Below are 438,683 nucleotides of genomic sequence, written 5' to 3'. Positions count from 1 at the left end.
AGCTGTTGTTTCTGGATGACTCACTTATCTGTTCATCTTTGCTGGCATTAAATACAGAGTGCCACTGTCCCAACCTCCTCTGAAAAGTGTCATCCTCAATAAATTCCATAGCTGCATAAGAATATCTGGGCACTGATGATGGTGACTTCCAAACTGTCCCAGGAGAGTCACTGATGCAGACAATATTTCAGAGCCCGCTAAGTCACAAGCCTTAGGGTCCTTGAGCACAGCCCTGCCCTGACCTCCCCAGAATGGGGGATAGAGGATTCACTTGGGGGTCAATCCCCTTCCCCCTCAGCACAGTGACAGCTCTATCAATTCTCTTCCTTGACCTTGTTACAACCACCCTCCAATCCCATGAGGTGAATAATATCACCCCCTGGGTAAAGAGACACTGAGTAATCAAGTGACTTGCCCAGTCACATAGCACTGAGCAGAAGACCTTGAACCCAGGTTGACATTGTTTCAAAGTCCATGATCTTACCAACTAAATTAGTACTGCCTCAAGGTAGAGAACAGTCTTGGGGGACAAAAAGCACAGCTGAAGGACACATCAGTCAGACACTGGTCAGGGCTTGCTGATTTCAACATTAATTCCAATCATAGCCAAAAGGGAAGAGAAAGTGAGTATAAATGATGGGCACCTGGTGGTCTAGAAGGACCTAGCTATTCTAGAATCCATCTAAATCCAGTATGGGGATTTTCCATAAACCTTTGTTGAGAGGCCTAGAAAAAGAAGTTTCTTGTTGTTGCTGCTTGTTTTTATTTTTTTAATCAAGAGCCAAACTTGCTTTTTGTGGTTAAATAATGAGTTTCTCAAAATGACTAGGTGGAAAAGATCTAATGCTGGGAAAGACTGAGGGCGAGAGAAGACGGGGATGACAGAGGATGAGATGATTGGATGGCATCACCAACTCAATGGGCATGAGTTTGAGTAAACTCCAGGAGATAGCAAAGGACAGGGAAGCCTGGGGTGCTGCGGTCCATGGGGTCACAAAGAGTTGGACATGACTTAGCAACTGAAAAACAACAACAGTACTCACTGAAGGCACATTCCAGGACCCAAGAAACACCAGGACAGCAATAAGTTTATGAAAAGAATTATTTAGGGACTTCCCTAATGGTCCAGTCATTAAGAATCTGCCTGCCAATGCAGGGCACACAGATTCAATACCTATTGCAGGAGGATCCCACATGCTGTGGAGAAATAAGCCCAGGCCCCACAGCTATTGAGTTCGTGTTCTAGAGCCCAGGATCCGCAACTACTGGGCCCACAAGCTGCAACTACTGAAACCCTCGAATTTTAGAGCCCATGCTCTGCAACAAGAGAAGCCACTGCAATGAGATGCCCAAGAACCACAACTAGACAAAGCTCACATACAGCAACAAAGAGCCAGTACACTGCAGAAAAGAGCCAGCAGAGCCAAAAAAAAGAATTATTTAAATCAAAGAAAGCATTAGTCTAAATAGGAAGTAAGGATTACAGAATCTTGCAAATGAATACAACTATATTATAGAAATTTGGAAATAGAACAAAATAAAATCAGGTACAATTCGAATTCTATCAGATAATCACTGTTCTCATTTGATAACATTTATATACATATTTAGGAGAAGGCAATGGCACCCCACTCCAGTACTCTTGCCTGGAAAATCCCATGGACGGAGGAGCCTGGTAGGCTACAGCCCATGGGGTCGCTAAAAGTCGGACACGACTGAGCGACTTCACTTTCCCTTTTCACTTTCATACATTGGAGAAGGAAATGGCAACCCACTCCAGTACTCTTGCCTGGAGAATCCCAGGGACGGAGGAGCCTGGTGGGCTGCCGTCGACGGGGTCGCACAGAGTCGGACACGACTGAAGCGATTTAGCAGCAGCATATACGTATTTTATATGCATATTTACAGACTTTGCAATAATTCTATGCATATTATTTCATATCCTGCCTTCTTAACAATATTATATCATATCACTTTTCCATTTTGAGTAATAATCTTCATAAGTTTATTTAGTTATATAATATTTCATTAAGTGAGTTATAACCAAAATTAATTTAAATCATTCTGCTCCTGTTGGATATTTAGATTACTGCAAGTTTTTGCTATTATAAATTATTCTGCAGTGAACATCTTTATGCAAATGGCATTTTATTTGCATAAAGTATTTTAGATTCATTACTTCTTATATTTACTACCACTCTAGGCCAGATCTTAAGCATCACATAGCTCCATGAATGAATTCACATGCTAATCAGTCTCCCTAGCTTCTGATCTATCCTGCATAACACTAAGAGATTAATTATCCAAAAATGCCACTTTCGTCACGTCACTTTCTTACCTAAGATATCCTTCTCTGTCTGCCTTCCATCACCTAGTATAATTTGACTATTCTATTGTAACCTTTATAGACCAAGTGGAAGTGTGTTGGGGTCCCAAAGGCTAATCAGTAAGATCCAGGAAAACAGATGGTAGAGGTAACTTATTTAGTAGACAGGAGAAACTAAAAATCAGCCAGACTTGTTGGTAATAAGATATCAATAAGAAGCAAGCTATTCACCTCAAAGAAACGTGGGAAGCCCTGGAAATTGGAGGCACTAAATAAGGCAGAAGGGAGTCATGAAATGAAACTAGAAATAGAGGGACCAAGACTTCCCAAGAGGTACAGTGCCTAACACTGCACTCCCAATGCAGGAAGCCCAGGTTCAATCCCTGGTCAGGGAACTAGATTCCACATGCCACAATTAAGAATTTGAATGCCACAACTTAAAAAAAGATCTCACATTGCACAACCAAATAAACAATTTTTTTTTTAATCGAGGGATTAGTTGAAAGTGGCTGTAAAAAGTCTCTTCTATACTACATGAAGTTGTGTGCTCCTCATCAACCCAGAAAAGGAGTGGGAGGTTTACTTTTGGAGAAATTTAACCCTACAATCTGGACATGGACACAAGACACAGTAGAGGAAGGCAGTGAAGAAATGTCCCTAAGATTTCTTTGCATGAAAGTTTGTATCACTATGGTGTAGTCCAAGGTCCCCTACCCCATTGTCATCTCCCAAGCTTAGACCACCAACCACCAACCTGTCTCACCACTGTTCCCCATCCCCGCCTCTAACTTCCTGGAGATTATGTGCACATACATTTGCATTTGAAGGTCGACCAATAAAACAGCTACGTGCCTGCCAATTACCCTACAGTGAAGCAAGCACACCAGACAACAAGCCTTGTTCATACTCATTAAGTTGCCAAGTAGGACTTCTAAAATACCCGACTTTTAACTGTAAAAGGGCAGCCCTTGATCACTCAGCAATTGAGGAACACCATCTATGTTGTTCTTTTCCAAGACTGTTTTGGATATTTTAGGTCCTTTACCCTTCCACATAATTGTTCTGATTTTTTCCCACCATAGATTAACTTTGTCTTTTCTAAAACCTAATATGTGTGCATGCTAAGTTGCTTCAGTCATGTCCGACTCTTGGCGACCCTACGGACTGTAGCCCGCCTGGCTTCTCTGTCCATGGGATTCTCCAGGCAAGATACTGAATAGAATCAAATAGTATGTATTCCAGCTTTGTTCACTCAGCATGCCTGTGACATTCAGGCATATATAAGTAGTACATTCTTTTTGATTACCGACTAGTATTACACTGTATGATTATATCACAATTTTTAACCTACTTTCCTACTGATAGATATTTTGTCTCCAGATTTGGGCTAATATGAAGTGAGCTGCCACAGGTGTTCATGTTCCTATGTTTGAGTGGATATACAACTTTGTTTCTCTTGGGTAAATAACTAGGAGTGGAATTGCTGGGTCAAAGAAAGGGATAACATCACAAGAAATTACCAACCCTTTTCCAAGGTTGTATTATAATTTTACATCCCACCAGTTGCTTCACATCCTCCTCTCGACATTTTCCACCCTCATTTTTTAAAATATATTTTAGCCATTAGAATGGTATCTTGCCAGAGTCCAGCTCCAGCAGGTCCAGGGGTTCCCTCAGGATGGACGGCGTCAGCGATGCAAATGAGAAGGCACAGCGAGTCTTAGCGTTTCTAAGTGTCTATCCCTTTATTGTTTTTTAAGACAGCTTTTATATTTTTAGTGGTATATAGAAACAAATGTAAAGTATAGAGTCATACCAATTCAGCTTAAGGGACATACCAATTCAGCTTAAGGGACATACCAATTCAGCTTAATGGGTATATCTTAATGTGCCTATCAATTTAGCTTAATGGGCCAGCAATTTCGATCCTCATCGAAGTCGTTTGCATGTCTTTAGTTACAGAAAGCCTCATTTTGTTTACATCATCTTCTGGCCTGGTGGCCTGCTAACACCTTGTGACTCTCCATTGATAAGAGTTGATCAGTCAGAACACTTTTGTATCGGGCACATCAGGAAAGAATTCATCAACAGGAAGTTTTAAGGCAAAACCTGTTTTTGGTAATTTACTCTATGCCTTGAGCTTAACAGAAAAGAATGTGGTTCCATAAAGTCATAGAACAGCAAGCTGAAGTTCAGCTCTAAGTAAGAATCATCAGTTAAATCAACAATTGTCTTATTATTTGTATTAAAGCTAAACTTCTATTTATATAAATCTCTATTAGGCTTTCATTATATAGGCTAAATACGTTAAGAGTAAAAAACATAGTGAGTAAATATAGATTAAGTAACAGTTTCACAAAGCAATATTTTTTATCTTTCCTAACAAGCCTTTTTTCCTGCGAAGAGTTTTGTGCCCATAGGGGCTTTCTGTGTGGAGGCTCTCAATGCTGTTTTATTACTAGGGAGCAGTCATGCACATTAGCTCCAAAGGCACAGGTACATTTATTAAACAAACCAATATGTTAGCAAAAGGAATTTAGATTAGCATACTCTATATCCCAGATAATTTTATTTAGGGTGCTACCATTCAGGGGCCTGGTTGATTTGAGGTTTCAGAATGATCTGTTTTAGAAGGGAATCGGGAAAGGCCTTTTGCCTAAGTCACAGAAAATAAGAAGAGGTTTATTATAGCAAGCATCAGAAAGAGAGATATCATCTTTAAGGTGAGCGCTAAGGCAGCCTCCCGAGAATCCCTGAGTTGCTCTGCTTGTCAGTCCTTCTCCTCATGACTCTGTCATGGGTGGGGATCTCGTGAGCTGGCTCCCAGCAGTATCTCATGGGTTTTATTTTGTTTTGTTGTTAGAAGTGGGTATTTATTTTAGAAACAATTTCAAACTTAAGAAAAGTTGCAGATAAAGTACAAAGTACAGTCCCCCTTGAACCAGTTGAGAGTAGTTGCCAATATTATGTTCTTCACTTTCAAATAGTATTTCCTACAGAAAAGGATTTTATCCTGCATGATCACAACACTGTCATCAAAATTGGTAAATTCTCATGATTACATTACTAGTATTTAAGAACTACTAGCCAGAATGGGCATCATCAAAAATATCTACAAACAATAAATGCTGGATAGGGTGTGGAGAAAAGGGAGCCCTCTTACACTGTTGCTGGGAATGTAAATTGGTACAGCCACTATGGAGAACAGTATGGAGGTTCCTTAAGAAATTAAACATAGAACTACCATATGACACAGCAATCCCACTACTGGGCATATACCCTAAGAAAACCATAATTAAAAAAGATACATGGACTCCAGTCTTCATTGCAGCACTATTTACAACAGCCAGGACGTGGAAGCAACCTAGACGTCCATCAATAGATGAATGGATAGCAAAGATGTGGTACATATATACAATGGAATATAACTCAGTCATAAAACAAAATTGAGTCAGTTGAAGTGATGTAGATGAATCTAGAGGCTATCATACAGAGTGAGGTAAGTCAGAAAGAGAAAAACAAATATATATTAACGCATATATATGAAATCTAGAAAAGTGGTATTGATGAATCTATTTGCAGGGCAAGAATAGAGGTGCAGACAAAGAGAACAAAGTTGAGGACACATGAAGGGAAGGAGAGAGTGGAACTAATTGAAAGAGTAGCAGTAACATATACACACTACCATGTATAAAATAGATAAATACCTAGTAGGAAGCAGCTGTATAATACAGCTTGCTCAAATTGGTGCTCTGTGATGACCTAGAGGGGCGGGGTGGCAGGCAGGGAAAGAGGCTCTAGAGGGAGGGAATATATGTATACATGAATTTTATTAAAATGTCCATCCTCAGGACTCTCCAGTGGCTGACTCTGCACTCCAAGTGCAGGGGGCCCGGGTTCAATCCCTGGTCAGGGAATTAGATCCCACATGCCACAACTAAGAGTTCGCCTGCTGCAACTAAAGATCCCACAGGCTGCAACAAAGACCAAAGATCTCGAGTGCCGCAACTAAGAACCGATGCAGCCAAATATATAAATATTTTTTTAAATGTCCTTTCTCCTCCCACATATCTCTTGGGGTAAACCCGGACTCATTTAGATCAGTGTTGTAACTCATCTCCCCTGCTTCAGTGATATGTTTCGTTCAGTTCAGTCGCTCAGTCGTGTCCGACTCTTTGTGACCCCATGAACTGCAGCACGCCAGGCCTCTCTGTCCATCACCAACTCCCGGAGTCTACCTAAACCCATGTCCATCGAGTCGGTGATGCCATCCAACCATCTCATCCTCTGTTGTCCCCTTCTCCTCCTGCCCCCAATCTTACCCAGCATTAGGGTCTTTTCCAATGAGTCAACTCTTCGCATGAGGTGGTCAAAGTATCGGAGTTTCAGCTTCAACATCAGTCCTTCCAATGAACACCCAGGATTGATCTCCTTTAGGATGGATTGATTGGATCTCCTTGCAGTCCAAGGGACTCTCAAGAGTCTTCTCCAACACCATAGTTCAAAAGCATCAATTCTGCGGCGCTCAGCTTTCTTCACCGTCCAACTCTCACATCCATACATGACCACTGGAAAAACCATAGCCTTGACTAGACGGACTTTTGTTGGCAAAGTAATGTCTCTGCTTTTAAATATGCTATCTAGGTTGGCCATAACCTTCCTTCCAAGGAGTAAGCGTCTTTTAATTTCATGGCTGCAATCACCATCAGCAGTGATTTTGGAGCCCCCAAAAATAAAGTCTGACACTGTTTCCACTGTTTCCCTATCTATTTCATGTTTAGGAACGGTCATCTATCAGTCAGGAAACTAGAAGCTATGTTTTGCAGGCTAGATATAAAGGGTTCTAATATAGGAAACTGGTGGATTACTCAGGAAAAAAAAAGGCCTAAGAGAGCAATGGTCAGATAAATCACTGCTCATCTTCTCAACCTGAAGCATTCAAGAAGATGGCTCTCAAAACTCAACTTGAAGTTTCTCTGATTATCACATCCGCTCACAATTCTGGCTGAAACAGACTGGAGAATAATGATCTTCTATCACTCTGGCTCAAGGGTTCCTCCTGTACACACGCTTGGAACCATATGATAAAAGGGGATTCTGGCAAATGCAGCTCCTGGCTTCTCCTCTTCAAAGTAAAGGAGAACTTTGCAGGGGTGATGATGATGCCAAATCAACAAGGGATAGTCCAACCCAGGGCATTGACACAAATCAGCCAAAGGCACAGGAAGGGAAGAAAGCTGGAGAGCTTCAGAAAAATATTTGCTGATAAACTAAATAAAACAAATACTTGCAGTAAGGATAGTCCCCCTACGCTTTCCACTGGAGTTTTTTTCTGTGACTCTTGGAACCAAAGGATCGATCTTATGATCATGAGAGGAGCCAGTTGAGATGGAGGCAGACACAGGGTCTGAAGCTAGTCCAATCTGGATTACTTGTTATGTGAGAATATATGTTCTTATTTAAGTCATTTTCAATTGTTTTTTTTCTGCTATTTATAACAGACGGAGCACATTACTTAGGTCATGTAGGTAAATCCCAGAAGAAACCATTTACAGGAGTGAAAATGGGAGACTTAATGAAACAAGACTGGGATAATGAGATGTGGTACAGAGCAAATTGGCTTTTATTCTGTGCTTTGTGCTATTTCACGTTGTAAAGATGATATCAATTTTTTATCTAATACTTGGATAAAAAATTGAATTAGAAAAGGAACAGTCTGGGGACTTCCCTTGTGGTCCAGTGGAAAGACTCTGCACTTCCAATGCAGGGGGTCCGGCTTTGATCCATGGTCACAGAACTAGATCCCACATACCACAACTCAAAGTTCACTTGTGGAAACCAGCATAAATAAATAAATACATAAAAATAGATATTTAAAAAAAAAGGGGGGGAGGGAACAGTCTGACAACTCATGTCCATCTCCACAGTGAGCTTTTCTTGATTTACTCTGATCTATAGAACAGGAAGAAATGGCAGCTAAATGCCACAGCTTGTCCTTTTATCTTGGCATTCTCAAAGCCAACATCTAAGATTGTATAGGTCTTCAAGACATGTCCATTGAAGAATGGGTAAATAAACAAACGAATACACACAATTCCAAACACATGGCTTTTTAAAAATAATTTTGTGGGGGACTATACTTTCATTCAACTCAATCCATTGCTCAAAAAATAATTTAGAATGACATTTTTATTTCAGCTTTATTTCAGTTGAGGAGTGATACAGAAAGTTTCATTAATTTTGCTATCTTGTTTTTATCCAAAAGTATATTATGATTATATACTTCAACCACCAAAGTATGTTCCAAGTTGTCCTTAACTGTTTCCAAAAGTCCAATGCATCTTTAAGGATGAAGATTTTTCATTGCTGAGAACTGAAATAATTTGACATAAACTCTGAAGGTAATTCCAAACAGAGACTTGCATGTTTTTGAACAATGCAATGTTCAAATGCAATGCAAAGCAATGACATATGAATACAAAGATTTCAACATACATGTTGACAACTCTGAGGAAAAACTCCATTTATTTGGAGTATTAGTGCCACTTGGCATGACAAAAATGTGTTTATCTCATGGTTACATGTCATGTAACACATATATTTATCTATATGAGGATAATGGGAAGACAGTAAAGAGGAAATCCACAATGTCATGAAGACTTGAATAGATAATGTCAGTTTAGTTTTTAATGTTCCTGTTGAGAATCACTGTTTTAGTGCTCCCAGGGAATCTTATAAAGATGGAATAAATGAGGCACTAGTGCTACAGTTTTGCTGCCCAACGTTTGTTCGATCAGAATTTAATGGATCCTTATGGCTCTGCTTTCTTCCTTTCTCTTCACTTTGTCTAAACAGCGTATGCTAGGTTGTAGGTAGGGATACCTGAGGACACTTCACATTCAGAGGAAGCATCATTGCGACAGCAAAAAGTCACTGGATAAATATAAATAGTAACCACAGTGTCTCAAAAATTGCCAAAAGGGGGATAGATCTTACAACCCACAGCAAAACTTCTTGAAAATCTTCACTTGCTTTCTCCCCTCTGGTATGTCACCGGTCCTGGCAGGAACACTGTCCTGGTCTTTCTCTACATTTCCTTGTGCCTCGCCCCACCCACTGCCATCTTCCTTCTCCACTTCTGTCTCATATCCCCCTTCCATACACACACTGCCTTCTTCCTTTGCTGCACTATGGCTCTCATCTCCTGAATCTGCTCCATTCTTGTTTTGTCATTTCCTGAGATCAATGTAACTGTTCTTGGCTACATTTAATTCCCTCTCTCTCCCATTAACCTTGTCCAGTGCAATCCTCGGACCAGGGACACAGCGTCGGTGAAGACAGAATTTGCCTTCCCAAGGTGAGAAGCAAGGAGATCCAACCAGTCCATCCTAAAGGAAATCAGTCCTGAATATTCATTGGAAGGACTGATGCTGAAGCTGAAACTCCAATACTTTGGCCACCTGACGCAAACAACTGACTCATTTGAAAAGACCTTGATGCTGGGAAAGATTGAAGGCAGGAGGAGAAGGGGATGACAAAGGATGAGATAGTTGGATGGCATCACCGATTCAATGGACATGAGTTTGAGTAAACTCCGGGAGTTGGTGATGGGACAGGGAGGCCTGGCGTGCTGCAGTCCATGGGGTCGCAAAGAGTTGGACACGACTGAGCAACTGAACTGACTGAAGGTGAGAAGGAGGTGAGGCTGTGAATCCTCAAATATTATTGTTTCTTATCATACCAACATCTGACGGGTAGAATTACATTTCACTACAAACTATGATGGATAACCTTAACCAGATACACTCTTAGGACATCATCAGGTACAACAAGGGTTGGCTATAGAGTCCAGGTGAACAATTCAGGGACCACTGATTCACTGAGAAATATGGCTGCAGCCCTGCTGGGAGCTGATTAAATTGGCATTGATTTACATGGATGGGTTTACATGCATTTACGTAAAATATGGCTCAGCGGTAAAGAGTCTGCCTACTAATGCAGGAGATGTGGGTTCGATCACTGGGTCAGGAAGATCCTCTGGAGGAGGAAATGACAACCCACTCCAGTATTCTTGCCTAGAGAAGTCCACGGGCAGAGGAGACTGGTGCTACAGTCCATGGAGTCGCAGAGTCAGACACGACTGAGCGACTAACATTATTACCACTACATACAAGGAGCTATCTCATGCCTGGGACTACCTCATTCCTCAAGACCCCTTCTTTTTATTTGATACCTCAGCACCACTTTTCTAGGCCTGAAAGGGTGTTTAAAGCTCCAGAAATTGCCAAGAACCCTCCTACATCCCCACACCCTTCTGCTTTCTCTGGACTCTGAACCTTGGGTGAAGTTCTGAGGACTGAAGTGTAGCGAAGCTGCAGGAGCGGAAATTCCTATTTATTATAGGGTTGCCAAATAAAATACAGGGCACCCAGTTAAATCTAAATTTCACATAAAGAATGAATAACGTCTTAGTATGTCCCCAATATTGATGAGATAAACTTATTTTAAAAAGCACTCATTCTTTATGTGAAATTCAAATTTAACTGGATGCTCCTGTTTGATTATCTGTTCTTACTTAGGTCTGGTAACCCTAATTTATGAGAATCAACCAAGAGTGAAAAAACCTTAGGCTTAAAAATGGGAATTCTCAGGTATAAACTGCCTCTTGAGTTGCCCACAAGAAAACGTACCTGAAACATCAAAATATCAAGAAAGCAGTCTCTGAAAGACAAATACTATATGATATCACTCTCATGTGGGATGTAAACTAGGGCACAAATGAACCTTTCTAAAAAACAGAAACAGACTTGTGGTTGCCAAGGGGGAGGGAAGGACTGGGAGTTGGAGATTAGCAGATGAAAACTGCTATGCATAGGATGGATAAACAACAAGGTCCTACTGTATAGCTCAGGGAACTATATTCAACATCCTGAGATAAACCATAAGGAAAAGAATGTTTTTTAAAGTGTATGTATATAACTGAGTCACTTTGCTGTACAGCAGACTGGCACAACATTGTAAATCAACTATACTTCAATTTAAAAAAGAAAAAAAAAAGCAGTCTCTGAAAATACCAAGATCAGACAGAGGTAGTCTGCAACACTAAGATGTCTAAGTAGCTAGACATATTTTATTGGTCTCCTACAGATAGAGACCAAGTCAGCTAGTCCTAAAAGAGTATATGGTGTTGTAGACACATGAAAATTTACTCGTCAATAAGTATAGATGAGCTTAAAGTCTCTTCTTGGTTCCTGGAAGGGGGAGTTGGGAATTTCAAAGCAAAATGCTTATAGGAATGTTTAAAAATCTGAGGGAAATCTACATTGCCAAACTGAGAGATGATATAGATCAAAGATCCTACAATAAAATGTAACTACAATGACTTGGAAAACTTAAAAGGGATGAGGGTAGGCATCAGGCAACGTGTAAAAAAAAAAAACCATGATTTATTTTTCCCCTTGAAAAACACTATTTGAGTAGAAAAGTGAAAATCTGAAGTGATAAATCCAGTCTAATCTGGCTAATTCTCACTTTCTTATCTTCAATCTTGATTATTCTCATAAAAAGGAGGAAATAAGGAGTCTCACCCTAATTCTTCAGAGAATAAAACTATTACAGAGTCATTTCATGGAGCCGAATCATTATTTTAAAGATAAATACATAATATATGTTTATGTAATTATAAACAATTTCAATTAAATTAGTGAAAATTATTAGCATTGTATAGATATATCTGGGCTTCCCTGGTGGTTCAGTGGTAAAGAATCCACCTGCCAAGCAGTTCAATACCTGTGTTGGGAAGATCCCCTGGAGAAGGGAACGGCAACCCACTCCAGTATTCTTGCCTGGGAAATCCCATGGACAGAGGACACTGGTGGGCTACAGTCCATGGGGTCACAAGAGTCCAACAGGACTTAGCAACTAAACAACACAGATGTATCTGTATGGATTATTCATTATTAATCATCAAATTATGAAACCAGAAGAATCACCAAATTACCTAAGTTTCATAGCAGATATCCAATTTATTTGTCTTGCTTTGCTGTTTTGAAGACTATCAATACATACCTCTATTAGATACAGATATCAAAGCATTCTTGCACAAACGTTTAACTACAAAGGATTTTACAGGTGAAATGAGACTGTCTGGCTTCCCAGCGAGGATGGAACAGAGAATGTGCTAGTTCAATGGTAGCAGTACTATGGAAAATGATGAATGGGAAGCAGCTTCCTGCACCCACAGCTATTCCCTGTGGCCTGAATAGGATGGTGAATCCAGGGTGAGTTTGAGTCAATGATGAGATTTAGCCCAAGTGAAAGCAGAGCTTCCCTGAGAACAGATCAGGGAAACAGAAAGAAGCGTTTGGAGCAAATAAGAAGAATGAAGCAGTAGGAGGCTTTCGAGTGAAGGCTCAGGTAGTCACAGATAAGATTGTGCTGTTTATGTCTCCTTTGAAGAAGTCCAAAGACGACTCCACATGCTCAGCTCTCTGTTTGAAGGAAACAGACTCTATTCTGCTGAAATATGATTTTGGAGCCATGATGGTTAATTTTATGTGTCAACTTGACTGGTCTGATTAAACATTACTTCAGGGTGTGTCTGTGAGGGTGTGTCTGGATGAGATTAACAGTTGAATCAGTGGACTCAACTCTCCCAAGTAGATCACTCTCCCAAGGGCTGGTGGGCATTATTCAATTCATTACAGGCTGGTACAGAATCCTGAACAGAATAGAGGAAGAGGTATTTACCCCTTTTGCTTCCTACCTCCTTGAGCTGGGACACTGACCTTCTGAACTTGGAGTAGGATTTACGCCATCAGTTCCTCTGGTTCTCAGACCTTCGGACTTAAACTGTAATTACACCACCCGTTTTCCTGGGTCTCTAGCTTGTAGATGCATTTCATGAGACTTCTCAGCCTTTGTAATGACTTGAGTCAATTCCTCAAATAAATCTCTTTACCTACATATATATTGTTAACCTAAAACAATAAAGCAGCCAATTATTTTACCAGTAAACTGGGTTCATTCTGGAGCAGCAAAGGATCGCCATTCCGGGCACACAATGGTGAACCCCGTGGTAAAACAAAGCAGAAGAAACTCTTTTATACAGGAGAAGGGAGATTTGGGAGGGGTTATTACGGAGTCCAGTGGGGGAAACTGGGAGCGGGAAGCAGAGTGGCTTTTCATTGGTTGGGTTCTAACAATCTGATTGGTTGAGCTGTTGCCAGGCAGAGAGAAAACTTTTTTCCTCCTGCTGTCAGTATTTGGAGAAGGCAATGGCACCCCACTCCAGTACTCTTGCCTGGAAAATCCCATGGACTGCAGTCCATGAGGTCGCTAAGAGTCGGACACGACTGAGCGTCCTTGCTTTCACTTTTCACTTTCATGCATTGGAGAAGGAAATGGCAACCCACTCCAGTGTTCTTGCCTGGAGAATCCCAGGACGGGGTAGCCTGGAGGGCTGCCGTCTATGGGGTCGCACAGAGTCGGACACGACTGAAGCGACTTAGCAGCAGCAGCAGCAGCAGCTGTCAGTATTAAAGTAGTGTCACTTCCTGCTGGGGATGCAAATTAGGTCTCTTATTGTTGGGATCTGCATTGACCTCAAGCGGCATGTGTGTGAGCACTCTCCCGCCTCCCAACTCCATTTCAGTGAAGTTTCCCTTCATTCATTTGCATAGTATCCATATATCTATAGATATACCTCTTCTACAAAGGTCCATATAGTTAAAGCTATGGTTTTCCAGTAGTCATGTATGGACGTGAGAGTTGGACTGTAAAGAAAGCTGAGTGTCAAAGAATTGATGCTTTTGAATTGTGGTGTTGGAGAATACTCTTGAGAGTCCCTTGGACAGCAAGCAGATCCAACCAGCCCATCCTAAAGAAAATCAGTCCTGAATGTTCATTGGAAGGACTGATGCTGAAGCTGAAAATCCAATACTTTGGCCACCTGAAGTGAAGAACTGACTCCTTGGAAAAGACCCCGATGCTGAGAAAGATTGAAGGCAGAAGGAGAAGGGGATGACAGAGGATGAGACAGCTGGATGGCATCACCAACTCGATGGACATTAGTTTGAGCAAGCTCCAGGAGTTGGTGATGGACGAGGAAGCCTGGTATGCTGCAGTCTATGGGGCCACAAAGAATAGGACATGACGAGTGACTGAACTGAGCTGAACTGATTGGTTCTGTTTCTCTGGGAAAACCCTAATAGGAGAGTAAAAACAAGTCTATGAAGCATCACAGAGGGAAATGAACCATATTTGCCAACCTGGAGGCCTTCTCTGGCACATCCTCTTTGCCCAGCCCCAACCACTCACCATCTAAATTCCCATTCCTATTTTTCATTCAGTTTTAGAAGTGACAGTCCATGTGAAAAATAGCAGCTTTTCCTCACTTTGGCAGCTAACCAAAGTGTATACTCATTGATGGCAGGAGAAGTCTCTCAGATCTGTATTTCCTAGGGTTCTAAAACTTAGAAGCAAGTACTTTGCGCACAGATAGGAGTTTCAGTGAATTAATGAATGCAATCTCCAAATGGTTGACATTTACAAACACTAACTAGCAGTACATTATTAATCTCCAAAAACAAATCAGACTGAATCACAGAGAACATCCTGCTGGGGATGCAAAGTAGGTCTATTATTCTTGGGATCTGAACTGACCCCTGTATTTACAGTTCTCACCCAGACTCCTTCAGAATGAGACTGAAGCATGAAGTCAGGGGAGTGGAAAACCGCAGACACAGAAGGTATGGCTGCGGCTTTACCAAACTTTGACCAGCACTAAATTAGCCAACACAAAATGAACAAAAGTCCTGTTAGCATGTCACACACACTGGGGAAAGAACAAAAGAATCACATTGATAAAATGCATCTCTTTCTATAAAATTTGTTCATTTGATCTTTCTCCCAAACCTTCTTTGACATGATTAACCAAAGATTGAAAACTGAAGATAGGAAACAAACAAAAGCCCATTGGATTATCTAGTCCACATTTTTTAGCCCTGTGTGCAAATTGTGTGTTCCCTAGAGAAATATTTTCTACTTTTTTTTTTAAGAATTTTTTTATGCGGACCATGTTTTTAAACCCTTTATTGGATTTTGTTACAATATTGATTCTGTTTTAAAATTTTGTTTTTGGCCAGGAGGTATTTGGGATCTTAGTTCCCTGACCAGGGATTGAACCCACACTCCCTGCATTGGAAGGCAAAGTCTTAACCACTGCACAGCCAGGGAAATCCCTAGAAATATTTTCTAGAACTTTGTTTAATCCATTTCTGGTAGATTTGCTCGTTTCAGTCTTTTTCTGAAGAATTTATTCCAGTTGTTGTTGTTTAATCACTCAGCAGTGTCTAACTCTTTGCGACCCCATGGACTGTAACCCACCAGGCTCCTCTCTCCATGAGATTTCCCAGGCAAGAATACTGGAGTGGGTTGCCATTTCCTACTCCAGGGCACATTCCTGAACCAGGAATCAAACCTGCATCTCCTGCTTTGGCAGGCAGATTCTTTACCACTGAATCACCAGGGAAAGATTCCTTATTCCAGTTAGGCACAACTTTGACACCTGAGAGTTATTCTGAGATTTTCATTTCAGTTTGCCTTATTTCAATTTTGCCCCATTACTCCTACTTAGACCTGTCCCCTGTCACCATACTGTGGATCGTTTTCACATTTCTTTTTAGGCATAATTTAACCATGCTTCACACATTAACTTGAGTAGACAGTATATGGTATAAATTACAGAAAACAGCGAGGTGTGAAGACATTCTGTGGTGAATAAATTAAAGCATTAATTTCAGACATATCAAACTAACACTTTTTAAATTTGTGGTTCATATAATTTTCAGGCCTGTTTTCTAAGGTCTTTGGAATGGAGGAATTAAATGGAAGATTAGTCTAAAACTTCTACTTTTATTTCATGGGATAGAGATTAGCCATTCCCATGAATATTTAAAAGAGGAAGAATTTTAAAAAGAGAATTTAACACAGAGGACCTACTCAGATTTACAGAGATGTTGACATTCAGACATACATGTGAGAAAAACTGCGTTTAGCGACTCACCAGACATTATCACCACCAATCTGGCAGGAAAGAGAATTAAGACTATTGACAAGCAGGAGAGAACTTTCTCACCCACTGAGTATTTGTGCAACTTGGTACAATGAGTCTGAGTTGACTGAAGGAGCAAATGTATTTATATTGCAAAGGAAAGATTTTAAAAAGGAGAATCTAACTCAAATTTACCAAAATTGCTAGGTGAAAAGGAAACTATTCTCAGCACAAGCTCACCAGGGATCCTGGAGTTTCTGGTTTTCACAGCTGATACAGAACCACAGCATGTACATGGAACTGGCACCAAAATGCATGTGTGTGTGTGTGTATGCACGCACACACACACACACACACACATCTTTTTAGGTAGTGAGACTTGAGGAAAATGATCAAGTTCATTCTTGCTCCTAGTTTTATTATACTTCATAGTATTTATCACTTACTCTATTATCTTTATTTTTATTGCCTCTTTCCCCCAACCCCTTCTAGAATTCAAACTCCATGTGGACAGAAATTTTGTTTTGTCTTGCTCACTTCTATAACCAGGGGACCTAGATATGGCCTGACACAGAGTAGATAGCTAATGAATACAGCTTGAAGATATTCATTTGGCCCTGATTCATTAGTTAAGGAACAAAACAGAAAGATACCATGCATATTTTTCTGTTAAAAAGAGCTAACTCTCCCCCCTAAAACCAATACAGAATGGGGAAAAGCTCTTTAATTTCCTAAAGGTAGGCTTTGAGATAGTGTTAGTCCTTAAAGATAACTGGGAAGCATCAAAGATCTACCCATCTAATGACGGTCTTGAAGACAAGGCTCACGAAGGCAGAGACAGTGTCTCATTTTTCTCTTGATATCAGCTCATGATGTGGACCTGGGATAAGGTAATAAACAAGAACCAGTTGGAATAACTGACCTGGACTGGGTTAGTCCCTGATCTGGGCATTTCTATGTGTTAATTCAATTACCTTTTTTTTACAATAATTCTATGTGGGGGGGGTTACAGGTCTTACTTCCCCGTTTCCAGCTCATAACATAAGTCTTTCAGAGCATTATTGAATAATTGGCAGTTATCAATGTATTGTGTCTCCCAGCTCCAAACTCGCCCTTCTCTGAGCTGGAGGCTGGTGGAACGCGAGGCTGACAACAGAGGGCGCCAGAGGGACATACCTCAGCCCCAGGAAGACATCCCATTCACCTTCTGGCCCTCCATGGCTGGTATTTGATGTTGGAGGTTGGTGGCCAGCTTGGAGGAGTCCAGCTGCACTTCTGGCCACTCTGTCCTCACTGGGAACTGTTTTTGCAGTCCAGCTCTGGCCCCACCTTCTGGAATGTCTTCCCCCACATGAGGTTGTTGTTGTCATTGTTCGGTCGCTAAGTCATGTCTGACTCTGCGACCCTGTGGACTGCAGCACATGAGGTAGCCACAGCTTCTCTGAAGGGGGCTGACTCTTAGCCTTGGGCTTAGGGGTGGGACTGGGATGGCCCCTGCTCTGGTCCTCTGTCCCTTTATTGTCCCCTCTCCTTCAGCCAAGACGTCATGGCTGCAGGCTCAGTAGCCCTTGGATGCTTTTTACCCTGTTTTGTAGCTCAGCTCCTTCTACTAATTACCAAGCCTTTACATTAAATTGTCCTCAGATACAGTGCTGGGAGGATGCTATATTATATCAAACAATGAACCGCCCAAGATGCTGCTGGTGGGAAGCAATCAAGCTGGGCTTCAAAGCCAGGAGATCTGGAACCAGAGGACACACTCCAAACTTCCACGCTACATTGTCTCAAACATTTGGGAGAGAATCCAGGTTAGCTTCCCCTATGGCCTGGACACCACTCATGCCACATGAAGTACTTCCTTACCTAAACTCTCACTCAATGGCAAAAAATAATAGGGTTAGAGGAGGAAGGTACTCAAATGCACCTCCTCAAGGATGGTTCCCAGGTGGTGCTAGTGGTAAAGAAACTGCCTGCCGGTGCGGGAGACAGAAGAGACGCAGGTCCGATCCCTGGGTAGGGAGGATCCACTGGAGGAGGGCAGGACAACCCACTCCAGTATTCTTGCCTGGAGAACCCCCACGGACAGAGGAGCCTAGAAGCTACAGTCCATAGGGACGTAGAAAGTTGGTCACGACTGAAGCCACTTAGCATGCACAAAACCACACACCACCATAGATTTTAATATTTTAGATCACTTTCACACACAGGATTTGACCCCAAGAACTCTGTAGAGGTGATAAGGCATATGTTATTATTCCTATAGACACAGAAACTGAGGCCCAGACACACTAAAAATTTACATGCACAGCTGTACTCAAGTCTCCCAACTCCCAGCTGGGACTTTGTAATACTACTGTTTTGTCTTGAAGCTTAGTTACTCTGGAGTCCATATGACCAAGAGACTGAAAACTGGATCTCAGAAAGACCCCCGTCCTAGTCCTTGGAGCCTGTATGCCCCAACTAGAGTGTCTGGGTGCCACAATGAAAAGTCCTGCATGATGCAACCAAGACCTGACACAGCCAGCTAAATAAATAAACAAAAGAGACAGCAGAGTGGGACTTTACACACACAGAGGAGAAGGTGTCGTGAAGACAGAGGCAGAGACCAGAATGATGTGGCCACAAGCGAAGGAATGCCTGCAGCCTCCAGAAGCTAGCAGAGGTGAGGCCCAGAAAGAGGCCAAGAACAGATCCCCTCCAGAGCCTCCGGAGGGCACACAGTCCCCTGCTACCACCTGAACTGTGACCCCAAGGGACCCATTTCTGACTTCTGACCCCCAGAAATAGGAGAGAATAAATTACCATTACTTTAAGCCACTGAGTTTGTGGTAATTTGTTACATCGGCCTCAGGAAACTGACACACTGACAAATTCAAGTTTATGTTTCTTATGTGACTGGAAAAGATGTACACGATTGATCTTTTAATGACACTGATTTGAGCTGTGTGTGTCCACTTATACTTTGAGTGTTTTCGGACTTACACTTGGAGTGTTTTCGGTAGTAAGTCTTACAGTACGGCATGACCCACAGTTGGTTAAATCCTCAGATGTGGAACCTTGGATACAGAGGAATCGTGGGTACAGAGGAACTGCATAGGTGGAAAGTGGACTTTAAGTTATATTCAGATTTTTTACCATGCCAAGAGTCAGTGTCCCTAACTGCGGACTTGTTCACAGGTCAACTGTAAAGCCAGCTTCATTAAAATTCAGAATTTTAAGAACATTCAGGATGAAAACACGAGCTACAGATTAGAAGACGTTTGCAAAATAATATTCTACAAAGGACTTATATCCAATTATAGAAAGAACTCTTTCAAATGAAAGAAAAAAGACCAACAACTGGTAAATGAGCCATTAAAAAGAATGAAATAATGCCACTTGTAGCAACATGGTTGGACCTGGAGATCATCATATTAAGTGAAGTCAGAAGAAAAAGACAAATAGCATATGATATCGCTTATAAGCAGAATCTTAAAAAAAATACAAATGAACTTATTTACAAAACAGAAACAGACTCACAGACTTAGAGAATGAATTTATGGTTACCAGGTGGAGAAGGGTGGGAAGGAGGGATAGACTGGGAGACTGGGATTGATGTATACACACTGTTATATTTAAAACAGATAACCAACAAGGGCCTACTGTATAGCACAGGGAACTCTGCTCAATATTCTCTACTAACCTAAATGAAAAAAGAACTTGAAAAAGAATAGATACATGTATATATATAATATAACTGAATCACTTTGCTGTACACCTAAAACTAACACATTATTAATTAACCACGTGCTGCATGTGCTCAGCGTGTTGGATTCTTTGCAACACCATGGACTGTAGCCTGCCAGCCTACTCCATTCATGGGATTTCCCAGGTAAGAATACTGGAGTGGGTTGCCATTCCCTTCTCCAGGGGGATTTTCACAATCCAGGGATTGAACTCGTCATGTCCCTTGTGTCTCCTGCATTGGCAGATGGGTACTTTACCACTAGCACCATCTGGGAAGCCCATTAGCAGTTAATTAACTATACACCAATATAAAATTAAAATTTTAAATGGCCAATAGATTTGAACAGGCCTGTGAAAGCAAAGGATGTCAAAATGACTGATAAGTACATAAAAATGTGCTTAGTGTCATTGGACAATTGGGTAATGCAAATTAAAATCCCAGTGAGGCAAAAATGTACCACTACGTCCCTATTAACACCAAGTGTTGGTGAAGATATGGGATAGCTAGCACTCTCATATACTGCAGGTGAGAGTGTGTGAGTGTGTGCTCAGTCATGTCTCTTTTGCAACCCCATAGACTGTAGCCAGAAGCAACAGTTAGAACTGGACATGGAACAACAGACTGGTTCCAAATAGGAAAAGGAGTACGTCAAGGCTGTATACTGTCACCCTGCTTATTTAACTTATATGCAGAGTACATCATGAGAAATGCTGGGCTGGAGGAAGCACAAGCTGGAATCAAGATTGCTGGGAGAAATATCAATAACCTCAGATATGCAAATGACACCACCCTTATGGCAGAAAGTGAAGAAGAACTAAAGAGCCTCTTGATGAAAATGAAAGAGGAGAGTGAAAAAGTTGGCTTAGAGCTCAACATTCAGAAAACTAAGATCATGGCATCCAGTGCCATCATGTCATGGCAAATAGATGGGGAAACAGTGGAAACAGTGGCTGACTTTATTTTTCGGGGCTCCAAAATCACTGCTGATGGTGATTGCAGCCATGAAATTAAAAGACGCTTACTCTTTGGAAGGAAAGTTATGACCAACCTAGACAGCATATTAAAAAGCAGAGACAAAAAAAATAAATAAAAATAAATAAATAAATAAAAAGCAGAGACATTACTTTGCCAACAAAGGTCTCTCTAGTCAAGGCTATGGTTTTTCCAGTGGTCATGTATGGATGTGAGAGTTGGACCATATAGAAAGCTGAGCGCCGAAGAATGGATGCTTTTGAACTGTGGTGTTGGAGAAGACTCTTGAGAGTCCCTTGGACTGCAAAGAGATCCAACCAGTCCATCCTAAAGGAGATCAGTCCTGGGTGTTCATTGGTAGGACTGATGTTGAAGCTGAAACTCCAATACTTTGGCCACCTGATGTGAAGAGATGACTCATTGGAAAAGACCCTGATGCTGGGAAAGATTGAGGGCAGGAGGAGAAGGGGATGATAGAGGATGAGATGGTTGGATGGCATCACCAACTCAATGGACATGGGTTTGGGTGGACTCCGGGAGTTGGTGATGGACAGGGAGGCCTGGTGTGCTGCGGTTCATGGGGTAGCAAAGAGTCGGACACGACTGAGTGACTGAACTGAACTGAACTGAACTGAGACTGTAGCCAGGCTCCTCTGTTCATGGGATTTCCCCCACACAAGAATACTGGAGTGGGTTGCCATTTCCTCCTCCAGGAGATCTTCCCGACCCAGAGATACAGCCCGAGTTTCCCAAGTCTCCTGCATTGCAGACAGATTCTTTACCACTGTACCACCTTTGACACAACTACTCAGGAAAACTATTCGACAGTACTTACTAAAGCCAAACATATTAATATACACACACACACACACACACACACACATTCTAATCCAGAAATTCCACTCATGAACATAATATATACACAAGATACAGTGTGCTTATGTCTACCTAAAGACATAAACTAAAATGTACAAGAATACCCACCAACTGTAGAATGGATAAAAAATTGCAGTATATTTATATAATGAAATAACACAGAGCAAAGAAAATGAATGAACTCTTGTACCCAACAACAGGAATAATCTCACAGACAAAATGCTGAGCAAAAGCTTGATACAAAATGGTACACTTTGTATGATGCCATTTATATGAAGTTCAGGAACACAGGAAACCAAGCTCTGGTGATAGAGGTTAGTTAGACTTACGGTGTCCTTGGGAGATTATCTGCTGGGAGGGACCCCAGGGGAGCTGAAAATGTCTTAGATCTTAACCTGGCATAGGGTGGTTTTATATGGATGTAGACATAAGTAAAAGAAATTCATTGAGGTGAACACTTAAGATTCATGTTCTTTACTATATATGTTGGATCTTCATTTTAAAAACATTAAATTTTTATTTTAAAGAAATGGCAGAAAGTAAGTAAGGTTAATGCATCACACTTAAGAGTCAGGAAACTTCCATGGCATGCAAGCTTCACTAAAAAACAATCTCATGAAAATTGATCTTCCTCATTTGCAAATTTATAACATTAATACCTATCAACTTCCTATAGCAATTAAGAGCATTAGATAATGTATAAGTATTCTTAAGTTCCTATATGAGAAGCCTCATATAAATATACTTGGTGGCACATTTCAAGATCTCATTTTCACTTAAGTAATCTCTTATAGATACTACCTCCTTTAAGTTATAATTGCTAAAACCTATGAAGTAAATGAAAATGGAAACTTGAGTTATGCCAGCAACAAATTGATCAACTGACACTAGAGTAGGGCTTACTTCTATTCTTTCCATGACCTTTCTGATGGGTGATCGTCACAAAATGAAAAGTTAATATTTATACTTATTAATCTTCCTCAAGGATTCCAGAATCAACTTAACTGACAGGATTTTCAATTCCAGAGACTCCAATCAAAGATTATAAACTGCCTCGAGCCATAATACCATCCCACTTATCTCCTTTTTGAGGGTTATCACATAAGTAACAGCCAGGTTATAGTCATATCTATGCACATAGTATGGTTCAAATCATATAGTTCCTGGAAATCTGAGTTGTCTAATGTGGTAGCCCTAGCCACATGTGGCTATTAAATATGTGAACATGGCTAATCTGAATTGGTTTGTCCTCTAAGTGTAAAATACACACCATTTTCAAAACAGTGTACAAAGAAAAAGAAATGTAAATTGTATCACTGAGTATTTTTATATTGATTGCATATCAAAATGATAATATTTTTAATACACTGGGTTAAATAAGATGTATTATTCAAATAAATTTAACTTGTTTATTTTTACTTCTCAAAAATGTGGCTAATAAAAAACGTTAAATTCCGTTTATGGCCTGCATTATATTTCTATTGGACATCAGGGCTCTAAATAAAGATGGAGATCTTCTTAATGCTGTTCTTCTCAGGACAGAGTTTTCAGAAAAGGATTTTTAAAAATTAGGGTTACGGTTGCTTAAATGTTCTCTGGCCAAATTACCTGCCTTTATCAGAGATTAAAACCTATCTTTAATCTTTATCTATAATTAACTGAATTTTAGAATGATCATATAATAAAATATTTGGCCTACCTTAAGTCATGAAATATCTGACCAGTTTTCCCTGAGCTTCAATAATATGTAAACCTGTGGTTCTAAAACCTTTGGGGAAACCTGAACTATTGAGACAGAGAAATGACCTTAATATATCTCCTGTAGGATTATGCAGAACACCCCTACATAAAAACTCAAAAACAACATACTGTTATGGACTCCCCTGGTGGTCCAGCTGTTATGACTCTGTGCTTCCACTGCAGGGCGCACAAGTTCCCTGGTCAGTGAACTAAGATCCTGCATGCTGCATGGCAGCCAAAAAACCAAACCAAACATCAAACAAAATACTGCTACAAACTGAATTGTGTTCCCTGCCCCCAAACTCTTATGTTGAAGCTCTAACCCCCAAACGTGACGGTACTGAGAGGTAGGGCCTTTGGGAGGTAATCAGGTTTTGGATGAGGCCAATAGTCAGGCAGGCACTGATGATGGGATTATAAGAAGAGATCAGAACTCTCTTTCCACCACTGTGAGAAGGTCACTGTGAGAAGGCAGCTGTCTACAAGCCAACAAGAGAGCCCTCACCAGGAACTGATTCTGCCAGACCTGAATCCAGGGCTTCTAGTCTTCAGAACCATGAGAAAGTCAATTTCAATTGTTGAAACCACTTCATCTATTGCATTTTGTATGGCAGCTCAAGCAACTAATACCTACCACTTAAAGCAATCTCTAATTAAACATCATTATTAATCTTTTGTTCTAGTTTAGTCGCTTAAGTCGTGTCCGACTCTTTGGGACCCCATGGGCTGTATCCCGCCAGGCTCCTCTGTTCATGGGATTTCCCAGACAAGAATACTGGAGTGCGTTGCCATTTCCTTCTCCAGGGGATCTTCCTGGCCCAGGGATTGAACTAGCATCTCCTGCATTGGCAGGCGAATTCTTTACCACTGAGCTACCAGGGAAGCCCTCTTATTTAATCTTTCATTAATGGTAATTTTGAATATATTACCTTTTTTGTTATATAAAGGCATACTGATTTGCCCAATGTGGAGAATAAACAAATATTTGTCGATTTTCTCTACCTGTTAATAGGACAGGCCTGACCTATGGCCTCTGTAGACCAACTTGCTCACAGACCATTTCTGTTGAGCCAGGAAGAAGGGTCAAGGAGAACAATCATTATTTTAAAACATTATCACAATGAAATATCTTTTCTTAACTATATCAAAAATATTTTCTTCAGCAAACAGAATTCATATTCCCACTTGAACTGAAAATGCTAAGTTGTTAATATCCCCCTAGGGATCTGCTTCTTGGTATGGCACCTTCAATGATTTTATCATAGCAAGCATAATAAAGTCTCATTTTATGCTCCAAGGCATGAACAATCCTAAACGTTCTTCAATCAGTACAGTCCTCAGCCTGTGGCTTCTGGAATAACATTTTTAAAGGCACTAAAAAAAGAAAGGGTCCCCGCCCAGGGGACAGAATCAGGTGCTTTGTTTCTTTAGAATTCTTCAAAACACCTTCAGGTACATGGTTTTAAAGAAAGAGAGGCAAAAAAAAAAAAACCAGTAAAAAACCAAATAGGGTAGTTGACCAACCCTTGTTATCGCTTTAATCCTTTCTGCTACCTTTTAGAACTCTGAAAAATGTATACAATTTTGTTTGTCCTACACATATTTTCTAGGAAAAGGCCCTGAACATAATCTCTAAGGAGACAGTGAGCAAAAAATTAAAAACCTCTTATTTAAGGGTTCATTTTAGGGAACAGAAGGAACACTCTTCTTGTTTGTTTTTTTGGCCCCTGCTGCACTGGCATGCAGGATCATAGTTCCCTGACCAGGGATGGAACCTGAGCCCCCTGCATTAAGTGCGGAGTCCTAACCACCCGACCACCATGGAAATCCCCTGAACTGTCCTTTTTCTCACTTTGAAACCAGCCTCCCCACTTATTACATATATACCACCTAATATAAGACCTCAGAAGGCGTACCAGGCTCTGCTTCTGCTATTTGATGGGTTACCTGATTCCTTGATTTCCTGGTGTGTATATGCTTATGCAGGTTGCCTCCAACTTACCCCTTTCTCTTAGGTGTCCCTGTTAAATATGAGCGGATCCTGGGGCTTCCTTGGTGTCTCCACGGTAAAGAATCTGCCTGTCAATGCAGGAGACACAGGTTCGATCCCTGATCCCGGAAGATCCCACATGCTGATCCCGGAAGATCCCACATGCTGCGGAGCAACTAAGTTGTTTCACAACTACTGAGCCTGTCTAAAGCCTGGGAACTGAAACTATGGAGCCCATGAACCGGTGCTCCAGAACAAGAGAAGCCATTGCAAAGAAAAGCCTGAGCACCAAAACTAGAGAAAAACCTGCCTAGCAAGGAAGACCCAGTACTGCCAAAGAGAAATAATACATAAAATTATAAAAAAGAAAAAGAGTGAGTCCTGAGCAGCTGCCTCCTCATTTGAGATTGGCAGTGTTACCACATTTATCAACATACCCTCCCCCCTTATTTCCTATCCACTCTTTTGAGGTCACTTGAACTTGTCACAGTGCTGGTTCCGACATCCATCTCTTTACTCTCTTTGTATTTGCGTCTAGAGATGACCAGTTTGGTGGCGGTACTTTTCAGCTTATCAGATCACATTTCTGACCTGCCAGTCCCCGCTGGTATAGAATTGTCTTCCATCCCCACAATAAAGTTGTTGTGAAAAAGCAATGGAGTACTCTCAGCTCCCTAGAAGAGAATACAGTATAAAACTAACACAAGCTTTCCGTCGATTATCCTGGCTTTAGTACACCCAATGGCAGAGCCCTCTGCACCTGCCTTGGCCATGTCTTCCCTAAGAGTCAGAAGAGAGGTGGGGCACCCACTGACGTCGCATTGCTCACCCCATCCACCCTCTCCAAGCCCCACATTCCAAGTTCTCTCCTTGAACTTAACTCCCAATCTTCCTACAACCCTCCTCGCATTGGAGTAAAGAACTGAAGCTCACTCTTTTCCATACTCGGCTGATTAGTAAATTCTAAAATCTCTTTTCCTTGCAGAGCTCAGATGGGTAAGTTTTTGGGTTTTGGTGGATTTTTTTTCCCCCTACAACTTGCCTGAAACCAGTGTCTGTCTGGCCCTCCGACACCCTGAATCTCACGGCGAGAGGAGTGGGCTGGCCAGGAGGGTCGCCGACACCTAGGGCCGTTGAGAACAAGATCGGCCCCGGGAAGATGTAGGCGAGCTCGGAGCCGGGAGCCAGGCCCCCCCGGGAAAGGCGCACCCCGACTCGCCGGCCCCCGAGGCACCGGCGTCGGGACCCCAGCGCCTGGCAGGGACGACGGTCCCCGGGGGCGGGTGGGCCGGCCGGGCCGAGGGCGCTGCCGCCGCGGCCTCCGGCTCCTCCTCCGGGCGCCGCGCGGCCAGGCCGGTGGGTGGCGGCGGCCCGGGCCCCGGGGGATGGCGGCGGCCGCGCTCCGCCAGCAGGTGGCCCCGGGGTCCCGGCGGCGCCGCCTCCTCCCGGCGCCCCTCCTCCCGCGGGGGCGGTCAGCGCCCCGACCCCGCTCGCACCCTGCCGCCGCCGCCGCCGCCCTCGGCCCGCCCGCCGCGTCCCCGGGGCCGCGCTCGCCGCCGCCGCCGCGTCCGGAGCTGCACCCAGGCCGGCCCGCGGCGAGCGCCCAGGGCGCCGGCAGCCCGGCCCGCCCTCCTCGCCCCCAACTCGCTCCCCAACGGAAAGTTCGGCTCCGGCTGCGTCTCGCCCGGCAGCAGGGGATGAGCCGGGGTTGGGGGGCGAGCTGAGCGGCGGCCAGGAGGGGGCAACTTCGCCCGGCAGAGCGCCCCCCGCCCGGCCCCGCCGGCCGCAGCTCCCGGGCGGGCTCGAGTGGTTTTTCCCTTGCCTGTGCCTCCCCCCTGCGGATCCAAGAGCCGGACCTTGGTCCCCGCGCTCCCGCTGCCGGGTGACAAGAGCCAGCGCCGCCGCCGCCGCCTCGGCCGCCGCCCCCGGCCGCAGCCCCTGCCCTGCCCGCCCGCCGCACCATGGAGTTCTCGGAGAGGAAGCGGAGCAGGAAATCCCAGAGCTTCAAACTGGTGAACCGAGGTAAGCGGGGCCGGGCCGGGCCGGGCCGGGCCGGGTGCGGGGCGTGCGGGCGGCGGAGGGAGGACTTGGCCGCCGCGTAAACAGCCCCCGGCCCCTGGTGCGGCCAACTCCGGGGGCCGGGGCTCCTGGTACCCCACCCCCCCCGCCCTGGGTCCCCTCCCCGAGTGGGGCTTCGGCCGCACACACGCCGGGCGGCGAGGAAAGTTGTGCGGCTGGGGGTGAGGGGGGAGGCAGGATGTGATTCCGCGTAAACAAGTCGGAGGGCACATCAGGAAATTAGCAAACAATGACACTTGGGGAGCGGGGAGCCTTCTTTGGTATTCCTCTCCTGTGGCTCGGCGGCCGGGTGGGGGAGGACGCGTCTCCATCAGGCCGTGCGGACACCCACCCACACCAATGATCGTGGTGGTTTGGGGTTGGTTTGCTTTTTTCCCCTCTCTTGCAAAAAGAGGGAGAAAAAGGTGGTGGTGGCTGTTGTAAGACCAAGAAAGAAGCTCATTAGGTGTCCAAGCCCAGAGAAGAATTGTTGACATTCAGCATCTTTCCCGGATATGTTATTTGGGCAGGAAAGATGTTTTCGAATAGATCACGTAACAGTCAGATAAGTATCATTACAAAGAAAAACACAAAAAATCCAGCCGGTCCCTGACGATTTAACAGGTGTACATGTACCGCGGTCTCTGGGCTTGGGTTTATTATCAGGGGAGAGGAAAGTTGAATAGTCCTGCCTGTGTGCAGTGACTTGTTGAAGAGTCTCTGTTTTTCCTGATTTGACTTTTCAAAAAACGATAAGAATGTAAGGGCAGACAAAAAATTATGTCTATCAAAATGCATCGTGTCACCTTAAATTAGAGGCAGGTGACTTTTTCTCCCCGGCATGTCACAAGTCCCAATATTGAGTTTAGAATGATCCTGTTTAAGTGTCGTCTTTGAATCAGCTTGGAGTCAAAACCAAACCAGAGAACCTGTCCACTTTGTTCCTCTGTTGTAGTATCTAGCATTGGCATCAGACTAGAGAGCAAGGCGATTGTTTTAACAACCTGGAGAAGTCACATGTAAGCTGATGAAAATTAGAGGGCGATTGCAATTTCCAGCTAAGCTAACTATGGTGTAGATTCAATAAAGCCTGCTTTCAGTTAGTCTGAAATTGATTTTGATTATAGACATTTTTAAGATCTACTCCTATCTGTTAACTCCGATTTAGTTTGGATACTGTTGGATGAAAAAAGCCTGTCGTAGTTGTTACGTATTCAAAATATTTGGCTTTGCTTTTTTTCTCTGTACAGTTTTTTTCCCCCAGCAGTGTTGATTACTCAGTCATTTGTACTTTAAAAGTACCTCCATTTGTGACTGGCCTGTTGGTCTTTCTGATTCATTCCAGAATCTAGGTGGCTTTCTTATTTATGACCTCAGGGAACTTACTTTGTTGTTCAGTTGCTCAGTCATGTCCGACTCTTTGTGACCCCGTGGACTGCAGCATGCCAGGCTTCCCTGTCCTTCCCTATCTCCCAGAGTTTGCTCAAACTCTTGGAACTTACTACTTTATCTTAAAAGTGAGATAAGTTTTGTAGACCTTGTTCTGGGAGGGCTAAGGCCCCCAAAAGGAAATCACTGTTAAGAAGGATTGCCTAGTTTCTTACCTAAGCAATCCTACATTTTAGAAACAGTTGCCAAAGTGCAGTAGCCTCTTTAGAGAAGCTTGTAAAATACTGTGTTTTAAAGTTTGACTGACATAGCAAGTCTGTCTTTTTCCTTTTTTTAAAAAAAAAATTACGGGTCTGATTTTTCTCTCTGCTCCGCAGGTGCACTTTTAGAACTTAAACGATTGTATGTTGAAGTGTGGTAGCCGAATCCAAGACTCGCTTTCTTATTCCAAATTATACTATGTTTGAAATAACAAATCAGTATTTTTCATGTGTGCTTGCCTGCAAGCTGTTCAAAGGCTAGGATTTTTCTGGGTAAACTAAGAGTACCAGGTAACTCTGAAGCGTCCTATCATCTACTCATGCTAATGGGTTGTGGAGATAAATTTGGAATCTTCTTCTCGCCTATGATTGGGCAAGGTTTTTTCTTTTTCTTATAAAAATACTTGTCATTTGGAAGTAAAGAAGCCTGGTGTGTAATTGGCATCTGTGGACCAAATTTCCTGTGAAAACTGTGTGATCAAGCAGAGCTGTTTTCTAAAGTCAAAATAATAATTTCAAGTTTGAGTACTTCTCCAGAGTAAGCAGAGTGGTAGGGATTACCAGTGACTGCAAATTCTGTGATGAAATGAGATCTCAAAAAATTATAAAATATAGCTTACACATAATGTATATAATGAGATTCTCGCCTTTCTTGCTTATTCATATCTTGCAGGTCATTAGAATTCTAATTTTTGGCTGTTTTCTCACCCCAGATTATCACCATGAGGTCTATAAGATCTCAGACTTCAGCAGCGATGTTAATGGGGAGGCCAAAGAGACACAACCCATTTTTTTAGGTAGGTTCTTATGTCAATTAATTTCTCAGCAAAACAGTGTGGCCATTTGCAATTAGGGGGAAGGGGAAAAAAAAAAAAAAGATTGTGCCAGAATGGGAAATGTCTGCCACCGCTTAATGTATGACATTCTTTTCAAGACCTTTTATTTTACAGATTGCCAATAGATCCCTTATTAACATTGCTAAAAGTTGTAATTTCAGACATGAATGTTTATTAGTGTCTACACACAGTGCTAATTATCACTCACTCCCGGAGCCAGAAGCTGACCGTGCAGTTTTGTGGCTCTGTGTTCACCCCATTTACATCGCATATTCGCTGGCATGCTTCATTGGCAATAGTTTGTGTAATTGGGGTATTACATCTTTGACATCTGGATAACAGAAATTCAATTTCCAGGAAGCTGCTATTTGTTTGGTTTTTGCCTCCTCCTTGGGTGGGGTAGAGGATTAATATGCTGTCTGATGATAATGTCCCTTCACCACTGTGGCCTGGTTGCTAATCCTGCCATGACAAAATTAAATTAACTCTCCAGCCAAAAAGCAGAAGGAAAAGGAAAGTGTGATGGTCCCTTGAACCACCTCTAGGTAGGATTAGTGATCACGGAGCCACTCCTTGTTGGTCCGCCCAGCTTTATGCTCACTTCACACCACGTCTGTGATCAGAGAGGGGAGGCCAGTCTCTGCTTTCACCACCCTCCTTCCCGACCCACCCCAGGGCCAAATGGAGCAAAGCAGCACCTTGGAGGCCATCCGACAAGAGTCGCTTCGTGATGGATGAGTAGGTTCCCTAAAATGATGCCGCTCTTTCCACGTGTGGTTTTCAGTACAGATACTGTACCCAAGGGGTCTTGCCCATGCAGTTTGTTACTTGTAGACCTTGAGCCAAAAAGGCTTCCCCGATAGCTCAGCGGATAAAGAATCCATCTGCAATGCAGGAGACATAAGAGGCGCAGATTTGATCCCTGGGTTGGGAACATCCCCTGGAGAAAGAAATGGCAACCCACTCCAGTATTTTTGCCTGAAAAATCCCATGGACAGAGGAACCAAAAATGGAACAATTCAGGATTTTGCCACTAAGAATGATGGACCTGTGAGGTTAGAGTGGAGGACAAATCATGGCACTTGACCCCCACCGTACCCATCCCAACACCTCCTAGAGCCTAGGTGGCAGTGTGAGAGCTGGGTGCCCCATGAGGAAGCAGAAGTGGGAGACAGTCCTGGCAAGAGCCATTGAAAGCAAGGGCCAGAATGGCCATGTCTCTGGGGAGAGTTGATAGGCCGTTAAAAAAAATTTTTTTTTAATTGGAAGATAATTGCTTTACAGTATTTATTAATTTCTGCTGTGAAAAGTGAAAAAGTGAAAGTGTTAGTCAGCTCAGTCATGTCTGACTCTTTGTGACCCCAGGGGCTGTAGCCCACCAGGCTCCTCTGTCCATGGGATTCTCCAGGCAAGAATACTGGAGTGGGTTGCCATTCCCTACTCCAGGGGATCGTCCCAACACAGGGATCGATCCTGGGTCTCTTGCATAGCAGGCAGATTCTTTACCATCCAAGCCATCAGGGAAGTGCAACTATGTAAATCAGCTATAATATATACATATATTCCCTCCCTCTTGGACCTCCTCCTCCATACCACCCATCTAGGTCATCACAGAGCACCCAGCTGAGCTTCCTGCTGTACAGTAGCTTCCCACTAGCTGTCTATTTTACACACAGTAGGTCTTTTGGAAGCAAGATGGGTGCTCAGATTCAGGGTACCGCCAGTTAAAACAACAAGGAAGCCAGGCAGTTGGGGGTCCTCTTGATCTTGCTTGAAGGAAGAGAAAGGGTGGGTTGCAAAGGACTGAGAAGTCAAATGGGTACTGAATAGAGCAGGGGTCCCCAACTTCCAGGATCTAAAATGCCTGATGATTTGAGGTAGAGCTGATGTAATAATAATGGAAACAAAGTACCCAACAAATGGAATGCGTTTGAATCATCCTGAAACCATCACCTCGTCCCAGTCCATGGAAAAATTGTCTTCCATGAAACCAGTCCCTGGTGCCAAAAAGGTTGGGGACCACTGGAACAGAGGTAAAACAGGAGGGAAATAATGACATTTCTTCCACCAGCAAGCACCGAAGGCATGTGGATCTTTCCATCCAGGCAGAGACTGTGGCTGGGGCCAGCACTGCTCTCAGCACCTGTTTTCTGTTCTGAGGTCTGGAACCCAAAAGGTTCACAGTCAAGGGAGGCGCTATGACCCAGGAGGAGAATATTCCTGGACTGTACTCTGTTCAATTCCTTCTACTTATTCAGGATCCTGTATTTTCAGTACCCTTAACTCGATCAGTCGGAATTCTATATCAAAGCACCACTCAATCTAACCGTTTGAAAGGAAGAACTTGCCAATTAGTAGAAAGAGGTACATTTATCATAAAAAAGGAACATCACATCCTTGGTTTAGTTCATCTCCGACACAGCAGGCTGTTCCCCCTGTCTGCTGGGTACTTGGAGAATGGTGAGAACACGATACGGTGGGTGGACTCCGGGTACGAGAGAGTGAAGGATGTAGAGCAAGCAGGTGCCAGTGCTCGGGATTTGGTAAGAGGTAAACTCTCCAAGGGGCAGGCCTGGCTTCATTTTTCCTAGCTCGAGCCCAGGAATATGAGAGAACATCAGTGCAAGGCCAGGCTTGTGATAAGTTTCTAAGTCGCTGTTGGTCACAGAGGCCTTAGACATCAAGAGACAAAAGATGGAACAGCGTGAAAGTGCCTGGGTTATTCTCAGTCTTTTGCTCGTTCTGGGGAAAGTGGGATATGGCTCCCATAGAACATTTCTGTTTTGTGATCTTCAGGTCAATTTGGAAAAAGAAAAAAACTGGAAGAGCAAATGATTATGCAAACCTGATTTCTAGAGTAATTAAAAAAAGTTACTGATAACATATGAAACACAGTTCTGTTGTTGATGGTGTTATAAAGTGGACTTTTTTAGGTTATAGTTCTTTTTCGCAAATGTCAGTCACATTTGTTTTGTAAATGGCTTGAGTCCACCCGTGATACTACGCATCATGGTGTAGAATTCCACATGAGGTCTGTGACACCCAAGGGAAATTGTTAGCAAAAACAGCAGAACTCTTTGACCTGTAACACATTCCTCAAACAGGGCCTTTGGCATGCTGCGTGGGATTTTCTGTGTTCAAATGTCCATCTGTGTCATCTCTGGTACTATCTGCACCTGTAAGATAACAGTTCATGTCTCAGGGAAAGAGAGCGCTCCAGAATTTGGCAGAGGTTCCCACCTCAAATCAATTTCCCTGGGATAATTTTAGGCTGTTGACTAAGGCAGCACATTCAACAGGGTAGGATGGTTCAGTGGTGTGAGCAGTTTGTCCGAGAGCTTTTTGGGTGTTCCTCCCACATGTTTAACTTGCTAACAGGGTCAGGAGAGATTACCCTGTGGACATTGGCTTTGTCCAGCTGGCAATGATGGGCCACTATGAAGATTTGAGCACTATTTTGGAGAAAAACAACTTAATTCCTTTTGATCAGTGTAACAGATTTTTCTCTTTTTTTTTTTTTGAGAATATATGACAAACTCAGTACTTTTCTGAAATAGGAGTGGGGTTGGGGGCAACTAAAGAAGTGGATAGGACAGGGATCCTGTTCTCAATGATTAAAATCCAGCTGGACAGGGACTTCCCCTGGTGGTCCAGTGGTTAAGACTCTGTGCTTCCAATGCAGGAGGCCTGGGTTCGATCCCTGGTCAGAGAACTAGATCCTGCATTCCTCAGTGAAGATTGCACATGCTGCAACTAAGAACTGGTGCAGCCAAAAAAATAAAAAATCCAGTTGAACAAATTCAGAACACAGTGAAGGACAAAATTCAGTCATCCTAACAATTGCAGTTGTCTGAGCACTTCCTGTGTGCCCAGCATTGAGTCGAGTGTTGACAAGAAGGATCTCATTTACCCCTCAGAGCAAATCTCTAAGACTCCTTACTATCCATGTTTTGTAGACAAGACTAGAGATGTTGGGCTTCCCTTGTGGCTCAGCTGGTAAAGAATCCACCTGCAATGCTGGAGACCTGGATTCGATCCCTGGGTTGGGAAGATTCCCTGGAGAAGGGAAAGTCTACCCACTCCAGTATGCTGGCCTGGAGAATTCCATGGACTGTATAGTCCATGGGGTCACAAAGAGTCAGACACGACTGAGCGACTTTCACTAGAGGTGTCAGGGAGGCTGCTGCAGGTCTCCCAAGGGGCAGGTGGCATCACTGGGACCCCACCAGTCCTTGTGAGCTGGGAACACCCCGCAGCACAGCATGTGTGTGTGTTAAATGACAGACGTGAGCCTTTAGGGCAAAAGCTGAGCTAGAAGGAAAGGATCACATTGCTGGTGGGCTGGAGAGTGCTGGAAAGGTGACACTGTGACCTTGGGGAGGGTTTGAATAGGCAGGGGAGCTGGAGAAGGTTCCAGGTGGGAGAGGTGATGGGAGCCTCAGCAGAGAGCTGAGTATCACTATAATCAGACTTTAAGTGAGGGTTGCGCTCTGTAGTTTGGACAGTACTGGCCAGCTGTCATGATTTTTTTTTTTTTTTTTTTTTTTGGCTGCACTAGGTCTTAGTTGTGGCACCTAAGATCTTCGATCTTTGTTGCAACGTGCGGGATCTTTAGTTGAGGCATGCAAACTCTTAGTTTCAGCATGTGGGATCTTAGTTCCTGACTAAGGATTGAACCCAGCTCCCCTCCATTGGGAGCAGAGTGTTAAGCACTGGGCCACCACAGGGAGGTCCACATCCCCTGATTTTTCTTTTTTTTTTTTTGGCTGCCCTGGGTGCAGCCTTTCTCTAGTTTTGGCAGGCAGGGATTACTCTGTAGTTGTGGTGCTTGGGGTTCTCACTGCGGTGCTTCTCTTGATACAGAGCACAGGCTCTACAGCGCTGGCTCAATAGTTGTGGCTTGTGGGCTTAGTTGCCCTGTGGCATGTGGGATCTTCTTGGACCAGGGATCGAACCCATGTCCCCTGCATTGGCAGGTAAATTCTTAACCACTGAACCACTAGGGAAGTTCCATCTCGTGACTGTTATAGTGGACCTGTGCATAGCCTGGGTGGATGTCATTATTCCCATTGCCCAGAGGAAGAAACTGAAGCTCAGAGTTAAGTGACTTGCTCATAAGTAGCAGATCCTGGACTAAACCCAGGACTCCTGTCCCAAGGTCTTTCCCTCTGCCTGGTTGAGCCGGGCAAATCCAGGGATCATTGGAGAGACCTCAGCCAGCATCAGGGCACTTGTAGGAAGTATTTTAATGCAACAACAAATTTATCATCCATAACAATAGCAAACATTTTGGAAAATCTTTTTATATCTAGATTTTGTCCTAGGTTTACTATTATAGTAGATAGATACGAAACATATCTTTTCAGGTGTCTGGTCCCATTCATTTGCTCAGTCAGGTATGTATTGTGCTCCAGTTATGTGCTGTGCTGGCTGTTCTCTTTAATGTTGAGTCTGTGAAACAGCTTTCAGAAGACCAAGCTCAAGGTGCAGTAGCCGAGCTGAGCAAGCAGGGTCGAGATCTCTGATGTTTTGAATCTTTCAATGGCTTTCTTGACGACAGCCAGCCCTTTCAGGGTCTCCTGAATCTCAAAGATTCTCCTGGGGTTAGGGATCCAGCCAACCAGAGTAGTGTCATTCATCAAGTTGTCTGGGTACCGGGTACCATGCTAAGAACTTTGTTTTGGGAGGTTTTTTTTTGGGGGGGGGTGTCACACCTTGAGGCTTGTGGGATCTTAGTTCCCCAACCAGGGATGAACCCAGGGCCACAGCAGTGAAAGTCCTGAGTCCTAACCACTGGACCACCACGGAAGTCCCCACGTGGAGAACTTTGCATGCTATCCCATTCATTGTCCCCCCAAAGTATTGTTATTCTCACTTTGAGGAATTTGAGGTTTTCACGGAGTAACTCAGTGACAGAACCAGGATCCAAACCAGAGTCTGTTGTCTCCAAAACTCTCTTACCCACGTGGGAAGCTTGTTGAAATGAACTCCCAGGGGTACAAATGTTGGAGGGGAGCAGAGCAGCCAGGAGCAGGTGGAGGAGGTCCTGAGCACCTGCCCCATGTCCCACCTCCTCTGCTGGCCTCTGCACAACAGTCAGGGTGCCCTCAGCACCGTGAAAAGCCTCTGGTCCAGATGGTCTGGGAGAATTCCTACAGCACTGATGCTATGTCTGGTTCTACTGTGGGTCCAGAAATGATTTCAAAAGCAAGAGCAAGCAAAGTCCAACCTCGGAGCCTCTTGAGGAGCCTTAAGGACTGGTGGCTTCTTTGAACATAAGTGCTCTTAAGTACCTGCGCTTCTGTGGCTGTGGGCGCAGGCTTAGTCGTCCTTGGAGAGGACTCACTTTATTGCCTGAAGTTTGAGAGTTTTTGCTGCTAGGCTGTCTCATACTTCCATTAATCACTGAGTTAATACTACCACCCCTCCAGAAGGTAGGTGTTATGTCCCTTAGATGAATACAAATGGGAAGCTGACCTCAGAGATGACAGCAACTTGCCCAAGGTCACAGAGGAATTAGTAGCTGACCAGGCTTTAAAATTGGGTCCTTTGACATCTCATTCTGTCCTCTTTTCTCTGTGCCAGAGCTGCCTCCCCACCACCCCCCAACACCCGCCTTCTGCTCACAAAAGCTGATCTTAACATGTAATTCATCATCCTACCCCATGCTCAGAGACTTAACTGTCTTCTCATGGATTCTAGGGTCAAGTTGAAATCTCTTAACTTAGTGTTGAGTATCCAGTCTGCCCCTAATCTCCATCTCCATCTTCAACTTCGATGTAACTCACCTCCCTGGGCCCTATGCCCCCCCCCACCCCTAGTAGGATTTCAGGTGAGAAATGGGACCCCACTGCAGGTAGAAAGAACGGCACGGCCAAAAGCTTGGTCGAGGGGAAGCCCGAGACCCATTTGGGAAGAAAGGGACTCAGGTTTGTTTAATGTCTACTGTGGTCGGTGAAGCCTTGGTTTGAATCTCAGGTTAACAGTTCAGCGCACCTCGGACAGACTCTTGAGGGTTTTATCTTCTATAATGAAATGCTGATGGAGATCCTAACTCCCTCATCCAGTGCCCCCACAGCACGCAACACATCCTTTGCAGTGAAACACATTTTCAAACTAGGAAACACTGCATTTGTTTTTGTCCCATTTTTCTCTGAATTAGAGGTTATCTTTTCTTCTGGGCACCTTAGCACTAAATAGGAATACCGCTCTCCTATAGCATTTACCACAGACTGCGTATAATAGTTCCTTGTTTTGTACGTGCCTTTACTGTGCTTCATGTCACCCTGAACACATCCCATGTTGAACTATGGTTGTCTTTAACCCACCTCTCCTCCTGTACATTGGAGGATCACAGAGAAAGTGGGACCTGAACTCTTTTTTGAATCCTTTAAAGCAGGGGTCCCCAACCTCTGGGCCGTGCAGTGGCACCTCCTGTTGGATCAGCGGTGGCATTAGATTACAAATAAAGTGCATAGTAAACTTAATGCCCTGGAATCATCCCAAAGCCGTACCCTGCCCCCGATCCATGGGAAAGTCATCTTCCACGAAAAAGGTCCCTGGTGCCAAGAAGGTTGGGGACTGCTGCTTTAGACCACTTAGCACAGTGCTTTGTTTGACTACAATAGGTACCCCACATGATGCGTACTCAAATCCGTGTTCTCTGTGTGCATGAGTATACTGGACACGGATACAGCTGTGTAGGACTCTGAAGATGTGCTTTAAAATACAGCACCATCCTGAGATTTTAGAGATGGTTAGTGAGCCAAAGACATGTCTCATTTAACCAAAGAAGCTTTGGTCATATACTAAACTGCATAGAAATTGGGAGTTTCTGATGTTGATGGGTGAGAGACAACTTGAAACCTAATTTTTTATTTTTCAAATCTAGTAAAGACAAAAAAAGGAAAGGTACTCGCATACGAAAGCAACGACATGTTGAAAACCCAAACTGAAAAATAACATGTTTTGCTGGCTCTGTACTTCACCGTAATCTTGGGAGAACTTTACAAAGGGGCTGAAGATGGTCCCGCCCTGTTCATAAGCCCATGTTTAGAACCAACTGTCTGGTTCTTGGGCTTCACTTGCAGCAGGTTTTCCTACCTGCATTTAAGAAAATCCATGCATCAGATGGCAACAGACCCTGGTAACTGCCCCGTTTGGACCCCCTGTCCCCACCCCTGATGTGTGGATCTACACACACCTCTTTCTGTTTCTCCTAAAAGCTGGAGGTGGTTCAGCGACCGCCCTGTGAGTGAAACTCGTAGTGGGGTTGTGAGAGTTGGCTTTTCCCCCACCAATCACCACCACATCACTAAAACAAAGAAATCTTCACAAGGGACAGACTCTAAGGAGGTGTCTTAACAGTTTAGCCTCCCTGGTTCCCATGGGAATATGGATTTTTTTCCTTTGGGAGGAAAAGTGTATGGTCATTCATAAGGGGAAAAAAGACTAGGGAACAGTGTGTTTCGCATCTCAAAGTTAAAAATAGACCTAGGACATTTACGCAGCACATCTGTTATTCTTAAAAGTATTGGAGAGAATGCCACCTGGGAAGGAAGGTTACACAGTAGCAGGACGCACACAGGGACCCATGGTAATTGATGCAGGGGCGCCTGGCCCTCCAGGCCCTTGGAGGATTACACCCTCCCCCGCCCCCACCTGAACCTCCTATTGTCTCTGGCCCTCAGATCAGGACTCAGCAGACAGATTAAGACCCCACAGGAACTGCCACCTGCCTGCTTCAGCCTGATTCCTGACACTGCTCTTCCCACTTCGTATGCTTCAGCCACTCCACTTTCCACTCCTGCAGCCACCTCGCTTCCCCTCTTTACTGCCTGCACTGATCACCTCCTCTGCCTGCAACCCTGCACCTGCACCATGCTCCCTCTTCTGTGCTTGGCTATCTCTTATCCCTGAGGACTCCAAGTTGACATGGCTTCTTCCAGGCAGTCTTCTTTGATTTCTCCCTCCCCTCTCCTTCCACAGCATTTCTACCAAAGTGAAGGCACTGCCAGTTTAATTCTCTCTCTCTCTCTTCCTGTGTCCCCACTGCCAAGCACTATGCTGGACACATTACAAACATCCAAGGATGCTCAGTGAATGAGCAAGGAGCTCCAATTCAAATTAAAAATAGTGAGATCAGCTACTCTGAAGCTTTATCATTCACCTCTTTTACCTCCAAGCTCCCATCTTGGCTTCATGAGGTGAAAATCTACATGTCCATCTCAGGAGTTATACATGTCAGGGGTAAAATACCCAATGGAACGGTTACTTTTCTTTTCTTTTTTTTTACATAATCATTTTTAAAGTAACTAATTTCATTTATTTTTAAATTTTTGATTGTGCTGGGTCTTCATTGCTGCGCACATGCCTTCTCTAGTTGCAGAAAGCTGGGGCTACTCTTGGTTGGGTTGGTGCATGGGCTTCCCTTGTTGTGGAGCTCCAGGCACGAGGGCTCAGTAGTTGTGGTTCACAGGCACTAGAGTGCTGGATCAGTCGTTACTGTGCACAGGCTTAGCTGCTCTGAGGCATGTGAAATATTCCCTGACCAGGGATCGAACCTGTGTTCCATTCATTGGCAGGTGGATTCTTACCCACTGGACTACCAGGGAAGTCCACGGTTACTTTTCATTACACATTCTTTTCTTTCCTATTAAGTTAATAGCTGGCCCCCTTTTAAAGTTGAACTCAAGACTAGGATGCCCTTGTGTGTGTTCCTGCCCCTGCCACCAGGGTCTTGCAGACTTAGACCCCATCATGTGAAGGTATCCCTGGAATATTGCAGTACTGTGGCACTGGTCCCTGCCTGCCATCACCTCTGCTTAACTGCCTTGTCTGTTGACCCCTTGAGTCTCAGCTTGAATTCCTGCAGGGAAAGACTTTGAGCTTCCTATGTTCCCAGGGCACAATACCTGGCGACAAGTAGGCTCTGGGTTGCTAATTTTGGATAAATGAGTACCATGTTAAAACACGTTGAAATGTACTTTGCCTCCAGTTATCAGCTGATCCAAGTCTGGGACAGTTTGTTAAGCCGAGAAGGTTTTCTTGGGCAGGACTGTCTTACACATTGAAGGAGGTTAGGATTGCACCCTCTGAATGTTGGCATCATAAATACACATGCAGGTCGAGAGCTTTCCACTCAGTCACTGTGACGATCATCCTCCAGCACATGTGAGCCAGAGTGTGGTCCTTAGCATGCCAGGGTTGTGGGGTTCTTTAGCTATTTAAAAAATTGTTTTTGGCCGTGCTGGGATTAGGTTCCTGTACACGGGTTTTCTCTAGTTGTGGCGAGCGGGAGCTACTCTCTTCTTGCGGTGTGTGGTCTTCTCATTGCGGTGGCTTATCTTGTTACAGAGCCCGGGGTCTCATGTGCATGGGTTTCAGTAGTTGCGGCACATGGGCTTAGGTGCCCTGTAGCATGTGGAATCTTCCCAGACACAGGGATTGAACCTGTGTCCCCTGCATTGGCAGTTCTAACTACTGGACCATCAGGAAAGTCCAGGCCCTTTAGCTTTGACCAGGGAAAAAGCCTGGATGCCCTTCCTTCACCATTCTCTCTCAGATGCCCTGTGTGAAGGGGGACAACAAAGACAGAGGTTGTGATGGATGAATTCAGCTGCATCACTGTCTCGAGAAGGGAGAGATCAAAGGGCACATTCCGTTCATGGTCAGGTTACTGCACCTCCTTTCCACACAATGGACGGCTTACTGCGTGCATATCTGAGCATATATCTTAAAACCATGAAGAAGTTTAGACAGGTTTTCTTTCAAGATTCCAGACAGTATCCTGGTAAATAAGAATCCATAAAATTGTTTTCTTAGTATTGCAATTTTTTTCCCCCAGCATGTACAAATATATGGTGTGTTCTCTGAATTCCAAGGCTTTTACAATGTTTTTTTTTTTTTTTTAACTTGGAAATCAAATTTTACATCTGAAAGGTTAATGGAGAAAACTAATTATGCTATCTGGTAACCAAATGTGTGATGGGACATTTGTCTCTGTAATTAACAGCAAGGAGCTTTTATAGTTTCATAAAATTGAATGCTACGTCGAGTATTCCGTGAGCATTTGTTTGGACGAGTTGTCCAAAACAGAGATGTTTATGGACGATATAAAGTTGAACTGAGATGGAATGCAGGTGTCTGCTGTGCATCTCGCAGAATTTCTCATTGTTGAAATGGAAGCCAGAAGATTAATAACTTGACTTTGTCATGATAAAATAAGTAATGTGTTCTTGGAACAGTGGTGCGGCACATAAGTTACTCGGTAATTCCAAGAATTTATTCTGTTCCAGGAATAATATCCTGAACAATTTATTTTTTACAGAAAAAGTTGATGCAACATAATAGCCTCCGAAGTTGCTTGTGTGGCTAATGGAATTATATCTCAAATGTGACTTTACGCCCATGTATAAGATGTAAAGAACCCCACAAAAATGCAAGGTTAAGGCACACCTTGAAAGTAAGGAGTCAGGAGGTGCACGAGTAAAGGTTCTTCTGTGAACATTAACTCATTCTCCTCGCACATATATAATTTTTTCAATTACTAGCAAGACTTTAATGGGTACCTTAATAAGCGCCGTGTGAAATATAGCAGGGCTGTCGTTGCTGTGGGAGTGGGAGCTCGAGGTGTCCCTGTGAACTGTTTAACTCCTCCTGTGAGAGGCAGGGATGTGGACCCAGACCTAATCCATCTTCCTCTGATTTCCTTTGGTCATTTTGGGCAACTCAGTCTTTTTTTTTTTTGATGTAGACCATTTTTAAAGTCTTTATTTACTTTGTTCCAACATTGCTCCTGCTTCACGTTCTGGTTTTTTGGCTGCGAGGCATGTAGGATCTTAGCTCCCCGTCCAGGGGTCGAACCATCACCCACCCCCACCCCACCCCACTTCTGCCTCCTGCATTGGAAGGTGAAGTCTTAACCACTGGTCCCCCAGGGAAGTCCCTATCTTGTTTGTTTGTTTTGGCAACTCAGTCTTACCCTTTGTGAAATGGGAGTGGAGGGGGTGGGGGGTCGAGGGGGGGGTGCGTATTTCTTGTCTGTCCTCCTGGATGAACTGGGAAGAGGCAGAGAATGAGACATGTTCCCCTGGGGAGCTTTTGTAGGAAGACACTGTCGACTGTAGGGCTTCCCTGATAGCTCGGTTGGTAAAGAATCCGCCTGCAATGCAGGAGACCCTGGTCCCATTCCTGGGTCAGGAAGATCCCCTGGAGAAGGGATAGGCTACCCACTCCAGTATTCTTGGCCTTCCCTGCTGGCTCAGCTGGTAAAGAATCTGCCTGCAATGTGGAAGACCTGGGTTCGATCCCTGGGTTGGGAAGATCCCCTGGAGAAGGGAAAGGCTACCCACTCCAGTATTCTGACCTGGAGAATTCCATGGACATAGAGTCCATGGGGTTGCAAAGAGTCGGACATGATGGAGTGACTTTCACTTTCAGGCGCCAAGTAGCCTCATCTGGCCAACCCCAGGCACCCCATGGAAATGAGGAGAACTTCTGTCACAATGTCAGTTTACGCCTTGTACATCAGTGATGTTTGGGGGTTGTTCCCCACCCCCCAACTTTCCTCAACAGTAGCTTCAGCGTATCTGATTCTAGAATTAACCATTCCTATAACCATTGGTAGGTCTTTATTGAGCAGCCCTTGGTGCCAGGCTGGGAGATTTGACAGCCCATAGGTTGTGATAGAAAGACAGAGCCAGGGGACCTCACCTGGGGAGTGAAGGGAGGTGACCCTTGAGAAGAGGACATTTAAGCAAAGAAGGACCTAAAGAGTAAGTATAAGGTGGGGCTGAGGCTGTGAGACAGTAAGGAAGTGAGAACCCATCCCAGGAGACAAAGACCCTCCTTAGAGTAATTCTTTTTTTCTTTTATTAAAAAAAAATTTTTTTTGACAGTGAAAATCACATGTGGGATCTTAGTTCCCTGACCAGGGTTTGAGCTCACTGCCCTCTGCACTGGAAGAACAGAGTCTTAACCACTGGACTGCCAGGGAAGTCCCTGAAGACCTTCCATAGAGCTGAAACGGGCAGCCCTCCGGCCATCCAGTATAGTCACTAATAGGGTTTGGATTCAACTATCCTGAAGTTAGGCCTGGGTTCTGATATTTTTTTAAAGTTATCCTTGTGATTCTAATGTGTATCAGACCCAAGAGCCACCACCTAGAACAGGGGGAGACGTGGCCAGAGCCGAGGCTGGAGAAGCCCCCAGTGCGAGAGCCAGGCCCCACCACCTCCCACCGAGGCAGGTCACTTGATGAGGATTGCATTTCCGAAAGATCACCCTGGCTTCAGCATGGACTGTGGTGGGGTGGAGCAGGGCTGCAGACTTTTGGCCGTAGCCCCATCAAGTGATGATGAGAGAGGAGTGGAAGGACTCCCGAGTCATCTAGAAGTTACAATAAGCAGGCCTCAGTGTTTCAGTGGCTGTGGGAGGGAAGAGATGGAATATGAGGCCCAGTTTTCTGGCTTGGATAGCCAAGTTGGTGCTGTTTATTAAGGCTTGGCGATAGTCGTCATAAAATACATTCTTGGACATAGTTTTAAGGTTGCTTTTGAAATGTCCAAGTGGAACTGTCCAGTGGGCAATTGGATGTATGAGTCTGGAGCCCTGAAGTGGGATCAGGGCCGAAGTCCTCACAGACAGATGGTCACTGGAGCCAGAAGAGAGGTGGGGTGGGTGGGGTGAATCCAGGAAGTGTGTGGAGAGGGAGAGGCCCACGTGGAACAGGGTCCAAGAAAACTTCAGCATTTAAGGCAGTGGCCATGACCTGTAAATGGGTCATGAAGTCAGTTTAGCAGACTGTCACCCACACAAACTATCGATACAATAATAAGAGAAATAGATTAGAAAGTATCAGAGTGTCTTGCATGCAGGAAGGATAAATTCATGAAACTTTGATTTTCTTGCTGTGAATCACAGTCCAGAAAGTTTGGAAGCTGCTAATTACAGCCGCAGTCGCTTCATCCCTTGTCTTGTTCAGGGAAGGCGGCCACTGCCAGTCTCCAGGTGCCTTCGGGGCCACAGTTATCAGTTTCTTGAGATTCGTGGAAGAGAAAGATGCTGTGAACGTCATCCATGTCTCATCATCATTAACATTATTTATACTGAAGTTGTTGGAGAAGACTTTTGAGAGTCCCTTGGACTGTAAGGAGATCCAACCAGTCCATCCTAAAGGAAATCAGTCCTGAGTGTTCATTGGAAGGACTGATGTTGAAGCTGAAACTCCAATACTTTGGCCACCTGATACGAAGAGCTGACTCATTTGAAAAAACCCTGATGTTGGGAAAGATTGAAGGCAGGAGGAGAAGGGGACAACAGAGGATGAGATGGTTAGATGGCATCACCAACTCAATGGACATGAGTTTGGGTGAACTCCGGGAGTTGGTGATGGACAGGGAGGCCTGGCGTGCTGCGGTTCATGGGGTCTCAAAGAGTCGGACACGACTGAGCGACTGAACTGAACTGAACTGAATACTAAAGATGAAACTGTACAACAGCATGTGTATTTTAAGTTGGACTATTTTAAAAAATTTAAATGACCGAAGAAACAGTACCGCGAGTACTTACTCTTGTTCATCCTTAATTGACCCACGATGTGGTATGTAAGTTAATATTTAAGTCGGTAGGGGCAATGTGCAGTTCTGTACTAGCGTTCTTTAAGAGTTTTCTGCGCAGTAGAGCAGGGGGTCAAGATTTCAGGTTATATGGAAACTGTGTCTTTCCAGACAGTCAATTATGAACATTTTATTTCTGATTGAAGGAGGGCAAGATTTTGTTTATGCTCCTCTCAGAAAATGAAAGCAGCTCTTGGTCTGCAGTCTTGTTATATTTTTCCTGTGTGTGTTGTCAGCCTTTGAAGACTTTTGCTTTATGTCTCAGAGAACTATAAGCACAAATAAATTCTCATCTTTTGTAGGACTAACGGGACTCACATGAACCCTGTTTTGAATTTAAAGGACTGTCTGAGCTGCCTTCTTAGGTTGAAACCGTACAACTACGTTGAACTCCATAAAGATAGTGTGGTCCAAAGATTTCATTGTTTCCACCGTGTGTATTAAGATAAGTGGGTGGTTAAGGTGCTGACGACTTCATGCAGTGCCCAGCGCAGGTCTCTACAGCTTCCTGGATGCAGTGCAGTGGGCTTCATGGATGGAGCCCTTCCTGCCGGCCAGCTGGTTAGTTCCCTGCCAATCTTGGTAGAACAGTAAGGCTCATGGACCTTGTAGCATGATGGGTCTCTAATGTCTAAACTCAAAGTCTCTGTTTTCTCCTGGGGAAGATGTATTCATCAACCTCTGAACCTCTTAGCTTGTGATCAGGATTAATGGTAGGCAGTGTGCTTGCCCGAGGGCCCAGTACATAGTAAGTGCTCCATAAATGGTGACTCTAACCCTTTTCCTCTTAAGCACGTCCAAATTCCTTTAAAAAACATGTAGCTTGGGACTTCCCTGGTGATCCAATGGTTAAGAATCTGCCTGGAAATGCAGGGGACGTGAATTAGATCCCTGGTTGGGGAGCTAAGATCCCACATGCTATGGGGCAACTAAGCTCACGTGCTGAAACTAGAGAACTGTGTTCCGTAACTAGAAAGTCTGTGCATCAGAACAAGGGCAGTCACATGGTGCAGCAAAGATCCGGCAATCTGCAACTGAGACCAGACGGAGCCAAAATAAATGTTAATTAAAAAAAACAAACCAAAACATGGTTTGTAAGCTTCAAGAGAAAATCATCTTAGGCCTGTACCCCTGGATTGCAAAGTGCACCCCAGGCAGCCCCCTCCTTCCCTGACTTCCTTTTGGCCACCTACTTCCCACTCCGGCCCAGCTTCATCTTTCCTGGGAAACATCAGAGAAGATTTTTTTTATGTCCAAAGCTGTTTCCACCAGTTGCCTTATACCCAACTTTACAATCCCACAGGGAAAAGAGTGTACATAATTCTTCCAGATTATTTCTTTTTCTTATAAAAATTATTACATATTCATTTCAAAATCATTTTTTTACAGTTTTCATTTATAAAGTTGAAAACAAGATATAAAATTAAAAAATCCTGTCCCAGTCACCCTCTCCAGCGATAACCATAGAGTGTGTGTAAAAAATACAGGTGTGTGTGTCACAAAAAGGAAATGAGGCTTTCCCCGGTGGTGCAGTAGATAAGAATCCACCTGCCAACTCGGGGGACATGGGTTCGATAATCCCTGGTCCAGGAGGATTCCACATGCTATGGAGCAGCTAAGCCTGTGCACCACAACTACTGAGCCCTCGCTGTAGAGCCCGTGAGCTGCAGCTACTGAGCCCACGAGCTGCAACTGTTGAAGCCCGTGCACCCTGGAGTCCACGCTCCACAGCTAGAGAAGCCACTGCAGTGAGAAACCCAAGCACCACAACTATAGAGTAGCCCTCACTCTCTGCAACTAGAGAAAGCCTGCACACAATAACGAAGACCTAGCACAGCCAAAAATGAATGAAAAATAAACTAACCATTAAGAAAAGGAAAATAGAATTACCCTGTATAATGTTTTGTAATTTTTTTTTTGCTTAACCAAATCTCCATCTGTTCCACACAGGTTGAGTGCCTAGTTTAAGCCAGGCAGGCTCTGACTATCCAGTACTGAAGGAAATAATCATGGTCTCAGCCTTCATGGAGTTTATAGGATAATCCTGCACTTATTTCCAAACGACTGTAAAAAGGTCCGCTTCATCCTTTTCAGACATGTAACGATACACTGTAATCTCAGTCTCCAGATATGCCATAATTCACTTATCTAATACTCACTGATTGATGTCTGGGTGGTTTGCAAAGTCTCACTAGTGAAAATGACGCTACTGTGAATGTTCTTTTAAGTATGTCATAGATACTTGTCTAAGTGTTTCTGTAGGATAAATGCCTATGAGTGGAATTGCCGAATTTCCCTGAGAAGGGCCCCTACCTGCAGCCTATGAGAGGGACTGTAACCCTACACCTTCATCAAAAATGGGCTTTTTGAATCTATTTGTTTGTTGTTGTTTAGTCACTAAATCATGTCCAACTCTTGCAACCCCATGGACTGTAGCCTTCTAGGCTCCTCTGTCCATGGGATTTCCCAGGCAAGAATACCAGCATGGTTGCCATTTCCTTCTCCAGGGGATCTTCCCAACCCGGGGATCAAAACTGAGTCTCTTATTTGGCAAGTGGATTGTTTACCATTACACCATCTGGGAAGCCCTATGAATCTATAGTCTTTGCCAAATTAATAGACAAAGAATTTCACCTTATGTAATTTTTGTTACATTAATCATTAGGAGGAGAAGGCAATAGCAACCCACTCCAGTACTCTTGCCTGGAAAATCCCATGGATGGAGGAGCCTGGTAGGCTGCAGTCCATGGGGTCTCGAAGAGTCGGACACGACTGAGCGACTTCACTTTCACTTTTCACTCATGTATTGGAGAAGGAACTGGCGACCGACTCCAGTATTCTTGCCTGGAGAATCCCAGGGATGAGGGAGCCTGGTGAGCTGCCGACTATGGGGTCGCACAGAGTCGGACACGACTGAAGCGACTTAGCAGCAGCAGCAATCATTAGGGACATTAAGAGATTTGAACTATTTATTTCCCTTGTGAATTGAATGTTCATGTCTTGTGCCCATTTTCCATTGTTAGTAGGTATGTGTTGTCATCTTCTTCACTGATTTGTAAGACCTCTCCTGTACATTTGGGATCTGAACTCTTTGGCTTGATGATTCCTTAACATTATTCGAAGTGGTGGCTTCTGACCTTCCCACTTAATGTGGCTGGAGTTACAGTCCATGTCTGATGAAGGAACATTCGATTGGGAGGCCATGCTGTATTTGTTATAAAATCAAATTTTTCCTTGTTATAAGTACATTTGGGGAAGAGAAAAGTAGATAAACTCTCTGAATTGGTTGGGAAGTTCTAGTGGTGTCATATTGCTTTCTTCATTGATGTCCTCTCATTTTCAGGATAAAGTAAAAACATCAAGGTCCCTGTGTTCTATGTTTTGTCCATTCAGTGATCATTCAGTCCAACTATCAGCTTCTCACCATGGCCCGCCTGGTTTTTCCTCTGCCTTCAGTGCTCTTCCCTCTTCTCTCCCTCAGAGTGCCCATGGACTTGCTGACCACATGTTCTTCACCAACTCAGGTCTCCCTGTCTTCATGAAGTCAGCTGTAATCCTCACAAAGTGATCTCGTCCTCTCAATTCCCAAAACGCTCGTAATTTAGGCATCATCCGAGGCATTTATCCTGTGTTCTCTCCGTTTAATCTGTCTGATCATGCTATAAATGTACTCCTAGAGCACACAGCTGGGGACAGGTATAAGCAGCAGCCCTTTGCCTTCTGTAATGGTTCTGAATTGGGGAACCATGGGGCCCTGGGTTGTTCCATGGAGATAGGGATCTGCACATTTCAGTGGGCTCAAAGCAGAGAATACTTGCATTTATTTTGTTAGATAAAGCATGAAGCCATTAAAGAAAATTGTTCCTTCATCCCCTTTTAGGGCTTTGCCCCTAAACCTCTCATGGATGTTTTTTCTGCTCTGTCTGTAGATGTTCTTTGAGGGACATACTTTTGAAATTTTATTTTTAATTGGAGGATAATTGCTTTACAATGCTATGTTAGTTTCTGGTGTACAGTGAAGTCAATCAGCCATATATATACATATATCCCCTCCCTCCTGGACCTCTCTCCCAGCCCACCCTGATCCCGCCTTTCTAGGTCATCACAGCACCGAGCTGAGCTCTCCGTGCTGTGCAGCAGCTCCCCACCAGCTATCAGTTTTACACATGGTAGTGTGTACGTCAGGGCTACTCTCTCAGTTTGTCCCACTGAGGGACACATTTGAGAAGCAGCATGACAACCCATGTTGATTCATTTCCTGGTGTTTCTTTGCTCCCCTGGTCCTTCTTACCCGTCTCAAGCCCTTCTTCCCCTTTCTGCTTTGCCGGCCCATTTTCCCAGCCTGGACCCGTGGCATTCTGTCTTGGCACCTGTCTTGGCATCACTTCCTCAGCCTCAGTTAAAAAGAACTCCTGCCTCCCACGCTGGATATGGGTGGCCCAGGCTGGGTGAGCCTGCCCACGTGTCTGGAGAGAGGCCCTGGGTCCTCGGAATCCTTGTGCGTTCATCTGGGTTCCAAGTGAGGCTGTAAACTCCCGGAGGGGAGAGATGGTGTCTTGTCTTTCTTGTCTTTTTCTTTCTTTGGTCCTACAGAAATCTCATATTTCGTAGTAGTAGTACAGTAAATATTTATTGAATAGATGAATGAACCTGATGTTATCTAAACAGATTTGTAAGGAACCTCGTCTTTTCAGTGAAAACGCCATCTATGCCCTGGGCTTCTTAATTATATTCCACCCAACACTTCAGTTGAACAGGAGGGTCCCCCAGCACGTGGCAGCAGGTGTGTGGGTTAACTCTCCCTGATCAACACATTTGATTCCACCAGTTCACCAACCCTGCAGCCGACGTTCGCACCCTTCCTTCTCAGTGGCATTTAGACTACACAGTGTTCTCAACTGGACTCCAAGGACTGTTTTGGGAATGCGGGTTCTGACCCATTCTCTTCAGTAGATCTTGGCTCCTCTTTATTTGGGGGATTCCACTTCAGATTGCTTCAGAGCAAAGGGTTCACTTGCCAGCCATCACTCTGTTCTCTATGCTTTTCAGACCCTTCTTGCCATTAGCACCCCCAGGCTTGCATGTCCCTGGTAAACGTGGCTGCCGCCCCCAGGGACGGCCAGTCAGGACCTTGATAGTGTCTACAAGTCAGCACAGGTTTCGGGCAATGATGCTAACCCAGGTCTTCTCACCCAGGTCTTCTCAGAGTGCAGAGTCCACTGCAGATGCCTGGCTATTCCACTCACGTGTCGAGCATTGTGGTGGAGAGAGCTGCCATGTGGTCTTGATGGACCCTGCTTCCTTTTTTCCTGCTCTTTTTCTCACTGCTGTCATTTGACAGGTCGGAGTCCAGCCCTTTCTTCAACATGGCTCCATGCCAGCTTCTGCTAGTGTTTGAGAAGGAGGTACTTGCACTGTTCAGTATAAATCATGGTTATCTCAGTATTTCTCACTGATAAACTCAACTTTTTTCTGTTTAACTACCATTTCCTGGAAAATGCAAGTTTTTTTTTTTTTTTTTTTTTGCAAGGAGTTTGAAACCTGTTTTGGGGGGCTGCATTCTATGGCTTTTGGAGTCTTAGTTCCTCAACTGGGGATCAAACCCTGGGCCCACAGCAGTGAAAGCACCGAGTCATAACCACTGGACCTCCAGGAAGTACCTTTAAAAGACCTTTTCCAAAAAGCATGTTCACAGTGGTATGCAGCCATCGCCACTGTTTCCAGCACTTCTTCAACATCTCAGACAGGAGGCATCCTTAATGCCACTCCTTTGTCATATCTTCTCAGAGGTTCCTCCTCTGTTTCTAGAACTGGAGGGGTCAGCTCTTTAGATCATAATGTTGCCCAGCTTCCTGCCTAGAAGCTACAGTTTGAGGCCATTTTTTCCTATGGATAACGAATAGTGTTCGTGATAACCCATCAAGTGTTTGAAGGAGTCACTCAGTAGCTATTTGTCTCTCAGAGAAACGACCCAAGTTCTTTAACCTTTCCTTGATCCTTTCATCTTTTTTGTTGACTTCTGCATGATCTCAAGTTTCTCGACAGCCTCATTAAAAGAGTGCAAAACTAGATGTGATGGGAGATCCCTGGCAGCTGTGATTAGAACTCTGTACTTTCACTGCCATGGCCCATGTTCAATCCCTGGTCGGGGAACTAAGATACCCCAAGTTGTGTGGTTTGGCCAAAAACAAACAAAAAGGCTGGACATGATACCACAGTAAGAGCCAAAGCATCCTGGATGTAGTGGTGACTGTCCCTCAGTACTTTCAGTGTCCGTCAGCCCTTCTGTACACGTGAGTTAGGGAGTGGCACCCTGGGGATGGACTGGACGGTGGTCAGGGCGTGTGAGGAGCTGGAGATGACACAGTTGTGACCATGGCGACGGCTGCCTGCCCCGGGGACTCAGTCCAGGAGGAGCACGTGAACTCACTTGGCCAGCTTGGACACACATGAGCTCATAGCTTTTAATGTTGAAATGAGGGTGCTGAGCTCTCTACGTGTTAGATTAACAGGAAACCTAGTATCTCCGTATAAGATGTCCTGCCACCCGCTGAGTTGTTTGTGAGCCCAAGGGCTTGTCTCAGTCCAAAGGGGCCAGGTACCACTGGTAGTAACAGTAGCTACTGCTGTCACCAGTATTCTCACTTCATCACCATCAACTTCTTGTACATTCCCAACTACCTGACAACTATATAAATTTCCTTTGTCAGAACTAGCCTCAGGGTGGTGGTCCAGTGGCTAAGAATCCATGCTCCCAATACAGGGGGCCTGGGTTCGATCCCTTGTCGGGGAGCTAGATCCCACATGCCACAAGTAAAGATCCCACATGCTTCAGCCAAGACTTGACGCAGCCAAATGAATAATAAAATAATAAATATTTTTTTAAAAAATTAGGCTCATTGTATCCCCATTGCCCTGCAACCTTCTAATTCTCTGACCGATGTTAGATAGCATTCATTCAGTCACCCCAGCTAGAAACCTCGGATTTATCTTTCATTGATTCTCCTTCACATCCTCACCCCTATCCCCACATCCAGTGACTCACCAAGTCTATTTGGTGAACCTTCTTCAATGTCTCCCTCTCCATTCCCATCCCCTATCCTGGCCCAGACTGTCACGGCCATTCACGAAGCCTTTAGCAATAACCTTCTAGCTGGTTTCCTCTCCTCACGCTACTTTCACCATAGTTTTGCCGGGTTTGTTTTTCTAAGGGAAAGATTTATTGTTTACCATCCTTATGTTAAAGAGAAAGTGAATTTGAAATTACCCAGAGCAGGGACTTCCATGGTGGCCCAGTGGCTAAGACTCCATGCTCCCAATGCAGGGGGCCCAGGTTCAATCCCTGGTCAGGGAACTAGATCCCATATACCTCAACCAAGAGTTCACATGCCGTAACTAAAGATCCTGCCTGCCGCTGCTAAGATTTGGTACAGCCAGATAAATAAATAAAAATATTGAAATAAATAACCCAGAGCAATAACCCAATATCTCCAGTGCAAAATTATTCTTCCTTAACCTGGCACCTTAATGGGATGACCTCACTGTACGTGTTGACTTCGTCCCCTGCCACTTTTCTTTATGAACCTTAAACTCCCAGCATACAGACCACTGTTCAGGAAGAAGAGGGGAAAGTGGTACAGCTGTGGCATCTACCCAGACAGTGAGCTTCTGCCTGCAAGAGTGATGCTCAGGGGCCACCCTCCCCAGCCCCAGTGGAATGGGAGGTGAATAACTTTCATGCAGGGGGCTTCAGGGAGGCAGGGTCCTCAGAGAAGGGCCAGCTTTTAGCTCTAGCAAGAAATCAGAGGTGTCTACAGATAGCAGGGTAGTCTGCTAGCTGGAGTTCTGGGGGCACATAGTTAAAAGAAGTGCAGGTCAGCAGATTGGGGAAAATCAGGACCATTTTCCAGAATAACCAACCCATAAAAAGGGATTTGAGTAAAAGATGTCGAAAGATTTGGAAGGGGAGTACCTTTCAGTTTGAACAAGATGATCTTCGTATCTCTGGGGCCCAGGAGATGCTTGATAAATTGTTACTGAATAATGTATTTCTGGTACTTTTTCACTCCATCCTGTTAATATTGGGTTGGCCAAAAAGTTCACTTGGATTTTTCTCAGTATATGGCTTGTTTATAACCTTAGTATCACATTTAATTCTACTAGACTTCATTCTGGTTGTGATACAGCATTTCTTTCATTTACATAAGGAAGGTGTATGAAGTAACTGTTACAGCTCAACACCAGTTAATTTTTAATGCAAAGATATGGTGACTATTTTGAGTCTTTGTGAAAAGAAGACATATAGAAATGGATATATAATGTTAATGTACATCATCTCACTCTATCTTTGGGCATTACTGCCTTTTTTCTTTCATTACTCCAAACGATGAATAATCTGTGTAGTATGTTTTTCTCTCCTGACCAAGTCATTCTGTATGATGACTTCTGTGTTGCACAACTCTCTATTCTGTATTATGCAAATTATTTATGTAAAGGAAAGTAATCTTTGTAAAGGAAAGTGAGTCTTGAAATTTAGCAAAGGGTAGAATCCAACCTGCAATCTTTTGTTGATCTTGTCCAAGGAGTCCAGTTACTAAACCCACAAACCATTTTTCATTTAAGATTGTTTTACTACAATGCAGCCACACACCATGGGTCCATGTTTGTAAGATTCCTGTTCATTTTTTCTAAACAGATCCAGCCCCTTGTGGTTAAACATGAGTAAAGGCATAGTTAGGTTTGGAAAGTGAACAGGTTTCCTTATGGAATTGTTGCTTCTTTTTGTTGTTGTTGTTTGTTTTTTGCCCAGATCACACAGCTTGTGGGATCTTAGTTCCCCGACCAGGAATTGAAACATTCTCGGCAGTGAAAGTGTGGAGTCCTAACCACTGGGCAACCAGAGAATTCCCTGGAATCATGCTTCTTTAGAGCTTCTTTTTCCTGGCATTTATACATGGAGAAGACATCAACTTATTAGAACTGGAAAGACAAAGAGGTCAACCAGTGCTTCAAATCTCAATATCTTAATTTATCCCACTTGTTTTTTTTTTTCTTTGAGTCAGAGAACTTGGCTTCATTGTGGCGATCAGAATAAGCCCACTCTTTCTGAGGACACACATGACTTTTAGAGCTGTTCGGTGCCCTGTGAACATCTTGGTAATGGGAAAAACCTACATCCCTCTTCGACTGCTCCGTGCCCCCCTGGGGTTATGCCAAGCATGGTCTGGTTCAGAATTCATTTTTACGGTTCAGGAAGCTGAAGTCTGAGAATAGCAGGTGGCTCAACTCGTATCAAGTAGCAAGTCAGCACAGTTGGGAAGTGAGTCCAGGTCTGGGAAGCCCCAGCCCCGGCCTGTCCCCTGACCCACCCCCCAGCATCCGCGGTCCAAGCCTGCAAGCATCACCCTCTCCATCCCAGTGTGTGCAGGCTGCTCAGCTTTCTCTGTCGTCCCCACTTTTAGTCTTCAGGTCTCCCTCCTGATCTTCTGCTGCATCCCTCCTGAATATGTGAGGACTCAATTCCCCTCTCTCTGCAGAGTGCATCATCCTCCCCCCTCCCCGATGTGTGTGTGTGTGAGAGAGAGAGACAGAGACAGGGACAGAGACAGAGAGCGAAAGAGGGAGAGATGCGGTTCTAGGGCCTCCCCAGGTGGTGTGGTCAGGGCTGCTTCTGACCTCTCTGGCTAAAGGAAGGACAGCTCATCCCGCTGCCCTCTGGGGACACCCAGCCTGTCACCTCTAAGAGGCTGCCCGCAACCAGCCTGTTTCCAGCCTTCCCCACGTCTCTTAGCTTTCCTTGACTCCAGCAATTCTTATACTTAGCTGTTTTCTGTCCTTTCAGCTGTCCCACAGTTGAATAGACTGTGAGCTCTCTTCTCAGAAAGTCAGCCAGCTCTACTACCTGCCTTCGCAGCCCCCTGTTTTTCTTCCTCCTCAGTCCCAGGTCCTAATCTGTTGTCATGGTTTGCCTCTTGTTTTGCTTTTGAAAGAAATGTTTCTAAATGTCAGCCCATAGCCAGGATCTCCCTCTCTCTTCCACAGTCCTGGTTGTCCTCTTGAAAGTATCAAGTATGCAGAATTCACATGGTACTTTCAGTCTTGTAAGTTTCAGAGCTGTAGGTTCTGGGACTGTGAAACTAAGCTCATGACAAAGCACCTTTGATCTTAGAAAGTTTCAGGATCCTCATGACCTTTTTTCCCTCCTTCTGAAGACAGCACTTTATCATAGGATTCAGTCACCGGAGCAGAAGTGGAACCTTTGAAAAGAGAGTGGCCCTTTGGCTGTGATACGTCAGGATTCATGTGCGGAGTAAGCTGGCACTGATCCAGGCTCCAGGCAGCGTGCCCGCCTCTGCCTAGCTTGGCTGGTGTGGTTCTTGCCAGGGCCTTGGGAGGGAGGGGAATGGCAGCCACCAGCCAGTGTCAACCGAGAGATCAATGCGCTGCAGCCTGGATGCATGTGTGACGTCCCTGGTCCAGAATAAAAGCCCCGCAGGAAAGAAGTTCCTTCCTGCCCAAGCTGTGCTTTTAGTTACGCCGGGAAAGGGCGGGTTTGGATGCTGAAAGTAACAGCAGCCACACAGGCTTATAGATTTATCTCTCAGAATTCCTCTGGGACCTCTTCCAGACACACCCTGTTCCCCAGACATCCTGAGAAAGTTGTAAATGCTGGCTCTGCATTTCTTCAATTGTGCTCGGTCATTCGTTCTCATAAAAATCTGGAACATGATTTATTGTTTCTGTATTGTCATTTTCACAGGTGTTTGAAGTGAAAAGAGTTTTATGACAAAGTAAAATATTTCTCCTCTCAAGCATATGCCAACACACAGCAGTATTGTAAATTTGGAAATCTGTGTTAATTCTGCATTCGCTCATGTTAGATATTAAAGACAATTAATACTTTTGTTACCATTTAAAAAATTGAAGATAACTTCACAGCATAAAAATAGGAAAGTTTCCTTACATTCAGTTTTGTTTTTGTTGTTGTTAAGTTTGCTAAGTCGTGCCCGACTCTTTGTGACCCCACGGACTTTTTCAGGCAAGAATACTGGAGTGGGTTGCCATTTCCTTCTCCATTACATTCAGTAATGTATTTGTATATTAATAAGCTAAATATCTAACTAGACAATGCAAAATACCTGCATTCATTGTGCAGTTACCAGTGTGATAGAGAAATCTGGCTAATATGATACTGAGGGCATTACAACATAATTATATTAGATGTACTCAAGACTTCCCTGGTGGTCCGGTAGTTAAGACTCTTGAGTTCCCAATGTAGGATGCGTGGGTTTGAGCCCTGGTCAAGAACTAAGATCCCACATGCTGCACAGATGTGGCCAAAAATTAAAAATAAATAAATAAATGTGCTAGATTTATTTGTAGGAGCTATATTTTTCCTAATAGATGCTTTCTGCAGGGCTTTTCCTTTTTTCATAGTTGAAATTTCAAGCATTTAGTAGAGTAACTGTATGAGTGTGTACCCTGGCATTAGACTTTTATTTTAAAACCCAGATTAGAGGAAAAAAAGAAAAGACTACTTCCCTTAATCTTTGTAAAATTACTGGCTGATGACAATTTAAGAAGATAGTATGTTTGCAGCAGGCTTCCTTTGTGGCTCAGCAGTACAGAACCTAACTGCCAATGCAGGAGATGAGGGTTCAGTCCTTGTGTTGGGAAGATCCCCTGGAGACGGGAATGGCAACCCACTCCAGTATTCTTGCCTGGAGAATTCCATGGACAGAGGAGCCTGGCGGGCTACAGTCCATGAAGTCACAAAGAGTTGGACACGGCTGAGAGGTTGAACAAGCATGCACACATGTGTGAAAAAGCCCCTGATAGATCTAGGCATCCTTTAATGATATTATTTATAGAAAATATTTTATATCTGTATAATTTCAGAGTCATCTTTAAGTAATATTTATTCAGCACCCTCGGTGCAATACAGATACCTTGGTTCAAAAAAAAAATAATCCTCTGAGGAAAGAAGATTCTTAAAAGAGAAGCTTGCATCTGGAGTCAGTAATCCTCCCCCAATTCCAAAGAAGGAAGGGGGGGGTGTCTCGTTTTTTTTTTTTTTCTGGTAGTGGATTATTTTTTCTTTCACTAATTTACAGTGCTATCTCTGGCCCTGTTTCCATTAGGAGATGAAAGCATGGAAATTAAAAAACAAATTACAGGAATGAGAAGATTACTGAATGACAGCACTGGGAGGATATATCAGCGTGTGGGCAAGGAGGGGGAGAAACTTAAAGAGGAACCCCAGGATTTGGATGCGATCTGGCCTCAGCGTTTGAACTCTGCAGAGGCCCCCCCGAGCCTCCACCCGTCTTCTCGGGGCGCGTGGAACGAGCTGCCACCCCAGAGCGGGCAGTTCTCGGGGCAGTATGGCACCCGCTCCAGAACCTTCCAGAGCCAGCCCCACACGGCTGGGAGCTCCAATGGTATGGCCCTCATCAGGTGCTCACAGTTGTCCCCATATGTTTTCTGTCTATAAACATTCAGTATGTTCTTTGAGTTCAATGTAGTAAACCCTCCTTTAATTACCTACCTTAATTCAGTTATTTTAAAAGACAGGGAAGACATAAAGGAAAAAGTTAGAGTATAAAAAAAAAATCTAGAATTGAGATGCAGGAAAAACTGGGGGTTCTCTATTAGAAGGGATAGTTTCTTGATAGACTCTTTAGCTCTTTAAGAAGTCAAAGCCATCATTGGCTGAGATACGGATATTATTGTCACAAACAACTGAACATTAGGGCAGAAAGAGCTCCACTGTGTCATTAAAAGAAGCTTACTGGTCACATGGTGTATTATTAACACATCCCCTTGCTAAGTCCTGGGCTTTCTTCATTATAGGACAAGTCACTTAAAGGGAGGACTGATGACCCCGCCAGTCAAGTGACACCTTGACTTTCACCTCCCATTCAAGCTACTGAACTAAATGATCCATATTTTATAACTTGCTTCATTCAGGTTGAAAATTTATTCCTTTAAAGTAAAATTTCCTTAATTTAAATTCCTAATGGGTTTTTTAAAATTAATTTGGAGTGTAGTTGATTTACAGTGTTGTATAAGTTTCAGGTGTACAGCAAAGTGAATCAGCGATACACTTAAGTATATCCACTCTTTCTTAGATTCTTTTCCCATGTAGGTCACCACAGAGTATTGAGTAGAATTCCCTGTGCTATCCAGTAGGTTCTTATTAGTTATCTATTTTAAATTCCTAATTGTTAAGGGAAAAAAACTCAAATGGCAAATTTTTTTTCCCAAAGCATAAGGAAAAACTTGATGATTTCTCCATTCATGTTAATTTTCCCTCCAGTAACACTGACTGTTATTCGTGTTATAAATTACATACAGATGTGCAGATCTGTAGTTTTAACAAAGGGAATGAAAAGAAAGGAAGAACGCATTTCTAGTTTTTTTAAAAAGTTAAGGATTTCCCCCCCCTCCATACATCATCCTTCAAGAAAAAGAGAACTATTATGATTTTATTTTATTTTTTTAACACAGTTTGTGATAACCAGTTCAAAGGTATGAAAAGCCATCACTAGCCACTGCTGAAGAGACAGGGAGGGACCCCAAAAGATGTATGGGTGTCTTCTGTCTCTCTTAATATTACATAAGCCAATATCAGATTCTCATGCTGGCGTGCTTCCAGGTTAGAAAGAGATGGCTCTTTAAAGAGTCCTCCATAAAAATAAAAAGGCAGTTCTCTTTAAAATTAGAAAATGATTTATAACAAGCTGAAAAGGATTGGTTTTGTCCTCTAAAATGATACAGACTTGGAATAGTGACTAGGAATATTCACAAAGTCCTCCTAACACTACTGCCATGGGAGAAATGACTAGAGAAATAAAATGGCCTCGGGTATCTATGAAGCTAGTAAGTGCCCCCATCAAAAAGTATTGGGTGAATAGTGTTCTATTTTCCAGGCCCCAACAAGGATGGCAGATTTACTTTAGAAAATATTAGTAATAGTCAGAGTTACAAACCTAAATTCCCGCATATTTGTTTTAAAATACTCCTGTGTTAATGGTGTATTTTCGATTGGAATACATTTGGTATCTCATTGGAGTTTTCATTTAATCATTTGTAGTTTTAAAGTTGTAACATCTCATTTTGCTACAACTCTGAATGTAAATAATTGTGCTGCTCCACACATTAAGTATTCCATGGTTTTGCCGTGGTGAAACTTTCAATAATTAATATTCGCAAAGAATGCATATTGCAGGATGTAAATTACATTTAATATATAGTAAAGAATATAACTGGACCAAAACCTTAGAATTTCCCTCGTCCACCTATGAAAAAACCCAAGTGAGAGCAGTCTCTTATCCTGATCCCCTTTAAGGGAACTTGGATACTGAGGCCAGGGGTACTGTACTGAAAGCATGTTTTTCCAAATGTCCCATTTTATTCGGGGGTAACAGGAAGATATTTGTTTACACGTAAGGGAAACAGAGTAGGACAATTTTATGATGTATTTAACAGTGAAAAGGGCTTCCCTGATAGCTCAGCTGGTAAAGAATCCGCCTGCAATGCAGGAGACCCTGGTTCGATTCCTGGGTTAGGAAGATCCACTGGAAAAGGGATAGGCTACCTACTCCAGTATTCTTGAGCTTCCCTGCTGGCTCAGCTGGTAAAGAATCCGCCTGCAATGCAGGAGACCTGGGTTCGATTCCTGCGTAGGGAAGACCCTCTGGAGAAGGGAAAGGCTACCCACTCCAGTATTCTGGCCTGGAGAATTCCAGGGACTGTATAGTCCATGGAGTCACAAAGAGTTGGACACAACTGAGCGACTTTCATTTTCAAACAGTGAAAACGAGACTAAAATGAAACTGAAGAACTGGAAATGGAAGATGTAGAAGGGCACTCCTTAATGAAGCTGGAGAAAAGCCAGCACACCAGCAGCCTCTGACCCCTCAAGTTCACATGGACCCTCCAGACCCTGCTGCCCCTGCTTCCTCCCAAACCAGACACACCACACCCAACACAAAAGCAATGTGTTGACAGTTCTTAATTTTTGGAATCACATGCTCAATGCTAAAACTATCTTTTAAATAGTTAGATACATTTAATTTTTAGTATGAACTCTCAGGACATGTGCAGCTACCCTATTTGTTTGGTTTTAGATAAAGGCTGTTCACAGAGCTAGTTTATTTGTGCAAAATAGCACAAGTGTGTTCTTAGTAAATGTGTTCTGTATCGTTATCTGGGGTGACAGCGGGAGGTGGGGGCTGCTGTGACAGCAAACTGTGTGTCCGTTCACACGGGCTCCGCCATCCTGTGACACGCCACACACATGATAGTAGAGACACCTGGACAGTTAGCTAAAGTCAGACCCCAGCATTCAGGCTGAAAATCACCAGGGACCTTTTTTATTTTCCTCTTTATCATCTTGCTATTGCTTGGCGGCCATCATTGTCTCTTTTCGTGCTCAGGAGAACTTCCAGTGGTGAATTCATCAGCTGGATCCAACTGCTGCACTTGTAACTGCCAGTCGACGTTACAGGCCATCCTCCAAGAGCTCAAGACCATGCGGAAACTGATGCAGATTCAGGCAGGTATGCAGATCCGGCCTCGGAGGGAAGATCTTCAGTGGGGATGTTCATTGTGCTTTGATTACACTGTGCCTCCCACCTTGCTGTCCCACCAGCAAGGTTTCCTTTTTTTTTTAATTTATTTTAAAAAATTTTTATGGAAGTATAGTTGATGGGGTACTTCTTCAAGCATCCATTTTTCTCTGCTTTTTCCAGAACCCACCTTTCTGTTAGCCAGTCTCACAAATGCTTTCTGGCTGATACTGCTCAGTCCTGTACATGTGCTCCTGGTACTTCACAAATGTCAGCTAATTAAACTTTGAAGCAATTACACCCGAAGGTGGGCAGAGCCTTTTGGCTCATCTCCCTGATGTAAATTGACAAGGAGGTTCGTGCCAGGGAAGGAGGTGAGAATTGCTTATCTTCCCTCCTGAAGGGCTCAGTTTGGGGGGCTGTGTGCATCTTACAACCCTCACTTCTGCACAAGCCCACCCTGCTGGGTTCCCTGTGACAAGTGAGGAGCCAAGCAGCTCTGTACATGCAGAGGAGCCCTTAGGAAGCCTGGGCTCTGCTGGTAGATTCCAGAGTATCAGCTGACAAGAAACGTTGGCCCTCGGGCTCTGCTTGTGGCTTTTCGCCCTAACATTCAGGTCAGAGAGGCTCAGAGACACCTTCGGTTTTGTCTTTTTATTTACACGATGCTTTTTTTGTTGCTGTTCTCACTCCTGTTAGGCAAGTTGAGGAACAGAAGAGCAGTGAACTTGCATTTTAGGGTCAGAGTCCCAGTTTCTCCTGTCTTAGCTTGGGTGACTTCTCTGAACCTCAGATTTCTCATCTGTAACTAGAGTATTAATATCTAACTCACAGGGTTGTTTTGAAAATAGAAGACATAGTAAATGCAACTGAACTCGGTAAAGCATGATCTGAGCCTCAGCTATTTTGTGAGTGTTGTTAGGAAGACCTGGAGCATTTCTTAGAAGTCTGGAAGTCTAGGTCCTTATTATAGTAGCTGTGATTTCTAATCTCCAGAATTAGGGGAGAAAAAGCTTTTTTTTGTCATAGGGGAGCCTCACGTGCTGCAGTCCATGGGGTCCCAAAGGGTCAGACACGACTTGGCGACTTAACAACAACAACAGAAAATAATAAATCATTTCATTAAGCCTTCCACCTCGTCAGGGAAAACTGCCCTTAAACTGGAAAACGGCCCAGTCATACATAACTAACTTCCCCCCTTTCTACTGTAAAGGTATTCAGACAGCTCAGAAATCATCCTTGGTGCCATTTAGTTAATTCTAGTAAAATTTTAATATTCAGTGATGTGGTTTGATACTTAAAAAACTTAATACTTAAACATATCAGTCACCCAAGATCACGTGCAAGTAAAATGAGCAAAAGGCTTTCTGAGAAGCAACATCTAATTTTATGCACTGGATTTAGTCTTATCCCAAGGGAAAAAATAAAAGCATTTTGGTCAGGCCAGTAAGCATTTAACTCACCTTGTTCCACAAGGATAATCTGTGTTCTTATTAACCCAGCAGAGGCTAACATCTCCTAAATAAGGAGCTCAGAAAGAAAGGTTACTTCATTCTGTACAGATTTCTTTCCTCAGAGGAAGAATTTGTTGGCACTTAAGAAAATATGCGTATGAAATGGTAATGATTTATTTTGTTACTTAAGCTCCTTACTCCCAAAATGGCAAACTACAAATTGCAACCATTTAAATCCTTGACTGAAGCCTTTTGAGAATCTATTAAGTAAATGCCACTGTGTCACCCTGTTTCCTTTTATGAACCTTTGCAGATTAGGGCAGTAAATGACCCCAGGGCTATCAGGGATCCCAGAGGATAAACTGAATAAATTAGTCTCCTTTAATTTTCTTAAAGTGAAGAATCTGTGTTGAGTGAGTAGATTGACTTAAGGTTTATTACCTATAAAATGTAGATTTACCTTCTACTTAGAAAGTTTCACCTTTATGTCAGGGAGAAGGCAAGGAATAAGATCAAGCGATAAGATCTGATTCGAAAGAACACAGCTCTGTCCAGACTTGCAGAAGGAGAAGAAAACCTCAGACCTTGTGTTCTTTAAACTCAAAACATTTTCGCTTTTAATTTTGGAAAGTGAGGCTTGGTGAGGCTGGAGTCCTAGATCGTTGATAACTGCTTCAGTTGTCTAACTTTCTGAATGGAGACCTAGCCTCAACTGAAAATTCAGATCTAACAGAGAAAAGTTCCAGTCCAGCTTATATATTGGGGATCACTGGAGGAGCTTTTAAAAAATCCCGGTACCCAGACATCTCCCCAGGAAATTCCAATTCCAGTTGGTCTGGATTGAGGCTGAGGTATTGGCTTTTTTTTTTTTTTTAAGGTGAATCCAGGGAGACTAATGTGTAGCTGAGGTTGAGAACCAGTGAGCTAGACTACTTACTGCATGGGTGATTAAAAAAACTCTTCAGTGCTCATTTGCAGTGCAAGTAGTGTGTTTCTAATACTTATTTGTAAATTTATGTCCAACTTAGAGATGCAGATACCAAGTTCAGAGTACAAATATTCCCCATTTACAACCTGATAAGAAATGATCCATATTATGTGCATGTCAAGATCTTTAGGTTTTCATCTGGCTTATTTTTAGAGCTGTATTTCTGTGAAAAAGCAGCTGTGATCATATTTTTAAAAACCATATTAACACATGAAGATTTAAGTAATAATGCCATATTTCCCTACTAAACTTTACATCAGAGTATTTTTAAATGGTTAACAAACACTACTTCTTGAAGGGCACCTCTGAGAACTGTAATTACCATCCTTGATTCCCTTAAGTATATATTCAACATCAGCACTCAGCTCTCGATCAGCGCTTCTCGTCTTTGGAACTCAGACTGTTCCTGGACCTTACTGATTTATTCTTCTTGTACTGAACTATATTTTTCCTATTTTTCAGCTACATAAAACTGGGTTATGGAGGAACAGCCTGGTCGGAACCCAGTAGCACAGTGTGTGGAGACGGTTGATGTGTGGACAGTATTGGTTTGTGAGGCAGGAGTAACTGGACCTGAAATTGACCAACAGACCTAGGCCACATGCTTACTGGTCATTCTCAAGTGATGCTTTTGATCAGACTTGCCCAAATAAGCATCGTTGCCCGGCTTTTGTTGATTTCGGCACCTGTAGGTTGCTGGCTACCAATCAGTTTTATCTCAAGTGGGGTATTCCTGAGATTGGCTTTCCAAAAAAACATGGATGTCTACACCTCAATTTAAGTTCTGGGGTTCTTGGTTATACAAAAATGTCATGTGATGTGTAAAATCATGCTTCAGTATTTTCTTACAGCTCATCATCCTTTCCTCCTATCGATTACCCACCAGGTAATCAATTAGCCACCAGGATTTGGAGGAGAGTTTTCTCTTGGGTTTTTTCTGCCTGTAGACCTTTTGAGGCAGCATTTGGTCACACTCAGGTTCACCGTGAGGTTGATCTCAATGTGCCTCATCCTCCAGTGAACCCATTTCAGCCTCAATTGATGGAGCAAGAATATTCTCCTAGGTTAGACACACGTGCCTGTACCATATTTTTGTTTGTTGTTCACAGTTGGGACCCAAAACAGACAACAACCCCCAATTTCCCTTATCTGCTCCCAGCGAACTGCTGTCTCGCGCAAGAGAAATAAAAAGAAAAAAGTGCCCCCAAAGACTGTGGAACCTCTCACTGTGAAACAGAAGCCCAGTGCATTGGAAGCTGAGAAGAAGGCTGCAGGGGCCCCTGAGAATTCCAGTCTCCCCGCAGCTGAGCACCCCTCCCCTGGGGAGAAACACATTCTAGGATTTGGCATCGTGCTCGAATCACCAGCCTCCGATGTAAGTTGATGTTTTCTAGCTGCTGATGCTAATATATAACTTTCAGACACTGTGCCATTTTTATACCCTTTGCCCTTCACTAGTTCTGCCCAAGAAAACCAGAGAAACTTGCAGAATACACGTGGGAAAGAGGAAAGGAGAGCTCTTAATGTTCTCCTTGTCCAGAATTTTCTTTTCTGAAACTCTTAGGCCTTATTTACTTCAGCATGTTTCCATTCTCTCCAAAAGGAGAAGGGTGATGGAGTAAATATTCTGTTCACTAATTTCGTTAACATTTGTAATTTCGAAGCGGCCGTTTTCAATTTCCTCAGCATAGAGAGCTAAAAGAATGTAATTAAATCCTTTGTAGATGGACATAAATGAGCAGAACCCTACAGATAAGGTCACACCTTTCTAGAAACACAAACTGATAATAAAAAAAGAGCAGTGCTCATGCTAATTCTATTTTATAGATGCAAGGATGCAAGCCACACTGCTAATTAGGTTGCAGTGCTCTGCCATTGAGTCTGTGTAATGATAGGTTAACACTCTGCAAAGGTTTTTCTATTTTAATATCATAGCTCGAAGGTCGTCACAGCCCAAGATCCTGGATGACATCTAAGACAACTGTCTGACTTACCATTTTAGAGTCACACGGCCATAAACGAACTTAGCGACATGTTCTGTAGGCCACAGCGAACTTGCCTTACAGTGTCTTGATCTGAGTACGCTGATGCTGTGAACCCCAACTTGTTGGGAGAGTTCCTAAAATAAACCAGAACAAGTGGGCTATTATTACCAGATGGCATAGGATGAGAACCCTGCTGAAAACTCCCACAGGCCTATATAGGATGCCAGTGTGGTCCTACTCTTCAACTTTAAATAAGAAATACATTGCTATTTTAAAACAGCATTCCTTTCACGTTGCAGAAAGACAAGCTGCTAGCTTGGGTCTTTAATAAAGGGAGGCAACAAAAATGATCATCTTGTGACTTTATTAGACTAGAAAATCACTTTATCCCCTCATTGGTGAGAAGGGTTCACGTTTGTTTTTTATCCATGAACACCTACACAGTTGTTAAGAAGTTCTTCCAGACTAAAAACTTAGCCTTAGAAAATCATTAATGATCACAGCCTTCCACTCTGGACCAGCTGGTCCATTTCATCCTATCCGGTTGTTATTGTAGCTGAGGCGCTAGGTTCAAAACCCATGTCAATCACACATTTGGAAGCAGAGACTAATGATACCCCAGCACAAAGTACATCCAGCCTGAAGCAGCTTTCACAATACTTTTATATTTTTCTTGAATTATTCAGGGCCTTCTTTCCTGTGATAGGCATTAGTATATCAGGAGCAATCACTGGAGTTGTGAAAATCGTCTTCTAAATGAGTCAATCTCATGCTAATCACTGAACTTCTTCCTTTTTAAAATGTTTAAGCTCTAAACGTACTTCAGAGATAAATTGAGAAAGATCTGATAAAGGCTGTATGTACATTAGTGAAATAGAACTTTGCTTTACCAATATCAGAATGCCAACAAAATAATTTGCTTTTTATTCATGATGAGTTTTGCTAACAAGAACTATTAAATTTAATAAAGCACATTCAGAATTGTTCATGAAGACTCAGGGGCTGACTATCTTTGATGGAAGAATAATATGCTTCTTAAAAAAAAAGCAAAAACTGTATATAGATGTTAACTTTATGTTATCCAACTGCTACGCCCTTTGATTCATCTGTTGAATGGAAACTAACTGCCCTTAGAGAACCACACGGTGAGTCCCATCACTGGAAACTGTCCTCAGAGAGTCTTGCTGGCATGGATAAGGCTGGCCCCTTAGGTGGTGGGTCCATCAGTGCTAAAGGTGTCTAAATTTAGACACCCTTCTTGTCTTTTATTATTCCTTAGCCATGAACCTTTTATACTTTGGTGGAAGTCCAGAGGAGAAAACAGAAAATAGATAATAATCTTATAGGAATTCTTCTATAAAACTGATTGGAGAAAAAGTAATAACGCGGGATTATATATAAGTAGATGGGCATTATGTATCTGAAGACAGGCTCTGAAAATACCCAGTGTTGGGAAGATTAGGTCCAGAATTGTAGGAGTGGGCATGTGGGCCAGTGTGGCTGGAGCAGCCTTGTGGCTGCGCTGGTAGCACATGATCACGTGAACGTGGGCTCAACAGTGTATCAGACAGTGAAAGCCCCAACGTGTTATCCGAGGCCCTTGGCTTTTTTATCTTGTGGGCACTAGGGAGCCACTGTAGATTTCAAGTAGAAGAATAGTCATACCTGTGTTTAGACTGGAATCTGGAAGCGCCTTGTGGATGACTGATTAATACAGAGAAGAGACCAGAGACCAGGAGACAGATAATTCCAGGCAGCCAGGCAAGAAGAGATGGGTAGAGTCCAGACGTGAGCAATGAAGGGACAGAGAAGTGAGAGGCACCCAGGAGGTACCCCCCATGGAGGACCCAGTGCCTTGGGAGAAGCAAGCCCCACATGTCTATCCTGGAAAATGAGGTTAGACAGTACTGACTTCCTTAACTGAGACAGGGAAGGCAGGAGCAGGCCTTCATTTCTGGATGGGAAGTAACAGGAGGTTGAGTATCCTCAAAAAGTCCAGTAGATGTTTGAAGCACAGGAGAAATATTAGAGCTGGAAGCAATGAAAAAAAGGGCACATAAAACCTGTGCCTTTATTGCTTTAAAAAAATTTTTATTTTAATCAGAATTTTTTAAAAATCATTTATTTATTTATTTTTGGCCATACCTTGCAGAGTGTGGGATCCTAGCTCCCTGACCAGGAATGGAACGCGTGCACCCTGCAGTGGAAGCTCAGAGTCTTAACCACTGAACTGCCAGGGACGCTCTTTTATTGCTTTTTAAATGTAAAAAAAAAAAAAAAAAAAAAATTACCGTAAATTGTTTAAAGTTCACAATGCATGAAGTTATCTTTTTTATGCTGTGGCTTTTAGCATTGCCCAAATACAAATTTGTGTGTCTGGGCACAAGCAGGAACATGACAGGCTATGGATCATTGCAGGGGGACCCCTGAGCCCCTGACACCGGATGGGTAGCCCTGCTCAGTGCAGAAAAGCCGGGCAACCTGGTCAGCACTACCCACAGTGAAGAACCTCAGAGTGTTGTCCGTACTCAGTGATCTAGAGCACACAGGGAACCCTGCCCCAGTGCCCGGCCCAGAAAAGGTGCTCAGTAACGGCCACGCATCCTCAGCTGTATTAAGCACAATATACGAAATCACCTTATAGAACTTTGGTTCTAGGACTTGGCTTTAATTAGAACCCTCTCCTCAATTTAATGTGATTTTCCCTCCTTCCCCCTTGGCTTCTCAAGGGCAGGGATTAAATTAAAAAATGATAACAATAATAGTAGTTGTAGTTGTGTTTGTGTGCTATCCGTTGCCAAGTAATTTTTCAAATTTCATCCTTACTCTTTGAGGTATTATTATTATCCTCAATTTATAGATGAGGAAGGACTTCCCCGATGGTCCAGTGGCTAAGGCTCCTTCCCTCCAATGCCGGAGGCCTAGGTTCTATCCCTGGTCAGGGAACTAGATCCCACATGCCACAACTAAGACCTGGCACAGCCAAATAAATACATTTTTTAAAAACTTGATAGATGGAAAGACTGTGGCGTAAAGGGTTAAGTAGTCTGCTCGAGCCCACGCAGTCAGAGGTGGAGTTGGTTCTCAGACCAGGGCTGAGGGTACCCTGTCCACCGAGTGCTCGACTCAGTGCATGCACTAGCCCAGGTCTGGTGTGTGACCACCGCTAACTGTTCATGAGATGATGGTAACACAAAGGAGAAGAGAAAGGTTAGACTATGGCTCTGTATGCTGTCTGATTGGTTGGTTTGGGTTATTTATTTATTTGGCCACACCCTGCAGTTTGCAGGATCCTAATTCCCCAACCAGGGATTGAACCCGTGCCCCCTGCAGAGGAAGCTCAGAGTCCTGACCACTGGACTGCCAGGAAGTCCCCGTGTATGCTGTTTACTTGGAAGTTTCCAGGGGAGATCTTCGTGGTCAAGGGTATAGCTCTGAGGTCAGGATGCCCAGGCTAGAAGCCCAGCGTGTAACCCTGACAAAGGTACCCACCCTCACCTCACCTCCCTCAGTTTTCCCTGAGTAAAATGGGAGTAATAATAGTGCTGACCTCACAGTGTGGGCCAGCTGGAAGAATTAAATAACATTATCTGTGTAAAGCACTTAGAATAGTACCTGATACCTTTTTAAGCACTCAGTAAATACTGGTTCCTTTTTAAACCTTAGCAGTCCTAGCTAAGTACCTTTATAGGGATAAATATAACTTTGTTAAGTAAACTTACAGGTATATACACTTGAGCAAATACACATGAACTAATCGTATTTTTAAAAAGAGAGTGGCCAGAAATGGTTCTCTCTGGGGGCAGGATTATTTGACCCGTTTTAAGTTAGTGCATTAAATAAAACTGAAATCTGAACTGCACAGAAGCAAAAACAGAAACCCCAAACCAAATTTCAGATTTAAATACAATATTTAATTCTTCCTTTAGGAGTTCCCAACCCAGTACTCTATCAGGACTCAGAGAAGATAGGTGTAAATGTTTGACAGTTTTCCCTACCTAGTTGGATTTATTGATTTTTTTTTTCTGGGTAGATACACATGGCTTAGGTTTACTTCCTTGTTGTTGCTTCCTGTTTGGCTTATTGTTTGGCCTTGATGAAACACTAAGATCAGTTTTTTTTTTTTAATATTTTAAATATTTTTTAAAAACATAGAAAATGTTTTTCTATTTTCTGTAGTTACTATGAATATTTTCCAGTAATCCTAGATCACACAGAACTTATCTGAAGATAAAGCTACATATCCATCAATTTAAGATAATTTTGTTAATGTTTATGTCATTCTTAAATAATTTAAAATGCATTGGTGCTTTCAATATAAATAGCTACTGAATTCAGAATCTGTTTTCTTAATTTCTTCATAGCCCAATAAGTAAAGTAACCCACTGGGAACTGGTGAAGCAGATCCATCAAGCAAGCAATTTTTTAATTTATTCATTGATACGTTGAAATTTAAGGCAGTGTATGCTTGAGAGTTAAAGTTCTAGTGCAGACTGCCTGGGTTCACAGCCCTGCTTCACCACTTATTAGCTGGATAATCTTAACAAGTTACCTAATCTCTCTAAACCTTAGTTTTTGCGTCTGCAAATTGGGAATCATGAAAATGACTGCTTCATAGGATGATGAGAATTGAATTAGGAAACCCATGTAATGTGGGATGGACATGCTAATTATTGCACCATTGTCGAGGGCTACTGAAATGAATGAAATAGTCCTTGCCCTTCAAGGACCATATGACGAAAACACATAAGCAGTAATCACAGTGTAACAGGATGTAAGCGGAGCTGTCCTCTGCCCAGGGGGTTAAGGACAGGCTCTCAGAGGTGGCCATTTTCTCCGAAGAGCAGTTTCCATGGAGTTGTGATGGGAGAAATTAGACCACAGTGGTTGAAATCTTATGAAACATTTTGGCTCAAATAGCGTGAGCATAAATCAAGCCCAAGTCCTCAGAGTCATTAATTTACCACCTGAGAAAGGAAGGCACTGAAAACATTTCTGAAAGACTTCGCAATATCTCATTATGCAAGTGCATGGAGTCATTTTCAAACCGTATTGCCTTTCCCTTATATTTTTTTTTTTAAAGTTAATTAAGTTAGTTAGTTAGCCACACCTTGCAGCTTGCAGGATCATGGTTCCCTGCCCAGGGATTGAACCCTGGGTCCTGGGCAGTGAAAGCACCGGGTCCTAAGCACTGGATGGCCAGGGAGTGCCCCCTGTGTTTCCTTTTCTAACTTTAAATTCTACCAACATTTTGTCGAATGAAAATCAATCAAGGATTGGCTCTTCAATGACTTCCTGGTAATTATCACCCTATTCAGCATTCAGTGTACACTAGTCTAGAGATTATGTATACTTTTTGATACAACTCCTGCCTGAGTATTGTTTACTCATTACAGAACATCCTTTTTACACAATGGGTCCACCCACTCTGCACCATCAAAGCAGTGGTTCATGGCTCTGCCACGTCTGCAGACCACACTGTTTCGGGCTGCAACAGTGAGCCAATAAAATCATGTCTGCCTTTCAATCCAGTGGGTTCTTGGGTCTACCCAGCTCACTGGCCATGATCTTGGCATGGCTTAATAAATAGTGACAGTAACACTTGCTAAATATACCTGGAGCAGACCTGAGTTAGAGGAAATATTTTCAGTATTTCTCAAACAGAGGCAGATCACATTTGCGAGCAAAACAAAATCAGTTATGAAAGGGTTTTGTGGGGTTTTTTTTAATTTCATAAACTGAAGCTTATTTTCCTAGAAGTACATCTAGTGCACTGCTAATAAACTCTTAAATGAGAATAAAGGATCATTGTATATAATAATGTTATGAACAGAAAGACTGAATTCACCATTCTTACAAGTTTTGTTATACGTTTTCAGTTCAAAAGCAGTTAGTCTTACTTGAAAGACTCCTTACCTTTGCATCCATAGTTTTCTTATAGGTTTCAATCTTGAGCCAGTCTGAAACTTGACTAGGTAGCAAGTCAAGTTTACAAACTATTGTGTATAATTAATTAATTTGAGATTGAAAATCTGGGACTAATGCCCAATATGAATATTCCTGTACTTCTGTTTACTTTAACCTGATGACCATGTGTTGCTTTTTACGTGTCTTCCTATAATTTGTAGCCAACAATGCCTTACATAAAATAGCCAATATCAGAACTATTGCCTCTGTGATTAATTTGTATGACCTCCTCAAAATTGTTTTATGTATTTTTCTTTAGATTATACAAGGGAGTCATATACTCAGAGAGACCTAGGGGAAAAATGTTTTTTCTTTTTTGGCCACACCTTGCATCATGTGGGATCTTAGTTCCCCAACCAGGGATCGAACCCCAGGTCCCTGCAGTGGAACGCAGACCCTCAACCACTGGACCATCTGGAAAGTCCCTGGGGAAATCTGTTAATTTACCAGGTGTTATGGGATCCCCCAACCAAACTAGATCTTGACCCCACCTACTTCTAATCAAAGGGGGACCACAGTTGAAATGCACCTGTGAAGAGAAACAAGATTGTTAATGTCTACAGGCCTGGGTCCAGGAACATTTTAAGCATCCTCATGACTACTTGCAGTTTTTGCCTCCCAAACTTCACTGGGTATAAGATTCAATACCATTAGATAGGAAAATTCAACATTTGATACATTACTGTGCTAAGTGGCTGAGGTACTGAAAATAGGCAAGCCATCCATGGGAATCCAAATTTATAGTGGGCATTCAGGCTCTTGACTCTTAAAAAGATGACTCCAAGAGTCGTAAATCCTGTCCCATACTTTGAATGTCATCATTTAAAAATCATATTACTTCAGTAATCAATAGAATCTGTAAATCAGTGTATTAGCTGTCTGTCCTCGCTGGAGTATCAGACAGTAATTCTGTCAAAGGAAGTCTAGCTTTTAAAATGATATTCATTTGGAATAGTGGTGGTTTCTATCATAGCCATCATCAGTAAGCAGAAGGATCTCACTTAGACTAGACAGTAAACAAAAAGAAGAGATTCAAGCATACAATTACAGAGTTTTAACCTGTTTTTAAATGTAAGTACAAAGCTGTGGATCACTACTGGGGCCACTGGGATTATATTTATAAAATGGAGGTGATAAAAAGGTTTCATTGTAAAACATTGAGATTAATCAGCCATCAAATTCTTCATGTCTTAGGAAGTAAGGCTCTCCACTCCTTTTTTTTTTTTAAGGAATTGGTTTGTAGCTTTGTGACACTTTAGTGCTCGCTGACAACTAGCTAAGAAATCTGCTTGAAAGAAAAGACTTGAGGAGCAGGGAGGGCCAGAGACCAGTCACCTTGGCCTCTGCTCCTGCCCCTGGCTGTTGCCTCCACTAATAAAACTGATTCCTTTGTAAAGGAGGCATAACTGGGCGAGTTCGGGTTCCTTGATCTGGAGGAAAGTCTTCAAAATAACAACAATCGTCTGGCAGTGAAAAGTAGAGCCCAAAGTAGTGACAGCTTCTACATCGGGATAGCATCTCAGAAATCAGAACACTGCTCTGATCCCATAGGGAGTCTCAGCTCCACAGAAACCTCCAGATGCTTAGTTTTAGGAGTCGGAGCAGATGCCCCAAACAGCAACTGCATCTCTCCGAAATCCTAAAACCTCCAAGGTCCTAATAAAATGCTATCCCCCCCTGCAAAACCCCTTCTCCTCTCACCAGCCAACTCTGCCTAATTATCCGTACCCCTCTTGCAGCATTGGTCATTCTCCACTCTGTATGATGGGGGTTTATGTACATGTCTTATCTAGTGAGCCCGATCTTAAACTCCTTCCACACAGAGGATGCCAAGTAAATACTGATTGAGTCAGGGCCGTGTTCTCTCAGTAGCCTGCTCCCCCAGCCAGCATGGGCCCTGCAAGAAGGCTGGCGAGCTGGACTGGGGCACAGCCGACTTCCACAGCCACTTCCTTTATGTGCGGATAAAAGACCTCAAAATCAATACTAGTCATTTTGAATGAATTCTTCCGTAGTGTTTTGTTCATTCTGAGAAAAATCTATGAGGCGCTAGCCAAGTGTTTGGCACTCTGAATGCCAAAGACAGTACACATTCTGATGAGAAACACAAACTCCCAACTAAACAAATACATCATGAAAAGTGCCAGAAACGTAGTTCATAGAAAACACTGCTCCTGTGAAGAAAGGAGTGGCCAGTCCTGCCTGGTGGGCTAGTCTAGGTCAGTCTCTCAAACCAGGTTCCAGCCCTACACGATGAGTCCGAGGGGAGGTGCTGGGAGTCTCAGAGGTCAGGTGGCTGCTTTAAACCCCTGCTTGGTGGTTATCAGAGTCCAGCAGACATACATGAATGAGAGACCATGGTTAATCTTTCCCTTTTCTCTCTTGCGAATTTAAGAGCTTCTGTACCACCCCCCGCCCCAAACCCCCGGATCCTCAAATAGCTGTGAGTTGCTATTTCTATAAAGTAGACAGGGACTTTTTAAAAATGGTTTTCAAATGATATAGGAGCATTTAGCAAAAATCTGGTCAGTTCATTTAGCATAAAAAGTCTAAATTAGGCAACCATAGAATGTGCAAAATAAAATTGTGACTATGGATACAACTTTATCTTAGATTTTGATGTAGAATTCCTTCAATCCTAACATTTCTACATTGAGTCATTCAACAAATGTGCCTTGAGTTGCCCGAGTGTACAGCTTCTGTCCCAGGAGTTGGGGGCCCAGACCCTGGCTCCTGTCAGCCTCCTCTGCAGACCATCACCAGCATCGAGGGGCAAAAAGTCAGGGAACCACCCGGCGACACTGTTTTTAGAGTGATATTCACCGCGCATTCAGAGACCAAAAGCCAAATGGGAGAGCAAAGCGGAGAAGTGAGATGATTTTCTGGAAAATCCAGTTGAGAATTCCACTTGGGAGGAGGAGCAGGGCCCTAGATGGTCCCCACACTGTCTAAGTCATTTAAGCCTTCCCCCAAGCCTAACTGGCACCACTGGTAAGGAATCTGCCTGCCGATGCAGGAGATGCAGAAGACTGGAGTTTGATCCCTGGGTCAGGAAGATCCCCAGGAGTAGGAAATGGCAACACACTCTAGTATTCTTGCTTAGAAAATTCCATGGACAGATACAGTCTGCAGGGCCGCAAAGGGTTGGACACGACTCGGACTGAGCATGAGCACTGACCCCTTTGCTCTGACCGCAGGACACAGTGCACATAGCTAGGCATGTTGAGAAGCAGTAGGACAAAAGATAATTCCTATTCTCCAGGAGGAAAACAAGACCCAAATCCTCACATGTCTCATATGATTCAGAAAATCTATCTAATCTAAACAGGTTAGCCAAGTTTGCGATAAGATATCTAAGGATTCACTTTTATGATATATCTAAAGTGAGATTTCGTGCTGACTTTTTTCAAATGAAAGTTTACCAACTGCATTTCTTCACCCTAAAGTTACTATTTGAAAGTCATCATGTTCTAATCAGTAGTAAATGACTTAGTAGTTTATGTAATGACTAATGAACTTTTATCTATTTAACAAGAGTTTATTTAGTGCCTACTGCATTCCAGGCCCTGGCGACATAAAGCCTGAGTTCTAGGCATCAGGAAGGGCCACAATCTAATCAATAATTATAATATAGTATAACAAATACAATCAGATAAATGTGAACATCCTTGATAGTCCAGTGGCTAAGACTCCACACTCCCAATGCAGGGGGCCAGGTTCAATCCCTGGTGAGGGAACTAGATCCCACATGCCGCAACTAAAAAAATGATTGTGAATACTGCAATGAAGATTGAAGATCCTGAGTGCCACAGCTAAGATCTGGCGCAGCCAAATAAATGAATGAATAAATAATTTTTTTTTTTAAAGATAGCATGACAAAGAGTGCATAGCTGCCTCCTTGGGAAAGAAGGAGCTAAGAAAGGCTTTGAAAAGGAAATGGTATGAGCAGGTTGAAAGATGAAAGAATGGGTTGTAAACATCCACGACATATACATAGAGAATGTATTATCAGTGTCTGAGCTTATATGATAGAGTTCAGGTTGAAAGGCCCCTTATCAGTCCTCTGACCCAGTATCCCCCAGCCAGGAAATCCCCAGCAGAGAAGCACTGGTACTAGTACACTGGTCTCCCAATGGTGCTCTGGAATAGAGCTTCAGATTTCCCTCCCCAAAGCAGGGGTCAGGGCACCTGCTCAGGATTTTTGTTTATTTTATACATTAGTTGACATAAGTTTTCATTGGAGGGAAAAATAACAGTTCCACAGCTAAAAACCACTGGCCTAGTACAAAGAGCATGAGACCTTTGGGGTAGCCCCATGTCCATAGGCAAATGAGAGAGATCAAATTATTTAATGCAGGAGAAAGTGATCTGTAAACTGTAATGCAATTGAATACCTCTAAATTATTTTTTTAAGTTATTTTTGTTATGATCTCTTTAGGCCTGAGTTCCTTCCTTTACAAAGTGAAGACGTTTCACCCAGAAGTCTCAAGTCCCCTGGGTAGCTCTAGACTTAAATGCTTTGGAAATTATCCAGCTTTCTCTTAACTCTTTCTGAGGATGAGAGTGCTTTTTCAGTGTACTCCTTTGCACTGTTTTTGACCAGACTTAATACTGGAATTAGAGCATCTCATTGGTGAGTTACAACTAGTCACTGGTTTTGTAAATGGCAAACACTGGCATGCAAAGCTGAGGCTGTGTGGTTTTCACGATATATGGCCATTGCAAGAGCTGGTGATGTTTTTTTGTTGCACATATGCCCAACGTTGGTAACTTCAAATCTTGCTTTTAATGACATATTTATGTTCTTTTGGTAGCCAGAAGTGCAACTTGCTGAAGGCTTCGATGTGTTTATGCCTAAATCTCAGCTGGACTCTATATTGTCAAACTACACTCGCTCAGGAAGCCTTCTGTTTAGAAAACTGGTGTGTGCATTTTTTGATGACAAGACTTTGGCTAACTCCTTACCCAATGGGAAGAGAAAAAGAGGACTCAATGACAACCGGAAAGGACTAGACCAAAATATTGTGGGTGCAATAAAAGGTTGGTCTGCCTCATTTCATTTTAACGGGGTCTTTGTTAAGCTTTGCCTTCATTCCATAAAGATGCAGCTGAAACTGTAGTCAGTGAACTAGAGGTGAATTTAACTTGCCATTGGACATCTGCCCACCGGCATGGCTTTTGAGTATGAGCTCCTTAACCCTCCGCCCCAAATACCACTAGAACTTGCTGTTTCAAGGTGATGTTAACTTGTTAAAATCAGAATTTAAAAGCCAGTCTGATCTGCTGCAGAACCAAAACGAAGTCGTTCCTTAATTAACTTTGAAAATGAAAGTATGTTTTCCTCTCAGTCATTTCACACTAAGAGCTTCCTCAACACAGGATTTCTACTTAGATTTTTAGTTGTTTTTCTTTTGAAAGAAAGTAAAACAGTTCTCTCCAAAGTTGAGTAGTTGACACCCTAAGTGGAAGTGAACCCACTGTGAAGCCAGACCCTACTCTGCTCCCTGGGGTTTTGTGACGTGGAGTCATGCCAGTTACATGTAGACCAGACCCTGTGCCTCCCCATTCACACCTGTGAAGCTGTGTCTGAATCTCACTGCGTTAGGATAGCCAGGTGCATGCATACGTGGATCTTCATTTAATTCCAGTTCCACATCCTAGATGTATTTTTTAATTTAATTTTTCCTATTCCTTAATTTTAACATGTCTTTATTTAGGATTCTGATCAATGTAATTTTAGGTAATAGAAGTATTTCGATGTGACTTTCAGGAAGAATGTCAATGAATTAGCAAATGTAAAACACAGCCGCCATAAACATGAAATTTGGGGTCAAGCCTTAGTTCCTCTAGAATCACTGACTAGAATGTTCCTCCCTGGCTGTGGACTGGGACTGACATCCAGCCAGAGGGCAGAGCAACCCCAGCCCTCTGCCTCTTGGTCCCCGCAAAATGAGTCAATGAACGTAATAGCACTTAGAGTATTCTTGGAAACCCATGACTGACTTTTGAAAATAATACAATTTTTAAATGGAGCTAGCAAGTACCAGGCGGCCTTTGTACATGGCCAGAAGGACATGAGCCTTCATTAGCAGAAAATTTCTTATTCTCCAACAGAGTTTTTTCACTTAAAGGGACAGTTGAGTTGTAGTAAATAAGCTACAGAGATATCACAATCAGTGGCACGTCTGAAAAGAATGATTCAGCCTGAAGCGACACTGAAAACAAGATTACAGAATTTGAAAAATAATCAGTGATGTAACTAGGACTTGCTGAAGTGAAGAAGGGTCCCGTTTGGATTTAATATGGCTAGGGCTTGTGGAAACATGAAGGTCAAGGCTGATGATGCTTTTCATGCCAAAGCTCTTAAACATGCTGCAATGTAGCCAGGAATTGTTTTAATTTTCTTTTTTTTTTCCAGGGCAGTATATTAACAGTATGAAAGTGTTTGGAAATTAGGGAATCATAAAAAACCACGTTTCATTTTAATGACAGTAGAAGAGTTACCCTAATCATAGATGATAACGAAATATATCATTACAAGTAGACCAATACGGGTTTTATTCTACCATTTTCCATTTAGACTGGACATGATACAATAGTCTGAGAAAGTATATTACAAACAGAAGTAGAAAACACGCCTTAATCTTCTTCACATCTCTCCTCTTGAGCTAGAAATAAAAATGGCAATGAGCCCTCTTCAAACCCTAGTGCATCGTAGAGCAGATTATTCGAACCAAAGAACTTTAATTTTCCATACTCTTTTTTTTTTGTTGAATTAAACCTGGCATTAAAACTTCTTTTAGGACAACAAACAAAGTAACTTTGAAACAGACGGAAATCCACCCATAAGGTACCAACAACCTAAGTCAACAGATATCATATATTCGCTTGTTTGCTTCCAGTGTTGATTCATAGAAACATTTTTATTTTGATTTCTTTTCCTTCTTACAAAAATAACGCATGCTTGTTAAAAAAAGAAATCCAAATCATGAAAAAACGCAGAAAGCTGAAAGGCTTCCATCATCCCGCTCTCCAGAGGGTCTGTGTGCATTCCTATAATCTTCGTTCAAACTATGAATGAGGTGTCAGCTTTGTCTCTCTAATGAGAGCATTCTGTTCATACTGATCAGCCAGCATTTTTACCTGATTTTTCTGACAGTTTCTTACAAGCACCTTGAGGACAAGCTTTGTCATCCTGTTTTTTTATTACCTGTTGCACCTCACTGAGAGCTCTACACCCAGTCGGGTTTCCATAAATACATGCAGGGTGAATGAATGGACATAGGTTTTTGTTTTTCATGCTGACTTTGTCTTAATTTATTGACATAGTGGGCCTAGTACTAAACATCCATCCTCAGGGCTTCTCACACCTAATTTGGAACAGCTGACATCAGATGTTTCTGTAAATTGTTACTTATTAATAAAGTGCCAATGAAACCAAAAATACGGAAACACAAATTGAATGTAAATTTGAATACGCTTCTCTTAATTCCCTAATTTTTGTCTTTTCATATCATACTTTGACTCACTAAAAATTTATTGACCCACATACTACAATATAAAGTGATTTTTGGAAGTAATTATTCACTGAAGTTCTTTTTTTTGTTTTGTCTTGTTCTGGTTATCACTGCGCTGTGTGACTTGTAGCATCTTAGTTCCCTGACCAGGGATTGAACCCTGATCCCCGTCACTGTAAGCACAGTCCTAACCACTGGACCACCAGGGGATTCCCAAAGTTCTTTTAAAAAAAAAAGAGAGAGAGAGAAAATAACAAATAACAAAATAACATACATACATGAAAGAGACCCGTGAAATCTAAGCACTCTTAATTTAAGGTCTTACAGAATAATTATACCCAGTTTTTCTTGCTATTATTAGAGCTGAAAAGAAATTTATTTCCCCAACCAAGTCTTTTGAATCTGAGTAATCTGGCAAAGTAATAAAATGGTTTCTTTCTTTATAATTATGGCAAGACTACTTATGTACCCCCTGCTGTCTACCACATACTTTGAAAAGATTTTGCAAATATTAAGTGTTCTTTCTTCCTCTGTCCTTTATGGGACAGTGCGCCAATACTGTATTAATTTGCAAAGTTTTACAACTTAGGAATATACAAAGACTGGTCAATTTTATAAAACCTTCAAAGTAAAAACAATAGTGGGGCTGGATTTTGTTTCAAAGTGATAAGGTTGGTTAAGAATGGGAACAAAGATGAAGGAAAACCTGTAAAATGCTTATAGATAGGAACAGAAATATACTGAAAAAGCAGAGTTTATTGTAGGATTGTTAACATAGCTGTTTGTAGTGATAATTAATATTCCCCATAGTATAGTATCTTGAAAATAAAATGTAAACCTCTTTATAGAGATCATGCTTTCAACTTAGTCTCATCTGTCTTATGGTAGCTAACACTTATTGGTAATTCATTAAAAATTCATTTATAGGTATGACCCGAGGTGTTGATGATGGAAGGATCCTTAATTAGAAACATCCACCTGAGCACTTTGAATTTAACTCTGGGAAGAAGCAACTTAGGATCTTATTAAGTGGAGTCTTGGGTTTTGGTGCTGAGGAGAGTTTAGTATCCTAGATTTAATTTGGAAATGATCTAGGTAGGTCTTCCTCCCTTTATGCTTTACCTGCCGGAGACCACCTAGTTCTTGCTGTCTTATGCCAAGAGACCATGCAGGATGATCTAGTGAGAGTTATGTCAGATAGTGACATAATCATTTATGTCTGAAGGCTCTTCAGAAAGTATAGTTGCAGTAAAGCCGTTTTTAGAACCTGGGTTATGATTTTTAATTTTAATTCAGCTTCGTGGTAATTAGTTGAGAGAGTTCTATTATTGAGTTGGCCCAAAAGTTCTTTAGGGTTTTCCATGGCCAACACAGTACTATCCAACAACAAACTAGATTCTTGCATTCAAAGCAAATTATGTCTGCTTGTCAAGTGCAAGAACCACTCTACTGCCCTTTGCTCACTCCATGCAATATACAATGCAGCACAAACTTCGATGCTGCTCTAGGGGATCTAGGCTGCTGACCTGCTGGGATGGCCCACAGGGATCTGCGCATCCCCAGGAGGGTGCTCTCCTTGGGTGGTGGTGTTTCTGACACTTCATGAGACCCACCCTTTCATAGGCTCTGCTGAACAGACCACCAAAACCTCTCCTTTTATTCCAGCAACTCAAGAGACATCCAGAGTCTATATTTGTCATTTTATTTTTTTGAACTTTTTGGCTGTGCCTCTTGGCAAGTGGGATCTTAGTTCCCCAACCAGGGATCGAACCTGCACCCTTGCAGTGGAAGCACAGTCTTAACCACCAGACTGCCAGGGAAGTCTCTGCCATTTTAGAATTCCTTTATTCTCCACTTTTATTTTATATCATCACGCATTTTCTTGGATTTTTTCCCCAAAAGTGAATAGCTGTTTTCTATCTGGTCTCTAACAGACTTTAATATGTTTGTGGGTGGAATCTACATATGACTTCTTATTCATTTCTTTTTTTTTAAATAATTTTATTTATCTATTTATTTTTGGCTGTGCTGGGTCTGTTGCTGTGAGGACTTTCTCAAGTTGCTGCTAGCGGGGGATACTCTTCATTGCAATGCGTGGGCTTCTCATTGTGATGGCTTCTCTTGTTGCAGAGCACTGGTTCTAGAGCACATGGGCTCAGTAGTTGCAGCTCTTGGGCTGCAGAGCACAGACTCAGTTGTGGTGCATGGGCTTAGTTGCTCCACGGCATGTGGGATATTCCTGGAACAGGGATCAAACCTGTGTCTCCTGCATTGGCAGGCAGATTCCTCACGACTGAGCCACCAGGGAAGCCTTACTTATTTCTTGATAGTAACTTCTTTGTGCTCTGAGAGCTCTCTTAAAGAATAAGGCTGAAACATCAGCTTGCATTCAGATACCCCTGTGATGCTGATGATTTTTGTTCCATTTATGGGAGAGGAAGCTGAGGCTGTGAGAAGTTAAGTAAACTTAAAGGAAATAGCTAGTAAGTGGGAAAACCAAGATTGAACCCCAGGCCTCTCTCCAAAGCCATTACTTCGTTTCTCCTATGAGGACTGTCTGAAAAGAAAGAAACTTTAAATTTTTATCTTAAAATTTAGCATTTTGGATTCTTTATAAATTCCACTGGGAAGGTGGCCATGCTAATGATTTGAAATGACTGGTCAGCTGTGTGGTATTCAGAATGAATTTCTATATAAGCTTAGCTCTCCTTTGGTTTATTTCCTTATTTCAAGGGCAGGTCTTCCTTTGAAGACAGAATCAGTCCCGTTGACAGTAGGGAAGAAAATAGAAGCATGATCCTTTTAGTACATAGAACCACAGAGAAAGAGCACGCAAGTCCCGCTGCACATGCGATTTCCAACAATGTATGTAAATTCAGTTCTAGGTGAAGTGTTTGCCCATTGGAGCCAGTCAATGAATGCTTTCATTCAAGAATCCTTTTAGTTTCCATGTTACAACGTTGGAAGTCACAGTGCGACTTGCATGCTCTTTCTCTGTGGTTCTTGTGGTTCTACGTACTGGAACTGTTCATGTTAATGTTTGGCAGAAACCAACGTAATTCTGTAAAGGATAAACATAATTTATCCTTCAATTAAAAAGTAAATTACTTTAAAAAAGAATACTTTTAGAAGATGACTAACCACTGTGGACAGGGAAGCCTGGGATGCTGCAGTCCATGGGGTTGCAAAGAGTCGGACATGACTGAGTGAACTGAACTGAACCATTTGTGAATTTGTCTGTTCATTGGTTTACGTATCAGATCAGCTTAAAACAGGATAGGACTGTATAATATATGATGACAAACTCTAAGAGATTATTTAATGACATCACATTCATAACTTGTCTGTGACTACTACATAGTTGTTGTTATTGGTATTCTCCCTCTTTTTATGGAGGCCCAGCAACACATGGGTGATGTTGAACCTTGATCATTCTGCACCTAGAACCCTATATGTTCAACCCCTGCCATAGCTGGTCTTGTATTTCAAGGTGCATCAGAATTACCGCAGGTATTGGTTCAAAATTCAGATTTCTGGGTCCCCTCCTGGAAATTGATTCAGTAGGTATAGGGTGGTCCAGGAATCTGGATTTTGAACAAGCAGCTGCCGGTGACTGATGGCGGCTGTTTCCAGACCATCCCCTTGGCAGGGCTTCCCTGATGACTCAGACGGAAAAGAGTCTGCTTGCAATGTGGGAGACCTGGGTTCCATCCCTGGGTTGGGAAGATCCCCTGGAGAAGAAAATGGCAACCCATTCCAGTATTCTTGCCTGGAAAACCCTGTGGACGGAGGAGCCTGGCGGGCTACAGTCCATGGGGTTGCAGAGAGTTGGACATAACCGAGTTACTAACACACACACACTTGGCAGAGCAGCGCCACCCCAGTTTGGGTTGTAATGCCTGGTTCCAGTGAGACTCTATCTGGTCTGGGCTGCCTGGCCCTCCTGCACATGTCCATCCCCCTCTGTTGCTAAAAGTGCCTCTTTTCTGAAGCCTGCCCTGTCTCTCCTGGAGCAAATGACAAGATAACCTGTGTCCACAGCTCTCACCGTTAGACTGTCTGGGTCTTAACCTGATTTCTTCCTGTCATCTGTCACAAGGGTTCTGGTTTCAGACACACCCTCAGTGCCTTCCCAGGACTCGAGTGATGAGCTGCCTCGCTTCTCAAAGTGGAAAAAGGGTGCAGCCAGACTCAGCCTGAGACGTGTGTGGATCAATAGACACATGTGTAATATGCTGTCAGGCTCTATTGTCACTACACAGAAGGTCGTCTCTGTTCTTGGCAAGCATTTGCCCAGACTCCTCCTCAATGGCATATCTGGAGCGCTTTGCCACCAACTTCCACACCAAACAGTGTCACACAGAAGACGTGGTCTTGGCCGCTTTTCTGATTCCAGTTAAGTCACAAGAACGCCCAAACATTTGCAGTATTTTCATTGACCCCACAAACTTAGAAATCATCAGCAGGCAAGACATTCCTGTTAACAGCTGCTGCTGCTGCTGCTAAGTCGCTTCAGTCGTGTCCGACTCTGTGCAACCCCATAGACGGCAGCCCACCAGGCTCTCCAGTCCCCAGGATTCTCCAGGCAAGAACACTGGAGTGGGTTGCCATTTCCTTCTCCAATGCATGAAAGTGAAAAGTGAAAGTGAAGTCGCTCAGTCGTGTCTGACTCTTAGCGACCCCATGGACTGCAGCCTACCAGGCTCTTCTGTCCATGGTATTTTCCAGGCAAGAGTACTGGAGTGGGGTGACTGCAAATCCCGGTTAAGAGAAGGGCTCACGAAACAGGTGATGTTGGAACTCAACCTTGAAGGATGAGTAGTGTCCTAGATGCAAAGAGAATGGAAAAGGTTAACTTACAGAGTAAGATTAATGAAGCTTCAACACAGTAAGACATTGGGTGAAAGCCTTTCATCTCCAGAACAGTTTAAAGTCTATTCTAAGCACAGGGCCTTGAGTCCTCCCCAACCTGTTTACCTTCGAGTGTTTAACTTCATGAATATAAATGCCAATTGCCACGGATGCAAACATAGTTTACCCTCAGGGGTTTTCAACCTGGGCTGTGCTTTTTATTTATTTATTTAAGTATTAAGTCTTTATTGAATTTGTTACCATATTGCTTCTGTTTGTTATGTTTTGGTGTTTTGGCCTGGAGGCATGTGGGATCTTAGCTCCCCAGCTAAGTGGGAGGGATCGAACGTGCACTCCCTGCATTGGGAGGCGAAGTCTTAACCACTGAACTGCCAGGGAAGTCCCCGGGGCTGTGCTTCTTAAAGTTGCTTCTTAAAGCTGCCTCAGCACCATCCCAGACCTAATGAACCAGAAAACTTGGGACTGGGGCCACAGGGAGTAGCCAGATTGTCCCTCATTTGTCATTGGTCATCTGTAAGCTCAGAAAAGGAACCTCCTCCCCTTCCTCAAAGTGACAAGTCCACGTGCATAAGGAGCAAAGGGACACACGGAAACGTTTGTTGAAAAGGACGTCATGGCTTTTGTTGATGTTGTCTTCACCCTATCTCATCACAGAAGGGAGCCCGCCGTGGATTAACTCGCAGGGACTCAGTTCTAGGTCCCAGGTACTGAATTCTCACCCAGTCTGCCTTTCAACACCGCAGCCAGGGCTGAAGTAAACAGCCTCCTGTCAAAAGAGATGGGTTTCTGTCACACAGGCAGGGCCACTACAGCACGACTGTGCATTTTGTGATGTTATAGGCACCCCTTCCTGGGGTGGATGTTGTCGATTTGTTTATCTCTTATGACAGTTTTCTGGCAGATGCTAGTCATATGTCCCAAGAGAGAGGCACCTTTCTAATTTCTAGCCACAGCACAGTATGACGTGGCCTAGCCACAGCCCTGGACAGAAGAAGCAGTATTTTCTGCTTAGCCCATCTCCCTATTCTTTACATCCCTGAACTGTGCAGCTAAAATGAAATGCTTGTCAGCATCTTCAGGTAATGCCATGTCTCTATTTTCTTTCCCATTGCCAGGAAGCAGAATTGGATAGTAAGTCCCAAACTAGTCAAATTACATTCCTCGTTGCTCTTCTGCTGGACCTATCATTGGTGCTAGTGATCTGGCAATTATTTTAATTCATTTCCATGAAGAGTTATTGACCGTCTCCTGCAAGAGACTCAGCAGACTTCTGAGAGACTCGGGAATTGACATTCGCTTGGACAGCTGCCCCACAGATGTCTATACAGTGATCGTGGGATATTTGCTGTCACTGTGGTACCAGGGACTGGTGGTCAGCTCACAAAAAACCTAGGATACATGTCAGTTTCCATTAAGAAAATGCCTCAAAATCCATGGGCCTTTATTTAAAATTGAACTGAAAGCTGTCATGGAATGTGGGTGCCTGGAAGACATCTCTGTATAACAGCAAGCCTGGCTGCAGCTGTCTTAGAAGAGAGAGACGCTGCCTCTTGGAATTAGTCGGGTTTTCGCACTGACTCTCCCTATAGTCAGGTCTCTGACTGTGTTTCCAGGATCTTCTTTCTTCCTTCTGGCACTTGGTTTGATTGTGATTCTTCTCCATCATCAGCTCCTGGTATTTCTCAGAACCATAGTGTCCCCTTGTCAACCCTTTGCCTTTGATCTCAGAGCCCATCCAGCAGGCCTTATTTTACATACTGGAGTCCCTACACCTCTCCATCACCACCCGTCCCACACGGAAGCAGCTTAGCCATCTACAACTAAATAGGGGAAAATCTTAATTAGAAATGTGGATGGAAGCCAGGTGCAAAGGAGACAGGTGACAGCAAGAACCAAGATATGCAGGTCATCCAACCTAACCACTGAAAGGTGGCTTGGGCCTTCTTACACTAACATTCCCTGGCAGGAATGGTTTTGGTTTTTTTTTCGGCTGTACCACTAGGCACGCAGGATCTTAGTTCCCTGACCAGGCATCAAACCCACAATCCCTGCAGTGGAAGCACAGAGTCTTAACCACTGGACCACCAGACACATCATTATTGACAGCAGCATCAGCATTCTCCTGCTTTTCAAGTTTGAAAGCTCAGACATCATGAATGCTGTTTTTTTCTTTCTGCCACTGATCACTGGATCTGATCACGACACAGTCCTATCAGTGCTTTCTGTCCTTTCTCTCCCGTTCACTGGTCTCAGCTTCTCTGACACCATCCTAGTCTGGCTGTCTATCACTTTGACCTTGAAGTTCTGCAGAAACACTTTTTAAATATGCTTCCTACCCCTCACTTCTTCATCTAGGTTGTACTAACAGCATACTAACAGCCACTTGTAAGATAAGAGTCCATGGCATTTTTCCTATGTCCTCTTTGCCTGTTAAATTAAGTGCAAACTCTGGCCTTTCCCCAGACTCCCCGGAGCTTGACCACATTTCCCCCAGGCTCCTACCTGGTGAACCAGCCCAGCACTGACACTGTTCCTTAAGCATCACTTGCTTGTCTCAGACTTTGAGTCTAGCTATGTTCCCCAGGCTATGATGCTCTTCTCTCTTTGTAGACAAATTCTGCCCATTCTCCTTAGTCCAGCCCAGGTCTCATTACCTTGACGGTGAGCCTCTCTCCTGGTGCCTGAGCCTCCATCGATTTTTCCTTTCTCTAAACTCCTATAGCACACATGTTAGCTTTATACAGCTTAGCAGTACATCCTAACCCTTAGCTTTGCTACTCATGGTTTAGGTGAAGGATAGCGCTATCATTTATTGCCCAAACTGGAACCCTTTGAGAGTGAAAATAGTGCTGTTAATCACTTCACTGGGAAAACAGGCATTTTGAACTCTCCAGTGAAAATCAGGACCTTTGGTCATCGTACTTGTGCTTGGACATCTTATCTTTCCAAGACTGTGAGCGCCTAGAGGGCAAGTCTTATGTGGGGAATATTTGCTTTGCATGTTCCTTGGCATGTGAAATGCAGTTAATGACAAATAAATGCAGGAAGGAAGGAAAGAGGGATGGAGGGAATCAGGCAGTCAATTCATCCTCACTGAAAAAGCTGGTGTCTTAAAAATCAAAACAACTCTACCCCATTGGACATGAATCTGGGGTAAGCACACAACTTCTCCATGACCAGTTGGAAGAGAGCCACTGAAATTAGAGAAGGCAGAATTATAAGTTTGAAGATAGAAGAAACAACAATAACAGACAAATCAGGCGGTATAGAGCAATTGAGGATGGTATAAATCTTGTCAGTCAAAACCATCAAAGCAATCCTGAATATAAAACCTAATTTGTATTCTGTGGAGGCTCTGAAAGCATGAATTATCATTATATATCAAAGAGCAGCCGCCACAGTATGCAATATAGGATGTGTAGTTTTTTCCACTTTCATTCACACCAGAAAGTAATCATCTCCAAAAGGTAAAGTGTAATAATTTCCTCATGGGGTTTTGATTTTAAATAAACTCCCAAATTGAATCCCAAAGCAAGCTAAATGTGCCATTTTCTTTTACCATCTCAGGACTTCTTGATAATGTCAGTATACTTATCCATCCCTGTGTTTTCTCAGCATCCGTTATCACAGCACCTCGGTGGCTCAAAAAGACAGTACTGAAAGACTGAGAACTTCCTCTTGTCAGTCTCAACCTAACTCCCAAATTTCCTTAAGCCGATCTCAATTAGAAGGGAGTTATTCACCATTAAGAAAGAAGAGGAAATAGAACCCCAGCTCCGAGGCATCAGCCCTGTCTTAACGCCCAGCATCTTCACTGCCATGCTCACTTGCAACATCAGCCATGGGCAGATGGAGGCAGGGATGGGGTGAGTGTGTTGCTCTGCTGACCTGATCCCATGGGCGAGACTTCAGCACCCCCACTGCTCTCACAGCTCGTCATTCTTGTCCTTCCCATTTCGGCCATCTCTGAATTTAGGTGGTGGTGAGGGACAGAATGGTCCCTGAGCTTCCCAAATATGTCATCACTCGTTCTGGTCCTGTGACAATTAACTGGCCAGCGGGCGCACTCAGGACCTCATGGAATGACTTTGAAAGTTCACAAGCCAAGAATCCTAGCTTTAAAAGCCAAGAGGAAAACTCAGCACTTTCCCCTCATTTGTTTCTATAAAGAACAGATTACATATAGAAGCGTCCTGGCAAGCAGTGCTTGGCCACTCAGTGGACGCGTGATTTATGCCACTGCCCAACTGTTTGAACTGATGATTCCTGAGCTTTTAAATTTCGTTTCACCCGAGGCTCTCAGTTCCTGATCTATGAAGTAAAGGAGTTATATTATTTCCAGGATGACTTCCAAGCAGAATTTCATCTATGATCTTGAAACATTTCTCTTTGCCAAAAAAGGGGGTACATAGTGAAACACCATTAGGTCAAAGTTTGTTATTAACCAGACCTTAATATTCAGCAGATATAATTCATCCCCTTGAAACACACCCAGCACAGGAAGTGAACATGTTGCCACATGCTGCACCACAAGCCAAAGGAAAGTGTTACACTTCTCACTAGTTGTGTTACAGATGAGCCCTATTGAGGGGTTCTTCGTGTGTGTGTGCATGCACACGCTCAGTCATGTCCAACTCTTCAGGACACCAAGGACTGTAGCCCACCAGGCTCCTCTGTCCATGGGATTTTCCAGGCAAGAATACTGGAGTGGGTTACCATTTCCTCCTCCAGGGGATCTTCCTGACCCAGGGATGGAAACCACGTCTCTGGCATCTCCTGCATTGCAGGAGGGTTCTTTACTGCTGAGCGACCAGGGAAGCCCTGAGGGCTTCCTTAGATAAAAGTAAATTTAAATTTGTTTAATGTAAGACACCACTAGGGGCACTTCCTCCTAGACACAGACACCACTCTAGCCAAAACCAAATTAAAAAAAAAGAGACAAGGGATCTAGTTCTTTTCCTCTAGACTCTTCTCTGGCCTCTGATCTTTGAGAATCGCTGTGATTCCCCAAGACTGTTCAAACCAAGTCCCACCAGTTTGGGGACAATGAAAGGAGCATTATAGGATGTAGACTTACTCCCGACTGCCACATAAGGTCTTGAGACACTACCCTCTCCTGAAAAAAAAAAAAAGTGTGACTTGGCTAATTTTTCAACTTGCTTCCAATTCAGAAATTCTATGATTCAATGCTGCTGAGCGCTTCAGCCGTGTCCAACTCTGCCACTCCATGGACTGTGGCCCACCAGGCTCCTCTGCCCATGGCATTCTCCAGGCAAGAATACTGGAGTGAGTTGCCATTTCCTCCTCCAGGGGATCTTCCTGACCCAGGGATTGAACCCATGTCTCTTGGCAGGCGGCTTCTTTACCACTCGCGCCACCTTCAGTAAATTTGTCCAAATTCCCATAATTAAAAAATATGTCCAGAAATCAGTTTTATGGCTATCCAGAGTCTTCTTCATTACAACCACCACCTAGAAGTTCCCGCCCCGTGGAAGGCTCAGCACCGAGGACAAAGTATTCCATGGTCATTGAGGTCAGCTATGACTCTGCTGGGCCAACTGACTGCCCTGCAGGCTCCTACATATGCAGTTCAGTATGATATTCTGATCTCATCAGTAAACACATTATTGTTTGCATGACTGCTTTAACTTTCCTTCTAATCTGAAGACTTCATATTTAGGTGTATTTGTTGATACACTTAAGCTCAGTCTTGTTAATCAAACCCCAGATGAACTCCAGGACTCAGTATCTTTCAAGACTGATGACTATTTACTGAAGAATTCTTCCTTCAGTTCTTTTGAGTTAAGTCACAGACCTGAGAAAAAGAGTTTTTCTGATTTATTCTTCCACCAACCATGCACTTATGCTGCCTGTCATGTGCCAGCCACAAACAAGAGAGCTGTGACCTCTTTGCTTGTTGAGTTGATAGTCCAGGCAATCACTAGATGGTATGATTTAAAAACCACTGGTTAACCAACTCAGGGAGGCCCTTCCTGAGAAGGTCACACTTCAGCTGAGACCTGCAGGATGATGGATTCCCACCTTCACCTGTTATTTCTAGCAGGAAAATCACTCAGACTTTTCCTGGGTCTCTTTTATTTATATTTTGCACGTGCTGCATATCGTGTGGGATCTTAGTTCCTTGACCAGGGATCAAACTCATGTCCCCTGTGGTGGAAGCTCAGAGTCTTAATCACTGAACCACCAGAGAAGTCCCTGCTGGCTCTCTTTTACAGAAAGCTTCTGATGCTCATTCCAAGAGAGAGTATGTGTAAGGCACGATCTTGAGACCCGTCAGCACTGGTATTTCCACAGCCTCATCCTAGGAGACATTGTCTGATCTGTTAATAGACTGATCTACAAACAGCGTTTGTCCGAATTAGCAGTAAGTAGTCTTGAGGTCAGAAGTGGAAATAATCCATTCTTCATCTTGAATGTGTTGAAGATATTTTCCAAGATTCCTTTTCTCTCTGTCTTACCGCCGAGATCGAAAACAGATGTTAGACTTACTTCATACCCCACCCTCGCTCCTTAATTTTTTAAAAATCAAAATGTTCCTCCACCAGACACTCTTGCTCTTTCTTGCTCCTGTTCCAGAGTATCGTAAAGTTGGTGTGAATCTTCCCAGTTCATTTTTTTCATCTTTACTGCTCAAGTATGTATCCATTCATCACATTTACTATTTTGTGAATTTGTGAGTGTACATACATGGCTTCGTGCAGTACTTTTTTGCAAATTTGTGTCTTTTTTTCTCAAGTTGATCCATATCAGTACATTATAAATCTAGTTTATTCCTTTTAACTGCTCACCCCTGTATAAATAAAGCACTTTCTTTCCCCAGTCTTCTGTTAAGAGACAGTTATGTTGGTCCTCCTTGCTCTTGATTCTCTGTGGAAGGCGATGTGCAGCAGGCAGTGGAACTAAGTCTCAGGGTAGAAGTGTCGTCATCACCACTAAGATTTGTCCAACACTCTCTAATGCCAACAGTATCGTTTAGATATCCCCCAGCAATGGATCCAAAATCCCAGTTTTCCTTATTTTCACTGACATCTGGTGTTAAGAAATTTGACTTTTGTCAGTCTGATGGATCTCAAGTAGCACCTCAGGGGTGGGTTCCTTGATAAATAATGAGGTTGAGCATCATTTCATATTTATTACTATTTGGTTATTTGCCTGTGAACATCCATCCTTTTCCTGTGTTTCCCATCAGGTTGTTGGTTCCTTATTGACTTACATGAATTGTTTCCTCTGTTTCAGGCGTTAAAAATATTTTTTTCTTATTTTCCAACTTGTAGAAACTTTTGACCTTTTAATACCAGAGTTTAGAATTAGCAGTCAGACGGATTACTTTATGCCTAGTGCATTTCTTGTGCCCTTTTGAAGAAGTCCTCCCTGCCCTGATTATGTAATGATAGTCTTTATTTTTTTTTCCCCCAACAAAGTTTTCAAGTTTTCTCTTTCATATTCAAGTCTTTTATCCATCTGGAATTTACCTTTGCTATAAAATTTGAGGGAGGGATTGAATGTGTTTCCTATGGGTCGTCAGTTATTTTAACACCATACTTTTTTTTTTTTTATGTGAATTGTAATCCACCTCTGTCATAGACTAATCGCCCCTTTTCCATGTTTACATTTGGTCTTTTATCTGCCTCTGAGCCAGTACTACACAGTTTTCATTAGTTTGGCATTGCTGTAATTCTTAATATCCTACAGGTCCTGTCCTCTTTTTTTCCCCTCCCCCTCCCTGTTCTTTCCTCCCACATTCTGTTTGTTCGTCCTCAGATACAGCCTTGGGTCATTCTTTGAATACAGGTCTGTGTGGCACAGTCTTTCCATCTTTGTTCTGCATGTCTTATTTCATCCTCGCTATACACCCAAGCTACCCGAGGCTGTGTCCCTCCCCGTTCCTTACCAAGGCCACCTGGGCCCCTTGATCTGGAGGGGCAGGTATGATCCCACGGACCTGGGGAGGGGTCTCCCACCCCATGGCTGCCATGCTTCTATGTTGTGTGGGTGAAAGTCCCACCAGCGTTCACAGCTGTCACACATAAGCATTACCTCAGCTATAGATTTGTTCCCATGGAGAATTCAGTCATTGTTCTTTTCCAGAATCTGTGTGCTCATTGTTGTTCAATTGCTAAGTTGTGTCCAACTCTTTGCAACCCTATGGACTGTAGCACGCCAGGCTTCCCTGTCCTTCACTATTTCCCAGAGCTTGCTCAAACGCATGTCTATTGATTCAGTGATACCATCCAACCGTCTCATCCTCTACCACCCCCTTCTCCTGCCCTCAATCTTTCCCAGCATTAGGATCTTTTCCAATGAGTTGGCTCTTCACATCAGATGACCAAAGTATTGGAGCTTCAGCTTTAGCATCAGTCCTTCCGATGAACATTCAGGATTGTTTTCCTTTAGGATTGACTGGTTTGATCTCCTTGCAGTCCAAGAGACTCTCAAGAGTCTTCTCCAGCTCCACAGTTTGAAAGTGTCAATTCTTCAGTGCTCAGCCTTCTTTATAGTCTAACTCTCACATTCATACATGACTACTGGAAAAACCATAGCTTTGGCTACACAGACCTTTGTCAGCAAAGAGATGTCTCTGCTTTTTTAATATGTTGTCTAGGTTTGTCACAGCTTTTCTTCCAAGGAACAAGCGTCTTTTAAATTTCATGACTGCCTTAAAAATTAGATAACTTATATGGAAAATAATCCCTATTAGCTGTGCCACCTTGCGCCAGTTATTTAACCTGCCTAAACTTTCAGCTTGTCATCACAAAAGAAATAGGATCACAATACCTGTGCCACCAGGCTCCTGCCAAGCTTAAATGAGATAGATGATGCTCAGCACATGGGGAGTTTCAAATCATAGCTTGGAAAGAGGCAAAGGAAAGAGGGAATGGTTGGTTGTGGGCTGGTGTGCTGTCTATCTTATCCTCACTTAGGTAGGTAGATGTGGGCGCAAGCAGCCTGCGGGGAAACCTAGTCGGCTTGTCCACCTCTCCTCTGGGGCCGGTCCCAAGCTTCCTCCCCACTTGCACATCCCCAGGACCCTGCTGCGGACAGTTGTCTTTCTCCCCCTTAGTCCCAGCCCCTCACATGGTCCAGGAGTTTGGCAGATCTAATGAGGACTCCACTTTCAGTTCTGTTTGATGTAAACCTTGATTTCTGCCCGTTTTTCTGATCAGAAGTTAAACCAAGTCTGCCAGTCAGAAGTGGGCTCTCAGGGCTGCCTGGAGTCAGAGAATTTCATGGTGAAATGAAAGCTCCCCAAGCCTTCTCCTGCTTCTTACATTGTCTGTGTGATCCAGGGGCTTTCTTTCAACATCTGTTTCATGCCCTGCTTTTCCCAGTGCAGAGAGCCAAAAAATCCCACATGGAGAGCCCTCTAGAACAAGGGTCCCCAATCTCTGGGATCTAATGCCTGATGATCTGAGCTGATGTAATAATAGAAAGAACATGCCCCAAAATGTAAAGTACTTGAATCATCCCCAAACCATCCCCCCAACCCCCGGGTCCATGGAAAAATTGTCTTCCAAGAAACTGGTCCCTGGTGCCAAAAAGGTTGGGGACCACTGCTCTAGAAACTATCACTTAAACAGACAGCTGTTTGGGGAACATGGCCGATCCAACCTGTTCCCCCGTCACATCCAGACACGCGCCACACCCCTGTGTTCACTGATGATGACATCAGATGCTGGGTTCCCAGGGAAGGATCCGCTCAGCCACCACTAGCTTATTCATCACTGATGCACAAGTAAAGGGCAGGGTTTGAATGAATGCAGGCATCTGAGAAAAGTCCTTATTTGCGTACAGATCAAATTGAACCTTTGTCATTTCCCTGGCGACTTCCTGCATCTTTGTGCCTTGGGACCTCAGATGATGTTAAGCAGAGTAGATGCTTCCACAGTTGTATTCAGTTTAATGATTGGCCTTAATTCACTTGTTCAGATGATTTGGACTTGTGTAAAATCATCCCTCGCTTCCCCCTAATATATTAAACTAGGAGAGAAGGGAAATATCTTTTCAGGACCTATCGCATTCTAAGGATAAATGCAAACTGTTCTCCTCTGATTCTTAATGACCCACTATTAACATAGTAGGAAGCCCAGCGCATTACTGCAATACCTCTTTTCACATCATTACTCCTAATGAAACTGTTAGCAGGGTAATAGCTTGACCTTTAGCTATAGATTCAGATAGCAAAAATATGTTCTGCTTACCCAATACCTATCCACATAGCATATGGAATGTTTTCAGATCAATCCAACAACAAACCTTTGGCCCCTTTCTCAGTCCTCATCTACGCATGTCACAAGGAATAGGATTTCGTCCTCTGTAGGTAGATCCTAGTTAAAAGTTTCTTTTAAGTTTGAGTGTAAGCCAGGAAGGAGAATGTCAGTAATATGCTCAGTGGAAATAATTGTTTGTAGATGTATTTTTTTTCCTGAAAGCCTAATGCTTTGTCTTCAAAGGTCTCAGACGCAGACCCAGGAGGCAGAGAGTTCCCTGGTCTCTTGTGATTGAAAGCAGATAAGCTTTTGCTGAAAGGAGAAAAAAATAGCCAGCAATTGTTGCCTTTTGAACACTCAGCAGAATACTTGAGCGCAGGATAAGATTAGAAAGATCCCTTTGGATGCCCCCACACAGTAGGGGACCTTCCCTCTACTCCTGAACTTGCTCGTTGACACATGTGTCTGCCGGGAATCACTTCGATGTTGACATAATCCAAATCTATTTGGTTTATTTCAAATCTTTACTTCCTAATCTGGGCTAATTTGGATGCATGCATTTCCCAGTCTAGGAAGAGAGGGGTTGCTATGGAAATTAATTACATAAATAATATTACAAGGAAGGAGGGAGATGTTTACCTATAAGATGGTACACTCAATCATTTTGTGGTACAATTTTCTTATAAACAAATAGGGTGCCAAATGCAGGTACTTTTTTCTAGTCGTTCAAACAGGATTTCAAGAACCTTTCTGCAACCCTGATTAAGAAGTGTCACAATAAGAAATGTCATTGTGGGTATTTGACTATAATAAAACCTTGTTACTTTAAATATACACCATTAAGACTTTCTACTAATTCAGATAGGGCTTGCTCCTCCAATTGGCCTAAATGTCTGAGCTGTTGTATTTACTTCTGTCAGAAACAAAAGCAGAAGGTACATTTGTTTATTCTTCAGACGTTTACGGGGCTCTTAGTTGGGGGCACTGCAGTAGGTGCTTTTAGGGAGACAAGACACAGGCCCCTGAAGTTGTCTACAATCTGGTAGAGGAGACTCACAGGCAGCTCCACCCCCAGGACGTTGTCCTCTCTGCCTCTCTCCCGGGTGGAGCCTGCTTACCTGCATGGCCCATGTGTCCTGTGGTAGGCAGCCTGTTGATGTTTACCCTGGACCTTAATTCTGCCTCCTCCTCCTCTCAGTTGGGAGTTGGGATACAGACTTTCCATCAGCACCACTCTACATCATCCTCTCTCCCCCAGGTCCTGCTGGCATCTGGGAAAACCTCACCATCCACGTGACCCCCTAGAGCTAGAGTGTCCAGACCTCTTCCACACTGGCTCTCAAACTCCGCTTCAGTCCTACACCACTGACCGCACATCCTGCTGCCCTTTCTCCCTGGCACTTCCTTGCCAACCCCACTGAGATTTCCATTCCCTGGTCTCTTAGATTGTCCCAAGTCTGAACCATTTTCTGGCTTCACTTGCTTCCTAGATTTGGGTGGAAAGGAAAAGTGGGTGAAGGAAGCGGTAATTCATTCTGGGGAGGGGGGCGAGTATCTTCACCAACATCTTCAATGCTGTCCTTTATATCCTGTACTTTTGCCAAAACCAGACAGCAAATTCCTGACCTGAGACCAGCCCTCCCATCCGTTATCTCCATTCCGGACGAGGAGCTGCCAGGTGCCCTGGAGAAAACGCCTGCCCTGCTGTTGCCACCACAAGCACGCGACCCTCCTCCTGCTCAGCACCATGCAGCCTCGCTGCCTTCCAATTCCAGATGTTCCCGCCCTCTCCCCGCCCCTCACCACCAGGTTCAGTGAGGCGTCAGGGGCAGTGATGACTAAGTCCACCCCCGTCTTCCCCTTCTCTGGGTTCAGAGGAGGAAGTTTTCATCCTGATTCTGGTCGAGGGTCACCCCTCTCTCTCCAGGATCCCAACCCCCAGTTCCTCTGGTGTATGGTTCCTCTGATTGTTCCCTCCTTCTCTCTGGATCCTACCCCCTCCAACAGTGCTGCCTGCCTTCCCCTGCCCCAGCCTTCCTCCTCCTCTTCTTCCCCGCTCCCACAAACCTGGTGTTTAGAGACTGCTATCTCTGGTCACCCTCCGCACGTCCTTGCTGGCTGCCAGGGTCCCTCTCCACACCTCCTTCCTGGCTGTTCTGCACTGGGGACTATGGGTCTCTCACCTTTAGTGTATTCACACACTCCCACCTGCACCAGACCATGCTTCCCAGCTGCTTCCTGGACTCTGTGCCTTAGCCTCCCTCAGACCCCAGGCGTTCCTGCTGTTCCGTGCTTGCCCAGCCCTCTGTTGAAACCTTCTCCCTGCTCACTGTGTTTTCTCTTGTTTTAACAACCACACACGTTTGTGCCCCTGAAGTCTACGTCTTCGGCAGAGACCCCTTCCCTGTACAGGCATCTGTGTTGAAACAACTGCCAGCCGTCCCCCGTGGGGACCCCGCAGATGCCCCAAACTCAGTGTGTCCCTAACCGTGCCTAACGCATCTGGCCCATCCCCTCATAATCCCTCCTTCTGGATTTACAAGTCATGTAAGTCTCCAGAAATGCCAGTTCCCCATTTGTTCCATCATCCCGTCTGTCTTTGCTAGCACCACCTCGACTCTGTGACTATGCACATTCCTCAAAGGCATCCGTGCTCCCCCCGCACAGCTACCTGCCCCAGGCCGCCCTGCATCTCTTCCTGCACAACTGGATTGTTGATGTTTGTACACTACCCCCCACCCTACCCCGCCCCTGCATCCACAGACTTTGCACCTGCAGGTTCAACCAGCTGCCAATCGAAATATTTGGGAAAAAATTCCAGAAAGTTCCAAACAAAACAAAACGAACTTGCCAAGTGCAGGCAGCTATTTATATAGCATTTGCATTGTATTCGGTATTCTAAATCATCCCTGAGATGATTTAAAGTATATGGGAAGGTGTGCATGGGTGGTATGCATATAATACACATTGTACATATGGGACTTAAGCATCCATGGATTTTGGTACCCGTGGGGGTCCTGAAACCCATCCCCCACAGATTCCAGACTGTTTATGACTTTTTCCCCTTCTTTCACATCGCTCTTTATTTAGGATAAATTTATAGACATAGGATTACCAATCCAGAGGAATAACAGTTTTATGTCCCTCATCATATACAGCCATCTTATTTCCCAAAAGGGTTTTGCCAGTTTATGCCAACAGTCAAACTTGCAAGTGCCAGGTCCACACAATTTTATCAATATTAATATTATCTTAATCGCTTATCTAATTTAGTAGGTATAAAGTGTGTTTTGCAACTTAAGGGCTTACATGTTACTTGAATGTTTTCCGTATTGTTTTTTGCTAAGTCTACTTTGTCCATTTATCCACGGAGGCTTGAAGTTAGGCTTTTATTTGGGACGAGCTCTTCCTGTGGTGGTGGATTTAGTGCCACTAGCTCTGCTCATTCAAATGAAGATTTTATTTTTTATTCAACAGAAATCGTTTACAGTTAGTTGAATCTGACAGCATTTTCCTCTGTCCTTTCTTTTTAAAAGAAACCTTTAAAACATTAAAATGATCACTATTTTAAACAGCAAAGAGGCAATGTGACACGACCACGTGGCAGGCCTTGACCTCGAGGGGAGCAGGTTGAAAAGTGCTCAGGAACGCAGTGTGAAGTGGAAGTGCCAGCCCCAGCAGCATGTGCCCTGTCACACGCTGGGTGGCTTTGCTCAGATAATTGTCCTGCTCCCTTGTGTCCTGGCACACAGCTCCCAGAGCTTCCTTTGTGCTTCTAGGGAGCTCTTCTCTAGGAGCTGCTAGTTCAGGATGTAAGAAGTTGACTCAAAGTAGGATTGGAGCTTTCACTAAGACCCAACTGCATTGATCCACTGAGCGCTGATCCAGTTAGCGGGAATCACCATGAGAACCTCGTCTCTCTGTGTAATTTTCCATTTGATTTTTTTTTTTAAGATTTTTTTTTTTTTGATGTGAACCATTTCTAAAGTCTTTATTGAATCTGTTACAATACTGCTTCTGTTTTGTGTTTTGGTTTTTCAGTCTCGAGGCGTGTGGGGTCTTAGCTCCCTGACCAGGGATCGAACCCGCACTTCCTGCATTGGAAGTCTTAACCACTGAACCGCCAGGGAAGTTCCCTCCATTTGATTTTGAGTTAACAACAGAAAAGTGAAATACATTAATACACTTGCATAATTCTGTCATGGAGCCAATGGACCCCCTAGGAAGCATTTTCTCTGCCCATAAGACACATACACATGGACATGGAGCAATCAGAAAAAGCAGTTTCAGTAAAACTACTAGCATTTACAGCCAGTTTCATTTGGAAGCACAGGATATGCTGTGCAGGATGGGCCCTGCCAAGCTCCATCGTCACCAAAAGAATGTCATATGGATTTGGAGAATAGCCACTGCAGAACTGACATCTTTTAGAAATATACTCTTCCCCCCCCCACCCTTCTTGGCGGTATGTTCCTATTTCAAATCTGCATTTTCGTTTTTCAAATGTTTAACAATATTTCACATTTTCTTTCAGTCTTCACAGAAAAATATTGCACTGCTAATCACGTGGATAAACTTCCTGGCCCAAGAGACTGGGTTCAGATTCTGCAGGATCAAATCAAACTGGCGAGAAGAAGGTTAAAAAGAGGCTCAGGTATGAATAAGCTGCAAGAAAATAATTACAGAAGCCCTCAACTGAATTCTTAGATGTTGCAAGAATTTACTCTCGGATACTTCATTGTCTTTTGTCTTTTGAAGGAGAAGCTTTATATAATGTGCCTTGGTTTTGTGTTTTAAAATCTTATTGAAACGATTTTGAAATTCCCCAAGATTAAATAGTGAAAATTACATCGGGCCGTTTACTTTAAATAGCACAAATGAAAAAGATTGCTAATCTCACTGGTAGTCTTATGTTTGAAACAAGGTCTCTCTTTTGTGATCTGCTTCTGTTACCTATTGGTTTTTATTTGTTTGGATCTGCATGACTTTATTCTTTACCAGCTAAGCCACAAGGGAAGCCCATGGACAGAGGAGCCTGGTGGGCTGCAGTCCATGGGGTCGCTACAAGTTGGACACGACTGAGCGACTTCACTATCACTGTTCCCTTTCATGCACTGGAGAAGGAAATGGCAACCCACTCCAGTGTTCTTGCCTGGAGAATCCCAGGGACGGGGGAGCCTGGTGGGCTGCCGTCTGTGGGGTCGCACAGAGTTGGACACGACTGAAGCGACTTAGCAGCAGCAGCAGCATGACTTTATAAAAAGTGCTTAAGGTTAAAAAAAAATGAAATAACAATAATCATCCTACCAGAAATACCATGTGAAGTAGAAAGGGCTTTTTAAGTAAAATATTAACTTAACTTTTTTTTTCAATCTGGGCTTGGCAATTCTGGGGTAATTCTTCCAGGAAAAATGAACACTGGTTGCATTTGCCCGTTTAGATTTGGGCATCTGAATTCTCAGTCTCCCCAAAGTAACAGTGGGACAGTTTACCAGTGAAGAATCCCTTTGGAGTCAGTTTTCTGCCATTATGTAGTTATTATTTAAAAAAAAAAAAACAATTCCTAATCAAACCTCAGGACCCCTAGCCTTCTAAGAGCCTTCCGTGCTTCTGTGGCTATGATGTGAGAGTTTGGCAGACAGATTTTATTTATTTTTATTGAAATATAGTTGATTTGCAATGTTGTGCCAATCTCTGCTGTACAGAGTGACTCAGCTCTAACTCATACAGACATTCTTTTCTTATATTCTTTTCCATTATCGTTTACCACAGGATATTGAATATAGTTCCCTATGCTGTACAGTAGGACCTTGTTGTGTATCCATTCTAAATATAATAATTTGCATCTACCAACCCCCAACTCCCAGTCCATCCCTCACCCTCCCCCTTTCACTCTGGCGACCAGAAGCTTGTTCTCTAAGTCTATTTCTGTCTCGTGGATGGGCTCATTTGTGCCACATTTTAGATTCCACACAGGAGTGATATCATGTGGCATTTCCCCCTCAGACTTACTTCACTTAGTATGATCATCTCTAGTTGCATCCATGTTGCTGCAAATGGCATTATTTCATTTTTTATGGCTGAGTAATATTCCATTGCATATATGTACCACATCTTTTTCCATCATCTGGGGAGACAGATTTTAGATGCTAGAATGTCACACTTTGGAATTTATCAGAGGTCTGGAGGTCCATGAGAACAGCAGTACAAACTCAGGAGACTATCTGTAACACAGCCTCTTGGAATTCTCACCATGAGTAGAAGTAACAGTGACCAAGCCTGCTGAGAAGCCCAGTTGCCAGCCCCTGGAAGGAGAGCTCTGGGCTCAGGCTCAGAGTGCCCTTGACAAGACACAGAGCACTGAGGGACCACGTGGTTTTTCAGTGTGAAAAACCTTATAGTCGGGCTTCCCTGGTAGCACAGTGAATAAGAACCCACCTGCCAGTGCAGGGGACACAAGTTCAATCCCTGGTCCGGGAAGATTCCACATGCCACAGAGCAACTAAGCCTGTGCACCACAACTACTGAAGTCCTTACACCTAGAGCCTGTGCTCTGCAACAAGAAACCACCACAATGAGAAGCCCTCGCCCCGCAACAAAGAATAGCCCCTGCTGTCCACAACTAGAGAAAGCCCATCGGCAGCAACAAAGACCCAGTGCAGCCAAAAATAAATAATAAATAAATTTTAAAAAACCTTATAGGTCTATAAAAGTAACCAGCAGGACTCAACTCCTAGATGAGTTTTCTATTAAAAATCTTCCCTTCCTCCTTCTTTACCCTTCTGGCTTCTTTTACACTTAACTGATTTTCTTTTTATAGAGCAGTGGACTCCTAATTAAACTGGTAAACAAATGGATTATTGCTTTAGGTAACAAGTCACAGGGGAGTCAGTAGATCCAGTTCCCAGGACTCATGTCTGCTCTTCACCACCTCTGGCCCTCAGACAAGTCACTAGGTCCTTCTCATCCTTGGGTCTCCATCACTAAGGGGACAAGAAGTACAGCCAGCCTCAGTGCTGTCCTGAGGCTCCTGACGTGTGCTGTACAGGAATGTCTATCAGCCAAGTCAGCGTACCGCTCAGAAGAGGTCTGTCTATGGGCACAGCCATGCTTGGCAGTGTGGGGGTCACTGGGGCAGCCACAGCTGTGTCCTCAGTCAGGAGACCCACCGGCCTGCTCTGCCAGGGCAGCCGCTTTGCTCCTATGGCCCAGGCGTAATTATCAGTGACGCTCCTTTCGCTCTCAAAGGTTTCCAGGCTTGGACAGTAAGTCATGCCGTCACCCTCCTCTTCTGTCTCCCGGTTTTCACTGCCTCCTTCATCCCCAAATCATCGGCAATAAACACAGCACAGTGCGGTGCAGAGGACACGCTGCCCTCCTAGCTCTGGTCTGCCATTTACAATCTCCTGGGAACTGGGACCAATGTCTCAACCTCTCTGAGCCTCGGGTTCTCCACTTACATAATGAGGCTGATACCTTCCACGGGGTGTTTTCAGAGTTAAAATTAGATAAAGTGTTGCCACTGATGGAGAGCAGACATATAATAATGCTCAAAAAATGCCCATGACCTTATTCTCCTTCCCTTTGCCAACTCAAAACAAAACAAAGTGACTCCTTTTTCCTTGCATGTCTTAAAAGCACTTCTGTGTCTTTCTCCTGGCATCGTTGATCAGATTTCTTCCCAAAGGGTCTCTGTTCCCAGAGTTCGCCTCCCCATCCCAGTTCACTTTATTTATTTCTTACTGGAGGATAATTGCTGTACAGTGTTGTGTTAGTTTTTGCGGACAACGTCGTGAATCGGTTATATGTACATATATACATAATCCCCTCCCTCCCATCCAACCCCTCTAGGTCATCACAGATCACTGGCTGAGCTCCCCATGCTATATAGCAGCTTAGAATCCATTGCATTTTGCCGTCTGACTTCACTCCTCTACATGAGCGTTTGCCACATTAGCATCGGATCATCAGATTTCACTTGTTTATATTAACACTTGAACTTGACCTCCATAATGATTTTTACCCTGTCGAATCTCCTTCTTGACATGCTCTTCCCCCAGGTTCTGTGATTTCATTCTGCTTCTCTTCCAGATTCCCCCTCAGTGTCTGGGGTCTCCTTCCCTGCCTCTTTCCCTTCTGCCTGTCGCCTCTGTTCTGCATCCTCCCTGGTGACATGCACTGACCCATCATCCCCAGCATACAGCTCCAGGCTTGGCCACATCCTGAGACCCAGGTCTTCATTCCCTGTGCCTCTGCTAATGGGGTCTGTTCATGCCCCGCCCCAGATTAAATACATCTGACTTCCTGTCAGCACCCAAATAAAATCCCTGCTAAATGCCCCTCTCAGCATGGCATGCATGGTTCTTTACCATCTAGCGCCAGCCTCATCTCCTGCCATCAGCTTCTGCCCCCTGAAGCCACATCAGCCCCCTCCCTGGTCTGAAATCGGCTGCCACCCCCACACCCACACTTTCTCTCTGCCTGGGAAACATGTGGCATCTCAAAGGCTACTTCCTTCCGGAGGCCTCACAGGCAGCCCAGACACTTTGATCTTCTGCCACCGAAATAGTGACAGGGACACACCTTCCTCTTCCGAGAGATCCTCGGGAGCAGAGGCTGTGTGTCCTTAAGTGTTTAGAACAGTGTGTGCCACAGCGTGGACACGTGGGAATCATTGAATGAGCCAACGAACCAATGAATAGAAACAAAGGGACAGCAGTCCACAGCAAACGGGTCTTAGCTCATTGCAGTCACGTGAAATCCCAGAGAATAACCCATCAGTTGCTTACTTGCGGTTCAAGTGCTCCCGCATGCCCCCCAGAACCTGGGGGTGGCTGTGTCCTGGGTACCCCTGCAGCCACCCTCCAGATGCCTGTCCTCCCTCCTCAGGTCCTTTCTCTCACTTCTCTGCCCCCATCTCCTTAGTCCTCTTTCTTCCCTCCTGATTGCTGCTTCTCCCAGCCACCCCCAAAGGTTCAGAGTCATGGGTCAGGATGCCTGGACCTCACGCTGAGTGGACTGAGTAACACCTGGGAAGGTCAACCTTCACAGCACCGTGAGTCACCCCTTGTTAAGGGAGCACTGGTGTCATGTTGGGTGTGCACCTCAGATGATCCCTAATCAAATTTCAAGTATAAGCCTGAACACTGTCCCTGTTAGTATTGAGTCTTATGTTGCCTGAATTCTGCCTTAACCCATCCTGACTGTTTTGAGTACGTGAGCACTTGTATCTACCTGTTGCTTTTCAGGGCAAATTCTCGAACCCCCAGAACAAAAGACACTAAGTCTATTGTCAAAGAGATCTGAGATTTATCACTGCGAAGAGACTGAAATGTAATACAAGGTTAGTCCCAAGGAGACGCAAAGAGCCACAGCCGCCCCACCCAGCCACCTGCTGCCCTGTGGTCCCTGCACCCTGGCCCCAGTCATGCCATCAGCTTCTAGCAAATCTGCACAGGCTCCTTCCACCAAAACCACTCCCTGTGTCACAAGGGGTGATGGGAGCACACAGGAGGGTGTAGGGAGTGCTCGGAGCTCCTCAGGAGCTTGCGGGAAAAGGATGGGATAAATTCTCATCCTGACGCTGCTGCCTGAGGAGCTGCAGAGACCACTCGGAGGAAGCGGGCTCGGTGTCCCAGAGCCTGCACCTGACTGACGGTGAGTGACTCACCATCCCTAAAGGACTGGTAAGTTCTTGTCTGAAGAGTCACCTTTGAAGGCAGAAGATGTGCATCGGGCGTAACGCACTGGGCCTGCACTGAGTACACTGCAGAGCACTATTCTCAGAAACGCTGGACCAGAAGAACAAGCTCCATTTTGATGTTGTTCCTCCCTCCTGTGTATATTTTATACATAAACACACCTCTTTTTTGTTGGTGTTGTTTTCTGGTGTCAGATGCTGAGACCAATTACTCTAAGTTGTGGCCTCCATTCCCATCCCTGTAACACACACACACACACAGTGGGGACCTTCCTCCACGTCCCCTAGATAGACTGGCCAGGGAACACACTTCTTAACCATCTCAGGGTTTGGGTTAGTAATTCCCGTGCCTGTTGGTACAGAATGGGGTGCAGTCTCCACCCCCTTCCGCCATCTCCCCTGCCCAGATGACCGCCTGCGGTGCTCTGGGGTCATTGTCTTATTTGATTTAGGATGTTTTCACCTCTGACCCTGGCTTTAGATTCTCTGCCTAGAGAGCGGTGATTGGCACCTTGGCAGATCTCTCCTGCTCTTCTAGCAGGTTCTATCAGCATTTGAGAAGTGGAAGGTGACATAGAGACCACACAGAGACCACAGGAGAGCAAAAACAGCAGCGCTTCTGCAGTGACCTGTCAAGTAGGCCCTGTCTCCCAGTTTTGTCAAATCCTGCCCCACTTCATTCTCTCCGAGCGGCCTGGAAGTGCGACCCCAGCAAACTGGAACAGGAGCCACGTGTGTTGCTGTCGTCACGTGATGGGAGCTAAGGGGCCCGGGGTCAATGCTATTGCTTGCTCTTTTTGTGTCTCCTTCTCGGTCTAAGTGACAATACAGTGTCTCAAAGGTATTCCACAGCTTCGACCTGATTTATCATATTTGGCCCAGTTCCTGGAATTAGGTACACACTCTACCTGAGCAAACAATCAACTCACCGCTAAAGCCAGCCCTCACAGTCTCCAGAAAAAAAGGAGTGCCCCCCACAGACTTGAAAAGTTGTTCTGCAAATCCAAATAGAAACTCATTCAGGGCTCTCATCACATGTAATAATTTTTCTTCGATAACTGGAATGATTCCTTTCCTGATGTGGATTTTTTTTTTATCATTTTCATTAGATTATTTCCTCAGCGCGGAAATCACAATTTTGTTTATTTGTGTTGGATCTAAGAGTAAAGCTGTTGCTACTATTACATTTTTATTGGACTTGTTCAATCATCCTCAAATTTCACAACTTGCCTGTCGCCAGAGAAAAAAGACTGTGAGCTTGTTGTTACAGACAGATGTTATAATTAAATTTAAGTAACAGTCGTGTTCTTCATCCAAGACACTTGGCCCTGTTCATGCAGCGGGCAGCTGCTAATTTATACATAATCCTTTACATAGTTGGGGGTTGTGTATGTTTGGTTCTTACAGAGCACATATTTGCACAGGCCTGTTTTTAAAAAGTGAGGATAGCTGAATTACAAAGCAATCAACTTCATCCCTGGAACTGATTTTTGTCATCACTAGGTGAAAAGCAGTTTTTCATAGAAAGTAGAGAAAGTTACTAAAGTGTAAAATGAACTAAAACTTGAAGTTTTAGAGACTCATACACCTAGAGAGCAGACCTGTAGTTGCCAAGGGGAAGTGGAGTGAGGGAGGGAAGGCGTGGGATTAGCAGATGCAAACTACTATACACAGGATGGATAAACAACAAGGCTCTACTGTACAGCCCAGGAAGTTACAGTCAATATCCTGGGATAAACCATAATGGAAAAGAATATAAAGAAAGAATGTCTATATGCATATAATTGAGTTACTTTGCTGTATAGCAGAGATTGGCACAACATTGTAAAATCAGCTATACTTCAATTTAAAAAATTAATTAAAAAATCCTGAAGTTTTAAAAATGTAGCTTATAGTGATGCATGTTATATATGTTTGGACTATTAATAGCAAAGAGATTAAGTCAAGGCATTAACCTGAGTCAAGCCCTTGGCAGAGTCACTTACTAGCTGTATGATTACCTTGGGTAAATTTCTTAATGTCTGAATCCATCGCCTCATTTGTCAAAATGGGCATAAGCTAGACCTACCTTGTAGGGGTTGCTAAGGATTAGATGACACGGTGCATATAGTGAGTGCTCAGTAGGTGGTAAGCATTTAGTAAATGGTGATGCCTATCATAGCTATTATAATTATTACTGAAGAAATTTTTAAATTCCAGACAATGAAAGATCATCTTCCTATTCAAGTTCACTGAAACCAATCAGAAGAGAATAATGTCAGGACGTCCCTAGTGGTCCAGTGGCTAAGACTCCAAACTCCCAATGCAAGGGGCCCGAGTTCAATCCCTGGTGAGGGGACTAGATCCCACATGCTAAAACTAAGACCCAGCACAGCCAAATAAATAAATAAATTTTTTAAGAGAATAATGTCTTCTAAATATGAAAATAACATGCTTGTTATTGTTTTTATATGAGAGAAAATTAAAAAAATTTTTAAACTTGAACAAAATTTTAAATATCCATAAACTTTTCATGCAGAGAGAAACGCTTTTAACATTTTAGTGTGAGCTGTATTTTGCCCATAAATCTATTGACAGAATTCTAATCTTACCATTTGTCCCATCTGGATATGTTTTACATTATTAAGCATTCACCTACATCGTCATCATCTCCAACCAAAACTGGTCTTGACTACTCTGTCTCAGTGCTTTCCCTTTTGGTGGGTTTAGCAGGTGAGGGGCAATGGGTCTCTCACGAGCCAGCGTGTGGCAATCTGCAGACAGGATGGTAGAGAGTTGAATAAGGGGAAATCTCTGAATGTCTCCATCCATCTCTGAACCCTGATTGTGTCTAAAATCACAATGATCAGGAACTTCCCTGGCAGTCCAGTGGTTAAGACTCTGTACTTCCTCTGCAGGGGACACAGGTTCCATCCCTGGTGGGGGAACTAAGATGTCCAGCAGCCAAAAAAACAAAACCACAGCAAGCACAACAAGAACAAAGCACTAGTTTGTGTCCCACCAACTCAGCATTGCAGCATGTTGCACGCAGCAGCCCTCACCCAACTGCCCTCTCGGGCACACGTGCAGGAAATTCCAACAGGGCCGTAGCCTTTGGACAGAGGGAGCAGGCCAGAGTGATCCCAGTAGCCGTGGAACGTTCTGGCCCGTCCACGGCACGTCCGGGAAACTGAAAAGCCCATCACTTACCAGGAAACAAACAGGCACCTTCTTTTTTTGTACTTGGTGGAAGGTTCTCTGTGAACTTTGGAAAACTCTTAAGGGCGATTGAAATATATGAGATAGCAGCATTTTGCATTTTAAAGCATAGAAGTGATGAATCTTTTGAAGAAATGCTTATTATTCTCTCTGAATTTATCCATGACTATGTCAATTTTAGATTGAGTTTCCAGCCATCAAAGAAGGTTTCGTTCCCAAGCTGTCATAAGCCTGCCCCACTGGAATGTTTCTGGGGATGACCAGTAAAATTCTGCCATAGGAATTCACTGACCTCCATGCTTTCAACAATCATGTTTAAACAATTCACCCCAGATTCTGGGTAGATACTGAAGCCTAAGTAAATAAGCAAAAATGAACTGAAATCATCAATGAGTGATAGAATAAGGATCATAAGATATAAAAGAATTTAATACACGAAAATAGATTTTATATCATTTTTTAAAAATTTTATTTAAATAATGCTCCTAAAATCTCTAATGTGATCCAGCCTAAACTGAGAAGGGAAAAGAAAGGTGAAAACTATTATGTACACTGGAGTTTTTAAATTGTATTACCATATTAGGCAGAATGAATGAATGCCTTGAAACTAATGAGATTCGTGTTTTATGTTTGTAACCAGCAGAGGCAGCTGACGGTGATGAACGGCTAGACGGTGTTTCTCTAACCCCAACAGGTAAAACATATTTCCATTTTCATCACCTGCTGAAAAATATGGCATATGAGAATATTTGCATTGAAAATGTTTTTAACATCAGAGATGCCGATGCTTGAGCAAACTACTTCTGTTAAGAGACCCAGCCCCTAGTCCTCAGAGGAGCTCAGTGCCCTGCGTTCAGGGAGATTTTGCAAATTGAATATGAAACCTACAGTTTTCTCACATTCTGTTTCATCTTCTTGAAAACCTCAGAACAGCAAGTCCTAAGAACTTAGTGTCACATTTTGCCTCCCCAAACCTTGGGACATTAAAAAGATATCTATTTTAACATAAAGTGATATTTCTGTTTAGATTAGGGATCATCTGTTTTATGATGGGACTCCTGTCTATTCTGGCCTCTCCCTCCTTCCCCCAAAAGGCTTTGAGGGGCAGTATCACCACTCTCCCTATAATGGGCACCCTTCGAATACTGTGCTTTGAGTGAGTGAATAAGCTGATCCATCTAGCTGGGTGGCTAACAGCTGAATATAACACCTCACTGATGCATCTGAGGCAGGGATAAGCTGCAGACTTCGTTCAAACTTATTATTTAACTCTCCAGTAATCCTTCCAACTTTGAACTCTGCCTGTGCCTCAGTTCTCACTCGAGAGCCCAAGGGACCGGTGTCCGATCAGTGAGCCACGTGACAGAGTTTATCCCTCAGTTGGTCTCAAGACTCTGTATTGACTGCCCTCGAAATACCTTAAGAGCCTCTAACAACCAAACCCAGACACCCCCCCTGCACCTCCCCCTACAAAAACCCTGTCAGTGAACAAGCTCAGCTCAGTGTTCTCTTTCCCTTTGACATGGTAGAGCCAGCAACTATGAAAGGCATGTGTAGGAACTCTGCCAGGCCACGTGTACACAGGCAGCACTCACCCTGACTTCAAGGTGCCCAGACACACATTAGTGAACTTCAGAGTAGGCACAGCCGCACAAGTGAGACGGTGCTTTCTCTGTCACCGAGTAACTAAGCAACAGATAGATGGATAGATAAATGAAATAAACTGCGGAGGCCAACAGCAACCTGCTTCTATCAAGGTCTCACTGGACATAGTCATTACAGAAATGCCAGAAAAGGGGTTTCTCTTCTAGTTTGGCTATGTGTCCATATTTATGAAGGAAGAGAACTGAAATGCATGATCTCTATTGTTCCTGTCCTTCTCTGAGTATCAGGGCAATGCCCATTATTCTTGTTCTGACCACCCCTTCCCAGTCGAGGCATGAAGCGCTGCTACTAATGATGCGATTGTCCCCTTTTGGGAGGCCCTCTGGAGGAACCCCTGGCTGTTCTATTGTACCTGTTGGCCAAACAGTTCACTGAAAACTTTTGTTTCCAACGTCTTATGGAAAACCCCCAGTGAACTCTTTGGCCAACCCAATACTTTCCAGGGTTCATCCCCAACCAGCCCCATTGTCCCAGGGCATTTGCACTGCCCATCCTGGCTACCATCTGCCACAGTGGACTTTTAAGAAGTATATCATTTGAAAACCACTCCCCTTGAAATAATACCTTTGCATTTTCCCATCTGAAGATGGAGGCAGAGAGATGTTTCAGATGAGAAAATTGAACCTGGGATGGTAGAACCGCCTCATGGAACTGAAAACACTTTCAAGGACTCTGAGAAAAAAAGGAACGTTAGAGATCATCTAGTCCTGTCCCTTGTTTGTATCTAGTCCTTTTATTTTACAGGTAAAAAAGCCTGAGGCCCAGAAACACTAAATGACTTTCTCAAGGTCTCACAGCTGGTTGGTGGCCTGGCCGGAGCCCGGGCCTCTCAACTCCCAGCCGGTCCACTGCATAGCTTTCTTAAACCTTCTCTGCATGTTTCCTAGAGATCCTAAGAGTTGATGGATGTACTAATCCCTGTAGGATTCCATTTCAGTGTTGCCCTGTCCTAAGTCAGCCTGAAGTCTGCTGGAGTTCAGCTCTCCGGTTTGTCTTCAGATCCCGAGGCCGTGAGGTCCCAGTGAAGGCAGTTGTAGGACACCCCCAGCAGGTCTTTTCACTAGACTCCTTTGATACAAATCACTAGGCAGCATGAGAAATAATACCACTTAATCATCTCGAAAAAGGGAAAAGAAGTCATGGATTGGTGCCTGAATCTTGCAGTCGTGGAATTAAATGATCTTGATTAGACTAGCATGTCTCCCCAGAGCCTCTAACCTAAACTCGTAGCCTGGGGCTTCTCTGAACACAGCGCCACCACCACATGCTCTCTTAGGAGTCTCCTAATGAGACCTGCTGAGGCTGTCCCATACATGCAACTTCCTCCCTTCCTTTCTTCCTCACTGGCCGGATCGTCCTCATCTGGTCATCTGGTATATCTGAGCCAACCACAGTTGGTCTTTTTTTTAAAGATTTAACAATGCCTTTATTATCTGGTTAAGGTCTTTTTGCTCCTTCCAAATTCATGTGTGTTGAGGAGGGCTGGAGCAGGGGTATAACTCCCCAAGTGTTTCTATGAACCAGAACCGACCAGGCCAAGTTTACAGTCAGGCGTCAGATGACATTAATCTCAATCCATCACACTTATGCAAACTTCTGTTTGTCTGGTTTTAACAAAAATGGATACAGATTTTATAGTAGAAAAACATTTTCTTAATTTCTCTTCCCTCAACTCTTTCAGTAAGCATTTTTGAGCAAGGACAGGAATCAGCACTGAGTTGGGAGACTTCTGAATTTGAAATCGGTTAGTGCAGAGTGCACCTAGGCTTAGCATTTTGGGGTCATCATTTGGCATCTATTTACCTACTTGTTAGAAATTAATACAGAAAAGTGTAAGGAAGAAAATGTAAATTACTTTTGCCACCCAGACACAGTCATTATTATTGGGTATTTTTTTCCCAGCCTTTTCTCTGTATTTTTTTTTTTAATTTATATGCTGGAGGTCAAATCCATCCAGTTGGTTCCCTAAGGTTTTGTTCTGTTTTGGTTGACCACCTAACAAGAATTTTCCATTTTATTACAAATCTCCATATACATTCTTTTAATAGCTGCACAATATTCTGTTTTACAGGTAAATCATATTTGATTTAGCCATTTTTCTATTGCTGGATAATAGATGTGAACATCCTCTAGAAGTAACCCACATTCATGGATTTTCCTGTTAAAATCATTATTGCAGATTTCTAATGGCCTAAAATTGCTCATCTGGCACACCTAAAGCCTTGGTTAAGAAATAGTGATTTAGAGATGAGACACAGATGCCTCCCCAAGAGGTCCTACATCTGGCTGTGTCATGGAAGAGCGTAAAAGCCCTCCCTAGAGAAAGGACCCCCTTCACGCTCTTGTCTCTGTTGTAGGTCATATACTTGACACCAGGAGAGAAAAACCGGAAGACACAGGGACAGCTTTCACTGCCTAGACTTCCCTTTAGTGACCCTGCTCCTTAGTACACGCAGCTCCTCCACTTGAATCTCCTCAAAGATCCACTAGCATTTCAGGTCACTGCAAGGTGTGGGCGTTCCGTGGAGCTGACCTGTCATGTTTGAATAGTTTTCGTATTCTTTCTTTTTCATATACAATAATCAAGCCTCCAATTTGGTCTAAGATTTTTAAAAAATCATCTTTAGAGTTGAACTGTCAGCCTTTCAACGTCCAACATATCATTCAGTTGGTTCATTGTCCATCAAAAAGGAGTTTTATTTTCTCTTTTTTTCAATGTGAATATGGTAGAGAGTTTGGAAGCACACATTATAACATAAATTACTTTAATGCATTTTATAAAGGAGAGTGGCCCTTTCAGGACTGAAGGAGCAGTGGTGAAGGCCAAGATTAATTAGAACCATCATCAGCCTCGAAGATGGAAAAGTTGTTTTGGGAGACAAGGTGACTCTGACCTATTAGATGAAATCATTTGTGACATCATTTCCCCCCAAAATAATCATATCCCTGATAAGTGCAAATGATACATGAATTGTCAGGAAAGAAAAACCTTTCACGTAGGTTGTGTCAACACAGTGACAAAATACCTAATTGAAAGGTGAGAAACTCAGAGTAAGCAGCCTTCCACATGATACCCAACAACTATTTTAACAGATGGCTCTAACTGAGTAGTCCAGGGTTGTGGCATCATGTGGCAACTGGCCACAAATGTACTTACCCTTCACACTTCATTCGGTTCTAGCACACGTGCTCTCCACTTGACATAAAACCAACAAATGAAAATGTGGGTTCATTTCCAGAAAGTATTTTGGCATGTGGGTATTTGTTTTACAGAGATATTTTTCTCCAGATTCCTTTCGCTAGTTGAGATGGTGAATTTAAAATAACCTGTTTGTTTAGAAGCATTACTTTTACACCTCATTTACTGTATAAAGCAAATTACCGTGAATCTTTGACACTTGACCGAAAGGCCACAAGTTGGCTTGAAAGGAATTTGGACAGTAGAAACACCAAACCTTGGTGAGGGGGTATGCTATACTGTCATTTAACACATGTCCGTAACACTTATTTGATCAAAGCAGAGAGTATTAGAGCTCCGAGTTATAGTTCAGGCCCTCAGTCCCACTCCCTCGTTTTGCGGTGAGGCGGCTGAGCAGGAGTGAGGGCTATGGCCATCCTGGGCTGGGCAACAACCCATCAACGCGCTAGCCAAACCAGGAGCCTCAATTCCTTCCTACCCCATCCAGGGTACTTGTGCCATATGTGTGACACAGGGCAGTTGACCCTGAGCCAGGAGGAGAGCTCCAGGGGGATTCAGGAATCCACTAAAGACCAGCTAGTTAACCCAAGGCCATGGGAGGCGTCCCTGTGAAGTGACAAAGCTGGTCTAGGTGTGACTTATGGACTGATCCAGCTGCTAGACAGCTACATCTCATACATGTGTGTCTTTTGTCTTCCTTTTGGAGCCTCCAGGAAGATTCAGAGAAATGGTTTCCATCACAAGTTTAGTCAGCCTTTTCGATTTCAGGCCAGTTAGTAACCCCTTCCCTGAAACCCACCCCTCTGTTCATCACAGGGTCTAACGAAGTACTGTGAACCCAGGCTTTTGTTTTTCTGCAAGGCGTGTTTTAAAATTTGTCTTCTGCCTCTCAGAAGGAAGTCTTTCTCAAGGGAATTGAAAAGGTTAATTAGTGACCTTTCACCTCTGTTACAATACTATGAATGCGTTGGGAATAAAGGTAGAAACATTTACCTTACGGCTATGGAATCTGTTAAATATACACCAGGAAACTTCAAAGCACTTCCTGCCAAGACTGGGCAAGAGCTTGAATTTTTCACTACTTGAGAGGGGGGTGGGGATTGTTCAGCTCACAGATATGTGCAATGGATTCACAAATTGAAAATACGTGTTGTAAAACTGCAACAGTAAAATCATTTTTGTAAATTAAAACTGTATTTGTGTTTACTTAACTGTGACTACTGTTCAGACTCTACTCAGAAATCCTTTTTATAGGCTTTCTTAGCAAAAAAAAAAAAATTATTCCATACCTATGGATCATGTCTCAATCTTCTGTATATATGTTTTATTAATATGTAAATATTTAGATTTTTTTAAGATTACTATGTTCTTTAAAAAAAAATTCCACGCAAGGCTAGTTGTGAAAATGGTGTATAACATGTGTTGTGGTATCAAGTCCCAAGATGCCCTTTATGTATGTTCTGGAAGAAAACAATAAATTACTTTAATTGAACATGCCTGTCTCGTGCCTGTGCGCCAGCCCTCCCGCGTTTATGAAGAGGAGCCAATGCAAGCCATTAATTAAAAGGTATTTATTAATACTCTGGTGATCTTGCGTGAAAGTTTTATCATCTCTTTATGAAGTTAATTTTTAAAAATAAACTCACGGACCAGATCGCCACCAGAGAGTCTTGGAGCGTCTCAAGTCGCAGGCTCTGCCTAGTGATCAGATCAATGGCAAGCCCCACAGTAACACTTGAGCAGTAAGTACTGATATGCTTGAAGCGTAATTTTAAATGAATTAGGTGCCTTCATAATCTTCACTTAAAAAGTTAAGCCCCGCTTCTATGGAAACAACACATCAGAAGGACAAGTCACTCTCCTCTAATGCAAAGTGGCTGTTCAAACCTAATTGCTTTTATTCTCCTCTCTGAACACAGAAGGGCGCTACACTCTTCATGGGCACTTGCCCCCTCCTTCCTCCAAAGGCACCCCCAGGCAGGTCTGTCAGCTCTGTACAGGCTTTGGTTCAGGATCTAGTTCTTGGGCCCTTGTTTGGGGGGACGGGGGTGGTGGGCTAGTCTACAGCTGGGAGGAGGGTAAGAAAGCCGCTGGATTGCAGGAATGAAGGTGACAAGGGTGAACTGCTTGGAGAGAAAGAAAATCAAAACTCCTGCCAGCCAATCCTTCGTGAACCCTCCATGTACCCGCATCCCTGGGAAGCTGAGGGTCTGGCCCCAACCTGCCCCTCATGCTGCAACCGCTCCCCTGCCCCCCCGCCCCACACACAGGGCTTGATATGGCCCTTTTGCTGGGGAATTATTTGTTTTTGTTTTTTTTTTTTAATTATTGCTATGTCATGTGATTTGGCCCTGGGACACCTTTGTTCCCACCTACCGGTGAAGATCTGTGCCTTCTAGTTCTCCTGGTTGACACCCTGAAGAGCTTTCTCATCCAGTGAGGGGAGGGTGTCGAGTTTCACCACCAGAAGGGGCACTGCTTGCGTTTTTGTAGAATAAGAGCTCACACACCTGCCTCAGTTGTCTCCCTCCTACAGGCCCGCCCTTAAAACCAAGTATGGGTGGATGGCGGCTGACTCATTTCCTAGTCCTGCCCAAGCACTTGCTGAACACTCATTGTCGGTAGATGCTGTGTTGGCTTAGCACAGCCAGGGTTGGGAAGCAAGGGGTGAGGGCTGGAGCTGGGACAGCCTGTCAGCCTGGGACCATCCCACAAAATGGGATGGTTGTGGGGGCCACTGAAGGATTCTGAGTAAGAGGTCTGATCAGAGTTACAGGCACCCTTGATGGATCTGGCTAAAGTCTGGAATGTTAAGTGGCGGGGGAGGGGCACGTCAGGAGCAGGGAGTCCCATTAAGAAACGGTGGGAACAACTAAGGATGGAGAGAGCACCCCAGAGGACCAAGCCCCACATGCTAAAGCACAGGAGGACCAAGGGGACTTAGTGATGCACTAGCTTGGCTCTAGGAGGAGTGCAGGGTGCGAGAGGAGGGAGGAGGTGTGGAAGATGACCCCCAGGTCTCTGGCTGGAGAACCAGGAGATTGGAAACATGGGGGCAGGGGCAGTTTGGAAAAAGATGACAGACAAGTTCAGGTGCACATGGTACTCCGTTTCTTTCAGTGAGTGGTCGCTGAACACTTAGGGTCTGCCTGGTACAGTTCTGGGGGCTGGGAGCACAGCCGGGAGCCCCAGGGAACACCAGCGCGTCAAGTCTGTTGAGTTCCTGAGTTCCGGAACAAGAAGAGGGAACTTAAACTGAGCAGCTCTGTCCCAAGCGAGAGTTGATCAAGATTTGAAGCCCCATTCATTCCACATAATTCAAGTCCGAACTAAACTACATCAGCACAGAGGGGTCCGTTAGCTCACAAGAAGCTCCCAGCCCCCATCAAGTCACAGTCTTTCAGTCCCTTTGGGTCACTTACCATGCTCTGAGATTGTCTTATTTATGTTTATTATCTGTTTTCCCTCTGGAATCTAAGCATCATGATGTCACAGGGATCTTTAAGGCCACACAAATTTCAGTCCTTACGGAAAACATGTTTTCAGGACCCTCACTTCCCATCCTCACCAGCAGAGGCGGACTAGGACACACACTTCCCTCTCCCTCTTCTGTGTCCCATAGCCTTGGGTCACGTCCCTGTGTTGACACTTCATAAGTGTCCATAACTATGCTGGAGGGATACTGGGTGCTCCCCAGGAGAATCCAGTAACTAATGATTCAGAACAAAGCTTTGAATTTTCACAAACCAACTCCGTTTGCATTTTTGTAACCTCTCAAGGTATGATATTGATCATCCCTCCCAAAATACATATTATATGCATGTATATATCTATTATTTATTTCTATTTTGTTATCGGTGAAATTAAAAGAATGTAAAATGAGTCATAATGGGAAAGCTGAAAAACAGTAAAGAAATGGAGCCCTTGTGTGATAATCCACAGTGTGCTGTGCTTTCATACTGATGTTCCAAATAGACTCAATACTTATGGACCTTTTAATTGTGTTTTACTTTTTTTTTTTTGCCACTTTTATCTGTTAATGCTGAGAAATTGAAGGACATTTTAAACTTAAACTTTGAAACTAAGCTACTTCAGCTAATTCCTTTAAAACACATTTCAAAAATTAAGCTGAGCAGTTGAAACTGCTGCTGGCCTGGGTCCTCTCACCATGGATAACCCGGAAAATGTTTTTCAAGTGTTTGAAGCCCATATGCAGAGTTACAAGGGCGATGACCCACTTGGTGAATGGGAAAGTTACATGCGATATGTAGAAGAGAATTTTCCTGAGAATAAAGAATACTTCAGTCACTCAGTCATGTCCGACTCTTTGTGACCCCATGGACTGCAGCATGCCAGGCCTCCCTATCCATCACCAATTCCTGGAGTTTACTCAAACTCATGTTCATTGAGTCCGTGATGCCATCCAACCATCTCATCCAACAATTCTTCTCCCGCCTTTTATCTTTCCCAGCATCAGGGTCTTTTCTAATAAGTCAGCTCTTCGCATCAGGTGGCCAAAGTATTGGAGCTTTAGCTTCAGTCCTTCCAATGAATATTCAGGACTGATTTCATTTAGGATGGACTGGTTGGATCTCCTTGCAGTCCAAGGGACTCTCAAGAGTCTTCTCCAACACCACAGTTCAAAAGCATCAATTCTTCGGTGCTCAGCTTTCTTTATAGTCCAACTCTCACATCCATACATGACTACTGGAAAAACCATAGCCTTGACTAGATGGACCTTTGTTGACAAAGTAATGTCTCTGCTTTTTCATATGCTGTCTAGGTTGGTCATAACTTTTCTTCCAAGAAGCAAGCTTCTTTTAATTTCATGGCTGCAGTCACCATCTGCAGTGATTTTGGAGCCCCAAAATAATAAAGTCTGTCACTGTTTCCCCATCTATTTGCCATGAAGTGATGCCATGATCCTAGTTTTCTGAATGTTGAGCTTTAAGCCAACTTTTTCACTCTCCTCTTTCACTTTCATCAAGAGGCTCTTTAGTTCTTCTTCGCTTTCTGCCACAAGTGTGGTGTCATCTGCATATGAGGTATTGATATTTCTCCCAGCAGACTTGATTCCAGCTTGTGCTTCCTCCAGCCCAGCATTTCTCATGATGTACTCTGCATATAAGTTTTTTATTTATTTATTTTAATTGGGGGCTAATTACTTTACAATATTGTATTGGTTTTGCCATACATTGACACGAATCTGCCATGGGTGTACATGTGTTCCCCATCCTGAAGCCGCCTCCACATCCCATCCCTCTGGGTCATCCTGGTGCACCAGCCCCGAGCACCCTGTATCATGCATCGAACCTGGACTGGCAATTCGTTTCACATATGATAATTTACATGTTTCAATGCCATTCCCCCAAGTCATCCCACCCTCACCCTCTCTCTGAGTCCAAAAGAGTGTTCTATACATCTGTGTCTCTTTTGCTATCTCACACACAGGGTTATCGTTACCATCTTTCTAAATTCCATATATATGCGTTAGTATACTGTATTGGTGTTTTTCTTTCTGGCTTACTTCACTCTGTATAATAGGCTCCAGTTTCATCCACGTCATTAGAACTGATTCAAATGTATTCTTTTTAATAAAAATATGGAACGCTTCACGAATTTGTGTGTCATCCTTGCGCAGGGGCCATGCTAATCTTCTCTGTATCATTCCAACTTTAGTGTATGTGCTGCCGAAGCGAGCACCACATATAAGTTAAATAAGCAGGGTGACACTATACAGCCTTGACGTACTCCTTTCCCGATTTGGAACCAGTCTGTTGTTCCATGTCCCATTCTAACTGTTGCTTCTTAACCTGCATACAGATTTCTCAGGAGGCAGGTCATGTGCTCTGGTATTCCCATCTCTTGAAGAATTTTCCACAGTTTGTTGTGAACAACTTCATCAGAGCATCTAATGAAGGAATTTTTAGATAAGAAGAGATATCACAATGACCCAATGTTCATCAATTATTGTTTAAAATTTGCCAAGTGCAACAGTGACCATCACCAGTTATTTGAGTTTCTGTACAATCGTGGGATTGGAACCCGGTCAGCTCCTCTGTCAAACCTAGGGAGCTGCTGCAACAGTATGGGATGTTTCAGACATTCTTCACTGAAACCATTTGCCAGCTCAAGTGAGAACCTCAGAACCTCTGCTTGATGCTCAGATTTTAAATCAAAGGTAACATCAAAATCAAATCCAGGAAATAACTCAGCCTGCATTTCTAAGAATCAGAGTCCACAACTTTCTGGAGCAACACCTGCAGCTGGTGATAAAGGGTCAAACATGGAACAAAGGGTGATCACGATTTCTAAATCAGAATATTCTGCACGCCCATCTGTGGCAGACAAAGCTGATGTTCAGCAGTTTGTCATGTATTGCAAGGAGAAGCTTATTCGTGGAGAATCGGAGTTTTCCTTCAAAGAGCTGAGAGCCCAGAAATACAATCTAGGGAGAAAGCATGAATAATGGGTAAATGAAGAGAGACGTTATATGAAAAGGAAAGAAGCAAATGCTTTTGAAGAACAACTGTTAAAACAGAAAATGGATGAGCTTCATAAGAAGTTACACCAAGGAGCAGAGATGTCTCATGAGAACCTGCCCTCTTCCCAGGGAACATCTGAAGTCAGTCCAGCGTGTTTGGGGCCATACGCAAATTCCCAGCAGGAACTAAGAGCTCCGAGTCTTCCAGCCATCCCTCAGCAGACCTCGAAGAATGCGGATGAGAAACCCAGAGAGGCAACTTCTGTTCCTCTTATGGCAAATACTGTCACCACTGTGTTGGTGTTCCCAGCTGTCAACCAGAGTGTAGCTTGCTCGGTTTCTTTGGCAGGCCAGCCAGTGATAGATGCATGTTTTCAGGGGCCAGCAAAGATGCCAGGTGTGTGAACAAAAGCACTCGTGCGTTCAGGCCACAGAGTGGAGCAGAGATAAAACAGTGTGAAAAACAGAGGTTATTAACACAAGTTCCTTTCACACAACTCCAAACACATCACTGGCACTAGTTCAGGCAACACCATCAAAAGTGCAGCCATCACCCACCGTGCACACAAAGGAAGCTCTCGGTTTCATCATGAATATGTTTCAGGCTCCTACAAGTTCCTGATGTTTCTGATGACAAAGAGGAATGGTCATCTCTAGGTCAAAATGAAGATGCGTTTGAAGCCAAGTTTCAAAAAAATGCAACATCTTCTGGGGCTTGGGGAGTCAATAGATAATCTCTTCTTTGTCATCTGCTTTTCCTGTATTTGAAGATGGAAACAAAGAAAATTATGGATTACCACAGCCAAAAAATAAACCTGCAGGAGCCAGGACCTTTGGAGGACGTTCCATGAGCTGGTTTCCTACAAAACCAAATGAAGTGCCTCACACTGATGAGTTTCTGGATGATTCAGCCATGGCAGGTGTCCATTGCAACAAAAGCCTGGTGCCAGCCACAAGAGCCTTTAGGTTCACTGTGCAGCTCGCATCTACGCCCTTCCACAGGCTTCCCGTGGACTCCGTAAACCCACTGGAAGATAAAATATGGTAGCAAACCAGCACACCCATGTGGCTTTGGATTCTTTTGAAAGAAACAAGGTGGAACCCTTGAAAGAGAGAAAGTTCAGTCCAATTGAAGAGATAAGCCGAGACTCAGTGTGCCCCACAGATGTCCCTTCTGTGTCCTTGCTCCGTCTGGGCCAGCCTGCTGCAGCCATGCTGACCAGCAACACAGAGTGGGACCTCAAGGCCTGTAAAGCCACAGACCCTGACTTTGCCATTGCGGAGGATCCTGCAGAAGCCAGCGCTGGGCTCTAGGCTGAACCGATGCAGGCTGGCTCGCTTGGGAATGTAGATGTTCCAAACTTCACTGTTCAGAATTCCTGGGATGAGGAGTTGATTTTCAAACTTTTATCCAGGATTTCTAAACCAGCAAGTTCCTATCCAAATACTTATGAATGGACATGTAAGCTTCCAGCCATCAAGCCCAAGACTGAATTCCAATTAGGCTCTTTGCTGGTTGACAATCACCTTCTTGGAGAAGGGGCTTTTGCCCAAGTCTATGAAGTTACCCATGGAGATGTGAACAATAGCAAAAATAAGGAGAAATTTGTTTTGAAGGTAAATTATCTATACAATATAGAAATGAATTTTAGAAAAAAAATTAAGCTGATGTGAGTGTGTTAAACAGAGGAGCTGGTCAGAAACCAGGTCTCCTGAACTCCAAGTGTGCATGCTTTCCAAAAGATGCCATCCAGATTCCAAATATGGAGGGCCCTCGATGTGAATAGGGAGCAAAAAAAAAAAAAAAAAATCCATCTACAAAGGAAACTGAGCATCCTAAATGAGTTCAATGAGGTGGTGGACAACTGCACATTCCAGTAGGAGAATTGCTTTCTGCTGTCCTCGAGCAATGGAGGGAAGAAGAACACATTACAATAGATGGCACTTACTCTGTATATGACTGAATTAAGAATTCTCCACAGTGATGTATTCCTAACCACTGAATAAGGGGAAATCAGACTCCGTTAACAGTCCCCTTCCTCTCTTGTAATCCACACTGCAGCACTGCACTGTCTTTAGGAGAAATCTCACTGGTGTGAAGCAATGCCACCTTCCTCCACTGCGACCTCACAGACCCTCCTTGTAACACAGACCCAGGGCTGTGGCCATCTTGGACTCAGTAAGATTTTGCTTGTTTCTATGGTTTGTGTCATGGACTGTTTAAAGTGTGTGTCCTCCCTGCCACCCTGGGAGCCATAACCACAGCTGGTCTTTCCCTCTCTCTGGGTGGATGGGCTCAATGGTCATGGAGGACTGGGTGTATTTTAAATGTCCAGCTGACTCCTGGATGTTGACTGGTGGTCATATTAAGAGAGAGGAGCCCAAATACACCTTGATAATGCTGAGGCTACATTTTGACATACAGCTTTAGAAAAGGAGCAAACTCTGAGAGACCAAAAAATGACTTTTGATTGGAAAGTACCCAGTGACTTTGGAGGTAGAAAAGAGGAGGTGGTGGAGGCTGACAAAATGGGTCTGAATTCATTTGAAAGATTGAATGCAAGAGAAAAGTCAAGAAATGCTCTAGAAATTGTGAAAGAGACATAGGCCCCTCCCATCCTTCTCCCATTTAAACATAAAATTATTGAAATTGAAGCTGCGGTTTTGATACAAGAATAGACAGATCCATGAAACAGAGTGGAGATTTAAGGAAAAATTTGTCTCTATACAGCATATATTAAAAGTATTGTTATAATTAGCATAACATATGTTCAGCTGCTATAACAAAGAGGTTTCCCCCCCCCGCCCAGTAAGGACTCAAATGCAAAACAGCTTTTTCCCTCCAACTGATAATAGCCTAGAAGTGGGTGTGGGGTCCAGGGCGGTCATAGGCAGCTCTGCTTCATGTAGTCATCCAGAAACCCAGTTATATCCATCTTATTGTGCTATCACCCCCGGGAAACATCCTCACCCAAGTGGTCAAAGCTGACTCACCAGCACAAGTCTATATTTAAGACTCTGGGAAGGGAGAGTAAGAGTTGAGGGGAAATGGGGCTTCCCTGGTGGCTCAGGGGTAAAAATAAATCCACCTGCCAAATGCAGGCAACAGATTCGATCCGTGATCCGAGAAGATGCCACAAAACAATTTAAAAGAAGAGTGGAGGGGAAGGTCAAAGAATTGAAAAACTCCTGAGCACACAGAGATTTGTACAGAAATGTTCAGAGCAGCATTATTCATAGTAGCCAAAAATCGGAAACTTGAGTTTTCGGACTCAAGTTTTTGGATATCAGTCCATCAACTGATGAATGGATAAAGTGTGGTATACCTATACAACGAAATATTATTCAGCAATTAAGGAAAATGAAATACTGATACATGCTGATATGGATGAATCTTGAAAACATTATGCTAAGTGAAGGAAACTAGACACAAAGGTCACATATACTATGATTCCATTTATATGAAATGTCCACATTAGGCAAATCTGAAGAGACTGAGAGTATTGTTAGCAGTTGCTTAGGGCCAGGATGGGGAGCAGTAATAGAAAGTCACTGCTAAGGGATGCAGAGTTTCCCTTTGGAATGATGAATATGTTCTAAAATTAGATAGTGGTGATGGTGCACAACCCTGAGTATATTAAAAACCACTGACTTGTATACTTAACTTTTTCTGAACTTTTATTTTTTGGCAGCATATGGGATCTTAGCTCCCCAACCAGGGATCAAACCTGTGTCCCCTGCCATGCGAGCACAGAGTCTTAACCACTGGACCACCAGGGAAATCACCTATACACTTTAAAAGGGCAAGTTTCATAGTATGTGAATTATACCTCAATCAAGCTGTTAAAAAATTACAATACAGTTGGACCCTCTTATCCTACTCTATGTGTGAAAATTCCAGATATTTCAAGGATTTAAATAAAAATCTAGAAAATTTGAAATTAATATTTATGCAAACTTGAGGAGAGAAAGGATTTCTTAAACATGATGCCATAAGAAGAAATAATCAACTAAGAATTATTTAATTAAAACTTTTAAAATGTACTTCAAAAAGTTTACAAAGAAAAAGAGCAGCTGACAAAATGAGAAAAATATATGCAGAATAAATGATTTTTAAGAAAGAATATACTTATCACATATCCAACTCTCATAAATCAAATGGCCAATAAACATTAAAATGCTAAAAACTAAACCAAAAAATGCAAATTAAATAGTGGAAAGAAAACTATGGTTATTCAGTTGGCAAATATTGAAAGATAGCACCAGTGTTTCTCTCTGTGCTGAAGGGAACTCTTAGCCATTATGAATAGGCATGTTCATTGCTACAATATTTCTGATGGCAGTTTGTAAATATATATCAAATTTGTTTAAAACTTTTGACCCAGCAATCTTAAAGGAATTCATCTGTAAGAAAGAAAGATTTGCCCCAAGATCAAGGTACAGGGTATTAATCACAATATTGTTTAAATATTTTTAAAAATTAAAATAATTTACATGTTATAATGTAAATTTATATTTAAATTATAATACATCCTTAAATTAAAATACTATACAGGCATTTTGTGTCTTAAAGACTTAAATATTTAACACATGACACCATAAGACTCCTAGAAAAGAACATAGATAGGCAAAACATTCTTCGACGTAAATTGTACCAGTGTTTTCTTAGGTCAATCTCCCAAAGCAATAGAAATAAAAACAAATATAAACAGATGGGACCTAATCAAACTTACAAGCTTTTGTACACCAAAGGAAACCATAAGTAAAACAAAAAGGTATCCTATGGACCAGGAGAAAATATTTGCAAATAATGTGACCAACAAGGGCTTAATTTCCAAAATATACAAATAGTTCATACAACTGAACAACAACAAAACAGTCCAAATGAAATAATGCCGTTTGCAGCAACATGGATGGACCTAGAGATTATCATATTAAGTGATATAAATCAGAAAGAGAAAGACAAGTATCATATGATAATATTTATATGTGGAATTTAAAGGACAAAGGAATATATCGATGAAACAGAAACAAACTCTCAGAGAACAGACTTGTGGTTGCCAAGTCGGGGAGGTAGGAGAGGGGTGGATTGGGAGTTTGCAACTAGCAGATGTGAACTATTATTTATAGCATGGATGGACAACAAAGTCCTACTATAGTGCAGGGAACTATATTCAATATCATATAATAAACTATAATGGAAAAGAATATGCAAAAGAATGCATGTATGTATGTATAACTGAGTCCCTTTGCTCTACAGCAGAAATTAACACAACACTGTAAATCAACTAAACTTCAATAAGTTTTCAGAAAAGAATACTATACATCCATTTTCAGTGGTATACACAGAGATCAATAGTCAAGAGACGAAAAAAAGCAGATGAACAAAAAAGAATACTAAATTGTTTTTTTTTTAATACACAAACTCAAAAAAAAGTCTAAGGGGACATATGCCCAACTACTGATAGCTAACTCTGAATGGTGAGATTATGGGAACTTTAAAATTTTCTTCTTGTTATTTACCTAAATTAACTTTCCTGTAATGAACAGGGAATGAAAAGGGAGGTTATTCTTAAGACTTTTTAATAGTGCAGAAAAATATTTATAGCATGAAGAAATGCCATATAGTTAAAGCTATGGTTTTTCCGCTAGTTATGTATGGATGTGAGAGTTGGACCATAAAGAAGGCTGAGCGCTGAAGAATTGATGCTTTTGAACTGTAGTGCTGGAGAAGACTGTTGAGAGTCCCTTGGACAGCAATGAGCTCAAACCAGTCAATCCTGAGGGAAATCAACCCTGAATATACATTGGAAGGACTGAGGCTGAAGCTCCTGTACTTTGGCCACCAGATGCGAAGAGCTGGCTCACTGGGAAAGACCCTGATGCTCGGAAAGATTGAAGGCAAAAAGAGAAGGGGGTGACAGTGCATAAGATGGTTGGATGGCATCCAATGGACATGAGTTTGAGTGGACTCCAGGAAATGGTGAAAGACAGAGAAGCCTGGTGTGCTGCAGTCCACGGAGTCGCAAAGAGTCGAACATGACTGAGCAACTAAATGACAACAATATGTTAAATAGTATGTTCAGCCTGATCATACTTTTTATTTCAGAAACTCCTTTATTTTTATAAAGTTAGATTAATGGTCATTGTGTACAACTATAGCCAAATTGCAGCATGTTCAAAAACATACCTACATCAACAAACTCCTACAGCTTTAAAAAGGTACAGATGTTGTGTTACCCATTGGCCTGATCACATTCTGTAAAAGCAATATTTACACACACACACAGAAAAAAAGAAATTGTTAACAGTGGTTAGCTCTGGGTGGTAGAATTATATGTGACTGAAAAAATTATTTGTGTAAGTTTTCTAAAATGAATACTTTTTGTTGTTCAGTCGCTCAGTTGTGTCCGATTTTTTGCAATCCCAGGTTCACTTATCATTTTCTAAAATGAAAAAGTGAACACAACATTGTAAATCAACTATATTCCAATAAAAATTTAAATATTTGAAGGTAAAGGAAGAAAAGGCTCACAGGTCTATATTATGTGTATGTATGTTATGCTTACTGCTTAAATACTGTTAGGAATACCTGAAATATCAATGCAAAGTCTTATAACACAGAGTTCCAAAGAATCATATAAGCTCCAGTGAAAACTTCACCTTGTTGCTCCAATAATAAGTATGTTGAACCCATTTACAGAGCTCTGGAAGTCAGTGCTTCACTTTGAATGGGGGGAAAAGACATTCTGCAGATTAACACGAAAAGCATATCCTCTCTGTAGCTCGAAAGGACATTGGAGCTGATGATTTATAAAAAATGTATCAGCTGCAAGATAAGAAGAAACCCATCCGAGGTCTAAATGCATCTGACACATCAGTTCAAAAGACAATTCCACCAGGGCCCTTGGGATTTGGGGAGAATGGCTACCTAAGAAAAATAAAACTGGTGGGTTCCTGTAATAAATGAAACCAAGACATGAGCAGCCAGGCTACGACAGTCTTCACTCACATGCTTATCCCTCTGTGCAAGGTGACAGGGACCTAACAGATGGGGTTGATGGCTGTCAGGCCCACAGATAACACCCACTCTCTGTGACTACCAGCCAACACGGATTGGACACATAGCACAGGCCAGGCACTGTCCTAATGCTTTAAAGTCCAGTGTAAATCCCCTAATCCACAAAGCCATCTTGTGAAGTAACTACTACGTTTATCCCCATTTAACAGATGAAAAAAGTGAGGCAGTTTATTCCAGTTCACTAAGGAGTCCTTTTTAGCCAAGGCTTGAATCCAGGAAGTATGACCCAGCTCCCATTCATCCAGACTTTCAGTAAAATGCTCAGAATAACCCCGCTGAGGGCCAGGCCTATCAGAGTTGCCTTTACTAAGCACGTTATTCTTGACCTCAAGGCTGGTCAGAGTACCTTGACCAGCACTCCACTTTCCAGGGTGACCCTGAGCTCCATGGACACGATGCCCAGGAGGTTGGGCAGCATCAGCTGGAGAAGAAACCAAACCCACAAATCCCAAAAGACATTTAGCAAACCGACAACTATTTACCAGGCCACTACAGTAGGGGGTCCTGCCCCAGGAAAGGGGACTAAGAGTACCTCACATGCAGTCCCTGCTTTCAGGGGTGGATGAGGGCATAGGACATCACCCAGCACAATTACAGAGCCCGGACAAGCTCCAGGAGCTCTGGACCTGCAGGTTCCTCTAAACGCCAATAGAAAATATTCAGGAAAAAAAAATTCCAGAAAGTTCCAAAAAGCAAAACTTGAATTTGCCCCATGCCCAAACTTACTGTTTACATTGCATTTTTATTTACACTGCATTTTAGTTTACACAAAAGCATTGAACCAGGAGCGATAACACTGTCCTAAGTACAGACAAGAATTCAGTTGATCTCAATTCTAAGCTTGGAAGTACTACTAGGATCCTTCCCATTCTACAGATAAGGAGACTGAGCTAGAGAGCTTAACTAACTTGCTCGAGTGCTAATAAGTGGCAGAGACAGGATTCAAATCCAGGCATTCTGATCTAGAGCCTGTGCTTCTAATCTCTGTGCTATAAGATGTACTTCTAGGTACATGTCTTGGATGTTTGTTCTGTCAGACCTTGTTTTAAGTGTTTTAACTAAATCATCTTGTTTGAAATACCCTCAACACACTGTCAGAAAGAGCCAGGGAAATAGCCAGTGTCTTAACCTGAAACAGGTTCTTTGTTAAAAGGATTCCAAATGTACACAGCAGAGTGGTTAGCAGATAGACTTTTGTCATCAGACTGACCACAGTTTAAATACTGACTCAGCTATCTTTTTTTTTTTTAATATTTATTTATTTGGCTGCATCTTAGCCTGTCTTAGTTCCCCAACCAGGAATGGAACCCAAGTCCCCTACATTGGAAGGCAGATTCTTAACCACCAGACAATCAGGGGAGTCCTCTCAGCTATCTTTTTATTCCTAATTTCCTCCCCCTCTTCACTGTCCATCTGTCCACTCAAAGAATTAGAGGAGACACACTGAAACGCAGATCAGACTGTTCCCCAGAATGATGAGAGCCACTGAAAACCCTCCACATCGGTGGGGAGACATTTGCTGCAGGTGGCAGGGCTGGGGAAGCCAGAGGGCGCAATGCCCTAAATCAATGACCCTCAGAGTATGATTCCCCAGATGGATGGCAGCAGCATCACCTGGGAATCTTGTTAGTGATGCAAAACCTCCAGGAGCTCTGGATCCTCAGGTTCCTCTAACTGCCAATAGAAAATATTCAGGAAAAAAAAAATTTGCAGAAAGTTCCAAAAATCAAAACTTGAATTTGCCCCATGCCTGGCCTGCTATTTACATTTCATTTACATTGCGTTAGGTATTAATGGTATTAGGTAGGGTATATGCAAACATTAGGCCACTTTATATAAAGGACTTGAGCAGGCAAGGATTTTGGTATCTGTGGGGTTTCCTGGAACCCATCCCCTGCAGACACCCGGGGCCGACTGTATATACAGAGACATGGGAGGAGGTAAAGCTTGCAGCCAAGTGGTCAAAAACCTTGGAAACTAGAGTAACTAATTCTGAACAGATTTATAGGCCAGGGTTTCCCCAAAGTGGAAGTATATTTCTCAGAATATTCTCTAGGTAGAATTTTAATACATGTTATGGGACTAAATGGGTTCTAGCACCCACATCAACAAGTAAGTCTCAGGACCCCAGTCAGGCATCCTGCAAATCCACTCAGTTCTGACAGTCTCTACTCAGAGATAGCATCAGATCCCACAGCTTAGGGGCTTGGTCCTATAAGACTGCCCCTGCCGCACTCGGACTAGTCCAGGTTGTCACCTATGCTTCTGATCAACCAGCTATGTATCAGAGGTTGCCACAGCTTTCTCAGGTTCAAGTAATTTGCTAGAGCAGCTCACAGAAACATTTTACTTACCCACTCATTGTTACTGCTGTTCAGTCACTAAGTCGTGTCTGACTCTGCGACAACAAGGACTGCAGCATGCCAGGCTTCCCTGTCCTTCACTGTCTCCTGGAGTTTGCTTAAACTCACGTCCACTGTGTCAACTTTCACTTTACTATACCATCAGGAGAGGATGTAACTCAGGAACAGCCAGACTGACAAGGTGTGTAGGGAAAGGGAAGGGGGCCTGGAGAGTCCATGTTCTCTCCAGGTACCACTATCCTAGCACCTCCATGTGTTCACCAACCCAGCAGCTCTCTAACCGCCTCCTTTTGGTTTTTAATGGCTTGACATCCTTATGTAGGCATGATTGATTACATCATTGGCCATTGGCCCCTCTCTGCTAGGTCAGGGGGGTGGGATTAAAACTTCCAACCCTCCAATCACAGGGTAGACTCCATGGCAACCAGCCCCCTTAAGTGCCTCCAAAAGTCATCTCACTAGTGTTAACAAGAGACACCTTTGAGGCTATCACCACTTAGAAAATCCCTAAAGTTCAGGAAGCTCTCTGCCAGAAACAGGATGAAAACCATGTGCCTATTTCTTACTATAAATCACAATATCCCAGACAAGAGTCTTGCAGTCTCATAGGTCTTAGATATCCTAGATTGGATGATGTCACAGGTATCTTACCTGCAGGATCTCTTCAATTGTGAATCTCTGGAGGGGTACATCACAGGCTACATTTTACAAACGTTTCAATACAGAACCCTTTCACTGAGGACTAGTGCGCCATGTCACAAGCTCAATTTGTAGATTTCAGTCGGTGGGTCAGTGGGTCTGTTCCTGCTGTGATTTCCTCAGCAGTTTTTTGAAAATACAGCTTCAGAGGTCTCCTCACGGCTCCTCGGAAGCCGTTACTAACCCAGGTGAGTCTAATGTATCATCAAGCTTGGGAGCGGCTGGTTTTCACAGTTGCAGCTGAATTTTAAGGGCCAATGAAGATGATAAGGGACAGCTGGGGTGAAGAAGGAATTATAGGCAAGACTGTATGGCTTAGATATGGGGGTCATGAGTGGGATGGGGATCAGTGAGGGGATTTGGGGGCTGTGAGGGTTTGGGGGCACTGAGGGAATATGGAAGCCCTGAGGGGGAACAGAGGTACACAAAGTAAGGAACAGAGACTGGAAGGAAAACCTGTAGAAACAACTTTCACTTTGTGGAGGGACCCGTGGTTCACAAACTATCTTCCAACACACCAGCTGTCTTTCTTACAAGCCCATGAGGTGGGGGGGGGGGGGGGAATTACTTCTGTTTTCCTTGGTTTAAGGAAACCCAGACTATGTGGACAGGAGTTTGTTTTTCTTTACATTGTCTCATATCCAACTCCTCTCAGCACTCTGAGGAATTATTTGAGGTGACTGAGGACCATCAGCATCCCAGGCAGCAGACATCAGCCCAGACCGTGCTCAGGGCCCAACGTCACTGTCGTCACTGCCGTGCAGCCCCTGGGAGGCCATTTACTTGCCCTTTTTCCAAATCTGGTTCCCCGGCCTCCTCTCCTGACCATGATGTGAGCCACCCTGTCTCACTCCAAACCAACCTTTCCTAAGTTAGCTAGGGTAGGCTTCCATGGCTTGTAAGAAGCTTGGCTTGAATGAGAAAGGTTAAGTGTGGGCATGAACCTCCATTTCAAAATTCATAATTCACATCTTCCTCTGTGCCTAGCCGGAGGACTGAAAAGTATAATGAGTTCGATTTGAGTCTTATGATAGTGTCAGTGATGAATGTCTAAGTGGGAATTCCTAGTAGGCATTTGGAGATAAAGGTCTATGGGGTAGAGGTCAAGATAAAAATATGGAGTTAGGGATCAATTCCACTGAAATCATGGATATGAATGAAAGAGCTTGTAACATAGGTCAAGTTGTGACAGTAAGCACTGAACACATTTTGGTGAGCCAAGGTGAACAGATTTGTTTGCAAAGTCCTAAGAAAGCTCTGGAAAGAGAAGAAATACAATTTGGCAGAGGGAAGTAGAAAGGCAAGAATTTGAGAAGATTCAGAGTCAGATGCCACCTATGTTTAGAGAGGCAGTTTCTTAATATTGAAAAGTGACAGTAATACAAAAAAAGCAAAATTTTCATTCAATAGTATGTACAGTATAATTTTATTTTTTTTTAATATATATATTGCATCAGCCTGGAAGAATCTACATCAAAGCATTTGCAGTGATTATCTCTGGATGCTACAATGACAATATTGGCTTCTCTGTTTTCTTTTTTCCCACATTAACCATTCATTGATTTTTTTTCCAGATACAATTGATAAACCACAAAATTCACCATCTTAGAAGGTACAGTTCAGTGTTTTTGAGATTATTCACAAAGCTGTACAACTATCATCACTATCTAATTCCAGAAAATTTTCATCATTGCAAAAAGAAACCCTGGGGACTTTCCTGGTGGTCTAGTGGCTAAGACTGTGCTCCCAATGCAAGGACCAGGGTTTGATCCCTGGAGAACCAGGGAACTAGATCCCACGTGCCACAGTTGAAAAGAACCTGAGTGCTGCAATGAAGATGGAAGTTCCAGAATGCCACAGCTAAGACCTGGCACAGCCAAACAAATATTAATAAATATTAAGATAAATGACACACACAAAAAAATACCTTATATCCATTAGCAATCACTCCCCATACCTGCCCTCCCTCCTAGCCCCAGGCAATGACTAATTACTTTCTGTCTCTATAGAGTTGTTTATTCTGGATGTTTCGTATGAATGAAGTCATGCCGTACGTAGCCTTTTGTGACTGATTTCTTCACAACTAGAATCATGTTTTCAAGGTTGATCCACTTGTAGCTTGTGTCCACACCTTACTGTTGCCAAATAAAATTCCATGGTATGGCTGTTCAACATTTTTTAAAAATCTATTTTATCTATCTATCATGTTGATAGACAGTTGAGCTGTGTCTTTCCATCTTTTGGCTAGGGCCTCCCAGGTGGCTCAGCGATGAAGAATCCACCTGCAATGCAGGAGACTCGGGTTCGATCCCTGGATTGGGATAAACCCCTGGAGGAGGGCATGGCTACCCACTCCAGTATTCTTGCCTGGAGAATCCCATGGACGGAGGAGCTTGGGGGGCTACAGTCCATGGGGTCACAAAGAGTCAGACGTGACTGAGGGATAACACTTCAGCAATCCTGAAGTGAACATTTATGAGTAAGTTTTTGAGTAAGTTGTATGAATGCACATTTTCACTTCTCCTGAGTATACACCTAGGAGTGGGACTTCTGGGCTGTATATATGTTTAACTTTTGAGGAGCCACAAAAGAGTTTCCAAAACGTCTGTGACCTTTGACATCCCCACCAGTAATGTAGGAGCATTCTGGTTGCTACCCCTTCTCCCTAAAACCTGTGAACTTACAAACTTCACTTTTTAGAAAGGATGGAGTGCACATGTGCTAAGGGGGACCCAAGATTCACCTTTTTTTTTACCCAACAAATTTAATCCTTTTTTGTGATTTTTTTCCAGATGAGAGATAAAGCGTGCAAAGATTCCCTTTAATAATGATAGAGACACTGGCATTTACTGGATTCTGATTTGGCCTCTGGGAGGTTAATGTTGAACTTTCTGCATGTATTATCCCACTGAATTTTTTTGGCTGTGCTGGGTCTTCTATCCAGTGTTCAGGCTTCTCTAGTTGTGGCATGTGGGCTTTGCTGCCCCATGGCATGTGGGATATAGTTCCCTGACCGGGGATCGAACCCATGCGCCTGCATTGGCAGGTGGATTCTTAATGACTGGACCACCAGGAAAGTCCCTATCCCATTGAATATATACAGAAAACCCTGAGTGTGGAACCTGTTCTAGAGAGGAAGACGATGAGGTTTTGAGGTGATGTGACTTGAGCAAAACTTCTGCCCCAAAGCTGAAATTCTTAACCATCCACTGTGACAGCTCAAAACCCACCTTTCCTTTTGTTGTTTCTGGCTGTACACACCATGTGTCATTTCCATATTTCCTAGGGGGAAAAATCTTTCTTGAGATGATTTTTCACGAGTCAGGTACAATTTATCATACTCTGAGTGCCAACAAATTCTGGAGATGCAAAACCTATAGCCTATGTATAAATAATCTGACTCAGTGGTGTAAACATTAATTCAATGTTTTTAAAAAAAAAAAAACAACCTTGTTTCTCTGAGTTGATATAATCTTTTCTTCTGGATCTTTTATTGGCTCATCAGCACCAATAGAAATGGGTTTTAAAACTGATTAGCCCGGAGAAAGGCACTGTAATCAAATAAATCTCAAGTTAGCCATGCTTTCCATTCTGTTTAGAAGTGAGATTTTTTTTTTTTCACCTGTGCCTTGTTTCCCAAAGAAAGCGTGGTAGCTTTTGTGTCTGAAAAATACATTCACTTCTGTGGTTTTCTATGACGGCAGAACCAATTCTGTTTGTAACTGGCCCATTTCAGCTCCTGAGACAGCCCTGTGGAGGAAGAGGGATGTGAATAAGATCTGAATAAAGCATATTATTAGATCTCCAAGAGAATCAATAGAATCTAATGTAGTTTTCCTTGCCTTGCATCAATAAAGCAATGTTGTCATGGAGGCATTACAGTCTTGTCTTCTCGTGTGGGTCTGAAAGCTTGTTTTGTGCTGCTGGTGGTGGTGCTGGCTGGTTTGCCTGAGTTGTCTGTCGTAAGGACTGATTTGCTTGGTTCTGAAAGGCATAATTGCTGCATCCATAATTTAAGGCTCAGAACACCTTAAGTGTTCTGAGGGAGACAAATAGATGTTATTTTTATTATCTGTGGTTTATAAATAAATGTTAACCTGGAAAGATGACATGGTCTAAGGCACACATTCAGTTACATTTGGCAGGTCAATGCACAATTCTAGGCTGAACCTTAAGCTGCTTAAAGGTGGGAGAAATCTGGGGAACCACAGGCTCACCCATTATTTCTCTGCTGGTGAAGTTGAGACCAGTTAGTAAAAGACTGCAATGGGTTGAACTGGCCCCAGAATTCATTCATATGCTGGATCCCTACATCCCAAGTACCTCAGAATGTGGCTGTATTTGGAGATAGGGCCATTAAAGAGGTAATTAATTTAAAGTGACATGATTAGGGTGGGCCCTAATTCAATATGACTGGTGTCCTTGTAAGAAGGGGAAATCTGGACACAGACATGCACAAAAGGAAGACGATGCAAAGACATGGGGAGGGGATGGGGAGACGTCCCTGGTGGTCCAGTGGTTAACTGTCAATGCAGGCGACACGGGTTCAATCCCTGGTCCAGGAAGATCCCACATACCACTGAGCAACTAAAGCCTGTGGGCCACAACTACTGAGCCCGAGCTCTAAGAGCTGGTGAGCCACAATAAGAAAGCCACTGCAGTGAGAAGCCCACACACCACAATAAGAGAAAGGCTGTGTGCAATAACAAAGACCCAGCGCAGTCAAAAATAAATAAATGAAAATTAAAAAAAAACGACAACACAGGGGGAAGATGGCCACCCACAAGACAGAGAGACCTGGAACAGACAATTCCCTTATCGCCCTTAGAAGTAACAAACCCTGCCCACACTTCAATTTCACATGTCTAGCCACCAGAACACGAGACAAGAAATTTCTGTTGTTTAAGCATCCTGGTCCATGGGACTTTATTACAGCAGTCTGAGCAAATGGACACAGGTGCCTCTGCTGCCACTTTGGTGCTGATGGCCCAATGTCAGAGGCCCCAGGTCTCCTGACATTCATCTCAATGCCCAAGATGGTGCCTTTGAGGCTTACTGAGCGAAACCCAGAAACCACAGACATACTAACTGTTCAGTGCTCACGTGTGTCGTGTTTTATCTTAGATTTTTATCTTAGATTCCATGGAGATCAGTCTTCTCTTTGGTCAGGATGTCATCCCTCGGCAAGTCTGAACACAGGATTTGAAATTCGAGCCATTTGGTCAACTAGTCTGGTCATCCTAGCTTTCCTGTTCCAGAGCTTCTTGCCGGGGAAATTTTCTCCAGGGAAACCTTCACTCCTGTCTGGGTTCCCAGAAGTTGCATCCACACAGACCTTCTGTTCGGACATCCTATGATTTTGTGAAAGAGGCTCCTTTGCTCTTGTTAGGCATGCGTCCCTCTTTCATGGGGCAGGGTCCTGCCTCTCCAATGGGGCCCTTTTTCTAATGAAGGAAGAGGACAGAGTAACAAGGCACCATGTGAAGTGCTTGCCAGGCACCACCTCACTTAATCTTCACAATCTCCCTGAGGAGGGGCAGCTACCATCGCCTCCATTTGCTAGATGCAGGAACTGAGGCACAGACCGGTTAAATGCCTGACCCAAATTCACACAGCTCACAAGTCGGAGAGGCAGGCAATTTTGCCTTCTACTCTCTGACTCAGGCCTGGAAGCTTCAGGCACCACTGCTCCGTGGCTGGTGGCACGGTTTCTGTGGGGATCTAAACAGCCTCACTGAAAGGGTGGTCTGCAGCAGGAGGCCCCCTGAGGGCTCAAACACTGTTCCAGAATGGGATAGAGACAGATCGCAAGAATGAGCGCAGCACTTAGGGGCATCCATGCCAATTCAACAGCAGTGTTAGGTCCATGGAGCCCTATCATAAAAAAGAAACGGGCTTGTATTTTATACAATCATCTCATTTTTCATCTTATTTGCAATAAAATATCATTACAAATAAGAAAACTGGTCCTTGGGACATCCCTAGTGGTCCAGTGGTTAGAACTCCAAGCTTTCACTGCTGAGGGTCTGGGTTCAATCCCAGGTCAGGGAACTAAGATCCCACAAGCCATGCACTATGGCCAAAAAAAAAATGAGATCATTTTCATACAACACAATATGGACAAGGCTGACTGTGCTGTTGTTTTAGAGGAAGGTCCAGATGCTGTAGAAGTTTAGGAGCAGCCATCCCAGCTCTTGACAACCAGCGGAAGCCCGCAGCTCCCATCACTCATTTCTCAATTATCATGGGAGAAGTAGGTCAGGAATGGAAGCAGGCCCGGGAGGCTGGGAGCTGTAGCAGGACAACAGGAGACTGGCCCTGCCATCAACAACAGTTACCTTGGGTAAGTTCATGACCTGCCCTGCACCTGGCTCCCCGTGAAGGTTTGGAGCCCTGTGACCCCATCCTTCTTGATAAAGTCTCTTTCTGCAGCAGCCATCCTGTCCTTTAGATAATCAAACAAGAAGCCAAATGGCCTGAAATGAGCCTCCCTTCCTGCTCCCTTCATTCTCCAGGCTGTGCTGTTAATAGGAAAGTAGCAAGAAGGTATGGAGAAGGCAATGGCACCCCACACCAGTACTCTTGCCTGGAAACTCCCATGGACTGAGGAGCCTGGTAGGCTGCAGTCCACGGGGTCACTAAGGGTGGGACATGACTGAGAGACTTCACTTTCACTTTTCACTTTCATGCATTGGAGAAGGAAATGGCAACCCACTCCAGTGTTCTTGCCTAGAGAATCCCGGGGACAGGGGAGCCTGGTGGGCTACCGTCTATGGGGTCACACAGAGTCGGACACGACTGAAGCGACTTAGCAGCAGCAGCAGCAGCAAGAAGGTAAACAGCCAAGAGAAGGAAGAGACCTGAGCCCTAACAAACAGCCAGTCCTCTGAGATAAACTCACCCCCCAAGGGCTGTGCGAATGGTAGCTTCAGCCTGCTGGAGTCGCCAGCAAAGTCTGTGCTTGTCTCTGAAGTTCCATTGCCCAGGAAGCTGTACCTGGTTTCTCTTTCCTGCCCAACAGATACCCGTGGTTTCCATCGGCCTCATGTCTCACCCCCTCCTGTGGTACCTTCCTCCTTCCTCTCCTGCAGCCTGCCTGCTCTTCCTCCCCCGGTCCCAGTCCTCCCGTCCAGTCCTTTAACACCCACCTAGCATTTACAATGGACAAAGCACATTCATCGAATTGTTGTGATGTTGTTGATGTATTGGCTTCCGAACAAAAATCACCAGATCTGAGAGCTAAGTGTAATTTTTGCTCTGCAAAAGTTGGGTCATGCAATCAGGGATGGTTTATGTACATAAAGTATCTCCTGTGGGTCTGGCAAACCTCATGAGGCCAGGAGTGGGGAGTAAGCTCTTTTTTATAAACATGGAAGGAGGCTCAGTTGGGTGCCTGGGTACAGCAGGCTGACTTGGGGTGTCCACTGGGCTTAAAAAACAAACAAAACCAAGCACAGGGTGGTCACGTGCTGACTCAGGGTCAACGCAGTGCAAGAGGCAGAGGTGGCTCAGCCCTGGATCTGTGTGATACCAAAGGCCCTTCTCCTTCACCAGACATCCTGCCCTGGCCTCTGTGCTTACCACTTTGGGGTGTGGCCTTTAGGAAGCCTGAGCAGCTAGTGAGAGAGGCAAACCCGGAGCCTCTGGGACGCCCAACAGAGAAGGAGGGTCCAGACCAGAAGAACCAGGTCTCCACCCAAAAGCCCCAGAAAGCTTGCCTCCCAACCTGGACAGCAGGTCAGAGGTAGCTGCCGGGATCCTGGGGTGGTTCCATCTGGAAGTAGGGGTGGGCTGGTGTTGTGACAGCCCAGTGACTTGGGACTGGATACTTAATGGGGTTGAGGACACTAACAGGTCAGTCCTGCCCCATATGCCAGTAGGGCCCCCTGAAGAGTCACTGAGTCCCTAAACCCAGCTCTCTTTTTGCATTTGACCCCTCACTGCTGTCTTGCCATTGATCCAGAGGACACTGTCCAGCGCTTCTGGGGCCCACGGCCTGCTTTCAGGCTGCTAGAGAAGCAAGGCATTCAGAAACCCGTGATCACCCCTCCCTGTGCTCGGGGCTTTTAATCTCCTTAATTGAAATTGACTGGCCTCTTGGGAGGCAGCACTGCATTGGCCCTGGGCTTCCGTACGTGACGGACTCTGGTTTCATTCTTTTAAAGCCCAATCGACACCCCAGGGCATCTGATCTTCTCCCTGAATCCTGGGCCCCTTTCCTAACCAGGAGCAAAATCAGAAACAGGCCCACTTGACAAAACAGCTCAGGGAAATAAAAGCATCTGATAAAAATAAGGGGAGAACATTCCTGTCCCATTGTGGCTTGGCATGACACAAAAGGCTGGTCAAAAACCCCATTACCTAGGAGAGATGCAATCACCGGGGGTCGGAGCCGCAGCGGGGGCTGAGTGCCTCCGCAGCTCACAAGATAAACAGGCTGGGCTGCAGCGTCTCAAGTGGCTGCAGAGTCTCAAGTGGCTGCAGAAAAGATAAAAAAGAAAGAAAAGTGAAAGTGCATCTTCAGTGAAAAGAAAACTGAACACGCAGAGAACAGTTTAAGAGTCCAGATTTGTGTTCATCCAGACACATAACAGTCCTCCCCCGAAGTGGCTGGAGCTGCTTCACAAACCGGTTTGGCAGGTCATACCTCTTTGGCAAAGCTTCTGATAGGGCCCCTTCCTCACCAGGCTGATTATATATCCTGGCAAATAGCCCTCTGGGAGCTCTCCCGGGAAGAGCGGGTGGGTCATTTCACCAACTGGGCTCCTGGCTTGAAAGGGCCATGCCAGGGGACTGGGCCACCTTCTGGCTTCTAGCCCCTGGGCTCTGTCTCCACACTGGCTGCACAGGTGGTACCTGGAAACAAGACGTACCTTAGAGGTAACAAGACACAGCGCTGACAAGTCAGGTAGTCATTAGGAGTGACAAACTCACCCTAAGACCATCTAGCAGCCCCACCTTCTAAAGATCAAGTCAAAGGGACCACAATATGCCATTCCCAAACACACCACTTTGGCATCAGGATTATTACTGATTATAAACTGAAGGCAAGTGAGAATCAACACAGTGCTAAATGAGTTCTCTTCCCTCCCCTTTTCTGCCTAAAAGCAGGGCATAACATTCCATTGGGGAAGGTTTCCCTCCTCCTGTACTAGAAAGAGATCCTTATTACCAAGACAGAGTCATCACCAAGACGAATCTGCATTAAACAGACCTTGTTAAAATAACCCTTGGACTTCTCTGGTGGTCCAGTGGTAAAGAATCCTCCTGCCAATTTGGGGAACATGGGTTCAATCCCTGGTCTGGGAAGATCCCACATGCCATGGAACAACTAAGCCCATGTGCCACCACTACCGAAGCCCTTGGACCTAGAACCCATGCTCTGCAACAAGAGAAGCCACTGCAATGAGGAGCCCGAGTAACTATAACTAGAGAGTAACTCCCTGCTCACTGCAGCTAGAGAAAAGCTTGCACAGCAATGAAGACCCAGTACAGCCAAAAATAAAGAAATAAATCTATAATCTTAAAAAAAAAAACATAACCCTTATCTTCCATTAGTTTCCCCCTTATATTTCCTCATCACTTCTCCACAAAGTATCATCCCTAGAAGCCCAAACTTCCTTTGCTTTGTTGAAGATGACATATAAATCCCCGAATCGAGTCTACCTTGAGTTTCACTTTTTTCTGTGAACTCCATGTAAAATATTAATAAAATTTGTCTTCCTTTTCTCCTTACAATCTGTCTTTTGCTGTTTAAATTCATAGGCCCTCGAGTACTGAACATAAGAGGGTAGAGGAAAAATTTTTCCTCCCCCCTAGAAATTCCAGAGATCCAGATTTTAAAAGGGATCCAGCCTGTTTGCTGCAGAAAGTTCTATTTTCACATAGGTCCAAGTTGAAAGTGGCTCTCAATCCCCACTTTCTCCAACAGCAGAAGCATTAAACCAGAGTGAACTTTGTAGAAACAAGAGCTGTATCATGGAGCTAGTGTCTAAGGGTGCCTAATGCACAATAGGCACTCAATAAACAGTTAAGTGAATAAATCAATGGATGGATGGATGGTTGGATGGATGGATGTTGGGTCAAATAAGGTTGGAGCAACTGCATCACGCATAAAGCAGAATTGTGGACTTCCCTGGCGGTCCAGGGGTTAAGAATCCACCTGCCAGTTCAGGGGACATGGGTTTGATCCCTGGTCTGGGAAGATTCCACATGCCTTCAATTCCACTAAGCCCTTGAGCTGCAACTACTGAGCCCACACACCATAACTACTGAAGCCCTAGAGCCTGTGTTCTGCAACAAGAGAAGCCACTGCAATGGGAAGCCTGTGCACCGCAAATAGAGAGCAGTCCCGGCTCGACACAACTAGAGAAGCCCACATGCAGCAACAAAGTGCAGCCAAAAATAAATTAATTCATTAAAATGTTTAATTTTTTTTTTAAAAAAGTAAAATTGTAGCTTAAATACAGGCTCCCGTAATATATCACCAAGGCAACCTGTTGATAAAGCAAAGCTCCCAGCAGTAAGAGAGGTCATTACTCGCCAGTCTCGACAGTGTCTCTGAGTCGGGCAGGTTACTTATCAGGTTGAAGGTGGGTCTTTCAGTGTGGGGCTCATTAGAATTGTGTAGGTTCTTGATGTAATAGTTCAGGATTGTGGGCACAGCAAGGTGTGTTAACAGTCATTTGATGTTATCTGCTGAAAAGCTAAGCAGTTTTAAGTGGGTTTAGGAGAAATTCCTAAAACCATAAAATTATTTACAGCTTTTAACTTCTTGGGCAAGTGTTTCTACAATCGTTAAATCATGTTGGTAAAGACAGGGGAATCAAGTCGTCAGTGAGGACTGCATGGTACTAGTCACATTAATACAGACGTAAGTAAGCTTGGTGGACATGGATGTGTTCAGCCCTCAAGCCAATGACCTTAAATAAACCATTCTCCTTCCACTCTGTGACAAGAAGTAAAAACCATGTCTGTCCACAGGAGTACAGCAAACTTAAGTGGGCTCTAGGCTATGTGTAGCAGCTAATTTCATATGATACCTCTTATATGCAGAATCTTAAAAAAATATATGATACAAAGAACTTATCTACAAAGCAGAAACAGAAACACAGACTTAGAGAATGAATTTACAGTTACCAGAGGGGAAGACTGGGGGAAGAATGAACTGGGAGTTTGGGACTGACATATATACACTGCTACTAACTCCAGGAGATAGTGAAGGACAGGGAAGCCTGGTGTGCTGCAGTTCATGGTGTTGCAAAGAATCGGACACGACTTAGTGACTGAACAAAAACACACCTAACAAAGATATATCAACATGGACCTCTGTATAGCACAGGGAACTCTGCTCAATATTCTGTAATAGCCTCAATGGGAAAAGAATTTGCAAAAGAATAGAGAAAAAACAAAAAGCTTAATATGTATATCACATAGAGCTTTGTAGCTATAATAATACTTACTATAATAAAAATATAACAGTGATAGCAGTTAAAAAAAATGTTCACAGGAGTACAGGGTAGGTGTGGTGGCTAATTTCTGGTTAAATAGAAGTGACCCATGCTAAACCACCCATGGGAGAGGTGATTCATATATGCCTTAGACTTTGATATCTGAATGGGGTCCCTGCTGGATCAAATGGTAAGGAGTTCACCTGCAATGCAGGAGACCCGAGTTCGACCCCTGGGTCGGGAAGATCACGTGGAGAAGGAAATGGCAACCCACTCCAGTATTCTTGCCTGGAAAATCCCATAGACAGAGGAGCCTGGTGGGCTACAGTCCACAGGGTCACAAAGAGTCGGACGCAACTGAATGACCTCATTTTCACTTTCTTTGATATCTGACAGTAGCCCTGACAGGCCAGACCATCAAAACAACTTGCAGAGCCCAGTGGAAAATGAAAATGCAGAGCCCCCTGTTCAAAACCTAAGAATATCAACTAGTTTGGCAGTTCTTCAAAAAGATAACATATAATTATCATATGACCCAGCAATTCCACTCCTAGGTGTATACCAAAAAACCCTGAAAACAGAGACTCAAACACACAATGGTACACCAGTGTTCGTCACAACATTACTCACAATTGCCAAAAGGGGTAAACCAGCCAAATGTCCATCAACATATGAATGGATAAACAAAATGGGGTACATACAGATAACAGAATATTATTCATCCATAAAAAGAAAATGAAGTTCTGATATATGCCACAGTGTGGATGAACTAAGATGCGGCAACTAAAAGATCCCCCATGCAGCAACTAAGACATGGTGCAGCCAAATAAATAAAAATAAATAAAATATTTTTTAAAAAAAGGATGGTGAAAATCGCAAGCCTTCCTGCTATCACCCCACCTCCTTGGTCTCCTCAACATCACGTCCAGACCCAGAGCTCTGGAGACTTCCCTATGTCAATCCTGGAGGTGACAACGTTTATGGGATGTTTTTCCTCCTCCTTTTGATATCAGTTCTGGTACTTTAACCCTGTATTACCATTCACAGGACAGACGTGTGTAGCCAGGGGTACAGAGGGGACAGTAATCTAGCTGGGTCATGTGATAGGTAATTAGGTGAACAGTTACCACCCCCATGTCCTCACCTGACATTCATAAGTACACTCTCCATTCCTTCTGTTTTTCCCTCCATGCAAACTCTCTCTCACTTCTCTGGGCTTCCTCTCACTCTGGATCCACTAGATGGGACCTACTAGGGGGTAAAGAAGTGGGTATAGAGGGATAAAAACGAGGGATTAAAGGATGGCAGAGACTAACCTGGAAGAAGGAGTCCTGGCCTTGTCATCCAATTCAATCAGAGTCTACAGATAACATGTATTAAGTACCAATAAGAGATGGGAGGGCATGACCCTGCCCCAGGAAACCTTATGTAAGATAGCTTGCTACCTCGCACGCATGCCTTAGATGATCAGCCCTTGATCTAGGGTTTACTGAGCAGAAAAGATGTCCTTCTCGTGAGCCAAACCAAACACGGGGGCCCACGCCATGAGCTTCCTAAGCCCTGAGGCCACCTCTGGCTGTTCCTACTCATTGGTGGCCTCCAAGCCATTCCATCTCTGGGTGGCCACTCAATAGGAGGGTGGGGGCTCTGCCTACTGGCTGAGTGCAGACCCCACACAAAACACTGAAAAATAAAATAATATGAAGTAGTCCTCTGGCTCTGAACCTGCTTACTGTTGTAGGATTCCCCAGCCAGCCCCAAAGCCTCTGTCATCATTTCTGGGACATCTCATGGGGACATCTCATAGATATATGTGTCCTTTCACAACCACGTGGCATGCATGCTTTCTCCAAGTCTAACTATGGTTCCCTACTAAGTTACATGCTGCCCCAATCACTAAAGGTCTGAAGGTCCCAGGAAGGTGTCTCCCTCCAGTCCTGTTTCAGGGGTCTGCAGTCAGGCAGAGGCTTCTCCTCAAGGCCCTGGACATCAATACAGCCCCCCATTGCTGATGCCTGTTCTCCCTAAAGAAGAGAGAAGCCTGAATCACACGTTTCACCCTCCCCAAGTTCGGCCACTATGTAGGTTTCTGAGCACTCCCAATGTTCAGGAGAATGATGCATGGCCCTCCCGTGCTAAAGCTTACCCTTCAGCAAGACTATACAGTGGAAAAAAAGATAGACTCTTCAGCAAGTGGTGTTGGGAAAGCTGGACAGCTGCTTGTAAATCAGTGAAGTTGGAACACTCCCTCACACCATACACAAAGATAAACTCAAAATGGCTTAAAGATTTAAATATAAGACAGGACACCATAAAACTCTTAGAAGAGAACATAGGCAAAACAGCTCACAGAAATTCTACCAATGTTTTCTTAGGTCAGTCTCCCAAGGTCATAGAAATAAAAAACGAAAATAAACAAATGGGACCTAATCAAAATTACAAACTTTTGTACAGCAAAAGAAACCATAAACAAAACAAAAAGACAACATACAGAATGGGAGAAAATATTTGCAAATGATGCAACCAGCAGGGGCTTAATTTCCAAAAGATATAAACAGTTTGTACAACTCAAAAACAAAAAAACAAACAACCCAATCAAAAAATGGGCAGAAGACCTAAATAGACATTTCTCCAAAGAACACATACAGATGGCCAATTGGCACATGAAAAGATGCTCAATATTTCTAATTATTAAAGAAATGCAAACCAAAACTACAATGAGGTACCACCTCACAATAGTCAGAAGGGCCATCATGAAAAATATCTACAAATAACAAATGCTGGAGAGGGTGTGGAGAAAAGGGAACCCTCTTAAACTGTTGGTGGGAATATAAACTGATGTAGCCACTATGGAAAACAGAACGGAGGTTCCTCAAAAAACTAAAAATAGAGTTGCCATATGATCCAATCACACTCCTGGGCATATACTCAGAGAAAACTTAAATTTGAAAACATACATGCAGCCCAATGTTCATGCAACACAGTTCACAACAGCCAAGATGTTGAGGTCCTTTAATGGACTGGAACCTAGTGGTATGGAGTCAACGATAAGAAAGTAAAAGAAAGAAAGAAGGAAAGAGGCTGATAGTTTTTGGTTTATGCAGAACACTAATATAACTCTAAGACAAAGAGTTAGCACCGCCTGCATAGGCTCAGGGCGCCCTCTCGAAGAGGTCTTGAAAGCCCAGACAAGTAAGTAGGCACAGCAGGCCCCTATGCTCAGAATCAGCCTGAAGGAGAGAGAGAGAGAGAAATGAAGAAAAACACGGGGACCTATGTTCTGATGGAACAAGGGTGTTTATTTAACATATTGTGGGAATATATATACCATCTTACAAGATAGCTTTTTCAGCAAAGATAGGGATCAAAAATCTTACAAATCACCAAGGAAACATAAGGCTCAAAGAGAGAGGGTTGTAAATAATCACTTTTCATATCAGAAAGGAAGAGGGTTGTAAATAGCTACTTTTCATCATATGGAAAAGCTAACGAAGGAAATGCATGCATTCCTCAGTCTCCCGGAGAGGTTTGCCATCTCCTCTTAAATCTTGAATATTTAAGAATTAATAAGGGACATAGGAATCATGACAGATCAGAAAACAGCACACAGGAAGCCTCCTGCCAAATGCTTTCTGACACCAAGACATCGAAACATTCTAAATGTCCATCAGCAAATGAATGAATAAAGAAGATGTGGTACATATATACAACGGAATACTATTCAGCCATTTGTAGGAATGTGGCTGCAAGTAGAGATTATCAAACTAGGTGAGCTAAGTCAGAAAGAGAAAGACAAACATCATATGATATCATTTATATATGGAATCTTAAAACATGAGATAAATGAACTTATCTACAAAACAGAAACAGACTCACAGACTTAGAGAGGTTGTCAAGGGGGAAGGAGAGAGGGGAAGGGATGGACTAGGAGTTTGAGATTAGCAGATACAAACTATTACATATAGAATGGAAGAACAACAAAGTCCTACTGTATAGCACAGGGAACAATACTCAATATTCTGTGATAAAACACTATGGAAAAGAATATGAAAAAGAATATAGAGAACAAGATGGCAGAGGAGTAGGTGGACATGGAGTACATCTCTTTCCAGATACATCAGGAATACACCTTCAGACACAGAAGTGCATGCAGAACACCAGCTGAGAGCGGACAGGAGTACCTGACCAGTAGAAAAGAATATATAGAACCATGCAAAACTCAGTAGGATGAAGGAACTAGCGGGAAAAACAGGAGTGTTAGTCAGACTGGACCTGCCCTCAGCGGGTTGGGGAACTGAAGCAGGGGTCCAATCCCTACAGCGGGGCAATTGTCTGAGTCAAAGGAGAAACATTTAAGGCTGAGTGTGAAACAGCTGATCTGTGGCAGCCTAAATGGAAAGAGAATCACAGGCTTTGCCACAGGCATAATACCCTGGAGAGGAACGCTGGTCTCCTGGAAGCAGCAGCGGCTGGGAGCTGGAGTTTAGGGATTGCAGAGCAATCCCAGGGCAAGGGGTGCTGTTGACTTGGAGAGTTGGACTGAGGGGATGAGAGGGAAGAGATTGTGGTGGGAAATGCTGGTGAAGGAAAGCCAAACAGCCATGGAAGCAAGGAGATACTGCTGAGTCATGCGTAGGGGTTGGAGCCATCACCATAGCCTCTCTTTCCCCACATGCCAGCAACGGCAGCTGAAAAATAGAGAGGTTGGCCCATCAAACGCCTGATACATTGAACTACAGAGTAGTTCAGGGTGCCCCTTTAAGTGCCTGATGCGCCGATCTACAGAGTAGGACCGCAGCCAGGGGGCCCCTCTATGTGCCTGACGTGCTGAACAACAGAGAAGGGCCCCAGGCAAGGAGCCCTCTAAGTGCCTGAACAGGCGGAGCAATGGAGAAAGACTAGCCAAAGAGGCCTTCTGATCGCCAGCTACAAGAGGCTTGAATAAAGAATCTGATAGGGCTGTAACTCCTGTGGTGGAGGCAGTCTGTGCCCCCTGCACACTTGGTGTCACCAGGGTCCCCACAAGCCAAGCAGCTGCACCACTTTCACATTCAACTCTCACTGGGGCAGAGCTGCCACAGGAAAAAAAAGTCTTGAGTCTATGCGCGAAGGGTCACTTCGGTCGTGTCAGACTCTGCGACCCTGTAGACCGTGGCCTGCCAGGGGTCTCTGTCAGAGAGAGGGTTCTCCAGGCAAGAATACTGGAGTGTATTGGCCAATACTGGTTGCCATACCCTTCTAGAGCACTATCTCCTGCTGCCCTACCTGCAAACCCCCCTGAGTACCTGGTGCTGCCAGAACCCCTGGGACCCAAGCACCTGCACCACCTCCACACCTGGCCCTCTCAGGGGCCAACCCAGGCCTTCTAGGCAGCCTCAGGAGGTAAACCCCAGTGGACGACCCACATGTAAAAGTGGAAATAAAACCACAATTGAAACCCAGGGGCAGTGTGGCTAAGGAAGAAGACCCAAAACCTTCCCACCAGCTGTACAAGCTGCAGATTAAATCCACACAATCAACTAAGCAGACTCTGGGTCTATGGAATATATAATAGGCCATTGAGAGCTCCCACAAAAGAAAATGCACTAGCCCTGATAGCTGTGGACATTGGAGGCAAGAACACACAGGAGTAGGACCAGATTAGAATCTGAGCTGCCCCCACAGCAGGTCCAGAAATCAGCAGAATGTTGGAGGGCATCCTAGGGAGGTAAGGTGGACTGTGACTCCCAGCGAGGGAAAGGACTCTGACAGCAATGACTCAAAAAAACATTTATTATTCTTATTTTTTGACTTGTTCTGCAGATTCTTTTGGATTCTACCCTCTGCCCATTGTAGTTGTCAATTTTATTGGCACTAAGAAATCGAATTAAGTTTTTGAGCTTTTTTTTTTCTCAGTCACATTTTTTATTGTTGTCATAAACCTCTGCCTCTACATTGAGCTTTTGCACTTCTGTGGAGTTTTCCTCTTTTTTAATTTTAATTTTTTAAACCTATTATTTTTTCTACATTTATTCTTTTGTTTGCTTTTCCTACTGTTCTTTTCCCCTTGCAGTTAATTTTTAACATATATAAATCTTCTTTATCTACCTTTACTTAACTTTGCATATCTATTCTTTCTTTCTTTCCTTTCCTCTCAACATATTTGTTAGTTTTGTTTTCATTGCTTTATTCCTCACTCAGCACTTTGCTTTAGTTTTGTTTTCCACTTTGTGCTTAAGTTAGTTTTGTCCTTAACTGGTAAATATACTTTTTGATTTCCTTTGTTTGCTGGGTCAATCTACTGTATGTTATTTTTGTTGGACTGTTTTCATTTTGCTCATAGTGTATATGTATATGTATATATTCCACTATTTTAATTATTATTTGCCTGATTTAGTAACTGCAATTTGTCTGGGGTTCATCTTTGGTTTCTTGTTTTTGGATATTTGTTTTAATCTCACTTAATGACATAACAAACCACTTGTGGAATCTTTGTTCCTGACCAGAGATCAAGCCCTGAGCCTTTGGAGTGGGAGCACTGACTCCAAGACCCTAGACTAGCAGAGAACTAACCCTAGGGAGTATCAAATAGTGAGAACTCACACAAAGGAAACCACTTAAATACAAGACCCAGCATCACCCAGCCGCCAGTAGCACCCTGTGCAGGATGCCTCATCTAAACAACAAACAAAACAAAAATACAAACTAAATTATCAGCAGACAGGATTACCACCTCACTCAGCCTCACTCAGCCTTGCCCATCAGAGGAAAAACAAACAAACAAAAACTCAGCACAAATCTCACCCTATATGAAGCTCATACAAACCACTGGACCAACCTTAGGAGGGCAGAAACCAAAAGGAAGAAAGAATTCAACCTTCTTCAAGAAAAGAATTCAACTTCCCTTGAAACCTGGGAAAAGAAGACCTCAAACAAAATAACAACAAAAAAAAATAATAATGAAAAGGCAGAGAAATACTGCACAAATGAAGGAACAAACTAGAAACATGGAAGTCCAAATAAATGAAGAGGAAATAGGCAAATTACTTGAAAAAGAATTCAGAATAATGATAGTAAAATGATCAAAAACCTTGAAAACAAAATGGAGAAAATGCAGGAATCAATTAACAAAGACCTAGAAGAAGTAAAGAATAAACATACAGAGACAAACAACACAATTATTGAAATTAAAAATACTCTAGAAGGAATCAATAACAGAATATCTGAAGCAGAAGAATGAATCAGTAAGCTGGAAGACAAAATGGTGGAAATAACTTCCAAAGAGCAGAATAAAGTAAAAAGAATGAAAAGAGCTGAGGACAGTCTCAGAGACCTCTGGGACCATATCAAATGCATCAACATTCGAATTATAGGGGTCCCAGAAGAAGAAGAGAAAAAGAAAAAGAAAATTTCTTTTGAAGAGATTATAGTTGAAAATTTCCCCAACATGGAAAAGGAAATAGTCAATCAAGTTCAAGAGGCACAAAGAGTCCCATACAGGATAAACCCAAGGAGAAGACACATACTAAGACACATACTAAGTGTTAATCACTCCGTCGTGCCCAACTCTTTGTGGCCCCATGGACTTCAGCACACCAGGCTCCTGTGTCCATGAGATTTTCCAGGCAAGGATACTGGAGTGGGTTGCCATTTCCTTCTCCAGGGGATCTTCCCAACCCAGGGATCAAACCTGGGTCTCTTATACTGCAGGCAGATTCTTTACTGACTGAGCTACAAGGGAAGCCCAGACACATAGTCTTTGTTAGTTTAATTAGACACATACTAATCAAACTAACAAAGACTAAATACAAAGAAAGAATATTAAAAGCAGCAAGGGAGAAGCAACAAGTAACATACAGGAGAAACCCCTTAACAGCTGATCTTTCAGCAGAAACTCTGCAGGCCAGAAGGGAATGGCAGGATATATTTAAAATATTGAAAGGGAAAAATATACAACTAAGATTACTGTACCCAGGAAGAATCTCATTCAAAATTGATGGAGAAAAAAAAGGTTTTCTGACAAGCAAAAGTTAAGAGAATTCAGAGCCACCAAACCAGCTTTACAACAAATGTTAAAGGGACTTATATAGTCAAGAAATACAAGAGAAGAAAAAAGATCTACAAAATCAACCCCAAACAATTAGAAAGTGGCAATAGGAACATATATATCAATAATTACTTTAAATGTAAATGGATTAAATGCTCCAACCAAAAGACACACACTGGCTGAATGGCTACAAAACAAGACCCATATATATGCTGTCTACAAGAAACTCACTTCAGACCTCAAGACACATATAGACTGAAAGTGAGAGGATGGAAAAATATATTCCATGCAAATGGGAAGCAAAAGAAAGCTGGAGTAGCAATCCTCATATCAGACAAAATAGACCTTAAAATAAAGAAGATTACAAGAGATAAGGAAGGACACTACATAATGATCAAGGGATCAATCCAAGAGGAAGACATAACAATTGTAAATATCTATGCACCCAACATAGGAGCACCTCAATACATAAGACAAACACTAACAGACATTAAAGGAGAAATTGACAGTAACACAATAATAGTAGGAGATTTTAACACCCCATTCACACCAATGGACAGATCATCAACACAGCAAATTAATAAGGAAATGCAACTCTTAAATGATACATTAGATGAGATAGATCTCATTGACATCTTCAGGACATTCCATCCCAATGCAGAAGAATACACCTTATTCTCAAGTGCACATGGACCATTCTCCAGGACAGACCACATCTTGGATCACAAATCAAACCTCAGTAAATTTAATAAAATTGAAATCATATCAAGCATCTTCTCTGACCACAATGCTATGAGACTAGATATCAATCACCAAAAAAAAAAAAAAAAAAAAGTGTAAGAAACACAAACACTTGGAGACTAAACAACACATTTCTAAATAACAAACAGGTTACTGAAGAAATCAAAAGGGAAATCAAAAAATTTCTAGAAACAAATGACAATGAAAACATGACAACTCAAAACCTGTGGGATGCAGCAAAAGCAGTTCTAAGAGGGAAGTTTATAGCAATACAATCCTACCTCAAGAAACAAGAAAAACATCGAATAGACAACCTAAATTCACACCTAAAACAACTGGAAAAAGAAGAACAAAAAACCCCCCAAAATTAGTAGAAGGAAAGAAATCATAAAGATCCGAACAGAAATAAATGAAAAAGAAATGCAAGAAACGATAGTAAATATTAATAAAACTAACGGCTGGTTCTTTGAGAAGATAAACAAAATTGACAAACCTTTAGCCAGACTCATCAAGAAAAAAAGAGAGAAGAATCAAATCAATAAAATTAGAAATGAAAAAGGAGAGGTTACAACAGACAATACAGAAATACAAAGGCTTATAAGAGACTATTGTGAACAACTATATGGCAATACAATAGATAACCTGGAAGAAATGGACAGATTCTTAGAAGAGTTCAGTATCCCAAGACTGAATCAGGAAGAAATAGAAATTATGAATAACTCAGTTACAGGCACCGAAATTGAAGCTGTGATAGAAAATCTCCCAAGAAACAAAAGCCCAGGAACAGATGGCTTCGCAGGAGAATTCTAGCAAACATTTAGAGAAGATCTAATGCCTGTCCTTCTAAAACTATTTCAAAAAATTGCAGAGGAAGGAACACTTCCAAACTCATTCTATGAGGCCACCATCACCCTGATACCAAAACCAGACAAAGACAACACACAAAAAGAAAACTACAGGCCAATATCACTGATTAACATAGGTGCAAAAATTCTCAACAAAATTTTAGCAAACAGAATTCAGCAACACATAAAAAAGCTCATAACCATGATCAAGTTGGGTTTATCCCAGGGATGCAAGGATTCCTCAATATACACAAATCAATCAATGTGATACACCATATTAACAAATTGAAAGATAAAAACCATATGATGATGTCAATAAATGCAGAAAAAGCCTTTGACAAAATTCAGCACCCATTTATGATTAAAACTCTTTAAAAAATGGGCATAGAAGGAACCTACCTCAACATAGTAAAGGCCATATATGATAGGCCTACAGCAAACATTATTCTCAGTGGTGAAAAACTGACAGCATTCCCCGTAAGATCAAGAACAAGACAAAGGTGTCCACTTTCACCACCTACTCAACATAGTTCTGGAAGTCCTAGCTAGAGCAATCAGAGAAGAAAAAGAAATAAAAGGAATCCAGATCAGAGAAGAAGTAAAGCTCTCACTGTTTGCAGATGACATGTTACTGTACATAGAAAACCCTAAAGATAGTATCAGAAAATTACTAGAGCTAATCAGTGAATTTAGCAAAGTTGAAGGATACAAAATCAATACACAGAAATCACTTGCATTTCTATATACTAACAATGAAAAATCAGAAAGAGAAATTAAGGAATCAATCCCATTCACCGTTGCCACAAAAAGAATTAAATATCTAGGAATAAACCTACCTAAGGAGACAGAAAAACTGAACACAAAAAATTATAAGACACTAATGAAAGAAATCAAAGATGACACAAACAGATGGAGAGATATTCCATGTTCCTGGGTAGGTAGAATCAATATTGTGAAAATGACTATCCTACCAAACACAATCTACAGATTCAGTGTGATCCCTATCAAATTACCAATGGCATTTGTCACAAAACTAGAACAAAAAATTTCCCAATTCATATGGAAACACAAAAGACCCCAAATAGCCAAAGCAGTCTTGAGAAAGAAGAAAGAGCTAGAGGAATCAACCTTCCTGACTTCAGATTATACAACAAAGCTACAGTCATCAAGACAGTAAGCTACTGTCACAAAAACAGAAATATAGACCAATGGAACAAGATAGAAAGCCCAGAAATAAACCCATACGCACCTATGGGTACCTTATTTTTACAAAGGAGGCAAGAACATACAACTGGGCAAAGACAGTCTCTTCAATAAATGGCTATGGGAAAACTGGATAGCTACATGTAAAAGAATGAAATTAGAACACTTCCTAACACCATACACAAAGATAAACTCAAAATAGATTAAAGACCTAAATGTAACACCAGAAACTATAAAACTCTTAGAGGAAAACATAGGCAGAATACTGGATGACATAAATCAAAGCAAGATCCTCTGTGACCCACTTCCTGGAGTAATGGAAATAAAAACAAAAGTAAACAAGTGGGACCTGATTAAGCTTAAAAGCTTTTGCACAGCAAAGGAAACTATAAGCAAGGTGAAAAGACAACCCTCAGAATGGGAGAAAATAATAGCAAATGAAACAACTGACAAAGGATTAATTTCCAAAATATACAAGCAGCTCATACAACTCAATACCAGAAAAACAAACAACTCAATCAAAAAGTGGGAAAAAAACCTAAACAGACATTTCTCCAGTGAAGATATACAGATGGCTAACAAACATACGAAAAGATGTTCAACATCGCTCATTATTAGAGAAATACAAATCAAAACTATAATGAGATATCATCTCACACTGGTCAGAATGGCCCTCATCAGAAAGTCTGCAAACAATAAATGCTGGAGAGGGTGTGGAGAAAAGGGAATGCTCTTGCACCGTTGGTGGAAATGTAAATTGATACAGCCACTATGGAAGACAGTATGGAGATTCCTTAGAAAACTAGGAATAAAACCACCATATCACCCAGCAATCCCACTCCTAGGCATATATCCTGAGGAAACCAAAATTGAAAAAGACACATGTATCCCATCATTCACTGCAGCACCATTTACAATAGCTAGAACATGGAAGCAACCCAGATGTCCATCGACAGATGAATGGATAAAGAAGTTGTAGTACATATACACAACGGAATATTACTCACCCATAAAAAGGAACACCTTTGAGTCAGTTCTAATGAGGTGGATGAACCTAGAACCTATTATACAGAGTGAAGTAAGTCAGAAAGAGAAAGATAAATACCATATTCTAACACATATATATGGAATCTAGAAAAATGGTACTGAAGAATTTATTTACAGGGCAACAATGGAGAAACAGACATAGAGAATAGACTTATGGACATGGGGAGAGGGAGGGAGGGGGTGAGATGTATGGAAAGAGTAACATGGAAACTTACATTACCATATGTAAAATAGATACCCCATGGGAATTTGCTGTATGGCTAAGGAAACTCAAACAGGGGCTCTGTATCAACCTAGAGGGGTGGGATGGAGAGGGAGATGGGAGGGAGTTTGAAAAGAGAGGGGATACATGTACACCTATGGCTGATTCATGTTGAGGTTTGACAGAAAACAGCAAAATTCTGTAAAGCAATTATCCTTCAGTAAAAAATAAATTAATTTTTTTAAAAAGAAGATATATATAACTGAATCACTTTGCTGTACAGGAGAAATTAACACAACACTGTCACTGTAAATCAGCTCTACTTCAATAAAATAATTTCTTTTAAAAAAGATTGCCTTTCAAGATTGGTGCTAGGCCTGGGATCTACCTTGCCAGCCCTCCAGGCAAACCCAGATGATTGCTGAATCCTGGAGATTCAGGATTGGTCAGCAATTCCCAACATACCAGAAGTGTAAGGTCTAGGGGTGTGTCACAGCAGAGAAACACTAATATATCTTAAGTCTCCTCTCCTTCCCCTCTTTTTAAAACATAATTTTATTTATCTTTGGCTGTGCTGGGTCTTCGTTTGTGTGCAGGCTACTCTCTAGTTGTGGTGCTTGGGCTTCTCATTGCAGTGGCTTCTTTTGTTGTGGAGCATGGGCTCTGGGGCACAAGGGCTCAGTAGTTGCAGCTCCCAGTCGCTAGAGCACAGGCTCAGCTGTTGCAGTACATGGACTTAGTAGCTCAGCAGCATGCGGGATCTTCCGGTACCAGGGATTGAACCCTTGTCTCCTGCATTGGCAGGCAGCCACCAGGGAAGCCCTCCTTCCCCTCTTAATGTGTAAGTTTTAGCATCAGAGAGATGAACATGTACCATGCTTCACCTACCTTTGTCAGGGCTTTAGTCAAACCAGTCTTCTTTCAATCATGTATAATAGACCTGCTTTTTCTAATGTCTTTGAATCAAAAGACACTATCTTTGGGAAATGTATGGGACTATTATCCCCTCTATGGAGGGGATCCTCCCCAGTCATATTCTGCTTTCACTACCCCACCCCTCCGCCATTCACAGAAGCCTTCCTTTGCAAATATGTACCCTTGCCAGGCTCTGGCAAATTCATCTTTTTGACCTTTGCAAGGACACATTTGCTGTAAGCACCCATACTCATCACATCTTCCTAGGCTAGTCCTTTGCCTGGTACAGAAAGAAGGTCTAGAAGTCGGCATCTGAGGATCTTGATTTCTGGCCCAGCTTTCTATTATATAACCAGCCCTCTGCTCCCTAATTCCCGAGCTTTTCTTTTGTCATCTGGGAAAAATATTGAACGTGAGGATCAAATTAAGAATGTGTGTTAAGCTCTAAATGCTTTGTAAATCGTCAATCACAGCGCATGGGAGAAATTGTGTCCCTTTGATCGGCCTGGCTGAACTCTTGAGTCGGGGAGTTCCTGCGGATCACACTCAGGAGAGGTAATCACATGCTTTCTGATCATATTCTTTAAGAAGCTGCCCAGAATGTCACCCCTCCTTGGGCAAGCTGAGCTTAGAAGACCATTGTAGTAAGACCCTCCCTTGCTGAAAAAGCTATTACCAGTAACAGAATGTGAAGGAGAGAGCTATATGTGGGGGCAGACAGGATATGGTTGGGGGAGACCCCTACTGAGTAATTTGATTAGAACAGCCCAGTGCCTATGGGGGGTAGATAGGAGGACAAAAGTGGTACCCAGCCAAGTTCAGGACAAACTTCTTAGGCTGGTGGACTTGACTCTACTTTGGGAAGATTGGAAAGTTCTTAGGGATAGAGTTCAGTGGAAATACGTGTTTTTTGATACAGAATCTTCCCACTTAAGAAAGAGTTAACACAAATAGAAACTGTGGAAATTGAACCATCAGCCTGCCCCAGAGTGGCAAGCATGGACCTCAGAATAGGAAGATTTCTCACTTGTCACAGCAACCACAGACTTGTCACAGGAACCACAGACTCTGTCAATAGAGCTATTATCAATGGGAAGACCAGCTAGGGGATGGTCTGGGTTCCCTGTTCCCGCCACGTGCAGGGAGGACTAACCCAAGGAAGCAAAGCAGGAAGGGATAACCCAGGGCGCAGGAGGATGATGGAGGAGGTTGAGGAATGAGCCACTGCATGCCAGCCTGAGAAAGAACATTAAAGCATTCTAGAAATCAAAATGGCCCCCTCTCCACCTCTTTATGCAAAGTCACCACTGAGCTCCTCCCAAACTGCTTCCTTCAAAAACTCACGGTATGTAACATAGTAAATGGGAATTTGCTGTATAACTCCAGGAACTCAAACCAGGGCTCTGTAACAACCTAGAGGGGTGGGAAGCAGTGAGAGGTGGGAGGGAGATTCAAGAGGGAAGGGACATATGTATACCTATGGCTGATTCATGTTGAGGTATGGCAGAAACCAATGCAATATTGTAAAACAATTATCCTTTAATTAAAAATAAATAAATTGAAAACATACAAAAAACTCACAGAACCCTGAGTGTCCACAGAAATGTTCAACAGCTCTGCCATCGGATCATGCTACTGGGAACATTAAACTCCCACCTGGAGCACAGATGCACTTCCCCCACTAAAACACACCCAGAAGAAAGGGCACATGCACCATTTCTTGGTTTACATAAACATCAGCAAACAAACCCTGGGCTGAATCAGAGGAAGGCAAAACCAAGGGAGCCCAGCTGTATGATTCGCCTGCTTGTCAAAGTTTAAGATGCCATGGACCAGCTTTCGCAGCCTGTTGGTTACTACAAGATCATTGTCATGGCCTTGATTCCCTACAGGGACTCCATGTTGTACAAGCCATAAAATTATGCCTTGAAATTATAATCTAACCCAGAGATTAGGGAAGCACAAAGACCAGAAAAGCCACAGAGCTGTTCTTAGAACACTAGGTAACAAATAGCTTTCAACATACAGACCCTAACTGCTTGGAATGTGTCCCCAGCTCCTTGAGTTTCTGGTCCCTGGGTAACACCACCTTCTGCCTTTTAGCTCTCTCAGCTCTTCCACCAGCTTTATGACTGAATTCCCTGTATTAAATCCCTCTCTGTTTGAAATACCTAAAGTGATTTATGGTTTTAATGAATAAACTGATGAATCTTTCTTCAATTTTTTTTCCCCTTTTGGACTTTGGTGTACAGGCAGACCTCATTTTATTGTGCTTCGCAGACACTTCATTTTTTTACAAACTGAAGATCTGTGGCAACTCTGTATCAAGGAAGTCTGTTACTGCCATTTTCCCAATAGCATTTGCTCCTCTTATGATTCTGAGTCACATTTCGGTAATTCTCACAACATTTCAAAATTTTCTTATTATTATTATATTTGTTGGTGATCTGTGATCTCTCATGTTACTACCACAACTTGCGGAAGGCTCAGATGATGGTTAGTAATTTTTGGCAAGAACACATTTTTTCATTAAAGTATACATATATGTTTTTAGACAATGCTTTGCACACTTAATAGACAAAAGTGTAGTGTAAATATAACTTTTACATGCCCTGGGAAACCAAAAAAAATGTGCAACTCGATTTATTACAATATTCACTTTATTGCAGTAATTTGGAACCAAATTTGCAGTATCTCCAAAGTATACTTGTAAATATCCAAGTTTTCGTGTTTGGGTGCTGCCCTTTGTCCTCATGTGGATGAATTCTTTGACACGATCTTTTTGTTTTTAATTTTTTCAGTTGTCAATGTTTATCCTCACCACCCTCTCAACATTGGCAAAGTTTGCCACTTGTCCTTAACTGGGCTTCTCTGCTTTTAGACCACTGTTACATTAAACTTAGGGCTTCCTTGGTGGCAAAGTGGTCAAGAATCCACTTATACTGTAGGAGACAGGTCATCAGTCCCTGGGTTGAGAAGATCCCCTGCAGAAGGAAATGGCCACCCACTCCAGTATTCTTGCCTGGGAAATCCCATGGACAAAGGAGCCTGGAGGGCTACAGTCCAGGGGGTCGCAAAGAGTCGGACATGACTGAGCCACTGGACAGGCATACACACACAAACACACATGTATATTAAACTGCAGAACAAACTTAAAGCACTGGGCAGACCCAATCCCTTCCTCTGGGGACACCTCAGGGCTCCATGGAATCTTTTATTCCACTGGGTCATTAACAAGACAGGTCTGCCACAGCAGGACCCTGCCTCTGTTGATGGGAGCTATGCATAACTAATGAAGAGGAAAACTGGAAGCCCAACTGCCTGATCAGTCTCAACATCTTTCTAACAATCTCTACATCTCCCAACCTTCACTTTCCTGGATATCTTCCTTCCTTCCTTCCAAAATGAGTACTCCAAATCCACTTCAGCCCACTAACATTTTTTAAGGTTTTTAAAAATACCTTTCCATTTATTTATGTATTTTCTTTTTGGCCATGTGGCATGCAGGATACCACTTCCCTGACCAGGGATCCAACCGGTGCTCCCTGCAGCAGAAGCATGGAGTGTTAACCACTGGACCACCAGGGAAGTCCCCACTAACATTCTCAAGTCTATACTTTCTCTTCCTTTCCTCCCTATCTTATGACACTTGGTTTCACAGACATTAGGCCCAACTTCTCAGTCCCCTGTGACATTTTAAATACGACTTGCCTTGGTCTCTGGCCATGGATCCTAAGATGTCAGAGATATCAAATAACCTGGGAGATTGAAGAGTAGGTACTATAGTGGACTTCCCTGGTGGTCCAATGGTTAAGACTCTGTGCTCCCAATGCAGGAGGCTTAGGTTGGATCCCTCGTCAAGGTACTAGATCTCACGAAAATCAAAGATCCCGTGTGATACAACTAAGACCTGGCACAGCCAAATAAATAAATGTTTATTTAAAAAGAGTAGGTACTGCAAACACCCCAGAGATAGGTACTAGGTCTCTGTTTCAAATATGAAGTTGTGATGCTTCCATGACCTAGGAATGGTTCATTACAAAATTTATTAATATCACAGAGACCATAAGATGCAACGCCAGGATCTGAACCCAGGTCTTTCTGCTGCCACGGCTCCAGCTGGGTCTACCATTCAGAAGTAAAGCTTCTAATAGTGACAAGGGAGTTCACAAAGCCTAGCCAGGGGCAGAGATGCCAGCCACCTGCAGTGAGCCAAGAAAAAATAAACAAAGCACTGGATTTTCAATTCTATCCCTACTCTGTCAACACAAGGTAACTCTTGGGTGAACATTCCCTTCAGGTGTTTCCCAGCAACTCTAGAAGCATTATCATGACAACCTCCAGTTCAGAAGAGTCTTTCAGAGTTCATTTCTCCTGAATCGCACAGAAACATGAAGTATAGTTATAGGAACAAGGACAGAGGTGTGGCAGGGAAGGGAACGTGAGGAGAGGCTGGAAGTAGTAAGGAGATGACTGGTCTCACCTTCATACACCTATTTCACTTGCTACAATAAACATGCACTAATGTGGAAAGCATCAAATAAGAAAAGTTAGCTTGTGGCAAAGTCAATACTATATGTTCATCAAATCCATTTTATTATCTTCTTTCTGCATAGATACTTCCACGTGGAAACGGCCTTTCAGTGTTTTTGCTAACTGGATTTTTTTCAGGTTCTAAGTTTGTAAAGGACATCTTTCTGAGTATAGTTCTTTTCCCTTCTTCTGCCTCTGAATCACCTTTCCATTCTCATTTCATTGTGGTGGGTTTGTTCCAAAGGGGAATAAATCAGAGAGGAAATAGTACACGTACTTTACATTCTCATTTAAATAAGACCTAAAAAGGGGGGGAAATCTTATTAACAATTTTATTCTCCCCTCAGGGACCATTCTGAATTTTACTATCCTAATATTTACTCACTGCTACAGTAAAACCTTGGATAAACCAACAGGGACGGAGTTGTTTTAGAGAGACATGTGCTTTACAGAACTGGAATTTACACATTTGGGCAATAAAATGCTGTTGACTTTTAAATGTTCTGAGGAAAATATTTATGAGCATATTGAATGAAGGATGGTGACACAGCCTACCTTTTCTAGGTGGTTCAGGACTCACCCAAGTTCCCTGAACACGCCACACTCCCAGGAGGGGCTGGCACATGCTGTGACCTCCCCTGCCTTTGCCTGTTTAAATCCTCTGCAACCTTAGGCTGTCAGCTCCAAGACCATTTTCCTCAGGTACATTATATCAATTTTTACTAAAATGCATGAACTGTTCACTTAAAATGGGTGAATTTTGTCATATGTAAATTGTACCTCAATAAAGCTATGAAGAACAAAACACACTGTCCAGGAAGTGAAGCACACCAACCCTCCCCTCTTAAATGTAGCAGTTTTACAGTATGGAAATGGGGAGGGAAAGAGTCACATTGGAGAAACCTGGTGAAAACTGTAACAGCCAGGACTTCGCTGGCGGTCCAGTGCCTAAGACTCCCCCCTCCAAGGCAGGGGATCCAGGTTCGAACCCTGGTCAGGGAACTATTCTTAGCTCTTAGTGGCAACTAAGAGTTCGCATGCCTCCACTAAGACCCAGCACAACCAAATAAACACTAAATATTTAAAAAATTAACCCCATCACCATATACAAGTATGCTTGTGTGATTTGTTTGCTATATCTTTGGCACAAGGTAAAGACCTGGTTCTTGATACACATTTAGTAATAAACATAGAGCAAGTAGTGTCAGAGAATGTAAGTTCCATGACAATAGAATTGTGTCTGTCCTGTTGTCCGCTGTATCCTCATCACCTAGAGGTGCCTGGCACATGGAGACAGTCAACAAAGACTCCTCCCCAAGTTGAGCCAAGGAATTCTTTCCCCAATGGTTTGTTTGAATTTGGGATAAAGACATTTTAGCTCAATCTGCCAGGTTTCTTCAATAAAAGTCTATGGAGATATTGATGGAAATAATGTTTCTCACCAGATAAACAAAGAGGCACAGGGATCTTGGCCATAATGAGAGAAGAAAGACGCCAACACTCAGAGTGAAGGAGGGAAAAGAGACGGAGCAAGAAGAGGCCACCAGGATTCCCCCCAGGGATGTCCTGTCTGGTTCCCAGGCAATTGCTTGGGATCCTCTGTGTCCTGGCCGCCGTGTGAAGTCCAATGAACTTGACCATGAGATCCTGTTGCTTGATTCAACTTCACCGAGACTTTATCTGTGTCATGTTTGACTAGCCTGTGTTTCTGTTATGAAAGATGTTGAATCAAATTAATGTGGGAAATATCAAGAGAAGGAAAAGAGACAATAGAGCAGAAATGGGGATCAGAAAGGGAAAGCAGAGACTATAAAAAGGAAAGAAGAGGAAGAACTGGAGAGAAATGAAAATGGCCTGATGAGTACACAGAAACAAGCATGGTTTCAAAGTGCTGTGAATTTATAAGAGCTGAAATTCCAAAATGTGCAAACAGCTCATACAACCCAATAACAAGAAACCCCAAAAAACCCAATCAAATAATGGGTAGAAGAACTAATCATTTCTCCAAAGAAGAATGGCTAATAGGAAAGATGCTCATCATCGCTAATCACTAGGGAAATGCAAATTAAAACTATAGTGAGATACTACCTCATACCAGTCAGAATGACCATCATTAAAAATAATAAATGCTAGAGAGGATGTGGAGAAAAGGGAACCATCCAACACTGCTATAGGAGGTGAAGTGAAAGGGTTAGTCACTCAGCTGTGTCGACTCTTTGTGACCCATGGACTGCAGCTCACCAGGCTCCTCTGTTCATGCAATTCTCCAGGCAAGAATACTGGAGTGGGTAGCCATTCCCTTCTCCAGTGGATCTCCCTAACCCAGGGATCGAACCCAAGTCTCCTGCATTGTAGGCAGATTCTTTACCATCTGAGTCACCAGGAAAAATAGTGTGGAAGTTCCTTTAAAAACTAAAAATAGAGTTGCCATATGATCCAGCAATCCCACTCCTGACCAAATATCCAGAGAAAACTATAATTCGAAAAAATATATGCATCCTAATGTTCATAGCAGCCCTGTTTACAATAGCCAAGACATGGAAACATCCTAAATGTCCATCAACAGATGAATAGACAAAAAAGATGTGGTACATTTATACAATGTAAGATTACTCAGCCATAATGCCATTTGCAGCACCATGGATGGACCTACAGATTATTATACTAAGTCAGACAGAAAGACAAATATCATATGATATCACTTACATGTTGGATCTAAAATATGATACAAATAAACTTATTTACAAAACAGAAACAGACTCACAGACATAGAAAACAAATTTATGGTTACCAAAGGGGAAAGGTGGGAGGGATAAATTAGGAGTTTGCTACTGCTGCTAAGTCGCTTCAGTCGTGTCCGACTCTGTGCAACCGATAGCCGGCAGCCCACCAGGCTCCCCTGTTCCTGGGATTCTCCAGGCAAGAACACTGGAGTGGGTTGCCATTTCCTTCCCCAATGCATGAAAGTGAAAAGTGAAAGTGAAGTCGCTCAGTCATGTCCAACTCTTCGAGACCCCGTGGACTGCAGCCTACCAGGCTCCTCCGTCCATGGGATTTTCCAGGCAAGAGTACTGGAGTGGGTTGCCATTGCCTTCTCCAATTAGGAGTTTAGGATTATCAAATACACACTACTGTATATAAAATAAACAACAAGGCCCTACTGTATAGCACAGGGAACTATATTCAACATCCTGTAATAAACCATAACAGAAAAGGATTTGAAAAAGTATACACATATATATAACTGAATCACTTTGCTGTACACCTGAAATTAACACAATGTTGTAAATCAACTATGCTTCAATTTAAAAATAAATTAGTAAAAATCAAAGTGTTGTGAATTCATTCATTCAGCAACGATGCATTGGGTGTGTTTTAAATTGTTTCAGTCATCTCTGACTCTTTGTGACCCCATGGACTGTAACCTGCCAAACTCCTCTGTCCATGGGATTCTCCAGGCAAGAATACTGAGGTGGGTTGTCATGCCCGTCTCCAGGGGATCTTTCCAACCCAGTGATTGAACCTGAGTCTCTTATGTCCCCTGCATTGTCAGGTGGGTTCTTTACATGGGAAGCCCAAAGATACACTAAGCACCTACCATATGCCAGGTTCCGCTCCAGGTGTCAGGAATACAGCACTCAACCAAAATGATAGACATGACCATTCTAAAGAGCTTGCATCCTGGTGGGGGCTGGAGTGGAGGGATAGTAAGTAAGCAAACAAATAATTAAACAAGAGAGAAACCAGAGACAGGTGAGAGTTTAGATAGCAATCTAAAATAGAGTGTGACTGAGAGACAATTTTATATTGGTTGATCAGAAAAGGTGAAAATGAAAGTCACTCAGTCGTGTCCGACACTTTGCGATCCCATGGACTATACAGTCCACGGAATTCTCCAGACCAGAACACCGGAGTGGGTAGCCATTCCCTTCTCCAGGGGATCTTCCCAACCCAGGGATCGAACCCAGGTCTCCTGCATGGCAGGCGGATTCTTTGCTCTTCGAAGGACAAGGAGATGCAACCAGAGTGAAGGTGGTAGAGGGCGTGTGGGGGCAATGATCCAGCCTGAGGGAGGAACCAGGGCTCTAGGGCTTCAAGGAAGGTTCTGAAGCACAGGAAGCGGGTGGCCCTGGGGGGACTTTTGGTAATGTCCAGGGACATTCTGTCCTCACAAGGCGGTGGCAGGGGGTGGTGCCACTGGCATCTAAGGGTTAGAGGTCAGGGATACTGCTGACGTACCATGCAGGGGACAAACCCACAGGCAAAGGGTTATCCAAAATGTCAGTGGTGCTAGGTGGAAAAACTCCGCTCTAAGACCATTCCAGCCTTGGCATCTTCAAGGTGTAGAAAACAGGAAGCCATGCCTGGAAAAGAAAAGACGAGCACACAGGGCTATGAAATCACCCACTTTGTATGCCTTGGTGAGAAGCTGACATCTCATTCTAAACGTGGCAAGGAGCCCACAAATGTTTTAAAACTGGGCAGTAAACATGGACTCATTTATTTTTGGAGACAATCACACTGGCTTGTGTGTGGAATGTAGGGGAAGGGGCAAGTGTGAGTGAAAGAAACCAGGTGGGCGGCTTTTAATACTAGAGAGAAGTGATGGCAACTTGGATGTTCATCATGGCAGGAGAGACAGAGAAGTAAAGAGCTGAGATGGATTTCAGAGGTCGGACTCATAGGTCTTGATGATAAAGTGAACTTAGAGGGTGAGGAAAAAAGGAGTCCAAGATTCACTGAAGGATTCACGGCTAGCTTCATGGGGGTGTGATCAATGCCAAGAGATGTCCCCACCTCAGGCTGGTGGGGACCTCAGTGGAGGCTCAGGGCCACCATGGACCCAGGTGCTGGCAGATCCCAGCACAGAGGCTTCAATGCCCCCAGGATGGCCAGTACACTGAGGGTGGGGGCACAGCCCTGTAAGGAAGGAGAATTCACCACCCTGTTCCTGCCCATCTTCATGTAGCACCAGGTCTGGCAAATTCTATGGCTGGTCCTGCTTAAAAGCTATTTGGGGCAACCAGACGCTCAGTTAGTGTCATTTACCAAACAAGAAAAGAGCAGGGTGGGGTAAGAGGTGCAGTTTGGGACATATTTAACCTCGAGATGCCTGTGAGACATCACACTGACAAAACCAAGCAGGCAATTGTGTACATCAACCTACAGCTCCCTACCTCCCTCCATGCTGGGCTTCCCTGGTGGCTGAGCTGGTAAAAATCCACCCGCAAAGCGGGAGACCTGGGTTCAGTCCCTGGGTTGGAAAGATCCCCTGGAGAAGGGAATGGCTACCCACTCCAGTATTCTGACCTGGAGAATTCCATGGACTATATAGTTTATGAGGTCGCAAAGAATTGGACACAACTGAGCGATTTTCACTTTCACTTCACCTACAGCTCCGGAAAGGTATGAAGTTGTATAGAATGAATTCATCTGCTGGTAGATAGTGTTTAAAGCCATGAGAATGATGGTGTAGCTGTTATGAAAAACAGCAGGATGGTTCCTAACACCATTAAACACAGAATTACCAGAGAATCCAGCAATTTCACTTCTGGGTAAGAGAAAGCAGGGACTCAGGCCCATATTTGTACACCCGTGTTCACAGCAACATATTTCACTGTAGCTGAAATGTGGAAACAACTCAAATGCTCAAATGCCCATTTACAGATGAAGGAACAAACAGAATGTCATGTAGATAATGTGATATTGCATGAGTGTGTGCTCAGTTGTGTCCGACTCTTTGTGATCCCATGGACTGTTGCCCACCAGGCTCCTCTATCAATGGGATTCTCCCGGCAAGAATACTGGAGTGGTTTACCATTTCCTCCTCCAGGAGATCTTCCCAGTCCAGGGATTGAACCCATGTCTCCCGCATCTCCTGTACTGTAGGTGGATTCTTTACCACTGAGCCACCAGGGAAGCCCCACAATGTGATATTACTCAGTTTTAAAAGGGAAGGAAATTCTGACACGTACTACAACATGAACACACTTTGAGGCCATTCAGCTCAGTGAAAGAAGCCAGTCACAAAAAGGCAGTACTGCAGGATTCCACTTATGTGAGGAACCTGGAAGAGTCAAATTCATAAAATGGTTGTTACCAGGGGCTGGGAGCAGAGCGGGATGGGGAGTCATTACTTAACGAGTGTAGCGTCCCAGTTCTGCAAGATGAAGATGTTCTGGAGGTGGATGGTGGTGATGGCCACAAAATGCAATGCACTTAGTGTCACTGAACTGAGCACCTAGAAGTGACTAAAATGGTAAATTTTGTGTTATCCATGTATTCATTATTATTCAATGCTTCCTCTATCCTCAGCACTGTTCTAAATGCTTTCCATGTTTAAAACTCATATAACTCAGACTTCCCTGGTGGTCCAGTGGTTAAGAATCTGCCTGCCAAGGCAGGGGACATGGGTTCAAGCCCTAGTTGGGGAAGATCCCTCATGCCTCAAAGCAACTAAACCCGAGTGCCACAGCTACTGAAGCCCATACTCTAGAGCCCTTGAGTCACAACTACTGAAACTTGTGAGCCTAGAACTCATGCTCCATAACAAGAGAGGCCACTGCAGTGAGAAGCCTGTGCACTGCTACTAGAGTAGCCCCTGTTCTCCATAGATAGAGAAAATCTGCACGCAAGAATGAAGACTCAGTGCAGCCAAACGTAAATAAATAAATAATTTAAATGTTAAAAAAACCCTCATATAACCCCTCATCACAATCTCTAAGGTAGGTCTGACGTTATAAAGCCATTTTACAAACAAGGAAACTAGTGACCAGAGATGTTAAGGAACAGGCCTAAGCTCACCCAGCTTCTAACTGGCTAGGGTAGAATTTAACTCAGGTGGTCTGGTTCCAGAGCCAAGGCTTTTTTTTTTTTTAACATACTGTACTACCTGCCAACAGAGATTATGTCATATGCTATAAGAATACACATTTCACAATAAAACACTAATTTTTAAAATTAAAGGCTGAATGTACAGCCCACAAGCAGCTAGGTCTTGGCTTTTCATCATATTCCAACATCACTTCCCAGCATAGAGCCTGGCATTGCAGATGCAATGAGAAATCATCCAGAGGTGATCACTGTACCATGTCTGAGAAAACCACTCTATGACCAGAGACACTTTCAGGAAATACATACCAGAGGGTCTCTTCTGAGTGCGAAAAGGCCAGGATCCCCCATGGCCCCTTTCCTGGTCCTTAGGAGGATTCAGCCTGGACTCAGCCCGCAGAGGGGCAGGAGGCCAGGAAGGCAGGGCCCCAGTCCCAGGACAGGTAGGCCTGGGGGAGAGAGGTGCAGATCTTTGGCATCAGAGAGAGGCAGTTACTGGGCTATTTTTAAGTTGCTCTGCTATGTTATCAGTTAAACCTCTCAAGCAGAAACAACACCAAGGCCACAGAAACTCCAGGCCTGCAGCTGGGAAAAACATGGTGGCTGGACCACGATATACAAAAGCTCTCATTTATGAAGCAAAGTTGGAGCTGGCTGGCAGAGGGTAGGTAAAAACCACTCATGTAGATTCACTCTAGAGGTCAGAATTCCCTTGCTCAGAAACACATCCCAGGGACCTCCCTGGTGATCCAGTGGCTAAGACTCTGCGCTCCCAATGCAGGGGGCCCGGGTTCCATCCCTGGTCAGGGAACTAGATCCCACACGTCACAACTAAGAGTTCGCCTGCTGCAACTAAGACCCGACACAGCCAAAAACAAATAAATAAATAAATATTTAAAAAGAAAGAAACAAATACATCCCAGACTATCAGGAACCCATGGCCAGTATGAGCTCTGGGCCAGCCTGAGTCACTGAAGTGGCTAGAATGCAGGAAAGGGCCAGGTGACAAGGATGCAAAATGTCCTCTTGGCTCAAGTCTTGGGTGATTGGAAAAGGGTGAGCAGCCTTAGATTGATCTCAAGGTCAGAATTTCCAGATCCAAATGGCTCTTTCAGACACGGGGAGGCCCAGGCCCCAGAGCAGTGAGCAGGCAGCCCCCCTCAGGTGGAATTTAAGGTGACTCTTAGCCACTGCCTTTGAGTATCCTTACCTCTCAGGCCCATTCGTGCAGTGGGAAGGACCCTGACCTCCACTACAGGAGCTGGGTCAGACGTTCTGGGTGGGCAAGACCAGTCCTCATGACCAAGGAGGTTCTGCTGAATACAGCATTAGCACAGGCCAGGGAAAATGTTTCGTTTAACTGATCAGAAATAGCTAAATTTATAGGAAGGGAGGCAGAGAAACTAGACTGTTCTGTCATCTTCACTTCCATTCTTACTACTTTTCAAAGAAATTTCAAAAACAACACCTATAATAGTAATCTCAGCACTCATTAGCTATGTTTTTTTAAATTTAATTTTGAAAATTTTAGCTGCGCTGGGTCTTCACTGTGGTGCTCGAGCTTTCTCTAGTTACGGCTCATGGGTTTTGTTGCTCCACGGTGTGTGGGATCTGGATCAAACCTGCGTGCCCTGAATTGGAAGGCAGATTCTTAACCACTGGGCCACCAGGGAAGTCCTTCACCAGCTATGGTTTTCTCCGAAATTTTAATGCTTCAGTTCTCTGATCCTTCCTCAAAGCAAGGCAAATACCAAAAGAACAAACCAACATGTTAACATCATCCCTAGGAAATGACAACCCAGTAAGCAAGAGAACACAGCCCTCCCGGTTACTGAATTCACATCCAGAATTCCACCAAGCAGAAGAAACAAGTGGTAACACTTGGTGCATTCTTCGCTGTTTTCTTAACCCCTCTTTCCCTACCTATCAGTACATTATGTTGCTGAGAACACAGTTCACATGGAAAGCAGTCTTGCTTTTTTCTTTTACACTTGATCAGACTCATTTCCTAACATCGTTAAAAATTATTCATCGAGGTGTTGAACGGCGGCATAATACTACAAGGTGTTTCATGCGGTCATGTATCTAACCATTTCCAATTGTAGGAAGCAACATTGAGGTCATTTCCAGTCTTTCACGATTACAAATGATGCTGACAAACATCTCTGGTTTATATCCTAGTCTGCGTTTCCGAGCATTTCTTTAGGGGAGATTCTATTAGTGAGATGACTGTCTAATGTATGTATGCTAGTTCTGAAGGCTTTGGGAACACAGAAAAAGAGCTGTTTTTTCAGATTCTGTGACTTCGTGGGTCAGGCCCTCCCCCGATACTAATCCAGCGTTTAGCCCTATGTTCTTGCCAAGGTATCTTCGCCCTCTGCCACCTTTCCACCCAAGCACAATTACTACCTCCGATAATTACAGGGTGCTATGATAGGTATGAGGAATAAAAAGGCACCACAGCTGCTATTGGGGATAAAGGTGAGGAGGGGCGTAGAAATGCTTGCGTTTACGGAGCGCTTTTCCTCCAAAGAGCTCAAAGGTTTTCTGAGGCATGGTCTCATTAATCTCCACAGGTCTGTTATTTTTCCTTCTGATACAGGTCCAAACATAAACCTTATTTGTTGGCTTGTATTTATCCACTCACTGTGTGCTAGCTTTCGTGATGTTCCTAAAGCTTTTATATTTGGGACTTCTGGTTCACGCGGATGACAAAAAAAGCCCCATTACTCACCCTTAATGCCCAGAGGAGGAAAAGAGGAAGAACAATTGTTCTCATTTTAAGAACAAACAGCGGACTTCCCTGGTGGCTCACTGGTGAAGAATCCACCCGCCAATGCAGGGGACACAGTTTCCATCCCTGGTCCAGGAAGATCCCACGTGCCGTGGGGCAACTAAGCCCGTGTGCCACAACTCCTGAGCCTGAGCTCTAGAGACTGTGCTCCCCAACAAGAGAAGCCACCGCAAGGAGAAGCCAGCACACCACGACTAAAGAGTAGCCCACTCGCAACAACGAAGACCCAGCATAGCCAAAAATTAATAAATAAATACATTTACATTTTTTTTTGTAAAAGAAGAAAGAATGAACAGAGAAGCTAAGCAACCCAGCACAGGGTGAAAGAGTGAAAGGGGGACTGAAGGCAGAAGGCCTAAATGACAGCTGTATACGAGGCAGGTTGGTTTCTTGCCAAGTCACTCGCTTGTACCTTTTTGCATGAATACAGTCTCAATTTCTGACTTTGTAGATATCCTGAAATGAATTGTGCTAGATGGAATACTGGCTTAGCCAAAGATGTCCACCTCCTAGCCGCAGAACCTGTGAATGCATTACATGGCAAAATCAGATGTGATTAAATTAAGGATCTTGAGAAAGTAAGACTATTTGGATGGCATCACTGACTCAATGGACATGAATTTGAGCAAGCTCCAGGAGATGGTGAAGGACAGGGAAGCCTGGCGTGCTGCAGTCCATGGGGTTGCAGAGTCGGACATGACTGAGGGACTGAACAAATTCTGGATAATGGATGTAATCACAAGCATCCTTATAAGAGGGAGGCAAAACTTTTATGCATCAAAGGACACTATTGGATTGACATATATACACTACTATATAAGGAATGGGCTTCCCTGGTAGCTCAGACAGTAAAGAATATGCTTGCAATACAGGAGACCTGGGTTTGATCTCTGGGCCGGGAAGGTCCCCTGGAGAAGGGAATGGCTATCCATTCCAGTATTCCTGCTGGAGAATTCCATGGACAGTGGGGCCTGGTGGGCTACAGTCTCAAAAGAATCGGACACAACTAAGCAACTTTCACTTCACTTCACTTCATATAAAGAATAAAGAATACATAGCACAGGCAATTCTACTCGGTGCTCTGTGGTGACCTAAATGTGAAGGAAATCCAAAAAAGAGGAGATATATGTATAGGAATAACTGATTCACTTTGCTGTACAGTAGAAACTAACACAACATTGTAAAGCAACTATACTCCAATGAATACAAAACGGACACTATTAAGAGTGAAAAGACAAACAAGAATGGAAGAATATGTCAGCAAATTGTATGTCTGATAAGGGATTAATATCCAGAATGTGTAAAGAACTCCTACACCTCAACAACAAAAAGACAAACAACCCAATTAAAAACGGACTTAAATAGATATTTCTCCAAAGAAGATAAACAAATGGCCAACAAGCACATGACAGATGTTCCATATCATTAGTCATTAAAGAAATCAAATCCACAACAGGAAACTACCTCACATGCACTGGGATGACTATAATCATAAAGACAGACAACAAATGTTGGTGAGGATGTGGAGAAATTGGAACCCACACACACTGCTGGTGGGAATGTAAAATGGTCTAGCTACCGTGGAAAATCAGCTCGGCAGCTCCTGAAAAAACTAAATGTTGCATTTTCCTATAATCCTACAATTCCATGCCCTTGGGTTCAAAATAAAATCAAAGAAAGAAATGAAAACAGGGACTTAAACAGATACTTGTACTCCAGTGTTCACTGCAGCATTGTTCACAATATTGAAAGTAATGGAAATAAGCCAAGTGTTCACCAACCGATGAGCAGATAAACAAAAATGTGGCATACACGTTCAATGGAATATCATTCAGCCACCAAAGGAATGAAGTTATGGGGACTTCGCTGGTGGTCCAGTGGCTAAGACTTCAAGCTCCCAATGCAGGGCGTCCAGTTTTGATCCCTGGTCAAGGAACTAGATCCCACATGCCTCAACTAAAGGTCCTGCATGCCACAACTAAGACCGAACACAGACAAAGATTTTTTAAAAAAGGAATGGAAGTTCTAGGACATGCTACAACACAGATGAACATTGAAAATACTACATTAGGTTAAAAAACAAACACAAAAGGATAAACGCAGCCTGACTCCAGTTACATGACATACATACAATAGGCAGAGTCACAGAGACAGCGAACAGACTCGAGGTTACCAACAGATAGGAGGAGCAGGGAATGGGGAGTTATTGCTTAATGGGCGGAGTTTCTGCTTGGGCCAGGAAGGGTTTTGGAAACAGTGGTGAGGGTTATACTACATTGTGTATGTAATTAACACCACTGAATTGTACACTTCAAAAAATGGTTAGCTGCCAAATTTTATGGTATATATATTTTATATTTTACAACAATCAAAGTAAAGAAGGAGTCAAGAGGGTCAAGGTCAGAAAAAAGAGATGCTAAGATGTGAGCAGAGACTGGAATGATGCACTTTGAGGAGCGGAGCCGTGAGCCGAGGAATGCAGGCAGCCTCCAGAAATAAGTAAGAAGACAGATTCTCTCTGGAGCTTCCAACATCTTGATTTCAGTCTTCTAAAACTCCTATGGGGCTTCTGACCTCCAGAAGAGTAAAATAATAAATCACATTGCTTTAAGCCATTAAGTTTGCGGTAATTTGTTACAGCAGCCGTAGGAAACTAATGTTGTTACTGTTGTTTAGTCACTAAGTTGTGTCTGAATCTTTGTGACCTCATGGACTGCAGCCCGCCAGGCTCCTCTGTCCTCTACAGGGGTATGAGGAAACTAATACCCAGACATAAAATCTTATTACGGGCTTCCCAGGTGGCACAGTGGTAAAGAATTCGCCTGCCAATTCAGGAGATGTGAGATGCAGATTCAATCCCTGGGTCAGGAAGATCCCCTGGAGGAGGAAACAGCAACCCACTCCAGTGTTCTTGCCTGGAAAATTTCATGGACAGAGGAGCCTGGCGGGCTACAGTCCACGGGGCTGCACAGAGTCAGACACGACTGGGCACGGCAGCACAAGAGCTGTAATACGATTAACTTCACAGAACCTACAGAGCCTTCATATCCAGCCAGGTATCTCTCAACCCTCTCTCCTAACACCAAGATCTTGATTCCTAGGCATATCCCAGTGGTATTTCTCTAAAATCACCAAACCACAACCTTGGGGTTCAGTTTGGTTCAATCCCTAAGATTCTCTGTGCTGAATTCAACAAAGCTGCTTCTTATACACTGATCACCCTTACGTGACTTTGCTCCATGAACTTGATCAATGCTAATCAAGTTTCAGCCAGGTGCAGCTAGGTGCAGCTGTGGCTCCGTCACCTGAGCTCCAAGCCACGAGCCATGGATGCTCTCCACATTGTGGCACTGGATGGATACAAAGGCTCTGCTGGTTGGGAGTGGGGGGTTACAGCCAGAGATATGGACTCAACCATCATTCCCATGGAGCCGTGGTCCATGGTGGAGGCAGTGGGTTTTCTGACAATCACAGTGGTGCCCCGCCCCCCCTTTTTTAAAACTGTGGTGATAGACACAGACCAAGGAGGAGGGGTAAACAAGTTGGAAGGCAGGTGCCTGGGGCAGTATTTAGCACTCAGCCAACTCACTTCTTCCCAAGAGAGACCTGAGCAGTGTTTGGTTTCTTGCATTTTGCTTACGGTCTAAGTAAATAAAGGAAAAGTGGTAAATCCACCTGCCCTTTCTTTCTTCCTGTTCTCCCCATGAAAATCACAAGTCGTACACAGTGGATTGGTAAACAACCAACCAAAGATCTTGTCAAAAAAGAGCCAGGGAGAAAGTGAACAGAAGTCTGACAATCTGCTACTGCCACTTAAGAGAACGTTTCTCCAAATCACTTATTTTTTAATTACACAAGGAAGGCATGTTTACTGTAAACAATTTGGAAAGTAGAGAAAAACACACAGGAAAAAAAGTGCAAATTATCTATAATTTTACCTTTTTTTTTTTTTTTGCAACACCACATGACTTGTGGGATCTTAGTTCCCAGGCCAGGTATTAAACTCAGGCCCCCAGCAGTGAAAATGTGGTGTCCTAACCACACTGGACTGCCAGGGGATTCCCTGTAATCTTACCATCTTGAGATATCACTGTCCCTTCTCTAACACTCTCTATACTCTAACTCTTCCTTATTTGGGTTCATAGTTTTGTTAGATTACTATTACTATTATTGTTGTGGTGGTTGTTACTTATTGTCTGACCACCTCAGTAGAACACAAAGTCCATGAAAGCAGGGAATTTTCCTCCCTGAGAACCAAGAATGGTGCTCAATAAATGTCTGTTAAACAAAAAATATTCGAAATGACACATGTACCCCAATAGCAGGACTATTAATATTTATAATAGCCAAGACATGGAAGCAACCTAAATGTGCATCAACAAATTAATGGATAGAGAAGAAGTGGTACATATATACAATGGAATATTACTCCGCCATAAAAAAGAAAGAAAGAATGCCATTTGGCATTACAGCATGGATGGACCTAGAGCTTGTCATACTGAGTGAAGTAAGTCAAATGGAGAAAGACAAACACTATATGAAATCACTTATATGTGGAATCTAAAAAAATGGTACAAATGAACTTACAAAACAGAAATAGAGTCACAGATGCAGAAAGCAAATTTGTGGTTACCAAAGGTTAAAGCAGGAAGGGATAAATTGGGAGACTGGGATTGACATATACATACTACTACATATAAAATAAATAGTAATGACCTACTGTACAGCACAGAATCTAAAAAAGAGTGGACATATGTACATGCATAACTGATTCACTTTTCTGTACATCAGAAACTAACACAACATTGTAAATCTACTATACTTCAATAAAAATTAATCTAAAAAATAAAAAATACTTTGACATATCAGCTTTTAATCACTTTTCTAAAAAACATATATATACATAAATTATGTTTATACAGCATTATTTTTGTTACTTTTAAAAATCATTCTAGGAACTTCCCTGGTGGTCCAGTGGTTAAGACTGCGCTTCCACTGCAGAGAGCACAGGTTCCACCCCTGGTCAGGGAACTAAGATCTCACATGCCAAATGGCATAGTCAAAACTTTTTAAAAAATAAATAGAGACGTTTAATAAAATAAAGTAAAATAAAATATCTTTCTATCATCAAGAACCCCAAAGAGAATATCTGAAATGCTCATGGTCTGAAAAGCTGTGCCCAGATGAACTCAACTGCACGTTTATTCTTTTTGGGATGAATTTTAAAGCAGCAGTTTTGCGGACAGGCCTTGGAGAACAAATGACATCATTGTTTCAGCCTTTAATGACGCACCTGGCTTACGTGCTTTCCCCTGAGAGTCACACAGCTGCCAGCGTGTGCACGGATACACTTGAACAGGTGAGTAGGTTGCCTGGGAGGTAGGATTGAGTGGATGGACCCTATAGAAGGTCAAGGGTGTAAGGGCACCAAAGAGCAAGTGCTAAATTAAAGCGTGTGAATGGGTGATGACTGGACTCTGCAGCGCCCTCTGTTTCTCAACCTCAGATCCTAAGGTACAACTGTGTTCTGTAAGATTAATTTCTTCCTATGGCTAAGCCAGTAATTAGAAAAAAAATTAAACATACTGGGTCAGGACTTGAGCAAGTCATTTAATAAGCCTCTCATCTTTGGAGAAAAGGTTGAGAGATGTGGATTAAAACATAACCCAGAAACTTTTTAGCAGAAGACCTTTCATCGATGCAAACGAAGCTGTTGTGGAATTGAAAACTCTATGATGGGACTGTATGAGCCGTCAACTGTGATGCACTGGGCATAGCCACTTCCACTGTCAAAAGTGTTTGATGAATTCGAATACAGTAAGTGCTAACGAATGTCCTGCAAAGTTACTGCATTTTGTTGCCTCGCCCGTCCTGTTCCTTCTCAATTTACCGTTACTACAGCGATGGCCAAAGAGAGGCACTGTGAAGCCATAGTCCTGACCAATCATGTACTCAGACCTGAACCAGGATCAGTTCAGTTCAGTTCAGTCACTCAGTCGTGTCCGACTCTTTGTGATCCCATGGACTGCAGCATGCCAGGCTTCCCTGTCCATCACCAACTCCTGCAGCTTGCTCAAACTCATGTCCATCGAGTCGGTGATGCCGTCCAACCATCTCATTCTCTGTCATCTCCTTCGCCTCCTGCCTTCCATCTTTCCCAGCATCAGAGTCTTTTCCAATGAGTCAGTTCTTCCCATCAGGTGGCCAAAGTACTGGAGTTTCAGCTTCAGCATCAGTCGTTCCAACGAACACCCAGGACTGATTTCCTTTAGGATTAACCGGTTTGATCTCCTTGCAGTCCAAGGGACTCTCAAGAGTCTTCTCCAATACCATAGTTCAAAAGCATCAATTCTTTGGTGCTCAACTTTCTGTATAGTCCAACTCTCACATCCATACATGACTACTGGAAAAACATAGCTTTGACTAGATGGACCTTTGTTGGCAAAGCAATGTCTCTGCTTTTTAATATGCTATCTAGGTTGGTCATAGCTTTTCCTCCAAGGAGCAAGCATCTTTTAATTTCATGGCTGCAAGCACCATCTGCAGTGATTTTGGAGCCCAAGAAAAGAAAGTCTGTCACTGTTTCCATTGTTTCCCCAGCTATTTGCCATGAAGTGATGGGACCGGATGCCATGATCTTAGTTTTTTGAATGTTAAGCCAGCTTTTTCACTCTCCTCTTTCACTTTCATCAATCAAGAAGCTCTTTAGTTCTTCTTCGCTTTCTGCCATAATGGTGGAAAGAAAGTGAAAGAGAAGTCACTCAGTAGTGTCCGACTCTTCGCGACCCCATGGACTATAGCCTACCAGGCTTCTCCGTCCATGGGGTTTTCCAAGCAAGAATACTGCCATTTCCTTCTCCAGGAGATCTTCCCGACCCAGGGATTGAACCCAAATCTCCCACATTGTAGATAGACATTTTACCATCTGAGCCAGGTGTCATCTGCATATCTGAGGTTATTGATATTTCTCCTGGCAATCTTGATTCCAGCTTGTGCTTCCTCCAGCCCAGCGTTTCTCATGATGTACTCTGCATATAAGTTAATTAAGCAGGGGGACAATATACAGCCTTGACATACTCCTGTCCCAATTTGGAACCAGTCTGTTGTTCCATGTCCAGTTCTAACTGTTGCTTCTTCACCTGCATACAGGTTTCTCAGGTGGCAGGTCAGGGGATCTGGTATTCCCATCTCTTTAAGAATTTTCCACAGTTTGTTGTGATCCACACAGTCAAAGCCTTTGGCGTAGTCAATCAAGTAGAAGTAGATGTTTTTCTGGAACTCTCTTGCTTTTTCGATGATCCAATGGATATTGGCAATTTGATCTCTGATTCCTCTGCCTTTTCTAAAGCCAGCTTGAACATCTAGATGTTCATGGTTCACCTATTGTTGAAGCCTGGCTTGGGAACTTTGAGCGTTACTTTGCTAGCATGTGAGACGGGTGTAATTGTGCAGTAGTTTGAACATCTTTTGGCATTGCCTTCTTTGGGATTGGAATGAAAACTGACCTTTTCCAGTCCTGTGGCCACTGCTGTAATACCAGAGTGTAATACCTAAGAGGGTCTCCAGCACCCAGGCCTCATCACCAGCTCTCATTCTTCTAACTCCGTCCTTCTCTGTCCAGGATCTCATCTTCTGTCTGCTCAACAGAATCCTCTCAAAGCCCTCCTGTCCTTCTTCCCAGGTGCAGCCACTAGACACAGGCTTTCTCAGGACCTGATTAATGTTTACTTATTATTATAATACCATTAGCATGAGGAAGGGCCCATTCCATTCACCTGCATCGATGGCTGTCTCACAGTCTTCCAGCCAAAAATGCCATCATGGCAGCCACTTCCTTGTTCTCCTTGCTGTTTCTGTACTATGTCCTGCAGGCTGGTAACAGATCTTAACTTCACTCACTTAACGTGTTCTGTTTTCACTAATCAACCCCCAAACTCCTCCATAGTAACTCAGTTCTCCTGCTCAGTACACTCCAACAAGATCATTAAGGATTTTGAAAAATTAATGAATTGATTAATTTGGCTGAGCCAGGTGTTAGTTGCCACATGCAGGATCTTTAGTTCAACGTAAGAACTCTTAATTGCAACATGTGGGACTAGTTCCCTGACCAGGGATTGAACCTGGGCCCCCTGCATTAGGAGCTCAGAGTCTTAGCCATTGGACCACCAGGGAAGTTCCAAGATCATTAAGGATTTTTGGTGCAGGGAAACTGGTCTTTTTTGGCAAAGGGTATCCATACACATGTAAATGAGCAAGGAAGAGGAAATCTATGACTGATCTCAAAATTATCAAAGTCAGATCTACATTCATCATTCATGAGAATGCACGTGGGAAGAGCAAGTTTTAATCCCTCTTAATCATGTAGAATTTATGCACAGATGGACTTACGAATGACTTGTTTGTAAGTAGAGGCACACTGGTACAGTTACATGAAGTGATAACTGGTTGAGCAACTTTACCAAAAGATATGGGCTGGTAGACCCAGTGTCAATATTTCCTTTTATTAAAATGTATGATTTTTTAAAATTGAGGTATAGTTGATTTATAACATGTTAGTTTCCAGTGTATAAGACAGATTCAAAAATGTTATAGCTTATACTCCATTTATAGTTGTTGAAAAATATTGGCTATATTCCCTGTGCTATGCAATATATCCTTGTAGTAGCTTACTTATTTTATACATAGTAGTTTCTACTTCTAAATCCCCTACCACCATCGTGCCCCACCCTCTTCCCTTTCCCCAGAAGTAATCACTAGTTTTCTCTCTGTATCTGTCTTGTTATATTCACTAGCTTGCTTTATTTTGTATATTCTACATGTAAGTAATAATATATAGTATTTGTCTTTCTCTGACTTACTTCACTAAGCGTAACATTCTCTATGACCATCCACACTATAGCAAATGACAGAATTTCTTTCCTATGGTTGAGTAGTACTCCATTGTGTATATATATCACATCTTCATCCATTCATCTATTGATACACTTAGGTTGCTTCCATATCCTGGCAACTGTAATCCATGCCAGTTTAAAGTGAGTTCTCTAATGCTTTCTAAATCTTCATTTCTGCCCTGTTCATGCCTTTCCAATTTCTAAAGGGATAAGAAAATCAGCACTGAAGGATTACTTTAAGTAAGAATCAGGGTTCTTGTACAAATATGAAATGAACATGTGTCCATTAACTAACTTATTAAATAACAATGAGGCAGTAAAACATTACAACTGGCTCCAAGGGAAACCCAGAGAAGGGACACATATAAAAGCAATCAGAGATACTGAAATAAATTTGCTAATAGATGGAAGACTAGCAGCTTCTTTCACAGGGTGAAAATCAATTGCATGTCCACCAGACAAAATTCACTTGTCTCTTTATGGATGAGAATTCTTCGCATTAGCACCATGTGTTTTCTACAATTTATAGTTGCAAAATAGTTTAATCAAAAACAGTGAAAGACACAGACCCCTGTAAAATTAGACAACCCAAGAAGCATCTGCTAGATGACACCCAGCAATTTCACTGAATGGAAACAGTCATCTTTTTGCTGTTTCAAAGCCTTTCACAATTTTTTCCTGACAATAAGAGGAAACAATAATCACAAAGCAATCTGAGGTCTTGTGCAGGTCCAAGAACAAGTGGAGAATAGAAAAGCCTATAGCTTAGCAGCAGTGCATGCAGGAATGGCTTAGGAGTTTAAATCAGAATTATATTCAGTGTGATGAGTGCCTGTATGATACTCAGAGCATGACTGCCAAAAAATTCTTAAATTTTTCTTTCTACTTCAGGCATCTTCTGTATATTAACAGAAGGAAAGGGCCCGCTCTGGTCAGCTGTGATCAGACAACTGGGTTCCAGGTACCACATTTTACAAGGATTAGAGACAGTCAGGAAGATAAAGGGATGTGGGCTGGTGGAGGAAACCAAGAATATCTGGTCTAGAGAAGACAAAGCTCAAACAGGAATGGGATAGCCGGAACTTCCCTGGCAGTCCAGAGGTTAAGACTCTGTGCTTCCAATATAGGAGACATGAGTTCAATCCCTGGTCAGGGATCACATGCCAAATGACCAAAAAATAAAAGTGAAAAAATAAAATTTAAAGGAACAGGATAGCTGTCTTCAAATCCTTACAGGACAAATGTGAATGAAGGCTTAAGGAATATCTTCCTAAATAATAACCCAGTGAATGGTGATGTTGACAACATCAGTCAAGATTTATTGAGCTTTACTCTCTGGCAAACCCTGAGCTAAGCACTTTACAAGTATCATCTCATTTAATCTTCATAACAAGGAGAATTTAGTGGCCAAGTCTGGACTTAGCAGACAGAGACATCAAGCTTTGGATGGAACCAAAGGCCTTTAGGTAAAGAAAGCCAATGCCAAAGAATGCTCAAACTACCGCACAAATGCACTCATCTCACACGCTACTAAAGTAATGCTCAAAATTCTCCAAGCCAGGCTTCAGCAACACGTGAACTGTGAACTTCCAGATGTTCAAGCTGGTTTTAGAAAAGGCAGAGGAACTAGAGATCAAATTGCCAACATCCGCTGGATCATCAAAAAAGCAAGAGAGTTCCAGAAAAACATCTATTTCTGCTTTATTGACTATGCCAAAGCCTTTGACTGTGTGGATCACAATAAACTGTGGAAAATTCTTAAACAGATGGGAATACCAGACCATCTGACCTGTCTCTTGTGAAACCTGTATGCAGGTCAGGAAGCAATAGTTAGAACTGGACATGGAACAACAGACTGGTTCCAAATAGGAAAAGGAGTACGTCAAGGCTATATATTGTTGCCCTGCTTATTTAACTTATATGCAGAGTACATCATGAGACTCAGTGGGCTGGATGAAGCACAAGCTGGAATCAAGATTGCCAGGAGAAATATCAATAACCTCAGATATGCAGATGACACCACCCTTATGGCAGAAAGCGAAGAAGAACTAAAGAGCCTCTTGATGAAAGTGAAAGAGGAGAGTGAAAAAGTTGGCTTAAAGCTCAACATTCAGAAAATTAAGATCATAGCATCTGGATCCATCATTTCATGGGAAATAGATGGGGAAACAGTGGAAACAGTGTCAGACTTTTTTTGGGAGGGCTCCAAAATTACTGCAGATGGTGCTAGCAGCCATGAAATTAAAAGACGCTTACTCCTTGGAAGGAAAGTTATGGCCAACCTCGACAGCATATTTAAAAGCAGAGACATTACTTTGCCAACAAGGTCCGTCTAGTCAAGGCTATGGTTTTTCCAGTAGTCATGTGTGGATGTGAGAGTTGGATGGTGAAGAAAGCTGAGCGCCAAAGAATTGATGGTTTTGAACTGTGGTGTTGGAGAAGACTCTTGAGAGTCCCTTGGACTGCAAGGAGATCCAACCAGTCCATCCTAAAGGAGATCAGTCCTGGGTGTTCATTGGAAGGACTGATGTTGAAGCTGAAACTCCAATATTTTGGCCACCTCATGCGAAGAGTTGACTCAATGGAAAAGACCCTAATGCTGGGAAGGATTGGGGGCAGGAAGAGAAGGGGACGACAGAGGATGAGATGGCTGGATGTCATCATCGACTCAATGGGCATGGGTTTGCGTAGACTCCGGGAGTTGGTGATGGACAGGGAGGCCTGGCGTGCTGTGATTCATGGGGTCGCGAAGAGTCGGGCATGACTGAGCGACTGAACTGAACTGAACTGAACTGAAAGGGCTTTAAGTCCCTTTGTAGATCACATGGTTGTGTGTTGCTCTTCTGCTCAAAGATCAATGGATCTCAATTGGCTACTATATTAGGTATACATTTCTCAGCCTAGCAACAAAGACATTTCATGGGATGGCCCACATTACCGTCTCTGTTTATAACCTGAATACTAACACCCAAAATGTATCCAAATCAGTCATGTCAGGTACTTTACTCAACCAACCCTTTTTCAGCTGAACTAACTCTCCACGATTTTACCCATGTCTTGCCATCTCTGATGCTACCTCTTCTGCAAAGCCATTCCAATATCTTTTTTCCCTCCTCTCCTACCATCTCTCTGCACTCCTTCCACCATGTGCTGCCCACTGTCATAGTTAATAAGTACTTGTTTGATTTCTTCTACCAGTTCGTAAACTCCTTGAGGGGAGGGATATTAGACATGTGTGTAGAATGGCCCAAGAAGGAAGGTGGGATGTAGACAGAAAAGAAGGAGCTTGAGGAACCTTCCAAGGCAAGAGGAACAATCCCAGGTCCTTCACCAGGGGAGCAATTTCTGGAATGCCTCCATCTCATGGGCATTCCCATGAGACAACAGAGCAGTCGGGGCTCCTCCCTTTGGTACCTAGACCCTGACAGCAAGTCGAAAAGGCTTGATAAATGACTTATTTATTTACTATAGTTGGCATCAGAACTGGATAAATATGTTTGGGTAAAGATTATAGAAGGCCTTGAACATCAAAACATCAATGCTAATAGCCTTGTATTTTTTTTAACATGCTCATACAATTTTCTCTTTTTGTTTGACCTCTCATTTTCCTATGTCTTTCTAGTTGCTCTGAAAACATTATTTCTGACATTTGATGGTTTTGTGTTGCCTCTGCTTTTTATCATCTCCCACCTAGACCACCCAGGCTTCCCTGGTGGCTCAGCTGGTAAAGAATCCGCCTGCAGTGCGGGAGACCTCGGTTTAATCCCTATGTTGGGGAGATCCCCTGGAAAAAGGGAAAGGCTACCCACTCCAGCATTCTGGCCTGAAGAATTTCATGGACTGTATTAGTCCATGGGGTCACAAAGAGTCAGACATGACTGAGTGACTTTCAATTCACCTAGACCTAGAGTACACTTTTCTCCTACTCCATGGACACAAAAATGTCGTTGGCCAATTTTCCTCTCCCTCAAATGCATAAAAGCCTCTTGATAAGTCTGCTTTCTCTTGAGAGTTTTCCCTTTTTCATCCCCCTTATCAGTTCCATTGCTCCAAGTCTGTCATGTATTTGGGTTTGGGGTTCTCTGGCTCCTATCATGGAAGTCTGACTCTTCCTGTGGGAGACTGCAGAGAAAGTGAACCTACCCAGCAAACAATCAGGAATTCCTCACTAACCAGTGGGTTGCCTGCATGTTTTATATCTCTTTTCCAGAACCATGGAGAGGGGAGCGGTAGCCACCTTCTCCCCCACCCTCAGGAGCTGGGAGCTCTTCTGGAATTTGGGCCATCCCACCAAATGCAAATAACATGAAGATGGTATTATGAGCTGCCACTTCATTGTCAACCCTCAAAACAACCCTCCTACATGGGTTACTACCCCTCTGCCACTGATAGAGATGCAATGTGGGGAAACTGAAGAGCCCTGATGTACCAGAGCTAGTGAGTGACAGAGCCAGGAATCAAACTCTAGCCTTACTGCCCCACAGGTATACCTTACCCCCAGACTTCATGTTTTGATGTTTTGCACTGGGCTTAGAAGGCTTACATTTCTTTAATGTGCTGCCCTTGCGAAAATTTCAAAAAGTAAAAACAAACTGCTCCATTAAAAAATTCACATCTCTTACATGTAGCTGTCCAGTTTTTCCAGTACCATTTATTGAAGAGGCTGTCTTTGCCCCATTGTATATTCTTGCCTCCTTTGTCAAAAATAAGGTACCCATAGGCACATGGGTTTATTTCTGGACTTTCTCTCTTGTTCCATTGGTCTATATTTTCTGTTTCTGTGCCAGTATATATTTCTGTTTTTGTGCCAGTACCATACTGTCTTTATGACTGTAACTTTGTAGTATAATCTGAAGTCAGGAAGGTTGATTCCTCCAGTTCCAGTCTTCTTTCTCAAGACTGCTTAGGCTATTCGGGGTCTTCTGTGTTTCCATATGAATTGGGAAATTTTTTATTCTAGTTCTGTAAAAAATGTCATTGGTAATTTGATAGGGATCACATTGTGTTTGGTGGTAGAGTCATTTTCACAATATTGATTCTTCCTAGCCAGGAACATGGAATATCTCTCCATCTGTCTATGTCGTCTTTCTTTCATTAGTGTCTTATAATTTGCTGTGTACAGTTTTTTTTGTCTTCTTAGGTAAGTTTATTCCTAGATATTTAATTATTTTTGTGGCAGTGGTGAATGGGATTGATTCCTTAATTTCTCTTTCTGATTTTTCGTTGTTAGTATATAGAAATGCAAGTGATTTCTGTTGTTTGATTTTGTATCCTGCAACTTTGCTAAATTCACTGATCAGCTCTAGTAATTTTCTGATACTATCTTTAGGGTTTTCTATGTACAGTATCATGTCATCTGCAAACAGTGAGAGCTTTACTTCTTCTTTTCTGACCTTGATTCCTTTTATTTCTTTTTCTTCTCTGATTGCTGTAGCTAGGACTTCCAGAACTATGTTGAATAATAGTGGTGAAAGTGGACCCCCTTGTCTTGTTCCTGATCTTAGGCGGAATGCTGTCAGTTTTTCACCATTGAGAATAATGTTTGCTGTAGGCTTATCATATATGGCCTTCACTATGTTGAAGTAGGTTCCTTCTATCCCCAGTTTTTGAAGAGTTTTAATCATAAATGGGTGCTGAATTTTGTCAAAGGCTTTTTCTGCATCTATTGAGATGATTGTATGGTTTTTTATCTTTCAATTTGTTAATATGGTATATCACATTGATTGATTTGCGTATGTTGAAGAATCCTTGCATCCCTGGGATAAACCCAACTTGATCATGGTTATGAGCTTTTCTATGTGTTGCTGAATTCTGTTTGCTAAAATTTTGTTGAGGATTTTTGCATCTATGTTCATCAGTGTTATTGGTCTGTAGTTTTCTTTTTTTGTGTTGTCTTTGTCTGGTTTTGGTATAAGGGTGATGGTGGCCTCGTAGAATGAGTTTGAAAGTGTTCACTTCCTAACACCATACACAAATATAAACTCAAAATGAATTAAAGACTAAGACCGGAAACTGTAAAACTCTTAGAGGAAAACATAGGCAGAACACTTGATGACATAAATCAAAGCAAGATCCTCTATGACCCACCTCCTAGAGTATTGGAAATAAAAACAAAAGTAAACAAGTGGGACCTGATTAAATTTGAAAGTTTTTGTATAGCAAAGGAAACTAAAAGCAAGGTGAAAAGACAACCCTCAGAATGGGAGAAAATAATAGCAAATGAAACAACTGACAAAGGATTAATTTCCAAAATATACAAGCAGCTCATACAACTCAATATCAGAAAAACAAACAACCCAATCAAAAAGTGGGCAAAAGACCTATAAACAGACATTTATCCAAAGAAGACATACAGATGGCTAACACACATGAAAAGATGCTCAACATCGCTCATTATTAGAGAAATGCAAATCAAAACTACAATGAGGTATCACCTCACACTGGTCAGAATGGCCATTATCAAAAAGTCTGCAAACAACAAATGCTGGAGAGGGTGTGGAGAAAAGGGAATGCTCTTGCACTGTTGGTGGGAATGTAAATTGATACAGCCACTATGGAAGATGGTATGGAGATTCCTTAGAAAACTAGGAATAAAACCACCATATTACCCAGCAATCCCACTCCTAGGCATATACCCTGAGGGAACTGAAATTGAAAAAGACACATGTATCCCATCGTTCACTGCAGCACTATTTACAATAGCTAGAACACAGACGCAACCTAGATGTCCATCGACAGATGAATGGATAAAGAAGTTGTGGTACATATACACAATGGAATATTACTCACCCATAAAAAGGAACACCTTTGAGTCAGTTCTAATGAGGTGGATGAACCTAGAACCTATTATACAGAGTGAAGTGAGTCAGAAAGAGAAAAACAAATATCGTATTCTAATGCATATATACAGAATCTAGAAAAATTATACTGAAGAACTTACTTATAGGGCAGCAGTGGAGAAACAGACATAGAGAATAGACTTGTGGACATGGAGAGAGGGGAGGAGAGGGTGAGATGTATGGAAAGAGTAATACGGAAGCTTACATTATCATATGTAAAATATATAGCCCATGGGAATTTGCTGTAGGGCTAAGGAAACTCAAACAGGGGCTCTGTATCAACCTGGAGGGGTGGGGTGGGGAGGGAGATGGTAGGGAAGTTCAGAAGGGAGGGGATATGTGTGTACCTATGGCTGATTCATGTTGAGGTTTGACAGAAAACAGCAAAATTCTGTAAAGCAATTATCCTTCAATTAAAAAAATTAATTAATTAAAAAAAAGTCACATCTCCCATTTGCAGCAATGTGGAGGGACCTTGAGATTATCATACTAAGCAAAGTAACCCAGACAGGGAAAGACAAATTTCATATGATATCATTTATATGTGGAATCAAAAAAAAAAAAAGATGCAAATGAACTTATATATAAAACTTAAACAGACCCACAGACATAAAAAACAAATTTTTGGTTACCAAAAGGGGAAGGGGGGAAAGGGACAAATTAGGAGTCTGGGATTAACATACACACCCTACTATATATAAAACAGATAACCAACAAGTATGTATAGCACAGGGAACTGTACCTAATATTTTGTAATAACCAACATCGGATAAGAATCAGAAAAGAATATATCTGTGTATATACACAGGGGGGCTTCCCTAGTGGCTCAGTTGGTAAAGAACCTGCCTGCAATGCAGGAGACCTGGGTTCAATCCCTGGGTCGGGAAGATCCCCTGGAGAAGGAAATGACAACCCACTCCAGTACTCTTGCCTGGGAAATTCCATGGACAGAGGAGTCGGGCAGGCTACAATCCATGGGATCGCAAAGAGTCGGGCATGACTATGCGACTGTTTGTTCATAACTGAATCACTTTGCTGCATACCTGAAACAAATGCAACATTGCAAATCAATTATACCCCAATAAGAAAGTAAAAGAAAATAAATTCACACCTGAACACTCTTGCCCAGTAATACTAACCCTCTTGTAAACATATTTTCTGTGTCACCTGTACAAACATTCCTCATCAACACTACCCTGTGTCTGTTTCACAGTGTAAAATGCAACAACTGTATAAAAGGAAGGGTCAAAAAACATGGATCAATTGCCTCAGGGATGCATTTACCATGTCGTCTTCTTTTCTCTTCTTTTTCCAGATTGTCTCCCCATTTCTGTTTCTGGATGTTTCCTTTTTTAAAAAACTTACCAAGGTTTTAATGAACCCATTCACTTTCATTTTTTAAAATATTATTTATTTATTTATTGGCTGCACTGGGTCTTCATTGGCTGCGGGCTTTCTCTAGCTGTGGTGAGCAGGGGCTACTCTTGGTTTCCGAGCCTGGGCTTCTCATCATGGTGGCTTCTCTTGTTGTGGAGCACAGACTGTAGAGCACGCAGTCTTCAGGAGTTGTGGCATGTGGGCTTAGTTGCCCCGAGGCTTGCGGGATATTCCTGGACCAGGGGTGGAACCCGAGGCTCCTGCATTGGCAGTGGATTCTTAACCACTGGACCACCAGGGAATTTCTCCCTTTCACTTTCATTCCCTCCCTCTTAACAGCTTCACCAGCCTGGTCTCCTCTCTTTGGTACCTGGATAAGCCCACAAGACACTCACAGATGGAAAGCATAGCCCCTTCCCTTAGACCACTGTCAAGTTCATAGCATCCTCAAATTTTGCTCAATTGAAGAGAGGTGTGTTTATACCCTTCCTGTTCTGTTCCCTGCAGTGATCTTCCATCCAGAACAAAAATTTATCATTTTCTTCTAAAAAATTTTTCTCAAAGGGATGCCAAGGGATACAAAAAAATCACTTTAATTATTCAAACAAATTAGAAGACAATTTAAGAGGGGGGACTTGCCTGGTGATCCAGTGGCTGGGAATCCACCTTGCAGTGCAGGGGACTCGGGTTCAGTCCCTGGTTGGGGACTAAGATCCCACCTCGCTCAGGACAACTAAGCCTGCAAACCATAACTGAAGAGCCTGCCTGTGGTAGGCTCCTAAATGCCACAACTAAGACCCAGTGCAGCCAAATAAATAAATAATTTTTTTTAAGGTGTAAAAGGGTATAAGTCCTTGTCATAGTCCCTTGTTTTCTATACACAGGCCACCACTCTCACCAGTTGGTTTGCTAATTCAAACAATAAAGATTTGTGTATATAGTTTACTGCTCCCTGTGTCTTCAAGTTACTTCAAAGATAATTCACCCATTCAGTTCAGCCAGCTTGAGTCACTAATCCACCTTTAGTCTTGACTTAAATGACACCTCTTCCTGGAAGCCTTTCCTGTCCCTCCCAAGCCTGCAACACTAGCCGTTTGCCCCACTGTCTATCATGCTTACCAAGAAGGATGGAAGTTGTCTGTTTCTTATTTGGGGGCAGGGTCAGCACCAGGCACATAGAATGCATTCAGGAAATATTTGCTGAATTAACATAAATATTATCTGGAGATCAACGTATACTCCGAACTATGTGTGAAGTCTGTGGACTACAAAAGCAAATGGACCAAGGTATCTACCCTAACCTTCCTGGAATCTTCATTTAACAAAAAGCAGGAGAAAGATCCACTTTCATTAATTCTACTTTTAATCTAGGTTCATTAAGTAGCAGTATTTCTCATTTGCAGGATCTGTTCTTTCTCTTATTGTTACTAAGTGTTCTACTGCTACTGCTACTGCTAAGTCACTTCAGTCGTGTTCGACTCTGTGCGACCCTATAGACGGCAGCCCACCAGGCTCCGCCATCCCTGAGATTCTCCAGGCAAGAACACTGGAGTGGGTTGCCATTTCCTTCTCCAATGCATGAAAGTGAAAAGTGAAAGTGAAGTCGCTCAGTCGTGTCCGACCTCTAGCGTCCCCATGGACTGCAGCCCACCAGACTCCTCCGTCCATTGGGATTTTACAGGCAAGAGTACTGGAGTGGGGTGCCATTGCCTTCTCCGAAGTGTTCTACAGTCTCCCTTTATTGCCAAACAATACAGTCTTCCTTTATTGCCAAAATGTGTCCTAGGAATTCCACGGGTTTGCATTGGGCCAAAGCATGGAAGGCTGAGGAAATCACCTTGCTTTCTTTGCCATTTTTACTTTCTTCAAAGTGGCAACTTAATGACCCCCTCAAACACCAACTATTGAGAACACTGGCAAGGAATCAGCTGGGGAGAGGGCACCACTTATTTTTATGACTTCATTTGAAAAGTTACATTGTTGTTGTTCAGTTGCTCAGTCATGTTTGATTCTTTGCCACCCCATGGACAGGAGCACACCAGGCTTTCCTGTCCTTCACCATCTCCTGGAGCTTGCTGAAACTCATGTCCATTGAGCCAATGATGTCATCCAGCCATCTCATACTGTGTCATCCCCTTCATTCTCTTCCTGCCTTCAATCTTTCCCGGCAACAGAGTCTTTTCCAATGAGTTGGCTCTTCCCATCAGGTAGCCAAAGTATTGGAGTTTCAGCTTCAGCATCAGTTCTTACAATAAATATTCAGGATTGATCTCCTTTAGGATTGACTGGTTTGATCTTGCAGTCCAAGTGACTCTCTAGAGTCTTCTCCAACAGAACAGTTCAAAAGCATCAATTCTTCGGCACTCAGCCTTCTTTAGGGTCCAACTCTCACATCTATACATGACTACTGGAAAAACCATAGCTTTGACTAGACAGACCTTTGTTAGCAAAGTAATGTCTCTGCTTTTTAATATGCTGCCTAGGTTGGTCATAACTTTCCTTCCAAGCAGAAAGTGTCTTTTAATTTCAAGGTTGCAGTCACCATCTGCAGTGATTTTGGAGCCCAAGAAAAGAAAGTCTGTCACTGTTTTCATTGTTTCCCCATCTATTAGCCATGAAGTGATGGGACCGGATGCCACGATCTTCATTTTTTGAATGTTAAGCCAGCTTTTTCACTCTCCTCTTTCACTTTCATCAAGAGACTATTTAGTTCTTCTTCAGTTTCTGCCATAAGGGTGGTGTCATCTGCATATCTGAGGTTACTGATACTTCTCCTGGCAATCTTGATTCCAGCTTGTGCTTCATCCAACCCAGCATTTCACATGATGTACTCCATACATCAGCTAAATAGGCAGGGTGACAATATATGGCCTGATGTACTCCTTTCCCAATTTGGAATGAGTCTGTTGTTCCATGTCCGTTTCTAACTGTTGCTTCTTGACCTGCATACAGGTTTCTACCTACAGTTTACAAATATACAGTCATCCCCCAGTATCAGCAAGAGATTGTTCCCAGAATCCCCACAGATACCCAAATCCGAGGATGCTCAAGTCCCTCATATAAAATAGCACACTATTTGGACTTACCTTTGGTCCAGTGGCTAAGAATCCAAGCTCCCAATGCAGTGGACCCAAGTTCGATCCTTGGTCAGGGACTAAAGATCCTGTGTGCCACAACTAAGACGTGGAGCAGCCAAACAAATAAAAATGAATATTTTTAAAATAAATAAAATAGCACACTATTTGCATATAAAATACCACACAATCCTTTGTACACTTTAAATCATCCCTAGATTACTTATACTACTTGAGTGCATGTATGCTAAGTTGCTTCAGTTGTGTCTGACTCTCTGCGACCCCACGGGCTGTAGCCTGCCAGGCTCCTCTGTCCATGGGATTTCCCAGGCAAGAATACTGGAGTGGGTAGCCATTTGCTCCTCCAGGGGATCTTCCTGACCCAGGGATCGAACCCCTTGTCTCTTATGTCTCCTGCATTGGCAGGCGGGTTCTTTATCACTAGCACATCTGGGACATCCCTTATACTACTTAATACAATGTAAATTCTACGTTAAGAGTTGCAAGGGCATAGCAAATTCAAGTTTTGCTTTTCAAAACTTTCTCTTTTTTTCTGAGTGTTTTCACGCACCGAGGGTGAGGAACCCGTGAGTACAGAGGGACAACTGCAGTCTTGAAATGTACTCGGAGACAGCGTGTGTTGGTGCCCTGGGGCGTCAGAGCAGGAAAGGGGTATAAGAGCTCAATGGAGTTCATCTGGGTATCCTGCCAGCTTCCAGACACAGCACAGTCTGGCAACGGCTCTGACCTTCTGCTGTGTGAGAGGAGAGGGTCTCTGAGTCATCATTGTGGGGGTTTGTGTTATGTTAACTAAGTTTACAGGGCTTCCCTGGTAGCTCAGACTGTAAAGAATCTGCCTGCAACGTTTGATCCCTGGGTTGGGAAGATCCCCTGGAGAAGGGAATGGCTACCCACTCCAGTATTCTGGCCTGGAGAATTCCATGGACAGAGGAGCCTCATGGGCTACAGTCCATAAGGTCGCAAAGAGTCGGACATGACTGATCAACTTTCACTTTTCAACTAAGCTAACGAATGCAAATGCCCATGACATCAGTTGACTGGTCCTGAGGGCTCAGAATAGCTAAGGAAGGAGTGATAATTCCTGCATGATGATGACAACTTTGATACTTATCATTTTAAAATTATTTAAAAATGCAAAGCCATCTTAATATGAAATTCTACTTAAGTGAAAGGGAGCAAATGTTCTTTGCATCAGCCTTAGGCAAATTACCTTGTCTCAACAGTATTTTTCTCATGTCAGAAATGATGTGTGCGTGCATGCATGCTCAGTCCTGTCCAACTCTTTTGTGACCCCATGGACTATAGCCCCCCAGGTTCATACGTCCATGAGATTTCTAACCCACTGGAGTGGGTTGCCATTTCCTTCTCCAGTTTCTGCCATTGCTGTTATTTAAATATGACTGCCTGCCTATTAGATATTACAGAATTATTATTTGTGTTCTTAAGATTGCCGGGAAAAATATCAATAACCTCAGATATGCAGATGACACCACCCTTATGGCAGAAAGTGAAGAACTAAAAAGCTTCTTGATGAAAGTGAGAGAGGAGAGTGAAAAAGTTGGCTTAAAGCTCAACATTCAGAAAACTAAGATCATGGCATCTGGTCCCATCACTCGATGGCAAATAGATGGGGAAACAGTGGAAACAGTGTCAGACTTTATTTTTTTGGGCTCCAAAATCACTGCAGATGGTGATTGCAGCTATGAAATTAAAAGACGCTTACTCCTTGGAAGGAAGGTTATGACCAAACTAGATAGCATATTGAAAAGCAGAGACATTACTTTGTCAACAAAGGTCCATCTAGTCAAGGCTATGGTTTTTCCAGTGGTCATGTATGGATGTGAGAGTTGGACGGTGAAGAAAGCTGAGGGCCAAAGAATTGATGGTTTTGAACTGTGGTGTTGGAGAAGACTCTTGAGAGTCCCTTGGACTGCAAGGAGATCCAACCAGTCCATCCTGGAGGAGATCAGCCCTGGGTGTTCACTGGAAGGACTGATGTTGAAACTGAAACTCCAATACTTTGGCTACCTGATGCGAAGAGTTGACTCATTGGGAAAGACCCTGATGCTGGGAAGGATTGGGGGCAGGAGGAGAAGGGGACGACAGAGGATGAGATGGCTGGATGGCATCACCGACTCAATGGACATGAGTTTGGGTAAACTCCAGGAGCTGGTGATGGACAGGGAGGCCTGGCGTGCTGCAGTTCATAGGGTCGCAAAGAGTTGGACATAACTGAGTGACTGAACTGAACTGAACTGAGGTGTGATAGTGGTTTTGTGAGCAGGTAGGAGAATGTTCTAACTAATAGGAAATGCATACTGAAGTCTGCAAATGTTTAGGAAAAAGAGTGTTCAAGTTTGTGCATGTGTGTGTGTATAGGAAGAGATTAAAGGAAGAAATAAAGAAAATATACCATTTTTACAAAATGATCTTTAAATTCCTTATTTGCAGTCATTTCAAATTTTCAAAGAGTCCATCAGAACTCTATGACCAAATATAACAAACACCATTTTTTAAACCAACTGTTAAGTCTATCCAAAGGAGAAACAGATTCTTATGCTCTAATTCTCTAATTCTGGCCTTTAAAAATCTAAATATTCTGTCTTAACAAAGTTTCAAAACTTCTGAGTACACTAAAAATTATAACTTTCTAAGGGGGCTCTCCTACACTGCTGGTGGGAATGTAAATTGGTGCAGCCACTATGGAGAACAGTATAGAGGTTCCTCAAGAAACTAAAAATAGAGCTACCATATGATCCAGCAATCCACTCCTGAGCATACATCCGAAGAAAGTAGTCATAATCTGAAAAGACACATACAGTCTAATGTTCACAGCAGCACTATTCACAAAAGCAAAGACATGAAAACAACCTAAATGTCATTGTCAGATGAATGGATATATATATATCCATATATATGTGGAGTACTATTCAGCCATAAAAAAGAATGAAATAATACCATCTGCAGCACATTAATGGACCTAGAGACTATCATACTAAGTGAAGTAAATCAGAAACAGAAAGACTAACACCATATTATATCTACTTATACATGGAATCTAAAATATGACACAAATGAATTTATCTACAGAATAGACTCACAGACATAGAGGACACATTTGTGGTTGCCAAGTCGGAGAGGGGTAAGGGAGGGATGGATTGGGAGTTCGAGATTAGTAGATGCAAACTAGTATATACAGGATGGATAAACAACGAGGTCCTACTGTATAGCCCAGGGCACTATATTTAATATTCTATGATAAACCATAATGGAAAATATGAAAAAGAATATATATATGCATAACTGAATCACTTTGCTGTAGAGCAGAAATTAACATAACATTATAAATCATCTACACTTCAATATAAATTTTTTAAAATTATAACTTTTTAAAATTCTGCTCATTGGTTTTATTTATCCTAATTTTAACCAACATTTTGACTCCCTTCTTTCCACGATCCTTCCTGCTTCAGGCATTCATCAGAATGTGTCTTGCTTTTCCTCTCTGGATTTCATTATCATACGTCTTCATTTGTTCTTTCATCTCCATCATTTACAGAGATTTCTCTCTTCCTTCCTTGCTGTCAATATTTTCCTGTAGATCTGTCTCCTGTTTGGGGCAGTAATTTATTTCTCTAATTTGCCCTGCCTTCACTGCACTTCTGATTTCCTCTACATCTTTTTCATTATCTTCTGTCACCCTCTATTTCATGGAAAGGGGGGCTCCTGGGAGTCCCAGCTGATATCTCCCACCCCTCTGTCTTCCTTTGTTACATGTAACCCTCTGAATGCTTTTTCAAATCTGCTGTGGTTTTATTTAAAATAGAAAATATATACATATGTGTGTGTATATATGTACGTATACATACACATTCGTATATATATATACAACACTTAAATTTTTTTTTTAATTGAAACGCCAAGGCAGAAGGGTTTTCTCCCCAAGACTATAAAAATGGAGCCTGCTCAGAACCAGTCGTCCACTGTCTGGTCTTTTGTGAGGAGCTTATCTGGTTGATTAGGCGCACCTCTGTCTGTTTACTTAGCTGGCTTCCCAGCCTCACCTGGCGGAGGGAAACCCAGTGACCGCCCCCTCCCCTCCCCTACCCCTGCCCCCCGCCCCCCGCCCCCCTCCCCCGCCGCTCCCAGAGCTTCCTGTCATTTCACCTTTTCTCTGGTCCACAGAACCCTTGAATGATAATCCTCTTTTATTTTCCTGAACTTCTGAACTCTTCTTGCGTCTCTTACCTCCGGTCTTTGGCAGTCAGCCTCGGATTCCTTTATCTGCCCGTGGCCCGGCGGGAACTTTCTGCTCACAGAGAAAAAGGAGGACCAGTTTCCACCGCGCCTCCGTCCTTTCTCACCGTTGACCATAATGCCGGGCCACGCTGCGTTTTTCTTTCCCCCTGTTCTGTCTTCCCTGTTAGCTGACCTAACTTTTCCTTCCGTGTCTAGACTCAGCATTCGGTGGCCTTTGTTTCCTTTTTCTCTGCCATCTGGTCTCCATGGTAGGAGCTCCCCCCTCCCACCTTTTTGACTCTGAATCTGGGCAAACCAGTCGTCCTTCCATCCCACAGGTACCACCTCGTGGAAGGTGGTTCCCCTCTTCCCCCAGCCGTCTGCACATCTGAGCCGGTCAACTTCAGGAATCGGTCGATTTCAGGAGTCCAGCTCCTTCAATCCCCTTTACAGGTTAAGTGCCCCGGTTCTCCATAATCATATATCCCTACTCTGTTCTCAAAGGTGGAAGGATCATTCTGCCATCTCTCTGCCATGTGCAACATTCCTCTGTCCACTCCCCAATCTGGCCCAGTATTTCACCTGGTATTTCACTGTCGTGTATTTCATTTCATTGCCCTGGCTTATTTCATGGGTCGTGGCTTATTAGCCATACCAAACTAGCATCTTTCATAACCACATTATTTCTCATCTTAGACATAAAAATGTTTCTCGTCCCTTGGTGTAATGCCACTGGAAAATTAAGTCACAGGCACTCATTTCAATCCCCAAATGTTTTTTCAGATGTATCATGTATTGTCTTCCTTTGAAGGCTCAGTACCACTTATTCTAGGGAAACTAAATTTCACCAATGTGTCTTCTGTGATTATAGTGGAAGACTTTGTACTCTAAATTCTCTAAACAAAATTCCTGCCTTGGAATGTTTTTCAGATGACAAAATGCCCTTTCTGAATGACTGGGTGATCAGTTCCTCTCAAATCAGTCAACAACTTCCATTAAGTCCTTTCTCCTTATGGAAAACAAGAAACGCAATATCACTTTTTACCTCTCTCTGACTTTAATTAAGCACAATTTTTCATCTTCTCCCAAGTCCCACCTTAACATCTGACTTCTTCTATCCCTTTTCTGTTCTAGGTCTGTAGCTAAAACTCATCAGGAGAAAGCTATTCTCTGTGAATTGCTGTTAGTATGCCATCAGCCGTTCAGTCACCAGGTATTTACCAAGCTATTCTCGTGGACAGTCATCACAAAAATTGCCTTGGCAAAATCCCACAATGCCAAGGCACTGAATCAGGTTGGGAGGAGTCTCCCTCACTTGTAATCACAAAATGCCCAGCACCCCTCTGGATCCACCCCATCCACACATTGTGTAGGATGCATGGTGTCAGGGAGGAAAAGCCTTTCCTTTATCCTCTTAAACTCTGTCCCTGTGGGCCTGTAAATTAAACTAACAAAAGACAAAATAACAGGACAGACAAAATAACAATTTTTACTAACATTTTACATGCATAGAATTTATAGAAAAGAATAAAACTTAAAGAGGTTATCAGATTCGGGGGCTTATATATCATTTTAAGAAAGGAAGGGGGTTTGGGGCTTCAAGGCACAATAAATTGTGGGAAGTGGCTAGGATATGGGGCTTCCTTGGTGGCTCAGACAGTAAAGAATCTGCCTGCAATTCAGGAGACCCAGGTTCAATTCCTAGGCCGGGAAGATCCCCTGGAGAAGGAAATGGCTACCCACTCCAGTGTTCTTGCCTGGAGAATCCCATGGACAGAAGAGCTAATGGAAAATAAGGGTTATTTCAGTAAAGTCTGTTTATGCAGACTCTTCTCGGTGCCAATTCTCTGTCTCTGGTGATATGAGTCATTCTCCTCTTCCTGGTACAGGAGAAAGGGACTTTGGTCACCAAGGGAAATTTATGCTTGGCTCTTAGGTGGATAAGGGGAGGCCAGAGAACTCTTAGGGCTTCCCTGGAAGTGCAGATGGTAAAGAATCTGCCTGCAATGCAGGAGACCCGGGTTCAATCCCTGGGTTGGGAAGATCCCCTGGAGAATCCACTCCAGTATATTTGCCTGGAGAATTCCATGGACAGAGGAGCCTGGAGGGCTACAGTCCACAGGGTAGCTAAGAGTCGGACACGACTGGAGTGACTTAGCGAGCAAGAGAACTCTTCCTGTACCTGTTGATTCTCAGTTGTCTTCAGCTCAAAATAATCTTTATGCTAAAGGAGCATATGGGCAGGGGGCACCTCCTGATCCCCTTCAGTGGTTCCACCAGTAAGTGCAATGGTGCCAACCTTTTCTACTGGTGCCTTACAGAGAGCACTGCTTTCTGATTAGCAGTCCCATTTTTCTGTCAAGTAAACTGTGGGTTTGAGAGGTTAATTCTCTTGTCTAATCTGATCTCCAAATGATTCCATTCAGAACTTGTGCAGTTCTATAATCTCACTCTTCTCCCCTTTCCATATTATTCACATAGCCACCACTGAAATTATTTTAAAAGGTCTGCTCTACTCCTTAACCTTCATAGTGGGGACCCCTTGGCTTCTTCTCTCTGATCTCTCCCAATCTCCCTGAGCAGAAGAATGAAAGACACTGCAACAAGGAGAGGCCCAAAGGAAGCTCAGCTCTTGCCGCCAGAATTAGAACCCACAACCCGTGCCCCACATCTCTGTACCCCGTGGTTCATCCACAAGCTTGCGCTTGTGACCATCTTCTGCTTTAGTCTCCAGGGTTCCACAGAATCCAAAACCTGTCCTCATTGCCTCCAGAGGGGTGCTCCTGAGCTGATGGTCCAGCTGAGTCTCCCAATTAAGATTCTCTCTAAACATTCCAATATCAAGATATGTGAGCCATTTGGGGTAGAAACAAACTAAGAACCTACAGAATCACAGCTTTTTAGAGTTGGAATAGCCTTGGGCAGGAGAGTTTTCCCCACTGAAAGAGCGTGCAGGCTGGGTGAGTTTTACTGATGATAGGGACAGGTTGGTAGACCCTGGGGGCAGGACGTGCCTCCAACAGGAACCAAATCTGTTCAGAAGCTTAATTCATATTTATTTTCTTCTGCCACTAATCCTTCCTAGTACCCAAATTTCATGATGTTATTTGAGTGGAACTAAATTGGAACAGCTTACATTATCTGATTAATTAGACTCAGCTTTCACTACAGTGATAAAGAGGTGCAATCCTGTTAGTGTAACATTCTGCCCATCAGGTTGTGATTACATAACACTATGGGGCCTGGGAGAGACAGTTGGGCTATTTGTTTATGGATATAGGTAATTAACTTGAACTTTATTTTTAAAAATTAGGAGGGCAAAGTAATGGAATATTATTCAGCTTTGAAAAGGAATGAAGTACTGAGGCATCCTGCAACATAAATGAACTTCAAAATAGTAAGTTATTAATAAATGATACAAGCCAGATACAACGGAGAAGGCAATGGCACCCCACTCCAGTACTCTTGCCTGGAAAATCCCATGGATGGAGGAGCCTGGTAGGCTACGGTCCATGGGGTCGCTAAGAGTCGGACACAACTGAGCGACTTCACTTTCACTTTTCCCTTTCATGCACTGGAGAAGGAAATGGCAACCCACTCCAGTATTCTTGCCTGGAGAATCCTAGGGATGGCAGAGCCTGGTGAGCTGCCGTCTATGGGGTCGCACAGAGTCGGACACGACTGAAGCGACTTAGCAGCAGCAGCCAGATACAAAAGGCCACTGATGACATGATTCTATTTATAGGGAATATCCAGAATTGGGGAATTCACAGAAGGAGCCCACACATGGGTGGTTGCCAGGGGCTGGGAGAGGAGGGAATGGAAAGTGACTGGGAGTGGGGTTTCTTTGAAGAGTGATGGAAATGTTTTGGAATTAGAAGTGGTGTTTGCACAACATTGATAATATATTAAATGACAGAATTGTTCATTTTAAAGTGGTTAACTTTACATTATATGAATTTTACTTCAATTAAAATATGTATATAGAGAGAAAGATAGAGGGAGTAAGAGCTCACCTGATATTGATCTTTAATTTTTGTATTAATTCTTTAATGGACCTAAGTAATACATGATCTGAAATTCTTGCCATACACCTTAAAAGGGTTTTGTGTGTGTGCTTCTAAAATGACTAGAAGAGGGAATTCCCTGGCAATCCAGTGGTTAGGACTCTGTACTTCTACTGCAGGGGCATGGGTTTGATCCCTGGTTGGGGAACTAAGATTCTGCATGCTATGGCACAGCCAAAAAATAACTAGAAGGCTATGAAGATGAAAAGCATAATTGACAAAAGTGTACGTTAGATAAAGTGGCTCTGAGAATTGGTCAGCAGAAGTTCAGGTCAAGGCCACAAGTGTTAACTGAGAACTCAATGTTCAAGACCCAATCCCCAACACAATGGGGAGGCAAAGAACACTCCAGCCTCTCCCCCCTCCAACTTGAGATTCTCAAGGAGGGTGTGTGCACAGGAGTGTACAAAACAGAGTATGATAAGTGAGCAAATAAAAAATGTAAACATAGTCTGATCGAGGGTCTAGGCTTCAGTGCCCCTCTGCTTTTGAGAGGGGTCAAGCAGGATGAAGCTGGTAACGTGAGTATTAGAGGCAGAAGGACAACGTGATAAATGTGGAGGCCCTGTTTAGAGGGGTCATCTCTTTAGAGAAGTCATCTCCACCTTGGACTGGGAAGAATCAGCATTGGGATAAACCACACACGTGTGAGAGGTGGTGTTCTCACCCTCAATTTCAACCCTCGTCTGCGAGTCGACTCTCTTTAATCCTATGTCATATCTATCAGGCCCTCAAGCAATGCCAATTTGCATGCGCAGACACACACACACACTGAGATACCTGTCTCAGTATTAAGCTGTGACCAAGTGCTTTCTAACATGCAGGTAATCTGAGTGACCTCCTGGCCCCTCAGAATCCTTGCCTACCTGATTCTTGGGTTTCTGTTATTTTATCCAAAGGCAGAGAATGACAGTCTATAACTAAAGCTAAAATTTAAAACATAAGTACACTCAAAGAGGTGACATAGCCTAAAAAGTATCCTATAGACAGGCACCAGATTTAAAAAAATAGATACATCAGGCTTCATTCAAATTAAAAATTTTTTTGCCTCAAAGAAAGCTATCCAGAAAGTGAAAAAGTGATCTGCAAAATGGGAAAAAAGAAATCGCAAATCTTCTATCAGTTAAGGGTCTAGTATGCAAAATACATAAAGAACTCTTAGGGACTTTCCTGGTGATCCAGTGGTTAGGACTTTGCCTTCCAGTCCCTTCCAGGGATTGAACCCCCTGGTTGGGGAGCTAAGATCCCTCATGCCTCTCAACCAAAAAACCAAAACATAAAACAGAAGCAGTGTTGTAACAAATTCAATAAAGACTTCAAAAATGGTCTACATCAAAAAAGAAAATCTAAAAAAAAAAAAAAACTCTTAGAGCTCAACAATGAAAAGACAAATAACCCAAATGATTGGAAAATGAGCCAAGGATTTGAAAAGACATTTCTCGGAAAATGTGCAAATGGTCAATAAATACCTGAGAAGATGTTATTAATAACATCACTAGTTATTAGGGAAATGCAAATGAAAACCACAATGAGCTAAGACTTCACATCCACACAAACAGCCATGACCAAAAAGGCAGTAGATAACTAGGATGTGGATGTGGAGAGATGGCATCCTCGGGTGTTGTTGGTGGGAATGTGAAATGGTGCAGCCACTTTGGAGAACAGTTTGGCGGTTTCTCAGAAAGTTAAACAGAGTTCCCATGTGACCCAGCAATTCCACTGCAAAGTATTTAATCAAGAGAAATGAAAACATATAAAAACCTGTACAGGAATGTTCATCACAGTATTATTAATATTAGCCAAAAGTTGGAAACAATATAAATGTACATCAACTGATGAATGGATAAACCAAGTGAGGAGCATGGAATACTCTTCAGCCATAAGAAGGAATGAAGTACTGATTCATGTTACACACATGGATGAACCTTGAAAACATTCTTCTAAGTCAGGGGTCCCCAACTCCTGGGCCACAGACCAGTACTGATCCATGACCTCTTAGAAACTGGAAGGAGGTGAGCAGAGGGCAAGCGAGTGAAACTTCACCTGTATTTACAGCCGCTCCCCATCACTCACATTACCACCTGAGCTCTGCCTCCGGTCGAATCAGCAGAGGTATTAGATTCTCAAAGGAGTGTGAACCCTACTATGGATTGAGCATGTGAAGGATCTAACTTGCAAAATCCTTATAAGAATCTAATGCCTGGGGATCTGATTCTGCACTATGATGCGCTGCATGGTTATTTCATTATATATCACAATGTAATAACAATAAAGTGTACAATAAATGTAATGTGCTTGAACCATCCTGAAATCATCCCCCCTTGCCCCATCTGTGGAAAAATTGTCTTCCATGAAACCAGTCCCTGGTGCCAAGAAGGATGGGGACCACTGTTCTATGTGAAAAAAGTCAGACGCAAAACTCACATACTGTAGGATTCCTTTTACAGGAAAAGTCCAGAAGAGGAATATCTCTAGAGACAGAACGTAGATTAGTAATGGGGGTGAAGGGAATGATGGCTAAAGGACATCGAGTTTCTTTTACGGGGTGATGAAAATGTTCTGGAATTAGTGGCAATGGTTGCACAATTTTGGAATAGAGTAACTACTTAAAATGCATGAATTTCATGATATAGGGTATAAATCACCTTTATCAGCTTCTGAGCACACACCTTAACTGGGGGTAAGGGTGAAGCAGCAGGAAGTGGTAGGTGTCCCAGGCTGGTGGAGTAGATAGACCCAGACAGGAAAATGGGCACTTTGCCCTAAATTTCTTTCCATCTTGGTCATTCTAAGCCATCTTTCCTGCGCATCTTTCCTCTCCCACTGCAGAAGGGAACTAACCTCCACCAAGGGATGGAAAGTAACCAAAATTGACATTCTTAGCCTTGAAAGTCAGGCAGCAAAAAACAGACCAGTGACTTTCAAAACAGTGGAACCAACAAAACACGTATCTATTCTCTCACTGCTAAGAAAGAGGAAAGATGATGACAAACCCTGGCTTGGGGAAGCTCTCACTTGCCAAAAGATTATCGAAAGCATGTGGTCCCAAGGCGATTGCCTGTCTCCGCACACACATCTCTGAAAGATGGAGTGAGCTGGGCTTGTTTATATAAAACACGGTCCTGGGATCCTGGCAGATGTCTGCTGCCTTCCAGGAGGAGAGATCGGATGGCCAGTGTGGTTACGTGGCACTTCCCACTTGATAAGGTAATTCTGGAGCTTCTTGTGGAAGGAGCATCCTTGGGGGATCTACCAACTGGGATCGGGTGTCTGATCCCACTTAACAAAAGGAGATACCCATTCTGTAACCCGAGACAGGGGTTTGACTTTCAAATTGTTAACAGACCTTGGATCAAGGGAAATGCTTGGGAGGAAAAAGCAAAAGGCCTTTGGATGAGTCCTGAGGTAGGTTGGATGCTGTCCTGAAAGACTCCTAGTCTGATTAAACGTCTCCCATCTTCCCTGCTACAAAACTGTCCAGAGCAATCACTGAAAGTTTAGAGAAGGTCTTTTGACTTATGGCTGCGGTTCATGGCACAATTATGCGACGCTGATAAAGAACCACATTGATTAATACGCGGGATCATAAAACGTTTTTAACAGAGGTATGTGAGAGGAAGTATTTCACAGCAGGTCAGGAGGGGACCAAATATTTCAAGTTTGTGGCTTCTTCCATCTGGGGGAAGAAAGCTGGCTGGAAGATGAGACAAAGGTGGGGGAGTCAGGCTGGGGAGTGAAGAGAACGCCAGCGCACAGACACAGTGAAAAGGTTGGGGCCAGAAAGTGGGATGAGACACAGAGCAAAAGTTGTCTTTTGCCAAAGAGTTTGAGAAGTGGTTGCTGCTAGCATACATGATTTGCAGTTTTTTTAAAAAATTGCCCAACACCACACAGCCTCAACCTATAGACACCCAGGAGCAGAGAAACGCAAGATTAAATAAGAATTCAAACAGTCAATAAACACAAGACCATATCATCTCCTGGACTGGACTACAGGTGCCTCTGCCCATCTCTGCCTGGACCACAAGTGTCTCTGTTAGTCTCTGCCAGGGGTTTTAGGGGAAATGCTGATATTGGTCATTAACGTACAATGAGAAATTTTAAACCCTAACTTATGTTATTTAGGCCTTTTCAGGACAGTCTCTCTTCCAAGATCTTTGCTTTTAGGTTAACCTAAATGCACCTTCTATTCTTTTCCATTATTTACCCTGTCACTTAATGGGGCCTTTTCAGGTTATATTGGGATTCCCTCCAAGCATGGATTCTTGGAGCCTGAGCCATCCCATAACGTAGCTGCTGGCTTCATGAGGCCAAGAGCACTTGAGACATGACTAATCCAAACTGAAAAGTACACTAGTTGTAAAACACACGCCAACTATCAAAGATTTAGGGAGATAATTTAAAAATATCGGTTATATTTTGGGCAAATTGCGTTCAATAAAATATATCATTAAAATCTATTTCAGGGACTTCCCTGGCAGTCCAGCAGTGAGGACTTGGTGCTTCCAAGGCCGGAGGCTGGTGTTCAATCCCTGGTCGGGGAACTAAGATCTGGCAAGCCACTGGGTGCGGCTGAAAAGGAAAAAGAAAAGGGTAAAGAAGATCAATTTTGTCTGTTCCTTTTTTAATGTGGCTGCTAGAAAATTTTAACCTGCACCTGTGGCTCACATTCCATTTCTGTTGGACAGTTTCCATACTACAGTGGGGAAATCTCTAGGAAGAGACTGTGGTAAGCAGGGTTTCCAACCACATATGACCATATAGCCATTTTTCACATGGCGTCTTGCTCTAGTTACATATTGATTCTCCTTCACGGGTTCCCCCAAACATGATCATGTCCATTAATTCCATCATGATACTTAGAGTCCTGCTGAGTGAACGGCAATAGCTGCAGTGTTCAGCTCAGAGGCCTGCCTCCAAGAAACTAACGTGGGGGTGTGGGAGAAGCAGTTGAGGCATTTTGAGAATGTAGCTCATGATCCTGACAACCTTAACACAGTCAAGATCAGCAGCGTAACTTTCCTGTTCGTGTTCAATGTGAGGGTAGTTTTAGCAAAACTGAAACAAAAGCTCATTTTATCATTTCACCATATCCCATGGAATCATAGAACCTGACATTGGAAGGTATCTAACCCAATGCCCCACATCATAGTCTAGATGAGGGATCAAATATCCAGGTACTAATAACATGTTGAATATTTTACTGAGTGTCCATTATGTGCCAGGCTCTTATTTCATGCTCACCAACACACTTAGCCAGTTGGTACTATCATGACAGTCCAGTTTCATAGGTGCTGGGAAGAGCAGAGAGGTTGGACCAACTCTCTGAGGTCACACAGCTGGAGGGAAAGGCTGGTATGCATTTCCACTATGCTTTGCTGCCTCTGGGAAGTGGAAAGACTTGCAAATACATCAGACCTAATATTTCAGTTCTTGCAGGTAGTAATATACAGTGTTTACAATAGACAAATGACTGCTTTAATACACTCAAAAGTAATATAATCATTTTAAACAACTTTAGGGCATATGGCCAGAAAACCCTTGCTTTTCCATTTTTCCATACCTACAGGTAGAAGTTGGCTGTAATGCTTATTTTAGTTTAGTTATAGCTACATACTGGGCATCCATGTCTTTTGTGAATTTACATAGTAGAGTTTCCATTTGCAGAAACAGGAACAAGACTCTTGTAAAAAGCTTTGAGCTTTTCAGATTTCAGGGCCACATTGGTGAGACTGGTGTTCTATTCAGCCTTGATTCCTGCAGTGATGACCAGCACGCCCACATCATTTAACATTTTGAAGATGCTTGGCTGTTAATTAATTATTATTAATTCCTACCTTTCTCAGGATGCAGAGAAGGAAATTTAAGTACAGAACCATCCACGGCCTCCTTCCTTGGGCCACAGCCCACTGGAGCGACGAACCTGACTCAGAGCATTAGGTTATGCTGCCTCCTACTGGCCAGAGGGAGACTCTGCATGAAACACAGCAGGAGGAAATGGTCATTCAACACTTCTCAATTCCTATAGACTCTTTCTAAAGGGGGAAAAAATCTCTTTTTAGGTATATCTAGTGTGTTAAAAAAACTAGATGTCAGAAAACTAAGATCTAGTTTTTCTAGTGTCAGAAAACTAAGATTATGGCATCCAGTCCCATCACTTCATGGCAAATAGATGGGGTAACAATGGAAACAGTGACAGACTTCATTTTGGGGGGCTCCAAAATCACTGCAGATGGTGACTGAAGCCATGAAATTAAAAGACGCTTGCTCCTTGGAAGAAAAGCTATGGCCAACCTAGATAGCATATTAAAAAGCAGAGACATTACTTTGCTGACAAAGGTCCGTCTAGTCAAAGCTATGGTTTTTCCAGTAGTCACGTATGGATGCGAGAGTTGGACTATAAAGAAAGCTGAGTGCTGAAGAATTGATGCTTTCGAACTGTGGTGTTGGAGAAGATTCTTGAGAGTCCCTTGGATTGCAAGGAGATCCAACCAGTCCATCCTAAAGGAAATAAGTCCTGAATATTCATTGGAAGGACTGAGGCTGAAGCTGAAACTGCAATACTTTGGCCACCTGATGCAAAGAACTGATTCATTGGAAAAGACCCTGTTGCTGGGAAAGATTGAAAGCAGGAGGAGAAGGGGACGACAGAGGATGAGATGGTTGGATGGCATCACCAACTCAATGGACATGAGTTTGAGCAAGCTCCAGGAGTTGGTGATGGACAGGGAAGACTGGCGTCCTGCAGTCCATGGGGTTGCAAAGATTCGGATACTACTGAGCGGCTGAACTGAACTGAGTGTGTTAAAAGGGCTTCCCAGTTGGCGCTAGTGGTAAAGAACCTGCCTGCCAGTGCAGGAGACTTAAGAGCCACAGGTTCGATCCCTGAGTCGGGAAGATCCCCTGGAGAAGCGCATGGCAACCCACTCCAGTATTCTTGCCTGGAGAATCCCCATGGACAGAGGAGCCTGGTGGGCTACAGTCCTTAGGGTCACAAAGAGTCGGACATGACTGAAGCGTCTTAGCACAGCACAGTACAGTATGTTTAAAGGCAAACACATCACTTTGCCAACAAAATTCCATACAGTAAAGGCTATGGTCTTTCCAGTAGCCATGTACGGATGTGACAGCTTGACCATAAAGAAGGCAGAGGCAGAGCTGTGGTGCTGGAGAAGACTTGTGAGAGTCCCTTGGACTTCAAGGAGATCAAACCTATCAATTTTAAAGGGAATCAACCCTGAATATTCATTGGAAGGACTGATGCTAACGCTGAAGCGTCAATACTTTGGCCACCTGATGCAAAGAGCCAAGTCATTGGAAAAGACCTTGATACCGGGAAAGATTGAAGGCAGGAGAAGAAGGGGATGACAGAAGATGAGATGGTTGGATGGCATCATCAACTCAGTGGACATGAGTTTGAGCAAACGCAGGACATAATGAAGGACAGAGTAGCCTGGTGTGCTGCAGTCCATGGGGTTGCAAAGAGTCGGACACGACTGAGAGACTGAACAACAAAGTCTCTGGACTGAAAAACACCATCCTAAGTCATGCAAATGAGTAAGTTCAAATAGTAACCAAGCCTGAAATTCAAAGAGGTGCCTTCAGTTTCCATGAGAGCTCCTTCATGGTGGTTTGTTCTCAGGATTATGTACCTCTTGCGATTCCTGAATAAGGCTGGTGGTAACGCTGACCTTACATCAAGGGCATCTCTCTACTTCACTTCTGGTGCTGATTCTAACTCTATTCCTACAGAACAAACTCTTCCCTTGGCTTTTGTGAAACTGTATTTAATTTTCTTTACCGTCTATACCTTTCTGCCTTTTTCTCCCAGAAAACAGGAAAGGATGTCTTTGCCCTGTCTCAGTCTCTCTTCCTCTTACACTTTCTTTTTTAAAAAACTTCTTAAATTTATTTTTATTTATTTCTTGGCTGCACCACTTGGCATGCAGGATCTTGGTTTCCCAACCAGCAATCAAACCCATGCCCCCACTGGAAGTACAGTCTTAACCACTGGACTGCCAGAAAGTTCTTTTTTTTAATATATATTTTTAAAATATTTATTTACTTGTTTGGCTGCACAGGCGTCTTAGTTGTGGCATGAAGAATCTTTAGTTGTGTGCAGCACATGGGATCTAGTTCCCTGACCAGGGATTGAGCCCGGGCCCCCTGCATGTGGAGCGCAGAGCCTTAGCCACTGGGCCACCAGGGAAGTCCTTCTTATACTTTCTTGTAATGAGAATTCCTTCCTCCAACAGCTTCCAGTACTACTTTCCCTGTAAACCCTTCCCACCTCCAAGGCCTTCGCAAGCAGAATTAGCCTTTCTCTCCTCCAGGTAAACACATCACTCTGTCCTGAGCTCAGTCGCCTTGTATAAACAAAATACCCGTCTTCCCCTCTGCTGCTGCTGCTAAGTTGCTTCAGTCGTGTCCGACTCTGTGCGACCCCATAGACGGCAGCCCACCAGGCTCCCCCGTCCCTGGGATTCTCCAGGCAAGAACACTGGAGTGGGTTGCCATTTCCTTCTCCAACGTCTTCCCCTCTAGACTTACAGTAATTTGAGGACAGAAGACCATGTCTCAGACACTTTGGAACAACACCTTTCCTGATATCACTTGAGCTTGGAAGTATGCTCAGCATCATTAAGGAATTATCTCGACTAAGATATCTAAGAGATTCACGATTTAATAAGACATACACATAAAACATTGGAATACAGTATGAAATGGGAGAGATGGCAGGTTATGGAAGCTGATAAAGCCTTGGACAAGGCAAACACAAAGGAAGAAGCAACTGCCTCCAGCTAGAGAGGGAGGAAATGGCATTTGAGACTGATCTGAAATGATAAGCATGGATGGGGCTGAGGTGGGAACAGTGGAGTTGTCATATATAGAAACTACTTCAGACAGAAGAAATATAAATAAAATAAAATACAAGCCTCTGAGACAGAAAGTGCGAATATCTTCTATGAGCAAGGACAAGTGTTTTTTCCACAGTCATCTTTCAGAAGGGAGAGAGAGAAACTTAGATAGGGTCAGTTCACTGAGGGTCTTAAATGCCAAACTAAGGAGGATATCTTGACCAGGTGAAAGCTGGGGTAGAGTGTCAGAGGGCTGGTGGACCACAGACCCCCTCGTACCCAGGTATACAACTGCGCCCCACTTTTCCATGGGAGTTGTAATACTTCTAGGAAAATGACTTGAACTCAGTCTGCCCCAGGAGCTTGGACATACCCAGACATAGGACCTGGTGCGAGTAGCTTGGAGGGAGGCTCCACGGAGGATGAGTCTGACTTGGAAAGAGTCTGATTTGACGAACCTGGCAGTCCTGAGGCCAAGCCTGAGGGAGGGGTGCGGGGGTTCCAAGCGCCCCAGAGCAGTGGGCCGCAGAACAGGGTGATAGCAGAACTGGGGTGGCGTATGCAAGCGTGATGAAAGGGCTGCACACAGGATTCAACAGTGTTCTCTTCACCTCTGGAACATTTGGGACACAGGCAACTTTTGGAGGGACACCTCCTCCCCCCCAAATTGGGTGTAAAAAGGAGAGAGCATTCTCTTTTTCATACAAGAGCTGCTGCTGCTGCTAAGTCGCTTCAGTCGTGTCCGACTCTGTGTGACCGCACAGACGGCAGCCCACCAGGCTCCGCCATCCCTGGGATTCTCCAGGCAAGAATACTGGAGTGGGTTGCCATTTCCTTCTCCAGCATACAAGAGCAGTGGTTCCCAAATTTGAGGGTGCACCAGAATCACCTGGAGGGCTTGTGAAAGTGCCCCCTATGGGGCCCCACCCCCATAGCATCCTGAGTTTACAGCTCTGGATAGGAACCCCAAATCTGCATTTCCAGTAAGTTCTGAGGTGAGGCTGACGCTGCTGGCCCAGTGAAAACCGTCATGCAAGAGCATCCCTGGGAGGAAAACGCTATCTGAGAGTAGGGGCCACGTCTGTGCTGTTCATCACGGAGTTCCTATCACCTAGGAACATGCCTGAGACATAAGAGGACTTTCAGAAATACATGGTGAGACCTGGCCCTAAACAAATGCAAGGCCAGAGAGCACATGACCCATATAGCCCAATCACAGAGACTGCCCTGGTCTTCAGATGGAAGAATTTTTTTAAATTAATTTATTTTTTGATTGAAGGATAATTGCTTTACAGAATTTTGCTGTTTTCTGCCAAATATCAGCATAATCAGCCATAGGTATACGTATGTTCCCTCTTGAATCTCCCTCCCATCTCCCTTCCCGTCCCACCCCTCTAGGTTGTCACAGAGCTCCTGTTTGAGTTCCCTGAGACATACAGCAAACTTCCATTGGCTACCTGCTTTACAGAGGGCAATGTAACCTTCCATGTTACTTTTTCCATACATCTCACCCTCTCCTTCCTCCCCCAACCAGAGAGAAGAATATTGAGATGGGTGTAACACCTATTTTAACATTTAATGAGTTTTATTAGGTTTTTTTTTTTTTTTTCGATTTGGCTGCACCATGTGACTTGCAGGATCATAGTTCTCCCACTAGGGATTGAACTCTTGATACAGCAGTGAAAACTGGCAATTCTAACCACTGGACCGCCAGGGAATCCCCTAGATCTTTCTTCAAATAAAATACCACAGGTAGAATTCTACTGTAGCCACCTCCTCAGACTTTCCTCCTCTCCCTCCCAGGGGTCAGCATATCTTATGTTTGGTGTGACTCCTTCCCATCTTTGTCTTTATGCATTTATCATATATACCTAGTGGCGACGGGTCAAGAATCCGCCTGCCAACGCAGACCCAGCAGAGGAAATAATCACCACCACCAACAAATCGTCAGGGACACTGACAGTTCATTCACCTTAAAGGAATCACTGAACCTCCAGGCGGAAAAAGATCTTAAGGTTCATCCAGTCCAACCCCCCACGTGTTGCTTGGACCACCTGCTAAGTCTGGGAAAGAAAACTTGCCACTCAGTCTCCTTGAAAGAAACAGAACCACCGCAGCCAGAGGACTGGCTCTGCTCAGAGCAGCTCAGGCCGAGGAGAGCCAAACCTGAACTTCATCCCAAATCGGACATGGCCCCTGCATTCCAGATGGGGGTACCCTGAGAGACTTAGACTGAAACCGATTTTTGTCTCCACCATTATTTATTTATTATCCCTCCCCTGTATCCTGTCTGTCTAGTTTTGCGTCTGGAGGTCCCGAGTCCAGGTCCACTCCTGAGCCTGGGCCTGGGCCTTGCACGCTGCAGCAGAGAGTTAAGTGCTGGACAAGGACAGGGACCCTCAGGTAGGAAGCACTCAATCAGTAATTCTTTTCCCAAGTGGCCTCTGACCAGAGGAGTTAATTAAGGAAGATGGTGTATTTGGAGGCGAAGGGCAAAGCTGGCCATGAATTAAGTGTGGAGAACAAAGAATGTGAATAAATAGCTGCTCCTTTGCTGGCAGAACAGTGAACTTCAGTTCACGGAGGGCTTGGTTCTGGAGCCAATTTTTTTTTTTTTTTTTTTTGGCTGCACTGGGTCTTGTGGTATGGGTTGTGGTATGCGAACTCTTAATTGCGGCATGTGGGACCTAGTTCCCTGACCAGGGACTGAACCCAAGCCCCCTGCATTGGGAGCATGGAGTCTTAGCCACTGGACCACCATAGAGCCAATTTTTATTTAAACAGTTCTGACAGCAGGAAATAGACAGTAAGCCTGAAACTTACGTCCTCAAAGACACATCCTCTCTACCTGTCTTCTCTGCTTCTTGCCCTCCTCACCTCTCCGTTTCCTCCTTCCCCACCAAATACTAGGGGGGATCAGGCGTCTAACATATTGTTCATTACAATATGATCCCTTGCAGAGGGTCTTAGCCACCGGGGGCAGGGGGGTGGGGAGAGAACCAATTATATACCGTTCAGAAAAAATGGGAAGAAAGGCACTCCTTGTTTATTATGTGGCAGAACCAACCCCTAAATGACTGGAAGCTAGAAATGGTTGAGTTAGGATCTCGGGCTAAAAGGCAAGACCAGTTTTCCTTAACAGAAGTGGTAATGGAAGGGTCGAGGGAGGAGCTGCACAATGACTCTGGAGGGGCTGGCTCTCTGGGTCTCAGGATTTGAGGGAGGCGGGGAGTAATCTATGCATTTTTGGCAATTGTGTGCAAAACCGCACTCATTTTAATGAGTGAAGGCAGGAAGAGACAGAGATGTGAAAACGTAATTGAAGAAAATAAACTGGCTTTCTTCCCCATCACCCTTAGTTCTCGCCCATGTATCAAAGAGACGAAGGGAAAACCTAACTAATTTTGTAACTTTTGCTACTCTCTGGGTGCAAATGATAAAATCTTCATTTTATATAGCACCAGATTAATCACTTTTGTGCAGAAGAAAAGTGGGATTCACCAGGGATAACTCCACAGCACAGTGGGATTTTGGGGAACGTGGGTACATTTGGGGAGGTGCAAAGCCAGAATTTCAGAAAGCAAGATAGCGTTAGTTATAGTTCAGTGGAGAGTACCCTGCTGGACCCATCACTCAGAGCCATGCACGGGGATGCTGCAGAAAGCAGGTCAAAGGGGGGGAGCCCCAGGCTTGATTTGGGGAGGGGAGACCCCCCATTGAGCTTGCAGGGGACTTGCTAACTATGGTCCACTCCAAGGAGCTCCTTTCCTTTAGAAATAACGAATTCAGTGACCTAAGTGGGAAGCAAATCCAAAAAAGAGCAGGTCTATATAAACATACCATTGATTCACTTTGCCGTACAGCAGACATTAACACAACATTGTAAAGCAACTGTACTCCAATAAAAATTTTAAAAAAAATCACTCCTTCTAAAGTCAAACACCATGACTTAAATTTCGTGTGATTTTTTTTCTTGCCCAAAAAACTACGATGAAATCTTTTACTGAAGATTGTAAAAGACCCCTGAAGAAAATAATTAATGATTATTTGTAAGGACAGTAGCATTAATGAATTAATGGAATGATAATGCACTCTCTATAGTTCCACTTTTTCCTTCAAATTCTGTTCTCCCACAGCACTTGTCACCATATTACCCAGTTTGGGAATATGATAAAAGCTATTATCATAGCTGGGAAGCTGACAGAAGCTAGGAACTCTCTTTCCAGAAATGCACGAGTAGATAGAATTTTCCACATAATTTCAGAAGGTTCATAGATCCCTGCTCCTCACACACACACAAAAAATCCCTGAGACCTTGACTTCGCACTTGGCATTACATCATTTCTCTGTCACTGATTGGGATCTTGACCTGTTCACAGTGTTCTAATACTGAGCACAGTGCCTGCAAACTAGCAGCTGTTCGAAAGTAAGGCTTATTGTTGACCTGACTTTTTAGGCAAGAATGGTGAAATGAGAGAAATGATATTTAAAAATAAGAAGAAAGCATGTTTATGTCATGCAAGAAAAACAAAGGTTGGCCTTTAAGCTGTTTCCCTGTTTTGGGGGGATTTTGATCACTGGAAAGGGTCACAGTGTAAAAAAAGAGCCAGTTTCTCTTATACAGACAGGAATCTGGAGCCTTGCTGTGTAGTTTCAAGTTTTTGTTGTTCAGTTGCTAAGTCATGCCCAACGCTTTTCCACCCTGTAGACTATAGCACGCCAGGCTTCCCTGTCCTTCACTATCTCCTGGAGCTTGTTCAAACTCATGTCCATTGAGTCAGTGATGCGATCTAACCATCTTATCCTCTCTGCCCCCTTCTCCTCCTGCACTCAATCTTTCCCAGCATCAGAGTCTTTTCTGATGAGTTGGTTCTTCGCATCAGGTGGCCAAAGTACTGGAACTTCAGCTTTAGCATCAGTCCTTCCAATGAATAGTCAGGATTGATTTCCTTTAGGATTGACTAGTTTGATCTCCTTGCTGTCCAGTGAAAGTGAAAGCAAAGTCGCTTAGTCGTGTCCAACTCTTTGCGACCCCATGGACTGTAGCCTATGAGGTTCCTCCATCCATGGAATTTTCCAGGCAAGAGTAGTGGAGTGGGTTGCCATTTCCTTCTCCAGGGGATCTTCCCAATCCAGGGATTGAACCTGGGTCTCCAGCACTGCAAGCAGGCGATTTTACCGTCTGAGCCACCAGGGAAGCTCTTGCTGTCCAAGGGACTCTCAAGAGTCTTGTCAGCATCACAATTTGAAAGCATCAATTCTTTGGCACTCAGGCTTCTATATGGTCCGAGTCTCATATCTGTACAGGACGAGAGGAGTAAGCTTAGAGAGGGGCCTAAGGGAAGCAGAGTTGTTGTTGTTTAGTCGCTAAGTTGTGTCTGACTCTTTGTGACCCTGTGGACTCTAGTCCACCAGGCTCCTCTGTCTATAGAATTTCCCAGGCAAGAATACTGGAATGGGTTGGCCTTTCCTTCTCCAGGGTGTCTTCACAATCCAGGGACTGAATCCGAGTCTCCTTCATTGACAGGTGGATTCCTTACCACTGAGCCACCAGGGAAGCCCCAGGGGAAACAGGGAGGGCCTCCAAAATATCAGGATGCAGCCTAAAACCTGCGTTAGGAATCACACTCCTTTCTAGAATCCACGCCCCTAGGATGCTGGCTGTGAGGGGGCCAACAATAAGTGGTTCCAGGCAGACTCCTAAGTTGCTTTCCCACCTGGGCTGCCAAGGCTCTATCTATCCTTTCTAGGCTCTGAACCTGTTACCTCTGGCACTCTTGCTTCTGGATCTGAATTTCTGGCCCCCTCATACCCCATCGAAGCCTGCCTTCAGTAGGATTGTCATACTTGCCCCCGGGGCCCTAAGCCCTGCTTGCAGAGAATTCTAGGGCTGCAAAGCCAGGTCTGCAGGCAGTGAAGGGCCTGGAAGGAAATCTCCTGTCATCTGCTGGGGAAGAAAGGGATGGTTGAGAGCAGTGGTCCCCAACATTTTTGGCACCAGGGAATGGTTTTGTTAAAGACAATTTTTCCATGGATTGTGGGTGGGGGAAGGGGGATGGTTTCGGGATGACCCAAATGCATTACATTTATTGTGTATTCTATTTCTATTATTATTACATCCACTGCACCTCAGATCATCAGGCATTAGACCCTGGAGATTGGGGACCCCTGGCCTAGTGAATCTTAAGTCCTGACCTGGATTGAGAGGGAGGAAGAGGGGAAGAGTGAGGTGTCCTTCCTAAAAAACCTGAGTGTACATAGCTCCTGTCAAGAGTGGAGGATAAGGGATAATATGTCAGGCATCTCTATGGTCTTAACCATGGTCCAGCCAACTGCTACCCTTTCAGTCAGGCCTCATTTGTGTGTGCGGATAACTCAGATGGATAATGCCCCACTTGAGGGAGGGAGCAGTTGCAGGAGAGTAAACCCATCCTGCTATTTCAGGGGGAGCATAGAAGTGGACTCCGTTTCTCAGCCACTCACTCAGTGAGTGCCTGCATCTTTGAGTGTGGACTTGGGACACAGATGGCCTAGGTTCTAATCCAAGTCCTCCACCTTTTGCCATTGTGACTTTGGACAAGTTGCTTACTTTCTCTGTGTCTCAATTTCCTCACATATAACATAGGGATGATAACGGTACTGAGAAATGGAACATTTCTTTCCATATCAATAAACAAAGGATGTCACAGTCATCAGCAATTGCAGCCCTCCAGTGTGAGCTGGTGAGCCTTGAAGAAACTCTGGAAAGAAAGAACACCTGCCATCTAGGTTAGCCGTCAGTCTGCAGCCACTTCCTCAGGGCAGTGAGCCCTGAGGAAACTCAGGATGTGAAAAAACAGGATAACCGGCCCCAGACAGCTGAGGTGCATGTGGAAGGAATGATTAAGTCCAGACTCTTGTATCTTCCCATACATAGAAAAGTACTAAACTCCTTAACATGGGATGTCTGGTTTTCCTTTAATTAACAATAATCTTTTGACATTCAGACTACCTGCCATTTGTTGCAAAGCTTCTATATAAACTGGCTGCCCTCCCCTCACCTCTTGGAGCAGTTATCTCAGGGTTATTTGAGTTGCTGCCTCCAGGGCTTGAAGTCCTAAAAATTCCTGCCCAAGAAAACATAACTCCCAACTTTTAGGTTGTGAATATTTTTTAAGTTGACAGGATCCTGGTGTTACACTGGTCCATCCAAATAATCCAGGAAAATCTCACCACCACCACCCACCCCCAAAATCTTTAATTTAATCATCTCTGCAAAATCCCTTTTGCCAGCCAAAATACCATATTCACATGTGGATGATAACTCTGGGGACCATTATGCTGCCTACCATAGGTAGGGTTCCCCCATGCATTGCCAGAGAACTCTTCAGAGAGAGAAGACTTTCAGAGAAGAGTCTTACAGGTTTAGTTCTTATTTGCCAGAAAAGGGGAATATGGTGGTACAACAAAGAACTAGCACCTAATAAGATGCTATGTGGAGAAAGAGAAACTGAGCCTGGAGACCTGCAAGTACAGTTGTACGGCTGAAGAATAGAAATGGGATACCTTCTGGAGATTATATTAGAGAGGACATTAGAAGCTGGGTCGTGAAGTTTTTTTTTTTTTTTAACCATATTAAGTCTGAAATTTATCGGAAACGCATTTACTTGACCAATGCCATTACTTTAGACTGTGCTATAGTTTCTTTAAAACTTTAGGGGCTTCCCTGGTGGCCCAATGGTTAGGAATCCACCTACCAATTCAGGGGACACAGGTTCAATCCCTGGCCTGGGAAGATTCCACATGCTGCAAGGCAACTAAGCCCATGTGCCACAACTACTGAGCCTAGGTTTTAGCACCTGCGGGTTGCAACTACTGAAGCACACTCGCCCTAGAGCCCATGCTCCACAACAAGAGAAGCCACCTCATTGAAAAGCCTGCAGCACAACCAGAGAGTAGCCCCCGCTCGCCACAACTAAATTCCATGTGCACAAGGAAGACCCAGCGCAGCCAAAAAATAAATAAATAAATAAATAAATAAATAAAAACTTTCTCTGACACACTTTTTATCCTAAAGAATAATCCTCATAAAATCACAGGTTTTATCTGTTATATCTTTCCAGCGTATGTCAAGATGTATATATAAGATGTTCCTCCCCGTATCCTTAAAATCATCCACATACACCCATGAATGAACTTCATACTCTGAGAAACGGAGCCAGAGGCACGGAAACCACCTAAAGTTTTTGAGCAGGGGAAGAACACGATCAGGCTTGCCTTGGATCAATATCATTCCTACAGCATTAATCACTTTGAACTGAATGGAAATCAGTGAAAATCACAGCAAAAATACCATACATGAGACTTCTACAACAGTTGAGGGGAGGGGTGAGAAATAAACAGAGAGACAGGGACTGTGGGAGGGGAGCAGAGGGTTTGGATATGAACAATATGAAGGTGGGGAGCTGATGGATAACAGCACATGTAGACTGGGGATGACTGCTAGGGTTCTGGCACGTGCAGTTCAGCAGCTAATCGTTCATCTGCCAGGATGGCAAATAGAGGGGGATTTGGTGGGGCAGGGAGTGGGCAGGGTTGGAAGAGAAATAATTGCTTTTGTCTGGAACATGCTCAAAGTGTTTGTGGAACACTCGTGTAAGTATGGGAACGCCTGTGTCTGGGGCTCTGAACTGGGGCATCATCCAGAGCTGAGCTGTCCAGGAGAAACAGGCTGTGAGCCATCTGTGTCACTTTAAATGGTCAGATGACCATGTTAAAAAAAATGAATAATATATTTTATATAACCAAACATATCCATAATATTGTATTTCAGGGACTTCCCTGGTGGTCCAGTAGTTGAAAGTGCGCCTTCTAGAGAAGGGGACTTGGGTTCGAGCCCTGGTCAGGGAACTGAGATGCCACATTGCAGCAGACGAGGCAACTAAGCCTGAGCATCACAACTAGATAGTGCCTCAACTAAGATCTGACACAGTCAAAATAAATTACTTAATTAAATTAATTAAAAGAAAAATCAGTATTGTCCATTTATGTGTGGGTTTATTTCTGGACTCCATTTGGCTTCAAAAGAATATTCAATTTCACGATGAATCAGTATAAAAATCATTAAGCTACTATTTTACATTTTTTGTTTGTTTAAGTCTTCAAAACCCAGTGCATTTTTCACAGAGAGGACATCACATGTGGGACATTCCAAGCTCTCAAAAGGGACTGTGAAGAGTAGTTACCGTATTTATTGGACAGCACGGCCCTAGAAGCACTTGCTGAAGGCAGGCCAGGGTGATCAAGCACCTGAGTGATGGTGGAGGACAAGGACCCTGTTCAGACATTGAGGGTAATCAGATTTGCTAGGACTGGATTTTACAAGGAAGTGCATGGATGGGTCTAGGAGGAAGTTCAGGAGACCCGCTACAGGTTCTGCCAAGCAAAGAATCTTTGTCACAATTCCACCCATTACACCAAATAGATACCATCTTTGGGGTAGGGCTGATAAATTCGTAGTTGTAACAAGCCTCCAGCAGGTAACGTGACCCAGGAGAACCATCTGTTCAGTAGCAGCTGGTAGGATCTGAGACCGCAGGGGGACGGTTCCCAACAGGATGTGACTCTGATGAGCCCCCTGGGTAAGACTCATAGAAAGCTGATGGGGGGAAGCAAAGAGAGGGCCTAGTGTTTAGGGCAAAGGAAGGGAGGGATGAGAGATCTGGTGGATTATTGGACTCCGAGACATCAAGGCATCGTGGCTTATATAAGAGTCCACAAACTCCATTTGGTAGAATTTGACTCAAGGTGTTCTGGAGGTGCCAAAGGGTTCCAACCCCAGGGGTTGGGGAGGAAGGAGCGGTTTCTGAGAAAGCTTGCCTCCCACACAAAGCAGGGATCAGCCTCAGGCTCGCCCAGCCATTCAGGTCTGAAGCTCCGCAGGGATCTGTCCAAGGTCTCTTTCATTCCCCCCCCCCACTCTAGTTTCTGGTTAATCTCAACCCTTTCCGGGGCTTCAAACCCCATTTACATGCTGATGGTCCCCACATTTGCATCTCAAACTCAGAGTCCACCCCCACCCCAAGTGGCAGACCTCGTTTTACCAATTGCCTTCTGCCTAGAATATCGGGTGAGCACCTAAAATTTAACATTTCCAAAGCTGAACTCACCTCAAACTTGTTTGCCTGCTAATAGTTCCTGTTTCAACTAGTAGCCTCACCCTGTTCCCCCCAAGCCAGAAGTCTGGGGGTCATCTTTCACTTCTTCTGATCACATACTAAATCATCTGAAATTCTTTCCTAGGTCCGAATTTCTGCAGTTTTGGGTCAGATGCTCTCGACTCTATGACTGACTTGCAAGTCCCTCCTCACCCTTCTGGCAGAGACAGGATGTCCTCCCAAATGTGGTACAGCCTTCTTTTACAAAAAACTAAGCTTGTAAAAACCAAATCTGCCAAACTTTGCTGACTACCGCAGAAACACCAAACTCAGCATGAGACATGAATCTTCAGAGAGGGTCCTACTCACCTCTCTTGAGTGAGCCACCTTCCCCCTAATCTCCCAAGATCTTTTTTTTCAGTTGTGATTTTTTTTTTTGGCTAAAAAGTAAACACACAATACCAAAATGCCTCGGACTACTCACAAAATCGAGTTTAAAAGGGCAGAGATGAGAAGAATTAAGCGATCTTCATCCCTCTTCCCAGATTCTGGACGTCTGGAGTGCTGCCTGGGGAGTGCCTGCACGTGGGTTACGCCAGGCGATTTAGAGGCAAATCTAGGTTTGTCAACCAGTAGGTTATGTCACTCTGACAAAAGTCCAACACATCACATTAAAGAATCTAGGCTACTGTGTTCTTTCCTAACTTCCCGAAGGGCTACGGAGAAAAGACCACGAGGAGCCTGCAACAGTCCAGTCTCCTAGACTGCACCCAGATCAAAACCCTGGGAAACTGCCAAGCAGAAATTTTAAGAATGAAATAGGCATCTGAGTAGCCTACAAACCTGACAACAGAACCTACAGCACCTTTTGGTTAAAAAAACAAAACAGAAAAACACTCCTGCCCCGAAATATATTTGGAAAATGCTGAACCACTCTAGAAAAGATTGGTCAGTTTCCAACTTCTCGGTTTCAAGGGAAGCACGAAAAGGCGTCGTAGGAAAGCAGTTTACTTTATTGTCTTCAGCAACGTGTTAGAAAGTTGAAAACCTGAAAAAAGTAATCTCAGAAGCGGAATCGCTCCCTTGGGTGTTCATTCAAACACATGCAGTACTAGGCTGCCATGTTGACTTGGACCTGTGGAGAGCAAACAATGTAACTGAGGAACCTTAAGCTCTGACTTCCTACCAAACGCATGAAACGTTCAAGAAACTTCGCAGGACGTGTGCGTGTTCACCGAGGTTCGTGTGAGCTCCCGAGCCAGGTTGAACAATAGAAGGGAGAGTCGTTATTAATCAAACGCGCCGTCTGTGTTTCTAAATCTTTCGTCGCGGCAGAGGGGGCATTCCTTCTGCTCCCACCCGATTTTCAAATTGTCTCCGTGCTCATTGTCTGCCGGTAGTAACGACGGCAGCGCTCGGGGAGCAGGTACAGCGTCCCGCAGAACGCAGCACGGTTGAACCCCGCCAGGTTTTGGGAAACATTCCCGGCCCTTCCAGCGGGTCAAGGAAAAGGAGGTGGCCCAGGCGCCAAAGGCTGCTGCCAATGCAACTCGCAACTTTTGAAATCAATCCTTTTTGCATCATGCAACGGATGCCACCGCTCCTCGGGCTTGCAACCCCCCACCCCTCCCCCGAGACCAATCATTGCCGCGCTCGGGCCTGCACATCGCCCCCGCCCCCTTTCCCGGGCCGCACGCAGCCACCGAGCCGCTCCGGCCGCGGCCCGCCGCCTCTTAAAGGGAGGGAGCCGGCCCTTAAAGGCCCCTCGCGCGCGGCGCACGGCGGAGCGCGGCGGCCCTGGTTCCCGGCAGGGGCCCGCCGAGCCAGGCCGAGCCCCTGCGGCGCCCAGGCGCGGCCCGCGGCCCTCCCGCCCTCCGCGCCGCAGCCGGGAGAGGCCTTTTTATTCAGGCGACGCTTAAGGGAGCCCGGCCGCGCCCGGTGCATTGTGGGAGCGGCGGAGTCCCGTTCGCGGGAGGAGGCGGAGGGCGCAAAGCGAACCGGTAAGCGCCTGGATCGGGGAGGGGGGGCGAGACACCAGGCTTAAAGGGGAATATTCGTCCGCAGGCCCAGGGCGGCCGTGCGGATCCCCCCGCGGGCCGCCCGGGCGCGCCGGAGCCGTGCACGACCGGCGCTCTGCAGCGCTGCCTGGAGAGGGGCCGAGCCAGGGCTTGGTGGGGCCGCTTTAAAAAAGAAGCACCGCCCGCGCCGCCGCCGCCGCGGCCGCCGCGCGGGGCCGGGGAAGGAGGGAGGGAGGAGAGGGCGGGGGAGGAGTGGAGGGGGAGGGCGGCGGCGGCGACGCAGGGGTTAATTTTTTCGCCCGCCGACATTTTTTGTGCGGCGGCGGCCCGCGCGCGCGGCGAGAGAGCCCAGCCCGGTCCCCGGGGCGCGGAGCCTTCGGGCCCTTCCCGCCCCCCCCCCCCGCCCGCGCGCGCCCTTTCCCCGGCCCCGCGGGCGCCTCCTGACGCCGGGCGTCCCGGCCTCGCCGGCCCGCGAGCCCGAAGACCCGTCGCGGCTAGTGGGGCCGTGCGGGCCTCGCGCCCTCCCCGCGGCCTGGGCCGCGCGGTTCCCGCTGCCGCCGGGACACAGCGGGCGGGCGGGCATGGCCCCGTCGGCCGCCCCGCTCCGCCTCCTCCTGGCCGCGCCGCACAAAGAACCCGGGCCCGGGTGGCCTTTAAAGGCGGCAGCCAGGGATTTAAGGTGTCCCCGAGCGCTGCCCTCCGCCGCCCCGACGTGTGCTTCCCGCTGGGCACGCGCCCCTTGCGCCCACGTCGCCGCGTCCTCCCCGTTGTTTGTTTCCTGGGCTTGGGGACCTTGGGGGAGGTAGGTACCGGGCCGGGGCTGCCCTCTTTCCCGCCCCCACTCACCGCGCTCCCCCGGCTCTGCGGCCCGCTTGGCGCCCTCGTTTGAAAAAATTAAAACGCGGCTGGGAAAGAAAGGGTTAACCGTTGCTTTAAATATTCATGTCATTGTTTTAAAGGTGTAAACGGGAGGCTGTGGGGTTCTGGTGGACTGCATATTATGCAACACCCCCCCCCCGCCATTAATTACACCTTTCTGCAGGTCCCCCCCATCTCCAAAAATAAGTAAGAATTTTTTTTTTTTTTTTGGATTCAGATGTGTGTGATTTATGTCCTTCATTCTATTTGGAATTTTGAAACTCCTGAGTGCCTTCTGGGCTTAAGGTGTTCTAAATTTTTTGCCGTTAAAAATCTTGGAAGATTAAAAGGAAGCTAGTCTCCTGAATTCCAGATTCCCCTCCCTGCCTTTATTTTTGGATAGGGCTTGGAGGTAGGAAAATAACTGGATGCCTCGTGAGTTGGATTTTTTTTCTACCCCTGCTAGGAGTGAGGCGGTGTTAAGTGCGAGGCATTTGGTGAGGAAAGGACTGTTGTTTTTGTTCCAAACCCTTCCAAGTCAGAGTGCTGTTGGACTTTCCCAGCTGTAAAATGGCCTCAGAATTCCCGTGTCTGTAACTTGATTAGCCTTGCGCCCTCCTTTTGCACAGGTGTTTTCTTGGACTGTCCGAAGGTTCACTTCTTTACAGTTGTAGGTTTCAAATCAAAATCATTGCTCACCCCAAACATGGTTTTGTAAAGACAGTTTGGATGACTGCCTGAACTCGGGCTTTGGGAGATTTATTTTAAATGAGTGATGTGCTTCCCAAGGGATCGAAAACTCTATAAATGAGAATTATGTTCTTAATCATCAATTTTATAGGGGAAACTGACCTTAAAAGTTGGGGTGTCTGTTAGTCTTTGCCCAATAAAGCATCAGTCTGGAAGTTTATAAACCCCGGGAGCTCAGGAAAGATTTTCATTTAGCCCCAAGGCTTCAAACTTAGAAAGATTTGTTCCAGAAACTTCCAGTGGTACCCCAAACTATAAGTGCTAGTGATTTAGTACAGTTTATCACTTTAGATCTGCAATGAAACATTAAGGAGTAGTAGTATATTTTGTCAGTGATGTGTGTGTACTAGTTAGTTGGGCCGCATTTGCTTTCTAGGAAATAGCACTGAATTAAAACATAAGAGAACTAACTTTCCACTGCTCTCTTGTAGAAAATGAACCTTGCTGTGTTAAAACAGCCATTCCAGGTTTCAAATTGTGTTCTTTAGATAGGCTTCCTATTAGTTTTGGATTAGTTTTTTGTACGTCTGACTCAGAATCAAAATCGATTTTTCTAAACTTGAATTTAGCATCATAAAGAATTTCATCAAATGCATATCCATCAACTTCCATTTCACCAAAAATGCCTGTTAGGTATTTTATTTGTCTTTTAGATAGCAAAAGATCTTCCTGAAAAGTCACTGTAGCCAGGGCATCTCAGTTCTAAACCATAGTACTTCCTGGTTGATAGGTGAAGTGACTCGTTTTCCTGTAATGCCACCAGCTAGAAGAACATTTGGGACTTTTTGCTCAAGATGGCACTGTGTCCTGTAAGCCAGCTGGCCCATAGTTCTGTCTTCTTGGCTGCCCCTCGCAGCCACAATTATAACAACACAGACATAGAATGTGTCACTAATGGTACAGTCACTTTTTAAGACTTACCTGGCTTATACATCACTGTGTCAAATCATTCTGGCCCCAGATGACTGTTTTCCTGTGGTCTTGGTGATTTCAGCCCATTTCATGTTTACTTTTCACTGTCACATATTCACTTGATTCTTGGCAAGTACTGGTGAGAACTCAATGGTGTCTTTGTGTTTTGGTGCTACCCAGGTGGATCTATAAAGAAACCAGCTGCGTAGAAGAGGGAGGGGAGGAGCCCGGGCGTGAGGTGTGTGGGCCCAAGAACCATGTCTGCACGGGAGTCCTTTAACCCGGAAAGTTATGAATTGGACAAGAGTTTCCGGTTAACCAGATTCACTGAACTGAAGGGCACTGGCTGCAAAGTGCCCCAAGATGTCCTGCAGAAATTGCTGGAGTCGTTACAGGAGAACCACTTCCAAGAAGATGAGCAGTTTCTTGGAGCAGTTATGCCAAGACTTGGTATGTGAACCACTGTTTTCTTTCCTATTTCCCGAGTAGAGAATCTTGGATGCATTGTTGTCAGTGAGTCAAAAACTAGAGTTCTCTTTTCCCATGTTGCCTTTAAAAAAAAAAAAAAATTTCTGCAAGAAGGATTCAGAGCAAGGCAGTGGTAACTTACCTTATAACTTATTTGGAGGAACTACTTGAAAAGCATTAAGAAATGTGCTCTAAAAAAAAAAAAGAAATGTGCTCTAACCATTTTTAAACTATATAGTATATGATTGAGGCAACTGTTAACAGTAAAGGTATTTTTTATTAAATCAGATTAGGAAAGTTAGTGGTTCCGCATCCTTGGACAGGACTGGGAGAGCAGTGACTGGGTTGGCGGGAACTCGGGGCTCCTCTGCAACAGGCATCACTAGAAAAGTTCCCATGGGAGGAGGGAGGAGAAAAGTGCTCCAGGCACAGAAGGCGGGAACACTGGACTGGGTCTATACTTGACCCCGGCTTGACATCTGGACCTGAGAGCTGTGTTTCCTTGACCCAGTTCCTGATGTCCTTAGTGGTTTACCCTTCCCCAAACATTGAGCTCAGAAAGAAAGTCTAAGCTACTGGGATGTCTGTTAGCTTCTGTGTGTGCTTTGTTCAGTGTGTGATGCAAGACTTGTGATCACTTTGCCTTTTGAGTGTTGGTTGTATAGTCTAGGAGCTTGTGGATGTTTTGCAGTTACAGTGTGTGACTTGATCAGTTTTCCTGCATAAGGTTTTAATTGCATTTCTTTTTGCCTATATATGATTACACTCTGTCTCATAACATTGGTTTTGAACCCAGGGTACTCCTTTCTTTCCTGATTGTATAAAGCAGAGTTGCTTTGGGTGGTGAGAGAGAGGAAAACTCACTTCATGCACTCTCAGGGCCTGTAAGGGCTCCTAGGAGCTCAGTTAGAAAACTGCCCTTGGGAATTCCCTGGTGATCCTTGGCTAAGACTTCGAGCTTCCAATGCAAGGAGCCCATGTTCAGTCCCCTGGTCAGGGAACTAGATCCCATATGCCACAACTAAGACCCAGTGTAGCCAAATAAATTATAGAAAAAGAAAACTGTCCTCATCTATCTAATGTCTCAGTGTGGAAAAATACCATGTGAATGAGGTGGAGTGGATGTCAGCTTACTTGTCAAGGAATGAGAATATACTGAGAAAATCGTTAGATAACTTTGTGTGGAAAAAATAAGCTACCGAATGAGCAACAACAAATGCAGTAAAAACCTCACGAATGGGACTTCCCTGATGGTCCAGTGGTTAAGAATCCCCCTTGCAGTGCAGGGGACAAAGGTTCAGTCCCTGGTGGGGGAACTAAGATCCCACATGCCTCGGATTAGCTAAGCCTGCAGCCTACAATTACTGAGCCGGTGCACTCTCGAGCCCGTGTGCCATAAGTACTGAAGCCCACGAGCTCTGGAGTCCATGCACTGCAGTGAAAGATCCTGCATGATGCAGTGAAGATTCTGAGTGCCGCAGTTAAGACCCAACACAACCAAATAAATAATTAAATTAAAAAAAAAAAAAACAACTTCATGGATAAAGCAGTAATTCCCCTCTGTAACTGCCCTCGTTGACTTATTGATCACTCGGGCAGTTGGTCCTTCGAGCAGCCCTGTGGTGCTCAGGAAAGCTGGGTGGCCTGTTTCCTGTCACTTGGTGGGGGTCAGAACTTGAAATCCACATTTTTCCGTTCCTCTGCTCACCATACTGCTTGTCATCTGATTTTTCAGTCCAGACATGTTTGTGGGGAAAGGAGCTGCATCAGCTGTAACTCAGCAGTGACAGCAAGGGAACAGGCCAGGAGAAAGAGATCTAATAAGTGTTACTCTGTACACTCTTCTTAACCCTCTGGAGCCTCAGTTTCCCCATATGTAATATGGGCTAATAATACCTATGGTTTGCAACTGTTCTGAGTACCAGAAATTATCTGTGTATGTATGTGCCCCGTATCTGTACCCACATACATAATACATACATGTTTTATGTATGAGGTATGTATGTATACACATAAGTCTGTTGGCATGTTTTTAAATTTTTTCTAAAAGTGTCATATTTTCTGCATTCTAAGGATAAGCCGTAAGAGTTGTTAAAGATACACGTTTATTGTATTCTGACGAACTGTTAGGGTAAGTGTGTCTTGGAAGTTGGTACATGTGGGACTTCCATGGAGGTCCAGTGGCTAAGACTCTGCCCAGGTTTGAGCCCTGCTCAGGAAACTAGATCCAATGTACGGCAACTAAGACCCAGCTCAGCCAAATAAATTAATTTTTTAAAAATTCTTAAAAAAAAAAACAAAACTTGGTACATCTGTTGCTGATGCTTAAGCTTTGTCACATGTTGACGGCTGCTGGCTATGGAGGTAGTATGATGATTTAGGTTATTTTCTATTTATTTATTTTTAACTTTTTTGCTGGATGGTTTCAGTCTTGCTGAAACCTTCTAGAATTCCCCTTCAGCCACTGATAATTAAGCACACCCTGCTCTGTATTTGAGGCTTCCTCCACTCTGGCATCTTCCTTTATTTCCACCTATGCTGTGCCTCTGTCCTGCTCTCTCATACTTGATATACTTGTTTTCAAAGCCCATGGCCCATCCTAGGCTCACCCTCTCTGTCTTCCTTTCTTGAAATTTGATAGGGGATTTGTAAACCAGTCACTACAGACTAGTGCTGTCCCAAAGGAAGATGAGATGAGCCCCCTGTGTCATTTAAATTTTTCTAGTACAGGTAGTTGGAGAAGGAAATGGCAACCCACTCCAGTATTCTTGCCTAGAGAATCCTGTAGACAGGGGAGCCTGGTGGGCTGCTGTCCATAGGGTCTCATAGAGTCGGACACGACTGAAGCGACTTAGCAGCAGCACTACAGGTAGTTCCATTTAAAAAAAAAAGAAGAATCAGGGACTTCCCTGGTGGTCCAGTAGCTAAACCTTCTTGCTCCTAACGCAGGCAGCCTGCTTTCGATCCCTGATTGAGGAATTAGATCCCACATGCCACAACTAAGCGTTCACATTCTGCAACTGAAGATCCTGATGCTAAAGTTAAGACCCAGCACAGCCATATAAGTAAATAAATAGTTTTTTAAAATATATCAGGTGAATATAATTCTACTGTATTTTAACTTAATATGTAAAAATGTCATTTTGATGCATAATTAATATAAAACACTGCTAACGAGATGCTAGCTGAGATTTTTCTCAGGTCCAAGTGTTTAAAACAGAGTGTGTTTTACACTTGCAGCGCGTATCACTCTGGAATTGCCATATCTTACCATGTGTGGCTGGCAGTTCCCATGTGGACAGCGCTAGACCCTCCTCAGCATGCAGTGGTGTCCTCGTGGAGAGAGGACACATGGGTGATGGGAGCTTCTTGTCAGCCCCAGAATTGTGCTCAGGAGTCATGGTTCACACTCTGATGCTGGATAGAGAGAGAAATTAACTGCTCTACAAATCAAGAAGATTGAATTCAAGTTTAAGATTCCCATGTTGGGAAATATTTAAAGCTAACTTTCAGCAACTCTTTTTTAGTGTCTCTTTCGATAGTCCTATAGTTTATATGAAAACCTAAAAGGAAACTTTCCCTCTTTCCCAAAGTGAATAGGAATGTATTTGGAATACCCAGTTGTTGGAATGATCAATTTCAGGAGAATCATATGAGTTTAATTGTGGTTCTTGCCTTGTTTCCACCTGAGTGCTGCAGAGTATCATTAATGGGCATTTCTGTGCACATGCATCAAATGAGATGAACTGTCGCACACTTTCTGATCGCTGGTAATGAGTATTCCATGGTCACAAATTTGTGAGGCTTGCCATTCTGAAACAAAATCCTCCATTCCCTAACTGGATCTTCCACCAAGAATTTCTGCTTTGCCATCTAGTGTGGTAGTAAAAAAAATCAGCCTGCCATCACAGAGTGATGTTTTACTAAACTTGATTTTATTTCTGTGTTAGTAATAATGGATCAGACCTTGACAGACTGCCCCTGGGCCCCGACCTGCCTGCAAGGGCAGTTGTGAAAGCTCACACGTAGTCCTGTCTGTGGGATTCCGGTGTGATTTATTCTTGTTTCATTTGAGATTCTGGGTGAATCTACCTGCTTGCTTTTGTACTTCCTCCTGATTTGTCCTTTGCCCATTGTGTTGCAAAGTCAAAATGCTTCCTAAGGGCCAGGGGGCCTCCCCTTGAGAGGTGTGTGTGGGAAAGCACTCTATTCAGGTGGGAGGCCAGTCTAAACTTGCAGTGTTTGCATTGCAACTGATTTTTTTTTTTTTAAAGAAATATGACCTACAGTAGCTTAGTCTTGACTGTTTCTAAACCAATTTCAGGAAAAGGGAATTATTTCTAAATAGTCCATCAGTTGTAAGATCCTGTGCGTACCACAGTACTTAACGTGCATGCTTGATTGGAGTTGATGAATACTTGATCTAGCTTTGTCCTTTTTCCTTTTTTGGTCATTTTTTACTAAAGTGTAGAATAACATTTTATATGTGTAAAATATTTTACAGATTTTCTGTTGGAAAAACAGAATGATGCCCAAAGATGTACTCTTGGCTAACTATGGAGAAGACAACCCAAGTTCCATCTGTGCTGTTCTCATCTTTATGGAAATTCTCTATGGTGCCAATCACATGATAACAGTAAAAGAAAGGAAAATTTCTCTTCAAGGCATCATTAGAGTCTCAAACTTGTACCATGTTGAGGTTGAGTCTTCATGACTAACAAATTGTCTTCTCGTTTGCTATCTTAAGCTGGTTTTGTTTCACATTTATTTCAGTTATACTTCTTGATAGGAAACACATTGCTTTGTTGGCAGTGAGCAGTGTTCCATAAGAGTCTTGTGCAAAACCCCTCCTGTCAGAACACTGAAGGTACAAAATGACACCACTCTTCCTGTTGACTTGTGGGTGATGGTGACTCCCATCTTTGCAGGCATCGGGATGGATACCTGTGTCATTCCTCTGAGGCATGGTGGCCTTTCCTTGGTTCAAACCACAGATTACATTTATCCCATCGTCGATGACCCTTACATGATGGTGAGTTTGACCCGATGTACTTTTACATCTGGAACTGCTTACTGGCTGGGTTTTGCATGTGCGTGTGTGGGCTTTTTGGTTTTGTTCTGTACAAACTGTTGTTATTCCTCCCACCGTGACTCCGCCATTGTGGGTCTGACTTGATTGCTCCCTTGCTCACACTTGGTACCGTGTGTGAGGCAGGCAGGGCAGATGTGGGGCGTCCTCTGCTGCTCTTGTGCCTGCACACATCTCTCTGCCAGAGCACCTGTTCGGTGTGTCTGTGGAATGATGTGTTTCTAGTTTTCTCCTTTTGTTTCCTTGTCCATGTTTTTCTTTGACATTTGTAAACTCCACTTTCCTGAGTTTCACTATCCTCTGTAACAGGACAGATCCTGCATGTCTCTGTCCAGAAATAGAGAGCTTAGCATCTCATCACAATGAACTTGACCATTGACCCTGATTGTGGTCACTCCTCTCACCGTGTCTTATTCCATAGGGTAGCCTGTGGGTCTCCCTGCTGATCACGCTCTACTCAGATACCCCCATCTGCTCATTGTGGGGTGCTGCCAGCAGCCTCTCCATCTACCCAGCTGGACCCTTCCTTGCACCCTGGCAGCTGGGAGGAGCCAATGAAGAGATTGGGGACATCCTATCTGTAGGAAGTGCCAAAGGCCCCTCCTGGTGCCAAGGGTACTGGTAACGAGGCAAGGAGGAAGTGTTCACCACTCAGGTCCCAAGATAAGCACACGGGCTCCCAGAAACCTGTTTCATGCCCACACACCCTGCTGTCTCTGGTAAAGCAGTGCTCCCATGCACGCCATGCCCCTGGTGTCCTACCTGACTGGTGACCCAGGTGGCTGGAACCAGAATGCATCCTCTGCCAGCATCTCGCTGAAGGACCCAAGAGCCTAGCACAGAAGGGGCAGCACGCCTCTGCAGCCTGGCCTGTGGTTGGCATCTCCCAGCATGCCGACCACTTCTGCCCCTGTTGCCTTGCGAGTGAGTCACAGGTGGTGATCCAGCTCCCTGCCAACATGCCCAGAAGTTGTAAGACAACATAACAATAAATGAGCAATGAAATGGCCACTGGAAGTGATAATAACTTGCAGTTTGATTACGCTTATGTCAGAAGAAAAGCTTGTCATTTTCTCCTTTCCTGTTTAGAGAAAGGCAACTTTAAAAAATTTTTTCAGTCTCTATTGGCAGTAGAAAATCTTTTATTACCACATTTCTATTGAGTACTAGTTCAGAGTTCCTCAATAAAACATATAGTTTACTAGGAAATGCCTCCCTTTTTCTTTAGAAAACAATCTGGTTTCAGAGCTAGGTGTTGTTCATTTCTTCTATTTTTATTTATTTATTTTTTAACCAAGATGATTTTCCTGTTTATCTCATACAGCTTTGGAAAGGAGTCCAAAAATTTCTCTGAGTACATAAAACCCACCTTCTCTGTAACCAATAAAAGTTGGCCCTTTTTAAGAATCTGTTCAGGATAATTGACTGTTCCCGCATTTTCTTTAAGACGGTTGATCCCCAGCATTTCCACTTTGGCTCCTCTGCAACCATCTGCACCACGCCCACTTCTCTCCACCATCCCCCTGCTCTGGGTTCTGCACCTAAATAAATGGCAGGTTTCTCCGGATGTTTTAGTATGGCGAAGAACATTGAAATGCTCTGTGCTGCACAAAGGAGAGGTGGTGGCAGGAACGTCTGAGCTTGGTTCTGTGGTCGAGGAAAGGCAGCGAGTGTGTGAGGCACAGCCGCTGAGCCGCATGTCCTGGAAAGTCCCCTCCCGGGTGCCTCTGGGCAGCCCAGCTCTCTGTGTCCGCCCCGGAAAGTCCCCTGAGGTCCCCGCTCACGTCTCCCTTCTCTTCCAGGGCAGGATAGCCTGTGCCAATGTCCTCAGTGACCTCTACGCCATGGGGGTCACGGAGTGCGACAACATGCTGATGCTCCTTGGAGTCAGTAATAAAATGACCGACAGGGTGAGTAGGAGCCTTCCAGCCCAGGGTGTGGCACCGAGGCCGTCACCCTTCTCTGGTCACTGACTGGATGGTGACATAGACAATGGTGGGGTCGGGGTGTCCCACTGTTCACAATGCTCACCTGGCAGCATCTGGCCTCTCTGCTTGACCTATTCTTTGACTCAGAGGTGAATTCCTCTTTAGATTATTTTTAACAGGTAATTGGTTTCATCCCCACCCCCTGCCATCATTGGCCCTGCGCATAGAATTGAGAGTTCAATAGGCCCTTGTCTGCCCCCACAAGGTGCTCTTGTGCCTCTGCTTGGACACAGCCATGGGGAGGCAGACGTGGGGGTGCATGTGAGCTGGTCTTGGGTGGTGAGGACCGTGTAGAGAGCCCATTCAGACGCAGGCAGCCCTGAACACCCAGCCCATTTCCAGAGTTCATGTCTCTTGTCCAAGCTCCATTCACATTGTAACCTGCAGCCTCTTCCAACTTGTGATAAAAGGGCTACAGAGTGAGCTGTTCCTACCTCTTTCTGTTACTCCCTGCCCCTTCTGGAAACTCGGGTTTTATGATCTTTTCATAACTGTAAGTGTATAGAGTCTCTTTTCCCGGTTTTCAGCTGAAGGATGTGACTTTTAATTTTCCTTTTAAACCCTAGGAAAGGGATAAAGTGATGCCCCTAATTATACAGGGTTTTAAAGATGCAGCAGAGGAGGCAGGAACGTCTGTAACGGGCGGCCAAACAGTGCTAAACCCCTGGATTGTTTTAGGAGGTGTGGCTACGACTGTCTGCCAGCCCAACGAGTTTATCATGTAAGTCGTTTTTTGTTTCATATCACCTGGCCTGGTTCGCTCCCTAAAATTTCACATAACATAAAATTCAGTTTTTTTAAGTATACAGTTTATTGGTTTTTAGTATTCACAGACTTATATAACCATCTACTGCTACTGCTAAGTCGCTTTAGTCTTGTCCGACTCTGTGCGACCCCATAGATGGCAGCCCACCAGGCTCCTTCGTCCCTGGGATTCTCCAGGCAAGAATATTGGATTGGATTGCCATTTCCTTCTCCAGTGCATGAAAGTGAAAAGTGAAAGTGAAGTCGCTCAGTCGTGTCTGACTCTTCGCGACCCCATCACCACTGTCCAATTCCAGAAAATTTTCATCTCCTTTAAAAGAAACCTTGTATTCATAGCAGCTACTCCTAACTCCCTCCTCCCCCACTCCCTGAAATCCACAAGTCTACTTCCTGTCTCATGGATTTGCCTGTTTTGGACATTTCATATAAATGGAACCATGCAACAGGTGATGTTTTATGTCCGACTTCTTTCACTTAGCATTTTTCAGGGTTCATCATGTTGCATGTGTGTTGGTACTTCACTCCTCTTTATGGCTGAATGGCAAACACTCCATTGTATGGACAGACCACTGTGTTCATCCATTCATAAGTCACAGGCCTCTGGGTTATTTCCACCTGTTGTGAGTGATGCTGCTGTGAATGTTCATGTGCAAGTCTTCTGTGTGGACATAGATATTAAAAAGACAGTAAACAAGTCTTGGTGAGGATGTGGCGACATCGCAGACCTTGTCCATGGCTGTGGGGAATGTAAACTGGTGCAGCTGCTTTTGTTCCTCAGGTTCAGTAGTCACCACATGACCCAGTAATTCTTAGATATCTGCCCCTGGGAACTGGAATGTATGTCCACCCAAAAAACTTGCACATGAATGTTTATAGCAGCATCACTCACTTGTTTACTGTCTTTTTTGATAATAGCTGTCTTAGTGGGTGTGAGATGATACCTCCGTGGGTTTTGATTTGCATCTCCCTGGTGGCTAATGCTAAGAGCATCTTTTCATGTGCCTTCGGGCCATTGCCAGGTCTTTGGAGAAGTTTCTCCCTTAACACAAGTTGTCACTTTTCGTGTTTGACATCTTATTAAGAAAACCACCTTGCCCTGTTCTCTGAAGGAATCAGAAGGTCTGTTTGTGGAGTGGGTTTTATGAGCGGGTGCCGGGTCCACGTGTTTCACAATTCCAGAAGTGTGAAAGGGTGTGCCTGTGGGTTTTTAACCCACTTGGATGATTATTGTCCAGTGTTGGGGGACCAGACAACTGTGTGGACAGTTCTTTGAACCAGGACAAGAAAGATATGAGTGCTAGTCGTGAGGGTACTTAGTGAGGCAGGAGTTTTGTTCAGGGGGGCAGTCTTTCTGTTTTTAGAGGTGCCTTTTTTTTGATATTTGCCTTCTGTCTTTAAGACAGGGCCCAACCAGGGATCCTGTGTACCAAGGAAACTTACTGGTCATAACTCGGAATGTGACACACTGATGCTATAATCACCAAAACATTAGACCCATAATCGAACAGCCTGAGAAATCCCACCTGCATCTCTGCTGTATAAGTGATTGTAAAAAAGAAAGAACAGTGTTTGTTTCAGAAGTCTTGTTGCCTTAGAACCCTGGTGGGTCTGTGTTGAAAAGTACAGGGCATGACTGAATCAGGGCCTGATGATGTCTTTGAAGTCTAAGCAGTTTGCCTTTTTGGGAAACTAGTAAGTCATCGTCCTGAGTGTTGAAGTTGTGGCCTCTTCACTTTTCATTTGATGTTTTGTTCTGTTCATTAGTCGTCCCAGTAGTAAATGGCAAAGCTCTGATATCAGTACATGGCAGTAGTTGGCTTAAATATGAGTAAGTGATGGCAAACACACGTGGTTTTACCAGCCTTTTCTTTCGTTTAACCAATGATGAACTTATCTCCTTGGTTAATTTGATGAGAAACTGCCAGTGTTCTCTTCTTCAGGCCAGATAACGCAGTGCCGGGTGACGTGCTTGTACTGACAAAACCTTTGGGGACGCAAGTGGCTGTGGCCGTGCACCAGTGGCTGGATATTGTAAGTGACCTTCACCTTCCAGTGTCAGCAGTGTGTCAGCAATGTGTCAGCAATGAGCTCTTGGGGATGTCCCTGGAAGAATCCATGCTGCCAGTGTAGGGGGCCCTGGGTTCGATCCCTGGTCAGGAAACTAGATCCCACATGCCACAACTAAAAGTTTTCATGCCCCAGCTAGAGATGCTGCATGCTGCAACTAAAGATCTCATGTACTGCAACTAAGACCTGGCCAGGCAAATACATACATAGATATTTTTTAAAAAAAAAAATTTTTTTTTTTTCTTTTAATGCACTCTTCTAGTTGTAGTACCAGAGAGTATAGTGTCAGTCTGGACCTTACAGAAATCCTGGGAGTTGTCCCTATTCTTTTATTAAATCCAAGTTTCATGTATCGAGTGCTTAAAGTAGGTAAGCCCCTGCTCAAGGTTCAGAAGTAACTCCGTAAGGAGAATTTGGGAAACAGTTGAGTTTATCTGTTCATTAGATGCTGAGCTGGCTATATCTTATCATTGAAAATTAATACATAAGAGAATGTGTGCAAAGTTTGATATTTGAGGTATAAATAAGGCCAGGCTGTTGGCAATAGATATTTATCCTGAGTCACTTTTCTACTGCACTGTGATCAATCATTCTTCCTTTAAGACTTTCTTCATTGCTGGAGCAACTCAAAAATGAATGATTGTGGTATATTCTCACAAATCTCAGTGCCTTCAGTTTCTACAATTGACATCTGAAACCACTAGTCCTGAGAAACAGTTGAAAAAGAGTAATTTTATGTTACTCATCAACCAGATAGATCTTAGCTTGACAAACAGCAGAGAGAATCTCTAAGGAGGCCATATTCTTTAGATATTTTTCCCTTCTTATTCGGCAATGATGGGGACATTTCCCATCTAGTATGATCACTTGTGAATCAGAGCACAGGACTTTGCTTTTTACCAATTTCTTAAAGATGCTCAGAATTGAAAAAAAGCAAGTTTCAGAGACTAAGGATCCGTGTGATACCCTTTCATAAAGGTCGGAAGCAACCAAAGAGTATCGTTTGGGTGCCTGTATGTGTGAGGGCACTGCTTTTCAAAAGGCAGGGAAATGACGAGCGTGAATTCAGGAGCGTCATTGCCTCTCGGGGTAAGCGGGGTACCCAGAGCGGATTTCCATTGGGCGGTAGATTATTGAGTGTTGCTAAAAATGAGTGGATTCATGAATGCTGGCCATTAATGGACCGTGACTGTATGTCATGAACCCAGCATCGTGATGCTAGGCTCTTTGAGAGGGAAGACAGTGGCATTTCAGAGGATGTGCTGTGTGGTCACTCTCAGCGTCATCGCAGCCAATGCTAAGTTGAAGTTCTTTCCCATTCATTTGTCCCTCAAAAGGACTTGATCCTAGAATTCAGGGAGAGTCAGTAAGAATATTAACGCAGTTACACGAAAAACATGAAAAATGGGAGCCATCGGCTTACAAGGGGAGATGAAGAGGAGAACCTAAGGACATTCACAACCATCCTGCTGGTTTCATGCCTCCAGTAAACTGCAATGTTGGACTACAGAGGTGCAGCTGAGAGCAGAGAAGATGCCATGATGATGCCATGATGATACGTCTAGTGGACACGTAAAATAATAATCACGCGGGTTAGGGCAGTGGGGATTAGAAAACTTAATTTTGTGTGCAGAATTAGATAAGTAAAACTCCTCAAGATGACTAAGGAAAAAATAGGCTCTTTCAGTGGTTAGAAACAAAGATTGATCACATTTTTTCTCTTTTCTCCCTCATCTGTGTTCCTGTCATCAGCCTGAGAAGTGGAATAAAATCAAGCTAGTGGTCACCCAGGAGGATGTGGAGCTGGCGTACCAGGAGGCGATGATGAACATGGCTAGGCTCAACAGGACAGGTACGGCCAGGCTCAGGTCAGCAAGCTTTCTGAGATGCACTGTGGGAGCTGTTTCAGGCTTTGTGGGCCACAGTCTCAGTTGCACTGATTTTTTATTTTTTTTTCTCCTTATGACTCTTTTAACATTGTTTTGAAAAAAAAAAATCTTAGCTGGAGGAACTGGCCATCAGCCAGGTTTGGCCAGTGACTGCACAACCCCTTCTGTTGGTGCCTAGAGCCCTGGTAGGAATCCAGACACGTTGCGTGCTCTAGACATTAGCACTGGGTAAATGTGATTTGCCTTAGAGGAAAAAAGGTCATATGCTTATTATAGGGAAGTTTTTAGAAAATATAAAAAGGAAAGGAAAAACATTTTTCATAGTCCCACCACCCCAAAATAACTTCTGTTAATACTTTTATGTATTTTTCTAAGATTTTTATCCATGTTTGGTTGGTTGGTAGTTTACTTTTATCTTATCGTTGATGTTGTATACTAATGGTTAGCATACATTTTACTTGTATTTGGAATTTGGTGGGGGCAGGTCATGGAGCGGCATGCCAGATCTTAGTTCCCCAACCAGGGAGGGATCAAACCCATGCGCCCTGTAGTGGAACTGCATAGTCTTACCTACTGGACCAGCAGGGAAGTCCCTGGAATTTGCTTTTATTCATTTAATATTACTAAATTCTTTTTTCCTTATTATATAATTCTAATACACATGATTTTTAATGGCTAGATGTTCTATCAGAGCAATATGCTGTAACTAATTTGCCTTTTGCCTACTTTTGAACAATTTATATTGAGATCAGATTTTTCTATAATTTTTTTTCCTGAATTCCAAGAGTATTTCTTTGGCTCTATTCCAAATTAAGTTGAATTGTAATTATTTTAATTCTATGTTCTTTGATATTCTCATCACTGGAAATAGCAACCCACTCCAGTGTTCTTGCCTGGAGAATCCCAGGCACAGCGGAGCCTGGTGGGCTTCCGTCTGTGGGGTCACACAGAGTCGGACACGACTGAAGCGACGCAGCAGCAGCAGCACAACCAAGGCTTTTCATTCCTACTTCTTTTACTGTGCCGTGTTTCAGTTCAGTTCAGTTCAGTTGTTCACTCGTGTCCAACTCTTTGCGACCCCATGAATTGCAGCACGCCAGGCCTCCCTGTCCATCACTAACTTCCGGAGTCCACCCAAACCCATGTCCATCGAGTCGGTGATGCCATCCAGCCATCTCATCCTCTGTCATCCCCTTCTCCTCTCGCCTTCAATCTTTCCCAGCATCAGGGTCTTTTCAAGTGAGTCATCTCTTCTCATGCGGTGGCCAAAGTGTTGGAGTTTCAGCTTCAACATCAGTCCTTCCAATGAACACCCAGGACTGATCTCCTTTAGGATGGACTGTTTGGATCTCCTTGCAGTCCAAGGGACTCTCAAGAGTCTTCTCCAACACCACAGTTCAAAAGCATCAATTCTTTGGCGCTCAGCTTTCTTTATAGTCCAGCTCTCACGTCCATACGTGACTACTGGAAAAACCATAGCCTTGACTAGACGGACCTTTGTTGGCAAAGTAATGTCTCTGCTTTTTAATATGGTGTCTAGGTTGGTCATAACTTTCCTTCCAAGGAGTAAGCGTCTTTTAATTTCATGGCTGCAATCACCATCTGCAGTGATTTTGGAGCCCCAAAAAATAAAGTCTGACACTGTTTCCCCTGTTTCCCCATCAATTTGCCATGAAGTGATGGGACCAGATGCCATGATCTTAGTTTTCTGAATGTTGAGCTTTAAGCCAACTTTTTCACTTTTTGCCATGTTTAAGAAGTCTTTTTTTTTTTGTCCTTCAAATTAAGTAGTTTAACAGTTAGAAAGTGATTTGTAATGGATTTATTTTTACTCATATAGGTTATTAGTTTACTTATATTTGTGCATTTAAGATTCCCCTATCCTTAAGTTTTAGACATTCTTGATAGGGATATAGCACAACACTTATGGAGGCGTGTTTGGTCGTATGTAGCAAAATTAAGTGTACGTTTATTTTGATTCAGAATTCCCACTTCCGTGAGTCTATCCCAAAGCTACAGTGGCCAAAAAATGAAATAACATGTGTACAACACTATTTGTTGAAGCACTATTTATAATTGCAAAAGAAGGGTACAATCTAAAGGTCCATCACTAGGTGACTGACTGGGATTATCTAGTCTCCATGCACAGTGGAATACCGTACCCTACAAAAAGGAATGAGAGAGCTTTATTACCAGGAAGCTATCTGTAGGATACGGCCAGTGAAAAAAGCAAAGAACAAAGCATATATGTAGTATGCTACATTTTGTGTGTTCATAAATAAATATGAAGTAATAATATGTGTTTTATACTTTGAAAAAGAAACGGTGGAAAAATAAATCATTAACAATAATTATTACATATACAAGAGAACAGGGAGGAAGCAGACCCTCTGAACATGCTTTGTTTCATAAGTTCAACTTGGAAATAAATGTTTTATGTAGTTTTCTATACTTAAAAATGAAAAGAGCATATTTTATGAATCCAAACCAAATTTTTTAAGGTTGTCCAACATATGAAGAAGCTAAATTAATTAAAAACTGTCATCTTTAATTTTGAATTATCAGTGTGAACTCAGGATAATTTTTTTTTCTCTGAAAATGTTTATTTCTGAACCTGTTGAAAAGGCCTAGAAGCAGTGAAGGGTGAAGTCTTAGTGCCCCTGGTTGGAAAGTTACTGTTTTCCACTAAAAAGTACCAGGACTCCCTGGGGAAATGGCAGGTTCCAGCTCTGGGACAGGAAGTACAGAAGATAAGTTTAATTTCCTATGCCTGGAAGTGGTGGTGGTATCAGCAACTAGTGGGTCATGTCACATCCCCACAACTTCAAGGGGCTCCCTTTTGTCATGGGGGCGGAGGGTACAGTTTGAATATCAAAGACCAGAGTGACCATATCAAGTATGTAAACAAATGATAATTAAAACTTTTTGGTCACCTGGGTCACCAACTTGTTCTGAAATAAGAGTGGTCATCCTCTTATTTTACCTGTCTTGTATGGGGTATTTCAGGGAAACCATATTTTCTAAAAAATTCTTTATCGAAGTCATATCTAATAGAGGAAGAATGGTTGAATTACAGAGTTGCCATTTTTGCTGTCCCCTTGATTAAATGAACCTCAACACCAAACATCAGTGGCTGCTGAAAGCTTTTGGTGAAAGGTTCGTGTTGATGATATTACCCCCCCCATCTCCCATGAAGGATTCTTGCCAGAAAAAAAATGAACCTGAGTGTCTTCGAGCCTTGGTCCTAAACACCAGTATGGGAAATACGGAAGATGGTAGAACATGCCCACATCGGAGAAGATACCCAGATCCCAAATGCAGGAGATGCTTCAGGAAAAAGTGGCTCAGTTTCCACAAATAAATGACACTGAGAGGGAACTGTTATGAAGTTTCAGAGAGAGCAGTGTAGTGTTCATTTTGTTGGTATGATAATGATGTTGTGGCTGTTACAAGTTTTTTATCTTTTAGAGGCACACACAGAAATACTGATAGCTGAAGGGATATGACTGGGGTTGGCTTTAAAGTTACCTATCGCACCTCTCACATCCCCCAACAAGTAGGCAAGAAAAGATGAGACCCCAGCAAATCGGTGGTAACGCTTGAGGCTGGGTATTGTTAGGTATGTGGGAATTCATTGTGGTGTGCTCCTCTCTCTGCTTTTGTGTTTCATTGAAATTTTTGTAATAAAAATTAGCAACAGTCATTCCCTTTAAGAGAAGAAGTGGTGACCAATACCTTAAAAGTAGAATCCCTTTTCCCTAGTGGCTCAGGCGGTAAAGAATCTGCCTGCAATGCAAGAGACCTGGTTCGATCCCTGGGTCAGTAAGATCCCCTGGAGAAGGGAATGGCTACGCACTCCAGTATTCTTGACTGGAGAATTCCATGGAGAGAGGAGCCTGGCGGGCTACAGTCCGTGGGGTCACAAAGAGTCGGACATGACTGAGTGCCTGACACACACTTACTGACTGTAGGATTCAGTGTGTCCTCTTGTCTACTCTGGTCCTCAAAGCTTGTCTAGGACAGCATTGGGAAGAGCTGAAGTGTAGGGCATGGCTTTGTTAAATGTCCTTGACTGCCCCACTGTGCCAGGCGTAGGTGTGTTAAAGGATGGCCTGTTCTCAGTGTTGCTTAGCTAGCAACAGAATAGAGTCAATTCTCAGCATGTGTTGTTGAGGATATACCTAAGTAAAAGATTCTGGTCTAAGGAAAAATAAAAGAGAGGTTTTATGTACTTGTGCTTAGTCACTAAGTTGTGTCCGACTCTTTGGGATCCCATGGACTGCCTCCCGCCATGCTCCTCTGTCTGTGGGATTTCCCAGCCAAGAATACTGCAGTGGGTAGCCATTCCCTTCTCCAGGGGATCTTCCTGAGCCAGGGATCGAACCCAGGTCTCCTGCATTGCAGGTGGATTCTTTACTTTCTGAGCCACCAGGGAAGCCCAAAGAGAGAAAATGTGTATCAAAAAGCAGGTCTTTCCTAGTGGTATAGTGGATAAGAATTCGCCTTCCAGTGCAGGGGACACAGGTTCAGTCCCCAGTCCTGGAAGATGTCTCATGCCATGGAGCAACTAAGCCTGCATGCTACAACTACTGAAGCCCACACGCCCTAGAGTCTGTGCTCTGCAACAAGAGAAGCCACTGCAGTGAGAAGCCTGAACACAGCAACGAAGACCTAGTGCAGCCCCAAAAAGAAACCATTTACCCCAGAGCACTTCTGTAAACATAGGGCATATTATAAAAATAAACTGTGGTCCATCTAAACAGTGGAGTATTACTCAGTGCTGAAGAAAAGTGAGCTATCACGACATGGAGGAGCCTTAAGGACACATTACTGAGTGAAAGATATCAATCCAAAAAGATCAAATACTGTATAATTCCAACTCTGACCTTGTGGAAAAGGCAAAACAATGGAGAAAGTTGAAAGATCAGGGGTTGGAGGAATGGGTGAAAAGGTGGAACTTGGGATTTCCAGGGAAGTGAAAATATTTTGTATGATACTGTAATGACTGGATACACGAGCTCAAATATCTGCTGCACGCATAGACATCAAGAGTAAACCCCAGAGTAAACTGTGTACTGGAGTTAACATGAGTACTGACCTGTCAAGTCAGCACACTGATGCTGGCTATTACTGTGGGAGAAACGGGTGGGGGCAGGGAGAGTACGGCAACTTTCTGCTAAATTTTCTGTAAACCTAAGATTATTCCAAAAAATGAAATGTATAAATTTTTTTAATTAAAAAAGATTAACCTTTCAGATATCAGGAATGTACCTTGAATTTAGATCAGACAGTCTTAAAAGGTCTTGTTCTTTGATTTTAGGAGAGTATGACAGGTTTATCTTTCGTTGAGGTAGCATTTCCTCTCTGCAGATATTTTAGTTTACTAGGGCTTTACTGTTGGTTGAAGCTGCTGTTCCAAGTGATTCAAAATGAACTACAAAACCAACTTTCAGAATTTCACTCCAGGTTTTACTGATCTTTAAAATCCAGCTTTCATCATTCCTGTATGCCGTCTTCCTGACGAATTAGCAGTTTTGAGACCAAAGCATCTGTAAGATTTTGAGTTGAGGAGGGGTGTTTTCTAGGAGTCTCTGTTCACAACACCGAATGACAAAGGCTTCTCTGTCCTCTGGCAGCTGCAGGACTCATGCACACGTTCAACGCCCACGCGGCTACTGACATCACGGGCTTCGGGATTCTGGGCCACGCACAGAACCTGGCCAAACAACAGAGGAACGAGGTATCCTTTGTGATTCACAACCTTCCCGTCCTGGCCAAGATGGCAGCTGTGAGCAAGGCCTGCGGAAACATGTTTGGGCTCATGCACGGGACCTGCCCAGAGACGTCAGGTACTAGGGCCCTGGCCCGGGTCAGAGGTTAACGCTAGTGAGGCCAGTGGGACCTCCTCGAGGAGGAGGAAGCCAGGTCCAGGAGCAGGGCCCCAAGGTGTGAGGTCTTGGCTGGGAGCATCTGCAGCCTGCTGCCGTCTGCCACGGTGTCTCCTGCCATCCTTCCTGTGATGAGCAGTGTTGTTTTCAGTCCAGTATTTGTATGTTTGGTTATGGGATGGGAAGAAGGGAGGATATGGGGAAAATAGGTCATCACTCAGTTTCCATTGGAAACTCAACAAATAGCCAATGTATCCATAGGTTACGTTGACCAGGCTGCATTTTTTCCTTGCAAAAGTCTAAAATTAGTGTTTTAAGAATGAAATAGTATATGATATCTCCAAATCACCATTTTTCTTTTTGTCCCTTTTTTTTTTCCTTACCTGGACTCTGTTTCATCCTTTCAGTTCCATCCTCCACCACCTTTTCCTCCCCCTAGTTTCTCTTCTGTTGTGCTTCCTCTATAGCTCAGGAACTGTATCCCTGACCTGGTAAAAGAGTTGAAACATCTGGGAATTAAGTAAAGTACCCATGCCTGAACTAAACCCCCAGGTAGTCAATCTGAGGTGGGCCTGGCCGTGAGAAATTCTGACCCCTAGAGGCTAAGACACAAAACCCCACTCATGCACCAGCCCTGGGGGTGGGGATGGGGGTTCTTCTCAGGTGGGCCTCTCGGCCATAGAGAAGAGCCTGCCACTTCCTGACCTCAAAATCACAAAATCTACTTCCTCGAAGTATGCTCCAAGAGGGTAGCTGAACTATTGGTAGAACAGCACCTGCTGCCTGGCAGGCGTGGAATCAGTGTGAATAAACTAATGAATATTCCCAACTAATACAGTCTGTCTCTATTAAAAAATGAGAAGTTTCTCGTTTTTTGTAAAAGGTCATTTTTTTTTTTTTTTTCCCCGATTGTGTTTCTTCTACTTACGAATAACATGAAACTATTCTGGCCTAGCTACTCGGGTACGAATGAAGATTTATTTTCACATATTTTGTATTTTTCTATTTTGAAGTTAATGACAGAGCCAGTGACAGAACCTAGATACTTTGAAGCACACACACTTTTCTGGCCTTAGTTTTTAAATTAAAAAAAAAACATGAAAAGCCTTTTTTGGTAAACTGAGGACTCCATGTAGAGAATCAGATTGAAAATGAAAAGTTCTCTTTTGTTAATCCTTTCAGTGTTGCCTGGGAAAGATTGGCACCACATACGTTACTGCGCCTTAGACACTTCACTTCTACACAGCATCAGATGACTCACAAGGAGGGTGTTGTGGTGTGTGTTTTGAAATGTAGTAGGAGTTGAGCAAGGTATCACTTAGCAGCTCCACAGCGCAGTCTGTGGAATCGATGCAGGCAGCGTAGGCCTATTCTGGGGAGACAGCGGCATCACCGCTAACGGCGCTCCTTTTTTCTTCCTTTCCCTTTTGCCAGGTGGCCTCCTGATCTGTCTACCACGTGAGCAAGCAGCTCGATTCTGCGCAGAGATCAAGTCCCCCAAGTATGGTGAAGGCCACCAAGCATGGATTATTGGGATCGTGGAGAAGGGTAACCGCACAGCCAGGATCATAGACAAGCCCCGGATCATTGAGGTCGCACCACAGGTGGCCACCCAGAATGTGAACCCCACACCCGGTGCCACCTCATAATCTAGGCCAAGGCAGCTGTGTGGTTTTGTTTTTAAATAGCTCTATTTCCTTTATCATCGTTTCAATTAAAGACTATAAACAACAACAAAAAATCTCATTGTGTCTACACATCTGGTGACCTTAGGTCGATTTGTGAGTGGATGCAATTAATCAAATAAAATCCATTGCCTTTTTTTCCCGTTACATTAACTGAAGATGCACCTAATCTTGAGGCAGCTTCTGAGTTGAGAATTATATTGTTATCCAATACTGTTGATTCATTTTGAATCTTTAGACACTTATCTCTTGCCGAGTAGGCTCTTTTTAAAGGTGCTTTCACATAGCACAGACATTACCTGTCGTAGTGTCATAGCAGTTTGTGTCTTTTCATTTTATGTATATTTATCATTATCAGCCTGATCCTTTTTGAAGTGTCTGGAATAGTATTCTGGAAAGACAGGATTGGTGAGGGAGTGACACAACGGTGTCCCAGTAGCAAGAGGGTTGCATGAGTCCTTCTAGTCTTCTAATTCAAGAGCATCTCTTTGACCCAAGAGTGCATTCAGCTAAACCAGGCAAGTGCTTAACTCTGCATGGAAAGCACTTTGAAGACAGAAATGTTCTTTCTTTCTTTTTTTTGTAGCCTTCCTAATACTTGCAGTAGTATCATTAACTGTTTTCTTTATTGATAGCAAAAAAGGACACTTTTTGCAATGTAATTAGATGTTCAATAGCACCGCAAGGAATTGCCTCTGAAAGGGGGTTCATGTATAATACTCATTTACAAGTCAGCATATAATTAACTACACAAATAATTTTTAAATATAATCAATAATAAAGACTTCTGTGGATAGTCATGTTTAATACATTTTATATTTTGTATAGTGATTTCAGACCTTTTGTTTCTTTAAAATCCACAGCTGTTTAGCCTGATTCTTAGCAATATTTTGTCCTTTGCGCCAGTACTTTTCCGTGCACGCTTCTTGTGATCTGTGTGGAAACCTGCATTGGCCAGCCATGCAGCTCGAACTTCAACTTGTTATTCAAATAAATATTTAATTTTTTTTATTGCTCTTGTATAATCAGATGCCCTGTTTAGTATTATTTTAGAAGCATCCAGAGGGTTTTGGCTAAAATACAATTTATTGGGGGAAAACTAGATTTTAGTTTTATAAAACTTTTAAGTCTTTCATGGGACCTATATTTTCTTGAATTAAATTTTGTAGTTCTAGAACAAATAGGTGATCTAAAAAGGTGTTTATCCGTGTTCCTTAAAAACAGAGGCTTCCTTTTATTTTCACCTACTGAACCAGTAGGAGAGGCTCCTCTCCTCCCGTGTCACACTGTCCCCGCATGTCCTACCGCCTGCTTCTGAGCGCTTCCTGCCTGCAGGCACCAGAGTCAAGAATGGCTCAACTTCTTGCCAAAGGAAACCACCATGCGGGAGCAAAGCCCTGGAAGAGGCTCTAACTTGGACACGTCCTCCTTCAGGAGCCAAAGTGCAGCCTCTTCGCACATGTTACTGAAACTCAAGCCATTAACTTCAGTGCGTAGGACCAAGGGGCTGCAGCAGAACTGAAATTAACTGGACATTGGGTAGGAACTGATAACCGTGTCGGTCCTCAGAAGCTACAAACTGGTGGTCTGCAAAATAAAATGTGTTGGAAACCTCTGAGTGAGATGAACATACTGTTGAGCTTTTTTTTTCCCCTTTAAGCTTCGGTGTGATGGCTAAATCTGAACTACTTTCAGTGTTGATCGTGTCTTAAATGCTGATGGTTTCCTTGGTGGCAGGTCTGCCGAGAAAGCTAATTGAATGATGCTCTGAGGAAATCATCTTTTTGAAGATTCATGTTTTATAAAGAGGAAATGCTGGGTATTTAGAGGTCTGTGTAACTGAGGAATAACTGGGCTTTACAGAAGTGTTTCTTAGGGTCCAGATCACACCTGCATTAGAATCACCTGGGGATGCTTGTCAGAGTCAAATTATTGGGCTCCAACCCAGGCCGACAAAATCAGAATTTTGGGGGTGTGGGACTAAGGGAATCTTTAAATGAGCACCCTGTGTGGCCGGGCACACACAAGTTAGAAGTACATGTCTAAAGGAATGTTGTGGGGGTCTGGGGGTGGTGGGCAACCAAAAGGGGGAAAGTGATCTTCCTTTTACAGTATGCTTTATCAGGAGTTTTTCTTTTAAGCCTTGGCCATTTATTGACATCTGGGTCCAACAAAACAAACCAAGTATCTTGACGCTTAAAGAATCAGGTGACATGGAATATTTGAGTTCTTGGTAAAACCTACATAGAATATGTTAAGATTTGGTGAACAGTTAATAAATAGGCAATTATTTAACTTCTTGATAGCACTTTAGTACTTCGCACTGAGGTATGTTCATCTTTGTATAGAGATTTATTGTCTTCAAACCCTATGATACATTTGCATCCAAAGAACAGTTCGTCAGAAGGCATAGCACTGGTGAGGACAGCCTTGAGAGCCTGGGCCCTGGGGAGCTCAGTAATTACTTCAGAAAACAGGAGTTTCATGCTAATGAATATCAAAGCTGGGCTTGTTGACTGCAGTCTGTTGAAGCATCTATTGTGATTTAGTCCAGGAAAAGAAACTGAAATATTGTGGAAGAGATGTGTACCTTTCCTTTTTGGCTTGGTATTTTAAAATAACATACTGTAGTTTCCAAGTTCTGCATGCTTAATGATGAATAAATGCAAGTGGTTTAAGTCATTTTGATCATAGACGTGAAAGCCAGTTTCCAGTCTGAACTTAGCATTGCCCTTAAAGGAGTTACATCGGAATTCTAAGTTTTACAGTGCTATTCTGTAGAGACAAGAATAGCTCTAATATTCTTTATTTTTAGAATAAGGCAAGCATGGATACTGATGCTTCAGGTACTTAACTATCGTGTGTGTGTATAAGTGTATGTGTGTATCTCCCTGAGCTTCTTATTTCCACACTTCATCATCCTAGATTAGAGAATGGCTACATAGACAATATAATTTACTTTCAATGGTAATCTGTACCTTTTCTCTAATATTAAAGATCCACAGTGAACCATGCAATTATTAAACATGCCAGGGTCCACCAGTAAAACCCAAAAAGCCCTGGTCTTAAAGGTGGAACATGGAAATACCATTTTGCCTCTGGTTAAGTCTGTGGAAAGAATGGGAGTGGGTGGATTTTCAGGCCTTCAGTGAAATAATTGGTAAGATGGAGAGTTAACAGGTTTCCAGATATGTTCAAGAATTGACTGAATCCAAGTCTGCTGCCTGCTGTGAGTTAGCAAACACTGGGTGAGTCGAGTTCCTGTGTTTCATGGTCCTTAAATACTTGATGTCCAATTCTGAATATGCAGTTGATGTTTTCAGTGGGTTCTGAGGTCTTTCTAGCCCTGTAGCCGTTAGAGGGAGTCTGTGCTTGGGAGGACTGCAGATAATAAACGCGTTAAATCTTTGTGGGAAGAAACAAAAAAGAATTTCCAGAGGATGAAATAATGGAGATAAATAAAACTAAGAGAAATACCAAACAGGTAATGGAGCTTTTTAAAATTTGGCACATATTAGATATATTGTGCAACTTGTTTCTTTTCACTTTATATACCCTGGACCTAATTTCCTGTCATTTAATGATAGAAATATCCCCATTCACGTTAACCCTGATGTTGTATCCCGTCGTATGGCTGCAGGATAGTCGGACGTTGAAATAGAAATATTGAAGGTATTTCTAATTGTCCAGTTCACTCACTTCAGTTCTGCTGAACACTAATCCTTAAAATGTTGAAAACCCTCTGTTGTCCTTCCATGCCCAAGCTAATCCGATTTGGGGATTTTTCAAGTATTGTAGCTATTTACATAGCCCTCCAGGGCAGTCTGCTAGAGCTCACTCCTGTTCCAGGCAAGTGTTAGCTCAAACACAGTACTTTTTAAATAAATTAATAAGAAATTGCTTATGTGGCCCTGCCAAGTGGGGCAGCTAGTAGGATGATGATTCCTCCACCAGTTTCTGCTGAACCCTGGGCACCCAGTGAGTCTGGGCCTCCAAGTGCACTGTGGCATTATCCACCTTTCTGCAGTACAAGGGTAAGCCAGCAGATTGTGAGCAATATTTTTGGAAACAAATATTTTGGAAATATCCAACCCCCAAGTGGCTTCTCAGGTGGCTTAGTGGTGAAGAATCTGCCAATGCAGGAGATGCAGGTTTGACCCCTGGATTGGGAAGACCCTCTGGAGTAAGATATGGCAGCCCACTCCAGGACTCTTGCCTGGAGAATCCCATGGACAAAGAGTTGGACATGACTGGGCACGCATGCACGCCAATCCCCAAGTCCTTGAATCGTAAAACAGAAAAATTCTGAATTTGCTGTATCTTCTAAGGATCTTTTCCCTCCTCTGGTTTATAGCGTTTCCTTCTGACCCACCAGCTTCTCTCCCCATCCCCGCCCCTCTGCCTACACGTACTTCTCACGGAGAAATGCCTCAGAAGTAATGCCTCATGAAGATCCTTAAGCCCATGACAGGTACTCACTATTTTTCTCTTTAACTAGACTTTGAACCCTCTGCTAACATGAAGGGTTGCCTGCATCCCTCTATTTTTCCCTGTAGATGGAGACAGCCCTGGGCAAATTCGGTACCCAACAAGTGTGTGAAGTTGTGTTGGTTGATTTATCTTCATTTCGAATCTGATAATTTACTCTAGTCCTCTTGACATTTTTCAATCCAAACAATTGCATAGTGATAATTTTATCCATTCAGCTCCTGCTGACTTTGTACATACATATATATATTATATATCTTTTAGTTTCTAGTTCCTACTGAAAGATTAAAAACCTCTGCATCACACATTTTCTCAATTCTTCAACTTGTTTTAATTATGGCTGACTTCAGAAATGGGCTTCCAGAAAATAAAGCCCAAATCTCTTTGTCTGGAATGGATTTATAGGAAGTTTGTCTTATAACGACAACACACAACTTAATTACACTTGTGCCCTTTCAGTTTCAGTTCAGTCGCTCAGTCGTGTCCAACTCTGCGACCCTGTAAACTGCAGCATGCCAGGCCTCCCTGTTCATCACCAACTCCTGGAGCCTACCCAAAGTCAGCTCTTCGCATCAGGTGGCCAAAGTATTGGAGTTTCAGAGAGATGCAGATTCTCTTTTCTGAACCTATCAAGTGTAAGTGTCCACCAGTGGATGAATGGGTAGAGAAGATGGAGTATGTATATACAATGGAATGTTCAGTTCAGTTCAGTCGCTCAGTCGTGTCTGACTCTTTGCGACCCCATGAACCGCAGCACACCAGGCCTTCCTGTCCATCACCAACTCCCGAAACTCACATCCATTGAGTCAGTGATACCATCTAACCATCTCATCCTCTGTCATCCCCTTCTCCTCCTGCCTTCAGTCTTTGCCAATATCAGGGTCTTTTCAAATGAGTCAGCTCTTCGCATCAGGGGGCCAAAGTATTGGGAGTTTCAGCTTCAGCGTCACTCCTTCCAATGAACACCCAGGACTGATCTCCTTTACGATGGACTGGTTGGATCTCCTTGCAGTCCCAGGGACTCTCAAGAGTCTTCTCCAACACCACAGTTCAAAAGCATTATTACTTCAGTGCTCAGCTTTCTTTATACTCCAACTCTCACATCCACATCCATACATGACTACTGGAAAAACCATAGCTTTGAATAGACGGACCTTTGTTGGCAAAGTAATGGCTCTGCTTTTTAATATACTGTCTAGGTTGGTCATAACTTTCCTTCCAAGGAGTAAGCGTCTTTTAATTTCATGGCTGCAGTCACCATCTGCAGTGATTTTGGAGCCCAGAAAAATAAAGTCAGCCACTGTTTCCACTGTTTCGCCATCTATTTGCCATCAAGTGATGGGGCCAGATGGCATGATCTTAGTTTTCTGAATGTTGAGCTTTAAGCCAACTTGTTCACTCTCCTCTTTTACTTTCATCAAGAGGCTGTTTAGTTCTTCTTCACTTTCTGCCATAAGGGTGGTGTCATCTGCATATTGAAGTTATTGATATTTCTCCCGGCAATCTTGATTCCAGCTTGTACTTCATTCAGTCCAGCATTTCTCATGATGTACTCTGCATATAAGTTAAATAAGCAGGGTGACAATATACAGCCTTGACGTACTCCTTTTCCTATTTGGAACCTGTCTGTCGTTCCATGTCCAGTTCTAACTGTTGCTTCCTGACCTGCATACAAATTTCTCAAGAGGCAGGTCAGGTGGTCTGGTATTCCCATCTCTTTCAGAATTTTCCGTAGTTTATTGTGATCCACACAGTCAAAGGCTTTGGCATAGTCAATTAAACAGAAATAGATGTTTTTCTATAACTCTTGCTTTTTCAATGATTCAGTAGATGTTGGCAATTTGATTTCTGGTTCCTCTGCCTTTTCTAGAACCAGCTTGAACATCTGGAAGTTCACGGTTCACGTATTGCTGAAGCCTGGCTTGGAGAATTTTGAACATTACTTTACTAGCGTGTGAGATGAGTACAATTGTGCAGTAGTTTAAACATCTTTTGGCATTGCCTTTCTTTGGGATTGGAATGAAAACTGACCTTTTCCAGTCCTGTGGCCACTGCTGAGTTTTCCAGATTTGCTGACATACTGAGTGCAGCACTTTCACAGCATCATCTTTGAGGATTTGAAATAGCTCAACTGGAATTTCATCACCTTCACTAGCTTTGTTTGTAGTGATGCTTCCTAAGGCCCACTTGACTTCACATTCCAGGATGTCCGGCTCTAGGTGAGTGATCACACCATCACGATTAACTGGGTCGTGAAGATTAACTCAGTCTTTTTTGTACAGTTCTTCTGTGTATTCTTGCCACCTCTTCTTAATATCTTCTGCTTCTGTTAGGTCCATACCATCTTTTATTGAGCCCATCTTTGCATGAAATGTTCCCTTGGAATCTCTAACTTTCTTAAAGAGATCTCTAGTCTTTCCCATTCTATTGTTTTCCTCTATTTCTTTGAATTGATCGCTGAGGAAGGCTTTCTTATCTCTCTTTGCTATTCTTTGGAACTCTGCATTCAAATGGGTATATCTTTCCTTTTCTCCTTTGCTTTTTGCTTCTCTTCACAGATATTTGTAAGGCCTCCTCAGACAGCCATTTTGCTTTTTTGCATTTCTTTTTCTTGGGGATGGTCTTGATCCCTGTCTTCTGTACACTGTCACGAACCTCTGTCCATAGTTCATCAGGCACTCTGTCTATCAGATCTAGTCCCTTAAATCTATTTCTCACTTCCACTGTATAATCATAAGGGATTTTATTTAGGTCATACCTGAATGGTTTAGTGGTTTTCCTTACTCTCTTCAATTTAAGTCTGAATTTGGCAATAAGGAGTTCATGATACGAGCCACAGTCCACTCCTGGTCTTGTTTTTGCTGACTGTATAGAGCTTCTCCATCTTTGGCTGCAAAGAATATAATCAATCTGATTTCAGTGTTGGCCATCTGGTGATGTCCATGTGTAGAGTCTTGTCTTGTGTTGTTGGAAGAGGGTGTTTGCTATGACCAGTGCATTCTCTTGAAAAAACTTGATTAGCCTTTGCCCTGCCCTGCCTGTACTCCAAGGCCAAATTTGCCTGTTATTCCAGGTGTTTCTTGACTTCCTACTTTTGCATTCCAGTCCCCTATAATGAAAAGGACATCTTTTTTGGGTGTTAGTTCTAGAAGGTCTTGTAGGTCTTCATAGAACCGTTCAACTTCAGCTTCTGCAGCATTACTGGTCGGCGCATAGACTTGGATTACCATGATACTGAATGGTTTGCCTTGGAAACGAACAGAGACCATTCTCTTGAGATTGCATCCAAGTACTGCATTTCAGACTATTTTGTTGACTAGGATGGCTACTGCATTTCTTCTAAGGGATTCCTGCCCACAGTAGTAGATATAGTGGTCATCTGAGTTAAATTCACCCATTCCAGTCCATTTTAGTTCGCTGATTCCTGGAATGTTGACATTCACTCTTGCCATCTCCTGTTTGACCACTTCCAGTTTGCCTTGATTCATGGACCTCACATTCCAGGTTCCTATGCAATAGTGCTCTTTACAGCTTTGGACCTTGCTTCTATCACCAGTCACATCCACAACTGGGTGTTGTTTTTGCTTTGGCTCCATCCCTTCATTCTTTCTGGAGTTTTTTCTCCACTGATCTCCAGTAGCATATTGGGCACCTACCGACCTGGGGAGTTCATCTTTCAGTGTCCTATCTTTTTGCCTTTTCATACTGTTCATGAAGGGCATAGTTGTGCCCTTAGAAATATCTTTATCCTATTTTCCTTAAATTATTTCCATAAGAGAAGGCCATGCTTTTCATGCGATAGAAGTAGAAAATGTAATCCAGAGCTAAAGGAATGGAAATAAGTAGTGTGTGATTATTTTTTTCTTGTTTCCTTCCTCCCTACCCTACTTTCACCACAAAATGCCAGAGATCGGCGGTTCTCAAAAGGATGAGTGTGGGGGTGGTGATATGTCAAAGTTACCTGGAGAGGTTTTTCCTTGGGTTTATGGCTCACCCAGGATGAGCTCATCTCTAGGTCCTTAAAATGATCACATCTGTGTAGACAAAGAATGTCACCTGCCATATCAGTAACCAAAGGGTGTTGCAGCCACCTAGTCAGCAGCCGCCCCCTGACCGTGCAGGCTGAGGGGATTCAGGGTTGAGGAGAAAACAGGATATTGGTCCTAATAGTTAAGGTGCATATCAAGGGAATGATTTCAATGAGCCCAGACTCTTGCATCTTCCTAAACAAAAGAAAAGCACTAAATTCAGTAACTTGAGATGTCTCATTTTTCCTTAATAAATGGTAATCTTTTAATATTCCACTACCTGGAGATTTTGTCTGTTGTCCCAAAAACTATATATCCTGGCTTCTCCTCTACTTCTTTAGAACAGTCCCTCAGAGCTATCTTAGAGCTGCCTCCCCAGGCTCAAGTCCTCAAAAGTCCGCCGAATAAAACTTAATTCTCCACTTTTAGGTTGTGCATTTTTTTTTTCAGTCGACATCTGCAAAGGCCCTTTTTCCAAACGAGGTCACATTTATCTTTCAGGTGTTAGGACACGGACATATCTTTTGGAGGGGCGGCTTTTGTGAGGGAAGATCAGAAATTTTGTTCTGAGGCGTCTGTTAGAAATCCTAGCAATGATGTGAAGTAGGATACATCGGGTCTGGAATTTACTGGAGAGCCTAGGCCAGAGCTAGAAGTGTGGGGATCACCAGTTACAGAGGGAACTTAATGTCATGATGCTCGAGGAGATTACTGGGGGAACTAGAGTTTAAATGATTCTAAGAAATGTCTAAGCCACGGCGTAGGTATAATTTTAAATTTGCTGAACTAGATTCTTTTTTGTCAATTCAGTGAGTCTGGGAAAGAGTGAAGGTGGTGGTGTTGACCCTTTAAATTCTACATACAAGTAGTATCAAGTAGCATATGTCCTTCCGTGACTAGCTTATTTCACTTAGCATAATACTCTCCAGATTTATTCCATGTTGTCCCCTATGGCAGGGTTTTCTTCTTTATTAAGGCTGAATAACTTGAGAAACCTGTATGCAGGTCAGGAAGCAACAGTTAGAATTGGACATGGAACAACAGATTGGTTCCAAATAGGAAAAGGAGTACATCAAGGCTGTATATTATCACCCTGCTTATTTAACTTATATGCAGAGTACATCATGAGAAATGCTGGGCTGGAGGAAGCACAAGCTGGAATCAAGATTGCCAGGAGAAATATCAATAACCTCAGATATGCAGATGATACCACCCTTATGGCAGAAAGCGAAGAACTAAACAGCCTCTTGATGAAAGTGAAAGAGGAGAGTGAATAAGTTGGCTTAAAGCTCAACATTCAGAAAACTAACATCATGCCATCTGGCCCCATCACTTCATGGCAAATAGATGGGGAAACAGTGGCTGACTTTATTTTTCTGGGCTCCAAAGTCACTGCAGATGGTGATTGCAGCCATGAAATTAAAAGACGCTTACTCCTTGGAAGGCAAGTTATGACCAACCTAGACAGCATATTAAAAAGCACAGACATTACTTTGCCAACAAAGGTCCATCTATTCAAAGCTATGGTTTTTCCAGTAGTCATGTATGGATGTGGATGTGAGAGCTGGACTATAAAGAAAGCTGAGCACTGAAGAATTGATGCTTTTGAACTGTGGTGTTGGAGAAGACTCTTGAGAGTCCCTGGGACTGCAAGGAGATCCAACCAGTCCATCATAAAGGAGATCAGTCCTGGGTGTTCATTGGAAGGAGTGACGCTGAAGCTGAAACTCCACTACTTTGGCTACCTGATGTGAAGAGCTGACTCATTTGAAAAGACCCTGATGTTGGCAAAGACTGAAGGCAGGAGGAGAAGAGGATGACAGAGGATGAGATGGTTAGATGGCATCACTGACTCAATGGACGTGAGTTTTGGTAAACTCCGGGAGTTGGTGATGGACAGGAAGGCCTGGTGTGCTACAGTTCATGGGGTCGCAAAGAGTCAGACACGACTGAGTGACTGAACTGAACTGAACTTTCCATTGTATATACATACTCCATCTTCTCTACCCATTCATCCACTGGTGGACACTTACACTTGATAGGTACAGAAAAGAGAATCTGCATCTCTCTGAAACTTTCTGAGAAAAAGTCCTGCCAGAATGTGTGTGTGTGTCCTTAGTCGCTCAGTCATGTCCGACTCTGCGACCCAATGGACTGTAGCCTGCCAAGCTCCTCTGTCCTTGAGGATAAGTTTATATATATATATGGACATGCACACACATATATATTTATATATATACACACACACAAGGGACTGCTACTTAGCCATAAGAAAGAATGAAATATTGCCATTTGCAGCAACCTGGATGGTTCTAGAGAAATCCACTTGGTTTTCACAAGTCAGACAAAGAAAGGCAAATGTATGATATCACTTACAAGTGGAATCTAAAAGATGATACAAATGAACTTACAAAACAGAAAGACTTAACGATATAGAGAACAAACTTATGGTTACCAAATGGGGAGGGAGGATAAATTAGGAGTATGGGATTAACAGATACACACTACTATATATAAAATAGGCAGAAACAAGTACTGTGTAGCACAGAGAATTATTGAAATACTCGGTATCTTGTAATTACCTATAAGGAAAAGAATCTGAAAAAAGACTATATACACATAAATGTTCATGTATAACTGAATCAGTCTGCTGTACACCTGAAACTAACACAACTATACTTCAATAAAAAACAAAAAATGAAAAACGTTGGGTAGATACAAACCAAATTGACCTATTTATTTTTCCCTCCTCCCTGCAGTCTCCACATTTCACCAGGCGAGGGCAGTATGAGACACCTATTTGACCATTCCCATTCCCGCAGGGAAGATTTCCTGGAGGTGGGCATAGCAACCCACTCCAGCATTCCTGCCTGGAGAATGTCCCCATGGACAGAGGAGCCTGGCAGGCTACAGTCCATGGAGTCGCAAAGAGTCGGACATGACTGAGCAATTAAGCACACACGCACAATCCAGCAGGGCTTTTTCTAAGAAAGTTTCAGAGATGCAGATTCTCTTTTCTGTACCTATCAAGAGCCAGATACTTCATTTCAAACTATGATAACCATAAGTGCACCTCTTGAAAACGCTTGATGATCCAGTTGACAAATACAGGATCAGGCTCCAGCTGTGTGATGAGAAGTCTGAGGGCAATCAGATTAAGAGCTGATAAGGATAGGCCCACAGTCCTTCTGTTAAGTAAAAGAATCTAGGAGTCTTGGTAAGGAGGAATCATGGGAAAAGAATAAAGAATTCAGGTGGAAGCCCAAGGGCAGCCCCTTTTTTCTGCCTCTGAGAAAACAGAGGCAGAAAGCTAGCTGCTCTAGGCAGCAGCTAGTAACTGAGTCCTGCTTCTCCCCTTGACCATGGCAGTTTCACCACATTATCTAAAGGCATCACTAAGAAATGAGAACAGGTTTATGATGTGAGACATTCTGATAGTAACTCTTAAGATAAAGAAACAAAAACTGAGAGGAAAAAAACCCAATGAAATGCTAAGTCAGCTATCTGTAGATATGGGATGGGAAAGGGATCTTATGGAAAGAATTTCTAGTTCTTACAGCCACTATGGTAACCACTATATAACGGTACCTCAAAAAATTAAAATAGAACTACCATATGATTCAGCAATCCCAGTTCTAGGTATTTACCTAAACGACTTGAAATCCAGGATCTTGAAGAAATACCTACACCCCCATGTTCACTGCAGCAGTATTACAATAGCCAAGATACAGAAACAACCTAAGTGTCCATCAGTGGATGAATGGGTAGAGAAGATGGAGTATGTATATACATGGAAAGTTACTCATCCTTAATAACGAAGAAAACCCTGCCATAGAGGACAACATGGAATAAATCTGGAGAGCATTATGCTAAGTGAAATAAGCTAGTCACAGAAGGACATATGCTACTTGATACTACTCGTATGTAGAATTTAAAGGGTCAACACCATCACCTATACTCTTCCCCAAACTCACTGAATTGAAAAAAAAGAATCTATATCTTCAGCAAATTTAAAATTACACCTTACACCATGGCTTAGACATTTCATAGAATCACTTATTTCCTAAACAACTTTAAAACAAAAATAAACAAACTGTTTCTAATATTTCAGACTGGATTCCTGCTAAATTAAAGGGCAATTTTTGGAAGCCCATGTTACTTTCAGCACTGAACATCTGAATTTTCATTCCTTCAGCAGATGAGTGAAAGGATCCGTTCAGTTCAGTCGCTAAGTCATGTCTGACTATTTGTGGCCCCATGGACTGCAGCATGCCAGGCTTCCCTGTCCATCACCAACTCCCAGAGCTTGCGCAAACACATGTCCGTCGAGTTAGTGATGCCATTCAACCTTCTCATCCTCTGTCATCCCCTTCTCTTCCTGCCTTCAATTTTGCCCAGCATCAGGGTCTTTTCCAATGAGTCAGTTCTTCGCATCAGGTGGCCAAAGTATTGGAGTTTCAGCTTCAGTATCAGTCCTTTCAATGAATATTCAGGGTTGATTTCCTTTAGGATGGACTGGTTTGATCTCCTTGCAGTCCAAGGGCCTCTCAAGGGTCTTCTCCAACACCACAGTTCAAAAGCATCAATTCTTTGGTGCTCAGCTTTGTTTATGGTCCAACTCTCACATTCATACATGACTACTGGAAAAAGTATAGCTTTGAGTAGATGGACCTTTGTCAGCAAAGTAATGTCTCTGCTTTTTAATATGCTGTCTAGGTTGGTCATAGTTTTTCTTCCAAGGAGCAAGGGTCTTTTAATTTCATGACTGCAGTCACCATCTGCTGGAGCCCCCCTAAAATAAAGTCTCCCACTGTTTCCCATCTATTTGCCATGAAGTGATGGAACCAGATGCCATGATCTTAGTTTTCTGAATATTGAGTTTTAAGTCAACTTTTTCACTCTCCTCTTTCACTTTCATCAAGAGGCTCTTTAGTTCTTATTCACTTTCTGCCATAAGGGTGGTGTCATCTGCATATCCGAGGTTATTGATATTTCTCCTGGCAATCTTGATTCCAGCTTGTGCTTCCTCCAGCCCAGCATTTCCCATGATGTACTCTGCATATAAGTTAAATAAGCAGGGTGACAATATACAGCCTTGATGTACTCCTCTCCCGATTTAGAACCAGCCTGTTGTTCCACGTCCAGTTCTAACTGTTTCTCCTTGACCTGCATACAGATTTCTCAGGAGGCAGATAAGGTGGCCTGGTATTCCCATCTCTTGAAGAATTTTCCACAGTTTGTTGTGATCCACACAGTCAAAGGCTCTGGCATACTCAATAAGGCAGAAGTTGATGTTTTTCTGGAACTCTCTTGCTTTTTCTATGATCCAACAACAGATGTTGGCAATTTGATCTCTGGTTCCTCTGCCTTTTCTAAATCCAGCTTGAACATCTGGATGTTCACGGTTCACATACCGTTGAAGCCTGGCTTGGGAACTTTGAGCATTACTTTGCTAGCATGTGAGATGAGTGTAATTGTGCAGTAGTTTGAACATCTTTTGGCATTGCCTTTCTTTGGGATTGGAATGAAAACTGACATTTTCCAGTCCTGTAGCCACTGCTGAGTTTTCCAAATTTGCTGGCATATTGAGTACAGCACTTTCACAGCATCATCTTTTAGGATTTGAAATAGTTCAACTGGAATTCCATCACCTCCACTAGCTTTGTTTGTGCTAAGACCCACTTGACTTCACATTCCAGGATGTCTGGCTCTAGGTGAGTGATCACACCATCGTGATTATCTGGGTCGTGAAGATCTTTTTTGTATAGTATTTCTGTGTACTCTTGCCATCTCTTCTTAGTATCTTCTGCTTCTGTTAGGTCCATACCATTTCTGTCCTTTAGTGCCCATCTTTGCATGAAATATTCCCTTGGTATCTCAAACTTTCTTGACGAGATCTCTAGTCTTTCCCATTCTATTGTTTTTCTCAATTTCTTTGTATTGATCACATAAAGAAGGCTTACTTCTCCTTGCTATTCTTTGGAACTCTGCATTCAGAGTTTGGAAGGATCAGTCGTGTAGAATAAAATAAGTGGAACGATGTAGTTAAGTATGTGAGCTCTGTTCTTGTTCTATTTCCTCCGGGGAAATTAGCCCCTGTGGATTAGTCTCCCGCTCGGTGTGACAGAGCCAGTCTTTGGACTCTTGCAAAAGCAACGAGCTCTGGCAGGAAACACCCTCACCCAGAAGTCCAGGGGAGCGAATCTGCGCGCAGCGCCTTGGCCAACCCCGGAGGCGGTGCTACCCCAGCTCCGCCTCCTCGTCGAGCCACGTCCGCCCCAAGCCCCTCCCTCTAAGCGGAGGCGGTGCCCCCCAACAGAGTTAAGTGCCAGGAGGCCTGGCGCCGTGTACTGCCCTCAGGCCATGGACCCAGACCGAGCTTCCGCGCGCTTGCGGGTCTTGCTGCGACACCTCGGTTGCCGCTCTGCCGGGACCGTTGTATCCTTTGGGTTCGCGGGGTTCGAGCCGGAAGGGTGGCGGCTTTCAGGGCGCATTGGACAACCTCCCCGCTGGCTTTTCCTGGCTCCGCAGCATCTGTCCTCGTGATGGTCACATCTCTGTCAGGCGCTAGGAGGCCAGGGCAGTTGCGTCCCCAAGGCCCAAGAGGGGACTTGTCCGCCCGGTGGGTCTGGAGCTGCTGGCTCCAGCTCCTAGAGTGGCGTCGTTGCCGCCTTCCGGGCCCTCTGTTCCCCGGCTTTGGGAGTGGAGGGTGCGAAGTCCAAGCAGGCCTGCTCTCTGCTGCCCTGTCACTTTTGTGTACTTGATCGCACCTGATCCCCTGGCTGCCCAGAGACAGAGAAGTAACCTGGGGCGCAGAGCCACCTGGAGGAGCAGAAGGGTCCTCTCGGGGTGGAGCTGCCCCGCAGCTCTTCCTTCTCCAGGGGAGCCCGGTGAAGCTTACACTGTTTCCTGGAGAAGGGCTGGGTGTCTTGTGTCCGCTCCTGATCAGGCCTTCTGAAATTAATCCCATGTCAATCTGTGCGCCATCGGTGTTGGATCCAGAGAGATGTCACTGTGTGACTCAGAAATCAACTTGCTTTACAGAATTGTTTTTGCGTGTTCAGTAATTTCATTCAGGGCGCACAACACTGGCTGGGATTTTTTTTTCCCTTAAGTGACCTGATTAGACTCAGCTCTGCTATATTTTGATTCTGAAATTTCTCTTAAAACGATTATACTGTTTCTTTTACTTCCATTGTTGCTCTCCCAACTGTGTTCCCAGCCTTGACTTATTCGAATCGTTATACATTTAAAATTTCCTCCACAAACTGGTAAAGGGAACCCAAGTGACTATGTAAGCTCACTTTACAGGTGAGAAAGCATTTGAGGTTAGGAGAAATTAACATTCCTGAGCAAGGTCATTTAACGGAAGCAGTGGTTGTCAAAGTGCAGTCCCCAGAGCAGCAGCAGCAGGACCACCTAGGTACTTGTTAGAAATCCAGGTACTCAGGCTTCTCTTAGACCTGTGGTATCAAATGCCTGGGGGTGGGACTAGCAACCTGTTTTCACTTGGTGTGATACTATTAATAGTTCAGTTGTGAGAAGTGCCAATATACTGGGCCTGGATATAACTGGAAGTAGATTAAGGTTTCCGGGTTCAGTATTACTACTTTTAAATTTTAATAGTGTTTTTTTTTTGCGGGGGTGGGGGTGGGGGTGAGGGGGTGGGAGGGGGACGGGCACGCTTACAGCACGGAGGCTTTTGGTTCCCCACCCAGTGATCGAACCCATCTGTGCCCGCTGCAGTGGAAGCACGGAGTCCTAACCACTGGACCGACAGGGAATTCCCTAAAATTTAATATTCTGATCTCACTGGACTTAGTTATAGTACTGTCGAGGTCAGAGCTTTTTTTTTTTCATCTCTATTTCTTAGAACAGCACTGTCCAATACAAGCTCCTGTAATAGTGGAAAAATGTTCTTTGCAGGCACTGTTCAATGTGGTAGCCACATGTGGCTATGAGCATTTGAAATATGACAGTGCAGTTAAGGAACTGAAGTTTTCATTTTAATTCATTTCAATTTACATAGCCAGAAGTGGTGAGCGTCTCTGCCTAAATTTTCAGTGAATATGTGTGTGGTTTAGGCTTAAAGAAACTACTAGAAATTATGTGGCAATTTCCTCCCAACCTTAATTATTCCTTTAAGAAATAAGGAATAATTTTTGAAGTATCAATGCAGTGTTTAAATGCAGATAAACACAAAGAAGAAAATCTATATGACCCATAATTCCACTTCTCACAGATTATTATTTGTAAACACTTTGGTCTGTTTTTTTCCTATATATTTACATAATTGCATAATTACATATTCAGGACCATGCTGTACTGTACAGATTTTTGCATCCATTTTTTTCCAGGTTTACTAGCTTTGTATAGTAAACGTAGTAAATGATTATTAGCTTTGTAAACATTTCCACATACTAAGAAAATTCTCCAAGAACAACAATAACAAAAATAGAAACCATAATGCAAGAGTGGGAGAAAGGAGAAAAGGATTAGAAGGCTGATGTCTGGACTGTCCTGGCAGCCACATTTTGTTGAGAACATCTGACAAAAAGGTTTACTCTCTCCCTCGGGGAAAACAGGCAGTAGCTAGTAATTCTGACTCTGGGCTGCCTCTCTCCTTGACTTTTTTTCTTTTTCCACATTCAAGGCGTGTGGGATCTTAGTTTCCTGACCAGAGCTTGAACTCAGGCCCTGGGCAGTGAAAAGCCCGGGTCCTAACCACTGGACTGCCAGGGAAGTCCCATCTTCTTGACTATTATATTGTCCCCACTTATATACAGGCATCATTCAAAAAGGATAACATGTTTATGTGAAGTGTCATTCAGAAAGTAGCTCTTTCAGCTAAAGAAACAATGAAAAAAATGACCAAAACAAATGAGATCCTAAGTCAATCATATGGTGATGACTGGATAGAAAACTAGAAGGAACTTTTAGATGTTTTAAGATATTTAAAAATGATACTCTACTATGTGGATCATATTTTTCTTTGAGTCATTGTTTATGAACTTTTTTTTCTTCTGAGAAACCACAGGTAATTCAGAGGCTGTGTGAAAGGTTGTATGCTGCAGATCTTAAATTGAAGGCAACTAGTGTTTCTTTACTCGTTCTCCAAGTATTTTCCAGCCTTAATACAACTGAAAGATGCAACTCAGTTCTATCAGAGTGATTTTTAAAACTTTTTATTTTATATTGGAGTCTGTGGATTAACAATTTTGATAGTCTCAGGTAGACCAGCAGAGGGACTCAGCAATACATATTCATGCATCCATTCTCCCCCACACTCCCTCCCCATCCAGGCTGCTTCATAACATTGAATAGAGTTCCCTGCGCTATACAGTAGGACTTTGTTGGTTATCCATTTTAAATATAGCAGTATGGACGTGTCAGTGTCAAGCCAGAGTGATTTTTTAACTGGGGGTAGGTAGCATCTTGGAGCTTGAACTCTAGTAGGGGTTTGAAAAAGTTCTCTGTGTGAATCTGACACCCATCATACCCACTTCATCTGAGAAACAGTGCTTTACAGAGAGGTACTCCACTAAACTGCTGCTGCTAAGTTGCGTCAGTTGTGTCCAATTCTGTGCGACCCCATAGACAGCAGCCCACCAGGCTCCCCCGTCCCTGGGATTCTCCAGGCAAGAACACTGGAGTGGGTTGCCATTTCCTTCTCCAAGTTATGAAAGTGAAAAGTGAAAGTGAACTCGCTCAGTCATGTCCGACTTGTAGCGACCCCATGGACTGCAGCCTACCAGGCTCCTCCATCCATGGGATTTTCCAGGCAAGAGTACTGGAGTGGGTCAGCAGTGCCTTCTCTGACTCCACTAAACTAACAAGTGCTTATTCTTGAGCCAGAGTTGGCAAACATTTTTTATAAAGATGCTTTTTTTTTTTTTTAAATGACCAGCCAAACTGTTCCTAATATTTTGGACTAACTCCCACTAAGAGAAAAACTTCTTTTGAATAGAACATGATTCTCCTTATTTCTAGAATAGAATAAAAAATTTCCATTTTTATTCACTGAGTAGTTTGGTGGAAGGAATATCCAGGGGGAATAAAATAGATGGAAAGTATGAATACAGTGTTGGTCAAGTCTCAGCTCAGCTGTTTTTTGCTGGGTGACCTTGGACCAGTTACTGAAACCTGACCCCAGCCTAGGGTTTCTGCTCTATGCAGTTGGAATAATAAAGCTCTTGGCTTCCAGGCACCTCCTTAGGCTATTGTGAAATGAGATGATCTAAGCAATAGTGCATCAGAGTGTTTGTGTCTAGTCAGTGTGCCTGATGACTGTAGGGCTGGTCTTCCCTTGTGAAAACCAAACCAGGGTGGGTTGATTCTAGAAGGGTGATGCCTAGACTTAACTTGATTTGCCTTAAATCACATCCTAGATAGCTCACCACACTTCGGGGGTTGGTTCTCTTGACAGTTTCCATCCTCAACAATTTCAGTAAGTAGATATAATTTTAATTCTTAACCATACATTGTATATAAAGGTTTTTTTTTTCCAGTGATAACTCAGATATAAAATACATATTGGCTGATAAGAATTCATTATACAAATCCTCTGAATCCGGGACTTGTTCTCATTAGAACAATTATGGAAATTTTTGAAGACACTTTCTATATGTGTTTTATAATTTAGAAAGAAGGGAAAATGTCACAAAGTGCGTAAGTTTATTTTGTAAAATTCAGGCATGGTATATCTCATTTAAATTAGCCAGTTTTTTGGTCACACTGATATCTCAGCTAGCATCTTGGGTTTCTCTTAAAGTCACGTCTGAAGTGGAAGACATTGATCTCCATGGAATATTCTCATAGAGTCACAGTTCCAAACCAGAGGAATGGACAGGAGGATTTGAGTTTGAGTGTGTGCTGTACACTTATTTAGATTTTGTTACTTTGATGTCTTGAACCAGACAATTAAAAACATAAAATATATTGCTTATTTCCTGTCTGAAAAACCATTATTCATTACAGAATATATTTTAAAGTCACAGAAATAGGGTGAATTTAAAAACTCATTCATAATGCCATTACATAAACGTAATCACTGTGAAACATTTTTGTTTTGGCTTTATTTCTTTATAGTCTTCTTGTTTTAAACGAATAGTGTCTTGGTTTTACATCACTGTCATCACATTTTAATTTAATAAGCACTGTCCTTGCTATTATATGTTCTTTATTTTTAATGTCCAGTCATATCCCATTGAAAGGATATAATATAATCAGTTAATTCTTCCATTTCTTGGTGACAGTAATTAATGTTTAATATTTAAAACTTAAAATTTGTTCAGATTATTTCTTTAAAGTTCTAGAAATAAAAGTGCTGAGTGGAAGAGTACAAACATTTCTCAGATTCTTGACAAATCTTGTTAGGTTTTGATTTTTAAAATGGACTTATTTGAGATTTTTTTTTTTTCCTTTAGGTATACTCGGGAGAATAATGTTCTAAGCCTAGAACAGAGAAAATTTTATGAAGAAAATGGATTTCTTGTCATTAAAAATTTGGTGTCTGATGCTGATATTCAACGCTTTAGGTACAGTAATACTCTTTGATATATAACAGGAATGTGTATTCTGTGTGTGCAATGGGTCTATGAGTAGGATTACCTGTGTGTGTTCAGATATTTTTCAGGGGTCCGGTTTGTTAGGAAGTTGCTTGTTAGAACCTGGGTTTGAGCCAGAGTGGCTTTAATCTCAGGCTCTTTAGTTAATGTTGTAGGTATAGGGCAGTTTCCTTAACCTTCCCATGCCTGTTTCTATATCTGCAGAATGGGGAAAATAACAGTATTTATGGGCTAGAGTGGTTTTAGGACTAAACAGGTAAAGTAGAGACAGAATTCTTTGAACAGGGCCTGGTGCATGGTGATGTTAGGGAAGTGCTTGATATTTTGTTCTGATGAAACCAAATCACAAGTATTTCCCCAATGGTCCACTAAACTAAGGAATATTCAAATTCTTGTAGCAAATTTCAACTCCAAGTTAGGAGGCAGGCACTTCTGAGTTGGCCGTATTCTCCTTCCTGTCATCAGAACTATTCGACCTGGGGCTTGAGGACCATTTAGTGCAGAGAAACCACTCCCAAGTCTTCGAGTCTTTCCACAGAACAAGTGAAAGGCCAGGCAGGTGCTTAGCGCCTGTGGTACTGACATCATTTACCAATTGAATTTTCTAGGAATGAGTTTGAAAGAATCTGCAGAGAGGAGGTGAAACCATTGGGATTGTGGGTGATGAGAGATGTCACCATCGCAAAATCAGAATATGTGCCAAGTGAGAAAGTGGTTTCCAAGGTCCAGGATTTCCAAGAAGATGAGGAACTCTTCAGATACTGCACCCTCCCTGAGGTTCAAGACCTTCCAGTGCTTTCTTTCTCTTTAAGCTAAAATAGCCGATCTGCATGCCTGCCTCTGAAATCTTTATAATTTTTTTTGTTTTTTTCATTTTATTTTGCCCTTTTCTACTGGGCTTCCCAGGTGGTGCTAGTGGTACAGAACCCCCTCCACTGCAGGAGACTTAAGAGACATGGGTTCGATCCCTGGTTTGAGAAGACCCCCTGGAGAAGGAAATGGCAACCCACTCCAGTATTCTTGCCTGGAGAAGCTCATGGACAGAGGAGCCTGGCAGGCTACAGTCCATGGGGTTGCAAAGGATTAGACTCTAGCCTTTTTCTATTGGGGCCTTATAGCAGTGGTTCTTAATCAGAGGCAGACATTTGGCAATGTGTGGAGACATGTTTGCTTGTCAGGCAGAAGGGGAGGTGGGTTTTAATGGGTAGAGATCCGGATGCTGCTACTGGGTCCAGGGATGCTATAATGCACAGAACAGCCTGTCACAGCAAACAAAGAATGATGTAGCCCAAAATGTCAGTAGTAGCAAGACTGAGAAATCCTCATAATTTTGCTATTTTTGCTGGAGAAGAGCAGGAATTCTGTGGTAAACAGAGAGCCTTCTCACACTCCCTACAGGCATGTCCACAGGGAATACAGTCCTGAGGCTTACCTATTGCACATCATTTTTCAATTTGTTTTATGAATCTGGTCAGTAGAGGTGTCTTTTTATATTTAAACTAGGTTTTTAAAAAATTATTCTTTAAGAGTAGTTCATAGTTATAAAAATATCTAGTGTGGAATGACGTGAAGGGAAAAATAAATTCTCACAGCCCCAGCACCACTCACTGTTCCGTTTACGTATTCATCTAGGATCGTTTCAGGTATAATCAAGCATATTTGTATAACCCCACCTTTTGTGTAAGCGGAAGGAAGCATCCTGGTTGTCATCTTGTTATTCCACTGGTAGTACATATGAGACATCTCTCCATTGGTATCTATGGATCTACTTTATACTTTGTAAACTATTGCATAGTATTCCCTTGCATGAATGTATTACAGTTTCTCTTTTTAAAAGACTTTATTATTTTTTTCTCATTTATTTTTGCTCGTGCTGTGTCTTCGTTGCTGCGCATAGGCTACTCTCTAGTTGAGGTGCATGGGCTTCTCATTTCGGTGGCTTTTCTTGCTGCGGCTCGCAGGCTCCAGAGCTGGCACTCGGCAGTTGTGGTGCGTGGGCTTAGGTGCTCCTTACGTGTGGAATCTTCCTGGAGCAGAGATCAAATCCCTGTCCCCTGCACTGGCAGTGGGCTTCTTATCCACTGTAGCATAAAGAAGTCCTGTACTGTGGTTTCTGACCATTCATTTAGAATGGTTTAAAAGAACACTTGCACAAAAGACTTATTAGAACTTATACCCCAAGTGCTGTTAGAAAGTCTGATTCATGAAGACTGCGCAGCTGAGGCACCTGGGAGGTCCGGCCTCTTGAGTCATGGACGAGAAGGGAAGTGGCCCCTCTGAACCACGCATTCTTCCCAACCTCACGTCCTGTTTTGGAAATGAAAATTGTGTGGGTGGATCATGATAAAAGCTGGAAATTATAGGCAACATGTGGTAGAATGTCTTGTCAAGATGTTCCTACTTCTGTAACCTGCAAACCATGTGTCTGGTGGTTCATGAAATGATTTTTTAGGAGGTAGGTATTCTTCTAATAGCTAGGTATTTATTTTAATATGTATTGGAAAAATGAACCAGCACCTCAAACCCATGATTTCAAGAATATTATTAATCAGGATAAGACTAAGATAAGACGTAGGGAGAATATCTGCTAAATATATTGAGAAGTTCTGCAAAGCAGAACAGAAAACCTGAGGCTAGCTCTTGAATGATGACAATTTAGAAAATCGCAGCCTAGGCGAGAGAAGTTGGAAGATGGGGATTGACACATACACACACTGTATATAAAACAGACAACTAATAATGATTACTGTATAGCACAGGCAACTCTACTCAATACTCAGTAATGTCCCATATGGGAAAAGAATCTTAGTATATATATATGTATGTGTATAACACGTTCATTTCACTATACACCTGAAACTAATATAACATTATGATTCAACTACATCCCAATCAAAATTTTTTTAAAAAAGAAAAGAACAACCCTTTTGCCATTTTTTGAATACCCCCCAAAATGACAAAAACAAACTTTTTATTAAAATAACAAGCATTAGGCGGGACTCCTGGGATTTTTGTAATATTTCAAGTGTTGTATACTCAAATTGCCTACTTTCCTTATACAGAGATCATATAATTGAAAGCCATAGAATGTGCTTCATTTTTTGGAGTCAGACAGAATTAGAGATTGAATATAGATATGAATTTGAGCAAACTCCGAGAGACAGTGAAGGACAGGGAAGCCTGGTGTGCTGCAGTCTGTGGGGTCTCAAAGAGTCAGACTGGACTTAGTGACTGAACAACATCATTGTTTTTTCATTCAACTGGCCCTGCCATTTTGGGCATCTTTTTCATGGGAGATCTTATTCCTGCCCTTCGTAGCTGGTGTCTCAGAGAAACTCATGTCTCTCTTGTAGAAGAAGCACTTAGATTTTCAGCGGGTTTTAAGAAGCCTGTTTCAGTGTTTCCGATGATTTCCAGTTGCTCACTTTTGCGTGGTTTGTTTGCAAGGTTGTGAAATATTGGTTGATTGTTTTAAATGACTGCCAACTGGGTTCTGGTATACATAGATGTACTTTGTGCCGCATACTTGTGCATCTGATTTCCCATGAACTTTTCCCTCCTTTTTCCTTAGATTCTGAAATATGTGGAGTGCTTCACTGGACCCAATATTATGGCCATGCATACAATGCTGATAAACAAACCTCCAGATTCTGGTAAAGAGCTCTTATTGGTAAAGGAAAAGCAAATTAAATTATATAACATTGATGTGCTAACTAATAGCAAAGTGCACAATTGCTAAATTTTTGCATAAATGAATATATATACTTTCACTTAAGTCTCAAAGTAGCTTACATCATAACAACACTGAAGTATAATAGTGATGTTGATGTTAACTGTAGGGTTATTGCTGGGACTGTAGACAAGTGCCTTCTGAAAGATGCAGTTTAATAAAACACGACTGTGTCTCTACCCCACAGACTCCTGATATTTAACATCTCTAAGCTTCGTTATTCACTCTCACCCATGCATGAGAGTGTGGACTTTCCCTTCCTGATTTGAAGACAGTATTATTACTAACAAATTTAAAACTAAACTTATATATCATATACCATATTTATTCTTAAAATTCCCTGTGCCTGGTAAAAGGTAGCTTCTAAGCCCTCCCTCCTAGAGAGACTGATTCAGAAAATGGAACCTGGGAACCTGGATTTCATTAACCATACTCAGAGATGCTAATGCAGATGGCTCTTGGGCCACACTGAGAAATTCAGCTGTATCACTGGTAGGAAATCGGCCATTAGAGATCTTTGATCTGTTTCTACTTTGTCTCTGTCCTGATGGCCAAGAGAGGTTATGTGCTAAGCCTGTAGCCTAACATCAGCAGGCCTTTCCCTCCCTGGGTGTCCTGCCTGGAGAAATCCTCTGGCTTGTGGGAACCACATTCAGAAGGCAATTCTAGGGGAGAATGTGAATATGGGTGTAGTATCTCTGATTCTCCACAGTGATTGTATACTAAATGGTTCTAGTTTGGTGGTGAAACCTCTGAGAATCCTTCTATTTATATATTTAGTTAACTAATGAATACTTTTTAATATCAGCCACTTAGAATTTTATCAGACGGCCTCAGATTTGACCACTTTAACTAGTCAACCTTTTTGGGGAATACTCTCCAATATGTTGGCCACCTGATGGGAAGAACTGACTCATTATAAAAGACCCTGATGCTGGGAAAGATTGAAGGTAGAAAGAGAAGGGGACAACAGAGAATGAGATGGTTGAATGGAATCACCGACTCGATGGCATCAGTTTGAGCAAGCTCTGGGAGTTCATGATGGACAGGGAAGCCTGGCATGCTGCAGTCCCTGGGGTCGCAAAGGTCAGACACGACTGAGCAATTGAACTGACTTGGAGAATGCTAAGCTCTGTGCCCAAACCAGAGTTAGGAAGGAGTAAAGCAGAATGGAGATGATGACATATGCACAGATTTCTAGAAAATAGTGTAAGTATTCCTCAGTTACCAGAAACCCAGAAAGAATTATAGGATCCAGAGGCATTCTGCTGATTCAGTCTTCTAATTTGGTGCTCATCTGTAGAGACTGATTTTCTTCAGCACTGTCTCATCTGTTTGGCTTTTGCAAGGATAGTTCATTGTTCTGGTTTTTCAGGCAGAGGAGAAGAATTCTGGGACTCGAGTTTATTTATTTTAACAACCGATTCTGTTTCAGGCAAGAAGACATCCCGTCATCCCTTGCACCAGGATCTGCACTATTTCCCGTTCAGGCCCAGCAATAGCATCGTTTGTGCCTGGACAGCCATGGAGCACATTGACCGGAACAATGGCTGTCTGGTTGTGCTCCCAGGGACACACAAAGGCTCCTTGCAACCCCATGATTATCCCCAGTGGGAGGTAAGTCTGCTAGATGGCTCAGTCTTGATCAGAACCTTTTGTTGTTTTGATTTCACATCAGTATACATAAGGAGCTTTGCCAATAAGATGACATTTCCTTTCTTAGCAAAACATTGTTCTAGGATTTAGAATGAGGAGCAGGGAAAATTCCAGGATGTCTGGTCAAATGATCACCTTTATTCTTTCAACAAGTACTTGAAGGCTAACCAAAGTGGTGGACTTTGGTGATGCTATAAAAGATCTGAGATTATAAAGCCTAACTGCAGAGGTCAGACACAAACACAGTAACACCAGAGGTGTGTGCCAAGTGAGTTGTACACACTGACTGGTAGTTCTCTCAGGAAAGAAGAGGATCATCTGCTTCCACCTGAAGAGACCAGCAGAGAAAGGCTCTGGGGAGGACTGAGCAGTATTCCATTATGAGGCTATTCCATGGTTTATCAATTCAGCTGGTGATGCTGGAGGACTGGTCAATGCTTTGGGACCCATGAGTGAGGAGATCAAATCATTTCTTCAAGAATGATAACCTTGTGGTCTGGCACAGAATGTATTGTAGGAGTAGGCATCCAGAGACAGAGAAACCGGAGAGGACACCCATAGCGTTTTAGATGTAAGGCAGTAAGGTCTCAGAATCCCGTCATAATGATCAAGGTGGGAAGAGCACATTTTGTTAAGGCAGAAAGAGTACACATGGTTCTGTGAGATGTAAAGAATATGGCTTTCAGGACTTCTGTGTCAACTAGTTAGAGTTCTTGAACTGAGGATTAGTGCTAGGTGAAAATACCTTGAGTCTAGGTTCTGCTATAAAATCTGAAATTCTTCAGTTAAGTTGTGGTTTAGGAAAGGTTGGTGCAAGCAACAGAAGTGGGCTCTCAGTGACTTAAGCTGAAGGGAGGGCCACAGGGGCATGCAGAATCCGTGGGCAGGCTGCCAGCCCTGGAGGGTGAGGAGGAAAGAGGAAGTCCTTCTTGAATGGGAACAGTTGGGCTGCAGCCCCTGGAGTGGTCAGATGAACGTTGACTATCTCCAGTCACTTCAGTCATCTGCTCAGATTCAAAGTAGCAGCAATGGGAGGTCAGACGAGCTTATCTTGCTCACATATCCATATTGAGCAGAAGGCAAAGACTCAACACAGTGCAGTAGGGAAGTATCATTCCCAAAAGGAATTTGGAGCTGGAATAGTCTTAGGAAAGGAAATGGGATGCTGTCCTCCAAAGACCCATAAAAGATTGCAAACGTTGTTACTTCTCATTTCAGTTTGTTTCATAAAGACATAACTATTACCTAATGCAATAACTAACTTTGAAAATATTTTAAAAATAGTTAGAAAATAGTTGGAAAACAATGATTTTTGTTTTTTTCTTTCTGTGCAGTGATTGACTTGGAAAAACAGGGAGTGGAAAATATTTTAAAAGCTAATGTTTTAATTTACTATTCTTTCTTTACTCTGGATGTGACCTACATGGTTTCTGGGCTGAGAAAGACAGAACATTTTCTCTCTGCGAGTTGGGAGAACAGTTAGCTTCTCAGAGATACTTCTGAGTAATTAACAGGAGTGACTGATGTGAGTTCCAGGTGAGGAGAAGAGCATGCTGGGAAAGAATGAGCATGGGTTCACCAGGAAAGGTGATCTCCTGCATTCCCACAAAACGCAAAGCTGATCTGGGTCTTCGGTTATCATTCAGTAATGAACCATAGGTGGAAATTCCAAATTTTACATCAGGTCTAAAAAATTCATGATTTTAACATCAACACATGGCTTTCTAAAAGCAGTCAACTGAGAAGGTTTCGTATACGTAAGTTTTTTTTTTAAATCTACTTTATTTATCTCTTTCTCTTGAAAGAACTTAGAGAAGCTTTGTTTTCTGTGATGAGTCATTGATAAGAGTTTGATTTATTGGCTTCTTCACTTTTGGACTTGGCTTCTCTCCTGTTTTTAGGGAGGAGTCAACATCATGTTCCACGGGATCCAGGACTATGACAAAAACAACGCGCGGGTGCACTTGGTGATGGAGAAGGGAGACACCGTTTTCTTTCACCCTTTGCTCATCCATGGATCTGGTCGGAACAAAACTCAAGGATTCCGGAAGGTACACATTCACATCACAGCACTGCTGGAAGATGAATGCATGAGGAAGAAAAGTATCCGGATACATGAAAAGTTAAAGGATTTGTAACTTTTAACTCAGCTGCCCTTTAGTCTGGTGCATTTACCAGGAAACATATTTGTCTCCCTCATGCTTTGTTTCTTACAGCAGTAAGAAGCCAGATGACCTCAGGATGCCATCACTAGTGAACATTCATGGAATTGCTCCAGACAGAGAGCTTAGTTACTTGGCAACTGACAGCATGTTTTCAGAGGAAAAGATAAAGGCAGACATACATACCAAATAATAACATTTGGAATGTATGCAGCTCATATAAGGGGAACATCTGTAATATTATTGCTATTGGTTAAAATATTATTGATTGGAAAGGAAGGTGTGAATTCGCCACCCTAGAAATCAGATATGGCTATACTTTTCACTCCTTAGCCTCAGAGTGTTTTCAGGTTTATGAGATCAGTGCTTACATTAAAAACTGACAGAATTTCTCATAAATTCCCAGATTTCTTGCTTCTCTAAAATTCAGCAGATCTGATAATACACTGGGCTCACATTTCCCTAGGATGACATGGCTGTTGATACTAAATATTAGTGTCTTCTTTGGGGCTGAGTGAAGCTTTCCAGTTTATCACAACAGCTCTCTGTCTCCCAGTGGCTGAGGGATAGTTGTCAGATTTCATCCTCCATTCATTCAGACATCCACCAGGCTCAACAGGACTGAGACAAGCATGAGGCAAGAAGGCAGTTCCCTCAGAGGCTCAAAAAACTCAGTATCCAGTTAAATAATATCTTAATGCCTTGGTTAAAAGAAATAAAATTTAATGCCAAAAAGTCCATGGTAAGCATAATGCCAAAATTTTAAAAGAAGATCAGACCCTCTAATACCATGACACCCAGAACTGTGCAAAAGGGGGGTACAGGCACTACACTGGAAATAGTGTGTTTTAATGTACTAACTCAGAGAAGGAAATGGCAACCCACTCCAGTACTCTTGCCTGAAAAATCCCATCGACAGAGGAGCCTGGTAGGCTACAGTCCACGGGGTCACAGAGTTGGACACGACTGGGCGACTTCACTTCACTACTTCACTTCATACTTTATCACCGGAGGAGGAAATGGCAACCCACTCCAGTGTTCTTGCCTGGAGAATCCCATGGACACAGGAGCCTGGCGGGCCATGGTCCATGGGGTCGCAGAGAGTCAGACATGACTGAAGTGACTGTGCACAATATACCAACTTGGTGGTTTTTCAATATTTTTGACTGCGTTAATGTTTGGGAAAATATTAACCATTGAAAAATGCATAAAAGCGTACAGGTAGGAGTATACATTTCTTCTCCAATATGGTGTAGAATAGTACTAGGGTTTCCATGGGAAATAAAGTTTGTGACTCAACTGCCTAGAAATCTATAAGAAGTAGGAAGATATTCTGATGGGTGCAGTCACCCTAAGATAACTAACTTGTGACAAGGAAGGTGAGTTTCAACTATCGCCTTGCAAGTTAAATCTGTTTATAAGTCCTTTGAGACTGGGGAGAATCAAGTAACTTCCATCTTACCTTCAAAAGGAAACAAGATGAATATTTTATGTGAATGCTATCAGACTGGAACTGTGCTTTGGATTGGAGGGGGTATCTGTGTATTATTTTCCCTTGCAAGGTTTTTTCAGTTTTTCTTCCCCCATCATCTGTAGCCATTGAAATACCAACTCATTACAAACTCCACTAACTTCTGTAACTGAGAAGGTGATGAGAAACCCTGCAGTACATTCCTTAGTAGGACTTGGCCATATTCACTCATTCGAAAAATCAAATTCTAAAAACTTAAAGACTTCTTACTTACATAATTCTATTCCCTGCCCCATATATACTTTTGGATCATAATTTCCACAGGCAATTTCCTGCCATTTCGCGGATGCCAACTGTCACTACATAGATGTCGAGGGCACCAGTCAAGAAAACATTGAAAAGGAAGTTGCCAACGTGGTCAGGAGAAAGCATGGATTTAAAGACATCACTCTGAAGGTATGTTTGAATGAAATGACAAAGTAAAGATCTCGGTTTTTTTCTTTAGATTCTTAATAGTTGTCATACCTGATTCATTCTGAAGGTATAAAGTGCTTAGGTTTACAGCTCCTTTTGGAAACATTGCTGAGACCTTCTAAGAATGACAGTGGGTTCTTTTTATACTACTTGCTTCCCCAGTGTGGGGGACCTGGATTCCGTAAGTCTTCGGACAGGCCATCATGTTCCAGAACGGACAGGTAGGAGAGGAAATAGCAGATTCAGAGGTGAGGAAATGGAAGACAAAGCAACTTTCTGAACTCATAGCTGTAAAAGGCTTGGGCTGTCAATCACAGACCTCCTTTATTTGTAAAGAAAGCAATTCTCAAGCAAGTATTTGTCTGGGTCAGTTTGCATTGGGATTTTAAGGAGAGCCTGCATGTAGCAGAAATGGGATCTCTCTAATGCTTGTCATAGTGGTGTTAAGACAGTATTTCATATGCCTGCCTAATTAATACACCTCACTGTAGATTATTTGTTTTAAGTTTTACTTTGTATTGGGGTATATAACCAATTAACAATGTTGTTATACTTAGATTGTTTTTAACTGGTGAACATTCCATGCTGTTGCTGATCAATAACAAGTTATCAGTCAACGCAACTAAATAAACTTAGTCTGTATTGTAGATGATTGTGTTTGGGGGTCTGAAGCAAGAAGCTGAATTTGTTAGATAATCGTAAATGCATCATCTATTCTCAGGGTGACATCACCCCCAAGTAGACTGAATGTAATGACAACGCAGGGCCTCCCAGTACTTTGAAGAGCCTCGCATGCCACAAGCAGCCTTCTGAAACAACTTCCCACCTCAAGAGTCTTCCTCCACCCTTGAGCCATTTTCTGTCTAGAACCTCTGAATGTATCCCCATATCTGATGATGCTCTGGCCTCACCTTTGCACCTCCTAGATGGTCTTGTCCTTCCTTTGGGCAGCAATTAAATGTCCTAGAAAGGCAACCTATTTTACCAGTTGGGTCTTCCGTCCAACACCCTGATATGTAAGCCAGGAAAAAAATATATATATTCTGTTTGAGGTCTGTCGAGGTTGTACTAATCAATCAGTTCCTCTATTTCTTTTCATGACCGTTTCAGCTATAGTTTATCGACTTTACTTAGAAGAACAACACTAACTGCTGCAGAGTTCTTTGCAGGCACAAAAGCATGTCCCTGTCACTTTTCTTTACCAAAACTCAATGGAGCAGTCGAGATAGCTCCATGCTGTTCATGAGAAAATGAAGAGTTCAAGAGACTGGCCTCAGTTATTTAAGTGACCGAGATTTCAGAGTAGGTTCAATTCCAAAATCATTCTTCTAGCATACTTTGCAGAAAAATAAGCAAAAAAGTTTGAATTGTCTTATTAGAAACAAAGAAGAAAAAACCAATCCAGTAGCCTAGGACATCATTTTCAGGAGCAGATCACTCAGAATGGGGCAGGCAAACATCACCAAGGACAGCAGGAGCTTAGGTATTAAACTGTTTTGTGACCAAACATAACAGCCAGTCCCAACACCTGTAATCAACACAAGTGCCAAGTAAAGCATAATGACAGTGTGAGGACTCACTGTCTTGGCTTATGAAACATGATTTTAGATATTGGCAAGTAAATTAATTGGAGTCTCAGAATATGGTTTTTATTTACTAACTTATGACTATTGTGGAGGGATGTTTCCCCCCTCCCCTATTTAACGATGAGTAGATGCCAGAAATCCTTGTCTTAATGGTAAATAGTTAAATCCAAGTTCCCAGAAACTCTTTGTGTTTAATACCATTTGCAGGATCTTTGGACATTTCGAGGGCGCGTCGTGAAAGGAGAAAGAATCAACCTTTGAAATAGCCCTTCGCTCAAACTCTTGTCAAGAAAACCAAGGTGGAACAAGATGTCAGAGGAAAATCTTTTCTCAATGAGATGATCTAATCGTTTCTATCCATGTTAACAAAATCCAAGTGCACAGATTCAGTACTTAATTGCATATGGGTAGTAATGCAGTATGGTGGGATGCCTTTAATGGATATAAAATAGTAAAAGTGAAATATTACTGTTTTAAGCAAAACTTGGGGTTGCAACTAACAAAGATGATGCATAAAGAAGTGTGTTAGATCAGTTTCTTTCATTCAGTTAACTCTTTACCCAAGCAAGGTTTAATGCTCTGAAACACAGAACCCATCACCTCCCAATTTTGTGTTGTGTGAGATTTCTTTTCATATCTGGAACAATGAATATTAGAGGTGCAGTTAGTGAAGGGCCTAAGAAGGGCATCAGGTTGTAAAATAAGGGTGGAAACTCACATTCTGGCACAGGATTCCTTCCATGGCCTCTCTAGGCCAACCACCCTCCTTAAAAAAACAGACTGGATCCTTCCAAGTCTTTTTCTCTAAAGAAAGAAGACCAGGGTAACTTTCTCTGTCAATTCATATTCAGCATGGCAGCTGAAAACATTCAGCATTTCTGAATGAAACCTAACCTTTTTCAAGGTCCAGGAAAGCTTTTAAAATAGTTCTGTTTTGGATATCAAGTGGCATGAGCTACGGAGATTTATTTTAATAGAGCATTGTATTTCTCCACCAGCTGAGGGCAGCAAGGAGTCATAATTCTTACATTTATAAATTCTAGTTGAAGCTTTAATAAGAAGAACGGAATAAGGAAAGGGTCCTTTTCTTGAAGCAAAGCATGCATTTTCCTAAGCATTGATTCACTGTTTCTGTCAGTTTCTCTGTAAGGACACCCAGCTTAAGCCCAGGTCCAGCTGGAAACTGGGGAAGACGTGAGAACCCCTGACATGCTCTCAGGACCATGGAATAACTGGAAATAAAATGTCTATGTGGAAAGTCAGCATCAACAGCATGTATGGGGCGGTGTTTGCAAGAAACTGTTCAAACTAACTTTAAAACACATTTGAAAACTTCAAGAGGGAAATCAGACGGCAGAATGTCATCTCCCTGGTGCAGTTCTGAGTGAACTGCCGCTGCTCAGTCAGGAAGCGTTTCCCCTCTTTTCTGTGTCCTTTGTATCAACGAGTTCATCTAACAAATATCCAAGCATCTGTTACTGAACGAGGTTCATTTTGCACCAGTTTCTAGAAATGTTTTTCAAGCAGAAATGCTGGGACCAGAGATTTGCAGCTAAGAGGAAAGACAGAACAGTTTCAGGTCTGCCTCCTCCAAGGAGGAGTGTGGGAGTGCTCCATGTGGAAGCGCATGGAAGCACAGGGAAAAGGGGATCAGGAGAGTGCAGCCAGGTATCATCTTGATTATTGTGCGCAGGTGTAAGTAAGCCTCGGGCCTCTGAAAGTTCAGAAATGGAGGCAATTGGCAGAGACTGGGGCTTCCCTAGGTAGCTCAGCTGGTAAAGAATCCACCTGCAATGAAGGAGGCCTCGGTTGCTTTGCTGGGTCAGGAAGTTCCCCTGGAGAAGGTGAAAGGTTGTTCCTGAACCACGCAAGACGCTGGGATTCTTGGCCTCTGGAGGAGAAGAATTCAATCAGGGGCCAGAGATGAGGCTTGATTGCTCAAAGCTTTTGTGTAATAAAGTTTCATTAAATTATAAAAGAGAGAAAGCTTCTGACATAGACATCAGAAGGGGGCAGAAAGAGTACCTCCCCTACTAGTCTTTAACTGGATGTTATACAGGTACTAGCAGTATGCTAATTAAAGAAAGGAAATGTCTCAAAACTCAGAGAACGGCACCAGGTGAGTTATCCCGGGCCATAAAATCTTGAACAAAGGCAGATTTCCATACAAATATATAGTTTCATTAACATAGATTAGGAGAACAACGTATACTGGCTTGTCAAGTCGGTTCTGAGCATTAAGGCAAAACGGACTTGTAGACAGTCTAGGGTAAATGCATAGTACATTAACATAGCTTAAGACAAACATTTCCATAAGAAAAATGCATTGGTTAGCTCAAGGTTTGAGAAAAGTTAAGTTCAGCTGGAACTAGGTGTCATTATGGCAACACAGAATTTTAAGAGAAACCTCTTTTTAAATTTGTTTAGAGAAGGGGAAAGTATATAACACTAGTTTGTTTCCTCCTGCCGCTTAAGAGAGAGATAAAAAAATGTCTGACACTTGCAGCCTATTTCCTCCGTTTGGAGACCCCTGGCTTTCCTACCTGTTACCCTCTCAAAGGGATAGGCTACCCACTCTGGTATCCTTGGGCTTCCCTGATGGCTCAGATGATAAAGAAACACTCTGCAATGTGGGAGAGACCTTGGCTTCATCCCTGGGTTCGATCCCTGTGTTGGGAAGATCCCCTGGAGGAGGGCATGGCAACCCATTCCAGTATTAGTCTGTGGGGTCACGAAGAGTCGGATACAGTGGAGCAACTAAGCCCAGCACAGCGGAGACTGAGTTGGGGTGGGATTCGGCCCTGTGGTGTCAGAAGTTCATCTAGCAGACACTGGCACATTCCCAGATGAAAGGTCGATGGTCCTGTTATAGCCACGCATTCTGGGAAACAAACTCACTCAGAAGGACAATGCAGATAGTGGAGTGCAGTTTATTACACCAGTGGGCCTAAGGCAGAGTCTCCTCTTAGCCAAGGACCCCGACTGACTTTTGTGGAAAACTTATATACCTTAAGTGTACTGCTCAAGCCCACATCCCCAGATTCCTTAAACCTAGCCTGGAAAGTGTTAAAGGGATATACAATCAGGTTACAGCCATGATTCATAATCAGAAGGGTCAGCTGGTTATACATTGTAGCCAACACTAATGGGTGCCATAAAGATTACAAAGGTAATTGAGTCCATAGGGGATTATTACATTCTTTTTGGTGAGGGGGAATCTTGGTATGGAATCTGGTGTTTATCAGTCCAGGAGGCCAGTTTGGCTGTAGGTATGTTATCCCCATGACGACCAGGCACATGGTCCAAAGCTCACTGAAAGTGCAAGATGTTTCCTTCTTTTTCAAGATGGAGTCAGTTCAGCCTGTTCCTTTCCTCCCTCAGTCCTACCCAATCTTAATCAGTTCACCTGCAAGTAGACACAGCCAACTCCAAGTTCTGGGACAAGAACTCAGGGAAACATCTTATTACTTAGGCTATGTTGCATTTGGAGGACATGCGAGCCTTCAGTAGCACAGTGAAAACAACCTCACTTAGTGGGGGCAGGTGAGATGGATTTGACTGACCGTTTACCCATGCTTTCAAATCCACTCCATGTAGCAGGACCACATATGGAAGGAAGACAGTCGCAGGATGAGTTTGGACTGCCTACTTTGCTTATGGGGCACCCTGGAAAGGTAGGAGCTGGTAATTGGAAGGGTTAGATGGGAATATTGCCAGATCATGGCAGAATGAGGGAAAAGCCTGGCTTCACTGTGGGTGAAAGGTGATTTATCCTGGGAATATATTTATTTCACCAGAGACTCATCTAAAAAGAGTACATGAGGGCCTCACAGTGCAGAACAAAAAGAAATAGGACAGATCCTCCTCTTCTGTGATATTTGGGATGAGTATAAGAAAACAAAACTTTGCTCCTGGTATCTGCTTAGAGTTCACTGCTTTTAAGCAGCAGATTAAATGAGTTCAAAAGCTTATGATTGCATCAACAAAATATAGTAACATTTCCCAAAGCCAATTCTAGTAATACAGTTTCATGGTCCAAACCAGCTCAAATCTACCTGGAAAAATCTTTTCTTACTAACTCAACACAGCCTGAATTAATCTCTCCTTCAAGTCAACTCCGATATCCATCCTGTATATAGTACATGCTGCCACTTGGCCCTTAATACATTTACTGAAAGTATGATTTGTAAATATCCTGCCTTCCTGAATCGGAGAAGGCAATGGCACCCCACTCCAGTACTCTTGCCTGGGAAATCCCATGGACGGAGAAGCCTGGTAGGCTGCAGCCCATGGGGTCGCTAAGAGTTGGACATGACTGAGTGACTTCACTTTCACTTTTCCCTTTCATGCACTGGAGAAGGAAATGGCAACCCACTCCAGTATTCTTGCCTGGAGAATCCCAGGGACGGTGGAACCTGGTGGGCTGCCGTCTATGGGGTCGCACAGAGTCAGACACAACTGAAGCGACTTAGCAGCAGTAGCAGCAGCCTTCCTGAATAGAGAGGGTAGCACCCTTGAAGGTCCTGCCTATTCCTTTGGGCACTTTGGTTAACACTCACGGCGCCCTCACCTACGAGACACTTGCTATTTATTGCTTGTTCAATATGAGCAGCAAACTTCTCAACTCTCTCTCTTTCTCTCTCTCTCTCCGTGGCACACAGGATCTTATTTCCCAACTGGAGATTGAACCTGTGCCCTCTGCAGTGGAAGCATGGTGTCCTAATCACTGGACTGCCAGTGTCCAGTGTCCTTCATTTTTGTAACTGCAACTGTCCCTCATTTTTGTAACTGTTTCTCTTACATAAGAGAGTGTGTCCCTCTAATCCTTCTAGTTTGTTGGTGGGAATGTAAATTAGTACAACCATTATGGAAAACAGTATGGAGGTTCCTTAAGAAACTGAAGACAGAATTACCATATGACCCAGCAATCCCTCTCTTTGGCATATATCTGGAGAAAACTCTAATCTGAAAAGATTCATGCACCCCTATGTTCATTGCAGCACTATTTAGCCAAGACACAGAAGCAACCTAAATGTCTGTGGACAGATGAATGAATGAAGACAATGTGGTAGTTATTTTATATATACAGTGGAATATTACTTAGCCATAAAAAAGAATGAAATAATGCCATTTGCGGCAACATGGATGGACCTGGGGATTATCAGACTAAGAGAAGTAAGTCACGCAGAGAAAGAGAAATATCATATATGATATATACCTGGAGTGAACTTAAAAAACAGAAACACAATCACAGATATAGAAAACAAACTTCTGGTTACTAGAGGGGAAAAGGATGTGGGATGCATAAATTGGAAGATTGGGGTTGACTATTTATAAAATAGATAACTAATAAGGACCTACTATAATATATAGCACAGAGAACTCTACTGAATACTCTGTGATGATCTATGTGGGAAAATAATCTAAGAAAGAGTGGATATATGTATATGTACAAGTGATTCAGTTTGCTGTATACCTGAAACTAACACAACAATGTAAATAAAAAAGGAGAAAGTGTGTGTCCTTCAGACATAGACTTGGTCTGGGCAGCCTGGGCACCTATTTCTGGTTCCTGACATATTCTTCCCTGAGTTCTCCAGCCAGCTCTGACTCCACTGCATTCTTTACCAGTACCTCTTTTATATATGTTGGGGGCAGAGTGGCCAGGAAAGGAGGTGACTGTAACCAAGAAGTTTGGTTACTCATGCGAAGCTCCACAATCATTGTGATGGTATTGAGTTTGATATCTCTTTTTTCAGTCTGATATTCTTTAAAAATTAAATTGTAGTAAAATGCACATAACATAAAATTTACCACCTTAACCATCTCTAAGTATTTCACTGGTATTAAGAACACTTACAGGGTTGTGCAACCACTTTTGCCTTCCATCTCCAGAACTCTTTTCATTTTACAAACTGAACGAGTCTTTGGGCCTAGGAAAGAAAACAACGGTCTCAAAGACCCTTGCTGAATCATCTAACTTCGGAGAAAACAAAACCAAACTTTAGGTCCTGCCCTGAGGCTCTGGGCCGGTTGCATCTACCTGGGACTTATCACCCCTTGCCCAAAACCTCCCACCTCCTGTTCAACTACAAATGCCATCTCAACTAAAGAATACCCAAAACATCCCGCCTGACTATTGTTTCCCTTACCGCTTCCACAAACCTCCCCTTAAATATGAAGCCTCCCTGATCCCCCTCGCGCTCAGCATGGTTGTTAGGCCGACTGTCTCCCCTCCTGGCCTGAATAAAGGTAACCTACCTCCGTTGAGGTCGTCTCTATTTTCTGCCTCGGCCCGAACTATACCTTACATTCTTGGTGCTGAACCCAGCGAGGGTGAGGCACTCATCTTTCTCTCTCTCTCTCTTACTCTCCCTCCCTCTCATTGTTTTCCCTTTTCCCAGAGTCTGGGAGCGTGAACACCCACTGAGCTCACTTTCTGCCAGGGCTGGTAAGTTCCCCTTGGGGATACCTGGTGCCTTCGTGAGCGGTGCAAGCCTTGTCCTAAGGTTTTATTGGTGCTTTGCGTACCCCCAGGCCTCCGGCTCTACCTCATTTCTCTCTCTGACGACCTCCGGAACAGGGAACTCTTGCCATTCGACCACTCTACATGCAACACTCCACTCAAGCCGGCCCCTAGATTAAGGTGAGGTCCAGATGGTGTTCTAGAGGCACCTTAGAACCCAGTCGTCGCTGGGTCCCAGGGACCCCTGGCCTAGGACCACTCTGTAGGCAACGGTGGGGGACGCTCCACCTCCACACAGAGCTCTCTTCTCGTAACTCCTATTGTGACTACAGGTGAATTCCCAGTAGGAGCCTCTGCTTGTCTTTCAATTATGCGGTCTGGCCAATCTGTCCCCAAAGATGCCCCTCTGGCCTGTGTTCTCAAAAATCTCAAATCACTCTTACTCACTGAACTCAAAGCTAACCGCTTAAAAGAACTCTGTATACAGATCTGGCCTCAATATCAATTAGACAATCAAGACCGCTGGCCTGAATTTGGCACATTTGACTTTTAACATTCTTCAAAATCTCACCAACTTCCTTAAATGGCACGGCAAATGGTTGGAAGTCCCATATGCCCAAGCCTTTTGGGCCCTTCGGAGCAGGCCCTCCCTATGCAAGGCCTGCTCCACCCATGAGGTCCTTCTATGCACCTTGCCTCCCGAGCAAAAGGGCTCTTCTTCAGCTAATCGCTGATCTCGACCTTCCGCACCTCCGGAGTTTGACCCCGTGGGATGAGCCCCCTCCCTACCCGCCGCCCCGCCAACCCTCTCCTTCCCCCTCATCCAACTCACTTACTAACTCTGAAACCTCTCCTGGCTCCCCCTCAACCCTGCTACCCCATTTCCCCGACTCCCCCTTCCCCCTTCCTTCCCCCCCTGCCACACGGTCACGTACCCAACACATGTTTCCCCTGAGAGAGGTGGCAGGACCAGAGGGCCCACCCGAGTCCATGTGCCATTTTCATTGTCAGACATGAGCCAGATAGAAGAAAAGTTAAGATCCTTTTCTGAAAATTCTACCAGATACAGAAAAGAATTCCCGAGACTCTCGCAGGCCTATACCCTCACATGGAGTGTTGTATATTATAACCTAAATGCAACTCTCACCCCGATGAAAAAGACCATATCTGGCAAGAGGCGAAAGCCCATGCCAATACCTTACATAACCGAGACCGGGATAGCCCAGTTGCTGAAGAGGCGGTGCCTCAATCAGATCCCCATTGGACGTACCAGCCCAGTGACCCAGGTATCAGAAGACTCAACCATATGATTATCTGCCTTCTAGAATGAATGCAGAAAAATACTCATATCCACGTCAATTATGATAAAGTCAGGGAAATCACCCAAGGGGCAGACGAAAATCCAGCCTTATTCTTGGCACGCCTCACAGAGGCAGTCAGAAGTATACCAACCCAGATATCACCACCCCTGCTGGGAGACTCTACCTTCACGTTCAGTTCATCAGCCAGTCCACCCCTGATATTAGATGCAAGCTTCGACAACTAGAGAAGGACCCTGAGACCCCCCCAAAAAGACCTTCTAGAAGTAGCCTTCAAGGTGTTCAATAATAGAGAGGAGGAGGCTAAGAGAGAAAAAGACCAGAGAGAAAAGCTTAATATGCCTTTTTGGCAGCAGCAATTAAGGGAAGAGATCAGCCCGGCCCACATCATCCCAGACCAGGACTTAAGACCCCTTCCCTCCCCTCAGACCCTGCTTCCGATGCAACCAGTCAGGACACTGAGCAAAGGCATGCCCAAACCCATGGCCCCCGACAGAAGCATGCCCAACCTGTGGTCAGTGGGGACACTGGAAGATGGACTGTCCCCAGGGACGTCCTGACACCTGGAGAGTGTCAGATCCCAGACCTGGAGAGTGGAATGTCCACAGGGATGCCCTGGCACCCCTGGGGAGATCCCCACTTCTCCCCAGACCTGGAGAGTGGAATGTCCACAGGGACACCCTGACACCCCTGGGGAGATCCCCACCTCCCAGACCTGGAGAGTGGAACGTCCACAGGGACGCCCTGGCGCCCCAGGGGAGATCCCCACTTCTCCCCAGGACCCCAGCCCAACCGTATGCGAGTTGTTCCAATGACAGGGCCTGGGTTCCAGCCCCCTGGCCCGTGTCCTGTACACAAGCTCGGAACTTAGGGTGGATGGGGTAGTGGCCGGGAGAAAGACTTCCTTTATAGTAGACACTGGAGCTGCTTTCTCTCTCTTAACTTCCTACTCTGGCCCAACTCAAGACTCAGAACTCACAATCAAGGGGGGTCTCTGGAGTTCCCTTAAGGCCAAAACTCAGCCCTCCATTACTCTGTCAATTTGGAAAATCGACCCTCATACACTCATTCCTCATAATGCCTCAGTGCCTGATCGCACTCCTAGGGAGAGATCTGTTATCCAAATTGGGGGCCTTTATTACTATACCCCTCCTTGATACAGTCTCTATATTCTGCATGCAGATGGCACCTGGACCATCCTATCCCTCACCCCTGACCTTCCCTTGGATCTACCCGCCTTAGACCCCCAAGTCTGGGACACTGATCACCCATCCATAGCCAAACATTATCTTCCAGTCCACATTACCCTAAAAGACCCCTTGACTATAATCATCCAACAACAGTACTCTCTCACCCTGGAGGCCCACAAGAGACTTAAGCCTATCATAGACCATCTTCTTCAAGCCTCTATCTTAATTCCTACCCCTTTACCACACAACACCCCTATTCTGGCAGTAAGGAAGGGAGCAAACTCTTGGAGACTGATCCACTATCTGAGAAAAATCAATGAGGCTGTCATGCCGACCTTCTCAGTAGTCCCTAACCCTTACACCCTTCTGTCTGCCTTTTTCACCATCCCCCTCCAACCCATCTCCCAACCCCTTTTTGCCTTCACCTGGCAAGACCCCGAGACTCATGTTTCCCAACAACTAACATGGACAGTTCTCCCTCAGGGGTTCAGAGACAGCTCCCACTTTTTTGGACAGGCTTTACAAAAGGACCTACAGACACTCGACCTAGCCCAGAGTCATCTCCTCCAATACGTAGATGACCTCCTCCTTTGTGGCCCAACCTGAAAACTCTGCCTCCAACATACCGCCAAACTCCTTGGGGCCCTGGGACCCTGGGGTTATCAGGTGTCCCGATCCAAGGCCCAAGTGGTACAGACAAACATCACCTACCTGGGGCTCTCCATATCCCGCCAACAAAGAACTATTCCCCCAGATAGAATCCAGGCCTTAATTAACTGTCCACTTCCAAAAACAAAAAGGGAATTCCTGTCTATCCTCGGCCTCCTAAACTTTTTCCGTATCTGGATGCCTAACTTCTCCCTCATTGCAAAGCCGCTCTATGAGGCAACTAAAGGACGTCTGGATGAGCCCCTCTTTAACCCCTCCTCGCTGACCAATCCTATTCACCAGCTCACCCAGAGCCTCCTCTGAGTGCCACCTCTCCACCTGCCAGATCACCAGGCCATTCTTTCTCTTTGCCCATTCCAACCAAGGACAGGCCCTGGGACTTTTATGTCAGCGAGCCAGCGATGCCTGGGGTCCCATAACCTATCTATCAAAACAGCTTGACATGGTGACCAAGGGGTGGCCTCCCTGTATACAGGCCATGGCTGCTATCGCAGCCCTCGTATCCGAAGCAAATAAACTCTCTAGGCATGCCCCTTTAACAGTCTGTTCTCCACATGCCTTCTGAGACTTACTATCACATCGGGCTTTCCTCTCCCTTCCCCCTTCCAGGGTACAGGTCCTGCATGCTTTTCTCCCTGACCCTCAGCTCTCATTCTCCCCCTGCTCTCCCTTTAACCCTGTCAGCTTATTACCCACGTCCTCTACAACAGACCCTCTCCTACACAGCTGCAGCCTAACAGTAGATCTTACCCAAAACCCCTTCCAACATTTAACAGATCACCCCATCCTAGACCCAGACACCCCACACTGGTTTGTTGATGGCAGCTCTCAAAAATCCCACCCTTCGCAGCAGGATATGCCATCATCCAGGGGGACCTTTGTCATAATCACGGGACCCAGACAACCTCTGCCACCTCACACCACCTCCCAAGGCAGAACTGATAGCTCTCACTGGAGCTTTGACTCTGGCTAAAAATCTAAGGGTTAACATCCACACAGACTCCAAATATGTCTATAACATACTTCACTCAAACATCCTAATATGGCAAGAAAGAGGTTTCCTAACCCAAAAGGGATCCCCCATTATTAATTCATACCTGATCCACAAACTTCTAGAGGCAGCACTCTTACCAAAAGAAGCTGCCATCCTCCACTGTAGGGGACATCAAAAGGGAAGTCTCATATCAGCCTACAACAATGCTGCAGACCAGAAGGCAAAGGAGATAGCCCTGTCCCATCCCTCCCTCCAGTCCCCTGTCATCTTAGCCCTGACTCCATCCGACCCTCCCACCACCACAGAAATCCTCTCTTATCTACACTCACTCTTTCATCTCTTGTCCAAGACACTCCATCAGTTCCTCCGTAACCACTTCCCCATATCCACTGCTGACCAACAATATTTAGATAACCTTACCTGCTCCTGTCAGACATGTCAACGTACTAGTCCCAATTCCAACCTTAAACCTACATCTTTTCCAACCCATCAAATGTGAGGCAGCCTCCCAGCACAGGATTGGCAGGTAGACTTTACTCATATGCCCCTGGTTTGGAGAGTCAGATACCTCCTGGTCCTTGTGGACACTTTCTCGGGATGTGTAGAAGCATTTCCCACTACAAACAAAAGAGCCCACACTGTGGCCCAAAGCCTCCTCACAGAAATTATCCCCAGGTTTGGCCTGCCTTCATCCCTACAGTCTGATAATGGCCTGGAATTTACATCCAAGGTCACCCAACAACTTATCCAACTCCTACAGATACCTTGGAAATTTCACATTCCATATCGTCCCCAGTCCTCAGGAAAGGTAGAAAGGATGAATAGAATAATCAAAGAAACACTTACCAAACCAACCCTCGAGGTCCATCTGGATTGGACTAAATTTTTGCCGATTGTTCTCCTCAAAGTGTGGTCTTTGCCCAGAAAGCCCCTGGGGCTGAGCCCCTTTGAGGTGATGTACTGAAGGCCCATGCTCCCTCCTGGACTTCCCCCTGAACCTCCTCCCATACCAAGCTTCCTACACTCCCCTCTGCTGGTGGAACTCTGCAATGCCCTCTGGAAATATGTCAACCACAACTTGCCCGCCCCTGACCCCCAAGCCCCCTTTACAAATTGGGGACATGGTCTATCTGTCTGATAATCCCCAGGGTGACCTAACTCCAAAGTGGCAGGGACCATTCAAAATCATCCTCCTTACCCCGACTGCAGCTAAACTCGAGAAGGTCACCTCCTGGGTACACCCCTCTTGCCTAAAATGGGTCACCTCCTATCCTGTGCTGTCCTCCTTAACTGACGCCTATCAGGTCTCCCTCACAGGACTACCTCCTTAAAAATCACCCGGCAACAACCTCTGTCGACCATCCAAGGAGACATTGAATGATCTGGACACTCTTCAACCTACAACTGTTCCTGACCCAACTACTACAAGACCTCTGGACCAGCGTCCCGACAGGAACTTCCTTCAAAGAACTGACCACACTGGTGTCTCAACTGTGGCTCCAGGGAACCTTCTACAGCCTAAGTCCAGACAAAATTAATTTCTTTACTCTCATTCTCTACATCATTCTACATCCTAATGAACACTGTTCCTCCTCAGATTCAAGCAACCATCAACTTGGGGCCTTCCACCCCTCGCCCTGACTGGCCTCTCCCCGTCTCTCTAACTGCACTCTTAATCTTAGTCCTTGCTATAGGCCTAGTAACTGTCTCCCCTCAGGACTGGTCACCTATCCTTCATCTCTTTGTCAGCATCGCCTACATTGTTAGCTCTGTTCTACTCCTAGGGTGCTATTTCCTCTGCACTGCCTAACTAACAGACCCATGACTCCCCTGTTCCTTATCCTTGCTGCACTCCCCAGCCTTCTGGCTACTCCCTGCTCCTGCTCAGACATTTATTCCTATGTTCATTCCTCATGTTATAATATGGCTCCAAGACCATGCACCATGAACCTTGGGTGGGGGTCAAGGGGAGTCCAAATCCCTACTCGCTGTTAAAGTACAGAAGAGACGGAGTTTTGTGAGCATGTACCATAAGCCAAATGGAAGAAACATATGTTTCTATCCCATTACCCACTGGGGGTACTCAGACGGGGGCAGGGTACTAGATCAAAATCAGGAAAAGAAACAAGAACAAGTCATAAAGAACATAATTTCCCGGTTACAGGTGACCCCTGAGCCTTATAAATGCCTAGACCTCCTTTCTCAATTACGGCCTCTCCTAAAACCTCCCTCTGGCAACCAGCACCTTACCCGCCTTCTCAACTCTTCTTTCTAATTCTTCCAGTACACACAACACACATCCCAGTGTTGGATATGCATGTCACTGTCTCCCTCACCACACATAGCAATTCCCTTACCCTCAACCTGACTGTCACAGGGCAACTACACCTCCCCTTCCCAACAAAACACTATACAACTCATTGGGCAAGTCTCTGACAATGTCCTACTCTCAGCTTCTTCAAACCTAACCTGTATCAACTACTCTAGTCCCAACTACACTGGTTTTCCAAACTCCGCTCCCTCCTTCTGTTCCACTTGGGTTCTCTGGAACAGCACAAATAATTGCACCAACCTGGGAATCTTCATTCTCTGTGGGACCTATGCATATTCATGTCTCCCCCTTGACCCCACTGGACCTTGCATCTTGGTCTTCCTGACCCCGGGTCTAACAGCCCTCAAAGAAGAAGAGGTAGAACAAATACTCTACCCCTAAGGGAAACTTTCCCACAGGAAAAAACTGTCATAGCCCCCTTCCTGATTGGGACTGGCATAGCAGCAGCCCTAGGCACCGGGATTGGAGGCATCTTGGCCTCAGCCCATTTCTACTACAAGCCGTCCCAAGAACTTAATGAGGATGTGGAGCAGGTAGTGGAGTCCTTCGTTTTGGTCTAAAGACAAATTAACTCATTAGCTTCTGTGGCCCTACAAAATGGGCAAGCCCTGGACCGTCTCACTGCAGAAAAGGGAGGGACCTGACTTTTCCTGGGAGAGGACTGCTGCTATTTTGTTAATGAAACGGGCATAGTCCAGGGCAGAGTCAAAGAACTTAGAGACAGAATTGAACGCTGCAGAAAAGAGTTACAAAACGTTACACTCCCCAAAACCTGTTTCAACTGGCCCTCCCTTGGCTGCTCCCTTTCTTGGGACCATTGGTACTTATCATTTTATTCCTCTTATTTGGACCCTATCTCTTCAATCTCTTTCAAAGGTTTCTCCAAGAATGGATTCGGGCCATCTCTCGAGACCAGGTCAAGACCATTCTTCTTCTTGAGAGCCTCACCCCAACCTCAGGAAAAGGAGACGCTGGGCCCTAGGATGATCCTCCTTTCCAGACCCAGAACCATCGCCCCTATCCAGCAGGAAGTAGTTAGAGAGATACAGCACCCTTTTTCCTATTTTTTATGATTTCAGGGTCTGGAATGAAGGAGTCTTTGGGCCTAGAAAAGAAAACAACGGTCTCAAAGGCCCTTGCTGAATCATCTAACTTCCGAGAAAACAAAACCAAACTTTAGGTCGTGCCCTGAGGCTCTGGGCCAGCTGCATCTACCTGGGACTTATCACCCCTTGCCCAAAACCTCCCACCTCCTGTTCAACTACAAATGCCATCTCAACTAAGGAATACCCAAAACATCCCGCCTAAGGTTTCCCTTATTGCTTCCACAAACCTCCCTTTAAATATGAAGCATCCCTGATCCCTCTCGTGCTCAGCCTGGTCGTTAGGCCGACTGTCGCCCCTCCTTGCCTGAATAAAGGTAACCTACCTCCGTTGAGGTGGTCTCTGCTTCTTTTCTGCCTTGGCCCGAACTATACCTTACACAAACTAAACCCCAACTTCCCATTTACCCGTCCCTTCTGGTGAGCTGCCGTCTATGGGGTCGCACAGAGTTGGACACGACTGAAGCGACTTAGCAGCAGCAGCAGCAGCTCCAACCCAAGGTACCAGTAGTCTTCCTTTTATCACTAAGAATTTGACTATTCCAGGTTCCTCATATAGGAGGAAGCATACAGTATTTTTCTTTTTGTGACTGGCTTATTTCCAAACTCTCTCTGCCCTTCTGGGGATTTCTGTTCTAGGTTAAGAGTCCGTGATCTTTTTTGGTAAATACTTTTGGGTTCATTGGCTTTATGGTCTATTGCAACAATTCAGGGAGGCTGCCAGAGTCAACAATCATGGGAACAGACATTGGCCGTGGCCCAATAACATTTTACATACAAACAAGGGTGGTCTGCCAGTTTGCCCTTGCTCCCATTTGCTCACCTGGTCTGATCTCAATACACATAGTCAGTAGAGCAACAAATCCTTTGTACTTTGGTAAGAAGCACCTGGCCCGGTGGGAGCTGTGTGTGGGGTGCCCACACCTCACTGCTTCTTCAGGACAAAGAAGGTGCCAAGGAGCCTAGCCCTGCCCAGTAAGAGGGTGACTTGCTTCCACATGTGCTGGACGGCTCCTTGTATTTTTCTCTTTTCTTTTCAATAATGTAATTTTTATTTTTTTAAATTGAGAAATAATGGACGTATAACACTGTAACAGTCTCAGGTGTACAACATATGATAATTTATGTACATACTGTGAAATGACTACCCCACAATAAGTTTAGTTAGCATTCTCATCTTTTTCCTTGATGTGGCCTGTTAATCTCAATTAAGTCTGGGACATCCCTGAGAGTCTATATTCCAGAAAGGAGTTGTTTGAGGTGCAGTGGAGATGCTGATATAGTCACACAGTCCACTTAAATATAAACATCAGTAGCCATCAAAAAGGTCTGTCTAATCAAAGCTATTTTTTCCAGTAGTCATGTATAGATGTGACAGTTGGACTATAAAGAAAGCTGAATGCTGAAGAATTGATGCTTTTGAACTGTGGTGTTGGAAAAGACTCTTGAGAGTCCTTCGGACTGCAAGGGGATCCAACCAGTCCATCCTAAAGGAAATCAGTCCTGAATATTCATTGGAAGGACTGATGCTGAAGCTGAAGCTCCAGTACTTTGGCCACCTGATGCGAAGAACTGACTCACTGGAAAAGACCCTGATGCTGGTGGGAAAGATGGAAGGCAGAAGGAGAAGGGGACAATTTAGAGGATAAGATGGTTGGATGGCATCACCAACTCGATGGACATGAGTTTGAGCAGGCTCCGGGAATTGGTAATGGACAGGGAAGCCTGGCCTGCTGCAGTCCATGGGGTCGCAGAGAGTTGGACATGACTGAGAGACTGAACTGAACTGAACTGAATCCATCAAAAATCTTGACTATAAATAACAGACACTGATCCCGACCACAGGCAACAAACGTGTGCTGTGCTGGCAGGCTCTTCGGGGCTCTGAGACACATGGGAAGGGCAGGCTGGGCCAGTGGCTAGAGCTATGACTGTGACCCTTCCCACCCCCACCCCCACCCCTGACCCTGAGGCCCCTGCTCTGGAGCCAAGAGCTGGGGACAAGCTCTAGGGACAGAATGTGAGTAACATGCCACATACTGCAGGCTGCAGAGGTGGAGACAGAACACTGGCCCTTTGTTACTCGTCTGAGACAATTTTTAAAAATTGTGGCAAGGATGGAGTGTGGAGGTATCTTTAGTGAAAAGGAGTTGGGGCCAAAAGAATATACTAAAAGACTTAATTTCTGTCTCTCTGGCTCAGTGACTTTGTGTCTTCAATCCAGAACAAAAAGCCTCAAAGAACACAGACTTTATTAGAGAGTAAAACTATCTAGCTTGTGGTAAGTAAGAGATCATACAGTGTAGCAGGCATTCAACGAGTTAGTTCCATTGTTTATTAATTCTCACACATGGGAGATAAAAGATAAACATGTTTGCCCCATTTTTTGGTAATCCCCTCTCTGAAGAGTAAGTTAGTTGGTTTGCATAAGAGATGAGACTTGAAGACTCAGGAGTTCTAATTCCTGCTTTCTATCCCACCACACTCAGAGTATCTGCTGATGGTCTTTACCCATTTGTTGTTATTTAGCCACTCAGTCGTGTCTAACTCTTTGCCACCCCATGGACTGCAGCACACCAGGCTTCTCTGTCCTTCACTATCTCCCTGAGTTTGCTCAAACTCATGTCCACTGAGTCGGTGATGCCATCCAATCATCTCATCCTCTACTGCCACTTCTTCTCCCGCCCTCAATCTCTCCCAGCATCAGGGTCTTTTCCAAAGAGTCAGTTCCTGGCATCAGGTGGCCAAAGTATTAGAGCTTCAGCTTCAGCATCAGCCCTTCCAATGAATATTCAGGGTTGATTTCCTTCAGGATTGACTGGGTTGAACTCCTTGCTGTCCAAGTTACTCTCAAGGGTTTTCTCCAGCACCTTAGTTCAAAAGCATTAATTCTTTCAGCCATCTTTATGGTCCAACTCTCACATCCATACATGACTACTGGAAAAACCATAGCTTTGACTATACGGATCTTTGTCAGAAAAATGATATCTCTGCTTTTTAACATGCTGTCTAGGTTTGTCATAGCCTTTCTTCTAAGGAGCAAGCATCTTTTAATTTTATGGCTGCAGTCACTGTCTGCAGTGACTTTGGAGCTCAAGAAAATAAAGCCTGTCACTGTTTCCATTTTCTCCCCATCTATCTGCCGTGACGTGATGGGACTGGATGCCATGATCTTAGTTTTTTGAATGTTGACTTTTAAGCCAGCTTTTTCATTCTCCTCTTTCACCTTCATCAAGAGGCTCTTTAGTTCCTCTTCGCTTTGTGTCATTAGGGTGGTGTCATCTGCATATCTTAGGCTATTGATATTTCTCCTGGCAATACTAATTCCAGTTTGTGATTCATCCAGCCTGGCATTTCACTTGATGTACTTTGCATACAAGTTAAATAAGCAGGGTGACAAAATACAGCCTTGATGTACCACTTTTCCAATTATGAACCAGTCCATTGTCCCATGTCCAGTTCAAACTGTTGCTTCTTGACCTGCAATACAGGTCCTCAGGAGACAGGTAAGGTGGTCTGGTATTCCCATCTCTTCATGAATTTTCCACAGTTTGTTGTGATCCACACAGTCAAAAAGGCTTTAGCATAGTCAATGAAGCAGAAGTTAGATGTTTTTCTGGAATTCTCTTGCTTTTTCTATGATCCAACAGATGTTGGCGATTTGATCTCTGGTTCCTCTGGCCTTTTCTAAACTGAGATTGTACATTTGGAAGTTCTCAGTTTCACGTACTATTGAAGCCTAGCTTGAAGGTTTTTGAACATTACCTTGCTAGCATGTGAAATGAGCGCAATTGTACAGAAGTTTGAACATTCCTTGAAGCATTGCCCTTCTTTGGGATTGGAATGAAAACTGACCTTTTCCTGTCCTATAGTCACTGCTGAGCTTTCCAAATTTGCTATCATGTTGAGTGCAGCACTTAAACAGTATCGTCTTTCAGGATTTTAAATAACTCAGCTGGAATTCCATCACATTCTTAGTAATGCTTCCTAATGCCTGCTTGACCTCACACTCCATGATATCTGGTTCTAGGTAAGTGACCACATCATCATGGTTATCCATGTCATTAATATATTTTTTTTCGTATAGTTCTTCTGTATATTCTTGCCACCTCTTCTTAATCTCTTCTGCTTCTGTTAGGTCCTCACCATTTCTGTCCTTTATTGTGCCCATCTTTGCATGAAATGTTCCCTTGGTATCTCTAATTTTCTTGTAGAGATCTCTAGTCTTTCACATTCTATTGTTTTTCTCTATTGCTTTGCATTGTTCACTTAAGAAGGCTTTCTTATCTTTCCTTGCTATTCTTTGGAACTCTGCCACTAATGTCAAAGAAGCTGAAGTTGAACGGTTCTATGAAGACCTACAAGACCTTCTAGACCTACAAGAACTAACAGACCAAAAAAAAAGATGTCCTTTTCATCATAGTGGACTAGAATGCAAAACAAGGAAGTCAAGAAACACCTGGAGTAACAGGCAAGTTTGGCCTTGGAGTAGAAAATGAAGCAGGGCAAAGGCTAACAGAGTTTTGCCAAGAGAATGCACTGGTCATAGCAAACATCCTCCTCAGCAACACAAGAGAAGACTCTACACATGGACATCACCAGATGGTCAATACTGAAATCATATTGAGAATATTCTTTGCAGCCAAAGATGGAGAAGCTCTATACAGTCAGCAAAAACAAGATTCGGAGGTGACTGGCTCAGATAATGAACTCTTTATTGCAAAATTCAGACTTAAACTGAAGAAAGCAGGCCAAACCACTAGGCCATTCAGGTATGACCTAAATCAAATCCTTTATGACTATATAGTGGAGGTGATGAATAGATTCAAAGGATTATATCCCATAGAGTGCCTGAACTACTATGGACAGAGGTTCATAACATTGTATAGGATGTGCGACCAAAACCATCCCCAAGAAGAAGAAATGCAACAAGGGAAAATGGTTGTCTGAGGAGGCCTTACAAATAGCTGAGAAAAGAAGAGAAGCAAAAGGCAAAAGAGAAAGGGAAAGATAAACCCATCTGAATGCAGAGTTCCAAAGAATAGCAAGGAGAGGTAAGAAAGTCTTCTTTATTCATAATCACAAAGAAGATTGTGGGTGTGGTTTATTTTCCTTGGAAGAACTCAGAAAATGTGTGACAGTAAATGTCTATGTGAGCCCTAATTCCTTAAGCCTCAGAGCTGGAGGCAAAACCTCCTGCACTGATTCTGCTATGGAGAGCAACCCTAGGATAGGAGAGTGAGGAAGGAGAGGGAAGCCTGGGAAGGAAAGGGAGCAGAAGTCAGGCAGCTGGTGTGACACTGAATAAGACAGAGCTTTACAACATATCAGCCTGCTGCTTGGTCACAGGGTTATAGGACGGGGTCGGGGAGCAACTGAGCAATTTAACCGCTGACTCTTTCCCTTATCCCTGGGGTATAAAGATGGCACAGTCAACTGAATTTGGGGAATGTTAAACAAAAACAGATTTTTCCAGCTGTAGGACTTGTTAGAGCCTTTGGCCACTCAGCACCCTAGGCCCCATGTATCGGGGCACTTCGGCAGTCAATTTTTTTGGAGTAATATCAACTTCCCCTTTGACCAATAATAGCAGTAGCAGCTAACACTTGGATTTTTCCTTATTCCATGCCAAGCAACATTGTAAGTGCATAACTTTCTTGATACTTTCAATTCTCATAATGATGCTCATAGTGTAAATACAATCACCCCATCTTACAAAAGGTTACACAGCTACAAAATGGAGAAGTCACAATTTGAATACCAGCAGTCGGGCTCTCCTTGGGGATGGTCTTGATCACTGCCTCCTGTACAATGTCACGAACCTCCATCCATAGTTCTTCAGGCACTCTATCAAATCAAATCCCTTGAATCTATTTGTCACTTCCATTATATAATCGTAAGGGATTTGATTTAGGTCATACCTGAATGGTCTAGTGGTTTTTCCCTACATTCTTCAATTTAAGTCTGAATTTGGCAATAAGAAGTTCATGATCTGAGCCACAGTCAGCTCCTGGTCGTTTTTGCTGACTGTATAGAGCTTTTCCATCTTCGGCTGCAAAGAATATAATCAATCTGATTTCAGTGTTGACCATCTGGTGATGTCCATGTGTAGAGTCTTCTCTTGTGTTGTTGTAAGAGGGTGTTTGCTACGACCAGTGCTTTCTCTTGGCAAAACTCTGTCAGCCTTTGCCCTGCTTCATTTTCTAATCCAAGGCCAAATTTGCCTGTTACTCCAGGTATTTCTTGACGTCCTACTTTTGCATTCCAGTCCCCTATAATGAAAAGGACACCTCTTTTGGGTGTTAGTTCTAGAAGGTCTTGTAGGTCTTCATAGAACTGTTCAACTTCAACTTCTTCAGCATTACTGGTTGGGAAATAGACTTGGATTACTGAGATATTGAATAGTTTGCCTTGGAAACGAACATAGATCATTCTGGCCTTTTTGAAATTGCATCCAAGTACTGCATTTCGGACTCTCTTGTTGACTATGATGGCTACTCCATTTCTTCTAAGGGATTCCTGCCCACAGTAGCAGACATAATGGTTATCTGAGTTAAATTCACTCATTCCAGTCCATTTTAGTTCGCTGAAACCAGGTTAGTTCACTGATTCCTAAAATGTCAATGTTCACTCTTGCCATCTCCTGTTTGACCACTTCCAATTTGCCTTGATTCATGGACTTAACATTCCAGGTCCCTATGCAATATTGTTTGTTACAGCATCAGACTTCCATCACCAGTCACATCCACAACTGAGTGTTGTTATTGCTTTGGCTCCATCTCTTCATTCTTTCTGGAATTATTTCTCCACTGATCTCCAGTAGCATATTGGGCACCTACCGACCTGGGGAGTTCATCTTTCAGTGTCCTATCTTTTTGCCTTTCCATACTGTTCATGGGGTTCTCAAGGCAAGAATACTGAGGTGGTTTGCCATTCTCCAGTGGACCACATTTTGTCAGAACTCTCCACCATGACCCGTCTGTCTTGGGTGGCCCTAAATGGCATGGGTCATAGTTTCATTGAGTTAGACAAGGCTGTGGTCCATGTGATCAGTTTAGTTAGTTTTCTGTGATTGTCGTTTTCATTCTGTCTTCCCTTTGATGGAGAAGGATAAGAGGCTTATGGAAGCTTCCTGAGGGGAGAGACTGACTGAGGGGGAAACTGGGTCTTGTTCTGATGGGTGGGGCCATGCTCAGTAAGCCTAGACAGCATACTAAAAAGCAGAGACATTACTTTGCCAACAAAGGTCCACCAAGTCAAAGCTTTGGTTTTTCCAGTAGTCATGTATGGGTGTGACAGTTGGACTATAAAGAAAGCTGAGTGCCGAAGAATTGATGCTTTTGAACTGTAGTGTTGAAGACTCTTGAGAGTCCCTTGGACTGCAAGGAGATGCAACTAGTCCATCGTAAAGGAGATCAGTCCTGGGTGTTCATTGGAAGGACTGATGTTGAAGCTGAAACTCCAATACTTTGGCTACCTCATGCGAAGAGTCGACTCATTGGAAAAGACCCTAATGCTGGGAAGGATTGAGGGCAGGAGGAGAAGGGAGAAGGGGACAACAGAGGATGAGATGGTTGGATGGCATCACTGACTCGATGGACATGGGTTTGGGTAAACTCTGGGAATTGGTGATGGACAGGGAGGCCTGGCGTGCTGCAGTTCATGGGGTCGCAAAGAGTCGGACATGACTGAGCGACTGAACTGAACTCACTGACACCCTACTTTATCCTCAGTGCTGGGCTGTTACTGGAAGTGAACAGGATGATGCTCTCTCCCTCCAATGAGACACATTTTGGCATCTTGTAAGAGGAAGAGGGTCAGGGATCATGCTTGCCATTTTCCAGTCCTTTTGGTCCCCCAGGCCTGCTGTGTAGGACTTCGCCTAGCAGAGTCCCCACTCCCACCCCCACAGGCTTGCCTGCAAAGCCATCCCCACAAGCTGGGCAAGATGGGGGCCTGTGTGCCTGTTCTCCTTTAACAAGGCTCAGCCCTGGCCCAGGTTTCCTGATGCGACTTAGTTTCTCTGCCTTGCTGCGCTGTCCATACTGTGGAGAACTCAGAATATAAGTCACATATTCACAGGATTCCTGGACAGCCAGGGACCCCAGCCAGCTTGGCCCACACTTCTTATGCCACAGACCTCATTTATATACTCTTCTGTGGGCCTTCCCAATGCGTCCTTTCGTTTCCATTGCCCCAGAAAGCCAATTCTGAAACCAGAAAGCAGCTCTATATTTCATATCCAGAGAGAGCACCTTTGTTCAGAGAAATGGACAAGTTTCCAGGCACCAGCACAGGCCCAGGTTATCAATACCTCTGTCCCAGCAAAGGTGTGCTCGACCCCGCCTTCCAGGCACTCCTTGGCTACCAAAGAGGTCTGATACAGCATGGCACAAAGAACAAGCATCCGCTAATCTCCACAAAGTGCTCAGTCAGTTCAGTTGCTCAGTTGTGTCTGACGCTTTGCAACCCCATGGACTGCAGCATGCCAGGCTTCCCTGTCTATCACCATCTCCTGGGGCTTGCTCAGACTCATGTCTATCAAGTCGGTGATGCCTTCCAACCATCTCATCCTCTGTCACCCCCTTCTCCTCCTGCCTTCAACCTTTCCCAGCATCAGGGTCTTTTCCAGTGAGTCAGTTCTTCACATCAGGTGGCCAGAGTATTGGAGCTTCAGCTTCAGCATCAATCCTTCCAATGAATATTCAGGACTGATTTCCTTTAGGATTGACTGGTTTGATCTCCTTGCAGTCCAAGGGACTCTCAAGAGTCTTCTCCAATACCACAGTTCAAAATCATCAATTCTTCAGTGCTTGACACACTGGAATAATCACAGGCTGGGAAGATTTCGGAGGACAGCCAGCCAGGGGTTGGGGTGGCTGAAAAGTGGCTCATAGACACAGCGGAGCTGGATGTAGAAGCACTGCTACAGTTTTTTTTACTTTTTTGCCTGCGAAGGAGTCCAGAAGTTCAGAGGAGAGTCCAGAAGTTCAGTCTCTCTCCCTCTGTACATCACAGGTCATGTGGTCAGTAGTACAACCTGCCCTGGTTCCATGTTGGAGGTTAGTCTTGGGACTATGACCTGGTGAGATTAAGGTCTGTGCTGGAACCTGGCCTTGGGGAGTTGGGTACAAGTCAGGAGGTGGAGGTAAGTCTTCAGTCCCTAAAGTGGTAGTAATTGCTAAGCTGTTGTCATCATGTGGAGCCAAAAACCCTTGGAGGTGAGCTTCTAACCTTCAGGGGCCATCTTCAGGACAGGGGCTTCAAGTCACCCTGACTGGGAGGACTTTAAAATCTCTGATGGGTCAACTTCTGAGCAGTGAAGGTTAGGGGTGTGGTGCGCCACTAACCCAGGCAGGAAGATGCCACTCCCAAAGCCTGAAAGTGGGCAGTGGTTCAGTCTCACGGGTCAAAAGGCAAGCAGCTGCATAGGAGGGTGGGAGCCAGTGAGTCTGGGTCCGAAGGTTCAGGCTCACGGGGTTAGGGCTGAGGTGATCAGTGACACAGCGCCCTCTGGAGGTGAAGCTCCATGCTCCGCTCTAGTTGCTGCGATGGGTGGTAGAACAAAGGTCCTTCACTCTGTTTCTCTGGGGAGCGATGAGTCCTGGGTGACTCTGTCTGGGGTCTGTCTAAGCAATGACAAGTCTCAACAATCCTAGCGATCAGATCTTGCTGGTTCCATGGACAAGAAGCCCAAGGGATGCTGGGTCGGGATCTGCCCAAGATCCCCCCTCACTGACCTGAAATACCCCTCCACCACCTCTTCTTTCCCCTCTCCCCCGCCCCCTCCCACAAGACCTGCCAAAGTGACTAACAGTGAAGATCTACCCACTCAAGGTGATTGATCTTCTTCTAGAAAAATGGGGCCAACTCACCCTTCCCTTGTATCACTAACTTATTTTAAGTTAGTGATGGAGAGCAGCAAACCAGGAGAATCTGTGAGGGTGAAACAACTTACTGGTAGAGCCTCTGGCTTCCTACAATGTGTGGCTTCTTGTCAACAACTACACTATCACCATGTTCTCCCATCTTTCATAACATATCCAATAGGTACATACTGTTCTCTCATATGTACACCGTGATGTTATTTTATTTAGACTGTTTCCAGATTTGCACCTCTGTAAACAGAGATCACTACGAACAAAACTAGTGGAGGTGATGGAATTCCAGTTGAGCTATTTCAAATCCTGAAAGATGTGCTGTGAAAGTGCTGCACTCAGTATGGCAGCAGATCTGGAAAATTCAGCAGTGGCCACAGGACTGGAAAAGGTCAGTTTTCGTTCCAATCCCAAAGAAGGCAATGCAAAAGAATGCTCAAACTACCGCACAATTGCACTCATCTCACATACTAGTAAAGTAATGCTGAAAATTCTCCAAGCCATGCTTCAGCAATACGTGAACCGTGAACTTCCAGATGTTCAAGCTGGTTTTAGAAAAGGCAGAGAAACCAGAGATCAAATTGCCAACATCCTCTGGATCATCGAAAAAGCAAGAGAGTTCCAGAAAAACATCTAATTCTGCTTTATTGACTATGCCAAAGCCTTTGATTGTGTGGATCACAATAAACTGTGGGAGATTCTGAAAGAGATGGGAATACCAGACCACCTGACCTGCCTCTTGAGAAACCTGTATGCAGGTCAGGAAGCAACAGTTAGAAGTGGACATGAAACAACAGACCGTTTCCAAATAGGAAATGGAGTACATCAAGACTGTATATTGTCACCCTGCTTATTTAACTTATATGCAGAGTACAATGAGAAACGCTGGGCTGGATGAAGCACAAGTTGGAATCAAGATTGCCGGGAGAAATATCAATAATCTCAGATATGCTGATGACACCACTCTTATGGCAGAAAGTGAAGAAGAACTAAACAGCCTCTTGATGAAAGTGAGAGAGGAGAGTGAAAAAGTTGGCTTAAAGCTCAACATTCAGAAAACTAAGATCATGGCATCCGGTCCCATCACTTCATGGCAAATAGATGGGGAAACAGTAGAAACAGTGTCAGACTTTATTTGTTTGGGCTCCAAAATCACTGCAGATGGTGACTGCAGCCATGAAATTAAAAGACGCTTACTCCTTGGAAGGAAAGTTATGACCAATCTAGACAGCATATTAAAAAGCAGAGACATTACTTTGCCAACAAAGGTCTGTCTAGTCAAGGCTATGGTTTTTCCAGTGGTCATGTATGCATGTGAGAATTGGACTATAAAGAAAGCTGAGAACAGAAGAATTGATGCTTTTGAACTGTGGTGTTGGAGAAGACTCTGAGTCCCTTGGACTGCAAGGAGATCCAACCAGTCTATCCCAAAGGAAATCAGTCCTGAATATTCATTGGAAGGACTGATGCTGAAGCTGAAAGTCCAATACTTTGGCCACCTGATGCGAACAGCTACTTATTTGAAAAGACCCTGATGCTGGGAAAGATTGAGGGCAGGAGGAGAAGGGGATGACAGAGGATGAGATGGTTGGATGGCATCACTGATTCAATGGACATGGGTTTGGGTGGACTCCAGGAGTTGGTGATGGACAGGGAGGCCTGGCGTGCTGCAGTTCATGGGGTCGCAAAGAGTCATACACGACTGAGCGACTGAACTGAACTGAACTGAAACTGAGATACTTTAAATCTCCGTGTACATGAGTCTTTGTAATAAGTGTGAGATTTTTGGTGGGAAGCAGTGACAGATTTTATTTTCTTGGGCTCCAAAATCATTGCAGATGGTGACTACAGCCATGAAGTTAAAAGATGCTTGCTCCTTGGAAAGAAAGCTATGACAAACCTGGACAGCATATTGAAAAGCAAAGACATCATTTTATTGACTAAGGTCCATATAGTCAAAGGTATGGTTTTTCCAGGAGTCATGTATGCATATGAGAGTTGGATCATAAAGAAGGCTGAGTGCCAAAGAATTGATGTCTTTGAATTGTGGTTCTGGAGAAGACTCGAGAGTCCCTTGGACTGCAAGGAGATCAAACCAGTCAATCCTAAAGGAAATCAGTCCTGAAAATTCATTGGAAGGACTGAAGCTCAAGTTGAAGCTCCCATACTTTGGCCACCTGATGTGAAGAGCTGACTCATTGGAAAAGACCCTGATGCTGGGAAAGACTGAAGACTAAAGGAGAAGAGGGCAGCAGAGGATGAGATGGTTAGAAAACATCACTGATTCAATAGACATGAATGTGAGCAAACTCCGGGAGATAGTAAAGGACAGGGAAGCCTGGTGTGCTACCGTCCATGGGGTTACAAAGAGTTGGACATGACTTAGCAACTGAACAACAACAACAAGGACAGATAGTACTCCGGTATGTGAAACACAAGAGAGGTGGCAGGAGAAGAAGTGGAAAAAAGTATAAGGTAATTTTGGAGGATTCCTGAGTAACGAGAAATCCCTGAATTCAGAGGGATATTAAATATGTTTAGCTGGCACAGGAAAGACACTGACCAATCAGAATCAAGGCCGCACTGGGAACAGAGCAGGGTTGCCTCTGGGGCCCAACATCAGCCTTTTGGATAATGCATTATAGAAAGTGGGGTTCCTGGGAGAAAGCCTGGGGTACCTGAGGCAACAGAGAGTGGTAGATGGCTGAGGAAAGTGGCTACTGAAGAACTGATAAGGAAGTATTTGGATATTTTAGTAACTTGGTTTAGCCATAATAGCATTTGCTGCTGAATATCAACTCAGATATTCATGGCAGTACTCTATGTAGCTGTAGAATACCTCACGCCCTTTCAAAGCTTTTCTCAGCTCATGTATCATGTATGCTGGTGGTGACAGTGGAAGATAAATGTTTCTCAGCTTCCTTGTATGGTGTGTGGGGAAAGTAAGACACAGAGATGTATTTATAACTTCCTCTATAGCCTCAGGGAAGTTGTTCCTCACACTGGGAATACACCATGAGCCTAGTGATGCTGACTGCTCTGAATAGAGACATATCCTGAAGACTTAATTTCACCAAGAGACTTCTAGACACCGTTTTCAGAGTGACTGGTAATATTTCTATGGCACATGAGGGAAAGCACTGTAAGAAAACTCTGACACTCTGGCTAGGGGCTTAGAGAACTGAATGTCTTTCACAGGAAAATAAGAAACCTGAAATGTTATAGAAATGTTGTCCTGACTCACAAAGTCTTCATGTTCCAAACCCACATGTGTCAACACAGTCAGATCCAGAGGGACTTCAAATGAGCTGAAACATCTTTTTTTTTTCCCAAATGGTCACTCTCATACCCAACAAAAAGCCTTCACTTTCACATCTATGGTGTTTCCTTCTCACTGAGGGGGTAGCAGGAAAGGTGTCCATTTAAATACTCTGTGGGGCTCCTAAAGGGGCAGAGCTCTGAGATCTCTTGGTCCCAAGGGCCATGAGTCCCCTTTATGGTACAGTCCTTAACCCACCTTTGCCACATGGAGGGGGGGTGCTCAGGGGCATAATCAGTCCATTGAAAATGACGTGCAATGAAAGAACATAATATATTCTTAGTATTTGGTCTAGACTTTTATATATTCAGTTCAGGGTAACACTTACAGTTGGACCATGGCATCTAGTGACCTTATCCTCATGGACCCACTCCCTGAGGATCATTTCCTCTTATATGAATGATGCCCTCATTCCCTGGTGGATTAAGTGACATGTGGAGTCAGTGCCCTTGTCAAAGTTAAAACTGCACCAGACAAAGCAAGGAAATTTATTCAAGACTATTGCAATAGAGGTGACAGACTGAACTCAACTTCACTGAAACCAAGAGCTGGAGATATTTTTTTTCTCCAACTGAAGTATAGCTGATTTACAACATAGTACAACATAGTAATTTGATACTCATTGCATATATGCCATACAAAGTTATTATAAAATATTGACTATATTCCCTGCACTCTACATTACAGCCTTGTAACTTACTTATACCTAGTAGTCTGTACCTCTTCATCTCTTCCCCTATCTTGCTCCTTCCCCTAAACCTCTCCCTTCTGGAAACCACCAATTTGTTCTCCATATCTGTGAGTCTGTTTCTGTTTTGTAGTATTTGTTCATTTGTTTTACTTTTCAGATTCCACATATTAGTGAAAATATACAGTACTTGTCTTTCTCTGCCTGACTTATTTCACCAAGTATAATATCCTCCAGTCTGCCCATGTTATTACAGATGGCAAAGTTTCATTCTTTTTATGGCTAAGTAATATTCCATTCTGTATATATACCACCTCTTGTTTACCCATTCATCTGCTGTTAGACACTTAGGTTGTTTCTGTAGCTTGGCTATTATAAATTTTCTTCCATTAATATTGGGGTGCATGTACCTTTTCAAATTAGGGGTTTTCTTTTTTTTGGATAAATATCCAGGAGTGGAATTGGTGGATTGTATGGTAGCCTTGTATAAGTTTTAAAAGCTGGGGTAGGAGGAATTGTAGGCCACCCACAGTTGCTAACTGGCTGTCACAACTGGAATAAAGTGCTCACTGATGTCAGGTGCCTATCCTCCTACAGAGGGTGACAGTGTTATCTCCTTTGGGGTTTTCATTTCAAAAACATGATTCCCAGGTCCTGGAGAAAGACTTCCTGGCTTGAACATCCAGTAAGAGGTTAGAAGATATGAATACTTTTCAAAGGTGAAGGGTAAGAATTAAAAGTGCATGTTTTCTAAATTAAATGTTCTTTTAACAAGGGATGTCAGGGGCTTATAATCAGAAAGAAAATCTGTCTAAAGTTCATTAAAACTGAAGGGAACATAAAGGCCATCTTGGCTGCCCTCTAAGACAATCCACAAACACACCATGGAATTTATGTCTGCCGCTTGAGAAGGACCCTGAACCCAGAGATACATAAACTTGGGAATTTCAGGTCCCTGTGTGGGTACCTTCTTATGAATAGCCCATTGAAATAAGCTCAGAAATGTTTCCTTTTAAGGTCTTCACCCCAGAGTATTTTACTGATTAATGTTTATTGAGACATTTATGAAGCATCAATTTGGTGCCAGAGACTATCTCCGGTATGAACAAGGTAGAAACTTCTCCAGAAGACCTCACAGCACTCAAGGAGATAGACAAGTAAATGAACATTTTAGCTAAAAGTGAGTTTCTCAGAAGTTAAACATGGAGCTACTCTGCTGCTGCTGCTGCTAAGTCACTTCAGCCGTGTCCGACTCTGTGCGACCCCATAGACGGCAGCCCACCAGGCTCCCCCGTCCCTGGGATTCTCCAGGCAAGAACACTGGAGTGGGTTGCTATTTCCTTCTCCAATGCATGAAAGTGAAAAGTGAAAGTGAAGTTGCTCAGTCGTGTTCAACTCTTTGCGACCCCATGGACTGCAGCCTACCAGGCTCCTCCGTGCATGGGATTTTCCAGGCAAGAGTACTAGAGTGGGTTGCCATTGCCTTCTCCAGGGGCTACTCTATGATACCCAAATTCTACACCTAGGTATCCACCCAACAGAAATGAAAACATCCCCACACAAAAATGTGCACAAGAATGTTCACAGCAGCATTACTTGTAACAGCCAAAAGGGACAAATAACTCAAATGTCCATCAACTGATGAATGGATAAATAAAATGGGGTATGTCTGTACAACAGGATTAAGGATTCAGCAGTAAGAAGGAATGAAGTACTAATGCATGTTACAACCTAAATGAGCCTTGAACACACTATTTGAAGTGAAAGAAGTCAGAAAAGGCCATGTAGGGTACGATTCCTTTTAGATGAAATAACCAGAATAGGCAAATCCATAGAGTCAGAAAGCAGATTGGTGGCTGACCTAGAGGGGACGGAGAAAATAAATGGGGATTGACTGCTAATGGGTATGGAATTTCTTTTAGAGGGTGATGAAAGTGTTCTAAAATTGATTTAGAATATACTAAACCTTCATTCACAAAATTATGATTTTAGTTTAGTATATTCACAAAATTATGATTTTGGGGGAAATGGGAAGAACACTGGATTCAGCATCAGAAGACCTGGTTTGGATCCACAAATCACTGGACTTGATTTGTCCAATGACACATTCTTCAAACTTTCTTTTTCTGCTTTCTCCATCTTACCGAATGATCTTACCATCTTTCCACCCAGTTAATCAAACTAAAAACTCACAAGCCACCTGAAAAGCACACCTCCCAATCTGTCACTTCCTGAGCTAATTGGTCGTCCAGTCTTACTGATTCTATTCCTTTGATCTCTTAAAATATTTGTCTTCTCCATTCCTGAGCCTTCTGCCACTTGCTGACATCATCTCTCACCTGGACTACTGCAACAGCCTTCTCTAAGTCTCTCCACTTTAATCCCTCTCACCCTCCATATCATGGGTGTGATCTTCCTAAAACAAAATCCTCATGTCCCTTCCCTGCTCAAAATCATTCAATGGTCCATTATTGAGTCATGAGAACAAACACATATATAATCTGTGTGTGCCAGGCACTGTCCTAAGAACCGTGGATGCGTTATTGCCAACTCTCACATCAATCTATGTGCTAGAGGAGGGAATCAGGCGCAGAGAGGTAAAATGACTTGCCCAAGGCCATACTGGGAATGAACTGGGGGACTGGCTCTGAGACATGTGCTTAAAGATGTCACGCTAGTCTCTCAAGGATGGAGGCCAGACCTCTTCCACCACGACCTAGGCCCTGGCTGTCCCTAGCTGTTCCCTGTGCTCTCCTGCTCTATTACTTGCTGACTGAAGTTTCTCAAAAGGGCTTTACTTCTCTGGGCCCTTTGTCAGTACCTTCCATCTAAGTGGGCTCTGGAAGTCTTTCAAGCCTCATCTTAGTCATCACTGCTTTTCTAGTCTTCCTGACTCTCTACCCATCCCCACCCCATGATCCCTAAACATGAGGTCCTGAAGCTGTTTTCATATTGGGTAACATATGTACATATATATGTCTTTTTCTGTCTGTGCCAGGTCTTCACTGAGGCGTGCGGGGGCTTCTTTAGTTGCAGTGTACAGGTTCAGTAGTTGCAGCGTGCAGGCTTAGTTGCCCCACGGCATGTGAGATCTTGGTTCCCCCACCAGGTACTGAACCAGCGTCCTCTGCACTGAAAGGCAGATTCTCAACCACTGGACCGCCAGGGAAGTTCTTATACGTAAGTTTTTTCTAACAATTTTTTTTGAGATATTAATCACATACCATGCAATTCATCCATGTAAAGTGTACAACTCAATGGGTTTTAGCATATTCATGATTATAGCTGCACTAAGAACCATGCTTTTGCCTTGAGGTGTGTGGCCTGTTATACTCCCGGGGTATGATGTCACAAGGAGGTCACCCCTGCAGCACAGCCAGGCGTGGTGAGCAGCTCCAGAGGCAGGGGAGCTGAAGGGAGAAAATGAAAGAGCATGGCCAGCATAGATGCCAATGGGTCTAGGGGGAGAGAAAGCTCTGGAGGAACTGAGAGATAATACTTGGAGACCAGCTGTGACTAGACCATTCCGTAGAGCACGGTTGTGTAGCCAACAGAAATCTCAGGCCACCAGCCTAGGTGTGTAGAAAATGTAACCTTTCTCTTCCAGAACTGAGCTTACATCCCACTCCAAGCCTCCATTCTCTATTCTGTGAATTCTAGACCTCCTGCCCTTTTCTCCCAGGCTGGTCTGAGAGGACTTCCTACTTGAGATTTCTTCGTAAGCCCTTCTGCGTGGCCAGTGGATGCGCAGCATCTGATCTTGGGTGGAAGGTACTTCGGACACGTAGGGCAGATTTACTAAAAGCTGGTGAGTGTGACTAGCACAGGTTTCTGGCTTAGGGTAGGTGTTTGGTAAACGTTCGTGGCTGACATGAATGGAACTAAAAAAGCAGCAAGAACTAGGGTATCAAGGATGTCAAATGTATTTCATACACCCATTTTCTCACCTACGAGTCCCATCAACATCGCTGTCTTGTGGCCCTTCTCTCCTTGAAGTGACAACCATTTGACCTGACAGATGAATCCTTGCTGATATGTCCTCATGGGCATTGCCCCTCTTGGAGTGATCATGCAGAGCCCACTTGTGTCTGGTTAAGCAGGCCAGCCAGTGTTGAAGGGGAGCCCTCTGTGTGCTCCCAACCACCAATAAAACCACTCATTTATTTTGTTTGCTCTGCCTTGGCTATTTTTTTGCTATTAACATTCTTTTCCTGCCAATGGTCCAAGTGGGATGTTACTACACACGTCTAATGAAATGGGAGCTTCATGTGTGTGGGTCTAGTGACGGTCACCATTAGGACAATTCTAACCAATACCCAAAGGTGACTCTTTGGGTAGTTCAGAATAAATGACAGTGTTAAGAACAATGTTCCTAAGGGACTGGAGGCTGGTGGCCTCAGAGGGCTTGGATTTCATCAGCATTCCCAGTTCTGGGAATGTATTTCCTCCCCTACACAGAGTGTGCCTTTGAGAAGTCAGCATCAGTTGGGGACATGTTAAGCTGGGGACCATCAGGACAGCTCACATGTCCATGTGAGCATCACCCTGAGGGGGTTTTCCAGCCTTTACCGTCCCTCCTAGTCTGATAGCTGAATCAAATCCCCTCACTGAGCCTCCCTCCCTCCCTTCTGCATACTTCAGCCTCCAGGACTAGAGTCCCCACCTCCTCTGAAGCAGATGCCAGGGGCCTTTGAAACTTGCCCTTGGTCTTTGGAATCCTGACTTGGAGGCTGGGCGTTCCAGCAGCAACTCCTAGGGTGCAGATCTTGGAAAGGCTACTTCAGAACTGTCCCGGCTGGGGCCCCAATGACAAGCTCTGCTTCTGTGAGATTTGCAAGGTGCCAAAAACATCTCCAGTGCTCTGGCAGAAGCAGCCAATGGAAGCCATGGCCGGGACCTCTCCCACACCCCCTCAGTGGCATCCCTGCCTCCTGCCTCTCTCTCTCCCTCCCTCTTGGCCTGCCTGACACAGAAGGAGGACCCGGCAGCCTCAGGGTCTGCAGAATCCTTTCTTTGGTTCCCAGATAGAGCCTCAGCCTTTCCAAAGATGGCCTGGAGACAGCTGTTTCTGATCTGTCTCTCAGCCGTTGCACTCCTGTCCAGTGAGTATGGGGAGGTTCCAGGGTGGACCTGGTGTTAGGTGAGGCGGCCAAGGTGGCCCAGGTAAAGAGGGTGTCTGTGGTTAAGAAGGCTGTATTTGTGTGTGCACGTGTAACACAATGCAGCACAGAGAAACCAGCTTGTCTGACAGTTTTCTGCGGAGCCTGACTGTGGCTGGTACCTGTGTCTATGGCTCCAGGGCAAGTCATAGGGCCTGGGAAGGACCGTCCTGGCCTGTCTCTGGGTGGGTGAGGACTTCCCCTGAGGTGCTGCAGCCCTCATGCTGTGTTCTCGTCCCACAGTGCTGTGGGAGGGGGCTGCTGTGTCAGTGGGCATGAGGCAGGTGGCAGGACAAGAGGCACAGGAAGGTGAGTACCAGGGCCACCCGAGGGTGCGGGGTGGATGGGTTGGCTCCTGAGGTAGCCTTGGTGAGCCTGTGCTGGGTGTGACCGGGCTCTCTCCTCGGGTTTCAGACATGGAAGAGATTTTCATGCAGGTATCAGATGCCTTGAATTTCCTCAAGAAGCGCAGCAAGCGGTCCCCCAGATCCCAAGATGAGGTCAATGGTAAGACGCTGTGGCCTGCCTTCTGCTCTTGCTCCTTCCTGTTCCTTCTCTCTCCCACAGTCAGCTGGGCTGCGGGGATAGCCAGGGACCGAGGGAGGGCTCAACCCAGGTCCTCAGGTGTCAAAGTAACTGTAGCTCTGAATAAGAAGTTACACCATGTTTCTTTGACTGTAGGTCAGTCTTGATTGGCTATGCTGTCAGGGTAAGGAACAAAGAGGGACAGGGCCACATGAATGCACTGAAGTTGATGAACTGCACCTCAATTTCTGAAAGCTAAAAATGTTAAGAGGGAGAACTTCTCTGGTGGTTCAGTGGTTAAGACTGCACTTTCACTGCAGAGGGCAAGGGTCAATCCGCAGTTGGGGAACTAGGATTCCGCATGCACGTGGAGCAGCCAAAAAAAAAAAAAAGTTATGGGGGCAATCTATGTTCTGGTGGAGTGCAGACACGGCAGCTTGGTGTGTGCTTTTTGGATAATTTGTGGTGTATCTTTATAGGCAAGAAAGCAGCACTGCAGGCAGGAAGAGGCACGTGGGACAGGGAACTGGAAATGCGGGCTGGTGACAGCTTTGCTGCTAAGTGGCCTTGACCACTTCCTCTCCCTGGGCCCAAGTTTCCTTATTTATAAGCCCTTTATTTAAAGAGCGGTGTTCAGCCAGCAGTGTTTTTAAGTCTTCACTTCCAATGCAGTTGGGAGACTTTTTGAGCTTGGAAGAATGCCTAAAGTAGGCCTTGGTATCTACTTGCCTGCCTGTAACGACCTGGCAACAACCCTCATTTCCATGACCTGCCGACCCTTGAAGGCATTTGAGTTTTCTGTCCTTGAACTAGATTCTTTCAAGGACTCAGCTCTGACAGTTGCTGAGTCCAAGGTTTGATATATCACTTCTGTGTCTGTCTGAATAAACTCTTTGTGCCTCTCAGCACACTCAGCAAGGTAACTCGCTCAGTGAAAATAACAGGACTGTTTTCAATTGATGGGCAAGAAGTGAGATGAAAATGCCTGGAGAAAAAATTAGCTTTTATTTATTTATTTATTTTTTAATTGGAGAAGTACAACCCACACTGGGAATATCTCCAGGCCTCACACAATTTGGGATTTAAAGGTTAACAAATGTCAAGAAACACTGAAAAGACTGTGATGGAGCTTGGGCAGTTCTTGATGGAAATGAGAGAAGCAACCTTCTTGCAGACTCCCAGAGGGGAATGGGCATGAATTTAGGAGGCGAATAGTTTCTGTCCTTTAAGGGGATTCAGAACGAGGCACATGTTTAAGCCAGAGGTCTGTCACCTGGGTTGGAAGCTCAGGGTTTCAGACATGGGTGTCCAGGACAACCTGGTGAACACCTAGGATGCACCTGAGTTCATTTGCTGTCACCCAGTCAGCTCTGGTGCTGGGCAGAACAATGCCCACTTATGTCTCAGGTTCAGTAAAGGAAGGCGACACTTTGATAAACGAATTTGGAAGCAGAAAACAGGCATCTCCTATTTCTAAGCTTCTGGGTAAAGATGCAGGTTACTTTACGGTGAAAGGAACTAATCGGAGGAAACGCACGTTCCTGAGGAGGGATGTATCCTAGGTACAAGGTGCATGGTATGAAAATAGCATCTAGCATCTTGTCTTATTCACTGCCGAGTCAGAGACTCAATTTGTGGCTCTCTTAGTTTCAAGATACTTCTTTTGATGAGGCTTTCACTGGAAAGATCCATAGGCAGGAAGGCCATGTGTGGGGCGGGAGAGCTGGTCCCTCAGAACGCCTCACACAAGTACGGTGTGATTCCCTCACGTCACAGTGGGGAGACTGAGGTGCTGTTGAAAGAATTTCCTCCAATCAGTTCTCACACTGAAGAGGTCAACGTAAAGATGACGACACCATCTTCAGGCCCTGTGGTGATTTCTATCACAGCAGCCACAATGTTGGGTGCAATTTATTCTCCTATCTTTTTCCTTAAGCAGACTTCAGACTTCTTAGACAGAGTGATAGGATCTTTCTTACTTGCTTTTTTAATCCCAGTGCTTAGGATATATTCTGGCCATGTCAGGCGCTCAAAGTTGCAGAATGGATATGCAAGTGTTAGGGTGAAGTTGGATTATTCCCTCATGGAATTCATTTCTATCATCTGAGAGAGAATTCCTAGCTTCTGAGAGAACCAGCAAGCTTGGCTACACCACTCATTTTATGACTGGAGCTAAACGGCTTCTGGAGAAGGCATCAGCAACCCACTCCAGTATTCTTGCCTGGAGAATCCCATGGACAAAGGAGCCTGGCAGGCTAGTCTATGGGGTCGCAAGAGTCAGAAATGACTGAGCGACTAAGCACACACACACAAATGGCTTCACCTTTTGGAGTCTCAGTCCTCTTAAGTCACAAGATGAGGTGGTTGGCTGGGATGCTCTCCCAGGTCCCTCAGGTTTTAAAGTCTATGTCAGGGGTGAACCACTGCAGTGAGGCCCTGCACTTAGCCCCTCACAAACAGCCTCATCTACACCTGAGTTTCTTATGCAGAATGACTGGTGTCCCCCTCAATGCATGTGGCTGCCCCTACTCTTGGGGGCAACTCTCGCCTTCCCCTCCCCCAGTAGAGAACAGGCAGAAGCTGCGGGCAGACGAGCTGCGGAGAGAGTATCATGAAGAACAAAGGAACAAGTTTGAGAACTTTGTGGAGGAGCAAAATGACGGTAAGAGGTCATCAGCCGGTGACTTTTGGGAACTGGAAGTTTGTGGGAAAACCATGTTATCTGCCTATACTTTTCCTTAAATTTTATTTATTTATGTCCCAAGTTTTAATTACAGGAGGGAAGTAAGAGCAGCTCTACTTTCAATTTGTATCTATGGGAGTCTCAAAAAAAAAACAAACAGGGAGAAAATCACAAAAGTAGCTACAGAACCTGAGAAGGCATGGAAGAGGTCAGAACACATAGGGTACCACTGGCTGGGGACTGTGGGGCTGGGGAGTTTTCAGTTAATAGTCTTTTCTCCTCCTACTTGGGTGTGTTCTGTCTCAGTACCTACACTTGTGCCTTGTTCCCACAGAGTTGGGTTGGGAGGATTTCAAACTCACTTTCAAGTGGTTTGGATTTACATCAACATCATGGCTCTAGAACTGCCCATCCTGGAAAACCTAGGACTTCATTTCCCTAGTCACTGTTATCAGCATTTGGTGACTGGTGGAAGCAAACCCGACAAATGAACTCAGTTCTGTACCCTCCCTGCTCCAACTTGAACATCTACAGCCCCCGGGATGGCTCCCCTCACTCAAAGCATTGGGCCCCTGCAAGTTCCTACGTGGTTTGCAAACCCATCCAGTTGCTACGAGTGTCTTGTTTGGAAAGCCTTGGCCTTTGCCTGAGTGTCTCTCACCAGGCAGTCTGCACACCTCATCCCCACCCTCTGCTCCTGGGAGATGGCTCCAGCCTCCCCTTGGGAATGCTGGTTTCAACAGGGCCTCTGGGTGTGGACATGGGTGGATGGACACTCTACCTTCGAACCACAGCCTCCCACACCGAGGAGATTCGACTTCATATTCATTGACTACTCTCACGTGTCACTCATGGCCAAAAATCCACAGAACATGTACAGGGTTCAGACCAGGCAGGCCAACATGTGTTTATTACTTTTTTGGTCTTTCTCGAAACTTCAAGACTGAAATGCTTCTGAGTAAGTTCCTGGATGCAGGTGAGCGCAGGCATTAAGACCCCAGTTAAGGTGACCTTTGTTAGAAAAAGTGTGATTTCATTTCTGAAGTTACCAACCTCCTCACTTGCTCACTCTGGTGCATTTGAGAGGTGAGGTGCCCTTAGGGCATCTCTTAGTGGAAAGGACACCATCACCAGGTCCCAGAGGGCTGCAGGCCACACCCACTGTCTTGCAGGTGACACCTGCCTGAGCTCTGCAGACAGGTGTTGGGAAGGATCCTGGCAAATCAATCGTTCGAGAAAAAGCTAAGACTGTTGTAACTTGGAGGCAAATATTTCTGTTACAGATTTAACTTGGTGGACAGCTTGGGGCAAGGCATTTAAAAAATGAGAATATGGCCTCTAAAATTCTTTCAGTATGTTTTTTAAACTCATAGTATTAATAACAGCATTTTATTTTGTGCATTTTTAAATGTTTCAGGTCAAAATCCCTAGCACCTGGATGGAAAATGTTCACTGTTTTCCTTCCACAATTAATCAGGATGAGGGGGTGAGGCACCTGAGGGATGCCAGGTCCTCCAGCAAAGACAGAGGAGACTGAAGCTTAGGCCTCAGGTGCTGCCCACAGATGAAAAGGCTGCGGGACACAGGCCTTCAGGGAACGTAGTGACAGCAGCTGTTGTCATCGGTTGAGCACTTGTCCTGCCAGACTTTGTACTGAACTACATAATCCTTATGGCCGGTTCTCAGGTCTTACACTTTCCAGTTTACAGTTTCAAAAACCCAGTCTTTGAAAGAATATGTGAATGTCCAAGGTGCCATAGGTAGTAAGGGATTCAAACGCAGGTGTGTTTGCCAGCAAAGCCCATGTTTTTGTAAACAAAGGATGACCAAATGCATCACAGAGCTTGCTATTATCTTCTATTAACTTTCTATCCTTCCAACATTTTCCCCAAATACTCAAAAAAAAAATTGTGTTTAAAACATACAGAATATTAAATTTGTCACCTTCACTTATTTTTAAGTGTACAATTCAGTGGCGTTTAGTACATTCACAACCACCACCATTATTTATTTCCAAAACACTTTCATCACCTCAAACTTTGCACCCATTATGCATTAATTCCCCTATCCTCACAGCCTCTGGAAACCTCTAATATATTCTCTGTCCATACAAATTTGCCTATACTACATACTTCACAGAAGACAAATCACACAATATGTCTTTTTGTGTCTGGTGTGTTTCAACTAGCACATTTCAAGGTTCATTCATGTTACAGCAGATATTAAAACCTCATTCCTTTTCATGGCTGAATACACACAGACATATCTATACATTACAGTCTATCTTCTCACATTTCATCTTTTTCATCTATTTCCACATGGTAATTCTGTTTAACTTTCTCAGGATGCTTTTTAAACTCTGATGGCCTTGGGATGTCTTCTCGTGGTTCAGTGGTACCTAACTGTGGCTAACAAGGACAGGGAAGTCCATGCAGTCGCAGAGTCGGACACAACTTACCAACTGAACAACAGTGGCTAACAGGCAGTCCTGAACTGGCACCAGAAGCCTAATTCTATAGCTTCACAAATGCGTTATTTGGATTCTTTACCAGTTGAGCCACAATGGAAGCCCTATTCAGAAACACATCTCATCGAAGACAGAACAATGGAGATTTCTTACTCGTTAAAAACTCCCTTCTGTTCTTTCTAGCTTTTTACTATGAAACATTTCAAAAATGTGGAAAAATATGTATTATAACAAACCCTCATATAACCATCACCCCAAATCAGCAATTATCAAGATTTTCCTGCACTTGCTGGGTTAAGCCCTTTTCCCAATTAGTTGTAACAATGTAAGTTTATTTTTAAAGCTAAGAAACAGAGGGAAAGCCTCACTCACAAGCCCATCACTTGAAATTGACAGTGATTTCCTTCCATGAGTTTTTCAACAGTGTGCTTTTGCAATCTATTTTTCTGCCACTGTGATTTTGTATTCTGTTTTAGTTGGTGAGTCTCTGGGCCAGTTTTTGCACGTGGCTATCCTGTCTTTGCTGGCTGAGCAGGAACGTGCACTGAACGGAATGTAGGATCCTGGTTTCTGCTCTCCTGGCAGCTAGTTCTAAGCCAGATCTGTAAAAGGGAGGCTTTAGATTCGGCATCCTTTTAGGCCCTTCCAGCTGGGACATTCTGTCTGTCACCCATGTACACAGGAACAATGGTTCATGTCACGGGGGCAGAGCGGATACTTTGGGGGGACTTGATGCTGTGCCCAGATCCGAGCCCTCCATCCTCACATGAGGACTTCATCTCTTGTCCCCAGAACAGGAAGAGAGAAGCCGGGAGGCCATTGAGCAGTGGCGCCAATGGCATTATGATGGCCTGTACCCATCCTATCTCTACAACCGCCACCAAATCTGACCTCAGTTTGAGGGACACAGAAGATGGAGCCTGAGACACCCGCCCACCCCCGGTATTCGGGCACCTCTCCCGCACACAAACAGACCCCTTCATAGGGCCTCAGTCGCTCAGGGCCTTCTGTTCTCACAGATGGAGACGCCCAGGCTTGCGCTTCTTGGCAGACGATTTTCTGAGGTGAGCAAAGGCCTGTGGGGCCTCCTGGTGTCACTCCTAGAGGTTCCCTGTTGCTTCACCATTGCTCCCACACTGAGACTCCTGGTCCACAGAAAGATGAGAAATCACAGTAGAGAGAAAAGATCAGGTATCTGCTTACAGCTTATGAATAAAAATGCTGAGTCAACACTGTATTGTCTTCTTGAATCTCATGCTGAGCGGTGCCAACTTGTCCCTCCGAAATGACAGTGGGGCTCACACAGACTTGGGTGTCAGGAAGCTTGGACTTGGGAGCATGTCTCACTATTTCATCAGCCTGTCTCAGTAGTTATGTGACTGAAAGGGACCTGCAAATGCAACTGTTTGGGTAAAAACTATTCTGAGCCCAGGTGCTTCTCACTTCTCTGAAAAGTCTTAAGGTTCAATGGTGGGTTTCTTAATGGCATCAATCAAAAGCCAGGGTTACAGTGAAGCCAGCTGTAACCAAAAGTAGCCAGCAGATAAGGTTCAATTTTAGTATCATCTCCTTTTTCTTCATAGTATTAGTTTGCTTGAGCTTCAGTAACAACGTGCCAGAAACTGGGAGATGTAAAAACAATGAACATTTATTCTCTCACAGTTCTGGAGGCTGGAAGTCTGAAATCAAGGTGTTGGCAGGGCCACACTCCCTCCAAAGGCTCCAGGGGAGGTCCTCCCTTGCCTCTTCTAATTTCTGGGGGCTCAGTTGTCCCCTGGCTTGTGGCAGCATCGCTCCAGTCACTCCTTGCCATCACATGGCCTTTGCTCCCCATGTCTCCACACACTCCTGCCTGTGTCTGTGTCTCTTCTCTCGTTGTAAGGACACCAGTCATTAAGGGCCCACTCTACTATCTCAATAATTTAATTACATCTGTAAAGACCCTATTTCTAAATAAGGTCAGTATTCACAGGTCTCAGGGGTTAGGTTTCTGCATATCTTTTCCTGGGAAACAACTCAGCCCATAGCAGTGCCCCCTCTTGTTCCAAGGGCTCTGCCTTCCTGCCACAGACTAAGCACTAGGTTACTTCCAGCCTTGCTCCCAACTGTCTTCAGGGATTCCGCACTAAGAACGCAGAAAACCCAAGAACAACGTTAAGTGGGCACTCTGGGATCAGAGGATCATCTTTCTTCTCAAAGATGAAGAAAAAGCACCCACTCCTGGCCCTCTCCCAGTCCCCTCCCCTGGGTCTTCCGCTTCCCTCCTGACTTGGGTCCCTAGCTGGTTAGTCCAGCCTACTTTGGAAGTGGGTTTCCACGGCAGTATAGGGCAACTTTTTTTTTGAGGAAAAGCTGCTGAGGTGGAGCAATTAGTTAGATCTGGACACTTTGCAATGAATACGAAGTAACTTTTTTAAAGACTAGGATAAAAGTCTTAAAAACACTGGAGTGATCAAGCAATTATGCACATTCCAAACTGCCTCATGTGTAATCATCATTGTATTTCCTCACACAAACTCCAAGCAGGAGCCAAACTAGCCTTGAGAAGGTAGGAAGGAGACTGGGCAAACTCTATCACTAAATGGTATTTATTACCTGGGCAGGCGGAAGAGGGGAGCCATTCTCTTCTTAGGAGTCCTGCGATTCATTATTTGGAGAGGCTTGGGGCACAAGTGAAGACCCAACACAACAAAAGTCAAAGCTGTGCACAATTTTTTTAGACATGACACAGTTGTGTTTACCTATCAGCAGCTGAGGCTTACAGTATTTTGATTATGCTCTTTTGGGGATCACTGAGATGTCTGCTCTAATGTTATGCAAGTCTCAGATGTCTGTGTATGTAAACTGAACCTAAACTGAACCAAAAGGAAATCAGTGGACCCCAACCTACTCAATCCATATATTCCCAATGGCCACCGACCAGCCTCTGGGCGTGTTTTCAACAGACAGGCTCTTTAGGAAACCCCCTGCAAACACCAGGCACTTCAAATTAGAAGGTGAAAGCAGAGGAAAAAACTGGCAAGAAACAAAAACTGCAGATGCTTCAGTACTTCATTAGTTTTTTATTATCTGATGAGACTGAAATTATTTGGAAAGAATGAGTATTTCTAAGTCTTGGAACATAAAGCTAAACAGACCAAAATGGAATCCTGCTGTTTGTCCTCCACCTCTGCAGTCTCTGGTTTACACTGGAGAAATCAGTCAGCTTGAGGGGGGCAAAGGTCAGAGATAGTCCTCTCTGAGCTACAGGGGAGATTCACATGTGCATCCCTTCCACTTCCTATTCCACCCTGCAAAGTAGCACAACAGGGAGGCTTGGCAAATGGGCAAGGTACACCCCCTGTGCTCTCTGTGGCGAGGCTCCCTCATGCACCCAGCCCCCCCCCCCCTCAGGAATTCTTGCTAACAGGCATGCAGGAGCCACAATGCCTCTCCTCAGCTTGGTTATCCAGGAAAGGTGGGTTACCCGAGAGACGAGGTTGTCATGGGGCAGGTGCAAGCTCTGCTGACAGCCAGCTCAGATCCTGAGACAGGGTTGCTGGCTGCTGGGCCTATGCTCTACCCACACAAAATGCCCTCTTGGTTGGCCAAAAGTCAGACGCCATGCCAGCAGATTCAGTCCCTGACCTTTAGGTTGGTAACCCCAAGTTATGAGGGTGTGTGTTTTCACATGCACAGATGTACTATGGAGAAAAGGCAAAGCACTGCTCTCTCAGCTCAGCCAGGGAACAAAAGGAGCCACAGACTGGCTCATATGGTGACAATCACTCAGCTGTTGCCTCTGGCAGGAGAGCCAGCAATCAGGTGCATGGCAGCCGATGAGGTCTCACTCAAGGCCATACCCTGCAGCCACCTGGCTCAAAAACCCTGCTGCATGCATAGGAGGGAATGCTGGAGTCATATAGATGTCAAATACCAAGAACAGTCTGGGTGAGTGGCCAGATCAAAATAACAAAATGGCCTGTCCTTGCCTCTTCAACGACTACGTTTGGCACATTAACTCGAGATAAAGACCTCTGGCAGAAAAAATTCTATTACCTAGTTCTACCTCCATCCTTAACAAGGGCCCCACTGTATCTCACAGTTTTAGAATTTTTTCACTCAAAGCCAATTGAAGCCATTTCTTGGGCAGGGAGAAGGATGCCAAAGGAAACGGGACTGGAATCTGGGCAGCAGAATTTCATAGGAATTACACTAATGGAGAATCCATATTTTCAGCAACTGGCCTTATCAAAGGGGTGGCTCTTGGGACACTCTTCTAACTAACTCTTCTCTGTTCTTTCCTTACTGTTCCCTAGTCCTTCAGGGGTTCCAGAAAAGAGACTGAAAAACTTTGCCAAAGGATGAACTGGTGAAAACTCATTGTCTTTTCACACAATTTTGTATGTTGTCATTTTCTTCATCATCTTCTCTCTTTTTTTGGAGTGCATGTGCTCCAAGGAGATTTTGCAACTTATTATCTTATGCCTTTGTTTATTTAGATTTTTGGAAGGAGGTGGTAATTTTCCTGAGACCCAGAATGATTTAAAAAAACAAACAAACAAACAAATCACAAAACTTGACATGTGTTTTTTATCAGTTTGATTTCATTGGGAAAGTTCATTTCTAATTTCTTTTCAACCAATTATGTTCTAATCCTTTGGCAAGATTTTTGTAATTTAAGAGTTAAGGGATCTGTCCAAAAGCAAACTGGTTATGTATGAATAGTCTAGTTCACAACTGGAACTTTGGTATACTCTTTGATCTTACAATGTACGGCACTTTAAAAAAAAGTTCTGTCCACTTTCCATATTATTTTGATTTTCAAATAGGAATCTATTTAAAAAGTTGCTATATTAGTATGCAAGTTTCGCATGGTCCCAGGATACAAGGCCAATAGACAAATATGCATTGTATTTCTGTATACTAGTATGTATGCAAAATAACTGGAAATTAAAATGGAAAAAACGTCATTTATGACACCATAAAACTACTTAAAAAAAGATATGTATACGATCTTTATACTGAAACCAGTAAACACTGCTGAGAAAATTAAAGACTCAGATAAATGAAGAGACAGATTATATTCACAGATGAAAAATCTTAAAATTATAGATGATACACAATCCTAATAAAATTTTCAGCAGGGTTTTTGGGGTAGAAACTGATAAGCTGATTCACAAATTCACATCAAAATGCAAAGGACCTAGAATTGACAAAACAAATTTTAAAAAGAACAAGTTGGAGGACTAATACTACCTGATTCCAACACTTATATAGCTACAGTAACTAAGACAGTGGTACTAGCATAAGGAATGACATGCAGATTAATTTAACAGAACTAAGTCCAGAAATAGACCCTAAAACTTATGGTCAACTGATTTTCCGACAAAGGGTGAAAATAACACAATTAGAAAATTACAGCATCTTCACTGAGTGGTACTGTAACAACTGAATGTTCATTTGGAAAACAATGACCCATTATCCTTAACTCACAATGTAAACAGAAATTAATTTGAAATAGATCATAGACCTAATGAAAAGTGAAAGTTGCTCAGTCGTGTCCGACTCTGCGACCCCATGGACTATACAGTCCACAGAATTCTCCAGGCCAGAATACTGGAGTGGGTAGCCTTTCCCTTCTCTAGGAGATATTCCCAACCCAGGGATCGAACCCAGGTCTCCCACGTTGCAGGCAGAATGGAAGCCCAAGAAAGCTGGAGTGGATAGCCTATCCCTTCTACAGCAGATCTTCCTGACCCAGGAATCAAACCAGGGTCTCCTGCATTGCAGGCGGATTATTTACCAACTGAGCTATGAGGGAAGACCTTATAGTAAAGGTAAAACTAGGTAACACAATCTGCAAAAAGCACTTGCATCTAGAACACAGAAAGAATTCTTTCAACTTGATCTAGTAAAAAAGTAAACAGATATGTCACCAAAAAGATATACAAATGGCCAACTGCACAGGAAAAGATGTCATGAGGGAAATGCAAATTAAAACCACAATAAGATACACCCATCAGAATGGCTAAAATTGAAAAGGCTGACAATACCAAGTACTGGTGAGGATGTGGAGCAAAATGAAACTCTCATGCATCATTAATAGGCACGTAAAATCATACCACTTCGAAAAATAGTTCAGCAGTTTCCTATAGAGGTAAACATACACTTTCCAGAAATCACACTCCTAGATATTTACTGATACCTAAGAGAAACAAAAATACATCCACAGAAAGACTTGTATCTGAATATTGTTATTATATTCATAACAGCCCCAAATTAGAAACAATTCAACCCAAATTATCTATTAACAGGTGAATAATGACATATAGTGATATGATGAATGACATAAGCGACATATCCATACTATGAAATACTAAACAATAAAAAATGAACTATGGACACAGGCAACAACATGGCTTTATTTCAAAATATGCTAAGTATAAGAGTATGTTCTGTTTTGACTCCATTTATATGAAACTCTAGGAAACACAGATCTAAACAGCTCAGTGATGGATGTGACTAGGGCATGTGGCCTGACTGGGAAGTGGCAAAGGCAACATTTTGGGGTAATGGCAATGCCCTCTATCTTGCCTTTGGTGGTGGTTATGTGGGTGTTTAAATTCGCCAAAATTTACTAAACAATATACTTAATATGTGTGCTCTTTGCTGTGTGAAATTTAGCCCTTAATAAAGCTGACTTAAAAAAATACCAATAGCGAAGTCTCTGCTCAAGCAACATTATCACAGACTTAGTTGTAATCTATGTTTCAAATCACTTAATTTTCTAATCTGCAGAATGAGAACAATTCTGGTCTGGCCCTGTTTTGGGAAATATTACACAGTTGTTCCTCATTATTTGTGGATTCTGTGTTTTTCCAAAATCACTTAATAACTAAATTTTACTTCCAATTCCAAAAGCAGTACTGGTGGTTTTTTCGTGGTCACTACGGAGACGCACACGTGCAGACTAACAAGAAACCTGAGTTGTTCCTAGCTGAGGTCAAAGCAACATTTTTGCTAATTTCAGCTCTGATACTGTAAAAAGATGTCCTTTTCCTGCCACATTTGTCACATTTTTGTGCTTTTTTGAGATGCTTTTGATGTTGAAAATGGCTCCCAAGCGGAGCGCTGAAGTGCGATCTAGCGTTCCTGAGGGCAAGAAGGATGGGATGCACGGATCCTCCAGAGAAAATGCATGTGCTGAGATCAGTTTCATTTGGTCAGGAGTCACAGGGCTGTCGACTGTGAGCTCCGTGTTAATGAACTGACAATATATATTAAATAAGGTGTCTTTAAACAAACATATATAATATAAAGTTATTTATTGATCCAGTGAAGAAAAAGTGACTAGAGGCTCATGGCAACTTAACCTGTATTTCCTCTAGGAGCAGTGATTATGTATCTGCTAGCTCAGTTGGTGACTTCATGAAACAATTACTATGAATAACAAAAACTCACTGTATATATATTTATAGTCTTTCTTTCCTTTTTCAGTGAAAAGGCTTTGAGTTTTCACCATCTCAATTACCGTTGTCTGGCTTTTCTCCAAAACGCAAGTCAATTTTATTGGCTATGTGGTCTAACTGTGCAGGACATGGCAGGTCTCTTCTCCATTTGATCTGGAGAGTTCAGCTGTGTGGCGATATTCTTGGCTCTCTTTAATTTTCAAAACTTCCACAGCTTTTTCACAAACTATTGTCAAGATGTGCCCACTGATTTCTTCCACCTTTTGTACCTGTTATTTTCTTTAGATACATCGTTCTTTCTTTCCTCAATACTGACAAATACAGAATTTCATTTTTGTAGCCCTTCATCCTTCTTGTGAGTGGTGCTGTTCCCAAATCTCTCCCCGCGGCATCCGAAGTGTCTGCTTTACCTGTAAGAGCAGAGGCTGAGATGGGCTGCTATCAGTGACAACTTGCGCAAACAGATTTACACTCCTGAATTTAAAAAATTAATGTTGTCAGACACATTTAGTCTCTTATAAACATATAGCTTTACTTCTATCATCAACTTTTACACAAAAACTCAACTCATGCCATCGCTCCCTGTCAACTTTGCTATACATCAACTTGTAATGGTTTTAAAAGTTGAAAACTGGAATTTTAAAAGCTGAAATTCAATGTTTTCAGTTTTCTTTGAGACAATTCCACACTCCTCATTCAGAAGCTTCTTATTTGCTATTCTGGATCATTGTTATCTAAATTAGTTCCGTTTTCCTTCTGTTGTTCAGAAAGGGAAAGTAGTTTAACAAAACTCAAGAGAAAGATAATTTTCTTTAAAAAGCAACTTATTTCCTTTAAACAAAAAAAGGCACAGGGAGTTCTCTGTGGCCTACTGTTAGGATTCTGGGCTTTCATTGTTGTGGCTTGGATTCAATCCCTGGTCAGAGAACTAATAAGATCTTGCAAACTGTGCAGCATGCTCAAAACAAACAAACAAAATAAACCCCCCTCCCAAAAAAAGGAATCGAAAAAAAAATCTGTTGTGAAGATCAGAATACTGTGATCAACCATGGAGGACATGACCATTTTTGTGTGCTTAGACCTGTTCTGGGGTAAGAAATGTGCTTACCCTGTTCTGAATATACAATAAGCCCTACACTGCTATTAACACACGTTGGTAAAGAGGGTAGGAAGATTAAAGACTGGCCTTGCGATGAACCATACTTTTAATGTAAATGAGTATGTGCCCCCTCCAGCCCACCTACCCCTTCTCATCCCTGAGTATTCTAACAAAACACACACAAACAGAATCCCCCAGTGGAAGCCCCCCAAAACCTAGAGTAACTGAGAAGAAACTTGATTATATTTTTAATTATTTAAAAGTCAAATTTAAAAACAGGGGCATCTACATTCAGCTCACCCATCTACCTTTATAAGAACGTTACTGCACAACATATACAGAAGTGAATCTGAACTCTCAAAACACCCTTGGTTCAAACAAGAACATGTTTCTTATACAGGGAGGGGTCTTCAAAGAGCAACCGGCAGCTCAGTGTCCAGGTGGCTGCTCAGGTGTGACTTACTTCAGACCCATAGCTGTTTTAAGTTAATGGGACAAACACATCTACTTGAAATGAGCCATCAAAAATATGAGAATTTCAAGTGCTTTTGGTTATTTTTGAGATTTAAACATTTTCTCTGTTTAAAAAACAAAACAAAACAAAAATACAATTCCTCCTGGAAAGTGAAATACTCCTCAAAGTGTGTGACCTTAAGGGGAAAACAAGCATCAGACACAGAAGCTCCTACTCACAGAGCAGACTTTGATGGAATCTAAGGCATGTGAAATTTACTCCTGGCTCTTGAAAACCTGAATCAACTATCTCCCACAACTACGTCCTTTTAAGAGTTATGTTCCTACTATAATATCATCCTGGGAGAAACATGTATTATTTATAGCTAGAGTTTAAATCTCTACCAACTGACTTCAATCATTAGGTGGTATTCACTTCAGTCAAATGGTGTTTGGGAACTCAGGTTGCCCAAGCAGGACTCTCCTAAATGGAGTAGCCTGTATGTTTGACCTATCAGTTCAGTTCAGTGGCTCAGATGAGTCTGACTCTTTGCGACCCCATGGACCGCAGCACGCCAGGCTTCCCTGTCCATCACCAACTCCTAGAGCTTGCTCAAACTCATGTCCATCGCATCGGTGATGCCATCCAACCATCTCATCCTCTGTCGTCCCCTTCTCCTCCTGCCATCAATCTTTCCCAGCATCAGGGTCTTTTCACATCAGTCAGCTCTTTGGATCAGGTGGCCAAAGTATTGGAGTTTCAGCTTCAACATCAATGAACACCTTCCAATGAACACCCAGGACTGATTTCCCTTAGGATGGCCTGGTTGGATCTCCTTGCAGTCCAAGGGGCTCTCAAGAGTCTTCTCCAACACCTCAGTTCAAAAGCATCAATTCTTCGGCACTCAGCTTTCTTTGTAGTCCAACTCTTACATCTGTACGTGACTACTGGAAAAACCACAGCTTTGACTAGATGGACCTTTGTAATGTCTCTACTTTTTAATACACTGTCTAGGTTGGTTATAGCTTTTCTTCCAAGGAACAGGAGTCTTTTAATTTCATGGCTGCAGTCACCATCTGCAGTGATTTTGGAGCCTCCCAAAACAAAGTCTGTCAGTGTTTCCATTGTTTCCCCATCTATTTGCCATGAAGTGATAGGACTGGATGCCATGATCTTAGTTTTCTGAATGTTGAGTTTTAAGCCAACTTTTCCACTCTCCCCTTTCACTTTCATCAAGAGGCTCTTTGGTTCTTCTTCGCTTTCTGCCGTAAGGGCAGAATCATCTTTGTATCTGAGGTTACTGATATTTCTCCCGGCAATCTTGATTCAAGCTTATGCTTCATCCAGCCCAGTGTTTCTCATGATGTACTCTGCATATAAGTTAAATAAGCAGGGTGACAATATACAGCCTTGACGTACTCCTTTCCCTATTTGGAACCAGTCTGTTGTTCCACTTCCAGTTCTGACTGTTACTTCTTCACCTGCATACCAATTCCTCAGGAGGCACGTCAGGTGGCCTGGTATTTCCATCTCTTTAATTTCCCCCAGTTTTCTGTGATCCACACAGTCAAAGGATTTGGCATAGGCAATAAAGCAAAAGTAGATATTTTTCTAGAACTCTCTTGCTTTTTTGATGATCCAGCAGATGTTGGCAATTTGACTTCTGGTTCCTCGGCCTTTTCTAAATCCAGCTTGAACATCTGGAAGTTCACAGTTCACGTACTGTTGAAGCCTGGCTTCAGAATTTTGAGCATTACTTTGCTAGCGTGTGAGATGAGTGCAATTATGTGGTAGTTTGAGCATACTTTGGAATTGCCTTTCTTTGGGACTGGAATGAAAATTGACCTTTCCCAGTCCTGTGGCCACTGCTGAGTCTTCTAGATTTGTTGGCATATTGAGTGCAGCACTTTTACAGCACTGAACAATACAGAAAACATTTATTAAGTTCCTTGTATTCATAATTTTTAAAATCTCTCCATCCACCCAACATTCACTGAACACCAGTAGGGTAGCACTGTGCTTGGCACCTGGAAATTAAACCACACTAAAATATACAAGCTATCAGCTTGTATATTTGTGGATAAATATATGATATTTATATCATATAATATATTGTGGATAAACAAACCCACTACAGTAAGTTTCCTGCCACAGCAATGTTCAAAATACAGCAATAGACTGGAAGAAGGAGCAACAACTGCTCCCAAGGATAATGGGTAGGTATCACAGAGAAGAAAAACTGGAGCTGCTTGTTTTTACCTTTCATCATGATATCTTACAACATATATGACAATACAGACACAAGCACCAGTCTTCATGTACCCATGACCTGGCTTAAATGATTAGGAACTCGTCCACTTTTGGTTCACTGAAACCCCCACATGCTGCCACCCAACCCTTTGTTTTGCTCTGAAAGTCAATCCTCAACATTTTTATCTGTGTTTGAAGAATGACCTGGAAAGGATCTTCCATGAGTAACACTCACCTCCCCATCTATTTTTCTGCTTGCGACCCTGCCAGAGTCATATATCCTAATTCCAGCTGGTGACACCAAAGCCTGGGCTAGTTCAGGGCAAAGACCCAAGATGTTATGGGCATCTCTGAGTTGGGTGAAGGACAAGATGGAGCTGATCCAATGAAACCCCATCCTGCCTTATCTGGAATGCTGACCGCATTGTTCTAGCCCTTGGTGCTCTTAAAACTGCTATTTCTTTAGAAGCTTACTGAGCACCTAATGTTTGTATACAATGTGGTTACAGTCCACATTGGACTTCCCTCATAGCTCAGTTGGTAAAGAATCCACCTGCAATGCAGGAGACCCCGGTTCAATTCCTGGGCCAGGAAGATCCCCTGGAGAAGGGATAGGCTACCCACTCCAGTATTCTTGGGCTTCCCTTGTGGCTCAGCTGGTAAAGAATCTGCCTGCAATGAGGGAGGCTGGGTTTGGTCTCTAGATCCCCTGGAGAAGGGAAAGGCTACCCACTCCAGTATTCTGGCCTGGAAAATGCCATGGACTAGTCCTTGGGGTCACAAAGAGTCAGACATGACTGAGTGACTTTCACTTCATTTCACAGTCCACATTTCCATGTGCCCTTTGCAATCTCAGACTTTATGGGTCTTGCCCTGGGGGCTAAGCTGCCCCAGAGTTGCATCCTGTCACCACCTTGATCTTCCCTGGGTGGAGAGCTTGGTGCATCTGAACGTCTGGGCTATCTACCTCCCACCCTTTCAGTTTCCTCTCAACATCCATGCAATTAGTTACCTAACCCAGAATATGACCCTGGACTCCCTCTCTAGCACAATCTGTCTGTTCCTTTGAGGCCATCTACCACTGTACACCTCCATCATCACACTTCTGTCCAGACGCCCATAACATCTCAGGTCTCTGTGCTCTTATCTGGGAAGCTCCATTTCTCTCATTAATGACACAAGTCACACCTACCGGCTCCTGCACACGTGCACTATCTCACATGAGTCCATGCCACTAAGACACCATCACCTACATTTTGCTGATGGGGAAACTGAGGATGGGCATCTCAGCCACAGTCCCAGAACTAGTGAGCAGAAGGGCCCAGACTTGAGCATAACCACAAGTCCCAGTGATCCCTGATCTAAAATTCTTAGTGTGTCTAATAAACAATATCTGCAAATCTGAAACTCCACAGGATTCTCCTTGTGGGATGTTTCTGTTTTCCAATTGGGTTTCATAGTTTCTCTAGTTTTACAGTTGTTTTGGTTAGAGGCTTCAGCTTCTTTAAGCCATATTTAAACAAAACCATATTTTAAAATGATGAAATTTTAGGTATTTCTATTACAGAGCTCCACAATAATGTAAGAGCACGAACAGCCATATAGATATGAACTGAAATGCCACGTGGGTCATGACTTGATTTCCAAGAAAATGGAGGTAACAGCAGAATCAACAGAAGGAACCTGGGTTTTAATATTAATATACTGAGACTATATCAAGGCTGATGGCCATAATTTTCTAAATGGCAGAATGTTATATTATTTTTAGAGTTTTGAGGGCACATTTCAAGATCATTCAGTCCAACCTTCCTCATTTTACAGATGAGGAAACTGAAGCACAGAAGTTAGGCAGGTTACCTGAGCTAAATTCATTCATTTGCCTCTGGCTGTACACATAAATACCAGAACCTTACTGTGATTAAGAAGTGACATCGCATACTCTACAACCCAAGAGACAGAGAAACACAACTCTTTATCTACCTTTTGGTATCTTGATTTTCCACTTAAAGGGCATGTTAAACTTGATGTTAAACCAATGCAAAGTTGTAGGCTTAATGGTATTCATTCTGACTGTGCCAATCAGGAACATGGGCAATTCAGAGCCAAAACTTTGCTTTTCCAGAACCACAAGAGGCAATGTAAGCTGTGGGTACCTGTTTGAAGTCAGGGCTATTTAAGGCTATTCAGAAATTTGGCATGTTCTTCTCCTCTTGGTAACAAGGTTTCTCCTCCTATCTTTGGACCTGTCTTTTCCTAGAAAAACAGAAACAGTTTAATAAGAAATGGGTCAACAGTATTTGCATGGGTCACTAAAATCTATCACCTTACAGATGACATACCTTTAACATTCCATCCCGTTCCCATTTGAAGAGGCCACAATTACTGAAACAGAAAAGATGGGACTGACTCAGTGATGAGGTTACAGGTCCACACACATGAAGATAACAGTGTTCCTTGCACTTTTGGGGAGATCTGCCTCATTTAAGCAGAAGCTGACTAAGGTGAGATTCATATTCCAGTTTACATTCTACTGCCACTGAAAATACACACTCCAGTGATCTAAGCAATGGTTTTGAAGTCTGTCAAAAGCCAGATACTTCAGAAAAGGAATTTTAAATGGTAGGGCTGTATAGGGGTATGTACTCTACAGGTGAGGAGAGTGAGCTCGGTTTCCAGTGAAGGTCACTGGGATGACCCTCAGATTGAGAAAGCAAGCCTACAGCTACAAGAAGCCCATGGGTTGTTCCTTTCTCCTTTTCTGGAACTCAATGGTTGTGGTAAGAGAGGATTACGCTTCCTTCAGGCCTGAACAATGCTTCCCCATTTTCAGTAGTGAGAACTGGGAAGACAGTGATATCTTAATTTTCCACTGAAAGGTCACTGTTAAGTTTGGGGCCAAAGCAACACAACAGGAAGAATATCTTTTCCAGGTCCAGAGATTTTTCACTCTCTTTAGTCAAAGGGCCTTGAGACTCATTCTCATGGTTTAACATGGTAGTTGAGCCCAACCCTGAGAAGGCAGCGGAAAGCTTATTTTCTAGCAATTTTACACTGGAGAGAGAGAGAAACAAATGAAATACAGTGAAGTCATGGGACTGTGGCTCCCAGGAGCCTTGGAGCTGAGAGGGTCTTGGGCGTAGGGCCACCCCACCAGGCTCATCCTTTCTCCCTATCTTCCTTAGACACCACTCTGACCATCAGCTGCAAAGGACTTAGCCCTGAGCCTCTCCATTACCTTACCCAGCTACAGACCTGTTCAATATCTACTGAGAGAACTTTCACAGCCTACTACCAGATCAATGATGATATTACACACAACTCACTGTCAGACAATTATAACATGTGGGCCAACTCCAGCCTGCCACACTTTTCATGAATTTTTTTTGAACACAGCCATGTCTATTTGAGTATTACCTATGACTGGCACAACAACATGTTTGAGTAGTGGTGAAACAGACCACAGGGCTGGCAAAGCCTAATATATTTACCATTTGGCCTTTTACAGAAAACGTTTGCCCATTTCTGCTCTACATCAAGAATTGACAAGAGAGAGACCAGAGAAAGCATAAGTTCTTAACAAACTAACAGTGCTACCTGGGGGGCTGAAAAGCATCATATTCTTTCATTTGAGTTGCACTAACTGCTTATCCTTAATGATCACATTTCTGATACTGTATTGTTTTACACAAGCTCTTGCTGCTACAATATTTTGGAGAGAAGTGAAGTATCAATATATGAATAGGTACTTTAAACAATTCTAATCTCAATTGTTAAAAAAAAAAATGCACAGACCAGCTCTGACAAGGGGATGAACCAGCATGGGGTTTAGATTCCTCCACCCCCACCCTCTTCCCAAATCAGCTGTGGAAAAACTTGACATGAGAGTGAAGTTTGGGCTCCAGGAAATAAACAACAACCCAAACGAAATAAATGAACAACAACAACAACAAAAAGTAGTGAGGATATGCTGGTGAAACATTCTCGGGAAGACTAAAAGTGATAGCGTAATTGCCTCAAATTCCAAAGAATCAACATCATAAAACCCACAATACCCAGGCTCCATTTAGTCAACAAACATTTCTGATAACCTGGTGTCAGGCACTATATTTTGTACTGGGGGTACAGTCGTGAAAGGGGAAGGATCCCTTCCCTCTAGGAGCAGTTGGGGATACCCAGGAGCTGTAAGAAGGCACAGAACAAGGCTGACCCTCTCAGGGTCAAGGACTGCCTGGGAATTGCAAAAAGGTTCAGGAAGCCTATGGGACCAAGAACCCCAGGAATTCTCATACCTGCAGTGCTTCTGGGGGAGTCTGTCAAGGGAGATAGTTCTGTTTCCACAGGGACACTTGAAAAACCTCTTAACACCGTCATGCCAGTGGTAGTCATGCTGCTCGCTGACGCAGGTCTCCAGAGGCTTGAAGTGGGTGTAGGCACACTGCACAGAATCAGCACAAAGATCTGGTCAAGAGCTCTGAAGGAGAGAGGAGCCAGCTGCCATGAAGGCGGCATGTTCCTCAGAACTTCTGTTCTCTTGTCACTACCAGGCAGTGACTAGTGGAGTTACCATCTTTCAGGTGCAGTGATCCCTGTGATTTCTTGACTTTCCCCCTATTAATACCATTTTTTCTCGTTTGCCCCAACTTCAGGTGTAAAATTCACAGTAATCTTCTGTGACATCAAGACAATAGCTAGAGAGAAGGAGGAAAAGGACTGGAAATTTCTAAGTAGCTTTAGTTGGTCTACCCTGTATTCACTCTAGTCCCTGATTATAAGACTACAGGTTATAGGCATGGGGCCTATTTAGGAAGGATGATGAGCTGCTTTTTCACTTTCTCTTACAAGGCCTCTGAAAAGGATTATAAGCTTATTACTACTCCTATTTTATAAGCAGTAAAACCAATAAAGATCTTAAGTAATTTAATTTTGATCCTTAAAAGGACTGAACAGAACAAGAAATGGTAGGTGAAGGTTGAAACAGTGTCAAGACAGTGCTATGTAATCTGGCAATCACACTGAGTCTAGATGAACAACTTTTGGCCTTGGCAGCCTCAAAGAGGGCAGAGTACGGTGGTATGCCAATTGTGTTAGGCAAAACAATCCTCTCATGATATGCAGACCCTATTCCCTGGAACTCACAAGTATGTTATGTTATTGGCAAAGGGGAATTCAGGTTGCAGATAGAATGAAGGTTGCTAATCAGTTGATTTTAAGATTGGGAAATTATCCTGGATTGTCCAGGTGGGCCCAAAGGATTCACAAGAGTCCTCAAGAGTGGGAGAGAGGAAAGGAGGTTGGAGCCATGCGCTGAGAGGACCCCACCTCCCACTGTTGGTTCTGATGATGGAGGAAGGGGCTACGATGTAGGCAAGCTCTAGAAGCTGGAAAAGGCAAGGACATGGAGTCTCTCCTAAAGTTCTAGAAAGGAATGCACCCTACTGACACCTGGATTTCACCCCAGAAAAACCCACATAAAATTCTGACCTATAGAACTGTTAAGATAATATATCTGTGCTGTTCTGAGCTCCCAGTTGGTGGTCATTTCTTAAGCAGCAACAGGAAAGGAATACACCTGCTCTGTCCTAATATGGCCATCTTGTCAGAGGAAAAGCTATCCTCTAAGGTAAAGGCTTAACTGATTCCCTAGGGTCTGCACTTTCTCAAAAGAGTAGTTGGTTCAGTGCTGCCCCCAAATATAAAGGAGAATCTAAGGTTTTAAAAATAAAGTCAGAGAAAGTTGTAAGCTAAGCCTCTTCTTCCTCTTATACATGCTCACAATGCTGATTAGTCATGCAGGTATATTCAAAAGGAATGGTAATGCCAGGAAACATGTACAGAAAGAACTCTTCCAGGGGACATTTACGTTAGGCCCTGAGCAGAAGGGAACAAAACTGGTTGATCACATCTGATGCCAAGTCAAATTTTTCAGTTAAGGCCCCAGGGACTGGGAACTAAGGATTGAGGACATGTTAAAACTTGAGAAGGGTGGCTTCCCTGGTGGCTCAGTGGTAAAGAATCTACCTGCAAGAGCCGGGTACAATCCCTGGCGCAGGAAGACCCCACATGCCACAGAGCCACTAAGTCCATGTGCCACAACTATTAAGCCTGTGCTCTAGAGCCCACAAGCTGCAATTACTGAATCCCGTGCTCCCTAGAGCCTGTGTTCTGCAACAAGAGAAGCCAAAACTGTAACTAGAGAGCAGTGCTCCCAATGGCTACAACTATAGAAAAGCCCACCCAGCACAGCCAAAAACCAACAAAACACACTTCAGGAGAGATTACACTGGTGTCCTGCCTAATTAAATGACCCTAAACCTAGGCAGGACTCCGGTTACAAAACATGGCCCCACACCCCACCGAGTCTCCACACCCTGCAAGGTCACAGAGCCCACAGATAGGCCATAGGGAGAGTGGTCTCCTGCACTCACCGTCTTGCATGTCACGACTCGACATTTTACCTCCCGGGTGTTTCTCATCTTTTCTTCCATTTGTTCTTTTTTCACCAGAGGCTCAAAATAGCATTCCTGAAGCTCAGCCTCAGCCTGGAGTGACATGACACCCAGAAGACCTTGAACCAAATCTGATATAGACTCAGGCAGTTGTTTAATAATAATCAAATCAGACCTGAAGAAACAAGCTAACTGTATGAACACATGGATCAATGAACTGCAACCCAAAAGATGGTAAGTAGAAATAAGCCCTTAATGGACAAATAGAAGGCATGAAAGCATTTGGTGATGTGTAAGACACTAAATACAAATTTAAACTACTGACATGATTAGCAGCGTCACGAGCTCAAGTGTGCCCCAGAAGGGAATTGTTTCCTTTGTTCCAACACAGACTAGTTTATGGGAGGTGCTGGATGCCTCCCCAGTCATGGCACCCCATCTGTTTGATTCTATTCTCCAGACCAAGCACTTAGCGGGAGCAATCCCTGCTTGTCTGGAACAATGTGTAGAAAGCATGAGGGCAGAGAGCTATTCATGACAGAATGTGGTCACAGTTCAAGTCAGCACAGCTGAACAAGGCATAAAGTGCTAGGGAACTTGGCTCCATAGTCTTTCAGGGTCTGCTTGAGCTCCTCTCCTAAGTTTCGAGTCCAGTAGAGAAATATTTAATCGTCTCCTTAGTCTTTTATTAATCAAAAGAAAGGTAGATCATTTGGCATGTTGGCACTAAATAAGGGACATTTAAAAAATCTGCTGTAACACTTTTTTTGTTATCTCAGTGACCTCTACCCCTGCTACTGACAGGGACCACAAATGCTACACCTTTTGCAGTGCATGGAACAGTACCTCATACATCAAAGGATTGTTCTAAATGTTCTACAGGGAATCCATGTTGTTGTAAAATCTATTATAACTTTTGAACCTAATAGCTTTATTTATATACAACCCTATGACATTTGTGCATGGTTTTAATATACACTGACTGTTCCAAACGTGCAACGTGACAAGTCTTATGGTTATGGAGGGACAACTGTGCTTTGATATCTTGTACAACACAGCAATTTGATATTTTTATACAATATAAAGTTATTATAAAATATGGACTGAACACTTTAATACCGAAGTCAATTCAAATAATGTTGAATGATACTCTTCAAAGCAACAAAGGCAAAGCTAAAATCTATTAGCAATATTCTTGTTCTTCAAAATAAATTCAAACAAACCAACACACAACTAATGTCTCAGCTGAGGTTACAGGAACAAATTCTGAGTCCCATGACAGAGCACCCGAGTCAGAGGATAGCTCTGTTACCTGTGACCTTCTGGGCTCTTTCTTACCTCTTTTAAGATTCCTGTGTGCCTCGATTTTGCTTTTAGAATTGTCTGAAATTCCTCAGATTCCAGGTAGGCAAGTTGCTCTCTCCTTTTTTTCTTGGCAGGCTCCAATTCATCCTCAGCTACAGCAGAATGAAAAAGTGTGAGCTGTCCCAGAGGAACTGCAGAGAGTCAGTGTGTCTCACCAACTCAGCTTCCCCCAGCTCTGTGTTCCCCGCCACAAGACCCTTCAAACTGAATTTACCTCCCCTGGTACCAACACAGGGAGGCTCTTAGAAGAAGTGAATTGAGAAGTACAAACTAGAATGGAGGGAGGGGACGGCAGGTTTGATCACTAAATTAGAATCTCTTTTTCATCTTAAAATAAGGGCCGATTATGAAAAGAGGTAACAACAACAAAATTCCTATCTACAAATTGAGGTTAAAATGACAATTGTCAGCTTCAGTTTTAAAAATTAAATTAGGGCAATTTAAAACAAGGTCTGCTCCTTTAAAACAAAGTAAATCTTTATACTAACATATAGGTGCAAAGATCCAATGAGTAATCTCAAGATTTTAAATTGTATATAATTTCATTTTAATTCAATGTGATTATAAAAAACAATCAGTTCCAGCTGCAGAAATTCTATTTATACAGAACAGAGGAAAAGTGGAAATAAAATAATGACTTTTGATCTCAAGGGCTTCCCTGATAGCTCAGTTGGTAAAGAATCTGCCTGCAATGCGGGAGACCTGGGTTTGATCCCTGGGTTGGGAAGATCTCCTAGAAAAGGGAAAGGCTACCCACTCCAGTATTCTGGCCTGGAGAATTACAGTTCATGGGGTTGTAAAGAGTCGGACAGGACAGAGTGACTTTCACTTTGAGCCTTCAGGCTGATTATGTTTTGGAGTGTTTCCTCTATAAGCAGTGTCTCTTTCCCACTGGACAGTTTCCCATTTGCAGTACCTTGAGGAGAAAACGTGTTGTTCTTTTCTACACGTTCCTTCACTTCCAGGACATCCTGGGGTTCCTTTAGCTTCTTAATGCTATTTGGGTCTGTTTTTGTAAGAATCTGGCCTTTTGACTTTAATTTGGTTATAGCTGCTAACTAGGAAAACAAAATAGAGAGGGAGATAAAAATCTAAACGATAAGATAGGCATCTGTAGCTCTGTATCCCTTTCCAGTGATTAACCAGTGAGTTCTGGCAGTTCTCAAACATACATTAGCAAAATATATCTTCATTTTACTTAGCATTATTAACACAATCATTAAAACTTCAATGAATGGAAGACAGGTCTCTAAGTTAGCAAACCAAATCTCAGCTTATTTTTTAACTTCAGATAATCTGTAGGCTTTTACATCCATAAAGGAACCACATAAACATTTTAGAAGTTTGTATCAGAAAAGACAGAAAAAAGATAGAATTCTAAGTCTGTCACTTACTAATTTATAACCTGACTTAATTGTTCAGCTTCAGTTTCTACATTCGTAAAATGAAGATGACAGATGACAACCCTATCTTTTAGGGTTGTAGTTGTAAGGATAAAATGAGATAATGCAAGCCAAGCATGTACTTGTACACAGTAAATAGCATGTATGCACAAATCACAGACACAGACTAATAGTAACATAGGTGTGTAACTGCTACTATTATTACTGAAGGCGTGGCTTTGCCTTGCGGCTAGCCTTTGCTCTTCATGTGATTCTAGCTGCTAACTAGGACAGAGAAGACAGGTTCAAGTCGGGGGCTCAGTGACTCAGGAAGAGGAAAGATTCTGACCACCCCCAACTCCCACTTCAATCAGAGCAATTTAGCTTTTAGCTGTCTACAGACTGGCCTTCTATGTAAGATTTCTTCTATGTTATCTCCTGCAGCCTCATAAGAAATAATGTGGAGACAGTGGCTAGTTTTCTTGGATTAAATTAATGGCATTGTTGATACCAACTACATTTAAAATTCCTTTGACTCTAATTATCATGATCAATAAATAGGTATGAGGTAACTGTCTTTTCTGGTCATGGGTATATTAAGTTTGAAGCACTAGCTATGTCTCACAGAATACAAATCCAAGTGGTGAGGAAAACAGATGCCAGTTACCTTTTTGGCTTCTGCTAAGGCACTCAGTTTTGGTCTTGGTGGTGGTGACTCATCAAAAAAGAGGACATCATCTCCTTCTGAGACACCTCTTCCAAGCTTGGGAATCTGCGTAGTTGGGGTTCCTTTCTTCTTGGGGAATTCAGCCCCCATTGGTGGAGACTGACAAGGGGGCTGCTGAGAAGAGGATGGCAAAGCTGGGCTCTTGATTTCACTGGAGCTTTGCAGAAAGCTTTATAAAGAAAAAGGCAATCACAAACTACGCACACAAGCACAAAACATACAGACTGGGAGACCGCAGGCAGGCCACCAGCTGATAAGCAGTTGTCAGTAAAATAATTTTCCATCCTTGGTTATTCAGATTAGCACACAGTAAAAACAAAATTAGCCTCATTAATTCTTCAGTTAACTGATTTTTCACTGAATAAGTGCTAATTGTTTCACCAATTTAGAACTGATTACTAATTTTATCAATTGGCTTCCTAGTGGGGTTGGTATATGGAGCACCTTCAGCCCTGAAGATGAGCTTTGGACTATATCCTGAGCCTTCTGGTTAGCTGAGATGCTTCAGGAACTCATTGAACCTGTGTACTTGGTTTATTCTACTAGGATGAGGTAACACACATGATACATTTGGAAGTCATAAAAGAAGGGTGCTATTAATATAATTCACACTGATTATTTTATATTTCTAGTATAGTTGTTTTACAATGTTGTGTTAGTTTTTGCTGTATAATATATCTCCTCCTTCTTGAATCTCCCTCCCATCCCTTCATATGTGGCTTCAAGGGCTAAGTAAAAATAACAAAGGTCAGAAATCATTTGTCCAAACCTGTCATTGTAGAGATGAAGAAACTGAGGCCCAAGATCCCACTGCCCATAAGTGACAGGCTGAGGACTAATACCAGGTAATCCTGAGCCAGTCTTCTTTTCACTACCATATTATCCCCACTCTTGTAAGTACCAGGCTGAGTTTGCAAACTGCCTACCAGATCCTGCCTAAAGATAAGTTATGTTTGGCCAGGAAAACTTTGAAAAACTTTAAACCGTAATGCTTTTAAACTGACAGGTACTTTCCATTCCCCACAAGGTCCACATATGTCCATATATATACATACACATTCATGTCATCTGTAGGCCCCTGATGAATACCACTATAGATAGCCTACCAGGACCTCAAACTAACCTGCCTGAGGCCAAATCTGTTCCCGTATTTTTTCAAAGCATCTTTTCTTGACTCGTAGTAGACTTTTTTCCCCCAATGGAACTACATACCCTATAAAAGCCCAGGTCTGGGACAGCAATGGTTCAACACTGGAGTAGAACAGGTAGGTGTGAGTTTAAACTTGGCTCCACCACCTACTAGTTCTCTGGTCTTCAGTTACATTAGTCACAAAACAAGGATGATAACACTTCACAGATTATGGTAAGGACCAATGTGACGTGTGTACAGTGTGAAGCATGGTGGTCAGCGTACACTGGGGGCCTGTAGACAGTAGCTTCTGCTACCATTCGGATAACTTGAGTTCAAGAGTCTCTGATTCATTTATTTTCCATACCCATTTCCACTTGATTTTGCCTTTCAAATGACTTTCCATTCTCGGTGTCTCAATTTTATCACTGACCTGAACAAATGCAGAAGCCATGCACTGGCTCAGACTGTAATTTAAAAACCTAACTGGCAAAACTGAGAAACGGGTGGCAAACTGGCCGAAGTCTACTTTCCTTTTTCACAAAACTGTCTTTGTATGTCAGTACTTTCTCTTTTCTACAGTGACATGAATTACTACAGCCTGTAGTACCTGGTCTCAGGATTCATTAGCATCAGTCAGGAATATTTGCCTTTAGATGCTTTGTAACTTTAAAAGTTATGCTAAAATTATTTTTAAAAAACTTTCAAAGTTAAAAAGGCGGCCAACCACCTCAAATCCAAAGTCACATTTCTAAAATCTATTAGGACAGCCCCAGAATTCATGAGACGAGAAATCTAAACAGGGAATATTAAACCTGCGACTCCTACCGTTTCTGTATTTCTTCTGATTTCTTTTTCCGCATCTCTAACATATGCCGCTTCTGTTGCTTCAAGAGGGCTGATGCTGAGATAGACTGGAAAGCAGGTTTCTGGCTCCCCATGATCCCTAAAATACAAGCCACAGGCTGAGGAAGTTCAGAGAGAGGGCAGGGTCTCAGGTGTGGACACTAGAGCAGGTCCAGGCTGACTGTACCTGATGACTTGGCTTTGGCTAAATGATGTTTCAGGTTTCTGGCTCCAGATGTAGGCAAGTTCATCAATTCCCTGAATTCCTCAGAACAAGACAAGCTCTTCTGGGGTATTCCTGAAATATATATCAGGTTTAGAGGATTCAAAATTCAGTCTATTTTCTGTCATGTGTCTTGATTCCTTTTTAAACTCTGTTTTCATAATTTTTTCATTTGTAAATGAAGTAGATGGAATATCAAGAGAAAAGAGAATCCTTAACCTCTTAATATCAGACCAGTAGGACTGCAAAGGTAAGACAAATAGCTTATTTTGAAAAATGATTAAAATACTAATATCTGAGGGGTCATTTCACACAATTTCTGGATTATGCACTACGGGAAAGGGTCCATGCTAGACTTTGACTGCTGTTATAAACAGCCCCAAGGACAGAGTGGAGGTGGCATTGTCTGACCTGGACCTGTTTTAGTGAAAGACAGGAACTTGACAATACTGATTCTAGTGCTAGACACTAAGAGTTAGACACAGATATATCAAGATGTTTTAAAAACCTAAGACACAGCTAAGACTAATATGCTATTGCTTCTTAAGATGCTGCCAACGAAGCTTGGTTCTTTTAGTTTAGGCCACGTCACTCACAGTTATAATTTGGAGTTAGGAACTAACTGTTTTCAATCCTGAAGACTACAAATTTAAGATGGAGAAAGAAACAAAGAAACAAAGTTACCTAGTTTTTGTTGAGTTTCCTGAAGAATCAAGTCTGTGCCCTTAACCACCAGGTTAGTCAGAGTGGTTTGAATCTTCTTTTTAGGTGCAACAGCGGCTGCACTGAAAAGGAAAATGAAAACCACTGAAAGCCAATGCTCTATGAGGTAAAGAAGGCAGAGAAGTAGTTGTTATAAAATGTCAATGTTTCTCAAAGCTCCTTTTAAGTAGACTGTAGTTAATACCATGGTTCTACCCATAACTGGTGTGTGCATTATGTCACAGACCTAAGACAGGCAACCTACAAACTTGCTTGAAGGCCATTCCAGAAAAGTAAATTGGCAAAAGAAATAAAAATATGCCAACACTTTGACCAAGACTAGGACTTATCAAGTAGTCTAGGATTTACGTACGATCTATGCAAAAATTTAGGATATTAATGGAAGCTTTGTACTGTTAAAAGTTAGAAATACTATAAATGTTTATCCATGGGGAATTATTTAAATTATCAGAGCCATGTAAAAGAATACTATGTAGCCACTAAAAATAATGCTGTTAAGTGAATATTCCACAAAGAAAAATTCATTATTTTTATGGGAAAGAAGAACATTGCAAACTATAGGCATACTATGACCTCATTTTATACTCTTAAAAATTTATACTTATGGGAAATGTCCCCTCCAAACCATATATACCAAAACTAACAGTTATCTAGATGGTGGGATTATAGATGATTTTTATTGTCTCCTTTTGGCTAAACTGTACATACATTTAAAAAAATAATGTTATGTGCATTGCCTTTTGCAATTTGGTAAAATACAGAAATTATTTTAAATCTTAAAAATGTTCTTGATATTATAATAGACAGGAAGTGAGAGTCCTCTAGCCCAATTTCTCTTGGATTGAGGACAAAGTCTATGTTTCATTCTTGGACCAACTGTAGCTCCCTTGAGCCAAATCCCTGCCTCAAATGTATTTTATAGAGTCAGGTGACAGGCCATCAATCACCTACTCAGGGACTCTAGGGAGAGGCTGAGATCCCCAGGAGTGCTGGCTTCAGCAGTATCCCCCTCCCCTCTGAGGTTTCTCTGCATATTTATTCACTAAGTTCACTGTGGCTTCCCTGAGATCTACAACCTCACACTCACAGTCACGACTGAAATGATTTCAAGGATGTCAACACTATGATAACACTTTCAATGGCCAATCAGCCCTGACAAAGTTGGACTATTCACATTAGAAGCCAAAGAGGAAGTGTGGGCTCCCTGTTAAAGACCAGGATAGCCCGACTCAGTTTCTCCTCCTTCTAAGTGTTTTCTTCTCTTCCCAGGAATGAAGAAAACTTGTTTTAGGTCTCTTCTCCTCTGCTACATTGTCTTAGGAAGCATGTTATAAAAGATAAACCTGTACAAACCTTCTAGGACTGGGACAAAAATGTATAACCACTGGGTTTACTTTGTTTTTTCTTTTTTGGCCACACAGCACAGCATGCAAAACTTCCCCAATCAGGGATGCAACTCATGCCCTCTGCAGTGGAGCCTGGAGTCCTAACCACTGAACCACCAGAGAAGTCCTGGGTTTGCTCTTAAATGAAGACCCCAGCCCTCGAAAAAGCTCTGAGAAAGTCTTACATTGAGGCTGCATATGAGGCTGAAGAAACACCTCCGTAGTAAAAACCATCCTGACACAGCCGTTCTTTCAGGCTGATGCCTTTGCGAGCAAACTTCTTTGGAATGCGGCCTCCAGAGAAGGTGGACTGCAAGTCAGCTCGCCTGGCGCTAAGCCTCTTGTACTGGGCCTGGATGTGATACTGACAGTACTCACAGTCGTTCTGTGAAGAGAAAGAGCAGCTATATCAACATTAGGGCAACAGGCCGGGGACAATGTTAATGGACACAACTACACACAATGTGAATTTTACCTCCACAGAAGTTAAAAAATAAAACAAGATCAGTTTCCAGTGAGGCTTTCTGTTTCTCTGGTTGACTCTAGACAAATGCTACCCTTACAGTGAAAGGAGCAAAGAGAAACGATGAAGTATTGTCGAACTGGGTGTAACTTAAGAGATGCTGACAATGGAGGTTTAATGGTCCAGCTCTTGTGATCTGACAGGTACCTTCCCCTGAGGCCTCTTTCCAACTGTCTCCTTCCTCCCTATTTCCTGCTTACTAGTTCATCTGTTAGGTAGCAATGAGCGAAATAAAGAGATGAAACCAGAACCTAATATCCAGTCCTTTCAAAGAGCTCTAAGAAGTACCACTTCACATCCACTTGGATGGTTGTAATCAAAGATAGACAGTAACAAAGTGTTAGAGAAACTAGAACCCTCATATACTGCTAGGGAGATTGTAAAAGCCACCTGGGAAACCAGTTTTGTGGTTCCTCAAAAACATAAATACAGATCCAGCAATTCCACTCCAGGTATATAGTTGAGGGAACTGAAATGGACATCCACATGAAAACCTGCATATGCATGTTGACAGTAACATTATCCATAACAGTCAGATATGAAAACCACCTTAAGTGTCCATCAACCAATGGATAAACTGAGTGTAGTCTATCCATACAATGGAGTATTATTCAAACACCAAAAGGAATGAAGTGCTGATAAAAGGCTTTGTAGCATGAGCATAGCACAGATGAATCTTAGAAACATTATTCTAAGTCCAAAGATGCTAGATACAAAAGGCTGTACATTATACAATCCCACTGTATGAAATGTCTAGAACAGAAAGTAGATGAGTAGTTGCCAGGAGTGGAGGGGAAGGGGAATGGAGTGGGTATGGGTTTTTAGAAGGGACTGAAAATGTTCTGAAATTATCTGGTGGAGATGATTGCACAACCCTGTGAATACATTAAAAATCACTACATTGTGAACTTCAAAACCGAATGGTCTGGTACATGCATTCTATCTCAGTAAAATGTTTAGTTACTTTCCAAAAAAGAGAGTTCTAATAAAAGGGAGAATACAGTTATGTACTGGCTAAAATAAGGTTGCAGTGTATTTCATCATTCGCGTTTGATCTTCAGCACTAGAAAGAATTGAGGGCAAATTAAAATTCTATCTTTCTTATACTTCCCAATCAGCTGGTAATAAAAGATCAGTTTCCTAAGAGGTTAAATCCTTCCCCTACCCTCAGCTTTTTATTTATTTATTTATTTTTTACCCTCAGCTTTTTAAACTGGCCATTATTAACCACAAATTCTACTTTCTCACATTGATACTTCCTATTATGTAGGAAACTCAGTCCCAAATAGGTCATTAGAGGTAAAGTGCCTAAAATTTACTTTCTTCTTTCTTTCTTTAGCAAAAACCACCCCAACAAAGCTGAAACCTACCAAATTCACAATCTGTGTACATGGTTCTCCATTCTTTTTCTTTGCTTTACAGGTTCCGAGGTCAAGAGCTTCCCCCATAATTAAGATCTTTTGAGGATGATCAATAGATAAGCATATCTGTAGAAAAAGAGGTAGTGGGAATTAAAAGCAAACAAAGGTATGGCCCCTTACCAGCAAGAACGGATATAATAACCATTGGCATGAGTTAGGCTTTTTATCCTTTTCATCAGTGCCCTGGGATTTGAAGCCAGTGCTCCAGTGGGAAAGAGAGAAGACATTTAGTTCTCTGTTTCCTCCTGCGTCTTTACTATCAGAATCCTAATGCTCAGCCTCAAGTGATGGAGCGGGTTCCCAGTTTTCCCAGCATTCTTTGCAGCTAGTGATTGTCACGTGATTCCACTCTGGCCAATGAGACTAAAGTAGGAGTCTGCAGGGAAGGTAGCCAGGAAAGCTGCTGCTTCTCTATAAAAGCAGAGTGAAGAGGCTGGCTCACTTCCTGCCTTCAATGGAGATGTGATGGCTAGGGTTTCAAAGCCATCTTGTGACCAAGAGGGAAATCTGAGAGACTCATGGACACCAGCCCTGATATCAGGGCATTACTACACTGCCTATGTCTGGATTTTTTATTATGCAAGAAAAACAAAAACCTCAGTGTCTACCATTACAAAGAACTGTAGCGAAGCGTTTCTGTTACTTGTGGCCAAACACCTTCCAAACCAATAAATGAAGATTTGTTGCTATGCTCTCGTGAAAGCAATGAATGCAACAACTTTGTCTCTCACTCCTCCTGATACAATAGTGTGCCTATACCAGAAGCAGTAGCTTCTTGTTGACTCCTGTGGAGAAACTGTTAGTGTTCACACTGTACCTAGGTTTGTAGTTTACTAGAGAATCAGTAGTTAGTAACCCAAACTCTAATGCTGCTTAAGACAGTGAAAAGCCACTTTAAAAATAAAAATTCGTAAGTTGCAGCTATGATTGTACTAACAAACGGAACAAACCCTCCTCAACCATAAACCCTTCCTGATGCTATCAAGGATATTTATAGGAGATGGAAGGAAACCTGAGCCCAAGAACTGAAAAATAAATTCCAGGAACCTTGGAACGAATTTGACAAAATATAATGAAAGAAGTTGTCATAAAATACTCTAGAGTAGTCTGAAAGTCAGAATACTGGCAGGTAAGAAATGAATGACAAACAAAAAGCCAGTAAAATGGAGTCAAAATAATACAAAAGCTTGACTTACTACCTGGAGGTAGACCAGTATAAAGGTTTTTGATAGAACTCAGCTAAGTTATAAAGACCACACACACAAAAACCCCCTGGAAACAGAGTCTTACCTCCTCTGAACCATCCTTGGGCTTCATGGGGTTTGCATTGAGCAGCCCTATGACGGAACCCTGCTCAGTCTTCCAGAGTTCTTTGTGAACCTCTCCAAACAAGAACAGTGACACACATCGCGTCAGGTCACGAAGATCATTCAGTCGCCAGATGCTGAATGTTTTCCCCTGGAGCAAATCATTTATGCTTATCTTTAATAAATCTTGAACAATAAGTTACAATGTCTCCACCTACAGTCCAAGTGTTCTACTGTGGAAAATATCTAAGCATGACCCAATCTGAATAGGTTATCATCAGAATGTCTGTTAATTACAAGTTAATTCTTTCTCAAGGCTTTGGTATGCCTCTTCTCATTTTAGAAATGGTGAAGAAAGGCAAGCCCCAGAAAGAAATAGCTTTCTTGTTAACTTGTTAACTTTGTTTCTTCAAACTTGTTATTAGCAGACACAAACTACTATACAAAATATTTAGACAGTAAGGACTAGTACTGTAAAGCATAGGGAACTATATTCAATATCCTGTAATAAACCATAATGGAAAAGAATATGAAACATATCTACATATGTATAACTGAATCATTTTGCTGTACACCTAAAACACAACATTGTAAATCAACTATACTTCAATAAAAAAAATTACTGATGTATGTTTAATAAATACTATTTATCATTATGTTATTTTAATATTAATAAGGAAGTTTCAGTTCAATGCTTCTAAATCTTCCCTTAGCTTAGAAGAAAAATAGCATCATTTAAACAAAACTGGTTGTATTTAACTCTAAAATTTCGGAAATACTATGACCTATCAAGAAACTCAAAATGCTAGCCACTTATAATATGAACAACTTCCATGTTTACAGATTTTTTAAGAAAGCAATTCACACAATACTGAATCAAGCTATTTCACAGAGGCAGCCCAGAGTGGGTATGGCTACAGGTTATAGTGAATTATTGCCTAAACTCCAGTATTATAATTATTCTTCCAAGGATTTATACAATGCCATTCTTAAAGAAGTTTAATTTCACACCAATTATTTCAATGTCATTATAGCCAGTGGTGATGCAATTAGGAACTTCATCAAATGAAAACCAGCCTTGTTCACATTTACTGAGACAGAACAGGGATAGAGCAGGACTCAGAATCTGAAACTCAACCCCTGGTGTCAGAGCTTATAGAAAAATTTAAGGTTGGCCAAGATCAAAACTGGAGAATGAAATTAGTTTTGAACAAGATAATCTGCAGTATTTTAGAGATAGCCTTTCAGATAATCAAAAGACAATTCCTTCATTTTACAGATAAGGAAATGGAGGTCCTTACAGAAAGAGTAAGGGTCACCTAATGCCACAAGGCTCCTGATATATAGAGAATGAGGCTTAGAATCCAGCTTTTCTGACTTGGCCACAGAATAATTTTTGTTATGCCTCAGTCAACTGTGATTTTAAAACTTATCAGACCTCTTGTAATATTTGTCAAATGAATTGTACCACCCTGTACTGGCACAGGTCAGCAATATCAGGACTTCTGTGACTGACATCTTACATCTAGTAAGGCTCTCCGAATGGTCTTTGAGGACATGCTCCACTTCCACAAGGGGGATTATTCAGAGTCGTAGGGGAATCCACAGGCGTCACCAAACAACAAGTAAAATGAGTAGGAATGATGTGGACAATAAAAAGCTCAAGAAACCTGTCCAACCAGACCTTCTTTAAGGAGGGCCTTCCTTACATATCTCCCCCTCTGGTACCAACTAGGTGATGGTATGGCAATTTGAGAACTTATTAGCAATGACTACAAAATGAAACACTGATGGGCTCTGGGTAACAAATCAAGAACATGAATCTCCACTGCCAATCTGTGATGAAACAGCTGATTAATAAAATAGCTTACACTGTTAGAACTCTGTGGAGTGATTTTCTTCAATATAACCCCAAATGTCACCCAGTCTATTTCTTCCAGCTTCTCACATGCCATCTTTTCCTTGAGCTGAGACAGTCTGATAAGTTTTCGGCCGATCATTTTCTTATTCATTTCTGTGGAGGATACTCGAGGCTTTCTGGGTCAAGACACCAGCAATTGGTAGATTATTACTCTAAGAGAGAACCTGGCACTGTAGCAAATTGGTAAGAAGAGACATTATGGACAGAAATCTCTAATGCACCTGTCCTCAGGGAGGCTTAGTACAAGGCACATATTTTTACAGCAGGTAAAACTTCCCTGGTGGTTCAGTGCTTAAGACTTTGTGCTTCCACTGCAGGAGGCACAAGTTCCACCCTTATTGGGAACTAAGATCCCCATGCTATACAGCACGGCCCCCTCCCCAAAAGGAGACAATTTTAAAGACCAGGTTTGCTTTCCCACGGATATAGAACTGGGACTTACATAGAAAGTAAAGATCACAAATTATTTAAGTTCTTATGAATTCTAATATAAAGTTATAATATTCTTTTAACAATAATCTCTTGATTTTAATACAAAATCATGAATTGCTTAGGTAAATTAAGATATTTCAACTTCATCAATTCTGCAAGAATTTCATAAGTTCTACTATTTCTAATTAGATTTTTTAAAAGGCAACCTTTTCACATAATAAAAAAAACTTGACTTGAGCTTCAATTAATATACTCTTGTTTCTAACGACTGGTTAAAACTCATAAAATTTGCAAACTGTTTTTCTCTAGTTGAAAATTAAAATCTGTTTCATGTTGGAACATATATTCTAGGACAAGAGAAAGCAGTCAGGAGAAAACATGCTTTTTGACTCTTTCAGAAGTTTTCTAGAATAGAAACTCCAAGGGCTAACTCAACAATAAAGAATATTCAGGAGGGAAACACTGACATAAGTGGAGAAATTCTTTCCTTGTTTGATTTCTGACTTAACAGGTTACTGTGAAGCTGCAATCCTAGAGAGCATCTTCAGGTTCTGAGGTTCAGGTAGAACAATTATGAGAGAGACTCAAACAACTCTGCAACCCCCTAAATTTGTAGGCCCCACAGAAGCTTTGGCTGACTATTTCAACTTTGTCTACTTCCATTCAGTTCAAATGTATAGCAGTACTCTCATCAGCAACATCTTTATTATCTCTAGGCTGTTTCCACTGGGAAAGGCAGTATTATCTCAGGAGGGCCACATTTACCTTGAAAAAGAAGCCTGAAGTTCCCTCAGTGAGTTTTTACTATATTCCATTCCTAGGATTCTGTCTCAAATGTAATTATTGATTTCCACTCCCAATTTTGAAGAGTATGGCGTCATTACAATAAACTTCTACGGCATGTCAGCAGTCACTTCTTCTCCCCTTGCTCAATAACATACAATTTAAAAGCTTAGCAGTTTTAGTTTAGGTTGACAAGGTTCAGGTGTTCTAGAGGGGTTGCACTCGGCTACTCAGACAGTACGAAAGGCAATCTGGTTTCAGAGTAAGGATGTCGTCTCTGCCCAGGGCTCCAAGAGCAATAATAACAGAGGTGCAAAGCAGTAGACACAGATGACTTAGAAGTCCTGGTTTTTCCCTGAACTGATCCTGGGATGTATTTCTATTTTAATTTTTTTCAAATTGGAGGATAATTGTTTTACAATGTTGTGTTAGTTTCTGCTGCACAATGTGAATCAGCTGTAAGTGTATACACATCCTCTCTCTCTTGAGCCTCTCTCCCACTCTCCATTTATATTTTGCCTGAATATCTTAATTTCTCTACATAACAATACAAAAGAGCACAGTTATTTCTATTAACATTAATTATAAAAGATACTACTATCCTAGTTAAACTGTATATTCCTTTAGGTATTTAAAAATAGTCTCTACCACTGTTTCTACTAGTTTCTAGTTAAATACAGTACTTATTATTTATTGATTTCATTTTTAAGAACATGTATCTTTTATTCTCTACACAAACAAGAGAAAACTTTCCTTATTCATATGTAAATACACTGAGTCAAACTCAGTGCCAAAGGCCTAGTATGGTCAAGTACAAGAGCTATAGGTCTCATGTGACTCTGCGGTACAAACACACTAATTATGGAAGGCTCAGTCCCTAGGAAGGAGAAAGAGGCATCTTGTGGGGCCTACAAGCAGAGTGAAAGAGAGAGCTGTCACAATTACTGACCTGAGCCTCAGGCCGGAGAAGGCTTCCAGGGAGACTTCCTGAGCCATTTCCTCAGAGCTCCTGGGTGTCCCTGCACTCTGATCCCTAGTCATCCCACCAGGCTTGTTCCCAGGAGTTGTTCGGAGTGGTTGGGAGGGTACACTTTTCATCTTCAAAGACGAGTATTGTGGCTCTAGAAAATATAAAAATTAAAAAGAAAAAACACACTGATAATTAAACATTTTTTATTAGAATTGTTTTTTTAATCAACACGTCAAATCTTGAGAGAATAACGGAAGCCCACAGGATCATTTCTGTACTACCCCCAAACCTCTGCAGTGTAGTCCAGAACTTCCTGTGTATGGAAATGTTTTATACCACTGCTGTCCATGTGGTGGCCACCAGTCACAGGTGGACACTGACCATTTGAAACTGACCAGTGTGTCTAAGGAAATGAATGCCTAATTTGTAATCTAATTAGCCACAAATGGCTAATGGCTGCATCAGTTCTACTCTAAAACATTGTTTCTCTGTGCAATGCCATTTCTTGAATATTTACCATATACAGAACACTGTGGTAGATTTCATAAGGGAGTAAGAGCCCTCCTTCTGAAATCAGTAATTAGAGATTTGTGTACAGGTCAAATTCTACCTGAAAGACATCCTAAGCTAGACTAAAACCACTTCAACAGATTTCAGTATCAAGGTCCTAAATTAGCTTCCCTTTGTTTTCTTGTTTCATTTCATTTTACTTGTGTGTGGGGGTGGGGTGGGGTGGGGTGTGGGGGGCGGGAGTGTTAGGGGACTCAGGATATTCTGATATGTTTTTTTTCATATTTCACTAGCATTTGATAATGTTCCTAAGGGTTGGAAAGCTTGGGTATTCTCCTTAATAAAGTATAACTCTCTTTCAAATAAGATTGGTATTTACTTTCAAAGTGACTTTGGATCACTGTTCCCAAGGCAGGGGCCAGGGTAACCTTAGAACTTTTTAGAATCGGCAGAAACCATGCCCTTAAAGCCTCAAAACCCAACTTTGGACACTGCCTAATAAAATACCTTAGTAATATCAGAGGTCCTAAGGGAATAAACACTATTAATAAGTGGATACATGGAATATATCATCTGTTGTCAAATAAATATGAACACACAGAGACTACACCTATTCTGTCTTGTTGTGTCATATGCCAATGGTAGTCAAAAGGGCCTTTTTGAACATGTGTGATCAATAAAATGCTGCTTACTCTAAGCCAAGTTATCTCTAGATCGTTTTCTCTTAGATCTTCCAAAGAGTAATTCCTTTGGGCAAGAAGACAGTACCACAAAACCAATATACAGAGCTTATAAATCCTTTACGTTTTATTTTGTGTGTATATATGTATGTGCTGAAATAAGATTTTATTTGAGTACCAGTCTATCCTCCTGGCAAAGATGACTTTTCATAAGAATGAACCCTCTGGCTTCAAATAAAACTGGACCATTTTATTAAAGAGATCACTGTGCCTCAGTCTCACAGCCTGAAGATTAAATCTCTAGCTTTCTAGCCTAAGAACTCAACCCAGTGGTTGTACTTCACTATAATTCAACTACAGGACTATAGAACCAAAAAAATATTGAATCCTCTAAGCATTTAAATACTTATTCTCCACCCAAGTATTTTCTAAGCACTTGGAGATATACACAAAAATTATGAAATATAGAATGTGGTTCCCATTTCCAGGAAACTTATTCTCAATGGGCAGGTAAAACAGACCAACACACACACCCATATATAACAGTGCCAAAATATATTATAAACAGAGCCCAAGCAGTGCGAAATCAGGGGCCATGAGTACTACACCTGCAGGTGAGATGACTGGTGTCCGAGCCACTCGCTTGGGTTTTGGTAGAGTAGGAATGTCAAGCTCCGCAGAAAAGCACAATGACTCCTGAATTTTCTGAACTTTCTTCTCCTTAAGAGGGGGACGTGGAGACTTATCTACTTGATTAAAAGAAATCAGTAAAGAAAATTTAGAAAGGGGTTCAAAAACTGTTTTACCAGGAGTTGGATGCAGAAGTAATGTTATGATTTCTTTGTAACAGAAATTTATACTATCCCTAGAATTAGTTTGATTACCTGGGGTTTTACATGAAGGAGCTGGACTTGCTGGCTGTTTAATTGTCGCTAGTTTCAGCTGTTCTTGTAAGGACTTCATTTGCTCTTGCAACTTCCTTAATTCATCTAGGGGAAAAAAATATATTGATTTAAAAACCAGACGAGACAAAATATCATAATGAAAGTGCTGAAATAATTTTTGATGTCTACCCATCATCTCCAAAACTTGAGACCCACAACAGAATCATATACTGAGAATTAACAATTAACTTTTGCACTTTAAATAGTTCCCCTTAGAGAAATAAACATGGTATTTCCAGTAAACAAATCTCTAATACCAAAGCTGATTATGAATTTGTACTACTGACAGTCAGATACATGTCCATGGTTGACAAGTTCTTAAGAGTCAAGAGATGATTATGGCCCCTAAGCAAGGATGACATGCAAATTTATGAAGCTTTCCATATTTAAAACACAAAATAAATAAGATACAGGGATATAATATACACCACAGAGAATAAGCCAATATTCAGTAATAACTTTAAATGGAGTATAATCTATAAAAATATCAAATCATTATGTTGTACACCTCAAACTAATAACACTGTAAATGAACTATATTTCAATTAAAAATATATATGTAAATTAAAAAAATACATATCAGAGAAGATGTCAGGAATAAGAAAATGGCACTCCTCCCTGGAGAAGGTAACGGCAACCTCCTCCAGTATTCTTGCTTGGGAAATCCCATGGACATAGGAGCCTGGTGGGCTCAAAAGAGTTGAACACTATAGTGACTAAATAACAACTTCATAAAACTAACTAATATGTATAAATGTTTTCTAGTTGATGTTTGTAAGTGTTTGAATCTCCTGTTGGGATTAAGATAGAAATTCTGTAGCCAAAATAATCCACTTGGAATCCTAATCATACAGATTAGGATGAGTGACCTGGGACAAGTCACTTACACGCTCCAATGCTCCTGAAACAATGAACTAAAAAACTTGCCATACTGCTTTTTTGTGAGATGATAAAAACAAGAAAAAAAATCTGTAACACTAATTAAAAAAAAAGAAAGAAAGAAAGAAAGAAAAAGCCACTCCTAGATGGATCTGTTCAGAAATGGTCTTCTGCTCAAACAGAAAAATGTAGTGGCTTTGTAGTCTTGTTCCTGGCTCCCTTTGCTAAATCCCAAAGTATTATTTTTCTGTAATAAGTGTGAGAAATGTTAGAGCCATTTTGCAAAGGCTCAGTTATAGCTGGCTGATCCTGATATCAGGGACCACTGTGCCCGCAAATGCTGGCTCCACTAACTCTGGTATCAGGGACCACTGTGCCTGCAAAGGCTGGCTCCACTAACTCCTACAATTTCTTTTTGCAAAGTCATTTATCTCTACCCTTGACTCAGCAGCTATTTTGAAGAAAGCTGTCAGATGGGTAGTCTTCATCTGGTCTATCATAAAGAAATTAGAGAAAGCAAGTGGTTGGGGCACCTTGCAACTCCTGATTAGCTTTCCCTTGACTGGGAGCAGGAGCAGGGATGACCCTCTCTTTAGCTGATTGTAATGTAGGAGCTTCTTCCTCATCTGTTACATCTCCCATGTCTCCAAAGAGAGTGGCCAGATTCTCCTTTTGGTCTTCAGCCTGTTCCACTTCTCCCTCATCTGTCTCCTCTGTGTAAGATTCACCATCACCATCAGCGTCAAAGAGCTCATCAAATGAGTCAGGTTCACCATCTTCCTGGGTCAAGGGCTGACTCTCTTCTGAATTACAATCCAAGGCCGACTCATTCTCCTCCAGCAATGCAGTCAGCAGAGACAAATCATCTTCCTCCCCTATGGGACAAAGAAGAAAAAGGAAAGAAACGAAGCCTATCTGTGAAAAACAGCCACTGACAAGCAGAGTTAAAACATTCAACATTCACAATGCAGTTAAAATGACTGCAGATTCACCATTTTGCCTGGTTCATGTAACTATTGTTCTTGTTTCTAATTTTCTTTTCCCCAAGCGCTTCTTGGAGGGCACGAGACTAAGAAAGTAGGGGCCGGTATCTGCTTAGTTATCTCAATGGGCCAGCCACTGGGCTAGATCTCTTTACCTACACTACCTAAGCTAATCAGATGACTTCTTGAATATGAAATTCAATCCACAATGGAATAATTAACAATCATGCTAAATATACATTTAGTTCCCAGATGTATATATATTACCCCACTTTTTAACTGTTTGAACAATTTTTTACAACTACAGAAAGTTACAAAGCATTACATTAAATGTGTTCATATCCCATCAACCAGAATTAGCCATAATTAACTTTTTATTAGAGAAGGAAAGGGCAACCATGCCAGTATTCTTGCCTGGAGAATCCCATGGACAGAGGAGCCTGATGAGCTACAGTCCATAGGGTCGCAGAGTCAGACATGACTGAAGTAACTTAACACACACACAACTTTTTATGTTTGCTTTTGGCTTTTACATTAGAAGTTTATCATATCAAATCTTATCCCAACTCCTTACCACAGCCACCAGGCCCCAATGTAATCACTGTCATAATTTTGATGTATCACTCAAGGCCATTCTCCATACTTTTAACATAAATACATATTCATGAACATATCTGGCAACTGTTTACATAGCATTTACATTGCACTGGGTATTATAAGTCATCTAGAGATTATTTAAAGTGTACAGGACGATATGTGTAGCTTGTATGCAAAAAATATATGTCATTTTATTAACATATCAGGGACTTGAGCATCTGGATTTTGGTATCCATTCAGGGTCCTGGAATACATGCCCTGAGGATACCAGGGATGACTGTATTAACTGAGTTTATCCTCAGAGCAAAATAGACAGGAAGACAGATGAGTGGTGACTTGTCAGAGGTGAAACTGTTAAGAGGAGGAATTTCAACCCAGGCAGCCTCACTTCAGAGTTCACCTTTGATATTGAAATCTGTTGAAGTGGTTTTAGTCTAGCTCTGACAAATTCTTATAGTACTTCTAAATTTTGTTCATTTTGCAGGGATATATGCAGAATATTTACCTAGTAAATAGTGAGAGAGGGATCAGCCCTGGTTCTCTCATGAAAAGATGAATTCAAGGCCAAGAGTCTGGAGCCATGAGGCAGCCTTTCTCACTCAAGGTTCCCAGTGGTGTGGGCACAGGCCTCTTCCAGGGTGTGCTCTCTATATAACAGCTTGGAATGGGAGAGAGATGAGGGCCTCTTGGCTCTGCTTTTGGGTATGCGGTTATCTCATTTGGAGCCTGGAGAGCCAAGTAGCCTCTTCTCTCTTGCTACACCCTGCACTCTTGGAGTCATTGCTGACTAAGCAAGTCAGATTAATCATTATGCAATCTCTGACTTTAAGCTTCAGGTTCTTTCGTCAGATTCTAGACCCTAAGTTGGCCACTGGCTCATTTCCTTCTGAGGTCAAGGAGCGTAGAGTGGTAGAAAGGGTATTGGTTTGCTGATCTAGAGGTCTCTATCCTAACCCAGGCTCCTGTGCTGACCTGTTTCATCATGTGATCCTGAACAGGTCCTTAACTTCTCTAGATTTCAGCTCCCGTCTTTTCAGTGAGGGAGTGTATCATGTATCCTTAATGCTTGTGCTTTAAATGCCTCTGACTTTATAAAGGAATCATGCCCAAATTGCGGGGAGGTAGGAATGAGCAAATAAAATAAACAGATAAATCAAAAATGAAGAAATCCAACTGGCCAGTAAATAAACAAACAGTTCTCTATCTCACTAGTAATCCTGGAAATGCAATTAGAACAGCTAGCTACCTTTTAAAATAATCCATCAGATTAGTTAAAAAATCTTGGATGATATCTCAGATGTTGGTGAGGTGGTAGGGGGAAAACTCTCACACATGTGCCCCAAAAAAACCAAAACAACATAATTGCAGCATAGTTTGTAGTGGGAAACGATTGGAACTAACCCATATGCCTTTTACTGGAAAATGGATTACTAAAATGTGATTCAATCTTACCATGGATTGTAACTGAAAGAAATACAGCAATTGAAAGAAATAAACTGAAACTATATTTTGATTTGATCAATCTTACATGCAATGTTGAATGAAATCAGGAGAGGAGTAATACGTACAGTGTGAAATAATTTATATAAATGTTTTAAAGTAACATGGATACCAAAATCCACAGATGCTCAAATCCCTGATATATTAATAAAATGGCATATATATTTTTTGCATACAAGCTACACATCTCCTCCTGTACACTTTAAATAACCTTTAGATGACTCACAATACGCAGTGCAATGTAAATGCTATGTAAATAGTTGCCGGAGCTTAGCAGATTCAACTTTAGCTTTTTGGAACTTTCTGGGATTTTTTTTCCCTCAAATATTTTCTATATGTGAGCAGTTGGTTGAATCTGCAGATGGGCAACCGTCAGATATGGAAGGCCAACTGTATGCATAAGATCTTAGAGCAGTGCCTGGCACATAGTAAGTATATGCCAACCATCATTATTACGAAAGACAACCAAGGTTGTTAGGAACAGAAAGTGCACCTGGTTAAAACAAATAACATTCACTGACTGAAGTGAGATTTCTATTGCACCACTCAGACAATGTTTGAGGGTAAGGTAGCTATTTTCACTATTTTGTAAGTGATATAAGTAACAACCAAAGAAGGAAATGGCAACCCACTCCAGTATTCTTGCCTCAGAAATCCCATGGAAAGAGGAGCTTGGCAGGCTACAGTCCATGGGGCATCAAAAAGAGCTGAACATGACTTAGTGACTAAGAGAGAGAGAGAGATAAGTAACAATAACCCCACGGACAAAAGACTGATTTTTCATGAAACAAAGGGAAATTGAGAAAACTGCCAGGACTCACCGTCCATGCTGTCAAGTGAACAGTGGTGATGGAAAACTGAGGGAGTATCAGGTGTCCAGGAGATGGCAGCAATGCAGAACCTTGGCTGTGTGGAAGCAACACAGGAAAAATCACTCTCAATTGTTCTCTCTCACATTACATATCCAACAAATCCAGCATCCTACAAATTGTAGGAGCTTAAGCTCAGAATTAATTCAGGCTCTGGCCATTTCTCACCCCAACCAACCAACCTTCTCTCCCTCCTTCTATGGATGCAGTCCCTGTGTCTTGTCTGCAAGCTACTGTTATGCAGACTTTATTGAGGTACAGAGTTGTTTTGTGTGATACTAGATTACACAGATGAGACAAACTGTGAACAGGTATTACGAAGCTCAGAGGAATAGCTGGCATAGCTAAGTAGGATAACTTTATATTATCCTGTGCACTTTCCTTTTTCATTTAAAATGATTTTTAAAACTACAAGAAAAAAGTAAATTTTCTAGGCTATTGTTTAACTTATAAGTGTTCTATCATACATATGATCTTGAGAAGTTCGATGTCAAAGATTAATTACGGTGCTTTCTTTTCATTTATTCCCCAGACATTCCCACAATCCATCAGGTGTCTGGCACTGTGCTGTCAACTGGGGAATCTGCAAGACTGTAAGGTTCCTGAGGGTTAGATAGGGGCAAACTGTCTTGGTCATTTCTATAACCAACCCACATCCTGCGCCACCCCCCCACCCCATCTAGGACCATCTGACAAATGCTAAGGGTTCTTTCTTTAATATATTGCTAAAATCTTCCGTGCTGTGCTCAGTTGCTCAGTCGTGTCTGACTTCTTGCAATCCCATCAGGCTCCTCTATCCATAGGATTCTCCAGGCAAGAATACTGGAATGGGTTGCCATGACCTTTCCCAGGGGATCTTCCCGACCCAGGGATCAAACCCACCTCTCCAGCATGGGCAGGTGGATTCTGTACCAATGAGCCATCTGGGAAGACTCTGACCTAAGGAGTCAGGTGGGAAAATCATGAGAGTACGGATGTCTTAAGGAGAGCATCTGGGTGCTGGTCCTGGCTGAAGAAGGAATGGAGGGAGTGAAGGCTGAAAGGAGTGCAAGCACGTTGGAGCAACCTCAGAGGCATAGGACCACATCTCCTGGGAGCCTTGTTCAGTATCTGGGAACTCAGTGTATACCTCAGAGCCCCCTACTGGGGAAAGATGTAATTACACCATTGTTCCTTGATTGCCAGTACAGACCTGCTTAGTCACTCCGTGGCGTTCAACTCTTTCAGTCGAAAATCTTCTCCTTCTCCCCAATTTCACCCAAAAACCTAGTCCAAGTCACCACCAATCTTTTGCCTGGAATACTGTATTTGACTCTCTGTCCCTCTGAAATTTGTCCTCTGTATAAACACTACTGTAATCTTTTCTTTCCTCAGCAATATCTGCAATCTTTTATGAACATGTCAGATCGCAGTATTCCCTTAATAAAATTCTAATTAGTTTTCCACTGCCTTTAGAACAAAATTTACAAAGCCTACTCGCTCTCCTACCTACTTTCACTTCCTCATTTTTTCTACAACCACTCCACCCAACCCCAACCCCGCAATAATGCTTCATCCAGACTAGCCTGCTTTGAACTTCTTGAACACGCAAGTGCTTTCAGGCCTCTTTGGAAAGCTCTCCCCTATCTCCTTCTCATTCCTCAGTCTCAGCTTAACTACCAGTTTTTCTAAGCCTTTCCAGACCACTCTATCTGACCAGGCCCCTGGAACCCTCTCACCTCATCGCTTTCACGACTTTATCGCACATTCCACTACAGTGTACTTCTTTGTTATCTGTCCCCTGGTGGCTCAGACGGTAAAGCGTCTGCCTGCAATGCGGAAGACCAGGGTTCAATCCCTGGGTCGGGATGATCTCTTGGAGAAGGAAATAGCAACCCACTCCAGTATTCTTGCCTGGAAAATTCCATGGACCGAGGAGCCTGGTAGGCTACACACATTCCATGGGGTCGCAGAGTCGTATCCGACTGAGCGACTTCACTTTCACTTTTTCACTCACTTTAAACTGGATAACACGAAAGTAGATGTGATGGGAGCCTTGTACCCCTATTAACAAACCATAATCCTAAGCATAAATTTATAAAAGAGAAAGTCCAAACGGCATGTATTTAGCAAACGTTTTAAACGGTTACCTTTAAAGAGAAAAAACTGGACCCTTACACAGCTTGGACGTTCGAACGCCTGGCACCTCTCGGCGCCTTTCGGAACTACCCGCCATTTCCCAGCTCCTGAACCTTCCACGGCTCCGCACCCAAGGCCCTCCCGGCCTCCCGGCCCCGAGTCAGCCCAGCGCTCGGCCCAAGCCACTTCCGCGTTCGCCTAGTTCCAGTCTCACCCACCTGAGCGCCCCCAAGCTCCGCGCCTCTCGCTGTCGGAGCTCGTTAAACGCTCACAAAGACGCCTTCGGCGGCCCCTCAACCTACCCCTGAACACTCGCAGACCCACTTCTTACCCGGCTCCTCACCCCTTCACTCTGCACAGCCAGACCCGCCAAAATTCCAATTCCTCTCCGCCCCTGCTTCTGACGTCAGACGCACGCCTTCTTGGGCCTGTACTGATTGGCTACTTCAGAGCTTTGGGCGGAAACGACCTCAAGGGGGCGGGGAGAAGGTGACCCTTGCGTTTAGCAATCAGATTGGTTGACGTGACCGGCGCCCTCTTTGTTGGGGGCAGGGGAACTTCCGGTCGGTGCAGTTCTAGGCTTCTCGGGTTAAGTGTTCTAGTGTCGGGGAGTAGATGTGTCTTTTTTGTGGTCAGTTCCTGACACTTTCCGGGACTGACTGTGTCATCCGATTCTGAGCCTCGTTTTCTCTTCCTGTGAGGTGGAGGGTAACTCTTGATGCCGACAAGCCTAGACATTGAGGCTCAGACCGCGGAACCCCCTGCAGACTTTCCCCCTGCCCTCACAGATTGCCGGTGGCTGCGTTGCCTGTATACAGATGTGGCTGATTATTTCATTTAGTTGATTATTTTACAATCTTGTGTTCAGTTGAGATAATTGGACTAAAAGACTAGTCTGGTCTACTTTTATCCCTGTCTTATCTTGGGGAAGTAATATCATCATCGTCTGTAAAATGAGAAGGAAAGACTAGGTGACATTCTTTAACACAGTAGAAACCACTGTTTCTAGAGGAGTCCGCAGTCCTTAGACTTTGGGAATTGCGTCAGAGTTGGGAGTAACTGTTTTCTGCTTCTTCCCATCAAAATGTCAGCATCTGAAGACAAGGGACTGTATCTTCTTCATTGTCCTATCTCTTCCTCTCTCTCCTCTTGCTTGTACCTGGCACACACGATATGTTTACAGAGAGAAAAAGTTGAGAGCATTGCCTCCTTAGCAAATCACTTAGCTTTGGAGGGCTCATATATTTTTTGTTTGTTTGTTTCTAGAGTGCTGATGAAAGCAACACCTAGGTTAGAGGGTTTCAGGAAGGATCAAATGAGAATTTCCAGTACATTTTTACACACTGGTTATCAGTCATAATCACTTAGTGCCTCTGTTGTGCAAGGGTGGGCAAAGACGTCTAATTTGGGAGATGTGATATATGCATAAAAGACAAATTACATAAGGTGACTAGGGGGCACCAATTTTGCTGAAGAGGAGGTGAAAGAGAAAGTGAGGTGAAAACATTTTTTAAAAAAGTTGATAAATCAAACTGTGTGGCAGATGAATACCAAGTCAAGAACTTTATTCAGTAAGCATTAAAAAGACCATGTTTGAGCAGGTGGGGGAGGAAGGTACAAGAGCTAGATAGAGGAAAGTGTGCCCAAGAGCTTAGGCTCTGGTTAAGACGGTGTGATTTTTAACTGCCACGTACTAACTATGCAACCTTGGCTAAATTACTTAATCTCTCTGAGCCCCAACTTACCCACCTGCAAAACAGGGACAGTTATAGTTATTTCACAGGGTATTGTTGAGGATTCATGAGAAAAACTTAAAAATATGCAGTGTGCCCAGCACATGTAAGTAAGCATTAAATGTGCATTAACTTTTATTCTTAATACTTTATCAGACAATGCTTAGGACTATTAAGCTAACAAAGATAGGTGCTCAGGAATTGGATATACCAGAAACTGGAGGCAAAGAAGCTCCATAGGAGATCGTGAGAGTCTCAGACTGTGAGAGCTGATGGGAAGAGAAGAATGGGAAACATGTTATGAAGGAAACTTACCTGCTTTGGTAACTGACCAAAGGAAAGTTGTCTTGGGCAGGAAGAAGAGAGGATGATCACCACATTGGCAATAGCTGGGAGACCAGCAGAATTATAGAGGTGGAACATGCTTTGTACAGCGAAGACATGCTGAGTTCAGCCTGAGGTGATGGCGTGGAGAGTTCAGCACTACCTTTAGGTTTGTGACCCAAGCCAAGGGGACATATTAGGGCTTCAAGTGTAGGTTTAGTGAGTGCAGTTGAGTTCCCTAAAGTAGAGATTTTATTTTTATTTTTTCCAACTTATTTCACTTAGCATAATATCCTCTGGGTTATCCATGTTGTTACAAATGGCAGGATTTCTTTTTTATTTTATTTTATTTTATTTTTATTTATTTTTATAAATTTATTTATTTTAGTTGGGGGCTAATTACTTTACAATATTGTAATAGTTTTTGCCATACATTGACATGAATCAGCCATGGGTTTACATGTGTTCCCCTTCCTGGACCCCCCACCCACCTCCCTCCCCATCCCATCCCTCTGGGTCATCCCATTGCCCCGGCCCTGAGCCCTTAAAGTAGAGATTTTAGAAGCACAGTATCTTAGAGTATGTTTCTGGGGGTTGACACGACAGATGATTAAATCAGTGCTTGCACCTTTAGGCCCAGGAGAAAGCAATGCTATTCAAAATCAGATCTTCTGGGAGTAATGGCCAGTTTCCATAGCACCCCTATCACCTGCCTGTAGGCATCTGTTTACATCTGCCTTCATGTCTCATGCTTAATGGTACAGAATTCTCTATAGAGTCTTATCCCAAACTTGAATTTGTCCAGCTATCTGGACAAAACTCTCCTGAAAAAAATATTATCCTTCCTCAGAGGCAACACTCTACTGAGAGATGAACGACCCCTCTGAGAAAGAGGAAAACCCAACCTCTTTAGTTTTCCTAATAGAATATTGTCTCCGTTGCCCAAATAAATGTCTGTTGCTTTCCAAACAATCTAGAGGTTACTTTAAGCAACAGGGTATGTTCTCCATTTCTACTGATGTTTTATGAAAGAAGCTAATAAACTTTAGCCTTGCTGGTTTTAATTAATTCATAAGAACATTCAACACATTTCTTCCTTGGTTTTTGCTGAGTTAACTACAATATATACTTTATGTATGTGGAATAAATGTTACCCATGATTATGGATCCATATATTTAAAGGACAAATTGCTACATAAACAGTGAGAGTTCCTGAGCCAGTATTTTTTTTTGTATTATACTTCATATCTTTGTAATTACTTAGCTAGAAAAAAAGAACACCTACGGTACTCAGTGATAACTAGTATCTTCACAATAAGAACATAATGTTCCTTCAATAATTTTTAAAATGACAAACTCTGGAAGTCAAAAGATATGAAAGAGGATATAAAATCATTTCTACTTTTTGCCTTTCATAGCAAAGCAGTTTTGGTACCTTTCCTTCTTTCATGAAAACATTTGAATATTGGTTCATATTCTTGATTCCTGTTACACTTAAACGTTGCAACTGGCTGTTATGTCAGCTTTCTTCCATTGAATTAATGATAGCATAATGAATCTTATATCTTATTAAAACCAATTCCAACTGAGTCCTTTCATTATGGGTCAGATGAAATTGTTAGCTAGTTTTTACCAGAATCTTGGTTGTATGATGTACACAATATATTTTATGTGTATTCATATTAAATAATCATATATAGTTCAAAGGTTTTTTCATTTTTAAGAAAATAATATACTTATATTTTAGAGTAACTTTAGGACTACAGAAAAATTGAGTGGAAAGAATAGAATTCCCACATAGCCCACTCCACAAACAATTTTATTATTAACATCCTGCCTTAGTATCAGACTTTTTGTTACAACTGATGAGCCAATATTGACCCATTATTATTAACTAAAGTCTATGCTGCTGCTAAGTTGCTTCAGTCGTGTCCAACTCTGTGCGACCCCATAGACGGCAGCCCACCAGGCTCCGCCATCCCTGGGATTCTCCAGGCAAGAATACTGGAGTGGGTTGCCATTGCCTTCTCCAGTGCATGAAAGGGAAAAGTGAAAGTGAAATCGCTCAGTCGTGTCCGACTCTTAGCGACCCCGTGGACTGTAGCCTACCAGGCTCCTCCATCCATGGGATTTTCCAGGCAAGAGTACTGGAGTGGGGTGCCATTGCCTTCTCCAACTAAAGTCTATAGTTACCCTGAATATTCATTGGAAGTACTGATGCTGAAGCTCCAATACTTTGACCACCTGATGTGAAGAGCTGACTCATTGGAAAAGACCCTGATGCTGGGAAAGATTGAAGGCAGAAGGAGGAGGGGGCAGCAGAGGATAAGATGGTTAGATAGCATCACCAACTCGATGGACATGAATTTGAACAAATTCCGGGAGATAACGGAGGACAGAGAAGCCTGGTGTGCTACAGTCCAAGGGGTTGCAAAGAGCAGAACATGACTTAGCAAATGAGCAATGATGACATAGTTTACATTAAGATTCCCTCTTTATGTTATACATTCGATAGGTTTTGCCAGAGGTATCCACCATCAGTATTATCCAGAATAGTTTTATTGCCCTAAACATCATCTGTGCTCTTACTATTCATTCCTCCTTCCACCTAACCCCTGATCTTTTTTTTTTTTAAACTATCCTTACAGTTTTTCTTTTTCCAGAGTGTTACACAGCTAAAAGCATACAGTATGTAGTCTTTTCAGATTGGTTTCTTTTTCACTTGACAATATGCATTTAAGGTTCCTCCATGTCTTTTTTGTGGTTAGATACTAGCTTATTTCTTTTTACTAATACCACTGACTAACATTCTATCATATGGATATACTCCACAGTTTGACTACCCATTTACCTTTTGAAGGCCATCTTGGTTGCTTCCAAGTTTTGGCAGTTATGAGTAAAACTATTATGAACATTCAGGTGCAAATTTTGTGTGGATGTAAGTTTTCAGTTCATCTGGGTAAATACCAAGGATTGTGTGCTTAGTTTTGCAACAAATTGCTGAACTGTCTTCCAAAGTACCATTCAGCAGTTCCACCAGCAACGAATTCCTGTTGTTCCACATACTCCCCAGGTGAATTTGGTGTTGTTATTGTTTTGAATTTGTAGCCATTCTAATAAGTATGTGATGGTATCTTTCTGGAATTTCCAATCCCCTAATGACATATGGGCTTCCCTAATGACATATGGGCTTCCTTGGTGTCTCAGTGGTAAAGAATCTGCTTGCAATGCAGGAGACCCGGGTTCAACCCCTGGGTCGGGAAGATCCCCTGGAGAAGGGCACAGCAACCCACTCCAGTATTCGTGCCTGGGAAATCCCATGGATAGAGACGCCTGGGGGGCTACAGTCTATGGGGTCACAAAGAGTCAGACACAACTGAGCTACTAACACTTTCACTTTCAATGACAAAAGATGTTTAGCATCCTTTCAGTATTTGCCAACTGTACATCTTTGGTGAGATATGTATTATCTTTCTGCCCTTTAAAAAAATTGGGCTGTTTCCTTATTGTTGCATTTTAAGAGTTCTTTGGATATTTTCATACCAGTCCTTTTTCAGATATATGTTTTGTAAAGATTTATTCCTGGTCTGTGGCTTGAATTAGTTTTTGTGAAAGGTGTAAAGTCGGTGTCTAGAATCTTTTTCTTGCATTTGGATATTGTGCCAGCATTTCAGCATTTGTTGAAAATACTATCTTTTCTCCATGGAATTGCTTTTGCTTCTTTGTCCAAGACTACTGGACTCTCTGCGTCTATTTCTGGGCTCTCTATTCTGTTCATGTATTTATCTATTCTTTCACCAGTACCACACTGGTTTTTACTGCAGTTTTATAGTAAGTCTTGAAGTTACTGTCATCCTCCAACTGTTCTCACTCAATACTGTGTTGGCTATTCTGGATCTTTTGCTTTATTAATAGCCACAAAATAATTTGGGATTTTAATTGGAATTACCTTGAATCTGTAGATCAGGTTGGGACACTCTTCACAATATTGAGTCTCCCTGTACATGAACATGGAGTATCTCTCCATTTATTTAGTTCTTTATCTTTCATCAGATCTTATACATATTTTACTAGATTTATAACTAAGTATTTCATTTTGGGATATTAATGTAGATATTAAGAGTGTTTTAATTTCAAGTTCCACTTGTTCATAGCGTATTGATATTGCTAATATGTGTCTCTTCTTAGTTAATATGACTAAAGATATATCAGTTTTATCGATTGTTTCAAAGAACCAGCTTTGGTTTCATTGATTTTCTCTATTGATTTCTTGGTTTAAATTTCACTGATTTCTGGTCTCATTTTTTTTCATTATTTTCTTCTGCTTATTTTGTGTTTAACTTGCCATTCTTTTTCTAGTTTTATTTTCAAAAAAGCTTTAATTATTGATGTTAGATCGATCTTCTTTTCCACTTATGCATTCAGTGCTACACATTTCCAGTGCTTTCATTTCATCCCCAAATTTTGATGTTATATTTTATTCCATTTAGTTTATATTTAAACTTTTCTTGAGACTTCTTTAGGCATGTATTATTTACAGAGTGTATTTAATCTCCAAGTGTTTTGAGAGTTTCCAGGTATCTTTCTGTTACTGATTTCTAGTTTAGTTCCACTGTGGCATGAGAACACACTGTGTATGATTTCTGTTGTTTTAAATTTTTTAAGCTGTTTTATGGCTTGGATGTGAGCTTAAGAATAATCTGTATTCTGTCATATATAGAATATGAAGTTAGATCTAGTTGCCTGATGCTGTTCAATTCAACTATGTTAATGATTTTTTGGCCTGTTAGATCTGTTAATCACTGATAGAAGGATTTTGAAGTCTCCAACTACAGTAGTGGATTCCTGTTTTTTCCCTTAACAGTTTTATCAGTTTTTGCCTGTGTATTCCGATGCTCTGTTTTTAGGTACATATATGAGACTGTATGTCTTCTTAGAGAATTGATTCCTTTATCATTTCATAATGGCCCTTTATCCTTGATAATTTTCCTTGCTTTGAAGTCTTTGTCCGAAATTAATATAGCTACTCCATCTTTCTTTTGATTATATGTTAGCATGCTATATCTTTCTCTATCTTTTTACTTTTAATGTGTATGTATCTTTATATTCAAAGTGGGTTTCTTGTATACAGCATACCAGTGAGTCTTGTGTTTTATTCACTCTCAAAGTTTCTGTTTTTTAACTGGTGTATTTAGACCAATGATGTTTAAATTGATTCTTGGTAACTGGATTAATGTTTATCTCATTTTTAGTGTTTTCTATTCATTGCCCCTGTTCTTGGTTTCTTCTGTTATCTTTCAATCTATTTCTGACTTTTCTGGTTTTAATGCAGCATTTAAGTTACTCCGTTTTCTCGCTTCTCTTCAGTTCAGGTCAGTTGCTCAGTCGTGTCTGACTCTTTGTGACGCCGTGGACTGCAGCACACCAGGCTTCCCTGTCCTTCACCAACTCCCAGAGCTTACTCAAACTCATGGCCATCAAGTCAGTGATGCCATCCAACCATCTCATCCTCTGTTGTCCCCTTCTTCTCTCGCCTTCAACCTTTCCCAGCATCAGGGTCTTTTCCAATGAGTCAGTTCTTTGCATCAAGTGGCCAAAGTATTGGAGCTTCAGCATCAGTCCTTCCAATGAATATTCAGGACTGATTTGCTTTAGGACAAAAGTGGTTGGATCTCCTTGCTGTCCAAGGGACTCTCAAGAGTCTTCTCCAACACCACAGTTCAAAAGCATCAATTCTTTGGTGCTCAGCTTTCTTTATAGTCGAACTCTCACATCCATACATGACTACTAGAAAAACCACAGCCTTGACTAGATGGACCTTTGTTGGCAAAGTAATGTCTGTGCTTTTTAATATGCTGTCTAGGTTGGTCATAACTTTCCTTCCAAGGAGCAAGTGTCTTTTAATTTCATGGCTGCGGTCACCATCTGCAGTGATTTTGGAGTCCCTAAAGTAAAGTCTGTCAGTTTCCACTGCTTCCCCATCTATTTGCCATGAAGTGATGGGACTGGATGCCATGATCTTAGTTTTCTGAATGTTGAGTTTTAAGCCAACTTTTTCACTCTCCTCTTTCACTTTCATCAAGAGGCTCTAGATCTTCTTCACTTTCTGCCATAAGGGTGGTGTCATCTGCATATCTGAGGTGATTGATAATTCTCCCAGCAATCTTGATTCCAGCTTGGGCTTCATCCAGTCCAGCATTTTTCATGATGTACTCTGCATATAAGTTAAATAAGCAGGGTGACAATATACAGCCTTGACATACTCCTTTTCCTATTTGGAACCAGTCTGTTGTTCTATGTCCAGTTCTAACTGTTGCTTCCTGACCTGCATACAGATTTCTCAAGAGGCAGGTCAGGTGGTCCGGTAGTCCCATCTCGTTCAGAATTTTCCACAGTTTATTGTTATCCACACAGTCAAAGGCTTTGGCGTAGTCAATAAAGCAGATGTTCTTCTGGAACTCTCTTGCTTTTTTGATGATACAGCGGATGTTGACAATTTGATTTCTGGTTCCTCTGCCTTTTCTAAATCCGGCTTGAACATCTGGAAGTTCACAGTTCATGTACGGTTGAAGCCTGGCTTCAGAATTTTAAGCATTACTCTGCTGGCATGTGAGATGAGTGCAATTGTGTATTAATTTGAACATTCTTTGGCATTGCTTTTCTTTGGGATTGGAATGAAAACTGACCTTACAACTGACCTTTTCCAGTCCTGTGGCCACTGCTGAGTTTTCCAAATTTGCTGGCATATTGAGTGCAGCACTTTCACAGCATCATCTTTTAGGATTTGAAATAGCTCAACTGGAATTCTATCACCTCCACTAGCTTTGTTGGTAGTCATGCTTTCTAAGGCCCACTTGACTTCACTCTTTGGACTTCATATAACTCCATGGACAGTTCATGGTACTCTCCAGGCCAAAATACTGGAGTGAGTAGCCTTTTCCTTCTCCAGGGGATCTTCCAACCCAGGGATTGAATCTAGGTCTCCTGCATTGCAGGCAAATTCTTTACCAGCTGAGCCACAAGGGAAGCCCTCTCTTTTCTTAGCATATCGATTATACTTTTTAAAACTTTTTTTTTTTTTTGCAAGGGGGAGGGTGCCCTAAAGTTTGCAATATACACTGACTACTAATCCAAGTTCACTTTCAAAGAATATTATACCACATCATGGGTATGGAGGGAAAATACCTTGTAACATTCTATAGGTTTACGATCACTCTTTTTTGTGAGACTGTGCCTCTGGGCTGTGACCTTTAAAAGTATTTTCCCTCCTCCTTTGGTGAGAAGAATAAGGCTGGAGGGGGCAGAAGTTGGGTATATCTGTTTCCCCAGGTTTGTTAGGCTCTGATAAACTTCCCAGCAAGTTAGGCTCAGGTGAGAGTTTCCCTTGAGGGCAGGCCTTCTTAAGAAGAGCAGAATGTTCTGGTGTCTTTGTGAATGTCTACTTTTCCCCTCCCCCTGCTGTAATTATAGGGGAGTTTTTTTCTAATCTTTACTATGAGAAGCTGGTAGGGCTCGTGGAAGTAAAATTCACAAAAGTTCAGGGGTCCCCCCAAGACTCCGCTGCCTCTAGAGTTTTTAACTTTTGAATTCATCCATGTGAGACTTTAGCAATTCTTCAATAATAGCTTTAAGTTTTTCTGCTCAGGTACTTGCTCCTACCGTGGTTTCTGCTTCTGAGACCTTGGTCCTGTAATCAGTGATGGTCTATGCCTGTCTGTCTCTCCAATTTGGGAACAGAGGTTTGACCTGTGATCTCAGATCTCTGAAGGATTTAAAAAGCATTGATGACTTTAAGTTTGTTCAGTTTTTTTTCTTATTATAAGGATAGGAGTGATGATGTCCAAACTCCTTACATACCAGACCAGATCAAAATTACTTTTACATGTAATATCTGAAGACTGAATTTTGTAAAATTATTACATGTGACATTTTCATTTGGTCATTCATATTTCTTCACAGTTCCCATCTTTCTATTATTCCCATTAAACCACACAAGGTAAAAGCATGGCCAAAATTCCAATGAGGTGTAGTTAACTGGTAACCTAGAACAAGGCCTTTGAAGATGAAATTACTGGAAGAAGACATGTGCAGACTTTACAAGTTGTTTACCAAACTGTTTGAGTCCCCCCAAACAATAGCCTTAATTTAACTTCACCATATGAACTTGCCTTCACCTGCAATCCTAATTACCAAGGAAACAATTTGATCCCAGAATTAATAAGCACATTCACACTGTTACTTCACACTGGGATCAGATTAATATTTTTACTTGAACAAAGCCAAAGGATATTGCCAATAACTTAAGGGTGGAACCATTTGGTTTGTTTTCTATTTTGAATACTATAGAAATTTATCTACTCCAATATAAAATAATAAGGAAAAAATTTTAAACTAGAAACTATAAATAAGAAATTAAAATTTTAATAGTTATTTTAGAAATGTCTTAAACAAACATTCTCCCTGGGGTGTGGTAGGGGAATCTAAATTACTGTTGAATTTGTGCAATGTGTTCTATTGTTATGAAGCTGTAATTACCTGTTTTAATTCCTGTTTTTTTTAAAAAAAATATATATATATACACGCACACACACACGTCAGGTTTGTCTAGGAGAGATTCTTAGGACAAAGCCAAACAGAGGAGATTTTAAACTTTTCTTTTAAATGTTTTAGTATATAGATACATAAGGACATTAATAACTTCTAAGGGTGGCCCAATATTAGCTCATCTTGGTAAACTAGATTTATCAAGTATGGCAAAGCCCTATCTTTTCATCTTCTTAGAAAGAACAATTTCTAATTCAAACAACACTTACTGGTCTCTAATAAAGAGATTTTGCTTATATTCATGGAATTAACAAGACAGATCTGAATAAGTATTAAATTTATGTGAAGCTGAATATAGAAAACACATCCTGTGAAATTAGCTAACCATATATGAACAATGTGTAAGACTCATAAGCAAAATTTTATTTTGCAGTAACTATTTTTGTGATTATGAATATAGAGCCTTATCCAGGAAGAAAAATGATAGCCATTCTTTTTAGAAATTCATATACTATCTACTCTACAGTAGGTAACATGTACCTGCATCACAAGGGAAGGAAAAGGGAACTTTACACTGTGGATGGTTACACGAAATCCAGTGAACCTAAGGTATCTGCTTTGTGTAGGCCAGTGGTTTTTCACTTGTCCTGATGATCAAGTAAAAGCTCACAGGGCTCATCTGAAAAGAGCCACATCATAACTTCGGTGCTGTGCTTGAAATAAAACTGTAAGATATACACATATACACAACCCCAAATAGATCTGTCTTAAATGGATAAAGAAAGATAACAACATAATTTATTTAAAAATACTTCAAAGACACTTTTCTCGATTAAATATGTGACCACTTCATTTTTCCTGCCTCCTTAGATGGTTCTAATCAGTGAGGTGTCTTCCATCTTATTACCACCTTTACTCCGTCCACTATGTCACACACTCATTACCTGCATGAACAGTTCAGTGCTCACATCAACTAAATATTAAAAACAATGAGCCTATTATCACAAGAGTGGTACGCTAAAGATTCTATTTTGCGAGTTATGGAAATGTGCCCCAAGATGTCCTTTATAGAACATAATGATTTTTCTTTCTCCTACAATAAAAATAATGAGCCAAAATAGTTGCATGAAACAAATGACACAAAAGTACGACTCTTGGGAGGAAAAAAAAATGAGATTTACCAACAGCTTGGGGGAGGTAAAAGGTCAACACTTAAATGATACAGTCCGTAACATGAATCAGTAGTGTATCTATGTCGGGCAGAACTTCTCCACATTTGGGGCAAGAATGAATTGGAATATTCTGTTGCTGCTGCAGCCAGTTTCTATCCTCGGCTCCTGGGAATAAGCATTAAATGAAATGTTAATCCATTCCTTCCATAGTGCAAGCAGTTTTTAATAACAGATGGTTAATTTTAATGTTCAGGTAAACTTTGTAATCAATACTCATGGGAAATGAACACAGGTTTTTCACTCTTTAACTGAAATAATCTATACACACAGAAAAAAAATCTCCAGAAGCAGTGCCTACTTCCCTGTGACATTAGGATTTAGCCTCTATTCCAGGTTCTAGGTACATGAAAACATGTGGTTTCAGTTCCACATATAGGACAATACATGTTCTAGTAAAAACTAGGATATTTGAGAGAAGAAAAGAGATGAGGATGTAAGCTAAAGAGAAGGAGAGAATGTGGAGAAGACAGCGAGCAGAACACTGAGAGGGATCCGGGAACGGTAGGTACCTTCTCGGAAGCGGAGACAACAATTAGGGTCACTCAGCAGCTGTGTTTGAGGACCTGGGGCGGGGGGAGAGGGATACAGACATGATGGGGACATCAGGCAAGAAAAGTGAGTGACAGGGGTGAGGTGTGCAAGAAGTGCCACAGTTGGTTTCCTGGGAGGGCAGAGAAGGGCTCAGACTGCTCGGTGCAGACAGGCTTCCCCGATGAGATCAATTCCACATGTGAGAGGAGTTTTAAGAATGAAGAGCTCTCCAGGCAAAGGAAGTGAGAAGGGACTGAAGAAAAGAGTCCTGTCATTTCCCTCAATTTTAGAGTTGAACTGAGGTTCAAGTCTAAATCAAAGAATGCTTGATGTATGACAGAAATCAAAACAATACTGTAAAACAAACATCAACAATTAAAAATAAATAAATATATAAAAAAAAAATGCTCGAAACAAACCTTGACTTTTGGCAGGTCCCACGTGTGCGAACCATACTCCATGCAGGAAATGATTTCTGACTCCCAGGACACCTCTTTGATCTAACCTTGCTGCACTGATGCAAACCATTTTTAGCTTTTAAGCATCTCTGCCCACGTCTCTAGACTTGTTCAGGTCCCCCTAAATGTTTATGTTTGCAGATGATAGTGGAGGTAATTTTAACATTATTATCTGCTTCTGAGCATATTATTTGAATTGAATAACACGGGAGACTATTATGGATAGTCTGTGTCCAGCAAACTTTAGAAGCAACTTTGAATAGAAATACTGATCACAAGGCATGATTTCTAAAGCAATGGGCTTGCTAATGGTCTCATTGTTTTAGATCAGGGGCAGTAAACTTTTCCTGTAAAGGACCGGAAAGTAAGTATTCCAGGCTTTACAGGTCATAAATTTCTGGCATAACTACTCACCTCTGCCACTGTTGCAAGAAAGTAGCCAGGCAGTATGTCAACAAGAGGGCATGACTATGTTGCAATAAAACTTTACTTATTCAAACAGCTGACAGACCAGTTTTGGCCTGTAGGCTGGAGTTTGTCAAAATCTGCTCTAGATGACAACCAGCCACTTATCAGGGACTGTTAATTCATCCCTTTAAACTTTATGGCATCCGTTGGCACCTTTCTTTTTGTTCTGAATGCAGACTTGGGCTGTTGTATCATTCAGCTAACGGTTCCTCCCACCTCCTGGCTCTTCACTGTAAAATAAGCTTAGTCAGTTTTCCTTATTTATGCATCACACTCATTTCTGCCTTTGCCCTTTTATTCTCATACAGAAGTTATGGCTTCCAGGTGAAGCTGACAGTCACATCTTTCCAAGGCCTTTCTCAAGCCTCCTGGCCTTTTGGGGTCATCCTTTCCTCTTATCTCCAGCACGATTATTTCTGTCCCTTACTTGTTATATTATGAATTCATCTTGTTATGTGCTTATCCTGTCTAACCAGACCACGGGCCTTCACAATCTGACCATACCTTATGCTTGCCTGTTCCCTCATGCTCAGCCAAGTGCCCTAGGCCAGAGAAGACACTTACATGGCTGCAGGGGACAACCACGATGAAATAACACTGAGAGGAGTTATACTGTTTAAGGCTGCTTTGTTAGGAAACAAAAAATTCTGGGACAATCTCTGTTTGGAATATTGTAACTTATATGACAAAAAGCTTATTAGGATAATTATGAATACATTTGTTCTTTGTGGCGAATTTTAGATTATAAATACAAGTCAAAGAGTGTTTGGTCAGTTCTTTTTTTTTTTCCTAACTGTAAATAGATATTTGCCTTATATAGTTATGAGAAAGGAAAATTTTCCCAAGAAATTTAGGTGCAAGAACTGTCCTTTTTTTGAACCAAGACAACCTTGCAGGCACTCATAGATAGGAGATATATGGGTATTCCTAGGATATTTAAATTCAGGTTAGAGAAAAGGCCTGGCAGTGTACAAGTGTGTAGATGCAGCCTTTGAGAACACAGCTTTCTCTGCTGATCCTAAGAAATGCCTAAGGCTAATATTTAGATCAGTCCCTGTGCTCCTTCTGGGTTTCCCAGGTGGCGCTAGTGATCAAGAACCTGCCTGCCAATGTGGGATCAATCCCTGCCTGGGTTGGGAAGATCCCCTGGAGGAGGGCATGGCAACCCACTCCAGTATTCTTGCCTGGAATAAATATCCCATGGATTGAGGAGCCTGGCGGGCTACAGTCCTTAGGTTCGCAAAGAGTCGGACACGACTGAAGTGACTTAGCAGGTACTGTGCTCCTTCTGCATATGCCCCATGAATACTATGTGTATCTTTTTGGAGTTTTTTTCTATGTGTGTTTTTAACCTGAATTACTACCTCTAATATTTATTTAATCTATTTTTTTCCTGTTAAAAGACTTTGGCAGGGGCATCAGTGGAGATAGGTGGTCTACGAATGCTCAGAAAAATTTTGCTATAACAGTTAACTATACATACTATATTGTTTCCTTGCTGTTGATAATAACACTGACAGTTCCATTTCAATAGTCGGTTGGTATGTGGAAGGGATTCAGACTGATCTAGCGTTAAAAAAGGTTAAGAATCAGTTTTATGTAAAATTTAGATAACATCTTTTTTTGATAACATCAAATCAGATAACATCTGGTTCTTCTCAGTGGCATTGCTATTAACCTTTCATCTAGCTATGTCAGTCTTTGATCCTTTGACTACTATGTTTTTTCCTATCTAGACTCAAGGATAATACTTCCCTTTCAGTGACATAATTTACTGTAAATGACAGAACATTATTACTGGAGTATTGAAACCATGTAATAAACACAGCACTATACTTTGTATAAGTATTATGATCAATTTCACTCAGGGAATTAAAATCTGGATATAGAACATAATTAGTGACAGGCTTATTACATGTAGTACTGTGTAGAGGTGAAGAGTTAGATAACCTTGGGCTGCATGTTCAGTTCTGCCCCTTAGAAGCCTTGTGATCCTGGGTTATTGAACCTTGTCTTCTGGAAGACGGTGATAGAATATACCTGATGGAGTTTTGTGAGGATCAGATGAAGTAATTCGTATGAAGTGATCCGCATAGCAGCAGCACATGGTAAACTCTCAATAAATGAATGGTAACCTTACTGTGTGCCTGACACCAGGTATTGGGTGAGGACATCAGCTCTGCAGGGGCTTATTTAATAGAGAAGTTAAATGCATATTTAGAACACATAAGTAACCATGAAATAGCAGATAAGTACTGGAACAGAAATAAAGTACTTTGGAAATTGAGGAGGGAAAGGTTGGATTCGTGGGGACGGTATTTGAAATGGGTTTTAAAGATGGGGTAAGAATTCACTGGAAAGAGACTATAGGAAGAGAGAGATGAATAAGGAAGGGCCTCTACATGAAGGATACCACATAAGCAAGTGCACATAGGTGTATAAGTTTAGGACAAGTTCAAGGAACAGGGAGTGATTCTGTTGGCTAATATCCATAGGGGAACAGAGTGAGAGAAGGCTCAGAATTTTGGCTATGCCAGGTGTTAACTGCCAGTGTGAAGAGTCTGGTCTGGATTCAGGAGGGAATGGATGGAGTTCGGGGTACTCTGGAAATAAGGCTGATAGGTGCTGTATTTTTGGTAGCTTGACCTGGAATATATAGAATGTAGTGAGATTTTAGTGTGTATAGAATGTAGTGAAATTTTCCTTCAAGCATCTTCTTCACAGGATAGCAAAGCCATGGAACCTCTACCACTTGGTATCACATGTGACTCACCTCTTTGAACGAGATAAGCCTGCTGGTCAGCGTCACTTGCTCTCGCCCCATGACGGCTCTGCATTTCCATCAAGGTCTGCCTGCTGGGATAAAAAGCAACGCTATCTGTGAAACCTTGAAATATGACAACATTAAGCAGGCATTCAACAGAAGTGTGAGAAAAAAAGAGGTAAACTACAAAGCCAAGGTTCACAGAAACCAGAACTTATGAGTAATTTGAGTTTTAAATATCACTGGCACTAGGACCACCTAGAGCCAGACATCCTGGAATGTGAAGTCAAGTGGGCCTTGGAAAGCATCACTACGAACAAAGCTAGTGGAGGTGATGGAATTGCAGTTGAGCTATTTCAAATCCTCAAAGGTGATGCTGTGAAAGTGCTGCACTCGATATGCCAGCAAATTTGGAAAACTCAGCAGTGGCCACAGGACTGGAAAAGGTCAGTTTTCGTTCCAATCCCAAAGAAAGGCAATGCCAAAGAATGCTCAAACTACCGCACAATTGCACTCATCTCACATGCTAGTAAAGTAATGCTCAAAATTCTCCAAGCCAGGCTTCAGCAATACGTGAACCGTGAACTTCCAGATGTTCAAGCTGGTTTTAGAAAAGGCAGAGGAACCAGAGATCAAATTGCCAATATCCGCTGGATCATCGAAAAAGCAAGAGAGTTCCAGAAAAACATCTATTTCTGCTTTATTGACTATGCCAAAGCCTTTGACTGTGTGGATCACAATAAACTGTGGAAAATTCTGAAAGAGATGGGAATACCAGACCATCTGACCTGTCTCTTGAGAAACCTGTATGCAGGTCAGGAAGCAACAGTTAGAACTGGACATGGAACAACAGACTGGTTCCAAATAGGAAAAGGAGTACGTCAAGGCTGTATATTGTCACCCTGCTTATTTAACTTATATGCAGAGTACATCATGAGAAACGCTGGGCTGGAAGAAACACAAGCTGGAATCAAGATTGCCGGGAGAAGTATCAATAACCTCAGATATGCGAATGACACCACCCTCATGGCAGAAAGTGAAGAAGAACTAAAGAGCCTCTTGATGAAGGTGAAGGAGGAGAGTGAAAAAGTTGGCTTAAAGCTCAACGTTCAGAAAACTAAGATCATGGCATCTGGTCCCATCACTCCATGGGAAATAGATGGGGAAACAGTGGAAACAGTGTCAGACTTTATTTTTTTGGGCTCCAGAATCACTGCTGATGGTGACTGCAGCCATGAAATTAAAAGACGCTTACTCCTTGGAAGGAAGGTTATGGCCAACCTAGATAGCATATTTAAAAGCAGAGACGTTACTTTGCCAACAAAAGTCCGTCTAGTCAAGGCTATGGTTTTTCCAGTGGTCACGTATGGATGTGAGAGTTGGATGGTGAAGAAAGCTGAGCACCGCAGAATTGATGCTTTTGAGCTGTGGTGTTGGAGAAGACTCTTGAGAGTCCCTTGGACTGCAAGGAGATCCAATCAATCCATCCTAAAAGAGATCAATCCTGGGTGTTCATTGGAAGGTCTGATGCTGAAGCTGAAACTCCAATACTTTGGCCACCTCATGCGAAGGGTTGACTCATTGGAAAAGACCTTAATGCTGGGTAGGATTGGGGGCGGGAGGAGAAGGGGACGACAGAGGATGAGATGGTTGGATGGCATCACCGACTCGATGAACATGGGTTTGGGTAGACTCCGGGAGTTGGTGATGGACAGAGAGGCCTGGCATGCTGCGATTCATGGGGTCGCAAAGAGTCGGACACGACTGAGCGACTGAACTGGAACTGGCACTAGGACACAATGTAGTAAATATGATTTTTTAAAAATCAGGAAATAAACAGAATGTCAATCGATGGGGAATAGGTTGGAAAAAAGTGGCATATTTCTAAAGCAGGACACAACAGAGCAAACAATGAATTAAATCTGCATATACATACAGATTTATATATATATAGTTCAAAATCAGTTATGTATATAAAACCAGTGGCAGAATAATACCTTTAGTGACCATTTTGTAACCTATGTACCTTGTTCTAAGAAATTAATATTACCTTGTTTTAAGATATTATATAGGTGTGTATATATGCAAAAATACAAAACAGCTGGAGATGCTACACAGGAGTTCCAGGCACTGTGGGAGAGGGAGAGAGGATTATACTGAGGGGTAGGGAGAAAGGAGACTAAAACTTCATCTACAGTTCTCTTTCTTCTTTTTATAAAAATATACTTGAAGCAAATAAAAGAAATATTAGTAACTGTCAATCCTCGATGGGTACATATTGGCTTCCCTGTTGGCTCAAATGGTTAAGAATTCACCTGCAATGCAGGAGACCCGGGTTCAATCCCTCAAGAAGGAAATGGCAACCCACTCCAGTATTCCTGCCTGGAGAATTCCACGGACAGAGGAACCTGGTGAGCTACAGTCCATGGGGTTGCAAAGAGTCGAACACGACTGAGCGACTAACACATACACACACTGGTGTGTGTGATTTTATTCTCTGTATTTTTCTGTTTCTTACTTCTCTATATTTTGTTCTCAAAAGGAAATCTTTAAAGATAGAAGTAATTTTAGCAGTATTTTATTGTAAAACATATTACAGAATTATTTAAAGTATTAGGAATATTTCATCCATGACAATGGCAGGATATGACTGGAACCTGCATTGTATGCTTTTACAATTTATCTAGAAGCAGAAACTCAATCAGGTTCCCACAAAATACTGTCATGCCTTTTAAAGCAAACCAAGTGTCAGGAACACCGTCAGGCCAGGTGTACTCAAAGTGAGTCTTGTAGCTCAAACAGCTAAAACACTGTGGGTCTCTCTCCCACAACCTGGGTGATCTGTGCTCCAAGTCTTCCCCTCATTTACCTGCCTCCATCTTCAAAGGCATTGTTTTCTTTCAGCAGAACTGCCAGCTGCAATGCCAGCTGCTCCTTTTCTTCATGAATCTTCTCTCTTGCTGCTCTTTCAGCATGAAAATCAGAACAATAAACCTCCATCTGTTAGAGGAAAAAAAAAAGAGAAGTTACTATCCAGACAAATGTGGATTCTATACAGCCTATCTGCTGATAAGTGGAAGAGGCTGTGCTACATCCTGTGACACATCTTACAAATATTAATAACAGGTACATGCTCCTGCTAGAAACCAGTGTAATGACCATAACCATGTGAGTGAGCCATCCTGAAAACAGATCTTCAAGTCCATCCTGAGTGTAGCCTCATAAGAGACCCTGAGTCAGAATCACCCAGCTAAGCTGCTCCTGGATCCAGATCCATAGCAACTGAGATAATAAGTACTTGTTGCTTTAGCTTCTTCATTAGGAGAATAATCTGTTACCTCTAATAAATAAATATTATGCTATAATATGTAATTTCTTCACTGTTATACAATTATAAAGTAAAAATGAATGCCTTAATAGTGAACTGGGCATTATTTTAATACCAGTTTTTAACTTTCTATATTTTCAATTAGGTTTTCCTTTTCAGATTTAGTGGTTCTAGGATACATTTTTTTATCCATTATTTTAAAAGTAAAGTTAATAAAAATTTAAATATTCTAATCACAATTTTAGTTGCCAAAAAAAGTATGAAATAGATCCTTTTAAGGGACTTCCTGCCATTTGTGAGTGCTCTAACATTTTATAGTTTTCACTGATAGATCATGGGCTTTTTTTTTGAGTCAGACATAAATCTGAGTTAGAATTTTATTTCCATCACATCATTAGGTTTGAGCCAGTAAGAACTAGGCCTTTGTTTTGTCCATCCCTATATCCCCAACAGTGAGAACAGTGTCTGACATTAATTGTAAGTGCTCAAAAAAGAGTTGTTGAGTGAATAAACAAGAGTATCCATCAAAACAAAGCAAATGTCTCTGTATAGAATGTGGCAAAAGTACATGACTCCAGTGTCAGGCCCAATCAAAGGAAATACCTGAAAAAGCTCAAGTTGAAATTCTATTCCTGTAGAAATAAAACCAAAGCTGTGAAAAGTGAAAGTTGCTCAGTCATGTCTGACTCTTTGCGACCCTGTGGACTATACAGTGCATGGAATTCTCAAGGCCAGAATACTGGAGTGGGTAGCCCTTCCCTTTTCCAGGGGATCATCCCAACCCAGGGATTGGATCCAGGTCTCCCACATTGCAGGTAGATTCTTTACCAGGTAAGATACCAGGGAAGCCCTAGAATACTGGAGTGGGTAGCCTATCCTTCTCCAGTGGATCTTCCTGACCCAGGAATCGAACCAGGGTCTCTTGCATTGCAAGTGGATTCTTGACCAGCTGTGCTACCAGGGAAGCCCATGACTACAGTATCAGGCCCAATCAAAGAAAATACCTAAAAGAGCTCAGGTTGAAATTCTATCTCTATAGCAATAAAACTAAAGTTGTAAGTCCATTCAACCACTCCTATATTTCACTAGGCCAGCCACTATGGGCAGCTGGTAATGAGTAGGTATATAGGGAATAGTAAACTTCTGGTATTGTTACATTGAAAATAATCTGTTTATCAGTTTGGCAAACGTTTAAAAGAGTAATGCAAGGATGTAGGGAAATAGGAGTTTTCAGCTACTTTTGGTGAGCAAAAATTTTGATTATGCACTTTTGGAAGACAACTTGGTAATAGTTATTTAACTTAAAAACAATCTAACCCAATGACCCAACCATTCCATTTCTGTATCTTACTAGAGATTCCACAAGTGCACAAAGATATACATACAAGAATGTTCAGTTCAGCATTGTTGATAAAAAGCAAAAATATTGGTACAACCTACATGTCCATTAATAGAGGGCTGGTTAAATATATCAGGGTAATGAACACTTTGGACACCATACAACTATTTTAAAAAGTACATATGTCTGTGAGTAATAACATGGAGAAATATCCAAGATAGATCAGGAATGAAAGAGTAGTACAATATGTATGGCGTGATCCCAGTTTTAATTACCCAAGCAATGAGGTGGTAGGAAGACTAACTCTACCAGACATCAAAACATTTGATTATTTATAATGAGACAGTATGTACCAGACCAACAATGTACAACCAGCCCAATGGAACAGTGTAGAATCCAGAAATAGACCTGTGGGTACATTGACATAATATGTGACAAAGAGGGCAACAGAGTCCTTAAGAAAAGATGACCTTTTAAATAAATGGTGCCAAATAAATAGGATATTCATGTAGAAAAAAATATATGAATCTTTACCCTTATTCACTGCATATAAAAAAGCTAATTTCAGATATTTTTGTATCTTAATGTAAAAGACAAAACCATAAATCTTTTAGAAGTCAACACAGGAGAATATATTCATAGCCTTGAGGTAATGAAAGCTTTTAAAACAGGACACAGAAGTACTATAATCATAAATGAAAAGACTGATAAACTAGACTACATTAAAATTAAGAATTCCGTCCATCAAAAGACATGCTCATAAGAGTGGAAAGGCAAATCACAGAGTGAAGAAATCTGTACAAAGCACTGGCAATAGCTTATACCTGGAATATATAAAGAACTCCTATAAAATTAAGAAAAAGCCAGAAAACCAGAAGAAAACTGGGCCAAGACCTGATCAGGCACTTCAAAAAAAGAGATCCTTAAAAGGCCAGTAAACATTTTAAAAAAGTACACTTTCAAACCAGCAGGGAAATTCAAATTAAATGAGACACCATTATAAACCCACCAGGATGGTTAAAAATTAAAATACTGATAATACAAGTATGGGTCAAGGTGGATGTAGAGCAATAGGAACTCTCTGCTGATGGGAGTGAAAACCAGTAGGTACATCCACTCTAGAAACTTCTTTGGCATTACCAATGAACACCAAGTAACCTGCCTACTCTAGGAACAAGCAGTTTTACTCCTAGGTGTGTACCCAACAGAAATGAGTGCACAGGTGAATAAAGAGACTTGCCTAAGAATGTCAGAGCAACATTAAACACCAAGCCCCAACATGGGAATGATCCAGCTGTCCATCAGCTGTAGAATGGATAAATTCAATGAGCAGTACACTTAGAAGTGTGGTATGCTTTCCACATGTGATAAACTTCAGTAAAAAGGTTTTTTGAAAATACATTAGTGGAAATAGTGTAAAATCAAAAAAATATATCTTAAGCACCACCACTTTCCTCTTTGAGAATATAATCAAGGTGGGCCTCCCTCAGCTCATGCTTGGGAACGAAGCCTACCTGAGCTCTGAGGACAGCCATGGTCTCCAGGTCCTTCTCTTGCTTGGCAATGGTCTGCTTCATCCCATCCATTTGGAGCTGCTTGGAAGCCAGGGCCTTCTCTGCCAGTTCCAGCTTTCCACTCAGTTCCTGCAGCACCACCTTATCCACTTTTTCTGACTGAAAAAGATAAGCTTATTCTGGACTTGGTTTTGAAATAATTCAACCTATTTTAATAAAATGTAACATGAAGGCTTAAATTAAAAATTTACTAGGTCTTTAGAGAGGAACCATATTCTAGGAAAATTAAATGAAAAACAAAGTGTATTTCTAAGAATATAAACTCAAAGACCCCTTCTAATTCAAAGCTCCCCTGGTCTTTACTTATTCCCGCTTTACTGAGGTAAAACTGACAAAATTGTAAAATATTTGAAGTGTAAAACGTGATGATTTGGTATACATATACACTGTGAAAAGGTTCCCCCAATTGGGTTAATTAACTCATCTATCATCTGATGTATCTATCCACGCTGTTTAAACTATCACACCATGCTGGAGACATTATTACTAAGTTAAGTTGCAGCCTAATAAGTCCAGGGTCTCAAGTCCACTGACAGAGGCAAGCTAGCCTTGTGAGAGCTCCCAGCATCAGTCTCATGATACATGACCATAAGGTATGCACCCCATCTTTGACTCCACGGCACATTATACATATGTGGCAGGAATTATGAACACTTAGACACAAGAAATCAATTACTGATATAAATGGAAAAACAACCTTTGAAACCAGACTTAGTTAAGGATTAACACAACTACTTTACATATTCACATAAAACGTTCAGTAGTTCCATTCACTACTAGGCTATGAAAGTAATTTTTTTTTTCCTATGAGTACCTCTCTCCTTTTTAGTTCCTCAATTGTCTTCAGTGCATTATTGTATTCTTGAAGAAGCCTGTTGTGTGTCAACTGTAGAGTGCCTAATTTGGACCTATTTAAAAAGAAATTAAAAAGGAAATCTTGGGGAAAATACATAGAAACTTAGTCTTGCCTCCCAACTTTCTTCTGAACACTCAAGTAGCAAAATCTCTTCCACCTTTATAATCCCACCACCTACTAGCATATTCTTACTCTCGAAGAAAATGATTCTTCTTCAAATAATCAAGATAGACTACAAATAATTTTCATAATTGTTATAATAAAACTTAACTTTTATCTCCTCAGAAAAGTCTAATTCTCCTTCAAATAAACAAATGACAAAATATAAATTTATTCTCAAATCCTGATTCCAATCTGTATAAAACTGCTCTTCTATCTTCTTTTAGCAAGTAGCCATCCAGTCACTGCACACTCACTTTTCATCTTCTGTTTTAGCTTGTTCCATTTTGATTTCTGATCGCATGCTTTCCACTTGGAGCTCCAACTTTTTGTTTTTATAAACCAGCTCTTGCTTTTCATTCAGCTCTGATGGGCTTGCAGAATTTTTCCTTTCAAGGGCCTGACATCTAAGAAAAAGCAAAATTTCATGAGGACAAACAATGCTCCTTCACATTTCTCAGTGGCTTTTAAACAGATTCTCAGATTATGTAGCAAATACAAAGAATTTCATGATGACATTTTTCAAAAATTTCACAGTACAAAATTAAATATTTTATCCTTCCTGCTTTTTTACTAGAAGTATTTCTGAACTGTTATGACTGAATATAAAAATATACAGATTTTTATAGAAGAAATTATTGGCTCTGTTAAGTACAAAAAATACGGTTTCTGATAAATATTCAGAAGGGGAGAAGGGAGTGCTTTGAGTTCTGTTAAAGATCAGAACAAGAATTTCAATGTAACAAGAGCAAAATGAGCCAATGACTGCTGTGTGTAAGGTATTAATGCAAAAAGCATGTTAAACATCAGCTTACTTAATACAAAGTTTGAATTATGACACACAGTTTACAGATGATAAAACTGAGGCACAGAGAGGTTAAATAAATAACTTGTTCAAGGTAATACCACAAATAAGGGGTAAATCTGTATTTCAACCTGGGTCTGTTTATCCAAAGTCCTTTACATCAGCTGCTATGCTGTCCATAATACTGTATAGCCTTGGTCAGTGTAACTCCACAGAAACATACATTTGTATATTGTGCTGGAAATATGCTTGCCAATTAATCTAAGAGAACGTCAGCTTAGCTTTTTTAAATTTGGGGCAACTCCTTACAACAAGAGAAACAAGCAGATGCAAAATTCTCTCAATTTAGATATTAGCCTTCATAACTGATAGAAAATCAAGTCCCACCCTCCCCCAAATAAATCTCACTCAGGTTCTTCTTGCCCTTTGTAGCTTTCTTTTATGTTTGTTCACATCAATGTTGTCAGCTTACATAAGTCACAGGAAGTCTGGCTTACTGTTTTTTCCAGGTCCTCATATATGCTTAAAATGCCCCCAAAAAGCAGAATCAGAGTCCCCTGGGTCGATTCCCCCAAGGACTTCATGCTTATATATTAACTGGAACATTGGTGTTTTCTGAATTCATATTTCAATTAGGTATCTTTTTCTTTTACTCAGTAATACAGTAACCAAACGATGTTTTTGTATATTAACATATTTTGTTAAACAGTACACTTTTTGAAGGGGGGGTAAACATTATCTCTCATTCTTACTTTTCTTGAAGTCTCTTCTTCATTAGCTCAGCTTCACTGAGTTTCGTGTGAGCTTCCTGAAGCTCCTTAAACAGGGTTGTCACCTGAAGGTTCAGTGTTTCCACTTCACTTCCAATCTGTCATCCAGGAAATCCCAAACACACACTTATTAGAACTTAAATGAACCTCTTTGTGAGGAAACAGTGTGAACCACTGGCGTCTAACTAAAGACTGTGAACTGATTAAACTTTTGGTACTTAATGCCCCAAATATCTGGAGAAGGCAATGGCAACCCACTCCAGTACTCTTGCCTGGGAAATCCCATGGATGGAGGAGCCTGGTAGGCTGCAGTCCATGGGGTCGCTAGGAGTCAGACACGACTGAGCGACTTCGCTTTCACTTTTCACTTTCATGCACTGGAGAAGGAAATGGCAACCCACGCCAGTGTTCTTGCTTGGAGACTCCCAGGGACAAGGGAGCCTGGTGGGCTGCTGTCTATGGGGTCGCACAGAGTCGAACACGACTGAAGCAACTTAGCAGCAGCAGCCACAAATATCTTGCGTGGAAAAAAAAAAGCTTTGGGTACAACTCTGTTTCCTCATACAGCACTAACTGATCTATTTGGATACTCTTGTTATAATGCCTTTATCATAATCACAATGGACCCTGACCACACTTCAGGGGATCATAGAGCATGGTGCTGTCAAAGCACAATCTACTTTACCCAGCTAGCAACTCACGCCCACAGTCCCTGACTGTTTTGTGTTTCTAGCTTACTCAGCTGTTTCCACTGTACTGGCTTCTTCCTGGCAGCTCTAGAAGTTTTGTCAAGGAGTTTTATGGTGCCAGGGAAGTCTCAATACTTCTCTATAATTAGTTGTTGATTAGTTTTGGTCTCTTCATCTCAGTTTTTAAAATATTCTCCATGCTCTTGAAAGTAAGGGACTCAGCTCAGAGCGTGGCATACAGTGGGAATCTGATACAGGCTTGTTGAATAAGTTAGCTAAAGTGAGTGTTTCATGTAAATGCCTTTCTTGTGGGCTACTGCGGGTCTTACAACTTCCTGCCCTCAGCACCTTTCCCTAAGCTTTGGACTGTGTTCGTAGGTTATAAGGCAGGTTTCCGAGCTGTCACACAAGTGTATATAAATATGTATGTAAACAGATGTCTTTCTTGTTCAAACTACTATATTCAAATGAGTAGTGGGAGAGAACAAAGACTCTTCAATTCTACCTGAAGTTTCTGGATCATATCCTCAAATGATTTCATTATATATCGGACAAAATTCCTTTCTCAATTTGTGGGCCTGTCCACTTAGGAATTCTGGAGAGGAAATCAGTCAAGAGATAAAGGAGTGATTTCCTAGATCACTGGGATAGGAATACATCTCACTGCAATTTACAGTGAATGAAATTCAGATCAGGACAAGGAAACAGGAGAGAAATAGAAAATATTCAACATGAAAAACTTTCTCTGTTTCTAAAGCCACACATCACACGGCTTGGCTCCTGTGCCCTCACTGCCCTCCACCCACTGGAGTGTGGTGGCAGTCTTAGACTCAGTACCCACAGGCTTGGAGTCTTTCTCCTCTTCTTTCTCTTGTTCTGTGTGTGCCTCTGTCTGGGTCTCAGTCTCAGAATGATCCTTGGCTTGCTTTTCAAAATCAGAAATTCTAAAAAATTACAGAATATAGAAAAGTTACTTTTTATTTGGCTTCCAGAGGAATAACAATTGCAGAAGCATTAAAAAGAACATTGGCTAAAATTTGGATAAAGGATGAACGTTTTCAAAATCTCTTCATATGCACTATATTAGCTCTGGTTTTGCTTTCAACCAGACGCTGGCTGGAACTGATTTAAGGGATGAACGCACATGGATGTATAAGATGGGTATAATTTATCTTGAACACTGAAAAACACTGCCTTTTTCCACATCACTGTAATGCACAGAACTGTTTTTTTTAATTTGTATTTTTATGTGTGTATGCACATCTGCTACATGAGAGCGGGTGCCTCTTTATAAGGATTCAGCAGAGAGGGAATCCTTATACTTGTTATAAGAAGATCCATCTAAGTTTATGAGGTCCTAAAACAAATAAAATATAGCAACATTCTTATACTGAATCAAAATCATATGAAAACCACCTCAATACCAATGGAATAAAAAGAAACTTGTGATTAAAGATGGTAGATTAAATATATGCATGTAATTTTTCTCCCACCCCGAATGCCACTAAAATAACTTTGAAAGAAGAATGGAAGAAGAACAGTCAAAGGAACTGCACCTCCCCTCCACCCCTGCCCAGCAAAAAACAGAAGATGAAAGTTGATCAAATATATCAGAAAGCAGGAAAAGACAGCAAGAGTGAAGGGCAAGGAGGCAGGGGAAGGAAGAAAGAGATAAGGAAAGAGACAAATGGCAAAGAGGAATGCCACATTAAGAAAATGAGAGGACTGGTTCAGGAGTCCAATTCAAAATAATAGTAGTTACTAGAATGAGGGAACAGAGAAAACTGAGGGTAAGAGATTATCCCTAAATTATGTCAAGATCATTTTTCAAGAACTGAAGGATGAATGAGGCCAAGAGCATCCAGAAAAAATGGATGAAAACAGGCCCCTCACCAAAGCACATGTGAGATGTCAGAAAACTTGGGATGGAGCAAAGAACCTTTTAGGGGAGAGGACAAACAAAAGAATTTTTTTGCCAAAAGATAAAGAATCAAAATGGCAATGAATTTCTCAGCCTTAACACCTGGAGCCAGAAGACAATGAATTACTAATGCTTTCAAAACTTGGTGGGAAAATTATATCCAATATATCAATAGAATTCTGTATCTAGCAAAACTATCTGTTAAGTAAAAATGTAGAAAGACAGATTTTCAGATATACAGATTTCAGAAAATATCCTCCCCATATAGTCTTTCTTAGTAAGTTAGTGGAGACATTTAAAGATATTTAGTGAGTAATAACACTGGATTCAGAAAACAGGTGATCCAAAAGAGCAGAGCTGAAGGAATTCCACAAGTGGCCAAAGGGAGATCCCAAGATAACTGCAGTAGAACAGGACCTAGACAGCAACCAGGCCGACTCTCAAGAAGAGGAAACTATTAGACTACTAACACATTTGCATGTCACTGAGATTTCCTCACTGGGGAAGAGTGTGGTAAAACTAAGCAAATTTTTAAATGCAATTTTGCATAGAGTTTTTTTTTTTAAGTATTAGAAAGGAAAAGTGGTCAATGCATAGAGCAGAGCTCAACAGAGAATTGTGTGTGCACGCGCGCATCCGTGCATATGTTTGCATAAGAATAATAATAGACACTGAGTAGTGATCTAACTAAATGTCAATATAATCAGTTTTGGAGTAGGGTGGTGTAGTGTGGGATGGGAAGAAGGGTCCAGAAGTGGGTGTGGTGACAATGGTGGGAGTCAAAAGCAGTTAAATTCTCATCCTTCATAGTTGGGAGGTCAATAGATTTTGTCTAAGATAGGGGAAATTTTTGTTTGAGTAGTGATTTAATCTTGATCTATGGGAGTAAGTATCAAAAGAACCAGCTAAATAAGTTGTAAGACACGACTTCCCTGGTGGTCCAGTGTTTAAGACTCTGACTTCTAATGCAGGGGCATGGAATCGATCCCTGGTTGGGGAACTAAGGTCTCATATGCTGTGGGGTATAGCCAAAAGTTAAAAAAATGATCAATAAATATGTTGTAAGTGGTTGAGAAGCAAGTGGTGGTGGTTGCGGGGGGTGTGGCTAGCCAAAGAACTACTACTATCTTTCCATAAAAAGCCTATGGAGCAACCAATTCTTTAAACTATGTGAATGCAAAACTGATTTTTTAAAAAGAAATTAATGATACTACAAAATAAACAAACAGCATTGGTATCTGTTGCAAACTGCCAAACCTAATTGGTGCACAGGCACCGTCTCTAGCTCAGCAGCTAAATGGGTTAAGAGCTGGTTGGTGCAGGGTGGAAGGATGGGCCTTCCTCGTACCACTCACATATGATTCCGACCCACATATGAATTTCAACTTAATTTTCTAGGGCAAATTTTTGTCTTGGGCTGACTTTTTCCTGCTCCCTCTTCTTATCTTGGGCCATACTTCATAACCAATTTCTCTCTCCTTCCTGGCTATCAATTTACGTTTGTTCAGAAGACACAAATTACACAAAATGTGAATCCTGGCAAATAGTGAAAGAAAAACAAGTGTACTATCCCCTCTCCCCACCTATCACCTAAAATTTTTCAATTACTCTTATTTCTCACGACCAATGAAAACGGTTGAAGACTGACTTATGTATTTGAGAAAAAGACATGTTAGGTCTTATAATGTCTTTTCATCATATCCCGCATAGTAAATCAAGTCAGGTGACGTATCAGTGATTTTATTTCTTGGTTTCAGTCTAACCTTAGTCAGGAGGTTGTCCTAACGTAGACATGGAGAACACTGGTCCTGGCAACCGATCAATGACTTAGCAGGTGTTAAAAACTGCGAGAAGTCCGACTCACAAAGTGGAAATTTAATGTTATTCAGAAAGGGTAAGAGAGGGAAACACCCATCTCAAAGGCAGGCCTGACTTCCTAGTTACCATCTGAAAAGTTACACCTCCAGACAGACAGCTATCATTATTTTGAAAGCAGGAATTACATATTAGATCATATAAAAGATCAGGATGTATATTCAGCAAATTCCTAAGTTTACACTTTCATTATTAAAGCTAATCATGTTGTCTGAGGAAGGATGAATTACCAGCTAAACTTGACTTCTTTGAATGGTGTACAGAACTCAGGAGGGTAAATGTGCCAATGAAACAGAAACACACTGATTACTCGTCACTATTAAAGGTCTTTTTTCAAAGCAAAACATCTTCCTTTTAAAAAATCAGCTGTACCTGTAATAGCTGAGGTGTAAAATGAATGCTTTTACTTATTTATTTTTCTGTGCATCATTACTCAGTTTGGGGACTTATCAAAAAGTCAGGACAAATGTTTTACTCAATTAGAATATATAGTATTAGTCTCCTGGAAGTTAACCTCTGAACTTTTCTATTAAGACAGTGGTAGGATATGGGGTAAAGACCTACAATTCATAGCCATCATTCCTTTTCACCTTTGAAAAGAACTGACTATCAAATAAGTCACTGGACAAACACTGATTTCTTTCAGATAACCCTCCTTCTGAATAAATAATTTATGTTTCATATTTTAAGAACAGATTTTCTTATACTTAAATTTTTCAACTGCTTCAGTTAGAAAGTGCTGTAGTTTTAAGATTAATGAAACATTTATAATGTCTGAAAAAATTATGTATGTATATTATATTTATGTATATTTTAGTCTATGCTATATATATTTATGAGTAAATGTTGCAATCATTGGAACCCTAAACCTGTTGCATTATGCCCCCCCATTTTACGTGGTTTAGCACTCTGCATTCCTAAGAAGTTCATTCACACATAAAAATTAATTGACTTCACAACTCTGTAAGGTAAACAAATTTTATCCCAAAGTGTGTGTGTATGTCACATTCTATGACGTCAGTATTTCTCTTATACCAAAACCAGACAAAGACATCACAAGAAAACTACAGACCAACACCTCTTAGGAATACACATGCAAAAATCTTTACTAAGAAGACTAGCAATCCAAGCCAGCAACATAAAGCAGATCATATATCATGACCAAGTGTGATTTATCCAGGAATGAAAAGTTAGTTTAACATCAGAAAATCAATCAATATAATACACTAATAGAGGTTTAAAAAAACCCACACAATCATCTTCATAGACTCAGTAGAGGCATTTACCTTTGCATGATAAAGATTGCAACTAGAAATAGAAAAGAGCGTCTCAACTTGATAAAAGCATCTATGAAAAACAAAGCTAATACCACCAATTTAGTGGTGAAAGACTGAAAGCATTCCCCTCAAGATCAGGAACAAGACAAGGATATCTATTTTCTCCACTTTTATTTAACACTGTACTGGAAGTTCTAGCCAGGGCAATCATGCAAGCAAAATAAATAAATAAATAAATAAATAAAAGGAATACTGGTTGGTAAGGAAGAAGTAACACTATTTCTTTGCAAATGACATGGTCTTGTATAATGAAAATACTAAGGAATCCACTAAAAGCAAATGGTTAGTGCTAATAAATGAATTCAGCAAGGTTACAGGCTACAAGATCAATATACAAAAATCAGTTATATTTCTCTACACTAACAATGGACAGAAAGGAAGTCAAAGCAGTCAATCCTAAAGGAAATCAACCCTGAATATTCATTGGAAGGACTGATGCTGAAGCTTCAGTACTTTGGCCACCTGGTGTGAAGAGTTGACACTTTGGAAAAGACCCTGATGCTGGGAAAGACTGAGGGCAAAAGAAGGGGGTGACAGAAGATGAGATGGTGGGATGGCATCACTGACTCAATGGACATGAGTTTGTGTAAACTCAGGGAGATAGTGAAGGACAGAGGTGCCTGGCATGCTGCAGTTGTTGGGGTTGCAAAGAGTCGGACATGATTTAGCAACTGAACACCAACACTAACAATGAAAAATCCAAAAATGAAATCAAGAAAATAATTTCATGTTATATATTATAGCACCAAAAAGACTGGAATACATAGGAATTAATTTTGAAAAAGAACTGCAAGACCTATATGCTGAAAACTGTAACACATCATTGGAAGAAATTAAGGATGACCTAAGGAAATGGAAAGAAACCCATGTTCATGGATCAGAAGACTTTATAGTGTTAAGATGACAATGTTCCCCAAATTGATCTCCAGATTCAATGCAATCCCTAACAAAATCCTAGCTTAAAAATAACACACTTATTCTAAGAGTTATATGAGAAAAACAAGGGACCCAGAATAACCTTTTCAAAAGAAGAACAAAATTGGCGGACCTGCATTTCAGAATTTTAAATTTTACTACAAAACTCATTAAGACAGTGTAGTATTGCCATAAGGACAGACACTTAGATCAGTTGAACAAAACTGAGCATTTAGGAATTAATATTTACATTTGTTTATGGTCAACTGATTTACACCAGGGGTGTCAGTGAGAAAAAAATTATCTTTTCAACAAATGGTGTCAGGACAACTAGGTATCCACATACACAAGAATGAAGTTAGACCTTCACCTTACACCATGCACAAAAATGCACTCAACTTAGATCAGAGACTTAAATATAAGAACTAAAACTATAAAACAATTAGGAGAAAACACAGGAGTGAATCTTTGTGGGTTAGGCAGTGGTTTCTTAGATACAACACCAAATCAGAAGTGACCCAAAAACCAAACAGATAAATTCGACTAGAGAAAAATAAAAAAGAATTTTGTGCTGCAAATGATACCATCAAAGAAATGAAAAGATAATTCACAGAATGGGAGAGAATATTTACAAATCATATACCTCATGTCATTGAATGATTAAAAGAAAATACAAACTTTTTAATGGGCAAATAAGAAGATACACATATGGCCAACATGCGTATTCATCACTGGGGAAACAGAATCAAAATCACAATGAGATACCACTTCACATCCACAAGGATGGCCATAATCAAAAAGACAAACAGCAAGTGTTGGTGTGGATCCTGGGGAGAATGTAAAATGGTGCAGCCACTGTGAAAAACAGTTTGGTTGTGTCTTAAAATATTAGACAGAGAGTAACCATGTGACCCGACAATTTAACTCCTAGGTATATACCCAGCGAATTAAAAAACTATATCCACACATAAAACTGTGCATGAACGTAGAGAGCAAATATTATTCATAACAGGCAAAAAGTGGAAAGAACCCAAATGTTCATCAAATGATGAACAGATAAACAAAATGTTGTCTAGTCACACCATGGAATATTATTCAGCAACAAAAAGGAATGAAGACTGACACATGCTACACCACGGATGAGCTTTTAAAACATTATGCTAAATAAGCCGGTCACAAAAGACCAAATGTTGCATGATTTGATTTGTATGAAGAGTCCAGAAAAGGTAAGTCTATGGAGACAGAAAAGTAGATTACCAGAAGGAAAGAGGAATGAGTGCTAACAAGTATTGGGTTTCTTATTTGTGGGAAAAATGTTCTAAAATTATAATGTGGTAAAGGCTACATAACTCTGTGAATATTCTAAAAAAGAATTAAAATGTACACTTTAAATGGATGAATTTTATGGCATCTTAATTTCAATAAAGCTTATTTAACTTATATGCAGAGTACATCATGAGAAACGTTGGGCTGGAGGAAGCACAAGCTAGAATCAAGATTGTTGGGAGAAATATCAATAACCTCAGATATGCAGATGACATCACCCTTATGGCAAAAAGTGAAGAGGAACTAAAGAGCCTCTTGATGAAAGTGAAAGAGGAGAGTGAAAAAGTTGGCTTGAAGCTCAACGTTCAGAAAACTAAGATCATGGCATCTGGTCCCATCACTTCACGGGAAATAGATGGGGAAACAGTGGGAACAGTGGCTGACTTTATTTTTTTGGGCTCCAAAATCACTGCAGATTTCATGGTGACTACAGCCATGAAATTAAAAGACGCTTACTCCTTGGAAGGAAAGTTATGACCAACCTAGATAGCACATTAAAAAGCAGAGACATTACTTTGTCAACAAAGGTCCGTTTAGTCAAGGCTATGGTTTTTCCAGTAGTCATGCATGGATGTGAGAGTTGGACTATAAAGAAAGCTGAGTGCCGAAGAATTGATGCTTTTGAACTGCGGTGTTGGAGAAGACTCTTGAGAGTCCCTGGGACTGCAAGGAGATCCAACCAGTCCATCCTAAAGGAGATCAGTCCTGGGTGTTCATTGGAAGGACTGATGTTGAAGCTTAAGCTCCAATACTTTGGCCACCTGATGCGAAGAGCTGACTCATTGGAAAAGACCCTGATGCTGGGAAAGTTTGAGGGCAGGGGAGTTGGTGATGGACAGGGAGGCCTGGCGTGCTGTGGTTCATGGGGTCGCAAAGAGTCAGACATGACTGAGCGACTGACCTGAACTGAACTGAAAGCTATTAAAAAAGCAAGGTATGCATTTTCCACGTTGCTTATTTCATACCTTTCTTTGGCTTGCTTGAGGGCAATTTCAAGTCTCTCCACCTTCTGGTTTCCTTCCCTTAGACAATGCAGGAGCTGGCTCACAGTTAATTCCTCAAACTCCACGTAATTCCTGGTACCTTCTGCAGATTTGCTCCTACATCAGGACAGCAGAAAGGTAAAAAGGTTTCATGAGAATACGAAATTGTCGGAGTCTAAGAATATTACTGGAACTAGTTAAAAGGAACAGCTTTCCAGAACATTCTCCAGTTAATTCTCATTTACAGACCAAGCAGAGCTGGCCTGGTGACAGCCAGCACCTGGGTCCTCCATGCTGTCTGGGGAAGGAGTAAGGGCTGATGAGTAGGCACATGCTCATGCTCGTGCACATGCTCACCCCCTCCATGTGGTCACAGTGTCCATGGCACCAGACCCCAGGACCCACAGAGGCAGTGGAGCAGAGGGAGCCCCGGTTTTGGAGCCCTGCCTTCCTAGAGGACTCATCTCCAAGAGGACCACAGTCACACATGTGCTGCCTGTGGTGACATGCAGGCCACTGGTCTTTCTCCAATGTGACAGAAAACACCACATTCTCAAGTCAGGAGAAGAAAAAGCATTTTTGGTTTTGGTTTCTAATAACTAGAGCACAGAAATGTAGGCACTGTTGGTATGTCAAATGTATTTCTTGACTTCAAACTCAGATTAAATCAAGAGGCAGTTCAATGATGAAGAAAACCACGGCCATCACTGCAGTAACTAAACATTCTGGAAAGCTACGCTGATGCTAATAGCAGCTATGCCTTCAGTAACATACCCAAGTTCACACATCTAACAAAGAGCCAGGATTCAGGATTCAATCCCAGTTTCCATCACCAAAGCTCAAACTCCAACCCCGGAGATCAATCTCTGACTCCTTAAAATACTTTCAAACAAGGTAAAGAAGCTGTTACTAAAACACAGCTGTGTGGTTTAAAAGAAGAAGTGGTATTTACACAGCTATACATGAAGAGGAAGTGGCTTAGAAATTTCAAACACAGCTTTCTTCCTTCCCACCACTTTCAGGAAAGTCTTCTGATATTAAAAAGGCAGTACGGGAGGAGGGGGTAGTTATTTCTACCTAAAAAGGGGAGTAACTTTCATTTCTGCCAACTGCCCTGTTTGGTGAAAGAAATCTAATCCTGATTTTTTGCCTTATACAAGGGTTTAGCAACATGCTGCTGCTGCTGCTGCTAAGTCGCTTCAGTCGTGTCCGACTCTGTGCGACCCCATGGACGGCAGCTCACCAGGCTCCTCCATCCATGGGATTTTCCAGGCAAGAATACTGGAGAGGGTTGCCATTTCCTTCTCCAGTGCATGAAAGGGAAAAGTGAAAGTGAAGTCGCTCAGTCGTGTCCGACTCTTAGCGACCCCATGGACTGTAGCCTACCAGGCTCCTCCATCCATGGGATTTTCCAGGCAAGAGTACTGGAGTGGGGTTTTAGCAACATAACTGAGGGAAAAAAAACATTTTTATAAGTCCATTCATCAAGTTATAGAAAAAAGATATTAAAAGTCTCTGAAGGAAGAGATGCTTAGGGAAATTTCAGGTAAATCTTCTTAAGCAGATTCATACAGTAGTAACCTGCTTACAGGGGATGAGCTAATAGCACATTCTAGGTCACAGCTACTTGTAAGAGACTCAGGTGTCCAGATCCCCTGCCATCGCCTCCTTAAGGTCCCCCTACTATTTAAGATGGCTCTCTACTAGGCATAAATCTACTGAAGATTCCCCAGGTAAGATATCTGGGCACTTTCAGAAAACAGCCATCACCCAGAGCAACAACAGTCATTGTTATGGAAGACTATCCTACATTAGTCACTTTGCCTTGTACTCGGGAATGAACAGAGAAGAGAAAAAGGAAACATCGCCCTTATCAGCTGGGCAGCCTGGTCCGGGGCAGACTGCACTCATAAACACATTAGGAAACATGGGTCTCTTAACTGAGAACAAGCTTGTTTTCACTTCTCACCTGATGGAGATGAAACACCTCTAGAGAGTGGTGAGGGGTTAGTTAGCCTACCAAGGCACCAAACATAGTTTTTATTCTCTACCAGTGGGCTGCAACAATAAATATGAACAGCATTCAAACTGAACATTCTGGAAAGGCCCCAGTGTAAATCAGTAAGTGGCTTTTTCAGCCCACCATGTTTGGCCTCTCAGAGGTGAGCCAAAAGTGACAAGACTGCCCAGTGTGCCTGTCTGACAGCCCGACTCTGTCTTCACGTACGTGTCAACGGAATCAGTTCTTGTGGGCCCAGGACTTGACTTGATTTCTTTTGCTGCCACATCTGTTTCACCCTCCTGTAAAAGCAGAAATGAGAGAGATTTAACATAGCATGCCTGTAAGACAAATTCTCTAGCAAAAGAGAGAAAGGTGAAAGATCAAGAATTTGGATGACACATAACCCAAGGAACCTACCAAACACAGAAATGTGAAATGCTTCAATTCAGTCACTCAAATGGAATGGAAGTTTATCCTTCCCTCAACCTGCATGCCCCGTCAGGATTATAAATATCCAGACGAAGATGAGAAGGCCGGGCTCCTCTCATTCAGCACAGTCATCCTGACCCCACATACAGGAAAGCTTATCTTCTCTCTCTCTCACTCGTTGGCAGTTCCCTTCTTTACAAGTTAAGGTCACACACAGCTAATGACAATTCCACACACTTTTCCCATACACTCCTTCAAAATGCAAAATGTGGGATTTCCCTGGTGGTCTAGTGGTTAAGAGTCTACCTGCCAATGTAGAGGACACAGGTTCAATCCCTGGTCTGGAAAGATTCCACATGCTGCAGAGCAACTGGGCACATGGACCACAACTGCTGAGCTCACGCACCTACAGCTTGTGTTCCACAACAAGAGAAGCCATTGCAAAGAGAATAGCTCCCACTTGCTGCAACTACAGAAAGCCCATGCACAACCACAAAGACCCAGAACAGCCAGAAATAAATAAACAAACACATCTGAAAAAATAAAAAGCAAAATGCTAGAACTAGCTGAAGCCACTTGGAAAGAAGTCTGTCTGCTGTGGGCAAGGCTCACAGAGCAAAAGGCTGGCTCCCATTTGAAGTTCATCTGCTTCTTGGGCCACTTAGGGAGCAGTGGGGGCTAAGACCACTTCAATGATTTGAGAGACATTTCTAGTCCAGTGAGCTAGTGGAAAAATACAGAGGTGGTTCTAGATAATTTTGTATGCGCACACTGTTCCTAAGTCTTGGGCAGTGTTTTTCTGTTCACAGGAGCAAGGCAAGAAAAACATGTTTACACTAGAATTAACTGTCACTCATCAGTGAGGGAGAACATTATGGTAACCATGCACCCCAAAGAAAGAAGCCTCATTTGGAAACTTCTGATACGCTCCTTGGACTTCCTGAATTTTATCAGTTATTTGCAGAAGGTGAAAGCTCTTTGATCAATGTTTTCATAATCTTTGCTCATGTGCAGAATGAGTGCTCTGACACAGGGTACTTCCTGATTAGTATTTTCTCTTGACTTCAGCCCCTATTCATTGAAAATTTCTGAGGGGCATGGGTGGCAGGGTTATTAAGAGCCATTTTCCACTTCTGTTCATCTTCAGTGCAGCAAATAAATGAGAAAGTAAAGAGAGTCATGCTCTGATATTTCAGACATATCCAGTAGTTGAGCTTTCTGTAAGGTGCACTTCACTCCACCTCACCCCCCACTGGTCCACATGTAGGGTTTTCTCTTCCAGAGACACAGTTAAGCTCTCTTCCTGTATCAGACGTGTGCTCTGACAAAGCTGGACTGATTGTACAATGGAGGATTGTACCCTCCTGTGCCTCAATCTGAATTCCATTTTTTTTCTAGTAGCAAAGAAGGAGGTTTCTAGCAGGATTTCTAGCAGGACTGCCCACACACCAGCTACCTGCCGACACATGCTTCCCAGGCCAGCCTGTGCTGCCTCGCCCAGCTCGCTTCATTTGGGGCTGGACATAGAAGCCAACAAGATAATGCTGGCTTCAGCATCTGTTCTCGGCGCTTCCCTAGCAGCTGCTGTTGGAGGGAGGGAGAAGCCAGGGTATTCCCTGGGGCTACAACCAGAGCACCTCTGCTCTTGCTTTTCTCCCTTCTTATTTTTAATATGCCTACGTTCCTCGTAAGACTTTGTCCGAAAAGAGGGTTCTACGATTAGTAAGTGGCGAGCCTTTTGATTTTACTGCATCTGATCATGATTCTGCTTACCTAAGTGAAATGCTGAACACAGCTTTGAAACCTGGGCTGAACAAGTTTACACCTTTTTTTTTTTTCTTTTTAGGTCAGATAAATTATTCAGGATGTACTGGGGGAAAAAAAGGACTATCTCTTTGGTCATAAAAGGTAATCAGTATTTTCCATTTCAGCTGTGATAGCCACAAGCATGATGTTTTATATTTATGCTGACTATGCTGAAATTTCCCCACTGTTTGGCTTTCCCGTGTTGAAAGGAAGTGGTGATATTTCTAGCAGTTTTCCAGGTGAGGTTTTGTAACTTGCTTAAGACAAAACCAAAACCAACACACTTACAGCCATCCTGATTTCAACAAAGGAGTCTTCGGAGGAGACGCCTGAGTTCAGCTTGAGTTGCAATTCAGACACGATGCCCAGCAGATCTGCCTTTTCAGCTTGGAGGCGTGCCACCTGGGTCTTTAGCTGTTCCACTTCTTGCTCCACTTCTGCCTTGGGGACCTTGGGGTCCCCAGTGATGTCCTGGAAACAATGCGGATCAAAGTGAACGAATGAATCAAGCCAAGGACTCAGCCATCAAACTCGAGTGCCTCTACACCTACTGGTAAGACAGCTGTGCTTTAGAGTAGGGAATTCTAGCTTTTCCTTGGCAATTTATTTTGACATACCATTTAAAATGGAAAAATTTACTTTGTCGTGTGCAAATAATAGGAAGTTAAAATAAACTCATGACAAGCAAGGTTTCCTCAACATGCTGAAAGAAATGATCTCATTATCATGAAAATAACCAACCAGACTTTGGCAACGGTTGACCAGTAAACTGCAGCCCCAAATCCCAGAAAATAAGGAAAAAGAACTGTCACAACTCAACCTCTTGCTTTTTTTTTTTTCCCCTTCTACCCACTCTCTCCTCATACTTGTCATTTCTGTTTAGAAGCCAAAGCATCAAGGGCATGACAATATGGTGATGGCAAAACACAATGAAACGTGCAAAATCCTCCCAGGCATGTAGGTTGGTTGTTACAATATTCTATGCTGATGTTTTAAGGTTGATAAAGGTAAATCTGGTGAGAAATAAGAAAATTGAAAATTCAGAGGCTGGTAACAAGTGTGGAAAATTAATTTTGGCCTCTATAAACATTAATAGGCTTTCCTTGATAAACTAATAAACATTAATATTTTCCTAATGTCGAGTACCTGTTGTGTTCATCCTGTTGCAATTACCACATATGACAAAGTCATAAAAGAAAGAGCTTGCTGACATGAGGTGTTTTTACTTGGGAGAAGGGAGAACAGACTCTAGTCTGCACTCTGCTAATTAGAGCATGTGTTGCCTTGAACAGATTCCCTTAATGTCTTGGCTTCAGTTTTCTTGGATCAGAAAGACTTGGTACCATGTGGTCTCTGTGGTCTCATCCAGCTGTGACCTTCTTGGCCTCCTGATTTCTTCCCTCACGGCTCTTATGGACACAGCACCATCAGAAATATGTATACTTGAGATTAGCAGAGGACTGCAACATTGAAAATTCACCCCCCCAACCCCCCCAACACACACACACAAACACCCTCTGACAGATTTCATAAGGAATGGTAAACAGGCCCAAAGGCTCATAGTAGAACCAAAAAATTATCAGAAAGGCATGTGTATGGACCATAAACCAGCTAGTCTGTGCAGTGTTAGGAGAGTGAGGGCTAGGTAGTAATTGGCACATGGAAGTGCCCCTCACACCAGTGGAATCACGCTCTGCCTTCATCTGAACCATCCCCTTGCTAGGAAACTCTCACAGGCTTTAGGAAAAAGCAACTCTGAAGAGCTGCTAAAACTGAAGAGTTAGGTCTGCAAGGAAAAGTTCAAAGCTTGTGCAATCTCTCCTGCTGATGATTCAGACCGCAGAAATGTACATTTAAAGGCATAAAAATGAAAAAAAGGAAAGGTACTGCCTAGCTGGAACCAGGAAGCAAGCAGGGATGGGGAAGACTATGCCCTGTGAGGCACATTCACATCCATCCTCTTGACCTTCCTGAGGATACTGAGTGGATTGGACTTCTAAAAACCATCTTTCCACAAAGGAAGGAAATAGAGTTTTAAACAAGTGTCTGAGGACCAGGGATATAAGACCATGACTCTTGACTCTCAGAAGTCAGGTTAATTTTCTTTTTCACAATTGTGTGGATCTCTTTATTATCCTTGGGCTTCCCTGGTGCTCAGACAGTAAAGAATCTGCCTGCAATGCAAGAGACCTGTGTTTTTGATTCATGGGTCAGGAAGATCCCCTGGAGAAGGGAATGGCAATCCACTCCAGTATTCTTGGGAGAATTCCATGGAGCCTGGCTGGACAGAGGAGCTTATAGTCCATGGGGTTGCAAAGAGTTGGATACTACTGAATGACTAACACTTAATTATCCTTGGGAAATTCTGGATCTGCAAAACACCTTGTGAAGCGACACTTTAAATTTCTCCTCGTTTCACTGTTTAGGCTCTGTCCATCATCTTTGCGGACGAAACTCCCAGGGTTTGTTCTCTGGGATCTCAAGCCTAACTAAATTATTTGTTCTATCTTTCATCATTTCGGAGCACTTAGCATTGATTAGCCTTCAGAAAACAACAATTTCCCTTTTTCTGTGCTTCTATTGTCTTGGAAATGTGCCCAGGCTGATATGCCATTTTATAATCCAAAACAAGGCTAATGACCTTTGCCTGGCAATCTGGAGTTAAAAGTTAAAAAGGATTCTTTAGACATATGTATACCTATGGTGGCTTCCCAGGTGGCACTAGTGATAAAGAACCTGCCTGCCAATGCAGGAGATGTAACAGATGTGGGTTCAATCCCTGGGTCGGGAAGATCCTCTGAAGAAAGAAATAGCAACCCACTCCAGTACTCTTGCCTAAAGAATCCCATGGACAGAGGAGCCTGGCGAGCTACAGTCCATAGGGTCACAAAGAGTTGGACACGACTGAAGTGACTTCAGTTCAATTCAGTCGCTCAGTCATGTCCGACTCTTTGTGACCCCATGGACTGCAGCACGCCAGGCTTCCCTGTCCACCACCAACTCCTGGAGATTGCTCAAACTCATGGCCATCGAGTCGGTGACTTACCACCACACAAACCTATGGTTGATTCATACTGATGTATGTCAGAAACTAATAGAATATTGTAAAGCAATTATCCTTCAATTAAAAATAAGTAAAAGAAAAAAAAAAGGATTCTTTAGAGATCAGCATGATGTCTGTGAAAAGTGAAGTCGCTCAGTCGTTTCCGACTCTTTGCGACCGCATGGACTGTAGCCTACCAGGCTTCTCCATCCATGGGATTTCCCAGGCAAGAGTACCGGAGTAGATTGCCATTTCCTTCTCCAGGGGATCTTCCCAATCCAGGGATGGAACCCAGGTCTCCTGCATTGCAGGCAGACGCTTTACCCTCTGATCCACCAGGTCTGTAATTCAGTGAAATCAGGACAGAATCAGTCATACCTCAGCCTCACCCTGAGGATTGGGAAGCAGATCTCAGTGGAAACTCCCTGCTTCCTTCCATGTGCCTCACGGAAAACAGGGGCAACCCTGATGGCTTGAGGGGGTGGGGGAGGGTTGCCTGCAGAAGCAGCAGCAAAGACAGGTCAGCATCAGTGAGAGAGTGAGAGGCCTTGAGAACTTCAGTAAACTAAGAAGATGAGAAGCTAAATTAAAAACAAAACAAAACAAAAAACAAAACACCTCAAGTGGTCCATGAAACAAAAATTAAAAGAGAGGTGGGGCACAGATGGGGACCTGGGAGGCACAGCTTTTGGAGAAATAACTGATGACCAAGGGTTTCGAAGAATCCTCAGTGTCTCTTTGTCCCAAGGACTCATTTGAGTCCTGCCTGTAGTTTGCTTCAATGGATCCTCTACACTGAAAGAAGCTGTCCAGAGCTCCAGCTTCTGATCTCAACTTCTTCCAATATTGGGACCTTTCTGGAAAACCTACAGGACTTTTCATTCACATCTTTGATACCCATTCTCAAGGGTATCAAAGCACATTTCTCAGGTTCTTTGAATTCGTGAAAATGTGGCAACCTTACAGCCTCATATCACACAATAATATTTGTCAAACCATTTTTCAAAAGTAAATGTAAAACACAAAGTGAGGAATCTATTGTAGACGGAGAGAAAGGACAAGGGCAATAAGTGAAAATTCTGAGCGACAGATTTTAAAAATGTAATTCTATATCAAGGACTAAAGACCAACATTTGAATGGTTCCAGGCAGAGGTCTTTCTGTAGCATCTATAATGAATACAAAATATTGATTTATAACCATAACACTCTTTTGACTATAATCAATAAGGTCAAAGTTTGACCCATTTCTTTTCTTCACCAGAGATTACACATGATCCTTAAAATTGCAACCAATCTTCTCATCATTCTTCTTTCAAGATAATGCAAGCATCTAGCCGGAACTGTGGAAGTTTTGATCTCGAAGTCTAGACAAGCAAGATCCCACTACAAATATGAACATAATAAAATTACAACTGATCAGTCCACTCACCTCGAATGCCCTTTCAGTTTTCCCTGTTAGTTTTCTGAGTTCTTGCTTCAGTTTTTCATTTTCAAGGCTCAGTGCCGTTAAGCGCTCTTTGGCTTCTTTGCTCTGAGTCTCAAAATAAAGGCGTTCTTCCTTCTGCTTCTCTGTCCAAGCAGAAAGCTCTTCAAATCGCCCTTTCATAGCTTGATTGTTTAGCTTCATCGCTTCTGCATGGGGTTCAGAGGGAGAGTGTCAAAATACCAGGGGACTGGACTTGGGGTCATGAAGAGAACCTCCCCATAGATCACCTCGCCACATAGCTCCGAACCTCAAAATGCCAGGGTTGGCCTGGGCTCCAAGTCAGCTGGAAAGACTACATAGCAAAATGAGTAGTTTCTGCTTTCAAACAGAACTAGGAGGTCTAATGTCACCGACTGCCCTCAAGAGTCTCAAGAAAATAAAATTGATTTTATTGATTTATTTTAACAAAATATCTATTAATAACTAGCTAGATTGAGGTCCATCACTCCTGGATTCCAACACTGGTTCTGCCAAAAGCCATGGCTGGAGATATTAGAATCTTTTCTCTTAAGGTAATATTTAGGACTAACTCTGTAATAATAGCAGCCTTTTATTTTTCCTTTTAAATTTAGGGCTAAATGTCATTCTGTCATTTCCCAGAGATACATAATTTTATTCTTACCTGTATCCAAAAGTAAACAATGGGAACAGCTTTAGCCTTGCTGTTGTTTAGTCAGTAAGTCGTGTCCAACTCTTTTGCGACTCCAAGGAGTATAGCCCGCCAGGCTTCTCTGTCCATGGGATTCTCCAGGTAAGAATACCAGAGTGGGTTGCCATTCCCTTCCCCAGGGTATCGTCCCGACCCAGGGATCAAACCCACACCTCCTGCATTGGCAGGCGGATTCTTTACCACTGAGCCATCTGGGAAGCAGTTTTAGTCTCACTAAGAGCTAGTCCCGTGCTCTATCTCTCCCCAGGGAACCAGGTGCAGAGAAAGGGATTCACCTACAAGCTGTCACCAAGGGACTGTGTTCCCAAAGGCCGCAGGTGAATGGAGAAACATGGGGCTAGGTGTTGCTTACCTTTCAGCTGATGGTTCTCGATTAGAAGCTCTCTCATCTGCTGCAGCAGCTCATGTGGGGTGAACGTGTCCAGGTTTGGGTGAGCCAGGTTGGGGGGTCCATTTCCTGTGGTTTCGTTGGGGCTGTCCCCCTTCTCAGTCAGGCAGCTAAGCGGTTGGTGGGACATGGCAGCAGTTCCTATGGAAAAATCACAAACTGAAAATATAACCACTCCCTCTGTACTGGGTCCCCAGGAGTCCACAAATCCATGTGCAAGTCCTAAGAAGTATTCTAGAAGGGGCTGACTTTCTTTCCCATTACATTTTGAACAATCTTGATTCTTCAGTTCAAACAAGAAAGATACATCCTTGCTTCAGTCTGTATGTACATGGCTGTGTATAAGGGTATATAAAGGGGTACAGTGAGGAGGTATGGGGTGGAGGAGAAAGAGATGGGAATGATATCAAGATGGTAAGAAATCCTAACATGAGGTGTTCAAGAGGGTTTCTGTGTATGTATTTGTAGATGTGGGCAAAGTATTATGAAGTTGATTTTTTCCCAGAAAAATGTTTTAAGCTCAAATCTCCATATTTTGGGTGAACTGTACGGTATGTGAATTATATCTCAATAATTAACTGTTACAGAATCTCCATATTTTATTTCTTATATTTTTGGTTAAGAGGAAAGGGAGAACTAACATATTTCAGATAATTACTATGTGCTCAATCATCACGGAGAAGGCAATGGCACCCCACTCCAGTACTCTTGCCTGGAAAATCCCATGGACGGAGGAGCCTGGTAGGCTACAGTCCATGGGGTCGCTAAGAGTCGGACACCACTGAGCAACTTCACTTTCACTTTTCCCTTTCATGCACTGGAGAAGGAAATGGCAACCCACTCCAGTATTCTTGTCTGGAGAATCCCAAGGACGACAGAGCCTGCTAGGCTGCCATCTATGGGGTCGCACAGAGTCGGACATGACCGAAGTGACTTAGTAGCAGCAGCAATCATCACACCAGAGTGTCAAGTTCTAATCCTCACTAAAACTCAACTAGATGGGTATTTCCTGGGTGACAGAGCTGAATTCACAAAGCTCATCCAAGGTCACTTAATAAAAGGCACAATCAAGCATTAAGGATGATTCCAAAACCCAGCCCTGTCATACATGTTGAAGGTACCACTGAATATCTAGGCTTCCATAGTTTACTTTTGCAAAGCACGCTAAAAAGACTAAGAAAATCTTGCCTAGTTGTTGCATATTCTGAAAATATTTTAAGCATATAATTTGTAAAGGGGTCACTGTGGCCATAAATAAAATACAGTGTTAGTCGCTCAGTCATGTCCAACTCTCTGAGACCCCAGGGACTGTAGCCTGCCAGGCTCCTCTGTCCACGCGATTCTCCAGGCAAGAATACTGGAGTGTGTATGCCCTTCCCATAAATAAGATAGATGGGTATATCCCAACTGTATTTCTGTATGGCCTACCAGCTCAGCAAGCACAGAAATCAAAGACTGTGGGCAAACATTTTCTTTTCCACATTTCACAAAGATGATGATCTGTCCTTTCATGAGGCACTGCAGGGTCACTGGAAGCTGAGGGGAGAGAAGTGCTCTGTCATCCAGCACTGTATCACAACCTCTGGGTGTACTCTCTAGAAGAGCGTGGAAGGCTGCCCCACTCCACTTACCCAAAGTTCAGATTCTACTTCAGCCATCCATCCTGCACTACCAGCAGTCTTAAATAACTAAGGCTTCCAGAAGGCTTTTTCTTCCTACTTTTTAGCAATGAATTGCTTACAAACAGGTTACTACTAACTTACATTTTCACTGGGTCCCAAGAACTGCATCCCTGTAAGTAGCTCCCACACATGCCAAAGGAACCTGGCACTGCTGACAAGAGGGCCAAGTACAAACGACTGTTTCTCTAAGAGACAACCAGGGACGCTTCAGTTATGGTTTTTGTTAAGTTCCTGCGTGTATGAGGGCAGAAGCTGGGGAAAGTACCAGCTATTAGTGCTTGTATGTGAATGCACCAAACCCTCGGAGGGCAGAGCACTGCCTCTTCCCAACTCTGGCAGGAGGCAATTCCTGGGCTCTCTGGAGCCCTCCCAGAACTGAGAGCCCGGTGACCTGCTCTCGGTCTAAAGGCACCCTCAGGATTAGAGATGGTGCAAGACACCTGTAGGATTAGAGACGGTGCTACTACCTAGGGGAGAGCGGGCCCTGGCACTGGTGGCCTGCTGACTTCTCCAGAGCAGCCAGCACAGGAAAAGCATCCTTGGAATTCTTTAATGAGGATAGCGATTCTATGAAGTGTTAAACACAGATAAAGCATTCTGAGTCTTCTGAAAGCAGCTGTGTTTTATGTATCCTGATTCATTTAGAAAGAGGTACACTGCCAAAGTGTGCTGTCTCTTGGCATGAGGTGACCAGAAGAGATTGCTTTTGTTTTCCCCAATAAAATTATTTGGGTTATTTTGAATAAAATAATTTGGATGATAATAATTTGGAAAAAGCCAGTTTCTGGCTTTCCATAAAACTTACTTTTTCACAGAACTATGCTGGAGCTGATATTTCATAAAAATGGGTTTTTACTAAATAAAAACTGCTCCTATCTATTTTGCAGAGAATTCTAAATACCTGACAAAGGCAAAATCCTTGTAACACGTTTTATTCACCTGTCAATATTAAATTCCTTCATGTTTTCAAGGATTAGACTATACTTCTCAAAAGTAAAAGGAAACATTTAACAGATTTTTTTTAAAAAGTTTCTAAAGCAGAGGGAAAGATGAGGAGGGGAGGGGATGGATGAAGAGAAGGGAGGAGAGAGGAGGGAAGGACAGGGGAAGAGGTACGATTCCTTTAGATACTTTTCATCCTTGACTTTTTGTTATATCTCCACCAAGACTTGAGGCACAACCATAACAATTAAAACCAGTTCTACTTACCAACTTTCTGGTTGCCCAAGTTTTAACAGGGCATAAGGGGGGCGGGGGGAGAAAAGCCGGGTTATAATAAGGGAGACAATACAAAAATAAACTGGAAAACACTAACCAGATGTGTGACCCTGAGAAGACCTCCTGTGATGATTTACTGACTTGTCTAGCAAATGATGATCATTATGGTTGCTTTCAGCTCAAAAGAGCTGTAAAAAGTATTCTTAAAGTTCTAACAAGATCACGGTCTAGTTCCCACTGTCCAACACATATATCCCAGTACCCTCATGGCCATGCTGCCCTCTCTCACTAATACAAATGCCTGTCCCAATTATAGTGAATTCTTTGTTATGTGGCATTGCTAGAAAAAAATTATTTGGTTATTTAAACATCATAGCAATAAGAAGTTAGCATAAATGCCAAACATAAGCATACAAATACTGTAACCAAACTTTTGCTAAAAGCAATTTAATTGATTTTTGGTGACTCAAAGTGCATTTTATGATTTTAAATATTTGGGGGGCCACCATTACAAGCTATCACAATACAGTGTATATATGAGATGTCTACTGGTAGAATGCCAGTTAGAGAAAGCTGAATTCTCTAAATGTTTAGCATCCCCTTGAACTACTTTCAATTGAGAAAATGCACATAGGTTATAAATCCTTATATACATACATCCTCAAAAGTTATGGAAACTGGACCTAAGCCATTTACTGCAAGGTTCTGCCTGTTTAGTAACTGAATTTCTCATAAAAAACCCAACCAATCTGAATTAGAAATGCATCATTTCTAGGCAGAAGGGTGAATTAATAATTTAGCACAGATATGTCAAGATTTCACCAATGAGGAAGAATGGGAACTACCTGGAAGGTGGAAATCAAAAGCAAAATCTCTAGATTTTATTGCCAGATCTGCTATTTGAATTCCAGATTATAACCTTTCTTAATTCCAGAGGTCAAGTAATTATAGCAGTGACTTGGCTTTGTAGGCAGGAGCTTGAATTGCATTCCTGAGTTGGTCTTAAAAATGGCCCAGCCCAACTTCTTATTTGATGCAAGAATGTCCTGCTGGTTTCCATGGCAGATGGGCATACAGACCACACTTGACAGAAAAAATGGGCACATGACCTTAGCAGGCAACTGCCCATTCTATTCCAGGATGGCTGTGACTGCCAGAAAGTCATTTTGTATCCAACAGAAATCTGCCTTATACTGACTTCCACCCACTGGACACTGGACCAGCAATAATAATACAGAATAAACCCATGCCCTTACCCTGGTGTGGCTGATTCTCTGAATTTGCTAAGTACTCACAGGTTCACCCCTCACATAGAAAAATTAGTTTTAAACAGTGAAAACCTATTTCTTGATCATAGAGAATAGTTGGCTATTGGCAAATTCTGGCTTGGCTTTTCAAGGGGATTGAGTAACATTCCAAGACTGCACCAACAAAATTCATCACAATCCTGGAAAAAGAACTCAAAGTACACACCCTACTAAGGGGCAAAAGAGGCCTTACCTTTTATGCCAGAAATGGTAGTCTGACTTTTGGACTTACAGAAAATGGAAAAAGACTTAGCCTCATCTCCCAGGGCAGGAGCTACACTTGATGACTCCTACTTCCTCTTCCCCCGAGTCTAATGGGTCACCCAGTCCTGTCACTCCCACTTCCTCTCAATCTCCACCAGCTTAGGTCAGGTCCTTCTTGTCTTATCTGGCCTACAGAAATGTCGTCCTCCACAGAGGAAAGGGCTTTTGTCTGTTCTGTTCACTGCATTACCTCTAGCACCTAGAACATTCCCAGAAATATATGGGGGTTCAACAAATAGATGCTGAATGACTTTACATAGCTTCCTCCATGGTCTGACTCATCTCTTTCCATTGCAGCCCCACTACCTCCATGGTTTCTTCCCTAACACAAGGGCATCCTCCTACTTCCACCCTTCCCATACAGACAGAGCTCGAGCCTCCGAGCAAAACAAACATGGCCTTTCAGAGCCTGGTCCCCACTTCCCCACCAGTACCATCTCCTGTCACCAACACCACTCATGCCTGGGGCACATTAAAGAGTTTACAGTTCCTGGCCTTCTTTTGCTTTTCTATCCTTCCTCGAGATGCCTAGACTTGCTGTTACCCTGGCAAATGTCCACTGGACAGTTTAATGTCCAGCTCAAATAGATATCTTATGTAAAAAGACCTATGCTTTCCTCTGAGTACCCAATAGTGCTTTATATACTCCAGTTGCCTGGTTCTTTTATACAAAGTACTGTATTATCCCATGCCAGTCAACTTTCCCATCAAACCTAAGTCAAGGTGTCTATTTTATTTTTCCTAGAGACTGGCACACTGAGAGGAGGCTTTCAGTAAACAATTGTTGAAATCAAATGAAACTATCAAGTGTAATGAGGTAAAAGCCTTACACTTGTAAAACTCCTTCTGCTCAGTAGGCAACAAATCCAACATAACAAGTATTACGAGTTTTTCTACAGTTTTTCAATGGCACTCATTTCCAGATTCTTGAACTAAACTTATTTTGAAAATTAGTACTATTTAAAAAATATCACTATAAAGGTATCTGGGTGTCATTTCATAACACATTTCATCACTCAACCCATATATACATATGTCAAAATGAAAAAGAAAACTTATTTTTTTCTGAGTGAAACAGATTTTATTTTCAAAACACAGTTTAATTTCCCTCTTTTCCAGTGAATTTACTATTCCATAAATTCCAAAGAACATACCAAACACTCCAAGTCTTTATAAAATTCAGAAAGAGTGAGGCTTGGAGAAGAGAAGACTCCTGTGCCTCTACCTAAGGTGGGAGATCGCATGGGAAGGTAAAACAGTGACCAGTTCCTTTAAAAAATAGTCTGATTTTGTTTTTTTGGTGTTTAGTCAGAGTCCACAGCATAATATGCAACTTGTGGTCAGTTACCAAAAAAGAAAAAAAATACTACACCTGGCCAGTCCCCTCCAAACTGGGCTATCTTGGGGTGGGGGGAGGTGGCCAGGGCCCCCTTGCTCTTCTCTCCTTCAGGCAAGGAGCAAGCATAAGAGGTTCTTCTGTTAATAATTGTTGTTTAGGATTTCCCAAGCAAGGATACTGGAGTGGGTTGCCATTTCCTTCTCCAGGAACCTGCATCTCCTGCATTGCAGGCAGATTCACGGAGCCACCAGGGAAACCCATTGTTAATAGTGCCGCTTGCTTAACCAGATCGATCCTAGGCTTTGACGTTCAAAGTTTTGGTTTCCCACTTCATCCTTAGGCAGTTCTGTGGCATATAATTTCCAACAACAGTTTTTCTGGTGGAGGGAGGAGCCTAGCTGGAACCTGAGTTACATTTTCTCTTAGTGATGCTCACTGCCTACAGCTTGCACAACAGAAACAACCCCTCTGGGGTTCTCGCTTCAGCAAATATTCATATTCTCTACGTATGTATGTATACCTACACACACAAACACACACACAAACTCCCCCAGACACAACGGTTTATGAAGATTCCTCTCAGCTGTTCAGTAATCCCATCACCTTAGACAGCGGCCACTGGCTCTTTAGTGAACTGGGTCGTCTCGAGCAGCTAGTTTTTACGTCTGTCGAAGGTGTGTCCTTAACTCCTTCTCTTATAATGAGGAACTGGCTGTATAATCATCCCCAATCTGCGGAAGGATGTCACCCTTAAACCACCTTCATGACCTACGGAGGAAGTCATCTGCGGCCAGCCTGGCGGGTAAAAAAGGGGGGAAGGGCGCTTTGGGATGGACGCCCCTGCTGCCCTTTGGCACCAGGTCAAGATCGCCAGGGCCTGGAAACCCTCCTATCGAGCGTCCCACTGGAGGAGACGCCCCACCCCTCGCCACCCACGTCCCTACCGGCTCCGAGTCGCAGGGAAAGGGACTTCGGAACAGCTTCCAGGGCGGAAAGGGAGACCCTGCCCGCCCCTCGCCCTGGCTCACCGGCGCCCGGGCTCCGGCCTCCCTCGGGTCACTGCTTCCTCGGGATCATGCCCGCTGGGAGAGGGCTCCGGACCCAGATGCAGACGCCAGGCAGGGGACTGGCCGGAGCGACGGCGGGGGTTGGGGAGCCTTAGGTTGATTTGCGGCCTCGCGACCCCGCCCAGCGCTGCTCAGCTGACCGCCGCGCCAGCCTCCGCACCTCCGCCCGGGAATTTCCCGGGCCCCGCCCCTCAGGCCCCGCCCCTCGGCAGGACGCCCCCGTAGGCCCCGCCCCAGCGCTCCGCCCCTCCTTTTTCCGCCACCAGCCCACCCTCCTAACCGCAAGGCTCGCTCACCGTCAAGACCCCGACTCGGGTTAATGCGGACTGCGCCGAGGTGTTAGTGTGACGGCCGTGAAGGACGGGGTTAATTAAAGCAAACTGTTAAGTAAATGAAGTGTGAGCAATCGGTCATCGTCGAAGGGGGATCCTTTTAGAAGTAGAGCCATAGGGGGTCGCTGAATCCCACACAAAGAGGGAGATAAATCCTCAGTCTCTTGTTAAAGGGCTTACATTTAGATTCAGTTAATTGAGCACGCGCTGCTTTCTACCCAATTTTGCCCTTAAAACAGTCTTTTAATTAAAAACACAGAGTCAGCAGGATGTTTCTGAGGCTTTTGTTGCCGGGGAACAGGCCGACCGTTGACACTCAGAGGCTTCAAATGCTCCAGACAGGTGGGATTACGAGATTAACCTGGATTGTACCTGAAAAGCAGTGGTACTGATTTACTGAACTAGAGGAGGGTGGATGCCTCTGGACATGACAGAGTGAAATGGGAGGAATCAAGACACAGAAGGAGGGAGAGCCGCCCTGGTTTGCAACTAAGCACTGCGAGAAGGGATAGCAAGGGCGCAGACCCAGGCGTCTGATCCCAAGGTCAGGGTCTCCGCCAAGCCAGTGCGGCCGGTTCTCCCGGTAACAGGCCCCCGGTGCAAGATAAGAAAACAAAAATTAAGGGAGAGCGGGCCTGGGGGCAGGTTTGTGCCGAAGACCAAGAAGGACATCACAAGAGAGAACTTAATTTATGAATGAAGAGGCTGACGCCGCTTAAATCAGCCGGATACCAAGCACTTTGTTGCACACCGAAGCTCCTCGCTGGTTAGAAAAACCGGACCAAAACACCCACACACACAACCCTAATCCAAATAGGAAAAGGGGAAACGCGCCCTCTCCTGGTATCCTGAAGGATTCAACTCCTCTATTTAGACAGCCTTCTCCAGGCCGGCTCGTCTTACCTGGCCCTTAACACCACCCTGAGATTTAACCCCCTGCTCAAGGTAGAAAGAAAGAAAGAAAACGAAGTCGCTCAGTCGTGTCAGACTCTTTGCGACCCCGTGGGCTGTAGCCTATCAGGCTCCTCCATCCATGGGATTCTCCAGGTAAGAATACTGGAGTGGGTTGCCATTCCCTTCTCAAGGGGATCGTCCTGACCCAGGGGTTGAACCCAGGTCTCCCACATTGCAGGCAGATGCTTTACCCTCTGAGCTACCAGGGAAGCCCACTCAAGGTAGAGAGGACAAGCAAATCCCCAGACCCAGTTCCAGATGGTCCCTCCTGGGCTTGTTAGGGGTGAGTCAACTCTGCTGCCTTACTTCCGCTATTTTAAATAGAATCTGTCTGCAATGCAGGAGTCCCACGTTCAATCCCTGGGTGAGGAAGATCCCCTGGAGAAGGAAATAGCAACCCACTCCAGTATTCTTGTCAGGAAATTCCATGGACAGAGGAGCCTGGTGGGCTACAGTCCATGGGGTCCCAAAGAGTCCACACAACTTGGCAACTAAACCGCCAAGGAGAGAGAAAATGAATATCAGAGAATCTAATACTCATTAGAGGGGCAGGGAGGGGATGGGGTGGGGTGGGGTGGGATGTTTGGTGGGGGTGGGGGGGCAGTGTCATACACAAGACTGCCCCTAGTTGTGGAGTGTGAAGGTTGAGAGTGGATGAGTTTCTTGTAGAGAAACTGATCAGACCCACTTTTTTCCGGAAACGCTGAGCACTCCCACCACATCATAACTGTGTGACCCTGGACAAGCTACCTAATCTTGCTGTGCTTCATTCTTTTTATCTGTAAAATGGGGCCTCTAATACAGGTTCAAAATTCCAAAGATCTGAGAATTCAAAGCCTTCCTTAGTTCTTTTGGTGGCAAAAACTGACCCAAACCAATGTAACTTTATTGTCTTTATTTGCACCACTTGACATGATTGTTTCATTGACGACACCTTATTTAGTTTGTATGAGATATCTGTTTCAGACCCTCTTGGGGTCTGAATATTATGTAAATTACATGCACCTTATTACCTTGTTGCTGCTAAGTTGCTTCAGTCGTATCCGACTCTGTGCAACCCCATAGACGTCAGCCCACCAGGCTCCCCCGTCTCTGGGATTCTCCAGGCAAGAACACTGGAGTGGGTTGCCATTTCCTTCTCCAATGCATGAAAGTGAAAACTGAAAGTGAAGTCGCTCAGTCATGTCCGACTCTTCGAGACCCCATGGACTGCAGCCTACCAGGCTCCTCCATCCATGGGATTTTCCAGGCAAGAGTACTGGAGTGGGGTGCCATTGCCTTCTCCGTTACCTTGTAAAGTCCAAAAAATTCTGGGTTCAGGAACAGCTTGTGCCAAGGGCTTTAAATAAAGGATTTGGATATACAGAGCTTACTGCCTAATGTCACTGTGAGGATTAAGGGATAACACATGTAAAACACTCAGAACCATGCCTGATGCACAATGTGAGTTGCTATTCTTACTGCTGGGGTTAGAACCAACTCTGTTTCTTAGCCTGAGAAGTCCAGAGGGGTGCCTCCTTCCTCTCTCAAGCTTCCATGAGTAGATAGAATCTAAGTGCAGCTAAGAAAACTGAAACTATGAGATGCTTTCTGTTGTTCACTGATGTGGTTTTGTGGTAGGTGAATGCAAAGCAGTGTGGTAGGCTATTTAGTGAGATACTCATTTGTTTCATGCTTTCGGTGCCCCTCCTTTTTGTTTGGAGAAGACAAGCATCTGACAAAGGGGTGTTTGTGTTTCCTGTCAACGGGGGGTGTTTGCAAGATTCTTGGAAGATCAACCTTGCTCTTGTCTTTAGAGAAAGCCCAACCCCAGTAAATACATCATCTACCTCAGGTGTCCTGGAGGGAGAGTGCAGAGAACCCAGGTGGGGTGGGGGGCTTTTATGGCAGTTGAGGGGAAGAGTGAGTCCCCCAGAGTGGGAGTTGGGTGGAGGCTGGTGGTCTCCTGAGCATCAAAGAGTGATGCCTCAACCTCTACAGTATTAGGACCATAGGCAGCTCTGGGAGTGACACAGCTGTATGAGGGATCTGTTGGACCCTGGAAACCTGATCTCACTGCTTCAGCAGGTTCTGGAATCCAGGCTTGTCACTGGAAATAATAGAGTGACCTGCCTTCTCCTTAGAAGAAGCTTTGCGGTAGATGGCGAGGGTACCAGCATCAGTGGGCTGATCAAGTTAACATGGGCTGAAGAATAAATGGCCTGAACTCCAGTGGGTACCGAAAGCCCTCTTGGATTGTTCCATGACCCCACGAAAGGAGAGCCTCCACTCAAGGCCTCCATGATGTTCAAGAGTGGATTTTCCTACACTCCTCCAGGGCCAGGGCTGGCTGGAGAGAAAGTAAAGATATATTGCATTTTTATGCACATCTGAGCTAGTGGTGGAAAAATATACACACTTGGGAACCAGATCCAAAGACTATCTAAATTATGATCTCCCTATACCGTGATTCCATATATATGAAATGTCTAGAAAGGGGCAGCATAGACACAAAGCAGATTTGTGGTTGCCTGGGGCTGGGAGTAGCTTTGACTGCAAATGAGCTTGAGGAAATTTTGAAGAGTTGATGAAAATATTCTAAAAAACTGGGTTGGTGAATGCAAGGATTGGTAATGAGGATTGCACAGCTCTATTAGAATAAACATGATTGAATTGTACACTTACAATGGGTGAATTTTAAGGCATGTAATCCTAAAGGAAATCAACTCTGAATATTCATTGGAAGGACTGATGCTGAAGCTGAAGCTCCAATACTTTGGCCACTTGATGCAAAAAGCCAACTCATTGAAAAGACCCTGATGCTGGGAAAGATTGAAGGCAGGAGGAGAAGGGGACAACAGAGGAAGAGATGGTTGGATGGCATCACTGACTCAATGAACATGAGTTTGAGCAGACTCCATGAGATAGTGAAGGACAGGGAAGCCTGCTGTGCTGCAGTCCATGGGGTCGCAGAGTCGGACACAACTGAGCAACTGAACAATAACAAGTTATATCTTCACACAGCTGCAAAAATAGCACCAAGGGAGTTCTTTGGTGGTCCAGTGGTTAGGACTCTGAATTCACTGCTGAGGGCTTGAGTTGGGTCCCTGGTTGGGGGAACTAAGATCCTGCAAGCCGTGTGGTGTGGCCAAAAACAAACAAACAACCTACCGAAAATAATGCCAGAAGTAAATCATCATGCTGTCTGGTGAAGAGTATACCCCTTCTGCTGTTGGGCCAGCATTGTAATGGCCATATCAGTCATCTACTGTGTAACTGAGCTGAGTCTGGGTTTTGTTGGAGCTTTAGTTAGATTCAGTTCACCATTGGCTGCAAATATTCTGAGAATGAGTTCCTCAAAAAGTTCAACAGAATTACTATGTGACCCAGCAATTCCACTCCTAGGTATACACCCTGAAGAACTGGAAACAGGGACTCAAACAAGTGCATGTAAATGCCTCTAATAGGTTGCTTTCCTCTTACTGATACCTGGCATTGCAGTGTCTCCCAGGATGAGAAGTGAGGCTTCTGTTCATCAGAGCAGCCTCAGACAAGCATCTGGAGTCCCAGGGCCAATGGCTCTGCTTTTGAAGAGCCAGAGCAAGTGTGTGTGTGGGGAGTATACACTTCCTTCCTCTCCTTTGCCTCACAGCTCTAAACTTGGAAATAGTCAACTCCCTGGGAAGAAGCTGAGGGTTTATCTTTTAGGTGATCTTCAGTCCTCTGTGAACACTGAATAAGAAGACCATAGTTCAGTTCAGTTCAGTTCAGTCACTCAGTCATGTCTGACTCTTTGCGACCCCATGGGCTGCAGCATGCCAGGCTTACCTGTCCATCCACCAACTCCTGGAGCTTGCTCAAACTTGTGTCCATTGAGTCAGTGATGCCACCCAACTATATTGTCCTCTGTTGTCCCCCTTTCCTCCTGCCTTCAATCTTTCCCAGCATCAGGGTGTCTTCCAATGAGTCAGTTCTTTGCATCAGGTGGCCAAAGTATTGGAGTTTCAGCTTCAGCATCAGTCTTTCCAATGAATATTCAGGACTTATTTCCTTTAGGATTGACTGGTTTGATCTCCTTGCAGTCCAAGGGACCTTCAAGAGTCTTCTTCAACACTGATGAAGAAGAACATTGATGTTCAAAATGTTCATCATTGATGTTCAAAAGCATCAATTCTTTGGCACTCAGCTGTCTTCATAGTTGGGCTTCCCTGTTGGCTCAGAGGTTAAAGCGTCTGCCCGCAATGCAGGAGACCTGGGTTCGATCCCTGGGTTGCAAAGATCCCCTGGAGAAGGAAATGGCAACCCACTCCAGTATTCTTACCTGGAGAATCCCATGGATGGAGGAGCCTGGTGGGCTAGTCCATGGGGTCGCAAAGAGTCAGACACGACTGAGCAATTTCACTTTTCACTTTATATTTATAGTCCAACTCTCACATCCATACATGGGTACTGGAAGAACCATAGCTTTGACTAGATGGACCTTTGCTGGCAAAGTTATGTCTCTGCTTCTTAATATGCTGTCCTTGTCTAACTCAGTGAAACTATGAGCCATGCTGTGTAGGGCCACCCAAGACAGATGGGTCATAGTGGAGAGTTCTGACAAAACGTGGTCCACTGGAGAAGGGAATGGCAAACCACTTCAGTATTCTTGTTTTGAGAACCCCATGAACAATATGAAAAGGCAGAAAGATATGACACTGAAAGATGAACTCCCCAGCCCAGTAGGTGCCCAATATGCTACTGGAGAAGAGTGGAGAAATAACTCCAGAAAGAATGAAGAGACAGAGCCAAGGTGAAAACAGCGCCCAGTTGTGGATGTGACTGGTGATGGTCTGATGCTGCAAAGAACAATATTGCATAGGCACCTGGAATGTTAGGTACATGATCATAGTAATACTACTTATTAATTACTTCCTATTTCTTCTCATTGTGTAAACACAGAAGCTGTCATAGTCCCTGCCATTTGATTTTCCAGTAAATCAAAGCAGAGCATGTAGGAACACTAACTTCTTGTTTCTTCATTTTGCTGTAAAGCTGCTAAGAATTCCTGGTGCAAATTTTTTTGTTAAAGTATTAATTACCCATCACAGTTGATGGAGGCTTCCTTCGTAGCTCAGTCAGTAAAGAATTGGCCTGCAATGCAGGAGTCTGGCTGCAGAATCCGCCTGCAATGCAGGGGAACCTGGTTCAATTCCTGGGTGAGGAGGACCCCCTGGAGAAGGAAATGGCAACCCACTCCAGTATTCTTGCCTGGGAAATCCCATGGACAGAGAAGCCTGGTAGGCTACAGTTTGTGGGGTCCCAAGAGTCAGACACAACTTAGCAACTAAACCATTACAGTTGATTTGGGAAAATAATCACTATGAGATGCCACAATTCTTTGTCATGGTCTGAAAAGCATTCCTGCTTTCTTTGTGTGCCTCAGTGAGAAATGGCCTTGGTATCTCATTTTCTAGACAGTTTTTTGCTTTCAATTAAGTAATTCATCTGTCAGTATTGAAGGACATGATTTTTCTTGTTCTTATCTCCCTTATTTTCTCCAAAACAAGATGTCTTACTTCCCAGAAGAATTGTATGGTGGAGTGAGGGACACAAACCTGGGTGTCAGACTACATATTTTATATTATATTGTATATTATTGTTATATTCTGTGTTTATATTATATATTACATATTATATATGTATTATATATGTATATATATGTTATATATGTATTATATTATATTAATATAATTATGCTATATATTATATAACATTATGCTTATGTTTATAGCATATACTTATATATTACATATATATTATATTATATAGATATACACATATATATTACAGAGGATGAGATAGTTGGATGGCATCACTGACACAATGGACATGAGTTTGAGCAAGCTCTGAGAGATGGTGAAGGACAGGGAAGCCTGGTATGTTGCATCTATGGGGTTGGGCATGACTGAGTGACTGAACAACATTATCTTTATAGTATATATTATACTTATAGTATATACTTATATATTACATATATATGTCATTTTGATTTTATGATTTGAAATACATATATATTTATAGATATATATATAGAGAGAGAGAGAGAGAAAGAGAGGGAGAAATACTGACTTATTATGAATAATTGGCTCATACAATTATGGAGGCTGCTGTTGGTAACCTGGAGACACATGCCAGCTTTGGGTGTGATGGAGAGCTGATACTGTGATTCCAGGCCAAAAACTGGCAGGTTTGAGACCTATGAAGTTGATATTTCAGCTTGAACCCGAAGAAGGAATAAAACTGATGCCCTAGCTCAAGGCAGGCAAACAGGAAGAATTCCTTCTTATTAGGGGGAGAGTCAGCCTCCAGTTCTAGTCAGGCCTTGAATAGATTGGATGGGGCCCACCCACTTTAGAGAGCGCAATATGCTTTTTTTTCAGATCAATTTGAATTTTAAATTGATCCCAAAACTCCTCTATGAAAATACCTAGAATAATGTTTTTCCAAATACCTGACTGAAGAAGGGAAAGGAAGTGGGAGATGGTAGAGATGAAAGATCATTAGGAATAGGAGATAGAGGGCAAGCTACAGTTTCATTCACACTTGGCGTTGATGGCACAGGTTGTGGTTCCTTGCTGGATTCAATTCTATCTACCCTCCTGAAAAAATGAGCCAGGGATGCCTGGATGATAGCTTTTTTTTTCCTCATCATAGATGACATGGTAGCACTGGATTGCATGCAGAACACCTACTGCGACCTTCATGTACCATTCTATGTTTGTATCCTCTGCCTCAAAAACACAAGCCTTGTTTCTTGTTTTTGGGGTTGCTGGGATTCTTTTTTTAAATCATTAGATATCAGGAAGGGGCATATTTCCAGTGCAAGTTCAACAACAGCTTAACTGTGGTAAAAGAAAAAAAGATGAGTAGGCAACTTCAGGGAGAAAAGGTTAATTATGATTCTATAATCTTGTCCCCATAAATGTATGGAGTATCACTGTAGCTGCCTTTTTTTTTTTTTTTTTTTTTTTTTTACTCCCAAGCTTATGTTTTATTCTAGTGTGAAGCTTTTATTTTTTTTTTTTTTTTCTTTTTTTTTTTTTCTTTTTTTTTTTTTTTATAAATTTATTTATTTTACTTGGGGGCTAATTACTTTACAATATTGTAATAGTTTTTGCCATACATTGACAAGAATCAGCCATGGGTTTACATGTGTTCCCCTTCCCGAACCCCCCACCCACCTCCCTCCCCCTCCCATCCCTCTGGATCATCCCACTGTAGCTGCCTTTTTATCCCTGTACTTCAGCACTTTTGGTTGTTCTCTCTATGTATATGGAACCTGTTTATATGAGATTTCAGGAATGAACTGTCCTGTATGTGGGAATGCTTAAAGAGTACTTACAAAAAAATTTTCTCCTGATTCTTTTCTCTGCACTGTGGAAAATGTTTTTAGGGCTGTCTGGGAGAAGGCAATGGCAACCCACTCCAGTACTCTTACCTGAAAAATCCCATGGACAGAGGAGCCTGGTAGGCTGCAGTCCATGGGGTCGTGAAGAGTCGGACACGACTGAGCGACTTCACTTTCACTTTCACTAACAATACAGTGTAGTGATTTTTTTTTGGTCACAATCCATTTCTAACAGAACAGACATAGTACTTCCACTTTTTCTTGCTTGTTCACCCGGCATGCTATTGTTGTTGTTCACTCCCCAAGTCGTGTCCAACTCTTTGCGATCCCATGGACTGCAGCATACTAGGCTACCGTGTCCCTCACCATCTCTCAGAGTTTGCCCAAGTTCATGTCCATTGAATTGGTGATGCCATCCAACCGTCTCTTCCTCTGTCACCCTCTTCTCCTTCCACCTTCAATCTTTCCCAGCATCAGGGTCTTTTCCAATGAGTTGGCTCTTTGCATCAGGCGGCCAAAGTACTGGAGCTTCAGCTTCAGCATCAGTCCTTCCAATGAATATTCAGGATTGAGTTCCTTTAGGACAGAGTGGTTTGATTTCCTTGCTGTCCAGAGGACTCTCAAAAGTCTTCTCCAGCTCCACAATCTTGAGCATCAAGATTTCGGCACTCAGGCTTCTTTATGGTCCAGCTCTCACATCCCTACATGACTACTGGAAAGACCATAGCCTTGACTATACAGACCATTGTTGGCAAAGTGATGTCCTTGCTTTTTAATACACTCTCTAGGTTTTTCATAGCTTTCCTTTCAAGAAGCAGTCTCTTTCTAATTTCAAGCCTGCAGTTACACTCTGCAGTGATTTTAGAGCCCAAGAAGAGGAAATTTGTCACTGCTTCCACTTTTTCCTCTTCTATTTGCCATGAAGTGATGGGGCTGGATGCCACGATCTTAGGTTTTTTAAATATTGAGTTTTAAGCTGGCTTTTTCACTCTCCTCTTTTTCACCCTCATCAAGAGGCTCTTTAGTTCCTCCTTGCTTTCTGCCATTAGAGTGGTATCATCTGCATATCTGAGGTCATTGATGTTTCTCCCAGCATGCTATTATTTTTATGTTAATTCAAACAAGACACTTAAGATAAAGATTTCATGCATTCATTCTTAAACCTCCCTTCCTTTGGAGCATGCTGACCCTTGACTAGATTGTGGATATGACTGTTGCATAAATGGTCATAGTATTTCCTTTGACCTGAATTTGGCCTTTTTATCTTTCTATTAAACAAAACAGTATACTTAGAGCACTGGTGAATGACCAAACAAATTGAGTTTCCCATCCATAAAAATCTATTTGGTGGTTTTGTAAAGAGTTGCTTGTTTCTCTACTTAATCTTATCTTCATTGACTCCCCAAATGCTATTTCTGAAAGATTATAAATCTCATATTCTCTTTTCAAAACCATTTCCTTTTCATATACTTAAAAAATCTCTGGCTTCTAAACAGTCTATCATTTATTAACTGATAAAGTAAAACAGCAGCTGCATAATTCACACAAGCAAGTCTGCCCTTGGGAATTAAAAAAGAGGCTTATTTTGGCTAATGTGAAAGTGTTAGTTTCTCTGTCATATCCAACTCTTTGTGACTCCATGGACTGTAGCCCCCTAGTTTCCTTTGTCCATGGAATTCTCCAGGCAAGAATACTGGAGTGGGTAGCTATTCTTTTCTCCAGGGGATCTTCCCAACCTGGGGATTGTCGATTAAAAAAAATGTACAACTTGAGAGTTGTGAGTTAAGCTTATTTGGGGCAAAATGAGGACTGCTAGGCCGGGCCGGGGCCCGGGGGCCGGAGGCGGCGGCCGAGAGGGGCTAGGCCGGGCCGGGGGCCGGGGGCCGGGGGCCGGGGGCCGGGGGCGGCGGCCGAGAGGGGCTAGGCCGGGCCGAGGGCCGGGGTCGGGGGCCGGGGGCAGCGGCTGACAGGGCCTAGGCCGGGCCGGGGGCCGAGGGCCGAGGGCCGGGGGCGGCAGCTGAGAGAGGCTAGGCCAGGCCGGGGGCTGGGGCCGGTGGCGGCGGTGGCGGCGGCAAGAGGAATTACCCAAGGCCCAAGGTAAGAGAAACCCAAGTAAGACGGTAAGTGTTGCGAGAGGGCATCAGAGGGCAGACACACTAAAATTAAAACTACAGAAAACTAGCTAATCTGATCACATGGACCACAGCCTTGTCTATCTTAATGAAACTAAGCCATGCCGTGTGGGGCCACCCAAGACGGATGGGTCATGGTGGAGAGGTCTGACAGATTGTGGTCCACTGGAGAAGGGCATGGCAAACCACTTCAGTATTCCTGCCTTGAGAACCCCATGAACAGTATGAAAAGGCAAAAGGATAGGACACTGAAAGATGAACTCCCCAGGTCAGTAGGTGCCCAATATGCTAATGGAGATCAGTGGAGAAATAACTCCAGAAAGAATGATGGGATGGAGCCAAAGCAAAAACGATACCCAACTGTGGATGTGACTGGTGATAGACGCAAAGTCCGATGCTGTAAAGAGCAATATTGCATAGGAACCTGGAATGTTAGGTCCATGAATCAAGGCAAACTGCAAGTCGTCAAACAGGAGATGTCAAGAGTGAACGTTGACATTCTAGGAATCAGTGAACTCAGATGGACTGGAATGGGTGAATTTAACTCAGATGACCATTATATCTACTACTGTGGGCAAGAATCCCTTAGAAGAAATGGAGTAGCCATCATGGTCAACAAAAGAGTCCGAAATGCAGTACTTGGATGCAATCTCAAAAACGACAGAATGATCTCTGTTCGTTTCCAAGGCAAGCCATTCAATATCACGGTAATCCAAGTCTATGCCCCGACCAGTAACGCCGAAGAAGCTGAAGTTGAACGGTTCTATGAAGACCTACAAGACCTTCTAGAACTAACACCCAAAAAAGATGTCCTTTTCATTATAGGGGACTGGAATGCAAAAGTAGGAAGTCAAGAAACACCTGGCATAACAGGCAAGTTTGGCCTTGGAGTACAGAATGAAGCAGGGCAAAGGCTAATAGAGTTTTGCCACGAGAACGCACTGGTAATAGCAAACACCCTATTCCAACAACACAAGAGAAGACTCTACACGTGGACATCACCAGATGGTCAACCCCGAAATCAGATTGATTATATTCTTTGCAGCCAAAGATGGAGAAGCTCTATACAGTCAGCAAAAACAAGACCAGGAGCAGACTGTGGCTCAGATCATGAACTGCTTATTGCCAAATTCAGACTTAAATTGAAGAAAGTAGGGAAAACCACTAGACCATTCAGGTATGACCTAGATCAAATCCCTTATGAGTATACAGTGGAAGTGACAAATAGATTTAAGGGACTAGACCTGATAGACAGAGTGCCTGATGAACTATGGACAGAGGTTCGTGACATTGTACAGGAGACAGGGATCAAGAAAATCCCCATGGAAAAGAAATGCAAAAAAGCAAAATGGCTGTCTGAGGAGGCCTTACAGATAGCTGGGAAGAGAAGAGAAGCGAAAAGCAAAGGAGAAAAGGAAAGATATTCTCATCTGAATGCAGACTTCCAAAGAATAGCAAGGAGAGATAAGAAAGCCTTCCTCAGCGATCAGTGCAAACAAATAGAGGAAAACAACAGATTGGGAAAGACTAGAGACCTCTTCAAGAAAATTACAGATACCAAAGGAACATTTCATGCAAAGATAGGCTCGATAAAGGACAGAAATGGTAGGGACATAACAGAAGCAGAAGATATTAAGAAGAGGTGGCAAGAATACACAGAAGAACTGTACAAAAAAGATCTTCACGACCCAGATAATCATGATGGTGTGATCACTCACCTAGAGCCAGACATCCTGGAATGGGAAGTCAAGTGGGCCTTAGAAAGCATCACTACGACCAAAGGTAGTGGAGGTGATGGAATTCCAGTTGAGCTATTTCAAATCCTCAGAGATGATGCTGTGAAAGTGCTGCACTCGATATGCCAGCAAATTTGGAAAACTCAGCAGTGGCCACAGGACTGGAAAAGGTCAGTTTTCGTTCCAATCCCAAAGAAAGGCAATGCCAAAGAATGCTCAAACTACCGCACAATTGCACTCATCTCACATGCTAGTAAAGTAATGCTCAAAATTCTCCAAGCCAGGCTTCAGCAATACGTGAACCGTGAACTTCCAGATGTTCAAGCTGGTTTTAGAAAAGGCAGAGGAACCAGAGATCCAATTGCCAATATCCGCTGGATCATCAAAAAAGCAAGAGAGTTCCAGAAAAACATCTATTTCTGCTTTATTGACTATGCCAAAGCCTTTGACTGTGTGGATCACAATAAACTGTGGAAAATTCTGAAAGAGATGGGAATACCAGACCATCTGACCTGTCTCTTGAGAAACCTGGTTGCAGGTCAGGAAGCAACAGTTAGAACTGGACATGGAACAACAGACTGGTTCCAAATAGGAAAAGGAGTACGTCAAGGCTGTATATTGTCACCCTGCTTATTTAACTTATATGCAGAGTACATCATGAGAAACGCTGGGCTGGAAGAAACACAAGCTGGAATCAAGATTGCCGGGAGAAATATCAATAACCTCAGATATGCGGATGACACCACCCTTATGGCAGAAAGTGAAGAAGAACTAAAGAGCCTCTTGATGAAGGTGAAGGAGGAGAGTGAAAAAGTTGGCTTAAAGCTCAACGTTCAGAAAACTAAGATCATGGCATCTGGTCCCATCACTCCATGGGAAATAGATGGGGAAACAGTGGAAACAGTGTCAGACTTTACTTTTTTGGGCTCCAGAATCACTGCTGATGGTGACTACAGCCATGAAATTAAAAGACGCTTACTCCTTGGAAGGAAGGTTATGGCCAACCTAGATAGCATATTTAAAAGCAGAGACATTACTTTGCCAACAAAAGTCCGTCTAGTCAAGGCTATGGTTTTTCCAGTGGTCATGTATGGATGTGAGATTTGGACGGTGAAGAAAGCTGAGCGCCGCAGAATTGATGCTTTTGAACTGTGGTGTTGGAGAAGACTCTTGAGAGTCCCTTGGACTGCAAGGAGATCCAATCAATCCATCCTAAAAGAGATCAATCCTGTGTGTTCATTGGAAGGTCTGATGTTGAAGCTAAAGCTCCAATACTTTGGGCACCTCATGCGAAGGGTTGACTCATTGGAAAAGACCCTAATGCTGGGTAGGATTGGGGGCGGGAGGAGAAGGGGACGACAGAGGATGAGATGGTTGGATGGCATCACCGACTCGATGAACATGGGTTTGGGTAGACTCCGGGAGTTGGTGATGGACAGAGAGGCCTGGCGTGCTGCAATTCATGGGGTCGCAGAGAGTCGGACACGACTGAGCGACTGAACTGAACTGAACTGAACTGAGGACTGCAGCCCGGGAGATAGCTCTGAGAGACTGCTCCAAAGTGGCAATGGGGAAAAGTCAATATACAAGGTTTTGGTGAAGAGGGAGTTCAATGCCATGAAGCACTCATTTTACAAAAGGTTTTTGTTAGTCATGAGGATCTGATGTCACCATGAAGGGATTTCGTGCTTCTCTAGATGTGAGGAGATGCAAGGATTGAGATCATAAAATCTGTTCCTAAAAGCATCCAACTATCTAAAGACCTGTCCCACCAGATTCCCTGGAGCACAGATTGCCTCACACCACCCTGAACTCCCTCAGGGATTGTTGAAGGTCCACAGTATAGCAGCATGGGGTTCAGTCTCCATAGAGGCAGATGGCAAATGCCTTTGTTGTTCAGTTGTTGGCAATGCTCTTGGTAAGTGCCAATTTTTTAGTTGACAGGATCAAACCTGGGTCTCCTGCATCGTAGGCAGATTCTTTATTTACTGTCTGAACCATCAACAAAGTCCTAAGATGACTTTAATTGGCAGTCTTCATTGAAAATTTTGCAGATGATATACCCCTTTACTGTGTTAGCAGAAAAAAAAAAAATGAAGAAAATCATTAGTATCAAGAAAGTCATTTGTTTGTAAAATCCTGCTTTATCTAATGTATTTTGTTCTCATGGTCTAAAAGGCAGTTCTCTTGTCTTCTACTTAAACAGAAACACAGCATCTTTCCCACGTTAGCATTTAGCCTTCCATTTGTTGCTTAGAGTCATTCTAAGTGCTTTGTTGTGATGTGTGCAAAAACTTCAACCTATCAAAATGGGCTTGGAATCATTGCTGCTAGCAGAGCAGGTTTAATTTTTTTGTTTGTTTATTATCTGTTTGATGCTTCCTGGGCTGCTAGCATTTCTGCTGTCTAGTTTCCAGGCAGCCCTCACCTTCCCCATCCCCCAGCCTACTTTTTCTGTCTCCTGCATGTATTTGTCAGCCCATTTGCCAGGGAACAAAGGCTGTGCTTCCTCTCTTCCTTGTCTCCCTAAACATCAGGATGATACAGTGAAATCATACCCTTTTTTTTTTGAAGTGTAAATTAGTGTAGTATATTCTTTTTTTTTTTAATAAATTTATTTATTTTAGTTGGGGGCTAATTACTTTACAATATTGTAGTGGTTTTTGCCATACATTGACATGAATCAGCCATGGGTTTACATGTGTTCCCCATCCTGAACCCCCCTCCCACCTCCCTCCCCATCCCATCCCTCTGGGTCATCCCATTGCCCCAGCCCTGAGCATTTGTTCATCGCAGGACTGTTTACAATAGCCAGGACATGGAAGCAACCTAGATGTCCATCAACAGACGAATGGATAAGGAAGCTGTGGTACATATACACAATGGAATATTACTCAGCCATTAAAAAGAATACATTTGAATCAGTTCTATTGAGATGGATGAAACTGGAGCCCATTATACAGAGTGAAGTAAGCCAGAAAGAAAAACACCAATACAGTATACTAATGCATATATATGGAATTTGAAGGATGGTAATGATAACCCTATATGCGAGACAGAATAAGAGACACAGATGCATAGATCAGACTTATGGACTCTGAGGGAGAAGGTGAGGGTGGGACGTTCTGAGAGAATAGCATTGAAACATGTATATTATCATATGTGAAAGAGAACACCATTCCAGGTTTGGTGCATGAAATCATACCCTTTGCTCTGTTGTTTAGAAAGGAAATCCGGTTCCGAAGTCCAGGATTTCCTGAGGGAACAGCACACAGGTAGGAGGAGTGGACTTGTGATATAGTCAAATCCCATATGCCCTGGGTGGGTGACCCACAGACTGGATAATAATTATATTACAGAGACTCTCCCACAGGAGTGAGAGTTCTGAGCCCCATGTCAGGCCCTCCAGCTTTTGGGTCTAGGACCGGGAAGAGTCCCTGGAACATTGAGCTTTGAAGGCTAGCAGAACTTGCCTGCAAGAAGCCCCACAGGATGGGGGGAAACAGGGGCACACATTCTTGTGTGCACCAGGACCCAAGGAAAAAACAATGGTTTCATAGGAGCTTTGACTGGACCTACCTGCTGGTCTTGGAGGGTCCCCTGAGGCGGTGGGGGACAGCTGTGGCCCACTTTGGGTTCATAGACACTTGTGGTGGACATGTCAGGGGGCATTCATCTGCTTGAGTTCTCCTGGAGGCTGACTTTTAACACCAAGACCTGGCCCCTACCAACAGCCTGTAGGCTCCAGTGCTGGGATGTTTCAGACCAAACAGAAAACTTGGCAGGGGCAGCCCCACACATCAGCAGACAGGCTGCTTAAAGGTTTCCTGAGCCTACAGTTGCTTCCTTGACGTGGCCTTGTCTACCAGAGGGTCAAGACCCAGCTCCACTCACTAGTGATCAGGCACCAGTCACTTCTACCAGGAAGTCTTCTCTTCTGAAGCTATTCCAAAAAATTTCATAGGAAGGAACACTTCTAAACTCATTCTGTGAGGCCATCACCACCCTCATACCAAAACCAAACAAAGATATCATGAAAAATAAAATTATAGGCCAATATGACTGAGGAACATAGATGCAAAAATCCTCAACAAAATACTAGCAAACTGACTCCAACAAGACATTAAAATATCATACACCATGATCAAGTGTGATTTATCCCAGTGATGCAAAGATTGTTCAATGGTGGCAAATCAGCTGACATGATGCACCACATTAACAAATTGAAGAATAAAAATTATATGATCATTTCAATAGATGAAGAAAAAGCTTTAGGTAAAATTCAAGATCCATTTATGATAAAAAAAACCCCTTCACAATCAGTGATACACCATATTAACATATTAAAGATAAGAACCATCTCAATAGATGCAGAAAAAGCTTTCAACAGAATTCAACAACCATATATGATAAAACCTCTCCAGAAAGAGGGCACAGAGGGAATATACCTCAGTATAATAAAGGCCATGAAGGACAAATCCACAGCTAACATCATACTCAATGGTGAAAAGCTGAAAGCATTTCCTCTAAGATCAGAAACAAAACAAGGATGTCCACTCTGGTCACTTTTATTCAACATAGTTTTGGAAGTCTTATCCATAGCAATCAGGGAAGAAAAAGAAATTAAAGGAATCCAAATTGGAAAGGAAAAGGTAAAACTGTCACTGTTTGTAGATGACATGATACTATATGTAGAAAATCCTAAAGACACTACCGGAAAACTACTAGAGCTCATCAGTGAATCAGGTAAAGTTGTTAGATGCAAAATTAATATATATAAATCTGCTTCATTTCTATACACTAACAATGAAATATCAGAAAGAGAAATTAAGGAAAAAAATCCCATTCACCACTGCATCAAAAAGCATAAAATACCTGTGAGTAAGACTTAGCTGGCTATTGTAAATAGTGCTGCAATGAACACTGGGGTACATGTGTCTTTTTGAATTATGGTTTTCTTAGGGTATATTCCTAGTAACAGAATTGCTGGGTGATATGGTAATTTCACTCCTAGTTTTTAAAGGAGTTTCCATACTGTTCTCCATAGTGGCTCTATCAATTTACATTCCCACCAACAGTACAAGAGGGTTCCCTTTTCTCCACATCATCTCCAGCATTTATTGTTTGTAGAATTTTTGTTGATGGTCATTCTGACTGGTGTGAGATGGTATCTCATTGTAGTTTTGATTTGCATTTCTCTATAATGAGTGATGTTGAGCATCTTTTCATGTGTTTGTCTGCCATCTGTAATGTCTTCCTTGGAGAGATGTCTGTTTATGTCTTTTGCATTTTTTGATTAGGTTGTTTGTTTTTCTGAGATTGAGCTGCATGAGCTGCTTGCATATTTTGGAGATTAATTCTTTATCAGCTGCTTTGTTTGCAATAATTTTCTCCCATTCTGAGGGTCTTTTTATCTTATTAATAGTTTCCTTTGCTGTGCAAAAGCTTTTAAGTTTACTTAGGTCCCATTTGTTTATTTGTTTATTTTTTATTTCCATTAATCTAGGAGGTGGGTCAGAAGTTGTGGTACACATATACAATGGAATATTACTCAGCCATAAAAAGGAACAAAGGTGAGTCAGTTGAACTGAGGTGGATGAACCTAGAGCCTGTTATACAGAGTGAAGTAAGTCAGAAAGAGAAAAACAAAAATCATATATTAAACCATATATATGGAATTTAGAAAAATAGAACTGATGAACCTAATTGCAAGACAGGAATAGAGATGCAGATGTAGAGAATGCACACAGTGAAGGAAGGAGAGGGTGGGATGAATTGAGAGAGTAGCATTGACATAGATATACTACTACGTGTAAAATAGATAGCTAGTGAGAAGCTGCTATATAACACAGAGAGCTCAGTCTGGCACCAACACAACTTTGTAAAGCAATTATCCTCCAACTAAAAAAAAAGAAAAAAAACTACCCAAGGAAGCAAAAGACTTGTTTTCTGAAAACTGTGAGATGCTGATGAAATAAATTGAAGATGAAACAAATAAATGCAAAAATATGCTGTGCCCTTGGATTGGAAGAATCAGTATTGTTTAAATCACCATGTTATCCAAGGCAACCTACAGATTCGATGCAATCCCTATAAAGTTACCAATGACATTTTTCACCCAATTAGAACAAAAATTTTGAAATTTGTATGGAAACACAAAAGGTCCTGAATAGTCAAAACAATCTTGAGAAAGAAGAATTGAGCTGAGGAAATTACACTCCTTGACTTCAGATTATAATGCATGGCTACATTCATAAAAACAGTATGGTACAAGCAGGAAAACTGACATATAGATCAATGGAACAGGATCGAAAGCCCAGAAATAAACCTACACCCTTATGGTCAATTAATCTATGGCAAAGGAGGCAAGAAAATACAGTTGAGAAAAGACAGTCTCTTTAGTAAGTGGTGCTGGGAAAACTGAACAGGTACATGTGAAAGGATGAAACTAGAAGATTCTCTAATACCTGTGTGTGCTATGTGCTCAGTCGCTTCAGTCATGTCTGACTCTTTGTGACGCTATGGACTATAGCCCATCATCCAAAAATAAACTCAAAATGACTTAAAGACATATATGTAAGACTCAATATTATTAAACTCCTAATGGAAAACATAGGCATAATACTCTTTGATATAAATCACATCAATAATTTTTTGGATATCTCTGAGAGTAATGGAAATAAAAACAAAAATAAACAAATGAGACCTAATTAAATTTCAAAGCTCTTGCACAGCAAAGGAAGCCATAAATAAAATGAAAAGACAACCTACAGACTGGGAGAAAATATTTGCAAATGACGCTACTGACAAGGGATTAATTTCCAAAATATACAAACAGCTCATACAGCTAATAAAAAAAAGTCCAATCAAAAAAATAGGCAGAAGACCTAAATAGACATTTCTCCAAAGAAGACATACAAACAGCCAACAAGCACATGAAAAGATGTTCAATATTGCTCATTATTAGAAAAATGCAAATCAAAACTACAGTGAGATATCATCTCACACCAGTCAGAATGGCCATCATTAAAAGGTCTATAAATCATAAGTGCTTGAGCAGGTGTGGAGAAAAAGGAACTCTACTGTTGGTGGGAATGTAAACTGTTGCAGCCACTATGGAGAATATTATGGTGTTTCCTTAAAATAATAGAGTTACCATATGATCCTGCAATCCCTCTCCTTGGCATATATCTGGACAAAATTATAATTCAAAAAGATACATGTACCTTAGTACTACATACAATAGCCAAGACATGGAAGCAACCTAAATATCCATTGACAGATAAATGGATAAAAATGATCTGGTCTATAAATGCAATGAAATATTACTTGGTCATAAAAAGAATGAAATAATGCTATTTGCAGCAACATGGATGGACCTAGAGATTATCATTAATCTCTAGTGATAATGAAGTAAGTCAGACAGAGAAAGACAAATATCACTATCACTTACATGTGGAATCTAAAAAACTGATACAAATGAACTTATTTGCAAGAAATAGATTCAGACAGAGAAAATAAACTTCTGGGTTAGCAAAGGGGATAGCAGCGGAGGGGAGAGAGAGAGTTTGGAATCAATATTAATATATACACATTGTGCTTGCTGTGCTTAGTTGTTCAGTTGTGTCCGACCCTTTGTGAACCTCTGGACTGTAGCCCTCTGTCCATGGGATTTTTCAGGCAAGAATACTGGAGTGGGTTGTCATTTTCCTCCTCCAGGGGATTTTCCTGACCCAGGGATCTAATCTGGATCTCCTGTGTCTCCTACACTACAGGTGGATTCTTCCCCCGCCGAACCATCAGGGAAATCCAATATATACGCACTTACTATATATAAAATAGGTAAACAACAAGGATCTAAGGTATAGCACAGAAAACTACACTCGCAATAACTTGTAATAACCTATAATGGAAAAGTCTGGAAAAGAATATTTGTAAATCTATATCTATAGCTATATTTATATATCTAAAATCACTTTTCTGTACACCTGAAACTACCACAATTGTTGCAAATTAACTATTGGTTCAGTTCAGCCACTCAGTCATGTACGACTCTTTGCGACCCCATGAACTGCAGCACGCCAGACCTCCCTGTCCATTACCAACTCCCTGAGTCCACCCAAACCCATGTCCATCGAGTCGATAATGCCATCCAGCCATCTCATCCTCTCTTGTCCCCTTCTTCTCCTGCCCTCAATCTTTCCCAGCATAAGGATCTTTTCCAATGAGTCAGCTCTTTGCATCAGGTGGCCAAAGTATTGGAGTTTCAGCTTCAACATCAGTCCTTTCAATGAACACCCAGGCCCAATCTCCTTTAGGATGGACTGGTCGGATCTCCTTGCAGTCCAAGGGACTCTCAAGAGTCTTCTCCAACACCACAGTTCAAAAGCATCAATTCTTCGCCACTCAGCTTTCTTTATACTTCAGTAAAAAACCCACAGGGAACCAAAACGCACACTTTCTATACTTAATAATTAAAAATATATACATACATAAAATAAGAATATGATCTCTGAGTCTGTATCCTTGAAAGAAAATGTAAACATGCCTGCTTACCCACATTTTCACTAATATTTGTTATGATGCAGCTTTCTAAGATTTATCGTAAAGTACTATTTTGTGTCACTAATCTGATCACATATTTTTTTTTATCCATTAGTGTTGTCCCTACCTTCAAATACCTGTTCATACTCTCTGTCCTCTATTCTCTTGGATTTTCCAGACTTTTTTCTCATTAATATAAAAGAACTCCTTAAACAGGAGTCATTTCTGGTATAGAAAGGATTTATGTGTGTCAAAGATTTCTAATTTATTTTCAAAAGTTACTCTCTCCTTTTTTTTCATAAAAACTGGAACACTATTTTTAGCTGACATTACCTTTCAAGTAAAGACTACACTCCATAGCCTCTCTTGCAGCTCAGTGTGGCTGTGGAAGGTTAGATATGGGCTGAATTATTGTGTGTCTGTGATTTTCTGGAGTTGGTAGTTGTGTTTCCTTGCAGCCACATTTGGCCACGAGTAAATGAGCCATATTCTAGCTGGAGTTGGAGGAGTATGACTCCAGATAACTCATGAAATGGGGTTGCCATACCAAACCTGGATGGTCAACTTAATGTTTAATTTTATATGAGCAGGAAATATACTAATTTGTTGCATTCATTATTATCTTGAGCATTTTCTGTCACTCGTAAATGAATATAATTCTAAGGAACTGAGGTGGTTACACACCTGTAGTTTATAAGTAAAATTTGTAGAGGAGTATCAGAAATTACATATGGATTATTACCTTGCCAGTCATGAATTAATCAAGGTTTTGTGGTGTTGTTTAGTCGCTAAATTGTGTCCGACTCTTTGGCGACCCCATGGACTGTGGCCTGCCAGGCTCCTCTGCCCATGTGATTTCCCAGGTAAGAATATTGGAGTAGGCTGCCATTTCCCTCTCCAGGGGATCTTCCTAATCCAGGGATCAAACTTGTGTCTCCTGCTTGGCAGGAGGATTGTTTTTTTACATTCACTTTTAGAACTTTGATTATAATGTTTAATATGTCTTTCTATTTTTCCCTTTATCGGATTTGAGAGCAGTAAGTGGGCCTCTGAGCTAAACAAGGAGAGCTCTTTCATTGAGTATGCAGTGTGTCCAGATTCACATCACATGCAACATCTGTGCCGTTTGTGACACGATCAGAGAAAACACAAGAGAAAAGCGAAATAAAGATGTTGCTCTCAATGCTGACATGAGTATTTCCTTAAATTGAAGTGAACAGGAAAATATAGGTATAAGTTAGAACAGGCAGTCCAAAAACAGCCTTTTAAACGAGGTCACAAAAACTATGTGGAAAGTTTATTTAAACTATTGAACTCTTTAAGACACAGTTGTGTGTGCCTCTGAGTAGCAGGTTTCCTTTCTTGTGATACCTTTCTTATGAATTTCTTCTTTCTCCATTCTCAGAAGCCCCAAGTGCAAGCAGAAGACTCACAGGGAGGCTTCTGGGGACTGACCAGGTGCTTTTCTCCACTGCTGAGTCACCCGGGCGCTGGACCAGGGGACCACTGTGCCTGTGCAGATGGCTGGGTTCTCATCTCCCCGTTGAGAGAGGACAGCGGAAGACAGGAATGAAGAAAATCTTCTTCAAGTCACTTGCTTAGGGAATACATTTGAGATTCAAATAAAAATAAATTGGAGATCTTACAGAAACATGTGGGACTGCATATCAAGCTTATGTCACTTTAAAATATCTGAAGATGTGTACAGATCTATGAATCTACTTTTATCAAAACTATTGCTTTTGCTGCTGTGGTTGGCATTATTCTTAACCCACTATCATCTTAGATTTTTAGCTTTCTTCACTTTTAACAACTCAACACATCTTCCAAGTAGTCCTTGGAATACTTTTTCTGGTTTGATTATTTAGATGATGTGTATGACCCCTTTCAACTCTGAAACTTTCTGATCTGGATCCATCGGGTTGCATCATGTCTGAGGAAGCCAAGGTCATCCAATGACTTTACCGAGACCAGGTCCTTTACCCTTGTCTCTGGTTCTAAAACTGGCTGGTCATTTTGAAAATGCCAGTTAGACAAATGCCTCAGGATTCCCACCCAGCTAATGCAGAGCCAGTCATTATTAATAAAAGAAATGACATTGTTTTGTTTTACTCAACGGTATTAACTTCAGTTCAGTTCAGTCGCTCAGTTGTGTCTGACTCTTTGCGACCCCATGAATCGCAGCACACTGGGCCTCCCTGTCCATCACCAACTCCCGGAGTCCACACAAACCCATGTCCGTACAGTTGGTGATGCCATCCAGACATCTCATCCTCTGTCGTCCTCTTCTCCTCTTGCCCCCAATCCTTCCTAGCATTAGGGTCTTTTCCAATGAGTCAACTCTTCGCATGAGGTGGCCAAAGTATTGGAGTTTCAGCTTCAACATCAGTCCTTCCAATGAACACCTAGGACTGATCTCCTTTAGGATGGACTGGTTGGATTTTCTTGCAGTCCAAGGGGCTCTCAAGAGTCTTCTCCAACACCACAGTTCAAAAGCATCAATTCTTCAGCCCTCAGCTTTCTTCACTGTCCAACTCTCACATCCATACATGACTACTGGAAAAACCATAGCTTTGACTAGATGGACCTTGGTTGGCAAAGTAATGTCTCTGCTTTTTAATATGCTATCTAGGTTGGCCATAACTTTCCTTCCAAGGAGTAAGCGTCTTTTAATTTCATGGCTGCAATCACCATCAGCAGTGACTTTGGAGTCCAGAAAAATAAAGTCTGACACTGTTTCCACTGTTTCCCCATCTATCTGCCATGAAGTGATGGGACCAGATGCCATGATCTTAGTTTTCTGAACGTTGAGTTTTAAGCCAACTTTTTCACTCTCCTCTTTCACTTTCATCAAGAGACTCTTTAGTTCTTCTTCACTTTCTGCCATAAGGGTGCTGTCATCTGCATATCTGAGGTGATTGATACTTCTCCCGGCAATCTTGATTCCAGCTTGTGTTTCTTCCAGCCCAGCGTTTCTCATGATGTATTCTGCATATAAGTTAAATAAGCAGGGTGACAATATACAGCCTTGACGTACTCCTTTTCCTATTTGGAACCAGTCTATTGTTCCATGTCCAGTTCTAACTGTTGCTTCCTGACCTGCAACCAGGTTTCTCAAGAGACAGGTCAGATGGTCTGGTATTCCCATCTCTTTCAGAATTTTCCACAGTTTATTGTGATCCACACAAAGGCTTTGGCATAGTGAATAAAGCAGAAATAGATGTTTTTCTGGAACTCTCTTGCTTTTTCAATGATCCAGCAGATGTTGGCAATTTGATCTCTGGTTTCTCTGCCTTTTCTAAAACCAGCTTGAACATCTGGAAGTTCATGGTTCATTTATTGCTGAAGCCTGGCTTGGAGAATTTTGAGCATTACTTTTCTAGCGTGTGAGATGAGTGCATTTGTGCGGTAGTTTGAGCATTCTTTGGCATTGCCTTTCTTTGGGATTGCAAACACTTATTGAACACCTATTCTGGGCAAGACATTAAGGAATATACAAAGTTATAATAAATGATCTCGACCTTAAGAAGCTTAAGGAAAATATGACAGCTTAAGGAAAATATTCACAAATCATCACAGATTAAGACACACTATAGTAATAAAATAAGAGAAGGAACTATTTTCATAAACATATTCTAAGGGATGGAACATTTGGACATTTACAGGTGGCTTGAATTTCAAAAGTACCTGGTATCTCTGATTGAAGTGCTTTATCTGACAGATAAAGCCTTTCAGTCAGAGGTACCAGCAAAAAGTAGTTTTGAGGTAAGTATAAGAATTTTCAAAACATATTTTTCTTCAGATTCTATAGAAGTGCATTTATCCATTAACAGTGAAGTGCTTATCTAAGTAAATATTTCATGAAAGAATTAATCAGGATCAGCAAGCTCATATCCTTCAATCTCAACACAGATCTGAATCATTGTAATTTAAATTATTTAAGTAACTCTTGTTATGAAGATAAAAAGGATAAAACTTCATAAATGGCTATTGGATGATCCTTGCAGTAATAAGTAAACTAAGTATTCTATAATGTCCTGTCCTCTACACACACACACACACACACAAATAATTAAGTAACAGTTCAGTTCAGTTCAGTTGCTCAGTCATGTCCAACTCTTTGTGACCCCATGGATTGTAGCATGCCAGGCCTCCCTGTCCATCACCACTGGGGTGCTGCAGTCCATGGGGTCACAAAGAGTCGGACACGACTGAGTGACTGAACTGAACTGAACTGTTACTTAATTATTGCCTTTTTTGTGTGTATGGAGGACAGGATTTTATAGAATACTTAGTTTACTTATTACTGTAAGGATCATCCAATAGCCATTTATGAAGTTTTATCCTTTTTATCTTCAGTGGTGCTTCTCAAACAACCCACAGTGAAGACCTATTACTTTTTGTAAAATGTAATAAAAATACCGTGGCAATGTCATATTGCGATAAATTTTCCAAATCTGTAACTCCCAGTCACTGCACAATTAGTTGCCGACTAGTACATACTGTCTTAATACTATTTAAATGGTTATACTAAGTAATGAGTTGATACAAGAAAAATAAAAAGATATTGTAACCATCACAGATGTAAGAATGTCATGGAGAGGACTAGGTTTACATATGGGACCAAGAGGAAAATTGCTTCCTAAGGCACAATTGCTAAAGAGAGATGAGAATGGGGAGAAATAGTTAAGACAGCTGACATGTTAAAATTAGGCCTTGTAGGAAGGGGAGAATTTGAAAAGAAAGAGAAACAACATTGTAAATGAAGGAAGCAAAACAATGCCTTATGTTGGCAGTAAGCATGGTGTCTGGACTACAATAAACAGCCATTTTCCACCAGATGCTTTAGAAATCAAGGACCTCTAAGTGATGTTATGACATAAAAAAAACCTATTCAGGACCTCAGTTTCTGAGCTTTGGCTCAAGTTACTGCTTCGTTCATGGACCTCACAGCCCTGCTTTCAGGATCCCCCATGTCTGCACGCAGATGAGGGAGTGTTTACGTCACCCTCAGCTCCCTCTTATAGAATCTCACATTTGGAAAATAAAGACAAACCAACCAAAAAACTAGCCCAAACTTTTAAATTATTGTCCATTTAGTTCTAAAAGTTATCCAATGCTTATAGTATGAAACTTTGTTTTAAAAAAGTATATTTAAAAAAAAAACGGGTGTAAAACAATGAAAACTCTTTGTCTACAAAATAAAAAAGGAATTACAATTAAATACTCTTCAGTAAATGTGGAAAACTTTCCCACTGCTCACCAGAAACTATAAAGTATGTTAGTTAGACCCATGGCTTCTTCTTACCACCAAGTGGCAGCAAAAGCCAGGTGATGACAGAGATAAACTGAGGGGAGATTTTCCACAATATACTTTTTTTTTTTTATTTTTGACATATGTAGAGATAAACATCTATGTGTTCTGCTTCCCAATCATTTTAATTTTTTTTTGAACTTTTAATTTTGTATCAGGTATTCCCTCATGGCTCAGATGGTAAAGAATATGCCTGCAATGTGGGAAACCTGGCTTCGATTCCTGGGTCAGGAAGATCCCTTGGAGTAGGGAAAGGCTACCCACTCCAGTATTCTTGCCTGGAGAATTCCATGTACAGAGGAGCCTGCAGTCCATGGGGTCGCAAAGAGTTGGATTTGACTGAGCGACTAACACTTCCACTTTCATAGCTGATTAACAAACAATGTTGTGATAGTTTCAGGTAAACAGCGAAGGGACTCAGCCATACATATACAGGTATCCATTCTCTTCCAAACTCCCCTCCCATCCAGGCTGCCACATAACTCTGAGCAGAGTTCCCTGTGCTATACAGTAGGTTCTTTTTGGTTATCCATTTTAAATATAGCAGTGTGTACATGTCCATCCCAAACTCTCCACAATATACTCTTAAAGCAAATGGTATGAGATTGGATTTTAAACTTCCACATTAAGAGTAGAGGATTGGAAGGAAGAGGGAGAGAGAGAATGGAGCAGAGAGATCTGAACAAAATATCTACTTTACCATTCATCTTTAAAAATGACATGGAATGCCAATTTTGATAAATGTTGAAACCACTGCCTCTGAACACCGTCATTAAAACATGCTAATTGTCATTTCTCTGAGGCAGAACTCCCATCTTGCCTACATTTTTTATACCATTACCCTTGAACCTTGCAGGATGTTACCCTCCGGTCTGAGTGTCCTCTCTAACTAGGACCTGCTCCTTCCTTTAGTGTCTGAACTTTATGTCACTGCTCCCCTCACCACTCTTCGTATCGCTTCTGGCATCTCTGGCCCAAGTGTTCATGGGCAAGTCAGCTGGTTCCCTCTCTCTAAATGCGCACCACCCATCACTCAAGTTCCCTTTAATTTCCTTCAGCTGAATCATCATAATTTTCATCTCTCATTTCAATAAAGTGAGTGTTTTCTTGATTTTTTTTCTGAACAAACATCTCATGATCTTTAAAATTAAATTGCATTTCTTGAGCTAAAATTTTCCTGTTTAGGAACTCTACTCAGTAATCTATAATAACCTCTATGGGTAAAGAATCTGAAAAAGAATGGATATATGTATATGTATAATTGAATCATTTTGCTATACACCTGAAACTAACACAATATTATAAGTCAACTATATACTCTAATGTAAAATTAAAGAAATTTAAAAAATGTTTTTATGAAAAAAATATCCATATCATACACATCAGGGTCACCAAGAGGCTATTGTCTTATTTCATAAATAGCTTCTCCGTAAATAGTCTTTAAGAAAACCCCTTATATTGCTGAACAAAATTTATTTAACAAAAGGACAGATGTGCATGAGATGCTGATTTGAGAGCAATCATATTGTGAAGACAGTTGTAGTTTTGTAGTTAAAATCTAGAACTCAGACTTTAAATTATTCAAAGTCAAGATATAGTCAGTAACATTTTATGCTGGGGACTATTGTCACCACCATCACTACCAGCATCATCACCAACTTTCTGACTGTTTTATCAGAACAGTTGTAAGCATGTCATATTTATATGTTCATTTAATTATGTCAGAATGATATTAGGTAGGTGCTGTTATTGTAACCAAGGGACTTTTACTTTGGCAACTCTTTGCATTTCTATCAAGTAAAAACACTACAGTGAACAGAATGCCAGATACTCCTCTCACATTTTTCCAAATTTCCAAAAGATTGTAGAGTAATAGCTCTTTAAATGTGGGGGGAGGGTCACAAAAATTATCTCAGGTTACTAGAGATCCATATTACAAAAAAGTTTACATGCGAACATAAACAGAAGTTTATGTAGAATTTTATGTAGTTCACAAAACTCCTGAGACAGAGCAATGGATTTAGGTGAAATGTTATAAAATATTTTAAAGAAAGAAATAGAGAATTATCTATTTAGGGTTTATCTTATATTTCTCAGCCTCTTGTCCAAGAATTGATACTGTCGATAGACTCCTTATCTGTCACAAATAGCTGCTTCTGACATTGGTTTGCACTTACAACTAAGGTCTTTGATATTGACTTCTGAGTTTGTACTCTGTGCTCACACTTACATTCCCAGGCTAGAAGTTCTAATTCAAAGTTAGGGACATGACTAACAACTCATCATATATTCTCCTTTTTGTTCATTTCAAGGGATTCTGGACACATGCGGTAAATTTATGCACCATAGAATTTACATAATATGGGATTCTAGTGGTAAAATGATTAGGAATCAGTTAGCATATGTTTGACTTGAGGCAGGAGGATTAGCAAATGATATCCCAAAACATCATGTCTTGATGCCATGATAAACATCTGTCTAATGTGCAAATTGATAGACAATCAGCCAATGCTAAAAGCTTTAATTTTTTCTTTACACGCTGAATCTTATTCACCTTTTCTCATTTACTCAAATATTTTTCAGAAGAGGAAACTAATCCTTACAAAAGAAGGAAAGTTCATTGAAAAACACTCTTTTTTTTCTTAAAATAATTCATTACACTGAGTCCTCATCGGCAGGTGTTTTAAAAGAAACTGAGAGCAACATAGTACACAATATCTTGCTTGCTTAAAACCAAATGCTTATTGGAGATCACTGATTTACAGAATACCCTATCCAATTTCATCACAAGGCCCCAGGCTCCTTCACGGCTCTCCAGGGCAGATTAACGGCATCTGTTATGTACCGCCTCAACCCTCAATAACCTCTGTGCCTCAGCTTGGTTTAATGCCACAGAGGCATTCAGCCGTAGTAAGAGAGGGAAAGAAGCAAGGAGAAGAGGATATAAGGTAAAAGGGGAGGTAGACACATGAAGGAGGGAAGAAGTGCAGAGAGACCAGAGGAATGAAGATGCGTAAAAAACAGACAAAGTTATTTTTCACACTTCTTGCTTTCTTATATCAATCCCTTTTCCATTTGGCAGGGTTAATTAATTAAATAATTTATAGCAGTTGAGATTAATAAGATGGTATCTGACAGATGTGAAAGGGGGTGATGGCTACCCCTCCACACAATACAGCAGGCAGGCTTCTGATGCAGGATGTCAGGCAGTTATGAGCTCTGCTGACTTTCACTTGCTGTATTTCTCCCTTCTTTTATTCTTCCCTTATCTGTTGAGCAAGTCCTGTGTTCTTAGCATGGGTATATGATAATTAGAAAGCAGATAAAAACACCTCGTGGAACAGATGTTTCTGGTGATGAAATATTATTGACAGCTAAAATACAAACTCTGACAGACTGTGAAAACTGTATGGAGAAAAAAAATAGAGCAGGAAAAGGAAGATTGAAAGTTTGGGGAGAGGTAGAGATTGCTACCTTATATAGAATAATCAGAATATGCTCCATCAATAAAGTAAAATTTAAGCTCAGCTCTAAGGGAGGTGCTGGAATAAGCCATCAGGACATCTAGGAACAGAACTACAAGCCAAGAGGCAGTGAGTGCAAAGGCCTTGTGGTGGAACCATCCAAATTGTTTTTGAGGAAAACTAGAGCCAGTATGTTTGAACAGAATGGGGTGGAGAAGAGTATTAGTGGGTAAGTGAAGATCATCAACTGGAATGACTGCCACAAACCCCAATGCAAGCCAGTTTATAGTTATTCTCTAAGGTGTGCTGCTTATAAGATGGATTCCCAGGTGGCTCAGAGCTGAAGAACCTGCCCACCAATGTAGGAGATGCGATTTTGATCCCCTGGGTTGGGAAGATTTCCTGGGGGAGGAAATGGCAACCCACTCCAGTATTCTTGCCTGGGAAATCCCATGGACAGAGGAGCCTGGTGGGCTACAGTCCATGGAGTCACAAAGAGTCAGACATGACTGAGTGACTGAGCACACACACAAAGAGGAGAATAGTGAAGAAGCTGCAGATTAATGAAAATACATGAACCCACATAGATTGACTAAATTGCGATAAGCAAAACAGAACTTCACATGGGTCCTAGGTTCAAGCTTGTTTTTCACTAACTGTATAATTATTGACTAAATCACTGATGTCTAAACTCTACTTGTTGACAGACTTGAGCTGTTGGTTCTGGAGTTTGGGGCTGAGTTGAGGTTTATGCAAAGTTGGAAAGAAAGTTTCAGAGTATAAGAGCCAAAGAGTCAATAAATAGCACCCCAGGGACAAAAACAGCTAAACCAGGCTGTGGTGACAACAGAAATATCAATATGAAAGTGAAAGTTCAGGACTTCCCTGGCAGTTCAGTGGTTAAGACCAGTTTTCCACTTTAGGGTGCGCAGTTTCTATCCCTGGTTGGGAATTAAGATCTCGCATGCCTTCTAGTGTGGCCAAAATATTAAAAAAAGGAAAGAAAATGAAGTTTCAAAGATGAAGGATCAGGACACATTTTTGATTAATGCAGTCCAGAGTTTCAAGGCTGAGGATTGGTTGACGGTAGGACACAAAAGCAGAGATGGATTGACTGTGTTTCGTCAGTTGTTGGAGCAAAGCAGCAAGAAATTTCACACATTTTATGAAATCTTAACAATGTTAGGAGGAGTTTGTAAAGGAAACTAAGCCATTTTTGAAAACTTGATTTCACTGTAGTTCAGTTTCTTAAATAAGAATTAAACTAAAGTCCCTTCCAGCTACAAATTTACTAAACTACACTAAATTCTTGGAGTAAATTAATAGATTTACAGTCTTACAAATGAGCCATTGCCCAGAGGAAATTGTTTATTCCTTAGAAGTTTCACCATAATTGAATACACAGATTAAAAACCAATTTGTGTGTGTTTATCAAGTGCTGCCTAGAATGAAATCAATCTAACAAATAATATTTGAATACCAATTCTAGGAAATAGAAGAAAAAGTAAAATAGTCCATTAATCAGGAGTTTGTAATTTAAATGGTATATTGCACTTTTTAAGAGAAAGAAATGGGCAAATATAGTCTAAAATCTTTGTGTTTATATCTCTAAACATCTAAGATACGGGACATGTAAAAGAGGTACATAGTGTACATGTGTAGTTTAAAGAATGGAATAAAATGTCACTGGGAATGTGCTGATCTCCTTATGGAGATGATTTAAGAATGTGTTTGGAGCTCCTGGGGGCTCCTTTCAGATTGCACGCCTCTGCCTCGTCTCCACTAAAGGTGAGCAATGTACAGAAGTGACCCTGGATAGGAGAGAACAAACATGTAGAGCAATTCAAACTGAGTTGCCCGTATGTAATCTTATGAAACAGGTACAATTATTGCCCCATTTTTACGTGAGGAAACTGAAGAACAGACAGGTAGGGCAACCGACTAAGGTCACACAGTGAATTAGTGGCAGATCTGGAACCAGAGCTGTTTAACTCCTGCTTAAAACCACTGTTTCTTCCTGTCTCTATAATCATTCCCCATTAGTCAGGCAGTTTCTCTTCTTTATAGAAATGTATCCTCCTCAAATAAAGCTCACTTTAGCTTATCTTGATGCAAATAGAAACATGCTGGATGATTTCCTTGACTTGGGTTTATTGCTCAGTCATTGGTTTTCTCAGATGCATCAGAGCAGTTCCCTAAGGTTCTAGTTCTTTCATTTTTGCTGCTGGATGTTATTCCATTGAATAGCCCATGTGTTTGTTCTTTGTACATTCTATTGTTGATGTACATTTGGGTTCCTGAAAGTATTAGTCACTCAACTGTGTTTGACTCTTTACAACCCCATGGACTGTAGCCCACCAGGCTCCTCTGTCCATGGGATTCTCCAGGCAAGAATACTGGAGCGGGGTGCCATTCCCTTCTCCAGGGGTTCTTCCTGATCTTGAGATTGAACCCAGGTCTCCTGCATTTCAGGCATATTTTTTTTTACCATCTGAGCTACCAGGGAAGCCTTGGGTTATTTACACATTGATTCTAACACAGACAAGGCTGATGTACACACTCTTGCAAGCATCTTGAACATACATTGTTTTCCTTGGTTATAATAGAACTGAAATTTTAATTCTGGTGTGCGTATCTTCACATTTTCTAGAGAATGCCAGATTGTTTTCCAAGATGCTCTGCCAATTTACACAGCCTTTATCCATGCTAGAGAAAGGTCATTGCTCCATACACTCATCAAAACTTTCTGACCTTTTTATTATGTCAGTCAAATGTATATGAGTTTGTGTCTCATTGTGGTTTCATTTTCCCATTCTTGGTTATAAATTAACTTGAGGAAATTTTCATATCTTTATTATACATTTCTTTGTCCTTTGCTATGAAATGACTATGTATCCATTGTGTTTATATATATATATATATATACATACATACATATATATATATAATGGGTTCAGATTCTTTGATTTCTTTGTTCCAGGTACTAGACTGTAACCAGTTACATGTATGTTCTTGTAGCTTGTCCTAATTTTAGTGTAAATACATACTTTTACACTTACCTTACCTCTACGTTTACTCTTTCTGGCTCTTATTTAAGAAATCCCTTCTTTCCTCAGGGAAATAACACATTCTATTTTCTTCTAAGATTTAATCTTTTATATCTCACATTGAAGTCCTAGATCTATGGGGAATTACTTTTTTTGTATGATGTGAGAAAAGAAACCAATTTACTTTCTAGGAATAAGAGATTCTTGTATGATTTGTTAACTAATTGCACTTTTCCCCACTAATCTTCAATGCAAGTTTATAATTAAATAATCAGTAAACTGATTCAGAAATATTACAGCATGAAAGAGGAGGGTCAAGTTGTACAACTAGCAAAAATACCCTAAAATGATTCTAGAATGGGAGTATATGGGAGTAGATTTTTTTGTTCTTTTCCTTTGAAAAGTTTTTTTTAATTTATTTTATCCACTTCTGACCTAGTACTAGAATAAAATATTGAACATAATAAATGTTTATCCAAGAAATGAATACAAGATCAAACGGTAATATTTTGTAACCCTCTATTTATTTTGTGATAACAGAAAATTTTGAAATCTATTTTGCAGCAAGTCAGGATCTCACAGCTTTAAGTATGTTGTTCTAAATCACATCATTTCTCTATAATTATTAATTTACCCATTTTATAATTGAGTAAACAGAGTGTTAGCAGAAAATTCTAGAAGAAATTTAAAACAATTATTACTAAAAACTCAGCGAAACTTGAGAATATTTTTTATGTAACTTCAGAAATTCTTTTCTGACATTTGTTGTTCTTATTTAGTTGCTAGGTTGTGTCTGACTCTTTTGCAGCACCATGGAGCCCACCAGGCTCCTCTGTCCATGGGATTTTCCGAGCAAGAATACTGAAGTGGTTGCAATTTCCTTCTCCAGGGGATCTTCCTGACTCAGGGAGCAAACTTGGGTCTCCTGCATTGACATGCAGATTCTTTACCATCTGAGTCACCAGGGAAGCCCCTTTTCTAACACAAGAAAGTTGTAAAAGAGAACTTAAGAAGCAAGACTAGAGATCTCTTCAAGAAAATTAGAGCTACCAAGGGAACATTTCATGCAAAGATGGGCTCAATAAAGGACAGAAATGGTAGGGACCTAACAAAAACATAAGATATTAAGAAGAGGTGGCAAGAATACACAAAAGAACTGTACAAAAAAGATCTTCACGATCCAGATAATCATGATGGTGTGATCACCCACCTAGAGCCAGACATCCTGGAATGTGAAGTCAAGTGGGTCTTAGGAAGCATCACTACAAACAAAGCTAGTGGAGATGATGGAATTTCAGTTGAGCTATTTCAAATCCTAAAAGATGATGCTGTGAAAGTGCTGCACTCGATATGCCAGCAAATTTGGAAAACTCAGCAGTGGCCACAGGACTGGAAAAGATCAGTTTTCATTCCAATCCCAAAGGAAGGCAATGCCAAAGAATGCTCAAACTACCCCACAATTGCACTCATCTCACACACTAGTAAAGTAACGCTTAAAATTCTCCAAGCCAGGCTTCAGCAATACGTGAACTATGAACTTCCAGATGTTCAAGCTGGATTTAGAAAAGGCAGAGAAACCAGACATCAAATTGCTAACATCCGCTGGATCATCAAAAAAGCAAGAGAGTTCCAGAAAAACATCTATTTCTGCTTTATTGACTATGCCATAGCCTTTGACTGTGTGGATCACAATAAACTGTGGAAAATTCTGAAAGAGATGGGAATATCAGACCACCTGACTTGCCTCTTGAGAAATTTGTATGCAAGTTAGGAAGCAACAGTTAGAACTGGACATGAAACAACAGACTGGTTCCAAATAGGAAAAGGAGTACGTCAAGGCTGTATATTGTCACCCTGCTTATTTAACTTATTTGCAGAGTACATCTTGAGAAACACTTGGCTGGATGAAGCACAAGCTGGAATCAAGATTGCCGGGAGAAGTATCAATCACCTCAGATATGCAGATGACACCACCCTTTTGGCAGAAAGTGAAGAAGAACTAAAGAGCCTCTTGATGAAAGTGAAAGGAGAGTGAAAAAGTTGGCTTAAAGCTCAACATTCAGAAAACTAAGATCATGGCATCTGGTCCTGTCACTTCATGGCAAATAGATGGGGAAACAGTGGAAACAGTGTCAGACTTTATTTTTGGGGGCTCCAAAATCACTGCAGATGGTGATTGCAGTCATGAAATTAAAAGATGCTTACTCCTTGGAAGGAAAGCTATGACCAACCTAGACAGCATATTAAAAAGCAGAGTAATTACTTTGTCAACAAAGGTCCCTTTAATCAAGGCTATGGTTTTTCCAGTAATCATGTATGGATGTGAGAGTTGGACTATAAAGAAAGCTGAGTGCCGAAGAATTGATGCTTTTGAACTGTGGTGTTGGAGAAGACTCTTGAGAGTCCCTTGAACTGCAAGGAGATCCAACCAGTTCATCCTAAAGGAGATCAGCCCTGGGTGTTCATTGGAAGGACTGATGTTGAAGCTGAAGCTCCAATACTTTGGCCACCTGATGCGAAGAGCTGACTCATTGGAAAAGACCTTTATTCTGGGAAAGATTGAAGGCAGGAGGAGAAGAGGACGACAGAGGATGAGATGGCTGGATGACATCACCAACTCAATGGACATGAGTTTGGGTAAACTCTGGGAGTTGGTGATGGACAGAGAGGCCTGGTGTGCTGTAGTTCATGGCGTTGCAAAGAGTCAGACATGACTGAGTGACTGAACTGAACTGAAGAAGCAAGAAGTTTAGATTTCGGAGGTTCAAGATACTTTGATTAGGGATTCCAGCAGGAACAAACAAACCATGTAGATGGATAAAAGAAAATTGTGAATGATATGATAGAACAGATTTGTTTGAACTGAAAGTAGGTATGAATCTCTAGGTTAATCCTAGTTATCCTAATCTGAAAACATAATATGATATAAAGACCATAACTGTGGGAGTTAAGAGAACTCAGAACTGGAACACATAGAGGAGACAACAACGCAAATGCATTTATTGTGGGAAGAAACCTAAGAAGACCACAAAGGTTTCTGCTCCACAGTGTATATATTCCTTCCTCATAATTCTGTGATTATAATGGAGTAGATACCCCTCAGCTGGGTTACTTGGTTGTGTAAAGTCCTGTTGGTTTGAAGTAATGAATTGACAGGAGTCCTACAGTCATGAGCACTGGATTCTGTCAACAATTAGTAAGCCTAAGGAGGACCCAAAGCCTTATACAAGGTTGAAGTCTCAGCCAATCCCTTGATTTTAACTGAGTCTTGATTTTCATCTGATTTTCAGCCCAGATTCCTGACCATAGACACTGTGAGATAGTACATTTATATTGATTTAAACAAGTAAATTTGTGGCAATCCATAATGAACCAGTGAAAAACTACTAATTTTGGTACTTGGAAATGAAGTGCTGCTGGACCGAATTCCTAAAGTGTGACACTGAATAATAAGAGTTGTTTTTAAATTAAGATACTAAAAATTGGTACCCAAACTCAGATACCATTGAGGCAAAAGCTACTACATATCTAATACCAAAGCATAATAGGTCCTGTGCTAAATTGTAACAGATATTTTATATATTATTCATAATAACTGTTATAATTCTGCAAAATATAAATATCATCTCCACTTTACAGATATGAAATGAGGTTTAATGAGGTTAAGTATCTTGTCTGAGGTTTCAAATAATTTATATAATTAAATAACAATCTTAGATTTAACCTTATATTTCCCAAAATGTGTTCTTTGTATATTAATATCTGGAGAATTATTCATTAGTTAAATAAGGTGTTGAAAACTAGATTAAACAAATCAAACAGACAGATATTTTTAAACTTCAGAGTGGAGTGAAAGGAATTAAGGAAATTGGCCCATGATCCATTTCTTTCCCATTACTGTTAATACTGTTAAGAGTAAGAGAATCATTCTTTCCTATTAACCTGGTTGAAAACTAACTTCTTGGTAAACAGACTTATAGTCTTTGCCCGCATTAGAATCCTTACCTGTCAAATGCTTTTAGCAAGAAATTTGTGGTTCAGAATTGCTTACTGAAAACAAACTTAGAATCTATGGTTTTTTTTAAAAGCGTGCTGTCCAGAAATGTCAGATAAGATATATAACTATCTGATATATAATGAAAGTGAAGTCGCTCAGTCTTGTCTGACTCTTTGCGACCCCATGGACTGTAGCCTACCAGGCTTCTCCATCCATGGGGTTTTCCAGGCAAGAATACTGGAGTGGGTTACCATTTCCTTCTCCAGGGGACCTTCCCCACCCAGGGATCAAACCCAGGTCTCCTGCATTGCAGGCAGATGTTTTACCCTCTGAGCCACCAGAGAAGCTATCTGATATATAAGATGGAGTCATTTTGTAACCTACATATTCTAGGCTTGTGACATCATAGTATGTGTATCTGATTCTCAAAGCTCATCAATATTATGAGCCAGAGAGCCTGTGTGTGATGTTGGAAGGAAGCACAGGGAGCATCACCCTTTGTCTTCCAGGCATCTTCCTGCTTCACTTGTACCAGTTGACTGTTTTTATGAAATTATTAGTAATGCTCAGGAAAGATTTCTGATTAGTATGTCCGAAGTAACAATTTCATCCTTTGTGTTACCTCACAGGATTTCTCAGAATCTTTAGAATGCTGCTATATATTACAAATAAATTTCCCAGGGAAGAAAAGAGCATTTCTTTCCCAAAGTTATATTGCTATGCAATGTTTTATCCAGGTGTATATTCTAGAAAACATTTGCTGTATCCCCAATATAGCTTAGCTTTACTCTTCTACAAATGAGTGATACAGAATCCAAAGGTTTTAGTCTGACCTTAAGTGTTGTATTCACATTAGTTTGCTGCTGAATAATATTTATTTTGTTATATAGAAAAAGGATTATATTTTATATAATATGCAAACAGAGTAAAACATGCAATGTATATTTTTAAAAATTCTTCATGAAATGCTAAATGCTAGACTGTGAAGTGAAATCTAAATCACCAT

The 438,683-nt window shown here is 42.7% G+C and overlaps 6 protein-coding genes, 2 long non-coding RNA genes, 2 other non-coding genes and 1 pseudogene across 97 annotated transcripts; 5 read left to right on the top strand and 6 right to left on the bottom strand.

Moving 5' to 3' along the window:
• Window positions 1-26,535: 26,535 nt before the first annotated feature.
• On the top strand, window positions 26,536-112,382 carry BEND7 (BEN domain containing 7). Of its 23 annotated transcripts, none has more exons than XM_081553527.1 (10): window positions 26,536-26,680; window positions 27,533-27,706; window positions 30,105-30,188; window positions 56,986-57,285; window positions 60,286-60,408; window positions 63,969-64,234; window positions 75,626-75,851; window positions 97,964-98,083; window positions 106,971-107,021; window positions 110,776-112,382. In XM_081553527.1, the coding sequence occupies exons 2-10, from the start codon at window positions 27,646-27,648 to the stop codon at window positions 110,796-110,798; spliced, it is 1,254 nt and encodes a 417-aa protein (XP_081409653.1). In that variant the 5' UTR covers window positions 26,536-26,680; window positions 27,533-27,645; the 3' UTR covers window positions 110,799-112,382. The 23 variants fall into 23 exon arrangements, with proteins under 23 accessions (XP_081409653.1, XP_081409657.1, XP_081409652.1 ...); XM_081553531.1 differs by having other exon boundaries at window positions 108,737-112,382; XM_081553526.1 differs by having other exon boundaries at window positions 106,968-107,021.
• Window positions 112,383-115,359: 2,977 nt separating this feature from the next.
• LOC145530957 (mitotic checkpoint serine/threonine-protein kinase BUB1-like) lies at window positions 115,360-128,001 on the top strand (annotated as a pseudogene).
• Window positions 116,788-116,894, bottom strand: LOC145533649 (U6 spliceosomal RNA). The gene has a single exon (XR_014074229.1). It is a non-coding gene; the product is annotated as a U6 spliceosomal RNA (small nuclear RNA).
• A 1,219-nt stretch (window positions 128,002-129,220) lies between the features above and the next one.
• On the bottom strand, window positions 129,221-216,832 carry LOC145531352 (uncharacterized). The gene is made up of 6 exons (XR_014072372.1): window positions 216,772-216,832; window positions 136,466-136,674; window positions 136,180-136,296; window positions 134,720-134,828; window positions 131,661-131,802; window positions 129,221-131,568 (listed from the first exon to the last, which is right to left on the bottom strand). It is a non-coding gene; the product is annotated as an uncharacterized LOC145531352 (long non-coding RNA).
• TRNAR-CCU (transfer RNA arginine (anticodon CCU)) lies at window positions 174,505-174,577 on the bottom strand. Its single transcript has one exon. It is a non-coding gene; the product is annotated as a tRNA-Arg (tRNA).
• Window positions 215,850-239,902, top strand: SEPHS1 (selenophosphate synthetase 1). 4 transcript variants are annotated; one of them, XM_081553495.1, is made up of 9 exons: window positions 215,850-215,907; window positions 218,626-218,895; window positions 223,842-223,945; window positions 225,805-225,912; window positions 226,557-226,711; window positions 228,696-228,786; window positions 230,575-230,674; window positions 236,354-236,560; window positions 238,034-239,902. In XM_081553495.1, the coding sequence occupies exons 2-9, from the start codon at window positions 218,703-218,705 to the stop codon at window positions 238,246-238,248; spliced, it is 1,173 nt and encodes a 390-aa protein (XP_081409621.1). In that variant the 5' UTR covers window positions 215,850-215,907; window positions 218,626-218,702; the 3' UTR covers window positions 238,249-239,902. The 4 variants fall into 4 exon arrangements, with proteins under 4 accessions (XP_081409621.1, XP_081409619.1, XP_081409620.1 ...); XM_081553493.1 differs by having other exon boundaries at window positions 236,348-236,560; XM_081553494.1 differs by having other exon boundaries at window positions 215,850-216,727; window positions 236,348-236,560.
• On the bottom strand, window positions 221,005-225,942 carry LOC145531353 (uncharacterized). Its single transcript, XR_014072373.1, has 3 exons — window positions 225,372-225,942; window positions 224,765-224,953; window positions 221,005-222,330 (listed from the first exon to the last, which is right to left on the bottom strand). It is a non-coding gene; the product is annotated as an uncharacterized LOC145531353 (long non-coding RNA).
• Window positions 232,766-350,545, bottom strand: MCM10 (minichromosome maintenance 10 replication initiation factor). Of its 50 annotated transcripts, XR_014072369.1 has the most exons (22): window positions 350,487-350,545; window positions 347,990-348,074; window positions 344,622-344,963; window positions 343,150-343,254; window positions 342,874-343,011; window positions 341,055-341,226; window positions 338,841-339,006; window positions 336,953-337,120; window positions 335,612-335,728; window positions 333,904-334,103; window positions 332,295-332,395; window positions 331,575-331,685; window positions 331,370-331,487; window positions 329,353-329,581; window positions 328,220-328,361; window positions 327,277-327,395; window positions 323,782-323,927; window positions 321,832-321,874; window positions 321,646-321,745; window positions 277,398-277,534; window positions 275,919-276,082; window positions 275,276-275,379 (listed from the first exon to the last, which is right to left on the bottom strand). XR_014072369.1 is itself a non-coding variant. In XM_081553463.1 (21 exons), exons 2-20 carry the CDS (start codon window positions 347,994-347,996, stop codon window positions 321,662-321,664), a joined length of 2,622 nt encoding a protein of 873 aa, XP_081409589.1. In that variant the 5' UTR covers window positions 347,997-348,074; window positions 350,487-350,545; the 3' UTR covers window positions 301,305-303,264; window positions 321,646-321,661. The 50 variants fall into 50 exon arrangements, 49 of the variants coding, with proteins under 49 accessions (XP_081409605.1, XP_081409589.1, XP_081409591.1 ...); XM_081553463.1 differs by lacking the exons at window positions 275,276-275,379; window positions 275,919-276,082; window positions 277,398-277,534 and adding exons at window positions 301,305-303,264; window positions 325,918-326,031; XM_081553465.1 differs by lacking the exons at window positions 275,276-275,379; window positions 275,919-276,082; window positions 277,398-277,534 and adding exons at window positions 311,281-311,528; window positions 325,918-326,031 and having other exon boundaries at window positions 350,374-350,545.
• PHYH (phytanoyl-CoA 2-hydroxylase) lies at window positions 253,089-270,708 on the top strand. Of its 4 annotated transcripts, none has more exons than XM_081553497.1 (9): window positions 253,089-253,238; window positions 257,189-257,247; window positions 258,227-258,337; window positions 258,976-259,144; window positions 261,939-262,020; window positions 263,533-263,714; window positions 265,655-265,804; window positions 267,711-267,842; window positions 269,654-270,708. In XM_081553497.1, the coding sequence occupies exons 1-9, from the start codon at window positions 253,164-253,166 to the stop codon at window positions 269,705-269,707; spliced, it is 1,014 nt and encodes a 337-aa protein (XP_081409623.1). In that variant the 5' UTR covers window positions 253,089-253,163; the 3' UTR covers window positions 269,708-270,708. The 4 variants fall into 4 exon arrangements, with proteins under 4 accessions (XP_081409623.1, XP_081409624.1, XP_081409626.1 ...); XM_081553498.1 differs by having other exon boundaries at window positions 257,189-257,307; window positions 258,177-258,337; XM_081553500.1 differs by lacking the exon at window positions 257,189-257,247.
• UCMA (upper zone of growth plate and cartilage matrix associated) lies at window positions 302,358-309,471 on the top strand. 5 transcript variants are annotated; one of them, XR_014072371.1, is made up of 6 exons: window positions 302,364-302,506; window positions 302,807-302,872; window positions 302,978-303,070; window positions 305,652-305,750; window positions 309,031-309,180; window positions 309,258-309,471. XR_014072371.1 is itself a non-coding variant. In XM_081553502.1 (5 exons), exons 1-5 carry the CDS (start codon window positions 302,452-302,454, stop codon window positions 309,126-309,128), a joined length of 411 nt encoding a protein of 136 aa, XP_081409628.1. In that variant the 5' UTR covers window positions 302,358-302,451; the 3' UTR covers window positions 309,129-309,471. The 5 variants fall into 5 exon arrangements, 4 of the variants coding, with proteins under 4 accessions (XP_081409628.1, XP_081409629.1, XP_081409630.1 ...); XM_081553502.1 differs by having other exon boundaries at window positions 302,358-302,506; window positions 309,031-309,471; XM_081553503.1 differs by having other exon boundaries at window positions 302,367-302,506; window positions 302,807-302,884; window positions 302,987-303,070; window positions 309,031-309,471.
• An 11,365-nt stretch (window positions 350,546-361,910) lies between the features above and the next one.
• On the bottom strand, window positions 361,911-400,907 carry OPTN (optineurin). Of its 7 annotated transcripts, none has more exons than XM_081553438.1 (15): window positions 400,750-400,907; window positions 400,325-400,516; window positions 393,876-394,052; window positions 392,797-392,999; window positions 388,612-388,794; window positions 386,314-386,387; window positions 384,069-384,203; window positions 376,571-376,673; window positions 375,023-375,138; window positions 373,723-373,872; window positions 373,265-373,358; window positions 372,391-372,549; window positions 369,079-369,209; window positions 366,219-366,301; window positions 361,911-362,093 (listed from the first exon to the last, which is right to left on the bottom strand). In XM_081553438.1, the coding sequence occupies exons 3-15, from the start codon at window positions 394,039-394,041 to the stop codon at window positions 361,969-361,971; spliced, it is 1,722 nt and encodes a 573-aa protein (XP_081409564.1). In that variant the 5' UTR covers window positions 394,042-394,052; window positions 400,325-400,516; window positions 400,750-400,907; the 3' UTR covers window positions 361,911-361,968. The 7 variants fall into 7 exon arrangements, with proteins under 7 accessions (XP_081409564.1, XP_081409567.1, XP_081409565.1 ...); XM_081553441.1 differs by having other exon boundaries at window positions 366,219-366,298; XM_081553439.1 differs by lacking the exon at window positions 400,325-400,516 and having other exon boundaries at window positions 393,876-394,091; window positions 400,724-400,907.
• Between the last annotated feature and the right edge of the window lie 37,776 nt (window positions 400,908-438,683).

This window comes from Giraffa tippelskirchi, chromosome 13, assembly GCF_054371585.1.
Source record: "Giraffa tippelskirchi isolate mGirTip1 chromosome 13, T2T-mGirTip1v1.2.pri, whole genome shotgun sequence".
Lineage (NCBI taxonomy): Eukaryota > Metazoa > Chordata > Mammalia > Artiodactyla > Giraffidae > Giraffa > Giraffa tippelskirchi.
This window is presented reverse-complemented; position numbering and strand designations above follow the sequence as displayed.

What these genes read in the sequence shown, in the direction of transcription:
- BEND7 (XM_081553521.1), top strand. Translation starts at nt 27,646, where the DNA reads ATGGAGTTCTCGGAGAGGAAGCGGAGCAGGAAATCCCAGAGCTTCAAA. An exon ending in CTTCAAACTGGTGAACCGAG is followed by an intron (nt 27,707 to 30,104) that starts GTAAGCGGGGCC and finishes TTCTCACCCCAG; the next exon opens with ATTATCACCATGAGGTCTAT. An exon ending in AAGGTTAAAAAGAGGCTCAG is followed by an intron (nt 98,084 to 106,967) that starts GTATGAATAAGC and finishes GTTTGTAACCAG; the next exon opens with CAGAGGCAGCTGACGGTGAT.
- SEPHS1 (XM_081553493.1), top strand. Translation starts at nt 218,703, where the DNA reads ATGTCTGCACGGGAGTCCTTTAACCCGGAAAGTTATGAATTGGACAAG. An exon ending in TCGATGACCCTTACATGATG is followed by an intron (nt 223,946 to 225,804) that starts GTGAGTTTGACC and finishes CTTCTCTTCCAG; the next exon opens with GGCAGGATAGCCTGTGCCAA. An exon ending in GTAATAAAATGACCGACAGG is followed by an intron (nt 225,913 to 226,556) that starts GTGAGTAGGAGC and finishes TTTAAACCCTAG; the next exon opens with GAAAGGGATAAAGTGATGCC.
- PHYH (XM_081553497.1), top strand. Translation starts at nt 253,164, where the DNA reads ATGGACCCAGACCGAGCTTCCGCGCGCTTGCGGGTCTTGCTGCGACAC. An exon ending in AAACAAACCTCCAGATTCTG is followed by an intron (nt 262,021 to 263,532) that starts GTAAAGAGCTCT and finishes ATTCTGTTTCAG; the next exon opens with GCAAGAAGACATCCCGTCAT. An exon ending in AAACTCAAGGATTCCGGAAG is followed by an intron (nt 265,805 to 267,710) that starts GTACACATTCAC and finishes TAATTTCCACAG; the next exon opens with GCAATTTCCTGCCATTTCGC.
- UCMA (XM_081553503.1), top strand. Translation starts at nt 302,452, where the DNA reads ATGGCCTGGAGACAGCTGTTTCTGATCTGTCTCTCAGCCGTTGCACTC. An exon ending in ACAGGAAGGTGAGTACCAGG is followed by an intron (nt 302,885 to 302,986) that starts GCCACCCGAGGG and finishes CAGACATGGAAG; the next exon opens with AGATTTTCATGCAGGTATCA. An exon ending in ATCCCAAGATGAGGTCAATG is followed by an intron (nt 303,071 to 305,651) that starts GTAAGACGCTGT and finishes CCCCTCCCCCAG; the next exon opens with TAGAGAACAGGCAGAAGCTG.
- MCM10 (XM_081553453.1), bottom strand. An exon ending in AGCTAATCAGGAGTTGCAAG is followed by an intron (nt 343,255 to 344,621) that starts GTGCCCCAACCA and finishes TTTTTCCCCTAG; the next exon opens with ATGAATTAAGGAAGTTGCAA. An exon ending in AGCCAAAGCCAAGTCATCAG is followed by an intron (nt 331,488 to 331,574) that starts GTACAGTCAGCC and finishes CTTGTATTTTAG; the next exon opens with GGATCATGGGGAGCCAGAAA.
- OPTN (XM_081553436.1), bottom strand. Translation starts at nt 394,041, where the DNA reads ATGTCCCACCAACCGCTTAGCTGCCTGACTGAGAAGGGGGACAGCCCC. An exon ending in CTCAAGCAAGCCAAAGAAAG is followed by an intron (nt 376,674 to 384,068) that starts GTATGAAATAAG and finishes GTAATTTTTTAG; the next exon opens with AATTTCTGATTTTGAAAAGC. An exon ending in AGGAACTAAAAAGGAGAGAG is followed by an intron (nt 372,550 to 373,264) that starts GTACTCATAGGA and finishes TATCTTTTTCAG; the next exon opens with TCAGAAAAAGTGGATAAGGT.